At 43.2% G+C, this 434,357-nt stretch overlaps 1 protein-coding gene and 1 long non-coding RNA gene across 21 annotated transcripts; both read left to right on the top strand.

Moving 5' to 3' along the window:
- Positions 1-73,546: 73,546 nt before the first annotated feature.
- On the top strand, positions 73,547-387,407 carry NEDD4L (NEDD4 like E3 ubiquitin protein ligase). Of its 20 annotated transcripts, XM_033135693.1 has the most exons (33): positions 73,547-73,871; positions 176,300-176,373; positions 248,472-248,553; positions 251,117-251,155; positions 253,621-253,674; positions 312,039-312,089; positions 320,167-320,228; positions 320,391-320,493; positions 322,165-322,331; positions 328,584-328,716; positions 329,850-330,026; positions 333,089-333,163; positions 334,883-334,942; positions 339,933-340,064; positions 340,572-340,691; positions 341,796-341,993; positions 347,652-347,729; positions 349,109-349,163; positions 349,268-349,321; positions 354,553-354,611; positions 358,412-358,414; positions 361,663-361,728; positions 363,483-363,712; positions 365,208-365,329; positions 367,778-367,848; positions 369,521-369,616; positions 374,910-374,983; positions 377,118-377,178; positions 378,859-378,918; positions 379,426-379,533; positions 380,852-380,948; positions 381,470-381,542; positions 385,937-387,407. In XM_033135693.1, exons 1-33 carry the CDS (start codon positions 73,824-73,826, stop codon positions 386,037-386,039), a joined length of 2,985 nt encoding a protein of 994 aa, XP_032991584.1. In that variant the 5' UTR covers positions 73,547-73,823; the 3' UTR covers positions 386,040-387,407. The 20 variants fall into 20 exon arrangements, with proteins under 20 accessions (XP_032991584.1, XP_032991585.1, XP_032991588.1 ...); XM_033135694.1 differs by lacking the exon at positions 349,268-349,321 and having other exon boundaries at positions 385,937-386,039; XM_033135696.1 differs by lacking the exons at positions 73,547-73,871; positions 176,300-176,373 and adding an exon at positions 199,625-199,738.
- A 27,595-nt stretch (positions 387,408-415,002) lies between these two features.
- Positions 415,003-420,715, top strand: LOC117038722 (uncharacterized). The gene is made up of 3 exons (XR_004425713.1): positions 415,003-415,107; positions 418,063-418,333; positions 420,075-420,715. It is a non-coding gene; the product is annotated as an uncharacterized LOC117038722 (long non-coding RNA).
- Positions 420,716-434,357: the final 13,642 nt, after the last annotated feature.

The raw sequence follows: 434,357 nt of genomic DNA on the forward strand, positions 1-434,357 counted from the left end.
AGTTGAGAGACACAGTGAGTTGCCAGCAGCAGGGTGATCAAGGCAGAAACTTGTGGGAGGCCGGAGCCAGGGTAGGAGCTGGAGCCACCAGACTCAAGGGCATTAGCAGGAAGCTGGGGCTGTGATCCAGTGAGAAGGTGGCCTCTGAGACACTGGAGCTGAAGGACAGGCCAGAGGAATGGTCCACAGACCTGACAGAATCTGAAAGCTGGCATGGTGGTAGGGAGCAGGGGCAGGAAGCACCCTGCTCTTGGGGCAGAAATGAGGCCAGGGAGACAGGAAATGCCACTGATACCGAGAGGAAGTCATAGTCCACTGGGGAAAGAACCGAACTCAATCGCAGCACTGAGAGGTCTCTGGGCGGAAGGTAAGTGCCCAGCCAGAAAGTAGGCCGGGGAGGTTGCCATTAGATCGTCTTCTGTATTTATCCCTCTGAGCCTTCCATTACAATTCATTTCCTCCTCAAGCCAAGTTCACTCCCACAGCTGTGGAGGTAAACCCCACTGCTACACAAGGGAAAAAGCTTCCACCTCCCAGCCCCACTCTCTTTCCTCTGTCTCCCAATTATGTCTGTGTGTGTGTGTGTGTGTGTGTGTGTGTGTGTGTCCATCCCAGGGAAGAGTGAGTGGTAGAAAGATACCAGAAGTCAGAAGTGTTACACTTATGGTTGTCTCTACAGGGAAGGACAAAGTTTTCCCTGACCGTCTTAGGCTGGCTCTGAATATTTAACTGACAAAGACAGATTAACAGGAGAAACGCATACACATTTATTGAATGTACGTTTTACATAACTTATAACCTTCATAAAGAAATGGGGACCAGAAGAAATGGCTAAACCTGAGTACTTTTATGCTAGGTTTGATGTAGCGTGGACAGTGGTGGAGGAACATGAAAGGGCCAAGGGTATGAGGTAAGTGTCGTGAACTGGGGAAACTTGGCAAGGCCTGTGTGTTCTCATGCCTCTCCGCGTCCCTCTGTCTTGGAGATAAGGATGCTCCTTTCCTCCAGGTGTAGGGAGGGCACCTCTCACATGAAGGTCTTACGACCTGCTTCACGGGAAGGTCAGCAAGTCCTTCCTGCACCTGTCATTTCTCAAATTCCGTCAGCCTGTAATATTCAATACGCCAAGGGGCCACATGTTGGGTTAGCATGTCCTGAAGCCCATCACCTCCCACATGGAAACATGAAGCAAAGGGGCGAGTTGTATTGACCCCATCCACTACTTGGTTCTCAATATATATATATTTGAATAAGCGCATGCATAATTTAGAAGTACTTAGTAGTAGGTTTTATTCTTCCAAAGGCCATCTTTGCAACTATATGGTTTCAAATATTCATAGTCCTCTGTTTCATGGGATAGAATCCTTTGAGTCCTCCCTCTGAGCCATCATGAAATACACAGGCTTTAACTTCCTTCACAGAATCTTGCAAAAATAAAAAATTGTTTTTATTCTCTAATGAAGTTAAGTGAGTTAGAAACTGTAGGGTCTTGAAAACAGGATGGTTCTTCCAACCAGCTGAAGATGTGAGAACAGAGACACTGACTTGATTCTGAGTCTAAAAAGGTAGACTGTGCAAGAAGCTTTGCACTCAGCATAGCCAGCCATCTTCAAAGATGGCCTCAGCATCACCTGGGGTATCCTTTCCTCTCTCCTGGCCGCCAAGCTCTGTTAGGGGTGCCTGGCCTAAGCATTCCCAAGGTCCCTGCCTCCAGCACTGACCAAGCACATTTACGCATGCAGCTGCTCTTTTATCAAAGTATCTCAGTATCACCCATGCATTCCTATGACAGCTTCCATTTACTGCGTACCTAGTACCCTGTTTCCCCAAAAATAAGACCTAACTGGACAATCAGCTCTAATGAGTCTTTTGGAGCAAAAATTAATATAAGACCAGGTATTATATTATATTATATTATATATTATATTACACCCAATCTTATAGTAAAATAAGACTGGGTCTCATATTCTGTTTTGCTCCAAAAGACTCCTTAGAGCTGATTGTCCGGCTAGGTCTTCTTTTCGGGGAAACAGGGTAGGTGCTGGCCAGAGTGGTGTGGGCTTTACACATATGACCCTGTTCAGTACTCACGCTGACCCTAGAAGTAAACATTATCCTCATTTTCAGATGCAGAAACTGAGACTCAGAAAGTAAGACATTTGCTGGAAATCAGTTGAAATTTATATTCAAGACCTCCCTATTGCAAAGCCTGTTCTTTTTCCTCTACACTATTCAGATTTCTCTATCCTAAAAGCTGTTTAGTTCTCAGTGGTTTTCTATTGAAATTAAATGTCTGGAACAGTATGAAACCCTAAGAGCTAATGTCTCAGCTCTGCCAATTGAAATACAGCAAATGCAGATTCAATGTAGACAATCGTTATGGGGAGCTGAGGGGCAAGGAAGTAATAATTGAGAGAAAGGAGAGAAATTGTGATTGTTTTGTTCTAGTCTGCAGAAGTTCAGGAAAAGCCACAAAATAAATAGGATGCTGTAGGAGTCCTTTGTAATTCTTTTCTGGTGGTTTAGCATCTGACCCATCTTGTGACTGAGGTTCCTCACTTATGAGTTTGGTGGCCTAATTTCCGTCTTGGAAGATACTGATATTCACTTTGCTAGCCTGCCTTGCAGCTGGGCATAAGAACATAGCCTAGAACCTTCTGACCGGACACATCACCCTAGACTTTTTGGGAACACTCTGGAGTGGCAGCAAGTTTGACTTCCTGGGCCAAAGATGGCAGTGTACTCAAGGCACTGTGACATTCAGCCTCCAGGTCATGGTGGCCAAGACAGTGGTGCCAGTTGTCCAATTCGGCAGCACGTTCTAGGGCACCATTCCTAATTCTTTCACCTTGAATATTGTTCTTCAGCCCCTCCAAAAATTCTGTGAACCATCCAATTTCTCTCTTTTAAAAATAACAGCTACATTGAGATAAACTTTATATATCATAAAATTCATTCTTTTAAGATACACAATTTGGCGATTTGTCGGATATTCTCAGAGTTGTGAACCATCAAAACCATAGAAGATTTTAATAATCTTCCCCCTGCAAATCCATACCCATTAGCAGTTACTTTCCATCTCCCCTTCCCACGGCCCTTGACAACCACTAATCTACTTTCTATCTCCATGGATTCACCTATTCTGGACATTTCATATAAATGGAATCATGTCATATGTAGCCTTTTGTGTCTGCTTTCAGTTAGAATGATATTTTCAAGGTTTATGCCTGTGGTAATATGGAAAGAGCACCATTTGTTTATCCATTCATCCATTGATGGACATTTCGGTTATTTTCACTTTTTGGCTATTATAAATAATGCTACTATGAATGTTCATGTGCAAATTTTTGTGTGGACATACATTTTCAATTCTCTTAGGTATATACTTAAGAGTGGAATTGCAGAATCATATGGTAGCTTTTTGAGGAACTGCCAAACTGTTTTCCATGGTGGCTGCACCATTTGACTTTCCCACCAGCAATGAATGAGTTCCATTTTCTTCACATCCTCTCCAACACTTTTTATTTTCTGTCTTTGTTGTTTTAGCCATCCTAGTGAGTGTGAAATTGTGGGTCTGATTTGCGTTTCCCTAATGACTAATGATACAGAGCATCTTGTCATGTGCTAGTATATATCTTGTTTGGAGAAATATCTTTTTTAATCCTTTGCCCATTTTTAATTTTTTAAAATGTTGTTGAGTTGCGAAGTTTTATTAAATTTTTATTGCTGAGTTGTAATATTTCTTTATATAGTCTCAATACAAGTCCCTTATCAGATAGATTTGCAAATATTTACTCCTGTTTTGCAGATTGTCGTTTTACTTTCTTGATAGTATCCCTTTTATTTATTTATTTATTTTAAAGTAATTGCAGTTTTGCAATTATTTTTAACCTTTTAAATCACAATTACTTTTTTTTTTTAAACTTTTTATTTTATTTAAGTGTGGTTTTCCAGGACCCATCAGCTTCAAGACACATAGTTGTTTCAATCTAGTTGTGGAAGGCACAGCTCACAGTGGCCCATGTGGGGATCGAACCAGCAACCTTATTGTTAAGAGCATTGTGCTCTAACCAACTGACTTAACTGGCCGCCCCCTTGATAGTATCCTTTGAAGTACCTGTTTTATCAATTTTGATGAAGTCCAATTTATCCATTTTTTTCCTTTGGTTGCTTGTGCTTTAAGGTGTCATAGCTAAGAAACCATTGCTTAATCTAAGGGCACAAAAATACTATGCTTTCTTCTAAATGTTCTATACTTTTATCTTTCACATTTAGGTCTATGATCCATTTTTAATTAATTTTTTGTATATGGTGTAAGATAGGGGCCAAAATTCATTCTTTTGCTTGTGAGTATCCAGTGGTCCCAGCCCAATTTGTTGAAAAGACTATTCTTTCTCCATTGAATAGTCTTTGTAACCTTGTCAAAAATCAATGAATCAGAAATGTAAGGCCTATTTCTGGACTCTCCATTCTATTCCATTGATCTATATGTCTATTCTTATGCTAGTATCTTCCGTTAAGAGTACAACAAGCATAATCAAGAATCAAGAGAACAGCAGAATTCTTAGCACTGGGAATCCCTGACAAGTCCACTAAGCAGTCCATAGAGAGAGTCTCAGAGAACATGCCAGCTTTCCATGATACCATTTCTAGACCTTACCAAGTACTAAAAATGTCTGCATCACTATAGGAAGAGGCTGGGAGACTTGGAGGAGAATAGACTGTACTTCTTTTGTACTCCCTATTATGTACCAAAAAAGGAGGAAAGCCAGCATTTGCATTCAGCGGTTAACTTGGGTACATTCGTCTCACTCCAAACAATATAGAGGGGATATTCTAGTAATAGATTGCATGCGTCTAGGGCCTGATTACAGTTTTGCTTTGACTTTGGCCACCAAATACTTTTCTGGATATATCCTCCTCACATGTCCTTCACCCCTCTTCTCACAGCAGGTGTAAGGCTCTCAATCTCAGCCTCCCAGGCTCCACTGAAGCCCACTCTGCCAGAATACGTGATGGCTAATTCTCATGGCTTGGGCCCTCTCTCGGCCATCTTCAGTCTCATATTCCCAGGTGTATTCATTTCCTACCGCTGCTGTAACAAATTGCCACAAACTTAGTGGCGTAAAACAACACAAACTTATTCCTGTATAGTGCTAGAGGTCAGAAATCCAAAATCAGTTTCACTGGATTAAAGTTAAAATGTTGGTAGGGCTGGTTCCTTTTGGAGAGAATCTGTTTTCTTGCCTTTTCCACTTCGAGATGCTGCCTGCATCCCTTGGCTCAGGTTCCCTTCTTCCATCTTTGAAGTCAGCAGCATAGTGTTTTGTTTCTGTGGTCACCTCACCGTCTCTCTTCTATGGTCAAATCTTCCTCTTCCTCCTTCTTGATAACAACTCTTGTGATTACATGTAGGATCCACCCAGACAGTCCAAGATAATTTCTCTCAAGATCCTTGATCACATCTGCAAAATCCCTTTTTACTAGAAGGTAACATTAACAGGTTCTGGGGATTAGGACATGGACATCTTTGGGGGACCGTTATTCAGTCCACCACATCAGGTGTGACTAGGATGGGCTGCGTTGGCTGTTTAGAGCTGGAATTTCCTCCGGCTGGTGGGGTCTTTGCCAGTGGTCTATCTCTGGACTATATTTTGATTCTGCCCAGTTGTCAAATATTCTGAATATTGTCCCTGTTATCAGCCCTCTTTGTTAGGGTGATGAGTAAATATGAATTTGTAAGAGGCTGAAGTAGACAGCTAGCGAGCTCACAATGTGTGAAACTGATAGACGCCCAACTCTAAGAAAATCAAGGGTGAGTCAAAAAAAGGAAAATCATATGCAAAGTCCAGGGATGGATCCATGGCACAAGTCTGAAATAGCAGAGACAGTTAAGAGAAAAGTCACAGGAAAGTAAAGAGCAAAGTTTCTTGATCTGCTGAGCAGGTAATAACCTGATAGAAGGCTTTCTGGAGTTTCAATCTGACCTGAACCCAGCTAGAGGGACAGTCTGGGGACCCAACCGAGAAGGGTTTTTTTCTCTCCAAGAAAGATGAGGCAGAGTCCAGGCTAGGCCTGGAAGTAGAACTCCCGACAGGACGGGCAGGAACTACCCAGAACTGAGCGTGCAGACACAAAACACTTATTTCCCACACAGGACCCTGAACCTGTACTGGGAGCCCATGCCTTTCCTCCCTTCTTAGGAGGCAATGTCTCCCAGAGAGTAATCACCTGATGAGCTGTGTCAGAATGGCTTGTAAAATGCAGGGTCTGGACCTCTTCCCATAACAATCAGAATTTCTGGGGGTGGGATCCTGGCATCTGCATGTGAATAGGAGGGGATCATTCTTAATTGTTGAAGTTCCCAGGCTGAGCACTGGGAATGGCATATGTGAGGAGCCTCAGGAACACTGTCTGTTCATAGAGTTTTGCACAAATTGTTTGAGTCTCCCATGAGTGCAAGTTAAATAGGAGAAGACCCCAGAATCACTGAAGACCTGAGAGGGCAGATAGGTTTCTACTCACTAACTAACTGTGATCGATTGGTGGTTGCTGCCTGGATGGTGGTGTTGAGATAAATGATGAGGCCTTACCTGGGTTGAACAGGAAGAGAGCAATGATTAATTAGCAATGTCTGCCGTGGCCACAGGTTGGGGGTGTGTGTGAACGTGCCTATTTGTCATTTCCTCCTAGAAAGACTCAGCGATCCTTTCTCGTTCTATGATGAGGTATAGTGTATGCACAAAAGACTGGATGGAAACATAGATGTACACTTTAAAGAACAAATATAAAACACATTCTCTTAAACATTTCTCTAGATGTGTTACCCAAAATCTCCTCGGGTAACACGTGGCATTGTCTCACAACTTTTTTAATGTCTCATTTAAATAAATCCCTTTTGGCATATGTTAAGTCCAGTCCCTTTAATTCTATCCTCAGAGAAAAACAGAACAGCTGCTCCTGCTCTCTTATTCAATATGCCTCCCTATTTTTAAGAATTCAGTTCTTTAGAAAAAAATTAATGAGACTCTTCTATTTTAATGAGTTACTTGTTTGGTGGATTGGCATTTTTCCTCCCCCAAGCTCAAAATTCTTGGTTACAGAGAAAAATTAGAATAGAACATTGAGAATAGAAGGAATTCGATATCATCCAGCTCTCACTTTTCACAGATGGCACAAGAGGCTCAGGGAAATGGGGCACCTGGCTTGCCCACACAGCAGTCAGAACTATCCTGCCTTTTAGTTCAGTTACTTCCATCAGACCATGACAATTCAACAATCAGCGTGTTCGCAAGTGAGAAGATAATCCCAGGACAAAACATGGGTGGGGTTCACTTTTCACACACATCAATAATTTTCTCTCTCAAGCCCTTGGGTCTTTTTGCCAGAGGGCTTCAGACCCACACCTGAGGCAGACCAGAAGAAGGGAGCATTAATTCCCCAGGAGCAACCTTTAACCACTCAGGAAGGGGAATGGATGGTTAACTACCTCTGACTCCTCTCCCCTTCCTTGAAGGGACAATTCTGAGGTATCTGTTCCCTGTCTCAGAGGCTCCTCAGTAGGCCTGAGCCCTGGTGGCCCCACAACTGACCCTCCCATTAATGTGTCCCTTTTTCACCTTCCTCTCTCACTGCCCTACTCCCTCATTGTGCTTTCTGAGACTATCTCCCAATAAACCATTGGCACCCAAATCCTTATTTCAGGATCTTCTTTTGAGGGAATGCAAACTGAGACCATGCTTTACAAGAAAAGAGCTGTACAGGAGATGGGAATTTAGGAAATTGCTGATAAGTGGATTTCCAAAGATGAGTAATCTCCAGGACCACCTTTGTAAGTTATGGAGTTCTGTGCAAAGTGAAGATGTGAGGTCCCTTTTTGAAAAAGTACTAAGAATTTCAAGATGGTGACATAGAGCATCAAGCCCAGGCCAGAGTTCCTCTGAGAGGAGGCTTGTGTGACAGGCTGCCCACCCCGACAATGGCCCTGGCAATCTTTCTATGTAAGAATTACTCCCGTCAATGATGGCGCTGTTTGTTGAGCCCTCACAGTGTGTCAGACATGTGCTAAGCTCTTTAGATTGCATTATGCCATGTATTGCTCATGACAATCCCATGAAATAAATATCACTCGTTAGAAAATCTCCTGTTGAGGACTTTTCCTGTGTTCCTGGAATCATCACTAAGGTTGAAAGTTACCACACACACACACATACACACACACACTCACACACTCACACACACACACACTCACACACTCACACACTCACACACACACACACACACTCACACACTCACATACACACACAAAAGCACCAAGTATACCCATTATGGTAGGCAGAATAATGGTCCCTGAAAAGTGTCCACATTCTAACCCCCAGAACCTGTAAATGTTTACCTAATATGAAAGAAAGACTTTTAAGACATAATTAAAGATAAAGACCTCGAGATGAGAGATTTTCCTTCATTATGTTTCATCTGAATACCCTTCCTGATTGGCAGTAATGTCACAATACGAGGTAAAAAGGTCCTGCTTCCCATTACAAAACAAACAGAATGGCAGATATTCCCTGTCATTGCTCCTGGTGACAAGTGTGGGGGCATGTACCAGGCGTGGCCCATCATGCTCTGGGAGCTGGGTCTCTGACCCTCAAGGAGTAAAGCACAGGTACAGTGCAAGATTATTACCAGTTGAGGCAGACAGGATCCAGGAGCCCGCGGGAAATGTCCAGGCGTGTGGGGCCCATATGGCAGAGACAGCATCCTAAGCAGACTGTCCCTCTCAGCAGATTCTGGCGACATTCCCAGCTGCTGGTGCTCTGTTTGTTCCAACCCAGTTCCCAAGCCTGGTTCCTCAATATTCCCATTATGTCTATGGGTTACCCGTTATCCTTTCAACACATTGTTTTTCCTACTTAAGCTTGCCTGAGATGACTTCTGTATGTTGTCACCAAGAAACTCAGACTGTCACACTTGTCAGTTATGCTGTTTACAAGAATTTGTTTTTAAAATTAGGCATCAGGATCCCCATATCCTATTAAAAGACGGCTGTCTGGGAAAATAAGATGGGACCCACCGCTCCTTGTGAAGGACCATAACTCGGTACAAACACAGAGTCTTTGTGAACTGGAAGTTCTTGGCTTTGATGCCTTTTATGAATACAAATTTCATTCTGTTATGGTTCCCTTAATGTCTCGTATGCAAATCACATTTTGAAATTTATCTTTTTTTTTTAAAATCAAACCCTCTGTAGTAGGCTTGTGACACCTCTGTGCCCACGTCCTTTGCCAGATCCGTGGCCTGTGTTCCCCACGTCCATAAGCTCAGCCTTCTGATTCTGCTGCCTGGCCCCTAGGACTCTGACCATAGCACTCCTGTTCTTTCTAGCCATTGATGATTTCTCTGATTTTGATCTCCTTCTCAGCGTCCCCCACCTCCAAACCAGGTCCTGGGCCTGGCCTGCCTGACAGCCCTGACCTGCTTAAGTCCACGCCAGGCACAGCAGCCCTGATACAGGACTCTCTGTGGCCAGGTGCTTAGGAGTTTATTGCCAACCAGATATAGGTGGTTTATGAATGCTCTATCAGAAAAGGGTCTCCAGGAATCGGTGCCATGGTTGGGTAGATCTGGAAAAACAAACATGTAAGAAAAGGATGCTCAGGAATTTTCGGAAAGAACGGTAATGGAACGGACTTGCCCTACCAACAATTACAATACATGAGAAAGCAAACTCATGTATAAATAAGGGTACCGCAGTAATAAACAGCTCAATGGAACAGAGCTTGCAAAACGAGAATTAGAATCAGGAAGGAAAGACACATTGTTCAGTAGATGGTATACATGGACAATTGGCTAGCCATTTGGGGAAAAAAAGTCTGTAGGCTCCAACATGGAAGCGTGGTGTGCTTGGTGGAAAGATGCCAACAAATATAGCCAAAGATATAAAGTTTCTTTAATGGCAGGTGATACTAAGTATGTCCAAAAACAACAGGGGCAAACCATGCAGACTCCAGGGGAGCGTGGTCCCAGGTGGAGACCTTCCAAGTCCCACGTGCTCCCCATGAGATCATACATACCTAGGATACCATTCTCTTGGCAGGAGAAGCACACACCCTCCTGTTCTTGGGGAGTCTTTGCGCCCCCTTGGTCTCTTCTGACTGTTCTGGAAATTCTGGCTCTGAGCTTGGTCGAAGTAACTTGTTTCAAATTGCTCCTGGACTTTCCTGAATGTTTACTGCAAGACAAAGAAAATTAAAGATCAATTTCTCCGGCTTTGTAGAGACGTGACTATGCTTTAGCAGGGCCAGGTGTCAGGCCTGTATGACTATTCCAATGGATTCCCACCGCACTTCTTATTTCACAGTATCTTCCAGTCGGACCAAAGATCTAAATATAAATAGTATTAGTAATAATAGTCCCAATGTGAACAAAGCTCTGAGTAAAACATGAATGACACATTTGAAAAATGGGAAAAAGATATGAAAATAATTCTACAAAGGAAAAATACAATGGCAAATACACGTATGGAAAGATGGAATTCTCAAAAAATTAAATGCATTTCCCAAGAATGAATCATCTTGTTTTAATGATGAGATTGGAGAGTGTGGGAAATAGACATTCTTACTTTTGGAGACAGTTAGTAAAGTTATCTCGGAGAGGAATTTGGTAAGAATTATCCGAAGTTGAAGAGGACACTGCTAGCAGGAATGAAAAAAACAGTACAACTATTTTGGGAACTAGATTCTTTCTTATAAACTTAAACATACCTCTACCATATGACCCAATCAATACACTCCTGGGTACCCAAGAGACATGAAAACATGTGTCCACACCATGTCATATACAAAAATATTCATAGTAGCTTTACTCATTTTAACCCAAAACTAGAAACAACCCAAAGGTCCATCAACAGATAAATACATAAATAAATTGTGGCATGCCCATGCCATCCTGTCCATCCACTGGAAACAAGAAAAAGGAAGGAGCTACTTTAATGTGCAACAACATGGATGAATCTCAAAGGAAGCCGGACACCAGCATATGCACTGTGTAATTCCATTTCTAAAAAATCTCGAAAATGTAGGTTAATCTACAGTGACAGAAAGCAGATCAGTGCTTGCCTGGAGCAGGGAGTGGATGGAGAGACAGCCTGCAAATAGGAAAGAGGATATTTCTGGGTGACAGAAATATTACCGTATATCTATTAACTATGCTAGTGGTTTCACAGATAGATTTTCATAGGTGTGTGTACGTATATAGGTACGCATATACATATGATCTGTTAAAATTCATTAAATTGTACATTTTAAATAGGTGAGTTTATTGTATGTAAATTATATCTCAAAATTGATTTTCAAAGCTTAAGAATGCATTCCCTTTGACCCAGCAATTCTGCTTCAGGAATTTATTATGCAGAAGAAGTCGCACAACTGTGCAAAGAAAGGAGGAAGGCAGGAATAATTGCTGAGCGTTTCAATAGCCTCTTCTTTTGCATTAAATGTGTCTTAGATCATTGCCTTAGACAACTTCAAGCTCTTTATTTTATTCTTTATACCTGGATTTATTTCCAGGATTGCGCATCCCCCTGCAAAACCCCAGAGAGCTGACTGTATTGGTGCTTTCAGAATTAATTTATGGGACTCTGAGTGCACTTGACACGGTCTCCTTTGCCCAGGTAACCCAGGAATTGGCTGAGATTTTGTATCAGACAGATGTTCTCTGGAACACAAAACAAAATGCCTGTGCCACCAAACAAACACGAGGTCTGCACAAATAGAACAAACCCATCATTTTACCATATAAACAGCAAGCGGAGGTGGGGGCGGGGGGAGCAAAATTAATCTAGTTTCTGGACCATAAGCATTTTAGTTTTGTTTCTAATGATTACATTAGCTCAAAAGAATTTAATTTTTACAAACCGTATGTATGAATCATCTTAGAGCTCAACCTGGGGCAGGGGGCACATTCTGAATAAATGTACACCCTATAGCGACAGACGGCTGTACATAAAAATTCAACATCCCTTCCCCCTTGATTTAAAATTTTACAGAGAATTTAGAAGACTGGAAGAATCAAGTATTGCTGATTGTTATCTGTAATGGAATTAAGGTGAATAAAAACTCAAAACGTGTGACAAACTGTAAGGATTTATTTTTGTTGGGAGAGCAGTTTCTAAAAGGGAATTCTTATCGCAGTTTCATTAAGAAAATGAGTCTGGTTGTAAATATTACCTATTGAATTGTTCCTTATGTAACGCCTTGTCATTCACACAAACAGCACATTCATATTGGGAGGATGAGATGGGAAAACAACATATGGTTGACAAAAGGCATGTACCCAGATTTTTCAGAGAGCGTCTCCCCAGCAAACACCATGTCCCGATAGCAAGTTCCAAAAGCTTCAAAATAATAGGTGCTGTTAGGGTGAGGGTGTGCGAGCTGCAGGGGCAGGCGCTCCCCCAGCCCAGGCTCTATGGGGTGGGGGTCTCGGGCTTTCCCACTTGCTCTGAAGTCTCTCCTTTCCACTCAGGATCAGTTCCACTCAGACCCGACTGACGCTTGTCGAATAAGTCACTGCCTATTCATCCATGCTTCTGGGAGAGAAATTTCCAGTATTTGTTATTGGTGGGGGAAGTCAGGAAATCAGCAGGTGAATGAACCTGCTGATTACATGCTAAAAATCAAGATTTTCTTCCTTCTCCCATTTCCATACAAGGGTATGTGAAGGTGTGCATGTGAACACACACACACACACACACACTCACACACACACACACACACACACACACAGACCAAGGTGGGCCTGGATTCAGGAGAATGGGCTTTCTGCTACATCTCTGCCACAAACTGTATGATTTAGAACACCCGCACACATTTGAGACCTCGGTTTCCTCTTTTATGAAATGAGGGAGGGGGATTAGATGCTCACTGGGGACCAGCCCAGCTCTAACAACTCAGTGGCTAGGACTGTACTTCCCACTGTTTAGAGGAGAATTCCTTTAGGGGGTTAAAAACAGACCAAATATACAGAGGGTCTCTACAGTGGGGACAATGAAAGTGCTTGTTCTGAATCCTAACCACCGCAGTGGTCAATTGTCACCCTCCTGATGGGAGCCTGCAGCCATGGGAAACCTCTCTTGCATTTTCATTTGGCCCGGTCCTCTTCACAGCACCTCCCAACCTAGTTCAAATGCCTGTGATTAATATCTAAGTTCAATTACAGTCGTTAAAGTAGTTAGCAGATAATCACCGCAAAAGAAAGGCACGGAAGTTTTCCTGGGAGAATTTTTTAAGGGGCAATTAGAGTTATTCTTACTGGAATGTCCCAGTCAGGCAGCCCGTGCACCTCCCAGAGGTCTCCCATGAGTCCTACAGATGCCAAAAGGAAGCTCCTCAAGGAAGGAACTCCAGCTACTTTTTTACCCCAATAAAGAGCAGCTCATGCAAAAATAGACACACTGCACTGTTTCAATTATCTGCATAATAAGCTAACCCAAAATATACTGGCTTAAAACAGCCACGATTTTATTATATTTCCCAATTATGTAGTTCAGGAATTCGGGCAGGGCAGGCATAGTTGGGTGGTTTCTCCACTCCACGTGTTATCCATAGGGGTCATTTAGTAATGGCTGTATGGGCAGATCTGGGGTTGGGGGCTGGGTATGGTGGTGGTGGTAGTTCAAGATGGCTTTTCTTGCATGTTTCTTGCTTTGGCAACAACGGCTGGAAGGCTGGGCTCAGCTAGGACTGTTGACTGGAGCACCTGCACTACACCTCACAGGCATAGGGGTCTCCAGGTAGGTAAACTTCTTACTCAGCTGCTTAGGGCTCCCGCAGAGTAATCCAAGAGGCCAGGTAGAAAGTAAGACATCTCATGATTTAGCCTCAGAGGATCCAGAACGTTACTTCCACTGCATGCTATTGATGAAGGAAATCACTAAGACCAACCCAGATTCAAGGGGTGATGAATGAAATTCCACCTGTCAGGGGGATGAGTAGCAAAAAACTTGCAGCCATCTTTAATCACATTCATCCCACCCCTAAAAAGAAAGTTACCCATAGCGGGCCCCGTGGATTTTCAATAACCTTATAGGATTGACTGCCTCAAAGGTCACGTACCTAATCAAGTACACAGAGCTTTCACCTCCATGCCCGTAACACTTAACCCAAATGCTGGTGACTTAACTCTAATGGATACATCCTGTGGTCTATTTTCTCTTTGCTACTTAATTCAATCTCTTCCTCCTTCTTATCATTTTTCTTCTCCCTTTTGTGTTAATAATAAATATGGTGTTTGTCTCAGTCCATTTGGGCTGTCATAACAAATACACAATAGACTGGTGGCTTAAACAACATTTATTTCTCACGGTTCTAGAGGCTAGGAAGTCCAAGACCAAGGCACTGGCTGATCCTGTCTGGTGAGAGGGCCTGCTTCCTACTTGCAGATGGCTGTATCTTCACATGGCCCAGAATAAGACATCATTTCTCTTGGGTCTCTTCTTATAAGGGCACTGATCCTATTCCTGAGGGATCCACTCTCATGACCTAATTACCTGCCAAAGGCTCCACCTCCAATTATCACATTGGGGGTTAGGCTTCAACCTATGAATTTTGGGGGGGACACAAGCATTCAGTCTATAGCAGCATTGTAAGAAAACAATCTGGAGATAAGCATAAGTAACATATCCTTCTATTCTTTCTGCTGTGTATACATATTTATATTTATATTTATATACATATGTGGGGACAGAGTCCCAGAGAGCAGTTTCCAGGCTCTCGGCCTCACGTGGAAAGTTGCTGGTTCAGTTATTAGATGGCCATCGGCTGCAATCAGATGGCCATCCGCCATGGCTGGGTGGCCATCAGCTGTTACTGGTCAGACATTAGCCATTAATATAATTGCTGTGGCTACACTAGGGGGTGGGTTGGTTGGCTGGCAGAGAAGCGGATGGCAGATTATACATCAGGTGAATCCTGCTTCCTGCGTCTCCAACCCAGCCGCCCGCGAGAATATAGTGGTATGACTCCCCTATCTATGGCTCCGTGGGTGTTCCTTTTTGGCCTGACCACATCCTGCGTTCTTGTGCGGGGAGCGGGAGCTGAGACCCCACATGACAACATATTTGTAGGGACGGAGTCCCACCGAGCTGTTTTCAGGCTCTCGACCTCACAGGGAAAGGTGCTGGCTTGGGTAGTAGATGGCCATCAGCTGTGATCAGATGGCCATCAGCTGTAACCAGTGAGCCACTAGCCACTATTATTTTGTATATAACTGCTGTGGCTATGCTAGCAAGCACGGATTGCGGCTAGCAAGTGCGGTTAGCAAGCAGATTGTGGATTGCAGATTGTGTTGATCCTAATTCCTGTGTCTCTCCCGGCTGCCAGCAAGACTGGGGTGCAGGCAGATCCCTCCCTGGGGTGCTGGCAGATGTTTGCTTTTGTTTCTCGACCAGCCACCATTGAGAATATAGTGGTATGACTCCCCTATCTATGGCTCCGTCGTTGTTCCTTTTTGGCCTCACCATATTCTGTGTCCACCCGCCAAGAGCGGGACCAGAGACCCTACATTACAGTATTTATTTTTGTAGTTTACATTATTGGGATCACTATATATATATATATATATATATATATATATATGTATGTGTATATATATATATGTATGTGTGTATATATATATGTATGTGTATATATATATGTATGTGTATATATATATGTATGTGTATATATATATGTATGTGTGTGTGTATATATATATATATATGTAACAAATCTTGCTTTTTAAATAAACTCATGACCATTTTCTTAAGTGATCAAATACTCCTTGCATTATTATTATTTTTTTTTTTAAGGAGGGTGCAGCTCACAGTGGTCCATGCGGGTATCGAACCAGCAACCTTGGTGTTATTAACACCATGCTCTAACCAACTGAGCTAACTGGCCACCACCGCTGCATTATTGTTTAATGCTCACATATGATTCTACTATGTGTGGGGGGGTATAATTTATTTAACAATTTCCTAATTGTAGTTCATGTGGGTTGTTTTCAAATGTTGCCTTTGATAAGTAATACTCAGAATATTCTCACATATCAAACTTTGTCCATATTTTAAAAATTATTTCTTTCAGGGAGTTTCTGAGAAATAGAATTTGTGGGTTGAATGAAATTCTTCTTTCCTTTAACTTCCGGGTCATTTTTCCCTGCAGGATTCCACTATGTCTTAGATAATTGGTCCTTAACATAAGCCTTCACCTTTTCCTCCACATATGACTGGTTGTTAAAGTCATTGAGCCTGGTAAGAAGGGCCTAGGAGTTTAATATCCTACAAAAAGAAATAAAGATTATTTTCCACTGACAAAAATATATTCCTAATAAACCCAAAGAAGTAAACATAAACATTAGTGAAAGCTATTTAAAAGATTAATAAAGTGTCTGGTTATGAAAACCATCTCCAAATTTCAGTATTATGTATAAGAAGAAAATATAATTAAACTAGTATAATGCTCATAAAAGCAGACAAAAATATAAAATGGTTGAAAATCATTGAATGTGATTGGAGAAAAACATTATGTTCCTTTAAGGAGAGGATATATGGTAAATAATTCTCTCCAATTGCAAATCAGAGCTTTAACACCATTCCAATTAAAATTCTAATGGCAGGCTTTACAGAACTTAATACCATAAACCTAAAATTCATTTAGGAAAATAAAGAGAATATTGATAAAAAGAACAGTGAAAGACAATTAGCCTGAAAACTGATGTTATTAAAATACTCAAATAGTTAAAATGTTATTTTGGGGATTTGGTCTAAAACATAAACATAGACCAAAAGAACAAAACAGAAATGGAATAGATTGTAATGTATATATACAATTTAATATGTAAGAAATCAAACAAAACAAATGAAACAGATAATAGAATAATTATTTAATTGGGGAACAGTGTGTTTCTCCAGGGCCCATCAGCTCCAAGTCGTTGTCCTTCAGTCTAGTTGTGGAGGGCGCAGCTCAGCTCCAAGTCCAGTCACCGCTTTCAATCTTTAGTTGCAGGGGGCACAGCCCACCATCCCATGTGGGAATTGAACCAGCAACCTTGTTGTTGAGAGCTTGCGCTCTAACCAGCTGAGCCATCCAGCCACACCTAGAATCATTATTCTTAAAATGATAATTTCTGTAGGTAGATACCAATAAGGAGAAAAATTGATTTGAAACCACACCTCTCATCAGGCATGTTAAAGAATAAAACAATATATATATTTTTCATTGTGAAAACTAACAAAAATAGATACCAAAAGAGATTATTAAAGAAAGGGGTAAATAAATATTTTTCAAGCAATGGAAGTACTTGGCTCAAAACAGAACATTTTGTTTTCCTTTTTTTTTTTTTTAATTTATTGGAGTGACAATTGTTAGTGAAATTATATAGATTTCAGGTGTACAATTCTGTCTTACATCATCTATAAATCCCATTGTGTGTTCACCACCCAGAGACAGTTCTCCTTCCATCACCATATATTTGATCCCCTTACCCTCATCTCCCACCCCAAAACAGAACATTTTAAACAAACTTGGAAGATCAGGGAAAATGTCTATTCATATGGCACTTTTAAATGAGAGAATTTCTTATTTCATGAACTGAAAAGTGCTGGAAATGATCATACCTCTGGATCCTGAGAAGCCACAGCTGCTTACTTTCAGGGGAATTTGAGATGTACAGAGGGGATAAAACCTGCCCATAGACCTTCCCACTGGTGATAGGGAACCTGTCCAACTTCAGGTAACAGTATCCAGAAGAGGCTTGGTGACCAGCTTAGTGTGCAAGGTTTTCAACTCCAAGATAAAGTGGTTATTATCCCAGGCAAGGACAGACACCAGCAAACAGGTCTGTGGAGTAGCATTTCTGCAGAGCTCAGGCTGGTGAAGAGCAACTGGGGGCTCTTCTGTGGATGAGAGGGAGGGCCTTGGAGGGGAATTATGCAAGTGGAGTTCAGGTTCACAATGCTTCTACATCATGCTGCTTATGAGATTCCAGGGGTGGCCCTGAACCTCAAGGGCAGCTTGGGTGGAAGATCTGTGATGAGAAGAACGATACCTCATTCACCGGGGCTGTCAAGGAAGCCACGTGTAGCATACTGGTTTTCATCCTTGAGAATTTGAGAGCGGGGGTGCCAGCTAAGCTGAGAACAAGGCTGGATCATATCCAAGTTGATCTCAGCAATACTTCTGTGCGTCCCAGAGGGCAGAACATTTATTGTTTCCTTTATTGTTTGAAAAGGGAGAGAAAAGTGGCGAAAATATACCCTGTACCATTTCCCATCTCAACAGACATCTTTTAAAAATGGAACAGCTTCACTTGCAAGAACAACGCATATTTTAGGAAACCTACCTCTTGCTTTACGTATCAGATAGATCAGATACATTCTTAACACTGTGTTAGAAGAAGGGGTTCTATTTTAAATACACACAGGGAAATTGACTATATAAGGGAACCCTGTGGTGAAACCATTTGTAAAGCAAATGATCATTCCTTGAATAAATCTGTCTCTAAATTTGAATTTTCATATTCTATATCAGATTTGCCTGAACGGAGTGCTCTCTACCAATTTATCTTCTGTTCAAATTAGAATTCATCTGTATCCATGCAACCTTTAGAATATCACTGCTATAATAAGGCACCAAATACGTATGTTGTAACAGTCCAACTCCATCCACAGCTTTAGCTCATTTTTGGCCTTTTATTCATACCTCAGAAAATGTAGATCTCTTTTTTGAACAGCTCCCTTTGTAAAACATTAGGGCTTAATCCACAAAAGAAGGATCTAAATGGCAGTTAATATGTGAAAAGAAGTTTGGTCTCACTAGTAATCAGAAAATGGAAAATCGGTGTCCCCGGGACACCTGTCTCTTCCAGGTTTCAGCTAGGTGGCTGACAAGTTTCAGACCAGAGACCTCAGAGTACCTCATGCCTTCTCTTTAAATCAGAACCATGCTTACACACCCTAGCAGCAGACTGGACAAATGTTCTATCAAAACAAATGCTAAGTAGTTTTAATTTGTGGGAAGAAAATGCTGTTTGGAAAGATCAAGTTCTTAGTGCTCTGCAATAGTTTTCACTGTGGTAGGGCTCAGAGTGCTGGAGAAAGCACTTTTGAGGTCACGGGTCCAGCCCCATTATTAGTAATTCATTTGCTTTAGCACATAAGGGAGATAATGCATTCGGGGGCCTTTGGTCCAGGTGGTCAGCTCTGCCAGCAATGATTTAGAAGCGCTCCTGAGTCCAGAGCCCTGTGGGCTGCTGCCGGCTGGTGAGGAGGCCACCCTTTTGCTACAGTTGCTCGAACAGCTGGGATGGAGACTACTTCCTGTGTCTGGTTAAAGCCAGTTTCCAGGTTTAGCTGACAATAGTGTGTTCTGCAGCCCACACCCACCAAATGCATATGGGATGCTCTCAGATGCCCAGGGAGCCCTTCTTGGTGAAACAGTCCATTTTTGTTTTCAGCATCAGACCTGACTAAATTCAGTTCTCACTTTATGTAAGGTGACATTCATGGTGTCCCCTGGTTCCCCAGGCACATGGTATCCCCATAGGGTTGAGTGAGATACAAGAGTCACATTTTAAAATCTAAAGTGGATTCTTGTGAATTTTCAGCATATTCTGTGCTAGGTTCATTATGAAAAAGAACTCTCTAAAATGGGAGACAATAATGTGTAGCAAACTTACATGAAGCGTGACTCTTATTAGTCTAATTTAAACTAATCGAGTAATCAATATTTACTCAATGTCTCTTCAAATGTCAGTGGTAATGGAGGAGAGAACTCTACCTATTTTGGACCCACATTTAGCCAACACATACCTTTCATTGATTTATAATTATACAAATCAGTGTCTGATAAAAAAAAAAAAACACCCACTAGTTGATCTGCAGAGTGGGATTGCATGAAATGATGTTCTCTCACAACTAGTGTGCTCTTGTTTTAATTGTTTTGCTCAGGCTGGTGTTGAAAGGAGCTTGCATTTCCCAGGATGCACCAATTAATGCTACAGAGAAGTAACCAGGAAGTGTGCTTGTGAGAGGAGGAATTGGATTTGGGACTCGCATTTCTACAGCATTTTCTGGGGGAGGCCAGAGGCAGCTGGTTTTTTTGTTCCATGGAGAAATCTGCTTTGCTCACGTGATCATGGCACTTTAATTCCAATGTTCAGAGAAAGTCTTTCATACGTCTCTTTTTATCAGTTCCCCTAATAGGCAAGTGAAGGCTGTGATGTCACCATCAAGATCCCCTTTACATGGTTCCCGATTAATGGATCAGTCAGGACCAGTGCCATCATCCCCGTTGAAGGGCAGGATTGAAATCGCTCTACTCCAATTTCTAGCCAGAGGAGAGGAGGGAAGAGTCCAGAATCTTAATATGCCAACGCAGAATTCACCAGAACCATGGTAAGTCCAAGTCCAAGCCCTTCCCTAAGCCATCCCTCCTCCCCGATGGCCCCATTCTGTGATGTCTTACTACACCAATTGCTCTGTACTCCTTCTCAGTGTTTACTGCAGTGACCTTTTATTCTGTAATGCTGTCATGAATGTTTGTCTTCACTCATTCATTCAGTAGTGGGATACAACCTTGGATTGGATGGTCAGGCCTATGAAGAGGTGATACTGGGCTGACACCTCAGTGATGAATATTGCCAGTTGGATTCTTTGAGAAACAGACTCTGGGATGGGGACGAGCATACACTGTGTTTGTGGATGATTAGGAAGTGCACTGGGGATCAACACCCTGGAATGGAGAGGAAGGAAGTGGCACTGGGCAGAGGGAAAAGCTAAGCCAGACGCAGTACCAATGAGAGCCTCTGGGAGCCAGAGCCAACCCCCAGGGGACTCTCTTGCTGAGATGTCCTTTCAGAGTTGCCTTGAGTTGGGGCAAGAGGGCAGGCATTGATGCCTCTGTGACAATTACATGTGGGCTGCTCTGTTAAGGAAACAGGACCTCGGGAGACGCAGTTCTCTTTGTCGGAGGCAACTCCCAAAGGAGGACGACAGCTGAGGGCTGGCTGCTGACAACACTTTCAGCAGTAGGGGAGAACGCCCTTCATTTCTGAAGAGGGATCTCAGCGGTGTAACACGGTATCCACAACAATGAATGCAAATGTGTGGAGGAAGAGCATCCCAGGTAGAGGAAACAGCCAATTCCAAAGCCTTAGGAGTTCACTTGGTGTGTGCAAGCAATGGGAAGGAGGAATATACATACATGAAAGAGAATGTGGTAGAAAACAGAGTGGGGAGGCAGACAGGAACTTCGAGTTTTGTATTTATTCAGGTAGCAACGGGAGCCATTTGAGGGTTTTAAGCAGGTGAGTACCAAGATGGATTTATACTCTTAAAGATCACTCTGCCCGGTATAAATGGGCTGAAGGCCTAAGAGTGGAAGCAGGGGAAGTAAGATGTGGTTGTAGCTGGTAGAATGAGATAATAAGAACTTGGATTAGGTTATGGCAGTGAAACTCTTAAGAAGTGGTCAAATTTAGGATTTATCTTGTGGATGGAACTAATGGGTCTTGCTGGTTGGACACAGGATATAAGGGCAAAAAGAGAACAAAAGATGATGCCTAGGTTTGTAGCCTACCCAATGGGGGAGATGTTTGGAGCATTAGATAGGGGAAGACTAAGAAATAGTTTGGGTGTAAGTACGTGTGTGTGGAAAATAGAGGAGCAAAGGAGAGTTAAGAATTGTCCTGGACTTGGTAAGTTTGAGATTCCTGTCTTAGTCTTGGTTCCTCTGAGACCAGAGATTGAGTGCAATGATTTTTTCGGGAAATGATGCAAGGAAACACATGTAGGGAGGTGGGGAAGTGAGCTAGAGAAGAGAAGGCAGCCAGTAGGGTGTATTTTATCAAGCAAGTTACCAACGTATACACAGTGGGAGCTTAGTATCACTGGGGAACTCTGGAAAACACTGTAGGGCATGCACTGCAGAGTGGTCCTACCCAGAAGGTAAGGATGCTGGAATATTCATCAACCACTCCTATTAGTGCTCCTGGGGTTATTCATTCCTTGGCACTTCCGGCCTGCTGTAAGCTTGAGCAGAGTAGGCTCTGACAGCCAGAGAAAGTCCTTAGACAAAGAGGCAAATGCCGGCAACTGAAAGTCAGGCTGGTGGGCACTGAAACAGTAAGGGCTGAAGGAGACATCAGGTAATACAAGGAGAGATCCAGCATCCAAGGGAGTGAAGTGCAAGGGCCAAATACATAGTAGTAACAGAGAGCAAGCAAGAGGATGAAGGGAATATCCCCAAGAACAAATGCAAGTGAGAATTTATTTGATGTGTTTCAAAATATTGGGAGATTTCACTTTGTTTTTCCTATTCTCTGTTGTGGAGTGCTGTCCCATCCTTGAGTTGTGTGAGGATGCACTACTCGTTTGGATTCAACAATCAGTTAAAACAGATGTGGTGGCCTTGCCAGCAGTCCTTTCATGGAGAGGCAGTAGAGAGATGGAAGCCCTACAGAGTAGAGACCAGGAAACCTCCCTGTAAAGCAGAGGTTCTCAACCCTGGCTGCATTTGGGAACCACCTGGGAAGCCCTAAAAATCACTGGTGCCTGCATCTGACCTAACTGGTCTGGAGTGCAGACATTGGTTCATGGAGGTGAACCAGTGAGCGACCAAGGTTGCGTCCCCCCCAACACACACACCCACCCTCACCCCACCCCCAAACCCATTTTGTGCTAGAAGTGTTTTCTCTTCTACTATAGCCCACGTTTCTGTTTTCTAATATCTCAGGCTTATTAGTCAATCCGCATCACACTACTGTAGGGCAAATCAATGCTATTTGCCCGTTTTTGATATAATGAGAACAAACTCTGAGAACATACAGGTGATGTGTGAAGTTTAGAAAGTGCCTGTCCTCCTAGGAGGGTGTTTTGGTTTGTTCAAGTGAAAATGTTCTTTCTGCCTCTCTTTTGAGGACAGAGCAAGAAGGTTAGGATTTAAGTGAAGCACAGCACGATGTGGGCGATACCTGAGAGAACTTTGACAGCTAGGATGGTTAAATGTTGAAATGGGTTGTTTTTAGGGACCTTATTTTATAAGGAACTTTATGTGGGATAGTTTAAGATAGTCACATTTAGGTCAAGAGAATTGGCCAAATTATCTCGCAGAGATTTTTCCTAATCTTTGACTCTAAGAATGCTATACATGGAATTTCTGTTGCCCTCCATGTTTCTCTCCATCCTACACCACATATGTGAGAATCGATACACATGTTTGTGTGTGTGTAGGTCTGGATGTCCCGGAATGCTCTTTCAAACCAGCATCTACAGCCACCTGTAATGTAATCTTAACATATTTCCCCCAGGAATATGCCTTTACATCACTCGATGTCAAACCTTTCATGTTGTAAAGCAGATGAACAAAATCCTGCACAAACGGCATGAGACAGATGTTATTTTAATTGTGAGGTAGTAATTTTTATTTATAACAAAGATGGTTGATCAGTGAGAAGATGAAGGGTGGTTTGATGAACACCAAACACTTAAACTTTTTATTTGGAAATAGCCGAACTTACAAAAGGTTGCAAAAATAAAAATATCACAGAGAACACTGGCATGTCACTTACTATAGCTCACTTATTGTAAATATTTCACCCTATTTACTTTCGTCATTTGCTCTCTCCCTCTTTCTACACACCCTGCCCCACCCACCTAAAGAATTTCAGGACAACTTAGATATGTCATGACCCTTTATCCATAAATATTTCAGTGTGAATTCCTAAGGATAGGACTATTCTATTATGTAATTACAGTACAGTTATCAGCTTGATAAATTTACATTGATTCAATACTCTACCATCCTTGCTCCAATTTTGTCAGGTAACCTAATAATGTCCTTGATGACATTTCCCCGCTTCTACTGCAGGATCCAGTCTAGGGTCAGAGATTCCATTTAATTGTTATGTCTCTTTAGCCTCCTTTAGTCAAGAACATTTGCATTTCTTGGCCATTCACATTTTAAAAAGTATAGTTCCCCCGCTGTCTTTTTTTTTCTCAAATAGGACATTCTTCATTGTGAGTTTGTCTGATGTTTCTTTGGAATTGGACTGAGGTCAGGTGCCCTTGGCCAGAACACCTCCCAGACGATGCTGTGTCCCTCTCAGAGCATCCAACCTGGACGTACACGATACCCATCTGTTCTTCATTAGCGATGTGAATTTCCATCACTCATTCTAGGTGTTGCCTGATGTTTCCACCGTATAATAACTTCTTACTTCCTCCCTTGTAACTAAGACACCTTCTCTGGGGAGACACTTTAAGACTATACAAATACTCTGCTCCTCATCAAAATGTCCCCCTAGATTTAGCATTTGTTCCTAATTCTTGCCTGTTCCAATCGTTACGCAGATGTTTGAAAAATGATGATTTTTGGAAGTATGGGGAGGAGCAAACTTTCCTCTACCCTCAAGGGTCTTCTGACGGGTCTAGTCAAATAGACATGAGATAGATTAGCAAGAGAAAATATTCAAGCTTAATACATATATATGTATGGGAACCCTGCATACATGAGAGAATCAGAGACCCCCACATGCACGAGAGGCTTAGAGATAGAAATAGGGATTGAGGTATATAAAACATTCTAAGCTAGGGATGAGGTAAGGTGCCTTGGGAGCTTCAAAGGACCATTGCTGGATGATAAGAGTGATGTTCAATAAATAGAAGCTTGTCCTGCCCTATAGAAAGGTCAAAAGAGGTTATCTCTGATAATCTCTTATGGGAAAAGCCCCTAATTCAAATTCTTCTAGGTAGTTAAGGGAGGGGCAGAAGTTTCTCTTTTTAAAATTGCCCTTAGCTCAAAACAATCCACATACCACAGAAACACATCTTGGGGTGGCTCATTCTGAACCCCCGCAGAAGACATGTTCAACTCCAGCACTCATTCCACATTTGTCAGTTATCCTTAGCCCAAAGAAGAGGCCTCCCTCTTCTCCTATTTTATCATATCATATCATATCATATCTCATATCATATCACCTTATCTTATCTATCTATCATCTATCTATCTTTTAGCTGTATGGAGCCATGAATTTCTATTTTTTCAATGGTTTAGAAATTGTTATTGTACTTAATCATTTTGGTGCTCAGATTGTGCCAAATTTGGCTAGTGTGAGCCCGTTGGCTGGATCCAGGTCCCTATGATATGCCCAGCATTGTTTGGAGCACTTCCTTATTTTCTGGCATTAAGAAATGTTCCAGGGTAGTACCCCCTTAGAATCCTGCAAGCTCTGGGCCCATGTCTCCGGAGGCCATGTGCTGTAAGACTGCCATCCTTGAAATTTCCTAAGTCCTCTTCTGGCTCCTGGGACCTGCCAGGGCCAGCAGTGTCACTTGGGTGAGACATCCTGTCACATTTCTTCCCTTAGATGCATTTTCCCGTCCTCACTCTGCCCTCTATTTCCTTCACGGGATCACCTCAAGGTTGGGCCACCAGCAGGATGCTGATGCACTGATTTGGGCTGACTCACTGATTTGGACACAGGATGAGTTTAGGGGTCTGGGCTGCCTGCTGTCTTCCTGCAGCCCTCGGACTTAAGCCCTGTGTGTAGGCCTGGGTGTCAGCTCCCATCCATCCATGTTCTGATCTACATCATGTGGACCTTGCCTCTCTCTGCTAAGGATAGTTGTGAGCCTTGTCTGCAACCAGAGTTAGCCAAACTGCAAGGTCTGAGGACCAGTCCCCACAAGACTGCCCTCACTTCTGAAACCAGGTGCAAATTTGAAGAGGTTCCCTTAGTCCATTCAATAGAAGGACTCAAATTCACTGAAAACTATTATATTCATGGTTACAGTTTATTACTGGGAAAGGATCCAAATTAAAGTCGTGAAGGGAAGAGGCATATAGGACGGGGCCATGGGGGTCTAGATGCAGAGCTCTGGTTCTCTCCCTATGGAGTCATGTACAGCAGGACCTCGTCCCAGCCATGATGTGTAGTTATATATATAGAGAGAAAGAGAGAGAGAGAGAGAGAGAGAGAGAGGTTGAGAAATTGTCAACCAGGGAAGTGCACCTGCGCATTTGGTGTCCAGAGTTTTATTGGGGCACAATCTTACACTGCTCACGTGAGTGACGAGTGACCTTTAGTCTCCAGTCCTTCCCAGAGGTTGGGCTAATATTAAATCTTTACTGTCTAGTTCCTCTAGAGGTCAGAACTAATTTGGCATGGCCCAAAGCCCCCATCATGGATCACATTGTTAGACTGTCTGGCAGCCAAGGCTCTCAGGCAAACAAAGATACTCCCATCAGGTAGGACATTCCAGAGGCCAGATCACCTCCCAACAGCCAAGGGTAAAGGCCAGACCTCTCTTTGGGTAAGTCAATTCTTTACCACACTCTCTGCAATGCCAACGAGCCTTTCCATTGTGCTACTTCTTGACTTCCAGATGAGACTTAAGTTGTGCTGAGGTGGGATCGATATTTCGTGCATAAAGGGTACAGCTCTTCTCATTTTACCCATGAGCCCCTCATGGATCCTCCCTTCTATTGGTGTGTGTAAAGCAGGGGTGTGGTCAACATTGAAAGAGAGCAAGTTCCAGCAATGCAGTGGTGAAAGATCTAAGGAGTTCAAGAGATGACATGGTTGGAAGACGTGTCGTTCTATATTTAGGCTATAAAATTCAGAGTAGGATATTTAACACGGTCCAGGCAACAAATAATATTTTTTCCAGCACACTTTAAGCTTTGTGACTATCATCCACAAAGCACCGTGACAACATCTGATTGAGTCGTTAGAAGTCAGCATTCATAGGCTGTTCCATGGATGATGCAGCCTCATGAGTAAATGGTATTAGAGAACTGCAGAGGCAAGAAAATCTATATCGTTTCAATAAGAACACATTCTGAAGAGCCATGGGATTGTGAGTAATAACAGTGTGAGCTAGCTACCTTTTTTTTTTGTAGTGAGAGGTGTCGAGTTAGCCAAGGATGGTGGTTTTGACAAGAAAGGACGGGAAGGTGTGATGCCTGGACACTCGGAAGGATCTTCCTGTGTATTGTTTGAAGAATCAACACATACATAACAACCTCTCCTCTATCAGTCTGAATATGCATTAATTAATGCTACACCTTACATGGTCTCATGAATTTTGTAATATATATTCTAATCAAATTTTTTATATAGACAGAGAGCCTGCAGAAATGATTTGCCTGCTGTCCCACATACCCAGGGGCAGCCCTGTTCATGGCCCAGGTACTTATCCTGCTCCAGTCCTGGTATCCGTTTTTTCTCCATGGAGCCTGTTTCATGGTATCAAAGACCAAGATCTAGGTACTGGTTAGGTAAGCTCAATAACCACACAACTTTGAACTTGGGAGTTATGGTTACCAGTTTCAGTCTTTTATCAGACTCGCCAGCGGCAGTAGACAATTGTCATTTAGGGCAGTCCAGCATTCAACCCTCTCTCTCCTCTATCAGCCACTCATCTTCCATGGGTTGTCTCTGTGGTGTAGAGTTGCTGGGAGGTGGTTTCTTTATCACTATGGAAACGAAAGGAGCAATATGCTCCTCCTTACTCTAACAGAGTCACATGACCGAGCCTCAGCCAATCAGATGCTTTCCACTGGGAAGTCAAATCTTGAGCAAGTACCACAGGAACATAGATAGTTGGAAGCCATCCCAAAGGCAATGGTCTGCAGTGGAATTTTGGCGTGGGTTCCTGTTGTCTCACCTTCCCGAATCCCCTTTTGACCATTTCCCAAGGTAAGTTTCATCATCTACCTGTTGATTTTCTTAGTCCCTAGTGTTCTTGCAGTAATTATCTCTTTTTTCTTTTTGCATAAGATAGTCAGCGTTGACTTTGTGTCTTAAAACAAGGAATACTGATTGAATCGGTACACTATTTCTGGGGTGGTGTTGTTGTTGTTTGGTGTCAAGCAAATTCCGATTCTGTTAAGTTGTTGCAAGTGGTAATAATTTAACAGCTTGTCATGCAGTCTCAGGATACATTTAAGTCCTCCAGATGTTTGAAAGTAGGAATTTAAAGGAAATTTCCAAGTCAAAGCATGTCCAGTGCCTAAGAACAGCTTATAATTGGCGATCGTTTAATTTTGAAGGTATTAATGAACAGCTTTCTTCACCACTTACAGTTTTTGCTGTTCATAGAAAATACTTGCCAAATATATCTTATAACATTATGAAATGTTCAGTGATATAAATGAAAAGAACCTCGAAAATCTCCATGCACATTCCTGATACTCACTTATTCAAAGTTTCAAAACAACCAAATTTATTTTGTTTTACATATTCGTGATAAACTTTATTTCGTTTTTATCCTTGGTACATTATTTACATATCTAAGCATATTAATGAAGACACTGAAGTCAGCCCAAAACAGCCTTTTGGCACAATTCGCACTTGGCAGCTCCATTGATGTTTCAACTTGTATCTAGCTCATCAGAGTGTATGTGGTGCTTTTACAGTTCTAAAAAATAGTTTTAGAAAACTCCAGTGTGAAAAGTAAAATTTGGATTATAGGCTTCTATGTACTATAGCATTCTAAAATATCTGCTGGAAACCTGAGCTTCTGCTGGGAATACTCTCCCTCTTCTGTTTAATTTTCTTAAATTGTACTTTTCTAGACTAGGATAAAGTTCTGCCTTCTTCCTGACATCTTTCCCTTGCCCAGCCCGAAGGGAGTCTCTTTCTTCCATGTGCTTAAAGCAACAGTTTCCGTCCCATGGCAGAAAAACAGGCAAGACATGGCTTACCCTGCTCGATTACCATTTGGACTTGGGATGTGTTTATTTTCATTTGTGTATGCCTTGTGTTCTCAAATACATTTTTAAGTTCCTTAAAGACATGAGGGAGTTCTTGTACAGATATTTGTCACTGGATCAGTATTAAATTTCACTTTTGAGCTTCAGACCCATGTTTATCTACTTAGTGCCGTGTTTCCAATCATGACACCCGCCATCTCTCCAATTTTGCCTCATCTTCCTGGCACGCGTACTAGTTTTACTAGACATTTTTCTACAAATAAACTCAATTTTAAATTTAAATTAATTTATTTGAAAAGGAAGGTTTCCACAAATAGATAACCAGTAGTGTGCCACAAAATGAAGGTAATGTGAAAAGAAATACATTTAAAAAACAACAACACTATCATTGATCAAACTCAGGCCAGCTACTGTTGCCTTTGGGCTTCAAGCTTAAGGGGAGAAGGGAGATCGTCAGCAAGTGTTAGAGAAATTTTTCCTTAACTAATCAGAGGGAGTTGGAAACAGCATTAGAAGGGAGTACCTTCCTTTCTCACCAGTGTTGTTTAAGTTATCCACATGAATTAAGACCACTCTGGTAGCATCGGAGGCTGACACCTCTAAGTTGAGAATCATTAATGTAAGGGGAGCAGATGGAGCCCAAGAAACATGTCTCGTACTCCGAGGTCCTGCTTTGTGTGTCTCCATTGCTCACTCTGCAAGCTATGCGCCATTCTTCCTTGCATGATAGGACCATATGATGCATTTCTCCTCATTGTCTGGGTCTTACTTTTCTTACCTATAAAATAAGAGATTTCTCCCAGATGCTCTTTCAGTTGCTTGACCAGAGTCCATGATCAAATATTCATGTGGTAAAGTGTCCACGGAACCCTGGACCTGCATTCCTATTTACAATCACCATCCAGCGACTGGTCACTATTTATCAAATGCTCACTGGTATTCACTAGGAGGACGATGGCTGTTATCCTCCCCTAGACAATGGACCAAAATTAGAGGAGCGATCCTTTCTCCTTCTGAAAGACAAAGTGCTCAGGGAACACAGAGGTTTGAGCTTGGCTCTACCCTCTGGAGTTTCCATTGTTCCAAAGATTCCTGACTCTCTCACATTTTATTTCCATAAAGGGAAGGGAGTCATAGACAAGCTAAATATATTTTAGCATGCAATCCCAGTTTAAGTTAGCCAAAGGGTACTGAGCTACAACATCATGCTGAAATCACTCAGAAATCATTTTTTAACAACAGAATGTTGGGACCTAGTAGAGTGGATGGTAGTTAGAATGTGCAGATTGTAAAGCTGGTCCTTCCCTCTCCTGGCAGCAGGATCTTCTAGAAGCCCCAGCTTCCTCATCCATTAGATGAGGGATTTGGGCTCGTTAGACCATCTTTCATTTTCTCTCCTAGAAATCACCTTAACTAGCAATCACCTTAAATCTTTGCAAATCTCCTAGTTCTGAAAAAAAATTCAGGAATCAAATTTGTAGTTGGTCCTAAAACCACTCAATAATGCAAAATGCAAATAGGAGTTAAGATTTAGAAATTGGCTTTTATATAGTAGTTTTTCAAAAAACATCTTAGGTGAAAAAATAAATGGGAATTTTTTATAAAATGAAAGGAAAATGTACTTCAATATGGGTCATATTAATATATAAAGTCATTATTTCACGTAAGGCTTTTTCTGCATGAACACCTCATATTTCATTCCGGGCAATATTAGTGATAAAAATATTTACCTGCAAATATATATTGGAAAACTGTTGACTTATCTACCAAAATATTAACAACACAACACTTAAACCTAGACTGTTGGGAAATATGTTATATTTCAACACTGAACACTAAAGCCAGCTCACCTGCCTAGCGATCTCCTGACAGCAAAGATACAGGGACAGCTTACAATTATACCAGCAAGGGGTTATCTACAGAATTTTAGGGACAGACCACTGTACAGGAGGGAAAAAAATCTTTTTCTTCTCCCCTTCTAGGGGCTCAGCGGGGGCTCTGTAACAAAAGAGATTAACAAGAGACAAGCATACAAATTTGCTTAATATAAGTTTTATGTAACACTGGAGCTTTCATAAGGAAATGAAGACCCAAAGAAATGGTTCAACCTGAGTAGTTTCGAACTAGGTTAGATGAAGAGTGGGAAGTTGTAGGAAATGTGGTAAGACGAATGGGTATCACTAAATGTAGTGAACTGGGGAAGCTTAGCAAGGCCTGTTCGTTTGCGTTCCTCTGCGAGTCCTCTTTGGAGATAAGGGTGCTCCCTCCCTCATGTGAGGGTACAGGGAGGGCACCCTCACATGAGGGTCTTATGACTTGCTTTAGGAGAAGGTCAGCGAGTCCCTCCTGCACCTGCTGTTTCTCCAGTTCCTTTAGCTTAGAATATTCAATATGCCGAGGCGCCGTATGCTTGGGTAACATGTTCTGAACTCTGTTACTAGAAAGCTAATACGTTCATCCTGGGAACACTGGCGTGTTTCAGCAAAAAGCGAGCCTCTGGCTTCTTATGCTAAACCAAGTTCTGAGTGAGGGGGAAGCATTAGCCACACTCTGGCAAGTGAGAGTCCCAGCTTTTCATACTGATGCTCACGTTACAATCTCTGTTGGAGAAGCCATTTAGAAAGAGCAGAGAACACCTTTTTATCGAGGTAAAATTTGTCCCGATGCAGGAGCAAGTTCAAGTCCGTCTGTGAAATGAGGCAGTGATCCTCCGATTTTTTTTTTTTTAACAGTCCTAGTCTTCCCAATAAAATAGCTAAAAAACTGGTTCGAGTTATATCTACTTTCTCTCCAGAAACCCTTACCAAAAAGATGCATAACCTCTTTCACTCAGACCAGAACTGGGTAGAAATACACAGGCAGGGTTTGATAAGTAAACTAATCAGGTGACCAGCACAAGGAAAATATGGGGGAAGAGGAGAACAAGAATTTTAACTACTAAAAAGAAGCGGTCTTCGACCACGTGAAAGTGTTCTGGAAGTATCCAGTTCTTTTGAAATCATTGGTGCACTGATTTTTTTGTGTATGTTCATTCAAGTGGGTAAATTATGGGATTACTATTCTAATCACTAAAAGATTTGCACAGAGAGACATGTAAATGTGAATGGAATTAGAGTTACAAAGTCTGAGCTACATGCAACTGTTTCTGAATGTAGTCTAGGTAGTGAGTAAGGGGCTTATGTATTTTAGGTGAGATGTCAAGTTGCCATAGGGGATATAAAAAGCTTCCCCCAAATTATACGATGCCTGGGATTTCATTCAAAGTGATCTGGAGTGGGGTGGGGGGTAGAGAAGGGGGGATAGAGACGAAACAACACTGGGCAAGAGTTGATCATTATTGAAGCTGGTGATCAGTACACGGGTGTTCACTATGTTCTACTCAATACCTGTTTGAAATATCTAAAAGCCTATTTTTTGTTTTAAAAAAAAGAGCTCACAGAGGGCAAATGGTCAGGAACCTGAGGAGAAATGGCAAAGATACAGACAACGATGGGCTTGCAGGGAAAGCTGGAGTTAGAGGGAGTAAGCAGGCCAGCTGGGCAGGTGTGGGCTAGTGCTGCAACGTGCATGTTTGCTCGTCCATAGTGGGCAGGCGGGATCAGAAATGTCTGCCCACGCCAGTCCCGGGTCAAGCTGATGACAGCTAAGGATGCCTCAGTGCTCCCTGAAATGCTCAGTCTTTGCTATGTTTTCCTTCCCAGCAATGGCAGTTCTCTTCCATGCACTCCAAGGGCACCTCTTTATCGAATTCCATCTCAGAGAATGTTCAGAGCTCCAAATATTAACGTTTTTTTAAAAACAAACATGATGGTGCTTTCCTCATTTTCATGTTTGTGTTTAGTGATCCCCATTGGCCCGTCTATACATGTATTTGCGGTGAGAAAGAGGTGAGATTCTAGCCAGTGAAGGGGGTGTTAGAACAGGAGAGCAAAGAGAAAGAGAGGATTCAGCTTCTGGCATCTAAAATGGGATTTTTGCCCATAGATAGAGTATTACAAGCCACACTTTGTTGAGAAATATGACTTATATTTTCTTTTCTCTCCTCTGAGAGTATAAAGAGCCTGGCCCCCTGCACCGTAGAGTTTTAGGTTAGAGAGATCCCATTGGTATATAAAGGGAAGAGGAGAAAGTCTGCCCCTTCTACCCCAGGAGAACATGGGGAGAAGAAAAGGGACAGACAGAGATAAAGGGAAAGGAACATGTTAAGATCTTCATTTTCTCTCCCTGCCCTCTCAAGGAATAGGTTGCAAACAGCTTCAGAAATATCTAGAAATGTGTTCAAAAGCTGGAAAGAAGTGGGGCATCTGTTCTGCTTCCAGTTTATAGCTCTAGACTGCCTGCTTGCACCAATTTGGGGTGTGGCTCCATCAAAGTGAATGCAGCAGCTCAATAGGGTTAAGTAGACGGAGGGAGGATATAGTCCCACGTGGCACTAATGGAACCTAGAGGTTTCTATCTGTATGTGAGGCGGAGTGGGACTCAGCAGACAGCTGGATGAGACAATGGCAAGGGATGAGGTGACACACAAATCCCTACCTGCTTGCTGAGGCCAGATGGACAACACAGCAGAAATTCAGCGAGATCCATGATGAAAATAAAAGTAGAAGTCAGGCTGGGCTGAAGTATAAGGGCCAAGCCACCAACTAGCCGAAGTGCCATGACGGCCAGCAGGTGAAGCATCATCCAGGTGGGCAAGGAACATCACCGCAGAGACCAAAAGGCTCAGAGGTTCCACACAGACCTACCCTCCTTTTCCCCAGTGCCTCAAGGGCTTATAATCCAAACCCAGAGGTGCTGGGGGAGGAGAGGGGAACAAAGGGGAAAGGAAGGAGGGTAGGACAGGGGAGGGGAAGCCAGGGAGTATTTCTCAGATGCTCACCATTTTTATGTAAAGAAGCTGTTAACATTATTGGATCATATTTAGATTACCAGATTAGACTGAAAGTTGATTAATTTTTTTGTTACCCAGTGAGCAGGGTTCTTGAGGAAGACCTTACATTTTATCTGAATATCTGAGTGTACCTTACATTTTATCTGAATATCAGTGACTTTGTGATCTTACCTGTACAACAGGTAAGACCCACAGTGCACAGATAGTACTGAACCTTATATATATTATACATACCTATGATAAGGTTTAATTTGTAAATTAGGCACAATAAGAGATTAACAACAATAACTAATGATAACATAGAACAATTGTAGCAAAATACTATAATAAGAGCTATGTGAATGTGGTCTCTCACTCTCTAATATCTCATTGGACTGTACTCACCCTTCTTGTGATGATGTGAGTTGATAAAATGCCTGCGTGAAAGATGGAGTGAGGTGAATGACATAAGCATTGTGATGTAATGAAAGGCTACTATTGTCTTTCTGACATACATAACAAGCTTCTCTTGGCATATCCGAATTGCCAGCATCACGGCTCTTGCACTGTGAAGCCATTATTAAGTAAAATAAGGGTGACTTGAATACAAACACTGCGATAATGAGACAATCAATGTGATAACCAAGACGGCTACCAGGTGACTCAGGGGCAGGGAACGTCTACGATATGGAGACGCCAGACAAAAGGATGAGTCCCATCCAGGGCCTCACACGATTTCATCGCGCTACTCAAAATGATACACAATTTCAAACCTGTAGATTATTTCTGGAATTTTCCATTTCATATTTTCAGACCACGGTTGACTGCAGGTAACTGAAACAGCGGAGAGAGAAACTGCAGGTAGAAGGGATTATTGTATATTTGTGCAAACTTTGTTCCAGTTGTTGCCCTTGTAGAAGTACCAGCTTTGTCTCTGTCACTGAGGAAGGAGAGGCTGTGGGCGCTGGAGCCCTAGACACGCTGCTCCTGCCAACTGTCTCTTCCGGGATGCTGAGTCCTCCATCTCATACCTGTTTCCTCCGATGAATAGACTGTCCACCTCGTGTGCCACTGATGTGATTCCAGCCACCATCTTTATCTAGGTCTCTCCCATTGTCCCTGCATCCTCAATTGATTTGAGTGCTGACCCTTACAATGATAAGCATCACACATGGAACTGACATAAAGTCACCTGACTGAATGCTTTGCATTATCATCACTTTTAATCCTCAAGGTTACCTTTCGAGGTGTGTACCAATAATATTAACGTTTTCCAAAAGAGAACATTGAAGCTTAGAGATTTTAAATGACCCCAGGTAGTAAGTGGAAGAGTTGGGCTTTGAACCCTTAGCTCTTCACCACCACACAGCTTCTACTCAGCTACGCTGCAGCTGGGTAACAACAGGGCAAGACTTGCCATGATGGTTGCCAAATCTTCCTGTGCTTGGACCCTGGGCTGGGCAGGCACGTCACTGCTGCACCTCCCAACAGCCTCCCTCATCCCACAGCAGTGGTTGCTGGAGTCCCTGCGTGTCTCAAATCCTTTGTGATACTCCTTCAACTCACATCACGACTCAGATCTCTGAGGTCACCTCTTTGTTTGTAGAGCTTCCTATGACTCCCTATGGCAGTGAGTCATTCCCTTCTGTGCATTCCTATAGCATCTGGCATGGGGATAGTACCTCACACACAGCAACATAGTTGCAGAGTTACAGGGCACTCACCCCAGCTGGACTGGGAGCCCCTCCATGGCCGGTTTCTAGCCCAGAGAGGACATGGCAGAGACTGCCTTGCTTACGGCCCCTCCATCTCTCAACTCGTGTGTCTTCTGGTATGGCAGAGGCCGGAAAGCAGAAAACAACATTCGAAGCTAGGTTTCCGTGATTAATTTAGGTCCTGCCAATCAAATGCAGTCTTGAGATTCTGACTCAAGGCTGAGCTATGTTTGGCAAATGGTGAGGGGTAGGGCCTTCATTTTGCTGGAGTGGATCTTAGTTTTTCAACTCCAACAGCAATTCCCTGAGTCAGATAGATCTGTACAGTAGGTTGGCCACACAGATTTGTCATGGGGGAAAAAGGAAGAAATTAATAAAACTGCTCTCGTGAAAGTTGCCAACAACCTTTAAGAATTGATATCAGTCCCCGTCCCCCTTGACCTGCTAACTGTGAATTTCTCACTTGCCTTTTCAAAGAAAGCAGGCCTTGTATTGTGTTTGACTTAGATCTATTAGAAATTCTGTTAAATTGGGCACAGATTCTAGTTGTTGGGAAGAGAGTGAGAGATAGCAACACAGAAATGCAGTATCATCAAAAAGAAGGACTCTCATTGGGCAGCAAAGTCAACAAGTATTCCCTGAATCCACAAAATCTCACCAAAGAGGCAGGAACCTAAGCTTTCAGGTAGCATTCAGCCTTAACCTGTGTTTGTATAATTTTGATTATGTTTCTCTCTACCCTAGAATTCTATGTTTCCATGACATCTGTGATGTACCATTAAACCGTAAAGTGCACCAGGAAAGCACCTGAGCGCATGGAAGTGAGAAGTGAGGACAGAATAGAAACTTCTGGTAGAATTTTACCACAAGACAAAGGGAGAGGTTTGCTGAAAATTCCAGTGAGTTGGTAACCAAACCAGTTCTCTTTCTGCTATGCACCTTAGAAAGTGGCCATGTTTTCAATCAACTTCTTGGTAGGACTTGAGAATGGCTGTAGCAAGAACCCCCAGAGCAAGAGGTCAAGCCTCATGAAATCTTGCCAGGCTCCTATGCAGTTGCATGGGGACATGGACAGACACCAGAGCACCAACAGAGCCAGGAGAGGTAAAAAGAGGCAGCGAGTTTTTCACAGCATGGGCATTGCTGCATCCCAGTGAGTAGTGGTGCGGAGAATGAATGAATATTTGTACGAATCTTCATGTAAGAATCATATAGGCCCGAAGAGATTAATCCTTCACAGCTCTAGACCCAATGCTAAAAATAAAGTCTTAGTTTTGAGGTGGTGCCAACAGTTTGCTGCATGGGTCTGCAGAGGCCTTCCCTCAGTGTGACTATTACTGTTTTCAGTACCACTCTCAGAAGGGCTGTACCAAGCGTCCACTTAGTGGGTGTTTAAAGATAACAATGTACCCACACACGGTCCTTTCTTTAGTGTTAATGGATAGGAGCAAGCTGTATGGCTTCTTAAATAATACAGCAGCCTTTTGTGACCTCCCCCTTCTCAGTCAGCTCTCGACACCAACTCAATTATTTACTTAGAAATGCAAGGAACATTTCAGACGTTACATGAGTACTCATCATCCACGCCACCCGCACAAATGATATAAAAGGAAAACAATCAGATACTTAAATAATCACAATTTTAAAAAATAAAGAGCAGAACAGAGCGTTTTATGTTAGACCATAAGTGAAAGTGGATTAACGTTTTTCTTAGAAAACATTTATTTGAGAATTTCAGATCAATTCCTGCTTTGCCTCCTGCTGTCGAATTCTGCTTTTTAAACCTCATCTCTGCAGATTCACTCCTTCTCCAACTGCAGTCACTGCCATGGTTCTGACCTTGTGTGTCTGTTATCGGACTAGATAACAAATGTCCCCAGGAAATGTGCAGAGAAGGAAAGTTTAAATGTCTTGATATTCCTGAGCCATGACCACAACCGCCACGTGTAGGTACCACCATTGCCCAACACCACACCCATCTGACAACACCCAGCCTCCTCCCAGGCCCCTCCTGGTCAGCCCCAGGCACCGCCCACTCTCTCCCTTCCTGTCTTTCCCATTGTCTGGGTCTTCCCTGCCAAGGTCAAGGCCAAGGACTTTTACTTCCTGGATCCCTATCCAGAGAAAGAAAAGGCAGTGCTCCAGAAATGCATTTAATCATAAAAGTAATAAATCAATATGAAAACAAAAGTTAAAATATGGTAAAAGGCTCTTGAGTGAGAAGAAAACATCCTCCCCCCTTTACCCCGTTCACCTCCCCCCCACAATCACTCTTCAGGACCATTTGCTTTTCCACAGCATGAGGAAGTCCCCCCATAACTGAATAATAAATGCCCCTATTGCTTGACTTGTCTCTTTAAATAGTTTCCCTTGACTTCTCACCTTGAAAATGAGGAACTCACTTTGTCTTCTCCCTTTTCCTTCCTTCACCAAATTATTGTTTATTATATTTTCATCTTTCCGTCCTTCTATGAGTCACTGTGGTCTTCAAATAAACGAAGGCCAACCAAGTGAGAAAAGCAAAGGCTCTTTATTCTGAGCTTTCTATTGCAAGAGAGTGAGCACCATCACTTGTGTTTTGGCAGAGACTCAAAGGCAGGCACAGGAATGGAAAAGCTTTATAGGGGAATAAAAGAGAAGGCTTCCATGTGCTTCGATTGGGCACTGTTGGCCTGGGAATCTGTAGGCAGGTCCACTAGAAACAGGACAGCCTACAGGATTGGTTAAGGGTGTTCATGTGACTGGTTAAGCATTTGGCTTCCTCAGGTAGCTCTTAAGTTGGAAATAGGGACAAAAATTCGGAAAGCTGTCAGTTATTAATCAAGTCCTGCCTATTTGGGGCTGATTGTTACAGAATTTATTGTTTAGCATCCTGGATTGTCACTAGAGATGGCAGTCTGGCTTCCTGCAAGTCTGATTTATGGCAGGCTGTCTTCCTGGGTTGTTTATTATAGGGAAGGAGTTGGTTTCCTGGGTGGAATTGCTGCAGGTTGTGGATCAAATTTCTTTATTTATATATGGTTTGGCCATTGTTCATTTGTATATTCAGTCTCTCCCAGCTTAATAACTTTAAACAATAGGATTAAACCTCTATTTCTTGATCTTTCAATTGTAAACAGTATCTCTTTCTCCCTGTTGTGTAGGTCCTTCCACTGTCTTCTAACTTCCTCCCTCCACCTCTCAATTTCTGCCAGCTGTACCATTATTTTTATGATGTGAAGATTTATAATATCACTATCCCTTTCAGTAAGTATATTTATAATATTTATAAATATTAAAAAACATTTATAATATTCTATGATGTGGCTATAGGTCAAAATTGAAAATCATGAGCCAACAAACAGCACTTATAATATTACATAACTATGAATAATAATTTAATTAAATAATATAACTATTATTTACTATGTACTTGAAAAAAGTAGTGGGATTTCATTTGTGGAGAAATAACAGTCATTCTATGACCGTAAATCTGTGCCACTGGAAGGGTAATATTTTAGGCATCAATAGAAAATTGATTCTTTTTTATTACACTTACAAACATTTTTTCTCAAGGGCATACCTGTCAGGTAAACTTCCCTGGTTCTTGAAAGTCTGAAATGTCATTATTTCAATCTTACATCTGATTGATAATTTGGCTGGGTACTTAATTCTAGGTTCTAGGTTTAGAACTTTGAAGGCATTGATCCATCAAATACAACATTGTGGATATCGTGATTTTTCAAAAAAACATCCTCGACAAAACAGTGAATGGGAGATTTCAAAACTTTTATAAAGGAAAATTTCAAGCAGACACAAAATTATAGAGAATAGGTCATTACATGTATTCACCACTCAGCTTCAAAAATTGTCAACTCATGTCCAATGTCAGCAATCACCCATTATTTAGTCTTTTGTGTCCGGTTTATTTTATGGAGCTTAATGTTTTTGCGATTTATCCGTGCTATCTCAGTATTGTATTCCTTTTTCTTGGTGAATCGTATTCCATTGCACTTTGGGTTTATCCACTTACCGGTTTACAGACCCTTGGATTGTGTCCAGTTTGGGCTTATTATGAATAATGTCACTGTGCTCATTCATGCACAATTCTTCATGTGGACGTATGTTTTCATGTCTCTTGGATAGATTTCTTGGGCAGATTTCATAGGTATGTTTATATTTCACTGTTTAACAAGCTTCAGAACTGTTTTCCAAAGTGACTGTACCGTTTTATACTCTCACCAGCAATTTATGAGGGTCCCAGCTTTTCTATGTACTTGGTATTGTCTCTTTTTTATTATCGCCATCCTAAGTGGGTGGGAGGTGATATCTTAAAGTGGCTTTAATTTCCATGTCATTAATCATTAATTATGTTAGGTATCTTTTCATATGCTTATTAGCCATTTGTATGTCTTCTTTGGTGCAATAGCTATTCGAGTATTTGACCCATTTTTTAACTGGGTTGTCTTTTTATTGAGTTGTGAGTCTTCTGTATATATTCTGGATGCAAGTCTTTTATCAGACATATGATTTGTAAATGTTTTCTCTCAGTCTGTGGCTTGACTTTTAATTTTCTTTATGGCATCTTTTGAAACATATTGTTTTTAATTTAGTAAACGTCAGTATATCAGTTTCTTTCCTTTATGGCTCATGACCATACTGCTCTTTCTAAGCACCCTTTACCTAAACCCAGGTCACAAAAATTTTCCCCTGTTTCCTATAGAAGTTTTGTACTTTCAGCTTTTACCGTTGGTCTGTGATCCTTTGTGTATGATGGATGTTAGGGTCTAAATTTACTATTTTTTTATATGGATATGCAGTTGTCCCAGCGCCATTTGCTGAAAATAAATCTCATTGAAATGTTTTGGCACTTTTATGAAAAATAAATTGACCATAAATGCCATAAATATAAGGGTTTATTTTTGGACTCTATTTTGTTCCATTGATGTATTTGTCTATTTTTACGCAAATATTATACAGTCTTAATGAATTATAACTTAATTGTAGTAACTTTTGAAATTGGGTATTAGAAGTCCTCTAACTTTTTTTTTTCAGATCTTTGTCTTGTGATAAAGTGATCATTCATACCAGGATACTCCTATTTCAACTTGCTTTGAAAATCTGAAATCAAACCACATTGTAATCAAGCTTCAACGTGGGCTAATTTATCTGGCGTAGAGACATTTCTTTCTTCATCCACCAAATCTCTAGTGGGTGCCTTCTTTGGGGCAAGCACTATATCCATTGTGATTGAGATTCAGTCTCTGCTGGAAGGGTTCAGACAGACATGCATGTTCATGAAAAATACCTAAGTCCTAAAGTTCAAGTGCACACAAATCATGAATACAAGATGCCATAGCACATAGGGCACAGTACAGCTCGCTCTGCTGGATGGGGTCCCAGAAGGATTTACAGAGGAGGTGACAACTGAGAGAGGCCTTGACAAATGGGTTGATTTGACTAAGATGAGCTGAAAAAGCTCATTCAGGGCATAAGTGGGGGTAACAGGGCTTGGAGGCGGATCAGAGAGGGGTCATTTTGGAGAAGGGGCTAGGGACAGAACATGCAGCTGGAAAAGCAGGGCATGCCCTTTAGAGTCAGCTTCAGACAACATCTGGCCTGACCAAGGGAAGGAGGGGCCTAAGGGGTTACAAAGGAGGCAGGGCACTCACCTGATCTGCACAAAAACACAGTCTGCCCCTAACCCTGTTTAATCCTCCCAAAGAGCGTTCTTTTCTGTTAGGGTGGGAACAGGGAGAGAGTGCACAGCCCACACAAACCTACTGCTCTTATGGAAAAAATACGTAGGCGACACTTTACCAATGTGAGTCACCAATATCATCTTCAGACCGAAATGACAAAACATTTTTTATTATTGCTTCTTACCCCGCACATTTGAAACCTAACAGGTCTGAGGATTAACTGGGGCCATTATCCTGCCTGACCACAGGATGATCTTTGTGCCATCCTGGCCATACCTAGCAATACCTCCTCAAGGTTTATTCTTCTCGTTCTCCTTTGCAAAGTCTGCTGGGCATTTCCAAAGACAAGTCTTTGCTCCTAGAGCCTTCCTTCCAATCACTGTTTGGAGCCAAAATGGTGACCATAAATGTGGTCTCTTATCCAGTAAATTTCCACTGGCTCTCGTCTGTGTAATACTGAACTGATTATGTGTATTATGTGAACCCTGGAGACCATTTGAACCCTTGGAATGGAGGCTGAGTCTGTATTTCAGACATAGCAAGCTCACAGAATGCCACCAGTGTCCTCATCATAGATTCCTGCCAACAGGATTCTGCCTGATATATAAGAGTCCAAGCACTAGAGGTCATTGACCCCTCTTCCAGCCTACCAAGATTCTCAGAGCTGGTGCACAGCCTTAGCCCTAAGCAAAGCACGATATCCAGGTAGCTCTGGGCACATGACACTGAGGTAGGACTTGAGCAAGTGTGTAAGGAGAGGAATTGGGCAATGCCAAAGACACCTTTCTTCCAATTTATCATGTCTTCTACCTTTTGATCCCTTATGGACTTTGAACAGAGGTAAAGTTAAAAATTTTGTGATTTAAGGGCTTTTGGAGGGTCAAGATTTATGATACAGATGGTCAATTGGCTAACATGCAGCCATTCCAATCTCCTTCCTCCTTGAATGACTTCCTCCATAGAAGCTGAAAAGTGAAAGCACAATTTACCCAGCCACCCTTGCAGCTAGAGGCCGTCATTTGACCCAGTTCTGGTCAATGAGCTATAAGGAGATCTACGACAGACTCTTTTGAAAATTTTTTTCTTTTATTGAGAGGCGTTTGAGAAAAAGTTCTCTTATTGTTGGTTCTTGCCCCTCCTCCACGGCTTTTTGTTTTGGAATTCTGTTGCAATGTCAGAAGCTGTAGCAATCATTTTGTAATCATACGGCCTTAAGCACAAAGATGAAAACCAACGCATGGATGATGGTGGAAAAGGAAAGTAGAAAGAGCCTGGCTCCTTGATGCCGTCACTGAGCTGCTAGTCCAGCTCTGGTCTGCATTCCTCCAGATTGCTTGTTAGGTGAGAGAACAGGATGCCTTCATTGTTTAATCCAGGATTAATAGAGTTTTCTGTTGCCTGTAGCCAAATGTATCCTAGATGGTATAGATCCTACTTCTTTCTCTTTCCTAACCTCCTTGCCTTACTGACATCAAAGCGTGCAGAACTCTTCTAGTGCCGGCCTGGAAAATCAATTAAGAAAAAAAAAGCAGCCGAACTTCCAGGAAAACACCCTAGTGATAGACGATTAAATGCATGAAGAGTCAGCAATAGCAGTGAGAAAGGAGGGTAAATGGCTCAGGGGCCCCCTGTGGTAGTACCCCGTGCCCCCAATTATGTCATGGGGAAAGTGGAAGGACCAGTATTTTGTTGTACCTCCCTGGTTAATGAGTAGGTTTAATAGTGACTGACGAGAAACATGGCATCTTGCAGGAAGGAAAGAGGAAAGAAAAAAAGGGAGAAAAGATGGAAGGAAGAAAGAAGGATGACAGGGTCAATACAAAATTGAGAATATGGAGGTGAAGGATGGCAGAATATGCTACCCCAAAATATGCCACTTTGTATTACTTTGAGCCAAAAACACTTGAAAAACAGGCGGTGCAAGAAAGGCACTCTGACTTCCCCCTTTCTTCCTCAAAGCAGGAGATAAAACTCCCAGGTAAAAGATACCCAACCTGTTCCAGGAGGAAAGAAACATTCTGATCACCAGAGACGGGGAGTTAAGGCTAGAAGAAATCTGTACAAACAGACCGTTAAAATAACTCTTGTCTTCCTTTCGTCTCCCCACATATTTGAGTTACTTTTTCATAAGCACTACTCCGTTCAACCTAGTATATAAGTATTCAGGCCTATTCACTTTTGGGGTCTTCATTTTCCTACGGGGCTCCCATGTGTATGTAAAAATGTTGGCTTTTCTCCTGTTACTCTGTTACTCTGTCTTACATCAGTATCATTTTTAAGCCCGGCTGGAGGCCCTAAGAGAGAAGAAATAAAGTTTGGCACTCCTCGCCCCAGAGAAAAGCAGGGGCGTAGAAGAGTTATGGGGCAACAGGCAATACCAGGATGAGAATCAGAAACTAGGGAGTAAAATTTTGCCTGTGAGGTAGTTGAGAAGCTTGAAAGTAACCACACGAAGGGGCAGAAGAGTTGCCTGAAATTAGAATTTGTCCGGCAGGAAGTTAAATGTAAAAAAGTATCTTGAAAACTAATTCATAACATCTTGTTTCTTCAGGATTCAAGCAATGTAAAGAGAAACGCTCTAGCTTGTTTGGGAAAGAGGCAGGCAGAACCAGAGGAAAATACCCAGGGAGAAACCAGGGAAGTGAAAAGCAAGCGCAGAGAGCAGTCACATTTGTAACCAAGCAGAGCACCAAGGGCCCGACAGCCGGGCGGGAGTTCCCTGTAGTCTTCGCCATAGCACCTCTCCCATGCGGGTTTAGAAAGAAGGGGTGCATAGTGGAGCGTCATGCACGGTGAAGTGCAAGCTGAACTGGAAACAATGTGGCAGATGGTTCGGAACTAAGGCAAGGAAAAGAACAAAATGGCAAGGACAGTCATTGGCAGGCAAAGGGGTGGCTTGGGGACGTAGCACCTCTGTAAACTTCATCAGCCACTCCACCTCCCACATTTTGATATGAACATCGGACTGATGTTCAATGTCATGGAAAACGCTATATTCAGCCTATAATCTAGCGACACAGCCAATTTTCTTGGAGCAGCCTGTATTAGTTTGCTCAGGCTGCCATAACAAAACACTACAGACTGGGGAGTTTAAACCACAGACATTTATTATCCCTCAGTTCTGGAGGCTGGAAGTTCAAGACCAAGGTGTCAGCAGGGTTGCTGTCGTCTGAGCCTCTCTCCTTGGCTTGCAGACAAGCCCCCTCTCGCTGTGTTCTCACACGGTCTCTCTGCGTTCTTTGACCTTCTTTTTTCCTATTAAGTTATTTATCGTTTTCCTATTGATTTATAGGAGTTCTATGTATAATCTGGATATTAATTCTCTGTTATTATATTCATTTCAAACACTATGTCCCATGTTAAGTCTTGTCTCTTAATGGCATCCTTTGTTGCACAGTTTTATCTTTTCATGTAGTTGAATTTTATCCACATTTCCTTTTAGGTTTGTATTTTTTAAGACATTTAAGAAAACCTTCTCTGCCACGATATCATAAAGATAGCCTCCTAATTTGGAAACAATTTTTGCCTTTTTCATTTAGAACTTAATCTCTCTGGGATTGATTTTTATGTGTAAGAGTAAGGACCTAATTTTATTCCCTTCCATAAAAATAAGCAATAATCTCAGCACTATTTGTAAATTAAAAACAAATAATTTCCCGTTGCGTTGATGCACTACCTCTGTCATTTTTCAAGTGTCCACAGTGAGTCAGTTTCAGTGCTTTCGATTTTTTTTCATTGGTCTATCTGCCTATGCCTGCCATCACTCTATTTATGCCATGGTTTTTAAATAAATCTTGATTATCTGAAAGGGCAAATCCCTCCACCTTGTCCTTCGAAATTTGTCTTGTCATTTAAAAAAAAATTTTTTTTGACACTTTGCTCTTTCAAATAAATTTTAGGCTTGGCTTGTCAAATTCAAAAGAGGAGAATGACGGGCCGGCCCGGTGGCTCAGGCGGTTAGAGCTCCATGCTCCTAAATCCGAAGGCTGCCGGTTCGATTCCCACATGGGCCAGTGGGCTCTCAACCACAAGGTTGCCAGTTCGAGTCCCGCAAGGGATGGTGGGCTCTGCCCCCTGCAACTAAAATTGAACACGGCACCTTGAGCTGAACTGCCTCCCAGATGGCTCAGTTGGTTGGAGCGCGGGCTCTTAACCACAAAGTTGCCGGTTTGACTCCCGCAAGGGATGGTGGGCTGCGCCCCCTGCAACTAGTAATGGCAACTGTACCTGGAGCTGAGCTGCGCCCTCCACAACTAAAACTGAAATGAAAACAACTTGAAGCTGAATGGCACCCTCCACAACTAAGATTGAAAGGACAACAACTTGACTTGAAAAAAAGCCTTGAAAGTACACACTGTTCCCCAATAAAGTCCTGTTCCCCTTCCCCAATAAAATCTTTAAAAAAAAAAAAAAAAAGAAAGAAAGGAGAATGATCTCTGTTGGGATTTTAAAATTAATTCGGAGAAATTTATTGATTAATTGATTACCGTGACTGGTTAGTTGCCATCCTAAGGTAAGTACATATCTCCCTGTCTCAGGTAACCTGATTCAGGTCTTCTGCTCGTTTCCCAGTTTCCTCCCCAGGTGAATGGTTTCCTGCCCCCACAGCATGAGGCCTGATCACTCTCCTATGTCAAGGGTTTTGCTTTGTTACTGGGCTAAACACACCTAGAGTCCATGATGATGGACTCCTTTCCCTTTTCATGTCATGGCAAACCTCCAACATAAGTTGTTCAGTACGCATAGCCATAACAACCGAGCAACTCAGATTTTCTGAGGTCACACACACACTTGCTATTTTCCCTATACCTCAACCAGCTCTGCTGAGGTCAGAGTTATTACCATCATACATAATACCTAGGATTACATGAACTTTAAATCCCAAGAGGTGTGGGCCACCTTCAGTCACGATATTCAACTTTATTCACAAGTCTCAATGCTTAAGAAATCTGGCTTTATGATTTGTAGACCTTACTTCATATGTCAAATTAATCTACTTAGTGATGAATTGGAGTTTCATTGGAGTTTCACCCAGTATGGACTAACATAGAATGGATTCATGGTAATCTAACAATATAGATTAATAAATAATCCACACAACATTTTTTCTGCTACTGAAAAGTCTGGGTACTCAATGTGCAATATATCTAGAGTACAGAATTGAACAAAGCAGATAAGCAAATGCTTGTGAAATCTAGTAGCCCGGCAAACCCAGTAGAAGCAACAGGCTATTTCTACTAGTTCTCCCCAGAAGAGAACTCTGTCAGGATAATCTCTTTAAGGTCCTTAAAATGCCAGTCTTTTCGCCCTCCCAACCACTACCTAATTTTGTCATTAGGTTCTCCTAGTTTGAAGTGCCTTCCTGTCTTCTCACCTTCCAAATCCAACAAACCCCTTCTTCATATCAAGTTCAAGTTTCTCCTCTTCCATGAAGTCTTCCAAGCCAATACTATCCTCTTTTCATTCGTAGCATTTATCATTTGGGCCATATATTTTAGTATTTGATAAGTTCTTTAAGGGCAAGATCTTAATCATACAGGTGTTTAATTTCCACACAGCAAAATAACTTAGATCCATTCATTCATTCACTTTGCAGATTGAGCATCTATATCCTGAATTAGATCCAGAACTACAAAGGTACTGACCCGGACGAACAAATGGTCTGATGGGGCAAGTAGATATGGAAACAAGGACATAGGGAAGTCTGCCAGGCTGGTAACCATGGTCTGGAAGCTAGAAAGCAAGATGTGATGGATGCACAATACCAAGAAGCTAGAAGCCACCATCAAAAGTGATAGGAAGTCATGGAAGCACAGCCCGCAAGGCAGGTGAAGGGCAGTGGGGAGCCGATTTGGGAAATTACCTATACCTGTTCCAGTTACGATGGCTGCATAACAGGTGACCTCCAAATCAGTGGCTTTAAACACCAACAATTCTAATTTTGTTCATGAATCTACAATTTGGACATGGCTTAGTTGGGACGCCTTGTCTCTGCTCTACATGGCCTCATCTAAGGGGCCCCAAAGTCTGGAAACTGGAATGATCTGAAGACCCATTTACATAACTGGTGGTTGATGCTGGGGAAACTCAAATGGCTGGGGGCTCCCTGGGCTGTCTCTCTATCTCTCTGTGGCCTTTCCCTGTGGTCTCTCCAGCACGGTGACTTCAGCTTACCCAGATGTATTGGGTATCCTATTGCTCTGCAGCAAATTACCTCAGACTTAGTGACTTAAGCAGCATATATTTATCTCACAGTTCCTATGGATCAGAAGTCTGGGAATAGCTGAGTCTGGGTCCTCTGCTCAGGGTCTCACAAGGGTAAGGGAAGGTGTTACCTGGGCTGTACTTTCATCTGGAGACTCAACTGGGGGATAATAAGCTTGTGAGCTCATTCAAGTATTTGGCAGAATTCATTTCCTTGTGTTATAAAACTGAAAGGCCTGGCTTCTGGCTGGTTGTCAGCTGGAGGCCAACGTCAACTCCTGCCCAGATTTACAGGGAAGAACAGAGACCCTGCACCTCAGCGGAAGGAGTATTCATCACACTGTGAGACAAGCATGTGGGAAAGTGTATCCATTGGTGCGACCCCCCTTTAGAAAATACACTCTGACACTGTTTGCCCTCTGGCTACCACAATTCATGCGCCTCCCACATGCAAAATACACTTATTTCCTCTCCCCCTCTCTTTGCTTTGCTCACCAAAATATGGCATCAGAGAGAGCTGCTACATGTTAAGAGCCAAGTGGGAAAAAATTATGAACATAATCTGTGAAAAAAAAACTTTCAAACAGAGGCTTTTTCATCTGAGCTGAATTCTGAAGTGGGAATTAGTAAGCGCTGTATAGGAGCTTGTTAAATGAATGATATTCCCTTTAGCACCTAGTGTGTAGGGTCTGGTACCGCTTTCTGCTTTCTGCGTGTCTGTTTTATCTCCCTGACAAGACTATAAACTTTTAGGGAACAGAGACATTGCATTTTGCGTCTTCCATATTCCTTGAGTTGTGTTAGTCCCAGGGGAAGGATTCAGCTCATTCCTACTACATAGATGAATTCCTCAATTCTCCCGAGCACCCTGTGTATAAATTACTGCCAATTCTTGGAAAAGTCTAACCTGAAAAGGTGTCTGTTTATCAACTCTGTGGGTACAACAGCCTATTTGTGCATCAAGAGACACAGCGTTGAGAAGGTGACTGGATGTCCAATAAATTTCTTCCTTTTAGGAGTCTGTCTCCACAAGGAGTGGGAGGAAAAAAGGAAAGAGAATATGCTGAGGCAGTTGGCTGTCCTCACAGATGTGTAGATAGCTCTGTGGAAGGTTGGGTCTCGGAAAACATCTTCAAGGACCTCCCTTCTTGCACTCCACCCCCAGTGGAAGTAATTTCTAGTTTGAGGAATTGAACTGGTGAGGTGGCTTAAAGAGCAACTCCATTTCCTCCTTGTTTGGAAACATCTCTAAAGGGATTTTTTGACTCTGAGCTTTTTAAAAAAATTTTAAAATCAAAGCTAACCCGAGCAAAACTTTGATAAAAAGGTTTTCCCCAATGCATTCTACTTTCCCTTTTGTGCTTTTATTTTTCCCCTAAATTTACTTCACACCAGAACCATTACAAAATAACCTCCTGTATTTATCCATAGGTTCTCCTTCTTCCTCTTAAATACAATTGGTAGCAAGGAAAGAAATTGAAGTCTATTTGCAGGAATGTGTGAATGACTGATAATTGCTCAAAGCTAGGTTCTCAAATTGAACAGTGTCTAAGAATCACCTTGGTAGCTTGGTAAAGACAGAGATACCTGGCCCTGCCCGGGTCCTTAAATGAGAAGATACGCATCAAGGGCCTCCTATCATCAGCTTTCCATGCTCCTGTAGCAAATTTTCTTTTCCTTTCTTTACATCCTAAGTTTGCCTCTGGAAAGAAAAGCAAACAGAGGGTAGGGCTAATTGACAAGGATTTTTCTTGCTCTACCATATATGATTCTATTAATTATATCTGCCCACAGTTCCCAAAAGATCATATCTTCCCTGCAAGATTGGATTTTGCTCTTGAAGCCAAACTGGACATACCACTTATGTGTCTTAATTTCACAGGTTCCATACTATGTGGCAACACTTCTGATTAAACCCAATTCCCAATTCAAATTAAAATTAGCATTAGGTATTGATATAAAAACTAAAGAGGATCCCAAACGTGCTGCTTTCTCTTCCCTTTTGGGATCCTTAGCATTATTGTAGCCTTGCTAATAGCACCCTTTCCTGACTCATCTTACATCCAGAGTATTCTGGGGCTGAAAACTCCTTTTACTGCCCCTCTGGCCAACAGCTTCTGAGCCATCCACTGTAGACCTGCCTAAGAACTCCTGGAGAATCTCGCTGGTAGCACCAACCTCAGTGTGTCTGATTACTTCCTATTGTCCTGTGGTAACAATCATTCATTCATTCATTCATTGTACCAACTATTCAAAGGACAGTAGAGGGAAGGGCAGAATAAAAGATATGCCTATGGTCTTCGGGAGTTTGTACTTGTTCCATCTATAAGGATAGAGGGTGTCATTGGGGACCCATCCTTTCACCATGCGTACAGAGAGAGGACTAATGGGAAAGGAAAACTAGGTTCAAGAATTTTGTAACTGTTTCCATTCGTGATATGGATTATTATCACTAAAATTGACTTAGAGTGTTGATCCCATCATTCTGCAGATAATGAAACTGAGACTCAGAGAGATGAAGTAACTTGCCCAATATCACACAGCCTGTCTATTGTCTCCTTACCTACAACTCTTTCTACTGTTGCAACAAGCAAACTGAGAGAAGCCAATACATGGCTTCTATTCACCAATCCTTTTCATTAAAATCTTCCTGGATATGCAAATGGAAACTTGGTTTTCTATTTCTTTGGTAAAAATATCCATCACAGTTTTTGGTAGGCAATCGAGAAAAAAAAAAAATGTTTCTCATCACCAACCCTAAAACTTTAGAATTTAGGAGACCTTTCATATCATCGCTTCCAACCACTCCCTTTACAGACCTGGAACTCGAGGCCAAAAGGTTACAGAGGAGAGGCAGAGGTACACTGGAATCCAGGAACCCCAAGTCCAAACTCACAACCACTTCCGCTCTGATGAATCTCTGATCTCAGTGTTGACCTCAGTGTAAACATATTTGAAAGGCTTTGTCACCTTTTTTGTTTTTCTAACCTTTGTGTGTTCACACCTGGACAGTGTTGTGCCTTTAGCTGTCATATTTTGGTCCTTAGTCCTCATACGTGGTGACATGCCTCAGCAGTGGGCGGGAATGGCATTAAAGGGGAAATAGCCTAGAGACTTAAAAAATTTCCCGAAAAGAATGATCTACAAATGAATCTTTAAGGATTATCTCAGAGCGCAAGGGCCTACAGCAGTTCAATACTTAATATAATATCACAACTGGTTCAAAATCCGTAGATAATGAGAGAGAAAAAGGCATAACTGATGAGCTGGGGAGGGTGATGTGTGAGTAGAACACACAATCACCTACAGCCTGGGTACCCAAGTGATCGTGCCCAACAGCGTGGCACCACCAGGACTTCATAGGAACGCAGATCTCAGGCCCATCCCAGACTTGCTGAATCAAACCTTCATGTTCACAAGATCTCCAGGGGACTTGCGTGCGGGTTTAGCTTGAGAGGTGTTGGTCCACAGTATTTCTCTATTAATGAACAGAGCAGGGGGCAGCAGTACGTGTTACACAGTGGAATAGCCGGGAGGCCGGGCAGCTCGAGTTCTACGGTTCCTTGCGTGGCCCTCGCAAATTCAATCTAAACTTTCTGAGGATCATCTTCCCGCGGTATAAACTGAGGCTTTGGTTGGAGAGGCCGTTGTAATGAGCTTCTGGCAGAAAGCTTGTCTTCAGTCTAAATTGTGCAGGATAGTTTGTGTGATGCGAGTTGAGTGACACGCATATCACATTTGGTACGCTCAATGAATGCGATTAATAAAAATGTAAATCACACATTTTACTCCCATTTCAGGGAAGAAACTGTGTGCATTGCACAATTCATTGAATTGGGCTGCCCGAGTCTCATTTTCCTTCTGAAAACATTCTGAGAGTCAAGCCAGTGTAGGCTTCCTCAGGAATCCTGACTCAGGTTTCCAAAGCAAAATTGTTGCCGTTAAAAGTCAACATGTGACTTTCCTGTTTCCTCATTATACCGGCTTCAGCTCTCCTCCCTGTCTGAAGCTTCTTTAGTCTGCAGGCTTTCAGCTCCACCTTGAAAGTTTTGATGCATTATTGATCCCAAGGTAAATATTGAGTAAGGTGGTGGCAAAGTCAACATATTCTTTGAAAGGCCATTAATCCGGGTGTTGAATGAAATCAGATGTCAGTAGGCATTGTTGTTACAATTCTATTCTACAACAGGGCTTAGAGGAATTCCTTTCTCCAGGTAGTAACTACATCATACCAGTTATTCTGGGTGAGGAATGGAATCTATGTTTGGCGAGGACCGAGGAATATTTGACTTCATAAATCAATAACTATTCTCAAAGCTGCTATTGACCTCTGATCCGCACATCTGACAGTGAGGAGAGGTTCTGGTAACTGTGCTGCTGATAAAATGCAAACCTGTTGGTTAAACATTTGCTGAAAGCCCTGCTGGTGACCTCTGATGAAAGTGAACCCAATGTGGCCATGTGTTCTTGCAGTGTTCTGGGACATGAGGCGAGAAATAACTGGCTGATCCAACACGTCCCAGCTCCTGGAGCAAGAGATTTGTCTGGGCCGAAAGTGCGGGCAGAGGTCATTCTTTCCTCAGGTTCTCTCTATCACTGGGCCCAAGAGAGTGGGATGTCTATTAGGAGATTGTGAAATAATGATAGTTGCTGTTGTGAACCTTCCAAAGAGTCTCAGAAAAAATTTCCTCTCCAAACTTACTCCCTCCTCCACACAAAGAAAGGCTGCAAGAATTTTCTCATTCCTTCATCTCCCTCCATGCCTGACATAGTGTTTGGTACACAGCAGATACGTAATACATCACTTAATAAATAGGTATTTTTAAAAATTAAAAAAAAAAAAACCTGTTTAGAGCAATTTTAGGTTCACAGCAAAATTGGGAGGAAAGTGCAGAGATTTTCCGTGTCCCCCTCGTGCATTTATCAATGCCCCCATCAGAATGGTACATTTGTTACAGTCTAGGAGCCTCCATTGACACATCATTGTCACCCGAAGTCCACAGTTCACATTAGGTTCACACTTGCTGTCATGTATTCAATAGGTTGGACACATTTATGACATGTATCCCCCATTATGGTGTCACACAGAGTCATTTTACTGCCCTAAAAATCCTCTGTGCCCACCTGGTCATCTCCTTCTCTCCTCCCCCAACCCCTGGCAACTGCTGGTCATTTTACTGTCTCCACAGTGTTGCCTTTTCCAGAATGTTGTATCATACAGTTGAAATCATACTCGTACGGTATGTAGCCTTTTCAGATTGCTGTCTTGCACTTAGTAATATGCATTTAAGTTTCCTCCATGTCTTTTCATAGCTTGATAGCTCATTGCTTTTCAGGGCTGAATAATATTTCATTGAATGTATGACAGGTTGTCCATTACCTGCTGAAGGACATCTTGGTTACTTCCAAGTTTTGGTAGATGTGAATACAACTGCTATAAATATCCAAGTGCAAATAAATACTTTGAAAATGAATAAATTACTCTTTCCACTGTGCTTCAACTATGTGTTATGCAATCACCTATTCGAAACGTACCATATTGAATTACATGATTTATTTATATGTCTATTTTCCTTTCGGAGCCCTCTCTTTTTAAAGAAAGAGTCTGTGAGTTATTCATCATCATTTCTCCTTCCCTTGGTACAGAACCCGACCCAGTGGTTGTGAGTTTGGCTCATCCTTTTGCTGTTTCCAGGGAAGTAGGGTGGTAAATGAGAACAGGATAACCCTGCTTATAAATAACTTAGTGATGGTTTTAACAAGCTTGTCTTTAAAAGTGCAAACACAACAAAAATATCAACTGAAAGAATGAGATTCAGGATTTCCCCATAAATGGAAAATTAGGAGGTTAAGCAATTTTAACTATATGATAAAAGGAGAATTCGATTCTAAAGTTTAAAGTGATTCTATGAAAGCCTTTATTAATATTTTCTGTGTTTGTGGAAAGCAAACGAACAGTCAAAAGCATTCTAAATAAGAAAATACCAATGATGCGTTACGTATCTTTAATTAGTACTAATGGGTACTGTGTAATTAATTCAATTTACTGTTCTTTCTTCAGTAGAAACATCTCTTTTTCCTGCAGTTCCCACAAATGCTGCAAATTTGTCCTATTTGCTGCAAATAAGATGCCCTCTTTTCCAGTCTTTCTGATCTTATGATCAGATGGTTCTCTGGATCTTTTACAGGAGAGTGACCCAAATGATTTGGAGGTTTGGGGTAACTTTGGCTTCCCCTACCTGGCCTAGCTTGGTAGACATGTCTCAAACTCCTTCTCCAAGACCAAGAAGAGTGCAGATTTAATGCTGTTCCTGCTAACTTCCAGTTCAACTACCAAGGGACCCACTCCTTACCCAGACCTCAGCTTCTCTCTCCTAACAGACATCAGAGTGAACTCCAACTTCCTGCTTGACTTTCTTCCACTATGATTAGCACCACATTAATATCTTTCTTTATTTTCTACCACTAATTCCTGTTCTGAGGGTTGTAAATTATCCCGACCCCACTGTCCCTCTTGCGTGGTTCAAGTTGAGCCATTAACCACCATCCCTCATTCACCAAAACACATGTAATATGCCATGTCAGCTGATTAAACATCAAACTGCTCTTTTGAGCCGGGATTTCCGATAACACACAGCGTCACAAATAGTGATCTCTTGGACATGGTAGTTAAAGAAAATGGCTTACATGCTTCAGAATGCAAAGTGATGCCCATATTGTCGTACATACTCCATCAAAATGAAAAAGAAGCTGAAATTCCCTTTTCCACCCCAAAATGTATTCAGGTGGGATGAGGATAGAAAGCAAATAGCTATGGAGCTATGGGGGACGATACCAGAACTCTGCATAAGGCAGAGTCCAGATCAAGGGCAAAAAAATGGGCTTTAATCCATCTCACATGGAACAAATAAACATGGATATGTGTTAGGTATTTCTTAATAGTGTGACCTTTTGGTTGCATATAGGGGAGAAAAGTTTGGAAATCTGACCTTTGCAAAAATGATGGAAAAACTGATCTGATACCGTTTTTCTTTGGGAAAAGCCATTTTCTACACTACATCCAAACAGAAACACTCGAAACCCTTTATGTCAGAGCCAGGGCTAGTCATATAGTGTCTCTGTGGAAATCAGAAAAATGCTCCCCTCTCTCCAGTCAGATGTAGCCCCTCCCCAGGCACGTGTCCTGGTCAATAGAACACAGGCTGCATTTCAGCCCTTTGGCCCCCTCAGCCAGACACCTCTGAGCAGTGAACAAACATCATCTTTCATAAAAACCCTACTCAATGCTCTACTTCAAATTTTCCAATGGTTTGTTATTGCTCTCAAGATAAAATGCAGGTTCTATATTGTAGGCCAAATCTTGGTCTCCTCTCCTGAAACTCTGATTAGACAAATATGAGACCTTTTAACTCTGTCTTCTGTATCTTTTAATTTCCCACTTATATTTTCCATTTCTCTCTGTGCTACATCCCCCACTGTCAGCTCTTCTTTCTTCTCATTCTACTCCCCTCCTTGGCTTTTTGTCCCAGTTGAATGTAAATAATGATTTCTGCAGTTATTATATAATATCTGTCTCCCAAGTTAGACTAATCTCTCGGAAGCAGGGGCCACATCGGTCTCACTCAACCCCACAGCCCTAGTTTCCAGTAAGCTACATGACAGGACATGTTCCAGGCACTCACCAAAGAGTTGTTGAACGAATGCATATGTATTTCTCCATTTTAAAGAAACACAAACAAAATGTGGATTCTATCTAGGTGCAGAGGACTTATTGGATAATTCCTACCCCTGGTTAAGCACGTAGGCTCTGGAATCAGGCTAGGTGTGAAGATACTAACCTTTTGTATCCCCATTTCCTTTTCTGTGAAATGGGAATAACAGTGCCACTTACACTATAGGTTACATAAAGCATTTAGTACGAGCCCCGCAGGTGGTAAGAACGCAATAAATGCTAGCTGCCATGATTTCTGCTGTCTTTTTATGGGGGGCGAGGGGGTCATTCATGAAAACAGTTCATTTTAAGAAAGCATAGACTATAAAAATAGGGGCTAACGATCATCCTGATATATACAGAATATATCGATGTTTTCATTTTTCTTGTTTCTGAAAATGTGTGTGACATGGTGTTTAGATGAAAAGCAGAAAAGGGCTTCTCACGGTGCCTGTGGTGTTATTCTTTTCACTCTCTGGGGTGTTACTTTAGCACTTGACGGGAGAAAATGTACACACATTTATAGAAAGAGCTTGGGGCTCCTCAGACCCCATCAGCTTTCACCATTTGATTTACATTTAGAGAAATGGATTATAAACTTTTATAAAAGTCACCAGAGCAAAGTAATGGACTGTCCTGAGGACCAGTGGGAAAGGAATCCATCTCTTAGGTTAAGAATACGTGTCTTCCGGGCCTGTGGGGAAATAAAACACAAGTCCCTCTGAGTGCAAACTGCAGATATTGTGATTGTTTGTGTATCAGCCTTCGGACAGGTCTTATAAACTTACAGGTTTTAGTTGATTTTGATTTGTGTGAACTTTAGTCATCACCATTTCAAATGTTGCCACCACTGTATATTACCACCTCCCACTAAGGTTTACACATCACAGCGCCTGGTTCGGAGATGTAATAGAAGCGAGTTTGGTCCTCAGGTGTATTTCAGGCCACCTTTTCTTATCTCATTGTCTAAAGGAAAAAGCAGAAATAAGGTCATAAAATGGGTAACATTCTCCTATTTTGAGGCTGGAGTGTGGTGGTTACTTGAGTTGAAATAAGCTGTAACACAGAGAAAATAATAAAATAAAAATAAATGGAAGCATGTTTTATTCCTCCTGGAATACTGTCCCTTTGCACTGTGTCAGTCAGCTTGTGGCAGCAATCATAAGTGTCAATGTGCTGTCACTCATCCCTGAAGGCAAGAACCAGCACGCTCATGGTTATTGGCAGAACTTTTTTAAAATGCTGATTTCAATGGTGGTATCATCATATTCAAACCAGATGAGAATTCACTGTCCTTAAAATTAACCGACAGTCGTGCTTCGCACCCTAACTGCACATTAGAATCACCCAGGGGATTTTAAATGCTCCAGTGCCCCACCAGTAATCGAATTACATCCGAATTCTGGAAGTTGTGCCCTGAGGTTGGTATTGATTAAGTCTCCCCCGGTTGTTATAACACGCTGCCAAGGCTGAGAACTGCTAAGCTAGTCTCTTGTTATTGTGGCGTAAATCCTACCAGCACTTGTGCTTGGCAAATATTTCTCCCAGCTGATGGTAGGAGAGATGTTATTATCCCCAATTTACAGATGGGAAAAACAAGGTCCACATTATGTAAAGGTTTATTTGAAGTTTAGCTGAACCGCTGCTCAAGTATCAGAATGCAATAAATACCTTTGAGGAGAACATACTCCTTAATTTTTTCTTGGTCTTACAGAAGGGACCCTTGAATCATGAATTTTTAGAATCGGGAAGGACGTAATTTGAAATGAGGAAATCAGAGAAGAGACAGAGCTTATGCATCTTTATGTTCCCTGAACTTCCTAGTACCACACATGAAACAAACATTTAATAAATTCAGTGAAATGAAGTGGCCAAGGTCACCCCTCCCCACACCTGGCCTCTAGTCACTGGATGGGCAATACCTTCTTCCTCCCCATTTGGAGTTTGGCTGCGTGTCCCTGGAATCTGGAGACAATACCCCCTGCCTTATATGCGTGGGCCAAGTTTTAAATGGTTTGTCTCATTCTACCCAGAGTACACTTGTTTTATTTTTCAAGCACGGAATGCTGTTTTGTGGTTGTTGTTTCAAAACTGTAGTAGCTGTTTACAGAACAGAGATATTCGTTACTAAGTTGGGGTCCAGATTCCCCTGGATCCCCATCAGCTTCCATGATATTACTTGTTGAAAGTGCAGGAAAAGCAAGTTAGGGAATGTCCTCGTCTTTGTGCAGGAATTGTTTACTCATTCACATCAAGACCTGTCCCTGCCCCAGTTACTCAAAACGTGATGAACAATCCCTTAGGGGCTTTCTCAGGCCCTGTCAACTTCCTGTGTTTCATTGTTGTGCCTCTCCCCAACTTTCCACATTTGATTCGTTTTCTCCCTGGCCTGCCTGTGGGCAACACTCTCTCATTTACACTCCTTTGGGCGCTGCTCCCACCTCTTTGTCTACGAGTTCATCTCTGAGGAGGGCTGAGTTTGGGGATGCTGGGAGTGAGGCTGGACCCAGGGCTGGTGACTGTGATAACCTGCGGTCCTCTGGTTCTTGGGCTGTGACAAAAGTGGGGCTGTGGAGAGGTCGAGATTGTGAGGTGAGATGCTGCATGGGGTTTGGGAAGGTAAGCGGGGAGCTGTTGTTGGTATTGAGCACAGGACGTGAGGTGAGGGAGCGGTGGGGGCTTCGAGGTCTGGATGACAATTTTGCCGTCCATTAGAGAAGAACCAGCCTGTCAGGGAACCAAAAGGAAAGAGTCGTGTCCTGAGTAGACAAACCTGGGGACCTCTCAACATCGAGATGCTTTTCAGGGGACTGTACGGTGTGTTTCTCATCCTCCAACATAAACTTGTTGAGGGGCAGGCCCTGCCTTGGTGCCGGGATATAGGCTCAGTGAATTATAGGGGAAGGTGGACATCACTGAACGGTTAGACAAATATCACGAAATGGAGTCACTCTACTGTATAGACATGGAGTCAGAAACTTGCATGAAGGTGGTATTGAGTCAGACTTGCCTAGGTTCTAACCCTGGCTGTGTGACCTTGAGCTAGCTCCTTAATTTCTCTGGGTCTCAGTTTCCTTACCAGGAAAATACTACCTGCTATATAGGATTGTTGTGGCTGCTATTATTTTATTTAAAACAAAACACCCATGAAATTCCCCCTGTATAGATTTTTGTATTTATATTTTTGTATAAATAAAATAGATTCACAAAACAAAACAAAGTGAACCTCCTTTCCTATGCATCCTATTATCTGGAAGTCCATAATAGAATATGAAGATAATTAATATTAATTATGACCCCTGAGAGTACATTCTGAATTGTTATTATAAAGGGTAATGTCGTATTTAGTAGTTTACGAATTATTATATTCCTACCAAATTCTCATTTTCAGAAAATTAATAATCCAAGTATGTTATATGATGTCTTTCTGCTTATTTGAATACTTAATTAAGTGAAACTTTGGAACTGTGCTGAAGAATTTGTAGTTGCAAACATGGTCCCGTGTACTAAATCAGTAAAAGATGGGAGTGGAAGCAAGAAATGGAATCAGAACAGGGATTCTGGTCATTTCCACGTGGGGGGGCCTCAGGAAACTTGTATGCTGTGGCTTTGTAACAGACAGGGTGTGTGTGTGTGTGTGTGTGTGTGTGTGTGTGTGTTTTGTGTTTGTTTCTTAACCTAGGATTCAGGAGATACTAATAAAAATCACTTCAAAATGACTTGATAGCTACCAAAATTTTAAAAAAATTATAAATAAGACCTAAAGCCCATAAATTGCAGGCACGTGGGGCAAAGTACATTAGATTTTTATAAAACTATGATAACGACATTATAAAATGTTATAATATTTTTTATTTTACTACCTTAGAACATACTTTGCAATCATAAGCTAATTGATCTTAAAACTATCCCTACATGACATTGGTACTATGATCTCTATTTCCTGCTGGGAGGATGGAAGATAGAGCGATTAAATGATATATTTAATTAGGAGTCAAGAGTCTTGGATATTAGTCTTCAGTTAGAACTAATCACTGAAACATTATTTGGGTGAAAACATTCTTGAACCTCTTTTAACCAGTTATTTATTTTAGAACAGTCTAGTCATAAAAAAGAATTCTAGCATTTTCTTCCCTTAATAAAAAAACTGTTGTCATGGAAATATTTCAGTTCCCTATGTCCTCCAATTCCCTGCATCTGAACAGGTCGTAAACAGGCAGCGGTCCAGCAAAGCCTTTTATGATGGAGGTAAGGTTTGTAACAGGCTACGTTACAAGGCTTTCCAAAGTCCATTTCCCAGGATAAGGAGAGAATAAAAGAACTCTCCCAGGCCCAGCTGTGTTCTATAACCCTGGCTTCTTATCCATTAACTGGCTTAGACTGCTCCCTCCTTCTAAACCAAATATACTAAATCCATTACTGTTTCCCATGCAGAAGTCGTATTTTATGTCTATAAGCTAATAAAAATGAAGTTCTGCGTACTAGAAATGCCATGGTCTCTCTCAGAGTCTGTTTCCTCCCAGCATTGGGAATTGATGCATTTTCCAGACAGTTGAGGTAGTTGTTTGCTTTTTAATCAAATGATTTCATTAACTGATGCAATCATTCATTTCATTTTGGCTGGGGGACCTCCTAGTGTATGATTTTATATTCACAACAAAAACATTCTCCTTACTTACCTCAATATAGAAGCTTTGCATCACGCATCCATGAATTCGTTTAAATACAGTAGTGCAAGAGCAATTACAAGGTTCAACTCAGAGCAGGAATGTTTTATATCCTGAATGAAGAAGAAGAGGGAGACGGAAAGTCTCGTCTTAATTCATGCCTGGATCCGTGATTCAGAAACATGTTGTTCTGTTTTGTTCGGATATAGTGTTTCTCCCAGCTCTTGAGCTCTATCTAGTATGTATCTTTGTGCAAAACTGGAGAAAGCAAGAAATGAATTTTGTTTTGAGATTTTCATATCCACCCAGAAGGGTAAGTGTGGAAACTGCAAAATTGGCTTTTGAGATCAAGAATCTAGGCAATATATCAGGCTCCCACCTATATCATCATACTTAGTATTTGTGTGGGAAGACAAATTGTGGGCAGAGAAGGTGCACATACCTGCAGGAGCACGCATACATGTGTGTACACCTAGCCAGTTTAGAGCCTGGAGCAAAATATGAAAAAGATCATGTTTATTCTTTAAAAGAAAGACAAGGATGATTTGTCTAAACTTGCAACATTCATAACTAACATGATAAGTTGTTCATATAATGTTCTTTATGATGCTGGAGCCAAAGGACAAGAACGAATAAATAGCTCGTCATCGTACTGGGTCACGTTGATGATGACCAAGCTAATATTCTAACAGTGGCATTTGGGGACTATGTCGTGGGACATCGTAAGTGCCCTTCTGGCATAAACTTCAAAAGGCCAAAGGGCCTAGTGAAATCCCCACCTGTTGGGCACTCAGTGCGTCTTTGCTGAGATGGCACATGACAGCAGCCCTCTCTAGATCTGTTGCCCACTTCCTTAACTGAGCATTGTCTTGAATTTATTTTCATTCTGAGTCGGTATCATTTCTGGAACCAAGTTTCATAGGCTTCCTGTCCATGGTGTAAGGTCTAAAGTGACCTCTTTCAGCTTCAGAGGGTGTTCTCTAACTTGAATATTCTGGAATTTAATAAACAGACTGAGGCTGTCTCTCTCGTGTGTCCGTGATTTTAAACGTATTCTTCATTTTAACCTGATTCTTCATTTGTCCAGGCTGGACCCTCACCATTTTCAAGGGTAGTCTCATGTGGAAGCACATCTGTATAAAGCTTTTACACAATGTAGTTATCCCATTCGGGGGAAAGTGGTTGGACATGGATTACAGTAAGTACATCCTGAAGTCTAAGTATGTGGAATTTATAAATGCAGGTCAGCTTTCAGGAACACCCTCTAATTTATTCACATCACCTTTTTAGGAGGGAGAAAGGTTAGGCTTATGTTTAAGTGGTTGCTTAAAGTCTTTTTTTTAACCTTCGTTCCATTTCCCAACGTGTTTGGCCTCATCAATTCACTGACAACTCTTAGATCTAGCTATGTCACTCAGACGTCCATGTCTCTGATCATACTACGTATTCTGTCTGGAGTTTATTTGGGGAATGGGTAGGTGAGTGGGAAGGAGATTCAGTTCGGGCAAACTGAATTTGGGACATCCAGGAGTGGTTATATGGTCGGGTGAATATACACATACACTCAGCTTTGGAGCTCAAAAGAGAGGCATGGGACAGAGATGTATATTTCAGAATCTTCGGTGAAAAGACGGTAATTAAAGGTGGAAAGGAGAAAACAAGCTCACAAGGTCATAATAAAAGGTAAGAAGAGACATACGCTCAGCCGTGGGCCCCATGGGAGCTCACTGGATGGAGGAGGAAGAGCCCATGACGGAAACTGAGGAGGTGAAGCCAGAAATGTAGAAGGGAAACCAGGTGAGTGTGCGGTCAATGAGACCAGGAAACGTGACAGAAAGTTTCCAGAGAAAGAAAGAGACCTCTGTAAGTAGATGCCATCAAGAGAACAAGTGAAGTCTAAAAAGTATCCACCGGCTTAAGTGCCATGTATGACTTCGTTTGTTAATGCAAGAAATTTCAGGGGTGTGACAAGGGTGAGAACTAGACTGGAGGAGTAAGGAAATGAATGGTTGTGAGCAAGTGTAGACATTTAATTGTGAAGGCAGGATCGAGATAAGAAGATAATTGGAAGGGGATGTGAAGTCCAGAGAAGGCCCTTTGTCTTTCTTTCTTTCTTTCTTTCTTTCTTTCTTTCTTTCTTTCTTTCTTTCTTTCTTTCTTTCTTTCTTTCTTTCTTTCTTTCTTTCTTTCTTTCTTTCCTTCCTCCTTCCTTCCTTCCTTCCTTCCTTCCTTCCTTCCTTCCTTCCTTCCTTCCTGTCTCTCTCTCTCTCTCTCTCTCTCTCTCTCTCTCTCTCTCTCTCTCTCTCTCTCTCTCTCCTTCCCTCCCTCCCTCCCTCCCTCCCTCCCTTCCTTCCTTTCTTTTTAGGTTGGAAGCGAATTTAAATCCTGATGGAAATGATGCAGTGAGCAACAGGCGGTTACTGGGAGGGAATGGCGCCCAATCACCCTTGGGGATGATCGATCTCTAATAGAACAGACGACGTAGGTGAAGCAGGACACGGATGAGGAGATGTTTCTAGGTGCGGTGGTGAGAGGCCTGGTGAATGGTTTCTGTTTTCTCCTAGACCAGTACACAGTCGTCCACTGAGAGTGAGGGAGAAGAAGGGACATCTTGAGAGCACAGTTGAGGTTGGTGACTGTGAATTCACAGGGAGTAGTAACTCCTGAGCCTCTTCATTTTCTTCAGTGATTCTTAGTTACCCAGATTCAGGCTTGGATAAAGCAGAAACAGGAGAGAACAGAGGGAAACATAGTTTAAGAGCAACTGCAAGAGAAGGACTGAAATGAGAGAATGGGATTTAAGCTAGATCACAAGGATGGCAGAGGTAAGATGCAGACATCTCAGAATTAGAAGACGCTACACGGGATAATGGTCTTGCTGATGTCAAAGAACATGTGAGACTCTGACTGGGCTGCGAGGACTGTTGGTCAGAGAGTTGGTGTTGAAACCACTCATTTTTGGGGTAGAGCATTGACAAGGTCTAGGAGGGAGGGAGGAAGAGGAGACGGCCACTAGAAACAGAGAGGACTAGGACCTGAGGTTCCAAGAGGTTGAATGGGACATCTTTGCATATGTTCATTATGTCCCTGGTGGGTGATAACCCAGGAGTTGAGGTGGATAGGAGAACGGTGAATTCGACACCTAAATCTTCCCTCAGAATAGGTGTGGGGAGCGAGGGGGTTTCTGTGGACGGCAGCAACAAGAAGGAAGAGGGTGTGATGACCCAAGCCTCAAAGAAGTGCTTTAGAGTATTAAACTTGAATGACAAACTAAAAAATGTAATGGAATATATTTTTAATGTGCTGCGGTTTTAACATAGGGCAGTCAATGCTTTAAAATAAGAGTTCTGATGTTTTAATAGAGACCTTGAACTTCCATGATTAGGAGAAATTCCTGTCATTATAAGAGCATAGGAGATTTGTTTGATATTAATTGGAGTCGAGGCGTCACTGAGCAGATCGTGGGGACCATGCAGAGTGAGTGGCCATTAGCTAGCAGGGCTTACTGGAATTAGCTCTCAAAAGGTAAGAAGGCCATTCCCAGAAGCTCAGTTTCAACCATGGGGAGCAGAAGATTTCTTGAGCCAGAGTGCAAAGATGTTCAGTTTTAGGAGAAAGGAAAAGAGAGGAGGAAATTTATTTTCCGTAAGAATCCATGAGAGTGGTCATAAGAATGGCCTCAGATGTCTTCCTGCAGAAATAGGTGGGAGACTCAGATAATCTGAACTTCTTAGTCATCACAGCCTTTGGATGCCCAGAAATTTTGCTTTCACGTGGATGCTTTGCCAGTCTCTGCAAATGCTAAGGCAGGGTAGGCATCCTGTGTACACAAGGCTTGCTGGAAGCTCTCTGCTTGTCCCAAAGTGCTTCTGAGGTCATTATCCTCCTTCCAATAAGCAAAACCCTGCCTTTCCTCTCAGATCTCCATTAAGGCTGGTCCCCAGAGAATTTCAGAGGCATCCACACCGCCTGGAAGCAAAGGAACAGCTCTCTGGGTGAGAAATATAACACCAAAAGCTGTTTTGTCCTAGTACAAGCGAGTTCCACCCTTACAGTTCAGAATTCACTTTCTAAACACCTGCTTTGTTTCCAGGTGATAGGCTGCAGGTTCCCTGAAAAATCTAGTAGGTGAAGTGGACAAACCAGAAGCAAATTACAATACAAACACAAAATTAATTCAATTGAATTGCTTTGGATATGAAGTTTTAAGAAATGCTTACAGCTGCTTCCATTTGATAATCCAAGAGAAGAAGGCAGCTCACAATGTCTGTCTATGTCATGTATTTCACAGCATTTTGAAATCTGGACAAAATTTGCCATCATCTTTTCCCATCATCACGTTCTTAGACGTCTGAGCCTGTCATGGGCATCTCTTCTCCTTGAGTGTTCGGTGGCCTGGTTTCATTTGGGGACCTTCTCCACCCTCATGCCATATGGTCCTGGTGGGGCTGTCAACTAGTCTACTGTGTCATCTCCTCCACCTTACACAGGGATGGGCCTGTGACTCAGGCTGGGCCGTCCTTGATTTGATAGAATAGTTTGTGCTGCAAGCACTTGTCTCGTTTATTGTATGGGAAGAGCCAGGCTGCAGAATGAAGCCAAGCGCACAGCAGCAGAGCCAAGAGACAGAGTCCTGATGATATTATCTGTACTTCTGGACTCAGGCATGTTTTCCTATTTGTATATAAATGGTAGCCTAGGATAAACATCGTTCTCCGATTCGTTTTTTTTTCTTCTTTTGATTAAACAGCATATCCTTGGGATTCTCCATATCAGTGTATAGAGAGTGTCCTCATTGATTTTTTACAACTACGTAGTACTTCATTGTGTGGATTTATTAATAATTGATTCAACCACTTCTCAATTGATGGACATCTGGGGTTATTTCCAATCTTTTGGTATTTCCAATACACGTCACTCATCTTTTGCCAATGCTGTTGGTCTTAAAAGTGGAATTACTCGATTACGTTGCTAATGTAATTTTTGCTAGCCTTGGACAAATTCTTCTCCCGAGGCATTGTTTTGCACTCTTCTGAGCCATGTGTGATGTCTTGTTTTTCCACATCTTGCCAACACAGTACATTGTCAAACCTTTGGCTTTTTTCTCTCCTGTATTTGAATTCTATTCTCTCAAGTCTTGCCCTCCTTGGAAAGGCAAATCAGCGGCTCACCCATACCCGTGCTCACTGGGGTTATGGCCTAGCGAAGCCGGTTAGCAACATCTGTAGTAGGTGGGGAAGTCATCCGTGTTTTGGATCAAACAGTGACATAACCATTGAGACTGAAAGAATAGCCCTGGGAAGAGGTAGGCAGGCAGGTGGGGTAGGTGGTGGCAGTGATCACAACGTAGGTGTCATTTGAAGGTGAGAGATGTAAAAAATTGTAGAGAAAAATGCAGGATGTCTGTTCTCTGCTGTCGCTGTGAGATTTGGTTTGGTTTATTCCAAGTGCTAACTCATAAGTCATAAAAAGCCACTAGTAATTAAACAAGGTTTCTAGTATGTGAAATCATCTTTCTCTTTTCCAACCCTTCAGGAACTAATGAAATCTGGGAGTTAAATAATCCCAATGTCCCCTTTTCCCTTCTATAGCACACAGTAAAAGCTATCTGAACATTGTTAGGGAAATCTTTGAACTGTTAGTTGAGTTGTTTAATGACTTTGTCTCAATCTTCCTGTTTTTAATACCAATAATAAATGTAGAGGAAGTCATTTTAGAAGCATACTTTCAACATTTTATTAGTGGAGTAAAGAAGTTCTAAAATGAAAGGACACATTTTGTCTTTTAAATTAAGTAGAGATTTTTCAGATCACTTACATGATTATTTTTAAAAAAAACAAATAATCGATAAACTTGTCAAAATTGTTGATTAAAGTCTCTGTTTTAGAACTTCTACCATAGAGTTGAAGAACATAATTTATTTTGCTTCTGGCAAATGAAAATGTAACATGAGGAGGAAAGAAAACAAGCATTCCCCTTTCTACCAAAAATTGGACTTAAATAACAGCATTAGTGGCATCTGGAAAAGTATAGACTGAAATTTGTGAGCATACTTCTTGTAATTGGCTGAATAATGGCCTCCAAAGATATCGAGGTCCTAATTCCTGGAACCTTTGAATGTTACCTTATATGGCAAGAAATTGTTGCAGGTGATTAAATTAAGGGTGTTGAGCCGGGGAGATTATCCTGGATTATCTGGATGGTCCCTGAATGTAATTACAAGTGTCTTTATAAAAGGGAGGCTGGGGGAGATTTCACTACAGATGGAAGAAAGAAGGTGATATGACAACCTCAACAAAAAGAGAGGCAGATGTGACTACAGAGAAAGGGGCCCTGAGCAGAGGAATGCAAGGAATGCAGCTCTAGACGCTGGAAAAGGCCAGGAAAGCAGCTGTCCCCTGGAACCTGTGGTGGAGGCCTGGCTGGCTGACACCTTGGTTTCATCCCAGTGATACTGATTTCAGGCTTCTGGCCTCCAGAACTGTAAAAGAATAAAATTCTGTTGTTTTAAGCTACCAAATGTGTGGTAATTTGTTACAGTGGCCATAGAGAATTAATTAATACATGTCCCAGTTTCAAGGAAATAAGAATTTGGTGTTTGATTTTAAAGTTTACTAAATGAATTAATGTGGATGAATAAGAATGTAAAGGCATTGGGGCCGGCCTGGTGGCTCAGGCAGTTGAAGCTCGGTGCTTCTAACGCCGCAGGCTGCCGGCTCGATTCCCACATGGGCCAGTGGGCTCTCAACCACAAGGTTGCCGGTTCGATTCCTCAACTCCCGCAAGGGATGGTGGGCAGCGCCCCCTGCAACTAACAACAGCAACTGGACCTGGAGCTGAGCTGCACCCTCCACAACTAAGACTGAAAGGACAACAACTTGACTTGGAAAAAGTCCTGGAAGTACACACTGTTCCCCAATAAAATCCTGATCCCCTTCCCCAATTAAAAAAAAAAAAAAGAACGTAAAGGCAAGAACACAATTGTCTCTGCTTCTTTTAGGCAGAAAAACATCTGCATTAAATAAATTTCAAGTGTTTTATTTGTAAATAAGGTCAACAGAGCTTCCTCAGCTAGAAATACAGTGGCCTAGCTACTTAGAAGGGTCTCCCTGTTAAAAACTATCCTGACTTTTTAAATGTATGGCTAGGTCTGCAATAAGTAATGAAAATTAAGCCGTGGAAGTTCCATGCGTTAGTCAGCTTTGGCAGTGATGATGAAGTATAGCAAAAATCTCAAAACCACAGTGGCTACGACAATAAATATCTATCTCTAGTTCACACTACATGTTGTCAGCTGTAAGTTAGGTGACCCTGTTCCAGGCTGCAGGACAGGTTCAGGTCTGTTTCTTGGGTATCATTATGGAACCTGGGATATAATGTTCTCTTGGCAGAGGGCAAGAGTACAAAAGCGATGTCAAAAACGTGCAAAGCCTCTTATGATCTCTGTTTTGGCCACACTGTTACTTCAGCTCATATTCTATTGGACAAAGTAAGTTACATGGTCAAATGCAATACCACTGGGGCGGGAACATTTATTCCTCCTGGAGGTAGGCAAGTGAATATTTGCTGAACTGTAATACGGTGTACCATACTCCTCCACACTGAAAAAGTTAGCTGAAACCAAAGAATGATGCAGTAAGTAGCAAGTAAATGCTATATCAGTATTAAAATTGAGGGAAGACTAATTGTGGGGCTAGTGCTGAACTTGAGACTTCTGTATGAACCTGAGGAAAGAATGAAGATAGGCTAAGAATGAAGGACTAATAATTCTTAAGAATGTACTTAGTACTATAGAACTCTTAACTTTTGTTTCTTCTTTGGAACACTACTGGGTTTGGGCCTAGCTGTGTTTTCAGTTTGCAAACTCTAAGACCCTTGAATAAATCCTTATCATTTATTTCTAGTAAAAGCCACCAGATTCTTTTTGAGTCTGTTCGACAAAACCTAGGCTCTCAAGTGGGACTCATGAGGTTCTAGGGTGGTAGTGTCTTGTTCTTAGCAGAAGCAAACACAAATCTTCTTTTGATGTCCATAGACTAAGATTAACCAAATTAAATCACAACCAAATGAATGTACAGTAAACATACACGGAATGAAGTCCCTATGAGCAAAAGTCAGCAGAAACAGTGGAAGACACATTCCAAACTTTTAGATGTTAGAATTGGCAAAATATAAAAGAATTAGTTCTGAAATATTTAACGAAATAAAACTTGTTAACACAAAATAAGAAGCTATCAAGAATGATGAGACTGATTTAAAAAAAAAGAACTTTCAGATATGAGAAATATAATTTGTTTTAAAGATTTTCTTGGGGATGGGGAACAGGACTTTACTGGGGAACCGTGTGTACTTCCAGCACTTTTTCCAAATCAAATTGTTGTCTTTTCAATCTTAGTTGTGGAGGGCGCAGGTCAGCTCCAGATCCAGTTGCCAGTTGTTAGTTGCAGGGGGCAGAGCCCACCATCCCTTGTGGGAGTCTAGGAATCTAGCTGGCAACCTTGTGGTTGAGAGCCCACTGGCCCATGTGGGAATCGAACTGGCAGCCTTCCGGGTTAGGAACGCGGAGCTCCAACCGCCTGAGCCATCCGGCCGGCCCAGAGAAAGGTAATTGTTGAATAAAACCTCAATTGATGGATTAAACAGACAATTAAATGCAACAAAACAGTTATTTGGCAAAGTGGAAGAGAGAGCTGAAGAAATGCAGCACAGGTGGAATATGTTAAAGAGGGTAAGAGATACTGATGGTAGAATAAGAAGGCATACATGTGATTCACAGAATCTCAGAAGGACAGATACAGAGAACGAACGCAGAAGGGGCAATATTTTAAGAGTTGAGAGCTGAGCGTTTTCCAGCAATGATAAAGGATGTAAATCCACATGTGGAGAAAGCACAAAGCATATTAGGATAAGTAAAAAGAAAGCCACATATAAATTATATAAAGTTTATAAGAACGTCAAGAACAAAAAGCAACTAGAGAGAAGGCCAACGATCTACAAAGGAACAATAATTAGACTAAGAGCTGCCAAGTCATCAACAAGAGAAGCCAAAGTGCTAAGAATGATACAACTGTTTTTTTATCTTAGATGGGACTATTGAGTAGTTTTCCCTAAGGGTTGTCCTGTCCCCCGGCAACTCTGAACTAAATAGATTTTACAACCTAAGACTTCAGATGGTAATGATGAGTAAATATCAGTGACACCAGTTACATTAAGAACATTTATTCACATCTTTCTACAATCCACACAGCTTTGAGTCTGCTTCTAATGTATAATTTTCACCATCTTGCATAGATAAGGGTAGATATTTTCAGATAAACAAAAACTGAGTTTATCACCAATGGATTTTTATTAAAGGAATTTAAAAAGTCCCCCAGGAAGAATGAAAGTGATTCCAAAGGAACGTCTAAGAAACAACAAAGAATCCTTAGAAACAACACCACAAAACATATTGGTAAAGCTAAAAAAAAAAAAAAAATTGTACAGTATAAAAAGAACATCTAATTTGGTGGTTTAAAAAAGGACAGAATGAAACTGGAATACCATGGAAGTAATACCACGGAAAAAGTTGGTCAAAACCAGTGTTTTAAGCTTCACGTACTGTTCAGATGGGGGATTAAGATATTAACTTTTGAAAATTTGTTGAGTTAGGCATGCATGCAAAATGTCAAAGGTAAACAATAAAAGAATAGAAATGCAATGATTAACATCCCAAACAGGAGAGGGAAATAAATACAGTAATAAGAAAACAAAGGAAAACAGCAAAACTCAAGAAAAAAGTCGCCTTAAAATGTTAAGAAAAAAATATACAGTAAAAATGTGGAGGCCAATCCAGATAGTTTAGAAATATTAATGAATTTTTAAAAGTCAATAGCTAATTTTACCAGTTAAAAAGCAGGTAGTTTGTCAGATTGGAAAAAATAGGAATCACCTATCTATAGCTCAGATAATGTTATTTATAAAGTGCTAGAATGAATAGCACAGAGGTGTTCCAAATGTATTTCTTTAAAAGCTTAGCTATTTTTATATCAAAAATAGATCAGCTATTTACAAGTCATTCTTTGCTACCCATTTCTATACTTGTCAAATGTTTGAAGCATGTTTTATTTCCTTATATAATCATAAACACTTTAAATTTGTGAGAGTCCTCCAGGTCTCAATGAGTGCTGCTAAGTTTCAAGATGGCTCCAGTTTTTAGGTACATGGCTGTGGGGACAGAGCCCCAGAAAGCAGTTTCCAGGCTCTCGGCCTCACATGGAAAGGTGCTGGCTCAGGTAGTAAATGGCCATCAACTGTGACTGGACGGCCATCAGCCGTGACTAGTTGGCCATCAGCTGTAACCAGTGAGGCATTGGCCACTAATATTAACTGCTGTGGCTACGCTAGCAGAAAAATGGGGGGCTAGCAAGAAGATGGTGGCTGGCAAGCGCGGGTTGCAGTTAGCACGGCGGATTGCAGTTAGCAAGGGGCTGGTTGGTTGGCAGAGAAGTGGACGGCAGGTTGCGGATCGTGTGGCTGCTGCTTCCTGTGTCTCCAACCCAGCCACCAGCGAGAATATAGTGGTATGACTCCCCTATCTATGGCTCCGTGGGTGTTCCTTTTTGGTCTCACCATATCGTGTGTTCTTATGTGGGGAGCGGGACCAGAGACCCCACATGACACCTTACATGACAATGGCCTTCTTCAAAATGTCTGCTTCATGAACTTTCTTTCCAACGGACACAAATTATCAAAAACTGAAGAGAAAAATCTCGTATTATTTAAATGAAATTTAGGCAAATACGTGACAGTATGTGTTATTATTCAGCTTTGGGTACTTCTCAGACTTGATTAAGATCTGGTTTGCTAAACCAATTCAATAATTTGCAAAGAGGCTTAGCATTAACATGTTTTCCATTTGTGATTATCCATTGTACTTTAAAATTGTTCTTGCTAATTTTTCATTTCTTATGATCCAAGTGAAGAGCATTTACCAAATACCCAAGATGTTAGAGGCAGCCTCCAAAGGGAAGGAAACGAACAATTTCTGGAATAATCTACAAGTTAGGTTCTATATAATTGTTGGGTAGATGCGACACTGATTGGAGGATAGAACAATTTTGCTTTGTGGAAGACTGCTGAATAGTTTCTCTTAATGTTTGTCCTTACCACCCTCTCCCAGCTTCCCTCAAGAAATTGGATTACTCATCTGAGACTTGGGAGTGATAGGGGGTGGATAAAATTGATTCAGGATACTAGTCACATGAAATCTATTTGTTTATGTCCTACCTCGTTCCACAAAGGATTCAAGTATGTTTATAATATGTAATTTCCTCTAAATTGACAAAAAAAAAAGAATCAGGATCATGGAAATTATGTAAAGAATAGAAATATAAGTCTAGGCCAAAGATCCCTCAATTTTGCTGTGCCGTAGAATTACCTAGGAGCTTCTGAAACTCCTGATGCCCAACAAAATCAGAGTATATGGGGTGGGAGGCAGAGAGCAGTAGTTTTAAAGATCCCCAGGCGTTCCTATGTGCAGCAAAGTCTGGGAACCACTGGCTGAGGCTGCCACTCTCAATCTTAACAAGCACCTTCGCATCACTGGGGAAGCTATTCAACCTACTGATCCTGTGCTCTTGTCCTGAACCAATGAAGTCATAGTCTCTTATGCTGGCAACCGGGCCCTTGGTCATTTTAAAAGCCCCCAGATGATAACAGTGTGCATCTAGGGTAGACAGTATTGCACTGGGAAAAAGCTGGCACATAATTACACAGGGGATTGATTTTGGGGTTTTTTTTAAATGGATTTTGTTATGGCTTAAGGCCATAAAACTGGTCCTGAATTTCCTGGTGGCCAAAGCAAATAGAAAAACACAATCAGTTGACATAAGTGTTGTCATCTATAATGCAAAAGCTTATCAGTTCCTTGGCAGGAAGTAAGCTTTCTCTCATAGGTCTGAAATAAATGTCTTGTTTGAGTCTTTTTACAAGGGCCGTTGAATGATGTTATGAATTACGATTTTACAAATACCCCCACAATAAATGACAGATGGCACGTTTCATATCGTAGAGTCTAATAATCGTCCCTCAGGGAAAGCCAAGGACATGACCCCAGAGGGCAGGCAGGTGCAGGCCGTTGCGGTAGGGCTGTGGGAGCAGCAATAATGGGGAGAGGAGGAAGAGAGGAAGTATGAGGCAGCTCTACAGTTTCCCAGATCACAGGCCCTCACCCGAAGGTACAGCTTGGAACCGTGCACCTCCAGCTATCGGAGGGGTGTCCTGTGTAACTAGAAACTATAATTTTCTTTAAAAAAAAAATTTAAAGATTGCTTTTCCCTTCGTCTTTTAAACTACCCAAAGCTTGACAAAGAAAGGCCTGGCTAATGAGGGTTAAAAAAGCTGCGATTCCTATGTGGCTAGGAAAAATTGAATAGAGACCTGCCTTTCTAAATGCTTCATAGAGATGATTTTTTTTTTTTTCTCAGTTGGGCTTTTGTGGCATGTAAGTACTGTTGATTTAATGGCTCACGATTTGTAGAGAAGGTTTCTGAGTAGGGTGTTCACTGCATGGGGCTGAGTCTTGAAAGGAAACCCATTATATGGCACACGTTTTAAGCCGCAGTAACGTGGTTAGGGAAGCCAAGGAGAGCTTAAGTTAGGGTGGGTGTGCCACTTTTCTTTTGCAAACAATATAGCAGGGCGCACAGCACATTTTGTGTAAAGTAGATGGGGTCAGGCCTGATTCTTCTGAATCACGTGAGTTCTTTCTTAAACAACTTACTTGAATGAAGATCCTAAACGCACCCTGTTATTACCCAAGTACGCACTCTGATGTTTTCAAAGTCAAATGGTACGTTTGGCTTGTTTTCTTTTTGTACCCACAACTGCACTTCACATCTAAATTTAAGAAAGCCTTCCTGAAAAAGTCGGGTGATGAATTTCTTTCACTTATTTAGTCTCCGACTTCCTATAAATCTAAAGGATTAAATGAACTGCTTGCTAGAGAAACAGTAGCTGAGATGTGGAGAGAATCCTACGGGGGCAAATAAGACGTCGTAATGGTTTGCATACGCGGAGAAGAACCTCACACTTGAGTTTGATTTTTCACGTTGCGGCTCACAAATAAGCTGCCTTTTATTCAAAGAACCACGCTGTCTGTTTTCGAGTGGGTGGGTGTGTACTCAGAGCAGGCGCTGTTGGTTTTGTTCTCTGTAAGGTTGATACAGGCAGTGGCAACTCGCGGCCACGCCGGGGCAGCCTCTTCTCGGCTGGCGGCCCGGCCAGACGGACCGGCTCCGGGGAGCTGACAATGCAGCCAAGTCCGGCTTGCTGGGGTGGCCCGGGATATAAAGGGGTCTAGAAACATCCGTGTTTCCCCTTTTATCGATTACGGCGGCTCAAGGCTCTTGGTAAAAAGACCACAGGGAAAAGGAATGGACGGAGTGTTGTGTGTGTTTCTCGTGGAAAATGACTTCAGCGCCCCGAAATGCCCACCCCGCCCCCTCTCCCCAAAGCAGAGGGAAAGCGGGAGAGGAGGGTGGGTCAGCTGGGAAGGCCAGACCCGCACAGACACCCCTCCGCCGACCCGCCCCACCGCGCGGAGAGCCCGGAGGAACAGGGGAAAGCGCCTCCAGAGGCCCGGGGGTGGGGCGGCGTGGGCGTGGGCGCAGAACTCCGCCACCCCCGCGGCCCGCCGCCCAGCCCGGCCTCTGATTGGCTTGTGCCCGCCCCGGTGAGGCGGGGAGGGTCCCTTCTGGGCATCGGGTGGGAGGAGGCAGAGGAGGGGGCGGAGAGAGCAGGGGCCGGGAGGGAGCGAGCGAGCGAGGGGGCTGGCGAGCCGGGTTCCCGAGGACTGAGAGCAGGCTCCGCGCGGGCGGAGAGCGGCGGGGCGGAGAGCGGCGGGCGAGCGGGGCGGGAGGGGAGACGCGAGGCGCGGGCGCCGGGGAGGGGAAGCCCGGCGGGCTCCGCGCCGCCGCCGCGCGCTGGGAGAGGCGCGGAGGCTGCCGCCCGCTGCTCGGCGCGCTCTCTGGACTGGGAGCCCGCACGATCCCGCAGCCTCCCGGGAGGAAGCGGCGCCGGCAGCGGCCGGGACACGCGCGCCCGGGCTCCCTCACCTGCGGCGAGGCACGCGCGAGGCCGGGTGCTGGGCGGGCCGGCCCGGGAGGAGGAGTGCAGACCCGGCCCCCCGCATCGCAGCCCAGCCGCCCGGGAGCGCCTCCGACCCGCGCTGGGCGCCGGCTCCATGGCGACCGGGCTCGGAGAGCCAGTCTATGGACTTTCGGAAGATGAGGTGAGCGGCGCCCCCTTCCCGCCTGGGACTCCCTGGGGAGTTCCTGCCCCGGACTGGGCAAGGGGTGGGGATTGGGGCGATCCGAGGGGTGTGCGTCCCCCGCGCCTGCAGGGGAACCCAAACGCAAGAGCGTCCGGGAGCGGGGTGCCGGGGGGGTTGCTGTTCCGGTCTTTCCGCCCGGCTCCTGCGCCCCCTCCCCCCAGCCAAATGTATTGTTTGTAAATAAAGCGGCGCGGCGCCCTTGGAGCCGGGGTTCACTCGGCCGCTCCCCGCCTTTGGTGGAAGGCGGATGCGCTTCTGCTCGCGAGTTCCCCCTCCTGTCCCCGCCGCGTTTCCTGGGGCTTTTGGGCAACTTTCCGCCTCACGCTCCTGCAGCCCGGGAGTCCCCTGCTGTATGTTACGTCTGGGTGGGGGCTGGAGACCCGCGGCCCAGAGGAACCCGAATTGTCTTCCCCGGGAACTTTCTAACGTTCGTGTCAGCAAGTACTCTGACGCCTGTGTGTGCTTGCCACGGTGCGAGTCGGTGAACGTGTGGAGCGGTGTGTGCCTTTTTTCCCTGAAGAATCTAATGCCAGGAATTTGGATTTTTGGGGTCTTTTTTTGTGGGGGGAGGAGGTCTAGGATGGTGGCAGGTGCTCCTGGAAACTTGGAGGCAGCTTGCAGCCCTGCCATTTTTTTCCTTGCAAAGATCAAAGCCCGGCACCTCCAGGGTGGCTGGAGAGCCGAAAGCTCAATCGATCGCTTTTATTAATAAAGAAAATTAAATAAGCCACGCCCCGAAGGCTTCGGTTTGACTGGAAAGGGCTTTGTTTTCACCCTCGCCCTCTCCTCGCGGTTTCCCACTCCTCCCCTTTAGAAAGGATCCTGCTAAATCACTGCTTAGTCTCTCTCGCCCGGCCACACTCGGCTCTTATTGGTGTGTTGCTCTGCCAAAAAGGGGGGTGGGAGGCCTGTCGCTGGCGCGGCGTGACAGGCAGGCTGGATGGAGCAGGTAGGAGGGGTTTGCCATCTGGCGGGGCACGCGCTCAGGTCTGGCTCCCCTTTCGAGAGGTGAATTTACAACCCAGAAGCATTACTCAGCAGGGAGGTATTTCCTATCCTGGTTGTGCATTTCATGAAAAGTTGATGCCTGGCAATTCTAGGATTTCTGGATTTCTCTTTCTTCCTCTCCAGCTTCTTTCTTTTCTGAGGTCCCGTCTTTCTCTGCTGATGGGGGTGGGGTTCATGAAGAGGCTATTATCTGAAACATGCCCACGTTATGGCTTCTGTCTCACCAGCTTTCCTACTCTGGTACTCTGGTACAGTGCGTGCATGGGTGCTATTTAAGTGTGTAATGGAATAGGTATCTTGAAGTGGGGAGGATGTTTGGGGGTGTGACTTATTTTTCCCCTTAAGGATGCTAGTGAAAGCTTGTGGTATTTTATCAAAGAATGATCACAATGCAAATAACGTGCGATTTGCATTTTTGATTATTTTGCTGTGCTGTGCTTGTGTAAAGTAATTTCCCCTTTTTGTGCAGTTACCTGCAGATGGGTGAAAAGTAGCATTGCTTCTTTTGCCCAGGGGCGATTCTCCTCTTCCTGGCTTCTTTCCCCTTTGAGGAGCTTTCTCTTTCATTCTCTACTTCTCCATTTAATTAGCAGCAGTAGAGGGCAGGCAGTGAGCTTTTAGAAAGGTGCTGAGAAGCAGACATTCCTAAACAAAGGGCTTGAGGGATTGTGGAGGATGGAGACAGCTGCGTTTCGTCTTAGATCTTTAAAAAAACAATTACATGATTATTTTTCACAGCTCCCTGAAAAAAAAAATGATTTTACCAGTGTTTTGGGAAATGCAGCTGGGTAAATGCATGCATATCACTGTTATTCGTGCTTCGCTTACATTTACAGCTAGTGTCAGAATCTACCTAGAGTGCATCTTGCCACTTTTGTCTAGATGAGTTAATACTACTAAAGATTTTATTTGGTGTCTAGTGTGAAAGTGAAGGATGGAGTATAAAGAGAATGTGTGTGTGTGTGTGTGTATAAGTGGGTTCGCTTCTGCATGTTACTAGAGGGGTATTTGTGGCTGTATGGGGAATAGCAAGAGGTGATGAAGACAGTTTATTGGTGGATTGAGTGATGGCCATGTGGCTGGTACACTTTAGTTCCGCACACATTATATTACAAAAGACAAAAATCACATCTGTCCTTTTCAGCTTCTCCTACCAGTGACAAAATAAGGCAGGGCTGTTTTGATGATTTCACTGTTTGATGGTGTTTGCTTTTTATGGGAGGTTTCATGCTGTCAGGTTGCCCTTCGGAAAATCAGGGAATGCCTTCGTAGAATATTAACAAATTGCTTGTTGAGTTTGCATAGCTTGTTTTGTCTCCCTGCATTAGCCTGTGCAAGACAACAAATGGAAGATTTTAACAGCCTCTTAAAGTAGAATGCCTGATGAAACAAACTGCAGGGTTGTTTTTCCAAGGCGTGTTAACTATGGGTGCAAGTCAGTTCACACACTTGGTGTGCTGCAGACCATCACACGTAAAGATATTTCGATGGTTCTATAGAAGTTGTCCTATAAACCTCTTAGCAAAATAGACATCCATACTTAGTGAATTTTGTGTTTCCATTGGAGGTGGATGAAAAGCATCGTATGTTTGGAGTACACTTAGTTATATCCCATCTCAGAAAGACTAGCTCTAAGTACTGCTGATGATGAAGCATTGCATTAACCTAGAAAACAGCGGGCTGCCAAGACAGAGGGCATTGTTCCTACGTCTGTCCAGCTTGTAGAATGAAAGGGATGAAGTATGGGCTTTGCTGGTGCCAGTGCACGTGCTTGTTTGTTTATTGTTATGTGCCTTTCTGGCTGGGGTTCCTCTGGTGAATTATAGTTCATGTTCACCCTGATTTAAACCAGGTCAGTTTGGGTAACCAAATTTGAAGGCGCCATCAGATGAAGGATTTTTGGTGTTTGCAGGGATTAGCAAATTAACAAAACTTCTGATTCAGGGCCCAGGATCAGATTTGGTCTGGAATCAGAACCGTTTGGACTAGTTTCTGCATCTGGCTTGGTTCCATGGCTGGTGTTTATTTGGATTTTTGTTTTTGTTTTTTGGGCAATCTGTAGCACATTTTGGCATAGTTTACTCATGAATGTTACTGTTAACCTCCTGAAATCTTCTATTATAACATCTTAGAAAGGTATTGAAAAGATTTTCTAGTGGGTGAAAGTTTGAATGACAGCTTTCTTAGTAGATGTGGCATTTAAAATATTTTTGGTGGTTAGGATGAGGCAAATGGCATAGAAATGAAGGCCAGCCTGACTTGGGATGGTACTTTGACACCCTCCCTCCTTATTTTATACGAATAAGGATAGTTGGCCAATGTTTCATATGCTTTCTCTACACCTAGCACTGTGTTCAGCCTTTATGCACGTGCTGTCTCGTTTAATCCTCATAAGACCCCTATGAGGTGTAATATACAGATGAGGAATGGAGGCTCAGAGAGGTTAAGTGACATGCTTAAGGACACACAGCTAGTATGTCATGGAGTCAGGATTTGAACCCAGTTCTGTTGATTCCACAGCCCTAGTTTTAAATATGCTCCCTCTCTTCCAAGTATCTTGAAGGGTCTTCATAGTTACATTATTCAGGGTAATATAAGGTAGAGATAAATGTCAGGGGTTATAAACTGATGGCTTGTAGGCCAGAATTAATCAAGAGCCCTGTTTAGTATGGTGTCCACAGTGTTTTAAAGCTTGGGAATTTTCATGGAAAATGGTAAAAAATCTGACTTCATTGGGACTTCATTCTCACCTGGCAACAATTAGAGTGTCTGAATCGTGGCCTTGAGATGTGGCCCTTGTGCTGTAGTTGCCACCATGTCCAACTATTCCCTGTTGTCATAGGGAACTGCTCATTTGCATGTAACACTTTATCACAAACATTCAAGGTTAACCTTTGGCATAGATATCATATTTTAAGATGCTGTCAATTTTAAGATGCACCGTTATTTTGCTTTATGTATCACTATGAAAAAAAGAAAAAAATTGCTGTCACGCTATGATACACCATTGATTTTATGAAGCATCTTTATTTCAGAGATGTTAAAATATGAAAACAAGGTTGTTTTAGAATTCATGAATTTCTCTAATTAGAGACCTGTGCTAACTCTGGACCTTCAATTTCAATACCCCCAATCAGTCAACGCTTTTTAGTCAACTGCTAGCCAGATTTCTGCTTTGCCGTCTCTGAGAAATGTGCTAGAATAAGGGCAGTGCTCTTAAGTGGGCGTTACCAGAGAAGAAACAGGGAGCCTAGATGAGTCCTTAATTTATAAAAAGAGGTCCGTGAGTGTTTTCAAGAGATTACTTGGGAAACCTTGCGTGCTATCATCTTTGCAGTTGTGCAAAGTGGTCACAAGATTGCTTTCAGAAAGTACAGTTTCGGTATTGTTTGGCTCTAAAGGTGCATGCTGAAAGTCAGTTTTCTAGAGGAAGCTAAGACTTGCCCATTCATTCCAATTCCAAATGCCTGAGTCAGGCCTAGCGCCGCCGGTCTTTGTGCTGTGTACCCAGCACATGGGCGACTCCAGTTACAACCCGAGTCCTCACTGCTAACCTCTGGGACACAAACCCCCAAAGGGCCTAGGTTTTACTGTGACACTGCAAAGCAGGTTTTAACATGGGCAAAGATAATATATTGTGTTAAATTCTACTTACTCTCTTTCGATATTTTCTTTTCTTTAAGGATTCTATGGAATTTGTAGAAATTGACATTTTAATTTATATTCTGTTGACTTGTATCGTCAGGGTGTGTATTTGAAATATTTCATGATTGAAAAGTAGTTTCCTTAATTTAAGAAAAAAAAATAGTTTTGTTCAAAGGGGTGAAGACATGGGAAAATGGGAATCCACAGACAATTGCGGTTGCTTGACCACGCAGAACACAATTGAAAGGGAAGCCATTGACTGGTACTCGGTGTCTCCTCAATGCAGTGAGTGTCCACAGCCCAGGGAAACTTCTTGGAAAGTTGTTTTGGGATTCTGGGAGTGTCAATATGCTGATATATATTTAGGAGAAATACGAATGATGTCAAGGAAGACGTACATCCCTGATGTGAAGAATGGCTTTAGAATGTGACATCATCGCAGCAGTACTTTGGAGTTCCTGCTAAATTGCTTTTGCACTCACTGTGGGGGAGAGAAACTTCATGCTTATTGCTAATTTAATAACCTTTCTGTATTGTTCAGGTGTTTAAGTAATGTCATAAGTGACTGGTGGAAGAGGCTAAGTCATTTCTATTTGATAGATTGAGATCATATTAAAATTTTTTTTAAACTTCATTTAAGTGTGTTTTTCCAGGACCCATCAGCTCCAAGTCAAGTAGTTGTATCCCGCTAGTTGTGGAGGGCGCAGCTCACAGTGGCCACACCCTGGTGGTACGAGCATCGCGCTCTAACCAACTGAGCTAACCAGTCGCCCCCTAACATTTTTGTTTTGAGTTAAAAGATCTGTTTAACCAGATTTTATTGCTGGCTTTGAATTTTGGGTCCTAGATGACTGGCGACGGTAAAAAGAGATCCAACTTAAGAGTTTTCAAGTTTTTTGATGCTGTAGGTCTTTGAATAAGTGTTTTTGTCTTACTGATATATTTGTTAATTGTAGCAAATATATTTGTTAATATGTAGCAGACTACATGTTGATCTGGCAATCCATATTAAAGAGGATTTAAATAATATACAAGTAACATAATGATGATAAATATTAAGGTAGCAGGATTAATGGAGGGTGTGAGAAAGGAGACAAAATGTTATTGTTTGTTTTTACATTGTTTCTCTTCTAGGTCACAGTATAAACAAATGCATTTCATTTTCTGACTATAGGTGGCAATATTTGTACTGTTTAATGATTTTACTGTTGACTTGGGAGTTGCTTGCTGGTGGAATATGGAAATGAGAGCATAATTTAGAGATAAGGGTAAAGAAACTAGATTTAGAAAATAATATTTTCCTACAGACTAAAAAAAATCATTTAATAATAAAAACACCTAAAGTAATATTTCTCACTGTGGGCAGTCTCAGGAATCATCTATTTTCCAAGTTTTTCAAGGTTCCCCTTATCTAGGGTTTATTGAAATTTGGGAGAGTTTTAATTTTCAGGCATTTGGATTTGGAAAAAAAGTCCCCACAACATACAAACACAGAAAAAGTCCTTTGAGAACCACTGCCCTATCCTTTCTTCTTGGGTGTGTGGGGACTTCTAAATAATTCTAGTTCTGCTATACTTACCGTTCTACAATTGCTGCCATTGACTTTGAGAAGGAAGTAATAATTATCACCACTCCTGGGTATTTGATTGCTGGAGATATTCTTGATTCCTGATGCAAGACTGCAGCTCAAGTTCTGGAAGAGAGAAAAGCGACAGTGTAAAGATCTGGACCTTATTTCTTGAGTATATAGGCTCTCGTTATAGTTGCAATGTTTTGTTCTGAACCTGAGTGGCCTGAATGCTGATTATTACTGTAATACCTGTAGGTGACAAAAGCCATATTACTTAAGAGTGTCTGGGGTAACCAGCTTAAATCGACACTTTAGTCGACTTTTTGTCCCTGACTCCAGAGTCCTGTATTGATTCAGAACTTGCCAAGTTTAATGGGGAGGCTATCAGATTCCCTCGCTGTCATCAAGTTCAGTGTTTGGTGACTTCTTGGCAGGCAAGCATCCACTGAAAGATTTCGTATTCTTTTTATACCTCCTATTCACTAAGAAAAAAGGGATATTCGAAAGTGGATTTTTTTTTTTTTAATGTAAAATACTGGGCTGTGAAATCCACCTGGTGAAGGTGGGACTTGGAAGGGCTTGTAGGGATGGTGGTCCCCTGAAGGGGATGAACAAGCCCAGGAAGCCCAGGAATGGTCCCATTGCTGGTTAGGGTGGTATCCCGTCCCACACCCCCTTCTTCCCCTCCTTCCCCCACCCCCCCACCCGTGGCTTCCCAGGCATCTGAAGTGAAGTTTGGATGGATCGCTTGAGTGGCTCAGGCACGTGTCTACCCTCCAGTCTGTGCTGTCTCCCTCTGCATCTGATTGGGCACCTCCAGTCAAGGTGGTGACCCGGTGGTGCAGGGACAAGGGCCAGCGCCTTGCCTCTGATTCTTGGTCTTGCCTTTGTTCAACAGTTGTCATGTTTTAATAATATTTCCCATTTTTCAGCCTCATTCAAGGCCTGGCTCTTTTTGGTCTCCTTGGATGGTTCTGGACCATGTTTTATGATGTGTCTTCTAGAGCATTCTAGTATATATGCTGCTGAAGCGAGCACAACTTCTAGAGCATTTTGTGAAGTAGAATGAGAACCACAGTTGGGAAGGATGGCCAGCGCATTCTTACCTGGAGGGCACCTACCTGCATGGCTCCAGCGGAACATCTGTTTTAATGTTTTAAAATGCAAAATGAAACAGTTTTTTTGGTGCTCTCTCTGATTTCAAATTTTCTAGGTACATTTTGGCAACTCTGTTAGATATCACCCATATGAGGAGTCTAGTGAAGACAGGCTTGGGTCCCATAATGTAGGTGAAGATTGTCTCTACTAATTTTTCCTTTCGTTTAACTGAAGATGTTTGTATTGAATGAGTTCGTTTTTTTTTTAATATGTGTAAGTGTTTTTCTTTTAAATGCTGGAAGTCACTTTGATCTGGTTTTTCAGAAAACGAAAGTAAGCCTCATCTATTCAGATAATTATTTTGCTTAGTAAGTACTCGATATTAAGTATTAATGGAAAAACAAATGTGTGTACATGCATCCCACTGACTTAAAAGCTCCATATCCTTACGGATCTCCGAACTACCTGTAGAACACGAAAGATGGGAGTCTTGAAAATCTTGAAGCATGGGAGTGTTGAAAATCTTGTCCTTTATTTTCTAAGTCTCATGATTTTTCTCTAAGTTAGTAAGTGATTTATCTTTGGGTGTTATCATAATGCTACTGTGTTTCCCAGAAAATAAGACCTAGCTGGACAATCAGCTCTAATGCATCTTTTGGAGCAAAAACTAATATAAGAACCGGTCCTATTTTACTATAAGACCTGCTATAATATAATATAATATAATATAATATAATATAATATAATATATAATACCGGATCTTATATTAATTTTTGCTCCAAGAGACGCATTAGGGCTGATTGTCCGGCTAGGTCTTATTTTTGGGGAAACACGTAGCTTTATCTTTGGCAGTTTGGCTTAGAAAGCGGAAGGAGTGTGAGGTTTAAAGGAAAAGCAAACCAGAATCAGTTTGCTTTCTTTTGTCCTTTCTTCTTGTTCCGTTTGTGCTTCCGGTATTGTGTGTGTTAATTGGATGCAACCATAAAACCACCAGTGAGTTGGTTTTTCACCTTTGAACTGTCTATATTTCCTCCCTGCTTTTTAACACCAGAGGATAAGTGAATGTGACTCTTGAAGGTAGCTGTACCTAGAGGAAACTGAATGCTGTGTGTTGGTGGTGAGTTCTTCATTATGTTTGTGGTGGTAATTGAGAAACTGGTATGTGCCGTGTTGCCTGCCTTTGGAATAGCTGTCTTAATTTTCAGAGAATGTTCTTAGTGAAAGAGAACACTATAAGCTGAGAGTAAGACCCTTTTCCTTTATCCTTTGAAAAGTGAGGTAGTGAAGAGTATTGTACAGCCCTGGGGGGTGGTGGTTGGGGTAGGGAGATATTGCAGAATATTTAATAATGTGGAGATGTCAGTAATATAATATTCAGTGGAAAAAGTAGGTTACAAAACAGTGGGTGCACTGTTTATACAAAACAGTGGAATCCTTTTGTGGTTAAAAGTGTTTATGCATAGATAAAATGACTAGGAATATATCCCAGGATGTTAATGGGAGTTCTCTTTGAGTAAAGGGATCACAAGTAATTTTCATATCTTTTTTGCTTGCTTACATTTTCTGTATTTCTACAATGAACCCTTTTTTTTTTTTTTCTTAAAATAAAAGTAAGTTTAAAAGCGAGGAAGAAGGAAACCTCCCAAATGCATGTACTTCAAGCTTCAGGTAAAAATTAGAGCAGTTGTTCAGTACAAATATTGATAGTGTTTGTTCAGTTGAACGTGTGTTTATCAAGGGCCCACTTTGTGCTTTGTGGCTAAGGATTTCAAGGTCATTGTCTTGCCACACTTGCCTTTTAGGAGCTCACCATCAAGGTGGGAAAGTGGAAGGATAGATAAAGGGTTGAATATTTTTCAGAAAAAGTGACTTGTAAGTTGGATTTTTTTTTGCCACTTGCGGCGTGCAAAATATTAGGTTGGTGCAAAAGTAATTGGTGGTTTCGCAATTTTTTTATAACCTTTTAAACCGCAATTACTTTTTTAAAAAAAACTTTTATTTTTATTTTTATAGGGGAATAGTGTGTTTCTCTGGGGCCCATCAGCTCCAAGCTGTTGTTCTTCATTCTAGTTGTGGAGGGCGCAGCTCACTGGCCCATGTGGGAATTGAACCAGCAGCCCTGTTGTTCAGAGCTCGTCCTCTAACCAACTGAGCCGTCCGGCCGCCCTAAACCACAATTACTTTTGCACCAACCTAATAGATGTTTCATTTTCTCTACTGTGGACAGTTAATTTTGTATTTTTATTCTTCTTTGCACTACAGTTGCTTAAATGTAATTTAAACCTTTAGTAGTGTGAAAATTTTTTGTGTGTACTCTGAAAAGTGTGGCCTGTGATCAAACTCAAATCTGTTTCTCTTTATTTTAGTTTTCTTCAGTTTTGAGTTAGAGGTCTTGTTATTACCTGACTGCAGCATTAAATAGGTTTAGATGTCAAAATGATAGCCGTGCATAGCTGTAGTCATTGGTACAGCTACCTAAGTGGCCAGAAGTATTTCTCATTTTGACTTCGACAGGTGTTGGTACCTCCTAGAATATGTTTCATGGTGGTCCCTTCCTGAACAAAAGGGGGAAGGTAGTAAATAACATGTTATGTCTAGTCTGAGACTTGTCTTTATCACCTCCACCTCTTGAGTCTTTTAATATTTCTGAAATAAGGATACAACTTATGATGGATATGTGTGTTTAATGTGATGGTGGATTCTTTGCACTCACACCACACCCCCCTATTCTCCCCATTCCCCCAAAGTTATAGCTCATAGGTGATGGGGATCTTAGAATTGTAGCACTTGAGTTGGCCAGTCTCAGTTTGCGTAGTATGGTGGCCCATGTATTATGATTGATTATTGATAGTTGTCATGGAGACTATAACCGTATCTGTCTTGTTAAGGTTAAGATGTGTCTCAGTTAAGATGTGTCTCTTAAGGAGTGCTCCCCTGGACACTAAGGACGTGAGCCAGCTCACTGATGTCATCAAGGAATCAAGTTCTTTTCTCTACTATCTACAGTCTGGCCCCTTTCAGAGGCCTTATTGGTCTGAGGCTGGCTGCCCGTGGCAGTCAGAGCTCTGTTCTTTTCTTTCTTTTTTTTTCACTTGCAGAGGAAAGAGAATGGCTTCCTGTGGCTTTCTCTTAAGATTAAGGACATCTCTTCCTAGAATTACTCAGGAAATCTCTTGTGTCTCGTTGGCCCATGGAGGTTTAGATCTGCTCACCATCCGTCAACCAGCCATTGAGAAGGAGGGCGTGCAATTGCCTTGATTGCCTTAATGGTCCATTCCCTGAGCTGGGGTGAAGTCCATGATGACGCCACAGACCACCTGTTGGATAATGCATCCACACTCCGATCTGTACACCTTCAGAAAATGCCCATGGCTTCATGAAAGCACACTCTCCCTTTCCCCAGGGAGGCAACCCAAATATTCGCCTAAGGTTGGGAGACTGCATAATACATGGTCCCTTCTCTTAAACCTGAAAGGAGGCTTTTTTCCCCAATGGTGTGGTGACTCATGGCTGAATGGGTTATGCCCCCCAAAAAAACATCTGGCCTACAATGGTGAAGAGGGAACAGGATACTGCAGTAAACCTCCCATTTGGAGAAGGGGAAAAAAGAAAACTCAGTGTGGTAGCTGGGAGAACAGGAAGAGCAAGGAGTCCTTGCCTTGGTCAGCCAGCCTGGCAGCTTCTGGCTCTGCTGGATTATGTCCAGTGTGAGACTCTCTCTTGGTCCTTTTCCTCTGTAGCTGCACCTGGATGGGACGGGCACTGGCAGAGGGGTCCTGCTTGGGGCTTCAGGGTTGTTTGTGGATTGAACAGCCATTGGCTGAAATCATGCTCCCATGAAAACTTAGGATCCTGGTTTGTTTGCTTCCAGTCAATTCCTTGGGCTGGTAAAGACAGCCAGTGATCTTATCTAGTTAGAAGAAGTCTGCAGTTCTGGGAATTTCCTTGTCTTAGCGACAGGTCTTTTTTTTTTCCCCTTTCCTCCCCTTCTTCCGCTCCCCCCACCATTCCGGTTCAAGCTCCTGGCAGTAGCCGACGTCTCCAGGGAGAGCCATTGTTCACAGTCTTAGCTGTAGAGGGCGCAGCTCACTGGCTCCTATGGGAATTGAACTGGCGACCTCGACATTAGGAGCACTGCGCTCCAACCACCTGAGCCACCGGGCCGGCCCTGCGACAGGTCTTTATACCCTGTTTATCCCTGTTGCTTCTGCCTCGAGGCAATTTTAAAATAGCCTTTAATGAAGAGGCACACAGTTTGGGTCCAAGAGACAACAGGGGCACTTGAAGCCATTCTGCCTTTGCTCTTCCTTTTCAGAATGATCACCTACCCCAAGCTAGGCTTGTGGGACTTACAGGACCTTCTACCCACCCCACCCCACCCCACCCCACCACACCCCACCACACCCCACCACACCCCACCCCCACCTCAGCCATTGAAATTTTATTTATAGCACTTATTTTTGTACAAAATCGGTGAAGTTAGGGCTCTTGATTGCAAGCAGCAGTGACTGATTCTGCTGAATGGAAGCAGAAAAGGATTTACTGAAGGCATTTTGCAAAGCACAGAAGTACCTGTAACAGCTGGAGAGCCAGGCCTGGACGGCAGTTAGGAGCCAAGGGAGGCTGGGCACCCAGCATCGTAGCCAAAAAACCCAGGAACCATCCCACCAGGCCCCGGGGCTCCCGGACACTGCATGCCATCCATGACACTGCGCCACGTCTGTGTGGGTGCTGTGAGTCGATGCTCCTCTCACTGTAGCTGCATCAGCTCTCTTTCCTACCTGTGTTGGGGGTCCACAAAACCTGTCTCAGGCACAATGATTCAATAGAAGGACTCACGAGACCCAGAGATTGTTACATGCAGTTACGTTTTATGATAGAGAAAGGATAAGAAAGCAGAATAGGCAACGGGAAAAGACACATGGAGTGAAGTTTGGAGGAAACCAGGTACAAGCGTCCAAGAGTCCTCTCCCAGAGGCATCACACAGGATGTACTGAATTCCTCTTGAAACAATTGTGACAACGGGGGTGACATGCTATCTACAGGGAATCTCAGAGACTCGATGCCCGAGGCTTTTACTGGGGACTGATCATGGATGTGCCTTTTGCCTAGCACATACTAAAATTCCGGATTCCCAGAAGGAAAGCAGGTGTTCATAAACCACGTGGTTCCCACACAGTGTAGGCACACTTATCATTTAGGGGAATGGTTCATATCAGTGGAGGGAGCAGCTTACCATTCAAGTTTTCAGAAGCCAGCCTGGAGCCAACCTTGCAAGCAGGCCTTTCTAAGGATAGCAGTCTCAGGCCTGCTATGCAAATTCTTGCAAATTCTTTTCTGCTCCCCGACCTCTTTGAGTCCCTGGTGCGAAGGCTCAGACAGGAGCTTCTGATTGGCTGACCACAATCATGTGCTTACAACCCTTGCTGCTGGGGGAGGGGTGTGAGAGGTTTGTTTCCTCTCCGTTTCAAGTTTTGGTTTCTGTGGTGGGAGGTGGGGACCAGCTTCCTATCCAAACACTGTGGGAAACCCCAAACATAGGAAGTGGTTTCAGATGCTGGTCAGCCCCGCCTCCCTGTCCCCAAAAGAAAACCCCTCTAAGTGCGAATCAGGCCCGACATAAATGTGGAATTAACGGTCACAGTCGTGAGGCTAGGTGGTGGTGTGTGACTTGAATGTTTGCCACTCCTGCATCAGGGAGAGGCTTTGACATGTTTTTGCAAATGTTGTGTCCTGGAGGAGGGGAGGTAGAGTGCACCCCAGGTTCTGTAGAGGTGCTGCTGCTCTCCAGGAACTGACTCTAAGGGGGATACAGCAGTGCAGGTGAGGCCAGCTACTCAAGGTTTGGGGACAGAATATTCCAGGTGGGAATAGCAAACACAAAGGCCCTGAGATAGGAACAGTCTTGAGGGGCAGAAAGAAAATCACCATGGCTGGAGCATGGGGGCGGGGCGGGGGGGTCCGGCAGGCAGTGAGGTCAGAGAAGGGGACAGAGGAAAGACCTGGAGGACCCCGACAGCCGCTGTGGAGGGCTGGGTTTTCTCAGCACAGTGGGCAGCTGTGGGAGGGTTTTCAGCAGAGGAGTAACAGGATCTCATTTGTGACTTGAAGTGACTCTTGAAGAAAGGATTGTTGGGGGAAGGACAAGAAGGAAAGCAGGGAGACCAGTCAAGAAACTCTGGTTCTAGGTGGTTAGGAGGTGGGATCAAACCCGGGCACGGCAAAGTGTGGTGAAATGGGTGGGTTTCACATATATCTTGGAGGAAGTCTCTGGGACTTGGTAAGACAGATAGGGAGATGTTCGTCACCTAGGATTTGGGCATGAGCAATTAGGTGGAATGTCAGTTGCTGAGAGGAAGACTGTGGAGGAACCAGATGGGGGGGGGAAGTGGGGAAATCAAAAAGTCTGTTAGATTAGGTTAAGAGTAACATACCCAGTAAGTGTCAGGGAGTGCCCGCAGGCAGGTAGATACAAACGTCTGGAACCCAGTGGAGCCCTGGGGGCAGGATGGGACCTTGTGGTCCTTCGCATGTGCGGAAATTGAGACCAGGGGAAGGGATGAGGATTACACAGGGCAAGAGAAAGTTGGCTGCCCTCTCCCCTCTCACAGAGTGTGGTCCCAGGAAGGGGGGTCCCAGGGAGGGGGACTGGGAGGCATGTTCAGAGCTGGAGCACAGGTGGTAGGACAGGGAGGGGCACGGATTGGGGGATTTGGCGAGGCTGGTGCCTTGGTGATCTGGACAAAAGCTGTGTTGGGAGGGTGGGAATGGACGCCCCCTGGAGGAGAGGAATGAAATTTGAGGCTGTGGAGGGGACTCTTCGAAGGAATTTGGCTGTGAAGGGAGTGGAGAAGCAAGGCTGCAGCTAGGCAAGGACACGGGTCCCGCAGGGTGTTTTTTCCCCTCAAGTTGGGAGATACCAGAGTGTGTGTGTACGTGGCAGAGAGGGAGAAATTGATGCCCGAAGTGGATGTGCTTGTACGGTGAGGTTGGAGCGAATGCCTGGTGACCCGCTGTTAGGTGCTTTGAAATCGTCTTTGATTGTGTTGGCATAAGTGATCCTCTAGTTGTCGCAAGCTAGAGACAAGACAGAAATGGACTTAATACGTCAACGACGTCCTCCACCCAGCGAAGGCCAAATAACCGCGTGACTGGCCGTGTGAATGTGACTTTCCCTCTCCAGTTAAAAAGACGTGGGAGAATTGAGTCAACATCAAAACCCGACTCTGGTGGCAAGCTGTTTGGAATCCCAGGGAACCAGCTTGGTGGCAGCGAGCGCCATAGGATGTAGACCTAGTTTTATGCTTCTGTAAGTGAAATAACAACCCAAAGATGGAAGTCAGCATGGAGAGGAGATTTGAGAGAATTTCTTTTCCCTTTTGAACTGAATGTTAAGCTTGAGAAGTTCTGTTCTAATTAATGGTTGCTAACCATAGTTCACTGCCTGGTGTCATCTGACTGTTTGAAACCTTTGTATAGTCTTATATTTTATATATTCTGTTAAGCAACTTCAGCCTTGTTAGAATGAGCTTCGTCTTAATACACAAAAAAAAGAAGATGAATAATTATCGGAAGGGACAGGAATATCTAATAATAGACAATTTTACGAATAGGAGGGAGGTGGGTTGGAAAGTCCCAAATTTCATAACATCTCTGTCACTCAGGAGGAGTGACGTCTCAGTTTACCTGTCTGGCTGTGACTGTAACACCTGGGCAACAAGGACACTGCCCTTCTTTGCCAGGTAGACTTAATCGTGGAGTCTGCAAGATGATGGTTTCAAGCACAGGTGCTCTGGTACGGGCAGTGGCAGTGTCTTGCCCTTTTAAGAATCTGAAGGGATGAGGGTGGAGGGAACCCAGTGTAAACCGTCTAAGGTGAGTCTGTATCCTTCCTCTGTTGAACATGTTTGCCTCTTTTGAGGCTTGGAGAGGCAGGAGGTCTTTCCCCTTAGAATTTTGAGGGAAGGAGGATAGTTCAGAGTAAAATTCTAAGTCATGATACATTCTAAGACTAGGCAAAAGGAAGAGTAACGTGTTGCATGTACAAATTCGGATTCAATAAGATCTTAAAAATGTTTTTGACCAACTGACCCGATGAGATAGCCTACTCTGAGACTTTGGCTTAAATGGAGTGAACACTCAGGGCCTGATACTGTGCTGGGGGTGACATCACCTTGCTCTGCGGAGGGTGTGGTCTATTGGAGACAGGCAGATAAACCACCACTGCTCTTTGCGGCCAGGGAAATAGTAGAAATAACTGTGCAGGATGGTGCTGTTGAACCTGGGCTGTGAAGGAGGGTGGAAAAGACAGCGTGTCCAGCGTCCAATAGTGACCCGTGAGCGGAGTTTTAGATAAAAATAAAGTAAGCTCACAGCTAGAATTTGAGCATTTTCTATTTGCTAGGTGCTGACATAACTGTCTCACAAAAACTAACTTACATAATCATGTCAAACAGCGCTTTGAAGTGGATACTTTGATCCTTTCAGTTGGGGAAACTGAGGCACAAAGAGGTGTAAATACCTTGTACTGAGGTCACAGAGCTAGTAAGTGACAGAGCCAGGACTTGATCCAAGGCTTTCTGGCTCCAGAGCCCGTGGGTGGAACCACCCAGTGGGTGTGTCAGAGGAGTGCTTTTGGCGGGGAGGGACATCCAGGGACGCCTGGGTGGCCAAATTGAAAGCCAAAGGAGGAAGTGGCTGTGTGTGAACAGCCTTGTGGACCTTGTCAAGGGGCTGGGACGTTTTTCTCTGAGGCACTTCGAGAAACCTGTTTCCATCTGTGCCTTTCTCTCATTCACCACACGGTGTGGGGAACATGGATTTGAGGTGGGCGACAGCGTGAGGTCCCACAGCTGGCCAGGCAGCACTGGTGGTGATGACAGGGAAACAAGCGAGGGGGATAAATGCAGGAGGTATTTAGGAGGCGATGGCATTAGGTTTGGTTATGGCTTGATTAGGTGAGGAAAAGGAAGGAGTCTAGAATAATCTCACAGATTTCTTGTTTCAGGACCACGTAAGTGGGAGGAAGGGAAGAAACCTGCATTTATCAAATACCTAGTGCAGTGGTTCTAAACTGGGGTATATTTTGTGTCCCCGTTCCTCCCCGTCCCCCACAGCCCCCCGCCCCAGCATTTGGCAATGACTGGAGAGTTTTTTTTTTTTAAAGGACTTTATTGGGGAACACTGTGTACTTCCAGGGCTTTTTTTTTCCAAGTCAAGTTGTTGTCCTTTCAATCTTAGTTGTGGAGGGTGCTGTTCAGCTTCAAGTTGTTGTCCTTTCAGTCTTAGTTGTGGAGGGCACAGCTCAGCTGCAGGTCCAGTTGCCATTGCTAGTTGCAGGGGGCACAGCCATCCCTTGCGGGAGTTGAGGTATCGAACTGGCAACCTTGTGGTTGAGAGCCCGCGCTCCAACCAACTGAGCCATCCAGGAGCCGGGAGGCAGCTCAGCTCAAGGTGCCGTGTTCAATCTTAGTTGCAGGGAGTCCCATCCCTTTGGGACTCCAGGAGTTGAACCGGCAACCTTGTGGTTGAGAGCCCACTGGCCCATGTGGGAATCGAACAGGCAGCCTTCGGAGTTAGGAGCAAGGAGCTCCAACCTCCTGAGCCACCGGGCCGGCCCCGAGACTTTTTTTTTTTAAAGGGGGAACTTTTTTAAAAAAATTTTATTGGGGAATATTGGGGAACAGTGTGTTTCTCCAGGGCCCATCAGCTCCAAGTCATTGTCCTTCAATCTAGTTATGGAGGGCGCAGCTCAGCTCCAAGTCCAGTCGCCGTTTTCAATCTTTAGTTGCAGGGGGCGCAGCCCACCATCCCATGCGGGAATTGAACCAGCAACCTTGTTGCTGAGAGCTCGCTCTCTAACCAGCTGAGCCATCCGGCAGCCCCATGACTGGAGACATTCTTGGTTGTCACAACTTCGGAGGATGCTCCTGGCTCCCAGCAGGTAGAGGCCGGGATGTTGATGCTGAACAGCCTACGATGCACGGGACAGCCCCCACTGCAAAGCAGTATCAGGCCCCAAATGCCCGTAGTGACGAGGGTGCGAAACCCTGCTCTACTCCATACCAGTTTTACATGGTGGTTTCATTTAATCCAGGAACATCATGTGAGATTGTAAGTACCATGTTGTGTGTCTTTCAGATGAGAAAAGCAAGGCTTAGAGAGGACAGGTCCCTTGGCCAAAGCCACAGAGCTTGTAAATGGCAGAGTTTAAACCCAGGTCTCCTCGTATATCAAAATCCAGATGTACTCTTCAGTTCTCACCACTGCTTACGTTTTCAGCAGTGCTGCAAAGGAAGAGGCATGTGCTGGATTGTGGGTTCTTTTTCTGTAGTACTGGCTCCAGACTGGAGGAGGCAGGAAAGAAGGTGGCTTTTTATACTCAGCTCTGTATAGGATTGAATTTTCCAATCCTGAAGGTCTTACTGCAGGGAGTTCACAGACATTATCATCATTTAGGCGTTGGTTTACCCCTGCAAATATAAAAATGGGAACACATACCATCTTTTCCTTTAAAAATACTGTTAAATTAAGGCAAGGTGAAATGCAAACATTATAATTCAGAACTATTTATTGCCTGTGCATGTGAACTATTATTGCAGGCTTCTCTGAGTAATTTAATTCCCAAGTATCCCTTTCGGAGGGGACCAGACAAGAAGGGGAATTTGAAGGAACATAGAGGACCGCTCTGGAGTTAGAGATAGTTGAACTATTATGTTAAAAATACCTTGACTTGCCGGAGGTGAAGAGTCCTTTTGAGAATCAGTGTGTTTCAGTTGGTCTAGAATGACTAGAGGGCTTTTTGATCACTCAAGATAAAGCATGGCGTTTATAATTCAGTCAGCTACTGTCCACTTTCAGTGGTTACTCTCCAGTTCCAGGGCAGATTTTATGTGCACACGGAGTAGACTTACTCTGCCGACCATGACATTAGGGCTTAGGAACAGCCTTCTTACAGTTGAACTATTCATCATCATACCATAGCGTTGGCATTTTCCAGGTGATGTACTGTGTTAGGACGCAGTCTCTGGCGATCTGAATGAAGCGGCCCTGCTGAGGCGGAGATAGGTGCTTTTGTGGGCTTGATGTCTCTGTAAAAATGTTTTCATGTTGGCCTCAAGTCTTATTTTTTTTGCCGGCCACATAGCACTTGGACTGGTGTTTGAGCTGCTGGGACCTTTCGGCGACTGTGAACATTCTGTACTTCCTCCATCGGATCTATTGTCCTAAGAGGTTTGGGGACTCCCTAATCCAGGGGAGTCCTTTCCCTCTTGGGGGAAACCTGTTGGTTGCACCTTCCCGTCTGATGCCAAATCTGCTAGCAAGTGGAAGCTCAGAAGGGCATTAGGGATGCTTCCATCATGGAGTTTAATTAGCAAACAGCAGGGCCTTTATTTATGTTGGGAGAATGCATGGTTTCATCTGGCACAGATCAATATGGAATCAGAGGAAACATGGGGAAAAAGGAGGACTTAACATTTTACTGTTTGTTGCTGCCATCTAAATGGAACTGCCTTGCTAGCCTAGGTTATACAACATATAACCTGGAACTCAATACGGCTTCCTTTCTTGTTTCGGTGCACATGTATAACCTGAAAATAGTAATAAGAAGTTTAGACGAAGCAGTTGAAGGGGTGATATCAATGAAAGGAACACTTCTAAATTTAGTCCAAATATTGAAGAATAACCATAAAAATGAGAAACATTCCATTCACTATATTAATGCCAATATTACTCAGTGCTTAGCTGATTTGGCTTAGGTTTTTTTTTTTTCTTTTCTGCTCCAACATTTCCCAACAAGGAAATATTACTTGCTTAGGACAAACAAGTAATCCTGTGTCCTCTTTTCTGAAGACGGCAGGCAACATAATACAGTATAATATTTTTTTAAGCTTGAATAACGTAGACTCCTGTTAAAGAACATCAGTCAGGACTCCACATGTTGCCTTAAATTATTTTTATTAATGTTTCTTAAAACATATCCTAACGTAAAAGGAATAAACATGTTTATGTATCACCATCTGTATCATAGATCACCATAACCACACTATACCCAGCATACACATGTATTACAAATATAATTCCCAACCTAATCCAATTCAAATTAACTGTGTGGTTTTAATGTGGCAAGCGATGCTGTTCTGGTAAACTTACACTTACCATCTGTGCTCAGGAAGTACAATCACAAGGTTCCTAGTACGAGTTTTCCTTTCCGGACCTACCAGGTGCCAGGTGGTGGTCACTTACTCTGTTTTCCTTTATTTCCGTCACTGGACTTCTGTTGTACTGTGTGCTGGAGCATGAAGACATGATTGACCTCAAGTCTCGTTAGCTGCAGACAGTAGAAACTCACTGTTGCCATCTCGGTCATGACTACAAAGGCTGATGGAAGATCCAGAAATCCTGGGAACTATGCAGTTAGTTACCTAAGGTGGCCACGTAGGTGATGTAGAACGTGCTTGTATTATAATAGTATATTAGGATCGTCATTGCTTCCTGTGCCAGATGTGGTCCGTGCTCTCAAGTGGTATCCAGCAGGGATGGAATTCCTGGGATGGGCGGTGGAGCCTTTTTGGAAAGCTGATGTATTTTGTCTCTCGGCTCTGCCATTGCACAGCTGGTATGTGTCAGAATACGGGTGACCCCCACCTCACCCTTGCAGTGCTGCTATGTTGAAATTGCCGATGAGGTCTCACACATCTTGTGCATTTGTTGCTGTTTGATTCTGCACAGATCTTGTCTCTCGTGGTGGCTTTTACAGTTGGTATGAACATTTCCCTAGTAAAATACACAATGCACTTAGTTTCTCCTCTTTCTCTCCCTTGGCAACCCTTTTCCATTGTCGTCATCTTTAGATGACCTTGCTGATTTTCCAAGTAGTGGATGCTTTTGTTGTAATTTTCTCAAGGCAAACAAAAATCAGTTGTTATTGGCTCTGAAGTCCCTGGCAAGGTACAGCCCAGGGTGGAGCTGGTGCCTCAGCTGCCCATTTTTGTTGAGTTAGTTTCCTGTCTAGCTTGGTATTCTTGCCTTTAAAAAAAATTCTTTCCTCCTTCTGCTTTTCTTAGCCAGGGATGACCATCAAATAAGAAATTTTTTTTTTTTTTTTTTAAACAGGTATGCTGCCCATCCTGAGCACTGACTTTCATGGCGGTTTCTTGGGAGGCCTTGCATTTATTCCTAAGGGGTAACTGTGGGTCAGTGAGTTTCTTGGTAATCTCACTTTGTCAAAAATGCCTTCTTCATTGGGTTGGTTACTAGCCATATTCGCCTCATTACCTTACAATAACATTTCATTAAATGGTCTTAACAGTATTGAATACTCATGTTAATCACCATCATTGGCTTTGAAGCTGTTTGTAGAAGTGAAATTTATTGCCTGGGAAAGCACGCTTGCCCACACCTGGGGTGTTGCATGCCATGGGATACGGACATCTCCTTCAGCGGGATATGGCAGCTCCTTCAGTAGAGACGGTCTAAGAAGGTGTTGAATGGTAACTTATTGTTCAAATAAGGGCTTCGAGTCCCAAGGTGGTATAAATGGCATACCAAAGTTCAAAGTTATATTCTCTAGGAATCCGTCACATTCTTCAATATTCATATCTTGTAGAGTTAGTATCAAGACTCTTGTAGAGTTAGGGGGGTGGTCAGTTGGCTCAGTTGGTTAGAGCGCAGTGCTTATAACACCAAGGTCGCTGGTTCGATTCCCACATGGGCCAGTGAGCTGCGCCCTCCACAACTAGATTGAAAACAACGACTTGACTTGGAGCTGATGGATCCCTGGAAAAACACTGTTCCCCAAAATTCCCCCCCCAAAAAAATTAAAAGAAAAGAAACAGTAATTTTACACTATTTTAACAAAAGTAAAAGGATAGAAATTCCTGGTGGATTTTCATACAGTAGAAAAGTATGCAAATTTCCTTATTTCTCCACCATCACTTCAGTTGCTTGTCTACTTTCTGTTACACCTCATATTTTTGAAGCCTTTTATAAATCCTTTCTCAAAGCCTCCATTTTCATAGAAGTTAGGTGGTTCCGGTTTTTACTTTTGATGTTGATTTCTAGGCACTAGGAAATTAAACAACTGGCCGAGAAAGATTTTTCTCACTGAATGCTGCAACTTGTTTGGGGATTGGGTTTACTTTTGTGAAGTTTGTAAATTTAGATCCCCCCACCCACAGTGTAATTCAGAATTTGTCATCTTTAAATGTTTTTTAATACATATGCTTATCATTTTAAGCATTGTAAGGCCCATTCTTTAAAGTGAACCTAAATGCATTTTTGTTTCTGCCAAGAAAGAACAACAGTAGAATAAGTGAGAATTTGATATAACAAAACTTAGCTCCACAGAAGCAAATTGATGTGGGGAATTATGTTGCTGGTTTATGATTTTGATCAAGCAATGTGTAGTCCTAGTTTAAAACAAGTCTGGATAAAAGTCCAAATTCACATATCATACTTGCAAGGGTTTGAACCCAAATTTGGACTATGTATATAAATCTAATGTCGTGGTGACCTCAGGCTTTGAAGAGTGACAATAAAAGGAAATGATAGAGTATCTTAATACCACTGCTTAGCTCTCTGATACCCCTTTGCTGTTCTTATTTGAGGGGTTATCAGGGAATGATCAAATATGACATTTTCTGGTTAAAGGAATGGCTGGGGTAGGGTGGGGTGAACCACTGCAAGGGCCTGTGGGGCCACACCTGGCTCACCTGGCACACCTAGCACACCTGACTGGGGGGGCCTGTGAGGACAACACCTGGCTCACCTGGCCCATCTATACTTCCTATGGAATAGGGTCTCTTAGCTAAGAAATAGAAGTGTAAGCTAGGAAGTAAAAGGAGTATCTCTGTGGGAACTTTGCAACACTTTCAGTTCTCTTGTGCCTATCCACATATATCGTCCTTTCTAATGTATAATTAGGGCCCCAGTGGAGCTGTAGTGGAAGCTGGAGAAAGAAATGTCTTACAGCGTTATGCAGATCGGAGGTGAGGAAGTGATCTGGGAAGCTGGCACTTCTCAACCGGCCTGGGAATGCAAGCATCCCAGATGACAGCTGGTGGTAGCAGCCTGGAAATGCAGGTGGCTTTAGTCAAGGTGGGAAATTGAGCTTGGGGGTGGGACTTCCTGAAACCAAAATGGGACGGCACTGTTTGATAACAGGGCTGCGGAATTCTTAAACACAAAGAACAGAAACATCTCTGTCGCTGTTCTCAATCCTGATTTATTTTCACTCTCAGCAGATGGAAAAATGTTACCTGCAAAGTGAGGAAAGAGTGAATATAATTCTGATAAGTGATAAAAGTGAGCAAATTCTCTTAATTATTGCCTTGTGTTAGGTGTTACGCATTGTCTTAGAATCACTCAAGAGACAAATAGGAGACCTATAAGGGGAAATTGCCAGAGTTCCCCACTTTACTATTTCTCTTTTTTCCCATTACTTATCAAAGAAAGGCATTAGGTTGGTGCAAAAGTAATTGCGGTTTTTGCAATTACTTTTAACCTCTTAAACCACAATTACTTTTGCATCAACCTAATAGACGCTTAAGAGATGTCAGTGAGGTAGATGGCTGTGGACCAGGCCTGGCCCTGAAGTGATGGGAATACACTGTTAGTGGAGACAGAGCAAGGCCTGAAACGACTGGGTTCTTTAATTCTCCTTTTGAAAAAGATGTGTTCCCCTGTGGCTCCTTGTTACAGCCTCGTCTCTAGAATGGTTTATTAGAAGGTATGCTTGTCTCCTTATGCCCTTCCTCAGCAAGTGTTAACAAAATGATGAACACAAATGTTAAGGATTTATTTCCACAACTTTTCAAGTAGCTGAGCTCCAACAATGTTAGAGTTGAAATTGGGGCCATCTCACTAGGAACCAACTTTCAGAAGTTGAAGTCAGTGTAAATTTTATAATGTGGGAAACTTATTACTAAACGTATCTCAGATTCTAATCATTTTTCTCATTTGTAAACTCAGTTTTTAGGAAGCAGTCTCAGGGATTCCCCTGGAAGAAAGTTTGGCTGGCACTGATTGTGGAATTTCCAGATCTTTCTTGTCCATACTGTTAAAGAAGCAGCAGTCTCCCAGAACGTGATAGGAAGGGTGAATGCTGTAATGCTGAGTGACACAGTAATACTGAGTTTAGAATGATGATAAGCACCCCACGAAGATTTCATGTAAAAAGACTATAAGGGTGCTAGAATTCCAAAATGGTGGAGTAAGGACTTCTGTAGATTTACTCCGTAAAAGCATTAAGAACATAGGCAATACCTGTTGCTATCAATTCTTTCAGAGCTCTGGAAGTTGGCTATAGACTTGGACAATCTGAAGAATAGTTTTTCAAGAAAAACACTGCGATCTCAGGAGGAACAGGGGACCTATGATGTTTCAACTTGTGCTAAACCCATCCCCTCTTGCCCCAACTCCACCGTGGCTTTGAAAGCCAACAGCCTTGCAAGTATGGTAGGACTGAAAACCAGTGATCTAGTAGCCACTGGATGGGGCAGAACAAAAGTTGAGCTCCCCAAAAGGTCCACTGCCGAAAGAAACATCTCTATTTGACAGCTTGCTGAAAATCTCCGTTCAGTAGGGCTTGTCTTTATTTGACATGACTCAGAGCTCACATTTTGTAAAGGGCTCTACTCACTGAGCATTCGTTGAAAACAAGGTACAATTGTTTAATCATAGCTGCCTGAGATGGTCTTGCTACTTGGGGCCAAACACATACTAAAAGGAAAACCTGGGAATTTTCAGGGGATTTGAAAAGCTCCAACATATTCCTGGGAATCTACAAGGCTCTTCACGTGCCCAGGAAAGACCTGAGAAGGCCCTAAGTTCTCACCTCTGACATTGAAGCTCTACACACAGAAGTAAAGACAAAGGTAGAGTTGTAGACTGGCAGAGGAGTGAAGGCACACCCCAACACATACATGTAAGCCCTAGATAAAGGCTGGAAGATTTACTAGTTCAAGGCATTTAACGAAATCTCTGTCTAATCATTAATGAACCACTAAATAAACTAAGCAGAGACTTCAGTAACCATACATGACCAAAAAAAAAAAAAAATACAGAATTAGTCCAGAAAAATCAAATATACAGTAACAACAAATCCTGAGTTCCATAACAATTCTGGAAACTAATATCCCAAATTGCCACATAATATTTAAAATGTCCAGTTTTTAACAAAAAATTATAAGTCATCCGAAGAAACAGGGAAATAGGGCCTATAGAAAGGAAAGAAAAAGCAGTTAATAGAAACTTTCCTTGAGAAGACCTGGGTCTTGAATGGACTACATAAAACTTAAATCAGCTATGATAGATATGTTCAAAGTACTATAGAAAACCATGTCTAAAGAATTCAAGGAACGCATGGGATGATGTATCACCAAATAGAAAATGTAAATAGAAAGGTAGATATTATTAAAAAAGAACCAAATAGGAATTTTGGAGTTGAAAAGTACAGTAACTGAAAAGAAAAAGTAACTAGAAAGACTGTAGCAGATTTGAGCTGGCAGAAGAGTGAATCAGTGAACTTGAAGTCAGGTTCTGAACTTGAGGTCAGAACTTGTTTCCAATCTGAGCAACAAAAAGAATCGAGTGGAAATATGAACAGAACCTTAAAGATCTGTGGGACACCATGAAGTATACAACATACCCATAATGGGAGTCCTAGGAAAAAGAGAGAGATAATGGGGCAGAAAGAAATTATGCTATAAATAGTTATATGCCAACAAATTAGATAACTTAGATGAAATAGACAAATTCTTACAAAAACAAATGACCGTAGTTGACTCAAGAATTAAAAAGTTTGAATAGACCAATAATAAGAGATGGAATTAGTAATCAGAAAACTTCCCACAAAGAAAATCCCAGTCCTAAATGGCTTATTTGGTGAATTTGCTGGGTGAATTTTACCCCATATTTAAGGAAGAGTTAATATGAATTACTACCACAAACTCTTCAAAAAAATGGAAGAGGCAACATTTCTAAGTTCATTCTATAAAGCTACTATTGACCTGATACCAAAAACAAGCAAAGACATCACAAGAAAACTACAGACCAATATCCTTTATAAATATAGATGCACAAATCCTCATTGTAATACTAGCAAATTGAATCCAGCAATATTTAAAAAGGATTGTACACCATGACCAAATGTAATTTTTACCAGGAATGAACACTTGATTTACCATACAAAAATTAATGTAATATACTACATTAATAAAATAAAAGATAGAAATCACACGTCATCTCAATGGATGCAGAAAAACCATTTGACAGTTCAGCACCCTTTCATGGTAAAAACAATCAACAAACTAGGAATAGAAGGAAACTTCCTGATTTACTAAAGGCTATTTATGAAATAGCCACATCTAAAATACTTAATGGTGAAAAACTGGATGTTTTCTCCCAAGATCATGAGCAAGACAAGAATGCCCATTCTCATCACTTCTATTCAACATTGTATTGGAGAGTCCTCATTGGGACAGTAAGTCAAGAAATGAAGAAACATTCAGATTGGAAAGGAAGAAGTAAAACTGTCTTTAGTCATGGATGACTAGAGAATCTTGTGTATAGAAAATCGTAAGACATCCACAAAAAAAACCAACTTGAACTAATAAGTTCAGCAAGGTTTCAGAATAGAAAGACATCCCATGTTCATGGATTGGAAGACTTACATTGTTAAAATGGCAGTATGCCCCAAATTGATCTACATATTCAGTGCAATACCTATAAAATCCCATCTGGCTTTTTCCAGAAATTGGTAAGCTGATCCTAAGATTCACCTGGAAACACAAGGGACTCACAATAGCTAAAGCAATCTTGAAAAGCAAGAACATAGTTGGAGGACTCACAATTTTCGATTTAAAAACTTACTACGAAGCTACAGTGTAGCTATATCGATCAATGGAATAGAATTGAATGTCCAAAACAAAAGCAAAAAACAAAAACCCTTACATTTGTAATCAGGTGTTTTGCAACAAGGGTGTGAATGGATAAACAAAATGTGGTCTGTCCATACAATGGAATATTATTCAGCCATTAAAGAATAAAGGTCAAAAGATGGTACAATGTGGATAAATATTGAAAACATAGTAGGTAAATGGAGGCAGGCACAAAAGACCACACATTTATTTGAAATGTCCAGAATAGGCAGGTGTTTACAGACAGGTGTTTAGTGTTTGCTGGAGGCTGGTGGGAAGGAGGAATATGGTATGACTAATGGGTATAGAGTTTCTTTTGGGGTGATGAAAATTTTCTGGGATTATCTAATGGTGATAGGTGCACAGTTTAGTGAATATATTAAAAATCAATGAATTGTTTATTTTAAAAGGGTGGACTTTATGATGTATGAATTAATCTGAGTAAAGCTGTTACTTAAAAATAACATATAGATTAAGGGCACATCCGGATAGAACCAAGGTATTGGGAAAACCGTGCATTAGGCTTCAGTATCTGTCTTGTGCACACTTTGGGCATTTTGTTCCTTGTGTACCATTCTAAAATCTGCATCTTGTTTTCCACACCCCGCTACGCTGCTGGTAGGTCTGCTTCCGGGTCACTGCATCGAGCGAGCAACACGGCAGCGTTCCTCCATGAAGAGGGTGGTATGGGCCGTAGGGCCGCCAGTGCACCTCTAAGCGTTCATCACTGTTGGGTGTAACGACGTTTCCTTCCACTCTCACTATTTGCACCTCGTCATTTTGCTCTTATCCTCCCCAAGTCATGCTAAGAAAAAAATTATGTAAGTAGTACAGTGAGGAAAAAGCCATGCAGATGACCTTGGGCAATTTGAGCCTGTCAGAAAGCGTCTGCCTGATGGATGGCGTGAGACGTCCACGTCGAGCGAATGATTACAAAGTAAGAAAGGATGATTGGCTTGAAGGAATAAAACAAATTCTTGCCCTCTGCTGGTTAACTCGAGGGAAGAAATGGGGCTGCATATTAAGACAAGGAGACGGAGCCCAAATGACAGGAAAATAGAAGAGAGGATACTAAGACAGCCAGCCAGTGTTGGCTGTAAACAGTTCAGTGTGTAACAGATGATTGGCTCGGAGTAAGAGGATGCTGGAAAACGTGAAAGGGGAGGGGCTAGAAAGGGAAGGAGCCTCCTCCATAGGTGAAGAACTGGACTGACAGGCAGTTAAGACAAAATAATAATAAACCTGTGTATATTTTAAATGCTTTCTCTTATGGATTTATCTTACCCATCCTTCTCTCAGGAGGGATCCAATTTATGGTGTACTTGTAGGACCAGAGAACATCATAGCAGAAAGTTACTAGAGAGCAAAAGGGAAGTGTAAAGGGTACAAGATTCTAGGAGGTACTTTCAAGAACTTTTTTTGGAGGTAGCTGAGATCATGTATTTTGTTACTGATTTTCCTCCAGTCTAGCTACACAAAGCAATCATTTCGGTTGGCACAAAGAACCATTGCTGACATCAAGAGACACTATCATGCCATTCAATAAATGCAGTGCACTAGATCACTAAAGTGCATTTTTTGAAATGTTACAGTGGAAATGTTACCTGTCTTTTCTTTTTTTTTTTTTTTTGTGGTCACGGTTTTTTAATAAGTTGAGAAACCCACAAGTATGTGAGCTGATGGTGTATTTTGGGATGAAGCCAGACTGGCAAGGTGTTAGTAATTTGAGTTGTATAAACTGCAGTATGGGGAGGCAGAGTTGGTGGCTAGTGTCTCATGAAGAGCAAATCCTTGATTTTTCTTCTTAATGTATAACAGGACACCCTCCTTGCTGAAATTAGGCACAGTAAAGGATAAGACAAAAAAAAAAACTTGAGTAGCCTGTGAAGAACTCTGCCTCAGTCTTGGGACTATTAACAAGAAAGAAAAAAATAATAAATTAGGCAAGGTGGTAAATTTTGTTTTATTTTAATGAAATATGAGGATATAAAGGAACAGGTTGCAGGGCCGTAGAGGGAAAAGGGCCAGCTGAGGTTTTTAAATCCTGTTTGAGATTTGGATCCGCTTTCTTGAATTTCTTGAGCTACCGTTGGCTGAGTACATACTGGGTAAAATGAGAATTGCGATAAAGCCTGTGACCTTCAATCAACAGAGGAGCTGGATCCATTGTTTCAGTGGTTTTTCAAATCCTGCCGTTCGTCACAAGTGCTCCAGTTTTTCCTCCAACATTTTACTGTGAAAACTTTCAAGTCTACAGACAAGTTGGAAGACTGTGTGGTGAACACCCATACACTCCCCACCTAGATTCTACAATTAACATTTCACTGTACTTGCTTAGGTATATTTGTCCCTCCATCCATCCATCTTATATTTCAAGGCACGTGATAGACAGCAGTACACTTCAGTCCTACACACTGAAAGCGCATCTCACTAAGATCAGCTCAATGTTTGCTTAGGGATTGCTTTGAGGAACTTTTTTGAAGATTCAATTCCCAAGTGTCATTATAGAGCTTCTGATTTGGAAGGGTGGGGGCAGGCCCAGAAATCTGCACTTTGAAATCTCCCCAGGTACTTGTGATGGTGAACCAGGTGTGGGGTCTTCTGCTCAGGGAGTGCTTCCGGGTTACTTCCTGGCTAACTCTCACCTGAAACAAAACGCTGGATTATTGCCCTTATCCTGACCACAGAGCTCCAGTTTTGGCTTCTCTGAACTCTTGTGCTGAAAATAGTGGTTCGCAACTGAAGGTGTTTTGGTTGTCATACCTGAGGAGGCGGGGCTGCTGGCCTCTACACACGCTGTAATACACACAACAGCCTGCCACGATGAGGCATTACCTGGACCAGAATGTCAGTAGTGTTGAGGGTGAGAACCTTGTTTTCTTTGCCTAAAAGGAAATGGATGTTTAAGAGTTGTGTGGGACCATCAGAGGCTTTGTCATGTGATATCAATATCTAAATGGTCTCCACCAATTTATGCTCCCAGAAGTTCCTAATGTAAAATAAGCTCCTTTTGGAAAGCTTGTTATCTGAAACTTTATTTTCTTTTAATGTATCTAAAGACATTTCATAACAGAGAAAAATAGAAAGGAGTGCTTTGGGATTGCAATAATTGATGTAAGGCAAAACTGTTTTGCAGGTAGCTGTATTCCGGGTCCTGTCCTGCAGGTAGCCAGCCATGTGATGGGGCAGGGGGAAGGGAGCCGAGTCGGCATCTCAGCCATCATCCCAGGGCTTTAGAGGCCGGTGAGGCTGCGCTTCACAAAGTCTCATTCAACCCCACCGTGAATGGCTTTCCTGGCTCTCGATAAAGACCCATTTCTAGTTTGGCTCTGACTGCTTATCTCCATTGTACTGGGTCTTTCAGAAAACAAAATCTAAAATAGAACTGAAAGAGGACTAAACGAAAGCGGGCCGGGTGGGGGGAGATCTTTTGTGAGGTGAGAACAGGTGGGAGGCAGGGCTTGCACTGGACCTGGGAAAGAGGTGGGAATAAAAAGATGGCTGGGTCAGATTGGGTGAAACTGGACTTCATTTCTGCATGGGTCAGTTCACTTCACGTCTACTGTTGAGGACAAATAATACCTTGTATGACTGTTGGAAGATTAAACGAGACTACGAATGGGAAAATACTGATAAAATTTACTGTGCAGTTCCAAATGCTAGGTGGTGGTGTTACTTCCGGGTGGAGGAAGCAGTGGGGGCTGAGTGTGGCAATGTGCTATGACCCCAGTGGCTGCACGGTGTGTGTAAGGTGTGCGTACCTGCATATCTCGGGGTGAGTGTCCTGCTGGTTATGCTGCAGGTAATGCTGCTGAAGTCATCTCCATGGGAGTCTTGGCTCAACTCTGTGGTTTAATTATCATGTATCCTTGGGCAGGCTACTTAATGTCTCCTATCTCCATTTCCTTCATATCTTAACATGGAGGTACTGGGATGATCCTAGAGATCCATTCATCTTGAGCATTCTTCTGATGTTGAGCTTGTTGGAAGAAAGGCTTCTGGGAATGGAGGGGCAGTTATGATAAGCATGATCAGGGATGGCAGTGTGCATACCCTCTTTCTCATTTATTTAATGAACACAAAACACTTACTGTGTTCCAGGCCCTGTCCTTGGGACTTTAAAAATAATCATTAAAACATTTCATAACACCCTGTAATATAGGTACTATACTATTATGTCCATTATATAGATTAGGAAACAGAGGCTCTGAGGAGTCTATGATTTGCCACAAGTCACAGCTAGAAAGTAGCAGACCTTTATGGGAGGCAGGTAATCTGCCTCTGGGACTGTAAACATTTGGCCCCCTCCCCTGCCTGTGGTCCTTGAGGAGGCTGCACTGGGCCCCTTTGGGCTGTGGCATTGGGGGTCCTGTGAGCTTCCGGGATGAGGGCTGATGGGATGTGTGTGCGTGCGCACGTGTGTGTAGGATTTGAGGAGCTGTTTTGCTGTGGGTGGGGTTCTGGAAGTTAATGTTTTATTTTTCTGTTTTAAATTGGCTGAGAGAATGTGACAGTGGAGAGGGCAGGGGGCACGGAGGTGGTCCCTGGGGAGGTGGGAGGGGACGGGAAGCAATGCTCATGGGGAAGGATTCCCTTTAGATGGGGGAAGCATTAGCCACTGGGCTCCAGCACGTGCACCAGTGTTGAAGATGACCAGTGCTTCACCAATATTTTAGAGTTCTGGTAAAAGCTTTAGGTTTGACAGGTAACCTTTGAGGGTTTTTTTCTCCTCACGATGTTGGATAACCTGAAGCCTGTGGGTTTGATATGGAGAGTACGGTGGAATTATTTCTGTTAGACTTTCCTATTCCCCTAGAGACATTTTGGTCTAGAAAGGTGAGAAGCAATGTATTCATTAGTTTGAGCTATCTGATGGTTAATTTGTGGAAGAAAAAACTATTTTGGGGTAAACATCTGTCACTCTAGATAGCAGCAGAGGGAGACCAGGGAGGCAGCTTTATTCCTGCATCTGCTGCCTATTTGAAAAGTATCCCCATATGTTGCTAGGGGGAGTCACACTTGGTTGCTATAAATAGAGAAGATTTTAAAAATTTGTTTGTTTGTTGTTTGTTTTAATCATCAAGTACAAAGCAAGAAAAACGAAAGCAGTCATTTCCTAATGGATAGAGTGAGCACTGGAGCTGGGGGGCTGCCCCAGGCTAGCTCACTTGTGTGATGTGTGACAAAATTCTGCTACTGGCTGGCTGGCTTTGTTGGTGGAGATCAGGGACAACTGTATTTTCCCTGCCCCTGTTCCACCTCTGCCAAGAGAGAGACCAACAGTCCCATAGAGCAGTCTCTCAAGTTTTCAAGAAGGGAAAAGAAAAGCTTCCTTTGGGGAGGGGAGTGGTAGAACTGGGGTGGAGGAGCCCTTGTCAGAGAAATGTGAGCAACCAAACTCCTAAGCATCAGAACTCCAGGAATCAAAAGTTGTGTGGGCCTTGATAGCTGTTGTATGGCAATGACTATTACCGTGACATTGTTCTCTGCTACTTTCTGTGAATAAAAAGCTTGTGGTATTTTAGCGACGTTGTGAGTTACGTAGAGGGTTGTGGACCAGCTTTGCAAACTCTGTGTTTGGGGAAATGGATTCCAAGTTTCAAGTAATTAGCTTGCAAATGAAGTTTTGGAACACAACCCCTATTTTTAAGCAGTGGATTTATTGTTATTTGTACAGAAGGACGTTGGAACACATGTGGAAATCTGGATGCTGGAATGAATCGTCAAAACAAAATAAAACCATCACGTCTTCCTCTACCCTGATGTGAACTACAAGCTTTATTTTTGTTTTCTGACTCTTTTGAACCTGTGAACCCTCATACCTGCCTCAGAGTATTACTTACCTTAATTATTAGAGAAACAATTACGATTGGAAACTCTGTGAGGAACTTCCTGCATTTTCTAGGCAGTTTCTCCTTAACAAAACTGTTTTGCATAGAATTCAAGTTGCATATTTCCCCAGTAACACCTACATTACAGTGGGAGCAACCACCTAATCTAACAATCTCTCCTGGTGTTTGATAGGCTATTTAGACTTTAGAGTGACACAATACATCTTTTGCATTTTAGAAAAGAATAGTTCAGAAAATGGTTCCAGTCCAGGACTAAATGTGCAGTTCGGAATCCCAGCTATTTGTTTATCTGGACTTTGAAAAATAGTTTTAGGTTTAGCACAGGAAGTGTACTGTATACATAATTTATTGATTTCCTTCCTTATCTTGATATCATACAACATTCCATTGTTCGTTCTTGTTCCAGGACATTCTGCTTTTCTTACCTTTTGGTCATATATCTTCTGTTACTTGGTGGCGTGTCATAAGGCTTTTCCAAGGGTTGGCAGTGCAAGTTGGTCTTTCAATTGAAGATGCAAGAAATACTTTGTAGAATACCAGGTGGTAGTTTCATGGCACCTGGAATTTTTGCTCATGTCTACAAGCCTTTACCATCACAGCAAAAACAGGAATAGTTATGTGTCACAGAAGAGTTAATGGAATGTTTCTCAAGTTTAAGAATTGGGCAGTGATGCATTTATTAAGTGAACATAGTAAGTGTGTATTAGGTATATATATACCTAATGTGATGATTTAAGTTGTCGTGATCCCTGCCTTCCAGGAGCATACCTTAAACATTTTTGGACCTTTTTACTGTGAAATACAATACACGGAAAGCACACAAAACAGAAACCCCAGCTTGGGTGTAATGTGGTGACCCCTGTGTGTTCACTGCCCACCCTGCCGTCACCGCCCCTCCCTGGACTCCTGTTTTCCTAAGCTTTCAGATATAACTTAGAAACTCTAATTCTTAAACAGTCTGATGGTTTTAAGGGATATGTGCTCATCACTGGAAATGTGAGGGGGGGAAATTCATAAATAACCCAACCAGGGCCAACTGATGTTAAAATCTTGAATGCTTCTAGTTGTTTTCTAATCAATATTCTTTTACACATTGAGTTGGTTCTGTTGATGCATTTTTTACACTGTCTTTTTAATGGATAAAAATCAGCATTTCCTTTTTAAAAAAATGCTTTAGTAAGTGATTGTAAAACATTCCATTGTACGGATGTTGTCTTGTTACTTGTCTGTTACATAGTCCTGGAGTCTAGTTGTTTGTAATATTTTCCATATTACCAATAGGCTATGGGAAGCATTTTTATTCATCACGATCTTTTCTTTTAAATGTCCTTCACTATCAGTTTGTCTTAATGAGTCAAAGAGCATATGCATTTTTTATGAGGAACTTAAATTCTAAGTAGAAAGTAAGTAGCACACAATATATTAATTTGTAAGGGTAGAGAAGGCTTCTGATTTGATAACTGACTATGTAGATCCAACATGGTGCCTTAATATTGTAGGTACTCAGTAAGTGTCTATTTCCTGAACATAAAAAGACAATGATCACACAGAAGGATTTGGTTAGTGGTATGCACAGGCAGTGCTACAGTGGTTCATGTGTCATAATTAAGATAATAGCTAATGCTTAGTGTGTAACAGTCGGACTCCTGGATATCGATGTAAGTGACTGACGTGTTGACCCATGGGATTCTGGGAGTGGAGGGAGTTCACTTCTAACATTCACACTCTGGGGAGGAAGTGAGACTTTAAAATTAGGTGGGCTTAAAAAATGGAAACAACCCAAATGTCCATCAGCTGATGAATGGACAAACAGAATGTGGTACAGGCATCGAACAGAGTATTCCTCAGCAATAAAAAGGAATGAAGTACCAGTTCTTATTTACAGCGTGGACGGAAACATTACCTAAATGAAAGGAGCCAGTCCCAAAAGGCCACATAGTGTACAATTCTGTTTATACGAAATGTCTGGACAGTGGCTCCATAGAGACAGAAAGTATTACTAGATTAATGGTTGCTTAGGGCTAGGGGAAGAGGAAAATCGGTAGTTTTTTTTTTTAAGATTTTATTGGGGAAGGGGAACAGGACTTAGGGGAACAGGACTTTTATTGGGGAACAGTCTGTACTTCCAGGACTTTTTTTCAAGTCAAGTTGTCCTTTCAATGTTAGTTGTGGAGGGTGCCGTTCAGCTTCAAGTTGTTGCCCTTTCAGTCTTAGTTGTGGAGGGCGCAGCTCAGCTCCAGGTCCAGTTGCCATTGCTAGTTCCAGGGGCGCAGCCCACCATCCCCTGCGGGAGTTGAGCATTCGAACTGGCAACCTTGTGGCTGAGAGGACGCGCTCCAACAAGCTGAGCCATCTGGGAGCTCAGCGGCAGCTCAGCTCAAGATGCCGTGTTCAATCTTAGTTGCAGGGGGCGCTGCCCACCATCCCTTGTGGATCTCGAGGAGTTGAACCGTCGGCAACCTTGTGGTTGAGAGGCCACTGGCCCATGTGGGAATCGAACCGGCAGCCTTCAGAGTTAGGAGCATGGAGCTCTAACCACCTCAGCCACCGGGCCGACCCTTTTTTTTTTTTTTTAGGTGATGAAATGTTCTAAAATTAGATATATCTCAGTAAAGCTATTTAAAAATCAGGTGAGCTTCAGCATTGTAGAAGGAAGGTGGGGGTGGTTGCATTAGTGCTGCCATAACAAATACGATGGACCAAGGGCTTAAACCACAGGAATTTGTTGCCTCACAGTTTTGGAAGTTAGAAGTCCAAGATGAAGGTGTCAGCAGGGTTGGTTTCTCCTGCAGCCTTTCTCCTTGGTTTGCAGATGGTCGCGCTCTCACGATGTCCCCGCATAGTATTTCCTTTGTGTATGTGCATCCCTGGGGTCCTCCTGTACATCCAAATTTCCTTTTTCTCTTTTTCAATAAGGACACGAGTCACATTGGATTGTTGCCCACTCTAATGGCTTCATTTTAACTTAATCACCTCTTTAAAGGCTCCTCTTTAAACAGTCACATTTTGAGGTACTGGGGGTTAGAGCTCCAGCATGTGAATGTTTGGGGGACATAATAACAGTGGTTACCATGTTGAGCTGAGGAACTAAATGGAGAGGCAGGGATAAAGGTGTATGGGCCAGAGATCTTGTAAATTTTTGTAGGGCCAAAGGATTGACAGCAGTGGGGAGGTACGTATGGCAATGTGGGATTGGGTCCGTTGTGGAAGGGTGGGTACAGCAGCCTGCAGGGTGGACTTGGTCCTCTAGGCAGGGGTGGGCTGGGGGGTGGATGGACTGAGAGTGACACACTGGAAGCATGCTTCGGGGACATTAATCCATGCTGCCGGCTGCTTCGCAGGTGTGCTGCAGAGGGAAGAGGCTGGAAGGAAGGAAATGAGTGGGCAAGGTGATGAAGGGGAAGGGTAAGGATTGGAGACTTTGCAAAGCCCAAGTTCAGAACTGAGGAGTCTGAGACATCCTCAGAGTTTTGAGCCTTGACATTTGTAAATGCAATAACGGGTAATAGGGAAGTTAGGTAAATGAACACATAGGTCCCATTTTTGATAAGTTATGGTATGTAAAATATTATCGATGCTCTCTTTAGTGTGTGGTCTTTTTTTTACGTGAAAAAGTGTAACGGCTTTCATAGCTTTCTTCCAAGCTGAATCTTTGCCACAGTCCCCCTACACCCCATCAAAAAGGGATTTTTAAATTATACTCTAATTAACCACAGAGTTTCCTAAGAGTTTTCAGGAAACTGACCCTAGGGGTTGGATGGAGACAAGTGTATTTGTTTATCATTTACATTAGTTTATGTTGTACAGTTTAGCAGATTTTATAGCTGGTTCCTTGGCAAGGGATGGTTAGGATCCCTGCTGACTAATTATGATTTGGGTTTTTACCTTGTTTATAACCTTCAGAGCATAGGGGTGTGTACTCCATGGTTTGGGTAAATTTGGCTTGTAGACATTGAAGTTTGAATTTCATCTCTTATTTTGACTTTTAATCCTTTAAAGCCCTTGGCTCTAACTTCATTGAGCACTGTAAAGCATTCATCATTCATACTCTCCCTTGTCAGAGAATGGAGCATTGAAAAGAGCTGGAGGCAGCTCTCCAGGTAAAGCTCCTTGAGATACAGAACAGTGGTAAAAAGTACTAACAGCTGTCAGAGGAGAGAGTATAGGACATTTTCGCAGCTGCATGTGTCTACAAAAAAAGAAACTTTGGAAGGATTCTCAAGAAACCTAGCAATAGTGGTTCCGTGTGTGTGTGTGTGTGTGTGTGTGTGTGTGTGTGTTGGGGGTGTTGGAGGGGGAATGGCAGGATGTGGGTCAGGGTGAGAGGGATGTTTCTACAGTGTGTCGGTCATGCGGGGTCTCTGGTCCCGCTCCCCACACCAGAACACAGAACATGGTGAGGCCATAAAGGAACACCCACGGAGCCATAGGTAGGGGAGTCATACCACTGTATTCTTGCTGGTGGCTGGGTTGGAGACACACGATCTGCAACCTGCCATCCAATTCTCTGCCAACCAACCAACCCACCCCCTTGCCAGCATAGCCGCGGCAGTTATCTCAGTGGCGAATGGCTAACGGGTTACAGCTGATGGCCATCCAATAACCGGGCCAGCACCTTTCCACGTGAGGCTGAGAGCCTGGAAACTGATCTCCTGACTCTGTCCCCACAGTGTCTTATACATTTTTTGAACCATATAAATACATTTAGGAAAACAATTTTATTTTGTAAAAATGTTAGAGAAAAATTCTCGAGTCCTTGGTTTTTAGCCTTTTTTTCTTTTCTGTTCGCTACATCACACAAAAATTATTAGTTATTTTAGCATTTTAAAAGAATAAATATTTATCATGTCACACAATCACCCTTTCTTTTCTATGAAAGTCAGTTCCTATTTCTAGCTAATTAGATTTCTCAGCTTCTTGCCAAAAGAATTTTATTCTGTTCTATCTCTGTGCCTTTCAGTCCAAGCTGATGATGTTTCTGCCAGAATAATTCTTTTACAAATATTGGGGTTGTCCTGTGAAATCTTACTGGGATTCACATAATTAGACAGACACCACATCTGCAGATCTCCTAAAGATAAGCTGTTTTGTACATTGGGCTTCTGCTGAAACTGCTGAGGCACAGCACCCTTACTGCTTAGAACGCTTTATGTTTGCAGAATGCTTTTCCCAGGCTCTGCCTTGGAGATTTTTGAAGGTCTTAACGAACACTTTGTAGGAGGGCATCTTCCACACTCCCACCGGAAGTCTCCATAGCTAGACCACTGTTTCATTTGATACATTTGTTACCTTCTATATTACAGCAGGCAACAGTGTTGCCAAACTTTTGTCACTATGTAACAAGGATTCTCTCTGCTCCAGCTGCTAATAACATTTCTCTCACTTGGCACCATCACTCACAGCTTCCTGAAAGACCATCAGGGTTCTACTAAGGGCTGTACTAAGCTAAGCGTTCTCAGGTCTCTTCAAGCTTTTGCTAACACTCTTTAAGTCCCTCCAGCTTCTCGCCACTGCCAGGTTCCAAAACCACTCATATATTTTAGGTTGTTTTTTTTAAACAGCCGCACACCAATTCCACTCACCAAAATGTATATTAGTTATTTATTGCTGCAGCACAAATTAGAGGCTGAAAACTCTGAACATTATTATCTCACACAGTTTTTGCAGGTCAAGGGATCCTCGAGTGGTTCAGCCTGCTGATTATGGCTAAGGATCTGTCCTGGGGTTGTCTTCAGTCCATTAGTCAAGGCTACTAGAGCCATCTGAAAGCTTGAATGGGGCTGGAGTACCTGCTCCAACTTGCCTGGCTCACATGCCTGGCAAATTGGTGCTCGTTGGCAGAAAGCCAGTTTCTTGTCACGTGGGACTGCTTGAATGTCTCCACTAGCATGACAGCTATTCCTTTTCTCAGAATGTGTGATTCTAGAGAGCCAGGTGAAACCAGCAAAGCTTTTTTTTTTTAATGAGATAATCTCATAAGTTACACTCTGTCATTTTCACAGTTTCCTGTTAGTTGTAGATCAGTGCTACTTTGTGTGGAAGGTGAACTTACACAAGGGTATAATTCAGGAGGCCAAAGTTCACCGTCCTGTTAGGCCCCACGCTGGGCCATCACGGAAGCTGGCTAGCACATTCTTTATGAAATTCAGTGATACACCTCACCTGATTGTGGCATGCCAGGGAGAATGGCTTGCCTTAAAGACAGGCGGATTAATTCTGTTATGTTAATTGGGTTGCTATTTTGTTACCATTTGACCCTTGTTTGCAAAGCTCCTCCTAGAATAGGCCTCACTAGGTAGAAGTTTAATGTTACTTATATTCTCTCTGCTTTTATTAGTGGATTCCACATGAACTTCATCATTGCATTTTTGTATACATGCATTGGAGGCATTGTTTATTTTATTACTCAGTATCCATTTTATAATTTCTCAGAGAAGTGTTTTTCCCCAGAAAGTGTAAGCAAAAGCTTGATTTTGTTTTTCATTGTTGCCCTGGCTATGAAGGAGCTGAAAGTGAAATTTGCTCAAGTATGGCTATTATGTTGATCTGCCATATTTCTGTTCTTATTACCGGATATTTTGCTCTGAGATGTTCCAAATTATTTGTGGGGAAAAAAGCCAGGTATTCTTGAATTCAACAACTATTTATTAAACTCCTGCTTGCTGTACTGTGTTCTAGGTGCTGTGGACACAGAGGCGTGCAAGTGCATGAGACAGCTCGCAGATGAGTAGTAAGAAAATACATTAACCTTTGCTCCAGTATTTGAAAGTCTTAGTTTCAGAGAAAGCCTAATTCACACCGTGTGGCCCCGAAAATAAGACCTAGCTGGACAATCAGCTCTAATGTGTCTTTTGGAGCAAAAATTAATATAACACCCAGTCTTGTAGTAAAATACGACTGGGTATAATATAATATAACATAATATAATGTAATACTGGGTCTTATATTAATTTTTGCTCCAAAAGACGCATTAGAGCTGATTGCCTGGCTAGGTCTTATTTTTGGGGAACACGGTATGTATTGCCATCTTGTCCATGTTTTATCTCATAATTCTGTAGTTTGTTCATAGAAAGAAATAAGGCAGGAGACAATGTCATAAATAGGAATGATTGATTTTGGAGAAAACATTTGGAATTTGGCACAATGAAGGAAGGTTCCAGAGCTGTCCAGTGCAGCACAATGGACAGAGTTCAGGCTTTGGCGTCCCTTCAGTTTTGAGTTCATTTGCATTTCGTTGCCCTTGGGCAAATTATTGAACCTTCTGGAACCCTCTACTTCCTCATTTATAAAATGAAGCTGGAGTGAAATGAGATGGTATGTGTCAGTTGCCTGAAGGGGACGGGTATATGTGGTTGGTGCCCGCTGTAGAATGATAAACTGCTAATACTTGCTGCATTCATTGAGGGTTTACCTGTACCAGTCACTGTTGCCCAGGGCTTGACACAGATTCGCTCCTTTAACCTTCTTCACTCCAGCCAAGAGTGCAAGTTTTAGTTTTATCCCCATTTTGCGGAAGAGGCGTTGGAGTCTCAGTGAGGTTATGTACCTTGCCCATGCTCAAGTAGCTAGGAATGGGAGGAGCCAGGGTTTTCATCCAAGTCCAAGCCGCTAGGATCTGCTTTCTTAACTTCTATTCTGTGTTTAACGCACTATGGCATGAGACTTTGTCTGAATGTAAATACACACGTGATAACTGTTACGCATGTTGCCATGCCAATTGCCAGAATTTTAGTTTATGTGGAATTTAAGAATTCACAGATTGAAAAAAAAAATCTTCTTCCTGGTACCAAAGAAAAGAGATCCATGTATTCCCTGCTTTGAATGGTGTTATAGCAACATGTGGACAAATTCTGTTTTAAGGTAAACAGCCGGGGCAAAGGGCATTTCAATGAAATGGAGTTGGTGGTAGGTTCCTTTATAGGTTGTGAGCTCTTGGGAACGTGGGTTTTACTGAATATAGTGATTTTTAAATTTTTTGGTGTCTAGAATGGTGTTTTCACAGAGGAGTTTTTCAAGAAGTTTATATTTCATGGTGATCTTGAATAATAGCAAGATGTTTGGTAAGAAATACATAAGACATCGTATCATGTTTACTTGTTCTTTCTCAGCTTCCCAATATATCATAGTTGGTTAGTTTCGTAATTATTCTTGTCTCTTACAACCGGTATTGCAGCCAAGCAGGTTTTTCTTGAAAAGCAGGAAGAGCCAAACAGAATTATCTCCAGGCTAGCGAAAAAAAATCCTGCCTCCCCACCCAAAATGGAGCTGAGACCCTCACGTCGCCACGGTGTATGTTCATTTTTCACTTGAAGAAAGTTCTCGTATAAAGAAGTATGACACGACCAGTGGCCCTGCCCTGCCGTCCTTCAGCAAGTGCTTTCATGTTGTGTGATGGTGTAACAGAGGCCCGACATTGCACAACTTTTGCTGGAGAAGAGGTCTCCCCACTACTCTCCAAACATAATAAACGCTTTGACACTGTGGGGACAGAGTCCCAGAGAGCAGTTTCCAGGCTCTCGGCCTTACGGGGAAAGGTGCTGGCTCGGGTAGTAGATGGCCATCAGCTGTGACTAGTTGGCCGTCAGCTGTAACCAGTGAGCCATTAGCCACTAATGAACTGCTGTGGCTGAGCTAGCAGGTGCGGCGTGTGGCTAGCAAGTTGGGTTAGCAAGCGGATTACATTGCGGATCGTGTTGATCCTACTTCCTGTGTCCGGTGAGACTGGGGTGCAGGAAGACCCCTTGCTGGGGTACTGGCGGATGTTTGCTTTTGTGTCTCGACCAACCGCCATCGAGAATATAGCGGTATGACTCTATCTGTGGCTCCGTGGGTGTTTCTTTTTGGCCTCACCATATCCTGCGTTCTTAGTGGGGAGCAGGACCAGAGACCCTGCATGACACACACACTAAAGAAATCGCCTGAATTTTGTAGAAGAGAGACCTGTACGACCTCCAGGAGGTTAAATCCGGAGGCATCACACTGTGTGTTATACCTGGGAGCCATTCTGTCAGACTTGGCTGCTGGCCCTGCATGACGTGAGAGGACTCGCCGTCCTGACCCAGCATGCTTCCTCCTGAGGCTTGACAGGCTCCTAGGATGGTGGCAAGGTTTCCTGGAACCTTTCTCTCATCGTGGCTCCTCACCGCCACAGGCACTGGCACATAGGGCACAGATATGGCCTGAGTCACTCTCCACTTCCTGCAGAACGAAGGCTCAGTTTCCTGGTGCAGCTTGCAAAGCTGTCCTCACCGGCAGCCCCCTGTGAGTCTTGCAGCCCTGCCTCTGGCCACCCTGGTCCTGCTGGACCACTGCTCCCATGTTACCTGGTACTCTTGTGCCCGTGATGCGCTCTGGCTGTGTCCTCTGCCCGGAACATGTCTGTTCCGCCCTTGCTCTCCTGATGGACTTGTACGCATCCTTGATCGCACTTCAAGGCCCGTCTTGCCTGTCCCCTTCTCCATGGACTCCACCCCTACAGAGTGGACGTTTGTCTTTGTGAGTGGAGTGCCGGGCAGCATAAGGGATTGAGTGGCAGAAGGTCAAACTGGTGGGACCTTGGAGGCAGCAGGGGTGCAGGCTGGAAGGCCGACCCCTCACTTCTGAAGATGTCTTGGTTACGGTGTTACAAGGCTCTAGGTATGTCCCTGAGATGTTAGAGGCCCAGGACTCGTGTTTATAGACTCGAACATCTTTCTAGATGCTTTGCAAGTTAAGATGCTTTTATTTGATTCCTCATTTTCCTTCCTTCCACCCGACATGATGTTGCTGACCTGAGTTTTCTGTTCTCAAGGGCCCAGTTGCCCACTGGTATTTATTGAGCTACAAGCTGAGCCTGGCCCCCAGGGCCATGGAACAGGGTAAGGAGGGCCAAGTTTGTTCAGCAGATTCGTCCTGAGGGCCTGGCTGCTAAGGGCTTGCTCAGAAAGGTATATAAGGCTTGGATGATGGCTGGTCCTGAAGTAATGCACCATTAGGGGAGAAAACTTGACAACTTACTTGTCTCCCTCACTCATACCCTCTCACACCTGTTCACTCTCACACTCACTAATTTATTGGCTGTCACTCAGCCTCACTCATTGCTTCACTCACTATCTTGCACACCTGTGTTCTCACAAAGCCAAGGCAATCTGCTGCCTGCGAGGGAGGGAGGACCTGCCCCTTAAAGCAGGGCTGTCCTGTGATCTGGCCATGCACGGTTCACAGATGAAAGGTGAAAAGATGGGGGCGGGGGCGGGAATCTAAGACTCACAAAGGTGTGTTACTGAAACGTAAGTTTTCTCTCTAAAGTCACACTCATTTCTCCCAAAGATAGACAAATTAAGACTAATTTGTTTGCAACGTAAGTCTAGTCTCAAGAAATTTGGCCTGTTTATTTACGTAAGTACAGCAAGAATAGTGACTGACCATTCTTGTTCCATGACCATCTCTTTTCAATCAGGAACATTTTTGCTGGAACTTTTCATAAGGGATCTCAGATTGAGCTCCTAAAAGCCTCTTGAGGCCAGAAAGCCAGGCCAAGGACTTGCCATCAGACTTTGCCTGCGACACCTATAGTTTTGGGTGAATTCCTCCCTTCTCAAGGTTCCCAAAATATTCTGAGGTTCCTGAGCCTGCCAGGAAGTGACCTTCCATATGCACCTGGTAAGGCTGCTGGCACCCCTGTAAACAAAGTACCAGGCTGATATTTCTAGGGGCTTTATTGGCTTCAGAAGGTCAATCTTTATTCCTTAAAGCTGTGTGGTCATATCTGCGTCCATGCACATCTCTGAAGTGTGACATTAGAGTCCAAGCCTTGGTCATATAACCAGTGTGTCCAGTTGTGTCCCGTTACAAGAAGAACAGATCCTCACTGAATTACGCAAATAACTATACTGCCATACAGAATATTCACTAAGTTTACAAACGTTGGAGGGATCAGGGAGGGAGAAAAAATAATTGTTTCAATTCTGCTTACAAAATTATAATTTACCAGTTTGCTGGTAGTCATCGTAAGCCTAAGAGGTGTGGTTTCCCAGTTATCTGTGGAAGTTGGAGATGAAAGAACCAGCAATGTTTTAAACAAAAATTACCACCATCCTCATCAGTCCATTCATTCCCATGTTATTACTTCTTGTTCTGCTTGAGGCCAGTTTTTCCATTAGTTCTGGAAATTCTTAACACAGTTCAGTTTTATGATGCTGAAGTTATCAGAAAACAGTACTTGTAGTTCCAGAAATTTCACATAATTTCTGGAACACTTCTGAACACTTACATACCTACACAGGCATGACATAAAGAAGGCTTAGTATTACTTCCTATTTGACAGTGTGTTGCATGTAATCCAACATATCAAATAAGGCTAATTTGTTTAATATCTTCTTTTTTTATAAGGACTTCATTTCAAATTTGATTTTGAGAAGTTTGTCAAAAATATCAAAACAGGATCATACGGCACTGTGAGACAATACTTATTTATCCATTTAACCAAAGTGACAACCACTGCAGGGAAAAAGAGAAAGTTACATAGTTGAAAAAACAACACAAAAAAACACTATAGCTCTTTTAGTAAGGAAGACTCAGCCACCTTAAATAATCAGAGACCTGATATGAAACACAGGAAATTATCCTGATAAGACACAAAATCTTTCGTTTCCCAGGAAGATTTCCTGAAAGGAAACAACATTTTACTTTGGGACAAAGTTACTTTCTCTTTTGCTTTCCCCCCAAAATGCATTTCCAGTCCTCACACCCTTTTTTTACTGGCAACATACATCCTACTGTTCACATAGAGCTATTTTCCTTCATCCTTATTATTTCTAGTCTGCAGTCTAGGAAAAAAACCTTTTACTATCTTTTTTTCTTTTGGGGTCTCTGTAGGCAATGTTTCCGTTTCAAGGACATGATAAGATTTTCAACCTTAGGGGACAGAGAAAGATGGTAAGTTTTCTCCTAGGCATTTTGGGGTAATTACTATTCAAAAATTTCCTTTGTATGAGGGATCCAAGGCACCCTTCTTTTGATTCTCACTACTTTCCCAGTGAGTCCTCCTCTTAGGGTCCTAATGGGGCTTTATCATAAACGCCCCAGATCTTAATTCACAGAATTCACGCCATCCTGTGCCTTCCTAGCTTCGCACACCGATGCACTGAGGTCTCTCAAATTACCGTTCCCCACTTTGTCTGCCAGCCCAGAAGCCTCCTGGGTAGTGTTCAGCCACCCTCCTCCTCTAATCTCAGCTCTTCTTCCAACGTTTCAAACTGTTTATAATATTTGCTTTCCAGGAAGCACTAGGAAGCAGGCCGTGAAACTGCCTGTCATATATTAGCATCCTTAGGAGATTAGCAAACTTATACATACATTTCAAAAATTGTAGAAGCCTATTCTTCCTCATAGTAAAAAGTTTTTTAAGGTGGCATGACCCAGATAGCTCATCTGTACAGAGATCTTGAAAACATTTTAGCCATGTCCCAGGTACAAAACTCAGGAGAATAGTCGGATGCAGACTGGTTGCTGGCAGATGGATGAAGTTAAGGTTAGCTGCTCAGATGGCCAGTCTCATGCACTGAGAATCCTTCTTAGAGCAATTTTGGAGTCATGTTTTTCTTTAAGAAGCTTCTGCCCACCAATCAAAGAATACATTCCATTATCTGAGAGGTTTGAGATCCTCTTTTCAAGGGGGCCCTTTAAGGTGGACTTATCTAGTGTAAAACAGTTTCCCCAGAATGGCCATTACAATTCCAAATTATCCAAAAGTTGGACACCCCCCCCCCCGCCACTCTTCCGCCCCCCCCCCCACGATCCTACTGCAAGCACTAGGTGGAACTTGTCTTGCCTTTGGGTTCCCTATGGCTTAACTGTGAGGGGCCACATTTTCCAACAGCTGTTCCAAACACTGGGAATCACGTGTTTTCCCCTTTTATGAACAGGATGGGGGACTTAACAAGAATCTTCAATAAACAGAAATAGACACCAGAAACAAACAAACGAAGCAAGTGTGCACCCACTAAAGTTGGGAAGCTTAGAAGGGAGAGAGCGGAGCTCGGATCCAAGAGAGACGTTCCCGGGAACTCCTGGGTTCAAGAGAAAGCTGTGAGCTCAAAGGGCTCCGTGTGTGTGGTACCTGGTTTGCTCACTGCCCTCGGGGTTGCAGGCATCTGTCTTCTTTGGGTCCCACATTGAGACGTTCCCGGGAACTCCTGGGTTCAAGAGAAAGCTGTGAGCTCAAAGGGCTCCGTGTGTGTGGTACCTGGTTTGCTCACTGCCCTCGGGGTTGCAGGCATCTGTCTTCTTTGGGTCCCACATTTGGGCGCCATGAAATGTCACAGGTTTAGATATCGCCAAAATAAGACCAATGAATCACTGTAGTGGCACTTGGTAAAATTTAGTTGTGCACACACCAAAAGACACGTCGCAGATCAAAGCATGGCATGAAGCTCAGGTGTGCACCGTTACAAAGCAGCTTTTATAGTGAGAAAGCAGTGCTTTACAGCGTTGGACAGTTATGCTCAATTAATGACTAACCTAGTTTGTCTGCTCAGAGAACCTTCAAGGCTGGTCTCCATTTACTTTTGTTTTTAACGAGCATAAAACAAGGTGTGCCTGTATGCTTTACATTCTGCCAGAAAGCTTTGACTTGTATGAGCTAGAGTTTTAGGCCTTTAGGTCTGGGGAATGCCCAGTGTGTGCATTTGGGGGCTCCTTTTACTAGGATGAGCTTGCCTCTTTCCCAAGGGAACTCCTTGGTAGAACCTCATGTTCGTTTGTGGCGCTTACTTTTTTTTTTTTTTTTTTAAGGAGGGCGCAGCTCAAAGTGGCCCATGCAGGGATCGAACTGGCAGCTTGGTGTTAGTAGCAACGCGTTTTAACCAACTGGTGGCTCTTACTTTTTATTTGTGTTGTTTCATCTTATAGCCAGTAGGTATGTTTCTGAAAATGTGGGAGAATTATTTTTGAATAACTGAATGAACAACTGACTTTTTCAGAGTGGTTTACTGATAAAAGTCATTGTGTGGTTATCCTCATCTAAAACTCTTGCCCTGGCTTTAGTGTGAATCTAGATTTCACATTGTGGTGAATTTTGTTTAAAACAAGGAGCATCAATAGGTTAAAAACCCAGCTCCGGGCTTGTACTTGCTGTAGTGGATTTTTCCTTTGCAATGGAAAAATGCCGTTGATCTGTCCTGAAGACCCAGAAATCATGGGATGTCAGAATGTGAATTCTTTGTCTCCTTGCTAAATCTTACCAATGTGGTAAATTGAAGTGTGAAGAATAGCAGGTGACAGTCAGAAGTTTGGGATTTTTTTCCCTACAGGTTTCACATTAGCCATTTAACTTGCTAATCTTCACAGCATTAAGATCAGTGCTCCATAAACTTTCAAATCAAGCCATGGCATCTCAAGAGGCAAACCGTTTAGAATTCTTCCTTAAATTACAAAAAAAAAAAAAGAAAAAAAGAAAAAACGGGCAAAAGCAAATGCACGATGTCTGTTTTGTCCCCAAGACTTATGACACAACCCTCCAACTCTGTGGCATTTTATTCTGATGGAAAGGAAACGAGACCATTGTTAATGTACTGTCAGAAATAATATTTTTGTTTCAGCTCTGCCCTAAGAGCTGTTTGGCACTTGGAGAGAGCTGCTGAGTCCTGGCCAGACCACAGTTTGCAGTAGGGCCCGTTCCAAGTGGCCATAGCATTCCATTCCCAAGATGAGTAAACAGGGAACCTAAAGCAAACACTTTTAAATGAACTAGTACAGCCTGAGGCCAAGTGCTCTACTTTGAATTGGTGAAGGGCATCAGAAACAAAAGGTCAGATAGGGCCCCACACTAGCCTCAGCTGTTTCCAGCGGGAGAGCAGGGATCCTCAGTTCATTATCTGGAGCATGTGATGTGTTGTCTAAAGTTTAAGGTTAGTTGAGCCAAGGACCTTAACACCTGCAGAGACACACACTGAAATCACAAAATCAGGTGGGCAGACGGTCACGGGAAGCCACCTGGGGTAGTTGCATGCTGGAGGAGCTTGACCGGAAGCAATCGGAGGTATTTGAACACGACAGTAGCACCAAGTGGCTTTCCCCTCCCTCCCTCCCTCAGTTTTATTGAGAAGCGTTGTGGAGTAATGGGGCGGATGGCAGGGTGCAGGGCAGGGTGCAGGGCCGTGGGAAGGGAGGAGAGTTTCTGTGTCAGGTCAGGGCCAAGCAGACGGGGACTGAGAACCGAAGAGGGAACTCGCTCACGGCCAGAGTGGGGTGGGGATGCGCTTTATGGGAGGGCCAGCAGTGCAGGGTGGTCGTGGGGGTTAGCCTGGGGGTTAGGTGGTGCCATTCCATCCCGCAGGGGTGGGAAGGACTGAAGCTGACGGCAGACGTCACTCTGGCAGTTCCCTTCAGGTCCCACGTTACCTGCTGAGGCTCAGACGGGGACTTAGAAGGCTGTTCTGGAGCCTCAGCTCCGCTTCTGTTCCCTCTTCGTGGGCTGCTTCCTGTCGTTCCCAGCACACACGCAGCCTCCAGGTCTTTGATCGTGGAGCGGTGCAAATACAGAGTCATTGTCCTGAGTGGTGAGGACCAGGGACTTCCCAGGCCAGCTGTCTGGGTTGGAGACCTGGCTCTGCCACTTCTCAGCTGTGTGAGCCCTCTGTGCCTCAGTTTCCTCATCTGTAAAATAGGAATAGTTACGGTGCCTGGCCTGTAGGGATACTGAGCCATAGAAGTGTTAGCTGCTGCTGTCTCATCATCGCCATCATCATCATCTCAGATCTTTTAGGCCCAGATCCACACACTTTCCCTGAATCATTTCTGGAGTCCCTCCAAAGGAAATTCATATCCTTTATTCTAGGTTCCCTGTCTCAGTCCGTTCAGGCTACTGTCACAGAAGTACCGTAGCCTGGGTGGCTTATAAACTTCAGGAATTTATTTATCACGGTTGTGGAGGCTGGAAGTCCAAGATCAAAGTGCAGGCAGGTTCAGTGTTGGGTGGTAGCCCCCTTCTTGCTTCACAGACCACCGTCTTCTCACTGTGTCCTCCTGTGGTGCAGGGGAGCTCTTTGGGTCACGTCTATAAGGGCACTAATCCCGTTCCCGAGGGCTGCAGCCTCGTGATCTAATCACCTCCCACAGGCCCCCCCCCTCCAGATCCAGTGGGAATGAGGATGTAACATGAATTATGGGGGGACGCAAACATGCAGTCTGTGGCATTCCCTGTGGAGGGCACAGAGTGTCAGCAGATGGCGATCACACTTGAAAACTTACCAAGTTCCTCAGGGTCCTGAGCCTAGTTCTCCCACAGGTAAAAGAGGGATGGCGATGCCCTCCTCCCCTCACAGGGTTTTGTTAGTAAGTGCCACACTGCAGCGTAAGCAGACATTCTCCACAAACTCCAGGTCACTGGCGTTAGATTACTTGTCCCGACGAGTACTTTCCAGCGTGTCTTATTGTTGTGATGGTGATCACTCCCGATTGGGACGTATGATAACAATGGAGTCAGGTGAACTTATTTTCAGGTATCGAGACTGGGATTGTCTTTGAATATCTCGGCCCTGTTTTTGTCCAGATTCCAATTATTTTTGGCTTCATTATATACGTCAGTAGCATATAAAGCAGTTTCCTCAGGGCCAGCACTTGTGTTATTTCACCTTTATTTTCCTGTTAGATCCTCGCACAGTGCCTTCCTTATACCAGGCACTTGGCATATGTTTTTGAATGCATTTGTTGTTAGTTGGCCATAAATATTGAACTATTTTTTTATGACAAAATAAGCAAAGATAACGGACATTTGTTGAATGTCTGCTTTGACCCAGCACAGCTTTCTTCTGGCAGTGCTAGTCTCTGTTAGAGTAGAAGAGGTATATTTCAGGTCCCCACGTGACCACTCAGGGCAAACCCATGTTAAAGGAAATTTTCATTTATGCATGAAAAATAAGGCTGCCACATTGTACAAAGCTAGAGGCGCTATCCACCTCGTCGTAATCAGGAGGCCTACTTCATCCATTACTTGGTACATTGAAAGAGTTGGACAATCCAATCTGGGCATTTGAAGTAGACCTTAAGGTAGAAGTGGCCCCTTCAGAGCTCTGAGATGTAGGGATGGTTTGAGGGGTCACATGCACCCCCACACCTAACGTGGAAAAGCTTTGCAAGGACAAGCAGCCCCAGGTAAGAGAGGTAGTATTCCATTTCTGTCGCTTGATATGCGGGCTGCTATGGAAAATAATCTGAGACATCTTATAATAAAAGTGCTGGCCCAATAAAATGAGAATGATTAACAAGAACCAGGAAGGAAGGGATAAAAAAAAATGGATTTCCAGTAACTTTGAGGCTCCTGGCAGCCAGGACAAAGAGAGCAGCTTGCTGGAGTGATGCTTTCTCAGGCCACTTGAAGGAGGGACAGTCCCTATCCCTATGGGTTCCTGGAATAGACGCTGGAGTGTTTTACCAGCCTGCGGTGAGCAGGGTGGTGTCCTCTGGCTGATGTAGGGTGGTGAGGGGTATACCCTTGGGCTAGCCGTGTCATTAAGGTCCTTATAGACTCCTGGTTAATTCTGACATTCCTCTTAGAAAGCTGAGGATTATGATGTGAGACCGAAGCTTCCTGAAGCCAGTTCTAGAGGCCAGAGTCATGACTCAGTGTAATGAAGATGATCTGGCACCTGCTTGTGAGAGATCCTGGGTGGTTAAGGGACTTTTCCCAAGGTGAAAAGTTGTGGCTTTAGTGACCAGACCAGAAGGGGACAGACAGTTCCTGTGCTCTTTCCACCCCAGGCCATTATCCTAAACTGGGGTTTTACGGGCAGGGTTAACCCTTTTCACAATAAGAGCATTGTCCAGTACTCCCGTCCAAGTCCCTGGCCAGGCCCGTTGTCACTGTTTGCCTTAAATATTCCACATCTCTCTACTGGGGAAAGAGATTTTGACTCTGGTAAACCAGATTGTCTCTGATGGTGGGAAAAGCCTAAAAGAAAACCTTGGTGGGGAGGGGAGCAGGGCTGGCTAGTGAAACCTGAAGAAAATACCTTCCTCTTCATGTTGCTCATATAGGAGTTGATGGAAGTGGATGTTGGGATACGAAGCTCCTTTGAGGGTGCAAACAAGAAGCAATTGATTGGAGGTCTAGGAAGTTTAGTTACAGCTTCAAAAACTGCCAACAGGGAATCACGTCTTACTCTCTTAGATGAAATTTCAATTTTCAGTGTGATAGAGCCGACCAGGAGAAGGAAAAATATCACGGAGAAAGACTGGGTAAGTGGAATAGAACGTTTCTGGTTGTAAAAGGAGCACAGCTTCCGCGTGGCCCAGCAGTGTTTCTCCTCGGGCGATGTCCCCGTCAGAGTCTGTGAATGGCGGCACTGAGAACAAGGCTTTTGCAATCTGTGCCTTCTGAATTCGGTTTTTGTTCTCTTAGTTTCATTTGCATTTGGTGTCTGGAGTGCCCGGTCATGGAAAGAGCCAACGCTTTGTTTTGGGGAGTGAGGGCTGGGGTTTCAAATCAGTGTTTCTCGGTTTACCCAGTGTCAAGTGCCGTGTTTCCCCGAAAATAAGACCTAGCTAACCTGGTCTTGTATTATATTATATAAGACCCAGTCTTATAGTAAAATAAGACCTGGTCTTGTATTAATTTTTGCTCCAAAAGACGCACCAGAGCTGATGGTCCAGCTAGGTCTTATTTTCGGGGAAGCACGGTGTCATTTGAGTAACAAGTGAGACTGTTGCTTATGGCACTGAGGTCCCGCGAGCTTCCACCTGCCAATTAGACTTTTGCATGCCCCCAAATCAGTAGACTATAGAATGATATGAAAGAGAAAACGTCACAAATGAAAATTCTGTCTGTTATATGCATTTTAATTTTAGGACAGATGCCTTTTAAAACTTCAGATGCTTAGTTCTGCGCTTGTCAATTACTTTGCAGCAAGTGTCAATGGAAAACCCAAAGAAAGGGAGAAGCCAGTGTAGAAGACTCTTGTTTACTGTTTAATTATATCATGTTGGGTGCTTCTTGGAAAGGGGGTAAAGTACTCGTGATGACATGCGTGGGGATATTATTTTAAATCAGTACAGTAGCAAATGGTTAATGGCCCATTTCTTAAGCTGCTACTGTTGATCTGGCTACCAGGAAACTTCAGAACCAGTCAGGGCCTACGAGGTCGGACAATGAAGTTCGCAAACTCATCCTAGAAAAGGTGCTACATACCTCATTGCTGAATATCATTACGGTCACCTTCGAAGTCCTCCCCCTGGGAAGCTGTGCACCAATACCAGTGCCTAGTCCACCCTTCAAAGCAATTTTGGAACTCTTTTTCTGGAATGGCCATCAGAGCTGTCGTCATATTACCCTTGATGTCCTGAGTGTCATCAAAATGTCTTCCTTTCAATATTTCCTTTATCTTCGGGTAAAGAAAGAAGTCATTGGGGGCCAGATCAGGTGGGTAGGGAGGGTGTTCCAATACAGTTACTTGTTTACTGGCTAAAAACTCCCTCACAGACAGTGCCGTGTGAGCTGGTGCATTGTCGTGATGCAAGAGCCATGAATTGTTAGCGAAAAGTTCAGGTCGTCTAACTTTTTCATGCAGCTTTTCCAGCACTTCCAAATAGTAAACTTGGTTAACTGTTTGTCCAGTTGGTACAAATTCATGATGAATAATCCTGCTGATCTCAAAAAAGTTTAGCAACCTTGTTGCAGCAAGTTTGCGAACTTGATTGTCAGGCCTCGTATGTGTCGTGCTCCTTGGTTGGTTGGGTTTTATTTGTCGACTTAACCCCAAGTCTCATTTTATCCTTTTCTCTGATTTGCTTTTCATAAACCTTGCCCCCCTCCCCAAGTTTTCAATGATTCATTTTGGAATAAGGTCAGGTGTATAGTTCCCTTTCTCTTTGTCTTTTCTCCCCTCCATCACTGCCACCTGAAGTCACGTTCCTGTTGTTTGAGAGGCAGTATTGACATCAAGGGAGGGCTGAGCGTTTGGAGGGTAGGTAACCTGTGGCCCACATGCCTGCAGAGGCAGAGGTCCTAGGAAGTCTGACTTCAAGAAAAAAATCCAACTACTGTAACAGCTCACCCACCTGAAACATCATGTTGTACCCCTACATATTGAAGACACGATTGGAACCAGAAAGCAAATGATGATGGCCCCTGAAAATATACGACGGAAATTCTGTACAGTAACTATTACGCTTTTTTCTTTCAGAGACTTCTCACTCAGGGCCCCCTCTTAGGACTGATTTGACTCCCACTTTGTTTTCTTTTTTAAAAAAATACGTTATATAAAATAAAACATGTTACATACAATGGTAATGTTGAAAGTCTGATCCTATGGCAGTTGCTGTCCTCGGCTGCTCAGCCTTTGCTTGCAGGCTGAAAAGCAGCTCGTGATTTGGTGTCTAAGATCACAGCAAATGAGCAAAGTTCAAGGTGCTCTATGAGGGCGGGGCTGTCCTGGCTCGTCATGCAGGGGACACAGTGGGTGCTCAGTGACTGTGCGTCCAGAGTGAGCTTCATGGAATGGAATTTATTTCTGCTTGTAGCTCCAGTGGTACTGATTTGTTGCAATGCTACTTATTCTCCATTCACTATATACAATAATATATGTATCACACATAGATAATGCATATGTATGTTTATAGTATCTGCCACATATATAGGTCGTCCTCACTTTGCATAGTTCTGCTAATGCAGAAATTTTAGTTACCAGGCTTTAAATGAAACCAGGGCCAGTTCTTCTCCTTCTCAGACATGATTTTGGGCAAGCTATTTAACCTGTTGGTCCTTCTGTTTCCTCATCTGTAAAATGGGTTCACGAAGGACCCTTCTCATTAAGGTCGTTATGAGGATTAAAGAATTTGATGTATGTAAAGTGATGAGAGCAGTGCCTGGCAGATGGGAAATTGTTATTTTTAAACAAAATTATTATAGGAATAAAGTGTATTAAAATTCCTGGTCACAATTATTTCTCAAAACAGCCATCAGAGCGGGTGGCGTCACGCCTCTTTTGCATTGAGAATCTCAACCACTTGCCTGAAGTTACACTGCTAGAAAGGGGCTGAGGCAGGATCTGAATTTGTCCCCTAAGTCCTGTGCTATTTGCTTTTTGACTCATACTGCAGGACAATGAATTAGCAAATGTTTGCTAGGACTGCCGTGACAAAGGACCACGGACTGGGTGGCTTACACAACAGATGTTTATTTTCTCACAGTTCCGAGCCTGGATATCCAAGATCAAGGAATCATCAGCAGGGTTGGTTTCTTCTGAGGCCCATCTCCTCGGTGTGTAGGTGGCTGTCTTTACATAGCCTTTCCTCTGTACCTCTCTTTGTCCAGATTCCCTCTTATAAAGACACGCGTCATGTTGAATTAGGACCCACCCTAATGACTTCATGTCATCACGATCACCTCTTTAAGGGTCCTGTCTCCAAATACAGTCACATTCTGAGGTACCGGGGGTTAGGACTTCAATGTATGAATTTTCGAGAGGAACAGTGGAGCCCACATAACAGGACATGATTACTCATCAAAGCGGAGGGATTGAATTCCTAGGTATCAAGAGTCAGAGTGAAGGCAGAATCGGAGCACTGATGGAGGCCACATCTGGCCTACATGAGTTTTGGTGTCAGACACGGGTTGCAAAGGCATCAGACATGAGAAGAAGAGGAAAGGGCTTGTATGTATGGTGAGAAGAGCATCCCCAGGCTGCCACGGTCTGAGATCGACCTACCCTGTGTGGGACCACCAGGCACATGGAGTTGGTTAGCGCTTGGGTGAATTAGAAGAGAGATGGAGTAACTGGGTGATAAACGTTAGCTTGCAGAATCCGTATTTTGTTTTGATAGGTATTTGAGTCATTTATTGAGCAAATATTTATGGAGCACCTAACATGCCAGCCACTGAGTCACAGCACAGTTGTTATCAAGGAGAGGGAATTTGGGTCTCATGTAAGATCTCTGAAAGCAGTAGCTTCCGACTCTCACATTGGTTTAGGCTGTGTTTGTAGAGAAAGAGGTCATGTAAATCTTCTAACATATAAATTTCTTAAGTATGCTTCCATTTTATTAACACATGTTACGTTAATTAGCAAATTGTGGAGAAATAGAGGTTAAATTTAGAGGTATGACTATCTGGGTTTAAATCCTGGCTTTGTCACTTAATTAGCCTTGTCAGATTTATCGTGTGACATAAATTGGCAGAGCTTCTACTTTCTCAGCTCTGAAAAGTGGATAATTACACACTTCTCATTGGGTTGGTGGAGAGTGTGCATGCGGTGATATATGTAAAAGTTCTAGCACTGTGTCTTTCCCAGGGTGGGCACCCATCGTGATGACAGCCAGAAGGTGGAACTACATGAAGGAAGGTACTGTTGGGCAAATTAGGAGTCTTTTAAGAAGTTTATTTTTTTTATTAAAGGAAAAGACCTTTGGATTCATTCCTTCATTCAACAGCAACAGCAAAGTCAGAACCAGTCATGGTTGATTGCTTGAGATTAGAAAAACAAGGCCCCTGCCCTCAGCAAGCTTCCAGACCAGGTGGGGAAGACCAGGAGGGGGGGATAGGTGCTGGCCACCAGGTGTGCTCCTGTTGCCAGGCAGGTGTTGAAGAGGGCTGCTTTAGGAGAGAGGATTTTTTTGCAGGACAGTTTCACAGGGGAGCAAGCACTTGCATTAAAATCTGAATTCTTGGGAGAGATTCATCACCCAGAGAAAGAGTGGAAAAACACTTTCAGACAGTGGTGACGGCATGGGAAGAAGTCTGGTGGTATTGGAGAGGGTGCGTGGCATGGCTGGAAAAGAGCAGTTTGGGACCAGTATGACGTGGAGGGTGGAGAATGGAGGAAGATGAGACTAGGCATGAAAAGGGGGCAGATCATATGGGAAGCCACCGAGAGATTTTAAGTTGGGAAGTGACGTGACGATATTTATAGTTGAGGCAGACTAGATCAATGGTGGCGTGCAGGCGGATTTGGGGAGGAGAAAGAGTGGAGACAGGAAGAGTTTTCGAAAGAGTTGGGGATGAGCCAGGTGAGACTGCGGGCCTGAACTTGGGCTGTAGCTACAGGAGCCTGGAGAAGAGGACCAGTTCCAGAACTGTCGATGGTGGTTTGTGTCAGGATGGATGTGGCTGGGGTGGGAATGACTGGGTTTCTAGCTGGGATGTCTGGTGGATGACGGTGCCATTCATGCACAGGCTGGGGGGCGGGGGGGAGGCAAGCCAATACTGTGACCTTAGGGTGGTTGAGTTGGAGGTGCCTGGGGACAGAACACGTCCTTCTGGATCATGGGCTGGCACTGGATCTGGACCCGTGTGCATATGGAAGGACAGTAAAGGCAATGCCTGCCTCTCTCTAGAGACCTGACCCTGAGGAATAGTAGAGCTGGAGATTCGGTGCCAGGGTGGTCGTTGAGATTGTTCACACACGTTTGGATCTTTCTTCTTCAGGACAGATGTAAGAAGTACATCTTCCGGCCCCACTGAGCCCAGCTGTGGTCATGTGACCACCTGTGATGAATTGAAAAGTGAACAGATGAGACTCCTGTTGATTTTGAGCCAAGGCGAGACTCACCAACACTCTCGGCTCTGGTGCCTGGGTGGACCCGTGATGGACCTGCATTGAGAAAGAAACCTTTGTTTTTGGCTTTTAAGACGGTGTTGAGATGTTAGCCCCTCCTGACTCAAGTTGTCTTTTTATAAGAGGTGAACCTTGTTAATTTTCCTTTACTAAACTACCATGTTTCTCCAAAAATAAGACCTAGCGGGACCATCAGCTCAAATGTGTCTTTTGGAGCAAAAATTATATAGTAATCTTATAGTAAAATAAGACCGGGTCTTATATAATATGATACAATACCAGGTCTTATACTAATTTTCGCTCCAAAAGATGCATTAGAGCTCATTGTCCAACTAGGTCTTATTTTGGGGGAAACACGGTATAAGTCGTTTTGAACGACTTTTTGCCTGTGTATGTGTGTTGAGTGCACACATAGGTAGTTAGGTAAATGTAGCTGCGACCCGAAACATGTCTTTTGTCACTGTTATCCTTTCACCATAGGTATTTTTAAATGAATTAAATGTCAGATGCTCTCGTGCTCTTTTTTTAAAACAATTTTATGGAGATATAAGTCCCATATCATATATTTCATCTGTTTAAAGTGCACAGTTCATTGGCTCTTAGTATATTCACAGTTCGTTGGCTCTTAGTATATTCACAGTTCATTGGCTCTTAGTATATTCACAATTCTGAAACATTTTCATTACCCCAAAGAGAAAGCCCACTCCCCATTCTTCCCCACCACCCCCTCCTTAGCCATAGGTAACCTCTAATCTACTTCCTGTTTCTATAGATTTCATCTAAATTGAATCATACACTATCTGGTCCTTTGTGGGTGGAATCTTTCATTTAGCTTCATGTTTTCAGGGGTCATCTATGTGGTAGCATGTCTCTGTAATTCATTCCCTTTTGTTGTTGAATAATCTGCCATTGTGTGGAATGCAGTGTACTCCATACGGTTTCTGAAGTCAAACCTTGTGATTTCTAAAGATGGAAGCTGTAGAGTTGGGTATCCATTCATCAGTTGATGGCCTTTTGACTTGTTTCCACTTTTTGACTGTTATGAATAATGCTCCTCTGAACATTCACGTGCATCCATGTACAGTCTTGTACAAGTTATTCTGTGAGCCTGATTTCATTTATTTTCACTTTATACCTAGGAGTGGAATTGCTGGGTTGTATGCTAATTCTATGTTTAACCATTTGCAAAACTGCCAGACCGTTAGCCAAAGCAGCTGCACTATTTTATATTCCCACTAGCAGTGCATGTGGGTTCCGATTTCTCCACATCCTCACTAACACTTGTTATTGTCTGTCTGTGATAACAGCCATCCTAGTGAGTGACACACGTTGCTTTAGATCATCCAGGAGGAAACTTAGATGTATCGTAGTTCTGCTTTCTTGTCTTGCTACGTGCTTGCTTTCATTTGCAGCTCGTGCTTTTATTACTTTGTACAGAATTATCAGTGTTGTCTGTGTCAGCATGTATATTTCGTAGGGAAATGCTTACCTGCCATTGCCACACCCCCATTCTCAGTCTGAAATGTGATGTTTTGTTCTGTGTTAGGTTCTCCGGCTTAATGAACTGGTAAATCCAGTGGCTTTTGTTTGCACAACTTTCATGCTTAAACTGAAGTGAGAATGATGTTTCAGCACAAAAATCACATCCTATGGCTTCACTTAACAGAGGAACTTTGGTGGTGCTTCCTATTTGTCTTCCTTCTTTAGCCTACTTCAGTTTGTGGTGGATATGATCAAATGTATTTTCAGTATATATGTTTGAATATTCATGTTGTAAAGCCATGTGGTTTCTAAAGATGGGCGCGGTTCTAAAGATGGGAACCCTCTGGAGTTCATGTCTTCAGTCAACATGCCTTAGAGAAACTAGTCTGTGGTGTGGAGCAGGGTCCCTGTCTTCATGGAGTATCGGGTCTATTTGGGGGGCAGACCTTAAAGGAACAAAGGCATATGGGGTTACAAATTTTCACAGGGCTGTGAGAGGAATGGATTCTCCGTAGGGGCAGGATAGGGACTCCCAATTTTTCTTTCTTTTTGGTGGGGGATGTGTCAGGAAAGACCTGTGAGGAAGTGACACTAGAGCTGAGACCTAAAGGAAGGGGCCGTGGCTTGTGGGAGAGGGGGAAGGATACTGTGACAGCCGGAGGGGGTTTCTGAGCCAAGGAAGCTCTGGCAGGTTACAGGAAGTGAAACAAATTCAGTGTGGTTGGAACTTGGGGACTCTGGGAGGATAGGAGACCCAAGGTAGAGGACAGATGGGGCAAGGCCTTGTAGGTGTGTTAATAACTTGGACATTATTCGAGCTGCAAAGAGAGACTGCGAGGTGACAGATGTTAACTAGATTTATGGTGGTGAATATTTCACAAGATACACATATATCAAAACATTACGTGGTGCACCTGACGCTCACGTTATGTCAATTATATCTCAACAAAGCATTCAAATTAATCATAAAGAAGACGCAGTGAGATATCATTGAAGGGTTTTAAGCAGGGAGTGGCATCATCTGCTTCAAAATAAAAGATCACTCTTGTCGCTGTCAAATGGATTGCAGTTGTAGGGTGGGAGTGGTGGCAGGAAGGGATGCAGGGAGACCAGGGATCTTCCTGCCTGGGAATCCCCCTGGAGGCATGAGCTGAGGCTAAAGGGGGCTCTTAGCAGCCTGTTCTTCACGAGGATATGCCTGCTCTCATGCCAGCAGTAGGTCGTATTGCGTGCTTGCCTTGAGAGAGGTTCTCTTTTAATGTTTGTTGGTAAAAACCCACCTGGCAAAGACAAGGCGGAAACCATCTTTGAGCTTTTAGGGCCATATTTTCTCTTAAACAAGTATTTGAGTGACCCTTCCATAATTAAAACTCATCAACCAAATTAGAAAACGTGTCTTCACAAGTTTCTAACACTTGGGCAAATTTGTTGTTTATTTTCATGGGGAGCTGAAGTGTGGCTTCTAGTGGCAGTTTTGCTGTTGGGCAGTATTTTTAGGGTAAAGGTGTTCCGTTTTGTGTTTTTTTCTGTCAGAATTAATTTGGGGATTATTTTTTTGAAGTCTGTCTTTTTTTCTCTCTTGCTTTTTAAACTCCAGCATATCTTTTTGTATAACATTTAACATAATTAGAAGTCATTCTGGTAGTCGAGAGAAAGGAACCACAGACATTCTGTAACATTAAAATAGTTTCCTGTGGCTGTTGTAGAAAATCACCATGAACTTATTGGCTTAAAACAACACAAATTCATTAGCCTACGAGGTCAGGCAACTAAGTTCCCAAACTCATCCTAGAGAAAGTATTACACACCTCATTGCTGAATATCACTACGGTCACCTTCGAAGTACTCCCCTTGGGAAGCTATGCACTGACACCAGCACCTAGTCTACCCTTCAAAGCAATTTTGGAACTCTTTTTCTGGAATGGCCATCAGAGCTGTTGTCGTATTACTCTTGATGTCCTGAATGTCATCAAAATGTCTTCCTTTTAATATTTCCTTTATCTTTGGGTAAAGAAAGACATCATGGGGGCCAGATCAGGCTAGTAGGTAGGGAGCTGCAATACAGTTATTTGTTAACTGGCTAAAAACTCCCTCACAGACAGTGTCATGTGAGCTGCTGCATTGTCGTGATGCAAGAGCCAGGAATTGGTGAAAAGTTCAGGTCGTCTAACTTTTTCACTCAGCCTTTTTATCACTTCCAAATAGTAAACTTGGTTAACCGTCTAGCTGGTACAAATTCATAATGAATAATCCCTCTGATATAAAAAAAAAAAAAAAGGTTAGCAACATCGTTGCAACAAGTTCACGAACTTCACTGTCAGACCTTGTACCTTTCTGTAGGTTAGAAGTCTGATGAGAGTCTCACTGGCCTAAAACCAAGGTGTTGGCCCGGCTGCTTTAAATGTGGAGGCTCTAGGAGCACGGCCCCTTATCCCACCCTCTCCAGCTTCCAGGGCTAATCCGTCCCTTGCCTCATGGCTTCCTTCCTCCATTTTCAATGCCAGCAATGTAGCATCTCTCTGACCATTTCTGCAGTCACACCTCCTCTCACTCTCTTCTCCTGCCTCCCTCTTCCACTTTTAAGAGCCTTTGTGATTCCGTTGTGCCCATCTGAATAATTCAGGGTAATCTCCCTAGTTTAAGATCAGTTGATTACCAGTTTGAATTTCCCTTTTGCGTTTAATTTAAGGTGGTCACAGGTTCCAGGGAGTAGGACATGGACATCCTTGGGGGCCATTATTCTGCCCACCACAGTGAGAGATTTAATCTGAGGCTGTCTGACATTAGGAAATTGGTTCATGGATTCCTATTGGTATTGACCTTAGATTTTTTTTTTTCCTCTTCTGGGCACACAGTAGGTGCTCTAAAACCACAGAGTGGAATTACCTTCTGGGAATCTGTATAAGCCCATTTGTAATTAAAAGCAGTCTTAGGAGAGATGGAACTAATTATCTGGTTAGGTTCAGGTTTTTTACAAAGACCAGTTTGTTTAGGAAATACAAAGGGTTACCTTTTTTTTTTTTTTTTTTTTTAAGATTTTTATTGGGGAAGGGGAACAGGACTTTATTGGGGAACAGTGTATACTTCCGAGACTTTTCCAAGTCAAGTTGTTGTCCTTTCAATCTTAGTTGTGGAGGGCGCAGCTCAGCTCCAGGTCCAGTTGCCGTTGTTAGTTGCAGGGGGCGCAGCCCACTATCCCTTGCGGGAGTTGAACCGGCAACCTTGTGGTTGAGAGGACGCGCTCCAGCCAGCTGAGCCATCTGGGAGCTCAGCGGCATCTCATTAACTTCATTCTAGTTGAGGAGGGCACAGCTCATTGGCCCATGTGGGAATCGAACCGGCGACCTCGGCCTTAGGAGCACGGTGCTTCAACCACCTGAGCCACCGGACTGGCCCACCTTTTGTTTTTTCTTGTTAATGCAGGACATTAAAATACTGCAGGGGCAGCCCAGGAGTTTTCTCCAGATTAATTTAAAGGTTTATCATAATTATAGAAGTTCTTGAGAAATAATTATATTCTAATGTCCAGGGTTTGGGTGGGGGAGGAGGTTGTGACAGTCCCAATCGAGAAAGAGGATTTAGGATTTTAGCACCTTTGAAAGAATGACTTCCATTTTCATTGTTAAATGTGCTTAATAGCTCCCTAAATGGAGAGAATGTCCATCCTGGACGTGGTGCACAGCAGTGCCATTGGGACAGTTGGGACATGAGCTGCACGTTGATAAATGATAGCACGTCCGTGAATATTATTAATACGAAGTTAGCAAGTTTTGGTTTAACTTCACCTTTTGTGCAATCTTGACATTATAGATCTTGGAATATGATTCTTTTCCTGCTGCTAAAAGGTTAGAAAAATCAATGCAGTGTGTCTTTTTGGCAGGCCCGGGACAATCCCCTGCGTTTGTTAACTTCACGTTTGGGTTGGAGATGGGGGTTGTTGCAGGGGACTTGCATTGAGACCTAATGATTTTTGGGTAACTTGATCATACCCAGTACTGTCAGATTGTCCCCCTGACTGCTGTGTCCCCTCTCAGTGGTCACCGTGCCTAGACCAGACACCCTCCACAGTGCATCTCCTTGGACTGGAGGTGATTTAGGCTAGCATCTACATGGCCGTGTCCGGTTGTTTTAGCACTCTCAGAATTGCATTTCTCACTTGTAGTCTTCTTGTCCTGAGAGCGTTTTCTGTGGTCACCGAATCAACCATAAAATCATTTCGTTGTACAGAAATGGAAAATCAGATTTATTATTAACATACTGTGTTTTTTAAGCTCAGAGGTCCAGGCACTGTCTCCAAGGCTTTCCCAAAATGTGGTTTTGGTTTAGTTGCGGCTATCCAAGGTACAAATTTGTGAGCTCCTTCTCAGGCCTGCTGCATCAGTATTTATGGTCTTAGGTCTGAGGAATTTGCATTTGAGATACACTCTGCAGATGAGCCTTTGCACTCTAAATTTAGAGCCACTCCCTGGCCTCTAAACTCCTGTGTCCTCCAGTAGCACAGTGCTGATGTTCAAGGGGGTCCGGTAAATACGTCCATCAGAGAAATAACAGAAGAGTTTGCAGGGGGAGACCAAAGCATCATCTTTACTCGTGCTAAAGCTCCGCACAGGAAAATGTGCTGCTATGTGGCCTGACCAGTGGACTGGGCGATGTGGAATTAGGCAGACTGAACCCCGCCCCTCATGCCCACTCTGGTCAGTGCCAGCATGGGCTCAGGCTGCCTCCCCAAGTGGAGGGTCCGTCTTTTGATAGATCTCTATATGGCAGGTAAGATGGAACCAGAGGAATGGGCTTGGCTTAGCACACACAGTCAGTTCTTTATCCAAACTCAAGCCAAGGCTGGCGCTTCTTACCATGAGTGAGGGTGAGTGAAGCAGGAGGACTATGCTGGCCGGGGCTCCCTTCATCTAGAAAGGAGTCCCAGGAGTGGGGAAAGAAGCGTCGCCCAGTTCCCGATACCTAGGAGAGAGCAAGTGCTTAGTCAATATTTGAGGAATGAACTAAGAATTTAAAAACTTAGATTTTCCTAGTCCTAAGTGTTTGCAGAGCTGCCTCTGAGTGCTGTGTTTTTTTCCAGATACATTTAAGGTCATGGTTCCAGATGCTAATTTAAATCATCACATATATTATTCAGGATGTAGGAATATATCCAGGCCCAGTTTGCTTTCGAGCAGGAAAAACAGCCCATCTTTATTACCATCTAGAATAAATTACGTTCAAGGTAATGTGCAATCAATTCATTTTTTATCATGTTCAAATTTAAGCATAGTTTTGAGTTGGGATGTCAGCCACGTTAGTCTTTATTTATGGGGAACGGTCTGCCATTTTTGCTCTTTACTGGGAAGCCATCTCATACTGGGAGTGCTAAAATTCTAAGCTGACTGGTTCCGTAAGTATGAAAAATCATTCTCATTACTTTATAGTTACCTTTAAATGTGTTTGAAATGATGCAAATGTGGTTCCTGGTTTGCCCGACACCCTCGCCTGGGACATATACAGACTATTTCTTCTTCATTAATGCTGTCCGTCAAGCCTTTTCTCTCTTTACCTGTGGATGATGGCTGCCTCTCAGGTATTTTTACTCAGGTATTTTTTTTATCTTTCTCGTTTTCAGAATAGCTGCTCCCAACTTAGTTACTGGGAATGACATCCCTGCAGAAAGAATGTACTTGATGCTGGAGGCTGTACAATCCTGCAACCCTATGTTTCCTCAGCATCATCAACTAGTCACGTCCCTTCTCATTTATGAACTGTTCCCCTAAGCTCCACAAGAATCACAAGAAGTTCCAAAAAACAACACTTGATATGACTCAGAATTCACATGTGCCCTGTTGGTGAACACACAGGTTTGTTCATGAACATGTTCGGTGTGGATACGTACTTCCTCTTTTGTGTCTGCCTGATTCCTGTAACATTGCATGCAGGTTGAATTTTGCTTTCCAACTGCCCACAACGTGTGTCACATGAGGCTGTTGACGTGGTAGTCGCCATCTAAAAAGTTCCGAAAGGCTAAAAACTGAATTGGTGAAGCCACCGTGTGGCTTGTCATGTTTTTTTTGTTTTTTGTTTTTTTTGGTCTCATTTACTGATATAATTAGAAGTTCTGCTTCATCAGTGATTGTGAGAAAACGGGTGGTTTACAGTTAGGAAATGTTTTTTTCTTGTTATGACAGGTTAATTTTAAATCTCTTCCTTTGATTAAAACAAAAACAGTCCTTAAAACTGCCCTGCCCCTTTCCAGCCTTGTTCACTACTCTAGGAATTTGTATTCCTTCTTCTGTTGTTTTGTGTATGTTGTTTCTTTGCCCAATAATCTTTTGCACCCCAACTTTTCAAATGTCCTGAAGTACTTACAAGCCGCAGACCAGCAGGGATGAAGGGACCTGTGTGATTTCCTCGTTTCCCTGATGAGCAAGCTACTGCTCATGCCACCTAAAATAACTGTCACCCCAGGACACTGCTCCCTCCGTTTCTCCAGGGAAGGCCCCTCTTCCCACGCTCAGGGCACTTACAGTTTCTTGTTTTCCAGTGCTGATTGTATTGTAGATACCACTTTTGGCCCGCAACCTGAGCACGGATTTCTCCTGACCTCAGCTCACACCACCCACCACCACTCTTCTGGGCCACATCTCTGTACCTCTTCTGTCCGGTGTCATCCTTAGCCACACCCCTGCGTCATGCTGAGGATCTTTGATGTCCCCGTGGGTGGGTGTTTAATACACTGGCCTCATCATTTTTCATTGAAATAAATCCAATAGTATTTCTCTTTAACCCAAGCCACCATTTTTATTGAAAATGCTTCAGTTTACCTCTAAGCTCTTCAGTTCTGCGGTCTTCCCCCTCTGATCTTACCCCTGTGTGTCACCTTTCTCTTGTTCACACCACCCTTTGCTTCTCAGGGGGTCAGGGGTACCAGAAATACTGGGGAGGCCTTTCCAAGTACCAGAATAATAGGGGGTGGAGAGGGGAGGTGTGAAACTCATATACCTACATCCATATGTTGAAAAGGTACCCAGGCCATTCCTACACCCCTGCCTGCCCACAACCGAGCCTTTTGGCCTCCCTGGACTCTCCCTGTCAGGCAATTGTATCCTGGACTCACTCACCTCCATGTTTAGCCTGGACTCCATCATCAGCTGCTGCCACTGCGTCTTTGCGCCCACTGCACACACTGACCTGCTGTCATGGGTGACCCTGCTGTGTCGTTGTCTCTGCTCCTGGCTGCAGACTATTGCTGGTGAAGGTCAGCAAGCTAAACTGTGTGGCTTTATAACACGTGTAGGCTGTTAACGTTGGCTAGACTACTTCCGAGAGTTTGCAGCACCCCCGTCCGTTGTTACTGCCTGATTTCAGTCCTCCTAGCTGTTGGTTTGGCTCAGGGGTCCTCCATGGTGGCTGCACAGTACAGTCACCTGGAGGTGCGTTGACACTTTACCAGTGTCGTGGGGCTCACTCCTCGAGGTCCAGATTTCACTTTCTGGGATCATGCAGGCCCGGGCATTGGTGGGTGTGTTTCAGAGCGACACAGGTGGGTCTAAGCAGCAGCCAGATTTGAGAACCAATCAGTCCTCAATTGCAGCATCAGCTAGTGCATCAGAGAACAGAGCATCTGGCAATCTTCCTTAACCATCTTTGAAGATCTTCCCTCCACCTTCTAACCGTTTGAGGAAGATACTCTTTGCCAAGATGCGCCCCTCTCCTGTCTCTGGATCTCTCCCTCACCTGGTTTCTTTAGCACCTGGGCCCATGAGCCGTCTTTCTGCCTCCCGACAGGACAACCCAAATAAAAACATCAGAATCTTATGAAAGCTGGACAGCAAGGGCAGGGAGGGGCTGGCTGGCAATGGAATGAAGTGCGTTGCCAGTGGATTAAAGCAAGTGTCGGCCTGTCTGCCTGCCAAGGGCTCTGGTCAGAGAAGGTGTGGATTAGGCAGACCCTTGCTCTGCTGGGTTTCCCCCTTTTCTGTAAGGAAGCTCATCAGTGACCGCATTGGATTTTGTGAGGGCGGAATTCGGTGGAAAACAGCATAAATCACTCTCAGCGCAATGCCCTACCCCCCCATGGTGAGTGCTCAGCAAACATTCACCCCTTGTAATAGGTTCTTTCTTACCTTCAGATTCAGGAAAATTTTCCTTTGGCCAACAGATATCATATTTTACCCCCTGTTGAATCCCTTTGTGCTTGGATGGTTATTACCACGTTCCACTTGTGCCGTTTTCATAAACTGGAGGTAATTTGAAAGTGAGGACCAGGTAGTTTATATTCTCTAATTGAGTGGTTATGATGCTTTCCATCAAGAGATGAAAATATCAACCAGTATTTGTTAAATTTAACCTGAGGAAGACGTGCCATTTCAGGTATATGATTGCTTAAGTGTTCCCCCTCTTTTTGGGGGGCGAATAGTGGAGAGGAGAGAGGTGAGATTGATATTGGACAAGTGGAGAAGTGATGACTGAACACTAAATGCTAATGTTTTAAAAGAGGATGAAACAAAGAAAGGATTCTCATGTGCTAGGCTCCTGGGTGAGAGTTGGGTGTTTTAATTTTGTCCCTGTTATTTGAGCAAATTACTTAATCCTTTGTGGCCTTCTTTTCCTTTGGGGAAAAAAATACAGAATAAGAGGAGATGGATATTAGATCCTGTCTGAACAAGGCTGTTCAGAGTCTATCTGTAGTGAGTAGTGAAGTTTTGTTTAGTGTGATAAATTTTATACAGTGTATATTCTGATTTTTAATGCATTTTAAAGTTATACAAATAATATGTGAATGCATTCCTGACAAATACACAGCAGTATATAGACTAAAAAGTGAAAGTGAGCCTTTATGTGTGTCGTCCCCTGCCCCCATCTTACTTTTGCCAGAGTAGAGCCTCTGTTAACCAGTATCAAGCCTTTGAGACCTTTTTGTGTCATATCCATACACGTGACGTTTCTGTTTTTATAGTGTACCCTCTTCGAATATGAACTAAGTGAATTTTAAATTTGAGAGAAATTTCAATCAGTGTCTGCCTGCTCCTGCTTGAAGCTTTGTGTTACTAAAACTAGTGCCTAGCAGTTGCGGAAGTCTCTGGGCTGTGTCGCCCTCTAGTGGTGGCTGACTTTGCTTTAAAGCTGCCCTCTTGCGGGATGCCTGGAGTGGAGGTGATGGTTGTGCCAAACAAGCTGATGGAAGACGGGGCTGGCTGCATTCAGTTGCCGACAAGTGTCTAGAACATACTTCAGTGAGCTCTGGAGTTGCCATCGCCTTTATGCCTCCAGCTTGACCTTTCTAAGAGACGTAACATTTGTGGTATCTTTTCAAATGCGGCATGCATGGTACTGCAGAATGAGGCTATAGCTGACTGATGTACTGGTCACCACCAAGCCAACTTTAAAGTGGTTTCCACCCATTGTAACGACTACTGTGTGCTGTAGTGTTCTTTCCCCTGTCCCCTTTGGGTCGGTCCTCTGTCATCGGCAGAGTCCCCATGTCTTCTATCTCCAGGGTGTTCCATCGCCTCTTGGTGCTAATGAAAACCTGCATGGCTGTTCCCAGAGGACACTGCATCCATGACCGTCTCCTTAAGGAGTAATTTTCCCCATCACCATTTCTAACTCACCTAACTCTCCCGCTTTTAAACCTCAGCTCCCGTAGAAACGCGCCATCAACTGTAGCAGCCGTCACCTCGTTCCGTCATCGTCTCCAGGTCACTGGCCCTCAGTCACTGATGAATTCCTCCCCGTCTCACCGTGTCCACCCACCATTTTTAGAAGCCTCAACGTGCACGTTGCTGATCCACCCCCCAGCAACCTGGCTTCCTAATTCTTGACCTCCTTGGTTCCGACTACCTTTCTCTGCCTCATCTTCGTGACTCTCTTTAGATCTTGTTGGTTAATCTCCAGAATTGTGACTAAAGCGTCTTACTCCATGATTTGCCATTCCCACCCTTCCCGTTTGGGACTGTCTCTTCAAAATTCAGAGTTTGCAAATCTGTGGACTCCACCACCTTTTCACCACCTGTTGCCACCCTCCTTGTGCCCTGAGGTGACTTCTTTTTGCAGCCTAGACTTCTTGGTTACCGTCTGTAAACAACCAAACCATCTTGATCCCACTTGTTCCATTGGATTCTCTGATGAGGCCCCAGCCAACCCCGGTTAGACTCTACCTGGTTAAACTCGTTTTTCCAACTATTCCAGAACTGTGCCAAGTGGACTCGCTTCACATTTGTGACCACCTACCTTAGATGGGCATCTATCAGACATCTAATTACACTTTTTGAGTAATTCTATCAGTTGTAAGAAAGCACTCTGTCACAGCCTCTCATTTCGTCGGTTCTCCCACACCTTCTCCCCCCTTTTCTTAGCTGATGACCGCTTCTTGTTTCATTGAGAAAGAAGAAGCCATCTGTTTGCCAAATCTTACCACCAGTTCCACCTTCTGACCTCTGCCTCGTCACCTACAACAAGCTGAAGCACAGGCCTGGACTTGTCTAAGGCCACTCCTCTGGCCCCAAAGAATCTTCTCTTACCTCCTCAAGGATGACTCTCCTGCATTTAATTCTTTTTCTCCTGGATTATGCATTTCTTTCTTTCTTCTGGATCATTCCAAATGGCATAAAAACAGGCCTTTTAAGATTTGTCTTTTAAAATTTCCTTCAAAGTTCTGTGTTCCTCTCCAGTCGTTTCCCATTTTTGTCCTTTGCATCATAGAATGTAACCTTTCCAGAATAGATTCTACTCTCCACTGTCTGCTTCTTTCCCTTTTTGAGCCTGCACCAGTGTCTGTTCCTACTCTGATGATGAGGGTGACCAGTGGTCACTTCGGAAAGTGCCAGAGGATGTTATCCTGATGGGGCACTGAGCATCAGTGCCTACCTGCACCGTCCTGGGCATGCCTGCTGGTGACTCACGTCTGGTCAGACTTACATATGATCTGCCTTTGTCATCCTCAACCTTGGGGTACATTTGAGACCGTTGGCTCTCTCCCCCTGGAAGCCCTTTCTTATCCCCCCATGTTGCCTATTGATTTTTTTCTTCCCTTGCTTCACTGATCATCCCTTTTGAGACTCCCTCTGGTTCCTCCTTTGCTTCTAGGCCTCCAAATGTTGGCAGGCTCCAGGGGTCTGCCTCCACCCTCGTTTTTCCTTCTGTACTGTCTCATGATGGTTCACTTAGCCCAAAGCTTTACGCACTTCCAGTAAGCTGGTGAGTCGCACTCAGAGCCAGCTATCTATCTGACATTTCCTCTTGATGATCAACACGAAATCTCAAACTTATCATGGCCAAAGTAGGACTACTTCTGTTCTGTCCCAAATTTGCCCCATCCCCACCCCTAAATCTTGCCCACCATCATTTCATGGCACTATCTCTTACCCAGTGTTTTGGTTAAAAACCTAGTGTATCATCTTCATATTTTTCATTCCATAATAATCACAAGAAAGTGATGCTTACTATGTGTAAGGCACTATTGTAAGCATTTGAAAAAGAGTATTAAACTGTGAAGGAAGGCTGTTAGCATCCTATTTTATGGATGGGAAAACTCAGGCATAGAGAGGTTAAGTAGTTTGTTCACAGTCACAAATTTCCTAAGTGTTGGAACTAAGATGCAGGTCTCAGCAATGTGATTCTAAGCTTGGACTCTTAACAAGGACACTATCTACCTCCCAGCAGGCGAGGAGGCTAGCTGAACCATCGTCTCTAGCCTGCACTCCCTGCCTCCCTCTCCCCCTTCCCCCACCTCCAGTCCATCTCTGTGGAACCGCTAGAGTGATCTCACCATCGTAAAAATGCGATGGCATCACTTCCCCAGTGGCCCGTCACACTTGGCTCCAAAGCCCAGGCACAGTCATGGCTCTGAGTCCCTGTATGATCCTCCACGGAGTCCCCAGCCGAGCCTTCTCCAGTCTCCTCTGTGTTCTACCCTAGTTCTGCCAATAAAAGATAACGTGAGCCACCAATGCCAGCCACATACACACTCTAACTTTTCTAGTAATCCCAGTAAAAAGTAAATAGGTGCGATCAGTTTTTAATGTTTTAGTTGATGCGTGATACCAAAATCTCATTTCAACATGTAATCAATATCACGAGACATTAATCCTTTGTGTTCTTTTTAGACTGGGTGTTTGCCATCCTGTGGGTATTTGACACGAAGAACACTTCTCAGTTTCTGGCCAGCCTCATTTCAAGTGCTCAGTAGCTGCTTGGGGCAACCCCACTGCGTGGCGCAGGGCTCGCCACCCTGGCATCCTCTGCCCGCAGGCACACCAGGAAAGTCCAGCCTTAGGAACTTGGCCTCTGCTGTTTTTTGCTCAGAACGCCGTTCCCCTAGATCTTCCTGAGGCTGCCCCCCTTGAGGCTTGAGAAGGTCATTGCTGTGCGATGCACTGCCTTGTGCACTGAGGCTTTCTCCCCTGTCACTCCACCCAACCTGAAATTAGCTTGTTTCCTTGTGGGTGTGTGTCACCTGCCTCAGGAATGTCAGCCTCCAGAGGACACTCACGCTGAGGTTTTGCTCACCTCCACCCCAGCCTGTCCTACCTTCTTATTGACTGATAAGGACATTCCTGTTTCTGTGCTCTTCCCTTCCAGGGTGGGCGAGACCTGCGTCACTACTTCCTGCTGCTCACGTGGCTGCTCACTTTCCTCTGCTCATTTGCTGATGCTGCTGTGCTTTTCTCTGATAACAAACCATGTGTTCTGGAATCTTCTACCTGGGGATTCGAGCTGCACCAGTGGACCAGGAAGCACTAGCCACATAAGGCTAGTCAAGTTAAGGAAACGAAATAAAAGTTAAAATTAAGGTTCTCAGTTGCGTGGGCCACATTTCAAGTGCTCAGTGGCTACCGATGGCTGATTGCTAAATAGAGGGTGACAGTGCATATGTAGGAGAGTCCCGTTGTCACAGAAAGTTGTTTGGGCAGTGCTGTTTTAGGTTCAAATGCAGTCATTAGGCACGGAGGTTCATGACATGATACCTTTTCCATTGATTCATTTCAACATCTCTGGTATCCCTGGTTGTGGTTGTTTGTAAAATTCTTCTTATCTGTAGAAGCTTAACAGGTGAAAGAAACATATCACTGAAATGGTTTTGATGGGCCGGAGGGAGGGGCGGGCGTGGTTTGGATGGAAATTTGTATGTCCAGCTTCCTGAGTCAATAACAGCTTGAAGTTTTGAGTCCAAAAATGATAGATTCATAATATAAACAAAATGTAACCTAAACATGTTTCGTCTCCCTCTTCCATTGGATACCTTTAGTTTTGTTCTCTCTGGTTACCACCTGACCGAAGATTGGAACTTCGATTGGTACAGGAGACCTAGCATTTGTTGCCTTTCTAGGTTTCGCAGGCAGGTAAAGCTAGATAGTACTTGCTGTCACCATTGTGTAATGTTGGGCTTTGGCGAATTAAAAGCCTTCCTTGCCTCACGCACTGTGGCCGGACAGCGCCTTGATGCACAGTGCCATCTCTCTTGCATGTTGAGGGCAGTGATGCTTTCATTTTTCCTGGCCGAGTTTGGCCTTTGGATTCCTGAGAGCCATCTCACTGTACTCAGTTAATGATTTCCAACCTGCAGGAACCCTCGTTGCTGTGTACACCCAGTGTGGTGTGCTTAGTTCCAAGCTATGAAGCACCTGTCATGCATGTATGAGATTTCTCTTTTATTAAAAGAAGGCTTTTGGCAGGGGGTTAGATTTTCTAGCACTTGTTTTCAAAATAGTAAAAAAAAAAAAAAAAAAAAAAAGGTCTAGATTATACATGTGAGATTAAAAAGAAAATAGCCTTGTACTTTATCAGTTTCTTGGACACGCATACGGGTCGGTGGTTGGCTCAGCCCAGATTGCTAATAGAGAATGTCCGAGAAAGTTGTCTGGCCAGTTGCTTGTGCTTCACGACACAAAGTCCATCTGAGGAGATGGAGTTCGAGACCAGCTGGGCCGCCTTCTTAGGCTTGGTCAGTTCCCAGTTATCAACAGTAATAGGGAAACAGAACACTTGATTCAGAAGGAGTAACAAAGTCGTCTGCATTTGGCTACATACGTGCACTGCCCCAAAATTTGAGTACAGCCCTGTGTACCACGTCCGGGATCAGGCGAATGGAAGCACATAGTGAGTTCATCTAGCTCATCATTTTGCTTGGTCATCTTCTTCCCTTCTGTTCTGGAAGCTTCTCCATTAAAATAGACCACCCAATGTAGTTTGTGTGTTCTTTCTGGCCCATCTGAGTTGGAGGCGTGATCAAAAACTATGGTGAATGTTTAAATTAAAAAAAATTTTATTACAATAAAAGACACATTGCCATTAACCCCCCTCAAAATACTCCCCCTGGCTTCGAACATATTTATCGTTCTTGCCACTTGCTGAAGCAGTTCTGGAAGTCCTCTTTCATGAGTATCATTAGTTGCTCTGTTGTGGTTGCCTCGATGTCCTGAATCATTTTGACTTTGGGGAAGAGCCAGAAGTCGCACGGTGCCAGATCCGGTGAATAAGGTGGATGAGGACACACCTTAATGTTTTTATTTGACAGAAATTGCTGTACCAGAAGCAATGTGGGACTTGGAGCCTTGTCATGATGGAGGATGATCTATGTATGGCACACTTTAAAACACACCTTCTCTCAATCATAGCTCACACATGACTGACTGCACCAAACAAGTCGAAACTTGCCACACACTGTTACTAAGGTTCAACGTGCCTCTTCCCGTATTAAAGATCCCTGCCTTTCAGTTGGACGGCACTCGGCAGCAGCATTCACTGCATTTTGTGATCACAACAGAAAGCCTCCATTATAGTTTTAAAGTGTTATAGTTTTAAAACTCTTGCTGCTTGGCAGGAGAGGGGATCAACAAATGATTTCATTGAAACGACTTATGTATATGTTCTTAATACAACTCTTGAAAGATTTGTCCCAGAGAAACCGAAATAGGGGTCTTGCAACCTCAGCCGTCCAGGATTCGTTTTGTGCATCTGTGGCTTCATTGTACTTTGGTTGGCTGTGAATTGTTAATGATAGAACATTAACATGTTCATGACTTACCTGACGCTTTTCACCATTCATGCTCTTTGGACCTTTGTTTTGGGTTATTTTGTGCACAGATGCTTCTTGGACTCTTGTGTTGTTGTATACTTGGGAAGTTGTAAATTTGATTATATCACTTGAGATGTTCTTGTGTAAATATGTTCTACAAAGAGGGGAGAGAACATCCACTTTCTAGTCTAAAACAGGCTCCTACCCTTCTCTGCGCCAGCAGAACCCTGCCTTGGCTCGTTGTCCTTTCCCGGCACCCTCTCCTCATTTCTGGAGCAGAGGAATGAAGCCCGAATAACCAGGAAGCACCACGTTCACCTGAGGACCTGGAAACCACAGAGCCATGGCTCACTGACCAAGTCTCTGAGTTTTGTTCTCTTCCCTACTAGACCTTCTGAAGCCTTTTAGCTGTATCCTGGCTGGCATGATCTTACTCCTTAAAACAGTTTTCTTGTTTTTTTTTGCCACCCGTTGGCCAGGGGACTAGGAAAGGAAGACCTACGGGTCTTCCTTAGGATGAATTAAATGTTGGGCGGCCGCAGAACGACAGATCCCAGGGGAGTTGTATTTAAATAATTATTTCTGCAGATGTGACTATTTCACGTTTAGTACTATGATAAAGAGAATGTTTTCCTGTCGGGTTGCAGCATAATAAAGGGTACTTTGATAATTTAGGGTCTTGACCTTTGAACCCTCTACTGTCAGGTAGGACAGTGGGTAAGGTCACCCTGTCCCAGAATGCTCTTAGCAAGTTAGTTAATATCGTATTCCCCAGTTTCGTCATCCGTAAGGTGACAAAATACTATGACTTAGAGTTGTCATGAAATTTAAAGAGTTGATAAGTACACTGTGTTTGCAAACAGCAGGTGCTGAAGCCGAGCCTCGCTCCCTTTCTGAGCTCAGAGAACCATGGAGCTGTCAGAACTTGGGGCCCGGCAGTCAGCATTAGTCTCTTTTTTGTTGCTGTTGTTTTGTTTTGATTTGATTTGTTCCTTGAAGGTGATGAATATCTGTGATTTGAACTCAAAAACTAAAACTTTTGTGGAAAAGAAATGCCAAAGTTGAAAGACAGTCTGTGAAAAGTGATTTCTAACAGATGTGGTAGCTAAAGAGTTGAGATCCTTCATGTATCAAGAGATCAGACAAATCAACTAGGAAATCATCACACTCAAATACCAAATGTAAGTTAACTCATATTTAGGAGGTTAATGCTGGCGTTAGAAGCCATAGCGTGCATTCCAGAACCAGATGGAGGGGTCCTCTTCTCTCTGCAGATCCCAGTGGTCCATGTCGTTATGTGGCTTCCTTCTCTTACGTGCCTGGTGTGGAACATGAGGAACAGCTGGGAGTTGGATGTCTTTTCTGATTTATTTGCGAGATCCTGTGCTTTTGACCCTAATGGGATTCTTATGGTTTTATATGCCTAAATGTTATTGTTTAGTTAACATTTTGAAGATTCGAGGAAAGGGGTAATTAGGAGAATGAGGTCCTAATGTTTCTGTGCCCACTGTTTTCACTTCCACTGTGTTTGCACAGCTCCAGGGCTTACAAAGGGTTTTTGATAGTCCTTTCTTGAATCTTGCCCTTGGAAGGAAGATGTCACTTCCCGTTGTAGGCGAGACGGAGGCTCAGAGGAATATAAAGAAGTTTATTCACAGCTGATGTGCCAGGTTAAGTGGCGGGGTCAGGACTTGAACTCAAATCTTTTTTCTTTAGATCATGTTCTCTTAGTATTAATGAGTGTGTGTGTGGTGTGTGTACCTACACGTGCATGGAAAAAAGTGTATATGTTTAAATGAGTTCAACTCCTAAATTGCAAGTTCCGTTTTTTTCTTAATATACTAATAATGAAGCAAAAGGATCATGTTCCTTTCACGTACACTGGACTGCCTTATGTGTGTTTCAGGACGATAGTTAAATAGCTAGTGTATTAAGCGCTTACTTTACAAGCAGAGCAGGAGCTCACTTAATCCTCGTAACAAGTCTAGGAGAGAGGTATTAAGTTTATCCTCGTTTGGAGGGAATGAGGATGTGAAGTATAGAGAATCGAGCTTCATATTCTCAGTTTTGCTGTCACTTGTCTCTCAAACCAATCAGAGCAATCCCATTTCCCAGGCGGCATTTCAGAATTACTTTTTTTTTTTGGAACGAGGGCTGCTGTGATGGGACTGTGCCTTTTGTATCTGCAAATCCAGGGTTTCACATCTTGTTGGAATTGCTTGCTTATGTATTCCCGTCTCCTTGAAGGCAGTGACTGGTCTTCTCATTTGCCTACCATTAGTCCAGGCTATGACCCCTGCACGGGTAAACCCTCAAATATACACGGTGAATGAATGAATGCAGTGAAATGAATGAATGAGGGAACGAGAGGAAACGGGTATGTTGAGCCTTCCAGAGCAAGGAGGGAAGGGATGATGGCGAGGCAGATTTCCCCAACATCTTGAGATCTGGAGTGAGTTTGGCCTCATGCTATGGTTTAATGTCATCTCTCTTATTTGGGGAATGTGCTTTTTAAACTGCAGCGTGCATTGTAAACGTGAATATCGTGTCTCTTCTGAGAGGCAGGGCCCCACCGGCTGCCTTTTTTGTTTGCTCTTCTATCTGATTCAGTTAACATTGAGCTGGAGGCCGTCTGACCTTGCTGAGAGAGATAAAAATCACTTTCTTCTTTTCCAGAAGCTATGTTAGTGCAGACTCTGAAATTCCCAGCTGTGGTCTCAAGCATTCGGCACAAACTAACCTTTGGCATACTTGGCTGCAGCCAGCCTCTTTCTAGTAAATTCCCCACTGGCTCTTGGCTTTTCTTGTGGAATTAGCACATTTACAAAGTTTTCTTCATTGATATTCTTGGTGCGTGGATTTGAATATCCTTCACCCCTTGATGTGTGTGGAGTTGTTTGGTTTGTCTTAGGGTCACGCTTAATGCGAGAGAAGCCAGACCAAATTTGGGAAGAACAGAAGCATGTCTTCTCATGTTGGGAGACCCCGCGTTATTCAGACAGTGGCTTCCAAGTTTCTGAAGGAGACACACAATTTTCGTTTTACTCCTTGTTGTGAATAGCCCTAGAATGGTTGGCCAGGGTGCTAAACGCTCGTTCCCCCTGTGACTAAGTACAGGTATTTGGACTGGCAAACTCAGTACTACTCACTTCCTGCATCCACTAGGGAACCAATCAAAGAGAGATTATAACTGTAAACTCAGTTTGAAACTTTCTTGTGTCTTAGAGGTAATGCAAGCAAATAGTGAAGCAAGCAGCTCACCTGCTGAGCGTGTTTCTTCATGTGTTTTTATTGTGGAGTTAAAGGCAATTGTGGCTCCGTGGGAAGCAGTTTCCTACGATTAATCAGTTGGCAAATAAAAGTACTACAGGGAGCACCGAGAGTGGGGTGCCAGTAAGAACCTACCCTTGTCATTAAACAAAAAACTTTCACTTCCACAGCTGAATGTCTTTTAAAAGAAAGGGTTTAAAAGAAAGGGTTTATGAGGCCATTGCTGGCGGGTGGGGTAACGGTGGGGGGGAAAGACTGGTCTTTTGGGCATAGAGTCTGAACCACCAGCAGCATGGCTAGATAGGAAAGATAATGTGTCCTTCTTGGAGTTTGCAAGCATTATACACCAAGTAAGGGGAAGGGGGAAGAAAGATGTAAGCTGTCTAAAAGAATTTACATTAGCTGCAGACAGAAGGGTGGGAGAAAGTGAAGCAGGGCCAGCTCTGGGATAAGCACAGCCTGGGCATACAGAAGTGTCCTCCTGTGGGTTGGCTGTGGGCAGCAGTCTGGAAAGCCCATGCCACGTGTAACAAGAAGTGGAGGCTCCTGGTGTTCGATGGTGCCAGGCTAAAATAATCCGTGGAAATAGCCACCTGGAAATGAATCCGAAGTTCAGACAGATACCCCAGGAAGGGGAGCAGTCTTTTGTTAGCTGCCCCCCCCCCCCCCAGCCTTTAGCCAGCTAACATCGCTCTTTGGCAGGCCACTGCAATTTAATTTAGAACATCTCCAAATTTTTTCCTTTTCTGTGTCCTGATGCTGGTTCGAACTTATCTCTGTCTGACTAAGCTGCTGATAAAATGGTTTTAATGACCTACTGTCTGCTGGCTGGGGGACTGATGCTAGCACTCGTGTAGTCACCACGTACCCTCTCCGGAGTTAAGCAGGGTTTGGGGTGAGGGAAGGACGTCTACCTGTGACGTTTTGCAGGAGAGCGAGTGGGTGGGAACCTGCGAACTTCTGACGGTGATTACCATGGGTGTTCACGAAAGGAGACTATCAGAATGGTTTAGTAGTCAGGGAAAGGTTCAGGGAGTAAGAGAGAGAAGTCAACGTTCAAGGTTTAAAGTAGATGGAAAGTGAAGCATCGAGGGCATTCCAGAAGGACACAAAGGAGCCAAAGAAATCAGGCGTTGAGAGGCTGGGGTTGCAAGGAGACGCTGTTCCAGACTCAGCACCATTCTAGTACTTTCCTTTGGGCCCGTTTCTGTGTTTCTTTGACTCCCTCAAAACATACAACCCAACACCGAACACCTCATTTCCTTAGTAGCCCAGTAATGCCGTGTGCACTGGCTGACAGGTTTTGCCACTAAAACTGAATTATGCCATGATGTTCTTAATTCACACAGAGAAAAGAATACCAAGAAATGATGAGATTTAAACACTTAAAGAATTTCTCCTGTATATTTCTCTTAAACGTTTGGTACCCACCGTTGTCTATTACATTGAATTCAAGGGTAACATGTCTGATCTGGCAAAAACATAATTATTTTAAGTGTGATGGAACAATATTTCAAAGAACAGAGACTCCCAGGAAAGTTCCACCTTGATGGGTGTGAGGTTCCCACAAGGGGGCAGGCTGGGCTCTGGGGTTATCCTGTTGATTGAAATGCATCCCATGTGATTTATGGGCCGCGGTAGTTAGGTGGCTTCCCTCATTATGGGAAATAAGATAACTGAACTCTTTATCATAAGGCTCATCCCACCGGAAAGACCAGAGACAATCTGCTCTGTTTTTTTATTAAGCAGGGCTGGTTTGGTCCTCCTGGGCTGGGAAGCCCCTGTGGGAACAGGAAGTTGCTGGGGGCAGGAGAGTGGTGGCAGATGGCTCTGTGAGGAGTCTGGGTGGAAGAGGGTGGTGGCGGGGACTTGGGGACTGAGCTGGGAAAGGCCTTGAACGGCAGGAAGAGGTTTGCATTTGACAGGATCCCGGGGAAGGAAAGAGGTCCATCCCTAACATGCGTAGCCATAGCTCACTTCTCAGAGGCAGCCCCAGTTGTCTCTTTTAACTGCTGCGTCTAGCTTTTATTGCCACGTCTCCTAAACATAATTCGTGGCTGCTACTTGAATTTTCAAACTGGATTCCCATTTTGGAAGTTGAAGATCCACTACTATCACCTACACACCCCTGTCCCTCCCACATCCAACACTGGTTTTATCATAATATTGGTTAGGGCGGTTTTCTGTGTTTACCTGGTGGTGACTTTATAAGTGCTCTTGACTGTGCCCCAGGCGGCATACTATGATTTCTGTCCCTTCGCAACCCTTTTTCCTGCCTGGTATTTTGTTTGCTAAAATATTCCCCAACTCTTCTCTCGAGGTCCCATCCTGGGCTCTCCTGCCACGGCCCTGAGTGTTCCCTTTACTTCTCTCTGATATCGGGGTCCCTATTGGCTCCTTTTCTCTTTTTTCTGTTTCTGATGTTTCCTGGTTTAGTGGTGCTAGGTTACTCTGTCCTATCCTATTTATTTCGTTAAATAAAAAGCATCCACCAAGTTAATTTCATAACCACGGGTTGTAGGACTTGCATTTTGAAAAACGCTGAGCTAGTTGACTACTTAAATTGATGCTATAGCATTGCTGGTGTGAGTCCTCCCTTCGTATCTCCATGAAGCTTTCAGAGAGAACAAACGGCAGAATTAGAAATCACAGAGGAAGTTCACGACAGGTGTCCACACCACCAGCCATCACTGTGTTGAACACGGGTGTTTGAGGGCCGTGCAGGGTGCTATGGTGTGTGCTGGGGGTGGCCTGGGGAACGGTGCTCCAAGCTGAGGGCTCAGCAGGTGCGCACCTGATGTTTTGATACTTGATCTGAGAAGCAAGCCATTGTACTTCCTTTTTTTTGGATAAATTACTAAACCATGTGGGAAATAAGCACCTTCACTCCTCCCTCTTGCTCCTTGGCCAAGGAATGGGATTGGGCACTGTGTGGCGGACACACAACAGGATGCCCAAGTCCCTCGAGGACCTCGCTGGCTCATTTCACGGGGGACCACAGGTCACTGTAGCCCAGTGTCCACTCGTTCTCTGGATGTTATTCTGTGTCCTCGGTGCTCTGCCTTCAGATTGCCCCAAATTTGCACCAAAATGTGTGTGCTGTTAGTTGATATACTGGACATTTTACAGTGCAAACTCCACTTAAGCTATTCCATTGGGAAGACGAGAGATCATTTATTTTGTTGTCTTTATATAGACTGCTGCACGTATTCTAGGGGTGAGCTGGGAGGAGAGGGTAGTAGGATTCCTTATTGTCTCTCCCTCATTGAGCAGGAGACCCTCAGTTACATTTCTTTCAGTACCCTCAGTTATTTATTTTGGGGGACATAATCCTTAATGAACTGAAACTTGGTTTTGATGACATACGAGGAGAGAGAATGGGGCTGATATGTACTCAGAAGATAATCCATGCTATCAATTTTATGATCAGAAACATACACTTAAAGTAATGCGTATTTGTTTTAAAAAATCAGTGAAACACCAGAAACAAAGCAGAAAGTGAAAACCCCTAAATCTGGTGGTGGTCCTAACAGCTGAAGAGTCAAGGATGCCTTTGCAGACGTTACTTGATAATCGCGGAAGTCACTCTATACTCGGGCAGAGCCGTGGAGATCTGGTTGAGTTCAGACAGCTGTTGAAGGTGCTCACCCTCACAACGGCTGCGTTCAAACATCCGCTTTCTTGCTAACCTCCAGAGGGGGAAACTTATGAAATACTTGCAGAGCCCCCCTGCCCCGAGAGTAGGGTGTGGCTGAAGCGCAGAGTGAGGGGTGGAAGGAATGGAGAGAGAGCTGAGGTGGGGCCGTTTACACAGGTGGCGGTCAGGGCTTTGTGGATTGTTAGGGCGCCTGGCATTGGAGTTGTCCACAGGTGTTACGTCAGCTTTATGTTTTGGTTCCATTGCCCTGGTTCAGTCTTCATGGTCCTGGAAGAGATCAAGAGCAGAGGCTGGGACACAAATTAGGAACTGTCCAGGTCATTGAGGTGAGAGATCTTGGTGGCATGGACAAGGATTGAGGCATCCAGAAGGTGGATGGAGTTATCAGGTACCTACACCTGGTCTCAGAGGGCTTGTGTCTAGTGAAGGGCTGAGCGTTCAGTGTAACAGCGGCCACGCAGTTGCAATATGGAGGGCAAATGTGTAACAGGGAGATTCGGTTGCAAATATCAAGGAACGGTTCAAGTTTCGCTCGGTGAATTTTTTTACTTGATTAAAATCAGAATTCCCAAAGCTAATAAAAGCCCACTGTTTGTCCCACAAAGGGCCACCAGCACGAGGAAATATACAGTATGTTCGCTCGTCATATTACAAAAAGGCAGATTGGTGCTGCGTGCTGTAAAAATTCCAATCAGATCGGTTCCTTTCTTAGTAATCAATGGATTCTTTTGTCCATTTCTGAGCAAAGGATTCCTTTCCATTTTCAGTGCTGCATTTTGAGTGTTTTTCTTCGAGGAGGAATGCCTTCTTTGTGTAATCCATCCATTCCCCGTTTGGCTGCAAAGCTCTGCCCATGAATGAGCCCTTTTGTGCAGCCCTCAGCCCCTCAAGTCTCCACTGGAGATAAAACAGGTGGAGTTGCCTTTGCTTTGAGTGGTCCCTTATTTTTCTGAGATTATGGGAGGCCTGAGAGGAAGTGTTGAGGGTTTCATCATGCTACTGACGGCTGTCAAATTGGTGACAGATGACTCTGACAGGAGCACCATGGGGAAAGAGCATGGGTTTTGTGTCCGACCTGCGTTTGAGGCCCAGCTTCCCTATCACAAACTCTCCTTAGGCTTGTTTCTCCCCTCTGGGCCTCAGTTTCCTCCTGTGTAGCAGAACAGTGAGCCTTTCCTGATCGACCGGTTGGGGTGATGGTCTTGGCCAGGAGCCATGTCCCATTTCAGGCATCCAGGGAATGGCTGCTGGTTTGGTTGGTGTCCATTCGCACGAAGAGGGGCCATCAGCAGATTAGGGATTTCTCTTCTTGACGCTGGTGATCCGGGTCCTTACCTTACAGGGGCCTGGGATGGATCGGTGTGTTTTAAAAGCACCTTTTATTATCTCCACCATGAGGCTAAGGGAGAAAACAACGTAAATTATTCAGATGAGAGAAATTATGAACTCTCGTATAGTATTGTCACAGAGAGGCAAGTTATGGTTTGCTGGAATGGGATGAAATCAGTAATCTTGAATTACACAATACAAATAAAATTCCTTTAATGCATCAGGGGTGGGGTGGAGGTGAGGCAAAATATGGCCTATTTGAAAGAGTTGAGCCACAGTCTTTTTTTTTTTTTTTTTAAACCTTTATGTACTAGATCACTTCACTTGGCGATGGTTTGCTCTGGTTCTCTGAATGCATGTAGAAATAATTGTAATTTATATGTCATATGAAGTTTTGTTTCTCTAGCTAGACTACTGTATAAATATATATGCACCATATGATTAGTGCTATGCATACATGTATGTGTGTGTATATATTCATATCATTTAGATTGAGTGTAACTAATATGAATATTGGAAAAATTTCCCTTCCCCTTCCCCAATTTCTAAATTTCAAATTAAAAACATGAAATAATCTTAGAACCCATGCCTGTGGTTAGTAAACCTGGCTTGGCTCTTGCATTCCAGGCTTCTGCCTGACAAAACTCAGGGGGGCTGTGAAAACAGGACTGCCCCATTTTGTGAAAGCACATATGATTTATGGTCATGGCACATTTCAGATAAATGTAATACTGGCAGGCGGCTGTTTTGTCTTCATTTCCCTCTACAAAATTTCTAATTGAATTTGAACTACCCACTTTGAAATTCGGATTCTAATGTAATGTCTATAATTTTGTTCTGTTTTCAGAAGGAAATGTCGTGTGTCTTCCTATTGGGGTGCTTTAGGGAGCTGATATTGATGGATTTCTCTGTCTGAAATGTTATAGCCTTGCAAATGGGCTCAGACATGTTGTAAACCTCAGCTGATTTATGAATGGCAGCGTTTAAAACTCAAGCTATTTAAAAGGAGTTTTGAGCGTCTTGCCTCTACTGTGTTTTGTAGAAACAACTGCATTTAATATATTTAATTTCTTATTCCTGGCTTAACCAAGTCTGTGTTCAAGAAAAGACTTTTTATACCATTTTAATGCCATATATTTAAGGAACGTTGAGGCCCAGATGATGAAGACTCTTGAAATGAGAATTTACTTTCTCATCTCCTGTGCAGTATAAAAGGAGCTTGAAAATTATAAACCTCACTTTTCATTATTTTTACTAATTACTTCTATATAAGAAGACCCTTAATCTCAGGTGTTGATTGATTACCAAGACAACAGTCAAATTGGATTAGGGCCCACTCTAGCAGCCTCATTTTAACTTATTCACCCCTTCGAAGACCTTTTCTCCAAATATACTATAGTCACATTCCGAGGTACAAGGGGTTAGGGCTTCAACATAGGAATCTGAGGTGGCATACTGACTTAATTTTATTCTTTGTTAGTGAGAATAGGCCAATGTGCAGTGGATTTTTGGAGCTTTTTTAGAAGAAAGGTGAATCCATATTTTTGGTGTTTTAAGATTTTGTTATTTGTTTGCTCTAAGAAGTTGAGAATTTAAATGTCCTTTGACTAAATGATTCCTATTTGTGGCACATCTAAGGAGCCTCATATGTTTGTCTTGATGGAGTAAAACAATGCGGATCCTTTCTGAGATGCCTTACAACCAGCTGTGTAATTGCATCAACGGAAAGTGGCAGAAGAGGAAGCATTTGCTCAGGGTAAAGGTGAACTATCAAAAGGTTTACTTGAAGACTGGGTGTACCTCTAAACATTTACTGAAGGTGGTGGGACGCTGACAACTGATGTTACCTTAGGCGGAGTTTTCTGGGTCTAACTCATTAGGTTTCCTGAAGAGGTATAGGAGGGCTCTGAGAACCTGAACGGTGGTGGGTCCAGGTGGCAAGCCGGGACGAGAGCACCGCTTTTCCACAGGCATGCACTTTCCTGGGAGTCCAGGTAAAGTTACCTTTCCCCTTAACACCTGACTGTGGAAAGTTACCGCTGGTGGCAGCCAAGACTTCCGCATACTCTTCAGAATTGCTTACGCCCTTGAGTTTTCCAGCTTTATCTCACCTTTCCCGATTAGTGTATTCTCCTAAATGAGGCGTCTCACAGTTAAGGAATTAATGTCACTCGGTAAGACTTTTCTGGGTGGGGGGGTGGAGGTTTTACCTTCCTGGGGCATTTAAAAACTCTGCTAATTCATCCGTAGTCGTTTTACATTACCTCAGGATTCTTCAGCTAGTAATTCTTCTCTAACATAGTTGAGCTAACTTACTTCCTTCTGGAAGGATTTGGTTCAAACCTCAGGGTTGTGAACTTTTATTTGGGAACAAGTCTAAATGGGCATGATTGGTTTTCTTAAATGGATGTTGCTTTGGGGAAGTAAACATAAGAAAATGAGTAAGAAAACATAAGAAAAGATGTATGAACACTATGCAAGCTATGAATTTGTTTCCATAAAGGAAATGTTTCTCTTAAACTATATAGTGAGAAACTAAGCTTTACTGGGGATAGTAGTTTATTTCTGTGCAGTTACTCGAGTAAGGTCCTTTCTAGTATTAAATATTGAGTAGAATTGTTAGATTAGTTTTCGGAAGAAAGGTGGGTTTTCTTTAAGGTTTCGTATTGTTTCGTTGTTTGCCTGTTAAAAGAATTTGATGAAGATTTAAATGTAAATAGCTGAATAATAGCACTGTGCTTGAAGAAGTGGTACATCCGTTTACCTGCTATTCACCCTGTGCTATGGACCTGTGTGTTTTTGATAAATTTTAACTACTAGTTTGAAACCTTTGTTTCTAGTATTTAAAGGGAAAAAACATTACAGGCAGCAATTATTTGGGCAGACAAAATGCATTTTAGACCTTAGATAGCTAGATTGCTTTGAATATTTACTTATGGAGGAGTAGAGGCGGATGGCACAGACCATTCTTTTTCTGAGAGGGGTACAAGGTGTTCCTTCTGGTAGCAGGTCCCTTTGTGAGCTGGCTGCCCAGTGTTGCCTGGTGGCCGGGGCTGGCAGGCATCAAGGCAGGGCACCGTTTCCTATACTGGGGACCTTGTTTCAGTGGGGGTGGGGGTCCGAGTGACCTCGTCCGCTGTGATCTTGCCTCCCTCCCTTCCCTTGACGCAGGTAAGTCAGTGTAAATCTGGAAGCCTCTGGCTGCAAAAGAACATGAACTTAGACTCTGTTAGGGAGTTTAGGCTGCCCCTCAACCAGGCGGAGAGATTGGAATCTAATCTACTTTTTCAAAACCTCTACAGGGGATTTCATAATGTTCCTGAGTATCATTTTCTGGTGACTAACAACCTTGACTTTTTAGAGTCCTTCCTCTGCCAAACGTGCATTCCTCACACGCTCTCTTAAAATGATTCTTAAAATTATGCCTGAACTTGCAGCCCTCTGGAATGGGCAGGGGGCGGGGTGGGAGCAGAGGTTGAGGGAAAGAAACGGCTCCTTTGGCTCTGGAGAAACTTGCCAGGGAGGAGACTGAAGACTGTTCTCTGGGCTTCCAGTCTGCCATGTCTACCCTCTTTCTTCTCTTCCTGTTTCTTTCTCCTCGGAGTTTTAACAGGCTCCTTTACTCTAACTCCATGTAATTTGATGTTTCCTACCTCATGGTTTGCTTGCAGAGCTCAGAGATGAGTTGTGATAATTCAGCGTTTAAATTTCTGGGGCATAGTTGGTGCTCAAATAATGGTTGCTAAATATGAGGGTCCAGAACCAGTGTGAAAATATGGAAATCGCCGTAACATGGTAATTAACAGGGTGGTTGTGAAAGCTAGGAGTAGTAGTGTGTAGTGTGTGTGTGTGTGTGTGTGTGTGCACACGTGTGTATATGTAAGGGCGGCAGTCCGGACAGGCTTCCTGGTGTGTTAAGTAGTACTGGACACATTATTGGGTCAAGTCTTAATAGCAATTGAATTGACTGGATTTTGAAGTAAACTGTGGGATTAGAGAGCACAGAGGAGCCTGTGTAAGAGGGTGGAGCCGGGGACGATGCTCAAAGAAAAGCCTTAGACTGGTGTAACCAGGACTGCCTTAGTGTTCCTCGGTCAGGATGGGAAGAGAGAGTGTGTGTGTGTGCGTGTCTGGTTATTAAAATATATTATTCATATATTTGATGAAATCGAGTATAAATAATCTATGCCACAGGATAGAAGCAGCAAGATTCGGTAAATATTGGAAGACATAAAAAGAATCTGTTGCAGCGTAAAGACGTTCTATCTTTTCATGCAAACACTTGAGTGTTTCCTTATGAAAGCATAATTCATGCTCTTTGGAAAAAGAAGAATAAAGAACTACCCAGACATGATAGAAAATTATGACTGAAAGTGAAAATACTCCCAATTCCCACCATGTAGAGGAACCTTTGATCATGTTTTGGTATATGTTTTTTCCCCACGGAGTGATTCTTCCTGTGAGTTTTTAGGAAGCGGTGAGGCTTTGGGACAGAGGAATTGAGATGACCACTGAGAACCTGTTTCGTGTTTGGTGTAGATCGCAGTCCCTCTTCTCAGCCTTGCTGGCCCAGAAAGCGGGAAGTATTCAGGGCTGGGATGCTTGGACGAAGGCGGTGAGTGTTGGGGATGCAGATCTGGGGTCCCCTGCATGCAGAAGTGTTGCTGACTCTTCTCACACATGTCCATCCAAGTTTTTGCTGGGAAGAGGGGACTGAGCTTATCCCTGCACATGAGTCCAGGGCAGCCCAGTTGCAAATGAGAAATCTTAAAAAATGGTGCCAATCGCCCATTTTACTCTGGGATACTCCCTTGTTTGCTTTAATATTTAATAACATTGTTTCTCAAACTTTATTGTGCTTCAGCATCACCGGGGACCTTATAAACACAGCTCGCTGGACCCCAGTCCTAAAGAATCTGATTCTAGAGGTTGGGGTGGGGCCTGAGAATTAGCATTTCCACCAAGTTGCCAGATGGTGGCAGTGCTGGTAGTCTGGGGTCCACACTTTGAGAACCACTGTCCGTCCTGCCCACTAAGACTTCCAGAAAAGTTGGTACTTCCAAGAAGATGCTCCCTGCTGGTCCGGTGGCTTCTTAGCACATCTTCCTGCATAGAATCTTGCAGAGAGCTAGCACCTATCAAGTGCGGCAAATTGGCGAGCCGGGTATCAACGTTCCGTGATTGTTACCAGCCATTGAAGGGCTGCTGAGGCCCTTCCTGTGTCCCTGGGGGTTTGGGGGCCAGAGGACACCAAACGAGCAGGTCAAGGTTGTCTGGCTCCAACTCCCCTTTGGGTGGGATGGTTATATCATGAGTTTTATCATCCAATGAATGAATTTGTAGGTTCTACAATCTCTCATTGGATAATAATTTTTAAAAAATTACCCTTATAAACCTAACAGGCTCTTTATAGACGGACCCAAAGAAAAGCAGAGGCTTTTTAAAAGATACAGAATGAGGCCTGTAGCTGAAGAAATTTCAGTTAGAAGTGGGAAGAGGTTGACGTTTGTGTCTCCTAGCGTGCATGTTGGAAGTCAGAGGAAAAGCTTGTGGCTAAATACCACTAAACATCGACAGTCAAAACCAAGTACAAAGTGCTTGGCATTCAGATAAAACGTGAATTTCAAATTATAGAAAGAAATGGCATTCAGCAGAGGTTGATCAATAAAAGAAAAACGAATAAAATATCTGATAGATAACCCTTAAAAATAAAGTAAAAAACAGACGTGTGATATGGGCCTTAAAAAAGGCCGTAAGTCCAAGAAGTTTTCTAAAGTGAAAACTATGCACAGGCTGTCCTGACTTTGCACAATTCCGCGGGGAGTGAACTTCGGTCCGTTCCCGTATGTTTACTGGACCGCATAGGACCTTCGGCTGCTCTTGGGGTAGAACTCTTGTTTCAGACAGAGGGGACAGTGAGGAGTTGTGTGCTGTAAGCACTAGGCGCAGAATGAAGTGACATTCACAGCTCCTGTTAACACCTGCTGCGTCCCAACCCCCATCTGGAACTGGGAAGCTTCAGTTTCCCAAACTCTCAGAAGCTGCTGCCATGGCAGGATCCATTAAGCCCAAATATTATTCACATATCCAGTTGTTCATCAAATTTTTACAAGGGCCTCCTGTATTTCAGATGCAGTTCTGACAATGGGAAACGTGTGTGTGCATACGTAGGTAGAAAAACAAAAGCAGTTTTGAAGGGTTCACTTCATATTGGAATTTCTCCCCTCCTACATTATGTGAAATCCATATCGTGACAGTTCAGAAGTAATCAAACTTCACAAAATATTGCTGCAAAAGGAATAAATATTTTAAAATGTATTTCAGATGGTGTTTCCGAGAACTAGCACACTGACACTCGCTGGCATCCTGCAGCCATCTTCACCTTAACATTCTTGGTCCCCACCCCCCCACTCCACCACCACCCCCGAAAGTGTTCTGTTGGAAGTAACACGACATTTGTAATTTTACTTCTGGTATTACTTAGTTATAAATATCTTTTGAAACAGTACACACCCACATAGTAATTATTTTGTAGTTTGAAAAAAAAGTGAGAAAACTGGACGTTGGTAGTTTTACATTAAAAAAAAAAAAGTCGAAGTTCCAGAGACGAAATTCTGTAATTTCAGTATTTCTATGAGGAAACTGAAAAAAAATAATTTAACAGATTGCTAGTTTGCTTTTTTAAAAAAAGTTCATGATTCAAAACACGGCAACATTCCAGTAAGCTAGGAAATAGAACTTTTCCGTCACCGTCTCGTTAATGAGTTACGTCTTTGTCATAAAACGGCATTGCTGGGTAAGGAGGCTCAGCTGAAATATGGAATCTGCTAATGCACATTTTAAGGAAGTGAAGCTCTAGAGGTAGTGATTCTGCCCAATGTGAGATCAATACCTCTGGCATACTTGTCTCCTTTGAAGTGTGAAGCCAGTGACCATGAACGTGATTCTGGTACCTGGGAGGTGAACCTCACTCATGCTTTGCCACTGGCTTTTCAGCCACAGAGATGACAGGAGGTGCGGGAGGAATTAGGAAGGGCTTCAAAGGAAGGCGTTGCTTTGTGGGCCTCTGGCCATCAACGGTGGCACAAATCCCATTATCCTTGTCACGCCGTGATGTGCTGTCCTGTGGTTGCCGGCAGCTCTCTTAGGTTTGTGGCACTGGGCGCCGGGGCTTCTTAAGCTTTCTAATGGGACCGCTCACTTCTGCTTGCAGCTTTTCCCTAGGGGAGGTTTGTCTCAACTCGCTTGTTCCCGTTGCTGATTTTGCTTTTCTGTGTTGTTTCTGTTTAGCTTTTCTGCAGCCTTCAGGCTAGCTTCAGTCACTACTTGATATAGTAACCACTTGCACTTTCTTCTAGTCCTCCCCTTCTGGTTGTCTCTTAGGATGATGCTACCCACCAGCCCATTGTAGCAGCGTTGCTATTCCTCATAAGAAGAATTTTACATACCTGGTGAGAGCCAGTTCACCACCATAAATCCATTTTGGAATAAGATATAGAATAACAGCAAATGAGACTCTTCCCCCCACCCTTTTGCCCCCGCGCCCCCAAAAATGTTTATGAATGCTCTTATTTCTAATGGTTGTTCCATTCATGATGTTTTGAAACTGGTTGCAATTAAGGAAGCATTCTGATTTATGCATCATCTTTTGTGTTTCACTGGGAGCTAGATGGGGATTGTAATTATTATTTCTCGGTTTTGTCTTAGAGAAGTTACATAATATACATACTGAAGGTGTGTGATCTTGCATAAATTGCTTCAGACTGGGTTCTTGGCTCCTCAGGTACAGGTCTTCTAAAATCACATCTTAAAGTTGGGAAGGGATGGCAGGGACCATCTGGTTCATTTTCCTCCCTCGGTGACATCTCTGGCAGGTGGCCGGCCCTTGCTCTCCCCGGTTCTCACCAGCCAGCTCTCTGACTCAGGAGGCCACCTGCTCTGTTGGAGCAGGAGGTTTAATGACTGGTATCTCCTTCCCTTCAGTAAGACGCATCTGCCTTCCTGCAGCTTTCACTCCTTGCTTGCGGTTTGCCTTTTGCAGCCGCATAACATAACAGTGACTGATTCTGCCACACACACACCCCCACGTCCCTTCCTGCAGAAAGAATCTGTATTGTTTTTTTTTTTTAAATAAAAAGGCCTGGTTAAACATTCCTAAGTCTTCATGTGATGTCTGTTTGTTGGTTTATTAACTATCCTGGCTACTTAAAAACAAATGTTTTGAGTTGTTAATACATTTAAAGGGTTTTAAATTAAAAACGGACAGAAGGCTGTGCAGTGAGAAGTCTGTGTGTGTGTGTGTCTGCCTGTCTGTCTCAAAGACCTCTGTCCCTAGCCACCTGGTTCCTGTCCTCACAGCCAGCCAGTTTTGTGTCCTTATAGAGTTTCCTTTATGCACATGCAAACAAATTATTGGTGTGTGTATACAAGCGCATACATCTCCTTCCTCCTTTTTATATAAAGCATAGCATACTCTACATGTTCTCACCCGGCCTTTTCATGTGACAGTGTATCTTGAATTTTCAAGCCTGTACATAGAGGACATCCTCATTTTTTTTCTTAATGGTTGTTTAGTCTTTTGTTGTTTGGATTTTGTTCTATTGGCTTAAAAAAACAAAGTGAAACAACAACCGCCTCCCTCCTAAGTAAGTCATGCCACTTGGGTTTGTACATAACGCTGGCCCAGGGCACGGTCTGATGACACTCCCTGCTCTGGACTTTGAATAACGCAAATGGTTTACTTGGTCATAATGCTGAGCTTGAGATAAAATACAAGCCCACAGGTGTTTCCCCACTTTTGATGCTCTTCTGTCCTTCTCTTGCGCACGGACTCCGGCAGCTAAGTGCACATGCCACTATCACATGCCATCCTGGGAGATCTGGCCCATCCCCCATCCTGGTGAAATCTTTTTGGATTCTGATCCAGTCATCTGACATTTTATCCAGTTGTGCGTATCCACTACCAATTGGATTAGCCCGCCATCGATATCCCCATCCAGATTTTCCTGGCACAGAATGTTGCCTCGGATGGAGCCAACAATAGAGCCCCATGAGGTAACCCCCTGAGACCTTTCTGGTGCTTTCTCATCATTATACTTTGGACAGGAGTTGGCAAACTGGGTACAGCCAACCGCGTCTTGCTTAGCTTTAGTGTCAGCTCACCTTCACATCGTCGTCTTGTCTGGAAGACGAGTGTGGTTTGGCCAGAGTCTATACACACTAATAAGCCGCACGCCATGCAGCGATTAACCTCACGAGAAAAGGAAGCAAGTGACTCACTCTTTAGCGAACCTCAGCTATAGATTGTGGCTCCTGTGTAAATGCTCACAAAATGTGTAGTAATTCACTCTAAAACTTTGCCTTGGATTGATGTCATTCACTCAGTTAACCACCCGCCCCCCCAAAAAAAACCAACATGTGGGTGCCCTGCTCTTTGCTAGCATCTAGGAAAACGGTGCTGAGAAACTAAGAGATCGCTTTGTGGCTCTCTGGCCTTCTTGTCGCCCCCCTCCCCCCATCATCTGCTGTCTAGTTTCGTCTTTGGGTGTGAGAACTAATTTAAAAAGCAGTGACAATAAAGGGTGAGCGAAGTATAGGATAGTGTGGGAGCTTATTGTAGGAGGACTTCACTAGTCTGGGGGCCCTGGAAAGACATTTTCAGAAAACATGGTGTTTAAGCTGACCCCGAAAGGACAACTAGGTGATCTGAGCAAAAATATAGCAAATGGGTGGTACTGATAGAGGGAAAACACTGCTGTAAGACCAGTCAGTATAATTTATATTATTTTTCATAACTTCCTTTCTGTCGGAGTTGGGGCATCTGTGATGTTGGTAATTCCTCTCAGGTGCCCAGCAGGTTCTCTCAGCCATTGCGGGATGTTATTTGGCAGAACGAGGTATAGTCTGGATGTCCTTGGTGCCATCGCAGTTCCTGTGTTATGGGGCCTTGGTTCTCCTCGTCATCTTCCAGTATAGACTTACATACTCTAAGGTAGTCGTTAAGCGTTAGTGCAGGAAGGCTTCTTTCTAACTGTAGTCCAGTAATGGATTATTTTGCACGGTCTTCATACCTATCCAGGAATTAGAAATAGTTACCTTCTGAGGATTAAGCCAGTCATGGATAAGGCATTTGTGGGAGCAAACCAAGAAATGACATGTAACGGTGTGGCTGAACAGTTTGGGAACATCCACAGTTTCAATGCAGATAACTTGGGTGTGATCTCCAGGAGGCAGGTTTGGAATTGGGTTGCAATCTGTGGAGGGAAAGAAAACCTGTCAGTTGTGTCGCACTCAGGACAGAGCCTGGAAATAGAAGAGAGACGGACAGTCTGGAGCACAGGAAGTGGAAGCGAAGGAAGGTTTCTGTTTGGTACTGTTCTTTGAACTTGGGAAGCAGTGGTAGGAGTCTTTCTGTCGTGGAGATCAGCCCAGCACGTGATGGAGTAATCAGACTAAGCGCTTGTTCTGCACACGTGCTCACCATGCAGCCTTCCGACTGATTGTAACTTGCATGTGTCCAACTGGCTTACAGAGTAAAGGTACCAGTCCGTGGTCCTTCAGAGGCCTGCAACCTGCCATTTTCTCATTGTAAAATCTAAAACTTGACACCGGGATGATTTACCGGCTTTTTTCATGTGTGTCTTTTCCAAGATGCGGGAGCCCTCGGCACACTGACCTGAGCCACACTTCTGATCCTCCTCGATCCTGATCTGGGACCACAGTACACCCCGCGAATGTCTTCCTTGGGGCCCTTGGCAGTCTCTGCCGCCTGAAACCCAGACCTCTTTCAGTTCCTTCTAGTCAAACTACGCATTCCACCCAGAAACCCAGACTTGACTTCATGGCGAGAGGTCAGAGTTCTGAGTGCCATGAAAAATATAGAATTTAGATCTGGAGCTAGGACTTTCGGCTTTCAACAAAGTGCCATTGTTCACTATGATCATTTTTAGAACTATAAACACAAGATAATTCTTGTCTTAGTGATCTTGTGGGAATTTAAAAATGTTTCCTGTCTTATGATTAGAGGTTTGGAACAAAAGGACCATTGATAAATGGATTCTTTGAAGACCTTTTACATGGAGTTTTACCAACTCTTCTGGTCAAAAGAGAATTTTTAATTAGTGGAAGAGAGTGGCGATGTCCTTTAAGCTGGGACTTTTGCCAGCTCATTCATTTCATGGACCCCACTCAGTGTGGCACCTTTCTCTCCCCTCCCCACAATCACTGAATTACTGTGGATTCTTGGCATTTGAAGATCAAACATTTCTAATTGAGAGCCACTCTGGAAATCGACCTGCACGTGGAGGAATCTGCATTCTTGTGTGTTACATGGGAGGCCCCTCGCGACGCGCCTGTCCCTTAGCATGTCACTGACCCTAGTCACTCCCCACTGCTCACCCCTCAACTTACCACCAACCCCGAAGCCCACGTGCTCCCCCATCTCTTCTTCAGGGGTGTATTTTCCAGGGGAAATGATGTGGAATCTGCAAAGAACTTGGGATGACCACCTGGATTGCCATGGCTCTTCTCTATTCAGCAGTCAGCAACAAAGACGTAATGTTGTCACTGAACGAAAGAAATGTAATAGTAGCACTTTTAAGGCATGGGTCAAAACAATGCCTATGTAGTTGTAAGGGTAGAGGGGAGGGTATGAGAGAACCCTGCCTGATTCAGTGCCAGCTGTGCGGAACGGGCACGGAAGCCCTCCCAAGTCATCTGTAACGTCTTGGAGCTGCCACCAAATGACGCATACCAAAACCAATTTTACCAGAGGCTAACTGGTAGAAACAAGCGTTAAGTTCCTAGGGCGTCTCATCAATGTTATAAGGAAACAAGACAGCGTTATTTGAGGCCCTGTTGTATTAGAATTGACAGAAATCTTGTGGGTGCTCTGATGTGATTCTGTTGGAATTTATGTACTGTTCAGCAGCCTTGCCTTTCTGGAGCAAGTGGATGTGGTGGCAGCTGGCCTGCCCGATGTCGTGGTCAGAAGGCCTTCCTCCCGTTGTCTTCAGTTCGCCCCTTGGGCCTGGTCTGGCTTCACGCTACAGGGCTCTTTCTAAAGGTGTAGTGTGCTAGATGGTTGGCCATTCCTATTCGTCAGCCGTTCTCAGTTTTCTGAGTTTAGTTCCCTTTTCTTACCAGCCCTTTCCCTTTAAATATTTCCCGATAATATCAGTAATTCTCTCAAAGGGACCAAGAAAGAACCCCTGTTGGGATTTTTACCTCTTTTATCTCCTGAATACTTTTTCTGTGACTACTGTGCAAGATGTAGCCACCTCGTTATGTTCTTGACCTATACTGGACTTAGCGAAAACTCCCAAATCTTGGTCACCATCGCCGCTGTTCCTTTATTTGTATAATGGGTTTTAAAATGTCTTGATGCAGGAAGACTGTACTGTACAGTATTTGCTTTGATAGGCTTTACAGCTATTAATTTATGGATACTTAATTTGCATGACAGTCTTTAATATTTCAGAGGAAATCTTGACCCTAGAACATGTGATTGTAGTAAAACCTGTCTCAGTGCCGGATAGCTGAATTCCATAGTTTAACTCTTCTACGTTATAATTGTGTTAAAAGTAGGGGTTTCAGCCTCCATGCCTTCTTTCCTATCTAACTTTCACAAGAGATTATTCAAATCCTGTTGCATTTTTGCATGCCCTTTGAGCAGTACTGTCCAATGGAACTGTGTGTGAATATGGAAATATTCTCTGTCTGCACTGACCAATACAGTAGCCACTAGGCATATGTGACTGTTGAGCACTGAACTTGTGACTAACGTTACCAAGGAACTGACTTTTAATTTTAATTTATTTTAATTAAATAGCCTCAGGTAGTTAGTGGCTACCATATTAGACAGTGCAGCCATAGAGTTCAGTTGAGATAATGAGACTGACTACAATGAAAAAAAGACTACAGTGATTTATTATTTAAGTGCCAGAATAAATGGTCAGTCTGCAGGACGGGCCAGAGGCAGGCGCCAAGCCTCCCACACTGGGTGTCCATTTCTGACCTCTGTACTGGACTGAGCTCTGGTTTCTGGCTTCTAACTGCCTCTTTGACCTCTCTGCCTGCACACTGGGAAGATAACCTCAGCTCAAGAAGCCCAAGTTCTTTTATTTCCCTTAGCCTCAAACCCACTCTTCTTCCTTTATTTTCTATCATTTAATAGCATCAGCCCCCACTAACACTGAAACTGGACACTTGAGTTGATGTCTTCTCCTCTTGCCTTGCAGGGCAGAGCCAGTCTGTCACCAAGCCATGCTGTCCCCCTCAGGAATAGCTGTGGAACCAGTCCCGTGTCCTCCATCTGCCAGACCGAGTGGCAGCCAGCATTAGTGCCCCTACCCTCCTCTCTCTGCACTTGCCTCCCCTTCAGTCTGCTCTCTGCTCCTGTCATTAGTGAGCATGTCACTCACCTGCCTAAACGTGTTTGCCCTGCACAGCACAGAGGATGAAGCCAGATCCGGGCACCTCTTCCCGTTCCCCACCTCCCCACATACTGACTGCCCATTTCGAGGCGCCCTCATGCTTCTTCTTTTGTCTGAAAGTTGTTCCTCCCTTTTCCTCATTCTTCAAGACCTGGCTCAAATGTCTACTCCTCTGGGGCTTTCCCCAACTTTCTGGCCTATTTCCCTGTCCCCACCCCTCACAGGTACATTAATTTCTTCCTCCTCTGAGTTGCCGCACAATGCCATCCGTTGCTGTTATTCAACTTAACTACGTCATCTTGTAATTGTGTGTGTGTGTGTGTGTGTATATGTTCTCCTGATGCACAGAAAGTAAATTCCTGTGGGCGTGAGTTCTGTCTTATGGATTCCTTATTCCTTGTACTGCTTTCAGCACAGAGTAAGTAAGTGCTTTTGGTTGAATAACTAACACACGGACCCGAGCACACCACTGGGGGTGAAGAGGTGCTGTGTGGGAAAAGTCAGGGAAGAAGGGAATTAATTGTGTCACCGTGAAGAGCACAGGGAGTTCGGGAGTAAAGCAGGTTGTGATGAGCCTTCGGTGCCAGGAGGAGGACTTTCGGTTTGATCCATCGGTCCATGGGGAGGTCTCACTGGAGCAATAGAGAAGAGACATCTGGACTAAGACTGGACTAAGGAGGTGGCCGTGACTTAGGATGAAGCCACGCTGCCACTCAGGAATAGTGACTACATAGGGTGGGCACATGATAGGTGCTCAGTAGCTTCTGGAAGAAGGGACACTTGAGGTTCTGCTAGTTGGTGGTGGACCACCTTGCTATGAGTGACACCATGAACGAGGCTGTGGAACAAACAAGGGATGCATGTAGAGTGGTTTTAAAGGGAAATGTAAGTTTCACAGCTACTCTCTAATGTTATCGTCATTTCTGGAATTATAAAAAAATTTCATACTTAAGGTCATGTATCCTAAAAATTTTGGAGTTGTCTCAGTTTCAAATATTGACTGTACTTATGGGGCATCAGGTGCAAAACTTCTTAAAAATAACACAGTTGTTGCACTTACATTGAGCAAGTCATCAAGTTCTGTTAATTCTCCCTTAAAGATGCTATGCTTTTTTACACGATAGACAACACAGGCCATAGTCTTTGACTGACTGGTGTCTTTTCAATGTATTAAAACATTGTTTCTAATACACGGGAAAATCTCAATTTAACAAAGAGATTTAGGAGATTTTGGATATTAGACTCCAATTATTGCACTGGATTCTCCACGGGCATTAGTTATCCACTGCTGTAAATAAATTATTCCCAAACTTAGCTTAAAACAATAAACATTTATTACCTCACAGTTTCTGTGAGAAATAAAAAATGGCTTTGCTGGGTGGTTCTGATGCATGCCGCCACCATTACTAAAATATAGCAAGACAGGATTTCTTATGAGGTTGCCGTCAAGATGCCAGCCAGGGCTGCCGTCCCTGGAAGGCTTAACGGGCTGGAGGACCCACTTCCAAGATGGTTCACTCGCATGGCTGTTGGCAGGAGGCTTCAATTTCTCACCACGTTGACCTTTCTTCTCATAGGGCGGCTTGAGTGTCCTCATAACATGGCAGCTGCTGGCTTCCCCCAGAGGGAGTGATCTGAGAGAGAAGGAGGGAGGAAGAGAGAGAGAAAGAGAGAGAAGGAAACTGCAATGCCTTTTGTTACCTAATCTGCAAAGTCACACACTGTCACCTCCTCAGCCTTCTGTTTATTAGAAGAGGTCACTAAGTCCCAGGTGAGGGAGGAAAACTAAGTCCCACCTCTTGAAGAGAGAACTATCAAGAATTTGTAGACATATTTTAAAACCACACAATGCAATTTATGAAAGTTAGTCACCTTGAGCATTACAATTACGATTCTACTCTAGAAGGTCATCATTTAATTCTTCCCATTTCTTCACTTTTCCATTTGGTATAATAATAGCCCTGGTCTAGTAAAGGTTGAAAAATTTAGGGTGTGCAGAATCCTGTTTCTGCAGTTTTTTCTGGTACTAATATCCGTCAGACTTCCACTTGTTTAGAATAATATATGTTGGGCTGACGATGATGAACAGCTACAGTGGATGGTTCTGAGTTGGGCTGTTTGCTGTCATCAGTCTTACGTCATGAATTTGAGCTGGACGTGTTTTCCGTCTTGTACCTTTGTTGTCACCACATACGCCTTATGTCTCTATTCCGCTCCTGTATTATATTTTAGGTATGCGTAGATCTAACCTCCACAGTTGATTGTAAGCCCCAGAGGGGCAGAGGAGGCTGCATCTTGTTCAGTTTTGTGTGCCTCCTGTCTGCTAGCGCAATGCCTTGAGCATAATAGTCACCAGTATGTTTTTGTTGCATGTGTACTTAGCAGGTCAAAGTGGAGAACTGAGTGACAGAGATAAAAGTCAGGAGGGATGGCAGCAGTGTAAGGTCAGGGAACCGATGGAGTGAAGAGGGCAAAAGGTTTAGAGGGTAGGCATTAGGATGAAAGAGGTGAAGAGGACAGGATACAGGATGTAACAAGAATTGGAGACGACTAGAATGTGGGAGGGTAGGACTCTGTAGGAGATTTAAAACAAACGTATGGAACAGGATTTTGTCTTGTAGTTGGAGTAAGAGAAGGTGAACATGGGAAGACCAATGATATTTACTGTGTAGCAGGCACACTGTGAACACTTTCTATATATGTTCGTTTACTTGTGTTTTTTGTTTGTTTGTTTGTTTTTAAGCAACTGAAGTTAATTGACGTATATATAACTTAGATATTTTGTGGTACAAAAAATAGCGATCATCTCTTTGAATCCAGGGAATGTGGACTGCAAGCCTGCAAGTGTTATGGGTAATAGCTAGGGGTATAAACATAGTGTAGAATATGGAAGGTAAATAGATAAATTGATTTAAGGGAGAAGGATTGAGATGTGCAGGTCACTGACTCAGGACTTCCTTGTCCACATGAACAGCTGGTATGTGTGACACCCTGGGGTCACAGTGGATCCTTGTGGAGAAAGAACACTATTTTCCAACCCAGATATCACCATTTTGGGATGGAGATCAGCTGCCATTGTGAAAAACAGAGGATCAAATATACAAAGTTACCTAGACCAGGCAGATTCATAAGGGAAAAGGTAAATTGTAGTATCTTGTTTTGAGTTGGAACTTGAGATTTATTTTACTGTAGGAACAAGTTTGATCGATTATATACTAGGCTTTGTGGTTGGGGATGGGAATCTGGTAACCACTTAGACACAGTTTATATGAGCAGGCTACTGCATGGCTCACAACTGTCTTACAAATGAGCCTTCACAATATCCTTGTTTGTAAGTTGGGACTTCCTTTATGCCACTAATTTATGGCGTGGGCACCTTATCATGGTTTATGTCTTGATGAAGAATTAGAAAATTAAGTGTAAAAGAAAAACACATGTCAAATACATAGAATCATTTCTGTTAGACAATAACTATGCAGAACAACAGCTTAATAGTGACTGAAAAAGACACTGAAGGTCATGAGAATATCTGTGGTTATTCAGCCTCACCTCTTCCGTGCTTGTGCTTTCTCTGCGTTGTACAGTCCATCTCTGAATAGTATTTTCATTGCCATAAGCCACCTTTGTTAAATATTTAATTCTATGGGAGTCATAACCAGGGACCAAAATGTCATGCATAGATTTTATGAAAGTAATAAAATGCTGCATAAAGTACAGTTGCTCGGCTTGGAGCTCATTGCATCTGACATATTGGTCACACACCTGGTCATGTGTTTCCTTCCAGAGTGACAATGGCTGCTTATCTGTATGCAAGCTTGTTATTTGGAGGAAACAAAGATAAGAAGTTTTTGCTATATGTCTGAGCCCCATGTATAAAGAGTAACATTGTCTTTCCTACTCCCTGCCCTTAACATCAGAGAGAAGTGAACTTCCTGTAACAAATGCTTGTAAATAGTAAGTACTCAATAAAAGCCTCTCTTCCTTTCATCTCCCAGCTGTTGCCTACATATTATACACGAGAACCGTTTTCATGTCTTCCAAATATACAGCTCTATACCTTTGTGAGTTGGCTAAAATATAACTTGTCAGTTTGTTTTTCTTATGACAAAAGAAGGTTTATTCGTTACAGAAATAGGGAAGCCTGGATTTCTAAACCTATGATTAAATTCTTTTCTCTTTTCGTTATGTATGTTCTGAAGTTTCTACACAAGTTTAGTTTCCAAACAAAATTAATGTTTCAAAAAGAAAAAAGCAGATAAGCAAAAAGAAGTTATCCATTATCCAGAGGTAATTGCTATTAAAATCATCCTTTTGAGGTCTTTTCCTGTGCATATAATTGATATTTATTTTAAAAATGAGATTATATTTATATGATAAGCTAACTTCTAATGAAACCTTGAGTTTTCAGTGGGAATAAACAGTACAAGTCTATTTCTAGCTCAATGCCTGGGCAGGGTCAGTAGCTGATGGTGGAGGGGGCAGGTTGGGTAGGGGATGGTCTGTTGCACTCTACTCCTTTCATGGAGTTTTTCCCTTCTTGGCTTCAGGATCTTATCCATTGAGGAGGATGGGGAGAGAATGGAGGATGCTGAGTGGGAGGGTCTCTGGGCCTGATCTGGACAGAAATCTGGACATCATTTCTGTCCACATTCCATTGGTCAGAACATAGTCACATGACCTAACTGCAAGGAATGCTGGGGAACGTAGTCTAGTTGGGGGGTCCACATGGAAAAAGGAAATAGCTTGTTGAACAACTTGCACATCTCTGACTCAATTGTATAAACCATTTTGAAACTTTTTTTAACCAAATAGTTTATTTCAAACATGTTTTTGTATGTTAAATCTGGTCACTTCTCCATTTCTATCCAATGCGAAGCTCCACCATCTCTTGTCAGATCTCTTTCTAATTAGTCCCCCTCCTCTGTTCTTGTTCCCTTGTAGTCCATTTCCCCACAACACCCCAAGTGGTCTTTTAAAAAGTGTAAGTCAAATGTTGTCACTCCCCTGCTTAAAACTTCCCAAAGGTGGTTGGAAGAATGCCCACCCTCTCCTGGCTGCGGCTGGCCTCTTGGGTCTCTGGCCTCACCGCACCGGGCTGGCTCTCCCTGGAACGCCTCCCAGGCCTAGGAATTTACTGTCATCCTCCGTGACTTCCCGGCCACCGCATCACACACTCTGTCTCCTTCAGGTTTTAGCTCAGATGTCTCCTTTCCAAAGAGGCTTTTCCTAACCACCAGTCATAAATATCCTCCCCGCTCCCTGTGCTTAGTTGCTTCTATTTAACTGTTTTCTTACCGTCGAAGCACTTACCATCAGAAGTTACCCTGCTTGTTTGTTTGCATTATGTATTTAGATTCTGTCTGTTTTCTAGACTGTGGATTCCTTGAGGCAGGAAGGAATCCTCCATCTTGTTCACATCTCTACCCCCAGATAATGCGCCTGGCCTGGTGGTGGGACTTAGTAAATAACCTGTGGAATAAATGAAGGTCATTACAGATCCTCACGTATTTTTAGTGATAGTATTGTCGCCCATTGCACAGAATTGCTGTAAACATTTAGACACCTACTTCTGAGGGACTTTTAGATTTCTTTTGATTAAAAAAAATGCTGGGGTGATGTGAGTAATCTGTAGCTAGTTTTTTGGATCGTTTCGTTGTCATATCTGTGCTTGTGTTCTTAGGATTGATTCCTAAATGAGAACTTGTTTGGTGAAAGGGTGTGTGTACAAAATGTTAAGTGCTCAATAAAGCACTTAAAATTATGACCATGATGTATTTCCAGTTGTCCTCCAGACTCTCCTGGTTTGTTTGCTCATGGTGTTGAGAGCCCTCAGAGAGCACGCTCGCAGTAGCACTAGAGGGTGGGCTGGGCTGGGTGGGGCGTTTTATCTGTGTTGCTGTAGCCCCAGGTCTTAGAACAGGTGCTCATACTTACTAAAGGAATAAACCAATCTCCATAAAAAATTGAGTTCGCCCTTTACTTAAATTTATTTTTATTCATGTATTCATATGAATGTTCCCTCATTTAAAAATGTATGCCTTTGGAAAGTAGGCCTGTCCACCCAATGTAAGAACATTCACCCAACATTGATGTAACCCAACATTGATGTAAACCAAGCAGTGCTTATCCTGTTTCTTAGAATCCAGACAAGGTTGAGCTCTCTATCCAGTTTGTGGAAAGTCCAGGACCCTGCCCAGGATTTATGAGAATTCCGAGGGCTACAAAACAAAGAAATGGTTTTTTACCAGAATTCTTGTTGTCTGCTCTGTGACTTGCAACTGTATCTTTGTTCCCATCCTAGACACTGTCCCTTCTGTATGTCCCCCACATCAGTCCCACGTGGAACTGGGACTGATGGAAACTTGGGGTGGAAACAGACCCGCTGCTCTACCTGAGTCACCTTATCAGAAGGAGTTACTGCTCAGCAGATCCTCCATTCTCCTTCTCAAAGGTCCTTTCACCTTCCTGCTACCAGATCAAGCATCTTCTTTACCCAGCACCAAGGATTGGCCTGGAGATTTAACACTTTTCCTTTAGCAGTATCCACCCTCCATGAGTGGTCCAGACGAGAGAGGCGGGCTCTCCCCGTGGTGTTTGGGAGAATTGTTGATTCGCAATATTTGTAATTAGGGCAATAGGGGAAGCAGGGAGACAGAAAAAATACGTTCCCTGTCCTCCATTTCTTCTTCTGACTGATTCCTCATTCCTTCTCAAGTAGTCTTTAACCCCTTAGCCTGGCAGACAAGAATTTCGTTTTATCCCATGGTTCTCTATTTGTATGCTGTGGGGACTAGTGGGCCATAAACTCTTCCCCAAGTATACGGTGAACTCTACACAGGTGTGTTGCCAAATTGTGATCCATGTGTAAAAAGTACTTTCCACTGTGGTATTTCTTGAGCTGAGCAGGCCATAGCAGATGTCATGTGATTGACAGGGGGGTACAGCCTGCCGTGAGAGACAGAACAGAGCCTTCGCCTAGACAACATCTGTGCTAAGAAAGAATCCTTGACAGTTTCCACCCAGCACTTACAGGAACCAAAGGCAGAGCATAGAACCCCGGGAACTTTGGTAACCACTTGGGGACACTGTTATGCGTAGCTGTTGTCTGTGACTTGTCTTAATCCTTTCGCAAAGGCTGCCAGACACGTTAAATCCTGCCAGTCTGGAGTGCAGGCCTCACTTGAAAGGGATCATACATAAGCACACACAAGTTGAGAAACCTCTTCTTAAACATGCCCCACATGTTTGCATGTGGGCAGCCTTGTGTCACAGCTGGATGGTTGGAGGGATGGTTGAATGGATGAAAGAATCCTGGAAAGTAAACGATCTCAAGCGTGGATTCCAACTGCCCGTATGCCTGCTTGATCTGTGTGGCTAATTGACGAAGCGTCAACATCCTGGTCTCCATGTTTAATCTCACTTGCCTTTATCTCCTTTGACATTATATGATGCATACAGTCATTTAGATTTTCTTTTCTTCGCCTAGGTTTGACTAACCATATTGGCGAGAGGAATTTTATATTACTTCTCTTCTACTCCTCAGTGCTTGTATCTCCAAGGACTCCATCCCTAGCTGTTTTGTCTTCTTACCCATTGGGATAACTTTCCAATGTCCTCTAGTTGTAACTACCAACTACCAACTGTACATGGATAACAAGACGTCTCTGCCATTTATCAGTTGAGTCATTTATTTTCTTCTACATGGTTGTTTCATAGGCTCCTTGAATTCAACTTCATCCTCTACTTTAACTTACGTTAACAGTTAGTGGCCCAAACCAACCTGGACTTCTGCCTGCCATCACCCCGAAGCCATCTCATCTATCTTGAATGTCTTGGCCTTAAATACTTCTCCCTCCCGTGCCCTTGGGTGTGGTGCCACCACGGGTCCTCTGCTGGTGGCCTGCTCATCACGCAGTAGACTCCAAGCATGTTCATGTCATATTTCAAGGCCTCTCTCAGTGTCCGGCACATAGGAGCTGCTTAGAAAATCCTGGAATGAGTGAATAAATAAGCAGATAAATGAATGAATGATTTTTGAGATGGTATGGGATGATTTCCATTTAGGATGATCTTTTTACTGGAACTGAGGAATTTTGTTTGTCAGCACTGACATTTTGAAACCGTAACGTTGAAATATTTTACCACATGAACTTCCTTTCTATCTCAGGCCACACACACAAACACATAAACTTCAAAGGAGGCATTATTTATTAAATTTATGGGAACTTGCTGTATTTGGGCATTTATCTAAGTGGTGTCATATGTGAGTGTGAGTTCTTGGTACAACTGGGAAGTATTTCCTCTCAATGGCAGAAGTAATTGATCTGCGTGACGTAGTTTGAATTAAACTTGTGTTCAGTTCATCTGGATTGGTGTAAATTTCTAGGGTCATAGGATTTTTGAGCCGAATGTAGCTTTTTGAACTTCAGTGTAAGGAAGAATGGCCTGTGTTCGAATTGGTTTGTTCTATATCTCAGTCTGGCCGGAAGAGGAGTCCTGGACTTTGCATACTGGGTGAGAATGTGACCCACTGAAGGTCTGTTTTTTAAACTTGTTTGTTTTTTTTTTTTTTTTCCCCGTCCAACAGGGAGAGTCACGTATTCTGAGAGTGAAGGTTGTTTCTGGAATTGATCTCGCCAAAAAGGACATCTTTGGAGCCAGGTATGTTTGCTTTTTTTTTTTTTTTTGGTAGGCTTTTGTAGGTTTTTTAGGGACTCAATTCAAGCACTTTTCTAATTCAGGCATGCATCACTCACCTGGAGGCCTCACCTGCACTTTCTGACTGAGAAAGGTGACGCTGAGGCGGCCAGTTCAGGGGCCAGACCTGGTATCACAGCAGTGGTCAGTAGCTTAGTCCTTCCTGTGGGTTGCTCTCAGGAGGAAATCAGATTCTCATGTTTCTCCTTTTCACAGTGGAAAAAAATACAGTTTGGTGATAAGTCTGTGCTCATTGTAACATATTTCTTTAAAAAAAAAAATCCTTAGCTTAAGGAAGCATAAAAGTGTCACTTTATTCTGAGGAGAAGAAGATATTCTTTGACATGTATCATCTGAATTAAGAGATTTGGTAGTATGGGTGCATTTGGTGATTTCTGTGGCTTTTCCAGAGGTATTAGCGGGGATCCAGCCTGATCTTTCTGGGTGTTTTCAACTTTTTTATTTTGGGGGTTGCACCCAATATTCAGAGAGTATCTTTAAATCAGCCCTTTAATTCCTGTTTGCTCTCTGCAGTGCGTTCTGTTGCATGTTGGACTGGTAGCAGTGAGGTTAGAGCCACTTCGAACAGGATTTGAACCAGCTTTTGAAGAACAAAGACCCTCTGAACTTTAGACATAGAGGAGACATTAGATGTTCTAGTCCAACTTTCCTGTTTTGTGGTTGACAAAGCTTAAGTCCAGAAAGGTTACTACTTGCCCAGTGGCATATACCAGTAGTACTAGAACAGTGATGAGAACAGGCCTCCTGTTTTCCTGCCAGTGCCCCTGCATGGTTGGTACACCATGGGGTTTAACCAGGAGGGCCTTGGTGGCTGCTGGGGAGAGTCACCTGCTGTTGGAGTCAGCTCATTGCAACACTGGTCCATCCTGTGAGTCCCTTGTACTGTTGCCCATGGTGGCCTTCTGGTTTCAGGGCCTTAGCCTGACACCGGAGACTCTTAGTGACGAGGCTCCCTTCTGTCTAGCTCATTTCATCTTCCCGCCCACCCAGAAGAAGATTTTTCTGCCATTAGTAGGCAGACCTCTTTATTTTCTGTCCTGTCGTCATGCACCATTTTTGTTTAGCCCATCAAAGAAATTTGTTTACTAAAATGGCATCTAGAGAAATTACCAAAAAATAAAATTGATGTAAGTGAAACATCAGTGAAATCTTTTTTTAAAATCCCTATACTGATGGGTGCTCCAAGTGTCTAATTGAGGATTAGCTGTCTGAGTTGTGTGGCAGGAAACCTCACACCCAGGGGCTCTGACGTCAGCCTGAGCTGCTGCTGATGTGGGAGGGGGAGCAGGTCCCACCTGCAGGTTTTTCCTCTTTTGACCCTGAAGTTGCACTGGGTGGTTTGCCATGTGCCTGTGCTAATACTCTGCTATTTCACTTGTCTGACTCGTTGAGACATTTACTAGGGACAGAGGCATCTTACTTTTTAGTGTCTTTGTCCTACCGCTTACCGTTCAGAACACCAAGAACAAGACTGAGCAAATTGGTTTTTTTTGTTGTTGTTGTTTTAAATTTTAGACATTTGCATGCTGAGTAGTAGGTTGTACTCTTATGTCAAAAATGCCTGTTGCCTGCACTTACTCTTCGCAATGAATTTTATAGTTTTGAAGGAAGAAGTTGGATTTGGAACATTTCTGTGATGTTTATTTTGATTGGTTTGGTTTTATTTTATCCAAAACCCGTCATAAAAAATGAAATGGAGCCAGATTGTATTTCTGCTCAGAAAATCGGAGGTTAAACTTGGTCGGGAAATTAGGGTCTCAATCTTAGAAGACAGATTGGAGTCTTGCATTTTTACTATTTATATGAAGAGAGGGTCATTTCTTAAGGACAGGGCAGAAAGGAATTGTACATAATGCTTCAAGATGTTAATTAGAAAGATAAATAGTGTTGTGGCTGCATGGACCCGGTGCCAGAAAATGAGTCAGAAGCCTTGAATCCTCGTTCTGGCCTTCATTTTCTTAGTTGGCTAAATACAGCACACACACACCCCCTGCCTGCCTTCCTCCTTCCCGCTCCACCTCTCTCTCGGAGGTCAGCTTTCTCTGAAGGGCCATAGTGCTTCAAGGACCCATTTGCCAATGCGTGCGCCTAAATAGAAGGATTAGGTGACAGTGGGGGTTCATGCCATGCTGGCATTTCACTCTACAGTGGCACCATTTATGGCCTTACTGTCTTCCGCAATAACCAGCATTCTCCTCCCCATTCTCTTGGGCAAACCCTTGAAAACCACCTCTGTCACAGCATGTTAGTGTGAAACATGGAGGACCTCGTCACAGGCGTGCCGGGGTCGCATGACTCTAGGCTCCTGGCAGCTCTCACGCATTTTTGAGGTAGCAGTTATAACGAGTGCGGGAGGTTTGGTCATGTGTTCTCTGCTCTCCCCTGAAGTGACAGCCTTTTCGCTGCCCTTCAGAACCCCTTCACCCTCAGCTGTCACGGAATATTCCCTCCACCTCTGTCCTTCAGGCTCCCTTTCCAGAAAAAGGGCTGAATAAGAACTGGAATTCCTGCAGTAGAAGGAGTCACTGATGGAGAAGGAAGGACCGTTTTCTTGAGAGAGAGCGTCAGCAACTTCAAAGTGGTAGAAATCATATAATATAGATGTGATCGTGTTGAAAGACAGGAGATATGGTCTCTGGGGCTTCCTGTCCTTTATCTCCAGGGGAGGGAGGTAGCCTGGGTCATTCGCCTGAGGTGGGGGAGGGTCAGGGTGAAGGGCAGGAGAGGCAGAAGTGTGGGTCAACGGATGGCGATGGCTGTGGGGGGGGGGCGGGGAGCACCCCTTGTGTCTGCCCGCTGGGCTTCTTGCCCCTGGGAGGCTGCCTTAGGCCATGGTTCAGAGGACTGGAATTTGTGGGGCCCTCAGCTCTGAGCCTGCCTCTGAGTTGGGGAGGGGATTCACCCTTGAGAGGCCTGTACCTGAAATGCCCTTCTCCTGCTCCGCTGTCTCTGTCCCAATCCATCTCTGAGCGTGTCAGATCACTTTCCAGCTTCCTTCCAGCAAAATCTAACTTTATTAAAAGAGGCTTTGTTGAAAGAAGATTTGACAATTGGGCTGTCACTCTCCTTGAACATTTGAGCAGTTGGTCTATGTGGAAATGGCAGTCGCAGAGCAAGATGTTTTCATTTGGACCACGCTTTCAGGTCAAAGAAGGGCAGCCATATAATCTGTCACTAAACAGGGACACTTTTGTCTGGAATAAATACTAAATCAAATGGGATGTGAGGACATAGGATGTAAGTGGTGGCTGGTCACCCTGCATCAAAGACACCCAATCAATCTCTATGACAAAACGCTATGCAATTTTTTAAGTTTCTTTTTTTTTTTTTTAAAGCTGAGCCTAAGAAAAATCTGTTTTTACCAAGTAGGCCCTGTATAAAATGCCATCAGAAAGGCAGTAAAACCATGTTTAAACTGTGTATCCATAGTGTGTGTACCCACTTCCGTGTTGTCTTCATGAGGTAAAGCGTGGTGGAGGGGCTCACAGACACACTTTACCTGGGAGCTTCTTCCTGCACCTGCCCCTCCTGCCTCAGTGTTTGTGGATGGATCGTCACGTTTGCCTTCTGCGATGATGAACCAGCATCTCCACACATCCCATCTCCACCCCGCTGCAGAGTGTTTCCGCAAAGGCACAGACTTTGGGATGCACACAGCTCCCCTGCGTGCAAGCTCCTTTGGTCTGCCTTTGCCTGTGGAGTCAAGTCTCAGTCTCCTTTACATGTAGGATTGAAGTCCCTGTGGGACTCGGTAAGCCAAGCCCTCTGATTCCATCCTCCCCTGCCCCCATGAAAATCTGGGCAACGCCTGCTTCTCCTTCTTTGCCACTCAGCTCAGTTGTCATCTCCTCTAGCACACAGGGCCACCCCCCAGTCCCCTGGCAGATCACGTCCTCTTTTTGGTATGTCCTGCCACCTGGTAGTACCACATGTAATGTAGCTCTGTCAGTAGAGCTGTTTCTTTCTCCCACAGTAGATTTTTAGCTTCCGATGGCTAGGCTTCTATTTTGTTTTTTATTCTCCAACCTAGCACTGAATAGATGCTCAAGAAATATTTACTGAAAGTGTGAGTAGACTGCGTCCTGATCTGCCACATCTTTCCCTCTTCCCTTTTCCTCCAACTTCACTGAAAACTCACTGTTCTCTCCATGTGCCATGACATGTGCTGATTCTTGTCTTTGCTTCCGTTTCCCTTCGGCGTGGAATCTGCTGACATCCTTTCCTGCGCTACTCACTATCCCGCCAGACCCAGTTCAGGTGACAGCACCTCGTCTCAGCTCCCTACCCCTCTTCCCCCATCAACCCCAGCCCAAGAGGACAAAACAACTCTTATCCCCGGGCTCAGGGGACAGCCCTGTCTTATTCCTTGGTGTAAGCCCAGAGACCTTGGCACATGGCGATTGCCCACTAAATTGATTCAAATTCAGTAAGTGGAATCTAATTATGGAATGTGTAGCACCAGAGTGCCAGCTGGAGGAAGGGCCACTTTTTCCTAATTCTCGTGGACATGCCATTCGCTCATCGGGCTTCTCCCTCACCCCCACCCACTCTGCCATCCAGGACAACTCTGTGTAGACAAGTGGAGGAGACCTGCCTAGGACTCAGGTAATAGGTGGGTGTGGAAGAGAGATGGTTATGAGAAGCAAGTGCAAAGGCTGGTGCCAGAAGAGTCTTGGGGTGCCAGTAGAATGGCATGTGTGTGTGCGGGGCGCCCCTGGATGCCGGCGTCTCTGCAAAATTACTTCAGCCCCGACAGAAGGAACAAACCCACTCTCTTGTGGTGGTGGGATCAGAAACTTCTACTTGCGGGTGTTGAGGCCGAGCTGGGCCTGCGATGGAAAGTCAAGACCCAGCACCAACCCATCGTGTTAGGGTCAGGAGAGAGCCAAGGACACGTGTCACAGGTGAGGGAGCACACAGGTGCCACGGGGCAGCGTGGCGGTCTTCCCACACAGGAGAAGTGGATGCCGGTAGGTCAGGAAGCCCACCAGCAGTTATAGGCGGGGGATCAGTGGGACAACTCTGCACTTACCAGGAGCCTTTTCGGCACTTCCTGGTGTGGCAGAAACAAGTCGTGGTGTTTGGCCACCGTGACGTGCTTGGAATAAGTGAGTCGTGCTGGTTTGCTTGCTTGCTTTTTAAAATTAGAAAATACATATTTTTTCAATTACAGTTGGCATACATGATATATTAGCTTCAGGTGTACAACGACTATTAGACGTTTATATAACTTACAAAATGATCCGCCTCATAAGTCTAGTACCCACCTGGCACCGTCGTAGTTATTACAATGTTATTGACTGTATTCCCTATGCTGTACTTCACATCCCCGTGACTATTTCGTAACTGCCGATTTGTACTTCTTAATTCCTTCCCTGATTTTCGCCCAGCCGCCCAATCCCCCTTCTACCTGGCAACCGTGAATTTGTCCTCTGTATGTATGCGTTTCTTTGTTTTGTTTGTTCGTTTATTTTATTTTTTTAGATTCCACGTGTAAGTGAAATCATACGGCATTTGTCTTTGTCTGGCTTACTTCACTCAGCATAATACCCTCTAGGTCTGTCCATGTGGCAAACGGCAAGATTTCATTCTTTTTTATGCCTGAGTAATAACTCCATTGTGTGTATGTACCGCAATCTCTCGATTCAGTCGTCTGTGGATGGACACTGAGGTGGCTTCCATAGCTCGGCGATTGTGAATAGCACTCAGTGAATACAGGGGTGCTTGTCTTTTTGGGTTTCTTCAGATAAACACCAGAAGTGGAATAGCTGGGTCATACGGTACTTCTGTTGTTAACTTTTTTGAGAACCTCCGTATGGTTTACCATAGAGTCATGCTTTCTTAAAAGGGGGTGTAAGGAAAGAGGGGAGCGAGTCACAGTAGCTCGTGTTTATTAAGTGTGTCCTATGTGCCAGGCATGGTTGGAGCTCATTTGACGCTCCCAGTCGTCTTATGCAGCAGGTAATGTGGTTCTCTCCATTTTGCAAAGGAGGAAACCGAGGCAAGAGAGATTAGATAAGTTGTAAAGTCTATACTTCCAATAGGTTATAGAGCGGTGACTTGTGAGATTCCGAGGGTAACGTAGTCACAGACTGTTTTGTGTGTTTACAGGATAGCTGGCACAGTGCCGGGAACGTGACAGTGTCATCAGATTCTGCCCAAGCTTTATGAAGAGGGAATACTTATCTGCATTTTGTAGGTGGCAGTATTGAGGTTCAGAGGGATTGTCGCCAGGCCAAGAAGGAACAACTCTATAGTGAGTGCTGGGACCCAGTGAGCCCAGATTTATCCGACTTCTGTGCTAGGTTAATGCTCTTCTTAAATGACAAAAGTTCCGCCATTGGATGGGTCATTGGACCCGATGACTATGAAAGTCCTTCTATTAATAAAACCTGAGATTTGACGACTCGGTATTCTTCAAGAGCAGATTTAAAGAACTGGCCATTATATTTGATGGCAACTGACTCAGGTCTTAGAATTGTGTCATCAAGTATGCGATTTAGAATAGGTGTACTGTGCTAAGTACGATCTTTAAGTTTTTTTTTTTTTTTAAACTTAGAATATCTTTTCAAGTTTCAAGCTGTATTCTTTTTCAGTTACGCTTGTATCTCAAGACATTTAACCTTTTGTCACAGGCTTAGGCAGTAAACGAAATAGGGTCTTTTAATATAAGTTTTAGGTCTACCCTCCTCCCCCTTTTCCCTCCTTACTGTAATTACAACCAAAGTCTTCATTTGAGGTTACTTAGGATGTATTTGAGACTGTAAAGCTGCTCCTTCACATTGAGCAATGCTGGCTAAGACAAGCCACCTCTAGAATTTCATGCAGAAGGTTTCAGGGTACTCATTTCACAGTTGCTTCTTTATTTGGTATGTTTGGGTATTAGCATCAAATTATACCTGTTTTGGTTGCTATCATTTTTTTCTTTTGGCAGCTGGTGATTTGAAATTTAAAACACACATGGACTCAAGGGCGTTGGAGGGATGTAACAACAAAATCCTTCTGTAGTAGACGAGTAAGTGACTGAGACCGATGAAGACTTAATGCCACACAACGGTGGCTCGGTGGCACCAGCTCACCTCTTTCTCCGGGAGCTAGGTTTAAGTTGTTAACGTTTTGCTGCGTTTGCTTCATCTGTTTGTTTTTTTCTTGCTGAAGTATTAAAATATGGATGAACAGACGTCATAACATTTAGCCTTTAAATCCTTCAGCCGACATCTCTAAAAAACAAGAACATATTTCTTTATATCCACAGTAAAATGTTCACAGAATGAACAATGATTGCCTAATGGACTCTATTACCTAGCCCATTATTTAAGTCCCCCCCCAAAATAAAGTCCCTAAAATGCCTTTTACAAGTGGACCGTTGAAATCCGAATTCAATTGAGGATCTTGTATTGCATTTAGTTGTTAAGTCTCTTAAGACCCTGCTCATCCAGAAGAGTTCTCTCCCCCGCTCTTTAAATGACATTGAGTGGTCGGTAGGTTGTTTCACTTACTGCATTTGGTTGTTTCCTGTGGTATCATTGAATGTGCTCTTGCTTTTCCTGGGTTTCCTGTATATTAGAACTTGGATCTGAAGCCTTGATCAAATTCAGTCTAAACACTGGGGACAGGAACGGCATGCTGTTTGCTCAGGAGTGACACAGTGTCTTGTTGTCCCATAATCAGTGGGGCTAAAATGAATCCCTGAGTCAATGTGGGGCCAGACTGTTGCTTCCGCTGCCTAATTCACATTTTCTCGCAGGTAACCAGCAAGAAATGGCTGAGGCGATATTTTGGCTATACGCTATATACCCATGTAAATTTTAAATATTCACGTTTTCTCCCAGAAGTTTGAAACTGTGGGGTTTTTTTCCCTTGCCCCTTTTTGAAAACATCGCACAAAATAAGTCTCCTTTTACTAATGGGGGAACCTCAAGGCTGTAAGCACCTGGAGAATCCCCTCGCTAATCTGTAAGCCCTCCGAGGGCACCATGAGGCCAGTTTGCCAACCGTTGGTCCCTATGGGCTCGACTGAACCCACAGGTGTGTTTATTTGGCCTGTGCAGCACTCAGAGAAAGAAAAGCCTGAGCCAAGATTGGGGAGATTTCATGTCAAAATTCGAGATTTCCAGGTTTCTGGAAAAATCTCAGCGATGTAGACACGTGGCTGGAGGTGTCTGCTGGATGCCCCCTCTATATGGGGCTGTAGACCGACCCCACACCTGTGTCCCTGCGGCTGCTGGCTCCCCCTGCCACAGCCCTGAGGCCCCTTGAGGGACAGGCCTGCATTCGGTTTTGACCCCTGCACTGACTGGGTGGTCTTTAGCGTGCTGGGCTAACTTTCCCCTCTCCTTTCCCTGTAGCACAGTCACCCACTTAGGCTGGTGCAGAGCACCTCACACTGTCGGCTCTGTGTGTGTGATTTGCAGGCTCCGTGCAAATCTCCAGCTCTCTCCACAGGCCTGTTGGAGCAGCCGTAGCTACCCGGGGCATTGCTGAGAATCACAGCATCAGTGCTAACGATCTCTGGGCCAAAAGCTTTTGTCTTGCAATCTGTGCACCGAAGAGCTCGTATGGTCACTCGTGCCACTCACACAAGAGCCCCGGGAAACCTAACACTCAGGCTATTAATGCTATTTGTACTGCTCCACACACCGAAACCCTGAAATGACGTGAAAGGCTGTGAACCGTCTCCTCCCCAATAAAGACCTCTTTTAATTCCATAACAACCATACAGCTCTTTATACATTTGTGTTTACCTCCTGGCCTTTGAACCTATGGATGTATGCACCATCCTCTGAAAACAGGCCAGTCCTAGCTGGCACATGATTTGGGCCACCAGGTGTCCCAGAGGGTCACATTGGAAATGGCAAATGGGTCAGTGCCTCAGGCCAGCATGGCTGTGCGTTAGGCCCCAAGTCTCACTGGACTGTAGCTAGTGCCATAATAATGGCTGTTTAGAATGATCTGGAACCACTGAGAAGGTTCTGCGGCGTCAGGTGTGCACTAATGGAGAGTGCTTGGGTTTATCTGATCAGTTTTCAGATGTCCCCATATGAACTAGTCTTTGTGTCCAATTCTGCTAAATAAAGGGGTGAAGTCGTGAGGCCTCATTTCTGTAGTGTTCCCCGATATTCTGTTAGGGAGAGTCCCTTGTCAAGAACCTCCTCCTTTGCCTTGGCTCTGATGGATGGATATGTAGACAACCTAAGGGAGCCTTTGCTCTGCCCGTTGGTTTGACAGAGCAGAGGGGAGACTGGAGCACCTCCTGGCCTCCTTTTTGCTCGTCTAGAATTTGCTCTGGTCAGTGAGTTTGGAGGGCCGAGAACGTAATGTGTGTTAGGGAGATAAGGATTGCCCCCTTCCCCACTTCCCGCACCCTTCCCCCCACAGTCGATGCTTAATAAGTTTTTCTCATCTGGTCAGTGGAGCCTGAGAAAACTGAAAAATCAAAACACAGTGGATGAGCTCTAGGCAGTAATTTAATTGATGAACGTAATGACACTTCCAGCTGCCAGTGAGGGCAGAACGCGAGGATCCTGGGGATCGGCGAAGCTGGCATCGTGTGCCTCACATGGGGTGCCCTGGACCCTTCCTCTGCCTGCTTCTCAGCTGCCTGTCCCTTCTTACTCCTTCGTCTTCGTTCCTTAGCTACAGGCCTTTGCTATGTCCCCCAGGCTTCACCCCAGTACTCTTGCTTTATCTTTTAGTGTTCTGTATGTGTCTCACTGTTTTTCTTTTTTGGGGAGGTAGGACAGAATATAAAGAAAGGAAATGCAACCAACTTGAGAAGAGTCAGAAGTGAGAACATTTCTGAATGTGTAAGACAATGCAGAAATTATTTACTGTACGAAAACTGAGCTAAAAAATCATGCCTTCAGAGACACAGGCAGGACGCACTGTGCAGAGGTCCGGCATTCAGATGGCGGAGGACTGACTGCCGTTCAGGTTTCATCAGCAGAGATGTTTCTCTCTGTGTTCATGGTTCCGCTGTGGTTTAGGCAGTGAGGGTGGCTCACCAACCCATTCTCAGTGGTCCGGCCTCAAGGACGCCTTGGGAATGATGCCGTCTGTCCAGGCTCCCTCTGCATCTGCTTTGACAAAAGTGCCCTTACTGAAGGTGAAAAATGTTCTCTTATACCTATAAGGCGTGCTTTGGGAAATGTGCAATCTAGAATCCAGTTTGGACACGTTTCTGGAACTCCAAAATAATATATTTCTCAGATACAAATCTCATATGTTGAATGATTTCATTTTGTAAGAAACATTGCCATAGATGTCATGAAATTATTTCTATTTAATGTTTGTCTTTCAGGGAGGGACCTGGAAAATAAGTTTTTTTTAAAAGACTGCTGATAAGATCAACTGAGCTGGCGGGTTCCTACATGGTAAATACCACCTTTTCTAAGGGCTGTAGGTAGTTAGCTAAATCTGAGCCAGCTAATGTGTTCAATAAGAGGGCCAGAGAGTAAATATTAATAGTGGAGGCTTTGCAGGACTTTCTCTGCGATAGTCCAAAAGCAGCCAGGAGGGTGTATAAACAGATGGTTGCGTCTGTGTGCCAGTGGCCCAAGGGCCATTGTGCGCCACCCCCTGAGAGTACACGCTGTTGATTCTCTATGACATATATATATATATGTATATATATATGTATATATATACACACACACACTCATATATATATATATATTTAGAATTGGGAGTGCCAGGATCATTTGGTCATGATTTCTAGATTAAACTATTTCATGAGCTGCTGGTTGGTCAGCGACACACAGGACGTCCGCCAGTATTGACTTTTTGGGTGTGGGGGCGTGGGGTTCCCAGATATGACAGTAGCTTTTAAGTTGTTTTTCTTTTTTTTTTTTTTCCCTTTTCTCTTCAAGGGCTGCTGGCTTAAAATACAGCTTATGACACTTGATCGATATGCACTGTGTATTTTAAAGTCTATAAGTGAGGAGAACTGTGAAGTGTTTTTGTTGTAGAGAAAATGATTCTCAGTACTCTACACGTTATAAATATGTGAAAGATAAAGTTGGATTTATAGGCATGCAAGCAGATGTAGACAATAATTTAAATGGAAGTATTGCAATTAAAATATTGCCTGTTTTCTCCACGGGCTAGTCCTTAGGCTTATGACTTTATTGCAAGTAATGTTTAATAAGGAATCTGCAATGTGTAACTCCTCAGTCAATTATTAAAGAGACTGGCATTTCTACTGTATAACATCAACACCAGCCATATAAATATGCCCTGCCCCGAAATGGGTGTGCGCTGACATTCCTTCTGGCACATGGAGAGGGATGACTGATACACGTGCTCCCAGGATTGTTTGCACTCGTATCTTTCCTTGTTATATGTCCACTATTGTGCTGCTCCCGTTGAAGAACTGATTCTGGTTTCATCACTGTTGTTTTTAGATGCTTGAAATTAGCCATCCATGGTGGGAGAGTAGAGAAGCATTTCAAAGAAATACCGTTTTTCAAGCTTGGGGGCAACTGGTTGAAAAATCAAAATGGGTGAATCTTACAACTTTACCACAGTTCGTTTACTGTTCGCTAGTGAGAAAAATGATAAGTGTTGGTTGTATATTGTATATTCCCCCCACCTGCCACCCGCCCCCCTCATTCTGACTTGTAAACTCTTGGGAGTTCATTGTGACCAAGGGTTCTGATTTTGTTCAAGTGATTTTAAATGTTTTCTGGACAAGCTTGGACAGTAAAAGAGAAACTTGCAAATTCCTCTCTTCCAGAATGGGTCACTGTTTCCCTGTAGTGTGATTTCATACTCTCTGTGTTGTTCAATATGTAGTCAAACCGTCGTGGCCTGGAAGTGAGATTTGAATGACTAGTGAGACCATATAACGCAGTATCTTCTGTTTGCCCTTCCACAGTTTCTTGGCCTGCAGTGTCTAAATATATGAAACTGTTCTTTTTCTGGAATGATCTGTCTCAGCTGGTGGCTCCACCCTCTGTCTGGGCATCCCAGCGGGGGACCTGGGAGTTGTCTGGGCTCTGTTATCCCTCTGACCCCCGCCTGTGCTCAGAGTTTGTGCAAAGGGCTTCCCCAGAGCTGTTCACATCTGCCCTCTTCTCCCTGGCTCTCCACACATGTACAGAATTCTTTCTCTCAAACATGAACTGTATTCTGCTGCCCTTCAGCACGGCCACCCTCTCCCTCTGCTATGGATTAAGGTCCTGGCTTCTTAACCTTGACACATGAGCCCTCTGTGCAGTCCTCCTGCATCTCTTGGCCTTGGCTTTCCCTAGCAGCCATGCTTGGTCCTACATTGCCCTCAGAGGCTGCACTTTTCCTCCCCTGTGCCTTTGCTGGCACCCAGAAGGACCACCATCTTTTGCACAACTGACTTACTTTTGTCCTTCACAACCCCCGGGCAGCTTTCCCTGTATCTGCACCCACCCTGCTCAGCTGTGGGGACCCTCGGCTTTATTCGCTCACTGCGCACACCTGTCCGGGGTCATGCTGAGAGCATGGTGTTGGGACATTCCTCTGCTACACCTTCACCTTTGCACCCCGCCTGACCCACTGTCGTCTTATGAAGGCCCAGGGCCACCAAATCCAGGACTGCCATCACCCTGCCTGCTCCTTTATACGCATAGTCCCTTGGCTCTTCCCCCTTCCCTACCACTGGGCCGAATTTATTTTCTCTGCTTTTGTACTCTCCCAGTGATTTATACATGCCTGCATTTTCCTTACCCTCTGATTTCATAATTTCGTGTTTATTTTATTGTTCTGTATGTATCTTTATAACCCTCATTCTTTACAATGTGCATGTTGTAAATTTTTATAATATAAAATTTTTCTACTAGCACATACCACATTATTTCTAGTTCCTTCCTACTTTGAAATGACCACAGAGACCTTTAACGGATGCCCTCACCCTGAACCCCTCTGTCCATGTACAGTTCACTGGAGGAGAGGAGTTGTGAAGCGTCCCTGACTGAAGGAATGGAATGGCTTGGCTGAGGAGTAGCGGGGGAATTATAGCGCCCTCTGGTGGCCAGATCGCCGGGTGCGCTTTTGTTCTGGACTGGAAAAATGGTGTTCAAATCTAATCCTTTAGAGGTCTTTTTAAAATTAATTTTCAAATTTTTAAAATTTATTCCAATTTTGTTTTTTTTGGCAGATATTTAAATCCTTCTCAAATAGTGACACTTATAAGGAGAGAAGAATGATTTGACTGTAAGGAATTTCTACTTTTTACCCAGTTGGTTTTACAGTAGACAATACGTAGCATTAAACTTTATTTCCTTCTTTTTCTTTTCCTTTTTCTACCAAATAATTTCTTAAACTTGTAGAATCATCAAAATTAAATGCCTCGGACTACAAAGGAATAATTGATAATTGAGAAGAAATGGAATTCTTCAAATGTGGGGTACTGTATTCCCGTATGGTCCCATAGGCAAAATGAATTATAAGGCATTTTTAGTTTCACTGTTTTATGGCTCAGAACTTCAATGCTCTTTTAGTTTTTGTTAAGAAAGGAGTTTCCAGGCTGGTGTTCTTAATGTAGAAAAGTAAGTATTGTTATAAATAGTTGCCTATATCCGTGTGAATTATGGGAAACAGGCATGGATCGTCTCAGCAATATTTGTATTTGACTGTGGAATTCAGAAAAGTGCTTTGCATATAGTTCTGTCTGAGGTTGCGGGAATTCTTAGTACTACAGAGAAATGTAATGAAGCAGTCATGACATGCAAAACAGACTCAGAAGACTAGAGAGGTTTTTAATTTTTTTTTCTCCTGCCATCTCTTCCCTGTAGCTAAATTTGTAATGATGTGTGTAGACAGCATTACTTTCAGATCGATGATAGAGACTCTCAAAGAACAATAGCAGTCCCAGTTTTTATTTTTATTTTTTTTAATGTGTCATTGGCTAATTTTTTCTAAGGTGTGCTTAGGGTTTTTTGGATAAAATTTAATTGGGGGCAGGGGAAGTAGTCATGATGTTTTTGGGTGGTCTGCCTTAGTGGGTAGGTCATATCAAAGGACTTAATTAAACAGAGTAGGGGGTGGTTCAGACTCCCGTGGAGGAAAATCGTGTGGGTCACGTATCTACTCATTTTGCAATAATGTCCTCTCCCTTTGCCGTTTTGTAATGTCTGCAAAAACTGACAAAAAACAAAAGGAAAGCCATGAACGCTTCCAGTGGGACAGAAAAATTGGAGAGGTACTAGGGAGAAAAATTAGGGAGAAAAGGATTCGTCGGTTTGAGATGTTATTAAAATCATTTATTACTTTTTTTTTTTTTCTTCAGTTGAAGACATTAGGATTTATTCTCAGGGCTTTAGAACTGTTCTCATGAGGTATGGTTTCCATGTGATAATGCTAAAACACTGTACAAATACAGAGTCTTACTGATTTTCTCTCGGCATCTCCCCCTGAAAAAAAGCTAGCCTCCAAAGCAAACAGGTGAATAAACAAACAACACATCCTAAACCGGTCTCAGCCGAGAGAAGCAGATGCTCTCTAAGTGGAATGGCACTTTCCCGCCTTACGTGTGGAGAGCGTGAAAATGCAATGGGAGCTACAGAGGTTTGGAGGGTGTTGAGCGTGTTGGTCGCAGGAGACGCTTTCCTCACCATGGTTCACAGCACCGCCCAGCTTTCCCTCGACCCTTTGCTTTCCTCTGGCTTCGTTTTATACTTTTGGGCATTTGTGGGGAACCTGAGGCTTTATTTGCAGAGTATCCCTAACAACAGGGAGGGTGGCAAAACAATGTTGCAGTGCTTGATGAGGTTATAAATACTGTGAGGAGGGCCTGCAGTGGGGTTGAAATAATAAGACACATTAAAGAAAACAGTGGGAACGCCCACTGCAACGAGAGGGATCCGTTCTGTGCCTTCGCTCTCCCCCACGAAGCAACGCGGTGCTGCTGTGCGATGGGCCGCACGTCAGAAATGGTTTTCCAGTAGGATAATGAGAAAGGCAGATGTGAGGAGTGTTTGGTTTGCTTTTAAATTGACATGTTTCAGTGATGTAGAAAGTGGTGCCTGTTTATTGTGGCAGTCTCAGGAGACATGCATGAGGCAGGAAAGACAAGCCCCTCTCAGCCTTCCAGCCTGAGGTAGATGCTTTGAGTGTAGCCCCTCAGGTCTTTTCTTTGTGTGGGGGTGAAGGGTGGAGGTGAGAAGTGCATGGTACAATCTTATTAACTTGTTTCTAACTCCACAATATACTGGTCGTCAGATGCTCCCCGTCTTAGCCTTCTCCATGTCCAAGGAGAGTTTCAGAATGCTCAGAAGTCACTGTGTCAGAGGCAGATCACCATCCCTTCGGGTCCAGAGCAGCCAGGACTTGGCCTGAAAAACTGACCTCGTAGTTCGTTTGTCCGGAAGTGACTGCAGTGGCCCTTACTATTGCTGCAGCTGGACATTTATGGTTTGTACCTTGATTTTTCAGATAATTTTTTTGAGCCCTGACAATGTTCCGTGTACTGTGGAAGGCACTGAGGAAGTTAGACAGGGTCCCTGCCTGCTCACAGCTTAAATTCTGCATCCCCTTTATCTTCTAAATCTTCGGCCAACTGCAGAGGAAGCCACCGTGAAAGATGCACGCCCCCACCCCCACCCCTAGACCCCCTGCCATGGGAGACCTGGCTGGAGGAAGCTTACTCCTCCTGGTAACCAGGGTTGACACTAGTTATAATAATATTCCACGCAGAGGTTGCTTGTACTGGGCTGGCCATCCTTGGTGCGCATATTTGCTGAGAGACGTGCACTTAGGTTGGGACGTAGAGTATCCTTAGTCGGAGTTCACAGCCGAGACATCCTTCAGCGGCATGTGTTCTCTATCTAGGTAGGATGCACACCATCACTTGCGCCCAGAACCAAAGCTTCTCACCCTGCAGAGGCCCCCCTCCTTGCAAAGAGAGCTCTTACTGTAGCATCTCATTTAGTTGGTTGAATATTCACTTTAAAGCTCCGTTCTGCACTCATGGGCCTGTTATCTCCAGCGGACTGTTTCTTGCATTTGTGGGTGTTAAGATGGCTTCATCAACTTTGATTTACCTACGTTTTACTTGGCTCACTCTAAGTTTGCAAAAACATTTTTTAATCTAAAAATTTCTTGTTTTTTTCTTTTAAATTTGACTTCTACCCTCTTTCCTTTTTTTTTTTTTTTTTTTTTTTTTTACAGTCTGTTTTATTCATTTCAGCTTGGAATATCAAAAGAGTTTCCAGTTTCTTTATAGAAAAAAATGAGTTATACAAGAAGAAACAGCTACCTAAAGGAAGTAGGCTTGTGCTTTCCGCCTTCAGGATCATCTGTTTTGGTAGAAGGGATGTTTAGAAGGACAGTAGGTGTGTGTGGCTTTGGGTCACCAGTCTCTTAGGAAGTGCTGTATTATGGAGCCCCGTGTTGCAGGAGAAAGGTTCTGAGGCCGCGTGCGGGGCTGCCCTTCTCATGGGGCTTTCTTGCTCTTGGTGTTCCAGCAGCAGCCTTCTGTGATGGTTTGAATGCAGACCTGCCCCCACGATACTCCCAGAAGCCTTGTTGGGCACGTGGGATGGTGGCTTACAGGCGTTTTCTAGGGGAGTTGGGTCAATTTTTAAAGTTTCTCTAAAGGACTAGCGTAGTGTATTCCAGAAATATTTTTCACGGACTCTTGTTTTGTGGGGTCCAAGGAGGGGTTCTTTTGCTCAGCTCTTCTCCCCAAAACAGGACTTGCACGCTGCCAGGGAGAGAGGCTTGTGGCAGTTTTGTTTACAGGTGAATTCGCACCAGTGGTACTCATTAAGGATGGTCTCCTTAGTGAAGGTCCTTTGGCTCAAGGCACTTGTATCCCAGGGCAGGGCAGGTGTGCCGCCCAGCGAGGGGCACAAGTTCATGCTGTCCCTCAGGAATGACAGGGAGGCCTCCTCACAGTGACAGGACCCTGGGGTGAGTTATGCAAATCTGCGGCCCAAACCTGGCTCGCTGCCCTGTGAGTCTCAGCTACGGAGCTTGTCATTTAGCCAGGTTTGCTGGGACCAGATTTCAAATGGAACAGTACCTGTTCCACCACAAACACTTTAAAACTAACAATGTCTGCAAACCTTAAGAATTAAACAAACAAACAAACAAAAACAGGTTTACAGTCTCATCTCAAGAACTAAAACAAGAGAGAAGCTATGATGAATGACGTACAGGTGTTAGGATGTGTACAAAAAGTATATGTGACAAATATACATCATAAAGTTACGCAAAGGAAAATAAATAAATAAATAAATAAATAAATAAATAAAAATTAAGCAAAGGGCAACCTGGGGGAAAACATGGCCAGTTTCTGGCACAGCGAAAAAGCTAATTTCCTTAATATATAATGATCTCCTACAAATCAATAAAAAGGCCAATAACCTAAATGAAAGAATCATCAAAGAGTACAAGTAGACAGTCCCGAAACAAGGGAGTATCACTGGCAACTAAACAGAGTGAGCTAGTTAGCCTCACTTGCAGTAAAAGAAATAGCAATGAAAATTCTCATGAAAGACCCTTTGCAAAGATCACATTGCAAAAATTAGAATCTTCTTGGCGCCGTGTGTTGACAGGAGTGCAAGGAACCAGCCACCCTTTAAACTGTTGTCGGAGGGCGTGTCCGTGGGGATGACCTCTAGCAGTTTGGAAATATTTATCAAAATGAGAAATGCCTGTACACTTGGAACCTGCGCTCCCAGTTCTGTCAGGGGATGCAGAAGATGCACATGCGTGAAGGGAAGGGTGTACAAACAAATCTGCATTTCCTCGATACAATCAGAAAAAAAGTAGAAATGACAGGAGTGTCCACTAAAAAACAGCTGCGTCCTGTGTTCAAAGGTCAGCACCAGCTCTGCTCTCCCACACACCCTCCCCTCTGCTGCTTGCTTGGCTGGTTTTGTTCTCAGCCAGGGTTTCTCTATTTGGTGGCAGTTCTGGGCTCACCTTCACAGCAGGGACGGTGGGTCTGGCCAAGTTTAGGGCTTGCCTTTATTGGGTCACCCCTCACCTGTGAGCAGGGGAATGGAATATTCCATAAATGGACCCATAGTGGAGTAAATGTCTCATTTATATTTTAAAAAATCCAGTCCTCTGACTCTCACCCCCTCCTGTCTTCATTTCCTCTTCATGTCCCTTCTCACGTCAGATGAAGCAGCAGAGTCTGAGACCTGCTGTATTTTCAGACATTGTAATTTTATGCATTGTAATTAAATCATAATCATCGCATCAATCTTATGAGGTAGGAGTTAATATAAAGGTTAAGCAACTTGCCTGAAGTCACAGCAGATAAGTGGCAGAGCTGTGCCACGTGTGCTGGCACACCCTGCTCTCATCCTGACTGACAGTCTGATGCAGGCGGTCTGGGGCGGGGCCTGGGCGGGGCCTGGGCGGGACCTGGGCGGGACCTGGGCGGGACCTGGGCGGGACCTGGGCATCGGTGTGTATAGCCGCCCCCAGGTGATGGGACCAAGCGGCCGGCCGGAGCTGGGAACCACTGGTCCATGACACCAGTGAGTGATGACTTTCACTCAAGATCTCGAGGGAATTAAAAGCTCAGCTTCTTGGTGCTCTTCTTGCAGGCTGGGGATTCTCCTTCACACCGCCAGGCCTGTCTTCATGTAGGAAACTAATCTCTGAAGTAATAGGTGCTTGGGAAGAATTCCAGCAGGCAGTGGGCAGGACCCTGAGGTAGTAAGGACGGCATGCCCGAGTGCCTTGAGGGTTCTACAAGAAATTTGATTCTGTCTCTTTGGCTGATGGTTTTCCTTGGCTGGCAGTAGTCAGGTTCACATGAGGTGGCTCTAGAGAGACTTGGGGAGCCCAGAGGAACTTTGGATGACTTGTTTGTTCCCATCTTCTGCACTCCTGGGAAAGGTGCTCAACTGGATGGGGGGATGGGGTAGAGGAGACAGGAAACTAGGAGAGAAGTGCAGCTTCTGGACAGAAAATCAGCAGATAGATACACCAGCATTGGGGACTAGGGGAAGAAGGATTAAGAAGGGAAAAAAAAAAAGGGGGATGGCCGATGGCTCAGTTGGTTAGAGCGCAAGCTCTCAACAACAAGGTTTCCAGTTCAATTCCCGCATGGGATGGTGGGCTGTGCCCCCTGCAACTAAAGATTGACAACGGTGACTGGACTTGGAGCTGAGCTGCGCCCTCCGCAACTAGATTGAAGGACAACGACTTGGAGCTGATGGGCCCTGGAGAAATACACTGTTCCCCAATATGCCCCAATAAAATTTATTTAAAAAAAAAAAGAAGGAAAAAAAGCCTTTTTAAAGGGCCTTGTAAATCAGAAGGAAAAGAGGAAATTGAAATTTAAAACTACGTGATTAGGGTTTAAGTTCAATAAACTTCATTACATATAAACACATCACTTAGTATTTTCTGTAGTAGATGAATGGAGGAAAAGTAGGACTACTTTTGTTTTTCTTCCCACATGTCACTGAGATTTTTGTGTTCTCTTAAATACATTTTAAGATGAATTATGCACGTCAAATTACCAGACACTTGAGATGGAAATATATGTTAGTAATATTCAAAGATAATTACGTGCTCCGTTTCCTTTTCTCAGGAAAAAGAAGCAGACAGAACTTATATTCTGAAAGCAAATGTGAAAATCACATTAGAAGTCAGAAAACCCTCACCCCCCCGTGCCCCCTATTTGTTTGATTTGTCATTGATCTGAGATCATGGTAGACTGGAATCACCAGGGAACCTTCAGAAATAGATTGGTGCCAGGACTCACTCCATACAACCAATCAGTTGGCGGGGAGTTCCAGGTAGAGGCCTGATTGGTCAGGGTCTGCAGTCCAGTGACCAGAGGGCACAGTGAATGTAGCCCCCGCCCTCTCCAGCACTGGGACTCCGGTCCCATAGTCTATGCTTTTGACTTTCTGAGCGATGTCACACTTTTGGGCAGGGATCTGCACAAGGCTACCGGCCTCTAACACCTACTTTGGAATAATGGGAGTTAAGTAAATGCATACTTATGCCTGTAATGTGGAGAAGACTGTCTCTTTTCACAAGTAACCCACATTGATCAGTCTTGCAAGTGGGTTCATTCATTCACTGTCCTAACGAAAATGGGTGCACAACCTAGCATTCTCCCAGTTGGTCTGTGTGGCAGGAGATAAGTGAGGAGTTCTTTTTCAGCACTACTCTTCTGCCTCTGAAACCAAGCCCTGACCTTCTTCTCTCCCAGGTCCCTTTATCACGCCACAGCAGGACTGGGAACAAAAGATTATTATTTCACCTGTCCAGGATGCCAAAAACAAAGGAAGCCCTTCTAGAGCTTTGCAGCCCCCCAAGAGCTCTGAAAGCCCTTATCCTCTGATATTTACTCAACACCTGACACCTCCTGGGAATCTTTCAAATTGTTCTGGAAAGAAATCATTCTGCCTCAAGTGCCTATTTTTAGACTTTATAAAGCCCACGTTAGATTTTTTGCTTTCATTCTCTCTATCCACTAAGCCTGCTATTTGAAAGGCAAGGAGATCTTTTGTCTTTAAAAGGTCAGCACCCTCCGGCTCACTCCCCACATGAACCCCCAAAGCCTGGAATGCTCTGGGGTTATGTCTCTTCCCTCATTCTGACCACAACCAAAACCGCAGGTGATGACCTTCAGACTCGAGTAGTTGAAATACAATTGGGGGAAGAAATTTACTTCAAAACAATGAACCTTGAGTTAAAATGACAATGAATTGGTACGTCTTAGAACTCTTCATCTGCCCTGGGCATAACTTGTTCAGCTAGACTGGTTTGAGCTTTGAGTTCTCCAGTTGTCTGTCCAAGTTCAGGACAAGTACATGATGGTTACTAGCTCAGGGAGTTAGCAGCTATCAAGTTCAATAACGAACTATAGAAAACAGGTTTCAGTCTTTGAGTTGGGGGTGGGTCTTGACCACATTCCAGTCCAGCTGCTCTTTGGCCAGAGGTTTCGGCTTTTCTCTTCACAGGAACCCATGGCAACCGTGTAACTTTCAAGGCAGTGATAATTCAGAGTGAAGCCCGAGACCCAAAGGCAATGGTGGGGGCAGTTTTATATCTTCTCTCCCCTTTCTTTTTTCCTTCATTTCCGACCTTCCTCCTGTCCTTGTTTTCTCCCTCCCTTCCACCTTATGGGGCCACACAAAAATAAAACAACTCAAGTATCTTTTATTTCATATTCCTTATTGAATACATAAAAGTTTTAGGATTCGTGTTATTAAATTTAAAGTAGGTAAATTGCATATTGTCTAGTGAATTCTCTAAAAAAAAGCCAAAACTAATAAAACCAAACCAAGTGTTCCTTTAGGCAAAATGAAAAAAATAAATTGGGAAAACAAAAAGAGGACATACGTACATAGAAAAGATTGGAAAGAGTGCATAGAATATTAATGGGGTAGTAGGATGTATCGGGGTAGTAGGATGATCAGTTATTTTTGCTTTTTGTACTTTACAAATTTTCTTCAATTAGTAAAGTTTAATGTTACCAAACATATAGAAAGAAAAATGTGCAAGCCTGGTGATCTAGCCAACATGCTTCAAAGGAATTCATCCTAAGGAAATAGTGAAGAGTGTATTAGCATATCCTTATATATCCAAAGAATTAGCTATAAATGTAAGGGTGAAATTCGGTAAATCAATAACGCAGTTCGAGTTAGCTTACAGGTTAAGCTTGCTATCTAGTACAGCTTGCTATCTAGTTACCTGTAATTAGATTTAGTTTGTTTTCAGTTTGATCCACCTTGATATTTGCTGTTTTCTCTTTGTTTCTCCCCTACTGATTAACATTTGTTCTCAAGGCTCCCCATATCTCATTAATTAACAACATCCTATCCTGAAAAGAGCGATTTCTGAATCCTCAGGTGCCCGCACACTAGAATCCAATTTACAACTCCCTTGCAGTGTTTACTGGTGATGCATAAAAGCCCCAGGCCCTGATGGCTGAGTCTGGGAGATAACACTATCTTCCACCAGACCACCCTCCAGGAAGTGATGTCAGCCCTCCAACCTGCCTGACCAACTCCCCCTTTCCTATTTAAGAAAAAGCTAACATGAAGTTAGTGCAGCTGTCTATAAGACTCTGCCCCCGGCAACACCCCCCCCCCCCCATGTTTCTCTCCTTACTACCCGCAGCAATCCTCATCTCTGGACACTGCCATGGGCATTTTCTCTCTGCCCTAACTTTGTAGAGTCTGTGAATGCTTTTCACCTTTTGCGAATGACCAGGGGTTAATTCCACCCCAGGACAATAAAGATGAGAAATTGTTTGTCATGGGTTAAAACAATCTAAATTAGTTTCAAAATGGTATATGTCTAAAATGAAATAGTATGAAGCCATTAAAACTGAGTCGTAGATATGTATTTGATGATATGGAAGCATTTTGTAACACAGAATGAAAAGGTAAGCCACAAATTGGTTTGTATAATTTGATCCCATCTTTTTGTAAGAAATACACACACATGCAGAGATATTGAAGAAGATTTGAAATGGTATTATTATACTACGTTAAGGTATTATTTGTGTTATCTCAAAGAAAGGGATTCTTGGATATTTTCTTTGCCTAACTGTGTGTATGTTAATTTTCCTAGAAAGGATCGATACTGCTTTTGTAGAAATTGGATAAGTTTATTTCAGTTTTAGAAGATAATTGCCTCTTTTTGAGTGAGAACCTATGATTTAAACCTCATAGCTGACCTTTTACCCCCTTTCTTTAAATCCATCTTCCTACACCTTCAAGAGAATGAAAGTAATGATAAAAAGAGCTTAAAATGACAAACTGTTGAATGGACTATTGATAACTGTAATGGCTGAGATTTTTCAATTGCCATTTATATCAATGAATAGTGCTCTTTCTTTTCTGGTGTGTTTAGGTTTTTATAACAGAAGTGGCACAGCTGTTGATTGCACTTTATTGAGGATTTGAAGCTTAATCTTTGTAATTGGGAGCTAAATAATGAAAGTTGTTCTAGATGGTGTTATAGTAAGTGAATCTCTGAGCCCAACGGCCTGGTGACAGTGGCTGTATTTCAGAATTCAGAAGCTGTTTCTGTGTTGATTTGGGTTTTACAGCTACGTTCCCTGGGCGGAGGCTGGCAGAAGGCAGCCTAAGGTAGTAAGTAAATTACTAAGGAAAACATTGACTTACTTTGTAGCAGTTTAGGATTTCATTCGTGAGATAGGCTCATTGAAGAACCATTACCTTTAAGTTAGAACTTGGTGTATAACCAAAGTGTTACATTGTATGTACAGATGACAAGTGTTGAAGACTTCAGGAAAATAAGACGTGGATGGGCAGTGATTGGCAGGCCCTGACAAGCTCATCCATCCTGGAACCCCCGGAGCCAACATGGTACTTGGCACATGGTAGGAGCTTGATAAATACTTGCTGAATGAGATGGCATCTGAGCTGGCTTTCCCAGCCTGGATTCCTAAATACACGAGCCTGGATCATGTAACTTCAGGAGAGGAGCTGCACCGTACATATGAGTAGGGTTTCCAGGTGGGAATTCCCGCCTGTTCTCAGGAATTTTTTTCGCTTTCCTGTTCTCGAATCCCGAGATATAAACTGTTTTCTGTTCTCCACGATGAATCATTTCTACAAAGTGACAGCCAATACTACTGACCACCTGGGTTCAAGGAGCTGATTTTCCCGATTTCCTGACCAACTTTTCTCAGGATTCGGGTATGGAAAAGTGGAAAAAATTCCCGAGAACAGGCGGGAATTCCCACCTGAAAACCTTAGCGATAAATAGGAAAAATGTCTAAGAGATACATTGTGAGTAGTACATTTATTTCCCATTGTGGGTATTACTGGGTTCAAGGAGCCGATTTTCCTGATTTCCTGATCAACCTTTCTTGGGATTTGGGAATGGGAAATCGAAAAAAATTCCTGAGAACGGGTGGGAATTCCCACCTAGAAACCCTACATATGAGTATTCTGAGACTGGGGGAGTCAATGAGTGGTTCAAGATCACAAATGATTCCTGATTGTCAGCACTACTGATTGCGTGTTAGGTGCACCATTGATGTACTAACAAGAGATGAAAATGGCAGGCGAGTACCTTTACGACTTCCTATGACAGGCTTGCTGATTTCAGAAAGGTGAAGATGCTGTAAGTTGCCTAAAATGAAACGAAGATAGTTGACGGCATCAGGAGGTCTCCTGACACTTTGCTTATCCAGTTAGCAACTCATGTTAGCCCTTTGACAGTTTGCCACTTACTTGAATGTTTTTACTAGGTTGTCTTGATGAGCTTTGGAATGTCTATAGAGTTCGTTTGTTTCCTGCCTAGCTTTCTGCTGGGTTGGCTGTGGGGGTGCAGCCCACAGGTACTTGTGCCTTCCTTTCAAGGGAGTTCAGTAACCATCTAGTCATGTGGAAAGCTGCTGTGCTGGCAGCTGGAGAACACAAGAGTTTTGGACCTCCAAGAGTTTATTATCAGTTGCTAATTTTGAGCTCAGCCTGGCCCTTGAATGTGGGCCATAGATTTCCAGATATTAAAGAAAAAGAAAAAAGATCCTTTAATATATAGAGTTGTCTTCCTTCCTGCTTACTTAATTTCTGATTGTTTTAAAAAAATTGGAATCCAAGTGTGATATGTCATGTTCCAACACAACATGGCAGCCTGCGTGACTTTGGGGGTGTGACTGTGATGGTTGCAGAGGTTTTCAAAGTAAAATGGCTAAGAAGAGGGAGGCCAGTGTGTGTGTGAGTGTGTGTGTGGTGGGGGCCATGTGTGGACTATTTCTTGATACAAGCGATTTTATATATGAGGTGTTCTTTGCTCTATTTCATATATGACCGTGTACATCTGATTAGAAGACAGAATGTACTAAAATTTACCTCTTGAATTAATCTAGTATAAAATTGAACTAAATATCAGTCAAGTACTTAATTTTATAGTGGTTTCAAATAACCTATTGGGGTAATGTGGGTAAAAAGGCAGGGCATTTTACATAGTATAAACTCCTAAAAATGTCTATCTTCTTTCGTACCTAAAAGAGGCATCGGCCTTCTTCTGCTGTACTCCAAGTGGATGCTGCTACCACATGGAGACAGACTTGCCAGCTGTGGCACAGCTGGTCACCCAGGCCTTCGAACAGCTGCCTATGAAGCACATGTAGTGTCCTCACCCTGGTACTTGCTTGGAAATCACTAATATTTTAGAGAGTGTCCCAGTGACACCACTTACGTGCAAAATTTTCCGATTTCTTCCTTCTCCATGGCCCTCCCTTCCTCTGGCTAATTTTTCCTAAGGTTGTTGTCTGCTTTTGCAAGCCTCCAAATAGTTTCACCAGGGACTGGTGGAGGCTTCTAGGGAGGGAACTGGTTAGGAGCATTTCTTCAAATGTCACCTGATTGGTAGCTCTTTGTTTGTGACCCGATGTCCAGTGCATTCTCCACTCTGGAGAATTCTGCACAGGACAACTCTCCTGCACCCACCCGGGTCGTGCCCGTTGGTCAGGGCCCAGCTCAAAGGCTGTCTCTGATGTATTCTGGCTCTCCCACTTGGTCTCTTCACTTGGTAGAGGTGCCTGCCTCATATTTTCCGTTAGAATTGGCTCTTGGCTGCTACATTCTGGGAACAAACACAATGGCTCTTTGATTTTCTTTTCTCTGTTTTGGGAATTTCATTCCTTGTAACCAAATCACCAGATGTTGGGTGGGGGAAGACGAGGTGATGGTAAACAGAACTTTTATCCTCCCTCTTGTATTTAGCGGCCTGATGGAAAGCTTGTGAGAAAGAAGGAAGGTTGGAAAGATCTGGTGGGGAAGCATGAAGGTTGTCCTTGAGCAGCCAAACTTGCTGCCAGGAGGTTATGCAATGGGGAGGAGAATGGATGGAAGAGGATGTGTAGTTCATGACTGCAATACACAGAAGCTACCACCAGATGGCGATGATGGCTTCTTGGCCCTTTGGACTCTGGGACGCCTTTTCCCCATGTTGGTCTCTAGAGCATGTATAACCTTGACCTGGTACTCAGGCTGTTGTCATTCACATCAAAGAGTGGTATTGTAAGTAACCTGTGAATTCCATTTTAAGAAACAGTTGCCTTTTTAAAAGCCAGCATTAAAGAAAAAGATCTGGCTCAATTAAGAGCCTATTCCTTTCTTGAACAATTTTGGCTCTTAAAAGTGGGCACGATCTTGGCCTTGAAGTGGGAAGCTACAAGGAATTTGGGGCAAAAACCTCTAACTAGGGCTGCAACTTGGTATCTCTGGCAGCGTTTGTGCCGAGGGACCATATGATCTGGCTTTGACTGTTGTGTGCCAAAGGGGTCTTTAACTGTTGGAGACATTGGTTAAAATAGAGGTAGGAGAAACAAAGAGATTTTGCTGTTGGATATGCACTCGATCCGTTTCTCAGTTGAAGGACGGTGAGAGGGGTGTCTGGCTAATTGAGGACAGTACTTTCAGAGTCACAGGCCACTGGAGGTGAGTAGGTGAGAGCAGAAGAGGCAGAGGCCTGCAGGACCACTGGTCTCTCCACCTGGGATCTCACTGATTTCGCACAGTGGTCCCTGAAGGAGGTTTCAGGGCTTTAGTGCTACAGATAAGGAAGCCAAAGGTGAGACAGGTCAAGAAGCTTGCCCAGAGTCCCCGGCTAGTGAGGTCGTGGAGATGGACTCCAAAGCCCGTTTTGTCTGATGAAAATACATGCTCATTCCACATATGTGAGGACAACAGGGCAATTCTTTCAACAGGAGTATCCAGAGGAGTTTCTTCATTTCCTTAAATGTCCTTCCTCTCAACATTGGCATGAACATTTAGGAAAATACGCCTTTCATTTTCTAAAAGGGACATTCTATATGCCTTGGGGGTCCCACAGGTTTCAGGGTCACCTCAGCCAGGCCAGGCGTGCACTTCTTACCGGAAGTTAGCTGCTAACTTTCATAATGTTTTGCAGGGGGGCAGTGTTGTGGGATCGCGGTTTGAATCGGTGGTTGTGTCTCTCGAATCCACAAAGGTCCCTCTGTAAGTCGTGGGTTCTGCTGCCTGTGATGAGCCACTTCGCTCTTCCGCACGTTGAATTTGCTCTTACTTTGAGCGAGGCAGGCACAAGCAGCAGCTGCCAGCCCAGACAGGCCTCAGCAGGACACCAGCCGGTACCGCTGGAGGGTGTCGGGTGGGTGGCTCTCAGTGGGGCCCTACCTGGGCGGTAGCTGCCTCCCGCCTCGCCTCGGAGCCTGCCTGGGAGCTGGGCTCCTGGGAGCTCGGCGCCGCCCACCTCCGTGCTGTTGATCACCTGTCAACAGGGGGAACTGGCGGAGACCAGGCTTTCTCCTCGCTGCTGTTGTTAGGGGAAACACACTACCATCTGCCTCCAGACCAGCTCTCTCTGTCTCTCTTCCCCTTTAAAACGAGGTCTTCCTGCCTGGAATCTGGTAAGTGCCACAAAGGATTCCATTTTCCTTGGTTAACATCAAGAGAATGTGCTCTTATAATGGATTCATTAGTTTTAAATGTGCCAGAATTTGGGGAATGAACCAACCTTCCTCCCTCCCTCCCTCCCTTCGTTCCTTTTTCCTTCCTTTCTTTCCTTCCTCCTTTCTCCATTAAACATTTTTTTGCATGCTTCAGAAATCAAATATGTACAGTGAAAATTTTTAATTCTGTGTATAACCTCTGTCATCTTGTCTGAAACCTGTTTTTTTTTTCAGTGCACTGAAAAATCGTTATACAGATATTGCTCTCTGGTGCCTTCCCCCTTCCCTTTTGTGAATACATGAATGCGTTTGTCATCACTGTGTTCCTGAAATGTCAAAAATAGACACAGTGAAAGGATCTGCCATGCAGAGTTCAGAAATTTCACCCCCAGGTGAAATGAGGGACAGATCTTTAATTTTTCTTTTTTCTGTTTAGACCTCATTGTGTGTTAAATTCAATTTTAAGCACAGGTAATGCAATCAGCGGGGTCACAGTGGGGCAGTGTTTTAGATTTACCTTCATTGTTTTAGATTTGCCTCCTGGGACACAAACACCTTCCTCATTTGTTTTATAACCTTTGCAGGAAATGAGTGAGGGTGAGTCACAGAACTCCCAATTTTAGCTTTCACTTATGTTCACACAGATTAAATGCTTTTGCTCTGAAGTGGATAGATATTCAGTTAGGAACTTTACAAAATTCTAAATGAGGTGCTCCATACTCCTCCGCCTCCAAACATATAAACTTGTATTTGCTTTAAGAGAAAGTAAAACTGACGCTTCATCTTTTCTTGACTCGAAATTAAAGGGGATTCGCGTTAGATGTCGTTAAAAATGCATATAGAAAATTAATCCCCAGGAGTCTGTCATCTTTCTATTCTAGATTAATCTCAGTAGCAGGAATTAGTGTGGTTCCACTTTTTTTTTGTTTTACAACTTGCATCACATAATGCTTTATGGCAAATATATGCCTGGAGGAAAATTCAATTATGTAATACTGGAATGGAAAAACCAGGGCCATGCTTGCTCTTTTTGGGTGAGTCTATACACAGCCTTAGACAGCGTGGTAGAGGAGCTCCTGGTGATTTTTATGAGCTGTGGAGGAGAGGTGTGTGGGGGCGGGACCCCAAGCATGTGCAGCAACTTGAAGCATGACAGAAAGAACACTTGTCAGGCACCTTCAAAACCCTGCCTGTTGGTAACATGTGAGATTGAAATTCTGACCCTGTTTGCTGGACGGTGACCCCTTGTTTTGCTTGAGAATTGAGTGGACTTGGGTCCCTGGATGTGTGAGAAACAGCAGAGCAGCTTAATGAGTAGGGAAATGCCATCCTTTGTGTGTGTGACTTGAAATTGTGGAGTCGAAAGTATCATCTTAAAAGGAGATGTTTCCACTGACACATGGACGATGGGAAACGCCAACTCTGCAGACCTTACCTGTTTAGGCTTCCTTACCTGTAAACTGCCTTGCACGTGAGGAGAGACAGTTACACCTCATACGTGATAAGGAAGAACAGGAAATAAACCCTAGAGAATTAACTGCAGCTGTGAGTGGAGAACTGTTGTGGAAGAAAAGAACAATCCCCCTTACCCCTCCAAGACACTCCTGTTTGGCTCTGCTCCCTCTGTGCCATTGCGATGCCCTTCTCCTGAAATGACCCAAACTGTGTGTTTGGCAACAAGAGGCTGCTACTTTATCTAAATGCATTTTTTTCAGCCTGTGAACTCCCATCCCTTGCCAAGAGGCCTGTGTGCCTGGTTAATGATCTTTAATGTAAATGATTGTCTGCCCGATTAACATTTAGCTTGCTTGGTACCAGACAGGTTGAATTCTGTGGTCCTCCCGAGATTTATTCTCTGCCAGCCATCTGCCCACCTACCTGTAGGAACTGGGCACAGCCAGTTCTCTGTGTTTGTGTGCTCTTTCCCTCGGGGGGCGGGAATTCGGTGTGAGCCGGATGAGGTGGAACCAACGGTATTGGGCAGAAGGGAGCAGCTGCACAGCATCCTCTGTGGAGGGAGGGCTCCCGGGTGGGTGGTTTTCAGGCTCCTGAAATTCAGAGACGACCTAGTGAGCCTTTCCGCTGAGCCTGCTTTCCAGAGGGCTGCTGACTGGAGTTCCATCCAGGTGGCCCTGATGGTGGGTGATCCCCATCTCTTAATTGCAAGTGCTGGCTGCCTGGGTCTCTAAGCTGCCTTGGCAACTGGCTGCTCAAATTACCTTCTTCCTGGTAGGTCACCTGTTGGCATTTCTCCATGAAGGAAATAGACGTGTGGATGGTCTTGCAACTCGGGGGTGGATAGAGTTAGCCTTTTTCTTCTGACCTAAATACTCGTATATGTATTGGTGATTTCTATATACCAATGCCTAAAAAAAGATAGGGGATAGCTTTCGTAGCCACAAAAATGAGAAATGTCCTGTTTTTTTTTTTTTTTTTTTTTTTTTTAATGATATTAAGAAACAACTTTTACAACCAGTTTTTAAAAATCGGGTGGCACCAACGCTTAATCTCTCAGGTTTCCCTTAAGAATTACTCCTTCTGTTTAACGGTTGATTATTGAAGAATTCCTCTCTGAGCAAAGTGACATGAAAGAAACCCAGGGACATTGGCCTAAAGCATTTAGAAGGCACACACTTCCCTTAGATCTTTCATCTTTTACTGGCCTTCATTTCCTTCCAGGAAATGGGATCTGTCATAACCGCTGGTGGCAAAATGATGCTGAGACGTGTGCTTTTGGTCCTCTGAGGCACAATGTGAGGGGTTGGGTGGCACCCAGTGTCATGAGTCGTCTGCTTTGGCCTCTTTCCCAGACCAACTTGTGCCTTATGCTTGGTTGGTTTGGCCAGTTGTAGAATCTGATGTTTACTTTAGAATCCTGGGATGGAAAGGATTAAGAAGGGTTTCGAACCCAAATTCCTTATTTCTAGGGAATTATCAGGTCTATGCATTACATTTATTTAATTGCTTTAAAAAGTACTAACTCTTCATAGTTGAGGGGGGAACATCCCATAATTTTGCTTCTTTGGTCTTCCGTAGTGATAATGTTTTCTGAGACTAATTAATACCAGTTTCTATGGTCTACTGAAAGATTTTTTAAGAAGTTGTTTAATCCATGTTGAAATCTTACAGTGCTGTGGAAGTCTTATTATATGTATTTATATTTATTGGGAATTGCTTTATCGTTCCAGTTGTGCGTCTTTCCTCCCAGGGGATGTGTGGCAATGTCTGGACACATTTATGACTGTCCTGTAGTGGGACAGGCTAGGGATGCTGCCCAGCCTTCTACGGTGCCCAGCACAGCCCCTCACCACAGAGAAATGTCCAGCCAAATATCAGTAGTGCCAAGGCTGAGAAACTTTGCTTTAAGGAATGCACAAAATTAGAACTGTCCTGGACAATCTGAAATCTCTGGGCAGCCTATCCATAAGGAATAAAAGTGTTTTTTTGCAAAAGTGTGTAATGGGTCCTGGTGGAATTCATACATGAGTGGACCACGTGGATTGTATAACATAGTATTAAGGTGGTAAACTGTCTTTCTTTCGAGTTAGAATTATTGGCAAAGTGTCTTGGTGTAACCTTATGTAGTAGATAGTTACTTGATAGTTTGCTAGTATCATCAGCCTGCACAGAGGATTTGATTGCATTGTCAGGCAGGAAAATCCCCCCCATGTGTGGTGGAAATGACTCTGTGGCTACAGCTGGGAAGGCCCGGTCGTGGTCAGGTCATCCCCGAGGCCATCTGTGGCAGAGGACAGGCTAGGGGTGTGCCCGCTTTTAACCTCACTGTGTTGCTGGAGTCTGAAATGAGAAGGACTTGTGGAATGTTAGGCACAGAACGGAATGTCAGTCAATTAAGTCTAATCATCTTCTCTTTCGAGATAAACTCCAGCGTGGAAAGGTGGACTTCCGTTTTCTAATCGCCCTGATGTGGTTTCTCCCTTGTTTCAGCCCTTAGGGGCATTTCCCCTGCTCAGTGAATGCACTTTCCAGTTAATCTCGTGCCCATTTTTGGTATCTTGACTTGTCGTCCTCTTTGACGTGGAGGTTAACCTTTTATGCATGTCACTCCCTAATTCGGGCAAACTAATGTTGGGGAGGGGACAATGACATATGCACCTTTGGGTTCGGTCGTAGCCCTAGAAGTGTTTTATAGGTTTCAGACCCCCAAGATGCTGTTTGTTGATCGGATTTAAATGACACACGAGCTTAACGTGACAGAACCAGTCTCAGTATCCAAAACTGACTTCCAGATTGTTCTTCATGCCACAACCCACTCTACACACATGGAAAGTCCTGATGTCTCTGACAAGCCTAAGTTCTCAAAGATGGTGGATACTGTAGGCATAGATTAAGGCTGGTCTGTTCAAAACCCAATTCTTGATGGTGTTTCATCTTGTATTTGCATTATTCTTGAGTTCATTTTAGTTCTTTATGCTTGTGTTCGCTGTGTTCGCTTAAATAGCCTTCTTATGGTAAATTTTAAATTGTAAGAAAGCCAAAATCGCACCTTGGAACAGGACATTAGAGAAAAACAGAAAATCTGAATAAAGTATGGCCTTCAGTTAGTGATACTATTAATATATCAACCTTGACAAAGGATATCATCCTAATGCAAAATGGGGGAAACTGGGTCTGCTCTGTACTCGCTTTGAAATAATTCTATAACTCTACAGCTGCTCTAAAATAAAAAGTTTATTTAAAAAAAAAAAAACAATCCTAAAATTGCCACCATTTTGTTACAAGGATATAGTAGTTCATTGTGTTGTTTTCTTTTTCTTTGAAATAGGCTGCCACAGAACTGAATTCCTTTTTTGCCTCCCTGCTCTCTACTCAGGATAGCCGCGAAATGCCCTTCTCAAAATGTGGCCAAATTGGTCTGAGCCATTTATTGTGCGCCTGCCGTTGCGCTGACTCATTTCTGGGTGGTACAGTGAAAAGAGCAGACAGATGTTTCAGGTTAAAAGGTTACATCAACAGAAAGTGTATTTGTGGTGCCAGTTGAAATATAATCGGCCGGGAATGCTACCTGCACTGCTCGTCGGACAATGGGACGTGTCCTTTTTCTGTTGCGCCTCCAAAGGCGTCTGGGTGACAGATGTCAGTGTGTCCCTGCAGCCTGGTGTGATTCAGGGCCTCTCAAAGGGGACTAAGGAATTGTGGTTTCTGGGCACAAAATACAATGTGGACCGATTGTATTGGATAAACCACTAAAAATATTTTTGTGTTTATAGAACCATGGATGAATTATGGGAGAAATGAAAAATTAGTGTGAATTTTTAAAGTTCTACTGGAAATTGCAGTTCCTCAGGCCCGTGGCCCCCACCCGGCTCCTCTGCTGGCATGGAGCGTGGGGACCAGTCTGAGAAGCACTGGATTTGGAGATAGAAGAACTTGAGCCCCAGTCAGTTTGAATCAATTACCTTAGCTGTACAGGGGCATGATAGTCATCCTGAAGTTTTGTTGTGAAAATGCAATGAGATAATGTAAAATACATAGCTCCTCAGTAACCTTTCGTTCCCTCAAGCTCTGGCCTCCTCTGTAATACCGGATGTAAGAGTTGTAGCCCTTCAGGCCACAAGCCTCCCTTCCTGCCCCAAGTTTTTAAAGCTAGAAAGAGACGTTAGACGTGGGTTCATCTTTCTCATGTTACAGCCGCCCTGGGGACCATGGTCTTCCTGTTACACTCCTTCCCTCTGGTCACCGTTGGCCAGGCTGTCCTCTAGGGCAGAGGTACTCAGTGTGTTCATGGACCTGCAGCATCACCTGGGAGCTGGCTAGAGATGCACGACCTGGGGCCCTGCCGCAGAGGTACTGAATCAGAGTCTGCTGTTCAGTGGACTCCCAGCTGCTTCCTGCACAGTCAGGTTTGAGTGTGGTAATCTCTTCAGGAGAAGACACAGCGAGGGTTCACTGGCGAGGACAGTGCAGGTCCTTTCAACAAGTGGATTCACTCCCTCCTCCCGCCGCACCCCTCCAGTCTGCCTGTGCCTGCCTCACGCCGACCTCTTCCTAGAAGGGGCTCAGCGTTGATCTCTTTGGAGGCGGAGTCTTGCCTGCTTAGTGCAGCCTGCAGCCCCCTTCAGGCACAGCCTTCATCCTTCGGGATTTATCTGTTATGTCATGTTCGTGATGCGGGGTTAGTGCTCTTGCTTTTATTTCCTGACTCTGTTCATGTTAATTTGTGCATTTATGGTGCATTTTCACATCATTGATGTGAAGGGCCGTATAATGCTAGTGTGTATATCATGGTGAGAGTTTCATCATTGTTATTATTATTACCTCTATTTCTTTGCTTTGCTGCTGCTGTTGGGGTGTGTGTGTGTGTGTGTGTGTGTGTGTGTGTAAAACTGATAATATTAGGCCTTGATGCATACTTGAATAAACCTTTATTGGTAAGTATTCCTTTAATTATCCAAAAACTGAATTGGCAAGCTAAAGTGACTCCAAGGGGTGAAATCATTGTCATAATAAAATCCTTTACTATCGGATTCAGTATTTCCAGTCTCTTACATTTTAGTTTTAGAAGGTCAATTTTTAGAAAGTGGAAGTAATAATGTATCTAAATTCAGCACTGAGGTTTTACACTGGAGGAAAGATTGTTGTTATAATATGTAGTGTTCGTAAATGTATAAGAATAAGAGGGGTTTTTTTTAAGGCATCTTTTTATACCAAGGAACAGATGATCCATTTTTCTAAACTATGTTAGCTGCACCCAAATTAGTAAATGTTAAAATGACTATGACTGGTAAAAACATTTTTCAAATTCTTTTTGCTTTTTATATAATTAAATGAAATTCTCCATTTGGTAGTTGATCTCTCAGATAAATTAAGTCTTGCCAGACTGTCTGAGACAATAACTGGTGAATCAGACCCTAAAAACTTGCAGCATTTGAAAAATAACTACAGCAATTTATATGGCATAATTAATTAAAGACTTTTTTTCAGTATTTAAAAATTTGTACTTATAAATCTTAGGCTGGCTTCAGTGAATCTTGTTCAGCTACTGTGAAAAAGCCATTACTTCCAGCCACAGAAAACAACCAGTTTCAAAGAATGGCTTTTAATTTAAAAATTCAACCTCTTTTGAATTTAAAGCTCTAGCTGACCTCGTTACCAGATTTGTCATGGTATCAATGCACTTCACTTTCTAGGCACAAATGAACTTACAGAATGGTTAAGAACGATTCATTTCTTCACAGTAAGCATTTATTTTCCTTTCGGTGTATATGTGACAGGTAGCTATTTGGAATACAAGGAGGATTGGATACCTTGACTTCAAGATGCTTATAGTCTAATAGAAACCTTGCAATTCCCGCTGGGCAGGGTTTCATGGAACACTCTAGCCAAATAAATGAGTAGGCATCTCCACAGGGGAAAATTACTTTTGTAATTTATAGATATTTGACATTACGTTGACTGGCAACAGGTTGTGAAGTATGGGAATTGCATGTGTTTCTGAGATCCAGTTAATCTTTTAATATCAGGTTAGAATTTCCATCATGTTTGTAGCATTAAACATTCATTATATAAAGGGTTTCATAAGTATGGTGCATCTTTCTGAGAGACACTTGGTAAAAGTTTAAAAAAGGAAGAAGGTGCTAAAAAAAAACACTAGAAAAAAGATCAAATAGTTGGAGATGAAACAAAATGCTCCAACTCTGAAATATATAGAGTTCAGTGAAGAAATAAAAGAAAAAATAGGTTAAAAAATAAAAAGTAGGAAAGACAGGAACTCAGTATTCTGTCAAATAGAATGTGTATCTAATGCAAATATCCAATAGGCAGTGAGCACCTCAATACAAGAATTTGGGTTGCAAGTCAAACTCATTGAACAAATCTTATTTTATGAATAATAACAAGATATTCTAAGACCATCTTCCAAGTATAGTAAGTCATATCGGATCAATTGTACGTATCCTCATTTACCTATGTGTGTCTCCTGCTGTTTAGATCATGAGTCTCCTTAATTGCTAATAAACTAATGTGGTTTTACGGTCACCAGCTTCTAGCTACTACTAAAACAATCCTAGGCCAGTAGGAGTGTGAGCAGGAGAGCACTGAGCCAACAACACTCCTGGTAAGCTGTTGTGTTCACAAACGGCCAAAGGGAGAGCAGATTAAAGAATGATAAATAGTCACCTGGCAAAAATATTTGTCCTTTTTCAAAATTATGGAAGTTATATTTAGGAGAAATGTTTTTGGTAAAAATATTTGAAAGTTTGTTTTATAATCATAAGTAGCTTGAGTTATTTTGTCTAGAGGGAGGGGTGTGTGTGTGTGTGTCTGTGTGTGTGTGTGTGAGAAAGAGAAAGTGGGGAGGGAGGGAGGGAGAGAGAATGAGAGGGGCAGGTGATAGGGACAGGAGTTTGTCAGTTGGGAGAGGGAAATGAGATAATTAATTGGTGTAGAATAAGAACAGAAGACATGTAGGATGTAGGCTCTTGAAACTTCAGGGCTTTCCATTCAGTCATTAGGTGAAGACTTATGGAGAGATGGTGGAAACCACCAATAATTAAGAAAAGAAAAAAGTATAATGGAAAAGGTCCCACACACTTTTCCTGATATTCAGGTAGAGTGTAGTTCTGGTCCAACCAAATTCTCCTTACTTTCTTTCCCACCCAACGGCTTGGCTTTTCTTCTAGTCATGCTGACCTGCCTCAGTTCCCTGTCTATGTTCTGATTTTCCCCTTCTTTGTGCCATTCTTCATGCTATACCTTGGGTCTTCCGTGTGCGCCGGCCCTGCTTACTTGGAGAGACCAAGTTCAGACACCATCTTCTCTATGAAGGCTTCCTTAATTCCTTTCAATTGCGATAAGGTGATTCTCAGAGGAATAAAAAATGCCCCCCCGTGCATCTTTACCTAAATATGGCTTAGTTGAACTGGACAAAGTCAGTTTAAAGATTACAGCACGTTTTCTACTCAGATGAAACCAGTTTCCTATGTTCGTGAGCTGTATTCGCACTGGGACGCTACCTCCTGTCCTCAGATGTCAATCCTTGGAGGACACATCTGCCCAAGGATCAGACAGATCCATCTTTGCCTGTCACGGTAACTTAGGTGTAGAGATCTGGCATTTGAGCTTCAGATTTGTGGAAGAAATCACAAAATAGAGCTGGTGAGAAGAGGCAAGGGGACAGGCCACACCACTGAAGAGACAGCAGAATTGCTGGCTAGACTGGAGGCATTGCGTGGGTGTATGTTTGGGCCGAGGCCTGCTGGACAGTCTCTCCTCGACCTCATCAGGCATAACCAGCGTTAAGCTTGCAGGAAGTAATTGCATTCCCACCTGTATACCTCCAAGGTCATCCTAAAGCCACAGTATTGGGTTGTGATGGGAACATGGGTGACCCTCAGATATGGTTCCCCCATTTCTCCTTGCCCAAGACAAAGCCTTTGCAAGTGCCTCCCCTCCCTTTGGTCCTTTGTGCAATGAAACACACTTTAGTTTCGCCATCTACTCCCTTCTTTTTCAGCTTTAGCATGTAGCTGTTTGCTAAGAATAGAAATGGTTAGAAATATTTCCACCAGAAAGTGAGATTTAAGTATTTCAAAATATACTATGAGAGTATCTGGAAATTTTAACTGGCCCAACCCAGTTTATTTCTTTACCATAACAAGTAACTACTAATTGCCATTGAACCCTGGAAAATAGAGGTTATCCCATTTAATTTTAACAGGTGAAAACCAGAGTACCATTAAAAAAAAAAAAACAAAAAAAACCCCAGCCCACTAAGTACCCCATTTTAAAGATTTTTCTGGGGAATTAAAAAACAATTCTTGGTTATAGCCAGTACTGGGTCTGAATATGAGCTGTGACTCTTAGTTCTGGAGTAGTATTCCGTCCCCCCCTTTTTTTCACCTCCCCACCCCCGCCCGCCCTGAACAATGAGTTAAGGCATTTAGGATTATATGCATATAGACTAGGCATAGGGGACATTGTCTCCGGGATTGTTTTTCCTGGTGCAATGGGAATATATTAAGGTACAGTTGATCGTTGAAAAACATGGGGGTCAGAGACACTGACCCTCCACCCCCACCCGGCACAGTCAAATCTGCTTATAACTTGGTGTGTGTGTGTGTGTGTGTGTGTGTGTGTGTATAAACTATTTATTAACAGACAAGGCCTACAGATCTATTTCTTCTTAGACACACCCGCAGTGCGGCCTCGGCGGCCGGTGGACTTGGTGTGCTGGCCTCGAACACGAAGTCCCCAGAAGTGGCGCAGCCTTCTGTGGGCCCGAATTTTCTTCAGTCACTCCAGGTCTTCATGGAGCTTGTTGTCCAGACCATTGGCCAGGACCTGGCTGTATTTGCTGTCTTTCACATCCTTCTGTCTGTTCAAGAACCAGTCTGGAATCTTGTATTGGCGTGGATTCTGCATAATGGTGATCACACATCCTCAGTGCTGCTTATAACTTTTGACTCCCCCAAAACTTAACTACTGATAGCCTGCTGTTGACCGGAAGCCTTACCAGTAACATTAACAGTTGATTAAGACATTTTGAATGTTTTCTGTATTATATACTGTCTTTCTCCAATAAAGTAAGCTAGAGGGAAGAAGAACGGTTCCTAAGAAAATTGTGAGGAAGAAAAATTACATTTATAGTATTTATTGACAGTGTCCGTGTGCAAGTGGACCCATGTGGTTCAAACCTGTTTTGTTCGAGGGTCAGCTGCACTGGGGTCACCAGTCTTATGCGGACAGAACCAGAGGCTTGAGAGCTTAGGGCCCCCGAAGCCTATTCCACCTTTGTAACATCTCTGCGACCCATGTCCACCCCCAATAATGTTCGTGGGGTACAGTCACACAGGGCCTCGTCTCTGCACTCTCACACATGAACTGGGGACTGACCTCTGGCTCTGGATCAGGGCTGCAGATTGCTGAAGTGGGATGTCTCTGGAAGGTGGAACCGTGGTCCTTTCCCCAAAAGAAGTGCACATACATAGCCTAACTGGAAGGGATGTCCTCTCACTGGTTTCAGAGACCGTTGGGAACGGCCAGTGGTTCCTACCAGCAGAGTTCCCGCTGGAATGCGGATTAATAGCAACATCCTACTTACTGGGAGTCACTGGGAAAACACTCAGGAACAAAGTGGAAAACATTAAACATAGAACATGTTAAAAATTTATTTTTGGTTTCAGTTCTTACAGAGACTTAGGGGAGCAATCCAAATACAAGTATTTGCTTTTACCAGCAGATAAATTATGAGCACATTGGTTGTTTTATACTTGAGTCAGAGCTTCTAAAATTTGTTCCCATAAGTAGGTTGAGCCTCCTTCTCTGCCTATTGTCATAGGGTCTGAAAAGGGAAATGTGAGTCCAAACTCCTTCCACATCATAAAAATAATTCTAAATGAGTGGAGCATAAATGAATGTGATTTTATTTGAGTGTCATCATCAAGTTCCTGAGGCCAGGTTGGGACCTTTTAAGTCTTCTGAAATTCCCTGTAGTGAGAATTAAGGAAGTAGTAGCAGTTTTGCTCCTGGCCTCAGACACTTTTCTATTAGGTCATAGCTGCTCGCCCTGGGATAAGCAGACCCTCTTGCTGTCCCTTTGGCATTGATCTTTAAGAGTTTTTATCTGAAGCGATCCCATAGACAAGTCGCTTCTTCCAGACCCTGGGAACAGAGTGGGTTCTGAATGATGAGTTCTGATTACCTCCGTTATGTATCAACTTGTCCTGAGCGTGCTTCTCCAATGTATGAAGTCACATTTTCAAATTAGTAAGTTCACTATGTGACATAAAAGTGAATCTTTGTTGATTTAGGATCTGTGGTTTCCTAGATTTGGAACACTGTTCTGATAACAGAAGTTTTAATATTAGGCTAAATGTGTACTGACTCCAGCATTGATTCTGGTCGTAATGTTTTTTTAAACCTATGTGTGAATCTAGTCACTATTGCCAAAATGTGAAATGCAGGATGAAAAGTTAACAACTCAGTGTGGGAGATGGTAGAATTTGTCTAAACTTGGCCTGTACTAAGGAAATAGTAATAACTCTTCCTCATCCTGTTGGTTTGTTAATCCCCTGCTCTTACCCTGTTTCCCCGAAAATAAGGCCTAGCTGGACAGTCAGCTCTAATGCATCTTTTGGAGCAAAACTTAATATAAGACCGGGTCTTATATAAAATAAAATAAAATAAAATAAAATAAAATAAAATAATATCTGGTCTTATTTTATTATAAGACCCAGTCTTCTATAAAGTTTTGCTCCAAAAGACGCATTAAAGCTGATTGTCTGACTAGGTCTTATTTTCGGGGAAACATGGTAGAATGCCAACTAATAGATTAATTCCATTGTTTGCTTGCATTGTGGTGCTTAAAATTTTTATCTTAGGTACTTTCTTTCTTGTTCTTTCTAAAAATCATAAATATTGTAGAACATAATCACCTAGAAGGGGAACACCATCTTCATTATTAAAGAAGATGAAAAATAAAGGAATTGAGTATGCATCATAATAAATTAGAAAAAGAACGACTAAACAACAAAAACCTAAGAAGGAGGAATTAAGAGCTAACAAAAATAAAAGTTAAAATAAATGAAACAAAGTTTAAAGGATAAATAAATCCAGTAACTAGTTATTTGAAAGGACCAATAAAATAAACGCCCACCCTAACTGAGGAAAAAGGAGAGCAAAAACAGACTATGGGAATAAGAAGGAGATGCAGGAGGAATTAATCGCCTTTATAAGAAAATGTTACAAGCAGCCCTATGGCAACACATTTGAAAACAGGGATAATGTCTTAGTAAAATACAAATTACCAAAATTGATCCAAGAAGCATGGAAACCTTGAAAAGACCAATTACTATAGAAGAAGTAGGAAATGTGATTAAAAGTTACATTGAAAAAGGCACCAGGACCCCATCGGGTTCTAGCTGAGTTTTATGTAACCTTTAAAAAACAGAAAATTTAATTTACCCTTTAAAAAACAGAAAATTTAACCTTTAACAAACAGTGTTCTTCATACAACTGGAGGATAAGGTAGAATTTGAAAAGGTTCCTAGTTCATTTTATAAAACCAGCATAGTTTTAATACTTGATAAATTTTAAAGAAAAGTACAGACCAATAGTGTTTATGAAAGTCAATGCAAAAATTTTACATCATTCATTAACAAATAGACTCTTGAGTGCATCGAGAGGCTGATGCACTATAATCAATGGTTTATTTTAGTAACACTAGAATGATTAAGTGTTAGGGACTTTTGTTACCATCATTCATTATGCTACCCCAACATATTAAAGGAGAAAAGTTTATGCCAGCCAACAGAAGCTGAAAAGCCATTTGACAAAAGTTAAGCTGCCAATCCTAATGTATTGCAATCTAAAAAAGCAAAAGAGGAATAAAAATAAATTACTTAAACATAAAAAGTCTACATAGTACCAAAAAAATCACCCCAACCATACTTTCCTGAGAGGCAAAACACTAAAATTATTTCAACTGTAATTAGGAATTATAAAAGAATTCTGCTTTCAGAATTACTTAACATTGCCTTAGAGGTTCTACTGAATGCAATAAGACAGTGAAATGTAGACACGTTTAGAAAATCCAAGCGTCTCTAGCAAAAAAAATTAAATATCTACAATTAATAGGAAAATTTTTCAAGGTAGCTGGATAAAAAAGTCTATAGAAATCATCATCTTTTCTATGTTTTGAAAATAAGCACCTGGAAATGGAAGTCAAGTATTTCTTTTCTCAATAGCTGTAAATGCCCTAGGAAAAAATTTGTATCCTTTTCAGTGAAAGATATGAAGTAAAATATATGTGACATGAATATTGGTTATTCCAAAATTAATAATATTTATTGCAAGTCCCTTTAGAATTTCCAAAATAGTGAGGTTTTCGCTTTCTTTTTTTGAACTGAATAAAATAATCCTGAAGTTTATATGGATTAAATGCATAATGCTTGAGAAGAGCCCAGACAAATATGGAAAAGAAAACCAGTGAGGACAAATTTGGCTTATAAGTGATCGTAATATGCTAACAAAGTCTGTGACCAGATCAATGTGGTATTGATATAGGATTACATAAGTAGTTCAATGGAACAGGACTGTGTTTCATTCAGTAAGAGAAGTTAATGTGTAATAACACGAACAGTTCAGTACTGTTGAGAAAATATTACATTATTCGATGGATGGCATTGCCTAACCTATTCTTTCAGGGGTTGGGGTGGGTGAGGGAGATGGACCTCTATCTAACATATAATCAGAAATAAATGCCAGAATCTTCGAATGTAAACAAGTAATTCAAATTTATAGGAAATCACAAGAAACTACTTATATAATCTTGGGGGTGAGGGAGAAGGTCTTAAGCAAGATTTGATACCCCAGAAAACACATTGAGGAGGGGTATTTGTAACATGTATGACAGAAAAGGGGTTATTGTCAATAATATTAATAACTTAGGAACTGGCAAGAAAAACACGGCTCGGAATATAGGCCAAGAATATCAGCTCACAGAGAGCAAATGCAGACAGCAAACCTGTGCAAAATAATTTACGTTTGCTAGGAAAATGCATATTAAAACAACAATGAGACATTACTTGAAACCCATCAGACTGGTGAAAATAGAGAAGAACACTTTTTGCTAGCAAGGGTGTAGTAAAAGCAGTATTCTAATAATACTGATGGAAACGTGAATTGCGATGCTTTATTTGGAAAGCAGACTGGCAATGCATATTCAAATTAAAAATTAATATAACTCTCCTAAGCAGCCTTTCTCCTGGCTATCAGTCTTGTACAAATAGAAGTGCCTGTACACAAAATCGTATGTACAAGGATGTTTATTGTACCACTATAGCAGCAAAATACTGAAAATACAAATGCCCATCATTTGACAGAATGCTAACTTATGGAATATTTGTCCAGTGTCTCATTATGCAGCCATTGAACAGGAAGAATTAGAGCAATGTTAGAGTTGGCTTTGGAAAGGTTTCTGGGAGAAATGGGTTACATGAGAAGGTGCAGAAAAGTGTATAATATTCAGTTGTGAAACAAAGACATAGTCTCCCTGTGTTTGGCCTATGTGTAAATCTGTGAGCGTGGAGAAAAAGATGAAAGCACTCATTATCTAAATTAAGAGGGGGTGGGAGGGCGGCCGGATGGCTCAGTTGGTTAGAGCGCGATCTCTGAACAACAGGGTTGCCGGTTCGATTCCCACATGGGCCAGTGAGCTGCACCCTCCACAACTAGATTGAAGACAACGAGCTGCAGGAGGGGCAGCTGGAGGGAGAGAAGGAGGGAGAGGAGGGATCTCCTAGGCTCCTCCCCTTTGCCCCCCCAAATGTGAAAACCCAACCGTGGTGTTAACTGCATCCCATATTTTTCCCGTGGAGGAAGGACCCTCTGATTGTGAAAGTTACACATACACATTTTTCTAAATCTAAAAAAAGAAATTGGAAAGATTAGAAGGTAAAAAGCTATCAGCAACAAAAAGAACATCACTCTCCATGTTTTGGCATTTTCCTTTCACTTGTCTTCTGGTAGGGAATGTGTATTTTTACATAATTAGCATCATAATGTAAGTATACTTTATCGTCTAATTTTTGGTCATTTAACAGTCTAATATGTGATATACAACATTCCATCTTCTCAATGCACAGTATCTTATGTAATCATTTCTTTTCTGCTTAAATTTTCAATGTTTCCTATAAGAGAGAAAAGGTGCAGTGACTATCTGTGCCAATACATTTTTTTAGAAGTTGGATTATGTTCCTATGCTCCCTCCCTGGAAATGGGATTACTAAATTAAGCACTATTAGGATTCAAATCCTTTTGGTACTTATTACCAACTTGCTTCCCTAAAGTGTGGTACCAGTTGATGTTCCCATCGGCATGAAGATGGCTTCCTCAGAAGGTGAGTGCCAGCCTGAAGAAGAAAGATGTGGGAGAAGAGCCTTCAGAAAGAGACACAGCCAGTAGGATGCCAGGCACTCAAGTGGAAGTGAGCTTCAGAGGTGTGAGGAAGAGTGAGAAGGCTGGGGGAAGGGAACGCAGTGGGGGGGGGGAGGCGGGGAGAGGAGCAGACCCCAGGGGCCTTCGCTCCTGCTCCCGCTCTGGAGGGCTGTATGGGCCACGGTGAGGAATTAGCATCTTATGCTTAAGGTTGTAGGAAGTCAGCAGAGAGAGCTGCCAGACAGGGGAGTGGCTTGATGTGATTATTGTTGCAGATAAGAGTGTCCCAGAGGCTGTTGCAGCAGCTTCTGTGTGAGAGAATGGTTTGAACACCTGGATGGTAACATCCAGGATGGAGAGGAGGGGATAGCTGGGGATATATATGTATACACACATGTACACAGAGGGTCCCCCAAAAATGTATACACATTTTAAGAAAGAAAAAAACCATTAAAATTGTAATACTCAATATATACTGATAACAAAAGATGAATACAAGTCACGTGTATACACTTTGTTGACACCCCCAGTGTGTGTATATTTGTAATTGAGCTCTTAGAGCCCACTGAGGGACTGGATGTGTGAGGGATACAGAAAAGAACCAAATCGAGAAAATTTCAGTTTGAACAGCTGGCTGAGATGCAAAGGGTTAGCTGGGGAACAGGTGCGGAGGCAGATTCAGAAGCTGGTGTTAGGTCTCTTAGATCTCCAAGTGGAGATGTGGTGGAGATGGTGGAAAATGAGGATGGAGCTGAAGGGAGAGGTCAGGCACGGGCAGGTCTTTAGAAGTCGTTATAACCAAAGGGACTGGGCAGGGTCACTCACAAAGCTTAAGGTGTTTCTTCCCTCTGAAAATTGGTTCAGGACCCTAACTGTCCTACAATAATGAATGTTAGGAACACAACCTTTTCTTAAATTAGGGAACTGTCTGTAAGCTGTCAGGTTATACATACTTGAGGATACAAATTGTGGGGTCTCGGCTAGCATCTTAAGTACCGACTGACTGATGTTTAAAGATTCAAGAGACCTTTCCCCTGCTTGATGAGATGATTTTCAGATGTTGTGATAAAGTCACTAGCGACTTGATTGTGTAAACCTGTGAAGCATGTAACCAAACATTGTCCGGCTTTTGGTTTTTTTGTTTTTTTGTAAGGAGTTGGAAGAGAAGGCTGATTCATGTTAGGAGGATTTGATTTAAGACCTTGTAAGGAAATTCAAGACTTTGTGCTATTATCACCAAACCTTGCCTGTGTTATGTAAAGATTTTTGTCTGTGTCGTGTCATCCTTGTTTTGTTCAATTTATTCCTCCCCCTCCAAGTGTCCTAGTTTCTCTTCTACTGTAGCTGGTTTTGAACAAAATAGAAACTTGGGTTCGCCCCCCCCCCCAGAATTTGGATTCTTCATTTGTTACTCCTTCTTTTTAAATAAGTGATAATACATTCTTAGCAATTTTCAAATCATGTTTTCTTTTTTCCTGATTCTAAAAGAATTAGATATTGGAAAAGATAAAGTATAAAGCAGTGATCCACCTGTAATCCAAATAGTCCTTTGGCTATATGTACGTGGAGATAGTTAATGTATTTGGAATAATGCTAGAATGTTGTTCAGAATGATGCTTTTTAACCAATATTTTATGGGGCACATTTTACGATAACTTGTAACATTTCTGGAAACATGATTTTTGAAGTTTGCAGAGTATGGGTAAATTCATGATGGCTTTTAAGGAAAAAAAAAATCTCAAGATGATCTCAGTAATTGACAAATCCTCTGAAAATTAAAACGAAAAACAAACAAAATAGAAACACTGTAAAGTCTTTGGAATACTCCGAAGTTCAAATGTTGTGTTCTTAATAAGATCTTGTTTTGAATGAAGTCAGCCTTCACACTTTGCTTACTCCTGCAAATTTAATTACCTTTTACTTAAAATTAAATTACCATTTATACACATCCTCTGTTTTCAGTTGGAACATACTGATCCAATATGACCCCTTGTGGTATTTCATAACATCCCACGTTACAAGCCATCCCAATTTTTAAGTGTGGTAAATAAACAATAGTGAGCAAATTCTTTTGGTAATATGTCAGAAGTGCTGGGAGCCATAAAAAGATGTGCATTTAATTGTACATAATGAACAATGAAAGAATCTCCATGAATTTTTAACATGATTTAGAAATTTAAATTTAGGGAGAAAAAACAATCCCTCAGAGATGTAAGTAATCATGGAAGCTGCCTTTCCTATTGGCTGACTTCCGGGGAGAACTACCCCGGTGGTTCATAGGTTTGCCGGCTGTGGCCTTCCTTTGTTAGTAAGGGCTGGGGAATTCCAGGAAAGGGTACTATCCCTTCTGCCCCCTTTTCCAACTGTGTTCTGCCTATGTTGTGACATGGAAGTATCTGCCTCAGGACACCAGCAACTTCCTGTTCATCAAATCCAGACCTGGGTTTGCTCAGCACACGCCTCTTCAACCTTTACGCAGCCCTTGATCCCTGACTAGCTTGGCTCCTGGTCCTCTTTTCCTCTCCGACTTCCTTTCTGTTGTGCCTTCTTCTCCAAGACTCGAATCCCATTTCCTTATGATCTTGTCCGTTTGTTTGTTTTTACCTTGGAAATCTCATTGTATGTGTCTACTATTGATCTGCCTCCATGGAGATCAAGACTCACAAACTATAAAAATGTATATGTGCAAAGGTGTAAAAGTTTGCAATTGGGCTGTTATACGAGTAGGTAGTTTTATGGCTTACAATTCTTGACATTATCCTGTGAATGTTTTCCCATGATTTTTTTTTTTTAAAGATTTTATTGGTGAAGAGGAACAGGACTTTATTGGGGAACAGTGTGTACTTCCAGGACTTTTTTCCAAGTCAAGTTGTTGTCCTTTCAGTCTTAGTTGTGGAGGGCGCAGCTCAGCGCCAGGTCCAGTTGCCGTTGCTAGTTGCAGGGGGCACAGCCCACCATCCCTTGCGGGAGTCGAACTGACAACCTTGTGGTTGAGAGGATGCGCTCCAACCAACCGAGCCATCCGGGAGCTCAGCGGCAGCTCAGCTCAAGGTGCCGTGTTCAATCTTAGTTGCAGGGGGCGCTGCCCACCATCCCTTGCGGGACTCGAGGAATCGAACCGGCAACCTTGTGGTTGAGAGCCCACTGGCCCATGTGGGAATCGAACCGGCAGCCTTCGGAGTTAGGAGCACGGAGCTCCAACCGCCTGAACCACTGGGCTGGCCCCTCCATGTTTTAAAATATTGCTTGAGGACATGAATCTATAGATATCTATAATTTATTTTCTCTATGGTTGGTCATGAAGGTTGCTTCCAGTTTTTCAGTTTTGTTTTCGTGATGAACGTCTTGGTTTGTGTCCCTCGACTCTATCCCTGATTAATTCCTTAGGAAAGGTTCCTTGGACGAGAATTATTAAGTCAAGGGGGTAGTTTTATTTAGTCCTCTAGATTGTCTGTAGACTATTTTCTTCTCAGTGATACCCCCCTTTTTAGGCCTTCTTTATCTTTATTCTATTACAACAGATTCTCGGCAGGTTTCCTTGTTTTCGGTTTCAGTTAAGTCTGAGTTACTCTGCACCACTGCGAGCCCTGCTCAGTGATCTTGGAAACTACAGCGCATCTGGGGCACCCGTGTGCATATTCCGTTAGGAGCTTTTGCTGCATTCGTGCAGCCAGCGTCCACACCTTCTTCCTCGACCCCCAGCCCCGCCAACTTGTGAGTGGGGGAAACCTGCAGTTTTGTGAATGCGGCACCTACTCTTCGGTTTATGGTCCTGGCTTCCGTGAGACTTCCTTGCTGCTCAGCATCCTTGTCTTTGCCCGGCTCTGCTCCCTTTTGCTCTCTGCTTGTTCCAGACTTTGAGATTCTTGACTCAATCTCTACTCCCTGTCCCACTCTCAGCCTATGACCTGGTCTTCTCCTTCTTTGGAAAAGCAAAACCAGAGAACACACAACAGCAGTCCTCAGTTGGGGAAAGACGGGTAGAGGCCAGGGATGCTGCCAAACATCCTACAACACACAGGACAGCCTCCCCCGATGAAAAATTACCTGGCCCCAAATATCCATGGTGCCCAGCCGGTGTCAGACCTACTCGCAGACCCTGGCCATTGTCCCTTCATTATTCATCCGTCTCTGTTCACTACAGCTGCTTTGTGGAATGGTGGTTTTCTTTTTGGGGTATTAGATTTGAGCAGTTTCAGGATACCCTCAGGTCATGGTGGGAGCAGGGATAGGAACACTGGATTGGGACTGGATGTTTGTGTTGAATCCAGTTTAGCATCTGTTCCTAGATTGTGAATTCCTCTGGTTGGGTCCTAATTGCCTCTGGATGGAGGGACTTGAACTAAGACTTCTGATATTCCTGTCGTTGTTAACATTTCTTAATTTGGTATTAAGATCATTGTTAACTAGTTCTTCTTGTGTTTTAGTGGAGGTTGGGCAGAAGCGGATTTCCATGAGTTGGGAAGAAAGATACAGGTGACATGAAACTCACTTGGTCAGTAAGTTTGATTGTAAATGGAGATAGCAGAATTGGAGTAGGAAAGGTCAAGTGTGGGCTCTGCCTCCACCTCCAAAATGAGGTTTTTCTGTGCATTTTTCAAGGCAGAGACTCAATGGACAGGGAGAGAATAAATATACTAAAATGAAATGCTTGGCTGTGGGAGGAAGGTTATTTATTAATCAGAACTCTGAATTCTGCCTTCATTTTTATATTACTACTGGGCATGAAATGACGATTTAATTAATGTTTTAGTTTACTAGGGCTACCATAACAATGTACCACAGATTGGGTAGCGTAAACAACAGGAATTTATTTTCTCACAGTTCTAGAGGCTGGAATTCTGAAATCAAAGCGTTAGCAGGGTTGGTTTCTTCTGAGGCCTCTCCTTGGTTTGCAGAAGGCGTTTTTTTCCCTGTCTCTTCACATTGTCTTGCACTGCACCTGCCTGTGTCCAAATGTTCTCTTCTAATAAGGACACCAGTCTTACTGCAATAAGGCCCACATTAATGACCTGATTTTAACTCAGTTGCCTCTTTCAAATAAAGTCACGTTCTCCAAATAAAGTCACATTCTGAGGTACTGGGGGTTAGGACTGTAACATACGAATTTGGGGGGACACAAGTCAGCCCATAACAATCGGGTAATATTTGATGTGAAGTCTAGGTGCATTTTATCTTGAAGAGAACAGGCAAGTTATTAAATAACTTATTCTGTCCGTGTAGGTATAGTTTCTTATAGTGTATTGTGGTTCTTTTTTTTTTTAACCCTCCAGCCAATGTGTAAATGTGAAATAGTTTAATTTTATAGTTTTAGATATTGTGAAGAAGGTGGTTTCTGCTCTTAAATTTAGATTGTTGAGTACTTGTGTGTCCTCACCTGCTGACTGCTAAAAACTTGGAGTAGTTTTCTTCTTTCAAGAACTCTACTGAAAATCTTTGGAACCATCAACCTTTCTATCTGTGAAGGTACACAGGGCTTCTAGTAGTAACCCAGGACTGACTTTCTCCACCAAGATCTCAGCCATCGTCCCGGCCACGAGAGGTCTCTGGCTCCCCTGGTGATCTGGTTTGTTGTCCCAGAACCTGTGGGAATCCCAGCCTTTGAGCACCTGTGGGAACTTGAAAGTCTGGTTTAGAGTTTCTTAGCTGACATGCCAGGCATACTTAATGAGAGAGCATGCCACCAAATTTGAGTTAATATGGAAAGTTAGCTTTTTGCACAAGTGGGAACGCTTCCTGTTTCAGCCACACCCAGTGGGCTTGTAGACTTGCTTCCAGCGAGAGAAAAGAGGAGGCGTAGCTGAGAGCCAGTCACAAGCCAGAGAAAGAGCCTCGGGAGTACAGTAAATAGTGATCAGGTGGGTACACCATACCCCTCAAGCAGGACTCTGTGCCCTTGATCTCTGCCTGAGGGCACCCAGCTGGTTCGTAAGAAAACGGCTTGCACACCAGAGGTGTGGGTTTATAGGGTGGTGGTGTCATCTATCATGTGACATCAAACCCCGCTTGTCAGTGCTGTTTGGTGTTGTAGTTTGTACCGTAGTCATCTTTATTCCAAACCTGCCCCCCACTTTCAAGACTGTAAACCCTTAGAGGGCCAGCAGACTGGGTGGGGACCGGGTGGGGGCCTCGAAGGCAAGGACTGGAGAGAAAGCTGAGTTCCTTGTAAAGGACAGACCTCGTGTGCCTGTCTGCCCAGAAAACTCGGGCATAGCCTTAAATAAGCACATAGCCCAGCCCTGACATACAGTTACTTACAAAACCCTGTGCACTCTGGCTGTTGCCTGTCCTGTTAGGAACGTGTTTCTCATCTTTTTACCTATTGAGAGCTGTCATTTAGAGATGCAGTGCTGCAGGTAACAACGTTACGGCAGGTGTGCCTATCTCAGCTCCATGCTGAGCTGGGTGGAGTTACTTCATCCTTACGGTAGGGGTGGAGCTTGACTCATTGCTTTTCCACCAACGAGCATTTCTGTTTAGCTGTCATTGAAGTGAATCACCTGTATAAGTAAGCCAGCTCAGGGCATTCCTAGTCAGTTGTGTTCCAGTTTACTGGTAGCCTCTGAGTACCAGCAGAGGTTCAACACAAGGAAAGGAGAAGACACGGCCAGGCATCCTGAAGGTCGTCAAGGTAGGTTTCCAGCTGGGTCACTGTAATGCTAGCCCAGCCAGATGCTCTCTGGCGGGAGAGGTGGCTTGTTTTCCGTGAGCCTTGAGGATAATTATGGGTAAGAACAAAGATGCCACTGTGTGTTTATTCTATGAATGCATAACATCTCCTGTTGGCACGGAGTTGGATTTTGGCATAGTAATGTGTTTATGTCAGTGGCATTATTCTAGCTCATACCAGAATTTTCCTTTATAAATTACTTCTTTCTGGTGTTTAGGGTTAGCCGTAGTCAACCAGTGTTGTCCTCCTTATGTATAGACGGGATGGTAGCAAAAAATTGAGACTTGAAAAGAATTGTCATCTGAACTCTCCTGATTCTTTACTCTTTGCTGCTTATCTCTATCCTGACTGTTTAGAAACATGGACAATTGTTCCTCCAAAAACAAAGGTGTAATGGATACTTTTTTGGTTTGAAATAATGGAACATGTAGACCACTGAATGTTGTTCTCTGATTTAGAAATCACTGGTTTGGGAGGAAACAATTGTGTTTTTCTTCTTGTTTTGTTTTGGGTCTCTCTTTTCTCTATTTTGAACTTAGAAATCTCACTGGAGAAGAGGGAGACCCAGCTGTACTTGGCCTTAAATGAAACAACATTTGAGGTTTTGAAGTTGTTTGGGCAGTGATTTAGGGTTTATATCTGAACTTTTGGTTGGTAGTGATAGAAATCTTTCTTCCCCTTTGTATTTGGCTTACATGTCTTATTCTAAGTGCATTTGTTGTTGTTGTTACTATTATTAGTTTAAGAGACTAGACATTAGCACCCAGAACATACTCAACTGGATTTTTCCTTTGGGTTTCGCTGTCATTTTCCCTCCTTACTACTCATACGTATGAATGTACTTTATGATTAACACGTGGTTTTTCTTTTTCTTTACTGTCTCATTTGATGGTGATTCATAAACTGTTAGTTTACTAGTTAGTATATGTCTGTATGTTGCCAAAGCCTGAAATACACTGGAATGCAGGCCACACCTTTATGTTAATGAGCTAGATTACTTTCAAAAAAGTACTCCTAATGTTAAATGTGGTATAACATTGATGGAATCTCAGGCAATAAAAATGTAACAGTGATGTGAAGTAGCAAAAGCTATTGTCAAATCTGAGTAAATCTTTAACAAGATACTTTATTGCACACTGAGAAGTACATTGTTTACATGTGTTTGATTTAGATTGTGCCAATCAAAAAGAATAGAAACCAAGTAACCACTATAAGCTAAGAGGGAAATTAAAGAACTGATGTACTGGTATTACCTTTTTAAAATGTCTGTGAGGAGGATAGGGTGAGTTTTAATTCCCATGGGAATTTGAGTAAGATTCAAGTAGAATCAAGAGAGGAAAAGGTTTTTCTATTTAATTAGGAGAAAAGGAATGGGAATGATTCTCACAGATATATATTTTTTTAATTAAAAAGGTTTTTTTGTTTGATTTAAAACAACACATTTAGGACATTTTTCTTGTCATTCTAGAGCAGGGGTATCCAAACTGCGGCCCGCAGTCCATTTTTAATTGGCCCGCAGCAAATTCCAAAAATATATTTAGTTTACTTAAATAAACCAGGTGAGGCAATACGTACTTCACCTCGAGTGAGTGGCCCGGCTGTTTGTGTATTTTACCGCATGTGGCCCTTGGTGAGAAACGTTGAAAAAAGTTTGGACACCCCTGCTCTAGAGTATAAGTAAAAGATATACAATGAAGGCAGGAACAGAATGATAGGAATTTGCTAGGTGGGGAGTATAACATTTTTATTTCAAAGTGGTTTGTTTGGTGGGTGTCGTGATGGTGGAGAATCCTCTGTACTTTTTGACAACATCTTAGAAACAGTTAATAAACAGGCTTTTGTGGTTAATGATGGGCATGTTGGGCGGAAGCGTTGTTTTGATTTCTTTTTTTTTTTTTCTTTTTTTTTTTTTTTAATATTTCATTCCAGGCAGTATTTATTCCATTAGTCTGTACTTCTCAGGGCTTTTCCAAATCAACTTTCAGGTGAAGTCGTTTACATACCATTTCTTTCACCAGGCAGAAATCTTTCCTTTCGTGGTTTCCCTTCTTTGCAGTTTGAGTTGATGATGACTTATTGTGCCAGCACTGTGGAGGGCTCCCCATTTTACAAGTCGGCTGGAAGCAAGCCCGCTAATCTCTCAGCTTGGAGCCCAGGGGTTTGTGAGGTCATTCACCCCAGGGTGATGGCAGAAGCACGTGCTCTCAGGTGTTTTCAGAATCTCTCTCAACTATGCTCTCAGTGGCTCAGAATTCCACAGAGGGTCACCTGGCACACCTTCACCGACAGTAAATATTTGTGCTCCCTCCACACTTGCCCTAGTTTTCTGGGTACCCAGGTAGGCAGCTTCCCCATGCAATCCTGCCCACTGGCCAGGACTCCTGGGTCAGGCGTGGGTGAGACCACCTGCTGCTCTCCTGCAATCAAAGGGTGTTTTGTTTTTGAGTCCTCCTAAGCCCTGATGTCTAGATCTCTTAGAAAATCCCTTCTGCCTTGCTGTTGTCACCAAAAACTAGATCAGCCAAAATAATCACGAGATCTTGAACCATGAGCTGTACTCGCTCAGCTGAGACATATGTGAGCTATTTATTCATCCTAGAAGTAGTTACTGGAAGAAGGATTAAAGTACCAGCTCCTGATTGACTTCATTCCTGAAAACAAAGGATTGATTTTCTTCTCTCAGAGAAAGGAAGACTCTGTGGAAATTTTTGGAACAGCACATGAGACGTGTGACATACCATCACCTCTCAGAGGTACCTACCAGTGTCACTTCCGACGACGTGGAAACACAGAGACAATAGATTCAAGTGGGGTAAATGGAGTTTCACAAAAATACACAAAAAAGCACCACTTGAAATGAGGTAGGCCATTGTGTTCACGTCACTATTACTCATGTGGCGAGCTGCAGCGGAGAGGGTCACATGCAATCATAAGCCACCTGTGACTCAGGTGAGTGACTGGAAACCCTGGCACATCACAGAGGGCATTTGGTCATCAGTTCTTGAGCAGAGGCCATGTGCAGTTCTGGGACCGTGATTTCCAGGAGGATTTGCCGGTGCACGGGTTTGAACCTGCAGCTCCATTAACAGGGGTGACGAGTTGGTTTTCGTCACGATATGCCACGCTAAGTAGACAACCTTGAGACTCAAGGAAGTCTCTGGTTTTATTAAAGGAAATGGTGTGGCAGGCTTTAAGGCATGTTAATATATTCCTTTTCTTTTCCCTGCCCTGTTGTGTTGAAGTTTTTAGGAGCATAATGGTATCGAGGTTCATCAATGGGTGATCTATCTGAAAGAGGTTTGTTCTCTCTGGACACGTGCCTGTCTGGTATTATCTGTTTGACTATTTTAACTCCTTGACAAGGCTACTTAAGGCACTTGTAATACCTTGTGAATTACTTTGAAATAACTTGTCTTCTCCTTATCCTATTAGTCTATCAGTTACCAAATATTTATTAATATCTTTGTGCTAGAAACTGAGGGGTACCTCTTTTTCCCTTACACTTGGCGGTTTTTGTTGAGCTAACGTTCTTTTAAGTTGACTTAACATTCTGTTAAGTTGTTTTTTTTTTCCTTCTCTTATTCTTGCTTTCACTTAATTGATTAATATTCTTTGTAAATATACACTTAACAGCCCTTAAGCATTGCGCTGAGTGAGGATGGCAATTAAGACAATTCTTAAAGACAATTAAGAGGTGATTTGTGAGATTAATCAGACTGGAGCAATATGCCCCCTAATTTTGTCAGCTGGTTTTGAAAGATTCGTTTTCTCTTCAGTTCTTTGTTCTTTACTGGGAGGCCACGCACCAAAGGTCGACTCGGTTTCCTTGTGTATGTGCCAGTGAAATTCTTTATGAAGAAAATAAAGAATTTAATGGCTACAAAGATGACGTAAGCTGACAGGCATGTATGTCAAAGGGAGAGGGAGAGAGAGAAGGAGAAGACAGAATGAGGGCCCGTCACCTGCCAGGAAGGGCACATCCCAAGAGCTCATGCTTCTGCAGGGACATCGCCATTTTGAGCATGATACAGGATGGAAAGCTTTGAGGACAAAGCCAGCATCTTAGTTTAGCAATCACCAGTTTAAGGATAAGACCCGAAAGCTCAGCAGTGAGATGCAGCAGTGCAGTTGTGGGCGGCGCCACCCCTGCCCCTCCCTGGGTGGGAAGCACCCCAGCCTCTTCCTCTGCACTGAGCTGGAGGCTTGCACAGCCTCCTGCCGTTGCCTACTCCTAGATGTTACCCGCGTCATAATGAAATTGCCCTTTCATTGTGCTTTGCACATCTATATTTGGCTTTGCCTTTTTTTCTTTTTTTTTTTTTTCTTTTTTAGGGCAGGGGAGAAGTGTCAGTAGAGAACAAAATATTAATCAAAAGCAATTTGTGAGCTCCCAAATCAAGAGCGTACCAGCTAGAGTTGAGGTGACCTCCCAACCTTGAGGGGAAACTCATTTATTCAACAGGTCTGCACTGAGCCTTGGGCCCCCTGGGATCTAGGTGCTGGGGAGGCCAGTGTAAACAGGAGCGGCCAAGTGGCCCTCAGTGCCCGGTCCAGCGGGCTGTACAGCCATCTGTGGCCACCTGCCTCCCCACCAGCAGCCTGGTGGGGAGACCGCTAATAACCAAGTGAACAGAGACAGTAACTGAAGCTAGTGTGAGGGGCTGTAAGTAGTGAAATCAGGCGAAGGGATGACAGTTGCAGGGATAGGCATGTTGTTTTCCTTCTGCCTGGTAGCTCCTAATATTTTCCAGAATGGACATTGTGGCTGAAACGAGGCTATAGGTTAGAAAACTGTCTTTAAAAAAATTCTTCGTAACATCCTTCCCATAGAAAGCTATCAATTGTTGTGCCTAGAAGGGTACATGGTCATTGATCTTAGAGCAAAAGGAAAGATATTTCCTGGAGAAAAATATTTCCACTCATCAAAACATGGTTAAGTATCGTCTCGTTTAAACAGTATTGGAAAACTGGGGACATCTGTGTCTATGGAGTAGCCTCAGAATGAATGGATTATTCTGCCGTGTCAGAGGCGTGGCAGCCTAGATGTAGAGGGAAAGCGTTGAACTTTTGGCTTTGTTACCATTGACGTGACTAAGCTTCATCATTTGCCAAACGGCATTGTGTTAGGTTATGTGACCTCCAGTCTTGGAGCTCTCATTGTGCTTTTTTTTCCGAGTCAAGATTTATTAGCGCAACCTAACGAACTGAAGCTTAAAAATTGTTACTGTTTTGAAACCGTGAGATAAACATTGAGTAGGAAGAGTGAATGTGAACACGTGCAAAGCAGGGCATTGAGGAGACATCCACACACACTTCTTGAATTTGTTAAACCCAGCACTGCTGAGAATGAGGTGACGTGTTCTGCGTTTCTCAGCTCGCCATGGCCGTGAGCCCCTGTGCTGCATTTGGGGGCAAGGGAAGCTCTGGGGACGAACTGTGGTCTGACGTCACCACTAAGGGCAGTAGCAGCTTACCAGGTGCTAACGTAAAGGGTATGGAGGCCTTGCCACCGCTGGATGAGATTGGCTGACAGAGATCGTGACATCTGATAATTTCCACTTGCAGGTGGCAGAAGTAGAAAACCCACCGGGCTGTGTCTTACTGCAGACTGGATGCCCTCAGTTACATTGTTATCTTACTCTGCACCGAGGAGACCTAGGCAGCCATAAAGGAAGGAGAAAAACTCCTGTGTCTCTGTCGAATGTGTAACTGTTATGTTGTTGTGAGGGTCTTCTCCCCAATTAATGATTCCCCATTTCCTTCCTGTTGTTCAAAATCTCTGTTTCAGAAAGGTCCCTGGACCGACCATCCTATTAAAAGTGCATCCACCACCTCCCTTCACCTCCCAATATCAGTCCTCATTGCCTGCGGTGTTTCTTTTCTGTTTAGTATTTGTCATCTTCTAACTCTATACTAATTTCTTTGGTGGTGTTGACCACCTCTCTCGCCTCCGTGGAGTGTCAACTTCACAAGGGTAGGGAGTTTGAAATGTTTTCTTCCCTGGTGTATCTCAGGTGACAGGGCCAGTGTCTGAGACATAGTAGGTGCTCAGTGAATGTTTGTTGAATGAAGCAGTGGGAGAGAAAACCAGACTCCCGAGCCTTCTGAGGTCTGTGAAGGGAACCTCCGTGTGTCTTCATGATCCTGACTTGGCTCAGTTGGAAGCTGAGGTGTCTTCTGAGTTGTCAGTTCTTCATGCTGAGTTGTCTGCAGGTCATCTGGCCCCACCTTCACGCGTTTGTAGAATGGAATCTAGAATGGAATTGGCTGGGTGGCTCTCACTTTCACCGCTACTTTGAGATGAATGTCTGATGGCCAGACTTTCTGACTTGCATTTTCTAAGGCTGGAGTTGAGCCGCTGGCTTCTGTTACACAAAGAGGTCTGGCCACAGCTCTGGGGAACAGCTCTGTGAAACTCGCTACAAGCTGTTCGTCGACAGAGCAAACATTTTACCGGTGAGGTTTTTTCCTACCTTGTTGTCCCTCTGGCTTTGAGCATTCAACGTGCTGCAGTTACACGTCCACTGTGGTGCGACTTAGCCTTAATCCTTTATAATTACCTCTTGTTCAGAGCAGATTATCCTGCACTTTCAGCTTCTGCCCCATTGCTCTTGGCTTCCTTTGTTTCAGTCATGATGAGAGAAAAATTAACCAAGAAATCGCAAGTGAGGCTGTTTTATTTCCTATTTTAGCAGTACTACACTTTAAAAGATGGAGATGGCCGTTGCTCAGCATATGTGTTCCAGGATGACGTACAGTGGTGTTTTCCAGTATCTGTCTACCACAGAGCTCCAGGTTTAGTCCACCCACCTCACCTCCAGGCCACATATGCCTGCCCTGCCCTTGGGCCATCAGGATACCCTATGAAGCAATGACTTGTTGCAGACCTACTGTTTGGCTGGAATGTCATAGATACAAGTGACCAAGACATGGGTCTGTTTGCAAGAAGCTTCCAGATCAGTTGCAGAAATGGACATATAAACTAACAATTGCTATACTGGTAGGCTTTTGCCAACAGGAGTGGGATTTGGGGGTTAGGAAGTTTTCTCAGAAACCGTTGAACTGGTTGGTGAGGTTGAGTGAAGGTCATGTGCAGGCAAGGCAGGGGCAGGGCATTTCCAGCAGAGGAAAAAGCATGATGTGCTCAAAGAACCGAAAGTCGTCCCCTTTGGCTAAATAGGTAAGGTACATGGAACGTGACATTAGAGGGTCAGGTAGGGGCCAGAGCCAGACAGACCAGGTATGCCACAGCAGTCTGGACTTGATCTTTGAGGTCACAAGAACCAACTCAGAGTGGGTGATTCCCGCGTGTCTGGCTTGGGTGATTGGGTTAATATTTGGCTGCATTAACAAGATAAGGAATACAGCAGATTGGAGCGGGCAGCAAAATTTATCCACGGAGGTTGGGATGGCCATAAGGTTTCTTCATTTGCTTGCCCGGTACTTAAGCCTGAGGTCCTCAAAAGTATAGACTATCGGATATATGGAGTGTAAATCTAATTAGCAGGTCATAAGTGGTATTTGGCTGGAATCCGTAGTTGTCCCCATACATACCATTTCTTCCATTTAGGGCGTCTGTGTCTGAGGTGGGTTTGTGTTCACTTTCAAGGCATGCTGCAAGCAGGCACACTACCTAACGTTAATTGCTGCAGTCACAGACTGCTTGTGCACATAGTTACTGAATATCATTCCTACAGAATGGGGATGTGCCACATGCATGTTCACCTTGCCTGGAGTAACCGAAAACATCCTCCCCCAGCCCCCACACCCCCAGTGACCCAGTGAAGAGAGCGCGATCTTGTCTCACTTTGTGGTGACACCTGCTACATCCACAAGTGGCATATGTTTGGTATCACTGTGATCAGTTTTTAACAGTATCTCAGTCCATGTGAGCTGCGCCCCAAAATTGAGAATAATTACAGTGAATGTTTTCTCAATCACCTGCTTTTATTAAGGGCTGTTGAAGAGTTTGGTGTGTGAAAATTCACATCTATATTGCGGCTTATGCATCTTTATTTTGAAATGAAGCTTTTCAGGGTTGGGGGTAAAAATCAGTAACACTACAAAAGCATGAAAAATGACCCTGAGAACTTGTGCCACTGGAATAAAAATTGTATAAGGGTGCATAATGAGCTAGTGATCCATTTTTTAAATGTGAACTCCCTTTCCAGTTTGTGATTATCAACAGTCTAATGAGGGTTTCTTAAACTATTTTGTTATTTTTCTTTCTCCCTAAGTCAGTTCACAAATGTTAATATTTCTTGTGTCCTTCTGATGTGAATATTAAGTTTCTCACACAAGAGTATGTCAATTCCACAGGTCAGTTAAAAGTTTTGCCGTTACTTCATCAAAGTGGCTTATGATGTTTGTTTTTGGTATCAGGTAATGTTATTGCTGAAATGAGGTTCACTGAGGGGACACCCCCCGCCCCCGCCCCAGCTTTGTTGTTTCTTTGAGTATATTTGAGCTTAGAACTCAGGACAGTCTAGGAAATGACCCTGTGTCTCCCACATTGTGGAAAAGCGAAGAAAGTGAAGCAAGTTTAAGGACATGAAATTTATGTGGAAAATACGTTCTGTATCTAGTTGACGGTCAGGTATGAGGTAAACTGAGAATTCCACATTTTGGCAAATTGGGCAACACAGTGGTTCTGGATGTGTGGCCCTGGGAAGAAGGTGACCTGTCACCGTGGTGGGTAGGAAATCAAGCAACCAAGGAACAGTTATGGAGGACTCCTTCTGTGCAAGGTCCTGTGGGAAATGCAGACCAGCCTAAGGTGTCAACAGTGGCTTTTAAGTGACACGCAGCTAGTTTGAGAGAATTAAGATTTCTACCCTCGACAAAGGGCAAAGAGTGCAGAAAGGCACAGGAGTCGGTGCCAAAGGAGTAAAGACTCATGACTGTAGGAATGCAGAGTGTGGAGAGGCTGGTTATTATGGGGTGGTTTGTTCTGGGAACAGGAGGGGGACGTGCTGGCTGCCTGGAGCCTAGAAGGTATCTAGGATTTCCATCGGTGTGAGAGGAGAAAACAAAGAATCCCCAGTAAGTGAGTATGTTCCCTGGGGTAAGTGGGCTGAAAAGTTTGGAGATAGTGGATTGGTGTATTTGGGGAACCAAACAGATGTGGTGTTACTGACAAGGGTTTAATTGGATTCTGCACTTACTGCCTAATAGAAATTCTTAAGCCATAGGGCAGCAGTGGGGCAAGGATTCTGTGTTCTGTTTAAGTGTAATAGAAGTCTGACCGCCACAGTTCTTCTTCTTCTTTTTTTTTTTTCAATTGGGGAATATTGGGGAACAGTGTGTGTTTCCAGGACCCATCAGCTCCAAGTTGTTGCTTTCAGTCTAGCTGTGGGAGGGTGCAGCTCAGCTCCAAGTCAAGTCGTTGTTTTCAGTCTAGTCGTGGAGGGTGCAGCTCACTGGCCCATGTGGGACTTCAACCGGTGACCTTGGTGCTATGAGCACCTCGCTCTAACCACTGAGCCAACCAGCTGCCCAGCTCCAAGCTCAAGCCGTTGCTTCTCATTGGTCCATGTGGGAATCAAACTAGTGACCTTGGTGTTCTGAGCACCGCGCTCTAACCATGGAAGCGAACTGGCCACCTGTCTCCCGACCGTTCTGATGGCAGAGGTACATTTTATTCCATGTAAATTCTTCTCATCAGTCCTGTGTGCTCTCACCTGTGATTATTTAACACTTTCTTCTTCAGGGTCAAAGGGACAAGGAGAAACATACACATATCCATAAAACGAAGTCGTCTAGTAGCATAAATCTTAATGCTCACGCACACACCCTTACGAAGTGAGGCATGGTTTGTTTGGGTACAATGCCTACTATTATAATAAATGGAACCCACCCTCGGCTCTCTTTAGAAGTTCTTCAATACCCAGTCTCATCTAACACAGTAACTTCAGGGAAGATTATTAAAAATCTGAACACAAGGAAAAATCTCCAGGGTGCATTCAGCTTTGAGATGTACGGGGACTCTGGTGTTTGCAGTTGGTTGATCTCCAGAGCTGGTCAACCAAGATTTGTAACGTGGATGAAGGCGTCATTTCTTCTATAAATACCCTTTCTTCTTGATAATATATGGGTCCAGGAAATCCAGATGTGAGTGCCTGCCATATATTTATTGGCGTAACTGGGAACAAATGTGGTCCCTACAGTACGCATCCTCTCGCTGGCGTTGGGGTGGACCGTTGTTTTCATCGGTCCCCTCTCCCTGTTGATTCCAGTTTTTGCTCCCTGTGATAATACAGTGAAGTGGAATTGCTTTTGCCTCTTTCAAAATTTGATTTTAAAAAGTCTTGTAATAATGTAACAGAATTTAGCGTAACGGAACGATCAAGTATCTGGTGGTTTGTTTGCCTGTTTAATAGTCTTGAAGATAAAACTTGAAAGAAATTGTTTTGACAAATATTTTTCTGAGAGTTGAGAGGATACTTGGTTTCCCCGAGGAATTCTAGGATTTCACAGGCGGTTCTTTGTGTTTTTGAGAGCCGTCTGACTGTGGTTGGCAGGCTGGCACGAGGAATAAGTGTTCTGTAACTTAGTACAGGTCCGTGATCCTTTATCTGCAGTTTGAAAATTCACAAAGCCCTGGAAACTGAAAACATTTTTGTAGGTTTGTAGGAAAACTTACTTGAACGTGACCTGAATGGACTTGAGAGTATTTCTGGTTGTACTAGAACACTTAATATAACTATGCATACATATCACTGCACACATACTAACATTTGATTATGGGTCCCCAGTCCCCTACTGGGAATGTTATGTAATAACTGGAATATTCAGAATCATCTTTCTAAAATGGGAAAAAACTCAGAGTCCTGAAACACATTGGGCTGGCTTTCACGGGGGTGTTAGTTTCCCAGCACTACAGTAATAAAGTACCACAAACTAGAGTGCTTTAAAACATAGAAATTTATTGTCTTATGGTACTGGAGACTGGAAATCTGAAATCCAGGTGTCAGTGAGGCCATGCTAACTCTGAGGGAAAACTCCTTCCGTGCTTGTTCTCCCTTCTGGTGGTTACCCAGAATGCATAGCATCCCTTGGCTTGGAGGGGCGTCCGTCCAGTCACATGGCCGCCTTCTCCCTCTGTGCCCGTCACATCATCTCCCTGTGTGCATGATCGTCTCTGGGTCCAAATTGCCCCTCTTATAAGGACACAGTCGCTTTAGAGTAGTAACTTCATTTTAACTTGATGACCTCTAAAGGTCTTATTTCCTAATAAGGTCACATTCTGAGGTTCTGGGGTTAGGGCTGCAGTATATCTTTTTGGAGGGACACGATTTGGCCTGTGTCACAGGGAACAGTTCAAGATGAGCTACTCCATCCTTTTTCTGTGTTCAGGCCAGTGCCAAGTTTAAGACCTTTGCTTCATGGCTTTCCTGGTGACGTGGTTGCCCCTTCACGGAATGGGTGTCACTCGTGGAGCTTCCTCTTCAGACTTTACACTGTCACACGTCATGTGGACTCCACTTAAGGGAGGAATCCCTTCCCTCAGAGAATCTTGCCTGTGAGAAGAAGAAGACAGATTTTTGCAGTGAGAACTGGACTCGGCTTGGGGTTAGCTCCTGTGGTACCTCTGGCATCACTGCCACTCCCACCTCTAGGAAGTCTAGAATGTTCCTGCGGATGTTGAAGATATATACAGAAAGTGCTTAGTTAGGACAGTGCTTGACAGATAGTGAAGACTCCGGGGCAGAGAGGTTGATATTTTTATGTGCATGGGAAATGTCTCACAATCTACGTAACTGTCCACCAATTCCCTCTTCTCTCCACCACTTACCCTGTCTGCCCTTGAAAATCGGCCCCGTGAGGTCCGCTCTCAGCATAGTTGTCGTTTAGTAGTTTGCATGGCGTCTCCCTCTGCTAGACCTTTGTTCCTGAGCACTCAGCACACGGGGGTCTCAGCAGTGTCCACCTCTGCAATGCTGGGGGATACTCATTACCTCCACGTGCCATCTTTAGTCCAAGCATCCCCGAGCATGCAGTGCCAGCAAAACGAACGCACAAGCGGTGCTCTGGAAGCTGACAACTCTTCCCGAGTTAATTAAACACATCTTTTTCTCCCTGTTTAGTTAATAGAGGCTGATTCCCTGAGCGGTTCCCCTACCTCGGAACTTGCCCTCTTTTCCAGTTCAGCACAGGTCGGTGTTGATTCCACTTTGGCATGAACCTCAAAGGTCCTGTGCTTGACCAGGGGTATTTCTTTCTCATCATAAGGGCACGGTGGGAGTAGCCAAGGAATTGACTTCAGGGTCACGGGAGGGGAATGACTTTGGAAGTCTGTTCCCGTACTTGGTGATTTCCGTGCGATTCTGTGTCTGAGTACCTGTTTTTTGTAGGCTACTGACTTTATACCTCAGGGGTGGCGGGAGCTAATGTATAAACAGTGAAATATAAGCAGTTGAGAATGTATCTTGGAATTTTTGTTTTATGAAGGTTTGACTTTTCTAACCGTGAAGGGAGTATTGGGCAGGTGTATCCCACCGGAGTCAAGTTAGAATAAACCGCAGCCTTAGGTGATCATATCTCGGGTTTTCCCTTTGCCTTGTGTCCTCTAGTACTGAATTCCTGACAGGCTCGTATCATTATAGGGTACCTGTAATTGTTCTCTCACTAGACAGTAGTGTCTTCCAAATAGGCAAGAACTGACTTGTCTGTGCTCTGCTCTCTTCCTTCCCCTCACCCCCATTGAAATAAACAATAGGTGGTGCTAACAGTTAAGTTATAATTACAGGTAGGCCTTGTAGGTTGCCCTTCCTGTGACCCCAGTAAACATGGGCAGTGTCCAAGCGGCCAGAGTAAGCCCACCAGGAGGAGCAAAATCCTTGGCATCCAGTAGAGATGAAGCTGCACCCTCCTCCCAGCCCCTCGGGAGCGATTGGATATTGGGGTGGAAATACTAAATTGAATGAGCTCATTGTGGTGGATCCTGGAAAAACAGGAAAAGATGGAGTCTCAGTGGCTCCCCAAGTGAGGTGCCTCGATGAACAAGTTGTTACAAATGTGGATTATCAGGTTCTACCTCAGCTCTGAGTTGGAAACTCTGGGGTTGGGGCTGAGCAATCTGTGTTTTAACCTAATCCTCCCGGTAATTCTGATACCCACCATAGTCTGAGACTGTCTGCTCTGGAAATTCCTAAGCTCCGGGCTTTCTGCACTCATCGTAGCCGTCGGGTGATGCCAGCTGGTAGGATGAACACGTCCGCACCTACAACAACAGAACCCTCTTCTTCATGCATATACAACAGAGAGGGCGTATGTACGCATTCTCCGTTGTTCTAGTTAACCATTACCGTGGGCAGACACCACCAGGGTGTAGATACTGGCAAGGGAGAGCCAGAATGCAGCCTAAGTAGGTGTCTGGGAAAAGGTAAGGAATAGACTGTCTTGAAGAAGGGCCATCCTGGGACAGGATGGAGTGCTGATGGGGAATACTAGCGTGTTTCCGTGCTCACTCTCATCACCTTTGTAACTTTTCGTAGGATTGGTATTCTCTGGGACAGAAGACTTCTTATATTGGTGATAATCTATGTGCCCGGCATAGATTGCCTTTTGTTGCTGGATAGTTAGTAGATTGAGCACATTTCTATTTCTGCTAGAGTGTAAAATATTACTTAAATAGTCGAGTCGAACTGACGATTTTCAAAGAACTTCATTGGGGTGATTTAGCATTTGGTTCTACCATTATTTAGGATCCTTAGGACTTAAAGACGCAAACCTCTGGTCAACCAGCCCAGGCTTCTCTTGTCAGCAGGGGCCGGGAGGAAAATATTAGGAGAGGATATGGCTGTCCTCTCAGGTGGTTAAATGGGAGAGCCATGTATGTTGCACTCTAACTTGATAGCCATTTATGTATCTGTTGTTAACACGTTTGCCCCATCTGTAAAATTTCTGCCTGTACTGCCTCTTGGAATTCTTGTTTATTTTACTTCTTTGGAATTTTAGAAGTTTATTACCTTTTGTGTGACATAAGTTACATAAACATTTACCAGCTGGTAACACTTCTGTAGGCAGGAATTAATTCTGTGGAGCATTTGGTAAGTGAATATACAAGTATGTTAGCGATAAGTTGACCATGCATTTGGCCCTGCAACCATGACCCAAGGTTGGGACCCCCCACGTGATGAGTTGGAGATGGCAAGGGACAAGGAGAGAGTCGGTCGTGACTAGAGAGTTCAAGACTTGAGTGACTGGAACGGCTTTAGGATGAGAGTAAACCACTCGTTGTTCCAAACAACAAAATCATAACCTAAGTATCCAAAAGTGTATGTTTCAGCAGCTTTACAAAATACACCTAAACTGTAAAACTTTAATTCCTCTTTCGTCTGCTTCAAACCAACATAAGAATGCATTTGTCTGTAAATTGACACATTGCTGTGTTGTATTTGTTGAAAGATCATACTTATTCAAGAGTGACTAACTCACAGCCATTATAGGTGACAAGTGATATGTTTCAAAGTATACTTAATACCTTCCAATAAATCTCAAGGGCTGGAATGTATGTGCACATTCTTTCACAAATCTTCAATAGTCATCCATTTAAGGCAATTTTCTGGATAGGAAAAATATTTGAAACCCTTTGGGTTTGCTATTGAGGTATAGGCTAAACATGAAATTGCAGGGTTCGGTGCCTGATTGAAGAGTGTATTACAGTTGAAGCACACGTGTAACTATTATTGGTATTTTCATAATTTCTTGTATTTATAAAAGAACTTGCTCAAAGTAGAAAATTCAGAGAAAAATAACCACAAGGAAGAAAATAAACATAATTCAGAAACTTACCATCTAGAAAGAACTATTAACTTGGGCTATGGTTTTCTAAATTACACACACACACACACACAAATATACACACACATATATACATATATATACATGTATATATATATATGTATATATGTCACATTTTTAGATCCTGCTTATTCCCTAAAGTTATACCATGATTATTTTCTCACATTTAAAAATATTCTTTGAAAACATGATTTTAATATTTAATAACATTCTAGCCCACGATTATACCATAGTTTATTTAATCATTTCTCTATTGTACTAAAAGGTTGCTTCTAATTTTTCTTATTATATATGATGGTGTAGTGAATATCTTTTGCAGATAAATATTGCCTGCATCTCTGATTATTTGGGATTAATCCTCAGAAATAGATGGGTTGAGACAAAGGCATCAACTGTTTGGATGTTTTTGATACCTCCTGCCATATTGCTTTCCAGAAAACTTGTAATAATTTCTTTCCAGTAGTAGAGAATTAAAATGTCTGCCCTGCTTTAGAAAGGATTAACTGTTTTGTGTCTTTGACAATTTGTTACATAAAATCCTCAGTCTCAGGCCGGCCCGGTGGCTCAGGTGGTTGGAGCGCTGTGCTCCTAACGCCGATCGCCGGTTCGATTCCCACATTGGCCAGTGAGCTGCGCCCTCTACAGCTGAGATTGTGAACAACAGCTCTCCCTGGAGCTGGGCTGCCGTGAGCAGCCGGAGGTTGGCCTGAGCAGCCACGGGCTGCTGTGTGCTGCCAGGAGCAGCTGGTGGCCAGCGTGAGTGGCCGGCAGCCATCGTGAGTGACCGACAGCTGGCGAGAGCAGCCATGAGTGGCCGACCGACAACTGGTGACCGACAGCCTCAGTGGGGGGGTAGCCCAAGGCGCATAATACCAGCATGGGCCAGGGAGCTGTGTCCTACACAACTAGACAGAAACAACGGCTTGAACCGGAGTGGGAGGGGAGTGAGAAGGGGGAAAATCTTCAGTCTCGATCTATTTTGGTATTTTTCCCCCCTATTTTGTGTTTTTGTGTTATTTCTTTATCAGTGATTTATGTAACACTAACAGTAATGTTAATAGTACAGGTGGAAAAGAATGAGGAAATCTACAAAACCAGATTTCCAATGAAATTTTCTCTGGCTTACCTAAGTCTCAGTGTGATAAATACATCAGGTCGTCAAAATAAATTTGCTCTGTGGCGCTACGTAACATGCTACCTTGGCCCTCTGCTCTTTGGGGATAGGCAGCAAAGACGTGATCCTTGCACAGGCTGTGCCAGTGGCGTATTGAGCAACTTCATTTTACAGGAAAGAATTACTGCTTCCTTCAGGTTCTGGTTGTGGTGCTCCCTAAGGAGGGAAAAATGGCTGAAAAATGAAGACCTTTCTCATTTTTCTTCTGATACCAAGTATCTTGAAGGGACACCTTCATGGTGTCATGCCAGCCCGGCTGCAGTCTGAACGTAATACACCTTGAACCTTTTGCCCAGTGGAGGCAACTCTGCCCTCCTCCCCACTGCCTTGCTCCTTTAAAATGTGTGGATCTCAGCAAAGACTATTTAATCTGATCAAAACGAGTAAATAAGTGTTGCAAAAGGATTAGCCTTTACACATTCTTGTTTGTCATAGAACAGTTCAGTGGGTCAGATAAAGCATCACCCCATTAATGATGTGTCAGGACCAACTGCACAAGTCATACAGCTGCGAACAGAGGGGCCAGGATTGAATTTCAGCAGCAATGGCCAGCTCTTCAGTTGCACATGAGCTCCTTGTGGTTTGAGCTGGGACCCCCCTCTCCAGCTACCTTTTCTCCCCAAATCCTCCAGCCTGCCACTGGACCTTTGCTTATGCTCTTCTCTCTGGAGAAACCCCACCCTGCTCTGCTCTTGGTCCCCCTGTCTCAGCCTCAAAGACTCCTCTCTGGCAGGGGTGCCCAGATGGACCAGTGAGTAGAAATCACCGGGAATGCTTGATCAATGAGGATTCTCAGGTCTTAACCCTAGAGATTGTGGTCTAGAGGCCTGGGGGGGGGGCCAGGCACCTGATGCCAGCTGACGCTGGCGTACACGAGGTCTGGACCTGCTGCTGCAGAGTGGTGTGTTCCAGGGTACATACTTGGTTCACTCCGTCACAGTTGTTGCTTTACTTCTCTGTGCCCCGTTCGCATGAGGGTAGGGACCTGACTTTCATTTCCCACGCTTATCTCCTTGCCTGGAATATGGTAGGCACTCAGTAAAGAAGATGTTTGAATCCCAATGTCAGTGTCTTGTCTCCTTTTAAAGGCTGCAAAGAATATGATAAACAGCTTCGCTTTGCAGAGAAAACAAAAGATTTGCAAAATGGAATGTCTCTTCTAATCCACAAAGCCTTGTGCTTCTTAGAGTCATGGTAATACTAGCCCTGAATTGTACGAAACACCAGCCACTAGAACAGTAACTAGTTGCCACGAGTGACGCGTTGTTGTGAATAAGATGACCGGTTTGATATCTCCACCCAGGTCCTCAGGGGGCTTCCACACAGTGTGAATAATTAGGAAATGGGGTATAGTGAGTGAGCCGTGGTTTGCCGGCACCCAGTTTGTCCTATGAGGTCGTCAGTGTCAAATCAGCAGTCACAGCAGAAGTAGGGGGCAACAGAGCCCCTCAGAAGTCTCACAAGTAGGGAGACAACAAAATCCCAATTACAGTGGCTGTCACCCATAGGGTACTTGCACTATGTGTTTGGTGCTGAGCTGGGTACTGATGTCAATACATCATTTTCTCTCAGCCTTACAGAAACCCCCTGAGTTAGGAGCTGTCGTTCCTATTTCATTCATGACCAGTCTAAAGTTCAGAGTGGTTAGGTGACTGCCTGAGGTCCCTCAGAGAGCTGGTAAAACAAAGATTTGAGCCTCCAGTGGAAATGGTCTAGGGTGTCAAATGGAGAAGCACCAGCAGAGGAGGGGTGGGTAGTCTTCGTCTTGCCTGCTTCCCTCTGTGCCCCGCCTGCTTTGTCTAATTATTATACAAGTATTATGTACTAATGGTTAACAACAACAAAAGTCTTCCGCCAGTGATTGAGAGGGTAATGTAAAAACCAGAACTCTCACCCCTGTACCCTGTATCTACTCCCTGTGATAGTAACTGCTGGGCTACTTGTGTGTCTTTCCGAAATTTTCTGGTGATGCAGGAGGGGGAGGTAAATTGTAAACATAACTAACCATTGACCTCAGGACTTTGCTGATCTAGCAAAAATAGGTAATATGTTGAGGATCTGAGAGGTACAGCTTCAGAGGACAGAAGTTTGTTTCTTCCAGAATTTCTGTCTTTATCAGATGACTCATGTGGAGTCATGTGAAAAAGTCTCTGGGAGCTGAGCTCTTCTTTTTACCACTCATGCGCAGCATCATGTCCAGAAATGAAGGCCATCAGAGGTTAAAATAACGTGCAAGCATTTGAAAAGGAGCTGGTGGTGAGGTTTGCGATCCCTTAGCCTTGATGCGCGCGCACACACACACACACACACACACACTTTTGGTTTGGTTGTTGCTTAGGTGATGTGTTTTTGATACCTAGTAAGTAAGTGGGTTAGGAGCTGGTAACATGTTAAGGAGAATATCAGCCCAGTGGTACTTGAGTCAACCCTCGTACTCAAGGTGTGGGCTTCCCCTTTTATGCCTGGATGGAGAAAACCTCTTGGTAGAGACTAGAGTCTTACTCCGTCTTCCTCTTATATCTTTAGGAAGTCATCTGTGTTTACTTAGGATGGGCTGGGCTGTTCTTATGAATGATGAGAAGCGAGTTTGAATTGTTCTCAGATCCAGAATATTCTGATTAAAAGGGATCATCCAGTCCAGTGGCTTTAAAACCTTTTTTTTTTTTAAAGTTCTAGAACACTGTCCAAAAAAAAAAAAAAAATTCGAACGTGGAAGCCTGATACATAAAACAGAGGAAGGTGGAATGATGGCCTGTGTTATCCTGAGATCGTTATGCAGAACTGAGGCTCTGCAGTTCAAAAACCACTGATTTTGTCCCACCCTTTTATTTTGGAGATAGGAAAATTAAGATTCAAAATAACTTGTTGAGGGTCATACAGCTAGTTATTTGGAGTGTTGAGAAGAGCTCAAGCTATGACCTTCCCCAAAGGTAGACACTTAGCTCAGGCAACTTATTCTTCCTCCTACAACAGCAAAGATAAAAGTTAAGTCATAATTGCGGCAGCGCCTGGCCGTTCCTTCCAGCCGGCTCTGCTAGTGGTCCACGGGAGCGTCCTGAAGCAAGGCTGTATAGCATGCACTCGGAGAGTTGGATTCTGGAGCAAGCATGCCTGTGTCCCTCCCTTCCCATCTCTTGTACTTACTGTTTAACCTTGGGCAAACCAACTTCTTGGTTTCCCTGTCTCATTTTCTCACCTGAAAAATGCGCCAACCTCATAAGCTTGTGCAGTAAGGATTCCGATTAGATAGTGTATGTAAGAACGTCATGTATGCCAGGTACGGACGGGATGCTTCATGGTGGCTGGATGCTGGGCTTGTGGTAATGGTGGCACTGGTGCCGTTTGTGCTTATAATCGTGGAGGTAGTATTGATTGCTGTTCAGGCTACTCTGGCATCTTCCTGCTCATATTCTGATTCCGGTGCCCTGAGCCCTATCTCAGCTTGATGCTCCAGCATTCACCTTGCTGAAATGGGAAAATGCAGTCACCTTCACTCAGCTGGGCTAAGTAGGACCGTTCATAAATGTCCATTTAGGACCTTTGTTGAACGAATCCTCTTTTACCCACTCCTTTCCCCCGTTCACTTGCACTTGTGTCTTGCTCCTAGCAGTCCTTGGAATGTAGTCCGTACTCAGTAAATATCTGTGGATGTGAATGGTGCTGCTGTAACATCAGAAAGGGAGGAGGAACCTGAGAGCAACCTGGGAGGCTGTGCTCCCCACCACCACCCTTGAACTTACTCTTGACTATTCTTTCACCAGCCCATCCCATGTCCTGTGCTCCTCTCCCCTTGAACTCACACTCCATTGTCCTTTCGCCAGCTCCCACCGGCCTTTGGTTTTCTCTTCAGTCTGAATTCTCTTCCAGGGAGTTTCTTAGTTGATCTTTCATGTAGACACCCCAGTACGTCCCTCTACTTGGATGAGCACTCAAGACATGCCCACGCATGCCTTCCTTGTTCCAGTTGGGAGATACTGTCCCACCCTCAGAGACCCTGCTCTCAACCTCCACCTGCACGTGTCACGTACAGTGACTATTTAAGGGATACAAACTGAGGTAAGCAAATGATGAGTAGAAGACTACGGAGGTTCTATTAAAGTGAATGGTTAGCTCTTGATTGCAGTTATATAATAGGCAGCAGTCATGATAGCCGAGGGACATGGGAATAAGAGATGGATGGCAGTCAGCAGAGTTTATGGAGTTCTCTGTAATGTGGGCGTGTGTATGGGTGTGCATGTGTGTGTGCGAGTGCGCCCGGGCAGGCATCTCCATGGCACACTGGGGACCTGTTCTTGAGATAACAGAGATACCAGGCCTTGAACTTTGTTTAGCAATAGGTTGGTGGCTGGAAATGGAAAATTAGTTTCGGTAGCTTAAAAACAAAACAAAACTGTTTTTAAATACCGTCTAGAACACTGATTCTCAGAGTGTGGTTCCTGGATCAAGGGTATCAGCATTACTGGGAATTTATCAGAAACACAAATTCTAGAGTCCACCCCAGATCTACTAGATCTTTGGGGGTCTTTGGGGTTGGGCCCAGCAATTAGTGTTTTAATCACATGCCCCCCTCCTTCCACCGCCCCCCAGCAGTTTAGATACGCTCAAGTCTGAGAACCACTGACCTAGCAATTAACACCTGATTCTTCACCTGGACCATGGCTCTGATGAGGAAGGTGCTGTTAGGTTCTTTAGACCTAGGTTAGGTCTGACTCTTGATTCATCTTTATTCTGAGGCTAAAGGTGTTTAGAAAGGAAGCAGGTGCATCTGGTTAGATGATCTTTAATCAAGACTTCTTCTATGTCAGAACATTAAAAATGACAGTTATGCTCTGAATAGAATATAACTGAGCAAATTGTTTTGCTTTATTTTAAAGATGTGTTGTAGCTTCCATTAAGATGTATTGTATGGATAATAAATACCATATGTATTATAAATATATATACATACACACCAACAGTATTTTTCATTCACTTTTGATTTCTGGGGGGTTTTTTTTGTTTTGTTTTTTTTGGTATATTGAGTATGGTCCTGTTACTAACCAACTAAATTTTATCACCTTTCCTTAAAGGATTTCATGGCATATTTATTGAAGTAAAAAATAAAAATCAATATAGTCTTAAGCATTTAACAATACTCTGTGCAATCTTTGGAAATGTCCTAGAAGTTGCAAAAGAAGTGTTAATAGTCATGGCAGGTATAGCTATTAAAGGGTAATTCTCACGTTGGATAGAAATAAGTGATCAGCGCTACATAATTAGATGAGTGAAAATTTGGGGAATGAGTACATGAGATCCCCTTCTATCTATGATTTTCAGGGTCTCAAGTGTGAGATGGAAGAACTTGGATCCCAAATTTTTATAAAGTGATAGTTTGAATAGGTTTGAATGGTCTCAGGTCACCAATACTAGCTTGTGTGAGTGGGTTTATCATCCTCTTAGTAGGTAGCTTCTGTTAAGTAATCCTTTCAGTGCACGTCTTGCTAAAAGTTTTCAGTTTCCCGGGGAAATAATAGGAACTCTGGAACTTGTAGTCAGGAAACTTGAAATTCAATATAGACCTTATTGAAATCTAAAACTTTGGGCCAATCGCTCATGACTTCCCGGGCCTTAGTTTTTTGTTTTTGAGTTTTTGTTTTAATCTGTAAGATGATAGTTGTTGGTTTAGAGGAACAATGTTTGTTTTACCACCACTAAAGGAAAATTAATTTTTACCTACATGGTGGAAATCAGAATATAAATAAGACACAAACTAAATTTTCTAGCTAGATTTTGCTAATCTGAGTAAATTTTGTATGCTTTTAAAATTTTCTTAGAATTTGTTTAGGGGAAAAAAATTGTGGAAGATGAATTCTTTTGAATTAATAAAAGGGAAGATTATCTTTAAAATTAGAATGTGAGTTTCATGATATTTGTGCTTTTAAATAAACATTGGCTCTGGTTGATAGAAACTTTTCAGTATATTTACTTCCTAGGCATGTTGAAAATGTTACTGCTTCATTTGTGGAATTTACATAAGCTGGGTCATTAACTGATATTTGCATTTTCATTTAGATTTTGGCTGATTTCTTTTTAATTTTTAAATGATAGTATAATCCTATTAAGTCTGAAATATTGTCTTTCAGTGACCCATATGTGAAACTTTCATTGTACGTAGCGGATGAGAACAGAGAACTTGCTTTGGTACAGACAAAAACAATTAAAAAGGTAGGTGTCAATCCTTAATTCAATTTCATTTAAATCATAATTAATCGAATTATGTAATTTTGTTCTGTAGAAGTTTATATTTTAAGCTGGCAATATTTTTATTTTAAGCATCTCCCTACAGATTTAAGTATTAAATCAGTAAATTCAACATAGACCAAAATTTTTCAGTGTTAACCCAAGATATTGGTTCTGGCTTTTAGATTAATGACTGTAAAAACCATTTTCTTAAAATGAGTAGTATTATTACAAGTAGCAAATTTTTTCCTGCAAATCATACAGCAATACAATGATTTGTTCTTACTATTTTTTTCCATAAAGAAGTATAAAATAATTTAATACACATTTTAATGAAATAGAGTGGCATGGGGAATTAGTAGGCACGAAAGGAATGATTTGACTTGAAATATGTGTTTCCAAAGGAAGCAAAGTACTTGCTTAGTTACATGAAAACTAATACAAAATATTAATAATGAAACTAGATGTTTATTGTGTGTTTTACTTTTTAAAATTTCCCATACATGATTTCATTAAAGATGTTTCCATAATTATATTTTAATTCATCTATTTCCCTGTTCTCTCTTTCTCTCTCTCTCTCCCTCTCCATATTTGGGGATTTGTTGAAGATGCATGTTTTCTATCAAAAGTGCTGTTCTTGTCTGTGCTTCAGTGTTATTTATGGATTACTGTTGTTTTTTCCTCACTACCTTTGGGTAGTGAAATAACACTGTGTGATAAGTATTTCCTGGAAACCATGATGGCTTTAAAAAAGAAAAGGTAACTCTTCTGCTTTGGTACAGAGCCTGGGCTCTAAGACCAGCTCATTTTGTGTAAGGAGCAGCAGTTGTAGTGTGTCCTCTACCTGGCATTCAGACTGGCATTAAAAATCTGTTTTGCAAACAGGAGCCAGTGTTTTGATTAGTGGGGAGGATGCCTGCGAAGGACGAGGCCATTGTTCCCTGCGTTAGGCGCTGTCACTGGCTCAGTTGTCAGTGGAGAGGGCGGCCGCCTTGCAGGGAAGGCAAGCCGGGAACCTGGTCGCCTGCTGAACACGGAGGGAGGGAGCCGAGAATCAAAGCCGGTGATTTTGGAGATTGAAATGTTTTTTCTTCTGAGGGGAGGTCCTCCTCCCTCCTCTCCACAGTAGAGGGTGTAGCTCCGTGGCTGAAGCTGCTGTGCCGGGCTTAGCAGCCAGCCTCCTGGTTGGTATTTCCGTGCTGTGCTCGCTGGGGTTTCAGAGCTGCTTTCATCATCCTCTGCTGTCCTGTTCTCCTGGCCTCGTGGTTGTCCTTCCTGTGTTTTGTGATCTCACGTTGTTGTTTCCTTCCCTCATCTGTCCTTTGCTTCCTTCCCTCTGCATTTCTGTGCAGCTGGTCCCCACGATTGCTGCAGCCCATGGCAGGCCTGGGCCGGCCCTGCCTCCTTCTGGCTGCCTGGCACCTCTCCCTTTCTCCCTCCTTCTCTCTCTCTCTCTCTCTCTCTCTCTCTCTCTCTCTCTGCAATCCCCACTCCATTCATAGCTACAAGTATGAAACAAATCCCATTATTTAGGATTGTATTCACTGTTGAGTTGTGGGTGGGGAAAGTGTTGGGGTTTTTTTTATTTTGTTTTTTAAATGCCAGTTCAGTGTGGTATGAATTCTGTGTTTTTATTTTATTTTTTTGAAAATAAAATTTTCAAAAAAATAAAATATCTGTAGCCATTGGTGAGGTTGTGATTTTTCAGTCTCAAATTTTTACGTGCAATTTTTGAGAGATGTGTTTGAGAGTATTATGCATGTCTAAATGCAGAAGAATATGTATACATGTATTCTTTCATAGATCTGGCTCATCTTAGTTTCAGGGGATGTTTGGCAGTCCATCTATTGTCTATGCTGAGGACAAAGTATCCTTTCCATGTCTTTGTGTGACACATATTTAAATAGGTTGACGGAGATGGATGCATGGATAGACGGATTAAAGGATAGGGAGATAAATCTTTTTAAACCTGGTTATTTTTTGGGGGAAAATTCACTTTGGTTTATAACTGGCAGTTTTGTTTTTTTTCCTCTTGTTTTATACTCTGATCATCTCTATTGTTCTTATAAAATGTTATTTGGAATTTAGTTTTTCTGTAAATAATGAACATTTTCACCCTTTCACCACCGGCTTCATTTCTCTCCAAAATGGATTTGTTGCCGGTGGAGGGAAGTGAACAAAGTTTATTTCCTTCTTGAGAGAATAATCATATCAGTGTTGAGTTTTTGAAGGATGTCTTTATATTTTCATGACGATGACCCTTTCTAGGTCCCTGACGTTATTCCTTCTGGTTAGTAACTTGTAATTTATGGTTTCTTATCTATGAATCATCTGTTTCATAAATACATCCCCTCCCGATCTAGTTTAGTTTATAGAATAGTCTCAAATAATTGATCAAGTGCTTCCTTTTATTGCCATTTTGAAAATCTCTTAGCTTTTTCTTAATCAAAAAAAAAAATGTTTAAGCAAATATGTGGACCGCATTGTACTAGTAACTGTTAATGTTTCAAAGACTGTAAAAGATATTACAAATTAATCTCTCTTCCAGACGCTGAACCCAAAATGGAATGAAGAATTTTATTTTAGAGTAAGTTTTTCATTTTTTGGTAACAATTGTTGTTGATGACTGGATGGATATGTTATCCTAACGGATTCATATTGAGTGAAAACTGAAATTTTTATTGTGAAATTTCTATTAATATGAGATATGGTTTGGTAGCCTCCTAATGTGTCCCAATTTTTCCAAGACTGTGACTAGTGGTAACAAAACCTAGACTTGTTTCATTTGGGAATGTTTTAGGGAGTAAAAAAGAAAGTTATCTAAATATCGTATTTTAGCTTTTATATTCAAGTTTTTTAAAAAAAAATTGGGTAAAATATAATTAAAACAGTAGCTTGTTTTTATGAGACGTGTGTTATGAATTATTTTAGAGATAGGATAAAACAGAAGAGGCAACATAATTAAAAAGAAGCCTCAAAATTACCAGTCATGTTCCAGTAAGGAAAGAACATTTTTGTGATTCAAACATTTGGTGTGTTTGTGCGTAGTATAAAGCAACTTCTGGAGTTGAAAATTACTGAATTGGGTAAAATTTTCTCAATCTTTTGTATTTAATATCTTAGAAAAGCTCTATGTAGAAATGACTAAATTCTGTGAATTAATGGAGATTACTGTTCAGTGAGTTTTTCTGGTGGTTGCTGGGTTTTTTTGTACTGAGGCTTTGGAAACATTAAACTGCTATTTAATGGAAAGAAAAGAGTTGTTTTCTCTTCAAAATAAATGTATTTTAATTATCTGTATAGCCATGATATTAAAAACTTTACCTTTAGAAATGCTCCAGATGAGATCTGATTAGTGAAGTTTGCCAAGGGAACAGTATTACCATCAGACCCCTTATAATTGGTCCTGATTTCTTCTTTCAACCACAATAATATTATGTGTGCTGCAAACTTAGATCACTACATACATCTGTTTTCTATTATGTTCAGAGCTAAAATATGGCATTGACATTTCAATACTTGGTGATATCCTATGTATAGTCTCTGCCAGATGTTTTTAAAATTACTTCGCGAAGGACCGAAAAGCTAATGGGGGCAGGTAGATGTTACTGACCCTTAGTTAACTCTCAGGTAGAGCTTTCCACTTGTAAAACTGTGAATTATTTCGTCAGCTTTCAGTTTAATACCTCAGCCACATTTAGGTGAATTTTAGTACATACACAATTTTTTTCAACTGGTCTTAGCTCCCTAGGCGTCTGTAAACTCTAGTTTTCTTGGCTTTTTTTTTTTTTTAAAGGGGCTTTGTTATATTCCACAAATCTTTATTGAGCGCCTCCTGTGTGCCAGCTCCTACCATGGCCTGTGGATGCATTGTTCAGCAGCATGACTCTTCACAGAGCCTAGACACTAAACCCATCTCCTTGCTCCATGACTAGGCTGAGGGCTGGCCAGGGCCAGAAGCACTAGTGGTCTGCTCTGTGTTGTACCATCAAACGTAATTTCATTCCACTCTCCATCATAAAGCAGCTGAGACTTACTAACAGTAGACCTGGGTCCCATCTCTGGCTCTGCCACATACAGCATTTGTGACTCCAGAAAAGCCACCTGAGGACATGCGTTCTCTGCAGGTTCCTTCTCCCTCATGTAGGAGAGAGAGCCCTCACTGCATAGGCTGTTTCCAGGATTTACATGTCATGGTGTAAAAGAGAACGCTCACCACCATGTCTCACACATGGTTGGGACTCAGGAAATGATACTTGAGTCTGCATGACGATTCCTGCCATTTTGGGGAGGTTTTAGTAAAGACAGAAAGAAGCAAAAAGACATTGAAAGCCTAGTAGCTCTGACATTGACACCGTGGTTGCTGGACGTGGGGCCATCTTTTCTTCCTTTGTCTCTTGAATGGTTCAAAACATGGGCTCTGGAGACAAGCAGGTCAGATCTGGTTGGGGTTCTGGTGGCCCTGCATACTCCTGTGGACTCGTAGGCAGCATACTTCACCCTCATGGTCTCAGCTTCTCATTTGTAAAATTGGGGTGACAGTTATACATCATAGGGTTGCTGTCATGATTAAATGACATCATGTGTTTCTGATATTTAATAAGAAGATAGTGTCTAAAAAATAAGATAAGCATACAGTAGTAAATAGCTGCTTTTACTGTTTTCATTATTTTTATCTTTGCTATTATTAGTTCTATTATTGTTTATTAGGCCTAAGAGATTTCCTGAGGTATTGACCTCGTGAAGATGTAGCCTTGGTTGTACAGGCACCAGCATGTTTTTATAGAGAAGATTGAGGAAACTCTTTAGAATTATCCTTTCCTATTTTACAAAAGCAGCTAAAAGCCTTTTCTTCTCATGTGCCTAAACATTAGACATAGAGCAATATAGGAATCGATACTAGAAAACTTGATGTAGTAGGTATAGGATTTCCAGAAGGGGTCAGCTGTTCAGATTGTGCAGTTCACTTGGGTGCATTGTAAGGCACTCTATTCTTTGTCTCTTATTTCATCCTTTCTGCCCATTTTTGAAATACTGTTTATGTCCCTATAGGTAAACCCGTCGAATCACAGACTCCTGTTTGAAGTATTTGATGAAAACAGATTGGTAAGTGGTTCCCAGTTTTTCATTTTTGCTTCATTTTTTTAAAAACTTATTTTTTTAGAACAGTATCTTTTCAAACTCTGTTTATGTTGTACTTCTGACAGTATATATGCCCCTCAAAAGACTTTATTTTTGTTCCGTTACTTGTTCACGATTCCAACAAATATTTTTGCATGTCTAGGACAGAAATTTTATTTGTGTGTGTGTGTGTGTGTGTATATATATATATATATATATATGCACGTTTTTATCGTAGTGGAAATATTGGTGAAAGTCACATTGCTGATATATTAAACCATATACTGATGCTCTTCTGTTGGGAACGTAGAGAGGCAGGCAAATCTGTGAAGAGACCATCACTCATGTAAACGAACCTTTCAGGGATTTTAACTATAAGACAGACTACAATACTGTCACCTATTCAATAGTGAATCTATAGTGATTCTCTTCGGGAAAATAAAAATCTAATTAACAGTAAATAGAAAAAAGTGAGTCTATATTTAGCAGGTAAAATTAAGCTGTATTTTAAACGTGGTACTTTTTCAAGGGAAATTAGTAAAAAGTTCCTTTAAAGAACGAACCAAAGTTACACCTGAAGCATAAAGCTGATACAAACTAGCATTTTATATAGAGATCGATAGATAGGTAAGTAAGATATAGATATATATCATTATATAACTGGTAAAAGTAAGATTATGTTTTAGAAATGGAATTTCAGAAGCCTATCCGGCTTTCAACATTTTGCCAGTTAACTAGAATGTGTACATCAAGTACCCGTGAGTCACGTGTTCCAACTATGAAAATGAATGTCACTATGTTATGTGTAAGCTTTTGAGTTTTACTCTTCAGAAGTCGTGCCATAGCTCTAGTCAGTTGTCACTCAAATTTACTTTCCCTGAAACTTACGTATATTTTTTTGGTTGAAGTGAATGTTCTTATGAATGCGTCTTGCTGCAGGAATTCACCTGAAACCCCCCAGTTTTTGAATAGCTTAAGATGAATAGAATATTTGATGGGAAGGCGCCTCATAATACAACTCAGTTATCCCCATTCTGTCCAGACCTCTTCCGTAATTTAAACCTGTCCGTGAGTTATAACGCCCTGCTGGAACCTACTGTTCTAGTCTCAGGCCAGTGGTAGTGAATAGCAAGGCTTTCTATCCTGATTGTAGAATTTGGCAATGTATTTGATTTCCTACGCTTGGTATTAGTCTCCAGATTAGAAAGCCAACAGATTCTGGCTTACCACCCTGATATCTTTTCTATTAAAAATGTAGTTGGGTTCTTGGTGGCTTTGTACTGAACTCAACATTTTACACCTTGGATAATAATTAGTCATCCCACATAACTAAATCATTCTCGCGGTGTGTGTGAACTTATTTTCTCGTTAAACTGAATGAATGAGAGATTCTGCTGAGGGTGCTGTTCTCTGCCCCTTGTCTCCATCCAGGGAAGACTGTGAATTAGGTGGTGGTCAGTAGAATGACAGTTAAGTCGCTGGTGACCTAGATGCCCCTGCAGACTAATCCTCATTCTCTCATTTGCTGAGTACGATAACACTTCTTCAAGGTGAAGGAAGGGTCAAATTTGAGGGAAAATGGCCTCTTGTCAGATGTGTCTTAATAATTTCATTTTCTTCCATTAAGAGAAATTCACTGTCAAACAATTTAAGGTTCCCATTTCCAATATCTAATACAGTGACTGTTGTTGGGATGACCTCGCCGTGGACCTTCAACTGTTACTTGCAGACCACAAAGGGCTTTGAATGCAGAGCTTGGCGAGATCCTGTGCGAATACAAACTTAGTCTGAAAAACTGTTTCATGATATTAATACCTAGCTTTGCCCCAGCCCATCTCCAGTGTTGTTACTATGCGGTGAATGCTGCTGCTGGTGTTTTTTTCCTTTGGCTATTAATCCAGCTAAGACAATACGGGACTGTAGTGGCACTTGGCAGTTTTAGCATTAAACAAACTAGCATCCATTTCTCTCATAGAGATCGTTTTTGGCATTTAAAACACATGCCTTTAGCAAACAGGTTTGGTTGTATGTAAACGTAGGGTTAATCCTCCACGCCCTGCACTGCAGAGCTGTTGACAAAGTCATGCTTTGCGGATGTTAAAATAAACTTTTTGTCACTCTTTGCAGCTTGCTATGTTCCCCTCCTAGTTTTTACTCGGTCCTAAATAAGCCTCTTTGTGAAATAACTGATGTTGCTGGATATGGAAAATAGTAAGTTTAAAACACACAGAATCTGTCCAAGTTAACTACAAATCTGATGACAGGTTTTTGAATGTGGACTTTTATTTCTTAGCTCCTTCTTGGCCCTTTGCAAAAAGAGCAACATTCCATGTGTGTATCCCAACTGTGTTCATATTGCTGACTTCTTACTGGAAAACAGTCAGCCCCGGACAGCCTTTTTTTTTTCTGTATGGTATTGAACTTAACGACAAAAACCACATGTACACCCTTCTTCAATTTTCCTTTCCTTATTTTGGGGTGTGTGTGGGGGGAGGCGTAGTTGTTTTTTCTCCTATCTGGCATATGTTAGAAAATGTTTTCTCCAGCTGCGTCCCTTTTCTCTGGTCCTTCCATGTCTGACAATCATACTGTATGTGTGAGATCAAAACACCGCCCTCCCGTGAAAAGTCTTGTAGTAGCGGGAGCCAGACCACTAACTGGCATTTTTGTAAGTTGTGCCCCCTCCACTTAGCTATTTTGTTACTTATAGATCATGGTCTAATTATCTGGCATTAAAGGGACAGTAATTCTGTGGGGTGTGTAGCCGTATTTATAGTACGTTTTATTAGTTTGCATTCCATGGGTAGTGTGGTGCTATCATAAATAACAGGAACACAACCTCCGAGGATTGGGAACAGGTTTTCCTAGAGCCAAGGCATTTTTACTTGTCGGCATTTGGTTCTGCGGGGGCGGTGGGGAAATACCGCGTGTGCTTGTGTGTTCAGTGCCAGGTCTCTGCATTGGGGAGAGAGAGTTCTCGGTGCCCGGCTGTGTTCGGAAAGAACTGGCTTGTGAATGTGATGCGGTTCAGATTGATAGCAGCATGGCTCCAAGTGTGTTTGCTGCTTAGTCAGCTGTGAGAGCTCCCTGCTGGGGCCACTCCTGTCTGATGGAAAAGCAGCAGCTGGGAAGGTGCTGTTTCAGGCTCTTGCTGTTTAAAAAAAAAAAAAAAAAAAAAAAGGCGAGAGGGGGAAAACTCCACTACAAGTCCACAAGCTGGCATTGGAGGGGGAGACGGCAGTCATGTGGTTCTGGCCATCCTACCCTCTGTCACAGTGTGGATGAGAGCTTTTTGCTCTTACCCAATCATGCCTGGAATGCCGCTCGCCACTTGGGTTATTTCTGCTATCTGTCGCTCTCGGTGCCGCAGTGCTAACGGTTTGGCAGATGGGACTCTTTTTCTTGGAGTTTGTGTCTTCAGTTTTTGACTTCTGGCAGCGCCGGGCGTGTTGCTGCTGCTCGCCCTCTCCCTCCCTGCCCTGCCGGGCACCATGGCCCATCGGCTTCGGTTTCATTTTGGCTCTGGTCGCAGCAACACAGCCCCCGAATCAGAGATCCTCGACCAGGAGAGAGAAGACGACTTTTTCATGGCATTCCACACGCTGCCACGGAGGAGCGGCCCGCACCCCTTGGCCCACAGTGGAGCGGAGGCCAGCGGCAGCCTGCACGAGGCTGTGGGCGCGCTCGAGCGCAGCACGTCCATGTTCATCCCGCAGCTCCTGAGTCCCGTGGACGCGCGGCCCACCCGGAGCTCGTCGGTGCAGATTTCGCTGCAGCGCAAAGCGGCGGACGGCGCCCCGGACACGTGTGGGCTGTCCGAGGGTCTGGACGGCGACGCGGGCTCGGTATCTCGGGGCAGCTGCCGGGAGCCCCCAGAGCCCCAGGCCCCTGAGAACTCCCTTCCCAGGGACGCCAGGGGTGCCGGCCCCCAGGTCAATGGCACGTGTGGCCGTCAAGCGCGGGGCCCTGTCCCTGCCGATGGCCTCAAAGAGACCGAACTTGCAACCGCCCAGGGTTCCGAGGGTGGCGGGCTCCGGATCCAGCACCGAGCCTCCAGCGCCGATGTGCGCCAGGTGAAGCTGACACCGTTCGGGGCCGATGGCCAGGGCAGCCCATCGGCGCCGGAACCCAGGCGCTGGTCCCTGCAACACGTTCCAGATGCTTCTGGAAGTTCTGGGAAGCGGTGCTTTGTCTTCCAATTGCAGCAGCCATCACCAGGCGTGCCAGGACTAGGTGGTGACTTTAATTTTGGGTTCACGGGCACGAAGGGGGATAGGTTGGTGAGGTACCCCCGCATCCGACTGGAAAGGAGCACCTCGTACCCCACGCAGCCCCGAGCGGAGCGCAGCAGCCCCACGGAAGAGCGGGGCCACCCAGAGACACCACCTCGGGGCCACAGGGTGGCTCCCGAAATCCACAGGACAAATTCCATGGAAAGGACGCCACAGGGTCAGGGCTGCACGTTTAAGATCAGGCAAGATCAAAATGCGGGACAGCAGCATTTCAGAATTCTTGTGACTCGGGGACCAGAGGAAGCTCACCAGAATCCTGAGGAGAGTACCACCACCAGGCCTGGTTCCATGGTGGCTGGAGCCCCGGTAAGTTAGCGTGCGTGTAGATGTGGCCGCCCGTCGGAAGGGACTGATTCAAGCCCAGAAAGCTTATTCTGTAGTGTAATTAAAATAAACTTCATCCTCCTCCCTCTGGGAGTTTCCCTGCTTTGGGCCAGTGTAACTTAACGGTGGCCAAGTTGTGCTCTAGTGTTTGGTCGAGTTCCATGAAACTGGTTAGCATTGCAGAAAAGATCTTTCCTTTAGGTACTACTACTCAAAGCCAGACAACTCTGTCTGTTTTGAAAATCCAACCCGTCCCCTCCCCCACCCCTTTCCCCCTTCTGAATAAGAAGATTTTAAAAATTTATTGCTTTGAATTAATCTGCCAGTGCCCCAAGACGTTGATATTGGAAATATATTTAAAAGTGATTTGCAAATATAGTCCATGACAACACTTTCGTTGGGAAAAAAAATCAATTCTAAATACAGGTGAAAGAGTATCACCAAAAACTTCAATCTACTTTCTTCATAATTAAATGTAGGACAAGTGTGACCAATTCTTCCTAATGGCCTTTTTGCTATAGAGGGTCAGCCCTTGTTACATCGTTTATTGTCTTTTGGATTTTTTTGTCCCTTAAAACTGAACGAGTGTAGTCACACTTGTGGGACAGTAAGAAATGCATTTTCTGAAGCAAATTGGCTAAGAGACACTGACCAGGGACTTGGTAATGGTCAGATGGCATGGCTGTGCCATTTCACACCGCCCACTTGAGTGTCTAAGCCGGGATGCTGTATATAGAATAGTAAGTGCCCTGTCTCCAGCTGTGGACACAGATGCCCAAGAACAAATTTTAGCCTTTATTGTTCCTGTGTTCTTGCTCTCTCCCTTTCCGTGAAATGGAGTACAGAAAGACAGCTGCTAACCCCACCGGGCAAATCATGACTTGGCAGCTTTCATAGTTTGTAGTGGGATGAAAAGTTTTAGCAGTTAGCTTTCTTTTGCTAGTAATCACTAGCCATTAAGAGCTTTTTCTTTTTTTTTTTTTTGAGAACAAGCTCCTTATCTTTTTGAATTGGATTCCCACCCCCACCCCCACCCCCGAATTTCATGTGATTACTGGTTTGCATATATGACTATGAAATGTCTTGGGGACTTTTTGTGTGGGTTTCGTTTATGAATTGTGACTTTTCAAAGTAGACGGCTGGGTGTTACTATAGAATTGTATCATCTTTTATTGCTTTATGTTTGGCCATTCAAGTACACTTGATCACTGCTCCATCATTTGTCTTCACCGCTTTGGAAGGGGTAGATGCTAAAGGCAAATGTTACAGTTTTCTTGGTGTTATATAACTATTCCTTCTTACCACTTCCCTAAGCCCCTTTCTTAGGAAATGGCTTAGTGCTGTGTCTCAGTCTGAACCAACACCATTTTTATACAGTGGTTCAAACTTCAATAAAATTTTGATATTATAAGAGCTTTTAACCTTGACCCCAAGAAAGCACCATCGTGACAGTTATGGGCTTTGTTGGGCAGCACACGTCCATGCTGACCTTGGACCACCTACCACAGGAAAACAGACAAGCAAAATGCATTTCCTAACGTTTTGATGACTATTCGATTGTGTTACCAAAAACTTATATCATTTGTGCAGTTAGAGATGAAGGACAAATGGATTTATATAATTAAAGTCTCCTTTGGCTTGAAGTTTCTAATATAATTAGAAAACAAATAGGCTATACTAAAAGTTATGTGTACCTTACATACAAGGACTGTTGTAACTTGCAAAGACTATTATAGAGGAAAACAAATTTCTTCAAATTTGGAAATGGAAGTTCTCGAATAAAGAGCTCTTCTTGGAGAATAAGTTCTGTCTAGCACAAGGTGGTTTTCATTTTCATAGGTGTGTTTTTGTACATAGACATAACCATTAGTAAGTGGTTAGTAAGAAGTTGGTTTTCTTTTAAGCAAAAACTTTTTCTTTAAGAAGCAAAGAGAAAACTTGTCACATAACAAAACTGTCTGCTCCATTCAACACTTCGTACGTGTTTCATATGGGCAGGGGTGTTAAGTGCAGGCAGCAGCTGCCACAGCCGTATTTATCTTGAGGGAAAACATTCACTGCGGCGTCTACAGTCTGACTGCCACCAAGCTTTTTGATGTTTCAAGTATCTGCTGCTTTGGTCAGAAGGGCATTTCATTATTAGTTTACATGAAAAAAAAATTAAAATCTATTGCTGTCCGGTTTTTGAATGATGTCAAAAATGTTTTTTTTTGGGAAAATCACTGTCAATTCCTTTTACAAATGTGGTCGTATTTCATAATCTATGCCTTAGACCTTGTTACAAAGTTGACTTTTGAGTGCTTTTCTCAGTCTGTGCCTCCCAAACATCCTGTCGTGAATAAATCTAAATTGCACCGTGACTCCAAAAAATGTTAACCAGCTAGATTCCCAGAAAAAAAAATACTTGGCAACGAACCTCTTATGATGACTGATTTTTCACCCCGTCTGATACCTTCACAGTAAAATAGAATTGGTTCTTACAGTCATCAGTTTTAATCAGTTATAATATTTAAGAGGTTTTTGAACTTACCAGTTTAATTGTGGCGTTATTAATAGCCATCTAACAAATAACTTATTTTCTTAAATTAGTTTTTGAGTTATTTGGTCAGGTTATGAGCTTCTTAACTGCATTCGAGTTACTGCAAGGAAGGTGAATCACTGTTTACCAGCATTTATGCCCTCTTTCAAGCCAGTTTGGTGCATAGTAACTGCTAGGCGCTGCCTTTTACAAGCTTCAGGAGCCAGTTTTGTAATCCCATTAATGTCAGTAAGTGTTTAAGACCCACTGTGTATATATAACATCACAATGGATGTCAGCTCCTTGCTGACAAGGAGTTTGTAATGTAAACAGAGGGAGGAGGGCCCATGGGGGACAAAGACCCACATTCTAGCACCCACTACATACACCGATAGGGAAGCCAGTGTTCCTTCTTTACTTCCTTCCCAGGTTCTCTGCACCTTTCCCTGTGCCCCTTCAGTGAACATATACTTCACAGAAGTAACGTGGTATCTTTGGTGATTAAACAGTTCATTTCACTGAACAATAAGGGAATATCCAAAGTGTTTTTCTTTGGGAAGGATTTTAGTTGACTCGGTTTTAGAAAAAGAGTGATTTTTACTGTACAGAAAAAAAAAATTGACATTGGCATTACTTGATGTCTTTTTTTACCTTAAAAATTAATTTTATGACTATATGTATAAACCACCCTTTTTATTTAAAAACCCAATAACATTGTAACAGATAAGAAAAAAGTTAGTATTCTTGTCATTGACTTGGTTTCTTAATGGATTTTATGAAGTTCCCCGCCCCCTCTCCCCGGGTATAGTAGTAATCTCTCTTAATGGGGTCGTATATGAGAATATTCCAGTATTATGCAACAAAATTTCACCCAGGGATGTTTTGAAAAGCGTAGGCAGTATACAGGATTGGCACTGATAAGTGTTTTCACACACAGACACACAGGACGTGCAGTGATAGCTCCTGTTTCTATAGGACGTCACCATTGGAGAAGAGCCTTTATTTATTTCATGTAATCTGTAGAACTATCCCATTGCGGAAGCACTGTCTCACTCAGCCTTCCCAACTAGCATGAGATAAAGAGTTTTACTGTTTCTGCTGAAAGCATGCGATAGTGTCATTAGATATGATAACTAGTATATTGTCACAGCACAGTGTGTATATATAATGGGGCTTTTAAGACTGTGTGTATCTTGCACAATTAAAAAGCCTGTGTAGTCAAAAAGCAGTTTAATGCTGCCTGTGATGTGACATTTTTGCTGAAAATTGTGGAGCTGGCACTCCACGTGGTGCCTTGCAACTGGCATAATGGAGAGAAGGAGGCATCTTTGGAGTCCGCAGATCCAAGCTGGGCAGCTGACTGACATGTCCTGGGGAGATACCCTCTGAGGGTGTCCCCTCATCAGTGAAAAATGAGAAGTCCAGCCCACAGGTTTATGGTGAGGTTTAAAAGAGGCAGTGTAGGGCGCCTCACTGGTGCCTGATTGGTGTTCATGTTGGCTTGTTTTCCTTCTTAACCAAGTTGTCTGTCATATAAAAATCTTTCTGCAAGAAAAGTTATTAGGTTAACTGTGAACAATCAGTTTTTGATCAGCATGGTATTACACACAATGTGTCACCTCGTTGGTCCTGAGTGATTATCCGTTGGATAATGGGCGTCCCAAAGCCCCAGCACTGCTCTGGGGTGATGCAGTCCCTGAAAAAACTTGACATCATTCCTGAGCTATGTATTGTAGCAAAGGACCTTTCATTGTATTTGCTTTATTGAATTTTGAAACTTTGAAGCATTTATTTCAGCTGGTGTTTTAGTCATGTTATAACTTTACCATGTCATTTTGTTATAATGTTCCCAGTGGTTAAGTTTACTTTTCTTTCTCATAGGCTGAGGCTTTTGAGCAACAATCTAATATCATCTGTATAAAATTTCTACATTGTGTGATTTACAAATGAGGGCAGTATTGACAATGAGCCTTATTAGATACCGCCTTTGAGAGGATTTTTTATAAATGCCACAGCTGCTTCTCTTGGCCACACCTGGAGGCAGGGTTCTTAAAAAGGCCATTGAAATAAATCTATAATTTCATAATACATGTTAAATAAGAAAATTGTGATCTCTACGTGAAAGTTCACCATACCAGAAGAAATTTACTCCCTGTCCGAATTAGCTTTAAATTGAATAAATGTTGGGTTTCCTTGTAGAGTTGATGGTTTAAAACTCCTTGCGGCTAATCTAAATGGTAATCTATTTTGCGCAACTTGAAATAATTAATCCAAGCAGATTTTTAAAATAAAATACTTCACTGCATATGATTACCGCTGACAGAGATTGCTGCTCTAAATACATTGACCTCTTTTTAAACTCTTACGATGCTACCAAGACATGCAATAATGAGGGAAAAGCAGGAAATTCATGTGGATCTGATGTGTGACGATGAGAATATCTAAGTTTCCTTTACAAATGCCAAAAGAAGCTTGGGAAACCCAATCCAGAATTGGCTGATGCTTATTCAGTGGTTGAGGATCCTGCCTGCGATTCCTCATGTCCCTTCATTCACACCAGGCAGCATAATATTCCATGTCTTACACGAGAGATACTGACTAGATAATCCATCTACTGTGTAGACTCAACTCCAGTTGAAAGATTTCAAAGGCCTAAAGGGATAGAGTGTTCAAACTATTAGCTAAAATATGTATGGCAAGAGGTCTGTGATTTTTCTGGGCAAATGGAGATTATGGAAAGATTTTTAGAAATAATTGCGACTCAGTAGGTACCATGCATGTGTAATGACAGTGGGTTTTCCTTTTCGAATCTCGTTTATTGTTCCGCTATGGCTTACTTGGGCAACCCGGGATGCGGAGGAATATAAAAATAATAAGTAAGTGAAACAGGTGGCCTGACATGAGTGGGCCTCAAAGTAAATCTTTGATGTCCTGCGGGGTTTGTGCTGTGTCCTGAATTGACACTTCGGTGGTCTCTAGACATCTCCACATTTTAACAGGAAGTTTAGCTTTCAGGTTGGAGGATGGGTGGAGTAGATTGAATTTCAAGAAGCTGCCTTTTATACCGTGATCATTTTAGACCCATGGATTGTTCTGACTTTTGAATTACGTACTTAATGTGAAAGGAAAGGTGAAATGAAATGAAAGTATAAATTGAGTTGGAAAGGGCCCTGCTTTCTCTAATGTGACTATTGTTGCTACACTTTAGTGTTCAGATACTTTGTCTCAGTTCCTGTAGGTGCCCGGTGTCCTAACTACTGATTCTTTTGAAACAATTCTGTGTTTACTTTAGTGTTAAGTGTCCTGCCATATACGACTGGGTAAACAGAAAGTGAGGAAATTCCTCCAGGGAGGAAGAGACTAGAGTTTCCCCTGGAAATCTGCTTTTCACAGGTCCCTGGAATTTATATCGCCTTCTTTTGTGGCTTCACTTTTATAAATCAGGGTGAGTCAGGTGGCTTTTACTTCCCCTGTATAATAACTTGGGCAATCTGCTTTCAGCCTGTGATCTTTCATTATTATGTTGCTTCCCTCTTTCTGGGGGCCTGGGACAGGGTAAGGATGTTGCTAAGCATATTAAGTATTTGATGATTCAAATAGTTTGGTAGATTTGCAGTTTCTCTTTCTTTCTCTCCGTAGGTCAACCTAACACTGATAGACTTAAAAAGTACATTTAATGATCCACATATATCATAACATCCATTTCCTTGATAGACTTTTTAAAGCTTCATAATGACCCATACTTCTTCAGAATCTTTTTTTCATATTATTTAAAAATACATGACTAGGTGTTTAACCCTTGAAGGCGGGAAAAAAACTGCTTTGGTGCAGATTTTTTAAATGGAATTGAATAGAAAAGTTGAAGGTGGAGCAGGGATATTAAAATGTGTGTACTAACCTCCGACCAAAACACCTAGCACTTCATCAAAGCAGGGAGTTTTTCAGGCCAGGCGTTCTACTGCCGAACTAACGGCTCTCTCTCTCTCTCTCTCTTTCTAATTTATAATTTTCTATTTTTTTTAAATGATTAGTTTCAGTTGTACAAAAGAACATAATGATTAGACATTTGCACGCCTCACAGTGATAGCCCCAACACGTCTACTGCCCTTCTGACATCGTGCATAGCTATTACAGTAACATTGACTGTATTCCCTATGCTGTGCTTTACATCCTGTAACTGTATGTGTGTGTGTGTGTTTGTATATGTACATGCACACGTATATACACACAACACATACATATTTTAATTATAGTTGACATTCAATATTATATTAGTTTCAGGTGTACAGCGCAGTGGTTAGGCTTTTATATAATTTATGAAGCGATCCCCCCCGATAAGTCTAGTGCCCATCTGATACTGTACATAGTTTTTACAACATTATTGACTATATTCCCCATAACGTATTTCACATTACGGGGAATATTCTGTGACTACCAATTCTGACAGCTCTTTTACTTTTCTAAAGTTAGTGGGAGTTGGACACTGCATGCTAACAGCATAACTCTAGGGTCCTTTTGTATTATCTTTCTCATGAGTAAAAATGCCTTAAGCTTATTATTTGTTCCATATGTACTTACTGATTGTGCTTTTCCACTTGAAAAAAGAGATACAGTATTGTAATATAACTTTAAACATCTTACCATAGTTTTAATATTTAAGTTGACTTAACCTCTTCTTGTGATAGAAGCCAGGCTTTTCAAAAAATCCTGATATGCTGTTGTACACATTAGGATGTGTGACTAGGATGCCCAGATGCTATAAAAAAGGATAAAGCAGTGAAAATTGTTCTATATAAACACAGTGTGCCTGCAGGCCTGCTTGCACTCTCGGTTGAAATTTTATTAGCAAAAAATATTTGTGTGTTCCGCAGACTGGCAGTCTTCTCGTGTGCAGGAGTCATTTTTAAATTTTATATTCGTGAACTTACAGAGCTGGTGAGTTTCCGCAGGCATTACGTAGGCCAGTTCCTTTCAGTTTAAAGATGAGGAAACCAAGATTATTATTGATGCGATTACAGAGACCATTCTTTTTATCTCACAAGGGTGAAATCATTATTTTTTAAAATAATACACGTGAAACACTGTATTTCTTGACGTTGGAAGTATCAAAGGTTGGGACGTCTGGCCTCTAGAACTTTCAGTTCAGCACACAGGACAGCTGAGATGAGGCATACGCCGTGGAAACATTAATTCATAATAGTGGGCCCTCCGGAAGCGCTGGTCTCCAGCACAGGCAGCGGGGGACAGATTGGTTACACGTGGAATGGGGCACGGGGGGTCACGGTGGACAGGGGTGATGTCATGGAGGGAAGGTTGGCACTGGGTCTGGAAAGATGACCAGGATTTGTCTCAGTGGGTCAGTGGGAGGGGCTGTGTTTGGAAGACTGAAGGTAGAAGTGACTGCCAGTGATGTGGTTGCTATATTTGCCCAGGAATTTCCTTGATCGTGATGAGCAAGAATCAGCAAATTGTGTTTTAATGTGAAATGTCGTTGTAGAATTTTGGAGTGTGGTGATTGGCATGAATAATTCCTCTCTTCCCCATCAGATAAGGAGTTGAATGAATTCCTACCTTGTCTGCCTGACTTCCACAGAGTGTTCTGTGAGCACCTTCCTGGGCGAGGCTAGGGGGCAAAGAGATACCATGACGATCCCTCCCGTTGAATGGTGGCAGCAGGAATTAAACAGATGCCGGGTCACCTTCATTGTAAATCATATCGTAGGGCCGTAACTTGAACAGAAAGGAGGAAGCTTGCTTTATAGAGTTTGAGACTGTTAACTGTTTATATGTGCAGTAAAGAATTTATTCTGAAAAATGAGCTAAAGAAATGAGTATTGTAAGCATTTCTCTGCATATTTTTCTGTTTGAAATGACATTATAACATCAGGAACTGCTAACGCTCAGTCTGCATTATGATGTTTGAAATACTATATTAGTTATACATAGTACATACACTTAAATGTATGCAGTTGGATTTCACAACAAATCAAGAAAGGACAATAACCCACATTTTCACCATTCAAATTAACCGTATTCAGTTATATATGGTTATTAAATAAAATTCATGTTGGTTGGATCTAAAACCTAAACCAAGCATTAAAGTTCAAGATTTATCTAAATCTATCTAAATCTAGATTATTTAAATAATTTCATATAAAATGTTTCACATAATAGAATAACAAGCAGAAAAAAAAAAGCGGATCAGATCTGTGAAAGATGGTACATTCCTAATCTTAAAAGCAGAAAAGTAAATAACAAAGAAAGATGGACAGATTCAGCCATATAAAGTATTAAATTTATGAACCATGAAAAAATTTAACGCAGGAAAACAACAGATGTTTATCTTAGTGAGTTTTCTCACACAGTGTGTCTTTTCAGTGTCTTTGATTCTACTCACATTTTTGCTAACTGATTTACATCTACATCATAAAAGTTTTCTAGTAAATGCTAGAAAACACTAAGGTTTTCCTCCTCTGATACTCTGACCTCTGCACTGGAAAATAGATACATATAGGGAATCACATAAAGGGATTGACAGTAAAGACATAAATGTCCAACTCCCAAGTTGTATCACTTTGTACCTTTTACATTATAAAAATGATAAATAACTCATAATGAATAAAATTGGGATAATTTGTGGTTGAAAATAGTATACTCAAATATCTGATGCTAGTATCCATGAATGGATATGACTTTAGAATGATTTTCATTCGTGTAAGTATTTTTAAACGATAAGGCAAATTATTAGGTACTAAAATTCTTGTTTTGAAATATTAAGGTTAACCCAGAAGAAGTTAACAAATCTAAGCAGAAGCCTTTGTAAAGAGGTTTTTATTTTCTGCTTTTCAAGTACGTTTGCTTTCCATACCATTACAGAGAGCCGATGGAAGTTCTTGGAAGGTTACTGGCTACTGTTAAAATAATTTGGCGATTGTGGCGATTGTGCAGTTATATCCAGGTGTGAGCCATTAGGCCTTTTGGAAAAGGACTGCTCCCTTAATCTTCCCTTCAATATATTTGTCACCCAGAATTTTTAAAATTGAAATTTTCTTTTCAGCCAATACACACATGAAACAGATAAATTGAGTTTTGTATATCATTATTCTTTGCTTATAAAAACTCCACTGTCCCAAGAATATGCTTCCCAAAGTTCACTTAATTAAACACTCTAAAATGTTCCCATTCTAATTGTTAGCTGTTAATCCCATGAGTTTAGACTTGGTGTTTCATTTGCAACTTCTAAGAAATTGTCCATATTTCGTATTTTAAAATCAAGTAGCCGAAAATCCTATGACGTGTCAAATGAAGACCTGTTGCCGTAAGAGGCAATGTGACCTTAAGAGTTAAACTATTAACTGCGATAATGCCCAAAGAACTGAGACCACTGAGCAAGTTCTGTACTGTCTCTTGGCAGAGAGAGGTTTCCCATTACACGTAGATTTTAAACTTGTGCCGGATGCCTGCAGTTTGAGGGATCTAGGAAGTATCTCTGTTCCCAAGGAGCTGAACCTCTTTACTGCGGAAAGGGGCCTCACACACAGATGAAAGACAGTTACTGAGTCGTGTGAGGGTGGCCCATTTCCTTCCATGGTTTACTGCTCTCAGAGAGCTTCTGATCTATCGCACGAACGAACACTGAGAAAAGTTATTAGCTTTGTCCGGGGAACCCTGGAAGGGGACCATATGCATGGATCGGGTGTATATTGATCTGGGGACCATGACAAAGCAGAAATCCTGGAAAGGCCATTCTGTGACTCTCCAGAGCTAAAGGTACATGTGACTCATGGATAAGACAGTTTGTGAAAGGGACTGGGGCGGAAACAAAATATTCACCTGGAGATCAGACGACCAGGTTGCGTGCCATAATCTAGAAGAAAAATAGTTAAGCGTCTTTTTTTTTTTTTTTTTTAAATCGAGTACTAAGATTTTGGGGGAAAGGGTTTTGCTGAGTTTTTTTTGTTTGTTTTAAACAAATGATAGAAAATCGATTGTTATAGCCACTTCCTCACTTACTATTACCTTTGCATTGAAGAATAGCCCTATTTTGAACAACTCAGGCAATGAAGTGAGTACAGAATAGTACCTAACATCTGTCTCTTAGTAATTGAACAGAGAAAAACTGAGGGTTCTGGGTGTGGATGACCTCCATTTCAGTGCTTTTGTTTTGTCTGTATTTTGGAGAGAACTGATGCTGAGGTCTAGAAGATGGTTATGTGTTTCTGACTCATGGAATCGTAATATTTGTTTATGCTTTCCCAAAACCTCCCTATGTTTCATAGATGGAACTTTTTTGCTGCTTGAACAAATGGGTGGAACTCCCCAGTTGGGCTGCCTGGAGGCTGATAAAAATCGTTTGTGATGTTGCTAGTCGATGAGATGATAAACATTTATTAAATGAATTCATTAAATACATACTGCATACCAGACCCCATTCTAAGTTCTGGGTATATAGCAGTGAACGAAAACAACAATAAAACCCTCTGACCTCATGCAGCTTACATTCTGGTATTGGCGGGAGAGGTGGGGGAAACGACAGAGGAACAAAATAAATAAGTAAAAATACAGTATGTTAGACAATGATGAGTGAGTGCCATGGCGAACAGCAGGCAAAGTGGGTAAGGAGTGTTGCTAGTTTAGGAAACCAAGAAAGATGAAACCAAGAAACAGAGAAACCAAGGAAGATGTCCCTGACATGGTTATGACAAGCAAGGTATGCCATGCAGATACTGTGTTTCCCCGAAAATAAGAGCTAGCCGGACAGTCAGCTCTAATGTGTCTTTTGGAACAAAGATTAAGCCCCAGTCTTATATTATGTAAGACCGGGTCCTATATTCTAGTCTATAAGATCGGGTCTTACATTCATTTTTGTAGCAAAAGACGCATTAGAGCTGACTGTCTGGCTAGGTCTTACTGTCGGGGAAACACGGTAGCTGGGAGTAGATCCTTCCAGACAGAATGCGGAACCAGTGCAAAGGTCCTGAGGTCTCAGGGTGCCTGGAGAGTAGGAGGAACAGCATGGAGGCAAACACGGCTGAAATGGCCGCACAGGGTTGAGAGGCACAGAGTTGTCAGAACGGTTACGAGGACGGGCGGCCACGGACGGCCACTGTGAGGACATGGGGATGGGCGGCGACCGGAGGGGATTGAGGAGACGAGTGATGTGATCACACGTATACATCCTCACAGACCACACCAGCTCCTGTACTGAGATGGCAAGGCAGGGGAGGGAGGCCATTGGAGTGGTGCGTGTCACTCACCTTAGAGGGTGGCAGTGACCTGCTGGAACACTCGACATATTTGTTCTTCCAAATACGAGGGACAGCCTGATTTTCTCAGGAGTTAGTCTAACCTGAGTTCTTAGACTGTCATTTTCACGTTGCCGTGCCTAGAAAATGGGAAGCATTCATTTTCCTGAAGCGAGTGTTATTTGAAGATGCTTTCTGCGCCTGTGTCATGCCAGGGCGTGGGTGGATTTATTTTTGCAGTGTTGCACCAGGGAGTCTGCTTCTGATTTGCAGATTGCATTTATTACAAGGCATATTGTCCATTGATGAATAATGTGTGGGCTACAAAGCAGATACACAGCTTTTAAAATAGCTCATTTATCCTGCAAGCCTCACTTCCAAAGAGAGAGAGAGAGAGAGAGAGAGAGAGAGAGAGAGAGAGAGAGAGAGAGAGAGAGAGAGAGAAAGGCAAGCCCTTCAGAAGTGTTGTCCAGGAGCAGGGTTTTTTGCATCTGTTTTTCCCCAATTTCTGAGGTCATTGGTTTTGCCTTCTGGTTCATCATGTTTCCTTGACGAGCCTAGGACTTGAAACAGACAGACACAGTCTCAGTTCATGGATAAGAGCTGAGATGGGCAGAGAATTTTTAAGTCACTGTTAAGGAAATAGGTGCTCCTTTGTCTGACTACTGAAAATTTCCGTTGTAAATGTGGGTTGAAATAATGGGAAATACCAGACATCATGCTTTTGTACCAAAGTTCTGGAGGCATGGTTCTAAGGGCAGTGGTCACTGCCAGTGTATCCTTGTTTCTTTAAACCGACCAACTAAGCCTTGTGCAGAGGCTCTGGGTTTGGAGGAGCAGATGGAATCCTCGGAGAGCGGAAAGTTCCACTCGAGGGAGTGCTCCCGGGAACATTCTCTGTCTCCAGTATGACAGGGTTACGGGCAGGGTGTGGCGTGAAGTGGGTCAGAGCCACCTCCCTAATGGAGTCCAGCCCTGCAATCTCAGTGATCTTTGCTCACAAAAACCTCACTGCAGATAACTTTTCCTTTTGAGCAGGTTTCTGATTTTGCCCAATATGTCGCAATCTTCACTTAGTGGCCAGGTGGCATCTGTTGGAATCCTGGTGTGTGCTGCCAAGCAAAACAGATGCAGCAAGATTTGGCTGAAGTAGGGGGGGAGAAAAGGGGTGGCAAGGGAGGGTGGGGAGTAGGAAGGTGGGCTGTGTTGGGGGATGAAACAGTAATTATCTATAGAACCGAGGTCTGCGGTTCAGTAAGTCACTGCTTTACAATTCTCAGAAAATCATCTCAGGTTCATGAAAGGGTTTCCAAGGCGATTGAATGCCTCTTTCATTTCCCGCCCTACATTCAGAATCGTGTTTAAATGGTACAGCAGAAAGAATTAAGCAGTGTTAACCTTCTGCTCAGTGCAAGCCACTGGTCATCAGATGTGTAACTTTATTTTAATTTATTGCTATTAATAGGTTGACTTTTAATGGACTAGAATCTGCCAAGGATAACTCAGGCTGGATAAAAGGGATTTCACTGATTCTTATTATCGAGCTCGTTAAAGGAACCCAAGGCCAGGAATGGCTATATTGATGGGGGGAGGGGGAGAGAGGGGACATGGAACCCAGGTGGCACCCAAGGGAGTCTGACCTGCAGTCAGGGTTGAAAACAAGTAGTTTCAGAAGTCAATGCTAGTGACAACCTAAATCTTGACTTGGTTACTAACCTTTGATGTAAATACTGATGTAGTGCATTTATTCCCCCCGTTTTTCCTGCGTTACCCCAAAATATACATTTCGTTTGTTTATGGCGTGGCCTGTGCTGCAGGTGGGGGTGTCCTTTTGTGGCTCAGTAGTCCACACAATCAATTTCCATGGAAATGAGTCTGTACAAGACCTATGCGTTAAGAGCAACAGAGTATTCCAGTCGACTGGTATGTGGAAAAAAGTATATCTCCCAAAATAGCTTAGAAATGAAAGGAATCATTTTCTCCTCCGTTTCCAACAGCAAGTAGTAAGTGAAAGTGGGATTCTAAGTCTTGACTGGCAAGACCAGTCTATCCTGTTATATCTTATGTGCAAATACCGTTTTTCTCCAGGTAAGTAAAGTATCTTCCTTCTGTAAATATTAGCCGAGTGCATTTTTGTGGCTTTTGAAAACTCCACTTCTTGAAAGTGTTGACCAGCTGTCCAATTTTCATGAATTTCAGAGATGTGGTAATAGGTGATTTCTTCCTTAGTGTATTTAAAGCAAACTATTGAAAAATGCAAAGGTCTGTAAAGGTTCACTGGGCCACCATCTCATTTTTGGAAACAGGAAAGTGGGGTGCCTTGTCCAAGGGCACCCAGGAAGGTGGTAGCAGAGCTTGATGCCCTGACCAGTGTTCTCCCTGTTACACCCAGCACAGGGGAGCATTGAGCTACAGCATTCCTCCTTAAACAACAGGCACACTGCCCTTTATTGCACCTCGTGGATGTTGCATTTTTTTAGGAATGGAAGGCAAGACCCTCCGCCAGCAAAAAGATTACATTTCATTGTGTTATGGCCGTCCAGAACCCCAATACCTCCAAGGTCTGCCTGTTATAGCTACATCTTGACCATCTGGAGCCTTTTGCAAATGAACTGCCCAAGGATAAGTCCACACTGTTCTGCTCTCTTTCTTACCTTCTTAAGTAGAGCATTCTAAGCATATCACAACAGTTTATTAATTTTTTTTTTTGGACTCACTGTTCCCCTCATAGCCATGGATTATTCTCTACTCTAGTCATTCTTTATGTAAGTAAATATTTATGATGCCATCAGGGACTCATAAGGTATATAATTTACTTTCCTTCATCTGTAAAGTTCTCAGGACACCCGTGCTCTTGGAGAAGTTTGCCGCTTATTGTGGATTTCTTGTTTCTCTTGCTAACTGATTACCACTTCTTGTGGCTCTCGGTATAGTGTAGCCCACCTCCCTCATGTAAGTTGCTGCGTCTGATCTGCTAAAGACTTAGAAGGTGTTTGGGTAAGCGTCTTAGGATTGTTTATAAAGTGAGAATAAGCAGGCTGAGAGTAAGGATCTGAGTCATTCTTTTTGAATAAAGTGCACAGGATCTGTCTTTTGTCTTTTCTCTCCCATGTCCCTTTGCCTCTTAGACTTTTCTTTGTCCTCCTGATGCATGTCTGGATTCAGATTATTGGAAGATTTAAGAATTCAGTGGGATAAAATACACCAGCTGCTTAGCATAGCTCCTGGCACATATTAGTGCTTAATAATTGTTAGCTGTTTTTATTGTTCCCTCTGAAGGAGAAGATGTAAATTCTTCACAGATGTTTAGGAATTGGATACTCAGAAAAACCTGTCAGCTGAATATATATGGGGAAACACATTTTTTAGTTCATCTTAATTTTTTGTGCTGTCTGGATTTCATCCTTTCCTTTTAGGGTTAATGAATTCTCTACTGTACTGCATGGAAGAACCATGGGGGCGGGAATCAATAAAAAGTACTCTTAAAAAAGATTCTATGATTCACTAGACTTCCAGGTGTCAGCAAACTTTTATGTTTATGACTTTAAATTAAAAGGACTTTATAGGCTTTGGTGGTTTATTCTCCTCTTTTTAAAAGGCCAAACCGGGATCACTTTTTGAATTCTCTTTTCTTTCTTTTCCTGAATATATTTCTGAAAAAGTTTTGTTCTGATTTTCATTAAACCAAAACAGAGCTTCATAATTTAAAAGTTACTCTTTAGATCTCTATAAATTATGAAAACCAAATTATGAAAACCAAGATACACGGCTGATTCTAGATCATTTTGTCAACAGTGATGTAATTGCACATATGAACTGTGTGTTTTGCTTACTGAGTAGGATATAAAAATGTAGGAATTGAATGAGTAGTTCTCCTCGTTGATCATGTTTGTTTGATAATAATTATTTGGAAATGAATATTTTTCTTTCTGTGTTCCCCACTTCACCCTGATTATGCTTCTGTCTAATCTAATCTCTGAATTTCAGGAGTCTATTAATAAAGTATGTGTAAAGAATTAGTTGCTAATTTTGGATGTGCTTGAAATGAGATTGTCAGCAAATTGCGACTTCTAACCTAGGACTGCAGTTTGTTGTGGATTAGCCATCATCCCTGGTACGGAAGATAAATTCCAAACTCATGAAAAATAGGAAAGCTTCATTCTTTATGATTTTCCCCCCCTTTTATTAACCTTGCCTTAGAGACCGTTAGGGTCCTTAACGTGTTATGTGAGCTCCTGGATTGTTTTTCTTTTCCAGATTTATTTTACTTGCATTAAGATTTTGCAATATGAAATCTGTTGGCAATTAGAGACTAGAAAGCACATCTTTACTGATTAAATAGTAAATATAGAGAAATATTTATTCCTAAACCCCATCAGTAGGGAATAGCTGTGAGATAAGCTTCAGTTCAATCATAGCGGTGTCAGGTAATTAACATTGTTTAATTCAGTGTCCCCTGAACTTCGTTAAACTTCATTAAACAAAAAGTAAATAAGGTCCAGAAAGGCCATGCGAATTGCCTGCTGTTGCCACCTTTATAGGATGAAGTCAGTACGGAGAGGTGACCCTTCTGAATTCCTTTTACATTCCAGAGATGCAAGTACCAAGGAAGAGAAACATGATCACCACTCTTTGGACGCTTATTTCGCAGCTATTGTAGTTATGAATAGTAAAAAGTTACTAATAAATGAATTACTTACCTATTTTCATAAGTATGCCAAAGGAAGTAAACGGGAAGCCGACACAGAGAAAATACTGGGGAGGCCGGCTTGAAGAAGGGTGACGAGGACGAGCCCCTCTCAGGAGCGGACTGCACGTGGAGGCCTAATGTGTGAGAAGGAGAGCGTGAGCCGCGTGGGTGGAAGTGAAGTCCAGGAAGAAGGAACCCTGCCGGACGTAGAGGTCCTGCAGTGCGAAAAGAGTTGTGCAGGTTGCAGGAGCTAAAGCTGTGTGGCTAGAGCAGAGTGAGTGAAGGGGTGAGTGGTCCAAGGGGAGCCGGAGATGTGCGGGCGGCCCCAGGTCATTCACAGCACAGAGCACGTGTGTCCACCTGTCTGACTGTGAATGACATGGAGGTACCTTGGTAGATAAAAATACCTTGAATTAACTCAGCTTCTCTAGAGCCTGGGAAAGGAAAGGACCTATCTACAAAGGAATAAAGCACCTGAACTTCTAAGACCTTTGAGATTTAGAAAGGGTCCCTTCCTCTCAAAAATCACAGGAAGCCACTCTTTGTTTCCTTTTAAATATTCTGTGCCATGTATTTTGCCTCGCTACCAGATGTCATAAACACAGTGCAGACAAGAATGTGAATGAGGGCATAAAGCTTTCGTGACCTGTCTTTAGACTCCATCTTCACTTTGGAACCGTTGGGCAGAGAAGTCAAAGCTTTTTTCGGTTCATTTTTGGACGTGAATAATTGTATCCAGTATGCACACCGTATGTGGTTGTTGACAACTGAGTGTTGTAGAAAGGTCTTGGTGACCTTACAACAAATTGGACAAATGTACTTATCCATTCAGTGAGCTCTAACTTGCAAGGTGCTTCACTTCAGACCAAAATGGTAGCCTGTGTGACCTTCGGTGCAGATTTTCGGTCTGGACCTAAGGCTACAGTTAGAGTTTACGTCAGCATATCCTTTTTAGAGTCAATATGAGAAGACGTTGTGGCAGAGTAAAGATGGCTGCACATGTTTTTATCCCTTCCCCATCAAGAGGTAGAATGTATTGCCCCTCCCCTTGAAATCTGGGCTTGTCCTGTGAGGGCAGTTGCAGTGATGTGGGCTAGTTCTATATTTAGCCTTTAAAAGGATTGCAGCTTCCGCTTTCTGCCTTTTGGGAATGTGTGATTTTAGGATCCAGCAGGATACAGTCTGCTTGACCATGTAAAGAAGCGCAGGGTAGCCACATCTCTACGTCCCAGCTTTCTAGCCATCCCCACCAAGTGCCAGACAGGTAAATGAAACCTTGGATGTTTCAGCCCCAGTCACCACCTGACCACAGCCCGTCAGACCACAGGCTGCCCAGTCAATCTATAGATTCCTGACAGATAATAAATGGCTGTTATTGTTTTAAGCCCTTAAGTTATGGAGTGCTTAGATAGCAACAGATAAGCCAAAGAGGCAGTATCTTTCATATTCAGTCCTGGGGGATTTGAACTTGGCGTGTTCAGTGGAGCCGCCTCCCGAAGGTAAGCTTGGCGGGGTGTGGGGTGGTGGAGTACTTGGACAGCTGTTTTCCTGGAAGCTGGAGGAGGGTAGCTGTACACAAGATGGGCAGACCGAATAACAGTTCAGGGAGACACTTGGCGTAGACAGCTGAGAAGCAACTGCAGTGGCCCAAATGAGCAGAAGGAGTGGGTGTTTTGGAATTATTCAACTTTAAAGGAAAAAGATAGACCTTTTAAGGAAATTGATCATATTCTTAGAAGCTGCAAGAAGAGCATTCTTGGCCTAGATCGACACCAAGATGCAGTTCTTTGTCAAAATCTGGTTTAATAGCTGGGTAGTAAAGTACTTCTCTCAAATACTAAAGAATGCTTTAGTACAAGGTGGCAGGCTTAGTTTCCTTCCCTCTCAAATGCTAGTGAATTTCAGTGTCCACTAAAATTTCATTGACTGTTTGCTGTTGGCCTTTGTAGCCATAGCAGGGGTAAAGTGTTTTTTTACATTGTAGTTACTCAATACGTGGGATCCATTTAGTTTCCATAGTAATTTGGTTCATGTTACATATGATTTAACTAAGTTTGCTGTAAACCAAAAGTTACTGTGTTTGAAATCACCACAGCACAAATCAGTCACATCATGCCTACATAATGGAGTTTTTCCATGTCATGTGATTAATCACACACACACACACACACACACACACACACACACACACACACACAGCTCAGACCAAAAAACCTTTATTTTGGTGGGGGTGGGGGGGGCAAGCAATTTCCTATGTCTTGAGTAATTTGAAAAGATACACAGCTCAGTGACATCCTAAGCACAGATGTGTGTGAAGTCCTCAGCAGCTGGATGCGCTGTTCTGTCTTCATTCGGAAGGAATCACAGTCTGGCGGCTGTGTCAGTCCCTCCCTTTGCGGTGGCCTTAATCACCTACCTACATGTTGGGGGTCTGCAGATGACACCCAGCCTTTCTGCAGCTGTAGCGTCAACAACCTCAGGGCCACAGCCTCACCTGTTAACCTGACCCAGACTTGGGGTCAGAGGTATGTCGTGTAGAGAAGGATGGGATGGATGAGGGCAGGAAGTCTTTAAAAAGCCCTGGCTTGCTGCACATTGGAATTAGAATCCCCTGTGGGCAGCTGATGTCAACAGGGGCGTCTCAGCGTGTCTGTCATCTTTGGTGCTGTGTGGACGGTGCCAACAGGAACAACTGGTTAAAGTCTTTGGCCTCTGTTGACACTTTTTAATACTAATGTTTTGTTAAAGATTCTTTTTCAAGTCAATAGCAAGAAAAACATTAACACTGGCTTTTTGTTTAGATTCTGTTTACAGTCTTAAAAATAGCCCGCTGGGGTGTATTAAATAAATAAAACGCTGGATGTCAGGTCCTTTTTCTGCCACTGACAGGTCCTGTGACCCCTGGCCATTTTAAGTTTTCTGAAACCACTTCCTTATTTGTAACATGATATTTGCATTAGTGTTTCTGTAAGGAATAAGTGAAATAACTTGAAGAGCTACGTGAATGCTAATGTAGTTTCACAAATGTGGTTGATTATATTATTATTAGTGATAATAAAATGCTTACTAGAAAAGATACGTGGTTCTTTTTTTTCTCCTAAGATAAGTCAAGAAGGATGTTAGGCTTAAGCAATTAAGGAAGTCACATGACAGAATGAACAAAATCTCCACTTTGAACTGGGTAGAAAATTGTTGGAATGTGTTAGGTGTCCATGGTTTTGAACTTGAATACAATGGTGCTAAGGCTTTTGGTTAAGCAGGCCGTGTGCTGCTGCTGATCAAACATTTCTGTGTACACAGACTTTGTTTTTTCCCTGGAGAGTTTGTGTTTCTTAGTGCCAGGCTCCAGGCTGGCTGTGCTACCCTGGCTTGTCGCTTGTTAGACATGCAGCCAGGTCAAAAGAGGGATTTATGGCAGGTCTCAGTAAGAACGTTTGATGCAAAGGAAGGGGACTCAGCCAAGGGGAACGTTTGAAGCATGTTAACTAACCGTGGCTTCTCTGGGCCCATGTTGCCCTGGGGACTTTGATCTGAGCACTCTTGTCTTGTGAGTCCCTCCTGAGAGGGGGCGGGGGAGGAAAAACTTTGAGAACAGGAAAGAATAACAAATGCTTTGGTGAAAATATAAGCAACAAATAAAATAGAGAATGGTAATTCTAGAGTAATCCCTGACACAGCACAGAAAAGCAAGCTGTAGGGAGAATGTCAGGAGCTCAGTTCCTCCGGGTGGAAGCGGGAGGGTGTTGCGTGGGTGCCATGGTGTATTCCAGGATGTGTCAGGCTTGTCCAATTGATTCTGGGGGGCCTGGTAGCAGTGAAAAGAAAGGTTGTTGACCGGGCATCTTGTTAATGGGGTAAATCTTGACCTGTATTTGTGACAGTCCCCCTCCACAGGTAGTTGATAGACATTAGTTGCTGGCTTGGTCACTGGTTGCACATTCATTTTTCACTTACTTCTCAGTTGGGTATAAATGGAGTAATTAAAACCTGTGGTTTTCAAACTTTGCTCCCAAGGCTGCTTCTAGGGTTGTACAAACCTTCACCCGCTTCGAAGGTTTGGCCAAACCTCCAAAATTCACCTGAATTTTGTTTTTATTATTTTTAACCTTTAACCACCAGGAAGAAGATAGGCATCGTAAATTTAAACATATAAAATGTATAATGATAAAATATCAGTGAACATGTTTTATATTTTGAGATTGTATGTATGCTGTTTGACATCCATTGGCTAGTCTGTTAGCTTATTTTTAACTACTTCTAGATTATTGGAATATCTTAACTAGTTGGATTGGCTAGGTAGGTAGGTAATGGTCAAAACCTTCAGTTTTTATAAGCATCCCAGGTGATTCCAGTACTGGTTGTCCATGGTCTATGTTGAGAAACCTTAGTCTAAGACATGTTGAATGATGCCTCATAAAAACTGACAACCCCGGAAATATTTCCTCCCTACTGTAGTTATTTTCAGCTAGTGTCATTGTTTGAGAAATATCAAAGATACCTTCTTTTTGAAGGACACATGTCAACATTTTTTTTGGTCAATTATTTCACCTACTTCTTTGATAGCATTGAACCTCTGGTAGGCCTAAGAACCTCAGGGAGGCTGTCTCTCCATTGGAAACCTGTATATTTAACAACTAACGGTGTCTCAGGCAGTGTGTTCCAGAGTTTGGAGTCTGACCTCTCACTGTGGCCAAAGCCATTTGAAGATCAGAAACCTTGGAGTCACCGAATGCTCTTTTTCCACATCCAGCCAGTGGCCAGGCCGTGCCCATTCTGCCTCTTGCAGTGGCCCCTCCCGCTTTGCTCCCCCACCGCTGCTGTGGCCAACTTCTTAGCCACAGCAGGAGTGTCCTGACTGGTTAGATTCCTAACCACCTCCACACTGACTCCTTGCATACATCTTCCACATTGTAGCCTCAAAGTGTGATCTTCTGAACTGCAAATCTTATCCACTCGTGTTCTGCTCAAAACCCACCGCGGCTCTCTCTTACCCCTGCTCACGTCTCTTGCTTTATGGGCCTCTTGGCTACACCCCAGAAACATTCCCTGATACAGTACACTTCTCTACACTCTTACTCCCCAGTGCCCCTCTGTCCAGGATGCCCTCCCAGGCCTTTCTGTCTGTGCCTTAGTAACAAGTCCTCATTGATTCCCTGTCCTATCTTCACCATTGTACCTGTGTAGGTTTGCGTATCTGCCTTCTCTCAAACTAGGTTGAAAATTTTTAAGTTTGAAGACAGAGCTTTTAGACTAAAAACAAGTGTTCACACTCAGTGAGTACGTATTTGACTTCTTTTACTTTAAAAAGGTTTATTCATTAGGGTGAGGGAGTCCAAGGTGATAGGGCCCCTGCCCTCCGAGAGCTCACAGTCTAGGGCCAGAAGCAGGTACAGACACGCTATGGGCTGGACAGTGTGTACTAATTACAGTAGGGAAAGTCCAAACCAAGGGGAAGACAGAAATGAATGAAAGCTATGGCTTTTTTCAATGAAGGAAGCTGAAAGGCCATAAAGGAAGGGGGTGTGAATGGGGTCTTGAATGGGAATTGGACATGCAGAGGGAGCATTTCTAGCAGTAAAATTTAGAGATGAGGAAATCTCAGGGGAATAGGCCTGTGATGGAAACAACTAAGTGCATGGTTGAGTAGAGAGGACGTGTGACCGGGGAAAGAGGTTGAGGCAGGTATGTAGATGGCTCTTCCTGAAGATGTGAGTAGGATTTTTGGTTGGTACAAGGGCTGGGAGGACATCTGTGCCCCTCGAGGGCTGAGCTTTTGCATTGTTGGCCGTGATCATGACCTGGTTGATGCTGCTCGATTAGACAAGAGTTTGTTTTATGCTCTAATTCAGGAGTCAGCAAACGTTTTCCGTGAAAAGCCAGCTAGTAAATATGTTAGGCCTCTATTTAGAGTCTGCTTAGAACAGACTGCATTGTACACTGTTAGTTGTGAAATACACAGATTTCGAGTGGAGGGAAGGCCTGTCTGAATTTCTTGGTCTCTGCTCTAAGCCAGGCTAAGTGTTCTTGGCAGGATTCCTCCCCCTCTGTCCCTGAGCAGGCTCTGCTAACAGGACTCCGTTCCAGTTTAGAATCTGCAATGTTCTAGGAGGGACTGTGGGCGTCTTTTAAGGCAGTGTACCTCTCCGTTTATAATGTGATTGTCCGCCTGTTCTCATGTGTTGTGAAGAGAGAGCCGGTGGGGCAGGCCTGGCTGGGAAAGCTTTCTTGGCAGGGGCTGTGGGGAGGGTACCATGAAGAGAGCAGGAAGGACTCCAGGGTTAGCAGTTTGATTGGAATAAAGAAAGAAAAGCTGGTGGGCACTCGAGAGGCAGGATGGATGACGGGGACCAGATATGGCAAGGATTTGGGAGGCATGAATAAGCGTAGGTCTGTGGGAGTTGGAAAGTTCTAGAGACAGGCTGATTCATTGGAGCCTTTCCAGAAAGCAGCCAGTATGTAACTAGGAAGTTACTGTGGCAGAAATGGAGGCAGGGGGAACAGAGAGAATTGGAAATGAGGGCTGAATCTGAGAAATAGTCCTTTTCAAGTATTTTACATATGTTATTTTTTTTCTGTGTCCAATCTGCAATTAATATACGTTCATTTTTAGAAAAGATCAGAAGTAAGAAAACCAGAATTGTGTCATCTTATCACCCAGAGATAATCACTGTTTCTTCTCTACTCCCTTGTTTGAGAGGCACTTAAAAGACGAACAGTAGAATTTGGTAAAAGAGTAATCAAAAAGTGACTTAATCTCATAATTAACTACTTTCCACTTAGGTGACAACTTCCCCAACTCTGCTATAATTTCAATGCTCTCTCTCTCTCTTTTTAATCTGGAAGGGATAGTCCAGTGGAAATGGTGAGACTTCCGACAGAATACGTTACCGTGTTTCCCCGAAAATAAGACCTAGCCAGACCACGAGCTCTAATGTGTCTTTTGGAGTAAAAATTAATATAAAACCTAGTCTTATTTTACTATGATATAATACCGGGTCTTATATTAATTTTTGCTCCAAAAGATGATTGGAGCTGCTTGTCCGGCTAGGTCTTATTTTCGGGGAAATACGGTAGTTAGTGTTAGTTTGCGTTGCTGTGTGGTGCAGACGGTTAAGGCCTTTTGAAGAGGTTTTTGTTTCCTTTTCTGTGACTCTGCCCACAGAATGTGGCATGCTTTTTGTCATGTTATCTTCTCAACTTCTACCTTATGGTTTCCTTCTGTGTATTATAAAATCTCTTTTAATCATCAGGTAATTTTTCCTCCTCCTCGCTCTCCAGGCCTACAAACAATGTTAAAATAAGCAATGTTTCAAAAACAAGTCAATCAAAATTTCCCATAACCTTCGGAAACTTGTTTTGGAGAGGGAGGGAAAATGCCTTTTTTCCCCCTTAGTACACTACAACCTGTACTATCAGAGCAATTTTAAAATTAAGGAGTTTAGTAAATATAATTTTTAGTCAAAAGGTAAGGTTGGTAGAAGTCTTTATTGTATACTTCCAACAAAATATCCAAATGAGTCGTGCCTAGTTTCAAACTGCTTGCTTATTTTTCCATCTGCTGGTGGCATTTCTGACAAGGAATGTTTTCTGATCTGGTTGAAATGCTGGCCCTTCGCTGGTGAATCCAGTTCTGCCACCTCAGAGGAAGGGCAGGGGCTCTTTCTAAAAAAGAGATTGAACTACTTCTCATGATCTTATGCCTCCATTTTCTCATCTATCTGATTTTAAAATGCCACCGAAATTTGTACTTCAAGAAATTGAAACAAATGTAGTAATTGAAAAAAAAAAATAAAGGTTTGCAAAATATTGTTTACAGGGATTAAAATTAAAGGGATTAAATAAAAGGTAAGTCAGTACATGTTGGATCATTCCAGTTGATTTAAATGACAATTTTATATCCGCTGAATGGTTGAGTGAACAAATGAACTTTGCTTTGTGTGGCTCACCTCACTGAGCTTACCTGATTGAGGCTGGGTCTGTTTCACTCCCTTGCAGGCTTTGATGCCTCAGGTGAGTTTGAATGTGCTCAGTGGGTAGGGCAAAATGACTGACTGGAATAGCATTCTGCAGTTAGGACTGTTACTTTACATGCTCATGAAATAGACTTCCTTTCCTGATTATGTACAAAAAAAGAGAACCCAAGGGAATAGAGAGAGAAACAATTCAAAGTAGAGGGTGGCCAGATGGCTTAGTTGGTTAGAGCGCGAGCTCTCAACAACAAGGTTGCGGGTTCAATTCCCACATGGGATGGTGGGCTGCGCCCCCTGCATCTAACATTGAAAACAGCAACTGGACTTGGAGCTGAGCTGCGCCCTCCACAACTAGATTGAAGGACATCTGCCTGTACTCAGCCGCTATATCCAAGTAGCACCGTGCATACTCACAGGTGAAGAGTTGTACTGCAGTAAGAATAGCCATGTCTTCATCGACTTTCTTATTTCACTAGATACCTGTTCAAAGAACTGTGTTCCTTCAGTTTTCCTTTCTGTATAAATCCTCACTCCACTTTTATTTTGTTTAGAAATTCTCTAAATTGGAATGGGTAGGAATATAATAAGGAAAGCAAAACATGAAACTTAAGCCATTGGAAAGACGGTTTTGCACACAATTAATTCTGGCTGTGAGTATCTCACTGCATTTTTCATACAGGAGAAGTCATTATGATTTTCTACTAGATTATAGTATTTCTAAACATCCTTCTGTGTGTCTGGCTCTGCTAATGGCTGTGATGGGGAATGTAAGTTGAATAAATGGCCTCTGCAATCAAGAAATGCACATGCTGTTTGACAAGATAAGACTAGCATACTACACATTAGATAACACGGCTTCGTTTTTGGAATTTTATAAAAATTAAGGTTGTGCATGTGTATACCCCTGTGTTGAAAAACAATATGTTAAGATATACCCTGTAAATGTTTTTCCTTAATGATGAGAGCAAATATTGCTCTTAAATCTGGTCTCACCTTCTTGTTGACTGAAAATAAATGAGGGGAAAAAATTCATACTATAATAGATTACCAAAGTTTTGTACACAGTTATCCTGACAGCTATAAGTTTTCATTTTTTTGAGTTTATACTTGTTTTCCCTTTCCAGTAAGCCTGTGAATTTTTTTTTTTTTACGGTCTGATTGTAACAGAGTTTCTCTATAATTTTTGGTTATGTCCAGAAATATCTTCAGACACCTTCAGATATCCTTGTATAGTGTACCGATTGACGTGTTCAATTCCCACCTATAGTTTTTTTTTCTCATTAATTTCTGGTCTTATGAAAAAGTCATAAGAGAACAGTTATTTGGGGCTCCTTGAATTAATTTCTAGTTAGCTGAAGTTTTCACCAACTTCAGTTCTTACTTTTTCACTCTCCTGGATAACAGCTTTTAGGTACATCGGATTTCTTTAGATTTATCTTAATTTCATAAAGCTTCTTAATAGTGCGTTCTTAATAGTTTTGTTCTTTTCTATCTAATTCTGTGCCCCTTTAAGTCTCCTTAATTCAGCTGTGATCACATTAATATTTTAAGATATGACGGAGTCATTTTGGTGAACTGTAGTTAACTTTCTTTTGGTTGGAAGCATAGACATCTTTCTGTTTTAGTTATTCTGCCTCACATCTTGAAAGAAGTAACTTTGTAAATGGAAAGAGTGTTTGTGAAGATGCCCAGTAACTTTCTGGGTTATATGTTGGTTCTTTCTTGCCTCTTCTTTGCCTCATTTTCACTCACTTGCTCAGAAATACGTCACTTGCCACCTAGCAATATGTATTGAAGGTGACAGACAGTAAGTTCTTGTTGACTGAATGCATGAGTTAAATATGCCTGAAGTACTTAGAAAAACTCAGCTCTTAGTATTGTCAGTTCCAGGAAAAATGGCCTTTTATATTATCAAGTTTTTCTGAGTGCCTAAAATTTGTCATGTTATAGGAGTTATAAGTTGTTACTATCATTTTGTTTTCCGGAAGATTAGGAATTGGTGTATCTTCTTGGCTAGACATTGTTCACTATTCTAAATTGTTGGGATTGTTTGGACAATCTTAATTGTTAGACAGAAATCCACTAGGTAAAGTTACATCTTTTGCCTTCTAGATTTTTCTAACATTGGATTACTTCCCACACTTTCAATCAATCAGGCCTTTCCCGAGACCAGGCTCTGATACTGCTTAATTAACATAGAAATTGATAATAGAGATTACCTATAAAATCTATGGAATGAATTGCTCGGAATCAGTCATACTGGATGTTTCTCATTCCTATTTAGGAGAAATTCTGGATTAGTCCAGTTAGTAAAACTGACTTTCCTACTCCTAGAACACAGATATTAAAACCTGGCTTTCATTTTCAAATGATTTCTTTCCAAGAATCAAACACTTTTTAATCAAGGTATTTTATGAAGGCAGAATGTGAGAAATAAATATTAGATGAACTGGTGTTTCTAAGGGGGCTGTTTCCTCACCTGTTCAACACTTCATAAGTCTTATTCAAATAACACATTTAATAAGTTGTTATCTTGCTTACACAATAAATGGAACATTATTTATTAAGATGGAATCTCCTCACCTATGAAAAAATTTAACTTCTTTATAAGTATGCACACAATATACCTTAAGTTCTTAATTACGTATGCACATTTCAGAAATATTGAAGCATTTTTGCATGTAGCTACACATTCTTACCCATACAATGTCACTGTTTACAGTCACTCACCACATTTATATTTAAGTCTACGGTAGTAAAAAATAAAAATTCAGTAAAACATCTACATAGCCAATTCTGAGTTGTCTTGGCTAATTTAAGTATGTAAAATGAACTCAAAGGACATTTACTGAATCTGTGCCTATGGAAATGCTATGTTCTTAAAATGTAAGGCAACACCATGCTAGTCCTCAAAGTTTCACTAAAGTGGTCAGCGCTCCAGTAAAGGTGCCTGCCATATTTGAGACATTAATTTGACCTCTGCAAAAATGTGCTGTCCTTTCCTGAAAAATGAGTTTCACATAAAGTATTTTAAAATTCTTTGTATAAAATACCACGTTCTTTTTTTTAATTTTGTAACTCGTTTGCATTTAATTTTATCAGAAATGTCTGTTAGTGAATGGTGTCTTAAAGGCACCCTGTGAACATAAAAACGAATTCTTACGTCGTCCCTATGCTTCATCCTGTTGATACAATGGTCCCTAGCAGAAAACACAGTTTCAACAAGTGTGACAGCAAAGCCCAGGGACACTTCACGAAGTTAAGGACAATCCCTGCGGCTTGGATTGTTGAATTGATTGCTGATCCATAGCACACAGTGTCCTGATACAGGTCAGTTTGGACAAGCAGTTGAATATGAAACACCAGTAAGTGCTATGCTGGATGTGGCAGCCGCAGTGAGGGAGACACGAGCTCCTCATCTGCATTATCTGCATTTGGAAATTTTTCATGATTTGAGGGTCATGCACGGGGCCAACAGAGATTTTTTCCAGAAGGCCAAGCACCTATGGGAATGTGTGATTGTTTTGTGACCATAATTGTTTCACCTTTTCATGGGCCCAGAAAGAGCAACTGCAGGCTAACTTTTATGCAAAAGGAACGTAGTGTGCTGGTGATACTTAATTGAAGAACTAGAAGAGCTATTTTAAAACACCTACCTTCTTTCACATTTTTACTGGACATTTAGAGTTTGACACTGCTCAAGTTGAACTCTGTTCTCACTCATTTAACTTTATCCTGCTCAAAGGCTGAGGAACTTAATACAGGTCTATATGATCAAAAAGGCAGTTCTCCACCCCGTGTGAAATGTATTTCTGTTTCTCATTTATTTTTGTTTGCCTACTGCCAAAGAATTCAGACAACTGCATGCTTGACTTACAAATAGAGGCCAAAGTTTTGGTCAGTAATTGTGTTTAACGTGTGGAGCTGAAATAAGTTTATGTCAAATTAGTCCAGAAGAAGAAAGTAAGCAGGATCTCTCTTCTAGCATGTGCTTAAGCGCACGGAGTCCACAGAGTGAAATTGTAGTAGGTCCTAGAGGAGACGTCAGCCTGCACGGTGACGTTTGCCCCCCGTGATCATGAGTTCACTTCTGTACAACACTTCTGTTTCTGAACATATTAACTAGGTTCTGGCTTTATAGAGCAGAATCCAAATCCCTGTTCCCAGTGGGCTCTTGTGTGCTCAGGCTGTCCCTAAATCTTTAATATTAAATATTTTTGCAAAATGAAGTCTATAAGAGTTTTGTAGTGCTTATTTCCATTTGCTTCTTTATACATTATGTTTTGTCAAATACAAAACCAAGCTTGGAAAACAGTGGCGTCATTGTGTTGGGGGTTTGATTCTGGTGAGTTTCTTTTCATAAGTTGTGTGTGTGAATGCGCAGGCCTGTGTGTTTTGCTGGGAAGAACAACGGGCAGGCTAAGGGCAGAGAACTCATTCGTTCTTTCTACCACAGATGGCAGGGAGCATTCTCTTACAACCATTAAAAAAACAAGAAAAACTCAAAAATGATAATCATGTGCCTAGTTCATATTCCAGATCCATTTACAGCTGTGCATGATCTTGAATGTTACAAGGAAATAAGCTTTAAAATCAAATTACGGTAGAACTTTTTGTTAATCCATGCCTGACTAATTTGCCCACCCAGTAGTTCTCACTGAAATCTTGCTGTTCTTCTACTGACTTTGAGAAAAATTTAATAGTAGGCTGTGGAAAGGCTCATATGACTCCTATTTCAAGGTTCATTGTGGAAAATGGAGTGATAGGCCTTAGGGCATCATAAACAAATGAAAAAGGACACAAATCTATCTGCCAAGACATCGAGAGAGAAAACATCTGTGAAAAGGATGGATTCTGTTTTCTTTCTTATTTTTAATTACAGGATGTTTTTATTTATAAATGCATCAAATAGAGTAATTGTGAGTAGTCTCCTAGTTTCAGAAAACCTACCACAAAATTTCATGATGTACAATAAAATTTTAAAAGCACTAAACTGGAGATAAGCTTCAGACAGTTTATGTAAGAATGTGCAGTTGGCTTTAACACGATTTAGCAATAGTTTTATGACAGAATAAAACTTTTGTTCTATAAGGAAGGAAAGAAAAGTGAGTGATTTAACTGTAGTATTTTACAGTTTAGTGTGTTGTATCCTGAGACCTTTGGTTTACTATTTTAAAAAAAAGAAGATTAAATATTGATTTTTATTTCCAAAACCTATGATAAATACCAAATACATACCAACAGCACTACTGAGGGTTTTTTTTTTATATGTATACAGTGGGTGCCCAAAAAACATATACACATTTTAAGAAAGGAAAAAAACTATTAAAATTGTAATACTCAATATATACCGATAACAAAAGATGAATACAAATCACGTTTGACTTCTGCAATTACAAGAGGTGCTCAAAGTGGTTACCATCAGCATCCAGACACTTCTGATTACGGCGAACTACTGCTTGAGCAACGTTGACCAAAGTGTCCACTTGTACACAGTTTTTTTGGCAGCCCCGGTATATACCAGTATATACCGGGGCTGCCAAAAAAAATGTATACACATGACTTGTATTCATCTTTTGTTATCAGTATATATTGAGTATTATAATTTTAATACAGTCTAGTTTTTTCCTTTCTTAAAATGTGTATACATTTTTTTGGCACTGTGTGTGTGCACGTGCGTGTGTGTGTTTGTGTGTATCCTAGTGAAAATGTGTTTTAAGCTTTGAACACTATCCATTATATATGTATCTAGACTGCAGAGCATGTTACATGTCCTCTGCAGTCTAGATAAACATTACCAACTTGCTTCCAAAACACTGAAAGTATCAGATAAACGAGGTGTTCCATTTATACCCTGTACTCAGTGTAGATTCAGCTTCATTACTCACACCGCACATTCAGAGGTATGAATGTAAGTATTCAAGTGAAAGAAAAGCCCCATAACTAGGCACCATATTCTAGACTTCATTACACTTACAATGTAAAGTGTTTACTATTTTATTCTGAGAATTTAAACATTTTCACTGTCGTACCGCTAAGTTAATCTGCATACTTATCTCGATGAGTCGGAAAAATAAATGAGCGAATGACCTACATCGCTGCAGTGACAAGAGTGCTAGATCAGTCGTGAATGTTTTCCCAAGTAAATTAGGTAACACATTTCTAATGTTCACAAATGATTCCTTTGTGTATAAATGAGCTCAGATTCAAGGTTTTTGCTCTGAAAACTTCACTCTTAGTTGCGTCTTACTCTGCGCTGCTGAATGAGAGCAGGAAGAAGGAACAGCTTTCTGTCTCAGGGACTTGATGATAACCCTGGGTGCCCGTGGGTTGCATCTTTAGGGGTACATGGCCAATAAGAAGGGCATGCCTGGGTAGGAAGAAAGGTTGAGACCCAGTGAGCCAAAGCATTCCAGTCATTGAATTCTTAATATTTTGATTAGTAGCATCTGCTTGTATGTTGCTTTTAAAATAACGTTATGAGCAGAAGTATGTTTTGCATATACCGTGCCAAGAGCGTGCCTCTGGAGAAGTCAGCTGCACACACTTGGAGGTCCATTCTTCCAGCTACAGTAGCTGCTGGTGGTGATGGCAACTGAAGCAAGAGACCCCTTTAGTAACGAGGGAAGGAAGCATCTACTTGACACCTCACACCAACAAGTGTTTACTGAGTGTCTTTAGTGCCCAAGGCAAGAGACTGTCTGCTGTGTACTTTAGGGTTGACCCACATTTTAGGGTTGCCACAGTTAATAAAATCCCTTAAAATCCGTATGTACTAAGTGTGAATATCTACAAAGCTCTTGACAAGTGTTCAAATTCTACCTTAAATGAACTCCGTGGTGCTCATAAACCTGAGGTCTCATCCCACCATTGATAATCATTATTTCCTTAGTAAAATTAATTTAATTGACTTTCAGGAACTTCATTCCTTATCCCTCAAATTCCCATTAACAATTAAAAGTTACATATTTTATATCCATCCATTTGCACTATTAAACCAAAATCCCCATAACTGCCAACTATCCAGTGATCTGACAGCTATTTCAGTAAGTATTGTAAACCCACAGATTGGCAATAGACTCTGGGTGCTTTGAGCCTATTACATGCTTGGCACAAAGCAGGCACTAAATAAATATTTGTCGAATGAATGAAGAAACACAGAAATGACTAACGGACCAACCATGTATTGTACAGTTTAGTAATCAGAGAGTTCAACAGGGCAGTGCAGTGATGAGATTTCTTTTGCTAATCTTATTAGCATAAAGTATTTGTTGTAAAAATAGGTACACATCCATTGTTTCCCTGAGCAGTCTAAAATAGATCCGAACCCATTGCTTGTGGACTTCATCATAAATGGAGGATAAAATCCATATACTTCCTGTCATCTGCATGATGCATTGCTGTTGCTGAAACCTCACTCTTGGCAAACATGAAACAATAACCAGCGTGAAAGCTTGGCGGTTACTCCAACTTTATATAAACAGCATTGGCCAGGCTCAGAACTGGTAGAGCATCTAAAAATAGGCAGGTAATCCCTTATCTTGTTGCATATGAAAATAGCGTTTGTATGAAGCAACATTATTAGAAATGATGTGTGAGAAAAGAATCTCTGCCATGCCTTTTACAATTTAGAGTGAGAAAATATGTGAATGTGACTTTGAAGCACCGGATTAGTGCTGCTGGAATGTGAACGAAAATTGTAGCCAGTTTCTTGCTACTGAAAAGGCACTGGTTATTTATGCAGACATACAACATTCTGTCCCGTAGAGACTGGTCCTCTGCTTGCAAAATAGCAGCACCCTGTTTTTCCACTGGATGTCCATTGAGAAACCCACTAGGGATGGCCATGGAAAAAGAGAGTTGTATTGGGGTACCCCCAAATCATAGGGGCTTAACCCATCAGAAGTTTTTTTCTCACTCTTAGGTACATGCCAACACAGGTTGGCAGGCATTCTGATCCACATGGTCACACAGAGACCAGACCGACAGACGGTTGTACAGGAGCTTTTCATAGCCTCAACTCGGAGGTGACATTATTGTCACCTCTTGTCACCTCTTTTCAGAGTGCATTGGCCGAAACTAGTAATATGGCCCAGTCTGACTGCCAGAGGGCTGGAAAGTGTAGTCTTCTCTGTGTTGGGGAAAGAGAGTGAACTAGAAAGTAGTAAGCAATTTTTGCAACTGGTGAGTAATATTTTTATATTAAAATCAATGAAAGTATGGTATAATACATCCAGCACCACGGGTTCAGTTTTAAATGGACTAATTTAATTTGTCTAATTCCATGTCAACCTGGCTATTTTCTGAGCCCTATGAATAACTGAGTCTGGTTAATTTTCCCACTGTACCAACTTCCTGGCACATAATGAATGGATTTTTGCTGTGGTACAACCTTTGCCTAAGAAACACTGATTTTTGTTTGATCTTTTCCTATAAGCTAATCTGATATATCAGTTTTTAAAACTGAAGCATAGTTGGGTGAAACAAAGTCAGGACTAAAAATTCACTAATAGTTGTTGATAAGTGAAACAAGAATTTTCAGGGATTTTTTTCCCCCCATGGGTATAGTGAACACTTGCCAGCAGCTGAGAGTGGCCAGAAGAAAATGTATTTAATTTCCCCCTTCCCTCCTGTCTTTCAAACCACAACATCCACACATCCCTGCTTATTTAGAAAGAAGCAACCCAAGTTATCTTCTCTCACCTGGGATTTAAGCAATTCAGGAAGCTAGATCGAATAAGCTGTCTGGCCATTTGTTACCTATAACCCTCAAGTGTAAAAAGTAACATTGAAAAACACAGCTCTGGGGGTTCCCACGAGGTGCTCAGTTCACATCTCTAAAGGAGAGCAAGAACTTGAATGCATAGGTGTCAGGTGCCTCCCAATGCTTTGGAGGGACCAGTGGGTACCAGTGGACTTACTGCAAAAGCAACAGAAAATTAAGCATATTCCCCCTCAGTTCCAAGTGGTTCCCAGGACTTAGATGAGTGGACCTGCAGTGATTTTCCTGAACCTCAGCCTCCATTATGGCTGCTGCCTCTGTTGACCTCCCATTTCCCAACAAAAGGAATCCATATGCCTGCAGACGCTCTGCGCCCTCTTTGGTCAAGTTACCTAGGTTCTCCTGGGTTGTTGCCAGAATTCTCCTCTGGCCCCGCCTGGGAGTGGGGGCCTCCCTTCTGTTGTTGTCTCACCCCACCTCCCTGTCCCTCAGGGCTGGGGTCCTCTGCCCAGATCCTCTTCCCATTCCAGGGGTTCCCTCAGCCCCCTGTATGACCGTCCTTTCCCGAGTCACACTGTCTGTCCTCTACTCTCCCATGGTACTTTATTTTTGCCTTGCCTGTGGCTTGTATTACACTCTATCTTATACTTGGAGGTATTTCTATATAGGTCTCCTTTTGGTTACATCCTTTTCTCTAAGCTCCTATGAGATCAAGGATTGTTTGCTGCATTTTCTCATACCCTTATTGTCTAGTATAATGATTCGTATGTGATTAAATGCTCATCAAATATTGAATGAATGAGTTTATTATACTCATTGTCCTCTTTAGTACAAATAAGTATATGGAATGTCGGATCCCCAATATTAATATTCTTTGGATGCTTACATGCAATGTGTTTAGTAAATAAATGTCTGTAAAATAGAATTTAATCTGGGCAGTGAAATCCTTTGATCCATATTTACCTTAAAAATACATGAATTGACAACCATGTAATTTTTACTCTAAAATATTCTAATCTGTCTGTGGGGTAGGATGTACCTAAAGTAATAGCTTTCTCTTGAATCATTTTGCTCTGTTTTTATCAGATCTAACTGGGTGATGCCCAGGAATTTGAGGCTAGTAGTTCAGAGAAACGTGTCAAACGAGACGAGAAGAATTGTACTTGACCAGAGATAACACTGGTTGATCATTATCTGATACATGCTGTGCATAGGTTTGCTTTTCCGTTGGGCAATAATTACATCTTTGAATTCTTCGTTTACTGTTGGATCATGGTTCTTAATAAAATTATTTTATGAAGCTAAGATGAGAAATGGCTTGTTCTCGTCTTGGCAAAATCAGTGCCAGTGTAGTTAATGCACCAGCCTAGCTGGGTTTTAATTTAAAGAACAAATTGTCTTTTAAAACTATAATAAATCCCCTTTTGGAATGGCAAGAAAATGTTAACTGTTGCATTTGGGATAAATATCGGGTTTCAATGTCATTAAAAAGCACAGCAATTTTAATAACCCCAGTTTTGTACAATACAACCCTGGCTTCTTAAGAATACATCAGCCATGTGCTACAAGCATGTAATACTAAATTACTTTTTATTTATGCTGTTATTTATTTCACGTTTTAATTAACTTATCCTAGTCTTTGCAAAACATCTTATTGCCTTTGACTCCTATATTCTCTGATGTGTAGTAATGGGTTCTCATGATTTGTTTATTTTATAAGAAACTGTAGGTAAAAGCAGTTGAATGATTTCAGATTGTGTATTTGTCCTCTGTTTTTAACTAATGGTTACCATTATTAAATAGTAGTAAAACAACAAGAAGAATACAGCAGCCGCAACAAAACCTTTAAGTATTTGGATGGCCAATGGGGCTTTATTTTAAAAGAAACTATAGTTCAAATAACACTTAAATACTTCAGTATTTTAAATATCTCAGTTAACTGTGTGGACGCGTAAACCACAATTTAATGAGTTCAGACTCATGATGGATATTAAAGCATTTTGCTTCGTGGTTATATATAATATTATCAAGAAACAATTGTAACGATTGTAATAGACTTCTGTGTAAATAGGTATACAGTTAGCTGAAGCTCTACCTGGGCTCTCAGGGCAAGCAGATAAAACATTGAGAGAGGAAATTACTAGAAGATAGTAGAAATTCTTTTCAGGATCCTTTAGGTTTTATGGGGTGGGGGGATAGTTGCTTTAAACAGATTTTTGAAGGAGTTTGGAATAAAAAGGTATTTCGTTTTTGCTTATGTGTTCGTTGTGTTTCCAGGAAGAAAGCATCTCCTGGGACATGAGCACACATCAAAAGCATTGGCAGAATAGGGAAAATGTATTGTGTTTGCATCTCAACCCAAGTCCATTGTGAAATAATGTTGGGGGCAGACCTCAGTCAGCCTTCTGATTTTCTTTGCGGAGTTGGAGTTTGGCTTACGAATGGCATTTTTATTTTTGGTGGTGCCCAGGGTAAGGGTTTACATGGTACCTCACAACACTCTGGGTGAGAACAGGATTCACAGGAAGACCATCCTGGTCGGTCTGAGGGTGATGCACCTCCCAGACCTCCAGTTCTCTTCTTTTCCTCCTAAAACAATGTTTTTGGATTGGCCTCTGCCCACGTATGAGTTGCCTTGTGGCTGCCGTAACAAATTACTACAAACTTGGCTTAAAAACACAGAAATTTATTCTCTCACAATTCTGGAGGCCAGAAGTTCAAAGTCCAGTTATTACTGGACTGAAATCAGGATGTCGGCAGGACTGCACTCCCTCTGGACACTCTAGGAGAGAATCTGTCCCTGGCCTCTTCCAGCTTCTTGCGGCTGCCAGCATTCCTTAACTTGTGGCTGCATAACTCCGGTCTCTGTCTCCATGGCTGCATTGCCTCCTCCCCTTCGGTCTGTGTCAAATCTCCCCCTGCATTTCTCTTGTAAGGACACTTACGATTTTATTTAGGGCCTACTCGGGTAATCTAGGATAATCTCCCTATGTCGTGATCCTTCATTAAAGTCACATCTGCAAAGGCTTTTCTTCCCCGTGTAAGGTGACATTTACAGCTTCCAGGAATTAGGACCTGATATCTTTGTGGGCCATGATTCCACCGGCTATACCCCATTTTCCCCAACTGGGACCGCTTATGGAGAGAGGCAGAAGTTCAGATTCTGTCCTGCATGGGGTCATTTGACTCCAGTTAAAGCGAGTGACTATCGAGAACATACTGTGTGTTGGTACTGTTGCTAAGCACTGGGGGAGATACAGAAACCTGTGCCTGCCCTGAGGTCACCTGTGATTTTGCTGGAAGAGAAGACATGTACATGTAAAATGCGTCACAAGGAAAAGGCCATGGTGGATGCCGAGAGCCAAAGTGGTACCCACGGTGATTGTCCCAGCCCCTGAGCCTGGGCACTTAGCATGTGTGCCTCTGTGTGCTGGAACGTCGGACCCAGAAGAGATTTAGGAGAATGACCACGGCCAACCCACAGCTTGACTGTTTCCCATCCTATTGTTTTTCACTGTGTCTTGGTCTTTTCCCAAGAGCTGCCTCCTGCGAGTGCACCTTCTGCCTGTGTGTGTGATTCTTTCCTCTTCATGCTTTGATGGTTTCATTGTCTATTTGTCAGTTTCTCCTTCTCCAGCAAAATAGCAGTTCAGATCCTTGAAGAGAAACAATTCAGAGATAATGTTGCTATGCTAACAAGTATGAATAAAATCGCTTCTGTAGATCAGTGATACAGAATAAGGAATACGATCAAGGAAACTTAAATCTGCGGTAGAATCTATCTGCCTGTTACAATATTGTGTTATATCATTTTGGGACTTTGAATTTATCCTAGCTCAGTCTGTCTATGCGAATGGCATATGTCTTAGTGAAAACTATGGAAATACCCCTTTGGAAAAAAAAAATTTTTTTCCGGATATATTTTGAGGGAATCTGAATTTCTCTTGAGTTACTTACATGCTACTGGTAAGAGTCCAGGACTCTTGAGGATCATTTTAGCTCTGGGACCCATGTTATCTTAACTAAATCTGCAGTGACAGCATAAGAAGATGAGACGAGCCTGAGTTTGAACCCTGAGTCTCTCATTGCCTGGATCCTGGCCCTGCTTGTTGGATGACTTGAGCAGGTTACTGTCTTTTCTAAACCACACTTTTTTCATCTTCAAAGTGGGGCAAATAATAATAGTATGTACATCAGGGCTACTGGGATGATTAAATGAGGTAATGCCTGTCAGGTGTTCCGAACATTGCCTTGTCTTTTCCTTCTCTCTCCCCTTTTTTTCCTTTAAGAAAATGTCTATGGCTGGGCAATTTTATTGGCTCTGTTCAGCGCCTTGCCCTAAGTAATTAAACACTGTCCTGTCTGGTCCCCTTTGACAAGCACACGATGACAAATTCAACATTTCTTGGGATACCATTTCACCTTGGATACGAACCAAGCTTCTAAATTACATTTTATAAGACAGTGTGACCCCGTGTTTTTGTCCCCGGGACTTCTTGCATTGCAGCATAGCATGTTTCTTCCAGCAAAACTCAAAATGAAATAAATAAATGGTTAAGTTGCGGACTATAGCTAATAATGATTTATGACTGAGGATTACGTGGACATTACATGTAACAGAATGACAGTTGGCTTCTAAGTATTATCTTTAACCAAATCACGCGAATATTTGCATATCCTTTTGCTTCTCAACTACAATGTGTGTGCATGTGCATGTACTTACCCTCTCTGTATGTGATAAGGTGGAAGAAAGCTCGTGGTTGAATACAGTTCGCACTGCTTTGCATAACTCTTCTGGAGCTTACGATTCTATTTTGTTAAAATTCTTATTTGAGTCTCAAGAGTGAAAAGAAGATCCCTCCCGCACAAAGCTGCTAATTGTCCACGTAGCGTGTGCATCCTGCATGATAAGTGATTGGGGAAGCTGTCACATCTGTGCCTTTGTCAAGGTGTCATCTTTTGTCTTCAGTCTTCTTTGCAGGGAGAGTGTCATGGAGTGAGCTTGATGGAAACGAATACATGTAATGGCTTTCTTGGCTGCTACCCACCAAGATATTATTTTTTTGACAGATTGATGGCTAGAAAGAAAAACGCAGTATGTACTAATGAATCAAAGCCATTTTTTAATATCTGTGTATACATTGAATGAATTTTGGGTTTTTTGAAATTGTAATGCTGAAGCTAGTATCCATCACTGTTGAAATACCCTGAATTATTTGCTATGGATGGGTAGACTCCAGTTGAGCACACGTTGACAGCTTTTACAGCTATGATTAGGTTATTTATTTTATAAATAAATAGATAAGCAACCTCCTCCCCTATAAGGGCCCCCCTCTTGAGAGTTAAAAGATTTGAAGAGTCTCATAGTTAACTCTCCTCAGTGTTTCTCGAGGTGACATCCAAAGTAAAGCTCAAATTTGTAACTTGCTCTCAAACTGTAATTCAGTGGTCCATTTATGATCTGCCATATGTCCCACAGACTACTTCCTGAAGGGAGGGGCAAGGATGGTGCTAGTGTCAGGGAAAGATTTTTATCCAGCAAAAATGAAAAGACCTAAGAATTGGGATTTCACTTTGAGCAGGGGTTAGCCAAGCCTACGTGACTATTCAAAGACTGTACATGTTGGGTAAGAGTTCAGATCTTGGCTGTGCTCCGTACCGACTCTGACCTTGGACAAGTTACTTAGCCTGTCTGTGCTTTGGTCTGCTTGTATGTATCATGGTTGTTAAGAGGATTAAGGGAGATGAGTTATGGGAAGTGCTGAGAATGTGCTGGGCACAGAGTGAATGTCCCATATGTACCAATTGTTGCTGTTGCGGATTTCTAGCTCACAGTGAATTATGTCGTGCAAACATTTAGGACGGTTACTGCCCCCCAGCTTAACTGGAAGTTTTTACTGCACTTTGTACCCTTGAGAAATGTATTCAGGTGTAATCGTACCTCCCACCTGATGATCCTAAGGCTTCTCTCCCAGGTTCTTTCCATACAAAAGTTAATGCTCACCCTCACAGCCACCTCTCAGTGTGGTTATTATCCCCAATTTGCAGGTGAGGAAACTGAGGCTCAGAGGGATTGCATCAAGTCACCATCGAATAAGGTGCAGGGCTGGTTGTAGAACTAAAGTCAGCGGACAGACCCACCCTCTCTCAGTGCTGCTTTTCACAGGTGTCTGGTCCTCAAAGTCGTCCAGGAATGAGAAGAAAGGAATTCTGTCCGCACAAGTTATGCTTGTAGGTTTTTTTTGGACGTGGTCATCAAAACAGTCCTCGCTCCATTCAGTGTCGTATGTATGACTGAATTCCCACACATGCCGGGCTCTGCTGGCTGCAAGCGGCTCCACATAATCAAGTGTGGGGTTCGGAGGGCAAGCTTTGCAGCTCTGTCTACTTTGCCAGCTTTTCCTTTCCGTCTCTAAGTCAAAAGTAGGTGCATATTGCTTGATTTACAGATTATTATAGAAAAGTTTCAGTTACTGTTTTGTCCAAAATTGATACTAAGGGCAAGAGAGACTGATGTTAAAGGAGAATTTAATTCGTAAGTTTCTGAGACTTGTACACACATAAAGAACCTTAGAATTCCTGAATCTTCACTCCCCATATTTTATAATGGAGACAAGAAGGCACGGAAAGGTTAAGTGATTCGCTTTGGCTTCCACAGTGAGATAGGGCCCCCGTTAAGAGTACGGATGGACTCTTTCCTCTGAACTAGGGGGGAAAGGCTCACATGAGAAAACAGATAAAAGAATGACAATTCGCGACTCATGTAAGTGTTCAGCTGTATGTGTTTAACTGAGAGTGTTTGAGCTCCTGAGCCATTGCTCTAGGCTGACATCCATCCCCCACCTACCCTCACGATCCAGTAATTAATATTTAGCTCATGAATGTGGTCATTAGAAAGGTAATTTTAATGAAATCAGATGCTTTGATCAATGAGAAGTTTAGGAATTGTGTGGGAATTCCTACAGAATTCCTGTATCTTCATGTGCCCTTGTTGTATAGACCTCTACAGTTTACGGCTGTGAGTACACGGACCAGCTCACAAGCACAGTCTCTAATGCGTGATTCTTTCTGGTTTTCTTCTGTGGAAGTACATACACTGTAGGGTGATAATAATTTAATTTACTTCTCGTCATCTCCTTTATTCAATGGCATGTGCTAGTTTTGTATATACTGTTTCACGATTCCAACAATAATGCATTGGATTATATACAGTTATTCCCCATTGGAGACGCTCAGCGTGGGTAGGGAGCTTGTTCCAGGTCAGAGACAGCACGCCACTGCACACTTCACCAGGATCCCTGCTGTGGTTGGGGCAGCCTGTGCTTTTCCAAGCTGCCATCTGTAAATAACAGGATAACAACATGACGAGTATTCCTGAAACCCGAGGTTTACTTGCAGATTTTTGTGGGGAAATCGTAATTCTTTAGTCAGCCATGGCAATCGCATGGAGTCGTCAAATGCAGAATTCTGAACCTTTATGATGACTGAGAACTTGGCCCTGGCCCCAAACCCAGTTCCAGAGGTGACTTGTCTCTGCGATCAGAGCCATTGTCCCCATGTCCTCCCATTCCCTACGGAGGTGCCCACTGGTGTGCAGTTGGCGGGGTGACAGTGTGATGCTGTTGGCTGTTGGGAACTCATCCTGTCCTTTTGTTGCCCCAGCCAGTGTGGGGGGAGGGGATTAGCTGAGAAGCTGAGTGTGGTGGTGGAGCGTAGTGGAGCCCTGAGTTAGTGAAGCTTCATGTCCGGTTACTTCATTGATTTCACTGGTTTTTGTAGTCTAGTCTAAGGATTATTTATGACACAATTTTCTTCAGGGTTATAGGTTTGATGTTTCAAACAACCACCATATTCATCAATTGACTCTTATGTGTAAGTTCTCTTATACATAGTCTCATAATCGATCATCTTTAAAAAAAAGACACACACGAAAGAAAAAAGGCCATTTCTAAGCTTAAACCAAGATTTTTAGTTGTATTGAGTCTTCCATCTTCATCCTTCACATTACATTTTATTTTCATGAACATATTTTTTAAGGCACAATTAACTTGATAGAATGCTCTTTTAAAGTTGTTTCTTTAAGTGTGTTGGCCTCACGTGATAGAACAGGGTTTCTCAAACTGTACGTGCTGAACTCTTGGCAGTACAAGAAAAGTTCTTTGATTGGAGACCAGACTGATGGAACCACTGACTTCTGTGAGAATAACTGCTTTCCAGTTGGTATTGGCAGGGACCCCACCAAACCTCCCGTTTCTCAACTCTGAATTTAAAACGTTCACTAATAATAGTGCCTTAGGAACATTCAGCGGTAACTTGCACAAGCTTTCCTTCCACATGCACTGACTTTTGAGGAGTGTAACAGTTTACGAACTAGGAAATACAGGTGGTCATCGTCCCATCTGGAAAAGATGAAGCACTGGGTCCAGGGAAGGTTTAGTGTCCAAGGTCATTCAGCTGGTTAGTTCCTGAACCAGGACTCGCATCCCAGGGTCTGTCCCCCAGATGTGAGGCTGCTTTTCCTGGCACACTTCCGGTCCACACCTGTCATTGAGAACATACACAGCCAGTGGACTTCTCACAGACAGTACTGCCCCCTTCGTGCAGGGCATAGATGGGGCAAGAGAGGCATCTAGGGCTCGGATTTAAGTAAGACTTGCTGTCAGCCTTGCAGCCCTGCTCTCGGGGCCTTGCTAGCCTCGTGGTCATTCCAGCGCTGGTGGGTTTTAAGATGGCGTGGATCTGCGTCTACTTCTTGCACAGCCTATGTGTTCCTCTTGAATGGTAGTCCCCAGCAACGAGAAAAAGGCACAGCCGTCTTCTCCCCGGTTTACCTTGTGGTTTAAGCCATCAGTAAAGAGTTACAGTTTGGTGACTTTATACTAGTTCTGTCTTTGGTGCTTTGATTGTTCAAGGCTTTTGATGTGACATTGAAGGGACTATTGGGGACATCTTCCTCCTCTGTGATTTTTATCTAAAGTAAGCTCGCATTCTCGCTCCCATGCTCCTGGTCCTCCCTGGCTTTGCCACCAGCCCCAGGTATGCTCCCAGTGATAGCCCTATCTATGCGACATGCTTCCGGGTTCTGGACACATGTTTGGCCCAGAGCTTCAGTCCCTTCCTGATCACTCTGTAGCTTTGGCTGTGGAGTTTGGACACAACTCGGTCAGTTCAGGAGCTCAGCCTTCAGTCTCCACGTCTCAGCCTTTTCCTGGCAGCCACATAGTGACTATGTCACACTCTCTGTTTTACCCATTAATTAGGAAACAGTTGGGTACTTGTCGCTTTACTTGCAGACCTCTCGTTTTTGTTTTTAAATACTCTGGGGGGTGGAAGGGAAACCAGCTGGAAGATAAGGACATGATAGCTTTCATCAGATAAGTGATTACACTGTCCCATTCCCACGTTATGTGCAGAAACAAATGTAAGTGTTGGAGTCACATCCCAGCTTTGCCACTTCCTCGTTATAAAAACTAAGTTACTCTTCCTTCTTCCTTGGTGCTTCGGGGGTGTGAGAGATAAAGAAAAATGAACTCCATGTCACCAGAACATTCTTACAGAATTGTTCCTAGATGCTATGAACCACCTTACAGAGTGTAGGGGAGGGAAGTGGAATTGGACAGTGGTTCTCATCTGGGGGCAATTTTTTTTGCCCTCCCCAAGATATTTGGTAATTTTTGGAAACATTTTTGGTTGTCATAGTGGGGGTACAGGAGGTGCTGCTGCATGTCGTGAGTAAAAGCAAGAGGTGCTTCTAAAAACCCTACAAAGTATAGACTAGACAGCCCCCTGCAGCAAAAAATTATCTGACCTAAAATGCCTATGGTGCTGAGGCTGAGAAAGCCTGGGTTAGGAATAACATTTATTGAATCTAATTGCCCCATTTAATATCCGATGACTATGCAAGATAAAAATTTCATCTGCATTTTACAGATGAGAAGATTGACGTTTGATGGTGATTAAGAAACTCACCTTTGGTTCTTCAGCTACTTCTAGATAGACAAGGGATTTCAAACACGGAATATATGCATCCAAAACCTATTCCATTTCTGCTGACCCAGTAGGTAGTGAGATCCCCATCACTGATTCAGAATCGGGCAAGGTGAGCAAGCCCTTGAGAGGGATGGATGGAGATACAAGTCTCCGATGTTTGTTGCACCAAATGACTTTTGAGGTTCTCTCCTGAGGATCAGATTCTCTGATTCTATTTTGAAATGGGATTTGTCTTTTTAGCTGCAGTATCAGAGTGGCAGGCGGCTAGCCCTCGGACATGACCAGTGAAATCCCTGTGCTTTGTTGGTGCACCTGTGAGCCTTATTCCTATTAATAGCCCAGCCTTATCAGGCCAGAGGACTAGGGTTCCAAACAGGGGCAGCCAAAAGTGCACCCCTTCCCCCATCTCATCCACATTCCGGGGCCAGGCAGTTATTTTTACCAACATGTAAAAATGGGTCCAACTAGCTCTCGTTTGGGAGGACAGTAGAGGCACAGATCGGGGGAGCAGGGAACATGCTACTTAATTGTCTCAGGTGCGTCCTGGGTACCAGTGCTTGTAGAACGTCCCGTGAGATTCTCACATCCAGCCAGGCCTGAGAGCCCCTGGCTAACTCCACACTGAGTTCTGCCATTTCTGCTCAGGAAGACTTGACTCAGGTACTTGTTGATGTGATTCTGTTACAGAGACTAGAAGGTAGAGGAGTTGGGCCTTGTTTCCCAGAACGTCCTCCATAGATTGTTGAGAATGGAAGAAGGCCTACATTCTGGTCTGAAATTTGCACCTGCTGGAATCTTAAATTAGCGTGAAGTTTCTCCTCCTCCTTCAAATTCCTTATTTTAAATGGTTTGATCTCGAGATACACTTAATCATTTGCTTAATTTTTCAGAAAGCTTTGAAGTTTTCCTCTCCAGGTTATTTTTCTCACGAGCATCACAGGTAGAAAGGAGTTTTTCATTGCTGCCATCTAAGAATCCTATCTACCCTGAAGGAGGAAGCTTTAAATACTCAATGAGTTTTGAGGGAAACTTTTTAATAACAACCTAGTTAATGGCCTGACTTTCTGATATTCTCTAAATGTTTTTGCTTAGTGAACCTTGTAAAGAATTTTGAATAACTCTTCCTCACACATTTCTGAAGTTGACATCTGTAATTTATCAGTAATTCCAATAAGTTATTAGTCCAGTCGCTGCAAAAGATGTAGTTTCTAGTGTCTTGAGTATTATGCATGCTTTGAATATACTCATAACGTAGTGAGAACTTCGGGTTTTTTTCATCTTATGATTGCCGATATGGCTCATTTATTGGAAAATATCAGCCATAAAACTGAATTAACAAAACCAGTCCTTATTGTTAAAAACAGTCAGCTATGTCAGGCTTATTTCCTGTCACTAAAAATTCTGACTTAAGTTTTTAAATCAAATAAACATGAAAATTAGTTGGATGGGTGATAAATATTTAAGACATTGTCATTCCATGGGCCCATCGCCTAGGTGAAGTAAGAGAGTCTTTTTTATGTTCTCTCACCTCTCTTTGCTTCCTCAGGAGCTATGCGTTTTCAACCCGTCCCTTTGTTTTGTGCTTCAGAGGTTTTTATACCTGGAAAACTTGCACCATGTTAAGATTCAGGAAGGGTGAAAATTACACTTCTTTTTCTTTTTTTGGAAAGCAGGAAAAGAGAGTTGTGATTTAGGAAAGGAGAGGCAGCAGAAGACAGACACTGTTCTCAGGCAGATTAGCTTTAGGAAAGAAGACACGTGGAAGGATCTAGAAAATTATTTCTTTAAAACTGCCCAAGGCCCCAGGAAAGGATATATATGTCCCCAGGGGTGTGCAGCCTCTACTTTGAAGAGCTCTGCTTTAAAAGATATTGGGGTTCAGGGAATTCATAAAAGAATAAAAATTATTCAAGTCCATTTTGTTTCTCTTTCAAAGTTGGCTCGTTTCTTTTTCTTTCTTTGTATCAAAATATAGATAAGGAAAGAAGGGCAGGTAAGACTATGCACACGATATATAATGCCAAGATTATGTTCCTTAGGAATTTACAGATTGCAAGAACTGTATCCGGCAAGCGTAACCCCTGCAGCATAAAAAACTCTGGTTTTTGGCTGGGAGGGGGAATGAGGGCCTTCAGGGGGTGGCTGTTAATGTTTTCCTTAAGTCCCTGGTATCTGAAGTGACAGTCTCTGTCTTGGTGGCAAGAGCATGGACTCTGGAGCCAGGCTGCCTAGGTTCACATTCTGGCTACTACTTACTAGCTCAGTGACCTTGGGCAAGATTCTTAACCTTCTAATAACAGCTTCTGACACATGGTAGATAAGCTACATGTCAGCTTATTATTCTTTGCAATCTTGAGTCTCACCAAAGTACGGCTGGAGCTTTCCCCCAGCAGACTGATTTCAGCCAAAGTATGGCCAATGCAGCAAACAGACTGATTAGGATTTACCCAGGACGCTAACGCTCATATCAAGGGTCTTTTAATGGAATCTTTATGACAAGTCGGTCAGTGACCTTCTGTACACCTATGTGACTCTAGTTCAGAGTCGCATGACAATTACAAGAGTGATACCACACTGCATTTCTGTTACATGTAATCGGTTGTCACTTGCTTTAGTACAAACTTCCAAACTATTGGCCAGCCAGGCGAGAAGGTGGACTGCTAGTTTCAAAGACTCTGAGATGTATGAGGAAGAACTTTTAGCAGTAAGCATATTGATGAAATCAAACTGTAAAATTGACATCAAACCCGTGGTGTACTTAGGTTCACCTTTCCCCATTATCCAAATCATAACCTTGACATTGCACTGGTGACCAAAGGTGTCTGTTGTGGATTATTTCAGGTCTATGGTAGCTAAATTCAGAGAGAAAGGACAGAATCTAGAAGTGTCTTTGCTCTCTTTTTTTCACGTACACGTTTAATTTGTTATTTTTAAATTGCTTGCAGAAAATTTGATTTTAGAACTTCTCCAGAGAAGAAATGAGACACTTATCCTGCGACAATTGTCCTGAAATCTTGAGGAATTAAAACGGTTGCACCATAAAATCAGCAGCACAGAATTAAACAATATTGTGTCATTAAATGAACCCAGTGACACATTTTCCTTTCCAATTAATTTCGAGGTTCAATCCCAGGACAGTTTGCTTTGTAACAAGTAGGCTGTATGTGAACGTCTACCTTATTTTTGGCAGTTTATATTCATTAAAAGGTTTTAGTTCATTCAACAAATAAGTATAGCATTCCTTTCACAAGGAATGATAGTGATGCCCACAGTTTATCTACGTTTGCATATTTTTAACCAAGATAAATTAGCCTTATAAGGACGTCCGTGCCATTTGTGTGGGAGCTTTTGTGCAGCTGGACAGCTTTGAAGCAGATGTGAGAGGTAACTGACGCCAGACTGTGCCCCAGATCCTGGAGAGGTGACAGGCTGTAGTCTCTTAACTCGGAAAAATACACAATTGCAGATTATAATCAGTTCTCCTAGGTCTGTGTCAACAAGCATGTCTGGGCTGAAGGGGAAGATGTCTCTTTACAGACAGGAAAATAAAGGAAATGAACCTCAGGGTGACACACAGTGGGGCTAAAGATACTCTGTGCCCCACAGGCAAGCCCACTGGCCTGAATGGGACAGCAGTGCCCTCGCCACTCCTGTCCCTTCCCGTGGCCTTTTCCTCTGCCATCTTCTGAGTTTGCTTTAGGTCACTCTCACGTCCTCGCCGCTGCCTTATTAACAGTCATACCGGCTCCTGAGTATTCCTGGTGGGTTCCGTGCTGAGGACTTCATGTACGGAATCAAATTCCCTCAGCACACAGTGAACAAACTCCCTGCTGAGAGGGAGTCCAGGAGCCGGACAGGCCCGAACGGACACTGCACCTTCCGGTTTCTTGCATGGTCCAGACCCTCACGTAGCCTCATCTGAACAACTTCACACTCTCCTGACCACTCGTTCTGCTCCTGAGTCTTCTCTCCAATATATTCCTCCCCCAGCTGTCAGCCTTTGCCAGTCATTTCCTCCTGAATGTCCACGGATCTCCTTTTCCCCTAGGATGCCGTAGTCTCTCCTAAGCAAGCCACAAGGACCCTTCCTACCTGGCGTCTTCTGCTTTTCCCGCTGTCCTTCCACCCCCGCCGTGACCCTCAGTGGCACAGATGTCCCACCTAGTCCTCACCAGGCCTTCTCTTCAGGACCCGTAGCTTGAGTGTAATCTGCCTGCTGGATACCAGTCCCTTTCCACCCCCATGCATCCTCCTGGCAAACTCCTCCGACATGACCCTGCTTGAAGGTTATGTCCTTCATAAAGTTAACGCTGCCTTTGACCCTCGGTAGAACAAGTTACTCGTTCACGGTCTCCCTGCTGCATTCTGTGGGTGCCTCTGCCATGTGGCAGCCACCCGTGAGGTGCGGTGACTGTCTATGGGGAGCTGCAGGTACGACCCACCAGTGGCTACTGAGCACTTGAAATGCGTGCGGGTAGTCCAAATCGAGGTGTGATACAAGCAAGAAATGCACATCGGATTTCAAAGACTCGGTGTGAAAAGAAGAATGTAAAATATTTAGTAACAATTGCATTGATGGAATGTTGAAATGATAATAGTTTGTCTATATTGGGTTAAGTAAAATATATTGTCAGAATTAGCGTCCCCTGTTTAGTTGTCCTTTTTAAATGTGACGTAGACATTTTCAAGTTCTATACGTGGCTTCTGTTCTATTTCTGTTGCACAGGGCTGGTTAGCTTCTCTCCCTAGGAGATAAGAGCACCAGGCCTCTGCACCTTTAGGGCCTGACACAAGAAAGCACAGTTTCTCCCTGGGCAACTCCCTACCTGCAGGAGCCCGTTCAACAGTGCTGCTCACTGTTTGTGTGTCTGATTCCCAACGCTCTTTCCCAGTGATTGCTCCCCTGCAGTTTATTGGATCTTAGGTTCAGATTATCAAGTGTTCCTATTGCAGAAAGCTCCCGTTCCTGTGCCCGGCAGTTGACCCCTGGCCTGGAGTATGTGTCTGTTTGGAGCAGGAAGAGGACTGTATGTTCTTGAATCCCCTCCGCCCACCAGCAGGAGGAGGGAACATCGAGCCCATCTCGTCTCCTGATGTGATCGCCGGGTACCTGGAGCAGCTAGGACGCCCTCTGAGCCCACGATGCCCTGGCTTCTCGCAGCCCCGTCTGCCTGTGCTGGTGTAGTTATGCTCCTGGATGAAAGCCAGATGGCTGTCACAGGGCTGGTTTAGTCTTTGCCAGCACGAGAAAGGTGCTTTGCTCTGTCTACCCCTTCTGTTGTGTCTTCTGAGTTTCAAGCAAAGTGTCCCTTAAAATAGATGGGCTTCACAATCGCACACCCAGCCAGCATGGGTTAGTTCTGCCCGCCTTCCCAGTGTGATTTTACAGGAGTCTAAGAGTCCTGTGAGGTTGCTCTGACATCTGGTTGACATGAGGTCTTGTTTGTTGTTATAAATAAGAGCCACTGTCTCTAGGACACATCATGTTGGGTGGTAGTGAATGGGAGGTTTTGTCCCTAACCTCGAAACCCTAAATGGCAGAGGGGCTGGCGGAGAGAACGCTGTTACGTGTTTGGATGAAAAAGTCTCTGAGTTTTGTTTGATTTTTGTGTTCTGGTGCACATCCAGTGAATTTGGGGAAGGGCATATGCATTCAGAGGATTTCATCATGGGCACCTTTGTCTTCACTTTTGGTAGGATGCCACGTGACTGTTTGAGTTCTGGTAACGTTGACAACATATTTTGAAACGATTCACCTTGAAAGCTAGAGGCACCAGGTGGTGACACGTTGGATTATGCCACCCTCACTCACTCACTCTGCCTTCATGAGCCTCAGCCTTCTGCTGTCCGCGTGACAGACGCTGGTGTGCATAAGGGGGAGAAGAAACCTTTTGCTGTGTGACAACAAAGCTGACTTCATGCTTTAGTGAAGAAGGAGACGGCGCCTCCACCTGAGTGCACCTTGACGGTCAGGGGACTCTCCGGATAGTAAGCTGTGGAAGAGTCAATGTATTTGGAACAGTTTGTCCGAAAACTTGTGTAAAAGATTCTCCAGCCATTCATTGTTTAGATAATTCTGAGTGCATGCTTCCGATCACTCTGAAATGGAACCCTGGTCAGTCCTGGTGCCCAAGTGTGGGGCCACATGCTCCAGAAGGAAACAGTACATGGGGAAGTTGCATTTCATGGTTTAGTGGGACAGCAAAGGTTATTTGTCTAGCTAAGAGTTAGAGGTTGTGATGTTTACCTTGATTTGTAAGCTATAAAGATCAAATCATACTCTGCAGCTGTACTCCTAAATTCTTATTTTGTAGCTTGTGTTCTAATTCCTTTGCACCTCTCTTCCATGTGTCCTGAGAAATTCTAAATATGATTTCCTTGGAAGTCACCACTTAATGTATTTCTAGGATAAAACCCCAGGCAATTGGTAGTACCAGGTGGCTTTCATTTGCTGTAGTCGAGTGGCTTTTAAACTTTTGAGGTTGACACATAAAAAGAAATTCATTTTGGATCACAGCGTAGTACACACATTCATATATGTACGTAACTGAAATGTTTCTTGAAACAGTACTTGCTGAATATTTCATGTGAGGCACTACTTTTTTCTATTCCATTATATTTTGTTTTAAACAGTGCTTCTTGTGAGGTTGCATCTCCGTGTAAAAACGGTTGCAATCATGTACAGCTCTAGTATTAAGTGTGGATTTACCTCGCGAGAATCGCCACTCCTTTTTGATGGACTCGTACCTCTCCCAGTGAGCCTTTATGGCCCCCGCTTTCCCTGCGAGCACCCCCACTTGCTGCCCGTGCTTTTCTCCCCACATGGTCCCGCTGCTCTCCCTTTCAGCTTCTATGTGAGCGGCACAGTCCTAGCCTCACTCTCACCAGGGCCTCTGTGGTCATCCGTGTGTGGCAGGACTCAGGTCACATCCTTGGAGTGCAGTTCTGACCTAGAGATCAGAAATCGTCTGTGTTATTTTTCGCATGGGTGTGTTCTTTGAGAAATTCAGTCTTATTTATTTTGTGAGGACAATCGAGCCTGGTGTCCACTTCAGTGTTGGCAGGTCTGGCCCAGCGTGCACTCAGGAAGCCTTGGGAAATGCCCCAGGGCCTAATAGGGTTTCACTGGCGCGGTTGCAATAGTCTGCAGGCATTGGGTTCTGGTGGCATTCCCACATGATGCCGCATACCTCCATGACCACGGCCCACACTTGTCCCCTTCCTTCTTCTTCAAAAGGGAATAGTTATTTTTAAAGCAGGGGTGAGCATTCCTGGATGTAGTTAATCAACATTTAGAGAGTAAGCTCTAACAGAGGCAGTGTTTGGTGTATTCATTTCACTTTTCCTGTCATGGAATACAATTTTATTTTTTGTTTTCTTTTTTTTACCTTATATGACACATTTCAGGGGCTCTGTTTTGCATTGTCGTGACATTGGAAAAATAGATGATGGCCTGTCAGAAGGGAACATTTGTAATTGGTACTGACCTGTACATTTTCAGCCTCTAAAATGATGCAACAGATAATTGAGGTTGAACTTGACAGCGTTTATCATATAAAAATAAGCACAAGAAATGCCAGAAGTCACTGTATGTGTTGAAACTAATTTGGTTTGTGAAGTCTCATAGATAACGTGATGCTTGATGGAAATAATTTCGTAATGGAAATTATTAAACATTGATTTGACTAATGTACGTTTAGAACATTGGCATAAGAGGTCATCCTGTGGCCGTGATGACCTAGGGTATTGTGATGGCCTGAAGCCTTGTGTTTCCGGGGCCCACAGGTGGGGATCCTACCTTAGATTATCCCTAAGATTTGTTACCATCACACCCAGGTGTCTTTGAGACACTCCTGCTTCTCTTCTGGACATGAAGTCATTAATAGTAGACTCCTCTGTGGTATTGAAGACATGTCTTAAAATTAGTATAGTGTCATTAATCTAAATATTTTATGTTGCTGGAAATTTCTATAGTTTTGGCAACAGCGGGTTTTTTTGAAACCTCGATCTCACCGACACATTTCAATGACTGACAGAACACTTGTTCAAGCCAATTCCTTTGCCCATGTGCTGTTCTATACTCGATCCTTATTTTATTTAGAAAATCATTTTATTTCAGTCATCCCTGATGTAAACCAGAAATAAGAGCCTTGTGTTTATTTTAATGGTGAGCTTGCTCCGTCTTTGGCTGTTTTTTTTAGAAATTGTTTTTTAAATGTACTGAGAAGACTTGTTCAGGTACAAGTGAAGCCCACTGGCTTTCCAGCCAGTACCTCGGGGATCCAGTAAACCGTTTCATTTGAGGAAAGGAACAGAGTCGGAACAGGAGATAGTGTTAAAACAACATAGCAAATGGGCATTTTAACAGAACTCCCCCAACCCCCGCCCTCCCCGTGTCATAAAACTGTGCTTTCATCAGAGTCCCTTGTCAGCCACACCACTCAGAGCCCGCATGCCAGTGAGAAGCCCAAAGCTGGTGCACAGCCGGGGTTCCCTGCCGGCTACTGAGATACAGGACAGAGGACTGCTTAGTAAAGAGCCCAGACTCTGGCACCAGCCTGCCCAGGTAGGAACCTAGAGCAGGTCACACAGCTCCCTGGTCCCTAGGTTCCCACCTGTATAACGGGCCCCGTAAATGTGCCGACCTCCCAGAGTTGTTGTGAGGGTTAGGCGTGGCCTTGGCACACTGCCTGCTTCGCTGCTGTAGCCCTTAGTGGCTGTGCCTGTCTTTTGGTGTCTGGGCAAAACTGAACTCGTTTGTTCAGTTTAGAACTCTGATATCCCCCAGCCAAACAACATGGGTGTGTAGGTGTTATGTGAATTTTTATTACAGTGCACTGAGGTTAGTGATGGATGAGGAGCCTTTCAGAGGTACCGGGTCATAAAGAGAGCTTCCAGTAAGATGGTCTTCTCCTTCTGATGGTTGTATCCTGTGTCCTTTTCTGTCACAGCATCAGCACCCGTAGCAGGAAGGCAGAGGGGACAAGTGACAGTAGGTAGACACACAGTTTATGGTCAGGAATCAACACACTTCTGTTTTGTTATTCTTATTTTTTTTTTTATTGTGAAGTTAACTGATATTTCACTAAATCGGCCCGATGGTGGGGCGGAAATGCTCCCTGCCTGACTCCTGGACAGCACAGGTGTCTCCCTTTTCTGGGCCTTCGGCGGACTGCTTCTCCTGTTAGGAAGTGCAGCATTTCTTGGCGCCTCATAGCCTGATGCGCGATGACGTATCTCCACGGTGGGTTATAGCAGATATGGCTGAGAAAAAAGAAGACACGAGCATCTCTTCACAGGGATTGGGGCCCATCTCATGCTTCTTGCACACCCGACTAGTACTAACTTGGATTTTTCATTATCTTTCATGCCTCGTTTAGAGGAGACAGATAGCTTTCTAGTTAATTACATTTTTTAAATTACCTAAAAGGAAATCCTAAGCCCGGAGCAAATCATTTCATCAAATCTCATTTATATTTACCTGCTGCTGCTGCTGTTTAAATACAGGAAGAGAAGTTTTTCAAGTACATTTGAAAAGCAGTTTCTGTAAAGAGGAAAATTTCACGGTAAACCAGTCAAGAATGAAAATAAGAGCCCAGGATTCGGAGTTACGAGGCCTGGATTCTCTTTTGGGCTTTTTCCTCAAGCTAGCTGTGGTACAGGTCTGATTACTTCTAAAGAACTTTCCAGCTTTTAGGGAGTTTTGAATATGGCAGACACCACTGCGTGTGTTTTTTTATGAGGGTAACAGAAGTCATTGTGTTCCGATTTGAAGCTCAGGTCATATAAACGTCAGGGGCTCTGGCACAGACCCTCTAACAGCAGGATATAGTGTAAACATGACCTATCAGATACCCTGGGGTCCACGCCAGTGACCCCATGTGACACTTCCCATGTGTCTACCAGAGTCTGAAAGGGGACTGACTTGTAAGCTTCTCCAAATGGATCTCATCTAGGTCTCTTTTAAGTCAGAAAAATGTATGCTATGTTGTAGATGGAGGGAGGAAGAAGCATGGTGTCCAAAAATTAACCAGTAACTAATCCATGAACTTGGATTCTGAAACAGTGTCCTTACTGGATTGAAAGTTTGAGGCCGTTTTTTAAATGATAGGTAATTTATAAGATTTATTCATCATTAGACCCTATACTCTTTCCCCAGACTCTCAGCTCTCATGCAGCTCTTTAATTTATCGCACATGATCAATAAATATCAATTAAAATGTTCCCAACCTGTCGTTACCATCTTCTCTTTAGATGAGGCCAGTTGCGCCCCCAAATCCTCTGTGGTCCCGAATGTCCCTTCCCTGACCAGTCATAGGCTCCCAGATCCAAGAGATATCCTGTTACCAGTCTGTTTGGTAGTGGATGCTCAACAGAGTCTTGGGCAGCTAAAGGTCAGGTACGTGAGGCCTTGGGCTCCCCGGTCTCCGAGGAAACAGCTGTCTGTGCCTCATCTGGGCCGTGTGCCTTGGCACTCCCCACTGCACTCCAGTGTCGGGCCCTGGACCTTTGTCTGTATTCGTAAAGAACCATTGTTAAGAATGCTGATGCTCAGTGAACTAGATGGACACATTAACTTTTCTCTCTCTTCCCAACAGACACGAGACGACTTCCTGGGACAGGTCGACGTGCCCCTTAGTCATCTCCCGGTAAGGACGGTTCCTTGCGTTCTATTGCACACTGTGAGCGGCGGCTTCTGACTGTTTGCAGCTAGATGTGTTTTCAGAATAATATATCCTCAACGCAGTGGGGAAGGCTGGAATAAAGAGCATGTTCTCTGGCCCTAGTTCTTTTCTAGAAAGTGGGCCTTACCAGGGGATAGGCGATAACTCAATTGTCAAAAGCAAGTGGATCTGAATCACCCAAGTATGCTGTCAGCATCATCAGCACCCTTCTCTTCTGCTCTTTAGTTAGTCTTCCTTTGTCACATTATGCAAAACAGCTACCTCCTTCTGTCAAAACCCTCCCTTGTCACCAGCGTGTTTTTGCTTTTAAATTCATCCCTTGGGTCTAATCAAACGTTTGTTCCCTTTGTATAGAATTGCGGACGCTGTTTCTTGTGGGCCCCATCTTTACAAGCTAGTGTTTCCCAGATTTTGCTGTACGGCTTTCTCAGTCGGCATCCACGAAAGAAAAGATTCTGTTGGTTCTGAGTGAACTTGTCATCTGGAAACACCCACCCTAGCTTCAGGGACTATACTGAGTTAGCATGTGTGGTGTTGCTACCATTTCTCTCTGCTCAAATGAGTAGTAAAACATTTTGAGCTATTGAATAGTAACTGAGGTTAGAGGTGTCAGCCACATGCCCCAGAGGCAATATAGATAGAATGTGGGGAGAAGATAGATAGAACATGCGGAGGCTTTGGTGAAAGGTAGACGACCTTGTATTCCAGCTTCAGTTTTCCAAATTGTTCCACCCCTCTCCTCTGGCCTTTGTCCTCTGGGCAACAGAAAGTGACATAAGTAGCAGCTATGAGAGGATAAGTCCAGTGTTTCTGCCTTCCAAGAGCATTTTGTTGTTGTTGTTGTTTTATTAATGCTTTGTGTGAGCAAATACCTTAAATAGTGTATAAAGTAAAAATGACTTAAACCAGCTCGTGTAAGCCTACCACTGCGTTAAAATGGTGCCTAGTACCATATGTCAAATACCAAGAAAGACTGTATCTTATCCAGGAAGCTTTGAAGATGTGTTGTGAACGAATGTGATAGCAGGGAATTTATTCTTATTTACTCAGGAGAGCTGTTAAGAAAGAAAAGTTTCAAGTGTATTCCCTTCCAAAATATTGAAAGCAACAGTGTTATTGTTAAAATATTCTGTTTCTATATAAAAAAAACTTGAAGCTCCCAGGTGCATGCAAAGGGTGCATGTGTGAGCGTGAGACCAGTTCCATAAGCCATCAGAAACCTGATTATTCTTTTAAAGTCACACTGAGTGGATATGGAGATAATCAACATTTGTGAGGAAAAGTGCTTCCCGTATTTCTACATCAGTACGTCTTCTGTTATGCTCTTCAGGTTGAAGCTGTAACGTCCTCACATTTTTAGACAGTATTGGTTGGTTGGCCACTTCTTTATCATGGGGATCCCGACACCTTTGTCCCTCACATAAAAACCGTATCTCTAGTCAAAGCGAATTATGTTCTAATATTCTCTAAGGGGTGGAAGAGAAATTTCTAACCAACTTGCTCCAACAATCCCTTGTTTGAGTGATTGAGTGCAGATTGGTTTTGAAAGGTTGGGTGGGATTCTGAGAGAGTAGAAGAATGTTCCTCTTCAGAGACCAACTCAACAGAAGGAATGGTTCAGCTTTGAGTTTGGATGGAGGGAGGCACGAGCGAGCTTTCAAAGAATAATGTGGTGCGAAGGCTCAGGGCTAGAACAGAAACCAGCCAGTGAAAGAGCGGAACAGCGAATGCCTAGAGACAACTGAGTACTGCTGCACGAGCTGAGCCAGCTGAGTCACGGAGCCTCCTCCCAATTTTGCATCTGCCACAAGATTAGTTTATGTTGGAGGCCATGATCTCCACACTTAAAACGGACTGGCTTTGTGGCGCCAACTACCATCTGGGAGATGGACCACAAAGGACGCAAAAAGAGAAGGGTGAAGGTACATGCTTTATCCTGGAAGCGATGATAGAACCCACCGAGCATATTCTGAATGGACGTAGCCTTTGGGCCCCGGGATTTGCGGTGCTCTCATGTGTGTGTTTGACCATATCTGTAGGATTCTCATGGCGCAAATGGCAGTGTCACTGTATTTTGTGTCATCACCTAAGCGTGGGTGTGTAAAATGGACGTTAGCATGTGAATATGTTGTGTAGAGTAGGTAATGGATGCTCTTTTCTTGATAGCTACATGACCATTGTCAAGGCAGATTCTGTATGGCCCATGGACTCAATATTGGTCAAAACCATCAAATTTTAGACAGAAGAAATTAGGAAAGTTGTCTCATTAGTAATGAGAGAAGGTAATGGAGAGCAGTAATATGGTGGTAAAGTTACCATTGCCAACCCACCCAGGCCTTCTCGAGGCTGAAGAAATCTGACTGGGTGTTTGATCGTTAATCAACCTTACACAGTCTCATTGGCTAACAGAGAATTTATTCCTTCAGCAGATATTTGCTGACAGACATGAATCTGATCAGTGAAGCAAGTTCCTCCCTCAGGTAACTTAGCAGCACTGCCCAGTGTGGTAGCCGACCATGTGAAATGTGGCAGATGTAACTGAGGAACCGAATTTATAATTTTATTTCATTTTCATTCATTTAAATTTAAAACGCCACATATGGCAAATGGGTACCATACGGCATAGCACATGTAAGGATCAGAGTTCCCTGGCGTGGGTCAAAAATGTATGGTTCTGGTTTCCCTTTTCCTCAGATAATTTTGGTTGTGGGAGGGGCTAGGGGAGGAGAGAGTCCCAAACCCGCCAGTTTTACTTGGTGATTTTTCATGCAGCTTTTCCCCCTACCTGAAGCTGTTTCTCTCTGGTTCTACATATCTAATATACCAAGAATATTTAACTTAGTTAATATGGCCCTGACACTTGGAATCATAGAAATTAAGATAAAGAATAGTAATTTTTAAATTATTTTTAAAAATCTGTGTTTTCAATTTTTAAAATCTGTATTAGCATAATGTTTTAATCACCAATGCCTTCCTGTTGACATATATATATATACATACATATATATATATATATATATACATATATATATATATATATATATATATATGCGTTTATTTATTTTAAGGCATTTTAGCCCAGAATGAGGCTTTCTCTTGTTGCCCCAAGATACCACGAACCTGTCGTTGTTCTTCTTAAAAAATAAGTATCAGTATCTCTGCCTTGATTTGGTCTAAGAAGTTGCCAGCATTTGAAGGAAACTCTTTTCTAAATCAGGAGTTTGATGGAGAAGATTCAAGACAGCAGAACTAAACTTGGTATAACATAATATCTTGTGATTGCTAGAAAATTATTGTCAATAATTTGTGTGCCCCATGTTGTGTTTTTTGAGTGTACGTTTTTGCAAAAGGAATCTTTGAAATCTAGTAATGATTGCTGCAGAACCTTCTTGACCCTTGCTGAAATCCTGAAGGCGTATTGGTGCAGTTGCCAGTGTTTGCAATGTAAAACCTTGCTTTTGAATTCTTAGGAATGGTTCTCCTAAGCTGTTCCTTATTTGCAGCCATAAATTCCCTGACCCCAGGAAGCCTACTAGGAAGGCAAGAGGGTCCCAGTGACCTAACCTCTCAGGGGCTGATTTAGGAGAGCTGACGCTTCTGTGGACACACACTCAAAGTTACAAGCACTTTGGCATCTCGAACCTGGCACACACAGGTCCCCCTTGGCCCACTGCCCAACATTGGGTCCCTGGATTAATTACGTGCCCTGCTGGACCTTGTGGGCCATTGTGAAAGTCCAAGTTGGAGCTCTGCCAGGGAGACAAGCGAAGGAGGGTGCCTGCGATGAGGCGGGCAGGGAGGAGGGTGTGAGGCCGGGGTGCCCTGAGCGTGCTGGCTCTACCTACCTCAGTTTTCGACCCCAGTGGCTAGCGGAGGCCAGTGTCAGCCCTGTCATTGTCCCCTAAACAGGAAAGAGTAAGAGTGATAATGAGTTAAAAAGGAAATTTCTTTTTCCTGCTTTGATCATGGACGGATTCCTTAGTACTTCATACTTATCAAATGTTTCCAGATGAAAGAAAATAATTTAAAATTGTGATTCACTTTCATTTGTGACCCTCAGGCTTAATTCTCCCAGGTTTTTTTTTTTTTTTTTTTTTTTTTCTGGAGGGACAAGAAATGAAAAGGAAATGGGATCCAAGAAGTCGAGAAGGGTAGAGACCTCTGTTTCCTTTGCTTCTATTCCACGTTTGCCACTCAGCTTTAGTATTTCTTTTCCATTTTATTGATTTTTGAATGAGTGAAAGAAGAAAGGGAAATTGGGAGAGTAAGTAAGGTTACTAATCTGACCTTTTATGCAGGTCCAAGAATGCAACATTAGTTCACATTCATGGAAGTCTCCGCACGTCAAGCTTTACAAAATCTCTCGGGAATTGACTCCAATCTGGGAGATGGGCGAGTTGCCTTGCTAATTTAATAAGTTAGTATTGAGCTCTAGGCCTCAGTTTTCTGACCTGTGAAATGGGGGCATTCATATAGATGCCACCAACTTTCTGTCCAGCTGTGTGACACAGCATCTTAGCTCTTCCATGGCGTTCACTAAGCAGAGGCACCAACGACCGTGATTCCATTCGTTTTACCTTGGAGACTCGGGCAGCGTGATGCACTGACAGCATGTGGAGGAGCGGAGACTATCATTTAGGAAGTTACTACCCCACCAACCTGACATCTGCCCTGCAGCTGAAACATAGCTCTCTTTTTATTTTCTTGTACAATGGGGCACCAAGAGTAAACTGAGCTGTAAGATTTTAGTTTTCCTAGAGGTGGGCATTTTCAGGGTGGTGGTATGGTTGGCCATCTTAACTGTACTTGAAGGTGACTCAGATGATGGTCCACAGTTGGTGCAGGATAGGGCTCCCTCTCACATGTACAGGATTCAGCATCATAGCAGTTAGAGGGACTTTAGAGACCATTTATCCTCACCCTATATTTTACAGGTGAGGACACCTGGGCCCAGAGAGGGAGGCGACTTGCCCAGTGACCAGCAGGTCCATGCGATGCTGGACCAGACCCTGGGTCTCCAGCTTCAATGTGTGATGTAGCCAAGGGCCAGGGACGAGGGCATGCTTAGCATAAGGCCCTTGGGTGCTTTGGGGCGTTGAATCCAGGTTCTGAGTCTAAGGTCCTGGTAAGGCCATTTCCTTCCATTTGTTCACAAAGCTGTTTATCTCACGGTATGTTGTAGTGACTGGAGTTCTGCTGAACGCATCTAATCTTTTAAAGATGAAAGTGCTGTGTATCTAGAAGATTTTCTTTGAGTACTCCTGTCCTGAGACAGGAGGAAGCAGCATCCATTCTGGCCGATAGTATACTCTTAGCATCATTCTGTTTGAAATGGCTTTCTACCAGGAGCGCTCTCAGCGCTGGGAGTCTCCACTGGGCTCTTCTCCAGGGAATATGATCACGTAGGAACCTGGATCAGGTCAAGAAGGAGCCTATAGTTACCCACGAGATCTCTAGAGAATTTCTATGGAGGTGAAATTTTTTTTTTTTAATGCCCTGCCTTATATTGCAGAGCACTGAAGTTAGCAGTAGTCACAAGTGACATGAAAATGTAGAACTGGCTGATGATAATGGCCAACATTCGTTAAATGTGCCAGGAACCCTTGTGAGGACGTTGTATGTACCAACTCGATTGATTGATTTAATCTTCACACCTACTCTGGGAGTCGGATCCTGTTACTGCCCCACTTTGTAGTGAGGACAGAGAGGCAAGGAACGTGGCCTTGCCCACGTGGCTCTGTAAAGAACGAAGCCAGGACACAGACCTAGGAGGACTGCCTCTTGGTATGTGTGGTGTTTGTCCTTTCAATCATGCAGGGCATGGACGGTTTCATTTTCAGAGTCCCTCTGAACAGTATGGGTTTCTCTGTTCCCTTCTCTCTCACGCAGAGACGCTCTCTGCGGCTCCTTGCTTCCTCACACGTGCTGATGACCCCATCCACAGCTTTGCTCACCCTGCTGATTTTCTCAGCTTGAACTACCCTTCCTCCCAGTTCCCCACCCATCAAAACTTCCCTACGCATCTCGGATTGTACCACACATCCGAAAACCATTTTGATCGCCAGGTCAGAATCAATCTCTTCCCTCCACCCCAAGTCTCACAGAAGGTGGCCTCCACGTGTCCGTGAATTTGTTCTGTCTTAGAGCCAAGCTGTTTGTTGATGTGATGGCCCCGCCTCCATATCTGTAGCCTTAAGGGAAGGTACAGGCATAGCTTGGAGATACTGAGTGTTCGGTTCCACTGCGATAAAGCGAGTATCACAATAAAGGGAGTCGTAGTCTTTTTGCTGGTGGAAGATCTTGCCTTCAGTTTGTAAAAAAAAAAAAAAGAAAAAGAAAAAGAAAACATCTGTGAAGCACAATAAAGCGAAGTGTGGTAAAATGAGGTGTGCCTATACCATGTTGTATCCACGTGTCTTTCACCCGGGTATTTTCTAAAATTATTTTGTTGGTTGACTAAATGAGAAAAGGAAGAAGTACCAGCAATAATATTCTGGATTAATAAATTTTCCATCATAAGTGATGACTGTTTGGAAACATTTTTTCAAGAAATGTTTAAAGAAAATATTTCCAAAATGTCTCACCTTACTGCCCTCGTGAGAACAGTCTAGAGAAGAATATACTTGACTTTCTTCAGTGATGGTGAATTTTCAGGTAGTTTACTGTAGATCGGATGAATTAATCAGCAACTGTACAAGTGCCTACTTTGTTCCAAGCAGTGTTCTTTGCACCAAAGATACAAAGGTGAGCAGACCCAAGTCTCTGATCCCATGAGCTTACATTTGAGAAGTGATGGGTGATAAACTACTGAATGAATAAATGAACAGGGTAATTTCAGATAGTGAAAAGGGGGAAGATAAATTAAGCTGCTCAGACGGAGGGTGAGAAGGGGAGGCTAATGGTGGCAAGTTATGATCCGATGTCTTAGGATGTGACCTGGGTCCTCAGACCTGGGTGGCAAAATGGAAGCAGCTGTGGCCTCTGGAGCCAGAACTGTCTGACAGAAGGACCTACTAGAGCAGGATTAGATGTGATGTGTGCATAAGACAGAGGAAGCCAGGCCAGATGGAATGAGGCGTGGGTGGAGATACTAGTTCCCAGAGAGGTTACAGGTAATTAACAGCCAGATCCTGTTTGACCTTATAAGCCATAGGAAAGAATTTTCAGTTTATCCTAAGCAAAGTAGGAAGCCACCGGGAGTTGAAAGCAGAGAATGACATAAACGGATAACATTTCAAATATAAATACATACACACACCCTTCTGACATAAAAAAAAAATTGCTGTAGTGTGGTTTGTCTCTCTTGTTACAAAAGTCAGTATTTTAAATTGTGTTTCATTAAAGAGTGTACGTATTGGAGGTTTTACTACCTATAGTATTTAAAAATTAACGAAATAGGAACAATTATTTTTCTAATTTCCTGCCTGCTTTGACCAACTGATTTTGCACCATCTTTTGATTTCTTTTAAAACTGTGACAGTTGCATTCATAGCTTCATGAAATAAACACCAAACAAAGGCTGATTGATGGTGCCACCTCGGACGATCTCTGTGGAGGAGATATGTTCTCTTCCAATTATCTTAGGCTGATGACATGATACCTGAATGTGAACAAAGTAAAATTGCCTTCACAGATCGGACCGTGCGTATTTTCCCGTGAACTCCATTTTTCAGTGTCTTGAATCAGAGAGACAAGAAGGCACCAGTGACCACTGGTTCTCCGAAATTAATCAGTGTGCGGGATTGAGGCCTCCACCCTGCAGTTAGAAATTACATTTGGCAGTGACGACTATAATTTTGTCATTTGTCTAAGCCTGGGGTTGGCTCCTAAAATCTGATGTTGATAGTGACATCTAGTGGATCTTGAGTAGATAAAGTTATGTGACCTATAAGACATTTAATTGTCAAGTACTGGGTGAGGAACCAACGCCGTCTTCACCGTTCCAATATTCTAAAATACAAAAATGGACTCTGTAATCCAGGTTGGTGTATCTCAGGTACAAACTGTCAAGAGTGTTAAAGCCTCCTTTTTCTTCCTCTAGACAGAAGACCCAACCATGGAGCGACCCTACACATTTAAGGATTTTCTCCTCAGACCAAGAAGGTGAGGCCTTGGGAGCAGACGTCCCTTTTATGCCTTGGTTATTGGTTTTCTCTGAGGAAGATTCAATTTCTTTTCCTGTTTCATCGTTTTCAAAAGTCATCATAAATGTGAAAGGTGTAACCAAGTCATATCCTTTATAACCAATTTTCTTCCGTCACGCAGTCATAAATCTCGAGTTAAGGGATTTTTGCGATTGAAAATGGCCTATATGCCGAAAAACGGCGGTCAAGACGAAGAAAACAGTGAACAGAGGGATGATATGGAGGTAAGCTACAGAGCTTCAGGCCTTCGTCTCTCTTCCTTGCCTAAGATCATGTTACTATTTTACTGTAACACTTTAGAATTTAAGGAAATAAAAGTTTCTAAAGCTTAAATGTGAAAAAACTTAAAACTGCCCATGAATCTGTCTTTGATAATCCACCGATGTGTTTGTTTTTCATAAAAAAGGATAGATTTTTCATTTTATGTTACAACACTAATAATCGAAGGGGCTTCTTCCCTTTATAAAATGCTAAACCCATATTTTAGTAATAGTCCCACCCCTATGTGAAATTCTCACATATCTAATTGTCTTATTGCTTTGGACTCTCAGCTCTTTGTAAAATCCTTTTAGCACTTGGAACTGCTTCAAAGTGGATAAAATGATTTAGAAAATCTTTTCCAGGTTTCTTACTTATTTGGCCCACAGGTGATAGCATGCATTAGGAAAGCTTTCCTCTCGAAATGCCATTTTGGAATTGGCTGTCCAGAGGAATTTTCTTTTCCTTCCTGGCATAGCTGCCATTTAACTTTCTAATCCGACACCTACACCGTGGGGCCCATCGTACCTTCTCAGCACGCCCTTCAGACAGTGCCGTTTTGTGAGACAGATTCTCATCTTGTTCTGAAAATATCTATTAAACAAGGCCTCTCTATGGCTTATTTGCACATCTGTTAGCAGCTGTTGTATCTACGTGATATGTGAATAATGCGTTATGGGCAAGTTAACCAAACCTCCCTCAGACCGACAGGTCATATTTCCAGGCGGTATTTCATCTGTGAGCTTTTATCTCTCTCTATGAGGAGGAGTGAAGTGGGTGGTACACTGTCATGAAAGTTAAGATTTCATAAGCACATCAACAGATTTTTATCTCCAATCCAAGGAATTTTTTACACTCTTCTAGCCTTCCAACTGCAGTAACCAGTGAATTACTTAATTTTCCAGTGACTTTACTAGGGGATGTTAGGAAGGAATACTTAATGCCTAAAATATGTGTTGCAAAATGTAGCTCGAACTCTGGTACCATGAAGCCTGTTTATGTAGCGGTGGGGAGCAAATGGGGAGTTTGTAAGTAGAAAGCTGCAGCTCTCAGGTTTCCTCTGGCTCCCGTGCTGGTAGTAGACCCAGAGCGGGAACTTCACCTCCAAAGGCAGCCTCGGTGCCACCCGCCCTGGGGAGCGACAGGGCCCTGGGCCTCCTGGTCTCTCATGCTGTGAATTCTGGTAGAACACACGTGCAGCACAGCTTCTCTTTCCCGCTCCCTTACACCTTAGGGAGGTGTTGAAAAGACAACGGCAATAACATGACCCATGTCATTGCCATGGTTTTGTACAGCCCTGGAGACCCTCGGGTCAAAATAACGAGCGTGAGCAATGAAAAGAGTTCTGCTGTGCCTGAAGTCCCATAACAGACAGTACATGTCCAACCCTGTCGCTCCCTATAATAAAGTTGTCTTAGGAGGCAGCATGGTTAGTTGGCCACTGCTCAACATATCGCTAAGACTCCTCTAGAACTGATTTCTTTGCCCTCATTGGGAATTCCTCCAAATGTGGCACCTGAAATTACTACAGGAGCCCGCGTGCCACAGAGTGAGGAAGAAGACGCAGCACTGTGATTGTCTCTGCCCCCCATCTGAAGAACCACCCTCCTGATCTTCCGTTTGGTTTTCTTCCACAGCACGGGTGGGAAGTTGTTGACTCAAATGACTCATCTTCTCAGCGCCAGGAGGAGCTGCCTCCCCCACCTCTGCCCCCTGGCTGGGAAGAAAAGGTGGACAACTTAGGTCGGACTTACTATGTCAACCACAACAACCGGACCACTCAGTGGCACCGACCGAGCTTAATGTGAGTACATACGGTGGCTGCCCTCTGCAGTTAGGTCCCACCGTGCCGCTCTTTGGAACAAGGTGGGAGGAAATAAATCTCATGTCCACAAAAGCACATGGTTCTGCAGCACCACAGGATTCCCCCTCACTTAGTGAAAGAACGTGGGAGCCCGTCAGGATTTGTATGTTATAAAGAAGCTCTCGCCTTTGTGTCACGTTCTGCTATTTGAAATACGGACAAACTTATTTTGTGTGTCTGCTTTGGACAGATTTCATGACATGCAAAACAGAGGTTATGTGTCCTAGATTTGTCTTACGTGTGGTGATTATATCACTTCCCTCTCCTTCGTCTTTCTCCTCTCACTAACCCAGGATGGAAAACAAGCAAGCCAATTGCCTTTGCAAGTCTCTCTTTTCCTTAAGATTTTGGGTTTTTATTCCCTTCCATTACTTGATTTGGCAACCCTCTCAAAAACTTTTGTTTTTCCTTCTTGGGAAATTTATATACCACCCCCTTGATATAATTAGGAATACCTGGAAGGGTTGCAAACTCAGAATTAGTAATTACTGTTTATTCCAATCCCTCCCCAGCCTCAGGGATGCAGTAAACGATTATCATTTTGTTTACTTGGCCATTTTTGGTTGGATGATCGCAAATAAACACTAGTTAAACCTCAGCTACTATAAAACAGATCTGAAGTTGCTTATTTTTAAATCATAATATATATAGCAAGACCTAAAACTATTAATATGCAATAAAAGGCAAAAACAAAGTATTAAAAGGAAAGGAAAATTATCCTCGACGTCATGAGCTCCCTAGCAGCCACGATAAGAGGTAATTATTATATCAGTGAATTATACAAGTTTTCAATATGTAATAAAAACCAAGTATATTAGGTGAGATAATTTTCTCCTTAGTCCAGCCTCTGAAGGAAATTGGCTAATGTTTTTGAAACAAGTGGTATTAGCATTGTGATGATGGGTGATCATGTTGATAACCCTTGGATCTTTAGAAATTGCAAAGATATTCAGCATATGACTCTGGGTGGGTGCCAAGAAGTTTGGTCTCGGTTTTGTTTGATTTAGAGATAAAGCTTGCAGAATCTGCAACAACAGATAGCCAATCCTCCCTAAGCCCCCAAATGGGTTCTCGTGAACATCAGCTGCCCTTGGTCAGCTGTGGACCACCCAGCATAGACATCAGCTCCTTGTTCCCAGGACACCGTAAATGTCCGAACATCGGGGTAATGTTGAACTCTTCTTTGTTGTAATATTTTTTTCCCATGGAAATGATTTTGTTGATTCTTTCAATTTTTGTGTATTTTTTTTTTTACTATTTCTCTTTGATTAATGACCATAGCTATTAAAACTGCTGTAAGCCATTTGACTATCTTTGTAGTAGTAAGAAAAGAAAAAAATTTAAAAAAAAAAATTGGACTCGTCTTGGGCTTGGTTACAGGTAGTGATCCAGAAGCATCTTGGCAGCAGTACCCTAAGCAAAACACCGTTATCTACCTTTGGCTCATAAGAAACATCATAAGAAAGGAGCACCTGAAAGCATAGCACTCTGTGGGGACCTTGGGCACATGGCTTAGTGAAACGTGTAGGGCAGGTGTAGGCCTGGACGTAGTACTTCTAAACAGAAGGTGACCATAGAGGAAACCCCAACCCTCTCTAGTCTTGTGGTGGCTTTTTAAAAGAGTGTCATGTGACCTCTGTAGAACAGTGCTAGCAACTCACAAAAGAAGAACTACAAATACATATATGTGAAGAATTACTAATACATATATGTGAAGAACTACTAATACATATATGTGAAATCAATACATATATGGGGAAATGTTCATCTCCATTAATAATGATCATGCAGACTGAAGTGTGTATTCGGGGGATAAATGGAGTTAAGTGCTATTTCTCTACCTCCCAGAGTTGTGAAACTAATGAGAGAATTCTTGAGAAAACACTTCATATGTTTTTTTAAACTTACCATCTTTGGTGACAGTGTCCCAAGGAACTAAACCAAAACAAAAGATGTAACTTGTGACATGCTAGCTCATCAGTAGTCCAGGAGCAACATGGGAAAAATGCAGTTCTTCATCCAAGTTCAGGTTCACATGTAGCTTAGGGAGAAGTCAGTGACATGACTGTCCCATCAGTGTGCCAAAAGGCACTAAGCCAGGAAGGACACCAGTGGAACTCAAGGAGTGCCTCTTTTCCAACAGACATGACTTCTAGAAAGCAAGAGAAAAAGTTGGATGAGGAGAGAGTCGGTTTCCACAATGAACTTTTCATCCCATCTGAACTATTTGAGAATTTGGGGTTCTTTCTTCGTGGCTTTATTTGGCTTGGCCAGAAGCTCTCAAGCCTTCCAATTGTTTTCATAATTCGGTTTTCACAGAATACTACAGTTCTCTTTGGCGGAAAGTTGATATGGAGAAGTGTCTTTATTAAAAGGCTCTATCTGAGGAAATCAGATCGTGATTGCCGTGTACTAAGCAAAGAATCAGGACTCTCCTAGTGATTCATTTCTTACCCCATTTACAACAGACGTGTGCCCCAAACTCCAACCCCCCTGAGAAAGTTTCACCCTGAAAACTCCTTGTGCCCTTGGGCGGTTCTTACAAAGTCCTACCCCACATGTCTCTCACCCATGATCATAAACGTGCACTGAAGTGGCCTGACTACGCCCAGCTGCCTTCTGATTGCTCTTCTCCCTTGGCCCCAAGGTTGTACTAGTTCCCTCTTCCCCCAAAAGAGCAAAACAAAACTCGAACCCTTCCCCCAGCTACCTTCAAACGTCAGCCTATTACACCTTCCTCTCGAGAACCATCCAGCTGCTTACAGGTCTCTGATTGCCTTCTGCTTCCCCTATCACGGCACAGAGCACATAATATTCCAACTCCCTGTGTGAGCAGGACTGTGCTTTCTTATTCACAGATCTTCCCTTGCCTCTGGCACAGAGTAGGAGCTCCCCAAATACCTTTTAACTGAACGAGTGACCACAGATGAATCCCTTCTGCACGTGATGGTTGAGTGAAATGTCTAGGGCAGGTGTAGGCCTGGACGTAGTCCTTATGGAAGATGACCTTTGAAGGTACCCTGACCCTCTCAAGTCTGATGGTGGCTTTTAAAAACTCCTAATAGTAGATTTGTTCTTTTCCTATTTAAATATAAACTGTAAACTTTTTACAATAAAAACTTTTTTTTTTACATAGTGAGGGATTATATTAAGACTGTAAATGAAGATGAACTTGTTAAACTCAAACATTTATTTTAACTCTTTTCATCAGCTCCTTTCTAAAACACTTTGTACATGTTCTGTCTTTTGTCCATGTTCTCCTGTCTTAGCAATAATTTAGTCCTACCTGGGTAACTCTGGTCCTAATTAGAGTCACTAATGTACATGAACGTAAATGCTCTGACACACTGATCTTAATTGGCACTGAACTTGATAAATTTGTGTTTTTTTCTTGTCTTTATTAATTTGTATAGTTCCCATGAAAGTCAAATGAGGAATATGTGTGTGAAATGAATGGCTGAAGAAAATTGAAATAGCCATTTCTTATATTTTTTCTTGCCCCAATAAAATAATTTTTCTGTTTTAATTTGTCAGATAAGAAATATTTTTACATGTTCATTTTCCCACTAATGACCATTTATGCTTAGTCACTTTCAGTAACTTCTAGTCCAAATCCTTTCGTTCAATTGCAATGGCCTCCATGGTGTGAATATTTTCATTTTATCACTAAAAACCATAAAAGCTTGTGGTTAGAATTTCAAACTCAAAGGTATCTTGCTTCTTTATGCTATTTAGTTGTTTCTGGTTCACACTGATGACTAATTATTTGAGCATGTTGAGTAAGGAAGATAGGCATAATTGATTTTAAATGCCCTCTTTCAAAAATACTACAAATATGTATATATTTGTAATATATAGATTTGTATATATATATAATATATAAATATATATGTAATATATAAATTTGTATATATATTTGTAATATATAAATATATATTATTTACATATTACAAATATATATATTTATATATTACAGATATTTTATATATATATATATTTACAAGAAGCGGAGTACAGCATTAGGAATAGAGACAGTGGAAATGTAAAGGCTGTGTGCGATGTCAGAGGGGTGATGAATGGGGGGAGGGGAGTTGACAGTGTGTGAGGGATATAAATGAGAAACGTCTAAGTATTTGTTTTGTGCACCTGAAACTAATAAAAAAGAAAAATAATAATAATAAAACAAAATAAAAAAGCAGTCCTTCCAAAATAATGGAATTTTGTGTATTCTGAGAGGTACAAAATGCAGACATAGTAATATGAAAACTGTATTCTTTTTAACCTCTCAAAAGTTCCTGTAACAATTCAAGTATGTGTGAGGACCTGGCATATAGTGTGCGTGCAGACATTAGTCAGTGTTGACTGTATAAATGATGACTGGTATTTCAAGGGATGATTTAATGTTTTGATGAAGCTCTTTATATAAAATATTTTTAAAGCCAGTCATCATTACGTGAAATTGCTTTTATCTTCAAAAAGTAAAAGAAGATAATATGAAGTTTCATTTGCCTTCTTAGACACTGCTGAAATATCTCACATGTTTCATAAATGTATTCTGGTCTTCTCATTTTCTGTGTGTTCTGTAATACCTTATATAATAATTACTTTTTATTATAATCATTGTGTACTTAAGAATTGAAAGTCATATAAAAATGACTGCGGCAGCATAAAATCACAAACAACAGTATTGCCTTTTCTAACATATCCAATAGTGTCATTTCTTTTATCATTCTGTTTCGGTGGTTTCAGAAATTTTATTAGTACACTTGTGTGTGTCCCTTGATTTTAATTATTTTCTATGTAGCCATAATTATGTCATTTTTGCTGCAGGTATCTATTTAATGTACTATTTTTAATCTAGATATACTTCAATATAACTATAAAATGTGCAGGATATATATTTCTGTTAGAATTCAAAAGTTTATGTATTGGGTGTACAGACACAGTAAGACTTCTTTAATTCAGAGTTGCATAATAAGGAGTTGTCATTTTAATATGGGGTTGAATGGAAGCTAACCTTCAGATGACCCCCCCCTTACCAATAAAAATAACAGTGTAAACATGTTTGTTGAAGTACTTAAACTATCTCAGAAACTAGCAATAAAGAGTCACCTATTTATTTGCCTACAGTAATTGCAAACTGTTCACTGTTCAGGGGCCCAACAGGCTCTTTATTGTGATGTAGTATCAGTTTGAGACTGTATTTAAATGTTTTAAAACCTATGTTTTAGGAAGAATCTGTAACAAGGGCCCTTAATACTATATTTCAATTAGTCTGAAATAATGTTTTTAACTATTTTGAAATGCTAATTTGCGACTCATTTTTGTTAATATGATGTCTTATCAAAAGAGTCTAGGAGAGTTTTCTCTGACAAACATTTTGACATTTAAACTTCTGCTCTGAAAGCCTCCGAGTAGTATTTCTCCCAAAGGATGACTGTCTGTAACTTACCGCAAAGGGTTTCAAGATTGCATCGATGCTGTCACGTCCGGAATTAAGAGAGTTATATGGCAAAAAATTAAAGAGTATGAAGTTGCAGTGTTCTTCAAATCCCAGTTGATTTGGGAGGTTATCACCTGCTGTTTGAATGTTTAAAAGTAGTTTAACAGGGAGAAATGCAGGGTCATGATTCTGAGATTCTGTCAAAATGAGATGCACAGCAGCCAAAAAATGCATGTTGGGTCAGGAGCATTTCCCTCCAGACCACAGCCTTGCTTTGCACCGTGTACACGCTTTGGTCAGTTGTGAACGCCCAAAAGTTGCCATCTTGTCATTGCTAGGCTCCCAGGAGGGTCACCACTGTCTCGCGATGTGTGTCAGCTTCCCTGTCCCCTCTCCTTAGAAAGGCCTGACATCACTGGGGCGAATGGATGGAGCCCTTAGATTTCTCTTCTTTCTTAAATACGATAGCACATGTTGAAATACATGCTTGAAAGACGCCCACAGTATTGGGACTGATGGCATTTAAAAGTTGTATTTATTTGATTGAAACGAATGCACCAAGAACTCTACTTGAGCCAAAATATGGTGGAAGAATTCTCATAGGCCGAGGCCTGCTACTTGTCAGAGTTCACTAAGAGCACTGGCGTTTTAGTAGGTGTGAGGCCCGTGGTGGGCCTGGGACTCTCGTTGACGGGCCACTTACCGATGTCGGTTCTCCTGTCTCACCTCCCCTCGCCCTTCTCCCGCAGGGATGTGTCCTCCGAGTCAGACAGCAACATCCGACAGATCAACCAGGAGGCAGCGCACCGCCGCTTCCGCTCCCGCAGACACATCAGTGAGGACCTGGAGCCCGAGCCCACTGAGGGCGGAGAGGGCCCTGAGGTACTCCGTCCCCCGCCACCTCCAAACTCTCAGCAACTCCTCCTCTCTGTGCCCTGCAGCTTGATTCTATGTCATAATCTCTTTTCTCGGTAAAAGCCGGCTTAAAAAAAAAAGCCCGTGGTCTCATAGCTGATTGAAAACCATCGCGATATTAATTTAGAAAGTGTTTATGAAAGCCTTGTTGGTGAATCCATGTTAGCTGTAGCATTACAAAAGGAAAGGACATCGTATTTAGTATGGAAATCTTCACATCTTTTCACCCATTTATTTTTCCCACCTCGTAGTAAATGGCAATGTGGTTATCATATTTGAGCAATTGAAAGAGCCCTATAACTTGTTGGGGTACCGAATACAAGATTTTTACTGAGTAGTTTTGACATCACGAAAGAGATTTATCACCAAGAAAATACAAATTTGGGTGATTCAAATGTTTTATAATTTCCCCCTTAAATGGTTATGGAAAATTACTGAGAGGAAAAGTTATGAATTGAAGAACAAATTAGCAATTACCATAACTTCCATGTGGCCTTAACAACTCTGTTTACTTACTAGAAAGCCATTAAAGACATTGTGTTAGGAAGAAGGTCGCTCACAGAATGTTCCAGTGATCAAGACGGGAATAACAAATTAATGCTTCCGTGATAAATTCACTGAATGGTACTTTATACCAGTGTTTAACTACAGCTTATAGTATCTCTGCTTTCTTCATTGTGAATCCTCGGCAGTTAGAGTAAAAGAAAATCCATGAAAATCATGAATGAATTTCTGAGAAGATTTTTTAACCCACGTATGTAGTAACAAGTGCTAGAAGTAAGTCATGGCTCAGAGAGGTGGCATTATTAACGTGGGTTAAGAGCATAGCCTCTGGAACCAGGCTTCCTCAGTTCAAGTCCTGGCCCTGACCCTTCCTAGCTCTGTTGCCTTGGGCAAGTCACCCCTCTCCCCCGTACCTCAGTTTCCTCATCTGGTAATTAGGACAGGAGTCATATCTTCCTTATGGTTGTTGAGAAGCTTGTGTGCCTTCTTCGTGCTCAGTACATGCTAATTACAGTTGTCATCATGTTTATTGTTGGGGAGGGGATGAGAGGATCCCTTGTTCTTGGCATTTACCTTGGTGTCTCATTCCTTGATAGCCTTGGGACACCATTTCAGAAGAAGTGAATGTTACTGGAGACTCCCTCAGTCTGGCGCTGCCCCCACCGCCATCCTCCCCAGTGTCCCGGACCAGCCCTCAGGAGCTGTCTGAGGAACTGAGCAGAAGGCTTCAGATCACTCCCGACTCCAATGGGGAGCAGTTTGGTTCTTTGATTGTAAGTAATAGTCCCATTCGAAGGAAAAGTTGAGCAAATATTGTATCATTTCTTGTTGCTTTAAGAGAATGTTGTATGCAAACAATGACCAAGGGTCTTCCAGCTTCCAGGTAACTGACATTTTCCCAAGTTCCTCCTAACTTAGGAGAAGCAGGACTATACAAAAATTAGCCCAAGCAGATGAGAATCTTCCATTGTCTGTAGAGAACTCGGAGACTAAGAGTCCATCACGTCTATAATTATCAGCTTTAACTTTGTAGAATTTCTTTTCCCAGCCAAAGGCTCATAAAACGGCTCTTTCATCACATAGGTGATGATTTGTACTGGGACGTAGGAGACTTTGGGCCTCTTAAATCGTCGTCTGCATGCTTTATCGTTCTCATTTCACAGATGAAGGCATTACCTTTAAGAGACCCGTCCAAGGCAAGGTTAGAATGGGAGATAGAAGACACCTCCGAAGTCCCAGAGGATGAATCGTAAAGAAAGATGGTAGAATTGGGACACTGACATCAGGGTAGCATTTGACCTTGGGTTATCAGCCATCGAGGACACACTTTCTATAAGCTTCAGATGGGGCTACGCCCCAATGAGAAGCAGCAGAATCAACCAAGACCTGTGCTTGATAACACAAAACTGCAGAAAAAGCCCATAGAAAATTTCTGTTTGTGCATAAAATGGAGAACCAATGCAGTCTCAGTGTTTCTTGAGAAACTGAACTTAAAAGATTTAGTGTAATAAAGATGGTAGTGACCCTCCTGAAAATGGCATCCTAGAAATATAGTCATTATTACAACCAGATCAAATGTAAATGGATAGGAGGACTGCATAAAATGTAAATGGTCACAAAATTGTTACTCCTCTAGTTATGGTGTTTTTATTTAAAAAGACCCCATGGCCCATGTTGTGTGAGTTGCAGTGATTACTCATTTCATGTGGTTTTATATTAAAATTCTACGAGTTTTTTCAGAAAGAGAAATGTCACTGAGATGAAAAATTAGTACTAAAGGGGCAGGAAAAAAAAGAGTTTGCATATATGGGATATTTGAATTGGTAAAACCGTTGCTATGGAAACAACATGAGCAATGAAACCACGTATTTAAAACCTATGAAGGGAAGTAAGTACTGCAAGAATTATAGCAATTGTATACCTTTGATCAACGAAGTGAAAAATCGTAGCATTCTTCAGCATTAGTATTAAGTTAGCATCTCTAATAATTTGTATAGGGAGCTCCTGCATTTAATCATGAAAGCTATATCAAATATTTTTAAGATCCAAGTGCAGCTGTCAGTATTATTTTAAGATTGTGTTGAGTCTGGTTCAGCTATTAAATCAGAGTGCCTACGAAAGAGAAGAACATGGGACTCTCCTCTAGTTTTGCTCAGGGTCACTCTTCCAGGACAATAGCAATAACTTGAACTGTTACTAAAGATTGAATCCTTCATGGCAACTATTGTGGAAAGACATGAATAGCCCCCCACTTCTGGTACTGCCACAGTCTTTCTTTGACCTTATCCCATTTTACTTATCATTGCAAAATATCAAAAATGAGTAAATGCTACAAACTTGTCCCATGGATGGACCTATTGCTGATTACATCCTGGGCTTTTGTGTCTGTGACCTGCTGCCATTCTTTGATTGGATCTGTTAGGCTTTTTTTCTTTTCTTTTTTTCTTTTTTAAGCCATATAGGTGAAGATAAACAAGTGACAGGAGCATTATACATCACACATTAGATTTATTAGGTTAACCTCACTATTTTCTCTCATTGCTTATCTGTACACCTTCAACTCCGTTGAGAAGCTAAGATGATAAATAGTCTACCTTTTATTATAGAAGTAGCACAAAATTATATTTGAGTTCTTCTGGACAGAGAATCCAGCTGGTTCTTTGTCAATGATAATATAATAGTCAGTAAATGTTTAATAACTATGTATCAGTATTTCTTCCTGTATCCATATCACACGAGAATTTACCTAGAGATTGTTTCTTCCTCTTTTTTTTTTTTTTTTTTTAGATTTTCTTTCTTTTTATTTTTTCTCTTCTTCCACCTCCTCCCCCATCCCACCGACTCCAGTTCAAGCTGTTGGTTCTCAGTCTAGTTGTGTAGGACAGCTCCCTGGCCCATGCTGGTGTTATGGGCCTTGTGCGCCCCCTGGCTGAGGCAGTTAGTTGCCGGTCATCGGTCGGCCGCTCACAGCAGCTCACGGCAGCTGTCGCCAGCTGCCAGCCGCTCACGCTGTCTGCCAACCACTCATGGCAGCCCATGGCAGCCCACGGCCACTCACGCTGGCTGCCAGCCTCTCATGCTGGCCACCGGCCACTCCTGGAAACACACGGTAGCCCACAGCAGCACACACCGATCTTCGACTGCTCAGCTCCAGCGATAGCTGTTGTTCACACTCTTAGCTGTAGAGGGAGCAGCTCACTGGCCCATGTGGGAATCGAACTGGCGATCGGCGTTAGGAGCACAGCACAGCGCTCCAACCACCTGAGCCACCGGCCAGCCCCAAGACTTCCAGTTTCTTATAATCCTCGAGTGTTATGGTAGCCTATTGAGTCCCCTTTCATGCTGTGACCTCATGCTCCTATGTTTTGGTGTTATTTATAACTAGGAACCAATCAAAACCCCAGTCTGCTTAAAATATTGAGAAAGAAAATGGGAGATAGCTTGACTCCTTAAAGCAGGGGTGTCCAAACTGCGGCCCGCGGGCCAACTGCAGCCCTCAATCCATTTTTTATTGGCCCGCAGCAAATTCCAAAAATATATTTAGTTTACTTAAATAAACCAGATGAGGCAATACGTACTTCACCTCGAGTGAGTGGCCCGGCTGTTTGTGTATTTTACTGCACATGGCGCTTGGTGAAAAACATTGAAAAAAGTTTGTACACCCCTGCCTTAAAAGATTACTCTCATTACTCTGAAAAGATGACGTTTCACTTAATTACTTTCTGTTGTCAAAGAGCAGTGAATAAGATTGAGTGGCATATTTTTTTAAACCAATGAGAAAGTTGTTTCTAAGAATGTGTTTTCTTGATGCTTCATGTCCTTTCCTCCCCTGCAGCAAAGAGAGCCCTCCTCGAGGCTGAGGTCCTGCAGTGTCACCGACGCGGTCGCAGAGCAGGCTCACCTACCACCGGTAACCCACGCTCATTTCCCGTCCTCACTGGGCTCTTTCGGCTTTTATTTAAAATCATCGGGGCTACTGGAGAAGAGTTTTTCCTGTGCAGATCCATTTACCATATAAACGAGACATTAAAATTTCCTAGCAAATTGCCCAAGGACAGTGGATTTCCAATACGAAGAATTATTATTGCCACCAAAGTCTCTGAAATGGTGAAAACTTCGTTACTTCGTTTTTCGCCCAAATTAATACCAATTCTGATGCTCTCACTTGCCTTAACTACTTAACTAAAAGCATACATTCATAATTCCTTTTTTTTAAAAGAAAACCACAAACTTTATTTAATCACTAAAGCTGTGTACCAGTGACCTGTATTTTAAGGGCTTACTGAATCCCTTAAACAGGAAGAACTCTTCTGGGTTGGCAGCAAGTGTTCCTTTCCACGACTAATGGCCTAAACGCTTAACCCCACAAAGCCTCTGTACCTTCTCTTTAAAAGCAGCTCTACTGACTAAAGAATTAGCTATAATTTGTTCCCACGCTCCCACAATTTTCACAACTAGCAGCAAATGTGTGAGGGTTGTTTAAGAATATGTATAGAACATACATAAAAATGAATCTTCAAATTGGAAGACAGACCAGAACTGCCTTGGGAGATATTTGGTGTACACATTAAAAATAAGAAACTTGGTGTAAATTTGTTTCTTCCTTTGGAGGAGAAAAATATATGGTGTTAGCATGTTCAGTTTATTAGGTTGGTGCAAAAGTAGTTGCAGTTTTGGCAATTATTTTTAACCTTTTAAACCACAATTACTTTTGCACCAACATAATAATGTTTGCCCATAACCAATTTTTTTATGACTACAAATCCTCAATCACTTTTTAGCACTAATACTTTATGATGTGTGAAATTGAAGAGGGAAAATGTGTACTTACAGTTTTTGAAATTACAGTGTCTTCCCTCCTGTGTACATTTTTGCACAAATCAAAAGGCTATTTTTGCCTAGGTTTTCGTCTTTTATGTTTACAAAATGAATTAACGAGCACACTAATCAACTGAGTAATTAAAATAATAGATTCATTGGGGGCTTTTATCAGTTGCGCAGGTTGGTAAGAAGCTTGACAAGAGCGTCCTTTCTGGGATGGTTTCAGTAGAGGCCTCCCCACAAACAGAGCAATCAGCTGTAATGGACTAGTGGGATTCTCCTCATTCTGTGATTTTCCTTGATGAACTAATGGCACGTTCTCTCCTTTTCAAAATCAATGTCAATTTTAGTTGCCAAAGAGATCCTTTTCCTGGAAACGGGTGATTCCTCCCTCTTTCCTTGGATTCTCTGAAGCTGTAAACTCACTGATCACCAGTGGCTGCTTATTTGAATGTTGAGTTTGGCAGATTTAAGAATCTGCTAATGACTTAACAGCAGGGCGAAACAATAGTGGTTTTCGATTGTTTTTGAACAAGACGTCTCGTGTGATTATTATTGAGGCTGTCAACTCCTTGTTCACGCCGGACAAGGCTGCAGCCTGAGCCTTCTCTGGGTGAGAGGGTGACGCTGTTCCTTTTTTCCTTCTGGTCATCAGTGATTGCTCAGCTTTACCTGGACAGGGTAGATTCGCAAGGATTCTGATTCATGTCACTTGCCTTACTGGCTGCGACAGCAGTGATTTCTGATTCAGTCAACAACGGGTGGTCTGCCTAAGTGCATTTCACTGATATAAATTATCATTTAACAGCCCAGTGCCCCAACTAGGAGAGCGCGTTCATCAACTGTCACAGGTGGTGAGGAGCCAACGGTAATGATACCCTTGATCAGACTTGAATGGCAAAACTGTCGGTTGGTTTTAATACTTTGTATAGTATTTTCTTCTATTTTTTTTTTTTTTTTTTTTTTTTTAGTAAGATCAAAAAGCTTTTTTTGCGCTACAGAGATGCACATGGTTCTTAGTTGAAACCTGTCGCTTTCACATTGTTCAAAAGTACTGGGTAAAACCGAACCGTTTTTAATCTCGCAGAGTTTTATTAGGAATACTGTCAAGCTTCAGTTAAGTGTGTTTAATTTGACAATTTAGAATATATTTTTGCCTTTTAGTGTTTGTACTGATAAGCTTTCGCTGTTCGTTAGAATGCTTGAGGGAATGAATTTGGGTGAAAGAGAATTAGGGAAGCCAAAGGAAGTGAAAGTGAGTATTACACACATGGGTCGTGCCCAGGCTGTGTCTCTTGTACATTTCCTGTACCACGTTTTAAACGCTGGGTTAGAGTTTCTGTATCATGAGCATGAACCAGTGACCTTTCTCTGCCACCAGGGGCTCCTCACAGGAAGGAAGAAGTATTTTTATGCTTCTGGTGGGAGGGGGAAGGAGGGAGCATATTTAAGAAGTTTGAAAGGTCTAGAAAAAATGGTGTTTCTCTAAGCCAAGTATCTGTTGTTCTTATTATTCATTATTTTAAATAACTTCTAGGGTTCATGTTTGTGAGTTCCTTGGATTTTGACTCTATCTTAATTGCCTCTTTTCTCCTTGGTTCCTTAAAGACAGGCTAGCTTACAGTTTATGCTTTGAGCTACTGTAGCTCTTTGAAGAATTTTCCTCATTTTTTTTCACCTTTGTTGTGTTTGTTATAACTGCTTATTGTTTGAGAATTCCTGTAAGTACATATATAATTGCTGATTTTCTGCAGGATGTTGATGATTTAAAGGAACAGTGTAGTTATACTGTTAGAATTTAACGCTCAGCGTTGTACACAGGAAAATCAATTGGCCATCAGCAAGAATCAGCCTAGCTTAAGGTACTGACATGCAGTGAATTTATGTGAAAGTCATGTGTTGGGTGGGCCAGCCTCAGCCTCCCGCAGAATTCAGGAGACTCCAAAGGAACTAGCATATTTTCGACTGTACAGTAGAAATTTCTATGGGAGTGGAGCTACAAGGTAGATGAGATCATGTCATGAAACAATTTTAATAGAATTCAGTGCTAATGAGACTCCTCTAGCATCCATTTCTGTATTTTATTGGCCTTGGAACCTGCTGTTAGTATTGGAGTGTTGTGATAGGTGTGCTATTAAATGACGGGACAGACTAAATTGTGAACGTCCTGGGCTCCATGGTAAGAGCTACCTGGCAGGACAGGTAGCGGTCATGTCAATGAGATCCTGGTGGCGTCTGCCATGGTCGTTTTCTTCTTGCCTGTACTCTCCCCTCCCCCACTAACGAATCAAAAGTAGGAGTTTCGTTTTGGTTTTTTCTTTTTTAGCACTGGGCAAGAGTAGTAGTTCCTAAATGTTTTACCTACTTTCTTGCTCTCCGTCTACCTGGTAATCTTTTGGCTGTAATAAGCCAACTTATTTTATGGCTACGCTAGAAATTTAGGTAGGTTTGAAAGTGTCACATCTGTTTCGCCTCCACCCTCACCATCCCTTGTTTCCAATGCCCTTTACTTTCTCCTTTCCAATTCCGCCTCCTACCGTCTGCCATCCCTCCACCTCAGCACCACACTGAAGTGTACAGTCTCACTCTGGAGCTGTGCTGTGACAGATGTGCGTGTGCACACGCGTGCACACACACGAGGAACAAAGGGCTCTCGTGCACATATTCCTTAGCAACTTGGTATTTTTCACTTATGCCCACGTGTTAATGATTTCTCTGGCACGTCTTAATGATTGCATAACATTCCCTGATGTGAATGCACCACAGTTTACATAAGTTTTCCACATTGATGAATGTTCAGCCCCCCAGCCCCACCCCTTGGCACTACACACCACGTCGCATTAACCATCCTGGTACATGGATCTTTTCATGGTAGTGCTTTTATTTCTATCATGTAATTCACAAGCCCTGATTCCCACCTGCACAACCACAGCCCTTTCATTTACGACAAATAAGTACACACTGGTGTCCCTTTCCAGCTAGCTAAGGACGAGCCCACTCTGTGAGATAACCAGGGAGGGACAGCCTCATCCTTTTGGTCTTTGCTGGCTATGTCCTGAAATAAACAGAGGTCACAGGTAGGGTTGGAATGACCCTTGGAGAGCCTGTGAAAGTGCCAAACCTTTATCTGTAAAAGCATATTGACACTTTTACAGTGTAATCATAATTGAGTTCTTCATTTCAGTGAAATAAATGGAACCCCTATGAAGCAATGGCGAAATGGCTGTCTGGCATTGTAAAACACAATAGCTTATTCAAATGAAAAGCTATGAGATATGAAATGAAAATGACTTGCAGTTTTTACCTTGTCTCTAGCCAGAGTTTTTCTTAAAGAAGAATGGAATGCACGTGTGTGCTCACGTACACGCGTGCACACACACGGCAGTAGAAGTCTGATTTTGGCTCCAGGCCTGGACCATGTCTCTCGAAGCTGTCCCCCCACCCCCCCCAGCTGTGTGTGACTGGAGGCAGTGTTTTGAGTCACAAATGAAATCATCAGCACCGATTCTCCATGGTTATTTGGAAGGAAACCTATAAAGAAACATTTTAATAATACCATCTCACATAAATGGAACTAGATTATAGGTTGCCAGTTCAGTTCTCAATACAAGGTAGAATGAACATTTTAGTCACGTTCAGTGTTCTCCGCTACACTCCTAATTGTCCATAAACTGATTAGTCCTGGTAACTGGGGATCTGCGAAAGGAACCTGGTTGCTGGAATCCTGCTTAAGAAGTCATACAGCTTTAGATCTCGATTCTGAGATGATCCACGACACATCCAAGTTATTTTAGTTTATCTGTCTCCTCATAAATATCTTTTCCAGAGATGCTGTAACTGTAAAACTGTCCTTAAGGTTTCCAGAATGGAGTTTTGTGAGGGCATATCTCATTGCCTCTCCCAAAAAAATAACAGGGAGGAGGAAAAGCGGCCAGGTTCATTTAATACTCCATTTAGCCAAAGCGTTTTTGGTCATCATATAAGCAATAGTAGGTCAAAGCTTGATAGCACGTAGTTTGCCAAAACGTCAGATTGACCACTAACTTAGGTTACACCTTGGGCTCTGAGTTGGCTTAGCAGAGTCCATCCTCATAGTGCCCAGATAAAAAGAAGCCTGGCGGTCGCTCTGTTGTATTGGTGCCGTAGCTAGAGGGTGAGGGAGGAAAGAGCTTCAGGCTATAGATGAATTCATCTGTCTTAAGTATTCCTGGAAGGATCCAGCCTGCATGTTGGTGTTTCTTCTGCTCTTGTTGAATCCACACACCGAGATCCAGGACGCTATGTGGTCAGAGTCTTGTAATTACTATTATGGGGCCGTCAGATCTAGAAAAATGTCAAGGAAATAGTTGCTGCGGTTTTAGCAGACAGTTTTGTTACAAATAATCTTGCCTTGCCTCATAAACATTTTAGAAATATCCATTGAGGCAGCTGCTTCATAGCCTCAGTTTTTTTTCTGGAATGTGCTGTTGAGCTCATGAAGTCAAATATTTAGCCTTGTTAACTGAAGTCCCCAAAGGACATGGCAGCCTCCTCAATTGTGCTTTCTGATTCAGGGTCTTGCCGCGGACTGGGGACCCTCTGAGGTGACCGTCTCTGCCACAGCACATTGTTGATAGTGAACCCAAAAGGTGGGATGAGCACAGGGAGTAGCAGGGCTACGAGATGTACATCCTCGGCCTAATCCCAAGGAAATTACAGCTGGTAAAACATCTGGAGGGTCAGCAGATCCTCATTAGGGAAGATGATACCCAGACAGAAGTGCTTTCCTTCTAATCTCATATAGGGGATGATTCCTAATGTTTGGCCTCTTGCTGCTTATACTTTCTTCTGGGAGCTTGGGGAGTCATGGTTGGCTTCTTGTTTCTAAGATCCCCCCTTCGAGTAGCACCCCTCTCCCAGTTACACCTCTCTTATAGGCAGCATCCACACCCAGGAATTCCTCCTGGGACAGCACTGACCTCAGATGTCCACCTCATTGCCTCCACGAGTCACTGAAACATCCTTGCTACTCCAGTATTTCTCCACCCGAGCCACATTTCTCATACTGCTTCTCACATGTCCAAGTGTCTCAGGAATCCTTTTTCGATTTAATTTAGACTATCCAGATATAGTCACGCTATACTGGACATGTCTCGAAACCTGGAAGCTGCCTGTGCCGCCTTCACCCTTTAAAGAGACAGCCTTCTCGTGGGCAGACAGGGTAAAGACAGCCTCAGCTATCAGGCTCCTTGGGAATCCTCTTCTCAGATTGCCAGGTGGCTTCCTGAGCTGGGGCTGTGAGGTGTGTTGGTTGGTTCTCTTGATTATGTGCCCCTGGCGTGAATGCCGGCTTCTTAGAGAAAAGACTGTATATTTTTTCCCATGAAAGATAAAACGTAAGGGCCCTAAGCAGATGAATTTAGGAATAAGGGAAGAGGATCCCTGTGGCAGCTATACTGAGGCAAAAATATTCAGAGCGTTCCTCTCACAGACAGTGACACCTGACAGTCGGAAATACCTTTAAGCTCGACGTGGTTTGATGGTAAAATTTAGGAACGAAAACATATTCTTGTAATTTGGTCTTTCCTGATGATCACATTAGCAACGACCCTTTTTTATCGAAGCCTTCGGGGCCTTAGAACTGAGTTCTGTAAGATTTTGGACTCCCCAGCTGTGCACGGTTCATTTCACAGTAGACGTGAAGCTACTGGCAATCTATTGGTTGCTTTCCAGACGCTAATGTTTTCTGTACAAATAGAATTAACTTACTTTGTCTAGGGAAAAAAAGAAAAAGAATTCTCTGGATGTACATTACTGTATGAAACTGATCAGAAAAGAAATGCAAGCTATTAAATAATAATGATTTCTTACACAAACAGCCATCAGTGGCCTATGTACATACAACGCCGGGCCTACCTTCAGGCTGGGAAGAAAGAAAAGATGCTAAGGGACGCACATACTATGTCAATCATAACAATCGAACCACCACTTGGACTCGGCCTATCATGCAGGTACGCAGATCGCCATGCAACTTGAAATTGCAGCAGCAGAAATGAAGCTGAAATGTACATGCGCTCCATGTTCCTGATGTGTATGTGTTGTGCTAGAGAACCCATGTTTCAGAAATCGTTTCTCACGAGGAAAATGCAGTATGTGAAGCATAATACTTGCCTAAGGAAGCACGTGGTCCCCAACGTGGTCTGTCCTTAGATATCATTTTAAAATATCCCGGGAAAGTTATTTTCCAAGTAAGAGCCTGTTACAGTGCGTAGCTTCTCTGACACTCCCTCCCCGCCCCCCAGACGAGTGTCTGTGCTGGGGCTAGGGATTCACTTTTATTTCTTATGGAGGTGCTTCCCATCCTTTCCCCCATTATTGTGTTAAATCATTTCCTCCATGCTTTCAATAGGCCAGAGCTCTTGTCATGGCTGGCTGTGTGGTGGTTTGGGTCCACACTCCTAGTCCCACATACAGGGAGGTCCTCCTGTGAAGCTAACTTGTTTTTGCCTCCAACGCAGCTGGCAGAAGACGCTGCTCGTGGACCCGCCACAAACAGTAACAACCACCTAATCGAGCCTCAGATCCGCCGGCCTCGTAGCCTCAGTTCGCCAACAGTAACTTTATCTGCCCCACTGGAGGTGAGAAGGCTACTCCTCTAACTGGGGTCACATCTGTCCTGGGACTGCTCGTGCTCTCTTCTCTCTTAACTCAGACTTCGTTTCACAGCCCTTTTCCTGTCTCCGGTCAGTCGTTGTGTTTGTGGTGCAGGGTTTTCTTGTGCAGCCTTCCTCCGTGCTTCTCTGTGCCACCCAGCTCTCACCCCTGGACTCTCACCTGATTCTCATTCTCATTTGCCTGAGTCCGTGGTGACTTGTGCTGGACGTGTGGGCCCCTCTTTTCAGAACTTTCTCCATTCTTGTTGTGTTTCGCTCCTTACGGCCTGTTACCTCATGAGACTTGCAAAGTAACTCTTTCAAATCCCAACGCTTACATTGAGTTTTAAAACACAGCTGTGGCTTTGGTCATTTTTTTTTTTCCTTTCGACTTGAGGGTCTGTCATTGTGTGGGCCTATGTGCTTCTGATGCATATTTGCATCTCTGAGTCATTGCTGGGCATCTGCTTCTGCTGTCCTGTTTGTGTGGTTTTAGTGCCATCCCGTTAACGTCACAAGTGCCAGAGAGTCAGAGAAGCCAGAGAGTAGGCATTCGAGGTTCAACACATGAATGTGTCTTAGAGAGAGCTGTAGGTTTCTCTGTGCCCTGGGCTTAAGATGCTGATAAATGGGAATGGATGATAGCTCTTCCAAACTGTGATAAAAATGTCATGGGTAACGATGCAATTCCAGGTGGTTGCGTGCAACGATACTGGTTTTCCTTGTAGTGCTCTGCAAATTGCCAATGCAGTATTTCTTAGACTGTGAGCTCAGTAAGAGCAGGAGCACATTTTTCTCCACCCTGTGTAAAATCTCCATTCATAATGCTCAGTAAAGAACAGTATTTTGATGTATACCCAGTAGCAATCAAAGGATGGTCATGATAAGTGATTAATATGGTTGTGTGTTTAACCAATAGAAAACTGTTCAAGTTAGATTGATTCAGAAGTACAAGAATGACAGACACAGGTTTTTTAGGAGCTTCCCCCACCCCTCTCCAAAGAGGACCATTCCGTGATACCCAGGTACATTTTGACACATCTGGAACAGCACCTGACAAGAGTTCTAATGCTCATTGTTATTTCTTAGGGTGCCAAGGATTCACCCATACGCCGGGCTGTGAAAGATACCCTTTCCAATCCACAGTCCCCACAGCCATCACCTTACAACTCCCCCAAACCACAACACAAAGGCACACAGAGCTTCCTGCCACCCGGCTGGGAGATGAGGATAGCGCCAAACGGCCGGCCCTTCTTCATTGACCATAACTCAAAGACTACAACGTGGGTAAGGCTGCTGCTTTTATTTGGCTCCATTTTCATCGTGAGGTCTGGCATTAATTCCTTCATTTCCTCACTCCCTATTCATGGTTCTTGTAGAAGACTTTCACTGACACTGAAGCTTACCTCCAAAGGGTCTTCTCAGCCTGCTTCCAGATGCTGCGCGTGTGGGCTGGTCGGAGCGGGTGACGGTGGGTCCAGGTGAAAGGCCAGCTTTGGTGTTGGGGCCAGGTTGGATGCCTTTTCTTCATAGCACTTCTGGAAAGCTCTAGTTTTGACAATTTATCATATTTGGGGCAGGGGTTGGGAGGGGAAGCAGTGCTCCATATTGCTAGGATTTTGATGTCACTGCTTTACATCTCATGATGTGAATTCTAATAGAAATTCTAATCCTTTGAAAAAGAATTTTTATCAGTGTCTTTTTGCCTTTTGATTGATATTATCCATCTTTATTTGATTTGTCCTTTTGGTTTTTACTATTCACCTCCGATGAGTATTTTTCACATCTATGTCACATTTCATACCTTTAATGGTGAGTTAGGAGATGAACTGGAGGACTTCGGTTGTAAATTTGTGAACATTTTGTCAAAATTCGTTTTTCTTATGCTGCTCTTCCATGAGTCCCTGAGTCACACCTGAGAAAGAACCTGTGTATCGTATTCACTTGGGCAAGATGAGATTAGTTAAAGGCGAATGTGCATATCTTTATATTCCTCTTCATTTTTTTCTTTTTAGCTGAGTCAGTAGTGCTTATATAATGTAGCTTATAATTCTTTGAAAACTCAGTGGTATTTTTGTACTGTGTGACCTCTAGACCTATGATTAAACTGAAGTTGGTTTTCTTGTTTCTGGCTATTTCTGATGCTACAGGTTTGTTTTTCTTCCTCTCCCTCAGGTCCCCATCCAAGGGTCGGGGTACACAGTGTCGCTCAGTCCTTCTAGCATCTGTGCTACTTGCTTTGAGCTGATGTTATGTGAAAGCTGGGTGCGTTCTGGTGGTTGTCGTTGACCCTAGTCTTTGGTTTTGGATTGACAGTGAACACACGCTTTAAATTCCCATTTCTAGTGAAGACAAGGAGTGTGTCCACTTGATAGAACAACGGTATTGTGTTAACGACGAGGCTCGGGCCAAAATGACCTGGACTGTCTTTTATACTTTGCCCAGGGTGTGATGTTAATTCAGTCCCCTGAGAATTGGGCAAGATGGCCTTAGACGGCTCTCTCTCTGTCCAATCCTACGGATCATGAGGACATTGTCGTCTCCATGAGGACAGTGTCGGCATTTGGGCCAGGGCTGTGACTGTGCTTTTTCTTGCAGGACACTTAACATCTTTGGTTCCTTCCCGAGAATGCTAGTCTTTGGTTCCTCCTCCCCCTACTCCACCATAGTGGTGACCAAAAATACCCCCACATATTTCCAAACACCCCTTAGTAAGAACCACTCAAAAAGTTCTTCCTATTTTGAAGTAAAGGAATGCCAAGAAAAGTTATCATTTAGATCCTGGTGACATTCATTAAACTCCTAACTACCTCTAAGGCATATAATAACATGTAGCTAGCTTTGTTTGACTCACCTTTGAGTCTGAAGATGGTATTATAGGGTTGTGGGCAGGATGAGAGTAAGAGATAGGCAGCTTTGGGGAAAATATACTAATGGAGATCGGTGTTTAAGTCTTTCTTTCTCACTGACATATAACCTGCGGTTGTCCGGCTAGTATACCCATTTCTATAAAGCCTCTGCCAGAAACGAGAGCTCCAGAAATAGGGGATATAAATATTGTAAAAGTAGATGGATTAGTGTATGGAGCCACTGTGGCTTGCCAACATAAGCTATGATTTTAGTAATTTGAACTAGCTTAGTAATCAAATCCCCTAACCTTTTCACAGCCTTTCACGCCACAACTGCAGTGTAATTGCAGATGGGCGGATTTTATTTTAAATAGCACTAGCTTTGTTTATTGCCTGCATCGTTGCTGAATGAAACCCAGTTTGAATTTCCAGTTGTCCCTTTTTACCCAGATACTTGTTATTGGCTAATTTACTGATTTAAAATTTTAATTTGTGAAAGCAGCATTTTGTTGCTGCTACCATTGTTGAAAATCCTTGAAGTAACAACTGGAAATTCCACAAGTTACTATTCTTCTTCACTAAGCTCCGAGGTGCTACATGGCACAGCTGTGCTGTCTCTTCTAAACGAAGGCCTGTACAAAATGCTCACTCTCGAAGGCCTGCTCTACAGTTCATGTTCATTTTGACAAACAATGGAGGGGTAGAGGGAACTGGAAAGATAATTTTCAGCTTAAAATCTATTTTGAGTCAGTTTGGGGTTTGCTTCTGTTTTAAAAGAGAGAGAGCGGACAGCGTAGCTCTTCTTAGATTTGAGAGTTACAATAGAAAAAGGAAGACAAACTGGTAGGACAGGTTAAGAATAATGAAAATAGCACTCCTTCCCCCTTAACCTCCGTGCTCTTGGTTCCTGCACTCACCAGAAGCGGGAAGACTCAAGCCAACATTCCCTTCCATACATTGACAGAGGCAAGTTCCCTCTGAAGTCTATTTATAAAGCATGGCCGTCTATGAAAGCAGTGTGCCAGCAATCCGTCTGGATGAGCGTCTGAGCCCCCGAGCCTGAAAGCGAATCCTGTCGGCGGTGTGCCCAGTCCCTTAGTAACACCTGGAAGGAGGCAGTAAGCCTGTGAGATAGTGACAAGCCCTGTCCATCTGAGGAGTCCTTGTGGCCAGACTTCCCAGCAAGTGGCTCACTTGTCCCCGCGCTGGTCAGGCCACCAGGTGACTGAGGAGAGATTCCAGGAGGCCTTCAGTTTGCCCATTCTTTCTGCTAAGGAAGCAACTCGAAGCATGTATGTGAGAGTATATTTATGTCTTTTACAAGACAAAGCATCAGCTTATTTTTGTAGCAAGAAAGATTATACCTTAATTAAGTTTCAGGTTTCTTTTTCTACCCGGGTCTAAACTAATAAAACTCACTGTAGCCTCGGCAGGGTTGTTGATCTCTTCCAGGACGGAAAACCACAGTTGTTGTTTGAACCAGCGAGCATTCCCATATCATGTATATTTTTTATTTTTTTTTTAATGATTCTGCTAGGAAACCTTTTTTGTTTTTTAAAGAGGTTGGTCTTTGCATGCTGTTTAAAACCGCTTTCGACTGAATTGAGGGAAGCAATTGTGAAACGTTGAAATAATTGTGAAATAGTAAGAGCACTCTTACAATGCTGAGGAAAGGGAGAAACAACCAAATGTGCTTTTCATATTTTATTCATTTGTGTTCCTATCATTGGAGACCTCATTACTGGTCCAACTTATTGTGATCCCTAAATTTGCCATAACTCACATGGGGGCCTTGGCTGCCCTCCACATGTGCCCTCAGCTTGGGGGTGTCTGCCTCCTTGGTTGTTCCAGGAATTCACTGGTCAGGGGTTCAGTGTACCCACTAGACTTAGCCCTCAGAGCTTGAGGGATGGCAGCTACTGCCATTATTTTTATTTTTGTTGGTGTAGTAAAATAATACAACCCCTAAGAGCCTCTAGCCCTCTGTTCTATGAATTCTGGGTGTCCATGCAAAGCCATTATAGCAGACCTATGCAACCGAGTTATTTTAATACGTCATGCCCCCTCCCCCAGCTCCCACCCCCGGCACTTTAATTTCAGCTTCTTTTTTTTTGTTTGTTTTTTATTTCCTTTAAATCACCAGCTTTTTACCAAAAGGGCCGATTCTCTTTCACAGTAGCCTGTGTGTGTGATTCCAAGGTAAGACTGGCCTTGCATGTAGCATTCGGAAGCCCTTCTCTTCATTCATGTATTATTAATAGCAGTCTCAGGCTTTCTCTAAACCTAGCAAGGTCGGGGCTCTGTGGGTCCCCAAGGGCCCCCTGGGGTTGTGGCATTAGTTGACCCAGCTCACAGTTAGCATTGAGTGGGTAGCTTTTCTGCAGTTCACTGCTCTGAGTTCTTCCTCTGTCATGAATAACCTAGCACAAGTGTTCCCCAGATTATCAGCTGCTTGGACTTTCTGAATTCTAAACCTACTCAGAATGTCTGTTTACACTGTATGTGTTCCAGTATGCTACAGAATAACAGACCTATTTTATGCCTCTAGTTATCCTTTAAAAACACTTATTAGTGAGGTTCAGGGTCAATATCCATCATAAACTACTATCATGGTTTATTTCTTCAATTAAAAGTTTGCTATAGCTAACAGAAAGCAAAGGTTAATTTTATTTTTTGTGGTTTTTATTTTATTCTTGCCAATTCTAAAAATCTGTCACTTTGTTATATGTAATCCAGTGATATTAATGGGTAAACTGTTGATTAGGGGTGGAAAAATTTTTAACAACAGTATCAAGGTATAATTCACATATCTACAATTCACCCATTTAAAATATACAATTGAATGTTTTCATCGTCCACAAAGGAAACCCCATACCATTAACAGTCACAAAGTGAGTTTTATTTTTTTCCCAAGGTTTGTACCAATTATTTCATTTTCTGGTTGACATGGGAAAATACTGAGGCATAAAGCGTTTTAATCATTTGATAGTAATAAAAGCTTTAATATAATTGAAGTAAAGGGTTATTTTTAAAGGATTTTTTTTTTCGTTTCAGCATATTTGATTGACAATTTATTATTCTGAGTTTTATCATTTGTTTTCTAGTCTTTTGAGTTTAAAATGTGAATTCCCTCAGTTACCTTGCATTTTCATTGGGTCTATACTAGTGAGAGGCAGCTCCCAGGTCTACACAAGTGAGGGTCAGAACCTCTGGGCATGTTCTCATTCTCTGTGAAACTCAGTTCCCTCATCTAAAGAAGCAGAGACCATGCGCCCAACCTCCAAACAGGGTGGTTGTAATATCGTGTCATATGTCTCACTGTTCTTTGTCAATTATGAAGCATGACAGAAAACGTGAGAATACGTATGTCTCTTTTGTTGGTTCTCTGTGGTATCTTTTGAAGCATATCCCTTAAGGAAAATCTTTTGCAAACTTTTAAGTTTTTGGACATAAATGAGAATCTAATCTGTAAAACTCGAGGATCTCAGGAAAGTTGTGTACAGGCATATGACTTGCTGTGATGAGGCCGATTACATCCAGGATAGCACAGGACTTGGCAGCCAGACCACATTCAGGTTCTCTGCTTTCATTTAGGAAAGAGCAGAAGGGAGATGCAGGAAGCGCAAGTGCTAACTGTTCCTAATGTATGAGGCTAGCGGGGAGCTCCTGGGCTCCGGATCCATAAGGAGACTTACAAACCACTGTCTCTACTCCCTCTCTGTGGAGGCGAGCCTCCTCTTTGCTGTCACCCTTCATTCTGGTTTCCATAGTAACATCACTGCTGGGACCCTCTTTCTCTTCACCTGCTTAAGGTCTTCCGGAAATGGTTAACCTTTTATTTAAATATTCTTTCTTCCTTCTTTCACCAAGGTTGGGGGAAGGATGGCGGGAGGGGGGCCGTCTTTTTTCTGAGAAATGGTCAGCCAGGTTCCCCGTTCAAAGATGGGATCTCCACTTCTCCGTGCAGGCGGGAGTGCAGCTCCATGCACAGGCAACCTGGTTGGTTGCCTTGGAACACACAGCTCCGGAAGGGGAGGAGCCAGTAACTGCACACAGTCACTCTTACCACCTTCTGCCTTTTACATTTTTCTTACAGGAAGATCCACGCCTGAAATTTCCAGTACATATGCGGTCAAAGGCACCTTTAAATCCCAATGACCTTGGCCCTCTTCCTGTGAGTACACTGGAAACACGTGGACACGTCTGAAAACGGTTATTGATTCATCTGCCCATTGTTGATGAAGGGTCCCTGTGACCTTTTTCTCCAGGCTCCAAGTCCCATTGGTCTCATTTCTTAATAGAATTGGATATATGGCTGAATTCTAGTAGTACATGCATTTCATACATAATGAACTGTACATATGAAAGAGGTTTCTGAATTGCTAGGTGCTGGTAGAAGGTAGACCTTGTAACTAGGATGTAAAAGGCATGCTTTACAGGTGACAATTTAAGCAGCACACATTTATTTTGTAACTTAGCAACCACTAAGTTCCACCCATAATGCTTATTTAGTCATAGAAACAAAAACATTAAAAACAGTGGAAGAAAAAGGCATAGGTAATCACAGGAGGTTTTTACAAGTCACTTAGCCTGTAGATGTTTTTTAGAAGTTTTTCTTCCTGGTTGATAACTGTTTATAAATCTAATGTTTGTATCTGTGTGTTCTCTTTGGGGGCCTCAGTGGGATTGAGCTATTTACTCCAAATTGGATTTTGAATGAAATTTTCACCACGCAGTCTCCTCAACCCACCCCCAATAAAAAATTCTTACAGTGGCACGAAGAAGGGGAGACTCAGCCTTCTTTTGTTGCCTACTGTGTAGTATATTGTGGCAAAATTTTGAAGCTAGGAAGGTTGGGGCTCGATCTTTATTCATCAGGTTATACAAATATCCCTCACTCTCTACATCTGCTTGGTTCCTGGGTTTTGATGCCCAGACAATGTCTGGAGAGTGAATTTAGAAAAGTGAGGATTGCGTGTGGTCTGGACCAGTTGGGTTCCTGAGTTTCAGGTAGCAAGTAGGCACAGTTCAGGTAATGAGAGCGCACCAGCCCTCTCTTGAAAAAATTATTCAAGTCTGTTTGGTTCTCGAGTTTGAACAGAGAGAGTTCACAACAGAGAATTACAGATATTAGATTCCTCAACCACCTGATGACATGAGTAAAGCATCTGTCTCTAACATTTTCATATTAACCTTCCTCCTCCCTCTAGTACTCAGTTAAATGTTTAGTTTATTAAATGAGCTCTTGAACCCCAAACTCAGCTGTTTTAATGGATGCTGAAATTTTTCTCTGAAACTTTTGAAATAGCAACCCCTGTTCCCTGTTCTTCATACGGTGAATGCATGTATCTGAGATTGAGGGACATGTGATAAATTGTGTTGCTAGATGTTGTCAAGGGTTAATTTGAAATGTTTGTAGTTTATTCTTAAAGTTAAAACTGTACCCTAGAAGAGATGAGTAAGAATGTACCCTAGAGTTTCTTCTGTTTGCCCTTGATTTTGGAATGGCTAGCTAATGTTGTTTTCTCTTTCTCTCTTTCCCCTGATAACTAGCCTGGTTGGGAAGAAAGGATTCACTTGGATGGCCGAACATTTTATATCGATCATAGTAAGTAGGCGCTGTTATGGACACACAGGGATTGCAGGTAAAGGGAGGTGGAAGGGTAACTCAAATATTAGAGTGAAAGCTTTGTCGTTTTACTCTTTGTCTAGGCAGCCAGGTGTTATGTGGAGAAAATGATACCAGAGAATCAGTGCCCTCATACGGTACTGTGCATTCATCCCAAGTTTGCTTTAAAGTAGTCCATCAAGCTTTCACCCAAATTGATCTTGTGACCTATTAACTTTATTTAATTAAAAAAAGTATTTTTTGGTTTATGACCCCTCTTGCGCTTTTTTTAATAAATACACTCTGGTAATAGAAAATAAGATTAGAAGTGATGACTGAGTCAAAAATCTATGTGTGCGCAATGCTTAAAGCAGCATATGAGTTTTTTAAAACACTGCCTTCACAGGTCTTATGGCAAGATGCCCATTCTGACTTATTTTCTATTCATAGCATGTTTCCTTGTACCCCACACACTAATACATATGCAGTTCTTTTCTTGACATTATAGCATATTTGCTGTAGACCTTTGCTCTCCAGCACCTATGAGTAAATGCGTGGTTTCTCATTTCAACTAAAAGTTAAACTAATAAAGGTTTGCTTTTAGCCCGTGTTTTGTTTTGGTTTTTTTCTTTTTTGAATTGACATGCTCTCCATATTTGTATGTCCCTTAAAATTTCTGAAAATGTATATTAAAAAGAAATCTCTAGGTAGGTTTAAAGTTCGAATCAGGCGTGCAAGTCAGTAATGTTTTGATCTTTGTTGTTGTTTGGTTCACAAACAGTTAGTCTGCATCAGGTTTCCGCAGCCTCACATTTTCTCAGCTCATCACACTGATTAGTAAAGCACATCGATGAGCCAATTGCTGGGATGGCTGCCTTTGAGGAATCCTCACGTGACTAGGACTTAGCACTATCTCTTAGGTTTGTGCCTCTTCCAAGTGTTATTAAGCTGTCGAGTACATCGTAGACAGACCTTCGCTCTCAGGCACAGAGGATTGAGGGGTTATTATAAATACATTGAATTAAGGAAGAATCCCAACAATTCCGAGTTAAACCAAAAGTAGTCATCCTAAACATACTGAGGTATCGTAAGTCAAGGTCCATAGGCCTAGATTTTGTCTTTCACCAGTAAAAATACTGATTTGCCTACTTCCCAAAATTTTACAGTGAGCATAAAATTGCTGCTATTAATGCTTCAAAATATGTGTTTTCCTTAATACACTATTTATTTATAATTTTCTTCGCACAAATTGCTAAAATAGGAGAAGGGGTTCATACCCCTTTTTCCCATTAAAGACAAAAAAGTTTCTCTTTCGGTTTTTTATGCATTCCAATTTCAGTTTTCAAAGCGAGGGACGAATCATAGCGCTCATTTTATTAAAACAAGGTCTTAACCCGTAACGCAACCTTGGTCTGCTACACACAGACACTGTCACACAACATTGTAGCCGTGTTCTGGCTGGTGATCTGATCTTTGGGTCAACCTGAAAAGAACATCGTGAATGTTCCTAATGTACTGCAAGGACCCAAAAACGAGAAACGCTCTGGAAAAGGGCCGTCCTGTTGTACATTAGAAATAATGAAAAGGGTGGACTAGTTTTCTGATGGCGTGCCTAGTATAATATGTAGTAGGTGCTTTGGTAGGCGGTGACTCGAAGTCGGTTGATGGACGGTCAGTGGTGAAGGTCTTAGGAAGTTAATGTTTTGGGTCGGAAAGAATTTGCCCTGAGAAACAGCAGCACTGTCCAACCTCAGGCCTGCCCCGCGCCCATGTGCTGGGAGGCAGGAGACGGACGGTCGGTAGTTGCCTGGTCAGTGGGCAGTTCCTTATTGCTAATCAGTCCAGCAGAGTCCCTCCAAGCTCTTCTCTCAGATATTCCTCCTTCGTCTTGACAGATCAAAGAGCCCATGGGAGGCTCCTCTTTGCAGAGATTAAAATTTGCCTTAACCACACTGAAAGGTTGTCTTAACCAGACATAGTGTACATTAGACCCAAAACTATCTAAGAAAAAGATCTGTTTATGAGAATCCTGTTAGCTGTTAATATAGCATTTCTCCCTAACTTGTTAAGGTTTACTCAATGGAAAGCCATAAAGAGGTACATATCAATGAAACAGAGTTCAATTCATATGCCTTTCCCCCCAAATCCAGTCTCTGAAAAGTGCAGAGCACCTCTCTTTTTAAGAGGCTTTTTATCAGGCTGATAGGTATACTCCAAAATGAGTTTAATTACCTGGTCTGGTAGGTGACACTTAGGAATTTCCTTGCCTTGCAAGTGAACCTCTTTTGAAGATTTCTGATTTCTAGCAAAATTCAGCATCTCATTTTGTTGTCCTGCTGCCTATAGGACAGAAACAAGGTCATCCTTACTTATGCCATTTTACTGTGAAAGCAGTCAGCTTGTAAGTTATTCAGAGTCGTCCTGTCTTCCAACATTGATGGGACAGGTGACCGTGCACTGAGTGACAAAGACAGCAATGCACTTGTCTTTTCAATAATTGTTATTTATTTTCTGCTTCATAAATTCTTAAGAATTAGACATTTTCAAGATTAATAATATTCAGCCATCTTAAAGATTTAATTTCAGAAGAGAAATTAAATGCTAATCTCCTATTTAGATGCCTTGATTCATTTGGTTGACATTTATTGAGCAGCTCCTATGTCTCAAGCCTGGTGTAAAAGGCGAAGGGAATACCTGCAACTGAATTTCTACCTCTCTTAGGAATTGTGTGATTCTTCTTAAAGACCAGATATGCCCTGCAGCTGAGCACTTGGCCACAGGTATATAGATACAAAGCTAGAAAAAAAAAAGAAAATTCCAGTGATGCTATGAAATCCTATCTTAAATGTCTTTTCTGCCAACAGCCTTATCAAACCAGTTAATAATAGCTAAAATGACTGAGTTTCTCATTCTTCTACTTCATTCTTGTCCCTCTGTTTGAAATATAATATCTCAAAGATGAACAGCAAGTTAAGATTCAAAAGTTATAGGAAAAAAGTAGATAAACTAGCCACCATGCATTCATATATTGACAATGCTTAGCTGTAAAATTGATCTTTGTTGTAACCACGCAGAAACTTGTATAGTTCTGAAAGCTTAGACGATTTTAAAGGAACTTGGAGTTCACCATCAGCTTCTTTCGGTCATTAAAAAAATAACATATTCGGCTCCTGTTGCCTGCTGGGAAATGGTGGAGAGAAGGCTGCAGGGAGGAATTACACAAAGTCCCTGTCCTTGAGGGACTTTCGTGCTAGTAGGGAGTTCCAGAAAGTATTTTAAGTGTTGTGTTAAAGGAATGAATCACTATTCATGTAGAAGCAGAAGAGGCAAAGACTGCACCTGCTTGCTAACTGGCTGGGCCCTTACGGAATGGATTACTTTTCAGATGGATCCCAAATGATAAGTAAGATTAGCCAGGCATGCCCAGTGAAGAGCGATTCCAGGAGAGAGAAGACATGTCCGGGTGTACGAAGTTGTGCAGATGGTGCCGTGTTCGGAGAAAGGTGACAAGGTTGCAAATGGCCCAGTGTGCGGAGGAGGCAGGCATGGCGCATAGCTCCAGTGAGAGGCGTCAGCTAGGTGTCGAAACGCGGGTCCCTTCTGCAGTCAGGAGAGACCTCCTGAGGGATTTTCCAGAGGGAAGTGAAAGTGGTCAAATTTTTCTTTAGAAGATCCTTTTGGCAGAGCCATAAAGGGAGTTTTGAACAGAGACTAGACTGAGGCCAGGGAAAGCTAGAGAATAGTCCCGGGAAAAGACGAGTGCTCCAGAAAGAAGCCTTTTATCAGAGAGAGGCAGGGACAGTTGGGTGACCACTGGAGGTGAATGGTGAAGGAGAATAAAGGATGTGTCCAGGTTCCAAATTTGGACAGCGAGTGGACTATAATACTGTTGACGAGGAATACAGGATTACATGGACAGTTTTGGTATTGGAAGATTATGGATCCAATTTTGATAGAGTTGGGTTTGAGGTAGAAATCCAGGTGCAGATGTCGGAGCTTGAAGTTCAGGTCTAGACTGAAGATTTGGGAGCTGTCAATTTAGTATATTTTGAGCTTTGAGGACAATACCCATTCCTTACAGTCCAAGGCAGTTATTACTCATTTGTTCTGTTTCCATTATTTGGTTTTCTTTTCTATTGTTCTCCATCACAATAGCAACTTCTATTTTCCAAAGTCTTGTTTTCAAGGTAAGGGACCCAAAAATGCCCTTTGCTTTCATTAGGGTTCTCTAGAACAGTTGAAACAGTCCATGTAAATTTTCCACCAGCACGAATCTAGAATCATGTGCTTTGGTAGCTTTATTTTAAAACATTGCCTCTGCTTTCATTAAAAGAAGTATAATACCAGACTTTGAAAAATTCCTGTTACGGTCATTAAAACCAAATACATTTGTTATTTTTATCAGTCCACTTACAAAGTATACAGGAAATAATTAGAATCAATGCTTTCCTTAAACAAATAATTCCTGTTTTTTTTTAACTTCGATTTTGTGAATCTCCATCAAGAACCCATTTTCCCCCAGTCTACCCACCCTTCTCATACTTTCACGCAAGTCCATTCCTGTCCCCACCACACACACACACACACACACACACACACACACACACACACACACACAGTAATCCGTAATGTCTTTTTAATTACGCAAGGTCATAAATCCCAAGTGATCCAGGGTGGCTGTTGTGTGTTAACCACCTATACCATTGAAGTAATGGCATTGAACAATCTTGGCATTGAACAATCTTGTTAACATTGACCTATTTAGAAGAAAGAAAACCACTTCTTGCCAACTTGGCTAAAGGGAAACCTTTCTCTGGAATCTTCCTCTGCTATATCTAATTCTCATTTTTTGGACTCCCTTAGCTGCTTTGATTGTTGTGTGCATATGAGTGACACATGTAATGGATTACTCATTTGTTCAATGTAGGATTGTTAATTGAAAGCAGGTTTTCAATACCATAAGCAAAGAAAAAGGCATTTGAAATGAGAAAAAAAATCCTGTGTGTTTGTTAACTTTTGGGGGACTAAAACTTTTTGTGCCTTTTTTCAATTAAATGAAAATCAAGATCAAGTTATAAATCCTTGAAAGAACAGGGGTTTATAATTGAAATTTCAGCAGATTGCTTGCCAAAAACAGTGTAAGTAGATGGTTTTACTTTAGTCGTGCATTTTTGATTGAGTGTTTTTAACTAAACAATATGTAGGAGGTTTGCCATATAGAGTATCGTTCTCTTCTAACCCTGAAATACTAAGTTATTATCTTTGGGGCCCAGGGTGGGAGACTGGACAGCTTTTGAAAAAACCAGAAATGATTATTTCTAAAATATTTTTGATATACAATAGATTTGAACTAATATTTTGATTTTTTTTTTTAACTATTAATTTTCAGATAGCAAAATTACTCAGTGGGAAGACCCAAGATTGCAGAACCCAGCTATTACTGGTCCGGTCAGTATTCTCAAGTTCTGAATCATCAGTATAATATTTTGGTTGCATCTAAACACACGTTTCTTGTATATCACTGCTTACCTTGGTGCCAAGGGCCTGGTGTCATTGAATAGTTTACCATCATTCCCATCTCCTCCTTTCTGGAATTTCCGGGTGAGGTACAGCTGCATTTGCCTTTTCATGGGGCTTTCATCATAAAGGGAAAGAAAATGACTTGTTAATGTTAGCAAAACTAAACATTTCCTTTTCTCCTTTATAAAAGGGTGGATTATGAGAGTAACAGTCAAAATGTCCTCCCTTCCTTTTCATGTGAGGCAAAGCCAGCCTTACATTTGTACCGTTTTATCATTTCTTTCGGCCAAGGGTAGTTAATGCATGCTAACAAATCTAAGCTGTATTCTGAATCTCTTCCAGTGCTAAAAATCTGTAAAAGTTTGGGGGAGGTTGACGCTAACTTCTGGAGCTGGCAGAGTTAAGAATCTTTATCTCTGCTGACCCACTAACTCTCCCATAGTCCCTTCGTATTTGCCAGGTGGGTAAAGAACCAGTCCTGCCTTGGGTATGGTGCCCTCTTAAAAAACCGAACCCGCCGGTCATTCGGCAAGAACGGACACGTGGTATCAAACACCTGGGAGGAGTCTGTAGAAGGGGGCCATGCTCATGGGCAATGAATGCACCAGCGTCTTCTGTCAGTGGTTTTCTGAGTGTGAGGAGATCATTTGGAATTACAGAAAATGTACTGGGATCACAGAAGAGTGCCAATTTGGGATTAATTTAAAAACTGGAGGAGCAAAAGGAAATCAAGTTTATTTATTATATTGAGTGCTGAGCTCAGAGGCCAATAGGTATATTTCAAATACTAATTTCATGACTTTAATCTGATTCAGTTCAAATTATGTTCTGAATTATAAAGACAGGTCCATTTGAAGACTTAAATGATACAGTACAAATGCATCTTGATACCTGACATTCCTTGAGTTGTCTGTTGGACCTGTTCATTGGATGTGTTCAGCTGCTTTGATACACATTACAAAGTGCTGGTAATGCCTAAGCTAAAACAGACAGCTGCTCTTTCTCTGTGTAGCTTAATAAGTACCTGCCTTCCTACTATGGCTTTTTTTGGATACAGTCACAGTCACAATAAGTTGGTAGAATAGCATTTTCTGTACTCCATCATGAGAAACAGATGAATTCAAGAAACAATGCTGTTTTCAACTGGCAGAGGACTTTTGACTTGATCATTCTGAAGCTTTTTCAAACATTTTTATGATTTGTTGATCATCTACTTTCACTCAAGCTCTTAGTCTCATTAATTACTATTAAAAACTCTTTAGCATCATAAATCCAGGTAGATTTGCCCCCAAGAAGCATCTCTATTTCTTTGTTTTCTAAAGAGCTTTGTTTATTCTTTTATTATTATTAGTGATATGTCTTTTAATAAGAGTGTGTATTTAGGTAACTGTCAACTTAGTGTAGCCCTCTGGCCTTTGTTGTCCTTCAATTCTAAATATTTGATAATTTCCATGATTTCTCTCCTTGACTTAAATGTTACTTGGAATGGACTTTTTCGTTTCTAAGACTATGGGAGAATTTTTGCCTGTCTGTTTCTTCTTGATTTCTAATTTTATTGCACGGTGGTCAGAGAATATTGTCTATGGAATATTGATTATCAGATATTTGAAAGTTTCTTGGAAGTTTGGCCATTTTTTGTAAATGTTCTTTTTGTGTTTGAAAAGAATGCATATTCTGTCTTTCTTGGGTATAGAAGAGTTCTTTAAACACCCATTAGATCAGTCCTGTGGTGTTCAAATTACCCATTTCCATTTCTACTTTTTTCCTGGCGGGTTTTATCCAACCAAGACAATATATCAAACTCTCACAGTGACAATGGCTTTGTCAGTCATTATATTCACTTCCTCTTCATTAGTATTTGCGTAGGATATCTTTACTATCTCTTAACTTGCTATGGTTTTTTCTTTTCTTTTTTTCTTACCTTCTATTCGGTGGGTAGAGCTCTCTATTTTCTCTCATTTTCTATACTTGCTTGGAAGTTGTATTTTCTATTATTGTTCTCTTAGTGTTCACATTAAAATTTTGACTTAATGTCAAAATTAACCACTCTATTCTTTTCCTGGATGACATAGGACTTTGGGAGACTTGCGTGCCATTCTTCCCACTCCCATTTTACATTGTTCAGTGGTGTTTTAAAACTGCCTTGTCCTTAAACTTTCCAAATCATCATTAGTATTTTATCTTTTTTCCAACACTTAATGCTTACCTAATTTTACGTATGTGCAAACAGATTTCTTTGCCCACCACTGGTTCTTGCATCTCCTTTTTTCTAGGTTAAAATTTCTTCGTAATGAAGTATAACCTCGAGTTCATAGTTCTCAAAGAGTGGTCTACAGATTAGCACCATCACTGTCACCCAGAAACTTGTTAGAAATACGAACTTTGGGTCACATCCCAGACCTACTGAAAACCAGCAACTTTGGGAGTCGACCCAGCAATCTGTGTTTTAACAAACCCTCCCAGGGATTCTGATGCCCACTCTTCTGAGAATCTCTGCTCTAGCAGCAATTTAAGTGAGCCTGAGTGGCAAACACATTTAGTCTGAGAGGACTTATTTGACCTCTCTGGTAAATGATAGTTTAGCTCATTATAGAATTCTTGGTTAACAGTTATTTTTTCTTCAGTGCTTTGGAGATATTCTTTCATGTCTTCTGGTCACCTTAACTGATGCTGAGAAGTTTGTTATCGATCTAATTATCTTTTTTAGTATGCGTAGTTAACTCTGTCTCTTCTCTGGGGATTTTGAATTTTTCTGTGTCTTTGATGTTCTGCAATTTTGCTGTCACGTGTAGACTTTCTCAAAACCTATATAATTTCATTAACCAATGTCACCCCAATAAATTTAATGAATAAATAAGTGTGGATTTCATTTTATTTATTCTGCTTTAGACTCATTGTGATTCTTCAATATGGGGACCATGTCTTTCCTCCATTTTGGAAAATTCTCAGCAATTACTACTTTACATAGTGCATCTTTCCCATTTTTTTGGATTATCTGTATCAGTAACTTTTATTGGGTAATTGATTCACTTTCTCATGTATCTTCCTTATCTCTTAGCTTTCATATTTTCCATCTCTCTGCTGTATTATGGGCTCAGCTCTTCCAGTTAATTCTTTCTTAAGCTTTTTATAGTCTACTCTTTGTCAGTTCATTTTGTCTATTATTTCAGTGGCTGTGTTTAATTGCTCAAAGTTCTATTTGGTCTTTTTAAATTTGCTTGGTCTTTTTAGTTGTTAGTGTTCTGTCCTGTTTTATTTATTTATTTATTTATTTATTTATTTATTTATTTATTTATTTATTTATTTATTTTTAATTTATACTTCCAACTCTTTAATTATTCTTAAACAGACTTTTGCAGATTATTCTATTATCTCTGGTCCCAGGAACATAAAATTTCCCACTTGCTATATCTGTAGGCACTCCTGAATGGTAGTTTATTGCCTAGTTCAGTTTATAATTTGTGTGTGTGTATGTATGTATGTGTATGTATGTATGTGTATGTATGTGTGTGTATGTGTGTGTGTTCTCATCTTCATTTTTTTTTGTTTTTCCCTATGGGGCTTTTATAAGTTCTGACCTGTATTTACTGTTAACTACTTGGCTTGGGTTCATTCATCCCCAATTAGTATAATTATGCATCTCATACCCACTTTGGTGTAGGCTTGGAGTATGAATTTATTACAGGTCTGTTTCTTTTTCTTTTTCTTCCATTTATGGTCCTGGACAGAAGGTAAGCTTCCTTGCAACTTTCCTGGGCCAGTGGGTATAGTTGTCTTGTCCCCTTTTCAGATGTCAGTTTTAAGCAGGGCATTCTGTTTTGGTTCCCCAGGTCATAGAGACTGTCGGCCAAGTTCTGTGACCCATGTGAGCATTAAAACCCAAGCCCAAACACCTATGTGTAGGTCCAGTGCCCACTTATTTCTCTATTTTAGAGTCTTTCTGCTTATCTGGTACCTAGAGTTTCTCTTTTTTCCCAAGTTTTAAAAATATCTATGTATTAGGGGATAGGGAACCCTTTCTACATCAGCCCAGCGCAGCATTACTGTAAGTCAATATGCTTTCTATACAATAAACATCACCATTAAAAGCATTTATAAATTGCTCTCCACACTTGCTGCTCTAATGAATACTATCTCATGCTTATATAACACTTTGTACTTTTGCGAGAACTTTATAATCAGCTGAGTTGAACTCTCAGCAATCCCCATAGGAAGCTAGTGAAGATGTTATTATTCCCAATTTGTCAAAAGATCACAAAGGTAATTGTGTTGCCAAAACTTTGGAATCAGGACTAGAGCCCCAATGTGCTGGCCTCATCAGTGTGTCCTCATCAGTGTCTCCAAAGAGCTCGAGTACCAACTGGACAGTAATGACATGGAAACATTGAAAACCAACTTACGCCATAAATCAGGCTTTCATTTAGCTCCAAAAAGAAAGCATATTTAATATTGAGCCAAAAGGCTTTAATCAAAAGACATGTTAATTTTTTTAAGACATGTTAATTTTTTAAGCAGGCTTATTTTACAAGTTAAATTGTATGTAAGAAAAAAAGATGCCAGATTTTCAAGAGAGAATAATTTGGCCAATACAAGATATACACTATCCACGTAATTCTGTTCAGAGGCTACATTGATGGATGTCTTCATCCTGTTTTGTTGTTGAAATCTTTTCAGGGAGAATATAAAAACCTACTCTTCTTATTCCATCCTAAGAACTACCTCTAGAGAGAAAAGATAAGTACTGGAGGAGGATAATGATTTTTCAACATTCATGCATCATTCTACAGAAGAAGAAAGACCAGAAATATCTCAGCATCTTATTGCCACCCACATCTAGTCAGACAGGGGAATGGATATCACAGGATGGGGGCAGCATTTTGAAATATATTCCATGGGAAATTTGTCATTTAAGACTATTGAAGTTGCAGTCACAATGATGAATGTTTAAGCCTTTTTTCAACATTTTTCGAGGGGGGGAATTAAAACAAAACAATTGCTGAGACTCATAGGTTTTTAAAGTTTGTCTTGTCAAATACTTTTGCTTAACGGTGAAGAAATTCCGTCATGGAGAGGTAGCTGGCAATAGAGTCTATTCTAGAAGTCAGAACTTTAAAGTTAGGCATGCAGTACTGAACGCAAATAATTTATTTAACTTAATTCCCCTTTATCACAGTGAATCATAGCTAAGAACACCAGTGAAACATTTTCCCTTCTCAAGACTTTGCACTCACTGTTCCTGTCATAATTTGTTCCCTCTGGTTTCTACTCAGATATCCCTTTCTCAGAGCTGTCTTCCCTGACTACCTCAGATAAAATAGCCTCCTAGGAACTCTCTATCATGTTTTCCTTGTAGTGTTTACCACTATTTATTTATTTATTTCTTATTACCTATTGCTCATAATAGCTTGTAAGCTCCAGGAGAGAACAGGGAAAGAACTCTTTGAATGGACCATTATTTCCCTAGCACCTAAAATGCCTGGCACAGAGTAGGTGCTCAAGATATAGCTGTTGAATGAACCACCAAAGAATGAATAAATAAAATAGATAGAAAATACTAGTTGTTAGGGGATATAGTATTGGTAAGAGCAAAAAACATGGTAAGGTCTTTATTAGCTTATGTCAGAACAGTGTATCCTTTTCCTTATGTTGGTGGTTGTCCAGATATTGATGAAATTTCTACCTTTTCTAGAATCAGAATCCATAATGTGATTTTGTCAAACTAAATGCTATCCAGAATAAATATAATATGTGGTCAAATCTAGTGTTTAGTGGAAAAGCAAATGAAGACTGGTTTAAAAACTAAGAACAGACCATAGGTAGTATAAATTGTCTTTAGAATGTTCTTAAGACTGATTATTTGTTTTTGTTTTGGCTTAATTATTTGTGTGAGCGTGTCTTAAAGCAGTATGAAAGAGGGAAGCTTTTGTTGGTCATTTCTCCTCTTTCTGGTTGGGAATAAACGTGGTGAAGGTGTAAGGTTTGGAGACTGGAGACAGTTTTAGTAAGGATCAGTTTATTTTACTAACTTAGCCCAAAATGATATCAGCAGAGCTATTCTTACCCAGTTTACACTACTCACTAAAAAGCAGTGAGTTGTTCTGAGTATGAGGCTGTCACCGTTATGTCCTTGTGTATGTAAAGGCCAGTCCTTTCTGCTTTATAAGTAAATTGTAAGCTTTTTCAATAGCCTGAAGTCAGGGCTCTGGCACTCAGATATTGTAAACTGTAACATAGCAAGTACAGAATATTTAAGTGACTACGTTAAAATGTTATTACTTTGCCTAAAGAGATTCTAGAACTTTTGAGTAATGGTAGTTAGCTCAGTTACTGAGCCCACTCCTGTGGTGCCATTACTCTTCTTCATAGATAAGGCATACCAGATTTTAAAAGTCCTTGCCCAAGACTATTTACTACTTAGTAAGGGGCAAAGCTTCTGGCTCCTCAACGGAGGGCTTTTCCAGAATGCTATCTGATGCTATATTCCTTGACAAGAGTTATCAGTTCACATGCCTTTTTGTTCCTTATAGTTCCTCCTAAAGATTTTTAAAGCATGATCAGTCTTTTCAGAATGGCAGTTTAGGTCATTTTGGGTTGTGTGTTAAAGTATCATAGCTAATAACTGTTATCTCAACTACAGCAAAAAAAAAAAAAAACAGATCACACCCTATCTGACTCTTATTCAGACAAAAGTCAAAAGTCATGTGGAAAGTGTATTTAGTTTATGTAGCATATCCCTAAATGATTTCTTGAATATTAATATAGTTGTTTTCAGAGGTGAAAGTCCCATTCAATGCTAGGTAGCTTTAATCATTTCTAGAACTTTCCCATGTGCTATGTAGACATTGTGTAAATTTCAGTAAGGTGGAGCACGAAAATTTTAAGGTTTATGATTCATGAAATTCTCTGAATGTTCACTCAGTATACATAAAATTTCAAGCATATTGTTTACATTATCTAAATTTATAAATTTATCTTCCAGGCTGTTCCTTACTCCAGAGAATTTAAGCAGAAATATGACTACTTTAGGAAGAAATTAAAGAAACCCGTGAGTAACATGTCTTCCAAAAATGCTGTTTTAGTCCTTTGTAAGCTACCAGAGTTACTTCAGTGAGAACAACTTGTTTGTTATTTTTATATGTATACTAAAAATATTACCTTCCTTTTTTCACTGCACTTTGATCCACCTGGATCTTCAATCTGAATTTTCTTTTTAACAGAAATGGTAAGTGAAGATTAACTAGTATTACATATCAAATCACCCGAAGGGTAATTTCTTATGTAATACATAAAAAGATAGAAATGATTTTTGTGGGATATAAAATAATTCAGGACGTAGTCAAAAAATCTCGAGAAGCCTGTGGAAGCCATCGCTGTCATTGTATTTAACAGAACCTGGATCCTGGTTAGAAAAATGTTCACGTGCTTCCCTTTAAATTCAAATGTATAATTTTAATTATATTTATAGCATAAATGTAATTTATAATATTTAATTTTACTGTTGGGTATATTAAGACCAAGTGTAATTTTAAGATTAAAATTCTCACTGGGAAACACTGTCAGATTTTTACAAAACTTAAAAACCCTATCAGGTTTTGACAGGCGGTGTTTTAAATTACAGTATTATAGTTTGTACTGACTCACATCCCCCAAGTTTTCAACATTGCGCCTTCTGTTTGACTTTTTGATTTTACCCCTTTGGTATAGGTTTTGCCCATTTGCTCCTCAGTCTGTGCATTCACAGTTATTTTTGGGTGTTTTCGCACCAGTCACTGTTTTTTGGCTTCTTCCCATTGGGGACAGGAGGGTATCTGTCTCCACTCAGATCATCCCAGTTCGCTTGTACCCCATCGCCATCTCTCCCTGCTCCACTCCCTCAACTGAGGCCTCATTTTCTGGGCATCTGCTGTGGATGAGGCAGCAGGGATGCAAAGATGCATGGGACACGGGCTCTGCCTCCAGAGCGCCCCCTCAGGGGCTCTGTCCTCTCTTCCAACACCCTGATTTAGGTCGTTCTTGACTAACCACTTTGGAAAGGACTCACATTTGAACACAAAATCCGTGTTTACTTGTGAGTCACCTGGATGCCCCCCAGTAACAAGTGATGACTTTGCAGATAATCGCCCTGTCTTACTCGATGGCACCTGCACTGTGCTGTCCTCTGCCTGAAAACTGACTCTGCAAATCCATTTTCATAGCAAGGCCGCCCCTGGCCCTCATTTGTTTGGGAAGCAATTGCTCCCAACTTCGGTCAAGTGCTTTTCTATGTTGACGTGTATTAGCTGTGGCCTTTGGGATGCTTTCCCACAACTCGGCATGATAATCAGGGTCCCACTCCCCACAGCAACGGAATTAGCTCATAGGCATCGTGGAGCCCACCTGCCAGCTGGAATCTCTGCCCAGGTGGGGATTGTTGATGGGTTTTGATTACCTGGACTAAAGTCCCTTTCTTTGACAGAAACAGTATATAGAGTTGACCATATTTCAGTTGCTGGTGGGTAGATAAGTGTCCCACAGTTGTTTAGAAAAGGGGGAGAGTATGACTGTCTTCTACTCAGCATAGTCTCTGGCTCAAGCTAACAGCTGCTGGTGGAGGCTGTGTGTGTCTCATCCTGACTGTCACAGTGAAGCTTTTGTGCCTCTGAAGAAAAATCCATCAAGGAGAAAACCTCAGTCGGAACCATTCGTCACAGCTTGTTTATTTGAAGACTGCCATTATTTCTGTTCTTTGTTGTTTTTTCTATTAGAAAGTAAGGTGTATATTTACTGTATGATCATGTGCTAATTTTTTCTTTTGTGTAGGCTGATATTCCAAATAGGTTTGAAATGAAGCTTCACAGAAATAACATTTTTGAAGAGTCCTATCGGAGAATCATGTCTGTGAAAAGACCAGATGTCCTAAAAGCTAGACTGTGGATTGAGTTTGAATCAGAGAAAGGTCTTGACTATGGGGGCGTGGCCAGAGAATGGTTCTTCCTGCTGTCCAAAGAGATGTTCAACCCCTACTATGGCCTCTTTGAGTACTCTGCCACGTAAGTTAGAATGTGTCCCCACTGACACAGTTTTATTCTTAATGAATTGAAACGTCACAAAAGAAGAAGCAGCTCACTCATTTGCAATGAGTTAACCCACCCACCCACCCTTTATACGTCTAGAACAGGTTCTGATGCTGCCGGGTGAAATAATGTGTGTACTCTGAGAACACCTAAACATGATTTTTTTCTTGTCTGTTGGGTTCGTGTAATTGAAATTGAAAATGGGCTGGGTACTTATGGTAAGGAACACGAGGCAATTTTCATTGGTAACATTATTTAATTCAGGACAATTTTTCAGTGTCATAATTCAGAAAGTCGCCGTTGTCATCGTTGTCTTATGAACAAAAGTAGTTTCTGAAGTTATACCAGTTAAAGACAAATGATGGTGGCTTTGAGGAGCATTCATCAGAGCCCAAAGGACCATGCCCTGGTCCTGTGACGAAAGAACCAGATCCTCTCTTACATTAGGATTTCACCATTGCCAGGCATGGAAACTAAGAGATTCAACCGCTTTCTCAGGAATCAAATGCTGGCTGCTTACAAGGCCAAGCATTCCTCCCCCAGGGTGTGGAACCTCCAAACGCGTAGGATGGACCTGAGCCCCCTGTAGAATAGTTGTTGACCTTGAGGAAAGGCAACCCATTCTCTAAGGGGACATGGGTTCATCCACATCTTCCACCTGGTGCCAGTCTCCTAGGGGCTATTTTGGAAAGCAGCCTCAGTATCCTAGCCAGTTGCTCTAGCCAGGAATTGCCTAGCTTATTTGTCATGCTTGTTACCAAGTCCCATGAGAGAGCCAGCTATGTAAACTTGAGAGAAACCATTCAAACAGCGGACAGGGTAGGGAGACTAGATCCTCATCTCTCACCTGTATTCCCGGAGGGATCTGTCTATAGAGCCCAATTTGAAAACACCAATCTTCATGATTTTGAGACCAAAGAAGGCCAATTAGGGACGTACAAACATTTTGTGGTTTACATTGTTGAGACAGCTGTATGCGTCTCCCAGTGGCCTTGGGGCTTTTCAGGGTACAGTGGGGGCCGAACCAAAGGTTGGACCCGTAGGGAAAATCTTAATCCCCAAACCAGAAGCCTCTCAAAGGAATGAAGCCTCCTCCTCACGGAGACAAACTAAAGTACTCCCATGTGCAGTCCCTTTGTTACGTGGCATTTTGCATCTTCCCAAGATGTTGGCGGACCCATATGAAATTGACATTTTTGTTCCTCAAAAATAGTCAAGTATCAACAGTTTCTTATGGTTTAACTCATATAGGGCATATGCACCAGCTCTGTTAGACCTTGGTCATTGGTCATGGAAAGGGGCTAACTAAACGGTAAGTCACGTTCTCTAGCTTATGCCTTTCCCCATCAGCTGCAGAAAGTTTGCACGCGCACTATAAAAGCTTAATGACAGGTGGCAAAGGAGAATTCAAATTCTTGCATTTCTTACTGAAAAATATGATCGGGCTTTTTCTGTCTCTTCCTCCCCAAAGGGACAACTACACACTTCAGATCAATCCCAATTCAGGCCTCTGTAATGAAGACCATTTGTCCTACTTCACTTTTATTGGAAGAGTTGCTGGTCTGGCAGTATTTCATGGGAAACTTTTAGATGGTAAGTTATTAAAAAGTCTTGAAGTAATAAAAATAGTGGACAGCGCTCAGTGCTGTTTGTGGTTCCTTGTTAGGTGTCTTATCTTTTACGTCATAGATTTTAAGAAAAGCTTCACTGGTTCTGTGTATTTCAATAAATTATTTTTATGTTTTGCTCATAACGGAGGTTCTTTTCCCTGATGTCATTTTAATTTGAGCACTGAGGACATAGTGTGAACATACAGTTTAAAAATTTTTTACAAAAAAAAAAAAAAACCTGGTGTGAAGCACAGAACATTCTGTAATTGTGCATTTTCTATTTTCCAGAATAACTTTCCTTTAGTGAGAGCTCGATTTGGTGACAGATGGAAAACTAATTGAAAAGTTAATTAAAATGATGTCATTCACCCAATATCCTGCTATTGTTTCATTTATCCACAAATTTTATTAATTTTTTGAATGAGAAAAGACTGTAACTAATTTCAAAGCAATGTTTATAACTCAGCTAAGTCCCTGACCCTGGGACCACTGCTGAAACAGATGGCACAAAATCATCTCATTCTCACTTAGAGCATTTTAGTCATGGAAGAATTTCAAGGAACCTTGACAGTTAGAAATGAAGCCCCCTCCCTGATTATATCTCTAGGCTTATAATAGAGACTTCTAGTGGCTTTGGTCGTTTCAAAAGTAAGAGCACACTGTAGAAATCAGTGAGGGAGGAGATTCAGTAATGTTTTTGAAGGATTTGGGGGTGAAATGGTTGAGGATGGAAGAGAGAGAGTAAGCTTTGAATTTAACATTATAGTCTGTAGAAATTTCCAGGGGAATTATGTTAATTGCATCTATAGAAGCTTAGCTAGTCTAATAAATAATTGATGTATCCTCTGTACTTTAGCCTTTAATATATTTTTACTCGTAACTGCTAGCTGATTTTGATCCTTGATTTCAATATTGTACGTTAAGTGGGGGAAATAAGCACTTTTCTCTGATGAGAAAGAAACTGTATTCTTTCTGTATATGTGTATCCTGTGAATATATTTTCATATGCAACGTTGGAATCACACCATAGACTGTTTCCACTGATAAAATTCGTTTCAGCCTTTTCTTAGAAGGCCATTTTATTTACCTTCTGCCAAGTGAGAAGACATTCTTAGTTGCTGTAGGGAAATAGAAGATTTCCATCTCATCCCCTTCCTGTTTTTCCTCCTCATTACTGCCCAAGAAATATAGAGAAAATGTGGTCCTGACCTCAGAGAACTTACAGTCTAGTGGGGAAAAAAACAGAAGAAAGTCTATCTCAAAGTGATAGAGCCCGAGCAGAAGTGAACACGGGGAGAACTCCCAGGAGACACTGGTTCGTCTGGGAGCGCTTTACCAGTATCAGGCATACCTTGCAGAGAGGGTAGGATTTGAGCATTTAGCGGCTGGAGCATTTCAGAAGAGGAAGGGCTGGCCAAGGGAAGACTCCGCGGAGGGAGTAACGAGAGAAGCAGGAACAAATGGGGGTGTCTAGGAGACCGCTGCAACAGGTGATGCCAGCGTACGTGAGGAATTACAAAATTGAGAGCCAGGATGACCACAGAGTGTGTGGCCAGCAGTGTCTTTAGTTTCTTAAAAACAGGAGTGCCCCCAGAGGCAGAGCACACATACTCCCTTCTATCAGCTTCATTCTCTATCTCCCTAGACACCAGAGGTGTTTGAGTCTGCAGCCCTCGGGCCGCCCTGAGCCAGTGAGAGTGGGAATAAGCTGCAAAGGATTGGTGACTGATTAGATGGGGGGTGGGGATGGCTGCCAGTGCCCCCGCTGAGGAGGTGTGTGATACTCACCTGCCTTAGGACAAGGTGGCCGCGCGTGGTGGTGGACTTGTCTCTGCCACCATTGCCTGCCTCAGGCTTCATCAGCCCTCCCCTGGAGGATTGCACAGCCTTCTAAGTGGTCTCTGCCTAAGCAGTGCTACTGAAATGCAGACGGAATTTTCACCTGGCCTTTCAGTGCCTCCCTGTGACCCTCAGGCCGTGGCCCAAACTGTCCAGCACCCCATGCAAGCGGCACACTCCCCAGTGACTTCTCTGGCCTGTCCTGCCCAGGACACCCTGTGCGTCCGTCCTCACAGACCATTGGCAAGTCCCGGTCTTATCCCTCTGCTTGGAGTGCCCTCTCTCCTCTGTTCATGTGCCTTGTTTACACTGCAAACTGCCGTTGGGCCTTGAGGCTTGTTTGTCACCTCCCAGGAGCCTTTGTGACCCCTTTCTGCGGTACCACCTCTATTAGGGTCACTGCCCTTGTTACTACCTGTCTCCCCCAAAAAACGGGCCCTCATCTCCTCGGTCACAAATTCCTATAGAAAGACTTTGTCGGTCCTGTCCTGGTCCTTCATTCAAATGGCAGGCCTGTTAATCTTGTATGTCATTTCTCGTGCACAACAGTATCAAAGATTTGAAACTAACCCCTGTTTTCATCATATTTTAGGTTTCTTCATTAGACCATTTTACAAAATGATGTTGGGAAAGCAGATAACTCTGAATGACATGGAATCCGTGGTGAGTAAATAACAGATCACTCCCACTGGGCACCACAGGCCACTCGTGCTTTACAGAAAAGTAGCTGCGACCATGCTGTAGTCACAGCGGTTTTTATGGGTGTCATCGTTCAGTGTGAACAAAGCATTTCGTTGTTCGAGAAGTGAATTGATCTCCCTAATTTTTCTAACCAAGTCGTTCCCATTAACTAGAAGTGTGGTACTTGGGTTGGATACAGCCACATGTCAGTTACCTCTGCTTAGCCAGGGCTGGGGTGACTAAATTCAATCCAAGACTCATCTGGAGACCTCATTGTAGCCCTTGTTTTCCATCGAAAAGTGCTAGTACTGAATGTTCAGAGATTCATCTGCTGTCCCTCTGTCTTCTGATCTCAAAAAATGTCAGGGACACAGGCCAAAAGCCTAGAGAAAGGGAAGGGTACACACAGTCACCCTAGACGTGGAAAGGTAAGTGACCACTACATGTGGAGAGGAATAAAACGAATTAGAAAATGAATGCTGTGATATATTTTCTGGAAAGTGATTTGGGTTTCCATGTTGCACTTCACTGATTTTATCTAGGCTGAAAGGGTTTTCTACAAGAACAAAAACTGATGCTCTTTTCTTCACCTACTGTTTGCTTCGGTTTTTCTTTTAATTTAACTGTACCTCCACCGTCTCACCTCTAAGCCTAGGGGTATTTGCCCAAACCCCAGCACACACACACATACAGGGCCATCGAGAAGCCTCTTTGTCCCTTAGAGTATCTGCAGCTCTGCTTTCACAGTCTGTCACTCGAGTCAGAGGGTCTGGATACCCTTGGCCTTGCTGTGGTGCAAACTGTGTGTGTCTCTTGTGTAGTTGGGTTCATGCACCATATTCTCATTGCTTACCAGGACTGATCACCGTTTCTGCACATCACGTTTGTGTGAAAGCAGAGGAGGACGCTGCAGAGCACTTGTATCCTCTCCCCTGGTTTTCCCACGGGAGGTTTGCTTGACAGAGCCACAGTACCAGTCTCCGTTTTTTTGTTTCAACTTTACCTTGAACTTAACGTTTGATGCTTTTATTATTGCATAATGAGGAAGCTAGGAACACAGACATTTTTCTAAGTCTAAATTAATTTTGTACCCCATGTGGCCAGATGGTGCACACATTCTGTTTTGCCTTCTCAGAGCCCATCAGGTCCCAGCACCAGAGTCCCTGGGGCAGGAGGCCAGGCCTTTGCGGCTTGTGTTCTGGGTTCTGACACCAGAGCAGCCATCCCATTTGCTCACCCCGATTTGTACAAGCACAGCGAGGGGCGTGACTTACAACCGCTGATACTCAGAATGTTCTCTGTCCTTCCTATAGTCCTCTGATGTTTTCCCTCTTAAAAGACGGGAAGTATATTAATCTCTGCACGTTCAATTTTATAATTTGATGACCGCCATCCAGAGCAGGCTGCTTCCTCTACACAGGACAGTATTCACCTACAAACCCCTGTGGCTACTAAAACATTTTTTTGGTTTGTATTTTAAATTAAAGGGGTAGAATAAGTTTGGGGTGGAGCAGAAAACATTACATTAGTGACTAATGTAATTCTTGACCTGTCTGAATAGAATTAATTAGAAGGACTTAATTATTTAAAGTCAAACAAGTTTGTCTTTTGGGTGGAAAAAAGCCTAATTGTAATTTCTGTGTCATTACTATAGGATAGTGAATATTACAACTCTTTGAAATGGATCCTAGAGAATGATCCTACTGAACTGGACCTCATGTTCTGTATCGATGAAGAAAACTTTGGACAGGTATGTGTGGGGAACCCCAGGATCCCCTCTTTGACTTTCAGAGAGTCTTTGCTGCTTCACCGGTTGTAACACAATTTTGCTGGACAATTGAAAACAACCCCCCAGTTCACAGGTCTCTTCCTCAATAGAGCTGACTCACCTGACCCCAGACCATATTACTTCAGGGTATCTCCCATGTTTCCCTGTGGCATATGCCATGGATGGCTTTGCATTTATTTGTATGACTCGGGGCTTAGCATCTGCCTCTCCCACCAGGCTCAGTCTTAGTGATGGCAGCATTGGGTCTGCCTTTGGCTCACCACCCGGCAGACTGCCTGCTACCGGGTCGGCACTCAGAATAGAGTTGTTGAACCAAAACCGTGAGCATCAATGAGACACGTAAGACACCCTCACCTCTTTGAGTCCTCGGCAAAACTGTTGGCTGCGTTGCAGGTTATTCTAACCCATAGAGGAAACCCATGCCTGTCTTGCGCCAATAGATGCCATCATTTCTTCGGCAGACTGAAGTTACCACAGAACTGAAATGCCATGCATCCGGCCTTCCTCGGTGCTTGGAGCTGCGGTTTTTTTTTTTTATTTGTTTCATTCCACAAGTAGAAATACCAGGCCATGAAGTTTGGCGGTATCTGTCACTTCATGTATGAAATTGCAGCTGTTGCCATTATTTTGCCATTTGTTTTCTTAATGGTTGATGAGAATCTGGAGCTGCTGGTTTCTGGGGCCTACCGTAAATAGCATTTCAGACGAACAGAGATCAACCTGTTTGAACAACTGTCCCATGCCAAGCAGAAAGAATAAACCGTATACCCACGCCATCATGGACACACACAGACACATGCACACACCCTGCCTGGAGGAGGCTCCCTTTTAGAGCTTGAATAAGGAGAAATTCTTACTGCAACTTCAGTACAGCAGCATCTGATTTGGTTGTTTTGAAGAGGCACTAGAAATGTGGGCTTTTAAGAAGCCGTGCAGGAGGGAGGAGCAGAAAATGGGCACCGGGCCTGTAGGAAAATTCTTCAGGACCAGGCATGAGTTAGCCGAAGGCATACATTCTCAACGGAGGAGCCAGTGCCCCAAGGGGGCAAACATTGGTTCTGGGCAGACGAAAGTCTCAGCCATTCCAATGGTTTGTGGACCTCCAGAGGTCAACAGTGTATATCACAGACGGACTGTGGATCTCTTTATTAAGATTGCATGGGAGAAAGGGGCCAAATGGGAAGGGGAGCTATAAAAGCTCCTTAGGGGGCGTTCATGAAAATAGGCTGAGAAACACTGGATTGGGGAAAGGGAGTGAGTGAAAAGGCAGAAACTGGAAATAGGAGAGAAAGGTGAGGGACAGAGCAAGGTCCTGGCAGAAATTAGAAAGAACCGGCCCCAGAGCCCAATGTGGAAGTGGACCCAGGAAGGGTGGAGGCCCTGGCTCCTCAGAGACCAGGTCAAGGAAATGGATGGCGGCTACAGGAAATGCAAAAGTAGAAAGGTGGGCTGACGCAGTTCTCTCAGTATGGTCACTCGCTTCCATGTCTGCGGGGAGAGGCCGGGAGGATGAGGAAGATCCGGCCCCTCACGATCATCCCACAGGGTTCGTGGAGCGCCAGGCATGGGAGAAGAAGAGCCAAACCTGCCTGGCCAAGTCCAGTACACTCCATGTGATTCAAGCAGCTTCTCAGCAAATTCCTCAGACACTGGGCATAAGGCATCTTGGAAAGATTGGGGGGAAGCGTGTGAATCCAGTGTTTCAGCTGTGAGTCACAACTCCTCTGGTCTTTATACTCTTTAAGAAGAGAGTTAAGTTCATCCTCGGGCCAGTGGACTTACAGAAATAGGCCTTTTTTCCCCACAAGTACTTAGTGAGTACCGTGTTAGTGCTTTGCGTGCTGGGTCCTTAAAGAATTCATAGACAAGACAGTGCTGATGCTGGCCCAGTGTGTCGTGGGGAAATGGTCGGGGGTGGCAGGGAACCCCCAGAGAGGAGGTGGAGAAGCGTATGCTCCCAAGGAGCAGCACACCTGGGTTCTAGCACTGGCTCCATCTCTCCTTGCCTTTGTGTCCCGTCAGAGCAGTCTGCCTGCCTGGGCCTTGGCCACAGCCTCTCTAGCAGGATTGGCTCCTGAGCTTGGCCCTTAACGTCACCTATGGGAATCGAGGGTTGACACAGGCCCCCTGTTGGACTTGCACTCCTGATTGGACAGTCCCTGCTTCTCTCATCTGGCCGGGCCGGCAGGTGGCCTCAGTGGCACATGCAGCATGGTCTGTGAGCACGTTCAGTCCATCCCCTCCTATAGCAGCGCTGTCTGAAATTAGCAGGTGTGAAGTGGCAGGGAAACACACAAACACAAGAAGGCTACACTTAGAATGTACAGGCAGAGGTGGAGGCCAGCCCAAGACGTTTATGCACAAAGAATCAGGCTGATCCCATTATAAGAGTGTGGGCTTTGCCGTCAGACCAGTTCAGGCTTGACCCAGGCTCTCTCCACTTCCTGCCAAGCCTCCCTCTCAGCGAGACAATGGAGGTGATGGTACCTGCCTAGTAGGAACGGCAGTGATTTCCCCTGTGACGAGCCTAATATGGCACCTGGGCCACAGGAAGCAGTCTGCAGTCCAGTCCCTGGAAGCCAGTTTAAAAAGTGGCATTTGCACAGAAGCTGTAAACTACTACCCACTAGAGTGTTATCAGGGAGGAGCAAGCAGGGTGCACATTTCACACTGTGGAAGGCTTGGACTGAGAGGCACTGATGGCCAGGCTCTGAGAATTGACCCCTGATGCGTAGGGAGCAGACCTGAAAACACCCCTCCTCTGCCTCTCCTTGAGCCATCTGTCACTGCCGCCTGCAGAAACCCTCGGTCAGAACCAACCACAAAACCAGACCGCTGCCCTCAGACCCATGGTGGTTTGACCTCCTAGCTTGGTATGAATAGTATAGTCCCTTTAAAAAAAAACACACAAAAATTATTTTAGTACGTAGTTTATCTGATTACAAAAGATTAATCTTTAAAATAAAATTAAAGCCAGCACAATAAAAAAAAATCACTTCGAGTACCAACCACCTAGAGAAAAATCACAATTAAAATTCTGATTTATATCTTCAGAATTATTCTCTGTAAACACATGCATATAAGATGTTTTTTTACAGAAATGGAAGTGTCCAATGCGTAGTTTTAACTCAGTATATCCTAGATACCTTTCCATGTCAGTAAATATCAATATATATACCATTTTAGTGGCTACAGTGAATTCCATTTCATTGATCATATACTTTTTAAGCATGTTGATAGGCATCTTGGCCATTTCAAGTATTTCACTCTATAAACAGTACAGTGATTATACCTGAAAATACATATTTTGCACACTTGACCAATTTTTGCCTTGGTATAAATTCCAAGAGAAATTACTATGAAAAGGGATATGCACATCAAAATTTTGATGCCTGTTGCCAAGTTATCTTCCAAAAGGGATGAAATCACTAGAATCCCACCAACGATGTCGGAAGAACCATTTCTCCACACTCAGCAACACTGGCTGATTTGGCTCTTTTTCATCAGCTTTTGGGGGCAACAGATGTTTTTCTCCTTCCCCCTCTCCACCCAACTTCATCTGTGGTTGACCCTGTAATTTAATAGCCCTCTGGAAATTGCAACGCCCAGAAAAAATTCTATCTTATTATAGCTGATCGGTGCTGGAAGCCTCTCAGTACCCAGAACTGGGGTTGGGTTTATTAACTTGTCATTTGGTGTGGATCTGCTGGAAAGACTTCATTCCTGAGGGGAACAGCAAGACAATCTTTGAGGAGGAAGGAATGGTGGGGGGGTAAGGGTGGGGAACCTTCACGAGTTTATTAAAAAATACTGCAAAAGTATAAATAAATATTGTCCACAAACTTCCAAATAACTGTCAAAGAACCGAAAATATTTTACCATAAGAAGCATCCCCACCCACTCCCTAAGCCAAACTGTGTAATAGACTCAAGAGCTGCCATGACCTGTCCAGGACAAGAACAGAGAACCACAGGGGAAAACTGGATGAGATGGAAAGACCGCAGTGGAGAGAGGGAACGCGGGCAGGGAGGAAGGATTTGAACAAAACTGAAAATACAGTAACAGTTCAAGTCCATATTGGGAAAGTAAAGAGTTGAGCTGACATTTTGAAAAATGGAGCTCCGTCTTGTGGTGGAAAACCCAGATACTTCCCAAATAAAGAAAAACATGTGAAGGGACTAGATCAATGTGCTCTGATTGGGAAAGCTATCTCAATGTGAATAGGGACAATAATCAAGTGCATAATCAGAGCAAACCTTTGGCGATAAGCAAGATCTAAGTGTTCAGGTCAGAGAGGCCAGCCTGTCCCTGGGTGTGTGTGGCAGGGGGGAGCACGAAGGCTGAACGTGGGCCTCTGCCAAAGCAAGATGTCAGTACAGACTGGAATCTGTCCCTCGTGATGGATGTAAGCTGGAAACGTATTCTGGAAAACCTCCTCCTTCAGGCGTGGCTTACTCTCAGATGTAGCTGGGTGTGTGTGTGTATGTGGGGGCTGGGGGCGGGAGACTGAAAGGAATCCCACCAAAATACTGATGTGGTTATCTTTGAATAGGGGAGTTGTGAGTGGTATTTTTTATTCCTCTTTCTTTTTTCAAGATTTTTATGAGAATAAACATTTTATTTGTAAAACAGTCGGCCTCTCCCTCCCTGCCCTTCTGCCGTTTATTGCTTTGTATTCACTGATATTAAGCCAGGGCTGGCCCACATCACAGGAGAAAGCCATACCTTAATTTCAGCTGCTTAGCTCTTTATGATCAGGTAAAGCCATGTCTCCAGCTTCGTTTCTTCAGGTTCTTTCTTTTAAGTCCCTGCATTTTGCCTCTTTGAAAGCAATTCAACATATCTTTTTTATGACTATGAAATCTAATTTTCAGAAACAAATAAAATCCATTAGAATTTGGATCTCGGTCATCTTGATGAATGTACCCTGTCTTTTCTGTTAACATAATTAATTTCTTAATAAATGAATAGCAGATGAAAAAAATGTTGCTCCTTTCCATTGTTGCTAAATGTATAAAGAATAATTGAAACTCATAAATAACCATGATTTGCTTTTAATAACATCTTTGAATGTGTGACATTGTAACAACTTAAAAACCTCGTTAGACATTCTCTTGTACACAAAGCCCTTTACTATAAACTATTTCTGAATAAATTTTGCTTATCTTCCTTTTATAGTAAGACATTATTACTCAGTAATAATATACAGAATAACTTCATGATGGTGATCGTTGTTTTATCTTTGTAATTACAGACATATCAAGTGGATCTGAAGCCCAATGGGTCAGAAATAATGGTTACAAATGAAAACAAAAGGGAATATATTGAGTACGTATATGCATATTTACTATCTTTTATTGAATTGAACAGCGTATTAGGTTGACATCCCTTGCCTAGTAAAACAGTTCATATGGACATATTTTCAACAATATGACTTCCTTGCTGATTTGGGCTAGTAGGAAGTTGAATTATGGGGTGGAAAGTATGACTCATATCATGACGTCAGTTTGCTGCCATATGAAGGAGCAGCGGAAGGAGGAAAGGGTGTACGTTACTGAGTCACATGGCAGGTACTCTTGGAGTATGTGGATATCTAGTCTAAAATTGAGAATCACGACAATGGAATGAAGTATCAAAGAACAGTGGGTAAATTTAGGAACAACCAAAGTAAAAAATAGTGAAAATGGATGGCGAAATTCAGCACATGCAAACATAATGAACTGTTTCCGATATCTGTAATTCTCTTAACCCAGTCTCAGCCTCAGTTGGTGGAATAAGATGTTGAGTCCTTTGGAAGTCCAGCTGTGAAGTAATCCTAGTGCATTTATACCAGGCAGAAGGTCTTTGTCTGTGGGCACATCATGTTTTCAAATTTGATATATATGTATGCTTCAAGCATACAATTCTGGGATTTTCCAAGGGTTGCCAGGTTGCCCTCGCTAGCGCTGGAGCAAAGACGAGGTCAGTGCAGCAGTGTTTGGTCCCCGGGCCCTGGTTTCTGCTCATCTAACAGGCTCCAGCTGTGGCCTGGCTCTTTCTTTGATTCAGCAAGTTGGGGCTTCTCTTTTCCCAGTGTAATTGGTCAGCGGACTTAATTCGGAGTGTTGGCATCTTTTAGTGTGATCTGCAAAGGAATATTTACTGCCCTTCCTACTTAGGAGGACCTGGAGAGGGTTGGAGTCTCTACTTAGAGACCCTGACAACGCGTGGAGCGTTACACAGCAGAATTCTTCTCCACGCCCAAGTTCAAAGCGTGCTGAGCTTAATAAAACACAAGAAGTAAGATACTGCCATTCTTACGTGTGCACATTAATTGGCACACTTGTTCTGAACTTGGACAGTGTCAGGAAGCAGACAGCACCCTGGAAGACACCACTGTCTTCATTCGGAAAGTACAGGCTTTGAATAGATTTTAAAACCACTCCACCCCAGGTGACTGGGGTCAAAAGTCTGAGGATTCAGACATTGTGATATGTGTTGTGTGTCATTCTTTGCAGTTAATTCTTTTAGGTTTCAAATTAGGTGGGTGTGGGGTCGGGCAGAGTTTCAGCTAGCTTCACTGACAAAAAGGACAGTTGAAATGTCTACCTGCTCCCCGACTCCTGTATTTCTCTGGTGCAAGAAAAAGGTTATTGGGCTGATGATTGCAGCTCTCGGCACAGTAAAGCCTGATATGGCTGGATAGTGCGGGTGAGCAGGGCTGGTCCTCAAGAGCCATCGCCGTGGTGCCACCTTATAGGTGAGAGCCCTTTATGACAAGGTCCTTGTGCTGTCTCATGATGGAACACTTTAGATGAAGCCAGAGTTGATTCACCTGGCAATACATTCTGCTGTACACTAGACACTGTCAGAGGGAAACTGGCTTCAGTGCATTTCTGTTGCTTAAAGAGCTCTTACCATTAATTCCCCAAATTTTGGTATTGAAAGGTTAGTGTAAATCATTTTGCTGAGAAATTATAAGTCATTGTTGAAAATCAGTACAGTGGATACTTGAATGAAATAAGCATATGACAATATATGTTGTACTGGGTACTCCCTTTAAAAATGTATGCCTACTTGTGTGGGTGTGTATATATGCGAGTTAGTGTGTGTGTGCATGTATTGTGCACATATATGTATGTATTTATACCCCATGACCTTTGCCCCCTTTCTCCATGTGGTCGCATTTATAGAGCAACTTGATCAACTAAGGCTTGATGTGGGGGGAAAAAAAGAAATTAACTATTCTTTTGAAATCCTCAGTAAGATTTTAGATTTTTCACGTGTTCCAGTTACTCTCAAAAAGAATTAATAAACAGTGTGTGCCTCAGCACCAGACGCCCGCCCCCGGCAACCCCTCCCATGCTTTGCCATTGTAGGGATTTCTCTCCCATGTCTGATGAGAAGCCGTCACAGGTGTGAAGAAAAAAAATGAGTGCTAGTAATGACGAAGGTGCTTAAACACTCCCCTTTTCTCCTGCAGCTTAGTCATCCAATGGAGGTTTGTGAACAGGGTCCAGAAGCAAATGAACGCCTTCTTGGAGGTAAGCTGTGCGCACTGGGATTCCCACCTGTAGTCATAGGTTGAGAGAGAATGGCTTTTCTCCTTGACGTGGGGTGGGGTGGGCATGATCACGCACTCAAAGACGGGCGTGGAGTGGGGACATGGCAGAAAGGTCAGGACTGCACAGCTCACCCCTCTGACCCGGCCCTGGGACGGGAGCATTCAGCCACTGCACTGCCACCCTTTCATTTGTTGTCTTTTGTTTAGTGTTCTCTTGCTTTGCTTCTCTTTCTTTTAAATTCGCCTGGGCTAAAAAAAATTTTTAAAAAAAATAAAAATAAATAAATAAATAAATAAAACAAATTCGCCTGGGCTGTTTTTCAAGAGAACTTTTTACAAGCTTGATCCAGAAGGGCAGGTTTCCCCACAGAGGCTAGACCCCCTGGCTGTCCCGCTGTTGCAGGCAGTACGCAAGCGAAGGCTGGGAGATGCATCTGTGCCTTGCGCTGTGGGGACAGGTTCTCAGAAATTGGAGGACTCGGGGCTGAGTAGCATAAAACAGTGCCCAGTGCTGCGCCCGCCCCACTGCCAGTGCCCTCCCCCCTTCCTTCATGGCCGCCTTCAGAGCCCCTCAGAGCTGTCTTTCCTATGTAGGTCCATGTGAAACACAGTTTCTTAAGCTGGGTTTATACCTTATGCCATGCCACCTGTGCCAACGTCCACCTATTACAGGGCGAAGCAGGCACTCCTCAGACCCAAGATTTAACGTCAGTGATGCCCCCAGGCCCCTGGGGAGAGGCCCCTAGTGGAGAGGGGATGGGAGGGGGATCCATCATTTAACAAAAGGCTCACTTTGACCAGAAGTGACATTCCTTCTTCAATCTTGGTAATGGGTTTTAGTTACTTGGAGCGAATCTAGGAACGAGCCCCAAGCACACATTATGAATTTCCATGGAAACGAGGCGCCGTTCTCGTGGGGCCCTCCTCCTAAGCATACTCCAGCTCAGGAACCGACATGTGGTGAATACGCCCCAGCCCCTGGCAGGATGCTCAGAAATGTTCAGGACGTAGAGGCATAAAATGTGAGTTAGAGGTACTTGAGAACAGCAGATTTCATACTTCATTTAGATAAGAAAACCCAGGAAGCAGCTGCCTGGGCCCCACCCCAGGGGATCCAGCCGTACTTTCAGAAAGTGGTCACACACAAGACCCAGGGGCACGGAGAGTGGCCCTAGCTCCCTGTACTCGTTAGTGATCCTTGGCTGGGAGCCGAAGCAGGTTTCCGAGCCCCCAGTCTCTTCTGTACCGATCACACTGCCTCCTTTTGTGTTTCACTTAGGCGCCTTTGCTGCCTGATCATTAAACGTGTTCTCTGGCACGTCTGTGGCTTGTGTATTTCAGGACACTCTCACTCACAGCCATGTGTCGTAAAGGGCTCTTGGACTCTGCCTGCCTACAGTAACCCATGTTTTCATAGGCTTTCCACACATACTCAAGTACCTGAACCTTCCAGATCCTGCTGTCTTTCAAATTTTTTATATTGTGACTATGCTGTTTTTATTGGAACTACAACTACCAGCTAGCTACTGTCACTGGCATAGAAATCATTAGTAAAGAATGTATTTTTCTTAGCTAACCCAAAAAGTTTGTTTTTCCTATAAAATTTGTCTCTTTCAAGAAAAAGGGTGTTTAGGGTGATTTTTTTCTCTCTCTCTTTTAGGGATTCACGGAACTGCTTCCTATTGATTTGATTAAAATTTTTGATGAAAATGAGCTGGAGGTTTGTATTGTAAACATTTTGTGTAAATTAGATTTTTTTTTTAAGTATCTCATTGCTTTACAAATGATACTTTAATGTTCTCTGATCCATGATGTGCTGGGAGTAAGCTTAGGTGGTATTTCAAATATTGAGACAAATAACCTCTCCAAAGGGGAAACAGCCCCGAGAAGAGCAAATATAAATGGAGCACAAGGAAATCTGTGAGTGCTGTGCTCAGATTAGAGGGGGACGGCAAAGAGTGATCTGGAGTTTTAATTTCCGGTTTGAAACGTTGTGGCCTGTACAAGCTCTAGCCATGGGTCCCCCTCAGTACTTACGTGTGTCTGTGATCCGTGGGGGCAGGTCAGATTTGGAAGACATGCCCCCTTCATTTGTTTCTATGAGTTGCCAGCTTACCTGCATGGCACACGACAAAGTGCTAACGCTGAGGAAAGGCCGTTTCTCTGTGTGCGACGTCTTCAGCGTTCACATCCTGCCCCATTTATATGTGGTCACTCTCCTTTCTAGTTGCTGATGTGCGGCCTCGGCGACGTGGACGTGAATGACTGGAGACAGCATTCTATTTACAAGAACGGCTACTGCCCGAACCACCCTGTCATTCAGTGGTTCTGGAAGGTAAGGCCAGGGTCTTCGGGGCCCTGCTCCTCACCTGGGTTAAGCCCGAGGGCACTGCGTGGTCCTTCCCATGGTCTTGCTTCAGTCCAGCTGCTGAAAGTTGGGGCTCTGGGGGAGAGAAGGCGCAAACTTGAGCTAGACGCAGCCCTTCCTGCTGTCTTTCTGTAACTCCAGTGGACAGCTGTCCCTGGATAGGTCTGATCCTTATCAAAGTGCACTGCCTTTCCCTGACCACCAGATTAAAGCGACTTCTGTTGGAGGAACCCATTGAGTGGGATGATTCTTAAAAAGGAGGTCGTTGGATTCAAGAATTGGAACTAGTCCTCCAAAGTGTCCATAAGAATGGGAGGCTTCTCCGGCCGAAAATGGGCTTCGGGACTGACGTTTCCAAGATGCCATTTTCAGTTAAAAAATCATTTTCCCGATATTTTGTTGTCGTTGTTAATTCCAACAACCTTTTTGATCTTTTCTGTCTTTCAGTCGGCGATAGCTACACATGAAATTTGCTTTACTGTCTTGGGGCCAATGTTTGCATTCTGTTTAGCTTAGGAGAAAAGTGAAGTAGGCATAAGTAGGCCCAGGGGAAAGATAGTAAATGGAGTTTAAAAGAACAATTACAGGGGAAACGCTGATTATTTTGCAGAAATAATAAATCATATCACTTGTTTTAATTTCTGAATGTCCATTTTTAATAACATTTCAAGTGCCAGCAGAAATAGAGATAAAAAGAAAAAAAGCAGAATCTCAAATCCTAGTCCAAGTTTCGCTCAGTTTTGATTTTAGATATATATTTTTTTTTTTACAAGTTCAAGTAACCTTACCAGTAAAGCTAACTCAATTCTTGTAATAATTCAGACATGTAAGATACGTAGATGATTTTAGAGGCCTATCCTTATCTCTGTTCTTCTTTCTTTTTATAAAATGTTATCTTTAGAGAATCTGTCTGCAGTCGAAACTTCCACCCCCTAACCTGGGCTCCCCTGGGGTTGACACTTCTCGAACCCTGTATATTTATTTATCATTGACTTTGGGGAACTGGCAAGCCTCACACACAGAAACTTGAGCTCAGTGCCATCCAAGAGTTTGCTTTTATATCATTTATTTTGACTTATTGGCAGAAGAAAGAGACGTTATGATCTCTCACTCTCGAAGATGAGAGAGGCCAGTAGTATGGTGGACATAAAAAAAAAAAAAAAAGACTTTTCAGAGTCAACTGTCTAGGTCTTCCATTGCCATATAAAGAAGGTTAAGTTTGCCTGTCTGCAATGTGTGCCGAATGTCACGTGGGGATATAATGACCTTCTGCCTCTGTTCATAGGCTGTGCTGCTGATGGATGCTGAGAAGCGTATCCGGTTACTGCAGTTTGTCACGGGGACATCCCGAGTACCTATGAATGGATTTGCCGAACTTTATGGTGAGCAGGATACTACGTCTCTTTTGTTTTGGTTTGGTTTGGTTTATTTTTAAAGAGTACATTTTGCAGAATCATTTATGTGATTATAAACTGAATGCTTAAAGGACCCCTCACCTTCAAGAAGCAGAATTCTTCAGTCCATACTATAGATTTTTTTAAAAAATCACACTTTCTGCTCTGCTTAATAAAGGTCACATGTCATTTTCTCCCACCAAAAGTAGTTTCAAATGTAAACTCCCAACGTGCAGCTAAAAGGCAGTAGCTGTCTGCACCTCCATATGTGGTTGTATCTGTGAAGCTTGGCTTGATTCCATGCTGGAGGTGACGCGGAGTCTGTGTAGTGAGGTTGTGCAAACCTCCTGCTTCCCCCAGCGTTAAAGAGTAAATATTATGCTGCAGCCCTGGACGGTGTCTCCGCTCACCCTCCTTCCTTTTTCGTGAGTCACACCTTAGCTTTGCTCTCCTGCCGTGAGCACTCTTAGCATTTTTCTTTTTCTTTTCTCTTTTTTTTTTTTGTCTAGGTTCCAATGGTCCTCAGCTGTTTACAATAGAGCAATGGGGGAGTCCTGAAAAACTGCCCAGAGCTCACACATGGTGAGTGACAAAAAAGCACAGTTGTCAACAAACTGTATTTTAAATACTTAGCTTGTTTGCTGCAAGGCTAGAGGCTACAGAAGGCTACATTCCCTACCCAGAAATAGCTTAGAGTCTGAAATGTGAGTGGTGCCGATGAAAACATAAATTATGTAGGAATGCTGATAAAGCTTAAAGCAAGCTTTGAATGGACCTGGTATGTTTGGCACATACAGGGTTAAGCCCTCCGTGCTGTGGGGAATTCCTCCTCCCAACCCTACCCGGCCCTAATTACTCTAGGAAGCAGAGATTTCACTAATATTCATCGAACATGGAGATGATGACAGCTCCTAAATTCTAAACAGATGAGGTGTTTATTTCAACATTAAATTGGCTTTTTAGAACTTGGGGTACAATTCCCTGTAGGAACATTGTTTTTAAAAGGCTTTCCAGGGCCATCCATCACCCATAGGTCTCTGGCATTTGGTAACAATCTGATTGTGGCCTGAGAATGGTAAGAGGTCTGACACAGGACCACAGCCCAGGGAGCTAAGGTGGAGCACAGCGACCTCCAGGATGCAGGGCAAGGAGGCGGGTGTCCAGTTTCTCTGAAGAGTTATGTGAAGCCAATGCAAGATGAACCTGGCAGCACTCAGTGCCCCCTTGCTAATCCAGGTTCCAGTTTCCTCACGTTGGTGTTCCCCACAGGCTTTTATGTCTTGCTCTTTGGAAGCGAGTGGAAGTGGGCCCTCTGGAAATGATGAGCCACACACACACAGCCCACCTTTGCTCGTGAGCAGCGAGGGCTTCGAGGCCATACAGGGCCACTGAGCGCACCGTGGTGGAGACCAGCGTGCCACCTGGGGGAGAGTTCTCATGGAAGTGTATTCGTGAAAAAGTGGCTTCTGTTTGAGACCCTCACTAGAAAGTTTCTTCCCGTTTACACCATTTGTGTGGCTGTGAATAGAATGCATATGTGATCGTTGCCCCGTCAGACCCTTGAAAGCCAGCTGACTCCAGCTAAAATTGGCGGACACCCGAAACAGTCATTGTCTGTGATTCTCTGCCTGTATTCTAGGAGAGAATGTTTTGGTAGTTTGGAGCTTTCATTCTAAACAGTCCCAGACTCAAATGTAGTTTTACTGGGTGGTGATAGCCTTTGTTGGAGAGGCAGCCAGCCCTGAGCTGAGCCCAGGACTGGGGGTTGATGGACAACTCCCAAACCCATAGTCTAATAATGAGAGATAGAGGTAAGAGCTAAATGACCGGGCACAGCGGTCATCCGTGGGCCAGGCACTCTTTCATCTTCATGGCAGCCTTATGGTGTAAGGTTCTCATTCCCATGGGCCATGAGGAAGCTTGCCCAGGACCCCACTGTTCACAGATTCCCAAATCACAGGATTTGAACTTCGGTCTGCCACAGTTAGAATCTGCATTCTAACCATGACACTAGATCTAAAAAAAATAGTGATGCCAGGGTCCCACCCACAGAGGTTTGGACGTAGCTGGTCTGGTGAGTGGCCTGGGCCATGGGATTTTCAGAGCTCTCCCGATGGTTCAGGCGGACAGCGAGGGTTTAAAATCATTGCTCTCTCCTAGGAAGGACCGAGGCCTGCCTACAGGAGGAAGGCAACACGGTGGGCTCTCGCCCGAGCCTCTTTTCTTCTCTGTGTGTCATAGAAATAAAGCAACCAGAGAGGTTTCCTAATGATGCTCTCGCCAGATTATCTGCCACCTGGCCAGGAGGAGGCTCGTTGCAAGCAGCACTGGCTGGCAGGGCTGGGCTTACTCTGTTGGCTCTGCTGTGTGGCTCTCTCCCCCAGCCTGGACCTGGTTCATACTACCGTGTTTCCCCGAAAATAAGGCCTAGCTGGACCACCATCTCTAATGGTGTCTTTTGGAGCAAAAATTAACATAAGACCCGGTATTATATTATATTATTATATTATATCATATTATATTATTATATTATATTTATTATATAAGACCCAGTCTTATTTTACTATAAGATTAATATTAATTTTTGCTCCAAAAGACGCATTAGAGCTGATTGTCTGGCTGGGTCTTATTTTTGGGGAAACACGGTATAAGTTAGGAAACCGGCTGGCTGCTTCATAGTACCAGTTCCACAATGAAATTTAGCCATATATTTTGTGTGTGTGTGTGTGTAATTTCCTCCACGCTTTATGAAAATGTAAAATACAAGTTATGCTTCAAAATGCAAAGCTGATTGACCAGGAGAACAAAAGCTGGGTGATCTGGTTCTTTCTCAGGGTGCTTTCCATAAACCTCTCAGATGTCATTATCGAGTTCTGATAGTAAAGGGCTTTATTTGTTCTCTCAAAGGCCACTGCTTGGATATTTAAAATTATACTTTACTGAGAATCACGGACCTACCTGCTCTTTGAGATCGACTCTAAAAATCATCTTCCATGTGAAGACACTGAAGCCCACTAAGGATAATGAGGTTACACAGTTAGTGGCAGGCCAGAGCCAGACCCCAGCCCCGTCACCTCACAAGTCACGGTGATTAACACTTATTAAGGACTTAGTATGTTCCTGGCATTGTCCTAAATGCTTTGTGTGATTTAACTCAAATCGCCGTCATCGCAATTCTAAGAAATGGGTCATACTCAATGGAAAAAACGGTTACAGACATCCAAGAATACATCTCCAGACCCCGTAGAGATTGCAGGTCCTGGACTGTGAAATACCAACTTAACTTTCAGATGAAAGCCACCTTCTGTGAACAGTTCTTTTAAGTACAGTCTGCAGACATGGAGTATTTAGTACTGGTAAAATAAGACTCGAGATCATTATCAAAATAAAAACCAAAAATTCGAAACTACTTTTAGGATTCCTGGGTAGCTGAGAACTCCAGTTTGAGAGGCAAGTGTTATTCTCTGCTATGTCTTTTAATGTTTAGTGACCGTTAAGAAATCTGAGAGCTCAGTGTCTCTTATTAAACATTTGAGGGGTTGTTAAAAGGCCCACCATGGACATGTGTCTATTTCTTTACTGCCACTGATAGTCATTAGCTTTTAAAACTTGGCACCGTATCTGAGTGCCAGCAGGAAGCAGTTTTAAATGCTGAGGCACAAGGCAAACAGTGGTTAGAGATGGATTTCGGACTGAATAGCTGTTCTGCTTACTGTGTGACCTTGGACAAGTTACCTAACCTCTCTGTGCCTCGAATGCCTCCTCTGTAAAATAAGGGTGAAGCGTTAACTGCCTTACAGGGTGATGGCTAGGCTTTAATAAGGTGATAAATGAAAAGTACTTAACAATACAAGGGGTAAATGCTCCTTGAACGTTAGCCCTTATTAAATCATTAGCTGTGGCAAGGGTGTATGGCCATTTTTCATGACAGGTACATGTCAACAGCCCACCCCCACAGCCATGTATTCTGTGAGGGGCTCTAAATCTGCGCTTCATGTGGGCACTCAGTGAATGGTGAATGAAGGATAATAGTGGTCACCATCTTTGGGCATTTGCTGTGTGCCAGGCACACTTGGCGTATGTTCTGATTTGACCCTTTTAGTACCCTGAAAGCAATTTCCCCTTTGCACAGAAGAGCAGACACACTCAGGGAGGTGACTTGCCCAATGTCAAGGGGCCGAGACAGACTTGGAACTTGCTCTCGTAGACAAGTGTGCTTCCTTTGTCTGAGGGCCTCACTACCCCCGGGGTGATTTGTAACACCCTGAACGAAGCCTCCAAGCTCTGTAGGCTTTGTGAGGAGACAGCTTTTCACTCCAAATGTTGGTTCTTTCCCTGACTGTGGTTGCAGGAGGTAGCTTAGCCTTAGGGTTCTGGAGCGGCAGACAGCCTGGCTCTTGTCTGGAGTCTAACGTGCAACCAGCGTGAGAGCTCGGGCACAGTGACCTGGCCTCTCTGTGCTTCAGGAACCACATCTGCCGAACAGACAAAACACTACCCCTCTCCTAGGCCTGTACATGGAAAAGCACTTGGCTCACAGCCTGACGCAGAATACGTGTGAGTGTTAGAGTTAGGGAGTGTTAGAAAATGACACAGCCTCCATTCCTCCGGAAGTCCTGATGAATAGATTCTCTTGTGTTTCAAAGGTTTTGAAATCTGGGAGTGTATGTCAGTTACCTTGCCTCTCGTGTCTCCGTCCCGACAGTATTTTTCCAGGATCCACATCTCACTGTAGTAGAGAGAGGTCTCACGGACTATTAGAAAATGCTTTGCTCCATAGGTTACATAGCCTAAGTGGTGAAGACGGCTTCATCGCTGGAATGTATTTTTTGATAATCAGAATTTGGTTAAGACATTTCCATGCTCTTGCTCCAACACCAAATACTGCCGCCCCCTTAACCAAATCTAGGAAAACGCTGTTATAACTAACGGGTAATAACAATGGCTTTTTACCTACACTTTTGTTACCGTTGCAGCTTTAATCGCCTTGATTTACCTCCATATGAAACCTTCGAAGATTTACGAGAGAAACTTCTCATGGCGGTGGAAAACGCTCAAGGATTTGAGGGGGTGGATTAAGTGCCCCCTGGCCTGGGGTAGTTGTCCATCGAGCAAGTCCTGCTTGCACTTTCGAATTTGCCTAACAGACTTTGCAGAGACGGTGGAAGGAGAGCAGTTGCACAGCGTGGCTCGTGGAGCAGAGCCTTCACCTGGCACTCGCCCAAGTTCAGACGTGGGAACCCAGTCCCAAGTCGCGTTCCTGCCTTTTCCACCGCAAATTATCAAGTGGTTGATGTGTACACTAATTACATTTCAGGAGGACTTATTCTATTTATGTTGTGCCTCTGTAGGCAAAGCCCTTAATAAATATTTTACATACTTTATAATGACAATGAATGGAATTAATCACCCTGCAGGTATAGTATTACAACTCGTGTTTACTCTTTCAAATGATTCAGACCGATTTTCCCATTTCATTTCATTATAATTAAAGATGTCTCATGTACTTGGAAAAGTGAGCATATTTTTTTTTTTTGTATTTGAATTTCATACCAGGTTTAATGTCTGTGACATTTTTATTTTTGAAGTACGTTAATACCCTACCCCTTGACTTTATTAGAATTGGAAGGCGGACTTTTGCCCAAAAACCTTCTTACAAGTAATTTGAGAGACTTTAAAATATAACATTAAGCATAAGGATCATTTTTTCCATACTCAGAATGAAAACAAACTGGATATTGCATTTTTTTTTTGTACAAATTTAGCATAATAGCTACAGGCTGGGAGAAATGTACCATAGCATGACAAATTTTGTGTTGAGTCAAAGGCATCACACCGTTCTTCCTTAGAAGTAATTACGTGTGCTACAACACATTTGAGACAGGCTTGGAATGTCGTTTCTCGTAGAGAAAGGACTTAGCCCTTCCTGACGCTGTACAGTCGTTCTTTTATTATATTTTCCCCTTTGCTGTTCGTAGTAGAGACGTTTGAATGAAACTTGGCTAGTGCTTGATTTGAAACTGTGGAAACCAGGTCTGTTTCGTCTCCTATTTGTACACATTCGCGAATAGCTAAATAACCAATTTTTGTTCTAACTGCACCAATTCCGAAGGCACTTTATGTACTACATGGAGGTCATCCCTGGTTTTGTTTATGTGTTGTTTTGTTTTTGTTTTTTTATTGTAGACATTCAATGTGACGACTAGTTCTTCTCCCTGCACACGTATTTCTGGTGCAATATCTTTCGATAGTGAATCTGGCTGCTGGTGTATAAAACAAACCTGGCTGTAAAGCTGAGCCTACAGATCTGCCCCCACCGATCGTCTTGTGATTTCTCCTCAAAGATGAACTGAATATGCACTTAACCGAACCGGTTTTGTACCTGTGACATGTTGCATGCCTTGATCCTGTGTGTTGCCTCAGCCGTGTGTGTTGTGTGCTAGACTAACAGTGCGCGGAGCCATTCGACTCGCCGCGCTCAGGCCGTGGCGCCGGTCGGGCCCGCGCGCTTTGGTTCTGTGCCCCTCGGGAGTCTTCGTTGCAGACTTCTGTCGTGTTCTAAGGGCACGCCGGAGGTAGTGTGGGCATTCAGCCACCCCGCTGTCCTTTTTCACCTGTCCTAGAGCCTGTCGTGGCAGTCAGGGGACACTAGAGATGTAGTCTCTTGCCCGTCAGAAGTAAGGCCAAAAATGCTGGTTCCAGGCCCTGCATTTGTTTCGTTACAAAAAAGGGCCTTTTGGTGTAAGAAATTCCGTTTTGGTGGCTGGTGAGAAGCCCTGAAGGTTTGTGGTTGTAAATGAGGTGTGTAAAGGGCTGCGGGGATCTGAGGTGTCCGGAAGGTGGATTACTACAAAGCTAAGGCTTGGCTCCCTTTTCTATTGACTTTTAAATATCTAATAGTGATCAGAAAACTTAGCTATTGAGTCCAGGAGGACCTCGGTTTTCCAACGTCTCCAGTGACCAACATTTCGGTTGAGGAGCGCGGTAAACCCGGAAGTAAACGCTTCGTAAACCCGGAAGTAAACGCTTCGTTGTCCGAACTCGCCCGGAAGTGGATCGCGTCCCGCGGCTTCCACCGGCGGCGAGAGCCTGGCCCAGCTGTCGGCTGTTTGGGAACATTTCAGAACCCGAACTGTCTTCCGGAACCGATAACGTTCGAAAACCGAGGTACCGCTGTAGTTAGACAAAAACACTATTGCGCATTATTTTTATCTGTTGGTGGGATTCTTTTCCTCTTTGGTCAACATAACAAATGTCTCGGGCAAAAACTCCCTCGTGGCAGCCCCTCCGGCTTCTTTTGAAGACTCATGCCAAAGCCCGGATGGGGTCTCAAGTGATCATGTGACTGTAGGGGGAGGAACCCAGTGATTCTGGTATAAGAACCGGGGTTCTTTTGTCGTTTTCAAGCTGCATATTCAAAATCAGAATATTCGCTCACTGCACATTAGGCGAAGTATTGAAAATACGAAAGGAAAAAACCATCCCAAGGTCATTTCTCCGCCAGGAACAGATGAGAATTGTCGAAATGTACCCCAATGAACACTTGCAAGGCAGTAATTGTGAATGACAGCTCCGTTCATCTGTCCTTCGATATCTGATTTCAATGACAGCTAAAGAGGGCTGGGTTTGGGGTTTGTTTTTGTTTTTTAAGCCAAATAAGGTTCTCTAGTTCTCAGCAATTCTCAGTGTTTCACTCTTGGTTGAAAATAGTCATATAATCTCGTTGTCTCTAAATCCTGGTGACCACTCTCCGTCATCTTCAGGACATGCTGACAGAGGGCAGTAAAGAAAAGGTTCTGTGTAAAGGGCAGACTGATGGGTCATTCCTTGGGCCTCCATTGGCTCTGGTCACCAGGCCCGGGGACCCTGGCAGTGATGCTAAGCAGTGTTCTCCTTCGCAGTGATGCCACTCCGAAGTCTAGTGTCTCTATAGCCTCTGTTTTCTTAGAAATCACGTAAATGCAGGTTTTTAGTTGCCGGAAGAAGGTATAGGTATTATGGGCCACTTTGTCATGAGGTTAAGAAGTCACTTCCAGAGTTTCCATACTGAACATTGAAGGTCTTTTGACACCACGTATCACAGCTTTCTGTAGGTCCTGGGTATTTCTCTTCCTGCCCCTTGTTGGCCTGAAGATAAACTTGGAAAGTGGGACTAGTGGGATTAGCTTCAGGTGGTTTGCTGCCTTTCTACCTGGTGCCTCTGGGACAGAAACCGTGAGGTGTTTGCCTGTTGGGCAGTCGTATTCAGCTTCAGTGCTCTTTTCTCATTCTCCCTCCCACCCCGTAACGTTTTCCATTGTTTTCTGTAGCCGGTCCTCTACCACGTCACAAGAATGTAAGATGCTACTTTGATTTTTGTTTCCATGGCCCTTTGGTAGCTAACGTCAGGTATTCCCTAAGGTCAGATGATGAGTGCTATAAAGTGACCTGACATGGATTGTTTCTCCCACCTAAGGATGCAGTGACAGCGTCTATAAGAAACGGTTAGCAAAATATTTGAACCATTTCTGCATCTCACATTGTTAAAACAGACAGCATGTACCATTGCCGTTTGAGCTTGCCAGATCCAAATTGGATCTCTTGAAAGCCAAGTTCATACGCAGTCAATTACTAATTGTTGAACATTTGACTAATATTTTCCTAAGTCTTGTCTCTCAGCTCTGAAATTTTAAAATCTATAAAGAGAGCCTGGATTAATCAATTCTCAAGCTTCTCCCCACTGTATGTACAAGCTCTTCTTTCTTTGCCCCTTTCCTCCCCACCCTGATTCTGTACCCCCTACTGACGGAGGGGAGGGGCCTGCTGTCTGGTATCATGCTCCGCCTTGCCAGTAGGGGGTGCTGCTGTTCCGGGTAACTGCCTAGCCTGTTCCCTTCCTCACCCCCAGGAGATCATGCATTTCTACCTCCGTCTCGTTCAGGCTTTGGGGTACATCCTGATAAGTCATGTCAAAACTGCCAATTGCAGGTCTAAGATGTGTTTTAAAAAAATCCTTATAAACTCCTCTTTGTACTTTAGGTTTTAAAACTGGGAAGAAAATGTGATATACTTTGGACCACTTTTTTTAATTTATCTAAGCCTTAATGAACAGTGTATATACACTTACACACACATGCACACACACCCCCCAGAGTGTTTTCAGTGTGTCAGAGAAAATGCCGTAGCATTAGGACATGAGCTTTGTGTAATGTTTTATAGAAGAGGAGAGCTTTCTGTGTGTGTGAGGTTTTCCAAGAAAACCTCTCACGAGACATCATCTTTGGTTAAAGGTGTTACACACAAAGCAACGCATGTTTAAAATGCATGTCTGTTTGTTGGTGAGTCTGTTTGTAAGGAGTAACAATAGGAATCTAACAGCATTGACCACAGACCTCTGTGTACTGCGTTCTCAACCTTGTATCCGTGCATCGAAAGCCTTTCTCGTGACCATAACCCTGTGTCTGCGCACGTCTGTGTTCCTATAGAAGCCAGTTTGCCCCTCCCACTCAGACTGATTTCACCTAGATCGTCACGGTTTCCTTCATGTTAATAACTTTGCGTAACTTTGTTCTTTCTCTACTACTATGTATGTAATATATATACATATATACGTACATATGCTGTCCAAATATATATGTATATATTTGTATAGCATTTTTACCTTTCTTGAGTAATCTGGTTTTGAAAGGGAGTGAGAGCTTAATCCCTCCTACAGTTTTCTCCAAGCTGTATCCTGAGAATTCTGACCCTCGGAGCCCGAGAGAACCCCCAGAAGATGATGTTAATACGCTGTCATTTCTTAATTCAGGATCTATTGTCAAATGAAACATGAAAAAAAAAACACAGTGACTTTTAAGGTGAAAAGTTTCAAGCATTCCAAATGAATTCTCAATGTTTCATAACTTTTTATTATAAACCCACCTCCTAATATAAAGCCAAGTACTATTTGATACAGTGATTAAAAACCAAACTACTTTGAAATTTTTTAAAAACAACTTATAGACAATGCTCATTTTCACAATCCAGAGTAGCTTTAAACTGTGGTTGAATTTGATACAACATGGGAAAAGTTTTGTTTAAGAATAAATCCTTTTGGCTTTTCATTTTTCTTGAGAAATTGTAGATTGTTTTCCTGACAGCAAAAGAGTAATGTGACAAAATGAAGTCGTTGTAAAGAAGTGATGCAACTTGTCAAATATTTAATAAAGAATTATGGAAGCTGGAACGTTTTCTACATCAAGTATGATGGGTTGTCTGATTTCAAGCTTGTTCGTGAATGGATAACCTGGTGTCGGTGGGTTAAATCCCTGCAGAGTCATGGTATGTTGATTTCCTTAAGCTCCCTAAAAGTTCCCTACCTTTAAAAACATCATCCAAATCTTCCCAAAACATATGGCTTAAGCTGAATGGGATGCACAGCTAATCTTAGCCAGCTGTCGTCTTATTCAACTTGAGAACTAATGACTTTATCGAGCACTTTATAACCTCAACGAGTCCATCTCTGCAAAGGCTTATTTCTAGTCTTTTTCCGACCACCGCTCGATGTATGTGAGTTTGACAAGACTCAGTCATGAAGCCCAAAGCGGTTCTCAAAAGAAAGGCTGTCAGCATCCAGATGTTGTGTCCATCTTCTGGGAAAACTCACAGACTCCTCAACGTGTTTGCCGTTTCCTGTAGTACTAAGCCTCCTCTTGATGGCCTTCACGTGTCCCCTCAGGGACTGCCAGGAGCTAAATCCAAGCAGGACATAATGTAGTCCTTGATTTCTTGTGACTTGTCTTTTTCAGTTAACGGTGGACGTTCTCTCACTGGAAAGGTGTCAGAGCCGCTGTGAACTTTCTATGGTCTCCCTTAGAGAAAAACACAAATGGTAGAATTAATAAAATAGGGGAATAAATGATCCTCCCTCAGTTACATAGTTGCTAGGTGAACCAGCTCTTAATCGGCTGTGAAATTTTAAAGCCCCCTGTAATGGGTGAGTGTGGGTCTCCAGGAATTCCAATTCCCATGGTTGATTCTGACAACCACATTCAAAGGGGTTCCAGGACATAAAGATGCAAACACCACTTGCTGATTCATCCCTTTGGTGCTCCCTCACCTGTGAGAGAACACTCCTCAAAACTGCATTTGCAGAGTGATCAGGCTGTGGGATCTCTAAGCAAGTGTTTGTAGGACTTGGATCGGACAGGAAAACACACTCTTTATCCGATGTAGAAGTCAGCGCCCTGTCCCGACCTGGGGGCCGCCTGCTGGGGGGTCTGAGGAGGGTGAGAACCGAGATCCCCTTCCTTTGTAGGAAAAAGGCAAATCAGCCCCAGTCAGCCTGTCCCTTCCTGCCCAGCCCCTTGCAGTGCCTCATCCCCTCCCCCAACCGGTGTCCCCATGCTGCCCACATGCCTCCTTCCCTTCCCCCAAGTTGGTCCTGGCCATGTTCCCAACGGGACTGCCAAGTCACACAGGTCACAGGAGAGTGGTGGAGAGTGCCTCTCTGCCTTTAGGCAGGGTGACATCTCACCTCCGCTGGGGCCTTCTGGGGACAAGGCCTCACGGGTTCAGTGCTTCAGGGGAAGGTCAGAGACTGCCCTTGTGCCAGCCTCACCCAGGCCCACTCGCGGGCAGAGCCCCAGCCCCTTCACGCTCATCGGTGGGACCTGAAGTTTGAGCTGGCTGTTCTCACTTAGTCTCGTCTTTGGCCAGGTACCCCGAAAACTTGCCATTTCAGCTGTGCTTTAACGCGTTGAGGGGCGCCCATGATTTGAAGTGTGCCTGGCTCCGTTGTACCGAGCACAGAGCCACGGAGAGAGCGACTCAGGGTTGAGAGGGTAGGAGCGGAGGGCGCAGGCTGTCTCCCCAAGTGTTCTGCTCACCTCCCCGTACCCCAGTGCTTGGGGAAAGCCTGTGGTTGCTCCCTGAGGGAAAAGCTGACTTGCAGACAAATCAGCTTGGAGGGGTTGTAGAGCACTGCCCTGGACACCGCACCCAAACCCACAGACCGGGCACTGAAGGTGATTGAGGGGCGCCTCGCCCTGTGATGAAAGGAAAAGGAAACATTTGGGCAATGTCTAAGCCATACCCTGCCCTGCGAGTTTTACATACAGTGCCCGGAATGAGGAAGTCAACAGCTTTCGGTCCTGCTTGGCCCTGTCCAGACTGAGTGACGAGACCAGCTAAAGGTGGAAGACTGCACGGCGACGTGCACGGGGCTCATCAAGCTCGAATCACACCACCGAGAGTGTCTGGCACAGAAGGGCCTTGGCCATGCGAGCCCTGGGTTCTTGTCCTGGGTGAGTCCGCATGTGCCCGGTGCTGCTGGCCTGGGGGACCAGACTGCGTCCTCACCTGTTACCCTAGGGACTGCCAGGGTAACGCTGCCCTCCCCTGCAGAGACCTGAAAGGCGGCAAGTGTGGATGCCTCGTTCCTGGGAACTGGAGGCCCATGGGGAGGGCATGATCAGCTTCTCACTCTGCCCCTGTGGGACCGTGGGTGCTGGCGTGACCTCATTCACTCCGTCTCCTCCGTCCAGGGCTTGTCTTCAGCAAAGGGGCTGGTCATCACTAAGCCAGGATTGAAAGGAGGGGCACTACCAGCCCAGCCTGGGACAGCGACAGGCCCTCAGCCTCGATGCCACTCCTGGCAGAGCTAAACCCAAGGACAGGGCCAGCAGAGTCTGACCCTTCTGCGTCCACTTCAGTCAGAAAACCCCGCAAGCACCTCACGCAGGTCTCATTCCCAAAACCGTTGCATGGAGTGCGACAGCCCAGCACCCTCTGCCTCAGGGTGGGGTGAGGGCAGGTGGCCCTGTGTGGGGAGCCAGGGCACAGAGAGGGTGCTGGGTACAACAGGGCCCGACTGACCCAGACAGCCTCTCAAATGGAGACTCGACACCAGGACAATTTAAAGAGCTTAAATCAACCTCAAGGAACACATCCCAGTCGGGGGATAAATTTTGGCAACCACCTGCAGGAAATTTTGTCCCTTCCTGGTTGGGGCCAGATCCCACCGCTCCCTCTGACGGTCCCCTTGTCTTCCTTAAAATTCAGGAGAAGCCCTTGAGCCAGAGTAAGGGCCCAAAACCACGGGAGTGAAGACGCGGTTCGTCGGGATGAGGGCTCCCCACCCCAGCACATCAGTGCTTCGGCATCTCAACAGTGAACGGTGGGGTTTGGAAATGGAGGGGCTGGTCCCAGGCACTGAGGCAAACCTGCGCTGGTGATCACTTGCAGAGTGGTGATCTGCACCCAGATCGAGTGGCACCCAGCCACCGTTCCACCACTGCACTCTCCGGCCCGTCCACCATCCCTCCAACGAGCCTCCTCGCACAGAGAGGAGCCCGCACACTAGTGTACACTAAGATATGAATGACTCATGAGACCAAACACATGACTCCTTGCAGAAGTATTTTTATTTTAACGCACTCCAAAGAAAGAAAAGTTGAAATTGTGGCACTTAGGGACCAGCAAACCGAGTAAGGGGGAGTTTTTGAGGGCAGGGCCCCTGCTTCAGGCCACAAAACCCATTGTGCCTAAGGGACAGCCACCTGAAAAGACAGTCTGTTCTCAAGGACAGCCCCAGCCCAGGGCCTCCCAGGAAGTCACACTGCCTCTGGCTGCTGCAAGACAGAACTCTCTCCATCCTCACCTGCATGTGCCTCTCTTTCCCCAGTTACCTTCCAGGGCAACAAAAACGTATCTTGGCCCAATTGAAGAGAATCCAGTGAGGGCTGGATTCTCTACCCCAGGAACTTGATGGCACTCCAGGATGCTGCTGTAGTTTTTAAGGTTTGTGTTCGATAAAGGATCTAAGATGTGAACTTCCCTTTAATGTTATTTGTGGCAGAAAGTTTGGGTTTGGGGTTTGTCTTTTGAAGTCTAGTTGTTTAGCTGTCTTACAAATTCTAAGACTCCTTCTGCCTCTGGGGTTCTTCTCACTCCCTGTCACCCCCCCCCCCAACCTCAGCCCCCTTCCTGGACTTCACTCAACAGTATTCCCCTCTGGCCCCACCTCCTCATGCCTTCTCTGCAGTCTGTATTTACTTAGAAGATCCTTGCTTGTTCATCAGTTGAGATTATCAGGGGGACATACCCTCCCAATGTAATGGTGTTTAAACAAAACTCAGGCCTTTGAACCCCAACTCCAGTTAAAAAGTAACAGGCTGGAGACTGGATCAACAGGAGACAAATATTAGCTGTGGGGGCTGGAGAGACACAGCATTGGGAAATACCCATTGCTGGTGACATGGAAAGAGCAATGGTCATACCTGTCTTGGGGGATCCAGGAACCCCCAAGGACCCTGTGACCTTGGGCCATTTTCTTGCTCTGCAAGCTGAACATTGAAGCCAGCAGCCCTTCCGATAGCTTCCAGAACTCCCTTGGTCTGGACAATAATCTGACTGCACATCTCACTTTTGTCCTCTCCCAATGCGCAATCCAGTTTGCACACAGCCACAGCTATAGCCCGACTCTAGTCACCAAATTCCCCTGCAGAAATCCTTCAAAGGCTGCCAGTGTCGACGAAGGAAAATCCAAACCCCTTAGCCAGGCATTGCAGGCCATTCATGATCAGGATCCTGGCTCACGTTCCCTCCATGCCCATCTTCACTCAAATAGACCATCCCCTCATCCATCACATCCCTTCCATTCACCTTTTGGCCTTTGCTCATACTGTTCTTTCTACTAGGAGTGTCCTTCCCACATGTCCAAATCTGCCCCTAAATCAGAGCCAATCTCAGGTGTCACCTCCTCCAGGAAGCTTTTCCTGATTTCTTCCACCAAATGAAGTTCCATCCCTCCTCTGAAACTACATAACTTTGCCCCTTTCTGCCTCTTGTTGTGGCTGTTTGTATAATTGTTCCTTCCTGTACATCACCATAGGCAACCTGAAAGCATAGGGTTACCGCAGTGCTCTCTGTGTTGTGGGTGCTCCATGAAGATGTATTAAAAAGAACAGGATAGGTGCCTGGGAAATGGGGTGAAGCTGCTGCTTGTGATGAGCTTGGAGGTTGTGTATTGCGTTTTGAGGATCCTCACTGGTTCCTGACGCTGTCCGCTCCTAAATAATAATCAAACTTTGACCAGGTGGATGAGTGTCTTCCACCTCATGACCCTGCCGAGGGACCCAGTTGACTGTCCATAAGAAAGTCATGTGGGGTCTCTGGCAAGGAAACAAGGAGACAGTCAGCAAAAGACAATGACACTTCAGAAAACGATCTGCTGAGTCACACCGCCGTAGCCCGAGTGTTTTGGCGCCTGCCAACTCTCCTTGTGGCCTAAAACATAGCAAATAAACACATTGCCCTTTTTCTCTCTGCTTCTCATCCTTTCAGACACAATTTTCGAGCTTCATATCAGCAACACTTTAGTTCTCGAGACATGGCAGTTTTCCTGGAGGTTTCCGGCGTCTGAGCCACACTTGGCTGTCTAAGCAGAGACACCTGGCAAGTGGTTTCTGGGAGCAGCTCAGCGATCTCCTTTAGATGCTGAGCAGGGGCGTGGGGAAGAGCCCTGTGTGCTGGGGTGGGAGGTGGTCCTGGAGGAAGGGAGCCTGCTCTGCCTCTTGGTGGGGGGGTGAGAAGCTGCCGGTGAGGACATCTTCCTGGGATCGTCCCAGCTCAGAATGATGGGAAATTTCAGGAACTCACAAATTAGCCAGCCCTCCTAAGATCAGAGGAGGGGACAGCACCCAGGATGTATGGCAAGGAAAGTTGCAACAAAAGTTGCAAAAAAATGTATGGCAACAAAAGTTGCAAAATGTATGGCAACAAAAGTTGCAAAATGGTGACTGGCGGGCCATAATTTGCCTGCCCATGAACTTCGTTTGGACTTTCCGGAATTTTTGAATAGGAAACTTTCACCTAAAAGTCAAGTTTTTTTCCAATTTCTCTTGAAAATGTACAAGACCTGGCGTCCATCAGCGAAAGGTGAATAGGGGATGCCCTCTTTAAATGAGGCACAAACCTTCCCGTTTGCCACACTCCCCTCCACTCTCCTGTGTCACCTCTGGCCCACGTCCCTCATCGTCTGCCTGGCCCATGTAGGCACTGGAGTTTGCGGCCTCTGCGCGTGGCCATTGGCGACGTGGACCAGTGTGAGATTTGGGCTTGAATTATCGAATAATGATCCCATTTCTCGTTCCCTGGAATGGGACTGTTCTCCTTCGTTGGGACAGCACATCCCAAGGGCCTGGGGCTGTTGATCCTGTACATTGGGAGCTCAGTCCCATAACTATTTCTGAGTCTTCTCAGCCCCTCCTCTTCTAATAGCTCAGCTGAGTTGGGAGCTGCCGAGGTGTCCTACCCAGTTTCCTGTCCCGGACTCCTTGCTTTTATCAAGCCTGGGAGGGGAGGGTCTGGCATCCCCCCACTTTTGATATTGTACAGGTAGAGCTTTATCTCGGGGAAGGAAGAGAAAAGGGGGAATCTCAGGGGTGAAGGCATCAACCCATCCCCCAAATCTTGGAAAATTTTTTTATTAAAGGTAGTCCAATGCCCCAGAAATGCCCCCTCTTTTTCAAAGCCCTGCTCCAATGAAGAGTGGGAGAATCTAGTGGTTTGAAACAAAATTTTCCCAGGCCCTACTCACCCCAATTTGGGGACAGCCTACCCAATGGCAGGCCTGGTCCCAAGGAGGAGGAACCAAAGAGCCATGTGAAATCAATTTTACAAAACCTACCACGAATGTCATGGAGAGTGAAGGAATGTCTCAGAGGGTAAGAAAGACAGGTGATTTCCTCTACAAGAAAGCATTCATTTATTCATTCAAGAAACACTAATGGATCATTATTGAACGAAGCATTGTGCTAGATGCTAAGGATGCGAAATGGAAATCGGGTTCTTTGACCTTAGGGTTCTATTTAGTGGCAAGGCAGAAGAGAAAATCAATAATCAGAGCAAAACGGGCTGCAGATCCACAATCCAAAACTTGGAGCCAGGTGCATTTTGGAATGCAGATTTTCTTTTCTGCATTTTAACAAAGTACTACGTTCCATATCCCATAGCTTACGTAGCATTGCTAGTGGAGCCCATCAGTATCTCTACAGCAAAGCATATTAATATTCACACTAAGTGGAATAAAGAAAGACTGTTAGGAGCATGTCAGTTCAGGTCAGGTATTTGCCATCAGATGAGGATTTGCCCCACGTGAGATTGCTTCACATCAATCAAAAGTGGATTTGGGAATGACAGATTCGGGACTGTGCTCCGGCCCAGAGGGCCAGGTCTGTCGAAAAGGCAGGTAAAGAATTTGTCCTGGAGGAGATATCGCTTGAGCTGAAACTCGAAAGATGAATTTGTCAAGAAGACGGAGAACTTTCCAGCACACAGCAGATAAGCCATCTGCAAAGACTCAAGCAGCCCACGTGCCAACTAGGGCGAGTCCCAAGGGAGGCAGGGTCCTGCTGCCCAGGTGGGGGACGCAGGCACAGCAGGGACCGGACGGCTGAGCTCCTGCATCAGTGTCACCAAAGCTGGCTGCAGAGACTTAAAAGTCAAAGTCGACTTTTTCCCTGACCCCACTCCTCCCAGAATTGCCCAACTCTCTCCAAACACTGCAGTGGAGAGGAAGACACGCTCTCTGTTGACTTGATTTCCAAACCCTGCCTTTTGGAATTGACACAAGAAGAGGGCAAACTGCTGGCCAGGCTTGACCATCCGGTCAGGCGACTCCAACCCCCTTCCCTGCTCCATCTCCTCAAACAGAAGCGATTGAAAGAGAAGCAATAACAAAGATAAAAAGTAGAGCAACATGGGCTTTGGACCCCAAGGCCAACAGGCTTATCGCAAACTGGTCAACTTCTCTCTGTGGCTTCCAGCCCCCAGGGGGACAGACCAAAGCTCCCTTCCTTTCCTCAGACCTGCTCTGCACAGGTCCCTGGGAGGGAGGAAGGGGGACACAGGTGTGATGGGCACCTTCAGGGATGCTTTCTCAGCGCTCCAGGTACTCAAAGCCCCAGGTTTGCTGTGGCTTCAGGTGGAGGGAGGCTCTAGCTTGGAAGGGAGGCCTAAATCAACACAAAAGGCGGCCCTGGGGTTCAGGGCACGGACTCTGAAACCAGATCACCTGGTCTTTCTCTTACAAGTACTGTGACCTTGGGCAAGATTTTTCAATCCTCTCTGTACCTTGATTTTTTCTATTTGAAAAATGGGAACAATAATGCACCTACCTAGTGTATTAAATTTAGTGCACTAAATCAATGGTTCTCAAACTTCGACCTGAATAAGAATCTCCTGCAGAACTTATTTCAGTGGAGTTTGTAGGGCTTTGTTCCCCGAGAAGCTTAAAACGTTCTAGTTCATCTTCTCAATCATCCCTTCAGCCTTTTATTTATTCTTTCTGGAACTACTTCTATGAGCCAAGTGATGGGCTGGAATCTGGGGCAAACTGATGAAAAGACCTGTTCCTTCCTTCCAGGAACTTCCAATAAGAACCTTTCATGGTTTCTCTGTCTTTCCTCCCTCTGCCCTTCAGAAATGGCATTGGGTGCTCCTTCACGCCTAACCGATTAAAGCAGAATCTCTGGGGTTGAGGCCCAGACATTCGTCATTTAAAAATCTCCCAAATGATGGGGTCGCCAGTTAACTCAGTTGGTTTAAGAGCGTGGTGCTGATGAAAATCTTCCAAATGAGTCAAAGCATGTAACCGAAGTTGAGAAGTAAGAGCACAGCTTTCGGGAGTCATGAGCCTCAATTCTACCTAATATGGCTCCCTGGAGCCTCCCTCCTGGTGGCAGAGGGAAGAGAGGGGAAGTGTCTGAGCACTGTCACAACTGTCATACCTCCTCACCTGTCACCTGTGCAAAAAGGAGGCCAATGCAGCCAGCCTCCCAGCAAAAAGCCTCCAGGGCCTGTGGCCACTAAAATCCAAAGAATGATTCTCTGCCATAAGCAACTCTAAAGGAAAAGAAGCAAACAGGCTGGAAAAGGAGCTGGAATTTAAAAGGTGCACAGAGCCAATGTGGCAGGGCCAGGTCAGTGGGAACTCTTTTCCCTTAAAGGGACCCAAGTCAAGAGCTCGAAGTAGTGGGCCAGCCGCAGTTCTGTTTAATTGATCCGGTAAATGTGAGATGTGCTGTGAGAAAGCACTGGGGCAGCTTCCTGCAAAATCACCGAGAGCTTTCACGAGAGTCAAATGTACGAAAGAAACTAGTGAAGGAATGGAGTTCTGCTAAGATCTTTGCTCTCCCCCTGCACGCAGTCTCTGTCATTCCAAAGATTCAGGCACCTGTGAGAAGAGAGACTAAAAATATTCAGGCACGACATCTTCATCTGTTGAAGAGTCATTTTGTCGCACGTGGCTAGAAGCTGGGTTTCCTAAAAGTTGCCAGCAATTATCTGCCTCTGCTGCTGGATATGTACGGCTTCCAAATGCTCTCAAGAACGGAGGATGCTCAGGTGGGCCCGGTGTGCCTCAGAACCAAGTCAAGCCATTCGCTGGTTTGACTTGCAGCAGCAGCAGTAAGATTCAAGTATTTTGACAATAGAGGGCAGAGTGGCTGGTGCTGCAGCCTGCCCTTAGCCTGCCCCAATCTCTTCAGTGATTCCCGACCGCCACCCCCACCCCACACTCCCAGTGGCTGGGAGGGCCGATGTGGCCTAGTTCTGAGTTCTCCTCCTGCCTCTTCTGATACCCAGGCAGGGAGGAGAAGCCAGGTGGTGGGTCCTCTCACTTGCTGGTGGCTCGTTAGTGGCAAGTTGTCCCTGGTGCCTACTCCCATAAGGGAGGGTTCTGAGGCCATCTGGTGGTCTCTGAGGAGGTGCTGGGTGTGGCTTTCATGGGCCTGGCTTCACCCCAGGTCCTGTCACTGGGGACCTGCCAGAGAAGGGGCCTTGTCTGCCGTTGGTCCACACTGGAGGGCGCAAGCCCCCAAGCCCTTCTCAAGGCACTCCTCGTCCCTGCCCCTCTCTCACCTTTTCTGTACCTTATCGTGAAGGTCAGGAAAAGCTCAGGTGGGTCCTCCTGGTACCCCTTGAGGCCTAGGGAACTGGGATGGCGGGGCTGTCCTCCTCTTCTTCCCAGACACAGCGCTTACACCCCACAGGTCCCTCGTGCCCTGCTGGCACAGGCGCCCAGGGCTACCCAGCCTCTGTGCTCAATCGAGCTGCCGGAGAACATGTCAAGCAAGCTGTCTCGCTCTCCCCCATTACATGTGCCTTTAGCAAAAGTGATAACAAAATGGTGAGCAGAGGGACATCACCAAAACATGGGTGCCAACCAAAGAGAAAGGGGCATTGGTGCCAGCAAAGGGAAAAATCCCACTACTTTTCTACGGTAAAAATAAATTTGCTTGTCGTGCATCACTGGCTTCTAAAGCGGATGAGAAGCAACTTATGATAAAAGGTGCCAGTGATTTCATAACCTTAAAAATAAAGGAAAAGGAATCAGCACCACTGGAAAAGTGGAGAGGTAGAGAAAAAATTATGTCTAGAACTTGGGGCATAGGTTTGGCACTCGTACTCAGTATAAATTACTTGGTCATATGCCATCTCATTTAAACATCACAGCCACCGAGGGAGAGGCTGTAACTAGCCCCACTTCAAAGACGAGGACACTTGGATCAGAAAGGTGCCTTAGTCATGTCACACCACACGCCAGTCAGTGGCATAGGGGCACCAGACTCAATTTTTCTTATTCTGATGTGACTCTTTCTTCCACACGTGTGCCCTGAAGGGAATAATCAGAATACTATCAAAAGCTGAAATGATTGAGTCCATGGGGTGCCACGTGCTGGTATAGAAATCCCCCCTCCCCGTGCATTGTCTCGATCTGTCCTCTCACCAACAGCTGGGCACTCGCTTTTACTATTTCAATTTTGAACCGTGTTACGATCATACCAACTCCCAAAAGTAAATGTAAGACAAATCTTACCACATTTGTGGTCTGATCCTTCTCCGTTCTGTTTTACTGCCGGGACTATGATCAATTCGTCCATATGGAAGTCCTAATGGGTTAATAGGCCAGGCTCTCAGCCAAGATACTGGAACCTCATTGCGAGGTGTTTGGCCACGAGGCTTCAGCTAGGAGATTTCTACCCTCCAAACCCCAAGGCACCCATTTCCTTCTCATGGTGACCACTGTGACAGTTCCCCCAATGTCCTTCCAGACAAATAAGACATAGTTTTACTCTCCTCCCCATTTTTATTGAAATGGAAATAGGTGACGTGTGCTGCTGAGTATCCTGCTTTTTTTTTGCTTAATAAAAACTTTGAGTGTTCTAAGAGTTTTTAAAGAACAATCGGTCTTTGAGATTGTTTCATTGGTTAGTAAAAATCTCTCTCTCTCTCTCATACAAACACACACACACACACACACATACACAATTCACATTATTTTAATGGTTCAAGAACATTTTATTCTATGAATAGACCTTATGTTATCTGACCAGTGCCTTTCTCATAGATATTTGGTGTGTTTCTAATCTTTTGCACATAACCAATACTGCACTGTGGTACATATGTGTAGGATAAATTCCTAAAAGTACAACTGTGCATCAGAAGATATGGGCATCTATACTTCAATAGGTGTTACTCAATGGCGGTGTACATTGTCCGGGTCGTACATGCTCACCGTAGTACATGACAGCTCCTTGGGCTCATGCCAACATCACATAAAGCCAGTGAATCTCTACAGTGGGCCAGAGGCAAGAAGGTCACCAGCATGGGATGGTTAGGCCCTGCATGGTGTCCCGCGGGGACATGTGGTTGCCCAGGAGCAGTCAGGCTGCCACCAGGAGTATGAGAAGTTCTGAGGCCAGGTCTACCCACCTCACAGTCCTGCCAGGGTGCAGCCAACAGCTAGGCCCCAGACCCCACAACAAGGAGCTGATTTGGTGTCGAGACACCTCTGCCTCTCTTCGAGGGAATGTGAAATCCAAGTGTGGGGCTGAATCCCGAATGCTCAAAGGTAGTTGCCCGAGATTGCTGATCTTCGTGCAGAGGCAGCCTCTCGATAATGTAGCACACAGCACTTGTGGGCATTGATAATTAGTTCTCGCTCGACTGGCAGGGGATCTGCTTTCTCCAGCAAGATCGCGAAGTCTGAGACGGGAGGGCTCCATCTTTGCCGACCCCTTCCCCTCACTCTCCCGGGCAAAGGTGGTTTGATTAATCGGAGTCTCCAGGAATGGCCTTTGACCTCTGTCTTCTGGTTTCTGGTCAACAGAAGACAGGCCCCTCTTTGGCTTTCTGAGGACAAGTCTGGTGGCCACCCTTGTTCAGTGTCAGGCAACTCTCTAGCCAAAGTTCACCACACTCCTTTGGGGCTCACATACCAGTGTGAAGTGTCAGAGGCTAGAACTGTCCCCCTCCCCCGTCCCTGCGTGATGCTGTTGGCCTCTCCTGAGGGACAGGCAGAGATACCGCCTGTCTTCCCTACAGGGCATGATGGAAGTGTCTCTCAGCAGCTAAGAGATCTGGTGCATCCTGCTCTTCTCTGTGATAAATCCTCCCTGCCCAGCTAGGCGGGTGCACAGCCACCCAGGTGACTGCCATTCATGGCAGGAGAAGGGGAGAAAAGGAAGCTATGGAGCGGAGGATGTGCAACTAAATATACTTGCCACAGAGTGACTGAATCAGAAACCCCCAATGTCAGAGCTCAAGGGCGTTATGCCAACGTCTCTTAGCTTTGTCAGTGAGAAAACTGAGGCCACGCAGCTGGGGAGCTTGTCACAAAGCAAAGTCACCGTCGTCCAGAGCCAATCTCCACTGATTTGCAATTTCTCATTGGAGGGTGGTTTGAATTTCATGGAAACTGGCCTTTCTGCCTGATAATGAATGGTTGGAAAATTCTCCTGCACCTAAAAGTTTGCTATGACACCAACCCAATGGATGAATATGGTCGCAGAAGGTTGGTTACCTTCTGGAAGCTTTTCTTATTTTCCAATCAAACCAAACTTGGCGGTGCCCAGAGAAGCCTCCCTTGGGAACATGTGCCTTGGCAAATGGGTCTCCAACAGGAGTTTTGCGAGTACCTTCCAACGTGATAATGATTAACGACAAAATGCACTTGAAGTCAGATTGATCAGGAAAGATACTCTTCAGGCTGATCGCAATTGTTTTTAGAAAGGATGCTGATAGTCTGCGAAAGTAAGGAGATGATTCTTAGGTGCTGATTATCCTGGTCTTTGTTCCATTTCTCCCTTTCTGTGCGGTCACTTTGGCCTCCTTCTGCCTCTAGATAGCGAACCCGCCGGGTCTGCACATTCCATGTGTTACTCCACTATCTCTGGGCAATGGTTCATCTCCACGTGCCATTTCTCACCAGCCAGCTGGGTCCCAAATTCTTTTTCACTTTTTAAATATTTGGCTTCTATTTCCATGATTGGTAATGTGATCATTGGACTCGCCCATCTGTGCATCGGGCTCGAATTCCCACAACTGGCTGATGGCCAGCACACAGTAGTGTCTTTCCAGACCCAGTAAGCACATTGTTCTGACGTTCTAGTCGTATTCGGATACAATGATTACCAGACATATATTTTAAAATATATGAAAACAGAGAGTGCCGCACAGGCACAGCCTGTAAATCAACACCAGACATTATGTGGTTAACATATTGGTGATATTGGTTACGTACATGTATACTTTGAATAGTATTTCATTATTTTAGCAAAGGTTATAATTTGTCTTTCAATCAAGCGATTCAAATGGCTTTCTGCAGTCTGCCCAAATAGTTCCTGAAATCCCACCAGCAGACATTCGGTCCTGTATGCTAATGTTTCACCCTCTCGAAGCTCCTCTTTCACAATGCATGTCCCTGAGGAATAAGTAGCATAACGTCCCTGAGTCCTACCGCTCAACTCCTCTCCAACCAAAATGCGGATCTTTACCTAAAATCAGCTTTTCTCCAGGGTTCCAGTTACTCCCTGCCTGTTTACTGGTATCTCTCTCCCATCAGGCCACACCTTCTTGAGGACACACTATGTCTATTCATTCATGAGTGTCTCCAGGCCTTAGAATGGGGCCTTGTACACAGGAGGCATGTGATAACTATTGCCTGAATGAAGCACACATCTGCCCGTGCAGCCAGATCCTTTGCCCTAGATTAGCAGTTCTCAGGTACAGTGACCCCTTTTGTGAAACATCCACAGCCTCCCGTCACCCAACACACACTCCATAGCAGGTTGAACTTTTAAAATCTATTGAGGAAATACATAATGACCAAAAGTTACATTGAATTCCATAAAGCATTGACATACATTTCTATTTCATAAACCACAACGGTACGGACATCTATTCAAAGGCTTGGTGCCCGTGTGGATTTTCAGGTCTTTGCAGCCTCTCTGAGGCACTGCTTCCCCATAACTGAAGTCTCCGAGGGATGTGGTACTTAAGGCAGGAGAGAACCTTGAAAAGGCCCAGGGCCTCCGTGTCTCCTAATTCATAATGTGGCCAAGAGATGGTCCTATCTCTCGATATTAATGGAAAGTAAGAATGAAGTGGAGGGGATAGATAACAAGGTATTGATATTGGGAAAGTCAGTGATTTCCCTCAGAACACAATCGTGCTTATTCTCGTGTCTGGCCGATATTAAAGTCTAACGCTGATGCGTGGACATAATCGTCTTTGTGTCCCCTGATTTCCAGGAGCAGCAGGCGCCAGGAAGGTGGGTGGGAATGTGGGCTGCAGACCACTGTCTTACAGAGTCTGGCGCTCACACCGCTAGTGCTCAGATCATTTTCATTTTTGGTCCCCAGCCCTAAAACCACATTGCAAGGCAGCTCAGAATGGAAGTTGTGCTAGGTGGTATGGTCCTTCTGCAGCAGAGGCCACAAGAGGCACCCACAAATTTCCACCCCACTTTAACACCAGCTCTGTTGTCCCCACAGCCCCCATCCCTCACGTGGACTTCACCAAAGCCTCTTAACTTCCTCTCTTACCTTCCCCAACCCCCTCTTCTCACTGCCAATGAAGTGATCCCGTCTATATATGATGACCACCTTCAATAGCTTCCCAGTGCTTTTGGATAAAGAGAAAACCCCAACCTTTGCCCCGAAGTCCCGTAAGAAGCACCCTGCCTACCTTGTGGCTCGCCGTGCACTCTCTCCCTCTCTGTACCTGCTCCAGTCACATGGGCTCGCCATCTGTTCCCTGTCTGAGACTTTCACACGTGCTGTTCCCTCCACCTGGTATCTTTCCAGCCCTTTCCCTTTGTCTACACAATTCCTATCCCTCCTTCAGAGCTCAGGCCAAACCTGGCTTCCTAAAGGACCCCACTACGAGGTCAAGGCTCTCATTACATCCACCTGACACCCCGGACATAGATGCTGCAAGCACTCTGAGCTGTCTCACTCACTTCCAGGACCACGTTACAGCTCCCCTAATCCAGCCAGACTGACCCCCAGACTGCCGAGGGTCAATTGCTTCCAATTGGAGGTCCCTTCTGTTGGTGCTTGCAGCTTCATTATGAGCTCTAACATCAAGCCAGCCAGCCTTTATCTGTCCTTGGAGGTCTTGCTGTCCCTGATCTCAGCTTTTGGACGAGAGACCGTGTCTTCCTGCATCTGTTGCCAGGTTTGGAGCTTTTGGGGCTCTGCTTCTGATCACACCTCTGAGCAATTAAAGAACAGCAAGGTGAAACCCTAAACATAAAGCTCCACGTCATCTCCCAACCACTAGCCCACTCCCCAAAAGGCCACCGTCAGTTTTGTTCTTTGTGGCTAAAGAAGGAAAGAAACAGTATGCGATTATCACCAAACAAGTACACAGACGAATGCACAGAAGTATTTATTATCCTATTTATTTATGCCAAATGTATTCTGATATTTCGGATTTAAGAGGCATAGGCTTCATCATCATTCTTACCCCAATTCCTGGTGTTTTTCTTTTTCTGTTTAAATGTCTGCACAATATTATATTGTATGGCTGTATTTCTACACTATTACATTGTATGACTGCATTATTTCCTTAACCAGTCTACCATACAGATATTCAGTTTTAGTTTTTCGCTTTTACAAAAGATGCTGCAATGAATGTTCTTATATCCATGTCTTAGTGTGCTTTTGTGAATGTATCTATACAATAAATTCCCCGTGATAGAATTACTGGGCCAAGAGAGATGTGCTTTCAACTTTGGTAGATATTGTGAAGTTATCCTCCAAAAAGTAGACGTGACCACTTCCAGCAGCAGAGTTGGAGAATGGCACATTGCCCACATATGGCCAATACTGGATATCGATGATCAGCTTTTTAATTTTCACTTCTTTGCTCACTGAGAATTGATATCTCATCTACGTTTTAATAATTATGAGTGAAGTTAACCATATGGTCATGTGTTTATTTTTCTGTAAAGTCCATGTTCATATTTTCTTGGTTTTCATCTTGACTTACTCAATTTTGATTTACATGAATGATCTATATAAACTGAAGAACTGTGACTGTGTTGCTAATATTCTCTCTGTGGGTTTTTTTGTTTTGTTTTGGTTTGGTTTGGTTTTTGTCTTTCGACTTAATTATTTCAATCATGTAACATTAGAAATTCTTAATTTTAGGCTTTGTGTGCTACTTAAAAATGCATTCCCTGGCCCCAAATTACAGATATTTGTATCGATCGTAAAGAGCTAGACAATTGCCGCGGGCTGTCTTAATGATTCACCCTAGTGTCTATCTCCTCTCAGCCCCCTTGAGACATCACAGCTTAACAAAATGCTGACACTTGATCTTCCTTTTGACAGTCCTAGCTGGGATTTTCCCGTGCTCACGAATTCAGCCAAAGTAGCCAATAGATTTGAGGTTAATTCAATGGATTTTTTCCCCCTGGTTCCAAACTCTTGTTTGGGTTATTGATTACTTTCAAATGCCCTTTGCACAACCTGGATTGAAGAAGACATCCCACAAACTCAGGTCTAATTAAAATCCTGCTCTTAAAGCAGAAGAATCTATTGGAAAGTTTTTCCTAAAGCTTTTGGAGAAAAGGACTTCCCCAGTTGTCTTTGGTCTTCTCTATGCAGCACCTTCAGCTGAACCATTTCTAAGAGCAGTGAGATTTTTCTAATGGCCTGCAGGGTAGCTTTGTATGTGTTGGGGGAAGGGGATGGATGGGGTGAACTGCTCAGGTGACTATCAGAGGAGACCACAGCAGCACAAACCTGGGAAAATTCAATATGTCTGAAGTTCTGGCATCATGGGCCTTTTCCCCCCATGAGTTTTAACTTACAGTGGTTGGAGTTTTGCAGTTTATCAAACCTTTCACGTACATCAGCCCACTGCTGTTTTCACACAGTAATACCGAGGAGAGTCCTACTATTGTTGATGATTTATTTATGTAGGAAAATGGAGTCTCCAGGAGATGAAGGTAACACAGCTAGAAAGGGCTAAGCTGGGTTGCAAATCTCTGTCTTAGGACTCTGGGTCTCCTGGTCCTTCCACAGTTCTCCCTGTCCTACCTGCTTGACATTGCCTTTCATGTCATGGGAGGGCAAAGGTTAAATGCAACACGTTTATTAAAATAATCGTGTGCTCAAGAAATGAAGTAACTCCAAGGAAGCTGACCTTCAGCCTCTAAAAAGAGCTGAGCCAGGTCAGCATGCTGGCATACATTCAGATAGGGCTACTATATAAAATACAGCAAACCTAGTTAAATTTGCATTCCAGATTAACAATGAAAAAATTTTAGTATAAGTATACCCCAAATGTTGATGGACTGTACTTATACTAAAAAAAAAAAAAAAAAAAAAAAAAAGATTTGTTTGTTTGAGATGAAAACTGGGGGTCCTGTGTTTTTGTTTGTAAACTGGGCAGTTCTAATTGAGGAGAGTTTGTCCATAGATACAACAAAATTTGTGCTATCCTCGGTCCGAGGAGGTCTTAGCTGGGTTGTAGCAGTTGACTTCCCCATACAGAAATGAAGACATTCATCTTCTAACACTTCAGATTTCATAGGTAAAGAAGACTTTTGCCCATTTTTCTTGGTACCAAACTAAAAAGTTAATGCAATATGTTCAAAGTCCTTTAAAAATTACAAAAACGTGTGCAATTATTAATCTATAAAGGTATCTTTGCATGATTGCTAATAATTGTTAAAAAAAAAAAAAAAGGAAGCACCCAACTTACTTCAAAGTAGGGTTTAGGTGATTAATAAATTCAGTCAATAGAATATAATAAAATAAAATCCAAAGTTATTTTTAAGAGTGTTGATACAGATATTCCTTGACATGGAGGCATGTTAAGGATAGAATATTGAATGAAAAAATGCTAGCTGCTAAATTATCATGGTTTTGCAAAACAATTGCATTTTGACTATTAAAGCACACCTTTCTCCCTTGTGTTTTAACATCTCTGAAATTAGGATGGCTTTTGGATTAATGTCATCGTCGTTACTGTTGGCCAGCTGGCAGGTATGAGTAACTGTCACCTAAGTGCATGCCTCACGCATTGCTGGTCATGATGTCACCTCACCTGAGCTACCTGCATTGTTGGTACAACATATTTTGAATTTGCCACAATGTCTTCCAAGATTACACTAAGATTCAGCGTCGAAGTAAAAAGCTATTTTCTATGCAGAAGCATGAAAACAAAGTAAAAGGACCTCCATTTGAGTTTAGTGACACAAAATTTCTTTTGTCTAAGAGAAACCATCACAGTTCTATATTTTTTTGCAAAGCAAGAAACGACCAAGTGCTTTGCAAACTCAAGAAGGGAAGAGAGTCACGAGTAGATGAAGGGGTGTTGTACTTTGTTACTGAGAAATGTGCAAAAGGATTGCCTGTCATAGGCTGAGTGAAGCAGCTAAAGACAACTAAGTTGTTCCCGGGTCAGTTCACCAGGCACAGTGCAGGCTGTGGCAGAGCGAGGGAGGACAGCCCAGCCAGTCTCTCAGGACTGCGGCTGCCCTGTCCATCCCATTGACTGCTGATCCAGCTAAAGCCAAAGGCAGGGAGAGATGTGAGAAGGTTCCACATGGCGCCTGGGACTCCCCGGCTGTCCCTGTCCAGGGTGAGAGCAGTTATTTGCATGACAGGAGAAGGAATGGTTACCGGTGAGAAGGTACCAATAGATAGGTATGGCACCACCACTTGACTAGCATTTTATCTGGAACGTGTGCTGGTCACTTGGGAGACGCAGGCAGAGGGAAATCCTTGGGGCTCAGGGCAATGCCCAGATTTGCCTTCTGAGCCCAAGGGTCTTTCTTCCCCAGCAAAGCAAAGACGGGATTTGCAGCAACTGGAGTCTGCCGTCCCAGCTGCAGAGAGGGCAGGAGCTCTTTAGGAACAGGCCTGTGGTCTCCCTTGATGATGCGCTATTTTGTGCGCCACCCCCAACAGCTAGCTGAGTGGCTGTCCTCTCAATTCCTCCTTTGTAATACCTGCTAACGGTAATAATATTTATTGAGTGCTTACTATATGTCAGCTACTGTGCTAAGTATTTCACATACATCATGCCATTTAATCTTCACCAAGGTAGGTATTATTATCTGAACTTTACAGGTTAAGAGTTTTACAAAATTAGGAAAGGGCAGAAGCAGAATTCAAATTTCAGGTTCTCTGGCTATAAATCCCCTGCTCTTAACCACTACTCGTAATATGTTTCTCTGAACAAAGACCCCTGCTGCTGTGTGTCCTCTCCTGTCCCATCCCACTACCTTTGCTTTACTCCTGCTCCTTGGACCTGCCTCCTCTCTCCCCTTCCCACCTGCGTGCCAAGTAGACTATCATAGAGCTACCCCGTCTTCCTCCCACCATCCCCTGTGCCCACAGCAGGAACTCAGCCCTGTGTAATTCCCACAATCCCCCGTGCCCCCCAGGACCTCCTGTGCGCACAATTAGCAGATAATGTTTCCTAAGTACCACGCTGGGTCCCCTGGTCCCCCGTGCTGGCTGGAAGAAGCCCGTCACTTCAGCCTGGCCTCCGAGGAACACGTGGACCTGTGCATGCGAATCACAGGGCCTGGCCTCAGCCCAGACCAGGCTCTAGGAAGCGTCGCTTCCTCGGAGGGCTGGCTGGGGCTCCGTCTGCAGCCCCTGCTCGGACCCCTGAGTGCCATCTCTCCCATTCCCTGAGAGGACTGTGTGCATATTATTTCAAATCGAGCCAGTAAGCAATTCTAAACCGATGTCCCTTCCCTTCCACTGTGAGCTCCTGGAGGCCTTGCCCCTTATCTGATGAGAGCGTCCGTTTCTTGTGCTCAGCGTTCCAGGGCCAGGCCCAGGCGGGGTGCTCAGCATACACACTCCCAACCTGGCTCTGTCTTAGTCTTAAGCACACTAAGCCTCAGGAGGTGACGGGAAAGAGGGGCAGGAGGGGCAACAGTGGAAGAGGGATGAAGGGGACCACATGATACTCCCTCAGGAGTCCAGGTGTGACATTAAGGCCACTGGTTTGGCGTCTGGTTCAGTGGATTTGGGAGTCTGGCTCTGGAATAGAAGACAAACTATGTGGACTCCATTCTCTGCCCGCCTCTAAAAACAAAAGTGAAACAGAAAGCAGCTGCAGCCAGGACCCACGGCAAATAAAGTAACTTGATGTAAAGAGAGGCGATTGCTTAGAGAGCTCTCCAGTTAAGTAGGGTCTATGAGACATGTGCTCAGCGACAGGCCCAAAAGGGACACATACTCAGGATTTGCACCCCAATTTCTCAGCCTAACACCGGACCCAGCGAGAGACAGAGGGGACATTTTTCCAGGGCTCTTCCTTCTGGTATCATCATGGTTCATTTTTTAACTTCCTGGGCGATCTGGCCCTGACTGCCCCACAATTTTAACTTGAATTCTTCCTCCAAACTCACTACCCCCTTCTCTGCCTTCCTTTATTTCTTTTGTTTATTGGCCGCTTCCTTCTGGATGTAAGCCTCGCGCGAGAAGGCGGTTCAGTCTGGTTTGGTTGGCTTTGGTGTTTGCGCACCCACCATATAAAATGGTGCTGAGGGGCGTTGTGGCCTTCAACAAATCGTTCTCGAATGAGTAAATGAATGAGAATTGATTGGGGATGCTTGCTGGATGTCTAAAAACGATTTACTCAGAGTATTTGTTCATCTTCAGTAGGGAACGGGAAGCCAGGCAGAAGGTGTAAAGGGCCTGCAGTTCTAGGCTTTCTCTCATTAGAAATCCAGAGGAGTGGCCTATCTCTAGAAAATCTATGATGGAAACATAACATTTTTGACAAAATGCCAGAGAGCATCTAGATTAATTGTGTCATTTAAAAAAAGATGAGGAAAGGAAAACCAAATGCCAGGCATTAATCTTGACTGGATCATAGTTTAAAAAAAAAAGAAAAAAGAATGAAAGGAAAACAACGCTAAAAGAGATTTTAGAGATAATTGGGAAATTTGAAAATGAGCTAAATATTAGATGCTATTAGGGAATTACTGTTAATTTAGCTCTGACAGTGGTTCTCAGGTTAGGCAGAAAACTCTTACTCTTTGGGGATATGTGCTGAAGTGTTTAGGGGACAAGTATCATAATGTCTGCAACTTGTTTCACCTGCCTCTGGGGAGAGGGTCCCTACCGCTCTTTCCTGTGATGATGTCTCCTTTGCCGCCCCGTCCCCCCCCCACCCCGTCAGGCCCCTGCTTCCCCCTGCCTACCGGTGTTCTGAGCCTGTTTCAACTGAGAAGAGTAGGACCTTTAGTGGGAGAAGGTGATACGTGTATGACTGCAGTGATGAAACCAGGACTAGCTGACAACAAACATTCTGTTTTCACTTGAGTCCTGGATTCGAACATTGGTTTGAAAGCCACTTTGATTCTCTTGATAGCAAATCTGAGACTTTGGCAGCTCAGTTTCTTTCCAGTTCCCCTGTGCTCAGCCCGGATCCGCGAGGGTTAAATTTGATTCCTGTGGTCTCTTTTCCTTTACTAGTCCAATAAATAACCAAGTCGACGATACAGCTCAGGACCACTGTAATTTCTCTATGTCCAGCTTTGCTTTCCTCTATTCATTAATAAAAACAAATTCATCTCCTGTTTCACCTAAGATTTAAGAGCAAACGACAAGCAAGCATTCTCAGCTTTACTGCACAGAGAGGAAACTAAAGGCTCAGAAATATAAGGTGTTATGTCCAAAGGCAAAAATCCACATGGCAAAGACTATGAAATGAGTCCAGATTCCCAGTTCCCAAACTTCCGCTTCCCTCCTGGCAAAAGTTGGGCATTCTTCTTTGGAACTGACCACGCTTAGTTTTTATTTTTTTATTTTTATTTTTCCAGAAAGCCTGAAGCTCAGGCAGGAAGATGAGAAAACCAGTCGGTCACCCCCAAGGGGCAGGGCCTGCTTCCAGCTGCAACCAGTGGAAAGTTACCTGATTGTTTTTTACTGTTTGGGAAGCCCAGTTTTGCAGCCTGTATCTGAGTACAAACAGGGATTGAGCTGTTCCAAACTGAACTTCAACCTTGCAAGATTCAAATCTATCTTATCTTAAAGGAATGTATCCCCTTTGATTTAAATAAAAATTTAAAAAGTTCATTTTAAAGACAGGTTAGGTAGGGGTTGTGTGATTTGCTGGAGGAAGTTTGTTAAGGATTATAAATAGGACAAGATCGCTCCTCTCTGTCTGATATTCAGAATTCTTGTAAATGCATCCATTTTCATAGACCGAGGGAGGCTGAGGAAAGTGATCCGAATATCCCTGCGATGAAGTCTGGGAGTGGGAGGGATTTGTCCTGCCCTTAGAAAGAATATCTACAGGGTGGACGCGAGAATCTGTGTTACTTTAAAAGAGAAAAACCAACAGTAATTCTGAAAAGAAATAGGATTGCCTTCACCAGGAGAAGCAACTTCAAAAAGTACAAAGGAAGTTACCACAGGCAGTGCCAGTAACACGATCGATCTCTGGGAAAAAAATCAGGTTGATGCCACATCCCTTAACAAAGCTGGAGCGCACAGGACCTTGGCAGTTTCTACAAGGCCCACAGGGATGCTTTCCCCATTTCATGATGAATATTCGGGCTCTCGCCAAAGGCCTGTGCCAGCCTTTGGAAGTCCGCAGCTAATCCTTCACCGGAAGCCCCTGCTCTTTTCTAAGAGTGAGTTTGCAGGATGACCTCAGGTGGTCTGAAGACACCAAAGAAGGGGTCTCCCACAGGCTCTTCAGAGAGCAGCAGCAAGTCTTTGGGCTCATTTCTTGAGATCCGCTAGCGGTTCTTAGGAAAGAAACAGAAAAAGCCACAGCATGTTTTGCTTTTCACGTTCACCTGCAAAGGCACATGCTAACTAAGAGCAAGTGTAGGGCAAAATGACAATGCCAGCTTGTTAAGGCTGCCCACCTCCTCTGACCGTCATGGGCTTTGACCAGGATAACCAGGCCTCATTTGAGATTGCATTTATTACTAGAGAGTGCAACAGATAGCTTCCTTTCAAAGCTTAAGAAAGCAAAATGACAAAGTGGCCTGAGAAAAAAAAAAGAAATAATCAAAGACGTTAAAAATAATAACAGCTAACAGACTACATTTAGGAGCGGTGGCAGCCTTCCCCACCGGTTGTTTCTGTTATTGCTTTTGTACATATCCATCTGCCATTCCTACCAAGTTGTAAACTCCACTTGTCTTGCTCACCATTGCATTACCAGGGCTTAGCAGGCAAGGAGGAGCTTAATAAATAATTGTTGGCATGAACAAATAAATAGATTGTAACTACGTCAGAAATGATTCGTTCAAGAGGACAACGAGTTTGGCTTCCAAATATTGGTCAAGAGCTCTAAGTAGGATGAGCCAAGGATTTTTTTAAATTATTAGGTTTGTATGACCAGGTGACTTTTCTGGGTCTAGAAATCAGAGGAGGTGACAGTGTAATAAACTTCAGTCTTCCTGTCAGGAAAGAGTTAACCACATTTAAACCTGAGTTTCTGAGGGGAATAATGTGTTCACCACCGGCAACTGCCTGCTCGACCAGTTGGCCTCCATCTCTGCCTGCCCTGCACCCCCACACAGCAGCGGAGGGATGCTGCGCTTTCTGGTCGTGCTTAGTGTGCTGGACCAAAGGTGACGATGACTTAGTGGGCTAAGGTCATGCCCTCCCTCCCTCCCGATCGATAATTTAATGTGACTTATCAGAAAGAGAAAGAACTGTTTACTTTAAAACTCTGGATCCCATAAAGGGAGAGGGGAAAGGTCTAAACCCCACAGAAGCTCCAGGCTCATGCCCACAGCCGCCCCCATGCAGCCAGCAGAGCAGGGAGACTGGAAGGCACCACCCCACTGGCCAGAGAAGGGGCCCTGAGCTGAGAGAAGACTCAAGCTGACTGCAAGGTAAGTGCCTCTCTCCTCTGTGCAGCTCCAACTCCTCTGGGAATTAGGCTACTCTTTTGGGTGGTCGCTAACTTTGAAAAGTGGGGGTGAGCTGTGATCTAGGTGTTTAAAAGGACTCCACATGACACCTGAGCAAAGTGAATTGGTAACACAGAATATTTGAATTTGTCTGCCTTGATTATTCTGTTTCTTCAGAAAGCCTGAGGAAACTAGAAACTTTCCTAGAGGTTCTTCTCACCCCTGTGGAGGGAAAGGATAAGGCTAGGAAGGAATCAAGGGCCCAGAGGTGGCGTGGACTTTTATTTCTGCCCTTGGAGTGGCAATACATGAAGCCATTTCCTGTTTTATGATGGTCTGATTTAACAATAGCACCAAGGCCTTCAAGATTCCACCAGAAGACTAACTAGCATTAGGAGGTTTATTTGACCAGGAGTCCCTCCCTTCTCCAAGCTTCTGGGCAGGCGTACCAGCAAAGCTCAGTCTGCTTTATTCTCCTGCTTCTAACATGCCAGTGTCCGAGGTGTTTATCTGTCCACATCCTATTATTCCATTGACGGCAATGGAAACATCTGGACACCTGCACAGAAATGAAACGGGTTCCTAGGGATCCCCAGGCCTCAGCGATTCTCTTACAAAGAGTCTGTTGAGACCCCAACTTGGCTGAGAATTTGCTCAATGATCCCCTCTTCACCCTTGGTTGGTGATAAACATGGATAATAGATGCATGCGTCAGAAGCATCCAGATGTTCCCTTCTAGATGGATTTCAACGAGAAAAGAAATGCGTCTTTGCTCCCTATTGAGGAGAACATTCTATTTTAAAATTGCCACGTACTTTCAAAGTGACAAGACTCAGACGTGTGGTATTGACTTTGTCTTCATCTAGACTCTAATTGCTTGGAAGAATCAAGTCGATGCATTTAACATATCTATTCGAAATGACAGAAAATGTGGATTTAGAGTTAGAAAAAAGCAACTCCTTTTTCAATTTTTTTTTTTTTTTTTTTTTTTTTTTTTTTTTTTTTTTTTTTTTGGTGCTGATGGACTAGGTTGGCAGCAAGGTAACAATTCCCACTCCCCAAAGCACTCTTTTTCTCAGTCCTCTGGAGTTGGCCCTACAATGTTCTCAACCCCTGGGAAACAAAATATGAAAGCAAAGACACGCTGCTCATGCCCAAATCTGATCTAAGAAAGAAATAGGAAGCTTAGTGATATTCCTGGTACTTGCAAATCTAAGACATCTTGCATAGAGCTGTGATGCACACGGAATACTTACAGCCTTCCTCCTTGAGGGACTCCCCCTCCCCATGACATAAAAAGAGGGGCAAACCCAGTCTTGCCTGTTTTTCACACCCATGGGCTCAATGGGAAAACTGCTTTCTGAATTGAGTGCGGCAGCGAGAACTGTCTAGAGAGCCAGTTCAGGCTGGGAAGGGAAGGGAAGGGAAGGGAGACAGGGACGCTGCACAGAAATTTCATTTTAATAAAACACCATGTAGGCTTGCCTAGCCCTGAACCTCTTTCAGGAAATCTCCGGAAGCAAGACCCAAAGAGAGAACTCTAGAGTTGGTTGGTATTCAGTGTGAGCTGCAACAAAAGGGGATTAATGTGGCTGAGATCAGAGGAGAGGCCACTACATAGGAACTTTCCAGGCCTTTCCTGAGCTGTAGAAAACTGTGTTGGCATTTGGACATGTCACGTTGATTAATATCCACCATCTTTGCCGTAAGCATGAATTTTTTCACAGGAAACAACAGGTGTAATTATTTCCCAACCACCTTATAAACTTTCTGTAATTATTAACTGGTACTATTTAAGTTCAGTTGTCAAATTTTAAAATATTAGAACGAAAGACGTTCATAGCTATACGATGAGAAATAACTATGTGAATTTAAGAAAACTATCCAAATAGATACAGGCATTAACCACTTCTAATGTTTTTTGTTGGTGACGTATTATTGGATGGCATTGGGAAAAAATGAAAACATTCTGCTTGCTTGTTTAAACTGCTTGGCTGGTTGACAGTTGAGAGAGTTTAACTGCACCTGCAGAAACAGTCGAAGAAGTAAGAAAAGATGAGAGCCGTTATAGCCATGTTTAAAAATTGCGCTCAAGGCTGAGAACATAATAGGCATGTAATAAATATGTGTTTACTGATTGATGCAATAATACCATAAAATGATTGTACTGCATAATAAAGTATTTTCCTAATAATTTGCTAGGAAATTAGCCTGAGGGGCTCACCATTAGCCCTAACTTTTCAAGCTTGTTGACAAGCAGTGTAGAGGTTGACAAGCAACCTCTCAATTTCAGAAAAGCATTTTGCAAGAAGGAATTTTCATTAGGAATCCAACAACACAAAGAAACTGTTGAAAAATTGCTTAAATTCTAATCATTTTTCTCAGTACAAAAGCACTACATGAATTGTAGAAATTAATAAAAGTTGAGATGCAAAAGGAGGAAAAAAAGGAAACCCTAATGCCACCGCTCAAAGATAACTATGGTTAATGTGTGATGTTTTTGCCCTTGGCATATATGCATTTTTCACAGCAAAAAGGGCTCATACTGTGTATATTGTTTTGTAAACCACTTCATTCAATAACATATCTTGAATCTCTTGCCAAGTCAACAACCATTTTTCTACAATATCCAGTGACTAGGGTGTATCATAAACATATTACCTTTTCCTATAATTGGACATAGGTTGTTTGCTGTTTTTATTATTATAAACAATGCTTACGTGGACAACCTTATAGGTAACACTTTCTACAAATTTGTAGAAAACAACATCTTTTCTACAAATTCAAGGACTTTTTCCTTGAGATAAATTTCCTGGACCAAAGAAATAGAGGTTTATTTGGGGAAGGAGTTTGGGAAGATTTATCTGTAATGCATTAACTTCTCCTCTTTTTTCTTCTTCCCTGTTTACTCTTCCTTCCCTTTTCTGTCTTTTGCAGATTATTAAAAGCCTGAAACATACAGAGCTCACCTTGGGAAGTGGAGGGGCTCAGATGCTGCCATAAGATCCTGAGAAGTAAAAAGGACCAAACCCTTGCCCCATATAGAGCTCTCCAAGTAGGACTTTTTAAACTAGTGAATTGTTCACCTCCCGTTGATTCTTCCCAAATGAACTAAGAGATTTCTGGAGCCTCTTGCCATGGTCAGCAATGTCCCTGAATGGCCAGGAAGTGGTTTCTATTCTAGGTCCCTCAGGCAAAGACAAAGCAGGTGAGCCTGGCTGACTTGTTAGGAGTAGAAGGGAAGGGAAGAATCAGAGATAGTTAATCACACGTGCATGTCCACCACATCTGCACCCAGAGTGCTGAGGGTTGGTGGTAGCATCTGGGGCCAGCTGGAACTCTACAGTTTGTATTCAGTGTGAGTTGCTGCAAAAGTGCCCAGGTGGAGAGTTCCACCTGAAGAGAGCAGGGCTGACAGTGAGCCAGGTAGCATTTCCCTACTGCCTTGCAAGTGGCAGCACCCGGTAAAGGTAAGCCAGGGTCACAGATAGGAACCAAAGGAAGTTAGTCATTTAATAGGATGATAAGCAAATCAACACAGACAAAAGGAAACAAAAGGGAAAAAAAAGGCTGGGGTGATACATCCAAAGCAAATCCAATGTTATTTGCATGTGCCAATGATACCGTGTTTCCCCGAAAATAAGACCTAGCCAGACCATCAGCTCTAATACATCTTTTGGAGCAAAAATTAATATAAGACCCGGTCTTATTTTACTATATTACAAGTATTACTTATAGTAAAATAAGACCAGGTCTTATATAATATAGTATAATATAATATAATATAATATAATATAATATAATAATGTAATATAATATAATACCCGGTCTTTTATTAATTTTTGCTCCAAAAGACGCATTAGAGCTGATTGTCCGGCTAGGTCTTATTTTCGGGGAAACATGGTATCTCCATAAAACTGAAAAGCAAAAAAAGGCTGGGCTCAACACTCCAATGCTGTGGAGACTGAGTGACTTTCACAGTGTGCTAATAACAGCAGCCTCGGTGGAAGAGGGTGATTTCATGGTCTGCACCAGAATAGGGTATTTTTACTGAAAAACATTGAAGGCTTTATTTTCAGTTGTTAAGAATGGGCCAGTTTTATGGCCAAAGCAGGCTCTGATCAAACGTTAACAACTCCATTACCCTGCAGTAAAAATCAACTGGCCCTCAACCCTCTCCTTTTCCAGCATTTGGAAGAAAACAAAGCATTATGTAAAATGTTTATTTCCTCTCATTCTCCATTGTGGGCAGGAATTCATGTATCAGTTAGAAACCAGTTTCATCAGGAAACCCAGGAAACCAGAGGGATTCAGTTACAGAAGGCGCCCTTTTGCTCGAAAATGGATATTATTCATGAAAAATTGAATAGTTCCTCTCTCCATTTTCCATCCTTTCCTTACCGTGCCTCATCTCCCACCCACTGCAACGGTGGAAAACGACTGTGGTGAATAAGATTTAAAATCTGGACGCCTGTGTATCCAATAGATGTTACTGAGAGTAGATTACAGCCCATCTAAATGCTAGCTATATCCCCATGAAAAATAATTTTAATTTTCTTAGACTGTGGAATTTATCACATTTACTGATGAGGAATTGGGATATGTGGTGAGCTGAGAGTAGGGAAGGATCCATTTATGCAGTCATATTATTATGGCTTATAATGTGGTCTACCACTAAGTATTTGTTTCCCAAAATCGATTCCCTCTAGAGATTCCTTCTCTCTTAGCCCTTTTAGAAAATTGATGCAAACAAACGTCTCATCCATTTCCACAGGAAGTCTGCCTTCCTGTGGGCGTGTGGCCTTGGTGGGATGATAACAGAACATTCGGCAGTGGGTCCCTTTATTAGTTTAACTCTTCTAGAACACAGAAGACTGACCTCTGTAAGTCTTCACCTCCTTCCATTGTTGAAGATGCTCCCCCCCTCGATCCCTCTTTTCTCTGCTCAGGTCATTATATGGAGCTGGCGGGCCTCCCTGATGATCAGTCGCCATGGCGGAACGGGGAGGTGGAGGTAACGCCTTCACAGCTACAGATGTTCCTTAGCAGAGCTGTGGAGTGTGACAATGGTGTTTGTGTCCAAACTATCAAACGCCATTATCACACTAAATAGCTACTGTTAGGCAATCCTTCCACTCCATAAATGCCTTGGCATCTGTTTGGCATGGATAAGAAGGTCCACCTGACAGCAGGGCTCCCAGGCATGTGTAATTACTGAATAATTTACGGTCCTTTTGTGCTCATAACCAATATGTCATCTGAACCTTGCCTCTCACCTGCTGTTGTTGAATACTTTAGCCGATGATAAATTTTATTTTTCTGAGTCAATATAAAGGTTGCAGTGTCCCCCAAAGCATCCAACACAAGGCTAGGCACATTGAAATTGTGCAACCCACACTTGTTGAGTTGAAATGAATAGTTAGGAAAGTGTTAGACACAGAAAACTAAACTTGGGTCCAATCTAGTCTATGCAAACCACACACTCATAGGCACAAAATTAAGGTATGCGAGTCCTCCACTCTGCGTCATAATAAAACAACTTTCTAATAAACTCACCTGTGGCTTAACTGACCTTTCAGAAATTCTAAAACATGTTTGATTTCTACTGATTTTAATCCATTACTGGGCTGATTACTGAATTTGTGTGCTAGGTTCTCCTTCTTTATGTTACAACAAATTGCCATCAGGAAATTTTACATGAGCTATGTATGAGTTTCCAGAGCAAATCTGACTATTTTAAACCCAAGAAGCTTCTGGGACAGCCGAACCAGTGGTGTGGTGTGGTTTGAAACACATTCTTTCTCTGTGAGGCATTATAAAGCAAGGAGTAGCTTCTGTTTGCGCTGAGCTAAAGCTTCTCCTCGTGACTTGGTAAATGAACCAGTATATGTTTAATCAAATTGAAAGGGTTGGAGCAACCACCAGAAACAGTCCATCCAATCACCAGCCATTCATTTATCAAATAAATATACATCGAGTGGCCACCATGTGTCTGGCACTGCCCTCGGCACGGAGGACACCTTTCGATTATATGTGTCTGACGTCATCCCCAGAAGTGGTGTTCACTGACTCCCATTCTGTCTGGGACCATTCTGATTGGTTATGTTTATTAGGGAACCAAATGACCAGAACTTTGCAAAAATCATTCCGAGTCCCTTGCTGGAAAGCACCAGGGAGTGTAGTCCACGCATCTATCATACACTGCCCGGGCTCCAAGTCATGAGTCACTTCCATCCATTCCGCCTGCCCTGCATCTCCTTCCACCTCCCCTTTCTTCCTTCCCGTCATCATCCAATGTCAAGAGGAGAACCAGACCGCCCTGACATAATTAATACACTGACATTCCTTGTTTGTGTATTTTTTGGAGAAAACACTAATTGAACAAGCATTGGTGGAGGGCTGTACTATTTATTCAGACCGCTCCTGTGCACACTATTTAATTTGATCCATGCAACTCAGGGCAAAAATGACAGGTTTGGGGCTCCTTCCCCAGATGGAGAACTGAGAGTGAGAATGGTTCTGGAATCACCTGGTCGTGCAACTGCAACTCAACTGGGGTCTCCTGAACCTGAAGTCCTCTCCTCTACGTGCCACCTTCCTTGGCCTGGTTATTCCACACACAGCACTGCTTCGCGGTCGAGGTCGTGCAGCAGTTGGGTTAATCATCCCAGTATTTGACGAGTATCCTCGGCCTCCCTGTCTGCTTTGTCAAGGGATTCTGAGGGAAAGCCTGTAGAGTGAGACACAGATCAGTGAGATGACAGTCTTTCCTTGTGTGTGTTCATAACGCAGAGAAAGCCAAGTGCTGTGAGTCACTGGAATCGTGAAAGGGAAGAGAAGGGAAGGAACACCTAAGTGGTAGTTTTGGGGGTCGAAAGGGGTGACCAAACTACCCAGACATGGACCAGCTGACTTAGGGAGCCGGCGAACTGACGCAGCAATGACAGGCCCAGAGCCTTCAGGCTCCGTGACAGTGTGAAGTCGGCCTCACAACTCCTCCTCGTCACGCCCACGCACCCGGAGATTTTGCTCAGATGTGATTAAACAGGGAGCAAAAGAAAGGGCATTCTATGCCTTTTCTACTGGATTGGCTCACAGAATGGCTTATTGTGATTCCTGCCTGGGTGAGCTGTACATCCAAGGCTGGGGACCCGTTCTTTGTGTAGCTCTCTAAGGAACGCAACGGAAGGCCAAGCTTCCACTCCCCATTTTAAAGCCATGGCTAGTGCCATCCTGCTGCTCTAAACCTGATGACACCATCCTTCCCCAGCCCAGCTTTCATCTCTCCCACACCCCCAAAGATGATTGCTGCCAGCATGCCTGGGGCACACACGGACTCCTAAGGTAGTTTGCAAGGTGAAAGGGTCCACCTGAAAGTACCGTTAAAGTCATACTGGAGCTGGGAGGCAGCAGAGAACCAGGAGGCCATAGTGAGAGGTTTTCTTCCCTCGGAGACTTTGCTTTGTCTGTCACCCCGGTGAGGCCCTACAAATCCCGTCATCTTAGGACAATGTGTACCTCTAGTGTGACAATTGCCACTTAGGGCCTGTCCAAGGTTCCAGCCAGCCCCAGAAGAGGTTTGTGAAATAGCAAAGCAGCTGTCATATGTACATGGCCCAGCTACACGCTTTTTTCTGAACTCTTCTGAACTCTTTCTTTTCGATTTGGTATACACTTCCTTGAATCAGAAGACAAAAGAATATTAGTTAGAACTGGAAAACAGTTTATTTTTTGTTCCAATGAGGAAACTGAAGACCAGAAAGGTTAAAGAATATGCCCAAGGTCGTTCAGTTAGACTGTGGCCGAGCTGAACCCCAATGCCTGGTGTAGGGACAGGGCCGTGAGAGCAATTTCCAGGCTCTCGGCCTCACATGGAAAGGTGCTGGCTCGGTTATTAGATGACCATCAGCTGTAACCAGTTGGCCATCAGCTGTAACTAATTGGCCATTACCCACTGTTGTTTTGTATATAACTGCGTCAGCTACGTTAGCAAGTGTGGATTGCGGATTGTGTGGATCCTACTTCCTGTGTCTCTCCGGGTCGCCAGCAAGACTATAGTGGTATGTACCCCCTATCCGTGGCTCTGTTGTTGTTCCTTTTCGGCCTCCATGTCTCCTGCGTTCACCTGCCAGGAGCAGGAGATAAGACCCTGTGTTACATTTGGCGCAGCGAGCAGGGTCCTCCCTGTCAGGTAATGGATTCATCTGCCCCTGGGAGGACATGTGGGCCCCACACAGCATGACAGTGTGCCTGGTGGCCTCTGTCTTCATGAGCTGGACCCCGTGGAGGGGTGGGGGACGTGGACAGTTCTCTGACCAGCAAAGGCCAGAGAAAGCAAAGGTCATTGCTGCCATGTGGGCTGGGAGGTGCTTGCTGAGGTAGCTTAGGGGCGGGACTTGGAGTCCCAGGAGGGAACGCTTGCTGAGACCTCGGTGGAGGATGTGGGTGAGGTCGAAGTTGTCCTTCACCCCCAGGTTGGGGAGAACTTGGAGCCCTCGCCCTACAGAGAAGGAGAGCCCCCAGTACCTGAGGATGCCTGGTGTACTGATGGCTCTAGCTGGGGAGCAGCTGCCGTTTGGACAGCTATTGAAATTCAGTCCAAAAAAGACACCATGTGGTTTGATACTGGGGTCGGGCTATGTGGCACCACCTCGGGGACCTAAGGCAGGGAAAGGAAGACCCCTTGTTGGGGTGCTGGCGGATGTTTGCTTTTTGTGTCTCATCCAGCCGCCATCGAGAATATGTAAGCACCTTGGCTGTGAGCCACTATTGTTCCAGCATGGTACCCTGAGAAATCCTGGCTGTGCCCAGGAAGTCTGTGCCCAGAAAAATCTGGCGGTACCCAGAAAGCCTGGCTATGCCCAGGATATTGCATCCACCTCCAGGTTCCTTGCATAAGGCCCCTCACGGAAGAGGCTTGTCGCATAGATTGTGAGGCGAGAGCCTGGAGGGGTGGAATGTGGGGACAGAGCCAGGAGAGCCATTTCCAGGCTTTCTGCCTCACATGGAAAGGTGCTCCCTTGGGTATCAAATGGCCTTCAGCTGTAACTAATTGGCCATTAGCCACTATTGTTTTGTATATAACTGCGGTGGCTACCTTAGCAAGTGCCGATTGTGGATTGTGTGGATCCTACTTCCTGTGTCTCGTCCAATCGGCCATCAGTGAGAATATAGTAGTCTGTGCCCCTTATCCGTGGCTCCATTGTTGTTCCTCTTCGGCCTCCACGGCTCCTGAGTTCACCTGCCAGGAGCAGAAGCTGAGACCCTGTAATGACCTGGTTTCCAGGCTTTGTCACTTCATCCTGAGGTGTCCTAGGATTGTTACCAGCCTAGAGTAGATGCAAAGAGGAGTCAGGCAGTATTTGCTGAAGGAGTGGCTGGCTGATGCCATGTAAAGTCCCCTTCCCTTTTATTCATCTGAGAACTGTCTCCTCCAGATGGCAAAGGGCCACTCCTTTGTTTAGTATTCTAGGATTTGGTGGACGGGTCTGTGTTTTGCTCCCCATTCACTAGACAGACATGGGCTGAGTGGTGACTGGGCGCTTCACATTGTACTGGGCTCTAGGGACACAAAGAAGGAGGAGGCCGGGTCCCTGCCTGCGCTACTCTCAACCTGGGAGTTAGTCGCCTACACGTAGACGCTGAAGCCCTAAGGAACTAGATGCCATCACGGTGCCATCGACAGGGAGCCCAAAGACTTTAATTATGCCCTGCCTTTCTTTCCAGATGAAGAAACATTGAGTCTTTGATGTTATTCTCTGTTTTATTACTACTGGGGAAATAATTGCTCGTGTGTGTTTTGATGATTCAATTGCCAGCAGATTATAGATAAAGGACATTTCACTGTATTTGGTGGCCGTGCTATAACATGAAGATCTTGCTGCTTTTACTTTGCCAGTTGCCAGCTTAATGAGCAGCACAGGATCGGTTGAGCGGCCGTCGTAGGGGCAAGGGGACAGAAGAGAACACTTTTCAGTTGTGTGCGAGGAATTTTTATGTGTCACAGGAGCGGGGTAAGGTGTGAGCTGCTTGTCTTTCACAATGTAGGCTGGGTTAATGCTCACAATGCCAGGTCCTCCTTTGTGGCCTCTTCCCCTGTCGCGGAAAGCCTTCTCCAAGGCCGTCAGTTAGAGGCCTCACTGCCCCTCAGTTTCCCCTCCTTACAGGCTCAAGAAAGCTAGTGGGAGCAAACCCACACCGGGAGCCCCCAGGTGGAGGAATGAGGGCATCCACTCTCGTCTCTTTGATATTCAAGTTCCCTTCCAAGATTTCTGAAGGAAAAGGAAGGGTTTCACACACACACACAAGGTCACAAAACTGCAGGTGGCTTCTGAACATTTCAAAGGGCCTAGTCATAAGATAGCCTAATGTAAAAAGCAGGGTCACCATATATGCTCTGAAAAAAGATTTATGTGACACAGATGTACTGTGTCCTTAGAATATTTGAACACTCCACATAGGATGCAAAAATGAATAAGACGTTCACTCGTTCACTCCTTCACTCCTTCACTCCTTCACTCATTCGACCATGTGTCAGGCATTGCGCTAGTCACCTGAGAATTCAAAAATAAGATGCTGTTTCCAGAATATAGTGCTGCCAGTCTAGTGGGGACAAACACAGGCAAATGAGTAATGGCACTGTTTAGTCACTGAGTCTTTGAAGCAGGTATGGATTACCATGGGCCAAAAGGAAGGAAACTGCCATGTGTGGTATGTGAGAAAGGTATGAGTAAGAATAAGAGACAAGCACTCCGGGGCAGAAGCACTCTGGTGCTTCAGGCAGCCACCCAATTAAAGAGAAATTCACGACCTTGGCAAGTGACACGTAGAAATTTTCACCTTGACAGAGCTTGCGTTAGCTTCAAGGTTCCTAAGCATCTTCCAGCAATTTCCTCCAGAGAGCCACCCAACTGTGAGCCTGGAATTTATTTGGTGGGGATTTTCCCTCTCAACAATGCAGCCAAACAGCCACCGAAAAAGATCCCCTTTTGAATGAAAGAAGCAGATTGTATTATTTGGCAAGTGACTGGGGCGGGTATGTGTGTTTGGAGCGCACATGTATGTGAAGAATTTTAATTTCTCAAAGGAGCTGGGTAAAATGCCTTTAAAGTCTCATTCAACTGGGACTGGTTTTTGTGGGGGTGTTTTGAACCAGGGCAAAGCCAGTGCATCCTTGTAATGCCAACCCTCACTCTCTAGTTATGATACTGCCTCCTAGTGGTAAGCTATGTCCCTGCACATCATACCCTCAGTGGTTCCAAAGGATTTCAAGTTCGCTACCTCAAGTGTTCCAAACTGATTGCAGTAAGAGCTTTCCCGCCAGCAGAGTCCAGCTTTAATTTTGATAAAGTATGTTTTCAAAGGCTTGAGGGGGTATGGAGAGGAGTGGAAGAGATCGTTCTATTGAGTGTCTGTTGATCCATTAAATACATTAGGCAAGAACTAATCTTGTTCTACCTAGAGAACGAGTCCCTTCCTTTTCACTTTTCTGACACATTTAGCCCAGTCAAGAGCTAATTAAAGTTCTTCCCATTTTTAAGGCTGCCTGTCTTCCACACAGCACATCCTGTCTTCCTTTTCCACTTGGCTTCCAATTGTAGCTGAAGTTGAAAAAGTCAGAAATTATCTCCTACTCTTTGGATGTGCCAGCTACTGTATTTAGTCTGTCTCACTAACAACCTGTGCCCAAGATTTCTCTGGTCTGCCCGATGTCTCTGCGTGACCTCAGGCTCTCTCAGATCAGATCCTTTGCTCAGCAGTTAGAATGATCCACTGAGTTGGATAAAATGTAGACAGGGCTGCTATCTGTGTCCCAAAGGAAGTGGCTACAAATCGCCACCCCAAAATGTAAGTGGTGTGTTAGGAAATTTTGATTGCAAGAAGCAATTTTTTCTTAGATGACCTCAAGTAATTAATTCTTACAGCAATATTTCTTAAGCACATACTACGTGCAGAACATGGAGTTGGGGAAAATTTGTTGGAAGGGGCCACATGGCAGTAAAGGGACAGGAATCATCACATGGGAGATCCCCAAAAGTCAGAAGGCAAGCCCTTGTGAAAAGTGGCAGGTGGCAGGCTTCATGATAGTCAGAGATTGGGGTGTCTGGTCACCCCCCAGTCTGTAGAAATAAATCAAGCCTCCACCATTACAGTGATTTATTTGCTCTCTTTTTCTACTCTTCCAGCTGTCATACCTGTCTCCATCCATACCTACAGTTTCTGCTCACCTCTAACTACCGCTTTCTCATTATCTTCTAATTCTGGGGTCTCAGGACCCTGTTACTTAATGACCTCTGCTTGCCTGCCTCCTTTTGGTATCTTTTTCGTTTCTTCTGTGCTACCAAATGACTTCCTCCCTCCTGTGTCTCCTGTTTGGGTCCCTAAGCCAACAGAAAACTGATTGTCTCTGTTAAGGTCAGTGTGCTCACTGGAGCAGAGCTTTCACTCCAGGACACACCATAGGCTGCTGGTCAACCTTTGGGGCAGGAAAAAACAAAGAGGGTATTATGTATGAGAAAGTTTAATGCAGGAAGTAATGTGTAAACTTTACTCTGAGTAGGAGATATCCATTCCCCAAAGAAAACGATAGGGAAAGCATTCTCAAGAAAAGGGGACAGCATGCGTCAAGTCTTCAAGTGGGATGGAGTTTGGAACAGGCAAAGAACTCAAAGCCAACTGGTATGGCAGGAACGTAATGAAGAAGCAGGAGATGAGGCTAGAGAGGTGGGCGTGGGCTGGCATTCCTAGCAGCAGGATGGAAAAGGAACATATCGGAGAGCAGGCGTAATGGCCAGTGTATGTCATGGCCATGAATTTTACTGAAGGGTCATTAAGACCAGGGGTTGACAACCTATAGCCTGTAGGCCAAATCCAGACTGCCTGCTTTGATATGAGCTAAGCTTGGTTTTTATATTTTTCAATGATGGGAAAAAAATCAAAAGAAGAATACTATTTCATGACATGTGAAATATATGTGAAATTGAAATCTCAGTGTCCAGAAATAACGTTTTATTGGAATCGACCAACAGTCCCCATTTGCTCCGACTATCCCAGTTTAGCACTGAAAGTCTTAAATCCTGGAAAACGGCTCAGTCCCAGGCAAATTGGGATGGTGGGTCACCTGGCACATAGCCAGGCTCGCTCATTTACACATTGTCTGTGGCTGCTTTCATGCTCCAGTGGCAAAGCTGAGTAGTTGTGGTAGAAGCCATATGGCCCACAAAGCCTAAATTATTTACTCTCCGGCTATTTATAGAAAAAGTTTGTTGATCCCTGATCAAGACAAGGAAGAGTCGATAATTTATCTGATAAGGCAAGGGCATATAATTGATTGTTACTATTATGAGAGGGTTGACCAAGCCTATTTATTTTCTCCCTTGGAAGCTGGTTCATTTTTAAAACCTAAATTCGTTCGTGTCACTCTCCTTCCTGCTTGAGAGCTTTCAACAGCTTCCCCTCCCACTGAGAATAAAACCCAAGGATCCCATACGTCCTTCTCAGCCCTCATGTCCTCCTGCTCGTCCCCTTGCCTACTCCATGCCCACAACTGCCCCCTTGCTGTTTCTCAAACATGCCGAGGGCAATCCTATCTCAGGACCTTCGGCACTTACTGTTTTATCTGTCCAGACCCTCTCTCCCAGATATAGACACACTTTGTTCCTTCACCTCATTCTTGTTTCTATTTCAAGTTGTCTTTTAATTGAAGCTTTCCCCCTCATTGTAACATTCATTGTAATATTTCCCCCTCATGTAACATTCAACTCTTGACGTCACTTATTCATTTATGTTTTGTGTCCACACTAGAAGGCCAGGCACAGAACAGGACCTTGCTGTATCCCCAGCTCACAGAACAGTGCAAGTCTCATGGTAGGTTTGAGATCAATATTTGTTGGATGGGTAAATGGTTGGTAAAGTCAAGAATTTTATGTGTTGTCTCCAGGCTCTGTCCCAACTCATTGGACCATATTACTGCTAACCTATATTTCATTTTAGCCAATATCTGTCTTGTTACAATTATGTAGCTGACTGTCTCTGTCACCCACTGGCCTCTTTTCCTGCCAAACACCTTGTCTTTATCATGTGACATCTGCTCTGTGGATATCTTCAGATGCCACCCTGAAATGCTGCCACTTCTCCTGTCCGAAGGATAGATGCATTACTCACCAGTCCAGGGGTAGAATCAGGGTGATTCTTCAACCCCCTGAAACCGACAATGACATTTCATGCTTAGATGCATTTTTCTAGGGGGAGGGTCTGGAGCTGTCATCCAATTCTCAAGAGGGTCCTCGAGGCGAGGAGCTCTGATTTTAAGCAGCAACAGTCCATTGGGCTAAACATACGCAAAGCTTCCAGTTAGAGGTACAGGCTCTCCTGTGGGGTGCCCTCCTATGGGGTGCCCTCCACTCCCCAGTATCTTGTGATCAATGCTTATGTTTAGTACTCAGCTCCTTTCACTGCATGCTCTCTTTGCCTCTCCTGAAGGTTCTTCCCCTTCTGCCAACATTCTGAGACCGTGTAAACAAACCACCAGGCTCCTCTGTGGTGACTGGGTCCCCCACTGGCTGCTTCACAGCAGCTGTGTTCTTCCAGGCTGTAAAAGTGCTGGGCTGAGCCTCCTACAAGTCACATGAGGGATCAGAGAACCCCTTCTGGGAGGAACCGCCTGCAGAATGGCTTCAGATGCACTTCTTCCAGAACAGGAGGCCTCATTTACATGTCAAATGTCTGCGCTGTGGGATTTGTTTCCTGCCAAGGTTCCCTGCTCGACCCAGAAGAATTGAGCTGAGGCCACCCAGCCACTGGAGCAGACTCAGGGTTCCTGATGGGCCCTTTTCCTCCAAGGGAACAGAGGGCACAGTCCTTTCCAAGAGCAGCTTATGGGAGAGCATTTGGTCTCTGTCATTTCATCAGCTTTGAAAGGATTTTCCTTTCAGGAGAACAATCATTCCAAGAAGCTCTTCTACAGAGACAGAGATTGCTGCTCTTTCTGAGGTAAGGAGGGAGGCGCCAGTTCTGGTCCGTCTGGTTGTGCCCAGAGAGCACCCGCTGAGGGCAACACAGGCCAGTGCTTAGACTGACCATTTATCCTCATCGTCACCATCACCATCCATCACCATCGTAAGACTTTCGGGTCCTGGAGAAACCTTAGGTCCAGTCCATGGACTGTTAGCTACAGACTAAGACTAACTAACCCGCCCAGCACTGCTGGGCAAAGGGCAGCATGTCCCCTCCACACTCAGGCCTCAGAAGGGCAGGGAACCTTCAGCGTCTCTCAGCCTTGGCACTCAGTCTCTACTGACCCTCGGCTGGAGAATTTTTTTTCTTATTAGTACCTGTCACAGGCATTATAGGATGTTTAGCAGCATCCCTGGCCTCTACGTACTAGATGCCAGTAGCATCCCCCTTATTATGACAACCAAAAACGTCTTCAGACATGGACAGATATCCCCTGGGAAGGCAACACGGCCCACAGTTGAGAACCACTGCTCTACCGAACTACTTAAGACAAATCTGGCTGAGTCAAATAACGTCAAAGGTTCCACAAAGCCAAGTGTGTTTGGAGGATGAGGAAGAAAAAGCAAGGGCAGAGTTAGGCGTAAAGATGGAGAACACGAGGAGGACAGGACCTGGGCCTGTGGAGGGAGGGGTCTCCAGGGAGGCATAAACTGACGGCAGGCTTGAACTTGGGAGGGAAGTGTTCAGGTCACAAGGGACACACGGGGACCGCTGCCTGCACTGGCTTCCGCTGGGACCCCTCCCCGGCCCCAGCTCATCCTCTCCTCTAGCAGAGGCCCAACCTGCCTGAAGCCACCCGCTTTCTCTTGAGCAGGAAAATACTTCTGGAATACCCACCACATGCTGGATCCCAGGCACAGAGAGAGAAAACGTGTTTCTGTCTTAGAAGAACACAGATTGAATGAGGCAATTGCAGCCAAGTACAAGGAGGCTCTCGGGCTCTGAGGACATAGACTTGGGTTTTCAAGGGAAGACTTCCTGGAGAAGGTGACATCTAAGTGGAAACTCTGAAGACAGTGGAGAGTTTTCAGGCAAAAGAGTCAAAAGAGTCTTGGCATGAGATCCTAGGGTGCTACTGCCTAAAAGTCCTTTAAAAGGGAACCACTTAATTGTCACCCCAATAAACTTGAATTAAAAAAATAAAACATAAAAATAAATAAATAAAAGGGAACAAGCTTTGCTCTGCTTTTAATAGAGGGTGAATAGCAGAGCAAAGCAAAGAGCATTTAGGGCCCTGGGCTGGGGAAGGGGAGCAGGAAAGGGCACGAGAGGAAGAGGCTGGAGGCAAAAGAAAACACACCCCAGCTACAGCTGTGGTCCCCAGCCTGCAGCATCAGTACCACCTCGGAGCTTATTAGAAGCGCAAATCCTCTGGCCCACCCCCAGGCCCATTAAAGGAGAAACTGCTGGGGGCAGGGGAGAGCCCAGTATTTTAACAAGCCCTTCAAGTGCTTCGGATAAACCACTGGGCTACAGGCCTGGTCCACTGTGGTGCTCATTAGTGTTTAAGGAGAGCGACTGAGGGGATCCATCAACCGATGACTCTTGGCAAAGAGAACAACGGTGTTCTCCACCTCGGCTGCACATTAGAGGCGCCCTGGGAGTTTTAAAACTCCCGTCGCCCAGGCTGTACACCATGCCGATGACGTAATCTCTGAGGAGGACAGAGGGAACACTGAGGGTGCTAGATCGGGTGGGGGTGGGGAGGAGGGGGACGGTGAGGGGGTTGGAAAGCACAGTCGGTAACCGCAGGATGGCCACGGGGAGACGAAAGTCAATTTGGGGAATGTCATCAATGTCATAAAGATTTTGTAGGGTATCCGATGGACACTTGTCCCCTTAGGGAGACCACCTCAGGGATGATGTAGATGCCTGATCACTGCACTGTACACCTGAAGCTGAAGCTGAACAATAATGAATGTCAACTACAATTTTATATATATATGTATATAGTTACAAGAAGTGGAGTACAGCATTAGGAACAGAGACAGTGGAAATGTCATGGCTGTGTGCGATGTCAGAGGGTAGTGGATGGGGGAGGAGGGTTGACACAGTGTGAGGGATATAAATGATAAATGTCTATTACTTTGTTTTGTGCACCTGAAACTAAACAACAACAAAAATCTCTCTGAGGGGACCCAGCCATTGACATTTTTAGAAGCACACTAGGTTACTGAAATGTGCAGCCAAAACTGAGCACCACTGCAGCAAAAGAAGGTATTCATGAGATGCTCTATTTTGAATGACTTTGAGAGCTTTATTTTTAAACAAGAACAGCTTACACAAAAGTACACATCAAGTTACAAGTGATTCAGACAAAATAAAGCTTCATTTTTCTCTCCTTTATAAAAAATTGGGAGATAAAGAGCCTAGGACTGGGGCAGCAGCTCCGCAGTGCGTCAACTATTTGGGTCCTTCTGGGTGTCCACTCTGTCCTGTCCTCATGGTCGTAATGTGATTACTAGAGCTCTAGCTATCAAGTTTGTGTTCCACGAAGGAACAACTTAAAGGATGAAGGGCAAAAAGGGTAGTTGCTTTCAAGCTCAAGCCCCTTTGAAAAACACCCCTGGAAGCGCCACCTGGAGATTCTGCTTTGATCTCATTGGTCAGAACTGTGACACAGGACTATCCTTAGCTGCAAGGGAGTTGGGGAAATGCAGTATTTTAACTAAGCACTTGACTGCTGTAAACAAAATTGTGTTCTGTTTCTAAAGAAGAAGGGGAAATGGATATTGGGTAGAGGGAATGGATTTAGAGTGGTTTTTCTTTTCTTCCACATATGGATTGTTCTTGTGTAGGAAGGCAGAGATAGGTTGTTGCCTCAAGGAGAAATGGATTGTTGTAATAAGACTGGAAAAAAGAGCACAAAACAAAGGATAGTTTTTAATTCTTTTTCGCCAAACAGGCGTTTCAGAATCAAAGGTGAAGCAGGACATAGTTTCCTCTTCCTACCTGGTGAGGAGGGAGGAGCATGCAGCATGGGGGAAGGGGTAGGACCTTGGAGCATGTCGGCATGAGCGTGCTGAAAGGACCAGGCTCGGGAGAAGGGATGCTGTGGAAGCACTACCTGGAAGCTGAGCCAACAAAGGGGATACTTTTAAAAGAAGTGAAATGTATATTAGGTCACATGGCGATGAAGGCTATAGAAATAAAGCCCAGAAGACAGAAAGGGGAAACCAGGGAGGGGGCTTGCAATTTTAACTAGGATAAGTAAGGAGGGACTCCCTGAGAAGGTGACTTTTGAGCAAAGACCCAAAAGGGATGGAGCGGACAGAAAGTGCAAAGGCACTGGGGCAGGAGTGTTCCAATAATAACATGACTGGTGTTGGACCTAAGTGAACAAGGAGTGAAATCAGGAGAGAGAGGGGTTTGGGAGATAGTGTAGGGTCTCACTGACCTTTGTAATGAATTTGGCCTTTGCTCTGAAGGAGACGGGAAGCTGTGGGAATGTTAAAGGGTTCTAAGAAGACAAGCAGCGTTTTATGACTTTGGTTTGAACAAGATCACGCTGGCTGCTCTAATGCGGATAATCTGAAGTGGAGGCAAGGATGGGATTGGGAGACATTCAGAAGGCCGCTGCAGAAAGCTAGATGATGGCGCCTGTGACGAGGAGGTAGGAATAGAGGTGACCCTGGATATATTTAAAGGGAGGGGAACAGGATTTGATGATGGATTGGATGTGGCGCATGAGAGAAAGAGAAGAGACGAGAATATCAGCCAGCTTTGGGACTTGACTAGCTGGAGGGCTGGAGGTTCCATTCTCTGACATGAGGAGACTGTGAGAGGAGCAGGGCTGGGAGAAAGTCAAGAGTTGTATTGAACAGACTGCATTTGAGACTCCAACTGGAAATCCCGATGGAGATGGTGAAAAGGCTTTGGAGAGATGGGTCTGGAGTTCAGAGTGATACTCATTTGGGAGTTGTCAGTGTGTAGATATGCTTGGGTGTCACGATTCTGAAGTTCACAGGTGGCCTTCTGCAAACTCAAGGGGGCACATTCTGATTTCTCCTGTGTGTATAGTAGCCCCTGGAATTATGCCAGGAGGTGGCCCTGCCCAGGTTAACCTACTTCCTCTGCCCTGAGCCTCCTAGTAATTCTGGAATCAATGGATGAAAGGGGAGAAGGGAGTAAGGCTAGGGTTTGCCGGTTACTTAAAGGGCCAGCTCAAAAGGGTCGGAACAAGTGAAGACAGGAAGAGGCTGGTGGAATAGATGGGA

This window comes from Rhinolophus ferrumequinum, chromosome 19, assembly GCF_004115265.2.
Source record: "Rhinolophus ferrumequinum isolate MPI-CBG mRhiFer1 chromosome 19, mRhiFer1_v1.p, whole genome shotgun sequence".
NCBI classification, from domain to species: Eukaryota; Metazoa; Chordata; class Mammalia; order Chiroptera; family Rhinolophidae; genus Rhinolophus; species Rhinolophus ferrumequinum.

Coding starts and splice junctions, on each gene's coding strand:
- NEDD4L (XM_033135683.1), top strand. CDS start 257,181: ATGGCCCATCGGCTTCGGTTTCATTTTGGCTCTGGTCGCAGCAACACA. Junction 328,717..329,849: donor AGGGCGGAGAGGGCCCTGAG/GTACTCCGTCCC, acceptor ATTCCTTGATAG/CCTTGGGACACCATTTCAGA. Junction 341,994..347,651: donor ACTCAAAGACTACAACGTGG/GTAAGGCTGCTG, acceptor TTTTTCTTACAG/GAAGATCCACGCCTGAAATT.